Raw genomic sequence first — 576716 nt, forward strand, 5'->3', positions numbered from 1 at the left:
ACTTAAAACTGATGACTGAAGAAACAAAGACAGAGAACATAAACATAGATTTGTCTGGCTGGAGGAAATATGAACAGCCTTTGTGTGGTTTGAAATACACATGCACACACACAAATGCAAGTATACAACACATAAATGTGAGTATGTGTACACACATGCGCACAAACAAGCAATAGCATCTTCTAAATTTCCTGGTGATCTGACAGATTAGAGAATTGGCGGTGCACTCCTAATGTATGATTTGCTAACGATGTGATCAGTTTTATTTGCCAAATATCCTTTAATTATAAGATCCATCATCTCATTTTTATTTTTTTAATTAGAGTGCCACAAAAAAGGAGCTGGGTTTGTAACAACCAGGTCCTGTCTTCTAATTATATTTACTATTAGATTTCAGGAAATTTTAAATATTCTGTGAGTCTGGAGAATTCAAAACTCTCAAGCCTCTTGGAAGATTGTGATATATAACCTTAATTTACTTAAAGGAAATCTCTAATAAGGTCCAATAATTTGTAGCCTGATACTAATTTTTATGCAATGTTGAGATGGCCATTCATCCTTTCCCCAGGGAAGTTCTAGGGGAAAAGGTGCCAGGCTAAATCACAAATGGAATTAGTTTGCAGACTGGAATGACATTTCTTTCTTTTTTTTTTTTTTTTTTTTTTTTTTTTTTTTTTTTTTTTAAAGCCGCACTATTCCTCTTCATTTCATTAGCTATTGTTTGGAATAGCATGCTTGGTAATCTCTTGGGGGAGGAGAAAAGAATTTGGAGTTTAAATATAGTTTGGGATCAGTAAAAAGTAGAACATTACTCAATAAAAGGAGGTAAAGGATCCTAAGATTCTTCTTCTGTTTGTTAAAGACTTGGGGAAAAGCTGTAAGCAAAGGAAAGAAGAGAAAGACTGAGTTTTTATTATCTGTTTTTTAAAAATTCCATCCATGTTTAAACAGTTAAATGTATCTTATATCCTTTGCAGGAATTAATCCATTAGGGTCTTCAGAAATTCTCTTCTTGGGTGTGTTTTCTTGACATATTTGGAATGAGTGCTAGTGCAAATGGAGAATTTATAAGAAAACCCCAAACTGGAGATAACAAAACCAAAAATACAAACCATGCAGCATTAACAGTGTTTCAAACTTCCATGAATCAAATCTAAAATGAATATAGGAAAATACTTACTTTTCTCTTTGCAAGAATGAATAGGCAGGCAAACCCACTTCCTCCTCTACTGGGAGGGGAAGAAAGTCCATTAAATCACATTTTAGGTCCTTTAAAAAGGGCATTTGGAACCTACACCCATGCTATGAGTGCCACTGTGCTCTTGCTTTAAATGCCCCAATGTGTTTTCGAGTGCTGGGTTCATCCCAGCCTTTCGCAGATGTGCACACACATCTAATCCAGCAGTACAAAGCTGCCGGAGCCCTACCCCCAGGAGGCTCTGAGCTCCTGGCAGAATCTCAGCTTTTCTGAATAAGATGGAAATTTATTAGGAGGAAATTATTCTGGTGTCTTCAGAAATACAACATTCCTGATAAAAATCTTGCTCCTGACAGCAGACTAACAAGATACATTTGTTAGTGGTTTCTGTTCCTGGGAATCAGCGGTGAATGCCCTGCCCTTTCATTGTATTGTTTGAGGGAGATGCATGCAGTGACAAGCATGATTTAAGTTCTGCATTTTACAAACATTGGAATTGTGAAATATTGCCATGTACTCTGCTGAATGTACGCTACATGCCATAGCCCTGCAGAGGGAAAGAGTGGTGACGCCTAGTACATAGTAGGTGAACAGTAAATTATTGGTCTTCTTAAATTTTCATAGTAAATACAATGCCTGCCTTCAGAAAGCTCATAGCCTGACAGACAGAAAAACAGATCACTTCAGATACTGGTAATTCGCTGATGGGGGCTTTGTACTGCCAGATATATAGGTTACTCTCAAGAAAGCCTCTTAGAAAGCTTAGCTCTTATTTATTTCAGGAACTATTGTTACAAGCTTAGTTTTCTGATTTCCTATTTATTTTAGAAACTATTGTTACAAGCTCAGTTTTCTGATTTCCTATTTAGTTATACATTAGAAGCAGCAATTAAGAAAAGCTAGAACTTGCTAAAAGCAGTCGTAAAAGCAGGGACACAGAGGTATACCAGCCGATGTGAGGATAAGCAGCTTTGCTCTCTTATACCAGAAAGAAAAGAAGGAAGCAGAAAAACTGGAATAATCTGACCAAAGAATTCAGATACCATAGAAGTTTTGGGGTAATTTGAAATAGAAGTCTACAGAGGTATATTACATCTAAATATGTTAGGGACATTTGAGTACACAAGTCCTATTTTATGTAGTCACATTTATGACTCTTAATTGAAAAAAAAAGGCTCAAATGTGTTCAGAATAGTCTGTTTAAGAAAAGAATAAGGAAATATTTGATTCTTTTAAGAAAAATTAAAAAATGATCAAATGTGCAAGTGTTGGCACTTTAAAAGGATATTTCAATATTTGGACAATTTACGGATATGCTTTTCGCATTATCCACATTACCAGGTAAATTAGATTTCACCATGTTAGAGAGAAAAGTAGATTATTGCCTTAAGCAGAGTTTAGTATGTTGTATAATTGTAAAGAAGAAAAAAGATGTGGATTATTTTCTACTAATTATAGTTAGCAGAACCCTCTACATATTTTGAGTAAAGATGCAAACATAGTTATTGAATATTTAGGCTTATGTATTAGTTTCCTGTTACTGCTGTAACACATTAACACAAACTTGGGTGGCTCAACACAGTACAAATGTATTCCCTTCCAGTGCTGGAAGTCAGAAGTCTGAAATCAGTTTCACTGGACAAAAGTCAAGATGTTGGCAAGGCTGGTTCCTTCTGGAGCCTTTGAGGGAAGAATTTGTTTCCTTGCCTTTTTCAGCTTCTAGAGGCTGCCTGCATTCCTTGGCTCATGGCCCCTTCCTGCATCTTCAAAGCCAGCAGCATAGCATCTTCAAATCTCTCTCCTTCTCTCCCATGACTTCCATTGTCCCATCATATTTCCTGTTCTGTAGTCAACCCCTCTGAGTCTCTCTTATGAGTACACTTGTGATAACATTTATGGCTCACCCAGATAATGCAGGACAACCTCCTCATCTCAAGAGCCTTAATTTCATTACATCTGCACAGTGACTCTGCCATATAAGAAAATATTCGCAGGGGTAAGAAAATATTCGCAGGGTCTGGGGATTGGGACATGGACATCTTTGATAGCTCAGAGCATAAATAAGTAACTGTGGGCAGGGAAAACATTTCATTCCTGTCTGACCCTATATCTCATATTACTCTGACTTACTCTGCCCATTATCTCATTTTTTCTGTCCCTGCTTTTGCGGAGGAGAAATGAGTCAATTTGAATGAGGAGTGTGAAAGAAGAAAGATTCATTCTTGTCTCAGTCCCTCCCACACCTTCAAGGCTGTGTCCCGGGTTGCAGGGTGGGGGAAGCTGGAAGCCACTTGCCTGTGAATGTTCTCTGATAGGAACTTCATTTCGTCACTGAGGGCTCTGTTTGCACTACTATTTTGTCATATTTCACCATTGATTTAGGTCTCAGGTAAAGAAGAGGGGCACTTTTTCAGGAGATCTCCAATAGTATTACTTGCTTATTAGTAAAATTAAAATAACAGACATTTTATAAAGTTGATCTCATAAATTTTCCCTGTAAAGTTAACTGCTGTGAATCTCATTACTGGGTATATACCCAAAGGAATATAAATCATTCTATTATAAAGATACATGCATGCCTATGTTCATGGCAGCACTATTCACAATAGCAAAGACATGGAATCAACCTAAGTGTTCATCAGTGATAAATCAGATAAAGAAAATGTGGTGCATATACACCATGGAATACTATGCAGCCATGAAAAGGAAGGAGATCATGTCCTTTGCAGGGACATGGAGTTGGAAGTCATTAACATCAGCAAACTAATGCAGAAACAGAAAACCAAACACCACATGTTTTTACTTGTAAGTGGGAGCTGAATGACAAGAATACATGGACACATGGTGGGGAACAACACACACTGGGGCCTGTTGGAAGGAGTGGAGGGGGAGGGAGAGCATCAGGAAGAATAGCTAATGGATGCTGGGCTTAATACCTAGGTGATGGGGTGATCTGTGCAGCAAACCACCATGGCACACGTGTACCTGTGTAACAAACCTGCATATCTTGCACATGCACCTTGGAACTTTAAATAAAACTTTAAGAAAAAAAGATAACTGCTGTGAATACTTTGAAATGCATGATTTAAATGCTTATGTATATTTAAAGAATTCTATACACAGCATTTGTAGCTGCCTTTTTCCACTCAATAATATATCATGGTTATCTCTTCATGTTAATATATAGAGATTTCATTCTTTACAATAGAGGCATTTCATGGTGCAAATGTACCTTTATTTATTTAACTTACTACCTAATCTGTTAAGTGGTACCCAAGTTTTTCCTATTAGAAACAACAGTATACTAAATTTTTATTTTTTCTTTCACAATCCCCAAGGCCATTTGCTAAGTAATTCAACTTCTTTAAGAAAGTTTTGTCAACTGTAAAATGGCAGTTATCTGAGTCAAATAATAATAAATAATAACAGAAATATCTATCTCGGCCGGGCGCGGTGGCTCAAGCCTGTAATCCCAGCACTTTGGGAGGCCGAGACGGGCGGATCACGAGGTCAGGAGATCGAGACCATCCTGGCTAACACGGTGAAACCCCGTCTCTACTAAAGAAATACAAAAACTTAGCCGGGCGATGTGGCGGGCGCCTGTAGTCCCAGCTACTTGGGAGGCTGAGGCGAGAGAATGGCGTAAACCCAGGAGGAGGAACTTGCAGTGAGCTGAGATCCGGCCACTGCACTCCAGCCTGGGAGACAGAGCAAGACTCCGTCTCAAAAAAAAAAAAAAAAAAAAAAAAAAAAAAAAAAAAAAAAGAAATATCTATCTCAAAGTATTCGTTTAGGAACTAAACCAGTCAGTAAGTGTGAAATTCTTATCACAATAACTGGTAGATAATTCAATAAATATTAGCTATTGTTTCATTATTTTTAGTATCACTATTAAACATCTTTTCACATAATCCATATTGATTCCTTTGGATAACTTCTTAGAGGTAGAACTACTGAATCAAAGAGTATGCACATTTAACATTTTAAATATATTGCTAATTCTACCCCTAATATGTGACATTATCTTTTCATGCCCCTTCACCAAAACTGGACAGTTTTTAATCTTTGAAAATCTGATTAGATAAAAAATACATCTCATTCTTTTCATTTTCATTTAGTTAATTAATACTAAGACGAAACTTCCTTATGGCCATGGTCTATTTTACTTCTCCATTTAGGATTTTTATAAATTTTTAAATAAGTATTTTCTTCTTATTGATTTGTAGAAGCTGTTTTTATATTAACATTTTCTTATACTTTGAAGCTCATCTATTTTACAAACGTTTTCTCACACTTTTCATTTTATTTATTTTAAGTTCCGGGGTACATGTGAGGGGTGTACAGGTTTGTTACGTAGGTAAACATGTGCCATGGTGATTTGCTGCATCTATCAACCAATCACCTAAATATTAAACCCAGCATGCATTAGCCATTCTTCCTGATGCTGTCACTCCCCCAACATCCCCTCCAATAGGCCCCAGTGTATGTTGTTCCCCACCATGTGTCCATGTGTTCTCATCTTTCAGCTCACACTTATAAGTGAGAACATGTGGTGTTTGGTTTTCTGCTCCTGTGTTAGTTTGCTGATGTTAATGACTTCCAACTCCATGTCCCTGCAAAGGACATGATCTCATTTCTTTTTATGGCTGCATAGTATTCCATGGTGTATATGTACCACATTTTCTTTATCCAGTCTATCATTGATGGGCATTTGGAATGATTTCATGTCTTTGCTATTTTTCGCACAATTTTCCTTTAGTCATCAAGCATATATTACATATTTAATATCTCTAAATGTTTACCAATTTTTTGTGGCATATTTCTAGAAATTCTATAGTAATAATATTCTGAATTATAGTTTTAAATACCAAAAAGTAATTCAAGTAAATATTGAGTTACTCCACCTTCAAAAGTGAATGAATACCATCTTTTCTCATTCATAAAGGATAATAAGTAAGTTAGTGGATAAGTTTTTCTTAACTTTTAGTTATTCTCTTTTACCTCACTAACTTATTGGCCAGAAAAACATATGAAATAACATAACAAATGAAAACTAGCAAATGTTGGGAGCAGGCCCCCCAAAATCTGGCCATAAACTGCCCCAAAACTGGCCATAAACAAAATCTCTGCAGCACTGTAACATGTTCATAACGGCTGTAACGCCCAAGCTGGAAGGTTGTAGGTTTACGGGAATGAGGGCAAGGAACACCTGGCCCCCTCAGGACTGAAAACCACTTAAAGGCATTCTTAAGCCACAAACAATAGCATGAGTGATCTGTGCCTTAAGGACATGCTCCTGCTGCAGTTAACTAGACCAACCTATCCTTTACTTTGGCTCATCCCTTTGTTTCCCATAAGGGATACTTTTAGTTAATTTAATATCTATAGAAAAAATGCGAATGACTGGTTTGCTGTTAATAAATACATGGGTAAATCTCTGTTCAGGGCTCTCAGCTCTGAAGGCTGTGAGACCCCTGATTTACCACTTCACATCTCTACATTTCTGTGTGTGTGTCTTTAATTTCTCTAGCGCCACTGGGTTAGGGTCTCCCCGACTGAGCTGATCTTGGCAAACAAGCATGTATTATCTTGGGTATTTTTCCTTATGGTAAGGAGGATTATTCCAATTACTCAATGGAAGTAAATATATTGTATTTTATGGTGTCCTACAAAGCACCATGACATTTAAGACCTCTACCTAAACAAGTTTGAATGCCACTGCAGCTTCCATGAGTAAGTAGCCAATATGTTAAGAGGATGAATACACACACTTCTCAGCCTGGTTCTTCTCAAGTTTGTCACATTCCAACCACTCTATTATTATTATTATTTTGAGGCTGAGTCTCGCTCTGTCTCCCAGGCTGGAGTGCAGTGGCATGATCTTGGCTCACTACAACCTCCACCTCCTGGGTTCAAGTGATTCTTGTGCCTCAGCCTCCCATGTAGCTGAGATTACAGGCATGTGCCATCACACCCAGGTAATTTTTGTATTTTTAGTAGATACAGGGTTTTGACTTCTTGGCCAGGCTGGTCTTGAACTCCTGGCCTCAGGTGATCTGCTTGCCTCACTCTCCCAAAGTGCTGGGATTACAGGCATGAGCCACAGTGCCCAGCCTACTACACATGCAGACAGTGAGAATGCGATGTGAAGATGAAGGCAGAAATTACGTGATGCATCTACAAGCCAACGAATGCCCAAAATTGCCAGCAAACCACAAGAAACTAGGGGAGAGGCATCAAAGAGATTCTTCTTCACAGCTCTCAGAAAGAAGCAATCTTGCCCACACCTTGATCTTGAACTTCTAGCCTCCACAACTGTAAGACAATAAATTTCTAAGCCACCCACTTTGTGGTACTTTGCTATGGCAGTCCTATCAAACTAATATACCAGGTTACTCACGAACTCCTCATTACATCTCGAACCTTTCCTTTTTCTAGTTTTTATTTCTGCTTTCCTCAGAACACCTTCCCTTCTTTCAGTTCTCCATCTATTCCTCAGAACACCTTCCCTTCTTTCAGTTCTCCGTCTAAGGAAATGCTATCCATCCCCGAATGGTCTACCTGCCTTAACATTCCACAGCCAGTCTTACATTTTCAAAGTAAATGCAATAGCAGTGATGCCTGGTAGTCTTGCTTTTAATGACAATGTGGTCATTGATTGGAAGGATGTGTGATTAGTGGTTTGGCAGTTACAGAAGTCGTCTGGGGCCAACACCAAAGCACACTTGTTGGCCCTTTCAGGAATAAGCCCATCATGCCGCTACCTGTCCCAGGCTCACACTGTCCACTGGCCCTGGAAAAGCTTGTAGGAGTCTGCCAGGTTGAACATGAGAGAAGGAGATTCCAGTTGCCATAGGTGACTTCCAAATCAATTCTTTCCACAGCTGACTTGAGTGGCCCTTTGGGGCATAGCTGCTTGGCTTAAACAAGTCGGCCCTCAACCCCAGCAGACATCCTGTGCAGCTGGAAAAGGGGGTGCACATTTGCTTCTGCCCTGCATGGATAACTTTAAAGAAAACATAATAGGTTCACTGAATCATAAGGACATTTTACATAAACAGTTTCTAGCAACTGAATCTGAATTACACCCTCTCCTCTATTCTTCGAGGCAGCCACAAAAGGTTTTTTTGCTGGTCTTAAGTCAAACACCACAATCCAGAGGACCCACTATTCCCTAGGTATGAGCGGTCTCTGAGTGGTCTTCCTACTGCTGACCTCTGTTGGCCTGCTTGTGCTTCTTTGTGCCCAAGTCTTGGAGCCCCGTCTACATCCGTGCAGGGTGGTGTGAAAGGATGTGCGTTATTTCCTCATCCACCCCCAGACTGTACAGTATAATGCGCCTAATGGTTTATGGGGTCAGACAGCCTGTGTTTGCCTCAGTTTCTTTCTGGGCTGCTCTGCCTAGGAGCTGGACGACTCTGGGTCCACTAATCAGTCCCTTTCTGCCTCTATTCTCTCATTTGTAAAAGACAATAGGACCTAATTCATGAGACTGTTCTGAGAATTAAGTCAGATGATATGTGCAAACCTCTCAGATGATTACCTGGTCCATGAAATAAAATTTTAGCTATTACCGGTTTTTATTTTCTATTACCCATAAACTACCTCATAAGATTGGAAGAAATCAAGTAAGATCATATATGCAAAGCAGTGCAGGGTCTGATATACATTATGGTAACTATCAGTATTATGTAAAATGATTTGAAGACTGTATATATATTTTTAAATTTATTTTTATATATAAATTACATATAAATGCATGTATACTCATATATAAATTATTAAAATCTCAATATAATTTGAATGAAATGGTTTGATTGTATATAAGTGATTTATGTATAAATTATTTGAAGACATCTATATATTTTGATATTTATCTACTAATTTATTCAGTCAGCCTTTATTGAGCACCTGTTATGTGCTAGGTTTACATTTGTAGTATACAGTTTATCCCAGTGTAGTAGATTGACCACTGGGTTTCTCAATCTTTCCAATCATGATTAGTCCTTTTTTCTCTGATCTCTCCTTTTACCTCAATTTCTTGTGTTATATGTGATTTTATGATCTTCCTTTATGCACCCGAGTAACTCTGAGTAGATCGTAAACTTCTTGAAGGCAGGTGAATACATTCTCCTATCCTATCCTAAGCAGCTTCACAAAGCCTAGGTCAGCGATCTACTCATGGTCGGGGCTTAGTAAAAGTGTTTTGGGTGGAACTAAAGATTTGGTATCAGAGTCTGTCATCAGCCATGTGATTTTTTGAAAGCCACTTAACTGTCACGTGTCTCCATTTCCTCATCTCTGAAACAGATGGTTCAGAGAGAGGAGAGACGGGCAAAGGTGTCATTTGTTCTGCCAAAGCTGATGAATACGTAGCGGCTTCTTGGAGTAGAGGATGCAACTGAGCTGTGAACTGGGATAGAAAAAGGCCATTACCTCCCATCAGTAGCTGCCATGGTGAAAGCAGAGGGAAGGGCCAGGGGCAACTCCAAGGTGCTTTCTAGAGAGACAATTCTACATTTTTATGTACTATGCTTATTCATCACTGTATCCTTTCCCTTTTATTTGACACATACTGAGCATACAGCATTATTCAAATTTTGAAGGAGCCTTTTTCCTTTCATCCTTAGCATTCTAAAACTCAAAGAGATTTATAGCCTGTAGAAACTTGTCCATTTAAAACCAGTGACACCAGATGGTCCCAACAAAATATATAATTACTTCTGAGTTGAGCTAACAATCCAAGCAATGAACTCCTGAAGAGGTAATTGGGAGACATTTGTGTTTTTGACAATTTTGAAAATGACTTTTATTTTTTAGCAAATAAATAACTGTGGTATTTTCAGGAATATACTTTTATTGTAGATTCTTTTAAAATGCTCATGATCTAAAAGAAGAATATTAAAAAACACCCATCATTCTACTGCCCCAAGGTATTTGTTATTAAAAGTTCACGCTGCCATTTCAGACTTTTTTCCTATTGTTACATGTTGCATATATATAAATATATATTTTAAACTAAAGGAGAATTATACCATTCTTTCTGTTTTATTATCTTTATTCTATCAATTTATAATGAACATCATTTTATCTTTCTATGTCAATAAACATACATATATTAAATTATTTTAAACTTAAATTATTTCATGGTATTGTGTTGGGACTTTGGGAGGACCCTCCAAATAGCAACCATCTTTCTTACCTGAGTTCTGAATTATTTGAGAAATGAGTATCACCTTCATTCCTGATGATGATGGTGCAGCAGCTATTAGCTAAAGAGTGGTAGACTGATTGATACAGAACCCCAGAATTAGACAGAATTCCCTCCCCAGCCCCAGGCAGCACTGAACAGGCAGGTGTGGTTCCCATAGAGAACAAGAACCTCTGCAAGCACCTCATTCCCAAGACATGGGAGGGAGGGACTGGCTAAGCACGTCCAGTTGATTGTTTCCAAACTCATCAATGAGAAAAGTCACCCCTGATTTTATTTGGAAGAGTAAGAAAGGGGATAGAGAGGAATAGAGGTTATTTTAGTGGAGCTCCTTCCATATCAAAGGAAACATCAGAAATAGAGACGCTCCCCCCAAGGTATGCATATGCCATAATTTATACAACCAGCCCTTATGAGACATTTGGCTTGTTTCCAATCATTCCATTATATCACAAATTATTTTATCTGGACATGATTATTGTTCCCTGTAGGTACAAAAGGGATGTTCAGTGTTGTCTGGGATCATGTGGTTAGTGTTGGACATGCACTTTGAATTCAAGTTCTCCTGACTCCAGAGCTCGATATCCCATCCCTCCAAGGTGAATGAGAGGTTACCTTGATCAGGGCTTCAGGCAGCTATGGGAAAACGCTTGATGGCTAAGGTGGGATTTACTGAGTCTTAACTATAGATATAGAACAACTGGGAAACTACCCAAGGATCTAAAACAAATGTGTAATGATCTGGTGCAGACCAGGTGTAAATGGAGCAAGTGAATGATCTCAGCAGGATGGAGTGAGGTAGGGCAAGATTCCAGGAAGAGGAGACTTTCTGTGCTGCCAGCCAGCCTGTAAGCACCGAAGACTGTCCTTGAACTATCTCTCTAAAGGACTGACCTGCTTCAGTTCAACTGACAGTGGCCACGCCTTATCTCCACTTTCTGTAAGATGTCAAGAGAAATTACAGACACGTGTCTGCAGAGCCCAAGTCCCTGAGGCTTTTTTATTGGAAACTTTGTCATAGAGAAAGCAGCACCCAAGTGTCAGTGATGAGACTCGACTCAGATGGCAGGGCTTGGCAGCCTTCCTCATACACTGCCAGTTTGATCTGAAGATGGATGTTTCATTGACAGCAAGCACTTCTGGTGTGTCAAATCCCACACTAACAGATCACTCTCGTTTTCTAGTTTCGGGCCTAATGGTCTGCAGTGTGTAAGTAATTTTTCCCGCCCTTCTTCGTGTCTCAAAGCCCTGCTGTTTGCTCTAAGGTGAGATATAGTCACAATCTTGCTTTTATGTCAAATGTATGATGTGCTTTATTTAGCTGGGATCTGCTAAGACGCTGTAGGTAATTCTTTCCCTGAGCATCCCTTGGCTGGACTGTTTTGTAACAAGTCTTGATTGAATACTGGTGGTTTGATTCAGGGAGAAAAGCAAAACTACCCAATAGATAAAGGAAGCAGATGGGTATGCAAAGGCAGTGGGCAGCTCTGGTTCACACCTGAGCTTAAGGAGAACACAAGGAGAAATGGACCAGAACCTCACGAGTGCAAATGACAGGGGACCCATTCATTCCTCTGTTATTTCTTCTAGCCTGCAGGTAGTAGGTGCTTAGTGTATGTGAGGCTCTGTGTTCAGAACTGCTTTATGTAATGTGCCTGAATGATACAAAAGAGTAAAACAAATTCCCTGTTCTCAGAGGCTTATGTATAAGATGTATGTACAGCTTTTAAGTGAAACAATATGATGCATGTGTAATGGAACAGCTTGTTGGAATGTTTTTTGTTTTGTTTTATTTATTTTTTTATTTTTTTATTTTTTTGAGACAGGGTCTCACTGTCTCCCAGGCTGGAGTACAGTGGCGAGATCACTGCTCTCTGCAGTCTTGAGCTTCTGGGCTCAAGTGATTCTCCCACCTAAGCCTCCCAAGTAGCTGGGACTACAGGCACGCACCACCAGGCCTGGCTAATTTTTCTGTATTTTTGGTAGAGATGGGGGTTTTGCCATGCTCTCCAGGCTGGTCTTGAACTCCTGGGCTCAAGTGATCGCCTGCCTTGGCCTCCCAAAGTGCTGGGATTACAGATGAACGTGCCTGACTGAGATGTTCATTTGAGTCTTGTCTCCACTCTTTTTACCACCTGTTTCAGAGAGTTGCGTGAACCTCCCATTCTCGCTTGCCCTGGGGGAGGGTTCTGTTGAAGAGAGCAAGGTAGTGAAGCAGCATGCAGGGTATGTAATGGTCAACCCTGCCTTAGGTTATGAGTGTCATAGAGAATGAGATTAAGCCTAATGAATTTGTTAAATGAACTTATGGGTATATATTTTTAGTTTTAATAATATTTATTGAGCATAACCTTCAAGTTGGGCATTTCATTTCTGTAATTTTGTTGTAGTAGTAGTTGTTACTGTTGCCTCTCTTAAAGAGATGGGTAAACTGAGGCCTGGAGAGTTTTAAAAACTTTTTCCTATTCTCACTGTTGGTTAATAACAGAGATAGGCCGGGCGCGGTGGCTCAAGCCTGTAATCCCAGCACTTTGGGAGGCCGAGACGGGTGGATCACGAGGTCAGGAGATCGAGACCATCCTGGCTAATACAGTGAAACCCCGTCTCTACTAAAAAATACAAAAAACTAGCTGGGCGAGGTGGCGGGCGCCTGTAGTCCCAGCTACTCGGGAGGCTGAGGCAGGAGAATGGCGTAAACCTGGGAGGCGGAGCTTGCAGTGAGCTGAGATCCGGCCACTGCACTCCAGCCTGGGTGACAGAGCAAGACTCCGTCTCAAAAAAAAAAAAAAAAATTAAATAAATAAATAAATAAATAAATAACAGAGATAGAATTTGAGTCCATGCTTGTCTCCATTTCAGTCACTTTTCGTGGATAAAAGTTGTGGATGTTGGAACTGCAAGCAGTTCCTTGCATTTCATCAAGAATCAGTCACACTGTTGTTCTAAGTATGCAGAAGCTATAATCTATGGACTTGAGAACTGAGCAAAAGGAAGACAGACTGGTTGGTATAGCCAAAAGAAGGTGATTGATTGCTTTTAAAAAATTATTTAGTTGGCCGGGCACAATGACTCATGCCTGTAATCCCAGCACTTTGGGAGGCCGAGGCAGGAGGATCACTTGAGGCCAGGAGTTCAAGACCAGCCTAACCAACATGGTGAAAACCCATCTCTACTAATAATTGAAAAATCAGCCAGACCTGGTGCTACACACCTGTAATCCCAGCTACATGGGAGGCTGAGGCACGAGAATCCTTTGAACCTGTGAGGCAGAAGTTGCAGTGAGCCGAGATCATGCTACCATACCCCCAACCAGGGCAACAGAGCAAGACTCTGTCTCAAAAAACAAAACAAAACAAAACAAAAAACACTGAGGTAGTTAGTTATTTTGATATGGCAGTCTCATTATATTGCCCAGGCTGGTCTCGAACTCCTGACCTCAAGTGATCCTCCCTCCTCAGCCTCCCTAGTAGCTAAGATTACAAGCATGAGCTTCTGCTCGCACTGATTCACTGATCTGGAGTTTGATCTCACCTCCATCTTTTAACTCTTCTGTAATTTTGAACCAGTTATTTCTCCCTTTGTGTTTCACTCTTCTCATTTACAAAATGAGCACTTTGATCTGACAGACCCTCTGATCTCTGCCCATGGAAAGTGCATTAAAAAGGGGGTTCAGATCAATTATGTAAGAAGCAAGAATTCTAATTCTTGAGTGTAGACTTCAGAAGAATGACGGAGCCAAAGACTTCACTTTTAGAAAAGACATATTACTTTGAGAATATATTTGCTGTCTTATCTATCTTCAGATGCTGGTACCTAAAGCAGCCCAACACATAGTAAGCTCTCAATAAATACTTACTGGCTGCGTAAGATTTACGTTGCAGGAGCTAAAATTTGAGTCACATATTAAAGGAGAATGTGGTTAATATTAAAGTTAGTGTGACTAAAGCTAGTGATATTAAAGTTAATGTGGTTGATATTAAATATAGAAATAAGTCATGGAAAGAAACTCAGAAATCTCTGATTCTGAATTTTAAAATTAGGTAAATATTCATCCTTTTGATTACTTAAATGATTGTTTCCTAAAGTATATTTTATGATGTGCTAGTCTTCATGCTCTTATGTGATAAAAGGGGTTTATGATCAAATAAGTTTAGCAAATATCCATTCATGCCATCCCTCTCCTTAGGGATTCAGTAAACATGTTAGCATATCAAAGGCCCTGAGAAGTCCTGCAATAAGTAAATCGATTTAACTTATTCTGAGGTTTCCCACCATCACCCATTCTTTTAAAACAAATAATATTTATTAACATCTATGGAGTAAACTTCAAGAAGCACTTAATTAGATACAACTATTCTCGAGAAAGAAAAATGTATTAAATAACTCCCAAAGGTCCTGTTTATTGTTATAATAATATTTAGATACTATAATATAAATGTGAGATTGCCCTTGCCCTCTTAAATACTTGTAGAAAAATCTGTGATTCTAATTTATTTTATTTTGATCAGAATTTTTAAAAGCAATATTTGGAATTTTATTTTTAAGTTCAAAAATTTGTTTAGTTTTTGTTTGTTTGTTTGTTTGTTTTGCAGTCATTTTCTCTTTTCATCTGGCTCTTTATAATCTAGGGGACCTCTAGTTGCTTTCAAAGACATATTGTTCTTTTTCTCTGGAAAAATAATATTACACCACGTTGAAGAGGATTTAAATCCATATATTTTAGGAAGCGTCTACTTTTTAAGGAGGGTAGTCTTTTGAGCTGAGGAAAATGGATTCCTCCATACTGATATGTATGAGAAATCTAAATTAAAGGCATTGTGTGACAGTGGCTGTTGCCAAGAAAGCAAACATAGTAATGAGGAGTTCCAATCAAGGAACCTCTTAGAGGCAGTGAGGTGCCATGAAATGAGCAGCAGCCTTGGAACCAGAGACCTGGGCTTGCCTGCTATGTTTGCCCTTTGTTCACTATGGACCTAGGACAAGTTACTTCATCTCATCTTAGGGTTATTGTAAGGTCCAAATCATTTAATGTATGTAGTAATACTCTATAAACTAAGATATTACCTAAATATTAAAATGAGCCATCGTTACATTCATCTAGAACAGGGGTGTCCAATCTTTTGGCTTACCTGGGCCACATTGGAAGAATTGTTTTGGGCCACACATAAAATACACTAACACTAATGATAGCTGATGAGCTAAAAAAAATTGCAAAAAAAACCTCATAATGTTTTAAGAAAGTCTATAAATTTGTGTTGGACCACACTGAAAGCTGTCCTGGGCCTCATGGCTGTGGGTTGGACAAGTTTGACCTAGAGAGACATATGGAAGATGAAGTTCTTTCATGCCTATTTTTTTTTTCTTTTCCTTTTCTTTTTTGAGACGGAGTCTCGCTCCGTCACCAGGCTGGGGTGTAGTGGCGCGATCTCGGCTCACGGCAACCTCTGCCTCCCGGGTTCAAGCGATCCTCCTGCCTCAGCCTCCGGAGTAGCTGGGACTACAGGGGCCCACCACTACACTTGGCTAATTTTTGGTATTTTTAGTAGAGACGAGGTTTCACCATGTTGGCCAGGATGGTCTTGATCTCTTGACCTTGTGATCCACCCGCCTCAGTCTCCCAAAGTGCTGGGATTACAGTCATGAGCCACTGTGCCCGGCCTCATGTGTAATTTCTAAACATTCAGAACGTAAGGCTTATGATTCCAAATTTCGTGCTTTTTCAAACCTACTGAAACATTCACCTCCACCTCATCTCAAGTTTTGCTTCTTAGTGTTTACTGTGGAAGCTCTACCATCTATAAATCCAATCCCCAGTTCTCAAATTCTACCCTGACAGCTGTTCCTCAAGAATTTTGAAGCTTCAAAAGACGGTTTCTCCAGCAGCAGGTTTAAAACTCCATGTCATCTGTTCCATGAAATCTGGACTTCTCCTACAGTACTTTTTAAGTGAATTGAACCATTATTCACCTACTATTCATATTTCACCTACTATTTTCTCATGTCTGCTTTTTGGACAATATCTTTGATTCTTCCATATTCTTCACCATCCCCAATGAATCAATAAATTAGCAATATCTCCCGAGTTTACTTATTTAATGCCAGCCTTTTGTAGGTTGAATTTTGCCCCACTAAAAAGATAGGCTTGGGTCCTAAACCCTAGTACCTGAATGTGACCTTATTTGGAAAAAGGTCTTTACAGACGCAATCAAGTTAAAATCAGACTGGAGTACGGTTGACCCTAATTCAATGACTGGTATTCTTATTAAAAAAAAAAAAAAAAAAAAAAAAATTTGGGCACAGAGACAAAGACATATAGGAAGAAGGTGCAGATTGTAGCAATCATGAAAAGCTAGCAAGAGGTGAGGAAGGATCCTTCCCTAAAGCATTCAGAGAAAGCTCAACCCTCCCAAAACCTTGATTTGGGATCCTAGACTTCTAAGTTATGAGAGAATCTATTTCTGTTGTTTAAAGTCACCAACTTTGAATACTTAGTTAAGGCAGCCCCAGGAATCTAACACACATGCTCACTGTCATTTTCCTGGTTCAGGCTCCTATTAGCTCTTGCAGGGATCACTGGCTGTAAATGCTGCCTGTGGGATCATTTGGCTCCCGCCTTCCCTGTTAAATTCCATTTTGCACGTGGCAGACTGAGTGATCTCAACTAAAATTCACTCAAATCGAGTTACTTTCCTGATTAAAATTCATTGCTCTTAAGATAAAGTCTCCATTTTTCTTAACATAGCTTCTCATCTTCTCTTTCTAACTATCCCTTTCTTCTATTTATTTATTTATTTATTTATTTATTTATTTATTTATTTATTTACTTACTTACTTACTTACTTACTTACTTACTTATTTTTTGAGACGGAGTCTCACTCCGTCGCCCAGGCTGGAGTGCAGTGGCGCTATCTCGGCTCACTGCAAGCTCCGCTTTCCGGGTTCACGCCATTCTGGTGCCTCAGCCTCCCGAGTAGCTGGGACCATAGGCGCCCGCCACTATGCCCGGCTAATTTTTTGTATTTTTAGTAGAGATGGGGTTTCGCCGTGTTAGCCAGGATGGTCTGGATCTCCTGACCTCGTGATCCACCCTCCTCAGCCTCCCAAAGTTCTGGGATTACAGGTGTAAGCCACCGCGCCCGGCCCCCTTTCTTCTAACTTAGAAGCTGGCCTCAGTTCTCAGCTTTCATGATATTTCTACTTCCCTGTATTCCTTCATCAGACAAGAAACTTCATGAGGAAAAGTCTGGTGTTTATCTTCATCACTGTGATTTCCTTAGACATGGTACTGTGCTGAGCGTGTCAGATACATGAACATTGGTTGCAGTAATTCATAAATTATCCCTTGAGTATAGAGACAGAGACTGAGGCTCAGTATTTACATGAAATCTAGATTAAAGGCTGTGGACTTGCTAGCATTATTGCTATCCGTAGCTTGTATTTATTGCCAAAACTGAACTATCTTTGCAACAACTCTTTGATGTGGGATCTTTTATTATCCTCCTTTCCAGAAGAAGCAACTTAGGCACAAAAGGGGAGAGACTTGCCTAAGGTCATACTTCTAGTTAGTGGTAGAGCTGGAGATTGAGCCCACGCGGCCTGACTTCAGATGTCACAGTTTCAGCATAGCTCCATTTTCCCTGGATAGTTTGCATAAAATATTCAGACCTGGTTTGGGGCTAGGTATCAGAAGTCATGCATCTTTATTTTTGTTTCTGAGTATAAAGTCCCTATACACTGTAAAGAAATTGGCATTGCTCACATACCTTCTGCACAATGCTTTACTGGAGCCTAGATGACAAAGTTCAAATTTGACTTCATCTTCATTCAACATCATTTAGTGAGCACCTATTATGCATTAGATTCTATGGTAGACAGTAGGCATGCAGAGATGATCAAACCAGGTATTGGACTTAGGAGCTCACATTCTGATAAGGGAAAGAGTCAAGCAAAAGAAAATATTATAGTTCAATGTGATTGATACACTCATGGATTTATTTTCAAGGTAAAGAGCTGGTCCTGGGAGGGCTGGACTCATTTGCTTTGGGAAAAGGGAGCCACAAGAAAAACTTCTGGCTGTTGAGCAGGAAAAGATGATGAAATAACCCAGTGTTTTTCTTTTTTCTTTTATTATTTAATTCTAAGAAGTTTAGTAATGTCAAACAAAACAAAGAGGGCAGAGTACAAGCCAAAGAAAAGGGCTGGAGCCGGAAGATAATGGGATATCTATATCATGCTAGAGAGCCTGGATTTTGCCAAGGGGATGATATAATTACTGAAGGATTTAGTAAAGGAAGAGATGCAAAGACTTTTGCTTTAGAAAGGCCACGTGGCTGGCCTCCTTACAGTATAAAAAGTATGTTATGTTTCTATTACATGCACATATGTGCATTTTGCGTGTGCATGCATTTTTGAGTGTTTATATTGATGTACACATCAATATACTGTGAGTCAGTTGAACTGTATGATACTGCCATTTCTATTGGTTAAAAAATGGTCAAATATCACTGTTTCCAACAGTTTGATCTGTAATTTATAGTATAGTAGAAGAATAGATTGTGAAGTCAAAAATCTTAGGTGTGAATTTCCTTGTTTTAGCTTGAGTTCCTCAGAATCAGACTGACACGAGGACTCAAGGTGCAGGAGTCTATGGCAGGACATGCCGGTTGAGGAAGAGACCCAGAGAAGAATATGCAGCCCACGAAGAGCGTGCTATCCAGCCAGCCACAACAGAAGCCTGTGGCAGGGGAAACTTGCTCTCGCTAGGCAGATGTGGAAGTCAGTGTAGACATGCACCTCAGAGGCAGCCCACCCAAGTGGAGGGGGCTGGAATATTTGCATTGTAACTTCCATTAGTAGCTGGTTAAGAGCTGCTGCTAAGGAGAGCCATAGTGGCCTTCAGAGCTCCAAAGAAAGTCCTTCCACCTGCTATTAACTGGGTTTACAGACTCCTGTTAGAAGTCAGCTGGGATGTAATACAGTGATGAGGCCTGAGGGATATGATTCCCCACACACAATTCTATGACTTGCCAGCTAAATGGACTTGATCTAGTTCCTTAATGCCTTTGAGGCTCATTTTTGTGCTACCAAAATGGGGACCACAATACCTTCACCTGGGGAGAACTAACACACTTTATTGTTAATATACTACTAAGGTAATATATTTCTAGTGCATTAACACCAAAACAAATATCAGTCTCAACATTTACAAAACAACTTTTCTTTTTCTTTTAGACCTCCTTACTGAGCCTTCATTCCTACTCCCAGAGAAGTCCAATAGGTAAGTCATGTGAACCGATAACCTTGAACTCCATGAGATAAGCTCTTAGAATTGAAAAGTAACATATGTCTCTCTACTGTGTTCCTTTCAGTCAAATGCAGCCCACTTATTGCTAATAATATTTCTGCGTCTTCATCCAAGGAGGATGTCAGTAGTGGGGTCACTTGTGTGGCCCGTAGAGAAAGCTAGGGCTGTTTCCATGGTGTCATGCTAAGAATTCCGGATTGTGTCTGCAGCAAGGGGAGTTCAGATCACAGGGGTGGCCAGCTGCTCTGCATTGATACCTAAGCAAAGAGGAATTGAGATTTTTCAGGGTGAACACAGAGAGTCCTGAATTACAGGTTCATACCTGGAGAAAAGACCAGGAAGGCGTGCTCTTCCATCTTAAAAATACCTCCCTTGCCAATGTCTGAAATCCCACTTCTAGCCACACATGTTTTGTGTGTTAGGTATTGCTCTCTCTCTCTCTCTCACTCTCTAAATTGAACTATAATTATATATGGTGAAATGCACAGATCTTAAGCACAGAATTTGGTGAGTTTTAAAAAATGTATACACCCGTGTAACCAATAGCTTTACCGAGATAACAGAACATTTCTGTCACCCCAGAAAGATCTCTAGTGCTTTTTATCATTCACCTTCCCTGGATAGCCATTCTTTTTCGTTTTTTCCCCACAGATCAATTTTGCCTGAACTCAAAATTCTTATTAAAAATAATAAAATATGCATTCTTTTGTGTCTCGTGTCTCGCTCGACACAACAATTTTCAGATTCATTTATGTTATTGTGCATAACAGTAGTTTCTCCTTTGTTATTGCTGGGTGATATTCCATTGCATAGTATACTGTCATTTGTTTACCTGTTTCCCTGGTGATGAACATTTGGGTTATTTTCTTTATTTTATTCTATTTTATGCTATTACAAATAAAATTGACATGAACCTTCTTGTAAAAGTCCTTTGGTGGACAAAGTTTTCATTTCCTTCAGCAAAATATCTTGGAATAATGCTTTACAAAAGAAGGTATACAGATGCCCAACAAACACCTGTAAAAATGTTCAACACCATTAATCATGTAAGAGATGTAAATTTAAATCACTATGAGATACCACTGCATCCCACTAGCATGGCTAAAGCTTACAAATATTCTCTTTGAACAGGCAAATGAATCTGGAAATAATATTCTTTTAAGTTTTTAATGTTTTTGTTAGGAAACTTCTGAAACACACAAAAATAGACGAATACTTTAATGAACCCTCATATATTCATTTCATAGATTCAACAATTGCCAACATTTTGCCGTAATTACCTTGTGTCATTTTTCAACAATAATCAATTATCCCATTCTCTGACATGAACTGGGTGGATGTCCTACAGTTCAATTCAATTCTGTTACTAATTATTTGGCATTAGTACAGACCCCACAAATCAAGGGCTCAGTCCCATAAGCCTGCCCCCACTTCAGATGCCAGCCTGAAAGGGGGTCCTCAGGACCTCTGCATTTCTGCCTGGCCAACTACAAAATTGGGAATTCTGAGGCTACTCTTCCCCTCAAGTTTGGTAATTACCTAGAATGACTCACAGAGCTCAGCAAAAATGCCTCACTTATAATTACCATTTTATTATAACAAATGCAGCTCAGGAACAGCCAAATGAAAGAGATGCATGGAGCAAAATATGGGCGTTATGGGTGGTGAGGGGCTTCTTCCCCCTCCCCAGGTGTGCCACCTTCCCAGCACATCAATGTGTTCCTCAACCTGGAAGCTCCCTGAACCCCATAACTTAGAGGTTTTGTGTGGAGGTTTCATTACATGGTATGATTGATTTAATCATTGGCCATAGTGACTGACCTCAACTTCCAGCTCCTCTCCCCTCCTCAGTGGTCCTGACATGGGGTTGAAAGTTCTAACCCTCCAGCAGCAGTATTTAGTTTAATTTAATTAAATTAATTAATTTAGAATCAGGTTCTCACTCTGTTGCTCAAACTGGAGTGCAGTGGCCGATCATAGCTCACTATAATCTCAAACTTTGGGCCTCAAGTGATCCTCCCACCTTGGCCTCCCAAGCTCTGGGATTACAGGTGTGAGTTACCATACCCAGCCTGCTATAGTGTATTTTAAAGAAAAACTTCTATATCAGGTTACTTTATAGGACATTTCATATGTAACCAAAACACTATTTTATGCTTAATTAACAATAATATCATCTAATACCGTCGTCATACTTTGACATGATTTCCCAAATCATCTCAAAAATGTCTTTATAATTGATTGACACATTGCATTTGGTTGTAACATGTGTTTTTTTCTTTTATCTAGAAGAGTCCCTATCCTATCCCCTTCCTTTTTTCCCATGCCATTGAATTATTAGAGAAATCACATCAACTGTCTATAAAATCCATGCTATGATTGTCTCCTAATAGTACCATTTCTCTGGTGCCTTCATCAATGTCTTTACTTTAAAAAAAAAAAAAAATTAACTTTTATTTTAAATTTAGGGGTACATGTGCAGGCTTGTTACATAGGTAAACTTGTGTCATGGGGATTCGTTGTACAGATTATTTTATCACCTAGATATTAAGCCTAGTACCCATTAGTTATTTCTTCCGATCCTCTTCTCTCCTCCCAACCTCCACTCTCTGATAAGCCCCAGTGTGTGTTGTTCCCCTCTATGTATTCATGTCATCTTTTATTTAAACAAGAAGATAGATCTAGAAGATTCAGGTTCTTGTTTTTAGAGCAAGAATACTTCATAGGCGGTTTCATTTATTTTGATGGGTATTTTTTGAGTGTCTACCATGTTTTCACTGCTGAGAGTTACAAAGGTAAATTCCATATATCAAAGCCTTATTGTTAAAGATGTTATAGCCCAGTTGGTGAGAAAGGCACGTAAGCCAATCAATATAATAATATAAATGCCATGGAGGATTTGGGTGGGGGATATAAATTCTGATGGGGCACCAAGGCTACATGAGAAAGTGATAAATGAAACGGCTTTAGAGAAAACAGTAAGGTTTGCCAATCGAAGGAGAGCAAGTGGGGAATTTGCTAAGCCAGGGACCTGTGTGTCTACAGGAGGAGATGCATAATTTCACCAGAATAGGTTGTTGAGGTCTTACAGAAAAGTGCAAGAATTTGGATTTTATCTTTTGAGCACTGGCAAGCATGGAAATAATTTTATCTGAGGGTGGTCGCTGGGTGGGACTGTCAGCCTGGAGTGTAGTGTTCAGCACCTCAGTGTGAATAGCTTTACCAAGAATTGCCCTGTCATCTCGTATGGAGGCGGACTCCACAAGTCCTGTTTTAATTCTTCAGGATGTGGCCCCAGACAAAAGCTGACATTTAGCATGTTAAATGCCCCATGCCATGTTTATTGTGCCCCTTGCCCCATCAAGTGGCCTTTGTAACCATGGAAACAGTTCAGGTTTTCAATCTAGCAGAAGATAAAGAACAGGCATATACTGTTGAACGGACTAGGCAGACATTAACTCTCTTTCCTAGACTGCTCGATGATGCAAATCAAGTTGTAGTGGCAGCAGCCAAGTAACAGTCCTGCCACCTGATGTCCACCCAGTAGCTGACTTCTGCAGCCTGTATATAATGATAATGATTGGAGGAGGCATCATGCCACCTGCTCAGAGGAATCAGTGAATAAATAGCAGGCTCCCAGTTCTGGAAAACTGTAAAAATGACTCAAATAAAGAAGCTAGTTGGGCTGCTCTACGTACGGAGTAGCGATTCTTTTGTTTCCCTGCTTCTCTAATAAACTTGCTTTCACTTTACTCAGAAAGAAAGAAGAAAGAGAGAAAGCAAGCAAGAAAGAAGGAAGGAAGGAGGGAAAGAAGGGAGGGAGGGAGGAAGGAAGGAAGGGAGGAAGAAAGGAAAGAAGGAAGGAAGGAAAGAAAGAAAGAAAGAGAAAGAAAGAAAAGAAAAGAAACTAGGTGGAAGTGCTAGAGCAAGGACAAGAAAACTCACCGCAAAGCCAAAGGCTCCCCAATTTACCCTTTTTGGCTGCACTCAGAGGCTGGAGGCCAGGTGTGAGATCATCATAAAACACTGATTTCCAGCCCATCTCAGGTCCAATTTCATCAGGTGGAGTGAGGGACTTTAGCACTATTTTTCAAAACCCAACACAATTTGGTTTGCAAACAACTGAGCTAACCCAAGCAAAGGAAAAGTCAACCAAGTCAATCCAGATGGGCAGGAAGACAATGAGCTAAATCTAAGACCAGGCACTAAACTTCTCAGCAGCCTAGCAAGGGTACACAGAGGAGACCTCTCCACGTTGAAGAATCCCTTTGATGTGTCTAATACATAATTAGAGAGATACCACTGCTTCATTGGTAAAGAGATCCTACACAGCAAAGGTGCTGAGAAAGAACAGATTAAGTTCACAGTGTTGCCCAGCGCTAATGTGTAGAACAGATGAGAGGGGCAGCACCCAGCCTCCCCTTGCTGGAGAGGGAGGTATCCACACGTGTAAGCCTCTGCTACCTATTCTCCTATAGTCTTTAGGGGAGAGCTCTGAGTATACATTCAGAAGTTGCTTGGGAATTTTAGCCAGCAACAAAGACCATGTACTGTGGGTGAAAGCAAATTATTAAATAACAAAAAACAATCCAAGCTGCAATCTACCAGGTTTCTAGGGCACTCAGTGTAACATGGGAGTTCTGTTGAACCCTACCGAAGCAATAGGTTTGTTGCTTTGCCAAAAGACTGATGACACGATGTCCTAATATTGTGAACTCCAACTTTTTTTTTCTGTAAACTCTTACCAACTCTTTATCACTCAACACCTGAAGCTTCAAATAATTGACTTGTGGAAATGAAGACATAAACAGAATTTAGCTTCTTTTGCTCCAAATCACATACATCCACAGCCTTAATTCCTTCTTTTGGAGCTCTTGCTACACATTTGAGTCCAAGCTTCTATGTTTATTGATAAACCAACTGAGTGTCTGCAAAAGCAATTGTTTGTGAAATATCAAGAGTTGTAGATAATGATTATAAAGGCTAGTAAAATTCAAATATAAAACAATCAATCAACAAATATTAAACACCCAGTGTATATTTTTCTACTTTTTTCCCCATGGCAAATTTCACTATCTAACATACTAATAATTTACTCATTTATTAAGCATGTTGTTTGTCTTTCTCCTCTTGCGCTAGGACATAGGCTTGTTCGCGTGTTTGAAGATTGTCCCAAGTCCTAGCTCAGTGCCTTGTGTGTAGTCACTCAGAACTACTTATTGGATGAATTCATGAATAAAAGATAAACAGGTTCTGGATTTCCATGAACAAAATGAGCTAAGGCTTTATTTATAAATCCAAATTATAATTTCTGGCTTAATGCAACCCCTTTTGTATTAACAGGAGCACCAGAAGTTAGCTGAACATTGGGTGGTGGGTAGGTCCTGTAAGGGAGCACATCAACATCAGCAGTCAGCATGGTTAGAAAAGAAAGCAAACTGGTCCGATGCTCTTGAAGGCTATTTTCATCTAGTTGGGATGTTGAGGTGCTGCAAACATTTTTTTTCCACATTGGGATTTTTCTGTTTAGATCATTGGAATCATTTGACTTCATTTGCAAACCAACTGAGTGAAGGTATTGTGATCTGTGACCATTAGGATAACAATTTTAGAATCAGAGACACAGAGATTTCTTTCCTCACCCATCCATAGTTTCATGGCTGAGGCACCTATAACGAAAGAAAGATTAACAAGAGAAAAGCATATAAATTTATTTCACAATGCAAACAAATACTCTGAATCTGGAAAGAAAAGGACAAGAAGGTTTTACCTTCCTCTCCCCACTGGGAACTACAGACAGATATCCAGGAGTGCTGACCTTAGGAAGAATTCTTACCCTTTTTTTGGCGTTTTGTTCATTGTCCCAGGATCTCATCTGCAGGATTAAAAGTGACCAAGGAATCTCAGCTGTTCCATCTGGAGTGTGAGAAACAAACTTGGGGGAGGCAGAAGAAATATCTTTCTTTACTATCGCAGGGTTCATGGCTGGGGTCCTTATAACAAAAGACAGATTAGCAAGAGAAAATCATATACATTTATTTAATGTAAGTTTGACATGACATGGAAGCCTTCAGAAATAAAGACCCAAAGAACAGGAAATCTGTATGTTTTTATGCTAAGTTTGAGAAGTGGATAGTAGTAGAGAAGTGTGATTGGACAACAGGGGTATAATCTAATGGTAATAAACCAGGGGAAACTTAACAAAGCTTGTTTATGGAAACCCTTCTCTGTGCCCCTGTGTCTTAGCAATAAGGACATTTCTTTCCTCTGGGTATAGAGAGGGTACCTCTGAGATGAGGGTCCTGTAATCTGCTTTGGCGGAAGTCAGAGAATTCTTTTATAATCTGTAACAGAAGACACGGGCAGGGGAAGGCCAGAGAGACCTTCCTGCTTCTGCTGTTTTCTCAAATGCCAAGGTGCCATATTTTAGGGTAGTATGTCCTAAATCCCATCAAGATTGTAACCTCCTCAACAGCAGAGACCGATTTTCGGGAGGCCCAGCACACAGAGGGCACTTCCATATATGGTTGTTAAGACAAACCTCATAACTTGCCCCCAGTTTATAAATAGAAGGGTCAAGATTTGAAACCAGGTTCATTCCCTTTCCACTGTCCAGGCTGGTCATCATCAGGATGGCTGGAATTTTGAGTGTTGTCTTTGTAGTAGCCACAGTTCCAAACACCTTATGTTTCAAGTTTGTGGGGAGAACGAATTTGAATCCAGCCTGTCTCTCTTCAGAGTCAAGCCTCTTTATTGTTAAAGTTGTAATTTTAGTGTCTGTGAGATGGCTTTTTTATGCATAGAAAACACTATTCAGAAGTTGTATTTGGGTCTAAAAAACTAATATTCAATGCATAAAAGTTACAGATTCATGAAACCTAGCTCTTTCCTAGGATTTTAGCTTCATTTTGAAGTTTTTGTTTTACTTATAAATCTAGCAAATGTTAGCATTTTTTTGTTTATTTTTGTTAGCAATCTTTTTGTTGATCAAACAGTTGACATTTTTTATTTTATTTTGAGCAATTTCAGACATATACAAAATAGAATGAATAGCAAAATAAACCCACATGTATCCATCATTCAGTTTCAATGATTATCAGTCAACTAGTGGGCAATCTCTTCCATCCATACTTCTACTCACTTCCCTTTCTCTTATTATTAGAAAGCTAATTTGCATTATCCTATCATTTCACCCATAAATACTTGAATATGTATGTAAGAAAGACAAGAATTCTTATAAAAACATAACCCCTATTTTATTACTTTACATAAAATAGCAGTCAATTCTCAATATCAGGTTTGTAGTGTTACTCAATTTTTTGATTGTTTCATAAATGTCACCCTTGTAAAAACATTTTATTTGTTTGAATGATAATTCAAATAAGATCCATATATTGTGATTGCTTAATAGGTATTTTAAATTTATTTTAATCTATAGGTTATTTCTTCTTTCTCTCTATCTCCCTTTGCTACAATTTGTTTATTGAAGAAAATGGGTCATTTGCCCACAGTCCTTTCTTTACAGGAATAATAAAATTTCTATTTTGCATAATTATTTAATTGCATTATTTCACAATACACACACAATAGTCTCAGAATGACAACATCAACTTTGCCATAAACAATAGGAAGATTTTTGAAAGTTTACATATTTGAGGGGCAGTTCCTTTTGTCCTTAGGGTGTATCCCACCCATCAGGGATAAACAGTCAAATTATTGTGATTTACAGTCATTCAGAATTATTTTTCTCTTTGTGGATTTGACACAAACTATATATACAGTGAAATTCATCTGTTTCATTTTACTTTTTATTAGTAGTAATTGATTTTTAAATTTGTTTTAAAGATATGTAAATTTTTGGCATAGTTCCCAAGACAATCAAAAAACAAAGCCGAATCTTAAAAAACAGTCCCCAAATGGGTGACTATTTTCTTTTTATTTTAGGACTTATTCTTTAATTATTTACTTTTTATTAATATAAGCAAGTATATGCATATATCATACTCCCTTTATTTAAGAAAATACAGTATTCACACTTTTCTTACCTTGCTTTTTTAACATAATCGATCCTATGTGTTACTCTATAGTGTGTATTAATAGAGCCATTCCTTTTTTATATAAATCTGTATGTTATTACATTGGGTGAATGTGCCAGGATTTATTTGACCAGTCTTCTACTGATGGACACTTAGGTCATTTCCATGTTTTTGCTATTATAAGTAATGCTGCAATAAACAGCCTTGATGCTATTCCTTTCCCTCCCTACCTCCCTCCCTACCTCCTTCCCTCCCTTCCTTCCTTCCTTTATAAGTAATCCTGCAATAAATAGCCTTGATACTATTCTTTTCCCTCCCTCCGTTCCTTCCTTCCTTCCTTCCTTCCTTCCTTCCTTCCTTCCTTCCTTCCTTCCTTCCTTCCTTCCTTCCTTCCTTCCTTCCTTCCTTCCTTCCTTTTAGCTAGGGTATTTGTAAAATATATTCCTAGAAACCAGATTGAATCAAAGTTTAAATGCACATATCTACCTATCTATCTATATTTATATATATTGATATTGACAAATTCTCTTCTGTAAGAGCTTTACAACTTTGCATTTCTAGCAGCAATATATGAAAGTGCTACTTGCCTAAAGTCACACCTACAGAATTTTTGCCAAATTAATAAGAAAGCTTGGATTTTGCTACTTAATGAACGAGAAATGGTATCTTTTTCTGAAGTAGATTTCTTTAATTATAAATTAAGTTGAGCATGTCTGCAAAAGTAAACATGTAATTTTTCTCTTTTGGTTTATTAATATGATGGCTTATACAAATACAGCCTCCAATATTGAACCACCTTTGCATTCCTCCAAAAATGTATCCATGGTTACAATGTTTATTTTAGTTTTTTAAATATTTTTATTTTAAGGTTCGGATTGTTTATTTCTTTAATGTGCTATTGGGTTATGCTTGCTAATTTTTATTTTATTTATTTTTTATTTTTATTTTTTTTATTTTTATTATACTTTAAGTTCTAGGGTACATATGCATAACGTGCAGGTTTGTTACATATGTATACTTGTGCCATGTTGGTGTGCTGCACCCCAACTCGTCAGCACCCATCAAGTCATCATTTATATCATGTATAACTCCCCAGTGCAATTCCTCCCCCCTCCCCCCTCCCCATGATAGGCCCCAGTGTGTGATGTTCCCCTTCCCGAGTCCAAGTTTCCTCATTGTTCAGTTCCCACCTATGAGTGAGAACATGCGGTGTTTGGTTTTCTCTTCTTGTGATAGTTTGCTAAGAATGATGGTTTCCAGCTGCATCCATGTCCCTACAAAGGACGCAAACTCATCCTTTTTTATGGCTGCATAGTATTCCATGGTGTATATGTGCCACATTTTCTTAATCCAGTCTGTCACAGATGGACATTTGGGTTGATTCCTGCTTGCTAATTTTTTTTAAAGAGTTTTGGGTAAATATTCAGTAGTGTGAATGGTCTGTATGTAGTTTTCTTTTTTGATACAATTTTGTCAACTTATACCAATGTTATATTTACTTTACAAATTTATTTAGAATTTCTCCTTATTTTTATCATTTATTCTTTAATATCATATGACAAATACATATTCATTGGGAAGCACTTTTAGCATTCCAATGAGCTGAGGTTGCCTATCTGCTAAGGAAGGCAGGTAACATCTCAGTTAACTGTATAAAAGAGACCTTGTCGCCGGGCGCGGTGGCTCATGCCTGTAATCCCAGCACTTTGGGAGGCCGAGGCGGGCAGATCACGAGGTCAGGAGATCAGACCATTCTGGCTAACACAGTGAAACCCCGTGTCTACTAAAAATACAAAAAATTAGCCGAGTGTGGTGGTGGGTGCCTGTAGTCCCAGCAACTCAGGAGGCTGAGGCAGGAGAATGGCGTGAACCCGGCAGGCGCGGAGCTTGCAGTGAGCCGAGATCCAGCCACTGCACTCCAGCCTGGGCGACAGAGCGAGACTCCGTTTAAAAAAAAAAAGAGAGACTTTGTCTATGAGTGAGGCTGGATGTTGCAGACAACTGATCAGACTCTCAGAGCTACTTTTACAGAAGATTGGATAGCACACAGCACGTGCTCAAAGATATTCCATATTCTAAGATGACCAAAGGAACATAAGCCTGATGAAAATCAGTAATCCTAAATTAAAATCAGTACATGTGGTCTGGCAACAGGATACAATATTTGAAACTGGGACTATCCCAGAAACCCCCGAGTGTACAGTTATTGCTTCTATAGATTCCCTAATGTTTAATTGACGTTAACCATTGCTCCACATAAGAAGAGAGGAGGAAAGAAATGAACTAACCCTGAGAGTATTTACTATGTGTGAAGCTATATCCTAAGGACTTTTCTCCCTTGATCTTATTTAATCCAAACTAAGAACCTGTAAGAGTAGTTATTAGTTATTATCGCTAGGTTCAGGTGAAGAAACTAAAGCTTAGCATAGTTTAAGTAACTTTTTAAAAGTAATTGTCAAATTCATGAGATTAGAAAGTAACAGAAAGGAAACCAAAAAGAAACTGGGACCCGTTGGTTACAGAACCTACTTTTAACTACTACACAAGGAATTTTTTCTTTTCTGAGTTTATTAGGGGTAGTATACATTAGTAGCAAAAAGTTTTTTAAAAAATGACAAAAAGCAATAAAAATAGTATGAAATTTCACCATTTGAGACAATGTTTCAAATGCCTTCTTCCAGGACATTTCTTGTCTAAATTCATTCATATAAATATGCACATATGAATGCTTATGTGTGTGTGTATATGTATACACACACACGTAATATATAAATATACATATATATATACACATACATTTTAGCAAAGATGGGCAAAAAAGCTATAAATACACGTAGCATTTTGTTAACTTTTTAAAAAATATATGGAGAAGTTTCAAGTTTTCAAGATTCTGCTTTTTAAATTTTAATAACACAATTTCCCTTCTTGCTCAGAAGGAAATCTTGAGCACCTTTTTTGTGGACTCTGATGGCTGGCTTTGTTTCCTCTGCCATGCCACTGCTTCTTAAGAGGTTGTACAGCCCAGGTGCTGTGGCTCACGCTTGTAATCCCAGTAATTTGGGAGGATGAGGCGGGTGGATCACGAGGTCAGGAGTTCGAGACCAGCCTGGCCAACATGGTGAAACCCCGTCTCCACTAAAGACAGAAAAGAAAAAATTAGCCAGGTGTGGTGGTGTGTGCCTGTAATCCCAGCAACATGGGAGGCTGAGGCAGGAGAATTGTTTGAACCTGGGAGGCGGAGGTTGCAGTGAGCTGAGATTGTGCCATTGCCCTCCAGCCTGGGCTACAGGGCAAGACTCCGTCTCAAAAAAAGAAAAAAAAAAGAGGTTGTATATATTTTATAAGTAAGAGTGGGCAAAAAAAAGGGTTGCGGAAGGATAACGGAAACAGTCCCTGGCAAATGTAGGTATAGTCAATAAATGTTTGCTAATTGAATTAAAGAATGCATGATAAGTTTGATCTTATTTAAATGCAATTATTTCATCTTTTTAGCAGGTTATGAGGGATTGCAAGTTTCTGGGGGTGGGGCCCCTTTCACTCGTGTCTCTGTGAAGAGACCACCAAACAGGCTTTGTGTGAGCAACAAGGCTCTTTATTTCACCTGGGTGCAGGCAGGCTGAGTCCGAAAAGAGACTCAGGGAAGAGAGATGGGGTGGGGCCATTTTATAGGATTTGGGTAGGTAAGGGAAAATTACAGTCAAAGGGGGTTGTTCTCTGGCGGGCAGGGGCAGGGGGTCAGAAGGTGCTCAGCGGGGGAACTTTTGAGCCAGGATGAGCCAGGAGAAGGAATTTCACAAGATAATGTCATCAGTTAAGGCAGGAACAGGCTATTTTCACTTCTTTTGTCATTCTTCAGTTACTTCAGGCCATCTGTATGTATACGTGAGGTCACAGGGGATATGATGGCTTAGCTTGGGTTCAGAGGCCTGACAGCCACTACTAAGAAATGATTGTAATTATATTATTGCCTCCACTGGCTCCACTATTGAAAGTGAAAGATGAAGTTCCACAGCTCATGTATGAGGAAGTAAATTTTAGGGACCTTTTTGTGCTTCCTTTCCTCCCTACCTCTTACTCAGCTAATGATCTAATGGTAGGAAAGCAGGCAAAGGCCATAAGCAGGCAAGTTCAGAATAGAAAAATATACAGATGAATGATTATCATGAAAATAGTTGGCCGGGCGCGGTGGCTCAAGCCTGTAATCCCAGCACTTTGGGAGGCCGAGACGGGCGGATCACGAGGTCAGGAGATCGAGACCATCCTGGCTAACACGGTGAAACCCCATCTCTACTAAAAATACAAAAAAAAACTAGCCGGGCGAAGTGGCGGGCGCCTGTAGTCCCAGCTACTCGGGAGGCTGAGGCAGGAGAATGGCGTAAACCCAGGAGGCGGAGCTTGCAGTGAGCTGAGATCCGGCCACTGCACTCCAGCCCCGGCGACAGAGTGAGACTCTGCCTCAAAAAAAAAAAAAAAAAAGAAAATAGTTCATCTCACTTGTAGTCAAAGAAATGTCAGTTATTACAAAACACATAACTGTGAAATTATTGTATATGTGCATTATACATTTTGGTGGACACTGACAAATTGTCTTCCAAAAGGACAGGACCCATCCATACTCTTCCCCAGTGATTACCACGGCCATTCCTCTACCTCCCTGACAGACACGAACCTTTTCTGTTGTTAATCTAACAGGAACCAGTATTTTACGTTGATTTTCATTTTCTTGATTATAAGTGAGGTTGAATGTCTTTCCATATTCTCAGTGGTGATTTGTACTGTGTGAATTGTTGGTTTATATCTAATGTTCATTTTCTATAGGATTATTTTCATTTTCCTATTGAAATATACTTTTTTAAAAAAAATTAAGGCTATTAATCTTTATTCATTTATTTTGCAAATATTGCCACCAGATGTTTTATTTATCTCTTAACTTGGCTTACTGTGTTACACAAACAATGATTTTATTGCCATAATTGTCAATTCTTTCTCCATTGACTTCCAGGTCTTATGCTTGACTTTGGAAAATTCCCATCGAGATTTTTTTCCTCATTGCAATATTATAAGAATATCCTTCTTTAAATATCCTCCCCGCCTTTTTTTTTTTTTTTAAACAGAGTTTCCCTCTTACTGTCCAGGCTGGAGTGCAATGGTGCGATCTTGGCTCACTGCAACCTCTGCCTCCCAGATTCAAGCGATTCTCCGGCCTAAGCCTCCCAAGAAGATGGGATTTCAGGCATGCACTACCACCCTTGGCTAATTTTGTATTTTTAGTAGAGACAGGGTTTCATCATGTTGGTCAGGCTGGTCTCAAATTCCTGAGCTCAAGTAATCCACCCATCTCAACCTCCCAAAGTGCTGGGATTACAGGCGTGAGCCACTGTGCCTGGCCTGGAATTTACTTTTGAATGAGGGGTGAGTTCAAGATCTCCAGAGTAGTCCTTTAAATGCAGTAGAGACAGAGGGAAGACTACCACAAATGATTGTTTCTATCTGCCATGATGCTGGTTAGGAAAGTGGCGGAATCAATTCATTACTAAATACATATTAAGCCCCATAACCCTCTGTCAGTCACTAGTTTAAACTCTACCAATATAAAGCTGAACAAAGAAAGCAATGTTCTTTCATGGAGCTTCCATTTAGGTTGCAAAAGAAGTAAACACAAAGTTAAACAAGAAAATGTCGGGTAATGATGAATTCCTTGAAGAATTAATAAAATATGACTATGCATGGGTGCGATGGCTCATCCCTGTAATCCCAGCACTTTGGGAGGCCGAGGCGGGTAGATCACGAGGTCAGGAGATCGAGACCATCCTGGCTAATACAGTGAAACCCTGTCTCTACTAAAAAAATGCAAAAAAACTAGCCGGGCGAGGTGGCTGGCTAGTCCCAGCTACTCGGGAGGCTGAGGCAGGAGAATGGCTTAAACCCGGGAGGCGGAGCTTGCAGTGAGCGGAGATCGTGCCACTGCACTCCAGCCTGGGCGACAGAGCAAGATTCTGTCTCAAAATAAATAAATACATACATACATATATACATACATACATACATACATACATACATACATACATACAATCAAATATGGCTGTGCAATGAAGAAAGAGGGTTTCTGTAGACTGAGTAGTTAGGGAAGACTCCGATGAAGAGGTGGTGTTTAAGATGAAACCTGAATGATGATCAGAAGGTAGACTTAAGAGTCTAGGGAAAAGAGAATACCAGAGAGTAAAAAGCAAGTACAAAGATCTTAAAGGGAACTCTAGTTTGGCGTATTTGAAGTCAGAAGGAAGGCGGAAGTATTGGGAAGAGGAAAGACACAGACGTGCTCAGAGATGTACACAGGGTCCAGTAGTGAGTGGCCTCACAGAGTCTGATAAATAACTAGGGTTTATTCTAAGTGATGAGGAGACATTGGAGAACTTTAGATAAGGGCACCCTGTGGTGTGATTTAGAATTTACGTTCGTGTGCTTGCCCTCCCTGAGGCTGTCACTAGAGGGAGACAGGAGGCGCTGAGGCAGTCACACCGCAAGCTCCCCAGGTACCGCCGTTGCTCAAGGGAAATCACTGTGCAGTCAGGCCATTACCTGCTTCAAGAGTGGGGAATGTGCAGGAGGGAAACTGGCTGTTCTGACTGGGGTAAGGGAGCCGGAACCTTGTGTCATTTTTAAAGAGGCGGGTCATCAATGGATCTACTCATGTCATCTCTTTGATTTTGTTTGTTTTCATTGTTTGATTCTAAACAAGCAATCATACTCCAGGTATGAGGGTCGGCTTGCCACTTTCTGTTGTCCATATACTGACCACACCAATCTGTAGGGCTATTGTCCCCTCCCCCTTGAGTGATGATCTAGTTTCCAAGGCAGGATTCTCCGGACCACTCTTACAGCACCGTCCCCAAAACCCACAACTTGAATCTTGGGAAATTGTCCAATTTCACCATAACCTTAAGCAGAGTCCTACAAATAGCTAAAATGTATGGCTCAAATTTTTCCGCAGTAAACACATTGGAAAGAAAAATATGCAGTCAAACCAAGTTCCAGTAGATGAGGAGCTTATTTTTTAAACTAGGGAAACTAACACATTGAAATTCACATATAGCAAAATAATTGGGATTGTGCCTTAGAGTTTAGCATAGCAGGGGATGAAGCAAACAAGCTATATGAAGACGTCAGCAGCAAAAGAGAAATGTCTTTAACATTTTAGGTTCAGAAGAATATCTTCCTCTCAAGGGGATGTGGTCTAAGATCTGGGTCACTGACCATGTTGACTACTGAAGCTTGACACATTGTGGAATTCTAAGATGACTGTGTTGCCATTTACATGGTGAATAAAAGGGATTCCAAAATTTTTAACTTGTTCTAGGAAACACACTGCTATAATAAATACTCAAAGGCAAAATTAATGTCATTCAGTGACTGAGAGAGAGGTGGTAACCCACTTACTCCCTGAACTAGAAAAGTAAATGACAACCACAAGTTTTATTTTTAAATAAAGCAAATATGAATGAGTATTTTTCTGTTAAACATTGCTAGAAATGTTTGTGCCAAACATAAAAAATAAGTGTGGGTATAGGATATATACCCACACTTATCTTTTATGGCACCATGTGGTGTGATTTAGAATTTACATTTGTGTAAATTTTGGACTTACAAAAAGTTGCAAAAATAGTACAGAGAATGGCTGTATACCCTTCACCAAGCTTCACCTAATGTTAACATCTTACACAGTCATGATACATGATTTAGTTAATGCTCACCATTTATTCTATACAAGCCTTCAGTGACTGGATAATGCCCACCCACACTGGGAAGGGCCATCTGTTCTACTCAGTCCACTAACTCGAATGCTAATCTCTTCCAGAAACACCCTCACCAACACACCCAGAAATAAGGCTTAACCAGATACATAGGCATTCCATGGCCCAGTCAAGTTCACAGAGAATTAACAATCACAAGTCCACCCCTTGTCAACTTGGCACCCACACACATCTTCTTAAATCATGCTTATTCTCCAAATAAACAAAATTAAAAGGTCAAAATTCCACCAAATGTTATACAACTATCATATGTACAACCAGAAATGCACTAACCCCTTCCATAGAAGAGGAAATAAAGTCCTTGAGTGATGTTAACTCTTCTCCTTGCTATTTTATGACATATAAATTATGATGTAGTTAACAATATTAAATACTATGTTATAAAGTCAACACATCTTGTAATACGGAATAAGAAGATAAGAGAGGAAAGAAAACAATTTTTGCTTAATGCACACACACACACAGACATACTTGTAACAAAATAAGGAAGAAATACTCATGACAATGACCGTCCTCATTTCTGTAACTGGTCACATGGCTGTAGCCAGTGTTCATAATGACCTTTTTCCAGTACCCATTCTGTATTCCTCTTGCCTTCAGCAAACACCTCAGTTGGCTGTGGTTCTTTACCTGTTGGGGTGGCCCAAAGTTTCATTTCTGAAGGTCCTGAGCTATTTGTAGTCCTCCCTGGATTGGGTCACTCTTCATGGGCGTTAATCACAGGACATGGTGATACTAAGAGACATGCTAAGGAATCTCCTACGTTCCATACATCCATATTGGAGTAGCAGTTCAGTTTCCCCTTGGAAGTCATGATCACTCACCCCAGGCAGTACAAAAACCCTCTTCTTTGCCTGTTGATTGATTTGGGGTCATGAGGAGCCCTAAATGGCTGGGTGGGCGTCTTAACTTCCAGTTCAAAATAATCATTTTTTTGTCTCCTCACGGAAGAACTTCTCCCTTTGGAACTAAGACCTCTAGGCCAGCAGAGAAGAGGTTGCAGGAACAGAAAGCAAAAATGTTGCTATTGGGACACTAAAGGTTATAGTGAATGGTGACACTCTCATTTCTACCCTTCGACTCCTGGACCCATGAATCCTGGTTATGGGAGGAACAGTACTATATACTGGCTGCTGATTCAGAGATTTATACAGTCTTTTAGAAAGCCTTGCCCCAGCCCTGCCTGGTACTGCCACCTAGCTGACACTGTTATTGAGTTTTCAACAGGCCATTTCACTGATCTATCAATGCAGCTCCTAGAGGATGGTGGGGAACGTGAGAAGATCAGTGAATTCCATGAACATGCACCCACTACCACACTTTCTTGTGAAGTGAGTTCCTTGATCAGAAGAAATACTCTATAGGATGCCATTATGATGGATAAGGCATTCTGTAAGTCCATGGATGGTCATTTTGGCAGCAGCATTGGATGCAGAAAAGATATATTCATCTCCAGAGTAAGTATATATTCTATTAAGAATGAAGCACTGTCCCTTCCATGGTGGAAATGGTCCAATGTAATTAACCTGCTGCAAGGTGGTAGGCTGATACCTCAAGGAATGGTGCCATATTGAGGACTCAGTGTTGGTCTCTACTGCTGGCAGATTGGGCTCCCGCAGAGGCCGTAATCAGATTGGCCTTGGTGAGTGGAAGTCCTTGTTGCTGAGTCCGTGCATAGCCTCCATCCTTGACACCATGGTCACTTCATACATGAGCCTATTGGGTGATGATAGGGTTGCCTGGGAAGAGAGGCTGACTGGTACTCACAGACTGCATCACTCTATGCCCTTGATTATTAAAACCCTCTTCTGCTGGGGTCCCCCTTTGATGAGTATTCACATGGAACTAACATATCTTCCTGTTTTATGTCCACTCAAAGAGGTATATCCACATATCTCTTTCCCAGATTTCCTTGTCACCAGTTTTCCAACCACGATCTTTTTAAGTCCTCATTTATCCAGCCAAACTAATGGAGGCAGCCCATGAATTGTATATAATCGCACATCTGGCTGTTACTTTTTCCTGGCAAAATAAACAACCAGATGCATTGCTTAAAATTCTGCCCACTAGAAGGATTTCCATCCACCACTGTCCTTCAGGATGCCCCAGGAAGGAGCTGCGGTGCTGCAGCTGTCCACAGTCAGTGGTGCCTGCACATCATGCAGAACCATCGGTAAACCTGTCCCAGGCCTTTTTCTTTCTATGTCAACTGATGGTAGTGGACTCCCCATGAGGTCATAGGTCCAAACTGGGAAAGAAAAGGCAGTGCAGGAGCAGCGGGGTCGACTGACGGTAACTGGGCAGAGAGGGTGTTCGCAGAGCTGCTGAAGATGAATGCCAGGGGACTTGGATCCGAGCTAAAGGACAGTATTCCAGTTACTGAACTTTCAGCAAGTGGACCTTTTGAAAGTCATGATCTTCTTCAGAAAGGTTTTTCTTGTGTGAAAAATGAACTTTTGCCTAGTCATCCTCTTGAATTATCAGAAAAAAATTAGTTCCAGCTCAACCAAGATAAAATGAATTTTTCCACACTGAGAAACATTCAGGGTCTATTCGCTCCACTAAAATTACAGATGGAATTCAAGGCAGTGCAGCAGGTTCAGTGTCTTCCATTTCTTTCAAGCTCAAATCTTTCATTGGATATTTTGAGGGGTAATGATGAGACTATTGGATTTGAGGATATTCTTAGTGATCCATCACAAAGTGAAGTCATGGGAGAGCCACACTTGATGGTGGAATATAAACTTGGTTTACTGTAATAGTGTGCTGTTCATGGAAACTGAGGGCTGCATCTTGTTTATAGTCGTCTTTGTACTGTAATTTGATGTACACAACATTAAAAGTACTGACACCTGAGAATTTCTGCTCAAGTAATATCAGTGATCATTTAAAATTTGGGGGCATCTTTGGTTTACAGCCATGTGACAATTAAAAGCACTAAAGGGGGATCATGTTAAAGCTCTTAAATTATATTAAAACAATAGCCTTGGCCAGGCGCGGTGGCTCAAGCCTGTAATCCCAGCACTTTGGGAGGCCGAGGCGGGCGGATCACGAGGTCAGGAGATCGAGACCATCCTGGCTAATACGGTGAAACCCCGTCTCTACTTAAAAATACAAAAAACTAGCCGGGCGATGAGGCGGGCGCCTGTAGTCCCAGCTACTCGGGAGGCTGAGGCAGGAGAATGGCGTAAACCCGGGAGGCGGAGCTTGCAGTGAGCTGAGATCCGGCCACTGCACTCCAGCCTGGGTGGCAGAGCAAGACTCCGTCTCAAAAAAAAAAAAAAAAAAAAAAAAAAAAACAATAGCCTTTGTCTTTAAAAAAAAATGTTGCTCATGAATATTATAAAATGATCTACAGGTTTCAGTTCAACCTGTTTTCTAAGTTTTCTGTAAACTTAGTTTGAATAAGCATTTGCGTCTGTAAACTTTGTAGTAGCATCTTTCAGAATAAACATTTTTAATTGATTTCAGTGGCAACTCTTCAAATTGAGTACAATATGAGATATATCAGTATTGTCCATTAACACTCATAAGAATAATATTTACTGTATCAGTGCTGTTTTAGGGTTATAGCTATTCTTTTTTTTTCTTTTTTTTTTTTTGAGACGGAGTCTCGCTCTGTCACCCAGACTGGAGTGCAGTGGCCAGATCTCAGCTCACTGCAAGCTCCGCCTCCCGGGTTCACGCCATTCTCCTGCCTCAGCCTCCCGAGTAGCTGGGACTACAGGCGCCGCCACCTCGCCCGGCTAGTTTTTTTTGTATTTTTAGTAGAGACGGGGTTTCACCGTGTTAGCCAGGATGGTCTCGATCTCCTGACCTCATGATCCGCCCGTCTCGGCCTCCCAAAGTGCTGGGATTACAGGCTTGAGCCACCGCGCCCGGCCAGTTATAGCTATTCTTTGATTCAGGGTTGAAAAGTAGAAGTTCCAAGGTTTTGATTTTGGTCTGCTCTTTAAGTGAAGAATTAAAGCAACCGGTAGATGTAGTTTAAACTTTTACTTCATAGACTTATTATGTAATTAATGTATTACCAAGCAACACTGTTAAAGAAATGTAAACTCATTTTTTCTTGTTGTTAATTTATATATTGCAACATACCATAAGATATTCTGTATGAAATTGGTATATACAAATTTACATTTTTAGAACATTAGTGAATGAGTCATCTTTTACAATTAAAAGTATATTTTGATTATCAAAAAAAAAAAAAAAGGCAGTGCAGCAGAACTGGGGACCATGGCATTTGGGACACTTCATGTAAATTACTTGTGCCTTCACGACCTGCTCAGACCCCATCATGTATATACCACTTCCATTGGATAATGGAGTGCTGTTGTGCATGCCTCCATTTATAGCTTGGTAGGCCAGCTAACACTCAATTCCTTATGGTCAACTCAGGCCCCACGGTAACTTGCTGGCTCATGGTTCAGTCTCTACTAAGGCTTGATGGCAGGCCAAGGGCTATTTCTCAAAACAAGTGTAGTTCACCACAGTGGATGGCAGGGCTTGCTTCAAAATCCTGGGGGCCTGTGCTGTGATTCACCTAATGGGCCTGCTAAAGACTCCAGACAGCATTCCTTGTCCATCTGCCATGGAGACGCCAAACACTATTGAATCTGCTGGATCGTATGGTCCAAGTGGCAGAGCAGGTTGCACAGCAGCCAGGACCTGCTGCAGAGCCTTCTCTTGTTCTGTGCCCTTCAAATTAGCAGCTTTTTGGTTCACCCAGTAAATGAGTTAGACTAATGCACCCAAATGAGAAATATACTGCCTCCAAACCCCACAGAGGCCTACCAGGCATTGTGTCTCCTTTTCACTTGCAGGCGTGGGGCCAGATGCATCAATGTATTCTCTGCCTTAGAAGGGAAATCTCCATGTACCCCACAACCACTGGTCTCCCCTTGAGTGAACTGAAGAGCCATGACTCTCTGATTTTATGATTTGAGTTAGACTTTTGTTCTCTCAACCTAGAATTTGCTTATACACATCAAGTAAGAATTTAGTGGGCTTCCTGTCTATTTCACTTCTAGGAACAGCGTGATCAATTAGCCTCATGGGTCAGTGTGAGTCAGGCTGCTCTGAGGGGTGCTTTGACTCTGCTGTGCCAGACAGTGGCCACGTTCACCTGGCCTCAGGTGGTTGATGCTGCCACATGGCCCCTGCCACCACAGGATCCAATCACACCCATTGCATTTAGGTTTCCCAATTCAGTAACGGAAGTTCCACCGTAAGACCTGCCCTATGTAGAAAAGCAGCTGTGGGATGGTTTTCCAAGGACGCTGAGGCTCCTCACATAAGTTTATTTCTCAAAGTTGTGGTGAAAGGGTCTTTGGACCCTTCCAGTGTGAGTGAGTTGGTTTTAAATGGTGAATCCACCTTAACATTCCATCTCCCTAAGCTTTGAATCCCTTTTTCTACTTTAAATCAAACCCGTTTTGACATTTCCAACTCAGTTACTGTGGCCCACCCTTTGGTCTATGTTCCAGCCAACCAACCAACCAACCAACCAACCAACCAACCAAACAGCCAAACTGCTAGAGCCCTTTCTAACTCCCTGAGCTACAGCATTCAATGCAGAATCTCTCAGTGAGTCCACACCAATAAATTCAGCCCAAGCCAACTTTAAGTTGCTTCCACTATTATCCCATCCCTTACTGTGCATTCCCACACATGTTCTGGATTTCTGTCCTTGTCATTAGAAAACTCAAGTCTTTCTTTTGGAGTGCAGTGCACCTCCTCAGGGGTCACACTGTGTCCCTCACTTGTAGGGCTGCTGGGACTTGCATCTGCTTACAGGTCTAGAAGCAAACAGGAGCTGTGAGATGGGTCCTAAGGAGACTCAGCATTGTCCTGCACAGCACCTGCCTCAGGGAGGCCATCGAGTTTCCTCAGGAATGTGGGGTGATTCCCTTCAACCTGCTGACCCAGTCTTCCAATTCAAATGGTAGTGTCATCCAGAAACACCTGCACAGACACATTCAGAATAACGTTTGATCAACCATCTGGGCACCCAGTGGCCCAGTCGAGTTGACACATAATATTAACCATCACCATTTCCAACACTTGCCTAGCAGATCTGATGCACTGTGGTGACAACAAATGTTTATCCATTTCAATTGAACATACAGGCCATTGTGTCCATAGAATATTGATTCGTTTTGATATTAACTTGTCACTGATAACATATCTCGCAGCATGTTGCATGTTTTGAAAAGTTTGCCACATATCAACAAGTGCATCCAAACCTAGTTTGTCAAGATGTGCTAAGTACACGATACTCTGTGGGTGCAAGTTTCCAGGCATAGGGCTCAGAACCTCTTACTCAAGTTAATGAATCAAAGAAAAGATTGAAATATAGGTTAGGGAGTCAAGAAAAGCATGCTCATAAAGTGGCATTAATGGGCCGGGCATGGTGGCTCATGCCTGTAATCCCAGCACTTTGAGAGACCAAGGTGGGCATATCACCTGAGGTTGGGAGTTAGAGACCAGCCAGGCCAACACAGTGAAACCCTGTCTCTACTAAAAATACAAAAATTAGCTAGGCATGGTGGGCCTGTAGTTCCAGCTACTTGGGAATCTCTTGAACCCGGGAGGCGGAGGTTGCAGTGAGCTGAAATCATACCATTGCACTCCAGCCTGGGTGACAGAGTGAGACTGTCTCAAAAAAAAAAAAAAAGAAGTGGCATTTATGTCCAGTGCTGAAGGATGAATGCCAGGGAATTCTTTGCCCTGTTATTTATGATTGTGAAAAATTAGAAAACACTCAACGATTTGTCAGCTACAGTGCTTTGCATCCATTCGGTGGGTTTCCTTCCACTAGCTCCCAGTGGAGGCATGGTGACTGGAGAACTCAGCCCATGCACAAAGAGATGAGCTGCTAGGTCCTTCTGTACAACCTGTACAGTGGAGAAAATCAGGTGCATTTCACATTTTGCTTCATACTTTGAAGTATTGCATGAGTTTTCTTCATAAATGTGTATCATGCTCATCAACATAAAAATGAAATCAAAATTAAAAATTACTGGTGGAGCCGGGCGCGGTGGCTCACGCCTGTAATCCCAGCACTTTGGGAGGCTGAGGCCGGCGGATCACAAGGTCAGGAGATCGAGACCATCCTGGCTAACATGGTGAAACCCCATCTCTACTAAAAATACAAAAAAAAAAAAAAAAAAAAAAAAAAAAATTAGCCGGGAGCGGTGGCGGGCACCTGTGGTCCCAGCTACTCCGGAGGCTGAGGCAGGAGAATGGCGTGGGCCCGGGAGGCGGAGCTGGCAGTGAGCTGAGATCTGGCCACTGCACTCCAGCCTGGGCGACAGAGCGAGACTCCGCCTCACAAAAAAAAAAAAAAAAAAAAAAAAAAATTACTGGTGGGACTATATCCATAGAACTCATTTATAGGGCAATTCAGCAATATGTAAAAAAAGGTTTACAAAGCCCATGCCCCTTGCCTTAAAATGATTTAACTTTTAGAGTTTTGATGTGGACACATATGGATATACAAAGAGATATAAGGATATTTATCAAGGGTTGCTGTATTAGAGAAAAATTGGAAATAATGCAAATATCAACGGCAAGGGACATTGAGATCAGTTAAGGTCCATTCCCAGAAGGAAATCCTCCATGGCTCTTAGAAATGATGTGTAGAAAACTATGAATGATAATTTGCTTGGGAAACAAAGCAGATAAAAACAAAAAGTAGATTGATAAAAGCAGTGAGTAAATGATAAGTCCCTTGCAAACAGGAGCGAGAGTAACTGCAGTTTTCAGAAACACAGTCATTTCTCCAAGTTACCTCCGCTATTAAATACTTCAAAGGCGATGGCAAATGACAGGGGAAACCTGTTTGGTTCTGGAAAATATACCATTCTGTACAGTTATTCTCAAAATAAATTGTTTGATCTTGGATTAGGGTAGAGCTTTTATGAAAGAAAAACATACATGTGCTTCAGATGTCAGTCTCAATAATAAAGGGACTCAAAAGTCAATTCCACGAAGGCGCAGGCTTGGGGATTCCTTTGTCAGAGAACGATTGTCCAGGTCCAAGTCACGCAGAGGAAGTTTGTCCTTGGCAGGCTGTGTGAGACTTTGTGCAGCACACTGTCTTTCTCCAGCCTCCAGGGTGTCCGGAGGAGTCCTGGTGTCAGCGGCGGATCCATGAGCCTGCTCACAAAGCTCTAGGGGAGGGAAAGAGAGGCAGGAGGCGCATGGCTGAAATCAGGATGAGTGACAGCAGTTCTGGCAGATCGGGCAGGGGAATGGCTCAAAGTTAGTTCTGATAAAACAGAGCACAAGGAGACAACCATGATACCACAGATAATAATTTTTAGTAAGTTAGAACAAAATGTTTTAAAGGCTGTCATTTATTGTAAATATTTGCCACCTATTTTGGGACAAGCACAGGTTAGTGGTATGGCAGTTTGTGTGTGTCTGTGTGTGTGTGTGTGTGTGTCTGTAAGAGAGAGAGACAGATTTGAGATTTGGAGGGAAGGTTCATATAAAGATTAATATCTTACCTAAATAGAAGAAGGAGGACCCTATTTCTGTTTGATAGCTCTCTGTGCTTAGAGGAAAACATAGATAACTCAACAGGGGTGGTGTGAGGATCCAATGATATAATTTTATGTGAATAACCAGACCTTACATTTGCATGACAATTAGGTAATCAGTAAATGACATTATTATCGTTATCGTTATTACCTTTGTTAGTATAGGAAAAGACAACAGGTAGGGTCTCCTTGCACTCTTTTCTGTTTTGAGCCAAGTCAGCCTCTTTGTGGTTGGATAACAGAGGCTTTGCATGCAGAACCCATATCCATTCTCTATTAGTTTGTTAAGGTTGCTGTAACGAAGTACCACAAACTGACTGGCTTAAATAATAAGAAATGTATTCACTTACAGTTCTAGAGGCTAGAGGTCCAAGATCAAGGTCTTGGCAGCCCACGCCCCCTTTGAAGACTTTAAGGAAGACTCCATTCTTGCCTCTTCCCAGCTTCAGGTGGTTTCTGGCTGTCCTTGGTGTTCCTTGGCTTGTAGCTGCATCGCTCTGGTTTCTGCCTCCCTCTTCATGTGTGTGTCTGTGTGTCTGTGTCTCTCCTTGTAAGAATGTTAGTCATCAGATTTAGGGCTCGCCCTATTCCAGTATGACTTCATCTTAATTTTATTACATCCACTAAGACACTATTTACAAATAATCTCACATTCATAGGTATTAAGGGTTAGGACTTGAATGTATATTTTGTGGGTGGCTATACCCCTAAATGCACTCACCTTCTGGTAACAGAACCGTGCCATTTTGTTGGGTCCCTGGATTTAGGAGGGTCAATCTGCCCCAGGCTGGGGGAGTGGGCATGTGACCCAGGACTGGGCACTCTCTTGGCTGCAGAGATTGGTTTTTATGTCTGAATCAGGTAATGAGATACAAAGTTGAGATTTTTGTCAGAACTCTTGGAAAAGAAACCTCTCTTTCTGCTGGGCTAAATTGAGAGAATATGAACCCAGCCTTACCCACAGTCACCACATGGGCAGAGTCTACCAGCAAGTGAGGAAAGCCTGCCTGCAGGGGCAGCCACAGGTTCCAAGTCCTGGTGATGTAATTTGGGCCCCTGGATCCTACTGAACCTGAACTCAAATGCTTCTGACTTTTCCAATTAGATGAGCAAATACATTCACTTTTTTTTTTCTTTTTTGCTTAAGACATTTGGAGTGTTTTATTTTTTCCTATAAGCAGAAGAATCTTGAATGATATTCTCTCTTCATTTTCTCATTTATATTTTTCTTCGTTCATGAAAAACATGTGTCACCTGCCCTCAAGCAGCTCACAGTTGAATGTGGAGATGAACAGAGGCTGTGGACCCCCTGGGAGCATCAACAAGGGGAGCCAGACGCCCCTCATTCAGCTCCCATTCCACCAGCTACTACCTGTACAACCCATGGCAAGTTGCTCAGACTCTCTGAGCTTCTGTTTCCTCACCTAGGGAGTGGGAACAAAATAGTCTTTTTCTTATGGGATTGTGGTAAGGATTCAATGAATCAATATTTATAAAATGCTTGGAACAATGCTTGACACTTCGTAACAGCTATTGGCTATTAGGGGCAGAAAATGTTCCTCGATTTCCGTAAGGGCCCTATGAAGTTAGTGCTATTGTCTGCATTTTGCAAATACGGAAATTCAAGCTAACTGCAGTGATATGGCTTACCCAATTCTCACAGTGAGAAAGGTTCAGAGCTGGATAGAGAATACAGGGCCCTTGACACTTGGCTGCATGGTCTCCCATAGGTCAGAAGTGGATCACAGAGTCTCAATAGCAGCTCTGAGGTCTTCTGGGTATGAAATAATTAATGATGACAAAGGGCTTTCTAGGGAATTGGTTCCTGGAAAGGGAGTCTCTCAAGTTATCAAATTTGTCCAGGTTGGTTTTCCCAGTACCTGACTTACAGTAAGTACCCAATTGCATGAATAAATGCACAAAAATAGCCTTTATACATCACTGTTATATGAATAGCCCGGCCTAGAATTAAGGGATATAATTTGCCAGGACAGCTCTGGGGATGCATTCAGATATTTCACCTATTTATTTTCAAAAAATATACTGAGCTCCTGCATATGCCAGACCTTATGTGAAATTCTGAGTATACAGTATTTTTTATACATTGGTGTATAAAACCAGCACATCATCAGCACTTGTGGAATTTATAATCTCATAGTAAACACAGGCAATATACAAGTAAATAACGAATACAGACATAATTACAGATGGTGATCATGTTAGAGACCTAACAAACAGAATTCTATGAGAGAAAGTAATGGAGCATGGATAAATTATTTATATAACTTGATCATGGATGGCCTCTTTGAAAAGGTAACATCTTGAGCTGAGAAGGAGCTAGCCATGCCAAGGTCAAGAGAGAAGGGTTCTGCGATCTAGAAGAAAGAATCTGACATATAGTAGGAATGAAGTAGAAGTGTCATGGCAGGTGGTATTGGCTGGGTGAATACAGGCACAGATGTGGTTGGAAAGGTAGGAGGTCAGAGAGGATCTGAGCCCACAGAGTGCAAAAGAGGAGGGTCCAGCGCATTGCAGGTACTCAGGGATGCCCTGTTTAATAATTAAATGAACATTAAATGGTCTGTGCTATGGGGTTGGATTTCACTGTTGATACTCTTGAACTAAGCTGTTCTCAATGGCTATGGCCTTTCTTAGTCATTATAATTTCTTACTGCATTTGGCTTAGTCAAGAAGACATCAGAGCCAGGTGCGGTGGCTCATGCCAGTTCAGCACTTTGTGAGGCCAAGGCGGGTGGACCGCCTGAGGTCAGGAGTTCGAGACCAGCCTGGCCAACATGGTGAAACCTCGTCTCCCCTAAAAATACAAAAACTAGCTGGGCATGGTGGTGTACATCTGTAATCCCAGCTACTTGGGAGGCTGAGGCAGGAGAATTGCTTGAACCTAGGAGGCAGAGGTTGCAGTGAGCCAAGATCGCACCATTGCACTCCAGCCTGGGCAACAGAGTGAGACTCCACCTCAAAAAAAAAAAAAAAAAAAAAAAGGAAAAGAAAAGAAAAGAAAAGAAAAAAGACATTAGAGAATGACAGCGGCCGGGCGCGGTGGCTCAAGCCTGTAATCCCAGCACTTTGGGAGGCCAAGACGGGCGGATCACGAGGTCAGGAGTTCGAGACCATCCTGGCTAACACGGTGAAACCCCGTCTCTACTAAAAAATACAAAAAAAGCTAGCCGGGCGAGGTGGCGGGCACCTGTAGTCCCAGCTACTCGGGAGGCTGAGGCAGGAGAATGGCGTAAATCCGGGAGGCGGAGCTTGCCGTGAGCTGAGATCCGGCCACTGCACTCCAGCCTGGGCGACAGAGCGAGACTCCGTCTCAAAAAAAAAAAAAAAAAAAAAAAAAAGAGAATGACAGCAAACAGCTCAATAAAGGAAATCCAAGAGAATTCTAAGACTGCAGGGTAGAGACAGATTTCCAAGCTCTTTGATGTACTCAGCAATGCCCTTCTCAACCCTGAATTCAATTTATAAACTTTCAACGCCTGGACAATGACTGCTGGTGCTGTTTAGAAGATGGCCTTGAAGAATTCCACAAAGTCATAAAAGATTTTAATTCTAGGTGGTAGCCAAGAACAATGAGCGCTTATTCAATCTCTCTTCTGGGTCTTCTGTTTCATGTGCTCTGAGAGTTTTTGGAACAGATGTATGCTGGGGACTTTGTTCACTAAAATCAACTTCCCAAAGCATAGTTCAATTCTTGAGTCGCTCTGAATCTAATTTATCCTCCTTGTATTAGCAAGTCATCTTGCTTGAACAAACTGTTTATTGGCTTCCCAGTGCCCAGACAATAAACTGCAAATTCCTTCAGATGGCACTTTCAGGTCTCCTGGAATTGAGCTTCATCATCTTTTCACTATCTCTACCTTCACCAAGTTGCTTGACTTTGCTTGATGTCAAATATGTTCATTTCCGTGGTGTCCCCTTTGCCTGGCATGAACTTTCTCAAACTTTCATCTTAGTCTTGTGACTGTGGTTGGAAAGGTAGGAGGTCAGAGAGGATCTGAGCCCACAGAGTGCAAAAGAGGAGGGTCCAGCACATTGCAGGTACTCAGGGATGACCTGTTTAATAATTAAATGAACATTAAATGGTCCGTGCTATGGGGTTGGATTTCACTGTTGATACTCTTGAACTAAGCTGTTCTCAATGGCTGTGGCCTTTCTTAGTCATTATAATTTCTTATTGCATTTGGCTTAGTCAAGAAGACATTACAGCCAGGTGCTCTATGAGGCTAAATACAAATACCACTTCCTCTGATTTCACTAGTTTCACTTCCTTGATTTCACTAGTTTGAATGAATCCCTCCTTATTTCAAGGCTCTTTGTAAATTAGCGTTTTGTTTATTAATATGGAGATGCCTATCATATTATGCCTTAGACTTTTTTTTTTTTTGCCACATCTCTACTGCTCCTGCCTCCTCCTTATCCCAGCCTGTCTTCTACACTTCACAGTGTCACTTTACATATGCTTCTGATATTGGTTAATGCCTGTCGCCTCTTCTAATAATAACTAGTAATTATGAGGACTTACTAAATGCTAGGCACTGTTCTAATCAATGTGTATGTATTAACTTATTTCATCCTTGTAAGAATCATATAATTGCTATTAGTTCCACTTTACAGATGAGATGAGAAAACTGAGGCAGAGACAGATGAAATGCCAACGTCATACAGCTAAATGCAGGAGGCACGATTCAAGCCAAGGTAGTGAGGCTCCAAAGTTCATGGCTGACAAATTATTCTAGATCACCTCTCTCCTGGAGTCAGGGATTAGCTCTGTGTTTCCTTTGGCTTGGTCGTTGGGGCAATATTCCCAGTACTTGGCATGATGCTTAGTACATGGTAGGGGCTCAGTATATACCTTGTTGAATGAAGGAAGCATAGTTTTGCATGTCCGTTAAGTTTCCTGAAGGCAGAGACTAGATGGCAAGGGGCAGGAAGGCAGGTAGCCTGTGTGCCACATCACCTTGGACGCCCAATGATCCCTAGCACCTAAGCAGATGTTGGGTACCTAATAATCATGTTATTATTTGAGCATTTAGATGTGAGGGTTCTAATGCTTTCAGATGTATTTGCTAATCCTTAGCGACTGACTATCTTATAGACAGACTAGTTTCTATCATTGTCCCCATCTTGCAATGAGATGACTGAGGTGCATTGAGACTGAGTCATTTGCTCAGGTTCACATGACAGCTAAGTGGTGGCACCAGGGTTGAAATCTGCCACGCCTTCTATGTTTTCATTTGTCTGTATTCCTCACCACAGCTCAGTTCTACCTCACCTTTACTTTTTTTTTTTTTTTTTTTTTTTTTTTTTTTTTGAGACGGAGTCTCGCTCTGTCACCCGGCTGGACTGCAGTGGCCGGATCTCAGCTCACTGCAAGCTCTGCCTCCCGGGTTCACGCCATTCTCCTGCCTCAGCCTCCCGAGTAGCTGGGACTACAGGCGCCAGCCACCTCGCCCGGCTAGCTTTTTGTATTTTTTAGTAGAGACGGGGTTTCACCGTGTTAGCCAGGATAGTCTCGAACTCCTGACCTCGTGATCCGCCCGTCTCGGCCTCCCAAAGTGCTGGGATTACAGGCTTGAGCCACCGCGCCCGGCCTTTTTTTTTTTTTTTTTGAGATGGAGTCTCACTCTGTTGCCCATGCTGGAATGCAGCGGTGCAATCTCGGCTCACTGCAAGCTCTGCCTCCCGGGTTCACGCCATTCTCCTGCCTCAGCCTCCCGAGTAGCTGGGACTACAGGCGCCAGCCACCTCGCCTGGCTAATTTTTTGCATTTTCAGTAGAGACAGGGTTTCGCTGTATTAGCCAGGATGGTCTCGATCTCCTGACCTCGTGATCTGCCCTCTTTGGCCTCCCAAAGTGTTGGGATTACAGGCGTGAGCCACCGCGCCCAGCCCTCCTTTACCTATTAGTTAAATGCTTATTGACCAAAGAAGCAGAAGTTGTATAGGGCACAGAAATAGGTAAGAAAGGGTCGGGTGTGGTGGCTCACACCTGTAATCCTAGCTTTTTGGGAGGCCAAAGCGGGTAGATCACCTGAGGTCAGGAGTTCGAGACCAGCCTGGCTAACATGGTGAAACCCTGTCTCTACTAAAAATACAAAAATTAGCCAGGCATGGTGGTGGGCACCTATATTCCCATCTACCTAGGAGGCTGAGGTGAGAGACTTGCTTGAACCCAGGAGGTGGAGGAGGTTGCAGTGAGCCAAAATTGTACCACTGTACTCCAGCCTGGGCAACAGAGCAAAAACTCCATCTCAGAAAAAGAAAAAAAAAAAAGAAAAGAAAAAAAGGGAAAGAAAGAAATAGGTAAGGAAGGGTAGAGAAGGGGAATTGAAGAGTGGTAAGAAAACTGACTGGCTGAAGCAAGCAGTGCTTGGATGAAGGATTTGGAAAGGATGCAATTGATAGATTAAGAAAAAGAACAATGTTTCAAATACTTGGAAGAACCAGGCAGGTAAATGGAAATTAGGGGCGTTGGTGGGGACGGCTGTAGAGTGACAGAGACCATGGTGAACAGACAAGCACAGAGAGGCTGGCCCCGCTGCACATTGCCATGCAGCAGGGATGGGGCCAAGGATGGTCAGAGCTTATAATTTTTCAGAGAAGATGAAAATCTGGACTGTATGTGAATTTCTTAACTTTTTTTTTTTTTTTTTTTTGAGACAGAGTCTTGCTCTGTCTCCCAGGCTGGAGTGCAGTGGTGTGATGTGGGCTTGCTGCAACCTCCAACTCCCGGGTTCACTCCATTCTCCTGCCTCAGCTTCCCGAGTAGCTGGGACTACAGGCGCCCACCACCACGCCTGGCTTGCTTTTTTGTATTTTTAGTAGAGATGGGGTTTCACTGTGTTAGCCAAGATGGTCTCGATCTCCTGACCTTGTGGTCTGCCTGCCTCGGCCTCCCAAAGTGCTGAGATTACAGGCGTGAGCCACCGCGCCCAGCCAATTCTTCACTTTTTAAACTGTGGGTAAGAATTTCCGCTTAAATGAACAATAATCACTCTGTGGGTTAAACCCACGGTGAATGTAGCTAAATGAGGTCCCGAGTATAAAGGGCAGGCCATCTCTACCCTTTATAAAGGCTAGCTTTTAGAGCACCTTGGACGTCTGCATGAGGACTTTGGGAACTCATTCATACTCAACACACAAAATGATGCGTAAATGAACATGGCTTAATATTTGGGGGTAATAGAACTGTTGTGTTGGGGGTTAGACTTGTTTATTCTTTGCCAGGGTACAAATACCGCATACTTGCAATTCTCTATGGTTTTCTGAAGGAGCTGATTTACAATCTTAAAATGCGCACTTTGTTTTCTTCACTTCTTCTTTTTTTTTGAGACGGAGTCTCGCTCTGTCGCCCAGGCTGGAGTGCAGTGGCCGGATCTCAGCTCACTACAAGCTCCGCCTCCCGGGTTTACGCCATTCTCCTGCCTCAGCCTCCCGAGTAGCTGGGACTACAGGCGCCCGCCACCTCGCCCGGCTAGTTTTTTGTATTTTTTAGTAGAGACGGGGTTTCACCGTGTTAGCCAGGATGGTCTCGATCTCCTGACCTCGTGATCCACCCGTCTCGGCCTCCCAAAGTGCTGGGATTACAGGCTTGAGCCACCGCTCCCGGCCTGTTTTCTTCACTTCTTAGCTCATACGTGACCCAGAAGAAGACCGGTCGTAGCTGGTCCTTCAAGAAGCAAGAAAGAAGACAAACAGATGAACGACAAAGACAACCAGGTAACCTGGCAGTGCAAAGGATTCAACTCCTAGCTTGTGGATTTAAGAATCTATGCTGGGAGATTTGGGACAATAACAAAGATGGGAGTGGTGATTTGGCAGGGCAGGGCTTCAGGGCCAGGGTTTGGAGCGAGGCAGGGGGCATTGAGTGTCTGAAACTAAGCAAGACAACGAATAATAAAATCCAAGTGAGGGGAGCCACTTTATCCTTTGCTGCTTCTTCCATTTAGTCAGGTCCATGTGTCCTGAGCACCTACTATCGGCTCAGCACCATGCTGGCCACCAGGGACAAAGAACAGAAACACCCTCGAGTTGAGGATGGATCTGACCTCTGAGCAGCAAAATTCTTAAGACGCAAGCAGTCAGGCAAACTGGATGTGAATCTTGTCTCTGTCACTTATTCATTGCATGACTTCAAAGAACTTTCTTAGCCTCTCATAGCTTCAGTTTCCAGTTAGGTAAAATGGGAATAGTAATCAAATCAATTCCATAGATTTATTGTGAGATTAACTAAGAGTAATTGTGTAGGCCACTCAGCACAGTGGCTGGCACATAGCAAGTACTGAACAAGTGACAGTGTTTGTTCCTTTTATGTATTAATATAAGTCCTCTAATAGAAGAATATAGAAACTACACTGATGATACAAAGGGGGGGGTGTTTTAATCTCTTCTTTTTATTTTATTTATTTCCAACAGAGCATGCACTAGAGTTTAAAATTATGTTCCCAAATATTTACTAGCTCCTCTATACTGTCTTTTCCTTGCTCTCACTAGAGGGCAAGGGGCAGGAAGACAGGTAGCCTGTGTGCTACATCACCTTGGCCTCCCAATGATCCCTAGGACCTAAGCAGATATTAGGTACCTAATAATCATGTTATTATTATTATTTTTATTATTATTTGAGACAGTCTTGCTCTGTCGCCTGGGATGGAGTGAAGTGGTGCTATCTCAGCTCACTGCAACCTCCGCTTCCCAGGTTCAAGCGATTCTCCTGCCTCAGCCTCCTGAGTAGCTGGGCAGGCGTGCGCCACCACACCAGGCTAATTTTTGTATTTTTAGTAGAGACTGGGTTTCACCATGTTGGTCAGGCTGGTCTCAAACTCCTGACCTCGTGATCTGCCCACCTCGGCCTCCCAAAGTGCTGGGATTACAGCCGTGAGCCACCGTGCCCAGCCTATCGTGTTATTATTTGAGCGTTTAGGTGAGAGGGTTCTAATGCATTTGGATGTATTTGCTAATCCTTAGCAACAATCTTATAGACTAGTTTCTATCATTGTCCTTATCTTGCACTGAGATAACTGAGGTGCAGAGAGACTAAGGCATTTGCTCAGGTTCACGCAACAACTAGGACGTGGAGCTAGGGTTGAAATGTGCTCTGGCCATGCTATTGGCTCTGCCTCTATCCACTGTGAATGGAATATCTGTTGAATAAATAAACAAATGAATGTGTAATTTAAAAAGGTTCATGGAGGAGACAATTCAATTGAATAGAAGGTTAAGTAGCAGTTTGTAGGTAAGATAGGGACAGAAGTACAAATGTGGCCATGCATGAGAAAGATTGTAAGTTTAGGAAGATCAAGTATAGCAAATAAATAAATGAATGGACACAGAAATGAGTAAATGAATGAGTGTGTGTGTGTGTTTGTGTGTGTGACAGCGGGAGAAAGAGAGAGCACAGAATTGTGGGTCTTACCGAGCCCTGTATGCCGTGTTCCTAAGGAACTTGCACATTTTCCTGCTGGCAGCTGGGAAACACTGAGGGGGAAAACATGGGACATGATCACTTTCACTTATTTGAAATCCGCATTCTGATTTGAATAAGGACAGACCACAAGTTAGAAGAGACCTGTGAATCTGTGAGCAGGGGGACCCGTTCGGAGACTCCTGAAGTAGCCGGGATGAGAATCAGGGATATGGGTCAGCATTATCAAGTTTCGGATAGTTCTGAAATGAGTCTTTTGCTATTAAGGGCAAGAAATATTTCCAATTATAATTTGCAATGGGCTGCAGAAACAAATGAGAGCAAACCGGAACCTTATTCAGAGAGGGACTGCCTTCCTAAATGGATTTTTGAACTGTTTCATTTTTTTACTAGTATTGGCCTGCACACGCCTGCCTAGGTGTTACTTTCATTCTTGCACAAACTCAGGCAGACACCAAACTCTCAGAATGTCTTTAGTTTGGGAATTTAAACATAAGGAACCGTTAGGTTTTGCAGTGGCTGCCATACCAAAACATAAATCATGCCAAAATTGTTTGAAATCCTGTCTTTAGAAGGTTGTGTGTTTTGACAAACCTTGCAGCAAATTTGGTCCAGCTTTTGGATTTGTAATGAAACCTGAAACCAAGCATTCTCGCCTGCCTTGGGGTCTCCTAGCGCAAGTTCCAAGCAGCCTTAGTGTAATACCTACCCTAATCTCATCCTGGCAAGCTACATTAGTGTGTTGGGCTGCGCTGCTGGAAGTTTGGGGTGGACTCAGCAAATATTTCATGCAATTATGAAGAAGGACTGATCAAGACAGCAATACACTTTTCTGTGTCTGAGTATTTTTAAGAGTGTAAATTGCAGAATTAGCAATACCTTATCCCCTGTTGGCTAGTGACTTGGAGATACCCAAGCCATGATTGGGGCAGAAAGTTAATTAATCTGCTTATTAAAAAGAAGAAATGTCTCATTTGCATGCATTTGCATTCAGGTCTTGAATTCATCATGCTTTTTGGTGGTCGTTTGCTTTATTTCCTTAATACCACTGACCTACCTAGGTGTTAGCTCAATACATTTAAATTTTCTGTGGCTGAGCTTTGTTTAAGTGTCGTATCTCTGGTTATGGTTGGTTCTAGCAGAATTTGATTATTTTATAGATCGCTTCATTCTCTATAGAGATTCTTTCCCCTTCCATGGGCTATTGGGGTTTCTTATAGTTATCATATACCACAGTTGGGAAAAGATTTGTTTACTTGACCAATCTTGGAAAATATAGACTTTGTCTCCACAAGAGTTGGACATGTTATCTGGGGATGATCCATTAAATTATTTGCAATTTCCTACTCAACTGAATTTTCCATGGTCATTTTTTGTGGCAGTTTTCTCCTTTTTTGCTTTTCCTGTCTTATTGGGAGGTCTGCTTTGGGTTTTTTGTTTTGTTTTGTTTTGTTTTTTTCCTTCCGAGGAAAAAAGACCATTGCTCTCCTGAAGTGTATTTTATGCATTCCACATTCAGAACGATTGTTTTTACCTGAAAATGCCCAGGCACCTTACGGGCCTGAATGAAGTCTTGGGAGAAGAGGGAGGTGGCTGGAAAGAGGGGTGAGTGGGGAGACATGGGGGTGAGATGGAGTGGAGGGCAAAGAATATAAGAGCCCTTGGAACAACAGCAAGTAAAGCAAAACTACATAGGGAGATTAGTGCAGAAATAAATCTCTGCATGTGAGTGAATCAATGGCCCCAATTCGGGGCACCACAGTGCCCATGTTTCTGTATTTTGTAGTAATCAACATTTCTGATACATTACAACAGTGTGGTTGTCAGGGGTGAGAGGCTTGTGCAGCGGTTAGACCACCTCTATGCTAACAGGCTTAGCAATCAGGCTGCCAAGGGTCCTGGCTGGAGGAAAAAAATTAAAACCAAACCTTAGACCTCTTGTCAGACTGTGAGGAGAATTATATTTGTGAACTAGTCTACAGTGTGGACAGGAAATGACCTCTCCACAAACTGCTTCTTTAAAAACAAGCAGTGGTGCCTAAAGCTATCCAGCTTCTCTCTCTCTCTCTCTCTCTCTCTCTCTCTCTCTCTCTCTCTCTCTCTCTCTCTCTCTCTCTCTCTCTCTCTCTCTCTCTCTCCCTCCCTCCCTCCCTCCCTACCTCCCTCCTTCTCTCCCTTCCTCCATGCCAACCTCCCTCCCTCTCTGGATCTCCTGCTCTCTGCCTCTCCCTCCTCTCCCGTGCTCCCTCCCTCCCTCCCTCCCTCTTTCCCTCCCTCCTCTCCTCTCCCTCTCCTCTCCTGCTATAGAGGGCTCCGACAGCAGTTCCCAGCCAGCGTGTTCAGCCTGCCTGCCTGCCTGCCTCTGTGTGTGTGTGAGCGTGTGTGCGTGCGTCTACTTTGTACTGGGAAGAACACAGCCCATGTGCTCTGCATGGACGTTACTGATACTCTGTTTAGCTTGATTTTCGAAAAGCAGGCAAGATGTCCAGCACACCACATGACCCCTTCTATTCTTCTCCTTTCGGCCCATTTTATAGGAGACATACACCATACATGGTACAGCCAGAGTACCGAATCTATGAGATGAACAAGAGACTGCAGTCTCGCACAGAGGTAAGTACTTCAACCTTGGGGATGTGTTTGTGTATTTTTGTTAAGCTATGCATGAGCTTTTCCTAGGGTTTCTGGCTGAATTCTGTGGGAAGTGTCCCACTTGATACTACCACGTATGTGGAAATGAGCGCCGGGGTGAATCCACGAGTTTGAACGCTGGGTTTCCAGGCACAGCAACTCTCGTAGCAGGGGACAGTTTCTGCCGGAATCTTGAGAGAACCCAGCACTTGATTCACATGCCAGGTTTCCAGAAATGTTGCTCTTCCAGAACTCTGGTATTTTGCAAGCTCTGAGTCAGTCCTGTTGGTGTTTCTTGAGATATAATTCCAAGGAATTTTGTGATTGTTTGCATATGACTGTATATATATGTATTTTTTTTTTTTTTAGAAATATATCCTAGAGGAAGTCTGCTTTGACCTGTCTTTGCTTTTCAAAGTCACCAAAATCGAGGTAAAAGGGGGGGGGGGGCAGACGAGTAACCCTGCCTACTTCTCAGAACTAGCCCTGGAGGGACACATAGTATATTTCAGTGTTAAAATCAGAAACCAGTTGCTTGGGGCAAGGGGACTCTAGACTTTCTCCTTTTGCTGTCGGCCGTGCCCCCCCGATCACTCTACCTTAGGACAGGAGCTGGTTCAGCTTTCAAGTCAGCTCTGGTTTTTGCATATTTGAGATCTTGTGCCTGAGAGAGGGAGACTCAGCCTCCTAGGCAGCCAGCGACTCTGGAAGCAGAGAGAACAGGACTTTCAGAACTTTTTAAATGCAAAACTCCAGACTCGCCTCCTGCAATTTAAATCTTTTATGTCAGTTGACTTTTTCTCTTTGCTAGCTCAGCTGGCAGGTCTTGCTGCTGGGCTGTCCATCTGCCTGTAAGTTGGTGCTTTGTGGAAGTGTTCGGAAAAGCAGTTTATTATAGGTACACCAAAGTTACTTTAGAAAGTGGAAATTGCTAGGAATTTAGTCTTCTCTGCAGAGTACAAATACTAGAAGATTTATGCCAAAAAGCTTTTAGGGAATAGCTTTGGTGGAATTTTAGATTGAAGATTGACTTTTAACTCTAGGAAGGGACTCCATTAAGTTTGCATTATAGAATAAAACACACTTGCTTGAATTGTCAACAGAGCCATAGAGAATTCATGACGTTTCATGTATTTAATACAGCTAACAAGATGTGACCTGCTTTCTGATTGGCTAACTGCTGGACAAGGACTTATATATGTTTTAAAAGCTGGGTTGTCTTTAATGACTGCTATTTTCTTTATATGTTAATACACCATAGATGCTAAATATGACTGCTGGTATCCTTGCTCTTTCTAGAAGCCAGTAGCTCCTACAGAAGTGCAAACTATGTTTTGCTTAGGGTGGTGAACTGTTGGCAGTGACTGATATTTGTGCTTGCTGTTTTATGTATGTTGCTTTGTGTGTGTTACAGTTTGTATATTTCCTTCAGATCTTTGCAACTGCGTGTTGGAATCTTAAATCTCTGCATAAACTATTGGTTGACATAGCCTGCTTTCAGAATTAGGAGGATAGAAAATGTCTTATAGTTCAGGCACACATTAATTGCAATACAGATTTGGGAAAAATAGTCTTTTAAAAGTGTGATCAGTTATAAAAAAGAGGCTAGGGACTATTATGGCTCAATTCTTGAAGAGCAACAATATTTAAAAATGACCTGTGTCCACCTTACATTTTAGAAAGTTTTTGAGGCATTGCAGAAATTCTTCTCCATCCTCCTGCAGTTAGGAACACAGGCAGCATTCTCTGATATCTGCCTGCCCTCCTGCCCATTACTGAGCACTTGGCTAGGTCTGAGCTAGGAGACTTATCTGCAAGATTTCCCTATTCTTGTCCTCAAAAAAAATTTTTTTGGATTCAATATGGTCCCATGTTTGTTTCCCATTTGAGACAAGACATTTGAAAAGACCTCCTTTTGCAGTATGCTTTGCAAAGATGCCACGTTAGTTTTTGTGAGAGCTAAACTCAGGAATTCCTAACTTTTTGATTATGGGGTATTACTTTTAAAGATTTAGCTCTGAGTAGAAAAAAGACTACTTCATAGCTCAAGAACCAAGAGAAGAAAGCTTGCTATGACAGATCTTAAAGATTTTTTTAAACCTCCCTGCCTGTGACAGTAAAGTGCTATGAACTATTTTCTGGTGTGTCCTAGAGCTAACCCTTTACATTTTTCCCTCCTTAATTAGATAATTTTTCAAATAATTATTTAAATAATTGCTTCAATACTTCTTTTTTCTTTGCTAAGCAGTAAATACTGTCATGAACGCAATGCCATACATTTGTTTTTATTTCACATGAAAAGAAGAGAGAATCAAACCATTGCTCCTAAGATATTTAAATATTTACATTAAATATTAAATTTTGATCATGATGTATATACTTTGAAAAAATAACTTTCATGTAAAGTTACACTGTACCTTTGCCAATAATTGTTGTTTATGATAAAGCTTTTCTGAGTTCTGGAGAGGGATTGGTTGGAATAAAATACAAAGATACTCAGCAAGAGTTATTAGTTTATTCACATGCAAAATCAAATATGCCTTTGAGTGACTACTTCGAGAATTTAGCCAAAGCATACAACCATTTTGGGCAAGAGTGACTCACCCATCCCTCTTCCTTCTCTCTCTCTCCTCTGGTCCCACTCCTACAGTATATAGTATTATTTCATTAAGTCTTAATCTGTCTCTCTGTGTCTCTCTCTCTCACACAGACACACACACACACACACACACACACACACACCCCAATGGGTAATACTCTCAAGTCTTCACTCCTTTTGGAACATGGACTTGGCTAGAAAAAAAAATATAGCAAATCAGTATGTGATGAAGAAATTGTAATCAAGTTTCTGGAAATTTCCTAGAAACCTCCTTTTTTATACGGAAAGAAATTAGTAAAGAACCATGATGTTTACCTACTCTCCTTCCATGGCTGATCCCAGGGCATTTTCTCATGGGGATCGATGCCTTTCTTCCAATTAAATTAAATCAAAGTTCTTCAGAAGCTGGGAAGTTTTAGTTTAAAGAGCATGGCAATTGGGAGTTAATATTATTTCTAACTCTTACAAACTAGTTGGCATGGGTCTTGGTTCCTCATTTGCAAATTACCAGCAGTGTCCCTTTAATTGAAAATTCAGATTTTCTGTTTTCTTAGCATAAGAAAGTATTGTGAAGTAAAGAGTGCAGACATGATTTCTTTGCTCATGGTATTCAGTTCAAAATCACAAATGGTAATAAAATAACTGGGTAATGGTGAGGAAAACTTGAAGGTCCAGTCTGGTTTTAAAGCTAGCACTTAGAGCAAGTAGTTCCTGGACCAAGTAGGTACTCATTAAACATTTGCTGACTAGCCAATCAATGAATCAGTAGACAAAAGGAGATAATTTGAAAACCAATGCATTTATATTAGCACCTTCCCTGATAAATACACTTCTGAAGTTTTTTGGGGCCTGGTATCTCCTATTGAGCTGAAGCAGCTTTGGGCCTCTGCTTCTCACTCTCTCTAAAGTGCTCATCTCACATCCCCCACATTTATTTTGTCTGAGGTCATTTAGATCCATAATCTTTGTGGCAAAGAAAAGCAAGTGACTAAGTACTAATAAGACCTCACCTCTCTGTAAAGGAATAGGCATGCCTTAAAGAGCAAACAGCAACAACAACAGCAAAAGCATGTTTTAAATGCTGCTAGGTGTTCTGAAAAGTAAATTTTTTTAAACATCAGAATCTCAGTGGAATTTAATAAAGAAATGTGTGGGTGCCCCCCAACCCTTTAAAATGAAATGAAGAAAAACTCTGAGGTTGGCATCACTGTGTTCACTGTAATTCCCAGGCAGCAGAAAGGAGTTTACATTTTCTGTTGTGTATGCTGTCAAAAGTTGACCCAATGTCTTCCAAAATTCATGTATTTGAATGGTTTGGCAGTGCCAAATGTATTTTGGAAGAATACAGCCACACAATTACATAGTTTTAACACTGCACACACAATACAGTCAGATAGGATATAAAAGTATGTCCTGAAGACTTCAGAATTTGTTCTGTGAGAAGCTTCAATAAAAGCAAAAACAATGGATTTTTTTCATGTTTAGGTCTCAGCTCCGAGATGAAAATATAGCTAAAATATATGAGAAGCATTATAGTGGACATCATTGTAAGTGAAGGGATTTAACTAACGTTAGATTATTATACAATTTAAGAAAGTTTATCAAGTACATTTCACAAATCTTTGTTAGAGTAGATACTTTCCTATACCTTGTTTTCTCATTCAAATGACCAAAACTGTCTGCATTTAAGTGAAGATGTTTTTAAGTATATATAGTTCCTCATGTTGGCACCATGCTATTTTTTTTTAAATACCATAAACACCAGAAAAGTGTGAGTTCCGTTGTATATTTTTCCTGTTTTGAGGTTTTTTCTTTTATCAATATTGCACATCCTCTTCCAAAAGAGAAAACTGTGATTAAAATCAGAAGCCGTACGCACAGGATTTTATTAGAATTACAGTTTTTAGTTTTACAGGATTTAATATGAAGGTTACAAATGTTCGAAGACCTGGAAATTTAAATCTGCTGATTTTCACCCCTTCTCAGCTCAACTCTAAAACTCCCTGGGGAGGGGTTGGGGAGGAGGGGGATTCTTAGTTCTCTTTTCTTTCAGCTACATTTTTATATACTTCAGTCACAGCGTTTCACTTTGTAACATCATGTTTATTCATGGAATAGCTTGGTGTCATTGATGTTCAGATGGAATCTAGTTAAAATGAGATTAGTTATTTTGGATAGGTGGAGAAAAAGAAAAAAATGCTTTGTGATAACTTGGAGGTTTCTCCCCCCTAGAAATTTAGAAAGAAAAATGTTGCTGCTACTCTGAGATCTATGAATGATTTTCAGTGTTAAAAACAGAACTTTGTTAGTTGTTTGAAGGGGGTTGGTGAGGTGGGGGAGGGGGCTGGGTGGTGGAAAGGAAAGCTATTTTGAAAATGTTAAATGAAACCAAAAGTGCAGTTTTAAAAATGAGAACTTCCAAACTCTCCTATTTTTCAGGATCTCTACATGGCCTCAGAAAACAAATTGTAGGGCTCATACTGATTTTATTTTCTTGAAGTCTTTTTCTTCCCCCATTTTCTTACTATGGGAACTGTTTTTAATTAAAAATTGCTGCAAACTAACTATTCATAGGAGGCCAAGAAGGAAAAAAAAAAAGAACTTTCAACTCACATTCAACACAGATTCTTATCAGCCTAAAATCAATGCACATTTAAATTTCTCTCTTTTTGGTGTGTAAATTATGATGTAGGATTTAAACGCTATGCATTTTTTAAACATTTAGCTTTTTATTTGGGGTTCAGAAAGAAATTAAAGTATATGGAGAACAGGGCCATAAATCTCTTTTTATTACAGTTGTCCACATTAACTCATTTTGCATGAGGAACACAGAGCACCCCCTTTCTGAACAAGCAAACAAAATGTAAAGCAACCCCAAACATCCAACTTTATAAATGATCAAGAACAAAATTCATAAACTTACTTATCTGGATTTGGTTGGTGGACCTCAAAATATAACTGACCTAGGAAAACAATGTCTTTTTGAAGTGTCAGAACACAGCATTTTAAAAAATGCCCAAAGGACGGAGATACTACAAATACCTTCGTCATTTTCTGACAAGGCGTTTTCCTTCTTTTTAAATTTTTAAAAATCAGTATGAGCCTAGATTTTTTTTAAAAACATTTAAATTCTGGCCGCATGCATTTGAACCTAGGCAACTATTAATGCTTAAAACAAAATTCAGGCATTCCTTCAAGAATTTGCATACTTAGGCAATGACAGTCTCAATGTCTAGAAATATAAACATGATTAAAATATTTTCTGTCTTCTAGAAGCTTACAATTTGATAATGAAGGGAGACTTACAAACCACATTGACAACAGAGAGCCATGATAGGTTAATACACAGTGTATCATGGGCGTATTCCTGTAGTGAAAGGTATATACACCTTTCTGAAAGGCAGTCATAGAATAGCATCTTCGGAGTTTTCAGTGTCTGTTGGGCAAGTATTAATACTAGGTGCTTTTTGTACGTCGGCTCAAGTAACCCTCATGATCACATCATATGATACTAATACCTACTAACATCTGTACTTTTACTAATGAGGAAACTGGAAACTGACAGGTTACATAAATTGTCCAAGGTCAAATAGACGGTAGTTTAGCTTCAGAGGTTGTAACTACTCTGCTATAGCACCTCTCTTGAAATAGGAAACATGAGCTAGAAATCTAGTTTTACCTATAGAAATTTTTAATGTGAATATATTCATTTTTTTTCCTAAGACAAATTGACTTTGGAGGTGGCTTGGAAATTGATCCCATTCACTAACTTGATTCTACTAGGTGTGTCTCAACGGCCTGACTTAATTTGCAAAGGGACCAAGTGAAATTCCAAGGGATGGATCCAGGGATGGAAAATATACCCTGGTTACTGAACAAAAAAACCCAAATTACACTCCTTATTAAAGAATACTTAAGGCCAGGCACGGTGGCTCATGCCTGTAATCCTAGCACTTTGGGAAGCCGGGGCAGGCGGATCATGAGGTCAGGAGTTCAAGACCAGCCTGATCAACATGGTGAAACCCCGTCTCTAGTAAAAATACAAAAATTAACTGGGCTTGGTGGCTCACGCCTGTAGTTTCAGCTACTTGGGAGGCTGAGGCAGGAGAATCGTTTGAACCCGGGAGACGGAGATTGTTCCACTGCACTCCACCCTGGGCGACGGAGTAAGACTCCGTCTCAAAAAAAAAAAAAAGAATGCTTAAGATGCCCACTGTATCTGAAGAGTTATTGAAACTGTTATTGAATATAATGCATGGTCATCTAAAAGGTTTTTTTGTTGTTGTTTTTTTACTTAAAAATATTTAAATTTCCATTCAGTGCTTCTTCTTAGTTGTGCCCTGGGAAAGATGGTGTTTTTATTGTTTTAAACAGTAGTGAATGAGTATAAAAGCCATCTCATTTTGTAGTGGAAACAATAATCAAAATAAATGTTAGGAAATTAAATTACAATTTAAATTGGGCATAGTATTGGCTTCCTTTGCAGGTAATCAATTAGGATTCTTAGGGAAAATAAAGACATTAAGGGGAAAGAACTTTCAACATGTTTGGCTTCTCAGGATCCTAGTTTAATCTACTCCTGAGAGGAAGTCAGTCCCCACATCCTGTCTCTCTGCAGAAGTTCTTTGTGGGAGGTGATATTTCCTTCCTACCCTTGCAGACCACTTCAGCTACCTGCAAAGCCATTGTCGTTAGGTTAGAGTAAATGCTTGCCAGTTGTTGAAGATAAGATAGATCTCCTCATTTGATCCACCCACAAAGCCTGAGATGCATGCATTCTCGTTCTCCTTTACCAGACAAGAAACCAAGACCTCAGTTCATGCATGGCCATAGATTTGAGAGCCCAGGAGCTGGATCATCTAACTTTTCACTGTATGGGCTGTCCTGGAGCATACTGGTGAAGGGACGTTGTTTCCCAGCTGCCCGCTTCCTCCTGGAGGCCCTGGTAGCCACACCCTTCTCTCATGTTAGTACCATGTTCGACCAGCCTAATTTGAAGTTTTAGTCTTCCAGTTCAAAATAGGAGGCTTAGCATTAAGGATTTGGCAGACCCCTCTGAAGAAGAGGAATCTACCCTGTTCTGGTGACATTACAAGCCCCCAGCCTCTCTTTTTGGAATCAGGATGGCCTCTTAACAGCACTCCCTGCCCCCTCTTTCCACCTTATAATCTGATCCCCACAAACAGCCAAGGTGATATTTTTAAAGCTAAATCAGATCATGTGACTTTCCTGCTTCCCCTCAAACCTAGAACAAGCTCTAAACTCCTTGCTCTGGTTTTAAGAATCTGTTGATCTTTTCCTTCCTGATGGTCCATTCTTATCTCCTACCAAGTGTTCACTGGACTGGAGCCACGGAGGGCTTCTTTGGGATCCATTAACTTGCCAAGCTGATTCACACTGCACGACCTTTGCCCTCGGTCAGGGGACACCGAATATATGACTTTCTCTGTAATAACTCAGCTAAGTATTAGGAGACCTCAGTTGAGTTAGGATTTGGCATAGTGCTGGTTTTATTTGCAGGTAATCAATTAGATTTCTCAAAGAAAAGAAGAACAGTAAAGGAAAAGAGTCCCAGCAATTAGGAGGTCCTGTACTGAGCAACTTAAATGTTCTCTTCGTAGAGAGTTCTTCCTCAAACAATTAAAATTAACCCCCAATCACTTTCTGTCACATGCCTTCTTCATAGGAATTATCGGAAGCCTATGTTTTCTTGCTTCTTGTTTATTTCTTAAGTGTTTGCTTGTCCTTGATAGAATATAAGCCCCATGAGGGCAGGGACCTGATTGTCTTATGCATCATTTCATCCCCAGTACCCTATGTAGCACATAGCTGATGTGCAAAATATATCTATTGAATAAAGGAAATTAAATTGTTCCAGCACTGGCTATCCTGACACTAAAATTTTCCCTGAGTCTTACCAACAATTGCCTACAGTTCCAGTAGGAGAAGAATCTGTGAGCCTTATAGCCCAGTGAGCATTCACTGCTAGAATGCACATCCAGCCCAAAGGAAAAAGAAGCCCCAAGAAAACAAAATTTCTTCTGTGAAGGGAGTGTTGACCTGACTATTTTGCCCTCTGGATAGTGCAAATCTGTTGGGAATCTCCTGACTTATGATTAAAAATGCTTATACTTATCCTAGTGTTTCTTTTTTCATTTGATATTTCTGCTGCTTCTCTCTCTCTGTATCTACCTGGGGGCCTACAGTCATGAATTACAATATGAATCATGATAATATGTTACATTTCCTGGAGCACTTTGCATTTTAGGTAAGTGCTTTCGGGGCCATTAATTAGCTTATTTGAAGTGATTTGCACAACAGAAAATATGGGAAGTCCTAACAGTATAAGATGCTGTGGTCTATAATAACTTTGTGTTTGCTAACTGGTTGTGTGTGTGTGTGTGTGTGTGTGTGTGTGTGTCAGACAGACAGAGAGAGAGAGAAAGAGAAAGAGAGAGAGAGAGAGATTTGTCCTAATCAGATTGTGCTTGTGTATGTGTGCAGTTTTTGGTTAGGGAACATGAACAATTTTTTTCACCAATAGTTTTTTCTTCTGGAATGAAAAGAGTGACCAGCCTTGAGCATAAAGGCTTCAACCTCAGTATGACTTAATAATAAGACAGATTTGGGTCCAAACTCTGAGTTTGTCTTTTACTTGCTGTATAATATTCAGGAAGTTTCTTAAATTTTCTGAGCCTCAGTTTCCTTAGCCTGAGTGTTACATTGTGAAGTAAAGAATGAACGCATGTACAATGCCTGGTATATGATAGGTGCCACATCAATGGGAACTATGATGATGATGCTGATGATGATGACGACGATACCCTCATTCTGGATTTTATCAGCAAATTAAGTAGTGTAAGTAATGCCAAACATTGCTTCATTTCTTAAAAGTATCTTTAAAAATACTTTTTACATGCCTGCACTAGCATATTTCAATTTAATAAACAAAACTTGCAATAACATGATCTAGAACTCTTGAGTTTGGTTGTTCTCGTGTGATAATGCCAAAGGGGCTTTTCACTGTTATATTGCAGGGATGATACAATAATCATATACCTTGTTATGGGAGAGTAATGGCAGAGTAGTCACAATCTCCTGCAAATTCAAGGCTAGAATGATCTCTTAGGCATGCCTATGGTTAAGTAGTAAGGGTTCACCAATGTATGAGACCATGTGTACCCTGTCTTGTTGGGAAAAAGCTGTGATTGGGGTTTTCTCCATTTAAGAACTCAGTGGAGACAACAAAACATTAAAATGTTCCCTTTCACCAGTGCCTTTGCAGGGTTGTCTGAATGGGGGCCCCAGGAGAGGGCTGGAGAGCACACATCCACTGGCCTTGACTGGCCATTTCTTCTAAGGAGGCAGGCTTCTCAATATGCAGCCCAGCACAGATTTCTCCAGGGGAGCCGGGTCAGCACTGGTCAGAAGCCTGAAGCACCACTGGCGTGTCTGGACTGATAACAGCCCTTCCAATTGACTCACTGTGACACCTTGTGGCTTACTCCTCACACAGTGAAAATGCACACAATGGTGGAAGTAGCGATGTGCTGAACTGTACCATATGGTATCTTTCTGGCCACAGCGATCAGGTGGATGGGTAGTAATGCTACCTGTCTCTTTTTTGTACAGATGCAATTGGGCATTACACTATGCTGATTTCCCCCACTCATTTCAGTGTAGCACCTTTTTTATTTTTCCTGTTGAATTCTGCAAATTACATACATTGTCCGACACTTCATTTCTCTGACCAGGGCACCTATGTTTTCTATAGTCATATATTAAGAATAATTTTTTTTTTTTTTTTTTTTTTTTTTTGAGACGGAGTCTTGCTCTGTCGCCCGGGCTGGAGTGCAGTGGCCGGATCTCAGCTCACTGCAAGCTCCGCCTCCCGAGTTTACACCATTCTCCTGCCTCAGCCTCTGGAGTAGCTGGGACTACAGGCGCCCGCCACCTCGCCCAGCTAGTTTTTTGTATTTTTTTTAGTAGAGACGGGGTTTCACCGTGTTAGCCAGGATGGTCTCGATCTCCTGACCTCGTGATCCGCCCGTCTCGGCCTCCCAAAGTGCTGGGATTACAGGCTTGAGCCACCGCGCCCGGCCAAGAATAATTTTTATCAACCTTTATAGAGTAACATCTTGTGTAACTCAAACATTAAATAATTTGTAGCCCTTTTTTTTTCTTTTCCTTTCGGTAGGAGTTAGGATGTGTTAAACTTCTCTTCCCAACGTAGGTCATTTCTTAGGACTCGTGAAAATTTGATCTTGATACTGAAAATCTATGTAGACAAGAAAAAGCTAAACCAATATATAAAACTGACCAATTGGCAATACACACAGAAAACAACCTTTTTTAGACCTTACAAGGTTAACATGATTACCATGTAGTTGGCTGACATTTGTTACTTGAAATTAAAATTAAACCGTCAGTGCATATTACCTGCCTTTGAAAGGTTCTGATTTGATGGAACCTACTACTCCCAAATTAGATGAATCCTAGAATTCAGGGCTGGAATGGTTATGAGATCATCTAGCCCAAGCTCCTGATTATGGAAGTGTAGAAGCCAAATCCAAGCGGGGCTAACTTGGACCAACAGTGCTGTCAATTCACAAGCCATCTCAAGTTATTATATATAATTTTTCAAGTCTTAGCACTCTCCTGTCACTACGTAATTACCAGGAACTGACCAAATCCAAACACACTTACCAACCACTAATCTATACCTCAACACTATAAAAACTTTTATATTCCAAGTCCATATCTCCTTTTTCAGTTATCCAAATGTCTTAAAACAGTGTTGATTTTTAGTGTCATGCTATTGATGTTGAAAAACACATCACTAACCTTCATTGCTTTTGAATTTATGATTTCCTTTGCCAGTTTATTTAGAATAAAGTTGCATGTGCTTTAAAAGACATGTCTCCTTTTTTAGTTTTAAAAACATGGTACATTATTAATGTAGAGTATTTGTGAAATACAAAAATGTTCAAAGAGGTAGAGAAAATCGTCTTTAATTTTACCATGCAACAAAATTGCTGTGAACATGTTAGTATATAAATTTATTTATTTATTTATTTATTTTACCTTTTTTTATTATTATTATACTTAAAGTTCTAGGGTACATGTGCATAACATGCAGGTTTGTTACATATGTATACTTGTGCCATGTTGGTGTGCTGCACCCATCAACTCGTCAGCACCCATCAATTTATCATTTATATCAGGTATAACTCCCAGTGCAATCCCTCCCCCCCCCCCCCCATGATAGGCCCCGGTGTGTGATGTTCCCCTTCCCGAGTCCAAGTGATCTCATTGTTCAGTTCCCACCTATGAGTGAGAACATGTGGTGTTTGGTTTTCTGTTCTTGAGTATATAAATTTAATGCACACATACATATACATAAATCTTTACTTGCTTACAAGCATATTGGACATCCTTTCGAATCCAGCTCTTTCAACTAAAATTATGAGTATTTTGCCATGTCCTTAAATCTTCTTAAAATATAATTTTGAGTTGCCTGAATTATTCATACATCTGTTTATGTTTTAAAAATTAACACCATGTAGATATTTTAAAAATTATTTGACTCCATTGTACCATGATTTGAGATCAGTTGTTTTTTCGTTTGTTTCGTTTTTGAGACGGGGTCTTGCTCAGTTGCCCAGGCTGGAGTGCAGTGGCTCTATCACAACTCACTGCAGACTTGACCTCCTGAGCTCAAGTGATCCTTGAGCCTCAGCCTCCTAAGTATCTGGGACTACAGGCACATGACACTGCACTAGGCTCATTTTTTAAAAAAGATTTGTAGAGATAGAATTTCTCTTTGTTACCCAGGCTGGTCTTGAACTCCTGGCTCACGGTGATCCTCCTGCCTTGGCCTCCCAAAGTGCTGAGATTACAAGTTTAAGTATTCTTAACAATCAATTTTATCCCCCAACGAGGTAGAGGATTACTGGTATGAAGGAGTTAACTATGATGACTATTATGATGACCATTAGCATTTGGTACTAGTCAGAAGTCTTGAATCTAGGCCTCTCTGTCTCTCTTTCAAGACAGACCCTTATTCTCTCTCCCTACTCCCAACTTGAGGGCAGATCTTTTTTCATTTCTGCTTTTCTTTCTCTTGTATTATTTCTGAGTCAAAAGGCAGCGAGCATGTAGTCTTTCACAAGGTCCATAAATCAAAATATTTTAGCACAATTCCTACCGGGAAGAGGAAGCTTGAATTAATGTTAAGAGTTAGTGTTGGCTGGGCGCGGTGGCTCAAGCCTGTAATCCCAGCACTTTGGGAGGCGGGCGGATCACGAAGTCAGGAGATTGAGACCGTCCTGGCTAACACGGTGAAACCCCGTCTCTACTAAAAATGCAAAAACTAGCCAGGCGAGGTGGCGGGTGCCTATAGTCCCAGCTACTAGGGAGGCTGAGGCAGGAGAATGGCGTAAACCCAGGAGGCAGAGCTTGCAGTGAGCTGAGATCCGGCCACTGCACTCCAGTCCGGGCGACAGAGCCAGACTCCGCCTCAAAAAAAAAAAAAAAAAAAAAAAAAAGAGTTAGTGTTGATCTAGAACCAGTGGGTTGGGATATAGCAAGTTAATTTATGACACCTCTGAAGGACGTGTCTTTAATTCAAAAAGAAAAGGGATACCTCAAAAAGTGGGTTATGTCATGACTTGTATGTAATGTTATCCTGTTTACTGGATCAAAGAGGTCTTTGGGATTGGGTACTCTCTGACTCATATTTGTGTCAGTCATAACGACTGATATTCTCTGTGGCCAATATCAATCTTCTTTGAAAGGCACATTTCACTGAGGCAGCCATTTTGTTATCACTTCCTCTTTTTTATTTTTTGTTTTTTGAGACAGGGTCTTCCTCCTCAGGCTGGAGTGCAGTGGTGTGATCACAGGCTCACTGCAGCCTCGACCTCCAAGACTCGAATTTCTCACACCTCAGCTTCCTGTATAGCTGGGACCACAGGCGTGCACCATGACATTTGACTAATTAAAAAAGATTTTTATTTATTTGTTTATTTTGTAGAGGTGGTATCTCCCTATGTTGCCCAGGCTGGTCTCAAACTCCTGAGCTCAAGCGATCCTCCCGCCTCAGATCACTGTTTTTGCATGGGTAATACGCTTTTTAAAAATAAGCCTCGGCCGGGCTCGGTGGCTCAAGCCTGTAATCCCAGCACTTTGGGAGGCCGAGACGGGTGGATCACGAGGTCAGGAGATCGAGGCCATCCTGGCTAACATGGTGAAACCCCATCTCTACTAAAAATACAAAAACTAGCCGGGCGAAGTGGCAGGCGCCTGTAGTCCCAGCTACTCAGGAGGCTGAGGCAGGAGAATGGCGTAAACCCGGGAGGCGGAGCTTGCAGGGAGCTGAGATTCGGCCACTGCACTCCAGCCCCTGCGACAGAGCGAGACTCTGCCTCAAAAAAAATAAAAAAAATAATAAAAAAAATAAGCCTCATACACATATGCTTCTAGTACAACATAGTTTGCGCAATAAGATTATGTCCTTTCCCATAGTATTGGCATTAAGAGCTTAACTTCTGGAGTCATGCAATTTTTTTCTTTACTTAGTGGCTGTGCGACCTTGGATAATTTATCCATCTGTGCCTGGGATGCCTCTATGGGTAATGTGGAGAATAACAGAATCTACGTGTTTGGGTTTTCGTAAGATAGAGTGAGTTAATTCTTGTACAGTGCTTAGCATAGTGACTGTACCCTATGAAGATTAACAATTTTTATTGTGGCTTATTTGTTTAATGGATATTGAACATCTACTATACATGATATTACTGGTCTAGAGACGAAGAGGGCAGTATCTGTGTCTTAAAAGAGCTTACTGAGGACACAGTAAGGACTTACAGGGAAGGAAGGTCTTGAGGGATAAATGGGAATTTGCCAGTTAGAGAAGGGTGGTGGGAAGGGTGTTTAAGGTAGAAAGAACAGCAAATGCAAATAAATTGATATTGTATTTTAGGAAGGGTGAAGATTTTGACACTGCTGAGGCTTAAGGTCTGGGGTATATGTATTCATGTGTATATCATTGTGTGTGTAGGCCTGGAGAAGAAGTGGGGGCCAAATTGTGGAGGTATTTAAATACCAAGCCAGGGTTCTTTACCTTTTAGAGCCTATACTTTGGATGATAGCATGATTATTTAACTTCTCCGTGCCTTGGTTTCCTCATCTGCGAAATGAGACAACAGTAGTCCCCATCTCACAGAGTCGTTTTAGGGAATTTAATGAGGTAAGGCATGAAAGCCCTCAGACCAACACCTGGTATGTAGTAAGGATTCAGTCAGTATTAGCTTCTACTATCGGGCCAAGGGAGCTAATACAGTGTTTTGTTTTATTTTGTTTTGTGTTGGCTGGGGAGTAAAGCAATCTGCTACGCCTTTGCGCAAGAACACTCTGATCCCTTTGTGGAGGGCGGACTGGTGGTCTGTCTTGGAGCACATCTGTCTGCTGAGAGGAAGAAATCAGTGGATAGGGAGATGCACAAAGGAAAAATTACACACACTTACTGGCTGACTGAGCTATTTTTAGCCTAGTGTGTCTGAAGCAAAGGATGGATTTTCATGGTATTTTTTTTTAAAGATGCAAAGTTCCCGTAAGCCAAGGTGATGTAACTTGCCTTGTGACATTTTATTTGCCCATCCTTGAGGTCCACACTGTGGGCCATGAAACGTTTAGCGGCCTGGGGCCTCTAGCCTTGAGTTTTCTTCATGCCTTGGCACAGTTATGACCTGTGTGAGGAACCAGAAGTGATGTGCTGGCCGTCAGCCTGGCAGGAAGACCCCACAGTGATGTGGCAGGGAGGCAAGGGAGAAGGCTACATGGGGAAGAGAAAAAGGCAAGAAGCGGTGAAACCTGACCTCACCCAAGACATGGGACATGAGTCTCTGACACTCAGTTTCCACACTGGTAGAACAGGAAAAATAATCTGTCAACCTCAGAGGAACATCCCAAGCCCTAAATGGGCGGATATCTGGTGTGGCTCTTCCCTCTACTGCATGGTAGTTCATGCCCCGTTGCAGGCCCATGTGCTTTGTGCATTGAATGTGTGTTTTTCTTGAATCTTTTGCATACCCTCTTCCCTGTTTAAACTTAAGCCTCAGAGAAATATTTTCCTTCTCTGAGTCTATTTCCTCTTCCGACTTCCTTGGGTTAGATGAGCTATGAACACCAAGGTTCTCTCTTCAGCCACAGTCTATGATCCTGATTAGGTGGACTGCCGGTTTCTGTTTTTAATCTGTCACATCCAACACAAAATCAAGGTAAATAATGTGTTTTTGGCCCTCTGTTGAGCCTCCTTTAGCTATTTTTTTCCCACCTTCTTTGGTGAGGGATCTTACTGAGTCTTGCCTTTCCGCACAAACTGGCTGGAGCTGGAGGACCATATTTTGCCTCAAAATGCTCTGGGCACCATTGTCTTAAAACCCACACATAAAGGAAGCCTCGATGGTGGTTTTTTTTTTTTTTTTTTTTTTTTTACGTCCTCGTAAAATAAGCTCAAAATGCAAATGCAGAATCTACTAAAATTACTGAGTTCAGTGGGTGCCCTGCATCGCCAGTTTTTTTTAAGAAAGGTTAAAATGCATCTGAACTAAGACTAGAAAATAAGCTTCAGGTGTTAGGTTATTCTGAAAAGACTGTTAATGCCTGTTGGCTAAGTGCATTAAACTGCATGGAAATGATCACTTGTGTGTACTATTTTAAAAACTGCTTGCTGGGATGGTGATTTAAACCTATTTTTTTCTGGACTCAAAACTTCACGTTTGTCTGTTGAAAAAAAAATACCATATTTGAAACAAATAAACATTAAAATATAGTTTAGTATATTTCCAGGCGTTTGTCTGAAAGGAAAATATGTCAAGACATTTTTCGTTAGAAGCTGAAATCTCAGCCTTAATTCACTCCATTGTACTTCCAAGGAGCTCAACCCTATATAATATTACCTGGTCTCTGGAGACCTCCTTGAAGGGATACCAGATACCCTTAGGATAACTAGAGAATGGGGGAGGTGGTTAGAGAATGGAGGGGGAATGGTTTCCAGTCCTAATTCTATATTTCCTGTGACTTTTTTTATGGGGGCAGGGGAAAAGGAGAGAAGAAAGAACTCTGCTGTTAGTTTTATTACGGCTTTGCTTTTAAAACCATTTAAGAAGTAGCATTCATGGTGGCACCCTGTGGTGTCTAGGATGGAATTGCATTGGCTCATTCATTCCTCAATACTTTATTGAGGTTTTTTTTCATTATGTGCTCAGTGAGGAAGGACCATATATAAACCCTGCCCTCAGGATGCTCACAGCCTAGTGGGGAAGATAGCCAACTGAACCTCCAGTTATAACTGAGGGTGCCAAGAGTGAGCTGTTGAGAGCAGCGAGGACAGAGGTTTTCCCAGCCAGGATTGCGGTACTGAGACATGCACACACGTGCATACACATGCACAGACATGCACACTCATACCCTAAGTTGCTTGTGCTATGTGGGAAATTTTGACCCATATATTCCTACGTTTAATTGAAGGCACTGTTAACTTCTTAACAATGTTACATCTCTGTTGATTTTAGGAGGAATTAGATTGCGTAAACATCTCAAAACAGGGAGGTGAACCAAGAAGCGTAAATGCCCCAGTGATGGCTGCAACTAGGTCTCTTAACCTATTATAATCTAAACCTTGGGTGAGGGAGAAAGAAAAAAAGCAGCTTTTTTAAGTCCACTGAAGAATTAAGATATGGCAGAAAATAATTGTTTTTTTTTTTCTGGCCATGAGAAATTGTCTGAGTATAGGGTGGAAAATTTCATCCTTATCAGAAGTTAATCATAGTAATTTATGTGGAACTTCCAAGTGGTTACTTAGTCAACCTTTAGAAAAAAAAAAAAAAAAGGCCCAAACTCCCCTCACCGAAAAACAGTATCGAGAGAACTTTAGGAAGAAAGCAAATCATTCAAAGCCTTGAATGGTTAGAAATCCATAAAGCTGAAGGCAGGAGACTGGATGAAAAAAGAAAGAAAATCTCAAAAATTCAGGAGCAGGAGCCTTGCTAATCAGGATGAATATCTACTGAGTACTTACCAATCGCTAGTCCCACAGCTAAGTGCTTTACATCATGGCCTCAATTAAGCCACACACTGCTGTGGTACGTAGTGGTATCCACTCCATTTTTCAGATAAGACAAGTGAGGCCGAGAGATTAATTAGTAATTAGCCCAGGGCTTCAGAGGTAGCAAGAGTTACGTCTGTGACTTAAACCTGGGTGTTCCCAAGTTCAGAGCTGAACTTCACTTGTCAGCTCTGCTGCCTCTCCAGACAGCGCCCACTTTACAGATGAAGATACTGAGGCCCAGGTAGGTTACAGTGGGTCTTGAGTCTCACTGTGAGACACATTCAGAGTCTTCTCATTGACTGACGACTTCGATTTTGGTTCCTCAGTGGTCCCCACATTCCACTGTGGGACTAGCATCTATTTACTGAGAATCCACTCTGAGGGTCACACCACTGTCAGAGTCATACCACCAAGGACTTCTTGAGGTCGGGGACCTCACCTGGCTCATCTTTGTATTAGCAGCAGAGGACACAGGGCCAAGGGCAGAAATGATCATCTAAATAGTGCTTGAATGAATGAGGGATATGAAGGAAGTAGTAGGCTCCGAAGTTTACACAGAGTGAGAGAGGCAACTGACTATAAGGACCATGCAGACAAGCGCTGTTCCTGTCTTTTCAGGCACGGAAGGCTATGGGACATGTCTATACAAACTAGAAAAACGTGCTCCTTCTGAGTGAGCCTATGGCCCTTTTGTGCAAATGAAATCTTCCTGGTCTTCTTGGTAGACATTAGTTCCATGGGGCTTAGCAAAGTGCTCTGGATTTCAGCCGTTCCTTCTCCCCTTGGTCAGCTGCCTTTTTGCAGTGTGGAAACTGCCCAACGGTAAATGGAGGCCTGTTTTGATTTAATTTAGTCACCCAGAACCTGAATTCTAATTGATCTTCACTAAATCTTCATTGGACACATGAAGAATTTTCTTTTTTTTTTTTTCCTGAGTTGGGGTTTCGCTCTTGTTGCCCAGACTGGAGTGTAGTGGCACAATCTCGGCTCACCGCAACCTCCGCCTCCCAGGTTCAAGCGATTCTCCTGCCTCAGCCTCCCTAGTAGCTGGGATTACAGGCATGCTTCACCATGCCTGGCTAATTTTGTATTTTTAGTAGAGATGGGGTTTCTCCATGTTGGTCAGGCTGGTCTCAAACTCCTGACCTCAGGTAATCTGCCCACCTCGGCCTCCCAAAGTGCTGGGATTATAGGCGTGAGCCACCGTGCCCGGCCCAAGAATTTTCAAGATGGTGCTAAATTCTCTTCTGTCATTAAGATACAGTGCATAAAGAAGAATGTTTGGGCCAGGCGTCATGGAGGAGGCTGGGATCGGTTTGATAAGGGATTGTAGGATTTAGATTTGTTGAGAAAGAAGAAGGGCATCTGGTTTGGGGAAAGAAAGGTCTGAGATGCCATCAAGCAAATATGTCTGGTGTAGGAATAGGGTGAGGTTGGCTGACCTCTGCACAGGAAGTCTCTGGAGGTGTAAAGAAAGTTGGACACCAAGAGGAGACATCGTTTTCTCTGTATTCCGTGCTTGGGTACCATGTCCATAGAATGGTGATGTTAAATTGACTTCCTGTTTCTAGGGTAGACACCCTTCCTTCTCTACTCCCTCTGTGTTAGTTAGAATTCTCCAGAAAAGCAGATATAGGGTATATATCCAGGAAGAGATTCATTATAAGCTATAGACTCATGTTGTTATGGAGGCTGAGAAGTTCCATTTTCTGCTGTTTGCAGTCTGGAGACCCGGGAAAGCCGGTGGTGTGGATTAAAGTCCTGAGGGCCAGAGAGCTGATGGTATCAATTCCAGTTCAAATCGGAAGCTCTGAAACTAGGAGCACTGAAAGTAGGAAAAGATCAATATTCCAGCTTAAACAGCCAGGCAAAGTTAAGCCAACATTCCTCTGCCATTTTGTTCTATTCAGGCCTTTTATAGCTTGAATAGTGCTCACCCCCATTGGGGAGGGCTGTGTGCTTTACCCAGGCCACCAATTCTAACCACCAATTCTAACCCTAATCTCAGAGAAAACGCCTTCACAGACATACCCAGAGATAATGCTTAACCAGATATCTGGGCATCCCTTGGCTTAGTCAAGTTGACACATAAAATTAACCATCACATTCTCTCCTGCCAAAATGCTGCCTTCTCAGATATAATAGAGGCTGGCGTCAGAGGCCTTTGAATGTTTGTCTGAGGACTTTGGATGTGACTTTATTGCAAGAGGGAATATCATATGTTCTTCAGCAGATCCATTAACATCTTACTCATTCCCTCATTTGGTACATCTATATTGAGTAGGGCCAGGTGTTTAGCATACAATACCGCATAAAAACAGACATTGGCATTTCTTGCAGGAAATTTACAATCAAGTAAGGGAGCTGTACAGCAATTAAAAACTCATACCAACTAAAGTATAGTTGTAATGGAAAAATGTGCAGTATTTAACACAATGTGATCAGTGCACTAGAAGAATCAAGCATGTTTCTGTGAAAGCATAAAATAAGTAAGGAAAGCTGACCTATATTGGTGGGAATAGTGGTCAGGGAAGACTCCTTTGAGGAAGTGAATTTTTAGCTGAGACTTAAAGAACAAATGAGATCTAGCTAGAAAAATAGGACATGTGATGCCAAGATGGCATTTTAAAAGAATAATAGTAAGCGCAAAGACCCCGTAGCAGGAGGGAGCTGATTGTCCATAGTTCTGAGAGCAAAGAGGAGATGCAAGATGCAATCTGAAGCTGATGATACAGGTTGAGGTCAGATCATGTTTGACTACAGATAGGATGTTAAGGGTTTTGGCTTTTTAGGTTTTTGTTTTAATTCTAAAAGTTATGAAAAATGTACTCCTTTTGGTGGTGGTCTGAGAGAAGGTACATCATTAGAATGACATTTTGAAAATAACACTCAGGCTGCTGAGTAGAGAATGGCTTCAAAGTATTTAAAAGCAGATGCAGAAGGACATATTAGAGAAGGACTGTATAGTTTTCTGGTAAAAGATGATAGTGAATTGTATGGGCGATAGATTAGCCATGGAAAGTGTTGAGTATAAGTGGTCTCCAGCCAAACTCTAAGGTTACTGGAATAACAGAATAGGAACCCTTCCCAGGCTTTATCTTTATCTGTTCTTGTCAGCAGTATGTACATGTATCTCCCAGCTCCAAATAGCTGTACGGTTTAATGTTGTTCACTCTATCCACTTCCCAGAATCCACTGGAAATTGCTGTAACAGCACATCCTCAATGCCCATCAATTCTCCATGTCCAGCTCCTTCATGGCCTCCTCTGCCTCTGCTGAGCTATGGACTTCCGAAGCCCCTTCCCCTACCTGCTTTTGATTGGCTTTAACTTTTACAATATCTTCATTACTCTCAGTTTGTTCAACATCCTTTTTATTTTTTTAAATCATAGATTGATTTAGTTTATTCTCTTTGCCATTTTTGAGTCTCATTATTTCTCTGTTTCTCCTTGGTTATTAGTGGCTCTGTTTTCCTTCAGTTGCCTCTTGTCTTTGAGAAGCTCTTGTGATTCTTTCAGGGCCATTTGCCATTTGGTTGGTCTGTCTTCTCTTTCCCTCTAAGTTTTAAGTATGGCATTTTAGTTTTCTTTTATCCCCTTTCTTCTTCTTCGGGTGCAACTGCAGACACTTTGCTCTTCCAAGGTGTCTACTAAGCAGTGTCTGACACAATGTGGAAGCTCAACAAATGTTGGTTAAATTTATTTCTTCTATTGATTGTTCAGGCTTTGATGCCATCACTTAAAATGTTTCTTGTACGCACCCTGTTTTCTACCTACGTATGTATGTGTATGGTTTCCTGAATCCAGGTTTTTTTCTGGGAATATTCTAAAGTAATTGATTTCTCTGTGGATCTATAACAGTGACAAGAATTTTCACCTACGCCTGCGATAATACCTCCAAAAGTATTGGGTGCTCATCATAAACACACGTCAGTTTAATAAACTCTTATGGATGCATTGACTTTCCCAGTGTTGCTAGATGACTTCAGATGATTTGCATAATGGGTCTCAGTTTCTATATCTGTTAAATGACAATGATCAGAGAATTTTTAAAAATTTAAGGACACCTGAAAAGCATGAAGGACCCCAGACAACTTGTGTTTATTCCACATAGTGGGAACTATGTTAGATTCCAAAGACACAAAGACAACTAAGACAACTTAGAATAAGAAGGAAAAGAGAATGATTTGTTGCAATGATCCCCTTGAAGTTCCAGTTGAAAGTCAGAGGATTGCCCTGGATTGGAAGTAGTCTCCAAAGTGACATCATTTTCTTTTTCAAACCACATCTGGCCTGTCTCTCTTGCCAGATTCATATTAAAGGTAACGGATTTGAAAATGTTTGGAATAAATAAAAGCTCTAGTCAGGTGTGGTGGCACACGCCTGCCATCCCAGCTACTCGAGAGTCTGAGACCCGGTGATTGTTTCAGCCCAGGAGTTCGAGGTTGTAGTGAGCTATGACGGCACCACTGCACTCCAGTCTGGGTGACAGAGTAAGACTTTGTCTCTAAGAAAAAAAAAAGAAAAAGAAAAAGAAAGCACTATACAAATTCCACATTGGGAAATTTTCACTGAATCAATGGTTAAAGGCTTATACAATGGATGGAGTATTTGGTTAGTGAGGAGAGATTTTTGAGGATCGATGGCAATCCTTATTTCTAGAAATAGCCTGGTTTGTGCTGATTACTGTTGGTAGGGATCAGTTTAATGCTTTTTCACCTAATGTACCTAGAGATTTGTGAGAGAATTAGCTATGCAAATTGAATCCTTAAAAAAAACCCTCCACAAACCTGTATGTTATATTTATAAACTTTACATTGTACTAAAGTCAGCAAATGTCACAGAATTAAAATCAGTAAATGCAAAATGAAGGTTTCCATAGCAACAGTAACTAACCCATATTGCACATAAAATGAAATGTACATTAGGATTTACATTTAATCGCCTATTAGTGGAGAAAAGTCCTATATAGAACAGGTGCAATATGAATACATTAGGGTGACCCTAGCAACTCCTTATCTTTTAAACTCCAGGCTGTAGCTGCTGTAACTCTTTTATATCTACAAAGTTTTGACTCCTTTAGGGAAAGTGAGGTAGGAAAATTAGAGGCAGCATTAGAGCAGAGGTGTGCACCCCTAGATTTAAATGCGGTGGAATATTACCATTGCATAAATTATCAATCAACTCAGTAGGTGTTTCAGAGAAAGGAATAGACCCAGAATACTAAATGTTTATGAAATTGTTGCATGTAGGGTACTTAAGAAGAATTTCTGTCTAGCATAGTCGGTTTATCCAAACCTTCAGTGCTTCTGAAATATGCTAATGCAAGATGATTTTGTGACTTTGAGTTGGTAGAGGAAAGGCCCAATAGGAGGGTGGCCAAGGACTGGAGCCAGGGACATGGGTCATGGCCTCAGCCCATCACTCTGCACATGTGGGCTCCCTTGTTGAATTTCAGTTTCTTCCTATAATGCACTCCTTGCCTACTACCCAGGGTTCTAAGACTCAAATAGGAATGGAAGGAGAAGGATACAGGGTATTTTGTGGAAGCTGAAGCTCTCTATATGGACAATGGTGATGCTATTGTGAATGCGACTTTCATAAGGCAAGTATCATCCCCAGCAGTTATACCGTGCCTTTGGCTGGTGGTTCCCGGAGAGGGCCTATCCTTGGCTTGTCTGCTTACATAAGGAAATGTCTCCTCGCTCTGCGGCAGCTCTTCTGGTGGAGGGCTCTGAGTCATTGCTGAGAATACCATCATGCCTCCTCCAGCTCAGTCTACATCAGATAACTCTAGATAGAGACTCTTCTATTGGTCAAAACTTTCTTTTATAAAATTGGAAGAAATTTTTCTAGTGACTAAACAGATGATTCACTCAAAATGCAGTTGATTTTTAAAAATAATTTTAAGTAAAATTGATCATAAGTTTTTTTTTTCTCTCCATGCGCTTTAATGTTCTTTAGTATTCCTTGGCTTCCCTCTAAATTCTTTGATTCAGTTGGTCCAGAGTAGGCCACAGGATCTGCTTCGTATCCAGTAACATGGTAATTTTTAAAAATTTATTTTTCAATTGATGAATTAATTTTGTGTAGCTTAAGCCGTTAAACGAGGTTATCTGATTACTACTCAGATCAGATTTTGCCAGCCAGCCCAGAAACCCTGCCCTGATTATAACCCCTTTCCTTGTTTAGTCTTAATTGACTTTTTTGGTGTTAATTCTCTTATGTTTCCCCAGACACTTTCAGCTGCTATTGATTCTCAGATTGGCCTGCCTTACTGTCCAGCGAATACTTGTTGGCTATTTTTGATTCCCTGATTTTCTGGTCTATCAGATGTTCTCTAGCTTCCTTTCTGCCTAGACCCTGATAACATGCATGTCTATGGCTGTAGTGGTTTGTTCCACTGGCTTGTATTTTGGGATGTCATGTCCTCTTTTCTTTTCAAATATAATTTTTTGTTTTATTGAAAAAATTGAAAGAGATTTTTTAAAACATAATTAGACCAATTTTTGTCAAGTGCCACTCGTGTGCATACATAAACAAGGCTATAAATGAAATACATTGGTTAGGTATTACTAAGACTTACACTCAGGGTCTAATGGTTTAGAATTGTTCTTCTACTCATGGTTGTCCATGATTTCCATGTAGTATAACCTTTGTGCCGCCAAGGATGTTGGTGAGATGGCATTCTTCAAAATAACACTTTTAAAAAACAGACATGATGCAGGTCTCTGTGCAGGCTTTGGATTAGGTAGAGCTTGCCTAGTTTTGAATTTGATTTTCAGGAATGTAGCGAATCTTGTTGGATGCATAATCTCCCTGACTCTTACCCTCAACCAAATGGTTGAGAGGAGAAAGAGTGATCTATCTTTGTCTCCCCTTTTCTTCCAAGCCATTCACACCCATTCTGCAAATTATGATGCTTCTGCTTTGAATATTTGCACATATACAATGACAATGATGGCTTGACAAAGAGGGTAAATCATAGTCTGATTGTAAAATATACATTGAGACATCAGATTGATATTGGAAAAAATGTGCATCTTAGAATTAATGAAATTATAGATAAATATAAACACTTGGAATTTTTCTGCACATCTTGTCTTGTAACCCTCTTTCTTACTTTAAAATATATTTGAACTATTTATTTATTAAATATAGTGTAAAACTGAATCTTAAGATCTGCGTATTTTCCAGCCTATGCATTGCCATGATGATCTTATCATCTAATTTTGTTATAAATGTTTTCCATGAGTTTTTGGTTTGGGGTTTGTGTAGGGAGTTGGAGATATTTTTAAATGATGCTATCATTGTTCCTAACAGTCAAAAAGCAGAAGTAACCCCAAATGTCTGTTAAGTGATGACTGGATAAACAAAATATGATATATCTGTACAGTGGGGGCCATAAAAGGATGAAATTCTAATCCATTGCTACAGCGTGGATGAGCCTCAAAAACATTTATGCTAAATAGAAGAAGCCTTTCACAAAACACCACATATTGTAGATTACGTGAATGGAAACAGTAATTCCTGCAATTGACATGAGAGATCATGTTGGGATCATGAAAACCTCCTGAAACTGGTTGTGGTGATGATTGTTATAACTTGGGCAATTTGCTAAAAATTAAAACATGGGCCGGGCGTGGTGGCTCAAGCTTGTAATCCCAGCACTTTGGGAGGCCGAGACGGGTGGATCACGAGGTCAGGAGATCGAGACCATCCTGGCTAACATGGTGAAACTCCGTCTCTACTAAAAAATACCAAAAAAAATTAGCCGGGCGAGGTGACGGGCACCTGTAGTCCCAGCTACTCGGGAGGCTGAGGCAGGAGAATGGCGTAAACCCAGGAGGCGGAGCTTGCAGTGAGCTGAGATCCGGCCACTGCACTCCAGCCTGGGAGACAGAGTGAGACTCTGTCTCAAAAAAAAAAAATTTACAAATTATACATCAATAGGATCATGAAAAAAAACTTTACTACCAATGCTGTTTTCTCAAATATTAAGTTTTAAGACTAAAAATATGCAGAAGAATATAAAATATAAAAATAATATAAAGAAATGCCAAAATACTCCTTGTTTTAGAAAACTCTTTAGGAATTAGTATAATTTGGTTTCTCTTTGTTGAATTTTTTAAGGAATAAGGTAGAAGTATAGAAAGCCTAAGGACAAAGAACTTTTTTTTTTTTTTTTTTGTCCTAAGATCAAATGGTGAATAGAGACCATTAACACCGCCAAGGTTAACCCCCGGCCGAATGTCAGGTTCTCTTTTCCAGGTTCTACTCAACCCTGTCCTGTGCTCCAGCACTTTCAGTGATAGGCAGCCCACTCCATTTTGAGGCAATCCATCTTATTGACTTAGAGTTCTAGTTAAAAGAAATGTAAAAGAATTAAACTCAAGTTTGTCTCTTAGTCACTATCATTCACCAGCCCTTTTCTGAACTTGTACAAAGTGAGTTCGTTTTCTCTTCCACTAGAGAGCCCTCCACTATCCAAACATGAGGAGCTTATTATCCCAAGTCTGCAGGTCTTCTCATTGCTATTGCACCCTGGGCTCAGTTGTTTCTCAAATGCAGAGGAAATGCCCGATACACCGTTCTCCTTCACAGCATCTGTACCACCCTACCACTTGGTCTTTTTGAACCCCCATTAGATGGCGAGCATCTTCCTTATCTGATTGCTTTCCCTCTCACTGGGCTGTCAATGGGACTCATAGAATTGGCCTTAGAAGCATGTCAACTCCCACAATGATCTGGACAGCCTCGCTTCGAATATAGTGGATCTTTTGCTTTTCTTGCTTTGTTTGCAGAAATCAAGGAAACATATTTTCTGATCTCGTCATCTTTTGCTAAAACATACTGAAAGTTAATTAATAGTCATGGTTGTGAAATCTTTTCTCTGTTTTTGTTTCCTCCTTATACTGATTTCTAAACTACTTGCAAATATTATTTTCGATTGTAACAGTATGAAAGGGATCTAGAGTCCTGCCTATGCTGACTTATAATAAAAGATGCCATGAATTTACCTGAGAATCTGAGAAGGTCTATTGCTCTCATACATAACAAACTTTTTGTTGTTGTTATTGTTAAGTATCTGCTTTATGCCAGTCACCCATTCTCAGCGCAAGGGAGAAAGAAGCAGTGATAACAACAAAGATTCTTTTAGCCAGAATAGAACTTATAATTCAGTTGAAGGAACCATGCAATCAACAAGTAAACAAATATATATATGCCATAGCATTAAGTAGTATTTGAAAAGTTTTATCCAATTCAGAGGAGCAGTAACTCATGTCATAGATGAATGATTGAAGTTCAGATATTCATTTGTGGTGAAGAAAAATAAAAATAAATATTAAAATAAAAAAAAAATATAAAAGAATAAAAATAATATGAAGAAAAATACAGTCCGAGGATAGAGACATATGACGGACACTACTTTAGATAACATGGTCAGAGAAGAATTCCCTGAGTAGAGACCCTTGCAAAGTACAGAAGTGAGAGCTCTGTGGGTAAATGTTTAACAATTGGGTCTTTAAAGAAAAAAGAGCATGTATATACATACATACGCTTATTGTAAGTTTTACTAATAGAAAGATATATAGTTTACAGTTTATGGATAATAATAAAATATACAATATTCTTTATTATAAATTCTATGTAGTCAATTCTCCCAAAATGCTTTCATTGATTTCTGCTGAACTCTTACAGTCATAGCCCAAATGTAATTTTCGTTGATGAGTAAGAGTAGTTCTGACATGGGCTAGGCGTGGTAGCTCACACCTGTAATCCCAGCACTTTGGGAGGCCGAGGTGGGCGGATCACTTACAATGAGAAGTTCAAGACCAGCCTGGCCAACATGGCAAAACCACATCTCTACTAAAAAATACAAAGATTAGCTGGGCGTGGTGGTGGGCACCTATAATCCCAGCTACCTGGGAGGCTGAGGCAGGAGAAATTGCTTGAACCCAGGAGGCGGAGGTTGCAGTGAGCTGAGATCGTGCCACTGCACTTCAGCCTGGGTGACAGACCGAGACTCTGTCTCAAAAAAAAAAAAAAAAAACAAAAAAAAACCAGTGGTTTTGACATGAATGTTGGCTGATATTTTCTTTTACATTAATGACTAAGAAGACAATGAAACAACAGAGATGAATATTTGAACTTCATTCATTCATCAATGGCATGAGTCACTGCTCTCCTGAATTGGATAATACTTCTTGAACACTGGAAGAATATTTCCTCAAATTTTCTGCCACTCATCATGGTACAGCTTCAGGCATGCAAACGTTTATGCTTAATTCATATTATTAACCTTTTTGCATCACTTTCTTAAATCTACACAGTCAACAAAATAAAAACTCAAGCCCTGCATTGTAGCATTTGCCAATTTCTGTAGTAAATACTCCCACTATGGCTCATTTGAAGATACATATATTCAGAGTGTGAGGTTGAGAAAAGACACACACCATTATACAGTATTTCCATCATGCAATAGATATAAATAACCCCAAGGGCACAAATAATAGTAACGTGTAGCAAAATAATTAGGAATTTTGGACTATTTATTACCTTTGCTTTCAGTATGATTTGTTTAATTGGAAGTTAGAGACTGTCTCACAAAATTTCTGAAAATTTAGCAATAGGAGAGCTCCAACACACTGCTGAGTACAACATATGGGTCTCACTCATTTGCCAGAGGAAGCAGTGTGTGCAGGTCTAAATCAGAGATAGGCTTTTTGGGTTTAAAGAATGCAAGGAGACCAGGCACGGTGGCTCATGCCTGTAATTCCAGCACTTTGGGAGGCCGAGGTGGACGGATCACGTGAGGTCAGGGGTTTGGGACCAGCCTGGCCAACATAGTGAAACCCTGTCTCTACTAAAAAGTATAAAAATTAGCCAGGCGTGGTGGTGGGCGCCTATAATCGGGAGGCTGAGGCAGGAGAATCGCTTGAACTGGGAGGTGGAGTTTGCAGTGAGCCGAGATTGCACCACTGCACTCCAGCCTGGGTGACCAGAGTGAGACTCCATCTCAAATAAAAACAAAAATTAAAGTTAAATAAAAAGAGAATGCAAGGAAGTGCTTTTTGTGGGTATGGAGTGGACACGAGAAGGGAGGGAGGCTGCAGAGATGGTGAGGCCAGATCAGAGAGGGCTTTTATACCTGGTTAAGGGGGATGTTAAGGGGAGTGGGGGTGACCGCAGGTCCCCATATGCTCCAGGTAAGGCCACACATACCCTTGCTAAGGAGGATTACAGAGCCCCTAATTAGCTTTGTGACTTTTAAGAGCCACTTCCCCTTCTGCCCACCACTTTTCTTATCTGTAAGATGCGGAAGTTGGACTAATATGACATTTAAACTTCCTTCTAATTCTAACCATCTCTGGATCTGGATAAGACTTCACTCCTTTTTGTGTAATGAATGCAGCTAGTCCTGCTGCCTACTGAATCCATCCGTGTGGCAGGCTCCTGGGTTTTCTCACTATTCCGTCATATTGATATGTTTATGGTTAGTCTTCCAAACACTGAATCCATGGCATCTTCTGCATCTCCTTCCTTCACCTCTGAATGTGGTGGATTGCCTCTGCAGCTGCCTTGTATGAAACACAATGGCTGCTTCTTCCACTAAAGCATTTAGGGTTGCTGCTGGCTGGCATCCCAACACAGCCACCCACTCACATAGGCTCATGTCACCATCACTCTGAAATAACAAGTCCCCAAAGACTGAGATACATGGCTAAGAAAATACTGCAAGTAGGAAAACAGGCTCAAGGAACATCCTGAGTGTTGTTCTTGGATCGCCACATTGACTTTCTAGATCACTTCCAAATTTTCAACCTAAAACAGCAGGATGTTCCTCAAATACTTAAGATGAAAGGCGACCAAAAATATCACTGGGTAAAGTGAACATCTACATATTGGTATGACCAGCTCCCAACTCAAAAAATGAAGCACATGAACTATACTTCTGTGATGTAAGAAGCTCGTAACTCAGTAATAGTCATAATTTTAGAAACACCCATGGTGCAGTGGTTAAGATTTCAGGCCCTAGTAGTGAACTCTCTGCGCTTGGATTTCAGGTCGACCATGCCTCAGCCAAGTTATCTAACTGAAGATGAGTCCATTGCCTCATTTTTAAATGCAAGCTGATAGTAGCAGTAACTCCCTTGTACTGGTGTTACTGGAATTACATGAATTAATACTGTTACGTAGTGTTCATATAGCATAGTCATTTTAGAAGCACCTTCACACCCATGATTTAATTTTCTCTTCAAAACAACCCTCATTTCTGAAAAAAGTTGTCTGATATTATCACCTCCATGTCTGAGGGGTCAGCATAGCACCTTTCCCAAAACTTCAAGCATTTCCAAGCTATTTTTTTTTTTTTTTTTACAACTTTTGCATTTGTGTACTAGAATTCTGCCTCTAGAACTGGCCTGCCTGAGCTTGATTTCTAATTTAAAACATTTTACTCCTGTGTGTCTTTGGGCAGTTACTTAACTTCTCTAGGCCCCAGCTTCCTCACCTGATGAGCATGGATAATTAAAATAATAATAAAAACAATAATGATGCCACCTCTTAGTATTGTTGAGAATTAAATGAAGGAATCTTTATGAAGCACTGAGGCACTTAGCATGGTGTCTGACAAATGGTAGCACCATTCATCATCATCTACCAGCATCATCATCACCAATAATGTCATCATCTTCATCATTGTCTTCATTAAAATCATTGTCATCACCGGCATCATCATCATCAGCAACATCCTCCTCTTCATTATCATCTTCATCAACATTATCATCTTCATCACCATCATCATCACCAATATCATTGTCAACAGCATCATCATCATTATCACCAACATCATTACTAACACCATGACCACCATTACCATCATCATCATCATCATCATCATCCTATGAGAAGAAACAGATCCTCAAAAAGGTTAAAAGACTGGGCTAATGAAAGGCACTGAGATGAAGGTCATTGGCAACCGGTGTCCTATGTGAATAAGAAGTGCTTCTGTGTTATACTCTGCATGGTTACAATTACTTCAGTCTTCATCCTTTGAAAGGAGAAGTGTGGGTGAAAGAGGAGGAGAGACAAATCCCTTCACACAATCTGCAACTTTTTCCACCTGCCTGAGTGAATATTGGTTTTGCTTTGCCTTAAGATTCTCCCACCAGACTTTGATTCCAGTGCTGAGTCACAGTCACAGTCTGGCGTGGCAGACTCTGACCTCTCTGATATTAAGAATTTTTACAGAGAATAGTATTTGCTGTGCATTTGAATCAGCAAAATACACCCCCTTCAGCAGATGTTAATTTGCATTCTGACAATGGTGCCCCTGGAACCTGAGAATGTGATGTTGGAACAATAAAAAATTTTTGAGTAATAATACCTTTGTCCTATCAGGAGTCCCCAAATTTACAGGTCTGGTCTCTGTTCTTGCCTGAGATATTAAAGCACAGAAGCTATGGGTAAGCCTCTTATCGTTACTCAGGCTCAACTGACCCAAAAGTAAAATAAAATGGGCATTACCTACTCTCTTGAAGATAAAACTAGAATAGATAATCTATTAAGGTCCACTTAAATCACTAAGATAAACGAATCTAATGTGATTAAAATAAAGGTGTGGAAAATGCATGTGTAACTACTGCAGGGCTTTATAATGACAATGTTTCTGGGCCTTGGTAATTTGAGAGGTCTGGACTTTATCAGAGATTGCAAATGGATTTCATTTTATGTGACAACTCCAACAGATGCTAGTGGATTGTTTTTGAAGCGGCCAGGTGAGGTTAGGGGTAGAATGCTGTCATCGATTGTTGATATCTTCTGTGTGCATAGGAGGATATTCATATCCACTTGGACATGAATGCCCGATATTTTTCACCTTGGACTTCACTGTCTTGAAGTGTCTTGAAGTGCAGCTATTTGATTATAGATCACGTCTTCACCACTGCCCCCAACTACCACCTTGAAATCTTGGTGCTATTATCATCCTTTGCCGATGAATTACTGGTGCTTATTTCTACATTTTAAAGAGTCCTCTTTACCATCTCAAGTTAATGATTCTTTAAGTAGCTACATCTCCTAGAATCCTTCTTTACCTAGAAAACACTACAAATCTGGGCACTGCTATCCTGTACCTTAGTGGTTCTCTAGTTCTGGTTTTCTATTGGCATGAAAGAACATTTATAATGAGTATTAATCTGTGATCTGGGCAGGGCTCTGCAGGTTAGCTCATCTCTTCTCCCCTCAGTGTTACCTGCAGGTATTTCCAAGGCAGAGCATTGGAATGCGATGAGGGTTTGCTCATTCCCATGTCTAGTAGTTGATGTTGGCTCCTGACTATGCCCTGGACTTATTCACATCATGGTGGCTGGGTTCCAAGGGCTAAGTCTCTGATAGACGCAGTGCCAGACAGCAGTTGTGTTATCTTTTAGCACCTAGTCCCAGAAGGTATCACTTCTTTCAGATTCTGTTTGGCAAGGTTGTCACAAAAGTCCAGCCAGATTTAGAGAGAAGGAACACAGCCTCCTATACCCATTGATATGGGAATATCTACACCACCTTGTAAGAAAAGCGTGTGGGATAGGACGTGTATTAATGTGGCCATGTTTGGAAAATACAATTTGTCATACTCTGCAAACAATACAGGTCCATTTCTGTTTCAGGATTTTAAGATCTGATTAATACAGGGAATGAGATAATAGTTTTGGTGCTGTTACTAAGACAGGACATTTTTGTATGTTGTATCAGTTGACATGTCAGTGGAATGAAGATTTTTTCCCTGTGTCCAGCTCCCTTTATGACTCCTTTCTTTGACTGAATATGGAACATAATGTAGTGGGAAAAGCACTGGCCTGGAGTCCAACTTCTTCTTTTCATCCTGTCTTTTCATTGACTAACCTAGAGTATAACATTGAGCCACTCACTTCTCTTTGAGGCTCAATTTCTTCATCTGGCAGATGAGGGTATTAGACCACACATTCTCTTTTCTTTCCAGATTATTACAAAATTATTTGATTTATTTATTTGATTTGGTTGGTGTATAAATTATGTATTTATTATAAATTATGCATTTATTTTCTTAAATGCATTCGTAAAATTAATAAAGTAATATAAAGTAGCATACAGAATTTTGAAAAGTAAAAAACTATTACTTATTTTTCCATGACTTAAATTCGATATTCCTCTATTTCTTCCCAGTCTTTTCCAATGTAGTTTATAAGTGAGGTGTGCCACTTTGTAACTCACATCTTTATTAACTTAGTATCATGTGTATTTTCCGTATTGATGCCTTTTTGTGTATTGATTGTTTTTAAATGGCACTCAGGGGAAGGAAAATTGGCACACTCACCTTCCTATTCTCCAGGTCCCAGCTCTTATCACAGAGTCCTCTGTAGGTATCCTGTTAGGCAGGAACAATTATTAGACTTCCATGTGGAGATAAGGCCTTTGAAGAAAAATAAAATGAGACAAGGGGTTAGAGAGTGCCTGAATGGGGGTAGCTGATTTAGAGAGGAAGTTTCTCCGGGAGAATGCTGGAGCAGGAGCGTGCAGGAAGCTGAGGCAGCAACCCTGTGAAGGTTTGGGGAAGAATATTCTAGACGGAGAAAGTGGCAAGCGCAAAAGTGGGAATGTGTTTGGAGTGTCCATGGGGCAGCGAGGCCAGTGTGGCTGGAAGGGTGAATGAGAGATTCTATTCCTGAGCTCTCTCAGATGAATACCCCTTCTCTTTGTTTTTTCCAAAGTCAAATTGGATTATCCCCAGAGTGACTGTAGACAGCCACGTGCAAAGAGCTGAACCCTACAGTCGGTTGTCAATGGCTCTCTGCTGGTGTGAAGCTGATTTAACTTACAGAGAAAGAAGAGCATTGGAGATGCTTTTTCCTCCACAGAAAGGGACATGGACACATTTACCAGATGGAAAATGGCCCTTCTCTTGGAGGCAGGGGCATCTTGATCATCACAGGAGCTGGTGTGAGGAGGTGCCCTTAATGCTGTCTCCAGCAGGGCTTGTGGAGCTGAGACTGCTGCCAGCCCAGCCCAAGCCCCTGTGCATCAAGCTGGAGGCAGGGAGCGTTCCCATGCTTATTTTTCCTTCCGGTGAAGAATGCAGAGGATTCCTGCAATAGCGCTGAGGGCAGTCGTTTCTGAATACTGGTCACTGAAGCCCAGGGGGGTGTCAAGATGACCATGTAAACTCTAGGTATGGGCTCTTCCTTTCTTTCTTTTCTTTTCTTTTCTTTTCTTTTCTTTTCTTTTCTTTTCTTTTCTTTCTTTCTTTTTTTTTTTTTGAGATGGAGCCTCGCTCTGTCACCCAGGGTGGAGTGCAGTGGCGCTCTCTCTGATCTCCCAGGTTCCAGTGATTCTCTTGCCTCAGTCTCCCTAGGAGCTGGGACTACAGGCTCACACCACCAGGCCCAGTTAAATTTTGTATTTTTAGAAGAGATGGGGTTTCACCATGTTGGCCAGGTGGGTGGGTCTCTTAACTCCTGACCTCAAGAGATCTGCCCGCTTCGGCCTCCCAAAGTGCTGGGATTATAGGTGTGAGCCACTGCGCCTGGCCAGTGTACAATATGGACTATTTTTTCTTCTTTTCTTTTTAGATGGATTTTTCGCTCTTTTTCCCAGGCTGAAGTGAAGTGGCATGATCTCTGCTCACTGCAACCTCTGCCCCCTGGGTTCAAGTGATTCTCCTGCCTCAGCCTCCCAAGTAGCTGGGATTACAGGTGCCCACCACCATGCCTGGATAATTTTTTTTTTTTTTTTTTAGTACGGACGGGGTTTCTCCATGTTGTCCAGGCTGGTCTCAAACTCCTGACCTCAGGTGATCCATCCACCTCGGCCTCCCAAAGTGCTAAGATTACAGGGGTGAGCCCCTGCGCCCAACCAGTATGGCTATTTCTTAAGAGCTGGTCGCAGTTCCCTTTTCTTGTCTCTGTGACAGCTTCCTTTGTATTTCTAGTGCCCTGAGAAGGGCCTTTAATTAATACTCTGGGGGTAATTGACCTACCCATCTTTAGTGTTTACTTTACATTTTACCTGAGTCTTACACTTACTGTATTGTATTAGTTTGGCACCAAGACCTGCAGAGAGATCTATGGTTTCTTCTTGTCTGTGCAAAGAAAGTCCAAGAGAACTATTCTATTTTAAGGGGTTTTTATTACCATATCTGAAAGCAGGGTTGGATTTTGATGTGATGAATCACTCTTTGATTTTCCCCTGTGTTTGTTTCCTAGTTTTGCCCTTAAAACATTTACCCTGCATCTTTAGAATGAAGATCTAATAAAACTGTAGAATAGAAAAGAGTAATGTATATTTGCCAGGTTAGACTAGCAACTGAAAAAAAAATCTGTTGAATCTCAGTGCCTCAATAAAATAAAGGGTTTTTGCTATAGGTGTGGTGGTGATGGTGGTGGTGGTGGTGATGGTGGTGGTGGTGGTGGTGGTGGTGGTGGTGGTGGTGGTGGTGGTGGTGATGGTGATGGTGGTGGTGGTGGTGGTGGTGGTGGTGGTGGTGGTGATGGTGGTGGTTTTTCTCTCTCTCCCTCTCTCTCATGTGAATGACAGTAGAGTACAGGGAGGTGGGAGTAGGGATGAGATTCTGCATCACTGAATCATTCAGAGACCTCCTCATTAGCAGCTGGGCTTCCTTTGAAGCCTCTTCATCCAACCAGGCAACAAGCAAAAAGAGAATGTGAGGCTGGTGGAGGAGGTCTTAGAGTCAGGCCTGGAAGTGGTACACATCCGACCCACCTCTGTTGTATAAAACTCAGTCACCTGGCTCCAGCTCCTTGCAGAGGGGTTGGGAAATGTAGCAGGGCGTAACTGTCAAGTGGGAGAAAACACAGATATCAGCTCTTGCAAATAGTGTTTCTCAAAATGGTTTGCTCCGCACTTGTACCACAATCCCTTGGTGTGGGAGGTGAAAAGTAAAGAAATGCAAATTCCCTGGCTTAAACCATCACCTAATACAATCAAACACCTGAATGTGGGGCCCAGGAATCTGCACTTAAATAAGCTGGTGTTTATGATTATTCACTAGCTAAGAGAGGAGAAGCGGGAAACATGATAAACGCTCGTCTCTTTCTGCTTTCTCTACCTTTGGCACCTTTTCAAAGAGGAATTAAATTAATAAGTTGTTGATTTGTAACTCTTGCCCTTTAAACATGTGAGCACTCAGCGTGCTGGATGTTGGAATCATTAGTCAATACATCAATACCCTTAAGGACTCGTTCACTTAACTAATAAAGCAAAGCCAAGGTTGTTTTTTTCCTCTGTCCTTGACTGGCTGGAGCCCGTGCCCTCTGTGACTGGAACCATGCGGGCTGCCCAGGAAGCACTGGTGATGGATGGCTCCCTTACTCAGCTGACTCTGACTTGCTGGACGCTCTTTCCTTTCCTCATCCTCTTCCTTTTCCTGGTCGCCAATCTCTGAGGGGCTTGGCATCTTTATAAGAGTTGCACAAAGAAGTTCAAATTTGCTGGACTTCAGGGGCGGAGGACTGTGGCTTTGTTCCCATCTCTCTTATCGTTTGGTTTAATAATTCCAATTTCCTTATATTCCCGTGGGAAACTGGACACCTTCTAAAAACTACTGATGGTTGCAAACATTGTGGGTCACAGATAGAGCTATTTGGAGAGAATTCACCAAGGGCCAGAGCCAGAGGGTTTTTTTTTTTTTTTTTTTTTTTTTTTTTTGAGATGGAGTTTCACTCTTATTGCCTAGGCTGGAGTGCAATGGCGCGATCTCGGCTCACTGCAACCTCCACCTCCTGGGTTCAAGCAATTTTCCTATCTCAGCCTCCCGAGTAGCTGGGATTACAGGTATCCACCATCACACCCAGCTAATTTTGTATTTTTAGTAGAGACAGGGTTTCTCCATGTTGGTCAGGCTGGTCTTGAACTCTCAACGTCAGGTGATCCACCTGCCTTGGCCTCCCAAAGTGCTGGGATTACAGGTGTGAGCCACCACGCCCAGCCAGGGCTCTTTGATTCACATAACATTAGAGCAGCTTCCATCCTTATGCTGGTGTCAAACTTGGGCTTCTCCTTCCAAATATTTAGAAGAAAAAAAAAAAAAAACAAAAGTGAAAAAAAATGTATTACTCAGTATTCAAAAGAAAGAGACTTTAAGGTTTTTAGTTCTATTTCTGTATACTAAACATGTGAAGATATAGCCCAGAGATTGTGCCCATTCTTGTAAAATAATCTCCATGGAACAGGAAGATAAAGTAAGTTTTGGATGAGAACTCACTATGTGTCAGCCTCGATGTCCTTTATTTCTCACAACAACCTTGTATGAGAAGAATCATTGCACCCATCTTCCAGAGGAGGAAACTGAGGTCTGAGGGGATTGGGTAACTTGACTGAGGTCAAGGGCTGGTGGCATCTGAGCAAAGAGTCAATTTAGTTCCACTAATAGCTCTTGAGCACCTAGGGAGTATTCCCCACAGGTGTATGGGTTCGGGAGGATGAATCTGCTCAGTTTCTGTCTGTTTGAGAAGACAGGAATGACATTACAGGCAGGGGAACAACATGTGCAGGGGAGGAGTGGCAAGGCATAGTGTGTCTGCAGCTGTCTGCTGCTACCATATGAGTAGGGCAGCAGGACCAGGGCTGACTCATGGCTGGAGGCCACAAAAAGCCATATTTGAGATTCTGCAGCCCATGAGGACAAGGCTTGAGAGTTTGAAAGCAGCAACTGGCATGATAATCCCTGTGATTAGAAGGAGGCCTGGGATTGGTGAGAAGGTTAGAAGCAATGGAGTCAGCTGTGGGGAAGGGAGAAGGTCTAAGCCAGGCTTTGGTCATCAGGGAAGCTGAAGAATTGTTATTTCCGTTGTGTTCTTTGAGCAACTATAGCGCTATAGTGATGGTCCCATAGGGAACACTTGTCAAAGTCTGGAGACATTTTTGGCTGTCACAACTTGGGGTGGGGGACACTATTGGCATCTAACGCAGCAGACAATTCATGGGATAGTCCCCTATAGCATGAACCATCCAGCCCCAAGGTCAATGTTGCCAAGGTGGAGAAACCCTGACCTGAGTGATTCAGGTCTATAACTGGCTGGGTTCTGACTGAAAATCACATTCTTTTTCATCTCTTTTGATCAGTTTGGTAAGCCTGTGCTTGACTTTCCTCATCTGTACAGCATATATAAGAAGACAAAAACCCAGTGGTTAGGACAAGCATTTTTATGAACCTTCCAATGATTATATTTGATATGTATGTTCTTCATAGACTCAGAGTCAAGCAGAGAAGTCCTCCATACCCTAATGAAGCCTGCTGCTTTGGGGGAGTTCTTTTGAGTTACCATGCCTAGTATATTTAAGCTACAGAATCCTTGTGTCAATACGAACGCTGCTTTTTTGGCAAATTATTTTAGATTGATTTTTTTTTATAGCTGTAGGAATGGCCCTGGGGTATTCAGTTTTTTTTTTCACTAAGCAGATTTGGATCCATGTTGTAAAGAATTACAGTGTAGCCAAGGTCACAGTATTGCTGGATATAAAATACATTCACCAGCCATGACTTAGTCTGCGAATGTGGATCACCGCCAATAATGCTTCAGCATTATAGAGTCTCTCATTGAATAGTCTGATCATGAAGCAAGTGCTTATTGAATGAGATCATCTTAGAATGCTTTGTCAAGAAATCCTAGAGCATTTGGCTGTGAGAAACCACCTATTTTGTTCAGTCCACCTCTACTCTGGCAGATGAACAAACCTGGACCAGAGATATTGAGTGACTTACCTGAGGTCACAGAGATGACGGGTGGCAGCCTTAGGTGGCACTCATTTATAAAAGTATAGGCAGATGGCTGGTGTCATTTTCTTCAAAGTTTGATCAGAAGTGAATCAGTGAGATAGAGACCTGTGGGTTTCACACAGAGATAGCCTGAGAAGATTGTACATCTGCTCTGATACAGGAGCCACTTTGTGTGTGTGTGTGTGTGTGTGTGTGTGTGTGTGTGTGTGTACAGTGGTGCTCCTTTTACCTGAAAGATCATGGCTTCTGAATTATTAGGCAGAAAATGCTTTTATGATGCATTTCTTAAAGGTCTCATTAGTATTTAAATGGTACAGGAAAGTGCAGATAAATTGCGCATGATGGAAAGAGCCAGTGGGACTGGCAGGTAACATTACTTCCCTGGCTACCCAAATCCATCTGTCTTCTTCCATGTTTGTCTCAGCAGAAATCCATAGTTAGGACGATACTCTTTTGGCCAGGTTAGGGCTGCACTTTGAATGCATTTTCCCGTGTTTGAAATAAAGCCAGGGCCGTGTTGCTGGGTAGCTTTGGGTCTTTGAATTCTATCTCCATGACTGGCATGGTTTTCTGAGAGGTTTTCTCATCTGTCCAATGGGAGTAATAAAATAGTACTTGTCTCTAAATTGGAGAGGATTAAAAACTTGAAAAAATTCACGTTAAGCATTTTGCATAGTGCCTGAGAAATTTGAAATGTTCAATATATGTCACTTTTTATATTTATCTTTATCACTGCTGTTATTTCATTACGCAATGTGTCTAGCACATAGCAGATTGTCAATGAACATTGCTTCTTTTTCTTTTCAGTAACTCCTCTGGTACTGTGAATGTGTGGCCCTTGAAAAGTCACCTTCCTCTTTGGACATCCTATTTTCAATAAAATAAAGATGGCCCCTCCCAGCTCTACGAGTTCTCTGTACTGTCTCTGAGTTGATGATTCTGGTCACACCACAGTTAAAGAATCCGAACGGATAGTTGTAGGGAAAAGTAACACACACCTAATGAGGATGCAAAGAGCAGGTCTCAAGATGCTGCTTTGGTTGTTAAGGTTTGCTCCTATAATCCAATAGAAGTAATTAGGAGGGGAAAACAGAAATGGGGTATTGTAGCAACTTCAGTATTGCCATACTGATATGGCTTTCAAAGTGGTTTAATAGCTAGTCAAATGGCTCTTACTAAGGTGCACATGAAAGAATCACCAGGGCATACCACCAGCCTTGATGGTGATGGGGGCCTAGCTCTGTATGTTCACTACTTACAGAATTCAGCTGAACACAAATTAAAGCGCCAAAACGATTCAAGGACAAGTCATTTTTCTTTTTCTTTTTTTGAAATGTAGTCAGAGATCTGGAGTAGGACTCCCAGGGATTGGAGTAAGCATTCATGACTTACTGGGAGTGTGATTATACCACATCTCTTAGCTCAGTTTCCTCATCTGTAAAATGGGAATATTAACAGGTGGTGGTAGTGCTGTAACAAATGAAGCATAGTATACTGCCTGGCACTTAGTAATCTCAAGAAATGTCATTTTGTTGTCATTTGTTTTTTTTAAAAATGTAGCAGTTGAGCAAAGTTCTATTTGAAGACTCTTTTAAAAAAATCATAATTTGAAGCATGGAGAGTTGGCTGATCGTGTGTCAATTACCAAAATATTTTAATGGATATTAATTTTTTAAAAGATACCCTAAAGAACTTGGGCAACAATATGGAAAGAATTGTGTATTGACGCAGTTTGTATAGTTCAATAAATATTGTATCAGGTCCAGGATGGAAAAAGGATGTTGCCGAAATAATTGTGATGTGATAGTTTAAAAAAATAAATCCAACAATAGGCCAGTGTACTGGCCAGCAGGAAGCTCCAACAATACCCCCACCTTTTTCCTGTACCTTACCCGGAGTTCCTTCAGGCGACACAGATAACCGATGGGTGATAAAGTCGAGGACTGGGTCTGGTGCCAGATGAAAATAGAAGAATTAGTGTCAAACTGTTATCTGATCAGAAAACAGACTTAGCAAACACCCTTCCCAAGCAGTGTTTAAGAAAAGTTTGTTGTGAGGGAAAAGTCTTCTTTTCACCTGAGCAGTCTCTCTCAGTCATAGTGACTCACTGAGACCCAGTTCTCCTGAAGCCCAACCACTGGTTCGTCTAGTTGCAGGGGGAATTCTTGCATCATGCACAAAGCCCTCCTTGGAGCAATAATGTAAACAGGAATTCCTTGCATTTATAAAGCGCTCGATGCTTTCACCATGCCTGCCCATTCTTTATTCTACTTAGCTCTGGGAGCAACTCCTTGCTTTGAGTATTATTGGCACAGCTGTGAACCTGGGAAGTGACTCATCCTTTCTATGCCTCAGTTTCCTCATCTGTAAAGTGGGGAATAATGATCTTACCTATCTCATTGGGCTGTTACTAGAATTGTGTGAGATAATGCAGGCAAAGAATTTAGCAATATACCAGGCATTACTTGCTGTATTTTAATAATCAAATAATCAGTAATTATTATTAATATCAATTTTGTGAGGGACAAGTATTATTGCCATTTTAGAAGTGAGGAAACTGAGGCTTATTCAGTCAATATATTTATTGAACAACCAAGTCCCAGGCATTATTTTAGGTTGGGCTGAGGGGAGGGAGGGAGGGACTGTAAACAAATAAACATGAATACAAGATATACTACATTCTGGTATGTGATATGAAGAGCCTAACACTGAGTAAGGGAAGAGAGAGTAAAGAAGTTGGGTTGGGAGGTTTGCTTGTTTAGACAGGGTAGTCAGAGAAAGCCTTACTGCTGAGGGTTCATTTGAGCAGAGACCTTCATGAAGTGAGAGAATGAGGCTTGCCAACATTTCAAGGAAGAGCATCCAGGCAGAGGGAAGAGCTAGTGCCAAGGCCATGCAGCAGGAGTGTCTCAGCCTGTCATGGGAAATGGCAAAGACCTCTGTGTGCCTGGAGCAGAGTAAGCCAGGGCAGTCCGGGGACAGGAGGTCAGATTAAAGGAAGTCAGGCTTTGAAGGCTGTGGTGAACACTTGTGATTTTGTCCAATGAGAAGCCACAGGAGGCTTCTGGGTTGAGCTTTTGATCTGAATTAACCTTTGTGTAATGCTCACCCTGGATGCTATGAAGATCACGTATGGTAGGTAGGCAAGAATGGAAGCAGGGCTATCCATCTGGAGACTTTTTCAGTTCAGACTAGAAAGGATGGTGGCTTGGATGTGAGTAGTAGAAGTGGAGGTGGTAGAGATGGTCCCAGACAGTGAGGAATAAAAAGGGCACATAAGATTCCATTCATTCCCAATCCTTGAGGAACTGTTGGTCGACCAAGGGACAGAGACATGTCAAGGAAACAAAGGACTTCCCCTGACCTGCCTCTGCTGCCACCTGACAACATATTATCATGGAGGACATAGACTCCATAGGTATTCCATAAGCTCCAGAGAGAATGTTCTGTGAGAATTAGTAACGGGGTCTCGATGGGCTTGCATAGTCAACAAAAGCTCTAAGAAGAAAGTGGGACTTCAAATCTGCTTCAGAAAATTTGAATAGCAAGAAATAAAGGCAGGGAACTACTTAATTTTGAGCAATCTGTGTAAGGAAAGACACAAACCAGATCAAAAATAGTATTTAATGTCTCTGAACATTTAGGTTACTTCTATAATTTTGCCATACAAAACAATGCTACAGGCCAGGAATGGTGGCTCAAGCCTGTAATCCTAGCACTTTGGGAGGCCAAGGCGGGTGGATCACCTGAGGTCAGGAGTTCGAGACCAGCCTGGCCAACATAGTGAAACCCCGTCTCTACTAAAAATACAAAAATCAGCCACGTGGTGGTGGGCGCCTGTAATCCCAACTCCTTGGGAGGCTGAGGCAGGAGAATAGCTTGAACCCGGTAGGCGGACGTTGCAGTGAGCCGGGATCATGCCACTGCACTCCAGTCTGGGTGACAAGAGCAAAATTCCGTCTCAAAAAAAACAAAAAAAAAAAAACAAAAAGCAATGCTACAATGACATGCATTAGCTGTATAACTTTAGACAGGCTACTTAACCACTCTGGCCTCGATTTCTTCCTCTATAAAAATAAAGAAACCAATAATATTTATCTCATAGGGCTGTTGTGAGGATTAAATCGGTAGTAGTGATTAGAACGGTGCCCAAAGTCTGTTAAACATTATATAGGTGTGAGCATTTATTTATTTATTTATTTATTTATTTATTTATTTATTTATTTTATTTTTTTTTTTTGAGACGGAGTCTTGCTCTGTCACCCAGGCTGGAGTGCAGTGGCCGGATCTCAGCTCACTGCAAGCTCCGCCTCCCGGGTTTATGCCATTCTCCTGCCTCAGCCTCCGGAGTAGCTGGGACTACAGGCGCCCGCCACCTCGCCCAGCTAGTTTTTTGTATTTTTTAGTAGAGACGGCGTTTCACGGTGTTAGCCAGGATGGTCTCGATCTCCTGACCTCGTGATCCGCCCGTCTCGGCCTCCCAAAGTGCTGGGATTACAGGCTTGAGCCACCGCGCCCGGCCCGTGAGCATTTATTTAGAGTAAGTACTTAAGGACAGAATTATGGAGTTACAGAACATACACATTTTAAATACAAATAAATTGTATTGTAACACAGCTATGCCTATCCATTTATACACCTCTTTAGGTGCTATTGTGCTGCAGTGGCAGAGTTGAGTAGTTAAAACTTTAGCTTGCAAAATCTAAGATATTGATATTTACCATGTGGTTTTCATTGAAAACGTTGGCTAACCTCTGTAATGGACACAGCTTAATTGTACTTAAAAGCGACTTTACCAATTTGCATTCCCTTTAGGATTCAGTGTGAGAATATCCACTTCTGTCTACTCTCGCTAACACTTGATATTATTAATTTTGAAAATTTTAGCCAAGCTGATGAATGTAAAATGATATCTAAATTTAACTTCCATTTCCCTGACCAGGAATATCAAAGATTTTGATCTCAAGATCATCTGACACTCTTTAAAAATTTTGAGAACTCCAAAGAAGTTTTGTTTCGGCAGTGTTTCAAATGTTTGCGAATTTCTTTAATATTTGTTTAATAAAGGGTACATGGATTTTCGTATTAGTTTCTGCATTCACTCTGCTGATTTGTTTTGTTTGAAGAAAATTGGCCTCACATAGATTTGGGATTGGAAAAGAAAGGAATACTCTAGAAATCTCTTGAGATAAAAATAAATACTCTTGGTTGCTACATCCAAACTCTGTAAGTGGTATTTTCTTAAGTGTTAGCTTTAGTGTGGAATCTGAAACCATATCAATGAACTTTTCATGCTCTGTAATATTAAAATCCATTAGTCTGTCTTGCACTTTGAATGGATATTTTACCCACTCATGAATTTATAATAACATGCATTGGTTATTTGGAAAATATTATTTCACTTAGTTTTGCGTTATCTTCCAAATTTGACACATTTCATTATGCAACAACAACAAAAACATCACGCTCATTGATATTATCATCAATCTCATCAGAAAAGCCTTTAAGTATTAAAGTATTAAACTCACAGAGGCAGATATGACTTTCCTAACATTTATTTTTTTCAAGAAAGCTCAAAGTTTATCACTGACAATAAATACTGTGAATTGTCTCCCTTGATGTTATTGGCTCACTTTGTTCACTTTTGAGAAAATATCTGCCAAATGTACATCTGAATAACTGTAATTTGTGGGTTGCTTTTCAACTAAAATGGTATTGTACAAAATAAGCCACTAGTTGAGCTTGCAACAAGCATACAAGTGTTTTTCCTAGGATGGTCTTTATTCTTCTCATTCTGTCTGTCCTTCAGAAAATTAAAAACTCATGTACTCCAAGGTAGAGATATAATTTATAATTTGTACTGCTTCATCAGGGAATTTTGTAAAACTCTGAGTGCATGGTGGTGACAAATATGATTACTACTATATAGCTTGGTACCATTGCTAAGGATTTGTGATTTGTGCTAAGGAACCCTAGTTTTTCTCACTATTGCTGGGCACTCTCAGTGCAGTGTCAACACAGAGCAAAAGGCAAATAGTGAGTGTAGAATTTTGATGAAAGTAGTTTTAATCATGTGTATCCCTGGAAATGATCTCAGAGACTACTTGAGAACAGTTACCTTAGATAATACTGAGGTTGAGCATTATTTTTGTAGGCATTTTCTTCTGTATACCGGCTGTCCATATCTTTTGCCCATTTTTTTCTGTTGGGTTGTTTGTCTTTTTCTTACTGATTTTTAGAAGTGAGATTATATTTGTATATAAATGATCTTTGGTAAATGATCTTTGATAAATCTTGCTTCCTACCCTTTCTCTGAATCTTGCAACTATATCTCCACCAATAGGGCAAAGCTTAAATAATCATGTACATCCACCAACATGGCACATGTATACATATGTAACAAACCTGCATGTTGTACACATGTACCCTAGAACTTAAAGTATAATAAAAAATAATAATAATCATGTGCATCCATACATAGTAAAATGCCACATTGTATGAAATGTACTAACATAGAAAGGCTTAAAATGTGTTGTTCATTAATATAGCATATATCACTCTTTAATCCTCCTCCTCTACATGAAACAGTTATATATATACACACATAACTATTACATATAACACATGATAGTTATATATAACACATATATAGATGTAAAGTATATTACTTATAAATTCTTCTCCATAGTTCCTCCCCTAGGGAAGGGGAATTGGTAAGTAATATACTCTACATCATTGCCTTTTTTAACAATAAACAATACATTGTATATATTTCACATATGTGTGTGTGTGTCTGTGTATATGTGTATGTATATTTATATTTAAATTCGAGGAAAATAAAAAATATCTGGAAGGACACATAGCAAAATAACCACTATTATTTTGGATTGAGGGGACGAACCCACAGTAGAATTATATAACTGTGACTTCAAATTTATTTGGAATTTTTATTTTTTACAAATAGAATATATTTATGAATTAATTTTTCAAAGTAAACTTTATTGTGTATATTTAAGGTATACAATATATTATTGAATACCTATAGATAGTACAAAGGCTACTATAGAAAAGCAAATAACATATCCATAATCTCACATACTTATCCATTTGTTTTGTTTTGTTTTTTGTGGCAAGAGCAGCTAAAATCTACTCATTTAGTAAGAATCACATATACCATACAGTTATATTACCTGTAGTCTTCATGTACAAACATTTAATCACTAGACTGATTCATCCTACATCTGTTATTTTACATTCTTCAATCTGCCTCTTCCCATTTTCTCCCCCCTCACCCCCTGCTATCCCTGGTAACCACTGTTTTATTATGTATCTCTGTATATTTAAATGTTTAAAAAAAGATTTCACATATAGGTGAGATTGTGTAATATTTTTATTTCTGTATCTGGCTTATTTCACTTCACATAATGTTCTACAGGCTCATCCATGCTGTAGCAAATGGCAAGATCTCATTCTTTTTGTGGTGCCAAATATATTCCATTGCATATATGTACCACAGTTTCTTTTCCCCGTCATCCACTGATGGACACAGGTTGTGCCCATATCTTCACTATTGTGGAAAATACTGCAATGAACATGGGAGTGCAAATATCTTTGTTAGGTAGTGATTTTATTTCCTTTGGGTATATGTCCAGAAGAGGGATTACTAAGTCATATGTTAGTTCTACCAACTCCATACTGTTTTCCAAAATAGCTGTACTAATCTACATTTCCACCAATAATGTACAAGAATTCATTTTTCTCCACATCCTCACCATTTGTCTTTTGATTTTTTGATAACAGCCACCCTAACAGATGTGAGGTGGTATCTCATAATGGTTTTGATCTGCATTTCTCTGCTATTAGTAATGTTGAGCACCTTTCCATACACATATTGACCAATTTTATGTCTCTTTTTTTTTTTTTTTTTTTTGAGATGGAGTCTCGCTCTGTCACCCAGGCTGGAGTGCAGTGGCCGAATCTCAGCTCACTGCAAGCTCCGCCTCCCGGGTTTACGCCATTCTCCTGCCTCAGCCTCCCGAGTAGCTGGGACTACAGGCGCCCACCACCTCGCCCGGCTAGTTTTTTTTTGTATTTTTTTAGTAGAGACGGGGTTTCACCGTGTTAGCCAGGATGGTCTCGATCTCCTGACCTCGTGATCCGCCCGTCTCGGCCTCCCAAAGTGCTGGGATTACAGGCTTGAGCCACCGCGCCCGGCCTCTTTTGCTCATTTTCTAACTGGATTATTTGTTTTTTCACTATTGAGTAGTATGAGTTATTTGCAAATTTGGGATGTTAACTCTTTATGAGATACATGGTTTGCAAATATTTTTTCTCAATCCATAGGCTGCTGTTTCATTTTGTTGATTTAGTAATTGAAATGGATAATTTAAAACATTATAAAAACATGTCTTCTTAATTCTTGTAGCATAATAGCACACAAAGAGACATTTGTATTGCTTATTCAACAGGAAGAATTATAGTACATGCATATTTGAAAATGTGATGGTATTTTCTGGAAGAGAGGGCTTTCTTTTGGTTGCTTTGTAATGAGAAGTGTTGCCTACCTAAACTGTTACAGAGATTTGGGTCAAAGATTTTTCTAAACTTAAAGTGATCTTTCTTTTTTTATCTTCAAATTCTGGCCAACTAATATAAATAAACTTACTTCAATATTTATATGAGATCCAGGGTACAGTAACCACTATTACTTAAAATGTGTGGATCAGTTTGTTTGATTTACATATTAGTGACTGACTTTTATACTCCTGTAACTGCCTTTCTTATATTTACCATAGGAAAATAAAGTTTTTAGTCCCAAAAGAATAATTTAAGGGATTTAAAATAAATGTTACTCTTGTATTTAATTCACACAAAAAACAAGCTAATAACATCCTTAAAATAACTAATGTCAAATTAGGAAAAGCTGAAGAAAGTGAATTTCCTAGATATTCTGAAGTTATTCATGCTATGTCTTCTGATGATTCATACCAATGGAATATGTAATTGGTAATGATCACAGATATTCATATAACATCTTTTGTCCAGATGATCCTCCAAGTACTTTATGAATGGATTTTCCTTCATGTGGCAGCTCCTAGTTCATCCCACGTGTGTGGAAGTTCACCACTTCATTGCACTGCAGATGTGTATGAAGGGAAAAGAAAGATCCATCCTGTTTGTCTTTTCATGCGTCTGAAGCTGTGTGATTAACACAGCAGAAGGAACATTTCCTTCCTCCCTAGTCATGGGTAGAGCACAGGATACCTTGGTAATTTTCGTTTTAATGCTTTAATATTCTGGGTAAGAGATGGAGACTAAAATGTATCTAGTACCTACTATATGTCACGTACTCTGATAGGAGCTTTGCATGTTTTAGATAATTGCCTTTTTATAAAAATCCCAAAAGGTGGGGCTATTATTATCTCCATTTTACAGCTGAGGAAATGAGCTTTGTCTGAGATCACAAAGCTAGAACATGAAAGGATCAGGATTGCTCCCAACTGCCTGTGATCTCAGAAATCAAGCTGGATCTCTACTGTTTCTTTTATGGTAAAAGTAATACTAACAGAGTAGGCAGAAGAACATTGGGCAGTCATTGATCTCCACCATGTTTTGGCTGCTACTCTCTTGTCCACTTTGTGGCTCATGTTTCTCAGATCATGCTCAAACTCTACCTTACTTTGATCCTCCCTCCCACTGAAGACATTGCTTGATTTCTCTCCTGCCTTCCTAAGCCATTGTTTGGAAAAGACTCTCTCTATACGTCTTCACTTCCTTCTCATTTGTTTGCTCTTAGAACAGTTTGAATAGCTTCTTACATTTTCTCTGAATCTGCCTCTGAGACCTCACTCAACTACACATTGGTAAATCCTAATGACATCTTTTGTGTTTACCTGTTCACCTACTGGAACTTTCTTTCTTCTTTTTTATTTGAGACAAGAGTCTCGCTGTTTCACCCAGATTGGAGGGCAGTGGTGCGATCTTGGCTCACCGCAACCTCCACCTCCTGGTTTCAAGTGATTCTCTCACCTCAGCCTCCCAAGTAGCTGGGATTACAGGTGCCCACCACAATGCCTGGCTAATTTTTATACTTGTAGTAGAGACTTTCTATTGTGATTGCGACAATCCTTACTGAGAAACTCAAGTCCCTTGGTTTTCATAACATTGCTGTCCTTGTTTCCTTTTTTTCCATTTACTCCCCTACTATTTGGTTGGTTTTGCCTAATCCTTTGCATTCTCTCCTTCCTGCCACCCTCCTGACTCATACCTGCTTGTGAGAGCATATGTTAATTTTTCATAGCCGGGCACAGTGGCTCACTCCTGTAATCCCAGCACTTTGGGAGGCTAACGTGGGTGGATCATGAGGTCAGGAGTTCAAGACCAGCCTGACCAATATGGTGAAACCCCATCTCTACTAAAAATATAAAAACTAGCCGGGCGTGGTGGCACTCACATGTAATCCCAACTACTCAGGTGGCTGAGGCAGAAGAATCATTTGAGCCTGGGAGGCAGAGGCTGCAGTGAGCTGAGATCATGCCACTGCACTCCAGCCTGGGCTATAGAGTGAGATTCAATCTCAAAAAAAAAAAAAAAAAAATTCACAACTTTTATAAGCCTGTTGATATCCTGTTGGTAACTTGAAGTTGGTTATGGTGGAGTATTTACACCATAGAAACTGGGAAAGGTTTAAAATCAGTTTCTCTTCACTCCAAGAGCAGGCTGTTTACTATTCACTAGTACCCCACTGCTTCTACTGACCCTCATAATTGTGGACCCTCATATTTTCTAGGATAGCCTTTTTGAACAAGTTTTTCCCTCACCTAACACATTCTCCCTGGGTGTCATCTCCCGCTCCCCAGTATACACACACACACACACACACTCTTATGGTTTTAACTATTGCCTATATCATTTCTCCTAAGTATCTATCTCCATCTTGAACTCATTTCAGAGTTTCAGACCTGTATATCCAAACACTTCCTGGAAATTCTCATTTGGATGTTGAACAGGTACTGTAGATTCATCAAGTCCCAAAGCAAACTCACCATCTTGTTCTTTTCCTATGTCTCATGTTTCAGTGAATGACCCCATCATCCACCTTCCACCCAATCCTGAATTTGATGTGCCCTCTCTCTCCTTAGCCCTGCTGGGATCAAGAAGATATTGTTAAAAGGGATTATCATTCTAGGAATTAGTTCCTGGGGTAATGATATCAGGGAAACAGTGACTTCAGATGATGATGTGGTTACTTTTTAATTCTTAGACTGTTCAGATTTCTACAGCGTGGGAAACCTGACATCCCCGTGTTCTCCTCTGTTCTCAGGAAAAGGAGGAAATAAGCTTATGTAAATTAAATGTCTATCTACTGGGTGCCAAGACTTTCAGGAGCTTTTCCATACATAAATTTACTTAATCTTCTGAATATTTCTATAATGTGGATATAACCATCAAATTTTTTTTTTGCATGCAGGGGAAATTGAGCCTCAGCTAAGCTCAATGGCTTGTTCGAGGAAGTTCAGCTAGTAGGTGGTGGCGCAGGAATTTGTCCGGGCCCTATCCAAAACCTGTGATCATTCCCTTATCCCAAGCTTCCTCTGGCTAGATGTGTCCATGTGGAGGGAAACTGGCAGTTCCTGGGCAGCTCCCATAACAGACTCACAGAAAGCGCCTCCAACTTTCTCCCTGCACAAGAGCTCCATAGGCCCTCTTTCTAGTGCTACTTTCGTATTCTCCCAAAGCCAGCATTTGCCTCCCCTCCAAAGACATATACAGCATATTACCTTTTTGATATACCTGAATGCATAGATGCAAAGTTTATTAATATATGTTGGAGTTTTGTAGATGAAAGAGCTTCACCTTCCTAGGGATTGCTAAAAGTATGCCTGGTTTTCACAGTTTTGTTTTTAAATCACTTACCAGTATGCAAACGCTTACTATATGACTAGCATGTGCGCTGGAAGAGATGAAATGTAAGAGGAACCAGGTGTAAGGCTAGGAGTGGGTGTCTGCCTTCAAGGTGCTGACCCTCCAGAAGTGGGCAGAACACTCCACCCAGGGAATGGCCAGAGAGTGATAAGAGGGAATTAATAGTAAATGCCCATGTGTTCTTGACAGCTATTTTTTCAATAGCTACACTTCAAAGAATGTGTTATTTTTTGACAAACAGGAAACAATCATGCCATGAAGTATCACTGTATTAAATGGCTCCCAAAGAGTTAATGCATCAGTTGGACCAGAGGGATTTGAAGGAGGCAGCACAAGTCTCTAAGAAGGCTCCTCAGTGAGCCACCAGACCCTTTAGACATTGCCTTTGGGTTCTTGCTGCATAGAATGTGGTCATGATAAAGTGTCATTGGCATTCGTTCCATTGGTATTAATTAAACAATTGCTTGATGCCAGACATTTTGAATGAAACAATGGATAAAATGAACAAGGTCCTTCTCTCCTGGATCTTGCATTAGAAGAAATCAATTTTTAAAAGAAAAAGAAATATGATAGAAAGAAGCAAAAGAGGAGGATGAAAGACAATATGTTTGGGGCTACTTTAGTTGGGGTGGTCACAGAAGTCCTCCCGGGGGAAGTGATATTTAAACAAAGACACATTTGAGAAGAAGCCAGCCCTGTGAGCATCTTGAGAGAGAACTAACAGGCAGGAGCCAATGGCAAGTACAGCAAAAGAAAGAGAGAGGGAAAAAAATGAATATGGATGAAACAAATGGCCTGGGATTAAATTGAAGACATAGTGGGGGCCAGATTTTTGGTCTTTGTGGATGGGGGAAAGGAATTTCAATTTTCTATTTGGGATTTCATTTTAGTGCTTTGAGAAATCTTTGAAGAACTACAAGTAAGGGAGTGGTGTGATTTGATTTAGGCTTTAATCAGGTATATCAGTGGATGTAGCTTTCAGGCGACCATGTGGAGAGTGAATTACAGGAAAGAGTGTGGACAATTGAGGAGGCTCTTTCGGTGGTCAACAGGAGACATGATTCTGACTTGTACCAGGATGGTGGCCGTGGGGATGGGGAAAAGTGGATTGATTTGAGATGCTGTTTGTTGATATATCAGATATGGCTGACAAAGGAAACAGAAGATTAAAATATTTGTCTTCAGCAAGTATGTGGACATTGCTATTATTTACTGAGATGGGGGTTACCCAGACGGAGTTAAAAGAAAGTATGGGGAGAAGGTTATTTCATTTGTATTAGTGTATGATGCTGCAGCTTCTGCTAAAATCCTATTCAAGTTGAGGAGGGTTAATACGTCCTTAGGCTGCCCACTCCATTGTTGGATGTCTCTGAAGACCAAATGTTCTTCCACATGCTAACTAGACTCTGCCTTCCTGCAACTTCCATTCATGTGTACATTCATGTTTCCCTGGAAACACATGGAATACATCTGCCATCTTCTTAGAAGTGTGTGCCAAATATGTGAATACTATATGGTATTACAACATATAGAAATGTTTTTATCTTGCCATAAAAACAATTACAGGAGATTTTTCATTTTTGGGGGTCCAACTAACTAGAACCTCAACTATTCAAATTTTGGGGTGAGAGTCAAATTGAAAAGAGAATGAAATGACGCATACTGAAAAAGTAGAGAAATTAAAAAGGAGTGCAGTCTTCTCCAGCTCTGAGTATAAAACTCATCAAGGCAAAACTGTTTTATTTAGACATCTGGGAAATGTACTTTGACAAACATCCGCTCAATGACTGTCAGTGTCATAAAGAGACTTTGATATGAAAAATCCACAGAAATTGTTGAAATAAATTACATATTTTTGTGACAAAGCACTCTTTGCCTGCTCATTTGCATTGTCCATGTGATTTGGTTTTGGCATCTTAATACAAAGGAGAGCCCCATTTTCATGTAAATGACATGATAGAATTAATGGAGAGCTCTAGGGAGTCTACAAACTGCAAATGTGGCATCTCCCCTACCTGCTTTTAGCAATGCTTACACACGGTTGCTTTTCAGTATTTTTAACATATAAATGTTTCCAAAATTTACATATTCAGTGTTTTTATAGCTCTAGAAATACTCTCTCAGACTACTACAGAAGGTAACAAAACATCCTTCAAAAGTCTGATTTCCATGAATTTAGGCCATAAAAAAATATACAGATAGAATTTTTAGACCCACTTCCAATAAGCTAAAATGCAACTTGTTCCGCTAAAGAGTTTGATCTTTTGCTTACCAGCAGCGGTAGGGGTAGACAAGATAGAATATACTTTGCTTTCTATTTTTAAAACCTGGATTCACTGGGTTATTTGTTATTTGAAATTATTAAAGCTTAGTTAGCCATCTTGGTAGGTTTACATGTTACAGGTGAGGCTTCTTATCTGTTAAACCAAGTGTATTACACAATGTAAAAACATATTAAGAATGGGCCGAGGTCTTAGAGAATGTGGTGCATAGAAAAAGTATGAGAGCTGAGATCAGATGAACCTGACCTTATAATCCAGTCTTGCTACTTATTAACTCCTTCCTTCCTTTCTTTCTCTCTTTTTCTTTCCTTCTTTCTTTATTTCTTCTTTCTTTTTGTTTTTTTTTTTTTTTTTTTTTTTTTTTTGAGTCAGAGTCTTGCTCTGTTGTCCAGGCTGGAGTGCAGTGGTGCAATCTCTGCTCACCGCAACCTCTGCCTCCTGGGTTCAGTCAATTCTCTTGTCTCAGCCTCCCCAAGCAGTTGGGATTACAGGCGCATGCCACCACATCTGGCTAATTTTTATATTTTTAGTAGAGATGGGGTTTCTCCATGTTGCCCAGGCTGGTCTCGAACTCCTGACCTCAGGTGATCCACCCACCTCAGCCTCTCAAACTGCTGGGATTACCGGGCATGGGCCACCGCGCCCAGGCTTATTAGCTCATTTCTTTTGAGCAAACTATTTGACTTCTCTTGCACTGTTTCCTAATTAATATCCCCATAAATTAGGACTAATAGTACTTGAAAATTAAGGGGTTGAATGAGATAATACACATAAACCTGCTAGTAGAAGACCTACCCATGGTATTTCATAAGTCCTATGCGATTTGTCTTGCTGCTGGTGTTATTCCTGTCACTGTTGCTGTCATAGAATGTTGCTGCAAGAAACAGTAGACGTTGGGATAATAGGTAAGCATGTATTTTGTAGTAGCCCATATGATAACTAGTATTAGCAACCATAACAAACATTTATTGAACACTTAACATGTGTCAGGTCTTTGTGCCTGCCATAGGAAGGTGAGAGAGAAAAGCAACCTTTGCCCATTGCCATCTGGGTTTCTTTGATAGAAAAAGCTGTTACTGAGAGAGCTAAAATACCCACCAATGCTCAAAGGAAAAAGGCGTGGCTATGGAATAGTCACAGAAAGAGCTGAGAGGGGATCTCGATGACATGCATTGTAGTAGTTTCCAAAATTGCTCTTTAATAAGGAGGCTTAATGTATAAATTTGGGAGTAGGGGATCTGCTTACTCTCTTGCATTCCACTTCCCCCCTGGAAAGCCCTCTAGATCTTCAGGGACCACAGAACAAAGACCACTGACCTTGTGCAACCTCCACCCACTAGCTTTAGCATGGTGGAATTGAGACCCCACATCTCTAATCTGGGACTGGGCTGAAACATTCACTGGATGAGTCTAAGCTGTTGACTCTTAAAGAGCCAGAGTGAACTTTTCCCCAGTGGGCGGTAGATTCTGCTGCATCTGCTTATGGATGTTTACTCTTGACCTACCATTAGCAGAGACGTGACATGATGTAGTTTTCCCTCTTGTACCTTTTAACCACAGACCACAATCCATTTGCTCTGAACGTTTAATACAGTATCAAGCCTGAAATCAAATGAGTGCAGGTGGAAGAAAACATTAGGTGCTTTAGGTCAGGGAAAAGCGATGTTTTCAGGGCTTCTGCAGAATGTGCGAATGTTGTGAGGAAAATCAACAATAAGATCAGGGAAGTAGCACTTGAAACCAATGTCTTAAAAATTCATAGACAAAACAAAAACAAAAACAAAACAAACAAAACAAGATGAGAGAAGACGTGGGGATTGTTCTTTTAAATGCAGAGTCAATTTGATTTCTTAACATTAAAATACTGTGCTTTAAGGATGTATCCCAGTCACCCCATCAAAAAGCAGAATTAGAAAAAAAAGTCTTAAGAGAAAAATAACAGACAAATCTTTAATATCTTTGCCATAAAAAGGGACATGAGAGAGCCCCAAGTGTTCTTGTGAAATTAAGTTTAGAAGTTCCTCTTCCAGATGTGGAACTGCAGAAATGTAAATAAAGCTTTAGTAAAGGGAGGTCATTGGCCAAGGAATTTGAAATGAGGCACCCAGGGAAGTGGGGGGAGAAGTGAGGTATTTAGTTTTTACTTCTACAGCTGCTGCTTGGTGACTCACCATTGATTGCTCTTTTTTTTTTTTGGAGACTGGGTGTGTCTCTGTCTCCCAGTCTCAAGTGCAGTGGCGGGGCCTCTGGCCTTCAGGCCTTCACCTTCTAGCCTTATGCAATCTTCCCACCTTAGACTCCTAAGTAGCTGAGACTACAGGTGTGTGTCACCATGCCCAGCTAAGTTTTTATTTTTTGTAGAGATGGGGTCTTGCTGTGTTGCCCAGATTGGTGTCAAACTGCCAGGCTCAACCCATCCTCCCATTTTAGCCTCCCAAAGTGTTGGGATTACCAGTGTCAGCCACCACGCCTGGCTGATTGATCTTAATAGGGAAAGCAAACTCCTTGGTTTTAAAAGTAATACAAATTCATAAAATAGCATATTTTTCAAAAATGGCACCCTGTTTTTATGCTGTTTGATAATGCCTTTAATAACGTATAGGTTTAAAATATCTCATATTTCAGCACTTGGTGATGAACTATGCCTACACTTGCATTCAATATTTAACATTTAACAATCTGTTGAAGTGGTTCATTCATTCATTCATTCATTCACTCATTTACAACTGTTTTTTGTCAGATCTGGCTCTAGTCTTTGGAGACTGAACAGTGAAGAAAACGACATGCTTCCAGTAAGAAGCATACACAGAGAAAATGCCTTCTTAGGAAATAATCCAGTATGTGGAAAATGCTAACTTTCCAAAGACATGTATTATAATGTTATTTTTAACACTAAAATCGAAAATAATCTTACTGTTTAAAAACTAAGGAAATGATTACTTATAATAAATTCACTGGATATAGACATTGAACAAAGTATTTGTAAGAAAAGTGTTTATGCCGTGTTAAGTAAACACCATGGAGTACAGATTTATATATACTGAATGATTGCAATTATGCTGACAATAAGGGAAAGAAAAAGTACAAAAAAAAAAAAAACTGGCTGTGTGATGAGAATCTTTTTTCTCTTGGCAATATTTCTCTTTACAATATTTTCTTTTCGTTTAAGTAAAATAATAACAGTGTCCTCTTTCAGTAAACTTACTTTGTGTTAGGCTTTATGAGCTTAACACACATTTACTCATTTAATCCTCACGATAGCCCTATATCACAAGTTAGGAAAATGGGGCAATGAGGGTTGTAGAATTGGATTCAAAGCCGGAAATACCAGTTCCAGAACCTGACCTCTTAACTACTATGCAAATTGCTCTTTTAGAGAGAGAAATAAATTGTTCCAGCTTTAAAAATGTGAATCCAAACACTGCTCTCCAGAGCTCAAGCTCTTGTGCCTTGTTGGTAAGATAGAGATCTGAACAATATCCACTGCCCAAAGGCTGCTGTGGCACGAATCACATGTGATGATGCTTGTGATAGTGTTTTGTAAATTTTAAATTTCCATTCAAAGATCACTCATGGGGTGTATTCAAAATATTGGGCGCCTTAATAAATGTGTATATTAAATAATTTGAAGCACATTTTTATTGGTGTATACACAGGTAAATTAGCTCATTTATATATTTTAAATAACTGTTTAGAACATGGATTTGTTCTTTGTAATTTACAGAAAAGTGTACTGAATAAGGTTTATTTTGTAGTTTCTTCTGCTAGGTTGACTTCCCTTTGCTCTTTCTCCCTTTCTCTCTCTGACATTCGCAGTCCCACCATTGTATGATTTTTCTTGACTTTCTCCTTTCATTGAACAAGCCCCTTCAAGGTCAGGAAATGACTATAATTTGCACTTTGGAGGTATGTAGCAGCCAAAGGTTTAAACTTCCAACCAACAATTGGGAGTCCGGGCTTGGGTTGCTTTGCTATGCTTTATATCTGTTGATTCCGAGTAAAAAATAATGTGTGGAGTAGAATTACAAAGGTGACTCTTAAAAGCATGTTTAAGGATTATAACTTAAAAATATGCTCACCAAAGCCATGAAAATAGATGAGTTCCCCAAGAGGTACCCAGCAATGCACTTTTATAGACTTCTAGAATGAATATATAAATTCCATGAGGGCCTTGATGGCCTCTTGAAGAAAGTGGGGAGGAGCTTTGTGTTCTAAGAGTTTATGTTGGGTTGCATCATATGCATTTGACATTTAATTTGAAAGTGGTCTGTTTAAAATGTCATCTGTTTTTCATTTGTAGGGGCCTACTTGAAAATGGTAGGTTGGACTCTATGACCTCCTGGTTTCCTCCAACTCTAAAGTTTTGTAGTTGTTCGATTCCGACGTAAATGTAAAATTTAATTTCCAGCACAACAACTGATATTTGTGTACAGCTTATAGTTTACAAAACATTTTGCCATACTCCATCCTATCTTAAAGAAGGAGAAGAGGGGGAAGAAGTCCTTAATAAATCTAGGTTAGAAAAAAATGCACAACACGTCTGCTGTTTTTCTGTGTGTTGGTTGCCTTCGAGATGAAAAGTAATGTTCTCATTTGAAGGCAACTGTGAGAATTAGAATCTTATTCACATGTGATGTCTTCGAAAGGATTATCAAACACCTGTTTACTAGGTGCACATATAATATATAATGCCATTCAAAAAGGGGTTTTACCAGGTGGGAAATGTTGAATAAACCGTGTCATAATCTAATTTAAATATTTGGTTCATCTGTTTCAGATATGCAAGGGAAAATATTGATTGTTCTGGGATATTGTGAATCCACTCACATTTTCTCTGTGCTAAAATAGACCTTAGTATACTGGTTGTGTTACCTATGCTTTCCCTGGAAATTCAGGTCTGTTCAGAAATGTCAAGGCTAGCTATAGTTATGCCTGCCCTGAATTTTAAAAAATATAATAACTGAATCTTTTTCTACAAGGGCTAGGAAAAAAAAATGGTATTCTATAATTTTCCTTTGGGACTTGGGTAGATAAGGCCAGGCATATGTGGTGTACCCAATCAAAACACAATTTCACAGGTTATGAGTTTGCATGAGATGTGGTCTATCTCATGAAACTTGGGTTTGAATGTGCATGCAGAGACGGGGGAAACACTGCTGCAACCAAGCAAATCCTCTTTGATGTTCCTAATCGAGGCTATGTTACTGGCAGCAATTCTTTCCTTGCAGGGTCTCCTCTAGGTCGGACCAGGCAGCCATGAGCCAGGAATAAGGCATCACCCCTGTTATTGCAGGCAGAGAAAGAGATGTCTTTTGTCCATTCTTGGACAAAAGACTGAGCAATGCATCATATTGAGAGCTATGGTTTTCTGGACACTTTGTGTGTTATGCATACTGCATCAAGTGCTATAATACATTTGATAATTTTTGTGAGTTGAGCATCTTTGTTTGAGACTGAGAGATGCTAAGTAAGTTGTCCAAAGTCACAACTTGTTGACAAGGGACTGAGCCAGAATTTAAACCCAAGTCTGTTGGACCTTAGAGTTCACAGCTAACCACTAAGCTGTCCTGTCACTCAAATGATCCCAAAAAACCTCAGTACTGTAGATATGCTACCAAAGCCACATAGTGGCCATGGCCTTCTCTTTCACCTTTTCCTCTTCCCATTGCTGACCTTCTGTGAGTTTTCCTCTGTCATGGCTTCTTGAATAAATGGCCAGTGGCTGGAGAAGAGGACATGGAAATTATTGATGTGTATTTGTATATTAGGTTCATTGATAAAAGATTGTAAAAAAATATATATATATGTGTATATATATATATATCTTTTTACATAGTTTTGGTAGTAGCACATGCATACATTTATATTACTATTTGTCACTCAAAGTCATTTTCATCTGAACTTCTCTAAACATGAGTGTCAAGTATATCACTGGTGCTGACTGCTGGGCTCAGTGCCTGAGTTTGCCATTTTTGTCTGATAAATCTATCAGAGTTGATAGTTTAGCAAGTTACTCAACTTCTTAGGTCCTTAGCTCTTTGTCTGTGAGATGATTATATTTCCTTCCTGATGGGATTGTTGAGAAAGTTAAAACAGGTGATCCTGTAAGTGCTTTATAAAGTGAGGAGAGCTATAGACATAGCGTGCATTTACTACTAGCATGAAAAGGATTTAGAAGACCTTTAGGCTGTGTTCAGCCAAAAAAACTTGGTGCACTTCATGAAAATGTTGGCCACTTTAGGTAGGCCCAAAAAGCACATGTGGGTGTGTATGTGTGTGTGTTTGTATTATTCATAGACCAGTTTATAAAGACTTGGATTCAGACTCAGAGCAGTTTCCTCATCTACAAATCAAAAGCTGTAATTTCCTCATAACTTGTATAAGAAAATGGATGTGAAACTCATGGCACAGTGCCTGACATGTTGGTATCTCTAAATAATAGTATCTTTTTAAGTTTAAGGCTTCTTACATGGAACACAGGCTGGGGGAGCTTCAGATCACTGTTCTACCATTAATTGTCTGCCCATCCCTACTTTGCTTGGGCAAATTCCTTAACTCTTGACAGATTACTTAACTTGGGAAAATTACTTAACTTTTTGAGCCTCAGTTTGCTCATATAGAATGAGGATCATTCCCACCCAAGTGGGTGCTATAGTCTGGGTTCGTGTCTTCCAAATCTCAAGTTGAAATCTGCTCCCCAGTGTTGGAGGTGAGGCCTAATGAAAGGTGTTTGAGCCATGGAGATGGATCCCTCATGAACAGATTAATTCCCCCGCTGAGGGCTGAGGAGTTAGTGAGTTGTCACTCTGTTAGTTCCCACAAGAGCTGGTTGTTGAAAAAAGCCTGGCATGTCCTACTCCTTGCTCTTGCTTCCTCTCTTACCAAGTGATCTCTGCACACATCGGCTCCCCTTGGCCTTCCTCCATGAATGGAAGCAGCCTGAGGTTTTCACCAGATGTCCAATTTTCTAGCCAGCAGAATTATGAGCCAAGTAAACTTTTTTCTTTATAAATAACTCAGTCTCAGGTATTCTTTTACAGCAGCACTAAATGAACTACAATGCTTACTCATGGTTTTGCTTAAATATAAGCTTGTATATTAAGTGTCTAGAATACAAAGAATAAAAAATAGTTTCATTCCCCTCTCCTTTCTTTGTCTTTCATTGTTGGTGCAGCATTTTTGCAGTCCTGCTGCTGCAGAATATGCTTGGGGAAGCTGGTCTGCTCTTTTGTGAGGCTTTCTCACTAACACAGAGCACCATTTTAATTTCTCATTAATCCTAGGGAAGGAAGCTTAAAAAACAAAGGCAAATGAAGTCTCTTCAAGTGAAGTCACTGATATGACTATGCCTATTGTGCATTTTAGAGTAAGTTCTTCCAAAATGCATGGAACTATGCTTTTTGCATTTTATTCTTTGCTCAGTGCATGGAAGGCTGAATCATTTATTAGCATTAATGGATAACAGATTAATGTCCTTTTCCTCACACTGGAAGTTGCCTACTCTGCCAGGCAGAGAAATGATTGGGCCAAGTTTGTGACCTCAGTGTGTGTTGGGAGCTCCAAAGCAAGACACTTCTTCCAATGTGTTCTTCAGAGAGTGACAGTGCACTCTGGGTGTCCTTCTTTAAGTACATGACAAGAGGAAGCTTGCTAACATCCCAATAGCACTTCCTAAATCTTGGCCCAAAACTCTTAGCTGTAGGTTTCACAGACATGTATTTGTGTCTTTAAAGGCCAAGAGGGAGCCACAAGCGAGCTTGTGAATAAAGTTTAAAAGTCGTCTTTCCAGATGTGGAGCCACAGAAATGTCAACACAACTATGGTGAAAGGTGCCCTCATAGTCACATGCCGAGGGATTTAAGGTAGCAAGCCTGGAAGAATGAAAGGCAGATTAGTTTAAGTTTTTGCATCTGTTGCTTGCTGATCTCCATTTTTAATTTCTGCTAATTAGGGAGAAGGTCAACCTCTCCTAGCATAGGAGCTGGAATGTGTCGTTTGATGAAAAGTTTAGCTCATATATTTCCATGTCAGAAAAGTTCCATATTGTGGAAAAACTCGTGGCTCAAGAAGATGCCTAAATATCTTTGCTGTTCATACAACAGGGCTCTGATTTTCTTTAAATGCAAATCAAGTCAAGCTTTCATGACTGCCAAAAGCCTTATTTTGCACCTTCTCTGTATTCAAACTGTGTGAGATGCCATGAAAATATAAAGCCTAGTCCCTGCCTTCACAATCTCATGTACAAGTTTTATACTTTTTACAGAATTCAGTGAATGTGCACCAAGTGCCTTCCATGTGTGAGCTAGAATGCTAAGTGCTGGAAAGTTCAAATATAAATGATACTTTCCTGCCTAACATATCATAGCAAAGTTTAGTGCTTGAAACAACCACCATTTTATTTATTTGTAGTACTGTGCATTAGTAAATTTGACTGCACTGAGGTGAATAGCCCTTCTGTCAGTCTCAGTCTCACCTGGGATCACTCATACAACATGGCGACTTGGGCTGGACGGTTGAAGGTGGCCTTATGCACATGGTTGGCAGTTAGTGTTGGGTATTGGTTGGGCCATGTGTCTCTGATAGGTTAGCCCAGGCTTTTTCATGCAGAGTCAGAAAGCAATCCTAGTGTGCAAGCGACTTCCAAGTCTCTATTTTCATCCTGTTTTCTAACATTCAATGGACTCGAAACATTCAATAGAGCAAGTTATGTAGCCAGGTCCAGAGTCAGCGTGGGAAGAGACTATGCTAAGGCATGAATGTAGGAGGCATGATTCTTTGGTGACCATTACTGTAACAATCAACCATTGATCCTGACCTAAATAATAAGTTATTATTTTATTTATTTAGTCCCTAATATGTGTCTGGTATGGAAGTTGACGCTTCACATATGCTATTTCATTAAATATATATGGTAGTTCTCCAAGGTAGATGTTATTATTCCAGATATTCTGAAGTTAGTTAAGTTGCCTAAGGTCATACAGAGAGTAAACAGTCATGTCAGAATATGTCCATGTCAGAAAAATTCCGTGTTGTGAGAGAACTCATGGCTGAAGATGAAAATGTCTAAATATCTTAGCTGCTTATATCAACACTGAACTGAATAATTACGTGAACTGTTTTTCTCTCTACTTTGCATTCAGGGTCTACACAGACCTAGACCAGCAACCATTTTGGAAACAGAAGATGAAGTATGAAATTGTGTCAGGCAGATCATGGTTATGTAGCAGATCAGTGTGTGTAATATGAATGACCATTTAAAATCTCCAGAATTAAATTCTAGAGCTTTTAATTAGACCTTCCTACAAAGTGGAAAGCATCTGGGCTTTGGTTATAAAAAGTGCTAAAGTTCAAAATCTGGCAATGCCACTTTTAGTGTGTGATTATTTAAATTTTATGAGCCTCAGTGACCTCATCTTTAAAGCAGAAATACTGTTTTAAGGATTCAGTAATTCCATGTGTGTAAAACTCTGAGCACAGCGTTGGTAACTAGATGAAATCAATAAATGGTAGGCATGAATGATTTGGAAGGAAAAAATAGCAGAGGGAAAGGGAGGGGTATTTTAGACAAGGGGAGAAATGCTGGAAGGAGGGAAGGCTCTGATAGTAGGGAAGACATTGGCCTCTGTCTGAGCAGTGAGAGCTGCCAGTTTGCAGCAGAGATCAATAGCAAATAGCAACAGTTAGGCAATATAAAGTCCAAATTTGGAGAGCTTTGACATCTAGGCATCTAGGTAAAGGAAGTAAATTTGCCCAGTTGGAAAATGGAAACCTATGGACTTCCTGAGCACCTGCGAGTAACTAAGATGTTCATATGATTTCAAATCCAGCCATCCTCAGAACCCAGTTTGTTCTCCCATTATCCAAGTTTATCCTCCCAGGTAAACTTTTAATCAGTGCAAATGAAGTTCTAGATTTGAGTCCCACAAGCTCAGTAGTTTGAGATTCTTCAAATGTTGAGGATGAGGCCAATAGTGGAATGGAAAGCCACCTCTCTCTTCCTTGTGAATGACCAATAACCTTTGGTTCACACCATGGTTACACTTAGACATACAGTCATTATCTTTGGAAAATGAACATTATTTTCTATTGATTGAATCTTACAGTGAAGTAATGGACAGACAGTGGTGTGTTAAAGTCAACCCATGTGAGCCCAGTTTGTGCATTTCTATTGTGTTGCTAGCTTAAAATCATCCTTACTGGAAGTACTTACACTGAAGAAATTAGCAAATACTACAAGTCAGGACCTTCTACCCCACCATTCCTGAATGCTCCGTTGTTAAGCATTTACCAGCACATCACTAGAGCACAGATAACATAAATGTGAAGTTGAGCTCTGACAGAGCTGGAAGGAGAGTTCCTACCTTTTGAGTCACCTCAAAACAAAACATCACACCTATCAAAGGGCTAAAATTGTAGAGACTGACAACAGTAAATATTGCTGAGGATATAGAGCAATTAGGACTCTCACTGATTGGCAATGAGAACATAAAATAGTGAAACCACTTTTAAAACTCTTTGGCTGTTCCTTGTAAAATGAAACTTACACCTATCCCTATGACCTAGCAATTCTATTTTTAGGTATTTATCTAACAGAAATTAAAACTTATATCTACAGGAACATGTATACACAAATATTTGTAACAGCCTTAAATAATAGTCAGAAATCATGGCAGGGAAATGGATAAAAAATTTGGATCTGTACATACAATAACACACTACTCAGCAATAAAAAGGAATGAATGCAACACCATGGAAGACTTTCAAAAATATTGTTACACAAAAGATGCTCAAAGAGTGAATAGTGATGGTTCCATTTACATGACTTCAAGAACAGGCAAGTCCATCTAATGTATGGCAATTGACTACAACACTGGCTACCTCTGTCTGGCGTGTGGGGATGGCATTGACTGGCAAGGAGCCTGAGAGAATGTTCTAGGAAATGTTCACATTTCTATAAGATTAGTGGTTATGTAGTGGAAAACACATATATCAAAATGCAAATTGTAAACATGAGATTTATGCATTTTATGCCACATAAATATTACCTTGATTTATGAAATCAAGGTCTCTATTCTTGAATGTAAGACATGTCTGTAATTAGCAATTCCTTCATTGTCTATGTGGCATAATAACAAAGCCACTGGGATCAAGCAGTCTGCACCGTGTACAGCTCTGTGATTTGGGACAAGGTATTTCCTCTATGAATTTTAGTTTCCTCATCTGGAGTATAGGGATAATATATTCATCTATTGTTCAGCCAATAATTCCACATGCCAGTTACTATGTAAATGGATGCTGGGAGTACAATAGTGAACAAGACAGAACCTTCCTTTCCTTCTTGACTCCTACTTTTTTTTTTTTTTTTTTTTTTTTTTGAGATGGAATCTTGCTCTGTCACCCAGGCTGGAGTGCAGCGGCACAATCTCGGTTTACTGCAACCTCCACCTCCTGCGTTCAAGCCATTCTCCTGCCTCCCCAGTAGCTGGGATTACAGGCACACACCACCATGCCCAGCTAATTTTTGTGTTTTTAGTAGAGGTGGGTTTCACCCTGTTGGCCAGGCTGATCTTGAACTCCTGAACTCGTGATCTGCCTGCCTCGACCTCCCAAAGTGCTGGGATTACGGGCTTGAGCCATCACACCTGGCTTTGACTCCTACCTTCTAAAGCTTGCACCTATAGGAGTCACGCGCTCATAGGGGTGAAGACTATCACTGATGGAATTCTGTCCCAAACTGCAGAACATATGCCCTATGTAAAGGGGACAGCCCCTATTCTACTCCTACTCAATCATGTCACATAGGTGTGATGGCATGGTGATGTCAGATCTGATTTTTCAAGAGAATCTGGAAATCCTGATTGTGAAAGTTTGGCAGTTCATTCATTTTTCCCAAAGCATATTGCAGACCAAACGCTTAAGCTTGTGACCCCTTGCAAAGTGTATTCATTATATGCAATTTATTAATAAGTCCCTAAGGTGGATCAGGCATTTAGGCAAGCCCTGGACATTAGTGAACAAAACAGACAATAAGCCCTCCCTTGTAGAGGAGGCAGAACATTAGTAAACAAACAAGCAACACGTAATAGAGTATCAAGAAGAAGTAAGTGCCACGGTGAGAAATATATTAAGTTAAGGGGCTACTACTATAGAGAGAATGGCCAGAAAGGATTTCTCTGGAAAGATGGTTGAGCAGAGACTTGAATGAAGTAAGAGAGTGAACCATGGACATTGGGTAAGAGACTTACAGGCTATGAGAGAGCAAGTACAAAGATCCAGGGGTGGAGGTGTGCTTAGGGGAGCAGCAAAGGGCTGCGGAGCTGGAACAGACTGAGTAATAGAAAATGAGGAGGGCCAGGTGCAGTGGGTCACGCCTGTAATCCCAGCACTTTGGGAGGCTGAAGCGGGTAAATCACAAGGTCAAGAGATTGAGACCATCCTGGACAACATGCTGAAACCCTGTCTCTACTAAAAACACAACAATTAGCTGGGCATGGTGGCATACACCGGTAGTCCCAGCTACTCGAGAGGCTGAGGCAAGAGAATTGTTTGAACCCAGGAGGCGGAGGTTGCAGTGAGCAGAGATCATGCCACTGCACTCCAGACTGGCGACAAAGCGAGACTCTGTCTCAAAAAAAAAGAGGAAAAGATTGGTGGAAAGCGAAGCTGGTCAGACAGGGTCATATTGTTAGTATTAAAGGAGATATTGGAAGAAAAGACACCAGACACTCAATACGTTTGCAAAGAATGAAGGAATAAAAGTTAGGCAAAGGAAAATTGATTGTTTCTTCTGTTTTTGTGCCTAATATCACATTTGTACATACTTTTCAAGGGCACCAACATTGAAAAATGTCTATTGAAAATAAGTTACAAGAAAGGTCTCATCTTAAAGTCCTTTATTGATTAATTAGACATATATCTCATCTTAAAGTCCTTTATTGACTAATTCGACATATTTCCTTTTATGAATTTCAGTGAATTTTCTAAAATATCTTATTGGCCTGAACATTATACAGACCTAGGTTTTCTAGTTATAATTGAGTAAGCATATTTGATTTCTTTTCTTTCAGATTTTTTTTTTTTTTTTTGAGGCGGAGTCTCGCTCTGTCGCCCAGGCTGGAGTGCAGTGGTGCGATCTCGGCTCACTGCAAGCTCCGCCTCCCGGGTTCACGCCATTCTCCTGCCTCAGCCTCCCGAGTAGCTGGGACTACAGGCGACTGCCACCACGCCCGGCTAGGTTTTTTTTTATTTTGTATTTTTTAGTAGAGACGGGGTTTCACCGTTTAGGCCAGGATGGTCTCGATCTCCTGACCTCGTGATCCACCCGTCTCGGCCTCCCAAAGTGCTGGGATTACAGGCTTGAGCCACCGCGCTCGGCCTTCTTTCAGATTTTATTATGCCCCAAGATTGGGATAAAAATATGTTTTTTAAGTGAATAAATATTTATTTTTGTCCAACAGGAGAGTGTTGGAAGGATCAGGGACTTCATCACTGTATGTTTCCTTATAAGTAAAATAGGAATATTCAAATGAACTTGTGTGAGTGTATGTTAGGCACTCAGTAAATATTAAGTTATTCTGAGTCCCTCAATGTATAGGATTTTTTAAAATTGTTCAGATGGCCTTGCAGTTTTGCTTTCTAGGAATGTGAGAGGTTCCTAATTTCAACCCCAGCTAAATCCTGTGTCCTATGTCCTATTTCCCCAAGTATCACTGGTATTGGTGGTACTTAGTACTTACAGTTGGGGTACTTAGTACTTACGGAGGTCCCTTAAGTCTAATGATCCTAATCTGGGCAGGAGTCTTTCTCAGAGCCTTGTGGGTAGATTGTTAACATGCAGCTCAAAAATTCTAAGCCAGTTACTTATCTCTCTTCTAATCAACTTTAAGACAGGCTGTGCATTTTCATTTCATTATGAAATTTGAAGTTACGCTGTCGAAGTAGAGTTAGTGTCAATGTGCTTAGAATATACCAAATTCATAAACATTTTCTCGAAAAAGTCTTAAGCTTAAAAAGTTAATTCAGTTTAAGGAATATAAACCAAATTATTTTATATTTGAATCTCAACTTAAGAAGTCAAAATGCAATGCTGCTAGATAACAATATCAAAGGTATTTTCCTTTTTCTATAATTTCATCAGTATGTCCTCTCCCTTTTCTCCTATTTGTCAAATTTTAGCAACCCTAACTCTGCTAATTATAAACTAGGCAAGTGATCTTGGACAAGTTATTTGACCTCTTACTGCACCAGCTTTGTTATCTGTAAAATGATGATAATACTATTACCTCCATCTTGGGGTACTGAAGATGAGAGAACATGATATGTGTAAAGTGCCTTCCACAATACCCAGAACATACCAAACACGTAATGAATGTAGTAATAGTATTTTATTATCTTTTGATTCAGTTGGGACTATGTTCAGCTGTGAGTAACAGAATAGCCAAAATAACTGTTTTAAACAAATTGAGGTTTTATTATGAATGCAGACAATCCAGGGCTTTTATAGCTGCACCAGGATCAGCAGGTACATAAGGCTTCTTTCCTGATTTCTGCCAGTCACAATGCATAGGTTGCAATCCAGAATCCAGGATGGCAGTTCCAGCCCTGGTCATGCCCATATTAGCACACAGAAAGAAAGAGAAAGGGATGTGCCTCTTCGCTTTAATCATAGCTCCCACTAAATGCACCCACTACTTCTGCTGACACCCCATTAGCTAATGCTTGGTTACATGGTCACACTTAGTTTCCAGGGAGACATGTCTGGACAGTCATGTGCTCAATTAATATCCAAGTGTCCAATTACTGAGAAAAAAAGAAACCAGCATCTTTGCTCTGTTGCATTCTTCTTAGCATAAGCCACATTTTTGTTATGAAGTTGCCCTCAGTTACTTGGATGCCTCAGTTGTCCTTTCATTTAGAAATGCTCCTTGGACATCCTGAATCTGACTCCTCTTGTCATCAGCACCATCGCTACCACTGCCTTCTTCAAAGCCAACACATTCTGTCTCTGGATGGTTGCAACAACCACCATGGGGACTTTTTGCTTCTACTTCCACACAATAGCCAGAGTAAGCTTTTGAAAATGTAGGTCAGATCATGTCTCTCTCTTCTCTTCAAAACCCTCCAATGGCTTTTCATATTACTCAAAAGAAAACCTAAGACTTTGCTGTGAGATCTATGCGACCCCGCTCACTCTTCCTCTTACTTTATCTCTGTGTTGCTCTTCCTCACTCTACTCCAGCCATCCCACCTCCTTGCTGCTTGTCCTGGACTCCTAACAGAAGTTCAGTCTTCCCTTATGATATTTGCACTTAAAATGGAAAAAAAAAAAAAAAAGCTCAGAGAGGCTTAGTTGTCTAAGGTCATGCAGGTTAGAAGTCATGGAGCTGGGATCTAAATCCAGGTCAATCTAACTATGAGTTCTGCACCTTTCTATTCAACCCCATTGCCTAGAGGTGCAATGAATGCTGATTGCTAAATAATAGATTCCGTGGACACAGTCAGCTCTTTCTCAGAAAAGGCAGCTCAGCATTTCCATGAGATCCACACATCCTTTTGCAGAAGAAAACAGTGTCTTCTAGGTTCTATCTCTGCTGGAACCATCGGGAGCCCTTATTCTCAACCCTGCAGTCTTAGAAAATTAAAAGCATCATCAGGCTTGAGGTTGGCACAGGCTAATTGGATCAGCCATCTTCCTTTCATGAACCAAATGAAATGACACTCCTTGGACCTCCTCGGGTCCAATAACTTCTGCTGTTATTCGTGCAGAATCACTTCCATTTGGCACAGGCAGAATTAGATAGAGTTCTTACCCCATTCACTGAGTTGCCTTTTTTTGCTGATCATTGCAGTTGATTTAAAAGAAACAAAAAGGAATATGCTTGCTCTTAATGACTTCTTCATGTAGATCAATTATTTTACCTGGACAAGTTTCACTTGGCTTCAGAGAGTCTGACATGCCTTGGGAATTATGTGAAGATCTCTCCTCCATACATATGTGGATTAGTCTGTTCTTACACTGCTATAAAGATCCTACCTGAGACCGGGTAATTTATAAACAAAGGAGGTTTAATTGACTCACAGTTCCACATGGCTGCGGAGGCCTTGGGGAACTTACAATCATGACAGAAGGAGTAACAGGCACCTTCTTCACAAGCTAGCACCAGAGAGTGTGAGTAAGTGAAGGGGGAAGAGCCCTTTATAAAAACCATCCGATTTCCTGCAAACTCACTCACTATCATGAAACCACCCACATGATCCAATCACCTCCTACCGGGTCCCTCCCTTAACACCTGGGGATTACAACTGGAGATGAGATTTGGATGGGAACACAGAGCCAAACCATATCAACATGTGTATGTGTTTTTCTTTTCTTTCTTTCTTTCCTTCTTTCTTTCTTTCTCTTTCTTTCTTTCTTTCTTTCTTTCTTTCTTTCTTTCTTTCTTTCTTTCTTTCTTTCTTTCTTTCTTTCTTTCTTTCTTTCTTTCTTTTTTTTTTTTTTTTTGATGGAGTCTTTCTCTGTCACCAGGCTGAAGTGCAGTGGCAAAATCTAGGTCCACTGCAACCTCCACCTCCCAAGTTCAAGCGATTCTCCTGCCTCAGCCTCCCGAGTAGCTGAAATTACAGGCACGCAGCGCCACGCCCAGCTAATTTTTGTATTTTTTAGTAGAGATGGGATTTCACCATGTTGGCCAGGCTGGTTTCAATCTCTTGACCTCATGATCCGCTCGCCTCAGCATCCCAAAGTGCTGGGATTACAGGCGTGAGCCACTGTGCCCGGCCTGTGTATGTGTTTTTCTAGTGAGAGGATACACAGCCTTCATCTAGTTCTCCAAGGCATCTGCCACTCCAAAAAATGATGAGAAGTACTGGTCATAAAAAATTCCTAAGTCGTTTATTTAGCACAGAACCTACAGACTATGTGACAACACCTCCTTTTACTTATGAAAACAACCCCATGAGCTAGTATTATTACTATGGTAATTTCATAGATGTGAAATCTGAGGTCAGGGAGATTCAATTACTTTTACATAACACACACAAGATTTAACCAGGGGAATCATGCTTCAAACCCAGATCTATTATACTCTTAAGAATGTACCCTAATTTTATATTAATATATATTTATCAAAGCAGCATATAGACACATGGTTTTAAAAAATAAATTATGTTTTCAAATGAAAGTTTTCTTCTGCTTTCTGCATTGTCTCTTTCTTTTGTTCGTTTGTTATCTTCTCCCTGTTTATTTGTGTCAGTTTCTCTGTTTCGTATTGGGAATTTTGCCTAATTCTGGGGATTCCTGGTGGTCCCCTTAAACATACGGTGCTAACAGCTACTTACAAGCTCTGAGTGGGATGAAGCTTTTGCTTAGTGGTTCTCATCACTGATTGATTGGGTAGCCAGTGAGCATGTTCACTGGAATCACCCCTGTGACAGTTTCCATGTTCACTGGAATCACCCCTGTGACAGTTTCTAGAGTTCTTTTTTCCTGGATCCTTTTCATTTCTCCAGAGAAGAACTTACTAACACCCTGCTTAGCATGAGTAAGGAAGAAATTAGGAGTTCCAGTGATGGAGAAGGGGAGTGGGCAGGACATGTAAGTGCTCTCATCTGGGAATGTAAGTGTTCTCAACACAACCCCAATTATCAGTTCCGTGCTTCATCCATCTTCTTCATCCACACATCCAAGTTCTGAGCCTTTTGGGGATTCTGTAGTACAAACTGGCTCACTTTTCTTTGGTATTCTTTGCTGCAGGGTGCCATCTTCCAGGTTTAATAAAAATAGGAGTATTTCTCTATTCAATTTCCATCTTCCAAGAATTCATTGAATGATCTCACTCATCTTACCTCTTCCATTCCCTTTGGCTCCTTAAGTCACACCTTTTCTGTTACTTTTCTATCATTTCAGATAGGATTTTTTTAAGTGCACATGGTCTTGCTGTAATTCTAAAATGGAAGTTTCTAGGCTCGCTCTTTCCTTTATCACTATACTATCTCCCAATATCTATCACATGACAGGTGTCCAGACTCTGGCAGAGATCAACAAAAATTTACAGGGGATTCTCCTGTTAAATTTTTGTAATCTAACACTGACAAAACTGTGCTCATGGACTGTGTACCTCCAATACAGACACACAATCACACATCCAAGAGGAGAGGTTACAGATTGTGGGCTAAAAGGAGGTAACTTTCCTACCTAGAGGTATCCAGAAAAGCACACTGGAGGAGGTGGAAGGAAATGTATTTAAGACTAGTGAAACAGTGTAAGCAAAATCCAGAGAAGTGTAGGGACCAGAGAAAAAAAACAGAGTCCATCAGCTTGACTTGAGTAAAGGAATGCAGGAATGTATCGATACATGAATCTGGCTGGGCACCAGGTGGAGGCGAGCCTTGAATGTTTGATTAGAAGTTTGAGTATTATTTTATCCTAAGATGATGGTTTGCCACTTACATCCTACTAACAGATGGCATAAAGAGCGTCTGTAAGAACTGAGGTGGAGCTTCTAGAACGAGAGGATTGGAGAGCGAGGAGAGCAGATGGAAGCATCCTGGGGAAAGGGAGGAAATGCAACTTTGGGACTGGAAGGGAAGGAAATGGTTTGGTGGAAGTGGGAGGTGGAATGAGAGAAAGATTCCAGAAAGAGACAGGAAGTACAAAAGTGGCAGCAACCAAGAGTCAAAGAGGAGAAAACCAGCTGCTCCTTTCTGCCTGATGGCAGTTAGGAGATAAGAGGATACGAAATCATGAAAGGTTCTGGAGGTCTGGCCTAACCAGTGAGTCATCTGGCCAGGGCCCAGGTACTGGTCACTCTGGGGCTTTTTCATGAATCTTTGTGATCCTCCTTGTTTATTTTCACCCCTCCAGTTGTCAAAGCATAGACATATGTGCAAAATTTTGAAATAAGAAAAGCAAGATCATGTTGATCTTGCAGTTCTGGCAATATGTGAATATTGAACTGCATGCAGACAAGAGAATTTTCTTGATCTATTCACATTCCACATTCCACACACACATGTATGTATATTTGTTTTTCCAAAATAAGCCCTTTTGGACACTAATTTGCCTAGCAAATCTTATGAACAAAATTGAAAGCCTCGCAAAGCCTATTGCCAAGCATGTCAGAATTGTAGTCTTTGCTTAACCAGTTATCCTTGTTCTCATCCTGTTTTGTTTTGGTTTGGTTTTTTAGTTTTCCGAGTATGGCAGGAAAATTCTGAATATGTTTAAGAGCAAAAAATGAGTAGCCTCTTTTTAGATGCATCTTAGTACTTATTTCTTTCATCTTGCATAGCTCTACACTCCTTTTGAAAATCTCAACCTGTATCCAGCCCTTCTGAATTGCCTCTCATTCCGACGCTGTCCTCCTGCTGTCTCTGCAGTGCTGCCCCGAGTGGAGCTGCCTGCACTGCTGATGAGAGAGACGGGTAGTGCCTTCAAGGAGATATCCATAAAGCACAACTTCTGATCTGAATTCTTGTTTCTTGGTGGTGGGGTTGTTTTTATTTTACCAGCACTCCTTTAAGTGTGGCAGGATGTAATGATGAATAGCAAATAAGAATTTTCTGTGCAACTGGTTTGCACTTTCTTCAGACTTCAGGTTCTCACGAGGGAATCTTCCTTTATGTTCCTGTCTCTGAATTATGATTATGATTGAGCCTCTACACCAATCAAGCCTAGTTTAGTATTTAATCAATCTCAAATTACCCGCCGAGTTGTTGCAGTTTGAATGTCAGTCTTGGTGCCTCACTACGTTCTTTCCATTTGCATTTAATATACCTTTTCAATTCTTTTTCTCCTTTATTTTCCATTTTTTGTTGTTGTTGTTCTGGCCTTTCCCAAATGTTTAAGCTTATTGAAAAGAGCAGATTTTCTTAAGCATTTGCAGTCAAACGAATAAGCTAATAAATCATAAATGGGCTTAGAAAGAGGATTTTCCCTTTTCACGGTGTACATTAGAGCTAAGGTTTAGCAGTTGTTGGAAACGCTTGTTGAAGAACTCTGTCTATCTTATAAAACCTTTTGCGGGAGGAGCCTGGCTCACCAGAGTGAGGCAGAAAGAATTTCAATGCACTAGAAAGACAATGTCTTTTGCATAACAATTTAATCCGTCTATTCACTTACTGGTGAATATTCATCTTCTGGGGGTAGAAGTTTCGGTATTTACACATTGGTGGAAATAGGAAATGTAGAGGAGCCCCAGGTAAAGTGTAATATTTACGTTTTTGTTTTAAGTGGCCAGGATCTCTTCAGTTGAATTTCATTTTTGTCCTTTTGCTTTTGTTTACACTGAAATAAATATGACTTGGAAGGTTGTAGATGCTGAACTATTGGGACTAGATGTGCTCTGAAGACTTTCATTCTGTGATAATTATGTGATTTAAAATCAGCCTGTCCAATTATGATTTGAATATTGTTCTAGTCTCAATGTTGTAGCTATTTCATCTATCTATCTAATCTATCTATCTCTGGATCTATATATCTATCTATATCTATCATCTTTATCTCCTATCTAATATTAGATAAATATTTCTCTATTTAGTCTATAATCCATAAGTAGATTAGATAGATATATATAACATTAGGGCTAAACTAAGTCAATATTAGTGACGTTAATGATTTATACATAAATAATAGAATATATAATATATAAGGAATATATATGACATATTATACATACGTAAATACGTATATATAAAATTAGTTTCAAAGGTGATATATAAATAAGCTATATTTTGGTGCTTTAATTATATTAAGGCTTCCTAGAGAAAATGAAAATTGCTGTTTATTAACCATTATGGGAAAGCGTTTGCCTATGTATTGTATCTCATGTATCATTTAATTCCTATGTTCAGTAACAACCTCATGAAGCAGAGAGTGAAGCCCATTGCCCAGAATTGCCAGGCAGTGCTCTGGATGTTTCTGTGTTTCACTAGAGAGGCCAATTGATGTTATTTCATGAAGTTCCACCTATTGACTGGTTTGGCTATTGGAAACAGTGTAAACCTGGGCTCAGTTTGAAAAAAAAGAGTGGCCTCACTTACATGCAATGATTGTGGTTCCCTCCATCTCCCTATATGAATAGAATTAGAGTCTAGAATTAGAAGAAAAGGAGCACTTTTCTTCTTTACCTGCATTATGTGGTTATGCAAAGACCCACATGAATTACAGACTGGATGTGGCCAGTAGATATTCAAGGTACCCTGCTTGCCTTGGGGATTCGATGCACTGAGAAAGGTTAGGGTGTTCAAGTATTCCTCATTCTCTGGGTCATTAACCTGGAAAACCCTAGCTTCTGTCTTAGAATTGCCATTTTAGCTGTTATTTGTTATTTCTGGTTAATCTCTTCACTCAGTAAATGGCCTATAGATTTTGAATCTATGAGACACACTGAGGATTCATATTAGAAATAATTGGAGCTGTTTTTTCCAAATTGTTAACAGGTCTCATTATACTATGAAACAAGTCTCTTCCTTTTGCCTGTAGTATCCTTCCCACATTATATCTGCTAGGTGAGCTACTCATCCTTCAGGGTCTCTCTTTTCAGCCACCCCCTCCAGGAAGGCTGCTTTCCTCAAATTTACTAGGCAATATCTCAGCTACCACTGCATTGCAAATACTTCCCTGTTACATCTACCATATGCCAGGTACCATTTAGGTGCGATTAGCATGTGTGACATCACAGTGTAATGCTTTCTTGTTTTATCTCTCCCTCATGTGGCTCTAAGCAGGCTGAGACGCTCACTGTCTTATTCACTTTCCTATCCCCAGCACCCAGGCTCATGCCAGGACATGGTTGGCACTCAATAACCATGTATTGAGTTCAGGAAATCCCCGTTCAGTCTTAAAAGCATGGGTGAACACCCATGGTGTGGGTAAATCCTTCAGAAATTGGCTGGATTAAAGATGCCTAAACTTTGCCAGTGAGGAGAGTGTGCAGAACCAGGGAGTTTAACAGTTATGAACATGGACTTTGGAACTCAAACGAAGTTGGGATCACATAGGTTTAGGTTCAAATTCCATTTTGCCTCTTAGACAAAGACACTTAAGTGAAAAGCAAAATGAGAGTGATAAAACCTACTACATGTGATTGTTATGTGGATTAGATAAGACAATGTTTGGACAGATCTTAACACATAGTACTACTGAATATGTGGCATTCATTATTTATAGCTTTACTGCGTTGTACAAGCATTCGTGCCCTGACTTTCACTTGCAGTATCTCATGTATTCATCCCAACAGCTCGTCAAGCAACTTGGCCAAGGCATGTGGGTGGCATGTGGTATGATTAATTTTCTAACTCAAGTCTTCTAAGTCCAAAAGCTAGTGGTATTTAACTTGTACTATTCTGCTTTGTATGAAAGCACGTTTGTGTGCACGCACACACACACACATACACACACAATCTCTCCCCTAATAACTCATTAATTTTTCATTTGTATCTAAAAACCAAAGGACGATGGTCTGCCCTCCCTCAAATGGCCATCCCAAAGTGGTGAATGGTAGTACTAGTCTTACGTTCTACATGTTGAGCAGTACTTTTATTCCTAAATTTGCCTGCCTCTGTGGAATTTGAGTATAGTATCACTTTGCAGTGCTGCACAGTAACTTGTGTTGTGATGTAGTGTTTATAAATAGATGTAAATAGTTAACACTTCTTTGAAAATGAATCAAATCCTCACTTATAGCCTTTATCAACCAGCTGGTTCTTGTAAGCATCTTCCCGGTCTGTGTGCAAACATTACTTTTAAGTGATCAGCTGGCATAATTAGGTAAGATTGTACACTAGAAGCACAATTCAGTTTTCTCTTCATCTCGGCTGGAAGAAGAAACAAGCATCAGGGATGATGATATGATGGTAAGTTAGATGTGGGAGATTTTTCCTGCAGCTGCAATACCTTGCTAATCATCAGAGCTAGTTATTTATTTATTTGTTTTTCTGTTTCAGTTCAAAGGTATGACTTTGTGGAACCTCAGGCAGAGAGGTAATTATGCAGCCTGGTACTATGGGGGCCGGCATCATCACTAGCACAGAAAGCAGCTTGGCTGTGGCTAAGCTTTGTATTTTATTTTCTATCTGGATGTTTTAGCATTTAGTGCTTTCTCCTTTAAAAAAAAATGTGCTTAAAACTTTCATTGTATCAGGGACTTAAATCAGGTTCAGGGAAATTGAATTTAAGACCTGGCCAGGGATGGGATTGGGTGCTGTGACTTCAGAGACAAGATGTTGTTAAATGGGTAGGAAGATGTTGAGCAGGAAAACCAACACAACTAACTTGATGAAGTCAAAAGAAAGTGTCTTCTTATCTCGGGATAAGAAGACCAACATTCAAACATTGGCTTTGGCCATTGGGCAGGTCACTACACCTCCTCACTTGACTTCATACTCTGATCTGTAAAATGAGGCTTTGTAAATCGTCCCCAGATGTATTGACTGCCTGTTGTGAATCAAATTCTATGGTGACAATACTGACGTGATTCTTACCTCGTGGAGCTCAGCTGCCCAGGAAGACAGACAAATTGTGTTTATATCAAGTGTGCTGTGAATCCTGGCAGGAGGAGTGCGGGACACGATGAGTTAGCAAGGCTGTGGAGTGCTTCTCTTCACTGACTCTGCAGCGAGCTTATCTAGGGTCGCAACCCTCACTGATTTGACCAGCTATGTGAACTTGAGGGAAACACCAACATCTGTTTAATTGGGCTCCTGCAAGTATTAAGTACACTAATAGACATGGGATATGTAGAATATCTCCTGGCACATAGTATGTGCTCAGTAAATACTGGTTTTTAATACAAGAGCACATGGCCGGGCATGGTGACTCACGCCTGTAATCTCAGCGCTTTGGGAGGCTGAGGCAGGTGGATCACTTGAGGTGAGGAGTTCAAGACCAGCCTAGCCAACATGGTGAAACCCCGTGTCTGCTAAAAATAAAAAAAATTAGCCTGGCGTGGTGACACGTGCCTGGAATCCCAGCTACTTGGGAGGCTGAGGCATGAGAATCGCTTGAACCCAGGAGGCAGAGGTTGCAGTGAACCGAGATTGTGCCACTGCAGCACTCCAGCCAGGGCAACAGAGCAAGACTCTGTCTCAAAAATAAATCGATCAGTAAAGGTAATAATAATAATAATAATAATAATAATAATACAAGAGCACATGACAGTGAAAACTAAGATTATGTAGAGAGTATGGGAAGGCCAGACCCCTGAGAGGAAATATTTAAACTCAGACCTAAAAACATTCCATGGACGCCCTTGAAGACATCCTCCACTTGACGTACTCTCTAGGTTAGCTGACATGCTTTCTTTCCTCTGTAAAACATATTGTTGGTACCCTAAGCTTATGGCCATTAGCCATGCTCCCTCTGCTTTAACCAATGTTCTATTAACCTACCAACTATGAGGCCATTTAATATCAGATAAAAGAATATCTGCTATAAAAATAATAGTTAATATTCATGGTGGCAGACCCTAGACACAGATAGCAGCTAAGCTGTACATAGGCAGGTGTACATGAATTGTCTCAGTCAACTTTTTTTTTTTAACAATGCTAGTAAGCCTTCTTTTAATGTCCATTTTACAAATGAGGCCTTGAGGTAATAAACTACTAAGTAGCAGAGCTAAGATTTGAGTCTGGGTCTCTGTGGGGCTAAGCCTGCTCAATTGAAAGCTCTTGAGAAGTTTGTTAGGCGAAAAAAGTGAGTGTGAACATTCCAGAAAAAGAAAACTGTTCAAAACCTCTGAACCGAGATGGGTTCCAGGAGTCCTTCCTTCCAGCTCTCATGTTCCGTTATTTAATCATAGAGGCCACTAGTTTCACCGTAGAAAATGAGGCTTAGAGAACCTGGGCGATTTGTCCAGTGACTTTACCTTATAAATTCCCGATTTTTTTTTTTTTTTTTTTGCTTTAATGTTGGAATGGTCTCCATTTTTAGGTACTAAGAATAAAATTAAGATATTCCATGTAGAAGGCCAGTGGCTTAAGAAGCTATGAGCTCTTTTCAACCTTTTTGAAAAACAAAAGAAAAATAGCACTTTTTTTTTTTTTGAGACGGAGTCTCGCTCTGCCGCCCAGGCTGGAGTGCAGTGGCTGGATCTGAGCTCACTGCAAGCTCTGCCTCCTGAGTTTACGCCATTCTCCTGCCTCAGCCTCCTGAGTAGCTGGGACGACAGGCGCCTGCCACGTCGCCCGGCTACTTTTTTGTATTTTTTAGTAGAGATGGGGTTTCACCGTGTTAGCCAGGATGGTCTCGATCTCCTGACCTCGTGATCTGCCCGTCTCGGCCTCCTAAAGTGCTGGGATTACAGGCTTGAGCCACCGCGCCCCGCGAAAAATAGCACTCTTGATACCAAAACATTGCACTGAAACTCTCAGGATAGCTAATTCAATGCTTCCTTTATGTTAATTGCTTCCCAACCTTCCCTGTTCTTAGATTGAGTGGGAGTGATGATGGAGCAAGGAGGCAGAACAATTTAACATGGAAGAAGGTGCCAAATGGATAAAATATTTTGGAGAAAATTAGCTCCAACTTTGCACATTCTCTACTTTGAAAACATAATGAATATTTTTCTTTTATAGCTATAAAGCAATTGATGAGTGGTCAATCCATTTAAAAATTATCTACTCATAATAAAAAGTTTAAAAAATGGTAAATATTTAGTATGTAATAAGGCCATTGCCAATGGGAATTTGCCATTTAGAGAAATTAGGCTTGTGGGGGGTCGGGGAACATCCCTTATACCATTAAATATTATCATTCTGATCTTTGTCCTAAAGTGATTTTAAAAATAAGATTTAAAAATTGTCAGACTATTTTAAGTATGTACTGTGCAGAAAAATTTTATTATATTTTCCTGCTGTTCTCTCTTATTTTTCTCTCAAAATTTGGAACAAAAGGGATTAGAATTAAAAGCATGAAGAACAAGCTGTTTAAATGCAGCATATTCACATGAAGAGAAAGTGTGGTATACATGAGCTTCTTTACAGAGAACATACAGGCATATTTCCTCTGCAGCCTCTGCCCTAGCAAGTTCACTGCCAGGAAAGCTCTGCCTGGTATGGGGCTGACTCCTTCCTGCCATTCAGATCTCAGCCCAAATGTCACTTCCTTAGATATTCCCTTGACCTGCACTGCTGAAGTCATCATTGACGGTTTTTCCCCCTCTATAACACTTATCACAATCTGCAGGGATTGCGTTCCTTTGTTTTCTTTTTCCTCCCTTGTCTTCCCCATCAGCTAAGCTGTAAACTCCAGGGAACCTGGTCTTGTTCACCAATAATAAGAGCAGTGAGCAATGTCCAACAGAGAGTAGATACCCGATAAATATTTTTGAATAAATGAATAATAAAAAGTGCTTTTAAAATACTAAACTACCCCCCCCCCGCCATAAACGTATTATCATGCAAAAATTGAAATCGGAAAAAAATTTAAAAGTCTAAGACTATATTCGTTCACATCATTTCTAAATTTTTTGAGTAAACAATATCATACATTTTCCCCAAAAGCCCATTTGAACTTTATTCCTCATGAACTATTTACTTGAGTGCCAATTTCTCACAATTTCAGAAATTAATATTTTGCAGTACAAAGTACTTCTGCACTTAGAGCAAAAAATATATCATGCTTGTTGGCTGACTACACAGGAAAGAGTCTGCATTATTTTAGATTAGAGAGGAGAAAAATTACTTGGTCCCACATTCTGACCAACAGAATCCAGAGGATCAGAGAAACAAGGTCATCCACAATTTATGTTGACTCTTAATACTTCCAAATAGGTTCCTGTCAACATTTGTAGAACTGCTGAATCATGGAATTTCAGTGCAAAAGGAAAGTGATTCGTTCACCTCCTTCAGTCCCCAATTCTAACACTTGAATCCCTAGATCGCTGCTTTAATTTTGCAGATGGTATCCTCTGAGGTAATTTAGCAATGTATGATATTGCTCACACTTGTGTTTTAAAATATTCCCTTGAGGGTTAATTTCTAGACATCATTATATTTAACAAAAATTGAATTGTGTTATATCTCAAATTGGAAGGATAGTTCTAATGCTTTTGAGAGAGTACAATTTCATTTAAAAAAAATACTGCTTGAAGTGAATACAAAATGCATGACCTGGGTCTTGGGAATATTTGCCGTGCAGAAATTGCTTTTTTTTTTTTTCTGAGTGCAGGAAAATGAGGTTCAGGGAGTGTTGTTCTTTGACCAAAATCTGACCTAAAGTACTGAATGTTTTTGGGGTTTGAATAATAAAATATGAACTGATAAATATATCAAGTATAATATAACCAATGGCCATTTTATTCAGGGTCTTGTTCAAAGTGAGTTAGATATAGCATCTGTTTTATACAAAATTATGGTAGAAATTATGAATGTTCTCATAATTCTTTCTTTTAATTTAGAAAGAATCATAAAAGGTCACCTAGCCAGTGGCCTTCAAACTTTTCTATCCATAACCTATAGCAAGAAATGAACTTGTGTGACATAGACCTATACACACACACACACACATACACACACACACACAAGCAACCACAACTGAAACAAAAGATTCACAAGCAGTACTCATTTTTTCTTCGTGAGATATACTTTACTTTCTATAACGTTGTTTAAAAAATGTTGGCTTAGGCCGGGCGCGGTGGCTCAAGCCTGTAATCCCAGCACTTTGGGAGGCTGAGACAGGCGGATCACGAGGTCAGGAGATCGAGACCATCCTGGCTAACATGGTGAAACCCCCGTCTCTACTAAAAAAAATACAAAAACCTAGCCAGGCGAGGTGGCGGGCACCTGTAGTCCCAGCTACTCAGGAGGCTGAGGCAGGAGAATGGCGTAAACCCAGGAGGCGGAGCTTGCAGTGAGCTGAGATCTGGCCACTGCACTCCAGCCTGAGTAACAGAGTGAGACTCCGTCTCAAAAAAAAAAAAAAAAAAAAAAAAAAATGTTGGCTTTGCCTTCATACACTGATTTCAAGTCACAGTTCAGAAAACACTAATCTGGCCCAAACCATTTACTCTATATATTGGAAGACCTAGATCCAGAGAGAATAGCAACACCCCCTTGCTCATACTAGTTTCAAGTAACCCTGTCTTGAAATTGAGTGTGGTAGTTAACATACTGTCTTTATCCCCATCAACGGTCCTGTACAATAAGAAGAAACTACAGTTTAGTCAAAGAGAAAAAAATATACAACATCGTTCTTGGAGCTGAGTCCAGGTGCTTCAGTGGGTAGACTCCCTAACCTCTCTAAACCTTATTGTACTCATTTTCTGTAGAGGGATTTAAACCCTCATCATAACAAGCCTCGCTGTAGCCCTGGTAGGTGGTCATTGAGACAACAGGAATGAAATACCTGGCGTAACTCCTGGCTCCTGTTCTTCTACTTTACTTATAAAAGAAGTCGATGAAGGAAAATAAAGCACAACAAATGACCAACAAAGTACAAAATATTGTATTTTGACTCAATTGCCAGAACGTTAACTTTCTCTGTAATACCTGGTGTGGCAGAGTAGTATGATCACAGATTTGTTGACAGTTCTCCCATTGAGAATGTGGTCTGTTTCCCCTCTCTTTGCATTCTGCCTGGAGTGGGGCTGTGTTGGGTAAGAATGTGCTGCAGGCCGTGGAAGTGACGCAGTGCCAGCTCTAGCTCTAGTCTTTAAGTAGACTGATAGCTTTCACCTTGATCCCTTGGAGTACTGAGGCTTGTGAGACGTGCAACCACCCTGCTAAGGAACCATGTGGGGAGATTCTGGGACTACACAGAGAAAGAGAGAGGTTCAGCAGAGGCCCAGCCTTCCAGTTATCCCCACTGAGGGGCCAGGCTTGTGGAGAGTTTCAAGGACTGTCTAGGTCAGCCCAGCCACCCTCTTCACATCAGGCTGAACGTCACCTAGTTTAAACCCATTTGATGCTACGTGGAGTAGAGAATCGCCTACCCAACCCATTGATCCACCTAATTATAAAATTTAGGAATATGATTTTTTTTTAGGCTACCAAAAATTTGGGGTAGTTTTTTTATTTTTTATTTTTTTAATGCAACAATAGATAACCAGAAACACTCAAGTTGGTGCAAATACTTCAAGTAAGCAGTTTCCTAGAGGCAGTATGGCATGATACACATTCTGGAGCAAGACTCACCTTGATTGACTCCATGGGCTGGATACTTAATTGATTTATACCTCAGTTTCCTCATCTTTAAAATGGGGGTAATGGTTACACCCACCTTATACAATTACTTTGAGGGTTAAAGTAACCTTTTAGAATTAAAGAAAGGCAATACTGGTACACAAAAAGCACTTAGAATAGGACCTTGCACATAGAAAACACTGTGCAATTATTATTATTCTAGAACAAAGAAATATATATTTGAACACTGACTTAGATTACAGCTCAGAGGATTAGGTTTTACTGCTGTGGTATTGTGAACAGGGCTTTGCTCTACATTCCAGGTCTCTTGAAATCTGACTTGCAAAATTAATTCAAATTGGCCTTAGGAATGAATATCCCCATGGGGCTTAAAGGAGATAAAGAATTGTAAACAAAGGGCAAAGAGACAGGACATTTGTCAGAGTGGCATTTAGTAGCAGGGCCACTGTTCTTTAACATTGTTATTAGTGAGGTGGACAAGAGGTTGAGTAGCACATTAATCATATTTGTGACATCAAATCATGTGGAAGACAGGGGAGAACAGGAATTATATCTCTCTATCAGGAGAGAGTAGGAAGTCGAGCTGGGAAAATGAAACCGTAAGATTAAGTGTAGTAAAGTTCAAGATATGGAATTAGAGCCACTGATATATCGATCCTTTACAAAAATAGATTTTGAAACATTTTAGTTGAACAAATATTTACTAAGAGTGCGTTACATGTCTGGTATTGTGCTCAAAAATGTCAACTTCTAGCAACTCCTTCACAGGGCCTGTTCCCCCATGAAGACATCATAGTCTTGTTGGCCATGCAACACTGAAGCCAATAAAAATAATACAGGTGGGGGGTGCAAGAACAGATATAAGTACGGGGTGCAGACGACATACAGATGAGGGAGTGAATGTTTCTACTTAGGATGGTATGCACCACAAGGGATAGGTAGACAAAAAGTTTGAAAAACTAGGGAGAGAAATGGGAAATTGAGACTATATATATAAAGAGAAAGGAAATAAAAGACTGAAAGAGAATGAGATTTGGCTGTGCCCTTCTTGTTGTGAAGGACAAAAAAGAAAACAGGATGAGTTAGAAGCTGTTGTCAGAGAAAATAAGAACTAAAGACAGGTGTAGTGGCTCACACCTGTAATCCCAGCACTTAGGGAAACCAAGGAAGGCAAATCGCTTGAGGTCAGGAGTTTGACCATGCTGGCAAACATGGTGAAACCCTGTCTCTACTAAAAATACAAAAAAATTAGTCAGGTGTGGTGGCAGGCAACTGTAGTCTCAGCTACTTGGGAGGCTGAGGTGGGAGAATCGCTTGAACCCTGGAGGCAGAGGTTGCAGTGAGGCAAGATCGTGTAATTGCACTCTAGCCTGGGTGACAGATTAAAACTCCATCTCAAAAAAAAAGAAAGAAAGAAAAGGAAAGGAAGAAAGAAAGAAAGAAAGAAAGAAAGAAAGAAAGAAAGAAAGAAAGAAAGAAAGAAAGAAAGAAAGAAAGAAAGAAAAGAAAGAAAGAAAGAAAGAAAGAAAATAAAAACTAAAAATAAAGATATAATTGAAGAAAAGTGATTCATGACAAAGGCATTTTTGAACTTGGGAAATGCATTGCTATGTGTTTATATATTGATAAGTAATATGTATTAATACCATGTATATCCACACATACAGCATTTGCATAGCCTTTGGAAGTAATAGGTTTTTATTATTTTTTATTTTTTATTTTTTGGAGACAGAGTCTTGCTCTGTCACCCAGGCTGGAGTGCCATGACGCAATCTCAGCTCACTGCAGTCTCCGCTTCCAGGGTTCAAGTGATTCTCCTGCCTCAGCCTTTCGAGTAGCTAGGGTATTACAAGTGCCCATCACCACACCTGGCTAATTTTTGTATTTTTAATAGAGATAGGGTTTCACCACGTTGGCCAGGCTGGTCTCGAACTCCTGACCTCAGATGATCCACCTGCCTCGGCCTCCCAAAATGCTGGGATTATAGGCGTGAGCCACTGTGCCTGGCCTGATGTAATAGGATTTTAAGCCAAATGTATTAGAACTCTTCATTTGTTTATTTATTTCCTTTCAGTGAAGATGATACAATGGAAGGACCACATGTCACTGTTCTTTCAGAGCTGACAGTTTAGCGGAGCAACAATCATGAATAAAATAATCATGTCAGCATACAGTCACAACTTTGTCACCTTACGAGGAGAAACCATGGGGAGCTATGAGAGGGGTAACTGGAATCTGGTACTGAGAGCTTCTTAAAGGGATTCTTCCCTAATTCAGTGACTTTGTCTTGAGACTTGAAGAGTGGGTTCTGTAGGTAGGAAGAGGAGAGGTGGAAAAGGCTGTAAAACAGACGACTGCCTATTCAAAGGTCCTGTAGTCAGAGGATCTTAAAAATCAGTGCTTGTGAAAAATAGAGGATTCACTGGAAAGAGTACTAGATTTCAATAAACACCACATAACCTTAGATGGAAGTGTTTTGAATTTACTCTAGCTTCAACAGAAACTCAGGGGTAATTCAGACTCCAGTGAAATCTTTTGGATTGTATAAACTTTGGATCTAGGAGAAGCAACTAAAACAGGCTCTTCTATGTCCTCCACACACACCTCACCATACCCTGACAATGTCACTAGTTTCAGGGATAGTTTAGAGGTAGACTTTTCATCTGAAGTATTTGGCCTGGTTAAAATTGTGATCGACATAGTATTATAGCTTTCAGCTGGAAAACCTGGTTCTAAACCCAGAGGGATTTTACACTGTCTTCCCAATGGCAAACCTGATTAATGCAATGAAAAACACAATACTTTGCCTTGGACTTGCAATTAAAAATGTTTATTAAAGTTCATGCTCTCCTGCTCTGTGATTATTTTCAGAGTTGATGTGAACAAATAATAAATTAATGCATTTGAATGATCTGAATACATAGAATTATGTTTCCCCGAATGCTCTTCTCCATAAATCGGGCATTGTTTCTTAGAAGGAAGATACTTTTGCTTTTGAATGGAGCACTAATGTTTTTTTCTTCCAATTTCTGCAAGTTTGAAAAAGATAGGTTGCAAATTTCACTCCATTTTCAGGACCCAGATGACGTCTCTCCTGTAGGAAGCTTTTGTTGTTTCTCCAAATAACTCTGATCTGCCTGTTTTCTGATGCTTATCACTTTGTACCCCCTGATTTTAGCACTTTATCATATCCCCTTAAAAACTCTCTTAGGTCCTTATAATTTTTTCATCCTGATCATATGCCAAACCATAATTTCTAGCACAGCAGCTAGCACTTGAAAAGCTCTCAATATCTCTGTTGATGGACACATTGACTATGTTGTTGCACCAGCTAGGGCTCTTAAGTTGCAGAAAACAGAATGTGACTCCTATTAACTTAAGCCAGAACATAAATTATTGGAGGATTACAGGGGTTGCTCAGATAATGGGCAGGGAGGCTGAGGAATCAGGCTTGGGGGAGTTGGGAACCAGCAGATAGGATTTAGCAGCAAAAATGACTTCGTGGTTTTATCCAATTGCAATCTCTACATGGAAACCATTCTTTTCTTCTGAACTTGTGTCCTGCTATTCAAGATTCAAAGTCGTAGGAGAGAGAATCCAGCTGTCTGAATCTAGGTTCTGCTATTGACACATGGCTGCCCTGGAACAGACGAGTAGCCACAGGACTCCCTCAGCTTTCATGGGTAGCTTGGTTTATTTTCCAGCCTGGCCTGTGCACACTAAGCAAAGGTAATTTTCTGGAAGCAAAATCACAGGGCTATTAGAAAAACAGTATCCTCCGTGGGTAGCCCCTTTACCCTCCAAAACCCAAACCAACAAAACAAACAGATATGTCTATTGCAGATGGAAAGAACTCCATAATTAATGAAATGGATTTTGAGTTTCTTTTGGCCTCTAACTTGCTGGTGAGCTTGGGTGTGTCATCTTCTCTGGTCCCCTCACTGTCTTGCTTATTAAACTTAATAACTTTGAGTTTTCTACCTCACCAGATAGTTGGGGGGACTGTAGCAGATAACGTATCTAAGAGTGTTTTGTAAATGAAAAGTGTCATATAAATGCAGAATACTCGTACAGGTTTTTGTGCAGGAGGTGTTTGATGAATGGAATTGAGAGGCTGACTCCTCTCTTGAGCGTTGAAGCTCCAGAAAAAATATAAAGGTGACTTTCTCTCATTTGCATGAAGTATTCGAAAGATAATAATAATAATAATAATATTGTCTTACATTTACTGAGTATTCACTATGCATTGAGCTCTCATTGAAGACTTCTATGTACTACTCACTTAATCCCCACAAAAACCCTATTGTTAGTTAAATGCTATGAATAGTCTTACCATACAAATTGAGTAAACTGAGGCTGGGCACAGCGGCTCACAACTGTAATTCCAGCACTTTGATAGGCTGAGGCAGGTGGATCTCCTGATGCCAGGAGTTCTAGACCAGACTGGCCAACATGGCAAAACCCTATCTCTACTGAAATTTCAAAAATTAGCCAGGCATGGTAGTCCCAGCTACTAGGGAGGTTGAGGCACGAGAATTGCTTAAACCTGGCAGGCAAAGGTTCCAGTGAGCTGAGATTGTGCCACTGCACTCCAGCCTGGGTGACAGAGCAAGACCCTGTCTCAAAAAAAAAGTAAACTGAGGCACACTTGCCTCGAAAGTGTCTGTCATCAACATCTTTCTCTAGCTCTGTGTCCCATTGGTAATATTTAAATGTTAATTTTTGTTTTTTCACCATCTTAGAAGATTAATGAGGAAATGTTGGCATAATATTTAGCGTTCCTTGGAAGAAAGCTTCTGGTGAATACAATTATTATTGTGCATTTTCATAATAATGAAATATCACACTATTTTTATATTCTTGTTCCCTTTAATTAATCTTTCCAGTCCTAGCTCACAATCAACTTATTTTCTAAAGCCAAAGACTTTGGAGTAGTTAACCTTTCTGTTTTCTCCTAATTTAAATACACACACACAGACACACACACACACACACACACAGACACACATATATTTAATACACAGATATATATATATAATTTCATTGATTCCAGTCTCAAGTATTTATCATTTTTGCTTTTGTTTTTCCCTGAGGGTCAGAGCTGTAGGGCTGCAAGATATTAAACCTTGTGTCAGAGAAGAGTGGTATCTCCCTTGGTGGACAGATCACCTGATCAGATTCAAATTTGGGGGAACAAAACAAGCAACCGTATGTTAAAACTTTAACTACTACTACAGAATTAATGTCTGTGTTTCTTAGATCATAATGAGCCCTTCCTGTGTTAAGAGAAAAAGGAAAGGAGAGAGAAAATGATCTAGAAAGAATTTCCCCTTGATATCTTGTCACTCACCCAAATGGCTGGTGATAATTGGACATTGGAGACATTTGTAAGATCAGACAGGATGTCACTTCCTTAAGAAGCTACATCTCTGACAATGGAGTGTCAGTCATTGTCTCCAGACACCGAAGCTCTATGCTTTGCTAATGTCAATGTGCTAAACCTCAATTATCAGAAAATACAGTGAGAAATTATAAAAGACCGGATAGAAGACTTCATCCAGGTAATAGAGTGCAAGATATCTTATTTGTGATAAACGTAAATTTCCCTATTAGCGACATAAAGATAAAGATTTGATGGGGCAGGATTGAAGGCTTAGAAGACAAATAATAGATAAAAATATTTGGAAAAATGTCCACAATCCTACAAATGAGCTCTGATAATGTTGTTAACCAGAACAACATAATAGTCCTTCTGTCTGTACACAGTCTTCCAAGTCTAAAAAAGCGCTTTCAAGTATCAAATATACATGTGCATATCCTGGCTTCACTCTTTTTACCAGCATTTACTAACTGCATTTTTATAGTAGTCTTCCCCAATGGAGAACGTAATGTTTCACAGCAGAGATAGAGATAAGTTGACATGTGTGTCTGTATTGTAATAGGAACAAAATAGTTATTCTACTAAATTCAATTAATATGTTTAAGGGGGAGCAGATATATATTTGGGGTTAGATAAACTACATTTACAATGTAATACAATTCCACAGAAATAACAGATTAAATGATCATTTTAGAAAATCAGGTCTAGTAAATGCCCTTTCCCTAAAAGGTTTATTTCAAGTTGAATGAGTATACCATAGAGAATTGGAGTTTAGTCCAAGTTTAGTCATAGCAATATGTGAATACTTGATTAAAACCAATATAGTAGAATAATTCAAAGGCTATTCTATCCAGTGTAAGAATCCTAATCAGTCTGGCAGAAAGCATCAACTAAATATGCTAAGTGAGATATCTCCTTGGTATTTTGGATGGATTAACCATGGGACATAGCAATGAGCCCATGTGTGATTCCTGATTAGTGCTCAATAAGTGTTTGCAAAATGAAGGAAAACATAAACTCAGATATCCTGAAGCTACAGTGTGCAAAGCATACCCCACGAATCAGTTCACTTAATCCTTTTAACAAACCTGTGCTGTAACTCAGGGGTCCTCAACTCCCGGGCCATAGACTGATACCGGCATTAGATTGTCACAGGAGCGCAAATGCTATTGTAGACTGCACATGTGAGGAATCTAGGTTGTGTGCTCCTTGTGGGAACCTAATGTCTGATGATCTGAGGTGGAACAGTTTCACCCTGAAACCACACACTGCCGCCCACCAGTCTGTGGAAAAATTGCCTTCCATGAAACCGGTCCCTGGTGCCAAAAAGGTTGGGGACTGTTGCTATAACTGATTATTCTTACACTAAGAATGAGTAGACTGAAAAGTTTAAGACTGAGAGGTTACACTGTCAATGGAAGGTAATAATATTGGGATTTGAACCCCAGCTCAATTCCTGTTTGGGGTGTTCATAGACCCCCTGGATCTTCTGTGAACCTCCCTGAAAACCTTTTTCTGATTTGATAGCTGTTCGCCTCTCTAAGGGTGGTATTGATAGCTTTCATCAACTTTTCAAGTAAGATACATAACCTTGAATTTGAACTTCAGTTCAATTCCCTGTTTGGGGTGTTCATAGAACCCCTGGATCTTCTGTGAACCTCTCTGAAAACCTTTTACTGATTCAATAGCTGTTCATCTTTCTAAGGACAGTATTAATAGCTTTTTCATTGTCTTTTCAAATAGATCCATCACCACGACCCTTATCTTCCCTCAAATTTAAGAAGCTCATATACAATTGAAAAACTAAGATTTAGCCATAACAAAATAGAAAAACATAAACAGATAAATTAGTAAAGTTCAACATAGATAATATGTGATTAGGTGTCTGGAATGAGGTAGAGTTTGAGATTGTGGGGACCCCCGTGGGTAGGATGATTTTGGAGGGTTTCTCTTAGGAAGATGCATTTGAGATGGGTCATGTTGAAAGATACTGCTGAACATGTGTCATGGAACTGGGGACCAGACTTGTGTACCATGACTGAACTCTTCCTCCCTCCCCTCTCCCTTTATAGTAACATTTGACAGCAAGGAAGAATTAATTACTGCACATTTCTCTCTGCCTAGAGCTGATTACCTGCAAGGCTGCTCCATGAACATTAGGCTGAGAACAGCAAGGAAAATGCCATTTGGAAGCATTCCACTTAGAACAGATGTCCAGCTGCTCATTTAGATCATGAACTGTTTGTCAATACTGACAATTAGTGGGCTAAAGATTGCATTGACCACATGAAAAGAATCAATATGTGCAGTACTTGTTAGTTATTTACCACCAAGTGTATTAAAGCCCGTAGATTTCTTATAAATCCTTCAAAGCCATCCTGCTATGATCCTCTTGACAACACACATTGCCACATCAATAAATCCTTTTGACAAGGATGATCTGTGAAAATCAATACCAGTTTATCAGCTATTCCCATGTAGTTCCTTTTTTTTTTTTTTGGACAGGCCAGCAGAAGTTTAAGATCATTTTCCCAAAGCAAGGGAACCAACATGGTTTAGGTATAAAACTTGTAGCCAATGTATGCCTAGAAGCACTGACATTGATTAAAGTCCTTTGCTCAAAGAATCTTTATAAATCCTATGAGGGAAAGAAACCCATTCACTGATACATAGTGATAACTGTATACACTTTCAAGAGTGAAGTGTGGAGTCAAAGGTCTTAGTGTATAGTAATTGTGCCTGCATCTGCCCAGTCTTTAACTCTTCTCTATCTTGAGAAGGTCAAGACCATACCAGCAGATTCTCACCCTCAGTCCTGGATAGCCTTTAGCATTGGCATTCTATACCTGTCTGTTGAACTGATTTGCTTTACATTTCTTTTTACTATATGAGCTTAATTAAACATTTATGTTAAGCAAAAATACCCACAATTGAAACTTAAATAAAAAAGTAATGTATTAGGATAGTGATAGCTGCTGTAACAAACGAACCTCACAATGTCAATATCTGTTATGTAGCATCTGGTCAATGTAGCTGTTTCTGGACAGTGAGTGATTTTCCTCTATATAATGATTCAGGGGCCCAGGCTCTTTCCAACTGTAGCTCTGCCATCTCCTAAGATTTAGGGGATCTTAGACTTTCAGCCTGAGGAAGTAGAAAAAGAGAGTAGAGATACAGGCCCATGTTTAAAAATTCAGATCTAGAAATGACATATAACTCTTAGGCTTATATTCCTTTGGTAAGAACTTAAAACAGGGCTACAAAATTCTAAAGGGACTTTCAGAATAGTTCCTTTAGAGGGGCAGCTACCTCTCAGTGACAATCCCATTCATGCGAGGGGACCACAGATTTTCGGTGGAGAACTAGCCATAATTAAACACCAGGACCCGCTATATGCTGCTGTACTAATGCTTGTAATACAGGTATGCAAAACACACTGTTCTGATACTTCACCAAGTTTTCTAGCAAATGGAGAAAACAGTCCATCTGTCCCAAACTAGCCAAACTTGGACAGGTTTTCTTTCTGTCACTAGTGTTTCTGGTAAGCACACTATAAAATGATAACCTTTATTTCTCTGGGCATCCATGGACCTCAGCTTTTGGTAGAAAAGTAAGCTGCTAAATCAAAACTGTCTGAAGTCTCTCCTTAAATGTTCTGTTAGCAGCAGCAGTTAAGCAGTTTTAAGGGATACTGAAAGATAAAGGGTTCATAATCATCTCATGTTTTCTCTTTAAAACATTCCCCCAAACACACAAAAACCTCAAAGGAGTCAACTGCACTAAACTTTCAGGCTCCCCAGTCTCCACTGGTCATTAATAAAATCTGCCTGAAGCTCCATTTGTCTCAGAGCATTTTTGCTATCTTCCTTCTTTCCGACGTATAAGAAAGTCTCTGCTGAACAGCCATGTCTGTGTCTTGCTGAAACTAATAAAATCATATCTATCACTCTCTTGGGGAGCTCTGTCTAGAGTTGCATTTGAGATCCAAAGACAATGAGAAGCTCCTCCTGGCATGTTGCTGTAATTAAAGATTCCAGAGTTTTCCAGAGGGGCATATCTGAGAGAGACGTCCACTATAAGATTATTGAGTTTTCTGCTTTCCTTTCCTTTTTTTTTTTCTTTCTTTTTTTCTGTTTTAATGATTCTACACACTATATTGAGTGTGTAAAGGTGTATATTCTCTCATACATTTTTTTTTTCCTAGCATAGAAGCTCCTTTGACACACGAAATTGGGAAAAGAAAGAAATTCTTTGGGGAAAGCCTACCTTCACCTGTTGTACCTTCTCCTTATTCTCCTTATTTAAATATTTAAATTCTGATGGTAAATTCCCCATTGGTAAGAGATACACTTCCTAAGTACTCTTTAGTTTTTTGCCCTGTTTAGAAATCTTTGACAATTTCTCATATGCCAAGACTAGAAAATGAATGAATATTTGGAAGGATAGACGCAAACCAAGACTGGGTTTAGGGGTAGAGAAAGTTGATCTTTTGTGTCTTATCTTTTAGCCATCACAGTTTCTCCATATACAGTGTTTAAAGGGTACACCAGGGCAGGTAGGGCTTGTGTTTCTCCACAACTGACTTGGCTATGAGAATCAGAGTGAAAGATCTGGTGGGTTTTCTGCAGTATAGCAAATGAAATAGCTCATTAGCTATAAGCAGCCAGTGATCTTTTGTGATTCACCAACAGCTACTATTCCTCAGGGAAATTTATGCCAGGCAAGGCTGGAATAGTAAGAGAGCAAGAAGAAAGGGGACATGTTAAACAAGGAAAGAATGAGTGAAAACGTGCTTCACAGCCTTACAGAAAATACAGTTCTGTTTCTCACACACACAGGTTTTTCATTGTATTCCATCCTTGTTTATAGGCTATTTTAAGCCTCCAGCATTATTCCTGGTTAGAAGAATGACTTTGGTTATTATCCATGATTAATTAAGGCCATATGGCTCTTGAAATAGTCTACTTATGAATATAATAATAGTTACAATAAGATCATTGCTGTTAACATCTTTCAAGTCATGATCACATTCAGTTCTAACCCTGTGAAGCATACAAGGCAGGAATTTACAACCCATTCTCCAGATGAGATGGCAATGAAATTATACATATAACTTAGGATTGGCTTTCAGAGGCAATAACTTGAAACAGGGACACAACCACGTGTAAGAGGGACTTGTCAGTGTAGTCCCAGGATGGGACTGATCAGGTCCAAAAATCAGTTTTCTTGGTTCCAAAACTGTGGCTTTTTCTATTAAGGAGATTGGAAACGCAAAAATACTAATAATAAGTAACATGTATATAGCATTTTTCTAAGTACTTTTTGTGTATTATCTCACTCGATTTTCCAAACAATGCTGAGATAGGCTGTGTTATTAGCACTATTGTGTAGATGAGAAAATGAGAATAAGAAGAGGTGAAGTAGCTTGCCCTCAGTGACACAGCTGGGAAGATGAGGAGCTGGGAATACAACCCAGGCAGTCTGTCCACAGAGCTTACTCCTAAGTTCCATGCAACGTTTCCTCTCAACACTAAACAGCCATACATCCCAATATTTGGGGAAGATTCTTGAAGGTGTCCCATGACTTTGAAGATCTGGGATTCAGATTAGAAACATTTTGGCCTTCCTTTCTGAGTCCTGAATGAACTCCTGCAAAAGTAGTTTTTCAGATATGTGGAAAAAAATTGCCCACAGAGCAGCTCCTCTGCAACTGCCTGCTCACTTAATGACAGGGCTCCTTCTACCTCCAGCTTCACTGATTGCCAGTGTCCATTTGTCCCTTTCAGTGCACTGGACTCAGACCAACCCCATGGGCATTTGTTGGTAACATTCATCTGCTGTGTGCTGAGTGCCCACCATGAGCCAGTGACTGAGCTGGATCTCTGGAGAACACAAAGAAAGATACACCCCACTCTTCATTCTTAAGAAAATCAGAGTTTCATGGGGGAAAGAAAGCAGTGTAATCAGGTAATTACAAGATCCACAGTAAGTGCTAGAACAGAGGTATATGCAGTGCTCTCTGGGCAGAGTCAAAGAAGGTAGAGTATTAATTGGCTGCCCAGGAACTGCAATCAGATAGATGTGGGTTCAAGTCATGGCCATCAGTTGGTACCTGGGAGATGTTAGGAAACTTACTTTTCTTCACTGTTACTCAGTTTCCTATCCAAGCACATGAAGATGCTAATTGCATTTCCCTGGGAGGAAATATGGTGAGAATTACATGAGAGATCTTCGTATGAAACCAATCACATAGTAAGTGTTTGGTAAAGGTAATGATAGCAGTGATAACCATCCTGACAGCTTCATGGAGGCTGTGACACTTCAGGACAGCCTATTGTTGTCAATCAGAGAAGAGAAGATGCCTGAGAGCCGAGAGAAGAAAATTCTCATGCCAGAAATCAGCATGTGCAAAGCCACAGGATAATTTCTCCCCATGGCACAGTCCTGGGAATACTGTCAGGCAATAGGCTCTACCTGCCTTTTCTCTCTGCAGGTTTTTCCTACTCTAGTTGATTCTACATGCAGTCAGAGGAATCATCTTTCGTCGCTGTAATTGCTATCCTGGCATTTTCCCTCCTGAGAACAAGGTAGTGGTTCCCAATTGCCTCTTGAATCAGCTGGAATCAAATTGATCACAGGCTTCAAGCCTTCCCTCGTACCCAGCAGCCTCACCTCATCTCTCATGTCTCGCCATACCCTGGATTTTCTCTGAACTCCAATCAAGAAAGTGGGCCATGAGCCTGTGCATTATTATCCACCCCTTCCTCCCTAGGAGACACTAGACCCCCTGAATAAGCATTTGACAACATTTCTAAAGTGGAGGTGTGTGCTGTGATTTTAAAGTGATAAATGTGTTGAAGCCTATTGGGTAGAATTTATCTGTTCATAAACCAACGACTTTGGCCCAGATAAATACTTGCTGATATACAAATGAGTTTGTTGACTTACCCAGCATTTAAAAATATTTGAAGTTGGGCCAGGCGCGGTGGCTCATGCCTGTAATCCCAGCACTTTGGGAGGCTGAGGCGGGTGGACCATTAGGTTGGGAGATCGAGACCATCCTGGCTAACACGGTGAAACCCCATCTCTACTAAAAATAAAGAAAAATTAGCCGGGCATGGTGGCGGGTGCCTGCAGTCCCAGCTACTGGGGAGGCTGAGGCAGTAGAATGGCGTGAACCCAGAAGGTGGAGCCTGCAGTGAGCCGAGATCGCACCACTGCACTCCAGCCTGGGTGACAGAGTGAGACTCCATCTCTAAATAAATAAATAAATAAATAAATAAATAAATAAATAAATAAATTTGAAGTCCACATTATGGACCAAATGCTTTCATCCCTTCCAAATTCATAGGTTGATGTCCCAATCCCTAATGCGAATGGTACTTGAATTTGGGGCCTCTGGGAGGTAATTAGGGTTAGATAACACAGGAGTGGGGCCTTCATGATAGAATTAGTCTCTTTAGAAGAAGAGATGCCAGAGCTCTCTCTACACTTCTCTCTCTCTCCATCTCCCTCTCTCTCTCTTTCCCTTCCTCTCTCTCTCTTTCCCTCTCTCTCCATCTCTTCTCCCTCCTCTCTCTCTGCCGTATGAATACACAGAGAGAAGGTGGATGTCTACAAGCCAGGAAGAGAGCCCTCACTGGAACCTAACCATGCTGGCACCCTAATTTTGGATTTCCAGCATCCAGAACTATGAGAAATAAATTTCTTTTGCTTAAGGCAGAATACTACCCAGTCTATTGCACTTTGTTATGGTGGCCAAAGGGGACATTTATTCAACTTTATAGCTTTTAACCAAAAACAAAAAGAAAAAAATATGAGAAAACAGCAAATAATAAATAATTAAACCTAGCAAATACCTAGCTCTCCTCCCAAATGGCAACAGTTGCCTCAAGCTGAATAGAAGCTGCCCTTTTTCCACTGAAAGCTCCAGTTTGCCACAGTCCTCACCAATTCCTGTTGCTTCTCTCTGCTATTCTTGGTTAGCTGTGTCTGTGCATTGCCTGAAAGACATGTGTAGTCATTTGAGCTTTATATTCTGCTTTAGAGTCACCCTTTCTTTCTTGGGAACAAAACTTCATTGAAGACCAACCATTGCTGTGTTGCACAAATCAAACACAATAAAGTAGCATATATGTATTTAAAATCAAACAAAATTATGTCAACAGTAAGATACAGGGGACAATTTAGAAGAGTTAATTTCCCCTTAATTGTCATTTGGCATCTCGTTTGCCCCTAGGCAGAGGCCCTTCCAAATTTTGTTTATTTCTGTGTTTTTCTCTGTTTTACCCCCTCTTTCTTTCTATGTATTAATATATATGTGTATATGTAATGTAAACACAAAATCTAATTGTATAAAAATATGTATCTAGCCAGGAGTCCCAGCTACTTAGGAGGCTGAGCCCAGGAGTTTGAGGTTGCAGTGAGTCATGATTGTGCATGCCACTGCACTCCAGCCTGGGACATAGAGTGAGACTCTCTCTTAAATAAAAAAAGTATTTTTTCAATTTACACATTCACATGGATCAATTAAAAAAACTTTCTCTAAACTTTCTTCAGGATGCAATCAATGATTATATTCTAAGAGTACTCAATCAAGGGATGAAATAAAATTATGGGCTTCAGGAATCTGATTCTTTCAGTAACATCAACAGATCTTAAAGGTAAAAGCCTATAGGCCCATTATTCTTAAAAGCTGGCTGATTTGAAAGCTATTTCAGTCCCATATAAGTTATATATTTTTAAAAAGTAAAATAACAACAATAAGCATTACTTAAGGAATTCCTCGGTGCTTGACATTGTGCTAAGTTGTTCTCTTCATCTTATGAACAAACCTAAAATAAGTACGACTATTTCCATTGTACAGATGAGAAAACCAAGACACACTGAGATTAAGCAACAATAAAAATAAAGCACAGAATTGTAACTCAGATTTTTCCCACTAGTCCAATTCGTATTCCATTTTTGTTGTATTTCTCATGATATATGGTTGAAAAATTGTTGGTCATATGTGAAGCTGCAATAAATGCATTTTTTTCTCATCAATTGTTAGCAATTTGGTGAGTGCACAGGCTTAATAAAATTTGTGCTGCTTTGATTTAATTTTAAAATAAGAACAAACTCTGCCCTGTGGTCAAGTCTTCCTTTATAAATTGAACTCTGGACCATTTTTCTTAAATGATATAAATTTATACTTGTTTTTCTCCAATTCCCAAGCAAATACTCCTACAAAGTTTTTATGAAGTTGCAACTCTCATAAGAAGTCAGCATCCTTCTAATTTCTTAACAGCATCAGTGTTTTCTATCTGATTCCCCAGAAACTGATGACTTCAGTGATTTGAGTCAATGACTTGATATAGGCTTGAAGACTTTTAAACTGGAAAAAAAATGGTAGGAGATAAGTTAACGGTAAAAGAAACCAACAAACTAGGGTCTGTGAGTTCTGAATCTAAATTGAGTGATATTTGCCCAATGCACAAATAAGCTATGCTATCCTTAATGTAGTCCAACAGGGAGGGTCCTTACAGGAGAATATTACTGCATCAAACAATCTCCCTAGGATGCCAACTCTGTAGCCTTTCTTCTAAGCCATCAGTTACAAAACGCTCTCAAGAGACAGTGGTCAAGGGGTCTCTGGCTCCAATGACGCCCCCCTGAGTGTCCTGAGGTTCAGCTTGAATCTCAGGGAAGGACACAAGGGTAGGGCCTATTTCACACTCTTCCAGCCTGGAGGATTTTTCTCTTAAAACCTTGGTCTGAAATTAATGATCCTGATCATCAGGAGCTAATACGAGCCCTTAGAGCCTCTCACATAAACTCCACAGTTGGCGTCCCAAGTCTGCCTCAGTTCCATTGGCCCCCATGATTCAATTATCTCCCACTGGGGCCCTCCCACAACACGTGGGAATTATGGGAGCTACGATTCAAGATTAGATTTGGGTGGGGACACAGCCAAACCATATCAGCCACATAGGCCTGTGGAGGAGTAAGTAAGAGAATCCACATAAAGCACTTAGCATTTAGCTCTGGTTCTCTTCTAGTGTTTCTTTTAATCCCTTTTGTGTGTCTTCAAACAGGCCTAACTCGTTTCCTGAAAGGTGAACATGAGAGTCAGCAATGAGATGCAGCTCTCTGGCAAGATGTTCTGATGGGACATGGGCCCCAGCCCCATCCATAGGAGCTCTTCCCCAGGAAGGAGCACACACACATCCTCACTCCAGCCTGCGTTTTTGGCCTCTTTTTCTGGGATTACATTTGCTGGCAGATTTTGTTCATTCATATGAGGAACAGGGAAAGGAAATAATAGCTGTTGAACAACAAAGGAGCAATAGACATTCAGTAGTGACTGCTGCCCCTGAGGCGGGTGGGTCTTGTTAGAAAGGTCTAGGAGGGATGGAGCCTGCAAAGTCATTTGTCTCAGTTCACTTTCACCACAAAGAGGATGGGCCTGCACTCACCATGGAGATGGGGCAGGTTGGCCATGGGGATGGGTGAGGCTAATGCTTACTGACACTTGGAGATCTTCCCTGCAAACCATTTGGCTAATTCACCTGTGCAAGGCTATCAAGTGAATACTTTGACAAATGGAAACCACAGCCTCCAGAGTAAGCACACTTTGGAAAGAGAACTAAAACTCAGGTTTTCCTTTGGGGAATCCTCAGGAGTTAGAGGATCCTGGAATTCCATGGGCGCTTTCAAATGATAACTAAAGGTAGAGATGGGACAGTCCATTAAAAAATGATTCACCAGTTTGCCTCTTTCCTGAAAGCTCCTTTCCAAACTCATTGGCTTTTCTCCAGGTGTGGGTGGGTGGGGTTGAAGCATATATTTATTCTTTCTTCCTTTTAAATAAAGATAGTCTATTATTTTTGGAAAGACTATAAAACACTGAAATTTTTGGTAGATGTGTCCAATTTTATAATTCGATTTCATAGGAAGAGTGATGAACATTATTATGCTGCACTCTTGAATAATCTAATCATTAGGTCTGTGTGGTTAAATGAAAGAAAATCATTGGATGATAGTGAATCAGTACTTCGGGGAGATGGGTGACTTAGTGACTTGTTCCCCAAAGTGTTTTCCTAAGAAAATATCGATAGTATGAGTCTGCTTTCCCTCTCTCCTGTATTTCTTTTCCCTTCAATTTCCTTCTCCTCTGAATGTAAGTGGTCCTATTATACTTCCAGTTTCATTTATTCATTTAGCAAGTTTTTTCGAGTCTCACTGTGTACCACACCCTCTGGTGGAGGTGGAAATGCATAAGTAAATAAACTAAAGCAAATTTCTTCGATCCCTGCCCTAACAAAGTGCAGTCTAATGCAGGCTACAGACAATTAAACCATAATTGCAACACAATGAGAAAAGTGCTGTGGTTCATGAAGCCCAGGGGCCTAAGAGCTTACGGGATGGGCTTCTGTCTAAACCAAACAGAATTGAAGAGGGGTTGGACGGAGCCCCAGGCAGAGGGGGTGGGAAAATTCCTGAAATGTGCAAAGACCTGGGTGGAAAAACAGCACTGCCCAAGGCAAGTTTGCCAACCCTAGATGGGGAACTTTGACTTCATCCTCAGGGTCATGCATCCAAAGTATGAGGACAGTGTCCCACAGGGAGTGAGAAGATCAGATTTATGTTTTAGAAACGCCTTCTGTTCCTCTCTATCCAGTTCATTTTTTTTCATGACTCCCTATCAACCACAGCTACTTAGGCACAATCTTCATCTTTGACTTCCTTTCAGGGTCACTGTGCAGAGAAGAATGACAAACTGTCAAGGGATAATTGTTTATAAAAGGTAAATTAACAAATCTTCTAAAATGAGCACATGTCAAAGATTTTTTAACCCAGTAACTAATGAAGGAACTGGTAAGATGTTACAAGCAATTGAAAGGAGAATTCAAAGGACCCCAAGTTTATATGCACTAAAAGAATGGTGAAATAGGTTTATAAACAGATGCAGAGACTGGTCTGTTCACAGGGCAATGATCAACTCCATACAAATAACGCATGTCTACACACAAGAATTATTTACATTATTATCAGTTTTATAGAGTTGCTGAACAGCTCAAAGACAATATATGGTGGAGATAACCCAGATGGACAGGACACCCTTGAATCTTTTTTTCCCATTTCAAAAGCTTTTCACATTTTTTTCCTGACAGTAAGGTAAAGAAATATGTGTTTTGGGTTCTGGAAATCTATATTTGTTTCCCGGCTCTGCCACTCTTGTTTGAGCTTTCCCGTCCTGGATCTCAGTCTTTTCCTTTTTATCTACTCATATACTGGGCCTTGGTGTAAAACACCATTTGAACAAAGCAACGTGTTGAAAAAATAACTTACACGATATGTAGGGTTGCCAGGTTTCCCAAATAAAAACAAGAGATGCCTGGGGAAATTGGAATTTCAGATAAATATCAAATACTTGTTTTAGTATGTCAGAAATATTGCATCGGACATACTTATACTGGAAAAGTATTATACTTTTTTTCTGAAATTCCAACTTAACTGAGCATCCTGTATTTTATCTGGTAAGCCCTAACTATATGCCATGTGTTAAGCAAAAGGTGTAGCTGTGTATTACAAGAATCCGTAAAGGTCAATTCGAGAGGACTCAGGAACCCTGAGACTGTACTTCCCATGCTTTTGCCTTTGTTGTTGTTCAATCATAAATCCTCTATAGATGTGAAGGGAGAAATCAAGTTCAATACCAAACTGGGGCAGAGATTACAGGTTGGCAGGAACCTAAGTTCCTGAAGGAAAGGAAAGGACAGGGCAAGAGCCAGTGGAGATAATCCTTTCCTTCTCTTAGATTCTTCTTCCTATTCAATGTTCGCAGGTGATAGGGTCTGACAAGTATTTGTTACTGGCAGAGGAAACTGAGCATGGGGCTTATATCCCATGAGTGACTCCTCTGGCCCTAGAAAATAGTTCCATCTCTAAGTGGGTTACCTACTATGTGTCTGTTTGAGGCCAGTAGGTGCTTTAGGCACCATGTTCAGTGTTTAGGGGTTCACAGCACATTGTGAGTTGGGAAAACTTCCTTCTGGTTCCTCCAGACTTTTATAGGATTGCATCATTCACATTGGAGAGCTTTGCATGTTTTTTTTTTTCTTAACTGTGTAGATGGCTGACAGGTGAAAACCCCAGTCATGCTGAATAAGCACTGCTGAATCTCTGTCACTTGATATGAGGTGACTGAAAATTACAGAGTCCAGCTTTCCAGGCCAGAGCCAAAGGAAGAAAAGTTGTAGCAAGTCGTCCATATTGTAGGGAGACGAACTGAACATTTCAGGGGCAAATTCTGTTCTTACAGAGAAGACCAAGTAGAGAAACATCCACCGGTTTACTGGCCTTTAGGAGATGTGTGTGGGCAGAGGGAGGTGGGCGGCATTTACAGCTTTAGCACAGGTGGCCTGTATACCAAGACTTCCTGGGAGGTGGCAATTACTAAAGAGGAAAGTGCTTATCAAATTACAAAGTAGATCACAATGAATTTTCTTGGTGTGTTTCCATGTATTTATTTTTTCTCCTATTTCTTGGAAGAATGGAAATTCTTCTCTCTCCTGGATTCTCAGGGTCCTATTGCTTCTTTCCAAGATCCTAAGTCATGTCCTCAGCTTTAGGCTTTCTCCGAGATGGACTTGATCCCATAGCTATCCAGTTGTGTGACCTGGAGCAAGTTACTTGAACTCTCTTCCTTCCCTATAACATGACAGCTGGGAACTACTTCATATAATAATATTCACAATGCAGAGAAAGGACACATGGAAAGACCTCAAAAAGTCATTATGAGGGTCATACAGATTGAGGAATATTCATTTATATAAGCACATTGAATTCTCACAATAACCCTGTAAACTAAGTAGCATCATTAATCCCGTTTTTCAGCTAAGGAAACCAAAGTGCAATTAAATAAAATAATTTGCCTAAGATTCTGCAGCTTTTTTTTTTTTTTTCCCCTGAGACGGAGTCTTGCTCTGTCACCCAGGATGGAGTGCAGTGGCACAATCTCAGCTCACTGCAACCTCTGCCTTCCGGGTTCAAGCGATTCTCCTGCCTCAGCCTCCCAAGTAGCTGGGACTACAGGTGCATGCCACCATGCCCGGCTAATTTTTGTATTTTTAGTAGAGACAGGGTTTCACCATGTTGGCCAGGCTGGTCTCGACCTCCTGACCTTGTGATCCACCTACTTCAGCCTCCCGAAGTGCTGGGATTACAGGGATGAGCCACCACAGCTCTTAAGTGGTGATGGTCATAGGTGAGCAGGCAGTCTGGCTCATGGGATAAAGTTATTAACCATGAAGCTCAGAGCCTCTCTAATAAATGTTAGCTATTATTATTATTATTCCTAACTATTCTAGAGAACACTAGGACTCAAGAGAATGTAACAACTATTCAGTTCTTTAGTCATACTAATTTGGGAATACTCAAAATGTCTCAACATATTAAAGTATTTGAGAAGTCAGATAGTAGACATCATTTATTTTTTAAAGTAGACTTTTTACTTTAGAATACTTTTAGATTTACATAAGAATTGTAATGACAGTAGAGAGAATTCTCATGTCCTCTGTGTCCATTTTCCCCAGCTGTCAAGATCTTACGTTAGTATGATAGGTTTGTCAAAACTGATGAACCAGTATTAATACATTACAGTTGACCCTTGAACAATGGGTTTGAACTGCATGGGTTTACTTATACCTGCATTTTTGTCAGCCAAAGGCAGATCAAAAATACAGCATGTGGGAGACGAAAAGCCCTCATACAGGGCGGGCTGACCTTTTTGTCTATGTGGTTCCTCAGGGTTGACTGCAGGACTTGAGGATTTTCGTCTATGCAGGGGTCCTGAAACCAATTCTCTGCATATACCAAGGAACCACTTATTATCTGCTAAACTCCACCCTTTATTCAGATTTCTTCAGTTTTTACCTAATGTTTTCAGGTTTCCCTGCAGAATACCATGTTGCATTTGGTCATGATGTCTCTATAGGGTCTTTTTGCTTAGAACAATTTCTCAGACTTTTCTTATGTTTGTTAACCATGAATGTTTTAAGAAGTGCTGGTCAGGTATTTGGCAGAATGCCCCTCCATTTGGGTGTGTCTGCTGTTCTTTTCATGATTAGACAGGGGTAATGGGTTTTGGGGATGAAGACTACCAAAGTACAGTGCCATTCTCATCACATCCTATGAAAGGCACATGTTACCAACATGGCTTATTAGTGACGATGTTAAGCTTGATCACTTGCTGACATAGTATTCGTCAGGATTCTCCACCACACGATTACTCTTTTTCCTTCTTTCCTTACCATACTTTTTGGAAGGAAGTCAGTAAGCCCAAGACCAAGCTTAAGGGGTAGGGAGGCTCCATCTCCTTGCAAGGGGGGTGTCTACATAAATCACTTGTGGTTCTTCTGCATGGGAAATTTGTCTCATCTCTTCCATTTATTTATTCAACCATGTGTGTATATCAGCATGGATTCATGGACGTCTGTATTGTACATTGAGTTAGAATCCAGTACTATGTTGATCATCTTGTCATTCAAATTGTTCCACTTTTGGTCACTCATTGCTCCTGAGGTGTTGTTGCTTTCAGACTCTCTCAGCAGTGAGAGTTTAGAAATATATGTGTGTATACTAATGCCATTTAATGTTTTGTTTTATTTTGTTTGAGACAGAGGGCTCACTTTGTTTCCCAGGCTGGAGTGCAGTGGCACGATCTTGGCTCACTGCAGCCTTCATCTCCTGGGCCCAAGCAATCCTCCCACCTTAACCTCCCCAGTAGCTAGGACCACACAACGCCACCACGACAGCTAATTTTTTATTTTTTTTAGAGATAGGATTTCACCATGTTGCACAGGCTGGTCTCAAACTCCCACCTCAAGAGATCTGCCCACCTCAACCTCCCAGAGTGCTGGGATTATAGGCATGAACCACCGTGCCCGGCTCATTTAATGTTTATAAGCAAGTGTTTCCAAAATTTCTTTGACTTCAGGGACCTCCTTCCCTCTCAATACCCCAAACATTGCTTAACACACCTCAGAAGGTTAATATTCCATGGGATCCAATTTGCTAAGTGGCACTATAGCAATAGCATTTGTCTATCTTAATTTTAACAATAGAAAGTATTAATAACAGTAGCTACAATAATAATAGGTACCGTTTAGCGAGTATTTATTATGTACCGGTCCTCCAGGTTAGGGTGGTGGGAGAGACCCCTGAGTCCTCATTCTCAAGGGATTCAGAGTCTAGTGAAAAGTAAACAAATTACAGATCAATGTCATAAGTGATTTGCTGGAGATAAAGGCCTCCATTCATGGTATTATTCATGCCTGAATAACAGCCTGTCTTTCTGCCTTACCCTTGCCTCTCTCTGGTACATCATCCAAGGTGAACTAGAGTGAACCACTTCAAACGCTGTTAAGAAAGTATCTCTCTCCTTTCGAAACCCTTCAAGGGTTTCCTGTTGACCTCAAGATAAAGTCCAGCAGGGCTAGGACTAGAGGGAGACCAGCAAGACACCTCAGGACAAATGTTAGGAAGCGCTCGCTCAGGTGCAACCTTGTACTTGCACGTCCCTGGCAGTGAGCGCATCCTTAGATTGTGCCCACATTTCTTTTGGTGACTTACAAGGCCTTTTATGATTGGGTCTCTGTAATATGGACTCTTTAACTGCCCTCTCCACCACAGGCGCCCTCTCTGCAGCGACATCCGACATGTTTCTCTTTCCCAGGCTCTCTCTTCAAAGCAAGGTCCAGGTATTTCTGGAAGAATTTTCTCCTCTTCCTCTGACCAATTCCACCCTTTCTGCAGGTCTTGGGTAAAGGTTATGTCCTCCGGGAAGAGTTCCCTGTCCTCATCTCAGGCTCTCCATCGAGATCCTATTTTCAAGCATGTCTCCCGCTAGCGCCCTCTACTGGCCTGGAGAGGCACTGATTCTATTGATTGTCTTTTACTTGGTTGTCTTTCCCGTCTGGATTTTCGCTTGCTGTTTTAATTTCCACTGCCTGGCACGTGGCCATGAGTGCTCAATACTGTCAGGCTGAGTAAGTGAACACATGATTGTATGTGGGAATGAATTCAGACTGAACATCAGGAAAGGCTTCCAGGAGCAGGTGATATTTAAGTTAAATCAAAAAGATGAAGCTCCGGTAAGGCTGAGAACTTTAATAATAGTTTGAACCCCATCCAAAATTGTCATTTATGTAAACAACAAATGGTTGAGTATTCATAAGGGTCAACCTAATAATAGGTAACGTCATTGAATACTTAGTGTTTTATGCTCTTTAAATGTATCAATTCATTACTGATGCTATTAACCCCATGGGATAAATATTTCTATTTTTTACATTTGAAAAATGAAGAAATTGAGGCACAGAGAAGATGAGTAACAGACCCAAAGTCACATAGCTCAATAACAAGCCAGGGCTCCGACCCAGGTCATCCACTTTGGAACTCAGAACCCTTGGCCTGCATCATGAAAGCAAGGACAGGGAAGGTATAAGAAGACGAGATGTGCATTTTTCATAGAGATCTGTTGCACAGATTGAAGGTACAGTGATAGCTTAGGAGGAGCTGCAGTCATCTTGAGGTAGTCATCCTAATATCATTGCATGGTTTCTTTTTTCTTTTTCTTTTTTTTTTGAGACAGAGTCTCGCTCTGTCACCCAGGCTGGAGTGCAGTGGTGCAATCTCTGCTCACTGCAAGCTCTGCCTCCTGGGTTCACGCCATTCTTCTGCCTCAGCCTCCCAAGTAGCTGGGACTACAGTTGTCCACCACCACACCCGGCTAATTTTTTGTATTTTTAGTAGAGATGGGGTTTCACCGTGTTAGCCAGGATGGTCTCGATCTCCCAACCTCGTGATCCGCCCGCCTCGGCCTCCCAAAGTGCTGGGATTATAGGCGTTAGCCACCGTGCCCGGCCTCATTACATGGTTTCTTTTAGCTACCTGTTCCCTTAGCCAACATAACCCCTGACTTCCACCTCCTGTCAACTAAGTCACCTTCAGGATATAGAATATAGCCTGGCATTTTAGGGGGTGTAAGTCAAATCGTCTCAGCTCTGCCCCAGGGTGTCAACCCCACAGCTGCCTAACCCATATATTTGAGCTGTTTGCTGTGGGCTTTAAGGTCATTAGTAAGTTCCAAGCAGGCCCTGTTCTGATAAGACAGAGCACTGCTGTCCCCTTTGGACATGGCCCTTCCCCTGGAAGGATGCAACTGGATTTTGGATATGTAATACTAACTGAAAGAGGCAGTATGGGTTAATGACTTTTAACTGGTAAATCTAAGACATTACTGAGAGTGGTAGGAAAGGAGCTGCAGGTCCCAGATACGTGCTTTAATTGCACTAATACCCCCATGCAGTTTTCCAAGGCCTCAGTTTCAATATCTGTAAAATGGGGATAGAGCCTACCTGTCTCATTACATTCTGGTCCCTCTTAACTTTCATGTTCGCATATGATTCTTACCACATCATGGTTCAGATTGATGTTCTATACAGCTGTGCTCCTAAAACATTTTGGGTTTTATATTTCCTACCCCAATGAGGGACTTAGACTGCAAGGAGAGGTTACAAAGAGAAATCATTACAAAGCCCTTAGTAATAGTTGGTAAAATATTTACATGACAGATTTAGATTTATTCAGGTGATTTTATTCCTGAACAAAACACTGCTTTCTGTATGCATAAATGGCTGCTTAAAAGACAAAAAAACCCTTTAACATGAGAAAAAACACATCTTGGGTAAAGACCTGCACGATTAAAAATAAGAAGCTTGAAATAGCAACCTGGGAGCTGATGGTTTGATGGTTTGGGCTTCAGATGGAATTCCACCTATGGAACCCTCCAAACCTTTGAGTATAATTAAGCACAAAATACCACCTGAAGGAACACTGGAAATTCGACATAAACCCACACAAGCCAGAAAATTCAGGTCACCAGCCTCATTCTGCCCTGGTTAGAGGGTGCTTTGATGCTGTTCTCTCCCTGGGGGTCAGGAGCTGCATGTAATCTCCTAAACCATAAGGACCAGAAAAAAAGGGCACAAAAGCTTGAATTAAAGGCAACACGTATGCCAATTTTCAGCTGCTTGCCTTTTGTCAGCTGAAGGAAGCCTGTAGATTCTATTTAGCACACTTAGAAATGAAGTTTCCTGATTTGGAAAATCAAACATTTAAGCTGTACAAAGAAAATAGCCACCTTCAACCTCTACTGATATAACCTGAAATCCTGTACAATATACTCCAATCAAGGGGGGCCATTTCTTTGGGCCCCTGCTCCTTTTCTTTTGGGTTTGAAGAGGGATTGGTGGGATTGTTGAACTTGCTCACCATCACACAGCAAGAATGGAGCAGAGCTGGGATTTGAACCCCCAAATTGATGTTTATTTCTACAACAATATACTGAAAACACTTTCAAATGTGCCTTTATAAAATGTATCATGATGTTCCTTCCTCCTTCCTCTTGGTAAAGCTTCCTGTAAGAATTTTCATAATTCCTGCCTGTAAGTCACTGAGCAAAAAGGTCTGTTTAACTGCAGAGAGGAGCCGAGGAGAGGCCAGGGACATGGATAACTGGGAGGAACGGCAGCTTTTCACATTTATCTGGCCAGATTGGCAGGGTAATGTCTCTGGGCTCTGTGCTCTCCCCATAATCATGATGCATTTTTCGAAAAGAAAGAGAAGTTGTTCAGAAGGAGCAATTAGATCATTGGTTGTGGAGGGGAGGACTTAGCAGACAGCAACAGGTTTCAACTCCGTGACACTTTCATCTACATTAGAAGGTGAAATAGGTCTTTAAAAACTATCCTGTGTGATGCAATTACATGGTGAGAGAAATAAAATCTCGTGGCTGAGACTGAAGTCAGATCAAATTTTAAGCACGGGTAATTAAAGAGACAAATCAGTATCTATCTTATAGGCTTGTCGTGAGGATTAAATATTTGTAAAACACTTTAAACACAGACTGGCACACAGTAAGAATATAACTCTTCAGTAAGTAAAATTTCATGAGTTGCCCTGTTGTTCAGACTGAAATGTGAATCTAAGGATAGAGAGCTCATATTCCTATCACACAGTAAGTAAGTGTTCAACAAAATGTAGTGGATAAAAAACTTAGGTTAACACTAATGATCTCACAATATGTGAAATTCTCAAATCCACACCCATTTTGTTTCTCATCAAGTGTATACATGTTAGGGTATTGGAAGTATAAAACATTGCAAAAATCAAGATTATGAGACTGTTCAACCCCTCTCCTTCAAAATTGAGAATTTATCTATATAAGTCACTTAAAACATTAAGGGCATCAGGAAGTATCACATAATAAAAAGATGTTTGGAGTTTCAGGCTTTCCCCATGTAAATAGGTACCATTTCACATAGCTCTCTGAAGTGCTCAAGTTGCTGAAATGAATGTACAGAAGTTATCTTGTTTCTGGAGATTATAGGTAAACACTTTATGATACCTGAAGGGTCAATTCGTAATCTTCAATAAAGTGCTGGTTTCTTCGTGCAAGGCTCCCAGCCTCCTTTACAAAATCAAAAACAAGAGAGATACTACAGCAAATTACCTGATTAGCTATCTTTCAAAATTAAATTGTTTCTGATCTGGATGTTGTCAAAAAAGTATCTAAGGCCTGGGGAAGATTACAGTGTTTGTAAATGAAAAGCAGCTGCTTCCATTTGTAATGGCTTTCTTTCTTTCTTTTTTTTCCATCTGAGATGGAGTCTTGCTCTGTCGCCCGGGCTGGAGTACCGTGGCGCGATCTCAGCTCACTGCAACCTCCACCTCCCAGGTTCAAGCAATGCTCCTGCCTCAGCCTACCAAGTAGCTGGGATTACAGGCACTCACTACCATGCCCAGCTAATTTTTATATTTTTAGTAGAGTCAGGGTTTCACCATGTTGGCCAGGTTGGTCTCAAACTCCTGATCTCGTGATCCTCCCACCTTCGCCTCTCAAAGTGCTGGGATTACAGGCATGAGTCATCCTGCCCAGCCATTTTTTTTTTTCTTTTTTTTTTTTGTAAGCCTGATTTGACAATCCCCATTTAGGTTTGAGTTCACAACAAATATGAAAACTAAGTAAAGCATTAAAACACAAAGACAGGTTTTGTCATGGAAATCCTAAAGTGCCCTTAACTGTTGTAGGAGTATGAGATGTTAGCTTGGGCATCAGTAGAGAAATCTAACCCGCTAGCTGATAATGACAAGTGGTTATTTAAATAGATTTTCTGAGCCAGGCAGTTAGGCTTTCCTATACAAGAGAAGTTGCTGAGCCAAAAGGGTGTGAAGAAAGGGCCTGGTGTGCCCGTATGTATAGCTCTCATCCACACAGCCTAAGTCCTAGATTGCCTACTGATGTCTCTGCTCAGGATACTGCAATTTAACAGTTTCACACATTGCTTTAGGTTTTAGGCATTTTTTTTTTTTTTTTTTTTTCTGGTTCATACCTGAAAGTAACTTTTTGCAAGAGCATTAAACTTAACTCTGGGTTACCTGGAAGAAAAACTGGAAGTCTCCCTGGACTCACATTTCCTATGTTGTAACTCCAGGATTTTCAAACATCTGACACTTTCATCCCAGTTATCAAGGAAATAATATGTAAGCTCCATCAGACTGCTGTGTATAGTCATGCATTGCTTAACGACAAGGATACCTTCTGAAAAATGCATCCTTAGGTAATCTTGTTGTTATGCAAACATCATGGAGTGTACGTACACAAACCTAGGTGGTATGTGCATTTTTATTTATATATTTTTTCAAATGGAAAACCAAATGTTCCAACACTATTACTGAATATCAATCATTTCCCCTACTCATTCTGCAATGCTGATCTCTAGTGCCATATATCAGGTTTCTATAGTTGCTTTGATAGAACCTTATAGGACCACTGTCACATATGCAGTCTGTTGTTGACTGAAATGTCCTTATATGGTGCATTACTATATTATGTTCTGGGGTAGAAACAAAACTTCAAGAGCATGCAGACCTGAGTTTGAATCCTGCCTTCCCCCTCTTAAGCGTTTTGCCATGCTGGCTAAACTCATCAGCCTCTCTGAGTCTCGGTTAGTAAAATGCAACTAGTAAATGCTGTCAGGAAAGAATTCCTTCCTATAAGCACTCAGTGTCTGGTATTTAGTGGGTGCTTTTATCACTGGCTGGCTACTGTTATTAATTGTAGACCTTTCAAAAGGGTATACAGGGACAACATGGCATTAAAAGTCACCTGCTGTGTGTCCTTGAGCAGATAACTAAAACTCTCTGAGCCTTGACTTTCTTGTCTATAGAATGGGGATAACCACACTCCTCTCATAGGGTTTTTTGTTTGTTGGTTTGTTTGTTTTTGTTTTTGTTTTGAGGCGGAGTTTCGCTGTGTCGCCCAGGCTGGAGTGCAGTGGCGCTATCTCTGCTAACTGCAACCTCCGCCTCCCAGGTTCAAGTGATTCTCCTGCTGGGATGACAGGCATGTGCCACCACACCCGGCTAATTTTTTTGTAGTTTTTAGTAGAGATGGGGTTTCACCGTATTGGCCAGGCTGGTCTCAAGCTCCTGACCTTAAGTGATCCGCCCACCTCGGCCTCTGAAAGTGCTGGGATTACAGGCATGAGCCACTGCACCCGGCCATGTAGGGTTTTGAGAAAGATTAAATGAAATATTTGGTGAGTGTCTGTAACATAGTAAGCAGTGAGTAAATGGACAAATGATAGTTGTGTTATTTTCATTATTGTTTGCAGCTACAACTGCCAATGAAAAACTGAATCATGAACTTCCTCTAGATGGTCCCATTCACTTTACTCGTTACATTGGTTTCAGAGCATCCAGAGTTTGAGCTTCTCTCTTTGTTTCTTCTCTCACTCTCCTTCTAGAATGTAGGTTCATGAGGTTAGGGAACCTTGTTTGTCTGGTTCACTGCACTTTCCTCCATCTCCTAGTTCAACATCTGATTCATCGTAGGCCTTTGATAAATATTTGTCATGGAAATGAATGAATGAGTAGACACTTTAGGCAGAACCTCACTTTCTCTCTCCCACTTGGGTCCGTGGATCACGGTGGAGTAGCTCTCCAGCATCTGCCTGGTGTCTGATTGATGGCTCTGCTGTACGCATCATTCTTCCAGTAGATTCTCTCCACCTCCTGGCATCTTCTCAGGCCACCTCTTTGCGCTGCCTGCGCCCCCTCCCCCAACCAGTGTGTACTCAGGGAATGCAAACTAATTTAACCAAAGCCAAACATAATTAGGAGAGTAAATCTGCTGCTACTGCTGCTGCTAGAGCAGCAGCAAAAAAAAAAAAAAAAAAAAAAAACCCATAGCATGCATTCCAAAATGAAATCCGGTCTGGGGGCTTTGGAGATCCCCTACTGTTCGTGTAATGACCCTGCTGCAGTGGGCTGCTGACTTCCCCACGAGGCTGGACAGGAAGGAGTTAGTTGCACAGTAGTACCCTTTTGCTGCCTGGAGTATAAGGAGGCAGGGTAACACCCATCTTAAACTTGCCTGTTCTTGGGGTTCACTGTTAATGTCATTCAACGCAAGGCAGTTCCAAAACCCAGCTCACTCCTTTCCTACCTTCCTTCTTGTCTTCATTCATTCATTGGTTAGTTTGTTTTTTCATCTACCAGCGCTCGCCCTTATGCTATCATGCTGGGTACTGTGCTGAGTATTAGAATCACTGCAAAGGGCAGACACTGGTCCAGGGCATCCCTATTGGGGTTGGGGTGGCTTGGGGTCCGCACCTTTTGTAAGACCAGTCTGGGTTCTAAAGTGCCTCTCAGTTTCTCTTCGTTTCGCTCAGACATTTGAATGGATTCTAACCCATTACTCTCCCAGGAAACAGGAGGGATCAGTATTTGAAGAATTAGCATAGCAAGTATTTTCTTTTCACTTCAATTTTATGTTTCCAAGAGTTGCTTGAGGTGGGGAAGTTGATGCAGATGACACAGGGTATCCCCTTCCCGTCACCAACCCCAAAGTCCCTCTTGAGCCACTCCTTGGCATCCTGCACTGGCAGTGAGCAAAGCATACCTTGCCCTGTGGAGAACGGAGGCTCCTGTTAATAGAATGGTCTAGAGCTTCTTAGCTACTCTTGCTATAGGTGAAAGGCTATTGAGGAAGCTCTCGGGATTTTCTTATTTTTTTAGACTGTCTCGCTCTGTCACCAGGCTGGAGTGCAGTGACATGATCTCTGCTCACTGCAACCTCTGCCTCCCAGGTTCAAGCGATTCTCTTGCCTCAGCCTCCCGAGTAGCTGGGATTACAGGTGCCCACCACCACACCCGGCTAACTTTTTGTATTTTTAGTAGAGACGAGGTTTTGCCATGTTGCTCAGGCTGGTTTTGAACTTCCGAGCTCAGACAATCCGCCCGCCTCGGCCTTCCAAAGTGCTGGGGTTACAGGCGTGAGCCACTGTGCCCGGCCTCAGGATTTTCTTAAAGTCAGACATCTTGGTCTCCAACTCCCACCCCAATGCCTAGCCCTGAGCACTATACAGGGAATGCCCATCTGGCACAGAGGAGGGGAGGATGGACTTCTGCAGCCGGGAAGAAAGAGAGTGATCAGGCATATGTACCCCAAGCTTGGTTTCATTTATTCCTAAGTAGTGGGAAGCAAATCTGAATTTGGGTCCTGACTTTCCTTTCTAGTAACAATATTTATAAAAGTTTGAGTGTCTGCAGTGTCCATGTGCTTTGTTAAGCTCACTAGCTATGAAATCCTGCCAAATCCTTAGGGCAGTCCTGCAAGATGGTAAAAAGCGTTCCCACTTTCTGAGTAACAAAATCAATAGGAAGTGCACCATACGCCTTCTAGGTGGTAGAACTGGGCTTTGAGGGAAGGTTTTGCCAACCTCTCAATATAAGAGACTTAGAACAACTGAGAACTCTTCAAATGCCTAAACTTTATTGTTTGGGGAAAAATACATATGCCTTATCAGAAACCAGAGGGACCTGTCTCTCTTCCCCCACCAAACCAGACCCTAAGTCCTGCACACTCTATTCCTGAATCTTTTGTGAACCCTGCCAGTGATGGAGTTAGACACAGTACACCTTTCTTCTGGCCTCCTCAGGGTCCCCATTCATCTGTGAGATTATTTCCTTCTCCCCTATTTGCTGCTATAACACCCTATGTTTTGCTTATAGTACATCTTGTCACAATCCCACTCTTTTTTTGCTGAGACGGAGTTACACTCAGTCACCCAGACTGGAGTACAGTGGCGTGATCACAGCTCACTGCAACCTCTGCCTGCTGGGTTCAAGCGATTCTCTTGCCTCAGCCTCCCGAGTAGCTGGGATTACAGGCACATGCCACCACGCCAGGCGAACTTTTTGTATTTTCAGTAGAGATGAAGTTTCACCATGTTGGCCAGGCTGGTCTTGAACTCCTGACCTCGGGTGATGCACTCACTTCAGCCTCCCAAAATGTTGGGATTACAGGAGTGAGCCACCACGCATGGTCAATCACACTGTATTTTTGTTTCTTATTTATTATTGGCATTCCTCCGTAGGCTGTAGACTTTTTGAGACAGGATTGCATCTTGTTGGTTCTCTGTAGATCCTCAACTGGTAGCACACTCTTTGACACTGCATAGCTGTTCAATACGTGTTTATTGAGTGGAAAAGGGAACACCTGAATAAATGCCTCTTCAGCACCTGCTACTTTTCCCTTCTTTTGCAGGAAAACAACAACAACAACAACAAAACTCAAACTATTTGGGAGGCAAGCTTTTTATTTCCATTTTGTGACTGACTTTATTTAAATATCAACAATAGGTTCCCCCTACCAGTGCTCTAAAACTTCAGGGGAGAAGGAAATCATCTCACAGATGAATGGGGACCCTGAGGAGGCCAGAAGAAAGGTGTACTGTGTCTAACTCCACCGGTGGCAGGGTTCATGAAAGATTCAGGAATAGAGTGTGCAGGACTTAGGGTCTGGTTTGGTGGGGGAAGAGAGACAGGTCCCTCTGGTTTCTGATAAGGCATATGTATTTTTTTCCCCAAACAATAAAATTTAAGCATTTGAAGAGTTCTCAGTTGTTCTAAGTCTCTTATATTGACACTGAGAGGTTTGCAAAAGAGAGAACAATAAGGGGACCCTGGTAGCCCAATCCCACTCCCTTTCCTAGCCCCCAACGTCTGTGCCAACTATGTGACTCTTAGAATATACTCTTGCAAGTTTCTCTGTTTAAATATGTGTTTATGTGTGTGTATCCACTCAGCGACCGGAAAACTAAAAAACTATGCAGGGTAGGACCAGTTTGCATTCCTAGGCTCCAGTTTCTCAGTACACAAGAGAGTCACAGTTAGTGAAGATGTACTGGGAGATCCCAAAGTGCCAGGCAGAGTTCTAGGTACAGGGCTGCAGTAGGGAGCACTACAGACGAAATCTGCTTCCTTGAGTTCACATTCTAGTTGCAATGAGACAGACAACAAACAAATAAACAAACAGACAGCAGATGCTCAAAAGTTTTGTGGTTGATAACGATGCCGACTACAGCATTTGCCAGCTCTGCTAATGAGTCTCCCTGGAAACTTGAGTGGTTGATAAGAGGATTAAGAACCTAGAAAAGTCTTACTGGTAGATCAGCTGACTTATGAGTTACAGAGCCTGTGGATCATGGTGGATATAGGATTCTGTCAATTATATTCTGGCTGGGAAGAAATTCAATTAAAATATATATATGTTTAAACTTTCTTCTTAAGGTATTTGTTCCAGAAATCAGAGCTCCCTTTTAGTGGTTGTTAATATCAGGAAATGAATATCTGATTACATTTTTCTAAGGCGAGTCCCTTAGCAGCAGGCAGAGTCTCGTCTTATTGTATCTTCTGCATAATTCATTTTGGGGAGAGTCTCTTGAGTTTTGCTTTCAAAACTTAAGGAGGAAAATGAAGCTGGTTTGAGGGTCACGAGAGTTTTTAACCTTTCTGGATAAGCAAAAATACCTAATGTGATTCCAGGAACGGACCCTGAAATGTGAATTTCTTGAGAAGTGGTAGAGGAGTTAAGCCTTCTAAGTAGGAAGCCTGGGTGATTTTCTGATCTGGTGTGGATGTGGGTCAGGAGGAGCAGGCAGACTTATGAGTGTGAGCCTGCAAGCCAGCCAGCAAACATGTTGTCCACGCCGCCCTGTCTATCTGCCGTGCATTTCTCAGGAACCACTTCTCATGCTTGACTAGAGCTTATTACCGCAGAAACATTACAGAACATTGTTTTCTCTGCTTTCACCCGATGCAGCAGCTGCCCAGCCATTTCAGCCACAGTAGGCTATGCTGCCACATTACATTTTGGCCTGTTTAGGGAGTCGGAAAGCGCCCTTGCAACTGCTCATTACAGTGATGTGTCCGTCTTCACCATGAAGCCTTATGTTTCTCAGCAGAGCGTGACCACGTCTCCCAGGGAATATGGCCCCTTCCTCCTTTGTTCTAGACTGGCCTGAAGTTGAACTTGGACCCAGGAAGTGATTGAGAAAGGGCTGGCATTGGTTGGTGCCTACATCAGTCTCTGCTGGGGTGCAATTGTGGCCTGGGGTGTTCCGAACTGTTGGATGGAGCCACGTTTATCATGCTGACAGACATTTTCTTTGGGTTACTTTTAGTTCTTTGGGTCACCCAGAGAATTTCCCAGAGAATTTGTTCCAGGCTTTTAAGAAAAAGGATTTATTTTTACAAAATTGGGATTATTAAATATACATACATACACATATACCTATATAAATAAGTTGACATTGTTTTTCTTTCATTCACTATAATAAGCACGCCATTAATAACAATGAAAAAAATAACTGAGCAACACCCACTCATTGTAGTAATCTAGGTGCTGTGGGAGAATGGAGGGTATTTAAGGGTGGCAGAGCAAAGGGGTGTTGGCAGTCTACACCCAGGGAGCCAGAGCACCAACGAGCTGGGAAGTGGATGTTTTCTGACATTATGGTTATTTTCAGGAAGAATAAAACCGGATGCAGAGTGCATAGGGTATATGATAGAGAGAGGATAGAATTGTTGGGAGACAGAAGAAGGAGAGAATGGTGGGCTACCATGGCAGGCTGGGATTAGACCCCAGAAAGGCCTGAATGGTGTGCTGAGGAATTTGAACCTCCTTCTCTGGATAAGGGATTCCACTCTAGACTTTGATGACTTGATAGAGTGAGCAGAGATAGACTTAAGGGAATTCACAGCATTCTTGGTTCACACAGCTTTGGCCACCTCTGCCTCTGAAGCTATTTCTAGGTCCTGAGCCATTGCTCTTTATGCAGGGGAAGGGGAAAAATATCTGAGGTTCTTCACGGAGACTCTCATGCTTGGGACCAGCCTCTGAGTCCCTGGAAAGAGCTGGTGTTTCCTGTTGCCCGCTGAAGACTGGGGAATGGTCTGAAAATCCGGAATGCTGAAGTTCCAGGTGTTCCCTTAGAAATCACTTTATCTGGTACATAACCCCATAATTTTGCAGGTCTAAAATCTGAGATCCAGAGAGTGGAGCAAACTAGAGAGACATAGCAATGGTTATAAGAGCTTGCCTTTGGCGTAAGCCCAATATGAGCATGCATCCCCGTGCTGCTACTTTCAACCTATCCTGTGGGCAAGTTGCCTATCTCTCTGGGCTTCAGTGTCTTCATCTGTAAAATGGGATAATAAAAGACTTGCCTCACAATGTTGATGGGGCTTCATGGGTCAAAACATGTAAAATACTTAGAGTTGGTACTTGGCACATGTAAAAGTATCCAGGTAACAGTAACTATCTTGCAATTATTATTGTCGTTGTTACTATTTGTGTAGTGCAGTGTAGCATTAGTGGTGTTGATAGACTATTGTTGAATGACTAGTAAAAGGCACATCTTAAGTCATTATTACCATGAGTTCTGACCCAGTAACAAAGTCTTAAGCATATCACCCTGATGGCTGGTAGTCCACCTAATTTGACATTTTAAGTCAAAAGATCCTTGAAGACAGAGACTTGAAATAAATATTTCGTTTTTGTAGCCATTATATGATGGCCATGGGCACTCAGTGATTGGGTTAAGATGAAGAAGTATTTTGGTCCTGCATTGGCTTCTTTGATATTGTAGTGTATTTAGCCTACTGGTTTCTTTCATCGCCAGGGAGAGAAACATAGAACCCTTTGTCTGTGGCCATGTTTCAAGTAGAATTAGGACATGGGTTTGTCTAGAGGATCAACGCCCAAGCCCTGCCTCTGAGCATATCTGTACCTTCTGTTCTTCTACTTGGTCACCCACATGGGTAATAAAACCGTTCCCATACAGAGATTACCCATAAGCCCAGGCCCTAGAGCCCCATTTTTCCAGCACCTGGCCCTCTCAGATGAGCACTTTATGTGTCCATAATTTACACACATGTGCACATGTGCCTGCACTGGCTGTCTCTCATTTTCTGCTTGCATTAGATGGGGTGGACACTTGGCCAGGATCTTATAAGATCTCACACTGCTGGGCACCATGCTATGCTCTTTATAGGTACTAGTTCATTCATTGGGAGGTTGGGTGCTACACGAAGGTATAGGCAATTTAAGGCACTGAAGAAGTGTTTTTAGGACCTCACCCCACTTGTTCATGAGATAACCAGAAGGCAACGCAGCTCCGAGAGAGGCTGAGCTCCCGTCCTCTCTGGGTGGAGTCTGCCCACTTGACTTCTGCTATATAGAGTAAAAGGGGGCTTTTCTAGCTCACACATGCTCACTGGACAAGTAAAAAGATGTAGGGCCCCTTTAAGAAACTGAGGCCCACAGAGGCAATATTCAAATATGTACCCCTGGATACCTTGTATTTTAGTGACTTTGAAATCTGACGCTAAACTGAGAGGGTATGAACAGGTTTAGGGGCACACAGAGAGTAGAAAGACCTCTGGAGCCAGCCAGGCATGGAGCTGAGTCCTGGATGTGCCTTATTTGTCCTTGGCTTCAGTTTTCTTATCTGTAAAATGGGACTACAACAGTCCCCTCATATTTGTGGTTTTGCTTCCTGTGGTTTCAGTTACCTCTAATCAACTACAGTCTGAAAATATTAAATGGGAAATTCTGGAAATGAATTTATATATTTTAAATTCTGAGCTGTTTTGAATAGTGTCCCTTTTGGGACACGAATCCTTCCTTTAACCGATGTCTTCATGCTATATACACTCCCTCCCCGTTGGTCACTGAGCCATCTCTGTTATCAGATTGACTGTCATGGTACCTCAGTGCTTGTGTGCAAGGAGCCCAGATTATGGGGAGATGGGAACAGAGATGTGATAGGGAGCTAGTTAGTAATAGCCCCAAACGGCAAGAGTGGTGATGCTGGCATATTGTCATAATTGTTCTATTATTAGTTATCGTTAACTTTGTACTGCTCCTAATGTATACATTTACCATAGGTATGTATGTATAGGAAAAAACATAGTATGTCTCAGGTTCAGTACTATCTGCGTTTTCAGGCATCCACTGGAGTTAATTTAGTCTGGAAACACCCTCACTATTGTATAGATACCTTCTCTTGGATTTGCTGTGTAGATGAGATGTAAGGTATGTAGAGTGTTGGTACTATACGTCAGCTAGGCAGCCACGCAGCCAGTTCTTATTTATTCCTTGCTGACTTAGGTCAAGTTCAGTGAGCTAAGTGGGAGTATCATTATCTCCATTCTACAGATGAGGAAATTAAAACACAAAAGTTGAATAACTTGCCAAAATCATATACCAGGTAAGTGGTAGGGCTGGGATTCAAACCCAGGGGTCTAACTCTGGAGCCCACTCCTTTAATTGTTATGATGTTCTGTCTTCTGAAGGATGGCTGGCAATTTCAAAGGCATTCAGGCAACCTGTAATTTGTATGTCCAAGCATGGGAGATATGGCTGGAATGGAGTGAGTGTGGGAGGGAGTATAGGGAGATGAGAATAGAGATGTGATAGGGAGCAGATGAAAGGTAGAAGGCCTTGCAGGCTATTCTGGAGACTTTGTCTTTTACTCTACATTGGTTGGCAAGCTATCGAAGGGTTTCCAGCAGAAAAGAGACGTGATCTATATTATGAAATCTCTACATTTTAGCGCCCTTTTCTTCCTACTAATAACAGACATTTATTAAACATTTACTGCCTGCATTATTATGCTAAGTGTTTTATGTGCACATTCTTATTTAACTTTTAACTAAATTTTCAAGGTGGAATTACCAGTCCCAGTCTACAGATGAGGAAACAGAGGTGTAGAGGTTCAGTAATTGGTCAAAGGTCAAAGCTTGTAGACAGTATCATCAAGTTTTAACTTTGGTCTGTCTGCTTCTAAAACTGGTTCTCTTTTCCTCTCTCATCTCCAAAGGGTTTCTTGTCTGCTGTAGTTTTACCATCCTTGTCCAGGGACTTGGTTCACAATGGTCCATATCTCATTGGAAGGGAGGGCTCTCAGAACTGAGTTAGGGCTCCCACAACGGGCTCATCGATACCAAGGAGAAGGGACTTCCAGGAATGCGGTTGGCCATTATATCTCATCACACTCCCTCATACAGATAGGGAACATGAAGTGGATGCCAACAGGGGCCATGAAAATTAGAAAATCTCTAAGCTGATTGACCTGAATTCCAGTTATAGGTCTGTCTGGTGGGTTTGCTTTAGTGGAGACAGCTCCATCCAGCTCAACTTAGAATGCCAGCATCTGGTGTGGCACCTGGCACCAAGGAGGGGGCCTCCTCCCCAGCCCAGTCAGTGTCTGTTGGTGGGATTGGTGCATGCAAAGTAATGTCATGTATAGATTCTTATTTGATCCTTACACCAAGCTCGTGAAGTCAGCAGGACTGGTGGTTTTATATGGGAGGCTTGGAAGGCTCAGGAGGTTAAACAATTTGCTCAAAATTACCCAGTAAGGAAGCACCAAAGCCATAAGATACATATAAACTTTTCAACTTTCAGTGGCTAGACTTCTGTTTTGAATAAAATTTCTATTTGCCAAATTAGGAAAAAATTTTTAGACACAAATATGCAACAAATAATATATGTGACAAATATACACAAAAACATTGTCTCTGTGTTCCTGGACTTATTATTATCACAATAATGTGAAAATAATAATAAATAAATAAAAAACAATTATTGAGTCTTTTCTGTGGGCCAGAAAGTGTGCTAGACACTTGACAAAACTGTGTCACATAATTCTTACAGCATTCTTACTAGGTAGATACTACTATTCCCAATGTAAAGATGAAGACAGTAAGACTCAGAAAAGGTTTAGTAATTTGACCAAGGCCATTTAACTAGTCAGTGATAGAAGCAAAATCCAAATTTGGGCCATTCTGATGGTTAATTTCTTTATTTCTTTTTTTTGAGGTGGAGTCTCACTCTGTCACCCAGGCTGGAGTGCAGTGCAACCTTTGCCTCCCGGATTCAACCAATTATCCTGCCTCACCCTCCCGAGGTAGCTGAGATTAGAGGTGCACACCACAATGCCTGGCTAATTGTGTGTGTGTGTGTGTGTGTGTGTGTGTGTGTTTGTATTTTTAGTAGAGATGGAGTTTTACCACGTTGGCCAGGCTGGTCTTGAACTCCTGACCTCGTGATCTGCTCACCTCAGCCTCCCAAAGTACTGGGATCACAGACATGAGCCACCGCACCTGGCCATGATGGTTAATTTCATGTGTCAAACTTGACTGGGCCACGGGGTGCTCAGTCATTTAGCCAAACATTATTCTGGGTGTGTCTGTAAGGGTGTTTCCAGATGAGATCAACATTTAATCAGTAGACTGAGTATAGCATATTGGCCTGCACAGTTTAGGTGGGACTCACCCAATCAATTGAAGTCCTGAATTCAACAAAAAGATTGATTAAGAGCAACTCTGCCTTCCTGAGTGATTGAGCTAGAATAGGACATCACTCTTCTCTTGCCCTCAGACTTTATCTTCTATCACTGGATCTCCTAGTTCTTGAAACATTAGCCCTCTTGAGTCTCCAGCTTGCTGACTCACCTGCAAATCTTGGTACTTGTCAGTCTCCATAATTGCATAAGCCAAATCCATGTATATGTGTATATACAAAATAGGAAAGAACCTTGACTTATGTTGTGGTATGTGCCTAAGCTCTGTTATGTTATATCTTCTCTATATTAAGTAAAATTAGAACAACTTTTATGCTGGGTAGAGAAGAGGCATTAATTATCAATGGTGTGCAGCAAGGAACTCACTGAAACATTTCACCAGATGTAATTTGTTTTGTTCCAACATCTCAGAAGCAGCTTTTGCTTTTTCTGTTTGCTTATATTTTAGAAAATCATACTACAGAAGCAGAATGAGGTGCAGAAAGTGGCTTTGGATTTCCAGGAGCCTGGTTGGCCTTGTAGCTCTGACGAGCTCTGCATGGATGTCCCTGGACAAGTCAGTTCACCTCTTTGAAGAGAGGAGTTTGTTTCCTATGTGGATCATTTCTGCCTATGTGCCCCAGGGTGCCATGAGGCTTACATGAGATGACACCCTGATTATTTTAAATCTCATTCTTTTTAAAATTGCACAAAAAGTTAGCAAGCAAAGGGAACCACTGGCAGCAGGGTCAATGCACTATGCAAAATAGATACTAATTCTGTATAATCTGATTCTTTTTTTGTTTTTGTTTTTGAGACGGAGTCTTGCTCTGTCGCCTAGGCTGGAGTGCAGTGGCCGGATCTCAGCTCACTGCAAGCTCCGCCGCCCGGGTTCACGCCATTCTCCTGCCTCAGCCTCCCGAGTAGCTGGGACTACAGGCGCCCGCCACCTCACCCGGCTAGTTTTTTTGTATTTTTTTTTTTTTAGTAGAGACGGGGTTTCACCATATTAGCCAGGATGGTCTCGATCTCCTGACCTCGTGATCCACCTGTCTTGGCCTCCCAAAGTGCTGGGATTACAGGCTTGAGCCACCGCGCCCGGCCTGATTCTTGTCCAGTCATCTTAAAGGAAGGCTAAAAGTGATTCTTCAGTAATAAAGGGAATTACAATTCCTATACGACTGTAGAAGCTTGGAGAGCAATTCTAGCACGAAGCAGCAATTATACGTTGCAACAAATTAAAAACTTTTTAAAAAAGGCAAAAGGGGGGAAAAGGAAACCAAAAACCACTCAAATCCCTTTAGAAACACTATTTAATAATGCAAACTCTCTTTTCCATAGAATTCCAATCAAGGGGCACCGTGACCATGAGGAAGCAATTAGGAACATCTATAATTTAAGGAAAATGTAAAAAACCAAGGGCAAAGAAAACAACCATGTAACAAGAATCTACTTCTCATATCCCCGCCACCAAACTGCAGGACACAGTACAGGGCTTATACCACTGACGGCTAATATCAGCCAGAGACATGATCTCCATAAGTCAGCTCTGCCTTGTCTTTTCGCTAGAACGCATAGAAAATGATGCTTTAAACAAAGCAAGAGTAAGGCATGAATGGCACCAAGTGAGGACAACCTCCGTGGGTGGCCATTCAGGCCTTCTGTGATTTAATGAGGAGAAAATGCAAGGTCTGGCTTTACTGTCTTGGGCCTTGGTGAGAATGTGCATCCTTCCTTATGCAGGATTTGGCCATCCATGGGGCTCCCCCTTCCCGACCACAAACATTTACTGTAATTTTAATTGTAAACAACGTTCCTTGCAACAGAAAACTATAAATCACTCTTCTATGACTTGGAGCTCTTCCAGCCTCAGACAATGAAGCAGGGTTAATCTGTCCTGCTGACATCATCCCATACCCCTCAGGCCCCTGTTTCTCGTTCATAAGCCTTCTTTCTGTTTTCTAAGCACTTTGTACTAACTTATGCTTCGGGTCTTGGCACTAGCTGTCCTGCTGCCTATACGCCTCATCCTTCACATCTTTGAAGACATGAGTCCTATTATTTGGGTCTCAGCTCAAATGTCTTCTCCTGGAGAGAGGTCTTTCCCACCACCATTTAACTAAAGTAAATCCAGTTACTCTAAGTATTATTCTATTTTATTTTCTTTCAAGTACTTCTCATTGTCTAAAGTTATCTACACCATTAATATAGCCACATATTTGTCTGCTTGGCTTATCTGCCCCCTTCCTCTATTCCCCATCTAGATAACAAGGTTCAATAATTTTGTCTTATTTATCACTGGGTTCCCAACTCCTAGCACAGTTCCTAGTGTAGAGTAGGCACTTAATAATATCAGTAGAATGAATAAATAGAATGCTAAGTTGCTTGGGGTTTGTGAGTCTTTGGAAAGACTGCGTTTGTCAGGAAATATTTATTTTCTGGGTGCGGTGGCTTATGCCTGTAATCCCAACCCTTTGGGAGGCCGAGGCGGGAGGATCACAAGGTCAGGAGATTGAGACGATCCTGGCTAACATGGTGAAACTGTATCTCTACTAAAAAATACAAAAACTTAGCCAGGCATGGTGGCACACACCTGTAAAACAGCTACTTGGGAGGTTGAGGCAGGAGAATCACTTGAACCTGGGAGGCGGAGGTTGCAGTGAACCAAGATCGTGCCACTGCACTCCAGCCTGGGAGACAGAGCAAGACTCCGTCTCAAAAAAAAAAAAAAGTAATTATTTTATTCATTCCTTCTTTCAACATTTGTTGAGCGCCAAGTGTATTCCAGGAGCTGGAGAAAGAGCAGTGAATTAGATCTGATTTCTGCCCACAAGGAATTCAGAGTAGAGATGGAGAGAAAGAGAAGGAAGCAGCATTGCGGCGTGATGTGAGATGAGGAACACATCATGGTACGAAGGCACAGCCAGCGCTTGACATAGTAATGATTCCTAGCCTGCAGTTTGGAATAGTATGGAATTCAGTGGTCCTCACAGTTAAGTAAGTGGGTAAATCATTTCCTAGACTGCCCTAACAAGTCACCACACACTGGTGGCTTGAAAGTAACAGCAATTCACTCTCTCGCAGTTCTGGAGTCTAGAAAACTGGAAGAAAAAGCATCAGCAGCCTTGGTTCCTTCTGAGAATTTTGAGGAAGAATCTGTCCCATGTGTTTCTCATGGATTTTGGTGGCAACCCTTGGCACCCCTTGGCTTGTAGATGCGACACTCCCACCTCTACCTCCATCTTTACATGGTGTCTGTGTGTCTGTCTCTGCTTCTTATTTTAAGGACACCAGTCATTGAATTAGGGGCCACCCTTATCTTAACCTATTAATCTGCAAGGATCCTATTTTCAAATCAGGTCACATTCTGAGATTCCAGGCAGACATTAATTATAGGTGAGGGGGGCAGGTGACACCTTTCAATCCAGTACAGTTGGCTACACCTTACATTTATTCTGAAAAAGATACTTTGATGAGCATCAGTGGTCTGATGGATTTAGTATGACTCTCCACTGAGCATTTGGGTGCATCAGAGTATGAGGAGTGACCCACATAATGGGTCCCCATGATCTACTCCATCTACTGGGAAGAGGAGCAAAGTAGGTCAGTGGCTGGTTGGTGACCCTCCTCACTGTTGGTGCCTTCTGTCCTCCAGACTCCCTCAGCTGAGGGCTCATATTCATCTACTCTGACTTTATTTTCTAACTGAAAGTGTGATCTGTGTCCCACCAAAGCATATGCCCAGTTAAGTGCTCCTCCTTGGAGTTACTCTGTGAAGACTCATTCTCAAGTACAACAGAGCAGCCAAAGAAACTGCCACGCATGACAACTACCTTCACTTCTGTGTGGCCCTTAAGATCCTAGCCCCACATCCTTTGCTGCCCACTCTTATGGCCCAGCCTGGCTTCTGATCTGTGGCATCCCTATTCTATTTCATTCTTCTGAGGCTTCCTTCCAAATCACAGTTGGGCCACAGTATTAGCTCCTCTTAGTAATGGGAATCAAAGTCCCTGAAGTCCAAATAGAGGACCAGAGCCATGGAAAGAGTCAATTAATCTATTTAATAGAGAGGGGCTTAGCTACCTCTAGGCAACCCTAAACCCCAGAGATGCCCAGAAGGATTCAAAAAATGGGGTTCAGTGGAAAGATGACAAACATGAGAATCCAACAGCCAAGAGTCCAAGTCTAAGCTCTAACCTTTATTAGACGTCTCACTGCAGATAAATTACTTAACCTTCCAAGCGGCTATTGCCTCGCTGATACCAGTTCTTACCATTTACAGTTAATGTACTCATTAAATTTTAAAAAGTAATAAATCATTTAGCTCAATTTGACACACATGGAATGTGTGTTCATGAATTGTTTTTTGAGTTGTACAAAAAAAAAAAAAAAAAAAAATTGAAATACCCAACACAGAGCTAATAAACTTGTGAAATGGAGAGAAAATACTGGATTGGTGTCTGGAGAGAAATGCAATCATTTCCACTGATACACAAATACAGCTTCTCCATGGCTTGCATTCTTCAAGTAACCTTAGTGTCACCTCCTCTGGTGGCCTTACAGAGCCACCTTTATCTAAAAGGAATCATCTTGGCCAGGTGGTGGCTTACACCTGTAATCCCAGCACTCTGGGAGGCTGAGGTGGGCGGATCACTTGAGGTCAGGAGTTCAAGACCAGTCAGGCCAACATGGTGAAACCCAATCGGCACCAAAAATACAAAAATTAGCCAGGTCTGGTGGCGGGTGCCTATAATCTCAGCCGCTGGGGAGGCTAAGGCAAGAGAATTGCTTGAACCTGGGAGGCAGAGGTTGCAGTGAACTGAGATCAACCACTGCACTCCAGCCTGGGTGACAGAAAGAGACTCCTTCTCAAAAAAATAATAAAATAAAAAAATTAATAAAAGAAATCATCTCTCCTCTGTGTAGTCTCAGTCCATTTTCCTCATACCACTCATTACTAGTAATAGTTTTCTTGGTTTTATTCACTTGTGTGCTATTGTTTGTCACCTGCTTTAGATTTTGAGCGGCATGAGGGTTTTTACTAAACTCTATTCCCAGCGTGTGTGACAGGGCAGTCTACTCGATGAAAGTTGTTAAATGAGTGAACAAGTAAGTAAATAAATCCAGTAAGAGCAAATAGAGATGTTGCCGTATTTTCACATTTTAACAGTTTCAGAAAAACAAATACAGAAAAGAAAGAAGAGTTTGCATTTTGGAGAAGAAAATGAAAAAAGTCAAAAATAATTTCAAATAGTGTTTCTACTTGCAATTATCATAGCAAGTTAATAATGGCGAGACCTTGCATGTCATCTTCGTTGGGCACCCAGCTGATGCCTGGAACACTTGGACAGCGGCACTGCATTCAGTCAACTGAACCGACCACGGAGAAGGGGAAAACTAACTTGCCCTATTCACCCATTTCCTTTGACTACTCAGCATTAGGGCTGGTTTACCACTTGAGAGCCCTAAAGATTAGTCTCTTTTAAAAAATGACCTTCAAAGATATGAGGGCACAGCCATGTCTCCTATGACCCTTCATTTTCTCTGGGTTACTCACCCCGAGTCTTCCCACTCCTTCCCAGGAGACAGAGTTGTATGTTCCAGGTCTTCTCATCGGCCAAGGTGGCGGGTGAGGCTAACAGCAGAGTCACTTAACTTACCACCCAGTCTCATTCCGATGTGAATGCCAAATATGGGGGAAAAAGATCTGCAGACAGACCCAGGCCATGCATGCTTCGAAAGCGCGTTTAGTTTCCCATAAAGCCATAGAAGGTTTTAGATGACATTTTGCTTCAAAAAAGACAGATTCTTAAATGAGAGCAATTTCAAGGAGATCAGACATCCTGTGGTGCACTTAGTGGGGGAAAGCAAATTGCATAACCATTGCTCATCTGAGCAGTGGTGAGGCATCCTGCCAGTGGTGGTGGCACAAGTTCAAATCCCAGGCTCCCAAAGCGAAGTTCTGCGGAGGCTTCCCTCCAACTCAGTGCCCTCCCACAGCTATATGGCCAGGCTAAGTCATTCATTCCCCCGTGTTTCCCAGAACAAAAGAATACAGGAGAGAAATAAAGTGAGGTTTGTGAAAATAATGCATTTTTCTCAAAACTGTCCTCTTCTAAGTTATAGGGAGACAATGAGATAGGAATGAAAGAACATTGGCCTGGGAGTCAGATTTTCTTGGTCTAATATTAAAACTGGAAGGGTCCTTAAACCAGAGCTAGTTCAGATCTTTAACTTTACATCCAAGGATATTGAAAGTTAGGTTAACTTTGTTGTATATTTATCTGTGTGATCTTGAGCAAGTTGCCAAGCTTTTCTAGCCTCAGTTCCCAATCTGTAAAATGGAGATGATGATAACATTATCTACTCTTAAATAGTTGTGATGATTAAACCATATGGGATAATGCATGTCATGTGCCTGAGAGGGAGAAAACACTTCAAAATGGCGAGCTAATATTATTTTTCTATCAACAGATGGTAATTGGGCTTCTACTGTGTATCAAACTCTGCTCCAAATAATGAGGATACAACAAGAAATGAACGCTGCCCTTGTCTTCTTGAAGGCTGAGGGAAAGACAGACATAAAAACACAAACTCACAAACACACTCTTGATGATGGCTGTGATAAGCGGAGAGATGGTGGCAGTGGTAGTGGGGAGGTAAGGTGAGGACAAGGTAGGGTTGGCAGGGAGCCTCTGCAGGTGTTGACTAGTAGAAATGAACCAGACTGGGAATTGTGCAGAAAGTTTTATGTAGAGAGGAGTTTCGTAGACATGATACAGCTTATGAGGAAGCAGCATATTTGTCTTGCATGCGTACGTGTGTGTGTGTGTGTGTGTGTGTGTGTGTGTGTATGTGTAGCGTGAGGAGTGGTTTGATAGTCCTCAGACGGAACAGTTGATTGTTCTTGGAGACATTCCCAAGACAAGCCTGAGAGCTAACACGCAAATGTTGGATCTTAAAGCATTCATGCACGGAGAAGGCCTCTTTGCCATCAGTTTTCAGATCAAATATGTGTGTCCAGTAAGGACTACTGATGGAGAATATAAAGTTGAGGTATGCTAAGAGCTGGCAGCCAGGTAGTGTCATAGAAGTAGAAACACAGGGCTCTGGGAGCAGAGACGTGAACTGTCCTGGGGTGGAGAGGGATGGGGGAGGAAGGCAGGGCAGGGACAAGATTGAAAAGGAAAGCTACACCAGCAATAAATCCCAGTCAGGCATTGGTAAGCTTCCAATAGCAAGAAAAGAAAATGATTGCTAATATTTGTTTAAGAGTGCTATGACCCAAGACTATCAGAGTTACTGATCATGCTCTGTGTCACAGTGCCTGCTCTAAGCACTCGGCACATATGATCTCATTTGATCTTCACAATAAACCCATGCAGATGTGATTGCTGTCCCCATTTTACAGATGGGGAAACCGAGGCCAGAAGAGAGAAGGAATTTACACAGCTATTAAGTCAGTGGAGATTACTCGGTCTCATCATAGGAGGGACCTAGAACTCTAAGTTGATCATGACACATGCCTGCTTAAAGCCTTTCTATGAGATCCTATTGCTTGTAGGAAGAGAACCCACACCTTGTTTGGCTTTGCCAAGTCCTGCATGGGAGTTCAAGCCCTGGAGCTTCCCCAGGTTCATCTGCAGCCTCCCACCGCCAGCTTCCAATGCTTGGATGAGTGTCTTCCTTTCAGTCCCTTAAATGCATCACAGTTCTTTAATCTCAGGGCTCTTGTACTTGCTGTGTCCTCATGTCGGCTGACCGAATCCTCTCATGCCTCGGCTCTCAGTTGAAATGTCGCAGTAACAGGAAACCATTTCTCACCTCCCAGACCACGTGGGTGCCCATCCTCTCTCCCCAACACCGCATCCTCCTCCCTCACATCATTCATCCCAGGAGTAAGTTGATCATCATCGAGAGGATATTTGATATCAGTTGCCTGTGGGAGGGGCCTAGGCTGTTCCTCTACTACCAGTGCCTGCACAGAACCCTTCTAAATCCCTGTCTGGCTCCCTCACTCCCATTCTTCAGGATTTTATTCTAAATGAGTGGTGCTCAGACTGGGACAATTTTGTCCCCTTGACCCAAGGACATCTGGCAATGTCTGGAGACATTTTTGGTTCTCACAACTGAAGGGGGTGCTATTGGCCTCCAGTGGGCAGAGGGCAGAGATGCTGCTGAACACCCTAGAAGGCACAGGACACCCCGCAGTGAAGACCTGGGTAGCTCTAAATGTTTGTGATGCTGAGCTTGAGAAGCCCCACCCTAAAGAGACATTCCCTGCAAGGCCTTCCACAGTTATCCCATCTACATTTTATTTCTCCTTCCCCACTCCCGTATTTCATATCCCCATTTTCTGCTTTATTGCTTTTCTCCTGTACACTTAATGCTGTCTAATAAATGACATTTCAAGGCGGCCGGGCGCGGTGGCTCAAGCCTGTAATCCCAGCACTTTGGGAGGCCGAGATGGGCGGATCGCGAGGTCAGGAGATCGAGACCATCCTGGCTAACATGGTGAAACCCCGTCTCTACTAAAAAATACAAAAAAACTAGCCGGGCGAGGTGGCGGGCGCCTGTAGTCCCAGCTACTCGGGAGGCTGAGGCAGGAGAATGGCGTAAAACCCGGGAGGCGGAGCTTGCAGTGAGCTGAGATCCGGCCACTGCACTCCAGCCCGGGTGACAGAGCGAGACTCCGTCTCAAAAAAATTAAAAAAAAAAAAAGACATTTCATTCATCTTTTTCATTATTTGTCATCCACTAGTATACAAGGTCTACAAGGACATGGATTTGTGTCTTTTTTGTTCACTGCATCATCACTAAATCCTAGAACAGTGTCTTGCACAAAGTAGGTGCTCAGTACATATTTCTGAATGTACGAATGAATTCAGAGTCCTAGGTAACTACCCCTATTCCATCAAAGAGGCCCCTTGGGGTTGAAAACCATTTGCCATTCCTAGGGAGACTCTCCTTGGGCTTTGGAAGAGATGGAATTTAGAAATTTCTTCTTTTATATCCTTTGGTTGTGATGTTGTCTCCACTTTAGCCCCCGCTAAGATCCCCCAAAAATGTTTTCTCTGAAGGCAAGAGTGGGGAAAGTGGGCAGGTTCTCTCAGTAAACAACAAATTCCTAAAGAAGTGAGTGTTCTGGTAGGATGTCTTTGGAGGGACCCTTAGAATTGTCCTTATATTTGACAGATGGGGAAACCAAGGTCCAAGCACACCCTGTAAGGACATTGTGAACACTGATGGTTTTTTGATTTGGACTTACTTAAGGTCACCCATCAAAGAAGTATCAGGATCAGAATTAGAACCCAGTTTCCTGACTCCCAGGGAGATGGAAGGGGGAAAGCGAAAAGTTCTGCTGATCTAAATATGGATGCTGGCAGGCAAGCCACAATTTTCTCAAGCTCTCTTTTCTCTTGCAAGTTGTGATCTCTAGTTGACAAGGAAGCAAATTGAATAGCTAAATGGAGAGCTTTCTGAGATGCTGAGATGCAAATTAGCCTGAACAATGTGCAACTGTGGATTTGAGGTTGGTGTGCAAAATAGAGGCTTCGCTTCAGTCAGGCTGCTTGAAAAACTCACTCTCATAGGTCCTTGCTCTTTCGCAGCCAGACACTATGCCAGGCACGAGGGGAACGGGAAAAATTAAACACTGATCCTGCCCTTGAGGAGTTTGCAGTCTCAATTCTTGTGACGGAGGCAGACAGTGGAGGGCATGCTGTTTTTAATCCATCAAAGAGGCACTGATACTGTGAGTGTCCGTGCTGTGTCAACTGTGTGTCAGGACCCGGCTAATTGGATCATACATTTCCTGAGAATAGGGAAACCCATCTTGAATGTCACTGACAACCATAATAATCATGACAGATAATAATTATTGATGCTTACTGCATTCCAGGCACTGTTCTAAGTATTTTAATGTATCCGTTAATTTAATTCTCATAATAACACTGTGAGGTAGCTACCCTTATTGTTACCATTTTTCACAGTGAAGGCAAATGAGACTGAGTCACTTTTCTGAAACAAAGAGCAAAGAGTAATGTCATTGATGTCTAGACTCAGGTCCTTTGGCAGCAAGGTGTGTAGGCTGTATTTGTAAGATGCATTATGGATATATATTATTTAATATCCACAGCAACTCTGGCTTTGGGACCTTCTCTGCCACTTAATAACAGTGCCCTTTGTTGGGTATTTACTCTGTTCCAGTCACTGCTCCGTGTATTATATAGCTTAATCTTCACACTTAAGAGTGAGATGCGATGCTGTCCATTTTACAAATAATGAAACAGAGGGACAGAGAGCCTCGGTAATTTGTCTGAGATCACACAGGTAATAAGACCCAGAATTCTGGACATTTTGTGTAAAGGAAATCATCCAATATATGGCCTTTTGTGTCTGACTTCTCTCATTGCCATCATGTTTTGAGGTACATGTTATACGTAGCATGCATCTGAATTTTCTTTCTGTTATTACTTCTAGTGTGCCGTTGTCTGAAGACACAACATTTTGTTTATCTGTTCATTAGTCGATAGACATTTGGAGTGTTTCCATTTCTTGGCTATAATGAACATTGAGGTTATGAGCATTTATGCACACATGCATATAGCCTTTTATTACTAGATATTTTCCCACAGTCCCCTTTCTCTCTCTCGCGCACACACACACACACACACACACACACACACACACAAACACATAGAACAGTTCAAAGGCCAGATTATATGACTTTGATCACTGACTCCAAACTGTACCAGCTGCGTGACTTTGAGAAAATGAAGTAACCTTTCTGGGCTTTGGTTTTCGTCATCTGTAAAATAAGGATAATAATTCACCTCTCTGATAATGTAATTCAAAAGCTTGACTTAGATAATGCACATTGTTTGGCTTGTAATTACACAATCAATAAGTGCCAGGTAAGCAACGGGAATACAGAAAACAACCCAAAGAAGATGGTGTCTCCACCCATGGAGTGCACAGTCTAATTGCTGGGACATAAAAGTATGAGAACTGGACATAATGTAAAATAAAGTAAAAGCATAGTATTAGAGGAGTAGTCACCATGAGGTTCCCATTAATTTTTTAAAAAAACGCATATCTCAGTCTAGAAAATAAAGACTTTTCTGCGGGTTGGAAGGTGTGAGAGGCCTCAGGATCAAGGCAAGACAGTGTGGGAGAATGCGTGGAATGAGGGCTTTGCATCTGACTACTTTTTTTTTTTTTTTTTTGAGACGGAGTCTCACTCTTTCGCCAAGCTGGAGTGCAATGGCATGATCTTGGCTCACTGTAGCCTCCGACTCCCTGAGTAGTTCAAGCAATTCTCCTGCCTCAGCCCCCCTGAGTAGCTGGGATTATAGGCATGTGCCACTATGCCCAGCTAATTTTTTTTTTTTCTGTATTTTTAATAGAGACGGCTTTTCACCATGTTGGCCAGGATGGTCCTGAACTCCTGACCTCATGATCCACCCACCTTGGCCTCCCAAAGTGCTGGGATTACAGGCATGAGCCACCGTGCCTGGCCTGACTAGTTACTCTTGAGGTTGACATGGGAGAATCCCTTGCGTCCAGGAGTTCGAGGCTGTAGGGAGCTGTGACCACACCACTGCACTCTAGCCTGGGTGACGGAGTAAGACCCTGTCTCTCTAAAAAGAGAAAGGAATATAAAAAAGAAATATTGCAGCTGTAGAAATAGAGGGGAGTACGGGTTGTAACAGGAACTGAGCTGTGCAGCAGGAGGTGCGACAGGTCAGTGAAGGAAGCTTCGTCTGTATTTACAGTCACTCCCCATCACTCACATTACTGTCTGAGCTGCACCTCCTGTGAGATCACCGGTGGCATTAGATTCTCATAGGAGCACAAACCCTATTGTGAACTGCGCACACAAGGGATCTAGGTTGCACACTCCTCATGAGAATCTAATGCCTGATGATCCATCACTGTCTCCCATCATATGCCGATGGGACTGTCTAATTGCAGGAAAACAAGCTTAGGGCTCCCACTGATTCTATATTATGGTGAGTTGTATAATTATTTAATTATATATTAGAGTGTAATCATAATAGAAATAAAGTGCACAGTGAATGTAATGCTCTTGAATCATCCTGAAACCGTCCCCCAGAGTGAAAAAGCTGTCTTCCACGAAACTAGTCCCTGGTGCCAAAAAGGTTGGGGACTGCTGGCTTACAGCATTTCCCCCTCTTCAGATGCCATAAAGACAGATATCCTCCTACCTTTTCTTCTAGTAGTTCAAAAATTTTGGTTTTCTTTATTTACATGCTTAATTCCTCTGGAACTTATGTTTGGTTATGCGAGCTGTAACCTAATTTATTTATTATTTGCAGGTGAAAAGCCAATTGTCTCTATACTCCTCATCAAATAATTCTTCTCAACCTCACTACCAGGCAATTCCATATCTACCAGTTACTCATTTTCCACACAGGCTTCTGTCTGTGTCTTGGTTCTCCATTCCGTCCCACTGCTCTGTTTGTCTATTTTCTTCACTTTATATTATCATGTAAGAATGTGCTTGTGTTATTTTAAACTGTATGTGAACATTATATTTTAAGGATTCCTGTTTTCTTTCTGGTGGACATATCATAGTTTCTTGAATCATTTTCTTCTATTGTAGGGCAAACACATTGTTCCTAGTTTTTTGTGTGTGTTTTTTTCTATTATGAGTACTCCTGTGGTGAATAATTTTTTGTATAAAGCATTTACATATTTTTGGATTATGTCCTTTGGATGGATTCCCAGAAATAGAATTACTGAGTCGAAGGGCATGAATATTTCTTAATGCTTTTAATTCACAGCATATATTTATTTAAAACATTAAAGTGAATAAAGATTCTGGAAAGTTCCTGGTACTCTGTGATGTGGTTGTAATCAGCTGGGCTGTGCCAACTCGGAACCTTGGTATGGCTGCCCTGTGGGAGTTCAAGAGGGAGATTAACATGTCTCCTTGATAGATTTGTCTTTTGTTTTTAGTAGTTTGTCTAACACACTTTTTATATTCATTTATTCAGGCAGTCATTTTTAAGCACCTATTATATGCCAGGCTTCAGAGGAAAGCAGGCAATGGGATCTTGTATTCCCAATGAACACAATTTCTAGTATGTAAGAAGACAAACAAACAAAATTGAATGACCAAGGAGAAACATAGACTGATGTGACAGCAAGTAGACTTCTGTAGATTGGATGACCAAAAGATGACAAGGATGCTGAGATTTGAATGAAGAGAAAGAGAAAGCCACACCAAAGAGAGGAAAGGCATCCATTAGTGGTGGACATAGCTGGTTCAAAGGACCCTGTGGTGGAGTGGAGTGCAGCCCTGGGCCCAAAGGAAGGTCCCCAAAGTAAGAACCTAGATCTGTGGGCTGTGCTGAGAGTACAGTGAACCAACAGCAAAGAAGAAGACAAAGTCCCAGCCACATAGGAGAGTGAGCTCCCTACACAGCAAAGATGAGCCATAGAAAAGTTTTAGTTGGGAGACACACAATCTAACAGGCATTGCTGAAAGATCCTCCAGGCTTCTTTGCAGAGCACAGGTTACAGGGGAACAGGATTTGGGGCTGAGAGATGAGTTAGGAAAAAGTCACTGTTGTCCAGGCTGAAGTTACGGGAGGCGCAGAGAAGGGGTGGCAGTGGAAGGAAAGAAACATGGGTGGATTTCCATTCATGTGTCAGTGGTAAATTCATGGGATTTGCTGACAGATTGGAGGGGTGGAGTTAGGGTAAGACAGGAATCAAGAATATGTTCTCAAATGCTGGCCTAAGTGACTGAGAAACTGGAATTACATTATGGAGATGGAAGAGAATGAGAAGATTGGCTCGTGCGGGATGAAGTTGGGGGAGGTGTCTGGCTTTGGCCATGTTAAGCCTGAGATGCCTCTTTGGTTAAGAAGTGGAGAGGTGAGTGAGGCAGTTAGGGTCACAATTCTGAAGTCCCAGGGAGAAGTTTGGAGCTGTAATATCTACTTGGGTGTCACTGACATATTAGAGAGAATTCAAGTACACTGGTAAACAGATTTGTAAACAGAGAATAGAAATGATTGACCATCACCAAGAAAAACTTTATTTTTTTTCTAGGTTTCAAGAATATTCTGGGTTTTTTATATTTATCTTTGTGAACAAAAAAAAATTTTTTTTTTCATTTTTTCCAAGTAGGAAGAGAGAAAGTCTTGAGTTTTCTTATCTAGTGGCTTCCTATGGCCTTGGTCCTGGCACAGTCCTCCAATGTTTAGGGTTGACTTGAAGAATTATTCTTGTCATTTGATCAACTATCCAGATGCAACAGGGTGGGTCACAAAAACAAGATTTCGAATCTTGCAAGCTTTTCCAGAAACATTCCCCTGTCTGCTGTGTTTATGTTGGAATGGAAAACTTGTGCCTGATTTTACAGTGAGCTTTTCTCAAGATATATGAGTTGCTACCTCATCACATTATCCTGCATCTCGGGACCTCTCACACCTCGATGGTGTGATGTAATGCGATGTGTGGTGCTCATTACTACAAAGGCTGTCATGAACAAAACCTGTGCTTCTAGAGTAATGCCTTTCCACGTCATTTTCAAAGTGGCCTTGCATAGCATTCCCAGTATATTATTTTTGATTGTGAGAGTGCACGTCTCTGTGTTTGAGTATAAAAAAAGACCATTCCTCTTTCCTACTAGAATAGTATAGATTAGAGATTGGAATAGGCAGCGAGTAAAGCTTTGTGGATGGAAATAAAAATTGATGAGTCGGAGAGGATGCAAATTCCAATGTTGCCACTTCTTTGATTTGTAACCTTGGGTACATTTCTTAACCACTTGGGGCCTCAGTTTCCCCACTGACATTGGGATAATAAAATTACCAACTTGATAGAGAGCCCGTGAGGACTAGAAAATACTACATTTTGAAACTGCATTTTCGCTGATTCAGTCATCAAAGAATCAAAGCCCCTGTTTCACAAACATGTAAATAGATCAGAGTGGCAGTGTTCAATCATCATAAAATTAAAAGTACTGGCTTTCTTCTGGGTTTTGAGAATATGCTGGGTTTTAGTTAAATAAATATTTATTTGTTGAATTAAGTCATTTAAATAATTAAATAATGGAGCAATTATTTGTTGACTTCCTGCCATGTGTTAGGTACTGTGCACGTAAAACACACGAGACATGGGTACAGATATTGTCCTCAAAAAGCTGACAGGAATCCCAACTTCAAAAAAAAAAAATTATTTCATCACCCTTGTTGTAAGTCCGGCAGCAAAAAAGCTCAATTGTTAGCACATGCACACTAAGGCATTTTAGTCATTGCTTTTAGTTATTCCAACTAACATTTCTGTTTGGACTACTTGGAATTAATTACTGATTTTGTGTATCAAAGCTGGAGATTCAAATACATGAATTTCTCAGGTCTTTGGGGGGAAAACCACTGGTGTAGCTTCTACTGAAGAGCTGTGCCTACTGGATTCCAAGTCTTGTCTTTCTGCACATTTTAATATGCCACTTTCTCAAGGCAGCATCCACGTGCACTGGACGGGGAACCATAGTGAGCACCTTCTAAAAGGGAGGCCTTGATTTTTGAGTGAAATGCTGAGATGCTGTCTCAAAACACACAATGTGCTATGTTGGTAACATGCCGTTTTATAATTCATCAGTTAAAATGATAACTAATGCTTACCGTTAAATAAAATGCAATTTAGCTGAGAATGAACAAATCATAGTTGAGAATTAGAGAAGAAAAATTCAGTTTCTAGAACATGAGTTGTTAAAAAAAAAAAAAAATCCCATAGGGCTGGGTGCGGTGGTTCACACCTGTAATCCCAGCACTTTGGGAGGCCAGGGCAGGTGGATCACCTGAGGTCAGGAGTTCGAGACCAGCCTAGTCAACATGGTGAAACCCCGTCTCTACTAAAAATACACATGGTAGTGGGCACCTGTAATCCCAGCTACTCGGGAGGCTGAGGCAGGAGAATCGCTTGAACCTAGGAGGCAGAGGTTGCAGTGAGCCAAGACTGTGCCACTGCACTCCAGCCTGGGCAACAAGAGGGAAGTTCCATCTCAAAAAAAAAAAAAAAAAAAAAAAAAATCCCATAAAGGTAAGTAAAAAAGGGAGATTTAAAATCCCTCTCTGCATCCTTTTCATGACTGTGCAGTTACCAGCTGGTAAGGGCAAATGGTCTTACCTTATTACTTTTATTTGTGTGTCTTCAAGCCGGATTCCACAGGTGTGATGGAAATCCTTGCTTTGGGCTGCCTGTTCCAGAGAGAGACCCGAACGTTCGGTGCACTTGGCGTTGACTGGATGTTGAAACAACTAACAAGACAGATATTTTAGGGAATATTGTTTTGAATAAAGGAACATCATAATGGAACGGTCACGAGTCTAAACTTGCTAGCCAGAGTCCTTGGGGTTGAACTCTTTCTTGGCAACTTGATAGCTGTGTAATGTTAAGCAATATCTAACTCCTCAGTGCCTCAGTTTTCTCATCTATAAGATGGGGTTAATAATGCTACTTATACTGTAGGGTATGGTGAGGTTTTATGGAGTTTATAGTGCACAATGAGTTCAGAATGGTAGCTGGCATATGATAAGTGCCATGTAACTGTTGACTATTATTATTAAGTAAGGCTGATTCAAAATAAACATGGTTTGAGATAGACACTTGGTTTTGGAGAAAGGGTGGCTTGTGATGAAGGAATCAAAAACACAGTTACAGTCTTGGAATATAAATGGACTGAGCTTCCTTCAGTGTGAGAGGGACTCTAGGTAATGGAAAGGTAGAGGGCATGGGATTTGGGGTATTTTTTTTTTTGTCTTCTTTCTCAATATCTGGATGTGGCAGAAAAAGAAATGTAGGGAGAGCAAGTGTAGCAAGTGTGTTTCTGCCTTGGTCATTTCAGGCAAATTTCTTCTTTCTTCAGTATCTTCTGAGAAAGGTTAGCTGATGCACGTAAAACAGGAGTGACTAAAATAGTAAGATACAAATTAATAGTGTTATTTAAGTGTGTGTGTACAAGAGAATAGGGTTATAAGATGAGACATTCTCATTTTTTTCTAGAACCACAAGATACTGAAGAAAGTTCGTGCCCTCCCATCTCCCAGCTTTCAGACCCCTTCAGAACGCTCTCCACTTTGACCTGTTTACGTTTATTTTAATAAAAAAAAAACCACACACATTTTCAGGAATAGATGCTTTAAGTATGGTTCATTCTTTGGAGGGGGTGTATGTGTACCACGTGACAAGTGGTTGCCATGGTAATTTCTCATTATTGTTGAATTGAAAAATAATTACTCTGGCAAAAATCCCACGTAACCTGTCAGTGCTTAAGTTAAAGATGCTGAGGGGCAGCCCTGGCACTGGGATCCTGTTTTCGGTGAAGAGGGATAGGGTTGGGAACAGGAGAGAACAAAATAGGACTGTATATGAATGGAATCATGCATGTATATAAATATAAAAGATAGGCTAGGAAGATCCATGTGGTTTTCATGAGACAGTTGTGTATGGGGATCTGGGGGAGGAGAGAGAAAAACAGAGTAGGTTATGGTGACAGAACATTTATTTTTATTTGTAACATTTAATTACTTTAGAAAAGGAAAATGTAATAATATTGCAATAATTGTTAATTCTGGGTAATGGGCCCATGAGTCTTCATCATATCCTCTTTTGTTCTCTATTTTTAAAATTAATAAAGTAAAATTTGGTTTGTTTAATGACAGCCAGTCAAGTGCATTCATGTACTACAAGCAACCTTAACCAACATTTCACTGAGACGTATAATACTCCAAAGGTGGCTCAAAAGCATGGCAGTGTAGGTGTGAGATAATATTTTAAATTTCTTCCTCCACGTGAACTTCTGACATGCGTGTCTGGGGCATTCTGTTGTTGTGAGATGAGATAACAGTGATGTGACATAGAGAAGACTTCTCTCAAATGCTGTCTTGGCCCCTAGCTACTGAGGTTAGATTTTAAGATTCCTATAATTTTAGAGGAAGAATCTCACTCACTGTGTGGGTAGGGCCTTATCATCTGTTTAGTGCATTTTTTTATACTCCATTATTGGGTACTAATTTATAGGAGAATGCTGCTGAGGATGGATACATAATGCCCATTCTCTATCCTTAAGTAACGTAGTCTACTGGAGCTGTCAGAAGTTTAGGAAAATGTGTATTACAAGGTGATGATTCCGTGATAATTTCATATACACCCTATTGGGAGTATAGTTGTCAAGATTTCCTAGTACAGAAGACAGTGAAAGAGGGGTCCACAAACTGCATCATTGCAGGTCAAAAAAATGACATATGCAAAGGCAGGGAGGCACAAAAAGTTGACAAGGAGCCCTTGACCCTGACAGGTGAACTGCTGGAGGTCCCTTGGCTCCCATACATTGCTGGGAGGCCAACTCCAGGGCTCCTGCATACGCTGGCTCCTTTCTGGTGTGGTAAGAATGTTTTTTCTCTGGATAGACTGTCTTTTAGCTTAGACACACCAAATGTTGTATCTCTTATATCTGCCAGTCCCAGATGTGCTTGCCACCCAGTACACCTGGGATCAAGATGTCAGACTTGTGGTTGTGTTTTACAAGCATGTCCTATACCCTTTACTTGGAAGTCGCAAAAGGTTGATCTTTATTTTTTGGGCAAAGATGAGACTGGTCAGTCTCAATGCACCTCCTGGTTAATCTCCAAATTAGTTTGACTTGTGATGATTATGTGTGTGGAGTGAGAATGATCAGCTGCACCCTGCTTCGCCTCTAAACTTTAGCGGAAACCAGATTTAGTGAGCTGCTCTATGGGATCCTTCATCAATCTTGATAATTTAACTCACGCAGTCTCGTACTGGCTGTCTTGCTGAACATGGCCACATTGCCAGGTCCAAAAGGAGAATGGGCCATTTTTGTGGTTCTTGCATTTCTCCAATGATGTTGGCTCTAAGTTTCCGGTCAGCAGGTGGAACTGCTAGCCTGTACATAAAATTGCACAATTTTAACTAGTACCTTTTCTTTCAAATGACCATGGTCTCCTTCTCTTCCTCACATGTGGCCAAGCAGAGTGCTGGTGTCCTCTGTGTTGCAGCATCCATACCATTTTAGATGACTGACAATTAAAACTTGGAAAATGGAGGGAATGATTTTTTTGGGGGGTGGGGAGTGACTGTTCACAACTCATGAGGTAGCTGTGTTACCAAGAACTGAGCTTCTACCAGTAGAGTTGTTACATCTTCAGCCAGAGACTTCCATTTGACTCAGCAGAGGTCTTAGCTGAATTTCAGCCACTCCCTAAACCCCTAATCTCTTTATTATGCGCATTACCCCTACAAAATTACCTAACTGATCTCAGGAACTATAGCAGAAAACAGAATGGAAGCAAGAAGTGTTCCAAAAGGAGATTTATTATTAGGAACACCATGTGAAGGTGAGAAAAAGGGTATGAACTCTGAAAGGTTTGAGGAGGAAATTTCCTCCAGTCAGTGCTGACCTCTTCCTCTAACTCTTGTAAACCATTTTTGGTCTTCAACCTAAAGTGGGAAATAACTTTTTAAGTAGAATTATTTACAAAAAAGCATGTATTGGAGTTAGGCAGACTTGTTACGTGAACTTTAGCTTCATCACTTTCTTGCTTTCTGACCTTTATTGAGTGGCTTGCCTTTTTTGAATTTTAGATTCTCTATGAATATCTTAAGGGTTAAATGAGATAACGATGAATGATAATAGTTGACATATAATGAACAACTACTATATTCTGGGCAGTTTCTCTTAAGTCCTCACAGCCCACTGAGATTATTATTCTCACTTACCCAACAAGCAAACAGACACAAAGAAATTAGGTGAGTTGACTGAGGTCATCCAGCTATTAAGAGGCAGAATTCACCTGTGTAGGTCAATATAACATTGAAGTTAAGGACATAAGTTCTCTATAAGGCTGCCTGCTCTGCCCCTTGGTAGCAATTAGGGTAGTTATGAATATAAAATGGTTCGATACATCTACAGTACTTAGAAAATTCTGGATTACGATACTAACATTAACCCAGGGCCCCCAACGATGTGCTCTTTCCGTAATAAGCTTCCTTCATATACAGCCAACACAGGAATGGCCTATCCCCAACACTTAGTAATTTTTGTCTTAAATCTCTACTCCTTTTATTCCTTTCCTAAATAAATATTTGTTCTGTCATAACTAAAGACTAATTCAAAAGCTGTGTGTGTGTATGTGTGTGTGTGTGTGCGTGTGTGCATGTGTTTGCATGTGGGGAGAGATTGAAAATTACAGTTTAAATACACAGAACATCATTTTTATGCCAGTTTAAAATTATTGACCAACAGACAAAGTAGGGTCCACAATCAAGATCTCTGGACAACTTTATAGAGTGATTTTCCTGAGCTGAGTTTGTGATGCCACAATAAGAAATTTCATCTATCCATCTATCTATTAATGTGTTCTATCAGCCAAACAAAAATATTATTTTATCTACCTATTATATGCCTGGCCCTGTGAATTTAAATGTTACATTTTTATATCGAGGATGTTCTTTCAAGATTTGTGACCGAAACAATTATTTTGTGTGTACGTGTGGTTACCTAATGTGCCCATTCTCCCAGCAAACCTCTTCTGAAATTTCCTGAGAAGTTGCCTTATCCCATGTTCCACTGAAACTAGTTTGAATCGTATGACATTTCTCATTCTTGGATCATTATGTCTCTTTCAACTTCTGCCAAAACTCATGTACCTATCCAGGCCCTTTGGAACCTGTAACACTGCCCATTGACATTCCTCAAACCTCACTGTAACCTGAGTACTTTCTTTTCTCCCAGTGACCTCAGATCAGCCAGCATTTCTCTTGACTTTTGCCTTTCACTGGTTCATTTTCCAGCAGAAGTGTCAGAGACCAAGAGTTAGATTATCAGAAAATAGAGGGTGATATGTTTTGGCTGTGTCCCCACCCAAATCTCATCTTGAGTTATAGCCCGTATAATCCCCATGTGTCATGGGAGAGACAAGGTGGAGATAACTGAATCACAGGCGTGGTTTCCCTTATCTTGTTCTCATGATAGTGCGTTAGCTCTCATGAGATCTGATGGTTTTATAAGGGGCTTCCCCCTTCACTGGGCACTTATTCTTCTCCTCCCCTTCTACCATGATTGTAAATTTCCTGAGGCCTCCCCAGCCATGCTGAACTGTGAGTCCATTAAGCCTCTTTCCTTTATAAATTACCCAGTCTTGGGTATATCTTCATCGCAGTGTGAGAATGAATTAATACAGAGGGGATCCAGTCATTGGGCCTCTGAATAATGAGCAAAGCAAACGAGAAGTAATACATTTTCATTCAGATTTTTAACTGTGTTGTGGACAGATGCTGTTGCCAGGGAAATGGGTTGCTAATGGTTGAAGTGATCGGGAAAAGTGCTGATTTATAAACAGACTATTTTTAAAAGTTCATTTTTTTTTTTGAGACCAAGTCTCACTCTGTCACCCAGGTGGGAGTGCAGCGGGGTGATCTCGGCTCACTGCTACCTCTGCCTCCCAGCTTCAAGTTATTCTCTTGCCTGAGTCTCCCGCATAACTGGGATTACAGGTGCCCACCACCATGCCCGGCCAGCCAATTTTTGTATTTTTAGCAGAGATAATGGTTTCACCATGTTGGTCAGGCTGGTCTCGAACTCCTGACCCTCAGGTGATCCACCCGCCTAGACCTCCCAAAGTGCTGGGATTTCAGGCGCGAGCCACCACATCTGGCCATAAAGTTCATTTTCAATGCAGTTCTTTATAAAGTAGAATGCCTCCTGCCCTAGATATGATATTAAAGATGGTAGAGAGAGGCAGGGAAAGGGCATTCTATTGATCTTCACTGTCTTTGGAGTGCTCTCCTGCAGATTTTATCTCTTGAACATTTTATTGATCTTCACTCCCTTTGGGGAGCACTTTATACATACTTATTTATTTAATCCTCAGATCTGTGCTGCCAGATAGTTACTATTGTTGTTGTTATTGTTGCTTCTAAATAAGTAGACAGGCTGGGGAAGGTAGAATAAGTTGCTAAGTTCAATAGTTGGGAAGAGGCAGTGTTGCCTGCAGGACTGAATTCCGCCATGATGTATTACCAACTGCTTTACTGTGAAGCGCCAGGCAGTCTCCTGAGCGTGAGTCCTGGCTACAGGTCTGCGCAACAAGGCAAGGAGCTCAAAGAAGAAACCAACCTGAGACTAAATATTCCCTTTCGACTCTTTCTCCCCTCTTGCTGAACTCTAACCCCTGCCTCTCAAAGACTGTCAGGGAAATGTAGCAGGTTGCTGTACAGAGCAGAGGATGGGTAGGTCGGCGGTATCCAGTGGTCTGAGTTTAAATTCCATCTCTGACATTTATTCGCGGAGTGAACTGGAACAGGTGACATTTACTGCCTAAGCTTTTGTTTCTGCAGTTGCAAAGTAGAGTTGCAAAGCAACTTCATGCATTCACTGAGCTGCTTTTATGAGTAATATCCTGGGCTAGACACTGTTCTGGGGGTTGGGAGATAAAGTAGCAAGCAAAACAAAGCCCCTGTGTACAAGAAGCTTATATTTGTATTGAAGAGAAAAAAACCACACACACAGAAGAAATGGATTTGTAGTGTGGATTAAGTAGGAAAATACACATAAAGTCGTTAGACTAGTGCTTGGCATGTGGTAAACACTCAATAAGTGTTAACTGTGACTCTTTTTCCATCTGTGTAGTGATTTAAAGTCAAATAAACAAATGTATCCAGTCTTCTGAATAGGGTTTCTTTCCCTGGCAGATTCCTCCACTTCCAGGCCTACTGAGTTTTCTAAAAGCTCCGCAAGCTTCCAGAGCATTGAGGACGTGTGCCATGGTCTCAGATGTGGAGCGAAGCTGCCTGTTTAGTTGCTCATGTGATTGTCTTATGCTAGTGGGTTTAAGCCCTTTGAGGGTAGGGACCAGTCTCTTATTCAGCTGTGCATACTGAAGGCCTACACATAGTTAAGTGCCCAATACATATTTGTTTCTAGAAGGAGACAAAGCAGACCAGTTTGTACGTGGATCCATGCATTGCTGTTCGGTGGTTTCCTATCTACCCTGTTTTACTGAGGAAAGGTTTGGCTTTTGCTATGGTGATTGGAAGGAAGCCAAAGAGAGACACAAAAAATCATTTGTCTGAGCTTCTTCTTTTCTGAAGGAGAGGACGGCATCAATCTTCCATGGCTCCGTAATTATTCTTGCTGGGACTGAGGGTTCATTCCTGAGGCCTGCCAGTGACAACAACTTAATGTTGTCATAAGCAGAACAACTTAATGGGAAGAAAAGAGGCTTGTGGTATCTCTGCCAGGACCCGGCAGTGGGACTATTACATGGGGAGTGGCAATTCCCTTTCTGTCTCCCCTTCCGTCTGACAGGCAGCTGGGATGCATCTTGTCTTCAACTTACAATTCTCTAGAAACAACATGGTGCTTAAGAATTTGGGGATAAATCAAGTCCTATACTGAGAATTAGGCTGGGATGTGATTCCTGCTGTAAATATGACACTGTGTATAACCTTCTTAATTCACTGTGAGAGGGGGCCGTCTTCTCCCCTTGGAGATTAACAACGATTCTAACTGCCTTAAACTGGGCCACTTCCAAAGTGTTTTCTGCATGAGCAGGAGAAACATTCAACCCAAGACAAACAAACAGAATTCATATGGATGGCCTGCATTCTGCTAAACTGCTCTATTTTTAATACTCTTTTTAACAACAAGCTAGTGGTTGCCTATCCCCTTAAAACAATCAAGAACAGTCCATATATATGTGACAATCTCTTGTGCGTGAACTTCTCTATCAATCTATCCATCCATGTATCCGTACCTCTATCTTTTATAGGGATATTTGCAAACAGTAGAGCTGGGAACATCTCTTTTGATTAAATTATGTTTGAAAATCATGTTTAACCTGGTTGTAATATTGTGGTTTCTATTTATAAAAATGAACTCTTAAAACAACAGAGAGAGAGAGAGAAAAAAAGTCGCATGTATTTTACATTAAATGCAAAACCCTTTTGTCAAAAAACGTCACATTGTGTTTTATGGTACATTTATTAAATCTCCCCAAATATGTACTGGAGAATTAATTTTTATTTGGTAGGTTTGAGCTCACTTATTGAATTGAAACTTGGTTCCCAATTGAGGCAATTTATCTGAAGAGTGACCACCCACCACCCACCTACCCTTTCCTAGAACACCCACACATACACATGAAGTAGCGAGCAAGCAGCAACTGAATTTTTCTTTCTCTTCCGTTTTCTTTTCCTCTTTGAGATATTTTCCACTTTCCCCTGTGAAATAAATGATCTGTCTCTTTGCAGGATAGCGACAACCTCTGGTGGGACGCCTTTGCCACTGAATTTTTTGAAGATGATGCCACATTAACCCTTTCATTTTGTTTGGAAGATGGACCAAAGCGATACAGTAAGAAAGACGTTTATTTTTCTAATATTTCCTCTTTTTGCGCCTGTAAGAAAACCACAGGGGTCTTCAGAGAATAGCACAGAGCTGACAGCCTGACAATAATACCTCCACTCCTGACAATGTTCTTGCTTCCTATCAAGTCATTGTCACTGGGTGGCAGCCCGAGTTGGCTCTGAGAGATTTCCTTCGAGGCTTAGAATGTCTGGGTATTTGCCTGTTTAGAGAGCAAGGCAAATATGAACCAAGTCACCCAGTGACGAGTGGGAGCGGAATGATGGAAAATTTCCATGCATCGCTTCTCTGCCACCCTCTTTTATCCTTGACGGTTCACACTTGACATTCAATGTTCTGCTTCTGAAGGTTCTTAAAAAAAAAATTCCCACTGTCACTGTATCAGCCACATCCTTCTAATTCCCTCTTATCAATTATCTCAGGTATTTATTTGACAAGTGCTATCTTTTTTGGGGGTGCGGGGAGGCCACAGTTGCTTTGAACATACAGTTTGGAATTAGTGTTGACAGAATTATAGTTCCTTGTCTTTCAGGCTAGTGATAACTCTGTAAAGATCCTCAAATTACAGCCTGTGGCACCTTGGGTAACAGCTGATCTGTCCTGATTAGGTTCAGCCAACTTGTCAGAGATCAGATTTGCTACTTGTGCTATCAGACCAGGAGGCATAGATGCATCAGCACAGAAGCAATTAATGTCCAGTTAGATCAGAGAGAGATGCGTTTTCAGAAATCAATGTTGCACGTAGGAAAGAATCCATCAGAGGAAAAACATCCCCACTGTCACAAACACTGAAATGATGAGGGAACCAGCCGTGGTATGATGAACCAGTCATGGTATGAATGAGTCAATCCAGAACATTTGAAAAATTGACAGGTAATAGGGTTCTTGATACATGTGATTGAAAGCTCTGATTGTTGCTAATCTATTTCAAAGCCACTATGGAACAACAATTAAAACAAAACTCAGGGAAGCTTTAGGCAACTTGGTGCCATTTGCATACTATTAACAGCTATACTAGTAGCATCAGTTGCATAATTAACTAATTATGCTAATATATGCACATGGTGATTTTGCAATAGTGTTAAATAGGGGAGGAGCAGCCTGGAGTGGACTTTCTGCCCAACTGAAACTGGTTGCCAGGCGCATCTCTTTATATTTGTGTCTCATAGACTTTTAAGGATGTGGGACATTTCTAATCAATATTTTGGGTGAGAGGAGGGGCAGGCAGTATATCAGAAAATGGGCTGTTTAGAGGACCTTTATATTCAACAAAGTGACTCCTGGTGCAAGCACTGATAAGCCTACTTCAGGGGGTCCTTGAGTTAACTTGCTCTCCGGTGTGTGGGTGCCCCCAAGCAGCCTCATGCCCTAAAGAGGTGTTTCAGAAGTCCCTGGGAGATAAATGAACTCAGCAGTCCAACAATTACTCCCTCCTCAAAAAGCTGCCTGATCAATGGCATATAATTTCTAACCAAGCAGTCATCCATCCTCTGAGCCACCTTGTTTTTTTCTGAGGCATAAGCTCAGATAACTTCAAGTTATCATTATTTTATGTTCTTGTGCTTTGTTGGTTCGGAAATCCATCAGGGACTGCTCAGGGAACTAGAATTACAGTTTTAAAATATGTCCTAATACAACAGATTCTGGCTCTTCCCTCTGTCCATCCCACCCCAGCATCATTTGGGAGTGAATCATGATCATCGCCGGTTTAAGATCTTATCTCCATGTACAGGAGTAAATGCCTGACTACCAGCCATTGTTGCCCAGGTTTCTTTGTTTCTCTGAGCCAAAATATTTCCCGAGTGGAGAAGAGAAACAAAGATGATTGACGGTCTTGAGCCGAGTCTCATCAGCTGCCTTGCTGACAGCCTGGTGATGTGCACACACTGCTGATGTGCGGGCTGGTGACAGCTGATTGACAGCCCAAGACTGGGAGACAAGAAAGATGAAGCTTGCTTAGAACGCCTGATGCGCACTGTTTATGCAGCGCTCTGAGCTCAGGCGCTGCCACCTTAACCCGTTCGAGGTCCAGGCATGCTGTGCCAGGCTGGGCAGATGCCTGGCTGTCCTGGGGCTGGAAGCTGCAGCTCTTCCTTCATGCTTCCAGGGAAGCTGAAAGCTTTGTTTTTCTGATGAGGAAAATAAGATTTGGCTGTTGCATTTGTATTTGTTAAAAAAAAAAAAATCCGCAATTACACACATATGAAATAAGAGATATTCTAGCTGAGGTGTTTTTTTAGCCTTTACTAGAAAAAACTTTTCCTTCTTCCTCCCCATCGCTGGTGTTTAGGGGGTCCTTTGGGGTCTATGATACTTTATCTCTAAGTTGCCACGAATCCTGTAATAGGCATCTTCTTATTTATTTATTGTATGTCATCCCTTATTAGAATGTTATTTCCATGTGGATGAGGGCTCTGTTTTGTTACTTGCTGAATTCTCAGATTAATACAGGAACTCACACATAATAGGTAGCTCAATAAATATTTGTTGAATGAAGGAATAAATGAGTACACAAATGCATAGACATTTGTAGAAAAGTTTATATCATCAAATAAATTGCTGGCAAAGCAATCCTTTACTGAGGTCTTTGGACTTTTTCGAATAGAAAGAAATTGACCCACAGTGGTCCACTGGCATGCTCAAACAGACTCTGGGTTATGATCTGATATATATATATATATATATTTTTTTTTTTTGAGATACAGTCTCACTCTGTCACCCAGGCTGGAGTGCAATGGTGTGATCTCGGCTGACTGCAACCTCTGCCTCTGGGTTCAAGTGATCCTCCTGCCTCAGCCTCCCTCTCGAGTAGCAGGGATTGCAGGTGCCTGCCACCACACCCAGCTAACTTTTGCATTTGTAGTAGAGACGGGGTTTCACCATGTTGACCAGGCTGGTCTCTAACTCCTGGCCTCAAGTGATCCACCAGCCCAGCCTTGGCCTCCCAAAGTGCAGCCACTGCATCTGGCTGTTCTGATAGATTTTTTTTTTTTTTTTTGAGACGGAGTCTGGCTCTGTCGCCCGGGCTGGAGTACAGTGGCCGGATCTCAGCTCACTGCAAGCTCTGCCTCCCGGGTTCACGCCATTCTCCTGCCTCAGCCTCCCGAGTAGCTGGGACTACAGGCGCCCGCCACCTCGCCTGGCTAGTTTTTTGTATTTTTAGTAGAGACGAGGTTTCACTGTGTTAGCCAGGATGGTCTCGATCTCCTGACCTTGTGATCCGCCCGTCTCGGCCTCCCAAAGTGCTGGGATTACAGGCTTGAGCCACCGCGCCCAGCCACTCTGATAGGTTTTAATAGGAAAAAAAGTCCTGGCAGTATAATAATTCAAGAGATAATGATGTTCTGAGTGATATATTGTTCCTTGGATTCAGAAAGCAGAAAACTCCTCTGTATTGACCCTCTTCCTCCACGTGCCTCATCTCCTAAGCCCTTCACTCCCCTGATGGGGGAGTGTCCGCCCAGGCGAGATATGGTTGGGCAGGTGGAAGCCACTGATGTTTTCTTAGGGGATAGGTGGTAATTGGTGGGGAGAGCTTCAGGATGCGCCAGGTTATTAGACTATGTGAGAAATTGGCCCATGCCTCCCTAAGGCCACTTGCCTGTCCCCGCCCTGGACAGCACCATGAAGGTGCTACTCTGGCAGCTGGAGAAGTGGGCAGTTCCACGGAGGAAGTTCTAACCTTTGGATAAGGTGGACTCTAGAAAAGAAGAGAATCAGAGGTAGACAGTTCCCTGGCAGCCGCTCAGTAGAATAAAGAACATTAGGGCTAAAAGGATCCTTTCTAAAAATGGAAACTTGGGCCAGAGAGGTTAGGTGGGTGCCCCACAGGTGAGGCTGAGCCTCAGGTTTCCTGACTCTAAAGTCAGCTTACTCACTCACTCTGTCTCTCTGTCTCTCTCTCTCTCTCTCTCTCTCACACACACACACACACACACACACACACACACATACACACCCTATTCCTATATTGTGCCATAGCTAAGGGAAAATAAATGATTTTATCAACACACACATTTCTGGTAACAGAAATAAGGGTCCCAAATAATAACTTTCCTTTATCTGAAAGGAAGCCAAGCATCAGGTTCCTTGAAGCCCTCTGTGCACCTACTCTGCATTTCTAAGTCCAGCATAAAGTGTTGCTATTTCCTTCTCTGTCTTGGGTTAGGTTGATCACTTGCTGTCAGTTTCAAGCACAATATTAATTTCCCTTTGCTCCTTTTAGGCATGTAGCAGAACTGTGCTTCACACTATTCTTCCGCCTCATGACAGTCACAACCACCATTTGGGTAATATGCTTCTCAGTCGACCTAACCTGTGTCCAGGTCCACATTGGCCACATTTTTAGGAAATATGTGGTTCACAACTCATTCAGAAAATATTTCCTTGCTAGGAGAGATACATGGAGAAGGATCTCCTGAGGCCCATCTCAGCAGGCGATGCGGGGCTGAGAAGCTGGATGGTGTAGGAGAAAGGGCACAAGGGTTCAGTGCAAACATTCTTGGGCTTTAATCCATGCTTTGCTCGATAAACAGAGACTTCATCTTCTCATGTGCAAGTGAGTATATTACTCCCATCACTGCACTGGGTGCTATGGCTCACACCTGTAATCCCAGCACTTTAGGAGGCCAAGGTGGGTGGATCACCTGAGGTCAGGAGTTCAAGACCAGCCTGACCAGTATGGTAAAACCCCATCTCTACTAAAAATACAAAAATTAGCCGAGTGTGGTGGCCTGCGCCCGTAATCCCAGCCACTCGGGAGGCTGAGACAGGAGAATTCCTTGAACCCAGGAGGAGGTTGCAGTGAGCCAAGATCACACCACTGCATTCCAGCTTAGGTGAGAGAGCGAGACTCTGTCTCAAAACAAAACAAAACAAAACAAAACAAAACAAACAAAAAAAAACACTGCCATCACTGGCTTGTGAAAATTAAATGAGATGTTATAATCAAAGAGCCAAGGACCATTTGAAGCATAGAATGATCAGTATTTATTATCATTGATATGCATGGCCTTGACCTCACCATAGCTTCTATGCATTGAAAAGGCTTCCCACTGGGCAGGACTTATCAAATGCACGATGTGGACAGCCTGATGCCGAGGCTTCCTGGCCAGGTGGGAGTCCATACGACCTCTTTGATGAGCAGTTCCTGCTGAAATGCAGGACTGAGGAGATTAGGCTCTGCTCCCAACATTCAAGTGCAGAAACCCACTCTCACTTCTGATAAGTGGTGAGCAGACGAAGGGAGTAGAGAGGGGAATAGTGATTAAGAATATGTGGGGCTAAAGACTCCAGAACACTTGGTTAAACTATGTGTAAGTGTGCATGGCTTTGGAGGTTAGTGGGGGAAATGGTGTAACTACTAAAATGCTACCTTGTTTCAGAGCACTTTCTGTTGGCCTGTTTCTTAGAGAAAAACCTAATTCTTTTCTAAGTGGCCTTATTTGAACTGTAAGGGTTTGATGGGATGGTGCATGTAGTTTTTGGCAGTGCTTTCATCCCTTTGAAAATGCTCCATAACACGTTGGTGGGCGTTCTTATTAGACTGGATTCCAATAAGCACATTGCTTTCTCTAGATTGAGATCTAGGACAATGCAGATGAAATTTTCATCAACTTTTTAACTACTATTTGTGGTCTGGGGCTAGGGGTCCCCAGTAATTCTCTATCACACACTTGTTATTTCATCTTGACTTTAGTACTCTGTCTGGAATGAGGATTTCCAGTGGGACCACACACGTTCATGGCCACACTAGCCAAAAGGTATTCCGTGGCTGCTGGGGGCACATTTCTCTCTCCAAAAAGAGAAAAGTTGTGTTAAGAAATGTCATCACTCTCTGTGCTTTTATTTTCCTCAGTCACCAAGGCTCGTTAGATAGTCTGAAGAACCGCAAATCCACACCTCCGTGGAGCCATTTCTACACTTGCTGTTTCTCTTTTACATTGTCGTTCCTTACCTCCTTTATTTTTCCTGAAAGCTCCAATAGCTTTGCAGTATTGACTAAGTTCTTCAATTTTGTCTTGTAATATGTGTTTTTATGTGTTGTGTATTTGGACATGTTCCCCTAAGGTAGAGAAATTCTGCAAGGGGCCCAAGTAGGTTCACTATCTCTGGTTTCTATTTTTCTACTGCTTTTTATTGGTTCGACCTCACCCAGCTGTATTTTTACTGTGCTTGCTATCTAGGAATTCTGAAAGCATGCTTTCTCTATTTTCTCTTTGTCTTTATCTAATATCCCATTACATGATTTAAAACATGTTTCTGGGAAAATCACTCCTTGATAATATGCATAAGGCATCTCGACACCACACTTAGTAACTACCATGTCAGAAATGTGGCCACTTTAAAAAGTTACATGCAAAGAGTATGCACTGCAGCACATGGGGAAAGGGATTTCAAGCGCAGGAATTTAAGACCAGTGTGTGTTTTTTTCTAGGAATAATGCCTTTATGGTGTCCCCCTGAAACCTGGAAAGGCACAGGTTCCTCTGGCCACTGCTTAAAGCTCTTGAGCCTTCTCAGAAGGCATGGCCAGCTGGCCCTGCAGACTTCATCCTCCATGAAGTAATTTTGCTTCCCTAAACATTCCTCATTTTTTTTTTTTCCATCCACTGAGATAGAGATAAAATTCATGGACTTTGGATCCACACAGATTCATTTTGAGTCTTTGCTCCTCTGTAACTGCTGGATGTTAGGCATGTGAGATGACATTAGACATGTGGCTTAAACTACCTTAACCCCAGTTTCTTGATCTGTAACATCTGAGTAACAATAATGCCAACATTTTAGGGTACTTGTGAAGGTTAAATGAGATGCACCTGTAACTTCAGCTTAGTGCCACTCTTGAAAAGCACACAGTAAATAAATATTTACTGCATGAATTAATGAATGGATGAATGACAGAATAAGTGAGTGAGTTAAACCTATGAGACGACAGCCACTTCAAATTACAATGGAGGATAGTTCCCATTATTTATTTGGCACATAATGGAAAGAACTCTGATTTTGGGCAGAGCCAAAACAGACTTGTCTTCTTTCTACATAGGAACCAAGAATTTAAGACCAATTGGGGAAAAATGAATATTAATGGCAAGTGGTGATTTAAACAAACAAGTTCCAAAAAATTACAATTACCACATCTGTCCAACAGAGGGTGAGATTTTCATACCCCATTTTGCTCAGAGAGCAAGGAACTGCTGAACATTTATCAATGCTGGTAATTTATTTGGGCAAGTTATATGTAAAGAGTGGGCTCTGTTTCTTGTTCACTGAGGACCAGAGGAAAGGAAATTGATTTTGATTGCATTCAAAAATTTATTTTCAAGGAAAGAATGCACTTCCTCAGTATAGTCCTTGATGGTTAATTACGTGAATGGTTTCTTGCCTTTGACTGTGGCATCTTGGTCGCTTAAAAACATAAATGTCATTTTCTCAGATGACTTGACCATGCATTTATTCACATGGGGTTCCATTAAATGGTTTCCGGATGGCTGTAGCCTCTTATGTTGTGATTTTATTTTATTTTTATTTTAAAGATGAGGTCTCACTCTGTCACCCAAGCTGGAGTGCAGTGGGAACTGATATTGTGATTTTAGTGAGTGTCCATTTCCGTAGCAGTCTTCATTAGGCTGGTGAGATTTGTAGCAAATTCAGTTAGGAGAGCAGATTGTCATTCGAAGTTGATTTGTTCCTTCACTCATTCATGGATTCATTCATTCAGAACTCACTGAACTCTTGCCGTTTGTCAGACATTGCCTTCCTCAGCCAGTTCTTGGGAGAAAGATAGTTCATCACAAATTTTTTAATTTACTTTTGATTTGATTTTACTTAAAACTCTTACCTTAAATTAGCATAATTACCTAAGTTGCTCAGAAAGAGAATGTTCTTGTGACATTAATGGAAAATCTAGGACTAGTCATAAAAAATACTTGAGAGAAAGCCCACAATTGATAGATGAACTGACAGATTTCTGAAGGAGAAAAAGGAGACCCATCTCTTCCCATTTGTGGTTTCAAATTGATAGTATCAGAAGTTGCAAATTGGCCATAACAATGGCTTGAAGAGACATTCCATTCTCTAATGTCTGATAAATACCACACTAATGATCACATGAGATAATGGACAGAAAAGTGCTCTGAATGAATTTAAAGTGCGGTACAAGTTGAAGGTATAATTATTATCATATTTATAATTGACGTTTCAGATATGGTATGTTTTCATTGTCCCCTAATATGTTATAAGTCAAGCTGTTGTGAAATCTGAGCTGGTTGTTAGCTCTTCTCTTAGGGGGTTACAATTGTCAAATGTACAGTCTTAAACACAAGTCAGATCTATGACTCCCCTCACGAGCTTGTTTTGGAGGTCTGAATGAGGCACTAACCAGAAAATGGATGTGATGTGCTCTTTGTCTGACTCTGTGTGACTATGTTATCTATGCAGTCCTGGCACATACGTTTCCTGGCTTTCGGTTTTATGCAGTATATTGCCTACGGTTTTCTTTTTTTCTTTTTCTTTTTTTTTTTGAGACGGAGTCTCGCTCTGTCGCCCAGGCTGGAGTGCAGTGGCGCGATCTCAGCTCACTGCAAGCTCCGCCTCCCGGGTTTACGCTATTCTCCTGCCTCAGCCTCCGGAGTAGCTGGGGGACTACAGGCGCCCGCCATCTCGCCTGGCTAATTTTTTGTATTTTTTAGTAGAGACGGGGTTTCACCGTGTTAGCCAGGATGGTCTCAATCTCCTGACCTCGTGATCCACCCATCTCGGCCTCCCAAAGTGCTGGGATTACAGGCTTGAGCCACCGCGCCCGGCCTTGCCTATGGTTTTCAAACCAAAATAACACTACCCCATAGTGGGTAAAACAAAGTGTGTCAAATCTTTTCATTATCACAATGACAGGTGTTGCTACCAGAATTTATTGTTTGGGGACTGGAGAAGAGAACTGTTCTATACAATAAAAAATTGTTGAGAAACATGTTATCTGACTCTTCTTACCTCCAACTTATTATGTTTTTGAAGTTACGATTGCCAGATAAAACGTAAGTATACAAATGCAATACTTGAGACATACTTCTACTACAACCTTCTTTGATATTTATCTGAAACTCAAGTTTAACTGAGCATCCTGTGTTTTCTTTGTTAAATATAGCAGCCCTACTTCAAGGACCCCAGTTCATGTTCAAATGTGAAATCTTGACAATTCCAGAGCAGCTACAATGTGGTGTGAGCATGACACATTATACAAAAAAGACTCAGAGATCTACCTGGACTTCTTATTCACAAGTCTTACTTCTGTTTTTTTCCAGAAAATGTACTCATGAGCCCCAGCTAAAAAAGGAAACACCCCAGCAGAGGTTGGGAGTGAGGATGCAGGTCAAAGTCTGCCTGAATTTAAGTCCAAAGTCTGCATTGCAGGCCTTCCACAGTTGTGCCAGGCATCTGGGCAGGTGTTGAGCCCACAAATAGGACTGTGATATATATGGCTTGCCAAGGGGAACTTGCAGTATAACAAGGGAGACAGACCCATAAATGATGAACTCTAATGCAGTAGCATCCACCCTGAAGAGTAGTGCAAGCAAAGTTCTGTGGTGCACTAGAGACCTAATGTACAGCATAATGACTATAGCCAATAATACTGTATTATATACCAGGAATTTTCTAAGAGATGATTTCAGGTGCTCCCACAACAATGGAAAATTGTAGAAGGATATGGCTATATTAGTTTGCTTAATTGTGGTAATCATTTCACTAAGTATATGTATATCAAAACATATTGTACACCTTAAATGCATACAATTTTTATAACAAAAATAGAATAAAAAATGTAAAAAGTACAATGAGGCATGGAGAAGGGGGTGTTGATCAAGTCTGCTCCTAGCAGGAAAAGATTCAGCCTGGCAAAGAGTTCTTTCTAACCTTCTAAAACCCTTAGTTCTTAAACTCATGGCAGAAAACACTCTACCACTATGTCTTTCAAATACAAAGCTTTCAATAGATATTCGTAACTTGAACAGATGATGCAGTGCTGGTAAATAGTACAAATGTGACCCAAGATGTCTGTTTATCTAGCCCACAGGCACATTACTAAACCTATGGTTTCTCCCATATTTTAATAAGTTTCCACCATCACAATCTCAAGTGACCGCGGCCTGTTTTGTATTATAGAGCAATCTAAAAATTTGTCCGCAAAAAGAACAAGGACTTGAGACTCTCATATATATATATACACATACATATATATATATATAATCTTTTATTTAATTATTATTTTTTGAGATGGAGTCTTGCTCTGTCACCCAGGCTGGAGTGCAGTGGTGCAATCTCGGCTCACTGCAACCTCTGCCTCCCAGGTTCAAGCAATTCTCCTGCATCAGCCTCCCGAGTAGCTGGGACTATAGGCGCTTACCACCACTCCTGGCTAATTTTTGTATTTTTAGTAGAAATGGGGTTTCACCATATTGGCCAGGCTGGTCTTGAACTCCTGACCTTGTGATCCACCCACCTCAGCCTCCCAAAGTGTTGGGATTACAGGCGTAAGCCACCATACCTGGCTGAGACTCGTATTTTAAACTTCGAACTAAAATCATGCCTACCCAACCTACAATGCTAAGACTGTCTTTTCCCTTTGGTGCTTTGGATCATCAGATTGCTAGAGTATTTCACCACATAGTCTCAAAACCTCCTGGTAAATCCAATTATAGCGTCAAATTTTACAGAAAGAGTAATTCTCAGCAATGTTTAACTAGGTACTTGAATCTTATTGAATGCATCTTACTGGGTATAATTTCAGTGGAAACACCTATTTGTTTATATAACCTTCCTCAATGACTTTCCCATGTGTCATCTTTCTGTGCCCTGGGGATAAGAAGATGAATGAACAAAATCTCTTGCTTTGGAGGAACTAAAGATCCAGTGAGCTATTGTTTCAAAGACTTGATTATTAGCAGATCTTAGCCATGTTTTTTCATATAGATACCCTCTGCCTCTGTTTATGAATCTGTTCCTAATAATGCTTCACATTATTTTTACACATCATTTCCAAATGCTACATTATTACTCTTTTTTTTTAAACATGAAGTATTTGGAAAAAACAGTGTTCAGCTGAGATGTGTGCAGTATTTCTTTTAGATAATAATGGTTGGTGATATTTTGGTTTAGTGGAGTGAGCCAATTCCAGGTATCCTTCCCCACAAGCCAATGTATAGCTTAATCTTCACATTCATGTCATGTTTTCGAACTGTGAACACACCTTATTTATGCAGATGAGGTAAAATAAAGCATTTGTTGAAGTCAGGTTAAATTAGCACTCTTCTGCGACTGTATTAAGCAATGTTCAGATGGATTTCATTAAGAATGTAGAGGCTCCATGACAAAATTACCCATCAGGGTATGTTTCATTATTTATTGTTTAATCAGGGTAATCATATTGGAGTATTTGAATTCAGGAGCTTACAGAACTGGGTGCCTTCATGTATTTTGCTTTTATTATTTCTTCCAGGAGAATCAGCTTCACACAACCATTATGCCATACTTGTTTATTTTTATGAAGTTGATCCTTTCCCAGTTGGTATTCTCCTTAATACTCTTTGATGGGAACTTCCCTGTCACAATATGTATTTTGGCTTTTCAACAAATCAGGAGGACTCGAATTTGACAATGATGACACTAATTATCATTTTGAAGATCTGAAAAAGGAGGATGTAAGGTCACCTAGGAGCCTGGTAATAAAGCCCCTCCCATTTAATGAAGCACAGCACCATCACTCCCTTCCACATCAAAATTTGTTCTCCATTTTATCAAAAGCAGTAAGAGCATTACACTATTTTTACACACTTTCCTTAAAAAATACATTATGTGTGACTTATTCCTGCCTTTGAATAATCTTATTTGCAATTCGATTGTTTGTCTTTGTTTTACTTTGAAAAATGCATCATTTGCTATGTCAGGATGAGGTTGTTACACTGAAAACAATGAAAACACAAGAGTTCTTTCAAAATCTAATTATGAACTTGTCCCAGTCAGTAATGCTTGCGAGGTTATTTCCTCATAGACACACAGGGCATCTCCATGTTGCTCTCATATTGCAGATAAAAATCAACCACCTGAGATGGTTCTCAGGTAAAGGATAATTATTTGTGTCTGTGTTTTCAGAATTAATTCAAGCTTTGAAAATATTCCAAAGATTAAAATTAGCTAGCTGAGAGATGTATTTGTCCATGCAAAATTTCCTTTGGAAATGTCTGTCATGTCATATGTGAGAAGTACTAGTATTTGGCAAACTGAGCTATACTTATTCAGTGTTCCCTTGAGGCATTTAGAAAGTTCAACTTTCAAGCTTTAAAACAATTAATATTAATTCTCTTTTTCAAATTTGCCTGCATAAAATAACTTAGTTCTCATGTTTATTTGCTTTCCTTCAATAGGACCATAAGAGAAATGATAAATGGTGTTTGACTGATTATGTAAATAAACCGCTAATTATATCCTTAATAGTTCTCCACCCTTCTAGACACTGTACCGGAATGTATTTCCTGTAAAATGCTTTAGTACTTAGAGCTCTATTATTATTTTAAAAGATGGGCCCAAAATCAGTAATTATGAGAGTTATTATTCAGGTTCACAGCAGTGCGGCAGCTATTTTTCACTTGATAATTACCTTGTTAAACTAATGTCAGACCAGCGCCATGCCTTATTTAAGAAAATGGTCCACCAGCCCTGAGTAAGCAGGCCCAGCTGTGGAAATATTAAAAGATTTATTAAATCCAGGCTCATCTTCAGCATTGCCTCATCGACTTTAGTTATGGGAGTTGTAGGAAGTTTTCTATTTCTCATTAGATGTTTGCAGCATCGTTCCTGAGGTCCTGCTGCAGCTCCTGACAGCTGGTGTTTCCATTGTGTTCCTTCGGTTTCTAGCTCTGGGTTTTGTGGCCAACCAGGATACCTTTTAATTGGCACAATCTTCATTCAGAACCTTGAGGAGAAGATGACCCATTCCCTGGAAATTAGGAATGCATATGATTACACTTTACTTCCTACTTTCCCATTTTTTAAATTAATTAATTAATTATTTATTGAGACAGAGCCTCACTGTTGCCCATGCTGGCATGCAGTGGCACAATCTAGACTCACTATAACCTCCACCTCCCGGGTTCAAGTGATTCTCCTGCCTCAGCCTCCTGAGTACCAGGACTATAATCACGTGCCACCATGCCCGGTTAATTTTTGTATTTTTAGTAGAGACAGGGTTTCATCACGTTGGCCAGGCTGGTCTCAAACTCCTGACCTCCAGTGAGCAGTCTCAGCCTCCCAAAGTGCTGGGATCACAGGCATGATCGACTGCACCCGGCTACCTATTTCCCATTTTTTTTTTTTTTTTTTTTTTTTTTTGAGACGGAGTCTTGCTCTGTCGCCCAGGCTGGAGTGCAGTGGCGCGACCTCGGCTCACTGCAAGCTCCGCCTCCCGGGTTCACGCCATTCTCCTGCCTCAGCCTCCTGAGTAGCTGGGACTACAGGCGCCCGCCACCGCGCCCGGCTAATTTTTTGTATTTTTAGTAGAGACGGGGTTTCACCATGGTCTCGGTCTCCTGACCTTGTGATCCGCCCGTCTCGGCCTCCCAAAGTGCTGGGATTACAGGCGTGAGCCACCGCGCCCGGCCCTTATTTCCCATTTTTAAAATTGCAGTTTCATTTATTACCTATTTCCCTTTGGAAAAGAAAAAAAAAATCAAAACTCTCCAATATTAGCTATGGTTTTGGCTAAAAAGAGACAGATACAGATTTGAATTTTTAGTCCCATGTAAGTACCTCTTGCTGTAATATTATAATTTGCCAAAAAAAAAAAAAAAATGGAATCAGACACTTAGTAGGTTCTTATCTTGGTGGTTTTCAAATATGTTCAATAATAACTTACTGGATTAGTTAATAAGTTAAAATGATAAACATTCTGGTAATGCTTTACAGTTTAGGAAATGCTTTCATAAATCAGGACCATCTGTCAGCTTACTGAGGATGAAGACTGTGTCATTCACCTTTGGAGTCACTGTGCCTGTTTCTGTGATAGAGAAAGACCCATGGTCAATATTTGACAAGTAGTACTTGGTGACCATGTGCCATTCCATCGTCACTACAAACCTGGGAGCAGGTGTCAGACTGACCATTAGTATTGAAGAGACGACAAAAGCAAGGTCTTCAAAGATGCAGAATTCATCTCTTCTGCCATATGGGCCCATACTGTGGACCCTTTACCATCCCACTATTCAGAACTTTTTTTTTTTTTAAACAGTAGAGAATCTTTAAACATGACCTGTTTGGATTTTAAAAAAATTCTAATCTCTTACTCTGGATCCTGGAAACTTACCTCCTTCTATCCTCATTCGCTCCTCCCAGAAAGAGCACAGATTAAGCATAATTAGTTCTTCATGGCAAATGTGTACCTGCAGCCTGTTTTTCTTATTGTAGTTCAGTGTGGATTGCTGAAATCCCTTCGACATTGCTGCTACGAAGCTGACATTTATAAATTTTCTTTCTTAACGCAGTATGGGGTCCTCCATATGTCTTCCACAATAACTCTCTGTGTTTTCAGGGAATCTAAAGATTTATTTCCTTCCAAGTCCTTGTTGCTGGCATTTTCTCCAAGCCTCCAAAACTGCCAAGAGATGAACTTCAATTTAGAGGAACTGTTACATTTGTCATTGTGAATTTGCTAAACTTTGGATAAATTTGAAGATTTATGCTTATTCGCAAATGGGCCCTGAGAATATCTTTGGAGCTCAGAAAGTTCACGCTTGACTTCCTTTTCCCTGTTCTAAGTAAACGAGTTCTTAAATCCCTGCAGTCTCCCCGCCTGGGCTCTGGGTCCCTGCCATTGCCTCAGCCTGCGTTCATTTGGACCAACAGGAACTGAGTTGTGACTTACCTCTGAGGTGTAGAGGAGGAGGGCCTTCTCCCTGCCTTGTTCTGTGGAAATCACATACTCAGTCAGCATTTCCAGGATAACCCAATTAGAGAATGCCTTACATAACCCCTCACTTTAAAGGCAAATAGCCCAGGCCTGTGAGTCAGACAAACTTGGCTTCAAATCACGACCCTGTCCTGCAGTTACCATATGACCTCAGGTGTTACAGCTGATTTCTCTGAGCCTCACCATTTTAATCTGTATAATGAAAATCATGTCTCTCTGACACTGTTATTAGTATTTGTGAGTAATATACATATAATCCCTGATACACAGGAGTTTATCAATGAGTAATAGCTATTATAATCAGTATTTACATGTACAGCTAACATACCAAGAAATTGACTTTGCTTTGACTTGCTCAAGGCAACCCAGCTGGTTGGCAATAAAGTCAGGATTCTTTCCTCATTCTTTATAAAACATGTGACTTGGCCAGGTGTGGTGGCTCACACCTGTAATCCCAGTACTTTGGGAGGCCGAGGCGGGTGGATCACGAGGTCAGGAGATTGAGACCATCTTGGCTAACATGGTGAAGCCTTGTCTCTACTAAAAATATAAAAAAAATTAGCCAGGTGTGGTGGCGGGCGCCTGTAGTCCCAGCTACTTGGGAGGCTGAGGCAGGAGAATGGCGTGGACCCAGAAGGTGGAGCTTACAGTGAGCTGAGATCAAGTCACTACACTCCAGTCTGGGTGACAGAGTGAGACTCTGTCTCAAAAACAAAAAACAAAAACCAAAAAACAAAACAACAAACAAACAAAAAAACCGTGTGATTTGGCCAGGTGCAGTGGCTCACACCTGTAATCCCAGCACTTTAGGAGGCGGAGACGAGTGGATCACTTGAGGTCAGGAGTTCAAGACCAGCCTGGCCAACATGGTGAAACCCTGTTTCCACTAAAAATACAAAAACTAGCTGGGCATGATGGTGGGCACCTGTAATCCCAACTACTCGGGAGGCTGAGGCATGAGAATCACTTGAACCCAGGAGTCAGAGGTTGCTGTGAGCTGAGATCCAGACACTGCACTCCAGCCTGGGTGACAGAGTGAGACTGTGTCTAAAACAAACAAACAAGCCACATGAGTCTATTTATTAGTAACTTGCTAAAAGTTCCATACTCTCATTTTCATTTTAAACAGTCTAGAAGAAACATAGTTTACAGGGAGCACATACCATATTTTGTTCTTTGAATCTTCAAAATATTTTAGAGCCAAGTACAGGGGGAAGTGTCATTAACTGCCTTGATTTTAGTGATGTGCAAAAAATTGGAGACAATCTATTTAATAGGTATTTTAGTTTTTGATTGCAGAATATCAAATTACCAAAAACTCCGTGAATCGAAATAACACACATGTATTATCTCACAGTTTCCCTGGGTCAGGAGTCCAGGCTAGGTTGCTAGGTGCTCTGGCTAGGCTCTCACAAGGCTGAAACTGAGGTGTCATTTGGGGCTGAGGCTTGTTGGCAGAATTCGTTTTTTTGCAGTGATAGGATGGAGGTTTCTCTTGTTTTTTTTTTTTTTTTTTTTTTTTTTTTCTGGCTATTAACTGGGGGCTGCTTGCATCCCTGTAGGTCTTCTACTGCTCCCTGGCATGGGGGTCCTCTCTACAATAAGCAGCTTGCCTTTTTAAGGCAGGAGAATCCCTCTCCCTTCAACTCTCCAACGTTAAGCTCTTGCCTCATTATATCAGACCTGCCCAAGAAAATCTCTCTTTTCATGAACCTGAAGTCATCTGATTAGGGACTTTAATTGCATCTGTAAAATGAATCATGGGATAATATCACCTCATAGGCACAAGAGACACTCATGATCAAGGAGTGGGATTATACAGGGTGCATATACCAGCGGTGGGAATCTTGGAGGCCACTCAGAATTCTTTCTACCACCAGGGCATGAAGCATGTACATAATTATCTTATAATATGAGACATCCTGACAAGCATTTTTTTTTTTTTTTTTTTTTTTGAGACAAAGTCTCACTTTATCACCCAGGCTGGAGTGCAGTGGCACAATCTTGGCTCACTGCAACCTCCGCCTCCTGAGTTCAAGCAATTCTCATGCCTCAGCCTCTTGAGTAGCTGGAATTACAGGTGTGCATCACCATGCCTGGCTAATTTTTGTATTTTAGTAGAGATGGAGTTTCACCACGTTGGTCAGGCTGGTCTCAAACTCCTGACCTTAAGTGATCCACCCATCTTGCGCCCCCAAAGTGCTGGGATTACAGGTGTGAGCCACTGCACCTGGCCCTGACAAGCATTTTCAAACAAGGGAAAAGTGCCCTGTGAAGCCAGAGAACAGCGGTCATTTCCCGCTATAGGGGTTGGGAGGCATGGCAGAGACAATGAGTATAATTCAAGTAGGCAGAGATAGAGGTGAGGGTCAGTGAGGTTGAAATGGAGTGCAAGAAGCACATCCCAAGGAAGGCAAAGAAAGTATTTTGGGAAAATAGTAAATGCTTTTGGTTGGCTAGAACTTGCTGCTGTGTGGTTTTTAAGAGACTTGTGTTTTGAACCGATTGAAATCTTTAGAAAAGGTGATGGGGACAGTCTTGGGTATACCTGATTCCATGAGCATCCTCTGCTTTTTTCATATACTGGCTAATGAAGAAGGGAAGAATTTGGCCACATGTCTGTTGTGTGTGGGGCTTTGAATCCTGTCACCATAGTCACCCTTCAGGACCTTGAAAAAGTCTTTCTTCTTCACCATTTCTGGTGGAGAATTCCAAACTTAGGGGCTTCTGTGGCTTGTAAAATGCCTTTCTCCCTTGTAGAAAAGGTAGACAAGTCTGAAAACAGTGGGTTCAATTCTGTAAGCTACACATTAAACCAGCTGGAGTTGGTTGTAGGTAAAATAACTCAAAACCATGTTGTATAAGAAATGGTGTTGGCTGGGCACGGCCTGTAATCCCAGCACTTTGGGAGGCCGAGGTGGGCAGATCACAAGGTCAGGAGTTCAAGACCATCCTGGCCAACATGGTGAAACCCGTCTCTACTAAAAACACAAAAATTAGCTGGGTGTGGTGGCACACTGCTGTAGTTCCAGCTACTCGGGAGGCTGAAGCAGCAGAATCGCTTGAACCTGAAAGGTGGAGATTGCAGTGAGCTGAGATCGTGCCACTGCACTCCAGCCTGGCAACAGGGTGAGACTCTGTCTAAAAAAAAAAAAAAAAAAAAAGAAAATAAGAAATAGTCATGGATTCATTCATGTGTTCATTCAGCTGATACGTACCGTGTTCCTGCTGTGTTGCTCAATCTACTTTTCCTCGGGGGAATCCATCAAACAAGATAGCAAGGGCCCCTACCCTCATAAGGTTTATAATGTAGACTCTACATCATAGATAATTTAGACTTTAGATTCTTGCAGAATAAGGAGCTTATAAAGTAAAGCTTATACTAATTATTAATGAATTTTAGTTTTGATAACTGCTATGAGCAGAATATATGTGATGTTTTAAGCAATCTCTATGGGGGCAGCAGTGAAAGCTGGCGTGGGGTGTGTGGAGGGGAGTCAAGCTAAACCTCTCTGAGAAGTTATAATAAAGGTTGAAAAAATCTAAGTAAAGAAATACACCTTGGAGTGTTTGCATGTATCTGTTGGGCTGATAGAGTGAAGAGACCATAGATTTGGGATAGACTGGATCTGACTGGACTCCTGTCTTTTATTTTCTTCCTGATGTACAGGTTCTTAGATATCACAGCCCACCTCATTCCCTAGTCCCCTCTGGAGGATTCATTGTCCCTTCTCTCTGTGCCAGTGACATGTGGCACACATATCTGTTATGTTATAGCTTTCATAATGCACGGTCATCTGTTTATATGTGCTGAGCTGGGATCTCTCTGGAGATGTCCTCGGACAGTAATTGCAGCCTTTTCACCCCTTAATCTCCAATATCTAGTATTTCACCTGGCACTATATTTGCTACTGAATGATATTTGTTGAATGAATATACCACAACTCGTTGGAAATGATAGAAGTCACATGTTGACAAACTGTAGTGCTTTAAAAGGAAGATCTTTCAAAACAACAGTTTTCCAAAATGCGACGATCTGCCCCAGAATGACAGGCAGAGCTCACCATCCCTGGAGCTGACAAGCATCCCAGAATTCTGTATATATGAATCAGAAGCAAAGCAGAATTTGAAAAACTCGATTATAACCATTCTCAATTATCCAATTATGTCTTTGATTCGATTACTGGAGAAAGTGAATGTGTTTTTTTCACAGGTCAGATTTATGTCCACAAGTCGCATTACTGATTGGGAGAGTCTTTCCTAGCCATACACTTCTGAGTTGTGTTTTGCATTTTGGTCTCCTTACTGAAAGTTGTATTTATAAGGAGGATAAGATTTTTTTCTATTATAAGTAAAATATACTCATTGCATTAAAGAGATATTACAAGTCATTATTAGGGCTGAAAAGCCTGTCCAACTATGAATGAAAATATGCCTGTGCAAGAGAGTAAGGCATCAAGACACACAGAATAATTGTCACTTAGTATAGAAGAAAAATGTATATTCATATACATGAATTAGATCTCATCCTGAACACAGTTCTCCAGTGGAAGAGAGAAGCATAAGTGGTTATGTCCCAGAAGTCCATGAGTTCTATTAGACAAGTATCACATTAGCATGAGACAAAAATCAAACCGATGCAGAAAGTTCATGAGGTAGTACCTGCCATGCTGCTTTTAGCAGCGGGAAGGGCAAAGGATATGGAGGGACAATCAAAAGAACAGCTCGCACGATTGGAGGCCTGGTGGGATTGATCCATGGGCAAAGAACAAAAGATGTACGATGTAGCTAAGCAACTGTTACAGAGGATGCATCGTGATAGACACCTATAAACCTCCAAGGCTCGTATGTGGCATGTTTAGGGCAGTATGAGCCAGGAATATAACTGAATGCAAAAAGACAAAAGGAGAGTTTAAATAGCCGAGTGTCTGCCAGAAGAAAAAATGATGGAAACTGTCTCTTAGAAAGCATTGAAAACAAAGCTGATTTCTTTCAAATGGAAGATGTCACAGTTTAGTGCTAAAAAGACAAAACCAAGGAATATTTATGGAGCTCTCACAGTCAAATATCTGGTGACTGTTTCCTATCTCCAATTCCAAGTTTAATTTTTATTTTTCTTCCATTAATCATATTAATTGTACCATGTGGTTGTATGATTCCTTTATTTTATGTTCAAAAAACCTCCCTCATGTAACTCAACAAATGAACAGATACTTGTATGTTGTGATTATAATTTTTTAAAGTATGAACATCTGAATTCAAGTGTAAAAGGCAATGTATTTCATTAAAAATAGTTGCTTTAATATACTTGGTACCTTTATTTTATGTTTAAAAAAAGAACCGTCATATAACCCAACAAATGAACTGATATTTTTATATTATAATGATAATTTTTAAAAATATGGACATCTAAATTCAGGTACAAAATGCAATCTATTTCATTAAGAATAGTGTGTGTGTGTGTGTGTGTGTGTGTGTGTGTGTGTGTGTGTGTGTATGCGCGCGCGCGCGCGTGTGTGTATATATATATATATATATATATGTATTTTTTTTTTTTTCCTTTTTCTTTTTCTTTTTTGCTCTGTCACCCAGGCTGGAGTGCAGTGGTGCGATTTTGGCTCATTGCAACCTCCGCCTCCCAAGTTCAAGTGATTTTTGTGCCTCAGCCTCCTGAGTGGCTGCGACTACAGACATGCACCAGCACACCTGGCTAATTTTTGTATTTTTAGTAGAGATGAGATTTCACCATTTGGCCAGGCTAGTTTTGAACTCCTGACCTCAAGTAATCTGCCTGCCTCAACCTCCCAAAGTGGTGGGATTATAGTCATGAGCCACCATGCCTGGCCTACTTTAATATATTTTGAAATCATAATGACTTAACCTTCTTTCTTTTTTTGCTTTTTACTTGCCGTTCATGCCTCCAAAAATTGTCTCCAAAAATGTTTAAATACTTAATATCATCGAAAGGAGTTTCAGAAACTGATAGGGTGGTCAAAATTCAAGATTTTAAAGGAAGATGATCTGGGGGGTGCCTTAGATTGGTTTAATTAAAGAGGAGCCCACTTGAAAGTTTCATCTGGAAGAACTGGAAAGCCTTCTCTTTCAATCTCTCTTTCTCAGTTTCTGTCTCTCTTTCATTCCTAATTGTTTTCTTCTATCACAAAGATTTTGAGACATATTCCAGAACGATAGGGATTTTCCCAAGCTAGAAGAATTGGGCCCAGAGTTTTAAACTACCCCCCTTATCAAAGGACCCCAAATTACTAGAAATATCAGCCAGCCTGAATTCAGAAGATTTGCAAAAAGTATGAGTAAACTATCTCTGATAAGAATTTATTCAATATAGGACTGCAAATGTTATTTCATCCATTCGCATATTCATTCATTCTACACTTAACAATGCTAACATTTGTTCATTAATTTGCCAAATGTTCTCTGTCTCCTTGTACTTAATACATATAAACCAGATTTTCACTTCCCTCTGTGGATGCCTCTGGTAGCCTTAAAAGTCTTCATAGAAAATGTGAAAGAAAAAGTGTCTCTTCACATTTGACATACATAAATCTGGATTTTGTATAGCAAAGTAAAAATTAATTTTATGTACCGAAGGGTTAACTTTCAAAAGTTGTAAAGGCTAGGCGGTAGCTTTCAGTCTTGGGCAGTGGTTGGCTTCATATGAAGGCTATAGAAAAATAATTTCCAGAGTTCAAAGTTCCTTGTATGTTTTATCATTAATTGATTTTCTCCTTATCTTCCTCCCGCTCCTCTTCCTCTTTCTCTGCTTCCTTTTTCTTCTTCCTATAAAAGAAAATACTCTTCATTATTTGAATCTCAGGATGACAAAGTTGTGTCATCCCTTTTGGTGTTGGGGAGGCGGGTGAGGAGCAGTGGTGTATCAAATAACAGGGCTTGTGATATTTCTAAACTTTGTTTTACTGAAATCCCTCCTGACACATCCCATTTTTAGGTTCCTCCAAAACTACTGACCACATCAGGTGTTGATACCATTGGTTGGATGTTCTAAATAGATCCCCTAAATCATGTGCTTTTACACAGATGCTTCTATACCTGTCACCTTAACTACTAAACTAAACGGAATGTGATTTGGGATTAGAGCAAACTCAGGTAAATGACTAGTAAATTCAATAGCACCTATAGACAGGTATTATATTAACTCAATAATATCTGTAGACAACTAGTTCCAGTCATTTGGAATCAGTTAAGTCCTTATTCTAAAGTCCCTCCATTGAGAAATAGAAATCATTGGAGAAGAAATGCAAGGGACATATATTCATTGAAGATAATTCTTAAAACACAAAAAAGCAAAAGAAAGAGGGATAGTAAAAATTATCCATAATTGCATAGTTCAGAGACAAATCATTCAACATTTTTGTGTATACCCTTCCGATTTTTCTTTGTTTTCCAAGTTTATGTGTTTTCTTTACAGAATCGAAAACATTCTGTGTGCACTCTGCAACCTGTCCTTATCTTTGCTCAACACACAACAACCACCTTTTTGTCATAAAATTTTCTTTTATTATGTCCCTTTTAATGCCTGTGAAATATTCTGTTTTATGAATTAGCTTCATCTAATTAACTTATCTCCTGTCATTGAATATTATTTGCCTTAGTTTTTTATACTATAGTTAATTGTGACTTCATGAACATCCTGTCATTAATTTTTTGTGAACACATCGAATTTTCTTTCTTAGAATAAATTCACAAAAGAAAAAACACTAAATTAAAATAAAAATTTAAATTATTGTTTGAAGACAGGAGTGGGAGCTCACGCCTATACCCTCAGCTACTCAGGAGACTGAGGTAGGAGGATTACTTGAGCCCAGGAGTTTGAGGCTGCAGTGAGCTATGATCACACCACAGCACTTCAGCCCAGGCAATAGAACCAGATACTGTCTCAAAAATAAATAAATAAAATTAAATAAGTGAAGAAAAAAAAATAAAATATTGTTTAACATTTAAAGACTTTTAATAGACATGATCAAATTTTGATTCTTAAAATTTGTATCAATTTAAACTCCTACCAGCAATACATAAGAAAGTCCACTTTACTCAGCAACAGTAGTTATTGTTACAAAAAAAAATACATTTTAACTTTCTAGTCTTGCTCACTCTTTGCTTACTTATACAAAAAAATCAGTATCTTTTTAACATTTATATTTAAAACTAATGCCAAACATAAATTTATTAATAGTTTTTTTGTTATTCTGATTTTGGGAGATTTAATCAGAACTAATACCTCAGGGAAAACACTTAACAATTTTTGTGTTCCTGGTTAGGGTTTTAAAAACATTATTAATTTAAATGTTTGATATTAAATCTTTTTATGAAGAGGTCTCTGTTGATATGAATTTCTGTCACATTTTATGTTACCTCCTACAAACAAAAGAAGTCAAATTCTAGATTTCTTTTTAAATAAATTGAAAAATAGACTGTCAACACTCAAGGATTTGAAGGTATGATATAGATTATATTTCCAAACCTGCATAGTTTGATATCATGTGTTTAAGAAAATTCTGCAACTTGCGGACACAACCACTTGTGTAGCAAGGGCAGGTTTGAACACTGGATTTCCTGTACTAAATTTAGTATGTTTCTCCATTGTTTTCTACTAAAGCCATTAACATCCACTCCTGTTCAGTGTCACATTTATGTAATTCAAAAGGCTCCCGAAATGTTACATTAGATTAGGCATTAGACAAAAGAGTCAAAGTTGGGGGCGGAAACAACGTTTTAAAAAATACAGGCAAACAGGCAACATAAAGACTGGATTGTTGCTTTTTGGGGACAGAAACTCAGAAGTGTTGTGTGTTGAGTCTAATTTTCCTATTTGGGAAAACGTTTCATTGACTTTGTTTTGGTAATTCTCTGGGAGCGATGGAGGGTTTAGAAGTAAAGGCATGCGGGTGAATGAAGCAGGTGAGCTGAAGTCTAGGGTACATGTGCCTGTGATCCAAAGGAGGTAGATGGAGAATGTGGAGAGAGAGGACCCTTCTTGCCCAGAGCTGAGCTTCAGGAGCATGAGAGAGCTGGAGGTGGGAAGGAGTGGAGGAGGAAATCCACGAGGCTGGGCTGGCCAGTGATGGCTGGTGCTGCTGGGTATACACCGGCTGCTGCTCAGAGACTGTGGCATCTCTAAGTCCAGCTTCCTGGATAATTGCTCTTCTGTCTCTGTCTCTTTTTAATTAATTAAACTCCACACTTTCCTTGGATTTCACCAGTTTTTCCATCCAGGGTATCACATTGCGTTCACTGTCACATCTCCAACAGTGACTTCCGGTCTATGACAGTTTCTCAGTCTTTCTTTATTTTTCACTATCTTGTCCATCTTGAAAAGTACTGTTCAGGCAAATATCCTGTAGTGCTTACTAATCTGAATGTATAGTTTTCATAGTTTTTCTTGTGATTAGACTTGTGATTACACTGAGGTTGTAGGTTTTGAAACAATATTCCGGAGGTGAAATACCCTTTTGTCACATTGTATCAGGGGGCACATGATATCCACAGGCCATCGCTGGTGATGTTAACTTTCATCTCTCAGTTAAGGTAGTGTTTGCCAGGTTTCTTTCCTGTAGAATTGCTGGTTTTTTTTTCTGTCCCTTCTCCATTTATTGAAATGAATATTCGTTCACTCTACTCATTGGAAGCCAGTCACTAAATCTAGCCACCTGCATGGGAGGAGGGCAGAAGTTAAGCCCCATCTCACACAGCGGGTACTATCTACACATTAAAATGTGGATTTTTTTTCTTTAAGAAAGATTTATTCTTTCTCACTCATTTATTTATATAGTCATTGATTTGAAAACAGACAAGCAGAAGGGAAGAGAATCCAGCCGGCCTCAGGAAGAAAGCAGCTCTTCATTTGGAGAGGTGGTTTGAGCCTCTCTTCTTACAGATTCTCCAGGACGCTTCCATCTCCCCTCCTGTCTCCCACCAATCAGGGGACCGTCGGGGAGACTGATGTGAAACGCGAGTGGCAGGAGGCCCCGGTGTGGACAGGCACTAATAATTTGATGTCCCCACTACATACATCATTCATCGTTACCCTCAGCATCAAACCCTGCCATGGAGGAATGATGACTGTTTTCTTTCTTTTGCACCCATGTGATGGCATTTTACAACACGAGCCCTTAGAAGATGGGAAGTAGCCGGCCAGGCCCGGTTGCTCATGCTTGTAATCCCAGCACTTTGGGAGGCAGAGGAGGGTGGATCACCTGAGGTCAGGAGTTCAAGACCAGCCTGGCCAACTGAGTGAAACCCTGTCTTTACTAAAGATACAAAAATTAGCCAAGTGTGGTGGTGGGCGCCTGTAGTCCCAGCTACTCTGGAGGCTGAGGCAGGAGAATCGCTTGAACCCAGGAGGCAGAGGTTGCAGTGAGCCGAGATCGTGCCACTGTAGTCCAGCCTGGGCAACAAGAGCAAAACTCCATCTCAAAAAACAAAAACAAAAACAAAAACAAAAAACAAAACAAAACAAAACAAATAGAAAGAAAAGAAAAACAGAAGATGGGAAGCAGCAGCAGCACTTCCTCATCTTTGGTGAGACATGGTGAGCAAGACAGGGCCTGCCAGATACGGGCATCAGCCAGGGGGCTGGGGCAGAGGAAGGGAAGAGGGTGCTTCAGAGGGTGGGAAGGACTCTGGGTGGAAGGGGAGTGTCTGCAGAGGGACATCTCTGTGTAGGTTTGCGGGGAAGGTGAAAGCCAGGAAATAGGGATCAGCAGTGCAACTATGTTTGTTGGAGAACCTTTTTTTTGTTTTAATGAAGTCTCGTTTCATTCGTGACAACAAATTCTGAGTACCAGGCACTGTTCCAGGAAACAGAGATTCCACTTCTGAAATTCCTAGTGATTAGTAAAGTTGGCATGTTTCTTAAATCATTTCCATTCATTCATTCATTTATTCATTGTCTCATTTGCTCATTTACTTAATCAACAGGATTAAATACATAGTTGTTGGATGCATTACCCCAGTGAGTGGGTTTTCAAACACCTGGCTCCAAAAACTGACTTAACTAGCCATTTTTTTATTAGCCATCATCACTGTCACTACAGTTACCATTTAAGCTGCAAACTAGGTTAAGAATATTACACAAAGCACCTTATTTAATCCAGCCAACAACTCTAAAAGGTGAGTATCATTATTCTTATTTATCAGATGAGAAAATGATGGCCAAATCAAAATTTGAACTCAGATTTTGTTGTTGAATCCAAACTCTGTTCTCTTTTCCCTGTGCCAGGCTGCCTCTCTAAAAATAGGCATTGTCTTCTGCAGCTCTGTCTCTCCCAAGTATTCAGATTTTATTTATTATATCTGTTACCACTAATAACAATATTTTTTAAAAATAAGCCAATATGTGATGATAGTGTGAAAAGTAAACATGGTAATTAGGCAACATCAAAATGAAGTTAATTATTGCCTTGATGACTAGGGTGGTTTGTGTACAGTCATGGAGACGGGGAAAGGCATCACATCAGAAAGTGGTACTCCCACATGCCTGCCATATCACAAGGCTGTGCTCAGCCTATCAGGGGATTGCTGGAAAAGGAGCAAACCTGAATTAGCTGGTGCCACACCAAGACTTCTTACCCAGGGCTGCTATTTCCACAAGGCTTTCTCTTTATTATTGTGTGATATCTCTGTAGCTTCCCTTTGAGGCAGAGACATGAACCCCCAAGTTGTAGATGTTTGGTTTTGTAACCCAGAGTGCCTTGCCTGCTATGTCAGCAGCAGATCCTGATTCACAGGCCAATTTCTAGACTGTATTTATGCACACTTTTCGGTCAAGAACTTCTAGACCAACTCAGGAATCAGAGGTCAAGACCACTATTCCAGCTGGATAATAGCCCTAAACAGCTCTCCACCTTTTTTTTTTTTTTTTCCAAATTCTTAATCATTGGGTATCTGTTAAAATTTATTCCAATTATTCTGCTCACAACGTCTCCTCCAGGGTTAAATTTTAAATGACTCCAATTCACCTTATAATCATGAGTGGCTAGGTTGGATCTTATTTATTCCTACCTTGCATTATAATTAGAGGTGGGAAAGTAGGCTTTATCAAGGTAGTAAGCAGCGTACCTGATTTTGGACCATATCTTTTGTTGCTATTTGATCTGAACACTCAGCTTAAGTAAGAAGGCGTCTGAGTGCAGAGCTTGTTCTACTTTACAGCTTTATTCTTTCTGTTCTGGTGGTTTGTAAAAATGTGTGTCTGGCTCCAGTCAAGGCTAGTTCTCCCGACTGTGATTTGAGTGTGTAACCTCAGCAGCTGGCCCAGCGGGTTGTGAACATGCCTTTCCCCGGACCTTAAAGAGTCAGCCGATGCAGAGAAACAGTAGCTAGGTAGGAAGTGGGTGGATTTGCATAATTTGGCTTTCTAAGTGTAGAGTGTTCATTTTTAACTTACACTGGCTTCGCTTTGTTGCCAAACCTCTTTTCAGAAAAGAATGCCTCCACAATTTTTTTCCCTCTTCTTGGTCCCTAACAGCCGATCCTTCAGATGTACATGTTTGTTTGCCCAAACAGATGAGAAATCATCTCAGCTATTCTCATCAAAATAAAACTTTCTGTATTAGGCAGTTTCTCTCGTTTTCCAATTTGACTTCTATATAGAACTATGGCTGGGGATGGTAATGAGTTTGCCATGGCAATTTCAGGCTATCTGTACTATAAAATCCTATTCTATCCATGCATAATAATCAAGGTTATTAATGAGGAATTGAATTCGTAGAAAAACAGTAGACTGGGCCACTGTGATTTGTTTGATGTAAGTTAATAATCGTACATTATATAAAATTTGCAGCTTCCTTGGGCTCCGAAAGTGAAGCTATGGTGGCAAAGAGCATTGTGATCAAATCCACACTAATGAAGTAACATTTGGAGCTCTGCAGGGGCTGAAAAGGAATGTATTGTTATTGTGAGTGCTGGAGCATTGTCCTTTACCATTTTAGGGTGTATTGAAATGCATAACTAATAATTGTATTTGCATTTATAAAAGAAAGCTCCAACCAAGTCCCAAGCCCCTTTGAAAAGGCAAGGGTGAGGGTGGGATGTGAAAATCATAAAGCCGGGTGTCTTGAAACAACGGTTCATTAGGGAGGGGGACTGTTCTTTTCTCTGTGCAGCAGGTTCAAATCCATAAGAAAACAGATTAGAATCTAAGCAACTTGAGATTGATAGGTTAAATTGTTTACACAAAGCTGCTTTGAAGGAACGGATCTACTTTTCAAGGCAAGGCCTCTGAATTCCTGTTGGGACATTCTTAGAATTTCACCCACAACTGGCAAGGAACTGGATGGGTTTTTTCAAAGGTGGTGGATTTGCCTCAGATATCTTTGGATTTATATTGGTTTGCTTTTTTGTAGTTACTGCTTGAAAAGCGAAAAAAAAATAAAGATAAATAAAGATAATATAGATAAATAAAGATAAAAAATAAAGATAAGCGAAAAAATTCTCACCAAATGTTGCCGGCTGAAGACAGTCTTGGCCAGACCAAGGGATGTGGAGACTAAAGCAGGCTGAGGAGGCCTCTATGACCTTTCAGGAAAGTACAAGTGTCTTAGTCAGCTTGGGCCGCCATAATAAAATTTCATGTACTGGGTGGCTTAAACAATAGACATTTATTTTCTCACAGTGTTGAAGGCTGGAAAGTCAAGATCAAAGTTCTGATTAATTCAGTTCCTGTTGAGGGCTCTCTTTCTGACTTCCATCTTGGCATGCTCACTTGACTTTTTTGTGCCTTTGTGCATGTGTGGGGAGAGAGAGAGAGGGAGAACACAAGAGAGAGCACACACACACACACACACACACACACACACGTGCATGCTGTCTGGGTCCCTTATAAGGGTACTGATCCATCAGGCGGGTCTCGTCTAACATCACGTGGCCCCTTCTAACATCCCAAAGGCCCCGTTTCCGAATACTGTCACATCAGGGGTTAGGGCTTCAACTTATGAATTTTGAAGGACACAATTCAGTTCATAGCCACAAGTGAAGCCGTATGTCGGAATAAGTTTGTACAAAGTGGGAAGTTGGCCATGTGTTTTAATTTCAATCCAATCCAATCCATTTCATTCCAGTCCAGTCAATTCCAGCCCATTTCTTTCCAGTCGATTCCAGTTCTAACAACTACCTCCCTGAGTCCTACCTGTGCAGCCAGCACACCATTTTCGTCGACACCTTCTTTCTCCTATGGACATCCTTCCCCTAGGTCTGATTCTTTTTGGTGGTCAAGAGCAGTTCGTTTATTTGTTTTCTTCCTGCTTTTTCTGTCTCCAGTGGTAAGTCCCTTGAGGAAAGTGTGGGAAAGCTTTGTCCTAACTCTGTTTTTTCCTTGCCATAATGCCTGGGGGAAGTAACTTGAACTCTAAGTAGCAATATTCTTGACAGTCAAGGGGGATAATAATAATATTTAATGGAACAGGATTGTTGTATGTGTTAGGCAGAATGTCTCAGAAGTAGGGTGTAGGAGCTTGGTAAATGGCACCAGGCATCATGACAATGAATGGGTCTTATTCTGATGGTCTGGGCCCAGTGTGGGAAGCTGCTATGAGAGAAGATGAGACTATTGGGCCAGCCCTTGTGCTCCGAAGTCAGCACAAGTTTGTGAGTTTATGACCTGATTCCATCACATGCTTTTCTAACTGGACAAATGACTTTAGCTCTCTAAGCCTCCATTTCTCATGTTTAAAATAGAATGGAGACACTAGCTGCCACCTTATAGAGATTGGGGGAGGAATAAATGGGATAAGGTATGTGAAGTGCTTGGTTTGTAGCATATACTCTGCAAATTTTGGGTAATATTATTTTTAAAAAATCTGTAATCTGATAAGCAATATAGTTTTGGAGCCTTTATCATGCTTAATTAACTCACTGAGCTGGGCATGGAAGATTCAGAGATTAAGAGCAAAATCTGCCCTGTGGAATTTACAATGTACAGGTGAGACAGGCATTAATCAAAGACCAGACAATATAAAGTCGTAACTATGATAATGACTGTGAAGCAAGATTCCTGGTGCTATAGGATTGTGTAAAAGGGACACTCATATTTGGGCTGGCAACTGGCTGAACAGAGCTACAAAAGGGAGGGACTCTGGGAATCTCAAGATCCCCCTCTTATGCCAGAAATTACGAGAAAAGCTAAGACAAAAAGGCTAAGAAGGATATATTGCTTTCTGACATTGCAGGCCAGAATCTAGAATTTATTACAAACAACAGAAATGAAAACAGAATAGAACAGAACAGACCTGAAGTATCTGGGATAATGCAGAGCCAGTGTTGTTTTTAGCATGAGAAAAATGTGTTTCCCAGGGAAAAACTGTATGGTGAGAGCAAATAATAGGAGTGGGTCTTGGTTATGCCCTAATATTAAACAGTTACATGACAACGACTCACACCCTAGGTGTTAGAAACCAATGCTAATGATGGAACACTTCACGCCATCATTATTTTAGAAAATCCCTAATAAAAACAAATGCAAGGGGCGAGGTGTGCTCAGTGCCAGAGTTTTGGTGCTCCTTAGAAAGATGATCTATTCCCTGGAGAGAAAGGAAAGGATCAGAAATGATAACCATTTTTAAAATACATCAGCTTGCTCATGTGTCGGTGTATTTTTTTCTTTATCAGCTTTTCAGCCAAGGCTTCATTTGATTTGTGCAGGGAGGTGTATAATAGGAGGAGGCCAGTGAGCTGATTTTTATAGAGTCTGTTTGTAGCTTAAACAAAGATGGGGGATTTGGAGGATAAAAGCGGCCTGAAATATAGCAGATTATGCAGCTTTATTTTTCAAAGATTTGTTAATTCCCCTCCTCCCTCTTCTGCTCTCTGGCTGAGCTGGTGTGTTTTGTACTTTTTTTTTTCTTTTCAGTTGCCATTCAAAGAGAAAAATCTAAGTTTTAAATGTGAATTTCCGACTGAATTTCACGTGGCCCAGCTGTTACCGTGGCTGATCCTCTGTAAGCAAATGTGCGTTACCCTTAAATAGTGTAGCCTTATGATAAATAATAGGATGAATAAAGGCTGAGCTTATAAAGGCTTTTTTAAAATGACAAGCTTCATTCACAGCATGAGGAGAAAGGGCTGGAGGGTTTGTGTTTTTGTTTTTAATGTGAAAAATGATGAAGTTTGTTTTGAAGTCTGAAATAATTTGCAATACAATTAAGAAAAAGGGAAGCACTCAAGTTTTCTGCAAGGCAAAGACTTGCCTTTTTCTGTGTAATTCAGGAGCTTGTCATCCATATTTTCAGGATCTGGCTGGTAATGACATGAACCGTCTTTCATGCATTAGCAGACCATAGATCTATACCCAAGTCCTTCCAATAAAAAAGGGATCTCATTTGATTTTTAAATGTGGCTTTAATTTCTTGACAGGGTTTAGCACTTTATTTGCATGCAAGCTGCCTGGGCAAAAAGTCTTGTGGGGCCTCATTTTAGAACCTTTTACTTCTCTATTTTATTTTTAGTGAGATTATTACTGTCTGTTATTTAGCCTTTTAACCAACATTTATTGTGCCATCATCTCACACAAGGCCATTGCTGTGCTCCTTGAAGGATACAAAGATATACGTAATTTGATCCTGCCCTCAAAAAGAGGATGCTCTAGGTAATCTATCAAGCCTGATGTACCAGAGTATTTTCATGTTGCAGTCAGCTACAAATTACACCAATATAAAGAATGGATGCATTGTGTGAGTTACTGTGCCATGTGATAATGGAGCTTAAATTGTAAATACAGTCACTATTTCTGTAATTAATATGTTTATATAAGCAAAAAAGAATCCTTCTTGCCTCCTTAGGTTTGAAGTACTTTAAAAATGTTTGCAGTTAATGCTTTGCCTGATACTTGATACTATACAGTACTGCTTAATTATCTATCCATCCATCTAGTTAGCTAATCTAGCTATCTCATCTCTCTATTTCTATTTCTTTCACTTTACTCTGATATATTAAAATGCACAGTTTCTGGGCAAGCTGACATCTTTGAGTCTCTTGAGGGACAGCTCCTCATTTGAGAGATCTTCTTGTTGCATGAAGGATTTACTCTTCCCACCCCAAGCTTTTCTACAGCTTTTCTTTTCAAGTAAATTTTATTGTTTATCCCTTCTTTTTCTATCTGATACCATGCTTCTTACCCTTCTTTCCACATCCTGCCCTGTGCTACCTCCTTACTTTTTCATTAAGCATCCTCATTTTTATATGCAAAATTAAGTAACAAATGCAACTTCCAGAAATTCCTCCAGCATTCAGTTCCCCCACGGTAAATCTTTGTTCAGATCTCCAACAAGTTGTAGTAAGATGAGTCGGAAAACCTTGGCTCCATTTTTAAATGGCTGCTCCTATGGGGCCTTGAGAATGGTTAGACTGTAAACCTTCCTGAGCTTCCTTCAGTTTACTTATCTACAACACGTGGGCTAGATAATGACCCCTGCTCCTTCCCATACTAACATTTCATTATTATATGTCAATTCATTTAACTGAAGAGAACTTGCCTCCATCTTAAAAAAGCAAAACAAAGAAATGCAAAATGAAGGCTTAATCAAGCTTCGGAAATTAGAGGATTTAATGGTAGGACAGAGAGTGGGATGCTAGATAAAAATTAGCTTTCGAGAGATAAAAGAAAATAAACAGTGGCTATTCATAGGGCAAAACAAATATTTCAGAAGTAGCTATAACGTACCTGCCTGCAAAAGCAAAATGTCATCTCTCGTGCTTGAGGAATCACTCAGGAGACAGGAGGGGAAAAGCCAGGTAAGAAATACCTCAAAAAGGGGTTCAGAGATGCATTTCAACTGCATTCCCCATGCCTGAGTCTTCCCAGTTCCTGGAGCAGGGGGCAGAGTGCACCTGGACCTGCATGTGGGCTCGACAGACACACAACCTGTTTTTATATCATCCCTGGGACGCCAGCCTTTTCGTTTGGAAATTGCCGAGGTTGTTTCTTCCTTTCTGCAGAAAAGAACCTCCCCTGCTCTTCTCCTAGGAGAAAAACCTGAGAATGCTACACTTTCTGATCCATCTTCTAATGTGCTGAGATTTTGCATACTCTTTGAGTTGATGAGTCAGTTATCCGTGCCCCTGGCAGCCTCTACCGAACTTACTAGTTCTACTTCTAAGCCATCCTGAGGAAACTGATCTCTCTCACCCATCTTTTAAATGTATTTCATCAATTTCTTAATCTGTGCAGTTATTTTGGAACTAACTTACCATCAAGCCACCTTAATTATACCATTTTTCTAAAGCAACCTGACCCACGTTAATGTGAACATTGTTAAGAAATAATTATACACACACATACACATATAACTTACATATGTAATTTTTGCGTTCCAGATTTCTTACTGTTAGTGTCTATTTAAAGCTTTTGAAAGAGGCCCAGTCTTTTCTGGAAAATGTGTGAAAATAGATTTGGGACTGTTTTGTCATCTGCTGAATATTTTTCTCTTTCTCAGCTTTAATTCTAACCAACGTTCAAAGACCCCCTATGCAGCCATTGAAAACATGTTATTGGTAATGATTCTGTTTGATTGGAAATGGCCACAGGCTTGTACTCCCTCCCCTTTAAAGTCTTCCTTATAAATAATATATTGTGATTCGGCTAAGGTAGCTTAAACAGCTTTTCATTGTCAGCATTTTACTTAATGCACATGAACGTTTTCTGGCTGTTGTATAGTTGGCCAATGGTGAACTCCAGATACTCATTTGGATTTGAACAAATTCAAGGAACCTGATTCTGATGCTACAGTTTTCTTCTCATATTCCTTGCCTCCTGTTATTTTGCATGTATTAAAATATAAATGTATTTATTGAGGATCGAGCACCTGCCTGGGTCTGGTGCATGCATAAATACCATTGAATTTCATCTTCACTATAATTCTACAAGTTTGGATTTATCATTGGTATTCAGAGGTAAGAACCTAAGATTCAGAAATGTTAGATCATTTGTCTTATGCCACACAGCAGGTGAGGGGATAAAACTGAATTCAGGAACAGGTTTCTACTGTAAACTCAGCATTTGCCTCAACTAAGCTACATGCATTATTAATAGCACATGACATGTTTTTAGGTGGCAATTCAGTAAATAGATTTAATAGGTACTTACTTTAGTGCTTATTAGGAAATTACTATTTTTCTGTTTAAGATAAAAGTATTATAATTAATGTTAAAAGAAAAAATTTTATGTGAAATGTATATTTGAAGAAAACGTTAATTCAGTGGTTACATGCACATAAAAATTATATATAAGTATATAATGGATATTTTATGTACTAATATATAAATATATGATATATACACATAATGTATATATACACATTATATATACATATAATATATATACATAATATATATACACACACACATAAATGAAGACCAACCAAATGAGAACAAGCAATAGCTATTTATTTAGAGCTTGCTGTAGCAAGGGAGTCAGCCACTGTCACTTGGTTTTGGTAGAGACTCAAAGGCAGGCAGAGGAGTAGGAAAACTTCATAGTGGGAAAAAGGGAAGGCTTCAGATGTGTCCCTGAGAGAGGTCTTTGATCTGAGGACTCTTTAGAGGAGCTAATTAGGAGCAGGCATGCAATGTGATTGCTTAGTGGTACGTATTTGGCATTCTCTGGTCGGTTCTAAGTGAAAACTGGGGACAAAAATTGGGGAAGCTGTCAGTTATTAATTAAAGCCTGGCCAATTTGGGCTGATTGTTACAGAAGCTATTGTTTAGCTTCCTGGATTGTTACTAGAGACAGCGGGATCTGGCTTCCTGCAAGTCTGATTTATGGCAGATTGCCTTCTTGGGCTGTTTATTGCAGATAAGGGGTTGGTTTCCTGGACAGGTAGATGCATGCTGTAGGTCAAAGTTCTACATTTATGTATGGTCTGGCCATTGTCTGTTGACATATTCAATCTCTCTCTCTCTCTCCGTCTTTCTCTCTTTCTCTCTCTCCAATTATATATATATTATTTGGATATATAAATATATTTACATATAAATAATATATACATATATATATAATATATAAATATATAATAATATATAAATATATTTACATATAAATAATATAAATATATTTACATATAATAATATATAAATATATTTTTATATATGTATAAGCAATATATTTATATGTATGAATAATATTTATACAAATACAGATAATATATCGATTATGTATATTAATATGTGTGTGTGTGTGAACTTTTGTATGCATATACATACAAGAGGTAGACAGCTATTTGGATATTTTATATACTAATGGATTAGCATGATTAATACCTCAGGTTCATGTCAGTGAATAGGTGGGGCTAGCTTTAATATATTTATCCAAGGGAACTGTTCTGCTTCTTCTATACATGAACAAGCAGTTGCAAAAGAGAGAAGTGGATAAATCCTTATTAAAATTGAAGTTACTAGTTTCTGACACAGAGTAAATAGATCTCAGACTTTTCCTGTTTCCACCAATGACAAGGTATCTCCATCTGCAAATCATTTTATATTTCTGGACTTAACCTTCCTATGCTTTTAAAATAAAAATTCTAATACCTATCAGTTAGCTAAATGACTAGAATAATGTGTATGTGCACTGGGGAGTACCTCCTAAGTACTCATCCTCCTCTTGGGAAAACTTGTCTCTGAATTGTTTAATTATTCATTTATTTAACATTTATTGAGTCTTGAATAAATGCCAAAGTTTGCATAGGGTTTGGATTCAGATTTGGACACAGTATCTTCTCATTGTAATTTGGGCTTGCTAATCAGTGAGATGAGGGTACCTGAAAAGTATTGACATGGCTTAAAAGGTACAGACTGTGAATATGGTTCTAGACGAAGAATCTCACAGGGTATCTGAACCTGATACTATAGATTTACCATGGCCCAGTTAAGGGTAACTTGAACTGGGGCTAGAGAGAAGCCTGAGATTAGTGCTGGCTTCATTCACTCAACAAGCATGTTTCTGCCCAGCCCTGGAGGCACAGGTGAATGAGACGGGATTCATGACTTTGAGAAGTGCAGTGAGAGGCAGATGTTTAATAACACAACTATCTAGTTGCCACACTAAGGTGATTTTCCCTGTATCCAGATGCCCACAAATTTTCCTGCATCCAACACACTCCTGTTACCCATTCTCCCTCTTAGTAATAGAACACAGATACCCAAATATGACAGTAAGACATGAACTTCACATTCTCTTGGTAGTTTCTTCACAAATACAACAGACCTTGGGACAGAAAGCTGACCAGAGATGAACTTTGGGTTGTTAAACTAATGCTTCACATTTAAATTTATTGTTGTCATAACAAACCCCTTAAAAAGCACAATTTGTATGGCAAGAAGTTTTTTCCTTTATTCATTCATTTGCCTACACAGTGTTTGATTGGCTGCACTGTGCTAGGCACTGTTCTAGGCATTGAGGAGATAGCAGGAGATGAATTGATGAAAGTTTCTAACTTTATGGCACTGTTGTTTGAATGGATGAGAAATTGGCTCTATTGAAACATAGTTGTCCTATTCCAGTTGGTAGCAAGTGTCATTGACAAGAAGAGGTGGCAGCAGGAGGAGGAATCTGTGAGTGGAGGGTGTTGATTCTACTGTCGGTGGTCAGTGAAGGGCTGTCTCATTCACAGGGATTTTAGCAGGGATCTAAAGCAAGTGTGAAAATGAGTCATGTGAATCTGAAGGACATTTCAGGCAAGAGGACAGGTTTCTGAAAGTGGGGTCTTCTTGGCATGACAAGAAACATCCAGAAGGCCTGCGTGGCTCCAGGGGACTGTGGCAGGAGATAATAAGGTTAAAATCAAGAGAAGACAGTTTGGAGGTATAAGATGGGGTGAGTTCATGGGTGGCAGGGCCAAGGGAGTGATATGGTTTAAATATGTTCCCCAGTGTTCATGTGTTAGAAATTTAATCAATCCTCAGTGTAGCCATGTTGAGAGGGTGAGATCTTTAAGAGTTAATTAGGTCACAGGGGCTGTACCCTCACCAATGGATGAATGCTGTTATCATGAGAATGGGTCTGTTATCCTGGGAGTAGTGTTGTTCTAAAAGCGAACTCTCTCACACTTGCTCTCCTGTCCCTCTTGCACTTCCATCTTCCGCCATGGGATGACTCTCGCCAGGCGCCGGCACCATGTCCTTGGACTTCCCACCCTCCAGAATTGTGAGCTGAATAAAAGTCTTTTCTTTATTAATTACCCAGTCTGTGGTATTCTGTTATAGCAACAAAAACCAAAGTCAAACAGGGAACTAGGTTATCCCAATACCTTATTCTTTATTTTATTTTATTTTATTTTTTATTTTATTTATGTTTTATTTATTTATTATTTATTTATTTATTTATTTATTTTGAGACGGAGTCTCCCTCTGTCGCCCAGGCTGGAGTGCAGTGATGCAATCTCTGCTCACTGCAAGCTCCACCTCCCGGGTTCACGCCATTCTTCTGCCTCGGCCTCTCATGTAGCTGGGACTACAGGCACCCGCCACCTCGCCTGGCTAATTCTTTTTTTGTATGTTTAGTGGAGCCGGGGTTTCACTGGGTTGGCCAGTATGGTCTCGATCTCCTGACCTTGTGATCCACCTGTCTCGGCCTCCCAAAGTCCTGGGATTACAGGCGTCAGCCACCGTGCCCGGCCCCTAATACCTTATTCTTAAACATTCTTTCTCAAAAACTTTGCCATAATCAGGAAGTATCTTACCTTCTCTGCAGCTTACATGCTATATTAAACACAGTACAGATGCTCCTTAACTAACTGTGGAGTTACATCCGGAAAACCCATCATAAGTTGAATATATTGTAAGCCAAAAGTACATTTTCAATTTATAATATTTTCAACTTATAGGGTTTATCTGTACATAACCCTGTCATATATTGAGGAGCATGCTAAATATATACTGCTTTCACACCATTGTAATGTCAAAAAATCGTAGTGGAACCATCATAAGGTGAGGACTCTCCAGGCCTTCTTGCTGTTTCTCATCATGCCAAACAGGGCCTACCCTTAGGACCTTGAGTTTTCTGTCCTCTTATAAACAAATACAGTATTTATTGATTACCCATCATGTTGCAGCTTCTTGGGTCACATAGAGATGAACAAACCATGGTCTTGATGTAGGAAAGTTGGCAATCAAGTAGATAAGAAAGACAGGATAAAGATGGTATGATGAGTGCTGAGAGAAGAATTTAAATCATACTCACCTCACTTAGGATATGATGGCATCTTTGCCTAGGGCACAAAGGAAGTGACAGTTGATACACATCTTAAAGGATGAATATGTATTCAAATGGAATTTCCTTCTGAGGCTAGCCCTTTAAAAATATCTGCTTAACAGATATTTTGCTATATTGTAGAATCACAGAAAAAAGGAGCTAAAGGGTCCTGAGAGGTATCCTGAGATGGCACCTAGTTCGTCTCTCATGTTTTCCAGCTGAGATGCAGTGGAGCAGGTGGTTAAGTGTGGGTTGGAATGTCATTTGATCCTGCTAATATGACCCTCCCCTGGGCAAGCTACTTTCTGTGCCTCACCTTTCTCATCTATAAAGTGGGGTTACTAATGGTTCTTAGTTTATAAGGTTGTTTGAAGGATTCTCTGAAGTAAAATGCAAAAGTGCTTTTAGAAAAACAACCAAAATACATGGAAGAAAGCTTTCATGAAGTAGTAGGTGCTATTATGATAAGGACACTGAGGCCCAGAGAAGTTCCATCATTTGCCCACCATCTCTTAGGTAATTATTGACAGACCTGAATCTAGAACCCAGATTGTTCTACTTTCTAATCCAGTAGCCTCTCATGGACACATTTCATTTTGTCTTAAATTCGTTTATGGTATTTTAATTTTTTATTTAAACAAAATGAAAATGAATTTGAAACTTTTTTTTTCTTTGCCGAGCTGTGGGTTGTGGCTTAGAAAGTGAATGGTTCATAGCTTATCTCTAGTTCTCTAAAATTCTTGGAAGCATTTCACAAACATCACTCTACTCTCTTTCAGCTTTAGATTATCTAGACTGATTGGCCTATGTTCAACCCTATCGAGAGAGTAACTGGGTAGTTTTAGTGTCAAGACAAGACAAGGAGCCTTCTTCTGTGGTTAGGATCAGATCAGTGTGAGTTTCCTTTATGAAGCAAAGTACTTTTCATCTGTAGACACCTCACAATTTAGGTTTGTTGCTTCATGTCCTATGGATACATTTGTGTGCAATAAGGTTGCCATTTTCTCCCTCAGTTTTTTTGTTGGGTGGTCTGAATTTTAGCGAGTCCAGGGGAAATTTTTGTTAAAAAAAAAAAAGATGCTAATTTTAATGGACTCAGTTTAATTAATGATTCTAAAAAATTAATATAGATATTAAAAGCGAAAGGGAGAACCAGAATTCTATCTAGGAAGAGAATACTTTTTAAGCCAAGAGCTACCTTTTCCTGATCATGGAGAAGGTGGGGACATAGAATTTAAAGACCAGAGACAAAATATGCTGGCCCTTATATTTTGGATTATCTGTCAATTTGCTTCAGTTATTAATGTGGATAACTAAGAATTGACTCTGATTTAACTTGCATGTATTGTGTGCCTGTTTATAGATCTTTACAGTCACCCTCATGGGAGGCTATAAAAGGAAAGATAAGGTTCATTGATTTATTTCCAATTTTGCAAACAGTCCAAGCATACATTTACTCAGTCATTTAAGGACAGTTTTACCAACAGTTTAAAAATATGATGGAGACTAAATATGTAAATTGCCAGAGGACATAGTTTTGGAATAAGGGAGTTTATGGTTTGTCAACTTCAGCTAACATCCAATGCTGAATTTTTTTCTCTAACTTCCCTGTCAAGTGACTTGAACTTGGGCTTGCATTCCTTGACAGATGGAGAGCTTTCCATCTCTTGGATCAGCCTAGTCTATCTTTAGACTGCTCTTGTGCTTAGAAAATCTTTCTTGTATTGAGAAGGCTCCTACCACTTTATAGCTTCTATCCATGAAATAAGATAATGATTTTAAAGATCTTGGTCCTTTACTGCAACATGGTAATTCCTTAGTAAATGTTATTGACTATTAATATTACTATTATATTGTCTTAGAAATAGTTGAAGTAGTGTTACATAAATATACGAACATTCATATTGCTTACTTATGGTTCATATGTTTAAAGCTTCCTAAGTAAGTTAATGGCAACTGACTAAGTCAGTCGACCCAATTGACCTTGATGAGTTGAACATTGATGGTTGCCATGATGCCAGAAGATCAGAGAGCTGGCCTCTGTCTCCAGACACAGAGATTTGTGTTTGAATTCAGGTGTATCAGTCAAGGTTCCACCAGGGAAACAAAACCAGTAGGAAACAAATATTAGGAGAATTATTGCAAGGAATTGGTTTATGTGATTGTGGGGGCTGGCTTGGCAATCTGAAAATTATTTGGCAGGTCAATGGGGATGAGCGAGCTGGAACTTTCAGGTATAAGCTGACACTGCAGTCCACAGGTGGAATTTCCTATTCCTCAGGGAAGCTTCCGTTCTGCTCTTAAGGCCTTTCAACTGATTTAACACTACTCGCCCCCACCAACTACCACACCTCTCATTATCTAGGCTAATCTTTCTTAAAGTCAACTAATTATGAACTGAATCACATGTACAAGATACTTTTTAACATATACCTAGACTAGTGTTTGATTGAATTACTAGACATTAGAAAATAGCCATTTCACACATAAGATCAACCATCACATCAGGCTCCCCTTTGGACTTTATATGACCATGAATGAGCTATTAAATCTCCCTTGGCTTAAGAGGGTTTATAATAGTTGAAGTTTAATAAATCACAAGAAGATAAATATTTAAATTAGCTTTTGATTGGACTTAAAATAATCTCTAGGATCTGTACCTGGTTGGTTTTCACTTTAAGTTGCTTAGTGTCATTAGATTTCAGTTTCCTCATCTGTAAAATGAGCATAATAATAATAACTAGCCAATAGTGTTGTTGTAAGAAGTGAAGGAGAGATTGAACTTAAAATTACTGGCAAGTCATGTAATATATGATAACAAATAATGCATAATTAGGGAATATAAACCAACACTTAGGAACATGTACTCTGGGTCAGACACTTATAAATGCATTACCTGGGTTACCTTGTTTAAGAGCTGCACCCTGTCAACCTGCTGCATTAGTGATTGTTTAAATTTCCAACACACGAACTTTGGGGTACATATTTCAACCATATTGCTTCCTAAAATTTAGCTGAAATTACCGTGGGCCAGGAGCAAGAAAGGTAGGATTCTAGGACACTTTAGCATCTTCAAAAGGATGAATGGGAAGAACAAGTGACCATGACAAATATTTTCAAGTGATTTTTGATGCTACAGAAGGCCTTCTCAAAGAATAAGGGTCAAAGGGATGGTCATTCTCCATGGTACTGACATAGTAAAAATAAAATTATTTTGACTGACTACATTGATCTTATGAATATATTCTGTCAAGCTAATGAGCTTATCATGGCTCTATGTACACACTTTCTTTAAAACAAGCAAAGAAACAAAAAAAACTCTCTATAGTTGTGTTTTCTGCTAAATTATTTTAGCCTTTACTGAAGGAGTAATCTACAACTTGAAGCTAACAAAGTGGCCACATAAGAATTGATTCAAACACTTGAATCATATTTATGTCAAGAAGAAAAAATATGGAAAATCAAGCAATTTATAAAAGTTGTTTAACAGCAGTTTGCCCACTGAGTAGAAAATGGGTTTTTTTTTTTTCTTCTTTTGCATTTGGTCATAACTTTTCATGTTACAGGTTGTTTCTTTTTATATACCTATTTATTTTGAGTTTCAATTTGTCCAATTTGCTGTAACATATAAACTTTAGATTCTGGAAATATGTAGAACAGGGCAGGAAAGTTTAATCTCTGTAAAATGTCACTGGGGAAAATAGTACAAGTGGTCTACAGATATTCTTTTCAGAACAATAGATACATGTTTGTCATTTATTGCTGCAGCATTTCCAAAAGAACATTCTGTGAGTATTATTTCCATGGAATGTCAATAGATAAAAATGCCATCCATGATCAAGTAAGATTGAGAAAGACTGATTTCTCTAAATTAAACTGGGTTATTTGATACAATATTTCATATGGCTCTTATGTGAGGGTTTGTCATGAATCTCTAGGGTAGGAAGTACTCAGTGATTCTCAAATTGTTGATCATGACGCTCTCCTCTGATTTTTGGAGAAATATCTCAAGGAACAATGATCTTCAGGGCAAACTTTGGAAATGACAGAGCAATCCTTAGGTCAATGACTACAAATATACAGGTTGGCTGACTCAATTTGTAGATCTCATTTTTGCCCATGTGGCTTAAAGAGAGCAGCAGCAAGAGTAAAAGCTGTCAGAAGTTTTTAGAGTCATTAAAAACTCAAACTCAGTGTCATCTTGAAAAGTACTTCAAACTGTTTTCATTTTTCATTTCATTGCATTAGACTCAACATATTCAATGGATTGAAGAATATATATACATACATACATATCCGTGAAGTTATGTAGGTTACATAAATAATTCTATATTATAATATTTTCCCTTTTAGGCTGGCAATTCCTTTAGGACAGAACTCAAGTCTTATTTGTCTCTATTTCCCCAGAAGCTTATACAATACCCAGCGCCCATTAGAAGCTGAATAAACCATTCTTTGGTGGGTTGAGTGAGTAAAGATGTAACACTATCAATACTCTACTGTCCCACCAATAAAATTCACTTTTATTTGCATTTTTAGTGTACATGGATATCTTTTATTAATTTCCTCTGGGATCCGCATTTTGAAAGATTTTTGTCTACTAAACTGTATTTATTACATAGCAATTAACTTGTATTCCCATTATTTGCTGTTGAAAAATAGAGCTTCTGATTACAAGAGAATAGTATTGCTATCATAGTGAGTTTCTAAAATTCCTGCCTAAAGCAAAGAAACTTGCTATTTCAGTTAACATTGGCAGTCATATTTGGAGGAAAACTGATGTGTTTAAGGAGATTTGAGCCTGGGAAGCCCCCATTACCACTTTCAGGAATATTTAAAGGGCACAAATGCATGGGAGAAATTTGGGCAAAATACCAAGGAATACAATCAGTTCAGCCAAGCGGGGTGTTTATCAGATTTGCGTATAAGGAAACATAATAATAATTGCATACAAAGTTATCATATGGATTCATTGTTCACTTGCTGGTCTATGTGGCAGCTAAATGTTAATGCATTGAGACATACAGAAAACTTTTTGATATGATTATTAAGATTCTTAAAATGTAAGTTTTAATCATAGTTTGGGATCTTTTTTTTCTCCTCTGGGAAAACTTCTCAGCTAGTGTAAGCAAGTCAATGAATAATGACTCAATAGCAGCTATTTTCATTACCCACGACTTTTCTGGAATGCATCTAATATGCAGGAGGGGGTATGATTGGGGTTGGAGGCAGAATATGTTTTGTATTCAAAGTAACAATCCAGTTTTCTCCAGCTACTACCCAATTAACCAAGCCTGCTTTTTCTGACTTGTAGAATAACTAGAGTTATTGTTTCCCCTGCGGAGTCATCTTCTGTTCAACTATTTCTAGTTCCATTAAAAAGGGAACAGGAAAAGAGAGTGAAATAAATTTAGTCCTCATCATCATCATTATCATTATTATTTGCCATCAGCTTTGGCAAAAAGTGAAGAAACTAAAGCTACTATGGATGGATTTTATCTTCAGACTTCCCTTTTTCTGTGCTAACCTAACCATCTATCACTTTGAATAACTGAAAAACATCTAATATATGAAAGTCTTTTAAAAACTTTATCTGCACCATTACTTATTAGCATTTTTTCAAATTAATTTTAAATTAAATCCCGTTTTATGTTTAACTTCATTTAAACCACCATATCCACTAAATCATGGCCTTGATAGAATGATACACATTAAAATAAATACATGAATATTAAAATTTAGTATAAATATTTATCTGTACCTATACTAAATTACTGCATGTACTATAATGGCATGAGTGCCATGCTTTGTAAAGCTCTGTTCCATGGGGTGAAGGTGAAAGGATTCAATCCATGTTCTGAGAAATTCTAGGGTATGGTATGGGATGGGATGGGGAGAAATGCTTTAAGAAGAGGCCAGAGGGGCTTTGGTTAGTCTTCAAGCCAGTTTTCATATTTTGTAATTTGGAGTTTATGTCGATAAAATTTCATTTGAGGAAAAGAGTTCAAATGCTAACCCCCAAATTCTAGATTTAAAAACCACTGATCATTGGTGACAAAACTTTATTTTATTCCCTAAGGCCTCATATACTAAAGCATTGCTACTTCAGGGTGTCACAAACAACACATTTTGTAAATAGCTTCCACATCAGAGCCTGGCTTTCAGAGCCTTCTACAACCCTCCTTCTCCAGGCTTAAAATACACAGTTCCCTAAACAAGTTCACTTCATCCCAAATATTCTATGTAGTATTCCATGAATGTGGGCTTTGAGCCTGACCTTTGCTCACTGTATAAGTCCCTCCAGCTCTTTGAAGCTCCTATTCCTGGATTTGCTGAAGGCCCACTATAGTGAGAAGCAAGAACCATTGTTGCAGGACAGCCTGAGCCATATTCCTCTTGGAAAGCTTAAAGCTCCAAACATTTGCTGTACATCAAAAGGGTTTGTTCCTTCTTTCCTTTAAGAAAAAGATAGAAATACTTCTTTATGATTGTTACTCTCAAGAAAGTCACACCAAGATCTGCATGAGCCTTACTTAGAAAGATAAACTTTGCATATTCCAGTAAATGGGGCATATAAGCCTAAGAACTTCCTGGAAGAAATCTGTGTTTAGAAATTATGTTAGCTTGCTTTTAAATGCTGCTACTAAAGAACAAGAGGGACCCAGCTATAAACTCTGCCTTAAGTGAACTAAGAATATCATACTTGCCACTCAGTCTGCCTAGAAGAGCTTATAAAAAAGGTCTACAGCAGCAGCACCACCACTTCCATGCACACGTATTCCTTGTGGTCGACTCCTTCTTATGGGTTGAATACTAGTGACTTCCCCATATACCAAAAAAATTAAGTTGAGGAGATCCTCTTAGTATGAGAAAGAGAGCACAAAAGAGAGTGTATGAAAATGAAAGAGAGATTTCACAAGCAGATGGCTGAAATCCATGTGGTTGTGAAAGTCATGTAATGTTTTCACTTATTTGTGTTTCTGATGTTGTTTTCTTAATAGAGAAAAAATGGATAAGAGAATAACTCTCAGTCTTGTTTCACATCTCTGACCCTTAGTGTCTTGAATTTCTCTGCCTTATTGCTAGTTTTAATCAAAGGCTAAATTAGGTCTAATATGGAGAAGAGTCATTGCCAATTTTAGCAAGAAAAGCATAGTAGAATCATGTTGACATCTATACTCCACTGACCAGTATAGAACCTGAGACATTTTAAGCATTTATTCATTCAAAAGCTGTTGAGTGCCTACTGTGCTGTTTGTTAATGAATTAATGATTGAAATCTGATAGTACCTATAATCTGCATAAGGTTGGCACTTTGTGTGGTTGTATTTGTATGGGAGGCAGCATGGAATCCTTGTTTGAGTGTGTACTAGAGGCATTCTGCCTCCTGGTTTAATAGCTGGGTAATGTGGGCCAGTTAGTCAACCTCTCAGTTTCCTCATTGGTAAAATGCATACAATACAAGCCTTTATCACATCAGGCTATTGTGTGGGTTAAGTATGACAACGCACATGAAGCACTTAGAAACAAGCTGGTCACATATTACATCTCACTAAATACTAGCTATTTGTTAATAAGTTGACTGTGCCCCTCAAAAAAGATATGCCCAAGTCCTAACCCGTAGTATTTGAAAATAGGGTCTTTGCAGGTGTAAAGTTCTCAAGATGAGATCATCCTGGATTTAAGGTGACCCTAAATCCAATGACTGATGTCCCCAGAAGAGAAAGGAGAGGATGTTGTGTGGCATGAAGGGGAAGACCACAAGAAAGCCAAGTGAAGACAGAGACAGGCATTAGGGTGATGTGTCTGTAGGCCCAGGAACACCAAGGGTTACCAGCAGCCACCAGAAGTTAGGAGAACAGCATGGAACAGATGCTCTCTCAGAGCTTCCAGATGAAATCAATCCAGCCAAAATTTTTATTTCTGTCCTCTACAACTGTAAGATAATATATTTCTGTTAAGTCACCCCATTTGTAATAATATGTGATAGCAGACAGGAAACTACCAGGCTGGGCTGTTTCCTAGACTCAAGCAGAAGAGAAGGACTTTAAAGATAGAAGAGACCTTGGAAGCCACATGTTCTAGTGTCTCATTTTTTTCCCGGAAGGGTGATAGAGCTTGCCCAAAGCTACACAGAGAGTTGTCATGGCAGTATAAGCACCTGAAATACAAAAAAGACCTCCAGGGAACCATGCCAGGCCACTGTCCCCAAGAAAGCTGTGGCTGGCCAGGCCAACTGAAGCCAGTGGAGTAGGATTCCTCACATCCAGCTAGCTGAGTTGAGCAGGTATGTACTGCTCACCTGTGCATTTCTTGAACAAGTAAAATTCTTGCTGAAGAAGCACAGCAAACACATGCTTACTACTTTCCAATGTCGTCTACCAAGCAAAACAGTACCCTCATTTGAATGAAGATTTTTAAAAACCCTCCAGTTCCTTAGAATAAACTTCTTAGCAGGGAACTGTTATTAGACGCCTTTCTGGTTCCTGCTCAGAGGAGGCCAGTTTCCACCCAACAACTTTTTTGTGGCTATTTCTGGCTACTTGTCAGAAGGAAGCTGTTAATGCTTTTAAAATATCTTCTCGCTAGTGAATGAGCCCTACCTGCTCTTAATATCTCTCTGGCTAGTGTCCTTGACCTAACATTTGTCATTTCTGATGATCTCAGACAGAAATAATCTATCAGTGGACATCCACACAGAATGCAATGCTAAAGTTGGAATCAACTTGCTCTAGCCAGAGTCTATTGCTAGAAAAGAAGCAATGTGAACGTTTTCTCTCAGGCAGATCAAGATAGTCTATGAGAATGTCATGGAGTAGAGGATTGTCTAACATTAGAATGAATTTCCAGGGCAGCCTATGAAATCCATCCCTCCTCTTGTTCCACTAGCTCTAGAAATGGCTTCTATTGTGTGTCCTTCAGAAAATTTCTCAACCTCTCTGTGCCCCCAGCAGGGTTTTCTACTACATAAAACATAGAAAGTAATTATCCCAACCTAATAAAGCTTTTAAAATGAAGACTATACAATGATTCACAGTAGGTACATAACAACATCTGGCACGTAATGGTTACTCAATTGAGGTTAGCAATCTCCATTGTCCTTACTTGTAATCCTAGAATCCTTTTGGCCACCCACCCTCAAATCCTTTAGGTTCCCAAGTTCTGCTGATGTTACTTCCTATTGTTAGTCCACATCATTTCCTTTCATTTCTTATCTGCTTTTTTTTTTTTAAAAAAAAAAAAAGGTTTTCCTATTTATTTTATGCATATCGTAAAATTCGCCAATTGCTGTTAAGTGTACAATTAAATAAATTTTTTTAGCATATTTACAGAGTTGTGTAACTGGCACCACAATTCGGTTTTAGAGTACTTCCATCTCTCCAGTAAGACCCAGAGTGCCCATTTGCACTGTTAATTTCTACTTCTAGCCCAAGGCAACCATTAATGTACTTTCTATGTCTATAGATTTTCTTTCTTCTGGACATTTTCTATGAATGAAATCATATTGTGTTTCTGGCTTCTTTTGCTTAACTAATATATTTGAGATTCGTCCATGTTGTAGCATGTATCATTACTTCACACTTTTCTGTTGCCAAATAGTATTCCTTTGTGTGGTCATACCACAATTTATTTATTTGTTCAGCTATTATGAACATTTGGGTTATGCCCATTTTTTGGCAATTATAAACAATGCTGCTATAAACATCAGTGTATAAGTCTTTGTAGAAGTATGTTTTTATTGTTCTTGAAGAAATATCTAAGAGTAGAATTATTGGATCATATGATAGTTTGATGTATAACATTTTGAAGAGCTTCCAAAATGTTTTCCAAAGCAGCTCACCATTTTACATTCCCACTAGCAATGTATGAGGGTTCCATTTTCTCCACATTCACTCCAACACTTATGATTGTCTGATTGTAGCCATCCTAGTGTGTATAAAGTAGTATCTCACTGAAGTTTTGATTTGCAGTTCCCTAGTGACTAATGATGTTGAGCATTTTTTTTTTCAGGTGCTTTTTGGCCATTTGTGTAAATTTCTTGTCTTTTTTTTTTTTTTTTTTTACAGAGTCTCACTCTGTCACCCAGGCTGGAGTGCAGTGGCACAGTCTTGACCCATTATAACGTCCGACTCCTGGGTTCAAGCGATTCCCCTGCCTCAGCCTCCCAAGTAGTTGGGACTACAGGCACCCTCCACCATGCCCAGCTAATTTTCCCATTTTTAATAGAAACGGGGTTTCACCATGTTGGCCAGGCTGGTCTTGAACTCCTGACCTCATGATCCACCTGCCTTGGCCTCCCAAAGTGCTGGGATTACAGGCTTGAGCCATGTATAGCTTTCTTCACTGGAGAAATGTATACTGAATCCTTTGCCCATTTATAAATTGAGTTGTCTTTTTATTGTTGACTTAGAGTTTTTTATATATTCTGGATACAATTCCCTTACTGGATATGTGATTCTAAAATATTTTCTTCAAGTGTGTGGACTGTCTTTTCATTTCCTTCAGGATCTCTTTTGAAGCACAATTTTAAAAAATTTTGATGAGGTCCAAATTGTTAATTTTTTTCTTTTATGGACTGTGCTTCTGTGATCATATTTATGAAATCCTTGCATAACCTAAGGCGTATGTTATCTTCTAAAAGTTCTATTATTTTAGGTTTCTGATCCATTTTAAGTTTATTATTACATTTGGTGTAAGATAGGGGTTCAAATTTGTTCTTTTGCATGTGGACAGCCAGTTATCTCAGCACCATTTGTTAAAAAGACTATTCTTTTGCTATTGACGTGTCTTGACACCTTTGTCTAAAATCAATTGATTGTAAATGAAAGAGTTTATTTCTGTACTTTGAATTCTATTCCATTGATCTATATGTCTATCCTTATGTTGGAACCGTACTGTCTTTATTACTATTGCTTTGCAGTAATTTTTGAAATCAGGTCCTTAACTGGTCTCCTGGATTACTAACCCATCATCCTAACTGGTCCCCTGCCTCCACTCTTTGCCCTTTGCAGTTCATTCTATGCACAGCATCCAGGGAGACCTTGTTAAAACCCAGATCAGACTTGTCATCCCTGTGTCAAGCCTTTCCTTTGCCCCAGCCTTAATACAAAGTCTAATTTTACCTTAGCAATCTTGTCCCTGCCAACACAATCATCCTCATTTTTTCCCATCTTCACTTCTTTCTTCATTCATCCCAGCGTGACTGAGCTACCCAAGTTGCCCAGTGGTGCCACATGCTTTACCTTCTTCAAGCACCAGAGAGCCCAGCACAGTGTGCTGTGGCCAAGCTCAGTGCCTGGCGCAAAGTAGGTCTCCACCATATAAGGCTGAGCAAACCATAATGCCGTGATTTTTCCCTAAACACCATTTTGCTCTTCTTTTTAACCTGGTTAACTCCTATCTGTTTTCTCTGACCAAATCCTCCCCTGTTATCATGCACTTTAGGTGCCCTAGAAATACTTTTGCTGTATTACATCAGAGTGATAGGTTTACATGATTATCCATCCCCGTAAATTGTAAGAGTGTCAGCATTGGCCTTTATGATGCCTGATACTCAATAGCATTGTTGAAGGAATGGATGGATTAATGTATGTTTTGAAATTTCATAAAAAGCCAAGAATACCTTAGATTTGTGGGATGTAGATCATTGCTGATTGCAGTAAAATTGTTTCCCAGCCATAGGCAATAAGGGCAGAGCCAATTGCCTTTTGGCACTTGAGCCCATCATCTCCACCCACATCTTTGCATCTTTCCCTGTTGACTCAATGTAGTATTGGGAGATGGTTCAGGGCAGTAAACAGTGGGCTAGAATTGATGAGAATGGAAAAGTTAAAAAAGGACAACCCTTGGCATAACAATAAAGCTCAGTCTAAATATTGTTTAGGGATAGGTTTCTGAGTTGGATGCCCCTGTGAAAATCAAATTCATGTCCTTAGAGACACACTTGTTTTTTTTTTTGTATTTTCTTAAATAAAACCTTCCTGTTGACTACACAGGGGTGGCTTTCTCAGGTTGCTTTCTACTTCGGGAGTCTATTTTATTCCATCTCAATAGCTATTATTTGTCTTTTATTCCACCTTCTGGGGTCCTGCCCACAAATAAATAGCTTCAGATTCCTCGGGAAGCCTGGATCCTCCACAAACTCTCAGTAATTTTCACATCATTATGTTACTGACAAGGCCAACTCCAGGAAGAATGATTTGACTGTCAGATGCCAGAATCTGAATGAAAACACTCCACTTTTTAAAGCTGTCAGTTGATTTGACTGTCAAACAAGGCATTTTTCTAGTATTTTTCAGACTGTATGTATTCATGGCCATCCCTTCTTTTCCTCACAGGCCAGGAGAGAACATGTGGAGAACAAAATATCTAATCCCACCCTGCTGTTTTCAGCTGATTTGGCAAGTGTGGGAGTGTCTTCAGTTTTATTTATAAAGGCAGAAATATTTTTAAAAGTTATTCTTCTTCCCATCCCATCAGTCTCCACTTTAAACTCTCTGTTTATATGTATGAATATATCCCAAAGGATTTAAGCTACATATTACACATATATGGCAAATTTGGTAGTATATATGCCAAAGGATTTAAGCTATAAATTATCAAGAATTTAAAAGAGGCTTAGGGCTCCTAATCTCAAATGGCCTCTCTTACTTCTTCCTTAATATGCTTGTATAGATCAACGTCACACAGCCATATATCTCTAGGGGTGTATGGATGCGTAAAATTGGCCAGGTAGGGAACTTGGTGAACTGGAGAGTTCATGCCCCATTTAAATGCATCAGCCCCAAAAAGTTGCAGGTGATATTCCCTCTGAAATTATTCTCACTTATACAATTTCAAGATCCTCTGATATTTCAGAAGAAATTGAAAATTCTTCTGAATTCTTCAATTTAGCAGAAGTTGAAATCTTTTAATGTAAAATGTTATTATCTTAAAAGTTTTATGTTGGCAAAAAATTCAATATTGAGAAAAACAACGTGCAAATCAAACAAAACACTTTTGCAAGCCATTCATTGAATTCTTGTACAGAAGGTCCTTCCCATACAAATGTCTTGTGAGTTAAAAGTTTATCTTAGCTAATTCATTGAGTATGTTCAATGAATATTAACTGAGCACCTTTGTGTGCTGTGTGCCAAATCATATGAACTCAGTGCTAGACAAGACAGACCCCATGTGTTCATGTGAATGATATTCTAAGTCAGCTCTTTTGGACCTGAGGCCCTTAGGTCATAGTCACTTGATTTATAAGTGCAAGATGAAGTTTCCTATTGAGCCTTAAGGCAGACTCACAATAGTTTTGAACCTCTTTCTGCATATTATACTATATCCTACAGAATAATTTTTGTGTTATCATCATTTCTACTCAAATATCTACCATATTTTAATATATCATGATCTTAAAATTGCTCATTAATTAAACACATTTTTAAAATTTAACTTACGAAATATTTATTGAGAAACTATTCTGAGCTAGGCACTGGGCAAAGAAATGAGAATTCGGTGATAGATGGAATAGGCAGCTTCTCTAGCATGGAGAGCCTTCTACCCAAGCCTGATGCTGAGTAAATGGTTCAGGGATGAGCTGTTGTTGAATTCAAACCCCAGCCTAGGAGTAAAGAAGGGACTGGATACCTTCTGCATCCGAAGTGTTAGAGGCCCCAGAGCAGGATGAGGTGGCTTGCAGAGTAGAGACCTGCAGAGAGAGAAGATTATTGTCATTTTCCCTTTCAATAAAAGCCAATGTGTTGCCCACCCCAAACTCCTACTGAGGAGAAAAGCAGGTGTTGGGGGAAAGGTAGCTCCCACAGAGAGCTCAGGAAGCTTGAAGAGGGAGAAGAGAGGCTCCCTGTTCTTATAGGTCTCTGTGCTTCCCTAATACAATTATGTCTATCCACTATATCATAATTGTCTTTCCTTTTGACTCTAAGTCGTGTGATAAAAGAATCATTTCCACCTGGTCCCAAGAATGTATCCTCAGCACCAGCCTAACAGTCTAGTTTGTAATAGATGCACCATGATTGTTGCTGGCTGAAGAAGAAGTTTCTCTCGGGCCATATTTGCAGAGGAGGAAGGTGGTAGGTGGTAAGTAGTGGGTAAATTCCCACAAGAGTGAAGTAGTGAGGAGGAGAGGGGAAGAGGACATGGCCGGAGGCAATGTGGGTGGACAGGAGGAGTTAAGGGTCCTGGATGGTAATTAAGTAGATGGGAAGCAGGTCTTGGAATGGGCTGAACAGTTGGGGTTCCGTGTGTGTGTGTGTTTTAATTTTCAAAATTTATTTATTAATTTTTTTTTTTTTTTTTTTTTTAAAGACAGGGCCTGGCTATGTTGCCCATACTGGCCTCAAAGTGTTGGGCTCAAATAATTCTCCCACTTCACCTCCCTGAGTACCTGAGTTTATAGGTGTGTGTATCACCACGCCCCGTTGGGCTGACCATTTTGTCTAAGTGACTTTTTTTTCCCCTGAAGTTGGGTGTAAGTTAAGGATTCCTGTGGTGAGCTTCTCAGTGAAAGATGAATTATCACCAGTGAGCCACGGTTAAAAGAATGGAGTTTCCAAATTAGATAAAACTCACTTTGTTAACAACAAATGTTACGAGAGCCATCCAAGGTCACCGTGTGTCAGTTTGAACACGGGAAATGGCTCATTTGAGGCGCACACGCAAATCTTTCCCATTCTGTATTATCTAAGTTTGCATGTAGAGCTCCTTGCTTGCCAGCTGTGAGTGGCATGGGCCTCTGTAAAAGGTCAGTGTATAATGATACAACATCTTTCGTGATGACATTTTTTCACGATGTATTTTTCTACCCAAGATTTCTGAAAATCAATCACCCAGATTTTAAGCATTTCTTTTTTGAGCTGAGGCTGAGCAGCTGGAGGTTGGAATTTGCCATCAAACCATTCACCCATCTCTAACCTTTAAATGTTTGGGGAAGACAAGAAAAAAAAAAAAAAAAAAAAAAGACAGGTGTAAAATAATTGAGTAACCCACAGAATTCATTTAGTTTAATTTATGCTAATCATGGTGTATTGGTGTACTGGCAAATAAAAATGAAGCCGGTGGAGAAGACTGCATTGAATAAACTGCCACAATTAACCCTTGAAATTATCACGTGAAATGATTTTAGTTTGCTATTGACAATAACAGTCCCAACCAATTGTCTTAACTAGTGATGATTAAAAAGCTAATTAAACTCCAGAATTTATTTTACATTACTCCCACGTCCATTTGGTCATTTTCTGTAATATTTTAATTATAGGAGTTTTTCTTCCTTTAATTTTGTGCTCTAAAGGTTAGAGCACAACATTAGAACTGTATTTCCTTATTATGCTCAGTTATTTGCCAAAATGTGTATAATAGAAAGATAGTAGTCTTGTTACTTGTCACAAGTGTGCAGGTGAAGTTCTCAGTGGCATAAAGTGACCCAAAACATTGTCTTTTGGGTTCTGAGATAATCACATGAATTAGCAGATTTTATTTCATCAATCTCTCTCTCTCTCTTTTTTTTTAAGGCTTTCATGCATAGCTTTTGTTCCTAAATTAAGTAAATGGGATTACTATTAATTTTATTGAGAAAGGCAAAGGAATTAAAATTATGAATATTTTGTTTAAAAGTTTTGCAGACTTTGCCTCACCCTGGATTGTTTGCCAAAATGAAATTAATCATTTGCCTGGAGAGATCAGGATGTTGAGGGTACAGAATTGTGGTCAGTAAAGGTAGATGGAAAAAAGGCTATGCTCATACACTACTTAGCAATAATGAGCTACTTCCTAACTGACTGATCCCTGTCACCCTATCTGCCACGAGGTATCTGAGAGCTGCAATAGTTGCTATTTTGTTTTCTTCACACAGCTGATTCCTACACATAATTTAAAATACAGCCAGCTATCACCTGCTCAAAGTCTCCCTGGATTTCTTCCAGGTTTGAGTTAAATACTCCTTCTCTTATGTCCCCCTAGGAAGAACTCTCTTTCCATCAATGTAAACACTTAACACACTCAACTTCAGATGTCTATGGAATTGTGTTTGCCACTATCGCATAAATGACTTAACACCAAGAATCATGATCTTGTTCTTTATGCCTTAGTCCATTTGGGCTGCTATCACGAAATACCATAGACTGGGTGGCTTATAAACAACAGACATTATTTCTCGCAGTTCTAGAATTGGGAAGTCCCAGACGAGGCATTGGCAGGTTAAATATCCAAGGAGGGGTATCTTCCTGGCTTGCAAATGGCCACTTTCTTGATGTATCCTTATGTGGCAGAAGGGGCAAGGGACCTCTCTCGGGCTTCTTTTATAATGGCACTGATCTTATTCATGGGGGTGCCACCTTCATTATCTAATCACCTACCAAGGGCCTCACCTCCTAATACCATTACCTTGAAGGTTAGGACTTCCACATATGAATTTGGGGGTGGAAGTAGTGGAATAAACGTTAAATCCATCGCACCATATCTCAAGGACTTAATATGGGGCTTAGCACAAAATGCCATCAAAAGGCTTGCTGACTAAACAAAGGAACACAAGGATTCAGAATTATTTTTACCAGCAATTTTGGCCCCTTCATTCTACAAAGAAATAGTAAATATTGTCTCTAATCATTTTAAAACTAGCCTCTGTGCTTTTATCCACAAGATTTGCCTGTTTATTTTTGTCACTTAAAAAAAAGATTATACAGTGACTGAGAAAAATGAAAGATATCTCACACGTATTTTGCGGATATCATTCTTAAGTAGGATTGCTTCTTTATCTTAAATTTATATCTGATTGGAGAGAGGGGACTAGACTAACACAAGGAACTCATGATAGACCATTAAATATTACTCACTATAAACTGTCCTAGGAAGTGGGAAAATAACAATGGAGCAAATAGACCCAGACCCTAACTTTACAGAGTTTAAAATCATGCAGAGGGCAATGAAATTTGTAAAAAGGGCTTGCACATTGCCCAGCTGTTGTCCCAATATTGCTGCATAACATTGAAACAGAGTGACTTAAGAAAAAAAGCATTTATTTTTTTCTTCATGGGGTTATGGTAGGCTACGGCAGCCCTGTACTAAGCTGCAGGCAGGCTGGGCTTGGCCTCAGGCCACAGATTGAGTTTCCTGCCACTCATTCTCCTTGGAATAGCAGCTTTAGGTCCTATTGTTCTCATAGCAAATTACTAGAGGAGACAGAGAGAGTGCAACCTCACTATGCCTCCTAAGATGTAAGCTCAGAACAGGCACCTGGTCACTTCTATCCACTTTCCATTAGCCAAAAAAATGTCACATGGTCACACCCAACTTCAACAGGTTAAAAAATAGACCCTGCCTATTTTTACAGGAGCTAAACTAAGTCAGAAGCCATAGGGCATGGATGTGAACTCTGCTCCAAAGGGGGGTTGAAGCAGTGTGGTCACTGATTGGAGTGAGCACACTTCTTCTATGAAGTGAAGTAGGAAGGGCACACAACTGTTTTTAGTCTTTGCAACAACTTTGTAAATTATATATGACATATTTATGTAAACTATGAAAGGGTTATATATAATTATTATTTCATAATTTATAACAGAAATCATTTTGTTCTGATTAGAAACATGGGGAACTTAAGCAAGTTAAAAATTGTGGTGAAGGTAGGTGAAATTTCCTCTTAAGCCAAAGATCCTCGTGCATTAAAAAAATTAATAACTTCATAGACAGAATCATGTAATCATAGACCTAGAGGAAGTAGACAGGACCCCACTAGGTTTTCTGGTATGTTACCTTATTCATCCTTATTTTCTACCTGCCTCCCTCACTGCTCCATTAGAATCAGTTGTAAGAGAGCAAGCAGTCTGTGGCTTCCACATGCAGGGAAGTTAAATATCATCTATGAGTCTTGAATCTATGTCCTTGTCCTCACCATAGAGAACACACATAGCACGCATCATTGTCTATTAAAATTTTATCAGAGGTTTTTTTATGTGACTACATCATTGGCCTTGAAAACAGACATTAAACCAACAGCCCAGTCTATCATTTGTAAATTTTTTCTTGCTTTGAGCTGTAGCCAGGATTTAGTCTTCAACTACAAATCATACAAGCTATGGGAATAGATACGTATACAGAGCAGGTGTGGGTGTGAATGGGAAAACGAGAGATTTATGTGGCTTGCTTTTGATTTTATTATCTACTCCCAATTAAGGCAGAAAATTTGTGGGCAGTTTATACTCCCCATACCATAAAAAAATAATAATTAACAATAATGTTAGTAGTTAAACCTTCCTTCCTAATAACAATAAAAGTAACAATAATATCACGATCTGGATTGGTTACAATTTTTAGTTGCGAGATAAATAAAATGACCCTGGTTAATTTAAACAAAAGGAAATCTAGTTGAAAGCTATCAGGAACTTCTCGAATTGGTAGAAAAAGGAGACCAGGTCTTAGAAAGGACAGGGGTTTTTGCAGTTCTGGAGGCCAAAGGAAACAGAAATCACAATAATGGTCTTGTATAGGAAGAGACTTTCTCAGGCATCATTGCTAGAATGAATGAGTGCCTTTTTTTTTTTTTTTTTAAGTCTTGTTGACTCTACTAAAGATGCAGATTCCAGAGAAGAAGTATCTGCTTGGCTTAGCATGGATCACTCAGTTGGGGAAAAGAGGGGCACCCGATAACAGTCCCATCAGGTATATACAATTGAAATACATCTTTCCCTAAAGGAAATAAGTTGCTGTTAGAGAAATGGTTGCTGAGTAAATTCAAAACAAGAAACATCCACTATACTAATGTGGTAAACTTACTAAATTTGGAATACTGCACATAAATTATATCTAATTTTCAAACAGTCTGCAGTTGGTGGTATTATTACTTGCACACAAATGAGTAACAGTAACATTGATAATGCACCCAAAATACTGGCCATAACTAAATGCTAGGCTTTCTATATGTGACCCACTTAGCATGTAGGAAAAATAAGCTTCAGAAAAGTTAAATATATCGCCACCCAATTAGCAAAAGAGAAGCTGTTTGAATAACTCGAAGGTCTGCTTTTAAGCACTATCATGTGTTGAGAAAGGTGATGATCAGAGTGGTTAAAAAATCTTGCTCACAGCCGTACAACCAGTCAGTGGTAGACACAGCTGTCTTATTCTAAAGAGTTTGTCATATGTCCGACTGCTCTCTACCCATCAGATTACCGTTGGATATAAACTGGCCATGACAATGGCTTTACTGGCATGTCCATAAACCACATCATTCTCCCCCAGGAAGCTCTCTGTTCACCTCACATACTGCATCCATCTTTGCATAATTTCTTCTACCTGGAACATTCTGCCCCAACTCCTTACACGAGTGGCTGCTTCTCTGCCTTTATGACTCTGCTTAAATATTAGTTCCTTTTTCAGAAAAAAATATCTGGTTCCCCAATTTCATATAGCTGCCTCCCCTTACTTTTTACCAGGTCATCCTGTTTCAGGTGTTATGGCCCATATCACTTTCTGGAATCTTGCTTATTTTGCCATTTCTTTCTCCATGTTGCCTTGTTCAACATTTATTTTCTCCATTTCTTAGAGCGAGGATTGGCACACAGAAGGCACTGGATAAATGAGGGTTTATTGTGTATACACATACATACACAGGAGGACAACTAACCCAGTCTGTGGTCAGAAACAGCTTCCTAGAGGATCCACATTTAAACTTAGCCATTCAGCATGAGTAGAGGTGAGGAGGGTGCATGGGACATGAATGAGGGGAGGGAGAGTACATAGGCATTCAAGAGCTGTGAGCAATTCAATATGGCAGAGTGGGAAGGATAGGGCTGGAAGTCCATCATGGAAAGGTCATGAGTGGCCCATAAGTTGTGGTGAGGAACACTTTATGGGCCCCAACCGTGTGGGCAGTCTTCCTGCTTGGGCTTGTGTCTGCAAAGGCTGGTGGGACTGAGCTTCACTCATGCATCCCCATGCAGACCAAGAGGATGCATGGACCTTGACAGCCATTGTGTTCATGTTCCCTGAAGGAAGTAAATAAGAGGAAGATGACCCACATCACAGGGCCTGCAAGGGAGAGGCACTTGGACAAGGAAAATAAAGTCCATTAAAGCCTGAAACACAGAAGCAGCTTCTTTCACCTTCATTTCTCCTTACCTACTTCTTGAAATTGGTCTTGGAAGACTACATTAAGTAAGAGGGACAGGGAGATGCTTCAGGGCTGAAGCCTAAAATGATACATGTTCAGGCGATTCAGGCTGGTGTCCCTGTTAGGGGAGGGGGAGGGGAATGGGAGCGCGCAGGGCATGGAGTTCAGACTTCTCATTTCATGGGTCCTTCTTAGGAAATGTATTGACAACTAATAAGATAACTTTCCAAGTTCATGGGAAGTGTTGGCACTTGAATATTGCAAACCGAATGGAAATAAAATATCTGAAACTCAAAGCACTGGATATTTCAGATCTTTTTTCCTTCTGATCTTTTTCCAGCAGCCCTTCAAGGACTTCTTTTCTCCTCAAGGAACTTTGGTCTTTGTTTCATTTTCTTTTCTCCCCCTCCTCTCATCTATAGATTTCTAGAATTATGGAACTTTTGAGCTATAAATTCTTTCTTTTTTAAGACAAGAACATTGTGCTGAAATAGGAAAGGCATTCACAGTAATAGAAATACCAATGGCAATAACGATAGCAATAGTAATAGCCACAGTAATAGTAATAGCAATAACAATAGTAATAGTGACGGTAACAGCTAGCTGGTGTGGGTGTTGACTCTCTGCCAGACAATGTTCTGGTCATTATATATCTTGTCGTCTTGAATTCTAACACAGACACTACTCGTACTATATCCCCAACTTACAGAAGAGGAAAACATGACATGGAAATGGAATGTTTAAATAATGTGAACAATATGACTCAGTGTTACAACAGGACTAGATCCCAGCCAGCCTGAACACCACAAGCTGTGCACCCAGCCCACGGCTAGACCTGGTACAACCCCTTGCTTTGCTTCTTATTACCTGTGTAACTTTCCAAAGGTTACTTAACTCCTCTGTACGTTAATTTCCTCATCTATAAAGTGGAGGCAAGAATGGGGGTTACAATCACAGTGTTCTTGGTGCCATGTATGCTAAGTGCCTACCTAGCCTTGTGCCTAATGAAGACTAGAAGCTCACTCTAGGATGGCTACCATTATCATTTCATCATTACTTGTTCTGATAAGGAAACAACTACGATGTTGAGGCCCAATCCCAAGTTGCATGGTGCCAGGCAGGTCTTGGACAGTCAATCTACTCTACTCTTTTGTGATCCACTTGGCTTCACTTCTGGGAGCAAAATGGGTGTAGAGGTTAGTCAGTAGACTAAGAACAAGATTGTCTACTCACGGGGTATCTATTGAGCATTGATGTCTTTGTTATGAAGGCTGAGGCTGCCTTCTAAGGAATCTGCTAGAATTAGAATCACAATCGAGAAAAAATTTATTTTGCCCTTTGCTTGCCAGATAATCTGAGGGGCAAGTGACATCTTAAGAAGAAGGTTTGAATTCTATTTCAGTCACTTCCTTGCAGTGTAGCCTTGGATCATTATTTAACCCTTCTGTGCTTCAGGGTTCTTCAGCAGTAAAATGGAGATAATTAAAGTTCCTCTCTCACAGGACTGCTTTGAGTAACAAATGAGTTCATATATGTAAAACACACACTCAATGCAAAATGAGAGCTATTTATATTAGTATTGTTCAATATAAGCTGTGATTTGCTCACTCATTTGTACATTTACTTGCCTTAGCTGATGAGAACATTTATTCTGATCTATTCAATAGGGGGCTTTAACTTTTTTAATGAAGTCATTACCTAAATTGTTTTTCTATTCAAACTGGCCCAGGAGGTGTCAGCGGTGATCACTTTCACTCACAATTCAGTGAGATTTTGTTCTCACCTCAAGTCCTCCCACTCTGTATGTTTACAAGGGGACAGTGGTCAGATAATCCCATGGCTTTCTCACCACAGGGCCTGGCTTTTGCCCATCATATCTTGTCTTGATTCAATTCAAGCCCATCTTTGTAGGTATAATGTGATTGAATATGAAGTGCCAGGCAAAACAGAATAAATATAACATAAAATAAAATAAACACACCAGAAGTTTCCAGCAAGAAAACAAGTGATAATTGTGAATGTGTTTATATGTAAGTGAAATGGAGGGCTGGGTTTTTTACTAAGATATTTGAAACTTCTCAGGATAAGAATATCTTCTTACATAGCAACCAAATGTATCTTACGTATAATATTTTAAAAACATTTATATTTTTGGGTTGCTTCAAGAGTCACTTTCCTGGAGTTTGGAAATTCCAAATGAAAAAATGAGAAGTTGACCATTCATTAGAATTGCCAAATAGAATACAGGGCACTTGAGTAATGTTGGAAACATATTTACGCTACTGATTATTACAGGTCGAGTAGCCCTAATCTGAAAATCTGGAATGTGAAATGCTTCAACATTTGAAATGTTTTGAGTGCTGATGTGAGGGTCAACAGAAATGTTCATTGGAGCATTTTGGACTTTGGATTTTTTAACTAGGGATGCTGAACTACAGTTCAATGTACAACCCAAACCTTCCAAAATCCGAAAAATATCTGATGTCCTAAACACATCTGGCCCCAAAAATTTCAGATAAGGGATACTTGACCTGTATTCATTGTTTATCTGAAATTCAAATTTAGCTGAGTGTTCTGGATTTTTATTTCCTAAATCTGGCCACCCTACTGTACATGCGTTCTAAGTGGCTGCAGCATTCGCCATATTGGGAACAGAGTGCATCATGGGAATTCTGGTCCCTCTCAGGCACATATCTGTGTTCCCTTCTCAGAGATGAGAGAACTGAGCAATGAAAATCTGAAGTTTTTCTTTGAGCTATAAATGATCATTTAGAGCTACAAATCTCTCTTTGGCATTTTCTTCCTTCTTCCTCTTCTCTACAGTTTTTATTTTTGAAGGTCGGAATTATTGCCTTATTCCTCTCACAATTCTCAGTGTAGTTTCTTTATATTTCTAAATACTCTATATACTTCTCCACCTCACATATTCTCCACGGGAATATATATCTATTTGCATAATGGATATGGATACAAGGCCATCATATACCTAATTACACAATAAAAGTCAGTGGAAAATGGTATTGGTATACAGAATTTGTTTTATAGACAAACTCACAGAAGTAACATCCTATCTCCATGAACTGGAAAGAAATACTTATTACTTGATAATATCATCAGAGAACGAAGTCTGTAGCAGGATTTACTAGGCAATTAGTTAGTGATGATCCTTATCACGTAGCATTGGTTTGATTTTTGCAACATGGATCAAAAGGAATGGCAGAATCTTTTATTTCCAATGTGTTTGCTTTATCAGAATGTCATGAGAAAACACTAGGAGACAATTTTGGCTCTGTATTAGGAGGAGCTATCTTACGATTAAAGGTGAAGAATGTGTAGCCCCCTGAAGATGTCATCATCTCCTGCTCTTGACCTCTGTTTGTATTGCTCTCTGATTAAACCACAATTCCTCTACCGCTTATTTGAACAGATGAGTAAAAAAGCTGTGTAACAATATAAAGAGCTGCCTCTTAAAATAAGATGCCCAATTCCTAACAGGCTGAGGAAAAAAGCTAGCTGAGCTATCATCAGAGATAATATGGAAGAGATCTGGTCATCGATTCAAAACTTTTCTTTGGTTTTCTTCAAAAGACCTTTGATTGCGGAGACTTTAGGAATTTTGTATTCTATATAACTTTGCTCATGACAAGATCACTAAGATGCTTGTTACATAAACATACATAAACAGTAAACCATTGCATAGGAACCATGAAGAAAAATAAGAAGTTTACATTTATATAAATTACAAACTTCTCTGTATGGCAAATAAAATACAGTAATAAATAAGCATGTCATAAATACATAAAAAAATGACAAATCAGGAAGAAATACCTGTAATGTGAATTATAAAACAAATTTTCTTAATTTACAAAGAACCTACAGAAAGAAATAGAAAAAACTTAACAAATCCAGTAGAATAAAGAGCAAAGGACATGAAAAAAATTCAGAAAGACATGCAAATAGCCAATAAACATATGAAAAGATGCTGAACCTCATCATAATGAAAGAAATGCAAATCAAATACAGCAAGGAGAAACCTTTCAAACTGACAAATTAAAAGTTTGATCATAATGGGGACCTGTGAGGTATGTGGAAAGAGTATTATCATATACTACTGCTGGGTGTGCAAATGGTGACATCGTTTTTAAGGATAATTTGGTAATATCTATCTTTCTTCTGATACAATAATCACTGGTATTCTTTTGATACAATAATTCTACCCCCAGGAATATTCTTTACTAATGCAGTATTGAGTGTATCAGGATACATGTTCAAGAATGTTTAGTGAAGTGTTTGTAATTAAATACAAAACAAAGCTGGAAAATGATTTGTCAACAGGAAACTGAGTAAATAAAAATAAACTGTACAATGCAAAGGGACGAAAACAGTAATGGGGTAGTTCTGCAAATACTTATGTGGAAAACTCTCCAAGACATATTATTAACTAAAAAAAGTAGAACATTGAACAGAGCACAAATTATCATTTTTGTTTGTATATAAAGAATATACACATGAAATGGAATTCATTTTTTAAAAAAATATATAACTTATCCAATGCCTACAATGTTCCAAGCATTTTTATAGTTGCTACCACTGCCATTTGCCATGAACAAATTTCTACCACTTCATCTTGTTCTAATTTGCTTTAACTTACTACTACCTAAATCAATCTTACTTACATATATATATTTGCTGTTTTCCATTGGTCTTTCCCCACTGGAGTGTCAACTTGATCAGAGCAGGAACTTTGTCTCTCTTGCCCACCACTTTTCCTCCAACACTGGGGAAGGGAATTGAGGAGCCTCCCTGTAGAGCAGAGAGAATCAGTGACGGAAGTACAACCCCATCTGGATTAGATGAGGGCTGAGGCAAAGAGAAGGCAAGAGCAAAGGAAGGCAGGAAACAGGGGTGAACTGAAGAGCTGGGGTCCAGGAAAGGTGGAGGAGAGAAGGCCAAGGAGACACAGGGAGGTGGCAGACAGGTGGGAAAAAGCCGTGGTGGGGAATTTCATAGGGAGCCTTAGGGGAGCTCTGTCGTCCAGGCTGGAGTGCAGTGGTGCAATCTCGGCTCACTGCAAGCTGTGCCTCCCAGATTCACATCATTCTCCTGCCTCAGCCTCCCGAGTAGCTGGGACTGCAGGCACCCACCACCATGCCCGGCTAATTTTGTGTGTGTATGTGTGTATTTTTAGTAGAGACGTAGTTTCACTGTGTTAGTCAGGATGGTCTCAATCTCCTGACCTCGTGATCCGCCCGACTCGGCCTCCCGAAGTGCTGGGATTACAGGTGTGAGCCACCGTTCCTAGGCCAAAGACAGGATTTTTGATGAACTTGTAATTTATTCTTACTGAAGATAGAAATATAGAGCTTGGCAGTCCTTGAGGTTCCTTTTGTGCTTAGGCCACTCTGATGTCTGTGGAGACCCCAAGTTACCATTTCCATACTCTGTCCCCTCTGCGAATAGCTTATCCTGTTTACTGGAGAAGTGAGCATTGGACCTGGCTGACATTAGAATCACCTGGGTTACTTTTCCCCCAATATATATATCTTCTGGCACCACTCCAGATCTACTAAATTGAAGCAATCTGGGCAGAGCCTGGAAATCTGTATTTTATAAACCTCTGCAAGGGAGTCTAATGTAGATTCTGGGCTTGCAGAAACTACCCATTAGCTGCACAGTTACAGCATTTAGACCCATCATGGAATGAGCATGACCACTCCTCTAAGAAAAACTTGCTCACAACCATAAGTCGCACAAAATGACACCCTAATGTGCAGAAACAGGTAATAAATATATCTTCTGCTGCAACCAGTTTACAATAGAGAGAGTACAGGCCCTTTGCTGACAGGGTCTGTTATCATGATGGTGGGTTCAAATGTCTCCAGCCCACTCCCCACAGAAATCATAGCTCTGTTTCCTAAAAGGCCCAAATTAGGTTGTGGAGAGACAACTAATTTTGATTCTTAGAGCTGACCTTTTCTTTTATATATGCTAGCTTCTTTGAAAAAAAGTTCTGAACGTAAATGGCAACTTGGATTATTTTTTCTTAATTTTGGCTGATAGAATCATCATTAGAGCATTACTGAAAAATTGGCTACTCGCAGTTTGAGCTGTGCTGGTTAAAGGACGATGGATCAGCCTGTCTCTAGTCTCTGCAGCACCTGATCCAGCTGGAAGAGCAGCCCATCACATATAGAGCCCATCATTGATCAGGGATTACTCACTGTTCTGCTCCAGCCCAGATGATGGTGTGAAACATTGCTTTACATTCCTCTTCTGGAGCCAAAAAGCACAGACTAGTCCCATTGTCCTTGCCTACTTTCATCTCCCCAAGGCCTTTGCAGCCCACTCATTGCCCACTCTGTCTCTGCCCACAATCAAGTCAGGAATCCCATTGCTCTGCATTTTCAGCTTCTTCAGAGCAGTGCAATGATGATATGCAACCAGGAGACACAGAAGACACAGATACCGCCATTTTGGTGATTTAATCCTGGAACTGGGAAACTATGGCCCGAAGCTAAATCAGGCTTAACCTCTCTTTGTGTATGGTCTGCAGGCTAAGAATGATGTTTACATTTTACATGCTTCAAAAAAATCAAAAGAATAATAATTTTTTATGAAATGTAAAAGTTATATGGTACTCCAGTTTCAGTGTCTATAAATAAAGTTTTATTGCAAACACAACCACACCCATTCATGAATGTGTTGTGTCATCTAGGGCTGCTTTTGCTTTATAAGGGCAGATTTGAATAGTCTTTACTGAGATCTTATGGCCCACAGACTCTAAAATATTTAGTATTTGATCCTTTACAGAAAAAAATTGACAACCCCTAGTTCAATCCGTTCTGATTAAATGATGTTCATGCTAAAAAATATTTAGATATATTTCAAAGCACTATGTTTTTTGTATAACTTATTTTACAATGTTTTATAAGGCTTTCTTCTTCTTCATCTTTTTTTAAGGGCTTTGCTTACTTTTTTTTTTTTTTTTTAACAGAATCTCGCTCTGTCTTGCCCAGGCTGGAGTGCAGTGGTGTGATCTCAGCTCACTGCAGCATTTTACCTGGCTAATTTTGTATTTTTCGTAGAGACAAGGTTTCACCATGTTGGCCAGGTTGGTCTCGAACTCCTGACCTCAGGTGATCTACCCACCTCCCAAAGTGCTGGGATTACAGGCTTGAGCCAACGCGCCTGGCCTAGAGCAATAGTTGTACTTCTTGTGGCCTACATCTATTTGGAGCTCTGACAGAAAAAAAAAAAAAAACACACAAACATATTCAAAATTTTGCATGCATTTCAGGGCACTGACTAATTGCTGAAGTCCCCTTTTGAGGTTCGTTGGCTCTCAAGTTACAAGTCCATGCTAGAGGAATCTGTGAAACGCAACTTGCAAAACTAACTAACAAAACAATAGGCAGCATGAGAAGGGAAAGATAGATAAGAAGGAAAGGTAGGTACACAGATTACTCTACAAAGAGTTCTTGTTTCCCTGGCAAACTGGGGCCAAGACGCCATGAACTCCTTGCATTGATAGAACATCAGCATTATAATCATAACTCTAGGATTCATTAGATGTTGATTACACACCTGGCACTGTCCTGTGTGTTACCTGCATCTGCATTTTAAATCCTCCTCACAACTCTGGAAGGTAGGTGCTTACTACACATGTAGCCAAGAGTACATGGTGGCGGAGAGAATAAAGCTATGACTCTTGGCCATGTGATGCTAGATCCTTCATGATGAATAACAAGGAATGGATTTCATCTCTGTGCCAGAGCCTGCAGCACACACCCCATCATAAGTTTCAAGCTGGCTGTGTCCAGCTAAGATTTGGAAGGGCTGGGAGGGAAGAATGCCTTACAGGAGGTGGGCATGAGCCACCTTGATAGACATTCCCCAGATAGGGAGAATTCAGATGCCTAATTTAGTCTGTTGTGCTTCATGGAAACATCCTCCATTAAAATAAACATGAACTACAATGATACTTCCATTTAATGCAGCGATTATTCCCTCAGCCTTATGTTCTGGCACCAGCTGTGATCGGTCAATGTTCTTAAAACAGAGGAGAGAGAAGCGTGGAGAGAAGGGGGAGGAGGATGCAGAGAAAACGTCTCTTCTGAGTTTCTTCTCCAAATTGGAGGAAAGTGTGAATGCGCAAGTAAATATGGCAACGTGTTTGTAAAATGCTGTTTTCGCAAGCAACTATCGGGGTCAGGAATCCATTAAAATCCTTCCAGTAAGTTATCCCGAATGTGCAGACCAAATCCCAACTGAAGAAGCTTTCTCACAGTGTGGGCATTCAGCTAAGCTCTGCAGCTTTCAGGCCGAATGAAATAAAACCAGCCACAAATTACACTGGCAGCCCCAGAAGTGGTCCATTGCAGTCCCACTTGTCTGCTTCTACTCGACTCAGTGCTATGATGGGATCAACCAGAAGGAGCGACAACAGGTAACCTACACTGTTGAAAGTTTGAATGATTTTTGTATATGGTGAAGTGGACTTAAGGTTATTGCCATGAATTTGCATCTCACTTTGCTTCGCTGAGAGGGAGAGAAACGATGATGTGTCAGGTCTCCCCTGGAATTCTTCCCCATTCTGGCTAGTGTCAGCATTGGAACGTGTGCCTCAGCAGAAAGAAAAAGATGTGTATTGCTGGGAAGTGCTGCATTCGCATTGCACAGTGGCATGGATGCCTCATGGCACAGTTTCTAGGCCTCTGCATCACTGTGTCCCTCTTTAACCTCTCTGCTGTGCTTCAGGTTTGTCACAGAACTAGAAACACACCATGAAGGGTGATCAGATTCAGCAAGAAAAGAATAAACAAGGCCGGGATCATGAGGTCAAGAGTTCAAGACTAGCCTGGCCAACATGGTGAAACCCTGTCTCTACTAAAAACTACAAAAATTAGCTGGATGTGGTGGCGCACACCTGTGGTCCCGGCTCAGGAGGCTGAGACAGAAGAATTGCTTGAACCCGGGAGGTGGAGATTGTGGTGAGCCGCACTCACGTCACTGCACTCCAGCCTGGGTAACAGGGCAAGACTTCATCTAAAAAAACAAACAAAACAAACAACAAAAACAACAACAACAAAAAACTATTGCTCTAGATAACAAGTAGCCCATAGTTGAAGGTCATAACCCTGTCAGAAGATTCTGAGGCTACAATGGTTGCCTGGTTTCTTCTCCCTATGGATTCTTAGATACCAAGATTCTTGAGGCTCAAATAGAAATCATAATTCATAAATATAAAGGCCTTTGATTCACACTGCATTCTTAGAGACTCACTCCTTGTATATCTCAGGACATGGTATCCCCACTGCCAATATCCTGCCCGAAGCCAAGCCAAGGCCCTCGAAACTCATTTTATTTGCTTGCCTTTTATGAGAATTACAGGGGACCCGGTCCAGATAATTACCTAATTCCCACTCTAAAAATAGCTAGCTCTGGGGGGCAGGGAAGAAAATATTAGGAGAAAACCCTCTTATCCTAATCTCTACCTCAAGGAAACTAGGAGTTAATGCAAACACTCACAGCAGAGGAATAAATTGCCTTGGATTTCTATAGCAGACATCAACTTCATGCTTTTCATGTCTACATATAGGCCAGTATATGCATCTGTGAGAAACACAGAAGTGAATGAGGCATAATCACCAACTTAACACAGGTCAAATCAGCCTCATGGACCATGAATGGTTTCTGAAACTCACCAAGACAAATCATCGTATCTGCATTTTTCTTCCTGGCTCTGTCTCTCCTGCTATGCTCCTCTGACCAGCATGAGGGGGTGCGGGGAGTGGAAAATTTCAAACTTGAAGAAGTTCTTTTTATTTCTTCTCCCTGCAGTGCAGAGCTTTACCAAAAAAGAAGAGGGAAAAAAAAAGTATTTTTTCTTTCCACAGAAAAGAAAAAAATTAAACTTGTATGACTGTTATAAATATTACATGTTCAGGGCACCAGTACCTGTACATCGCTGTTTTCTAAGGTGAAGTTGGAAGTAACCCTTTTGCTGCTGCTGTCAGATTTTAGACTAGATGCATCCTTAAGGGCAAGGTCATACCTAACTTTTTGTTTGTATATTTTGCCGAGGGACTTAAGAAGACGTCAGCTATGCTTATTCTGAATGTCTCAGCAATTAATCAAAGATCATTTTCTGCTTTATAGCCTCTGGGCATGAGTCAATGTATGTATATCTAACTTGTACTCCATTAAATTCTGATGTATAACTCATAGGTTTATGTATGCATCTGCATTTTGATGTCCTAATAGTCACATGATTCTCCTTTCCATGTAGGATTTCTCCCTTTAAGAACACTTTTTTTTTTTTTTTGGCCTCATGATGAATCAAAGGCTGCTACTTTCAATCTGTGTTTATCATAATTCAGTACTGTACTGTAGTTCTTAGGATGTCACCAATGCCACAAATTCAGCACAATAAAGTCACTGGAATGTCAAAGAGGAAAGGTCAGGCACTCAACTTTGTGTAATCACAAATAGCATCGGTAATTAGCCTGCAGAGAAAAGATGTAAATAAAATTCAGGACAGGAAGCAGCTTCTCAAAGGATGATTAATTTAAGCAGAGAGGGAGTCCTTAACAGAAGGAATGAAAACCTGTATGTGTCAGACAGCTATACTCCTTTTGATGATGGTCATCATGAGAAGAAAATGAGTTAACTTCTCTCTTTCATTTTAGAGTGAGAAAATGGTAGACTCAGAATTTAGAAGATGTGGAACTGCCTCTATTCCCCAAAGAAGGTCTGAAACTAAAGCTGCCAAAGCTAATAGTCCAAGTTGAGATTGATCTCAGATGTGTTGGCCAGAGTTCTCATTCTTGAAATTAGATATGAACTGTTTCTCCATGCACGAAACAATGGTGTTTGCTCTTCCATCCCTGCTTCTATCTCCTTCTCTCTGTCCTGGGCTCTTGCCCTGTGGTTAATTAGTCTACACTGTTCTTTACCTCTACTTAATAGGTAGCAATATATAAATGCCTGTAATAGCGCATAGTCCTTATTTACAGAATAGCCTATTTCCCTTTGAGGCAAAGAATGTTACAGTTGCAGTGAATTTTCATATTTGCAAAGCTGTTCCATATCATGGTTATTCTTGTAACTTCAGTACCTCATACAGTTCCATGAACATGGTAAGCTCTGATTAACTGTTTGTTGAATGAATAGATGAAAGGGTAAGTACTACCTTTTCACATAAGAGAGGTAGCATGGTCCAGCTGAAAAAGAAAAGACCTCAGCACCTTAGAGGCAAGCAGCCCTGGATTAGAATTAGCCTTAGAGGTGGCAGCCCTGCCACCAAGAAGCTATTTGACCTTGGTGACCTAGCTAATGTGTCTCATCGTGGTTTCCTCACCTCTAAGATTTGGATAATGACACACACCTTGTAGTTATGAAACAAGACTTAGATATCATTAAAGAACATAAATTGCCTGGACTATAATAGATGATTAATAAATGCTGGTGGGGTGCTCATTTTTAAGAGATATAACAGGACATCAGAGATGGCTTCGTTGAGACTTAGGGGAAACTGTCTATCTGACTCAAACTTATTTCTAGACAATATCAGAGTCATTTTAACTGTATTAAAAAATATTTCTAGAATTCAGTCAACAATGGGGTTTATTTTAAGGTTTAAGAAGTTTACCACAGTTTGACTTAAGTACTGAAGCATAACTTTGTCTCTTTCCCACCTCATACTTCAACTCTCAAGGTAGAAGTTCTAATCAAACTTAGCTGATAGGATTTACATTTTTGTTTGCTCTGTTGAGCCTGAGGGTTTTCCTTTGGTTTAGAAAGACCAGCTTCAGCTCCTAGATGATCAGACCAGGTATAAAAAAAACATATATCTTTCTTCCCTTGGACTGCTTTACTTCCTTCCTGTCTTCGGGAGGTTCGTTCGTTCCAGGGAGGGTAGGGCGAGGGATTGGAGGAGGGAAGGAGAGAGGACGAGGGAGGGAGTATGGGAGGGGGATGAGGGGAGGGGGAGGGAGGGAGGGAGGGAGGCGGTAGGGCTGGGAGGGAGTAGGGAGGGGAGGGTGAGGTAGAGAGAGCAGGAAGCTAGGGAAGGTTCAGGAAGGACGGCAGTGCGAGGGAGGGGGGGGGGAGGAGGGGGGCGAGAGGGAGAGCTTGAGGTAAGGAAGACTATTTCTAGATTGACGGACTGCTTCATATTACTTCCTTCAGACTTCTTTCCTTCTTTCTTCTTTCTTTCTTTCCTTCTTCTTTCTTTCTTCTTCTTTCTTTCTTTCTTTCTTTCTTTCTTTCTTTCTTTCTTTCTTTCTTTCTTTCCTTTCTTTCTTTCTTTCTTTCTCCTTCCTTCCTTCCTTCCTTTCTCCCCTCCCTTCCTCCCTTCCTCCCTTCCTTCTTTCCTGCAGGGTCTCACTCTGGTTGCCCAGGCTGGAATGCAGTGGTGCAATCTCAGCTCACTGAAACCTCAGCCTCCCAGGCTCAGGTGATTCTCCTACCTCAACCTCCTGAGTAGCTGGATTATAAGTATGCACCACCACGCCCAGCTAATTTTTTTGTATTTTTAGTAGAGACGGTGTTTTGCCATGTTGTCCAAGCTAGTGTAAAGCTCCTGAAAAAAAACATAGACCTTTCAAAGGCCTGATGGTTCTTCATTGGAAAATCTTGGCAATAGCTGGTGTAGCGTTGTTTATACCACACATCCTTGTGATAAACTTCCCCATGAGTTAGAAACTGAGGACAGTGTGTTCCTTTTCTAAGATCATGGCCAATAAAAATTAGCCCAATAGTCTTTATTCATTTGATTGGCTAGCTGAAGTTGACTAAGTGCACACATGGGTATCACCCAATTTGGGCTGACCCTTTCTGAAGCTTCCTTCTGAGGCTACTTTCTACTGGGATTTTCTCATTAGAGGTGGTGTTAAGGAAGGTAGAGCTCTGTAAATAGATTTTCACATTTACAGCTTCAAGGCCTAACTATTCTTAGAAATTTCTAACCAGACGTGGTCAATTCCATTAGGTTGTATAATATATAATAGAGAGAATATATAGTTTAGAGAAATGAGCAAATGGAAGCCATTAGCACTACAGAATGCATCATCATTCACTTGCAATCCAAGCAAGACCACATTCCAATAAGAAGCTACTCATTTACTATGCTCGGGGGCCTAGGTCCCATAGTTTTAAATCTTCAGACTGACCCTATGTGGAGGAATTTATTTCCCTCAAATTGTAGATGAGGAAGCTGAAGTAGACTGAAGGATTTAACAAGAGTCAGACAGCTTCTAAGTGGAAGAGTTAGGATTTGAACCCAGGCCTACCAAAATTTTATCTCTTCTATGTAAGGCCTGGAGATACCACAAAGACCCCACCATAGAGCTTATCTTTGAAAAGCTCACAGGCTGTTAAATATGCATAACTGTATTGGATAGCCAAATGCAACATCATGAAAAGTTTACATAAAGAGATTTGGAAGTCCAAAGGGAGGATTCATGGAGAAAGTAGTGTGCTAGCCAGATCTTAAGGAATCAGTTGGAATTTTTTAGCTTTGTTTCCTTCTGGCTCTTAGGCAAGGGTAGGAACTGGCAGAAAATTGGGGAGCAGAGGAAGGGAAAAGCTAGCATATTCCCCCACCCTGTGTTTTGGGTTTGGGTGCTGTCTCCAACGTTAGCTTTGTACCCTCGTGATCCAGCTCTCACGGGACAGCTCTTCCTTCCGTATCCCAGCTCATTAAAGGTTCCAGCTATCACGGGGTGATCTTGGGTCTAAATTCTTGTCTTTCCCCTCCATCACCAGGGCTTGTAGCAGCTTCCTGCTGTTAGTAATTTCCAGAGTGTTCACAGCCCCTACCAGTGGTCTCAGCTCCTCTGTCATCTATTTAATTCCCTGTAGTATATTCTGTCTGTTTGAAATACCTAAAGTCTTTGTTGTTGTTGTTTATTTGGCTAGACTTTGCCTGATACAGAATCTGCAACTATAAAACTAATACTCATTTTCTATTTTGAAAAACCACATTGAAAAGAACATACGTATTAGGAGAGATGAAGGACTGCTAGGAGCAAGAATAGAAGCTAGAGATTTTGAATTTAGTTTACAAGACCTTGTATGTTCTTGATATTGAGCCTGTAGATTTGGTACTTGGTGTGGAGAATATTACATAGTATCCACACCTCATTGAAATTCAGCCCATTCTCTGTTTTGAACACAGCTGAGTTGAAAAAGCTCCAAACTAGGTCTCCTGGACAAGTCATTCAAGACTCCGTGAGAGAAGCAAAACTTTATTATAATTTATTATTATCAGATCCCATATTATAATCTAATGCTGTAACAGTAATTACTGCCATAGAACAAAATGCCATTTTGTGCTTTTTTTTAAGAAAATGGAATAAAACAGAAAGGAAGAATCTATCATTTCTTATCTGTCCAGTGCATGGACAGTGGCTGAAGCTGGCCTCTCAGTGCTGCAGGACTCAGGCAGCTGCCATCAATGCCCAGGCCCTGCTTTCTCTGACATGAGGGCCTGGGAGGCTGCTTAACCACCTGCCTGAATTTGATGAGGTGAAGGATCCCCAAAACCATATCCACTTTATTCAAAAAATTTTATTTCATGAGGGTTTCCTTTGTCTTCTTCCAAGTTCCTGAATCCATTTTCTGTTGAACTTCTGTATTCCTACTGTGGTGAGGCCACTCATGTATGCAGAGTAGTTGCAAAAACAATGTGAATTTTAAGGTCCAACAGGTTTTTCAAGTTCAAATTCCCATTCGTGCATTTCTATACTTGTAACTTGGAATAATTCACATAAGTCTTTGTATCTTATTTTCTTTATCTGACTCATAATGTGGTTCAGAAGCTAATGTTTAACGTAAAAAATCTAGCCCAGTGCCTGCCATTTATTAGGTGCTGAACAAGTGTGATACTACTTTTCAGAATCACTATAGGCAATGTGTATTGAATTGGATAAGAACTCCTTCTCTACAAGTTTTGTCCCTACAGTTTTGCTTATGATGAATAAGGTTAATTTCAGTTGCAAAACGTGCTAACATCTCTTCCTGAAAATCTATAAGACAGTTCCTAGAATCACATATTCTTACATGTTAGCTTTTTTCCTGGTCTCCTTTTTGGTCCAGGCCTAGCATGGTACCTTGTACAGAGAAAAGGCAGGGTGGGTGTGGGAGGGTGCAGAGTTCCTTACATTGGATGAGTATAGCACATTAGTTGATATGGGTAAGTACATCTCCCAGTTGGGTCTGATATTGTTTGGTTTCTAGAGAAGTCCAAACTTAGTTTTCTTATTCCTCTTCTTTATTATTATTTCCATCATTAAAAATATGACCCTTAGTTTCTGTTGCTGTATAGATTGGGTGGCTTAAACAACAGATATTTATTTTCTACCATTTTGGAGGCAGGAAACCCACGATCAAGGTGCCAGAAGATCTGGTGTCTAGTGAGGGCCTGTTTCCTGGTTCATAGGCAGCAATTTACCTGCTGTATCTTCAGATGGCAGAGAGGGGAGAGAGAGAGAGAGAGAGAGAGAGAGAGAGAGAGAGAGAGAGAGAGAGAGAGAGAGAGAGAGAGATCGAGCTCTCAAGTCTCCTTTTAAAAGGGCACTAATCCCATTCATGAGGACTTCACCCTCATCAGCTAATTACCTTCCAAAGCCCTTACTTCCTAATACTATTAAATTGGAGGATAGGATTTCACAATAGGAATTTGCAGAAAACATAAACATGTCGTCCATAACAATTTGTAACAAGAAACACATGGCATTGCATTAATGAACTGAAGTTAATGGGTTTTTTTTTTTTCAAGTTTATAGAGGAAAGTCAGGCAATCTAAATGTATATACAGTATTTTTTCACCCCATATTTCACTGGTAAAAAGAAAAATATATATTCTCAAGCATTCTTTCTGAAACATTAGGATGAAGAAAAAAGAGATATGGAAAGCAGAAAGTAGGGAAGAGGAATAAGGTGCCAAAGAGAGTAGGAAGTCAGAATTTGGAAGAGTGAAAGCTGGAGGAATAAGGATCCCCGCAACCTCACTAAAATTGTGATGTGTAGCAAGAGCAAGGATATGCATTAAAAAGAAACAAAAAATCAGAATGAGTTTTTTGTACCCATGGACCTCTATGCTACTGGCAACTTGAATTTGAGCAATTCCTCATTGATTCATTCATTCATTCAGAGCAAGGTGGAATTCACTTGCAGTGTCTTAGACTCTGTTACAATGTCAAGAACAAGCTAGTACTCCTGACTTGGATTCTGATGGTCTTTCTGTCTTATTCGTCTTCTGACAGGTCAGTGGTTTGGAAGAAGCAGCCTCTGATTTTTAGGTTTGAAGGGAAGGTTGTTTTCAGATTCTCTGCCTCAGTTGTCAGCATTTCTGCCCAAAGATTCTTATCGTTTGTCACACACAAGGGCAAGAGCACAATCTGTGAGGTCACACAGTCTTTCCCTGCATGTTTCATCTCTGGGCAACTTGCTTAAGCCATTGGAACCTCAGCCTTAGCATCAGTAAGAATGAGAATAATACCACCCACTTTGGATCATGATTATATAAGATTCCAGTGTGATAACTGGCACAATAAAAATAATAAAACTTCTTCCTAATTGTGCATTCTGCAGCCATCTCTTAGGATGTGGGTTATTGGCTTAGTATGGGATAAATAGTCACATGGAAGGGAGAATTTGGGCTATTGCTTTGTGAGGATCTAGTTAAGGAGGTCAAGAAATCCTCATTTATGGTTACTGTCTGCTTGGAATGGCTCTCTGGCCAGGGAAACTGAATTCTTAATATTGTGATTAGCTTTGATCTGCCATGTTTACGTATTTTGAGTGAGTTTTGCTTTTTTTTTTTTTTTTTTTTTTTTTTTGAGACGGAGTCTCTCTCTGTCACCCATGCTGGAGTGCAGTGGCACGATCTCAGTTCACTGAAACCTCCACCTCCCAGATTCAAGTGATTCTCTTGCCTCAGCCTCCAGTGTAGCTAGGGCTACAGGCACGCACCACCACACCCAGCTATTTTTTTTGGATTTTCAGTAGAGACAGGGTTTCACTGTGTTGGCTAGGCTGGCTGAAAACTCCTGACCTCAAGTGATTCACTTGACTCGCCTCCCAAAGTGCTGGGATTACAGGCATGAACCACTGCGCCTGGTCTCTTTTGCATGTGTTTTGATGACCACTTGGTAGAGAATGCTTCCAGATTCTAAGGGAGTGTGGGTAGCTTTGCTTGTGATGTTAGGATAATAGTGAAGAAGATTCCTTTAAACTAGTCATGAAATCACATTATTTGGATTCCATTCACATTGGGACATGGAATCTGCTTCCTTCCCCCTACTACTTACATGACTTACAAAGTCACATACATGACTTTAATCCTTTTAGGTAGAGAATATTAAGTCCATTCAACAGGTGAGGAAATGGAGCTTTAGAGAGTTTACGTAACTCATCTCACTGTGTCCTCTGGGTCAATTCAAAATTTTTTTCTAGAGCAGTTAGCTTTCCAGCTTAAAAAAAAAAAAAAAAAAAAAAAAAATTGAGCGATGTAAAAGGTACCTGAGGTAACCTCAGCTATCTCCCTGATTTTAGGGAGGCAGAAACAAAGACCCATTGAAGTTAAATGGGACAAGTGAGGATCACATCCTCCATACTGGCAGAGCCAAAATTAGAACCTGGTCTCCTGGGACTCAAGCTCTGCTCATTAGCAGCTGGTAAATATCCTTTCCTTTCGTCAGCTGTTTATGATAGAAATGTTATTTATTTTATACAGAAAATTCCAAACAAACCTGAAAGACATAGCTCCAAAATAGAAGAGGAAAACTGAGGCCCTTTCCAAGCTATATATGAAAAAATTTTCCATTTTGGGTTTTCTGCCATTTCGTCTCTAATTTAGGAATCAGTAAATTACAGCTTGTGGGTCAAATGCAGCTCATCGCCTGTTTTTGTAAGTAAAGTTTTATTGGAACACAGCCATGCCCATTTATTTACATTTCATAGCTATAAATACAAAGTAGAGTATCTGTAAAAGAGACAATATGGCTCATAAAACCTAAAATATTTACTATATGGTCTCTAACAGAGAAAGTTTTCCAGCCCCTGTTTTAGTTAATACTTGTTATTGGCCTAGAGTTCTGAATTTATATTCTTTAATAAGTTTTGCTTTCCCTCATAGATGGTAATGTATGGTGTCGATGTTGTCACATCCAAAATCCAAAGGTCCAAGTGTTTCTACTGGGCTAAAACCTGAATATATTAGATCTAGACTTTTCTTCATCTTAGAGAGCAAATTAAAAACATGGTTTAGCTATCTAGATAATAACACACCACCTTTTCAAAGGGTTTTTCTCCCACAAAACAAGAAATATACTCTGTCAGCAGCTCAATAAGCCAAAATATGATGAATGACTAATCAGGGAATATATACATATTTTGTAAAATATTCTTGATTACAATTCTACCTAAATCCAGCCTTTCTTCATTTGTTAGTTCTTATTACGATTGTACAGAAATAACTGCAGTCATGTTTTCTTCTCTTGGAGTCATCTGACTTGTATTTCTGCTTGCACACGTTAAAAACAAAAGGTACACAGAGCAAAACTCACAGGAAATTTCAGCTGAGATTAGCTTGCTTCAAGTCATGGCTGTTGCTGTTTATTTAGCAGACCTTTATCACATCACTAAAACCAGATAGAGCAGAAATGAGTTGCTGATGTAAAAGTTGCTGTAGAAAAGAGAAAGTTTGTATCTGTGAGGAGCTCATCACATTAACTGTGATAGATGTGGCATTGCTCTTCAAAGATTGGTTCCCATTTTCCATGGAGGAAAGTAGCTGCTGCCAACTGGCTGCCCATTCAGGAACTACAATGCCAATATCCTATTTTGCATTGCCTTATATCTAGGCAGGTCTTATGACCCATTACTGCTAACAGAAAGTGAGATAAATGATGTGTGTTGCTTTCCAGCTGGTTAGTTAAGAAGCAGGTGAGTCTTCTTCTCTATTTTCCCATCTGGATAGATTAGAAGGATTAGAGGCTCTGCAGGTGATGGAGCCACAGGAAGAAAGAGCTGGGTCTTTGAATCACTGCAAGGTAAGCTCCCTATTGAACCTCCCTGTCGGAAAGTAGATGAACAAGAAACAAATTTCTGTTGTGCTAAGCTGCTGAACCTTGAAGGTTCATCTATTATGGAATCTAACATTAATGAATATGCTAATCTATCATTCTACTTTTATCTATAATGGCACCTTCCTAAGGTGAATAATTTCTAGTGGCAATGGTCTTCACTGATAGAAGTTTACCGTCTTCTGAAAGAATGCTTCTCCACATTTCAGAGCAGTTTTACTCCTGTGTTCTTTGTTAATTGGTCGTGAAAAATGACACAATTTTAGAGCTGAAAGAAACTTTGGAGATTACAGTCCAAGCACCTTCTTTTACAGATAAGTTTTATAAATGATATCAAGTGGTCAAGGTCCTGTTTGTAATTAATGGTAGCACTAGCTCTAGATTGCAAGTGTTTTGATTCTCCTGAAATTCCATTTTTAAAAAATTTCACCATGGTATACATTTTTAGACTATGTGAGTTTATAATTGAAATTATGTTAGCTCTTGGGATTGAGAAAGCATAATATTAGTATTAAGGCAGGAAGTAGGCCTATGTGACATCTTCCAGCTGTACAGTTATCTACAGGGGGAATTTTCCAAACATGAATGTATTTAGAGATAAATACAGTTGTTGGTTTTGTAATGGATTGTTTAAAGTGACACTTTTTTGGGGGGGGGGCAGTACTCCACAAACATTTAATTAAGTTTACCTCTCATTTATCTCTGGGATAGAAAGCTCCCAAGTGGGTTGAGTTTGTCAGGCTGAAAAACTGCATTAGTGCAATTTCCCGGAGAGATTTGTAAATAGGAAGGGCATTCATTAAAGGACATGTTCCAGAGTCAGAAAGCCTGTTTTTGGTAGCTCAAGCCTGTATGTCAAAATGAAAGCGGGATGAATCGGAGGTTCTTGAGGCATGTTACTGGGGGCTCAGAAAACAAGCCTCAGTAACTAGCACACTGTTTCCCATCTTGGTTCTGAACAAGTAATGACATAAAATACAGCATTAAAGATTAGTCTGAAATGTCACCTTTGGTTGGAGGACTCAACATGAAGTCTGTCCTAATTCTGAGCCTCAGAACCAGGTGCAGGCAAAGCTGCACTGGGATAAGTCTTTTCCCCCCAGGAGCTAAGTTGACCTCTAGGGGAGGAAGAAGGGAGGTGCTAAGCTGAGCATACCAGGGCTCTGAAATTAACTGAGTCGCCATCATAGGAAAGGAACATCAGGCATGGGGAGGCAGCATTCCCAACTAACTGGTGGATAGTTCAGAAGGGTGAGAATAAACATTTACTGGGTATCTAACAATATTTGTCGTTACTGGGTATCTAATAATATTTGTCATTATTCTAAGTGCTTGATGAAATAACATTGATCACTGCCACAACCACCTTGTGTTGAGGCTCAACGGTCAGTGAGGAGGTAGAGCGTTCAGTTGATAAATGAGGGAGGAGCCAGCTGACGATGCCTGGTCTCTCCACTTCTACAGCCATTATTGTACTTATTTTTCCATCTCTAATAATCCTTGTCCTCAGAGAAATAAAATAAACTGCTTGTTATGGTTGACAGAATCTAAATTGGGATTTTTTAATTTTAACTAGTTACTTTTTGACTTGTTTCTAAGGCTTTGCTTTTTTTCCTGACAGATTAAAATTATTACAGTGTGAGAACATGTGCTTTTTACTTATTTAAGACTCAAATCCATCAACTATCTTAAACAATTATCTTCTGTCTATATAAAATAAACATGATGATGAGCAATGTTCAAGATGACATTAATTTTTAAAGATACATAGTCACCTGGAAAATCAGTCAGTTCTGCATTTTACTGTAAATCTTCATTTATAAATAGGCACCCATCCTCTGTCTCTTGATGGTTTAACTTAATGCCACTAAAAGTAGAAGAGATTTCTCCAGCTCTCAAGCTGCAGAACTGGAATGAATGTATGTTGTAAAAATGAAGAATAGAGGCCGGGCGCGGTGGTTCACGCCTGTAATCCCAGCACTTTGGGAGACCAAGGCGGGTAGATCACGAGGTCAGAAGATCCAGACCATCCTGGCTAACACAGTGAAACTGTCTCTACTAAAAATACAAAAAATTAGCCAGGCGTGGTGGCGGGTGTCTGTAGTCCCAGCAACTCGGGAGGCTGAGGCAGAAGAATGGCGTGTACCTGGGAGGCGAAGGTTGCAGTGAGCCAAGATCGCATCATTGCACTCCAGCCTGGGTGACAGAGCGAGACTCCGTCACACACACACACACACAAAAATAGAATACAATTCAATAATTTGCTTTATCCTACAGCAAAATTATTGAATTCATTCTTGTTGCTATGTAACAAATTATAACAAGCCTAATGGTTTGATGTAACACCTATGTATTATCTTTCAGTTTTGTGGGTCGGAAGTCCAAATGGGCTCAACTGTGTTATCAGTTGAGATTCTCACAAGGCCCAAGTCATGGTTTCAGCTCGGTTGGGCTCTTATCTGTAGGGTCTTGGGGTTATTTTACTTCCAAGCTCATTTAGATTGTTTGAAGAATTCAATTTCTTATGGTTATAGAGCTAAATCCCCAGTTTCTTGCTAGTTGTTGGCCAGGGACACCTCTCAGCTTTTGGGAATCACCCACATCCCTTTTATCCAGCCAGGGAAAACCTCTTTCAAATTGAATCCCTTGAACACTTAAAATCTCTCTGATTTCCTCTTCTACAACCAGCCAGAGAAAACTCTCTGTTTTTAAAGGATTCGTGTAATTGGTCCTTTTAAATGTCCCACTTCAAAAATTTCCATATCTTGAGGACTGCTGATTTGGGATTTCATTTACATCTGTAAAATCTCTTTATAGCAGTACCTAGATTTGCATTTTATTGAATAACCAAGGGCCAGTAGTCCTGAGGCACATCTTTGAATTTTGCCTACCACAATCCTATTTTCTTGTGACTTTTCATCTTAATGGTAAATTTCCAGATTTACTACTTAATTGACTTGTGGGTGGGTGTTTCTTTCTTTCTTTCTTTCTTTTTTTTTTTTTTTTGAGATGGAGTCTTGCTCTGTTGCCCAGGCTGGAGTGCAGTGGCACAATCGCGGCTCACTGCAAGCTCTGCCTCCTGGGTTCACGCCATTCTCCCACTTCAGCCTCCCAAGTTGCTGGGACTACAGGCACCCGCCACCATGCCCGGCTAATTTTTTGTATTTTTAGTAGAGACGGAGTTTCACCGTGTTAGCCAGGGTGGTCTCGATCTCCTGACCTTGTGATCCGCCTGTCTCGGCCTCCCAAAGTGCTGGGATTACAGGCGTGAGCCACCGCGCCCGGCCGGGTATTTCTTTGTTTCTTTGATTGTGTAAGTATTACAGACAATTAATTCTGAAGAGTTAAGAGAATTCAGCCATGTTGCATTGTAGGAGGGTTCTTGTTTGTTGTTTGGTTTTGCTCTCGTTTGCAATTTTCTTTCCCCTAGTTCTATATACCATGCAGGTTATTTAAAAAATAGAGAAAGGCTGTGAATACAACAATGAATATGAGCGTGGCTTTGGAGTTGGAGAGACCAGGACTGAAACCCATGCTTCTATACTTACTTGCTGTGTGGCACTGGGCATGCGACTTTAGCTTTTCTGAGCCTCAATGTTCTCATCTTTAAACTAGAGGGAATGTTTTTCCAGGGGATCTTTGTAAGGGGAGTAAATGAGATAAGTAAGTCCTCAGTGCAGTTCCCTGCAGACCATAAGGACCCTGTAAATGGTGATTATTTTACTATTAATAGCTCACATAGTGAGTTTTAAGAAGACAAGCACTTATGCTCATTGCCAGAGGTGGTCTTGAGATGCAGTTGATAAAACAAAGAGCAGGCTGGAGCAGACGGTGTTTCCCTGCTTCCATTTCACTGAGTCTAGAGAAAGGTGTCTTCGTTTGCACTGCTATACAAAGAACACCATAAAATGGGTAATTTAAACAACTGAAAAATATTCTTCAAAGTTCTGAAAGCGAGGAAGTCCAGCATTAAGATGCTGGCTCATTTGGTTCCTGGCGAGGATTTTCAGAAGGATGCCTTCTTGCTGTATCCTGGTGTGACCGAGATCATCTCTATTGCGTGTCTTCTTATGTGGGCACTAATCCTATTCACGAGGGCTCTGCCTTCATGCATGATCTAATCACATCCCAGAGGTCCCATCTCCAAATACCATTGCACTGGGGACTAGGGCTTCAACACAGAAATTTGGAGGGCATATAAAGATTCCATCTATAGCAGAGAGTGAGAGCTGAAATTCGTTTCATTTAGGAAAAGGGACAAGAGAAAGATGTTCCGAGCAGAAAGGGACAATCTTTCCTGCAGAAATGCAGAGACATAAGCGCCTGAGCTACATCCAGTCTCCCTGCACTGACCCTCTGCTCTGGCTAGGCTGGCACCAGGCATTCCTGATGAAGACCCCTTGCCCACCCCCACCTCTGGCCTTTACTCACATCAGCTCCTCCTCCACGAACCCTCTCATCCCCTGCCCCCGTCATTTTCTCCCCACGGCCTTCCCTGACCACCCACTCTCAGTGCCCATCACCAGCAGCTATGGAGCGTCGTGTTAAGCGCTGAAGGCAGCTCACAGACATTCAAATCCCATGTCTCCTCCTGTTTCTTATAGATCATGCCATTGTGATCAGGTCACTTAACTTTGCCTCATTTTCCTGACCTTTGAAATGAGAGTAACAACAGTAGTAACCACTTCATAGGGTTGTTGTGAGGATTCAATGAGTTAGTATAGGTAACGGATTAGTGCCTGGCCCATAGTAAATGCTAGAAAAATGTTAGCACTCATCACCGTCATTGTCATTTATTATTTTACTGTCAACTCAGAAAAGGTTTCCTCCCTTCCTTCCTGCCTTCCTGCCTTTCTTCCTCCCTTCCTCCTTCCTTCCTTCCTCCCTCCCCTCCTCCTTTCTTCTCTCACTTTTTGTTATTCCCTTTATTTATACACTGACATCACATCAAAAATTAAAAGAATCATTCATTCACAGTCACTCTGATAAAATTGTTTTATTTTTATACACTATCCTTTAGTTCTTGAGCATATGAATAAAAAGGATAAAAATTGAAGACTAAAAAGATTACATCTGCACCATTTATATTATTAGAAGGCATTGTTAACACAGAATTTCATATTTTACATCTCCTCAGTTAATTTGTGTATGTATGATTTGTCTCTATAACCTAGCGATGAGGTCAGGGACTTTGTTTTGTATTTCTTAGGTTCCCTACTGTTTAGACATGAGAAAGCATGATAAGTATCACCCTTCATTCCTATATTTGTTTGAAAATAAAAGGACTCAATCAGGTAGAAATAGAAAATTTTCTTTATAGAAGTGAAGTCTAGGTGGGAAAATAGGTTGTTAGATGAGTGGATTAAGTGAGATTTCCCTTATGGGGCTGCAGAGGAGACCATTTTCTCACCATCATGAGCAGGGGTAACACACCTTCCATCTGCCTCCAGGCCCTGCCCTTGTATACCATATATCAAGATGTATGGAGAAGAGAATGAATCCTTTCTGCAGACAGTTCTCTCCCAAAGAAGAGAGAATAAAACCAAGTTGGATTTTCTTAGTAACTCCTCCAGAATTTATCAAATAATGATTCCATATTTCTTGGGGTAAAGTGTGAAGGGGGCCCAAGAGTAGTCCAGAGTGTTACTAGGAAAGCTCACTGCACGTAGAATCCCAAGGCCCTGGGCAAGGTCCCCCCTGCATCCCTGAAACTGCACTAGTCCCCAACACTACATTTTGCCTGTCCCATGATCGGGACACACATAAATCAGATACTTGATGAACAACTAGGAGTAAGAATACTCAAAAATCAGTATGTCCAGTCTAATGTATGTCAATTGTACTTCAGTAAAGCTGATAAAAAAGAAAAGAATTTATCAGTGGGCCTGGTACAAAATAATTGTTTAACAACTAATAACTCTTGAGTTGACCTTTACCTTTACTGTGTTACTGTGAAGAAGATAAGTCCTACAACTATTTGTCTTAAATGCTTCACAATCAAGAAACAGCTTGCTATGCCTCCCACTGCCATTGCTTGGTAGGGGTGGCCAGTCTGTCCTTGGTGCTTCAGATTTGGGGTTGATCTTTGAAATCGTTGTTTGCTTTCTCTATCTACTGCTGGTCCTAAGACAATGGGAACTTCCTTTCAAATGGAAGTCACCAATACCGCTCATAATCAAGTTTCAGATGCTGCAGAGAAAGACGGTCTACATACTTAGGTGTCTCTCAAACCCTTCAGTGTAAATTTTGCAGAAACCAATATTCTAATTCAGGCAGTTCCAAATTTGGCAAAAATAGGTCTAGCCATTTCCCAGTGTTTCTTAATAGACTAACATGTAGAAATTGAATATTATTTGTGTGGGTTGTATGAAATGGAAACACATGTCCTGGCTTGGCTGAACAGTTTCAGTTTATCTCCATTTTCCTGGCAGCCCATCTGGTTTAGCATTTGTCAGAACAAAACTCTCCCAGTTAAGACAATAAATTACATGAGTGTCTTAATTAGATGGAGCAAGATATTTGATCTAAAAACAATACATGTTCTGGAGTTATATGGACTTGACTCGAATCTCAGATTAGTAAGCTGTTGGATCCTTTCCCAAGGAGGGGTCTTGTCTAATACGAGATCAGAAGAGCCATACTGCTAGGTTGAAGCTCTGAATGTGGGGGATGTGGATTGTAATCCAGTTCTTCTGCCTGATGAGTGTTACCTACCTCTGGTCACCTTTCCTGCCCAATCCAGTCATCCCTCTTGCCATTTATCCTTTGCAATTCTTAACCACATACTTCAGAGCTTTTCTCCATTCTGTTTTGTTGATTGTGAATACATTTTTATTTGTTAACATATTTTATGCACATATGCTTATTTGTTTTGCTTTTGTTAGGTTAGCTCAGAAGACCCTTGGCAGCTTGGGAAAGAGGCTCAACTCCTCTGACTGGCTTCAGGCCACCCTGAACTCTATTCATCCTTCTGTTATCCATTCATCCTCTTCCTTCCCAATGCCCCATGACTATTTTCCTCCAGTGCTGATTGGACATGTTAAGAACTTCACAGATATTCACACTGTAACTCTAACCCATAGGCACTATCCTCTTCCCACTTAACTATCCTCTCCCCACTTAAGGGAACTGAGGTTCTAAGAGTAACTTTAAGGGACTTTCTCAAATTCACTGCTATTAAGCGAGGGCCCAATAATCCAATCTCAACTTGTCTGACTCAGATACCAAAAAGCAGGGTCTCTGTTCTGGCCTCACCATCTAGCACCTGACAGTTCTTACCTCTGCCCTTTGCCCTACTCTCCCATGCATGCAAATCTTACTCACCTTCAATGCCTAAACTCACATTCCACCTTGTCCAAGAACTCTTCCTTGACTTGGATCTCATTTTCCTCCTTTCTTTTTGGTATTCCTACAGTACTTACAGCTTAGACATACGTTTTGGTTTGTTTTGTTTCTGAAAGCAAGTGTGCCATTCTTATATCACCCTTGAAACATGTCTCATTCCTGAGTTCTCATTTGGACTGTACTTTTCTCAAAGGTGGAGATGATTTCATAGAACTGTTTGTATTGTCAGAAGTTAGTGCATTGCCCTGTTTGTAATCGGTGGTGAATATTGCTTACTGGTTGATAGACTTTTTTTCCTCTTTGGTTTAATTCCCCATAGCACTTGACATTGTGCCTTGCACAGAGTGGGAACTCAATAATGGATGCCTTAATCCAGGCCAGGTCTCCAGGGTGTGCTGTGATCTTGGCGAAAGGGCTTCCCCTTAAGATACCTCAGAGCCTTCACAGTCACAGCTGCATTGGATTAACTTTCCACTTTCTAGCAATAATGGAGCTGGAGTAGACACAGAGACAGAATACTTTGCTGTCTTATTCTTTTTCCATCAACATCTTCCAGAATTTTCACATGGTTCCTGAACACTAAGTTAGAAACATACTCCAGGACAAAGCAGGCTAGATGTAGCAACAAAGAAGAAATTCATTTAGATTCAGCTGTAGGTGAAGTGGTTTAACACACAAACACACGCATACACACAACCTCTCCTCCAGGCCCTGCAGTGGGAAATTGAGTGTGTCAAGTGTTCAGACATGACATTAGTCTGTTACAAAACATTTTTTCTCTGGCTTCTCCCAATAGAGGCCTTCATGTGGGTATAAAATACTGTTATTATTATTTATAAAAGCTTAAAGGGCACCTACCAATATGCCAAATATTCCCTCTTCCTCTGACAAATACTTTTGTTTAATCAAGCACAAACAGATACACGTCATTTAGTGGAATTCCATGTAGTCTTATAATAAAGAAATGGGGAAATGTATGCATGAATTAATCGACACCGAAGTTGATTTATTTTTATGTTTCAACATATCGAATTGAATTGTTGCAATGCGAAAAGATACACAGCATATTGATAGATCATTAAATCTAATATTTTAAAATGTTAAACATATGTTACATGAGTGCTATTAATATATTAAGACATAGATAGTGTTAAAGGTATGAGTGACTTTGGGATCAAGGCAACATAATAAGCACCAAAATATATAATTTTATTTATCTTGATTATTTTTGCAACTAATTAAGAGGGTGTTTTTTTCATTTTGTACTCATTTTGGTCCTATGATTATCTATATTCCTGCCTTTCCCATGAGATTACAAGTTCTATGACAGCAGGAGCTGTGTTTTCTTTCTTTCTTTCTTTCTTTTTTTTTTTTTTTTTTTTTTTTTGAGGCGGAGTCTTGCTCTGTCGCCCAGACTGGAGTGCAGTGGCCGGATCTCAGCTCACTGCAAGCTCCGCCTCCCGGGTTTACGCCATTCTCCTGCCTCAGCCTCCCCAGGAGCTGGGACTACAGGCGCCGCCACCTCGCCCGGCTAGTTTTTGTATTTTTAGTAGAGACGGGGTTTCACCGTGTTAGCCAGGATGGTCTTGATCTCCTAACCTCGTGATCCACCCGTCTCGGCCTCCCAAAGTGCTAGGATTACAGGCTTGAGCCACCGCGCCCGGCCTCTTTCTTTTTTTAAATAAAAGTGGCTGGCATAGAGATGACCCTCAATGAATCAATTGAAGTACTGTGTCTACGTTAGAGATGTATTTTATTACTGTTTTGTGTTTTGATTTATATTGAAGTCACATGAGGACATATCATGCCATAAAATAAAATCAGTGCACATGTGATAAAATTGCATAGAATTAAACACATACTCAAACGAGTGGACAGAAAACTGGTGAAATCTGAATTAAGTCAGGTGTGATGGATGCCAATGGCAATTCCTTGGTTGTCATCTTGTACTATAGTCATGAAAGATGTCGCCGTTGGGGAAAGCTGAGTAGAAGTGTTTGGGACCCCTTTGGCCTCATTTCTTGCAGCCACATGTAAACCTACCATTATCTCAAAATAAAAGTTTTTAAAAAACAAATGATTGCATCTAAGATACTGCGAAGGTGCAGTGAAAATATTTAGATTTGCATACACGAGGTAAAACTTTGAATACCCCAGTGTTCACAGAGCTTCCATGTATGTAAACATGAGCAAATAGGGGATTCGTTTTCAGGTTCCTAGATAATAAAGCAGCTATTTTGGTATAATAGTTTTGAATAAGAAGAGAAGCCAAGTATACTCCCTTAACATGGGTGGGAAATTCACTGAAGAAGAGAGGGGTGTGTGTGTGCTGTCAGTAGATTTTTCTTTCTTTAATTTTTTCTCTAAAAATGACGTTAACAAGTGTTTACTCAGTGCCTTCTGGGTGCCAGGCACCATGTATTCATAGATCCCAACTGATGTAATAGAAAATGTATAAATTGGGGAGCAGACAAACCGGTGTTTGAATCCTGGCTTACCAGTTGTCCTTAGCTGTCTTCTCTGAGGCAATTGTATAACTTCTCAGTTTCCTTAGCTATCACACGCAAGTAATTACTAATCCTCCCCTTTCAAAAATATCATGCTCAGAAATGAATTTATAATAAGCATGGAAGCAGCCACCCTATAGGCCACATAGAGCCCAATACATGGACACTCAATGAATGATGGGTGCTCCTGAATTATCACTGAGAAAGCTTGGGTCTCTGCTTCTAACACCTCCTCCAGGGCAATTGCTCTTATCTTTGCATCTCAGAGACAAAGAGCACTGTCTTTCTGCAGTTGTGCATTCAGCAGCATATGCCAGAAGAAACTGCAACCAGCTCTGGGATTCGGAACCAGATGCCTGTGATGGATTATTACAATTTCCTATCATGTAATTGCTTTTCTGTTTGACCAAAGGTACCTCATTTAATCTATTTCTAATTTGTTTTAAGGCGTTAATTCTGGAAACGCGTAAAATGGGAAATATTCTCAGAGAAACCTTTCCAACTTCCTTCCCCAGCACAGCTTCAGTTGTGTTAACGTATAAGAGAGCACTTGGTAAACACTAAGGTGATATACAAATGTGAGTTGTTCCCATTATGGTTATTATTGATCTTTGCTCAAATTTCCCCATGGGCTCTCTCAGTGCTCTGGGCACAGATATCCCGCAGAATTTAATGGGTCTTTTGATAGTGGAGAAGAAATGTAAAAGAGGGAGAAATGTTCTCATTTTGATATATGTATCCCCATCTTTTCAACAAGCATCTCAGAGCAGGGTAGCCCATGCTTTCCCAACCCTGGCATGTAGCATTCTGGACTGGACAGTTTTTTGTTGCGGTAGGTGCTGTCCTGTGCCTTGTAGGATGTTTAGCAGCATCCCTGGCCTCTACCCACTATATGCCAGTAGCACCCCATCAGTTGTGGCAATCAAAAATGTCTCTAGACATTGCCAGTTGTTCCCCGGGAGGCAAAAGAAATGCCAGGAGACACTTATTATAATAGCATGGAGAAGGGTGCTCTCCTAACTTTAAGCCCTGTTCCAAACTTTGACAGTTCCTCAAATATAACGGAACAATTTTCAGAGCCAGCGAAAATGTGTTCTTAGACAGAGGGTATATATGAAGCACTGTGAGAAGACCTAAGCCTTTTCCCCATTGTGACCCATTTTAAAAGTGACACACAATCCCACTTCTAAGATCAAACACTGGGGCAGCAGGAATAACCTTGACTTTGGAGTTCTACTACTTCCAATAATTATTCATTTAGTCAACAATTATGGATTAAGTTCCACAGTGTTTGGAACATAGTCTCAGTTTAGTGTATGCATACTGATAATCTGGAGACCTGGAAACCCTCGAAGGTAAGTCCGGCTGATGTTACAGTCAGATCAATATAAACAACTTCCTGTTCCTAGATTTTTAGCAGATATATCTCTTGTGAAGTGGATTCATGCCCCTTTCCCTGAAAAGAAAAAGTACAATAATTACTACTCTCTTTTGGAATTACAATCCCATTGGTCACAAACCAGAATCTTCAATGAGCTGGTGAAAGAAAAGAAGGATGGAGGGAGTAAGGGGGAAAGAAAGAGAGAAGGAATGAGAGAGAAAGAAGAAAGAAAGGAAGGGAAGTAAGAAAAAGATGGAGGGAGGGAGAAAGGACAGAGAGAGAAGGAGGGAAGGAAGAGAAAAAAGATAAAGAAGGAGAGGGGGAAGGAAAAAAGAAGAAGGAAAGGAAGGAAGGATAGAAGAAAGGGAGGGAGGAAGAAAAGAAGGAAGGAAGGAAGGAAGGAAGGAAGGAAGGAAGGAAGGAAGGAAGGAAGGAAGGAAGGAAGGAAGGAAGGAAGGAAGGAAGGAAGGAAGGAAGGAAGGAAGGAAGGAAGGAAGGAAGGAAGGAAGGAAGGAAGGAAGGAAGGAAGGAAGGAAGGCAGGCAGGAAGGCAGGAAGGCAGGAAGGCAGGAAGGCAGGCAAGCAGCTCTTCTCTTCCCTTGAAGAAAACATTCTCTCAGTGTTACTGCAGGGAAAGAGGATCGCTATTGTTTGTGATTTTCCTGACCTGAGAGAGGCACTGTGTTTAATTAGAGATCTGCAGTCCCTGCTTCCATTGATGTTGCCCTGCCTGTAGTTTGGCTCTTTTTTGCCCATAATATATCTATCTGCCTTTGTGCTGTAGCTGCTGCCTAAACAGATTTTCTGTTTTTAATAAGGAGCAAGAAAGTCTTGTAGTCGTTCCCAGTAGTATAGTTTAAAAAAGAAACTAGAACACAAGAAAGTAAGGGCTCAGTTCCCATTTAACTCTTGCCTCTCTGGGCAAGGGTTGAGCTAGGGCTTGATTTCCTGAACCCACCCTTGGCTCAGATGGTGCCAGTGAACTTTCAGCAGCTCCTCTCCAGCTTTTTTCCCCATCTGTTCCCTTCCTGCAACCTAGCCATAAGAGAATGTGGGTATTGGAGACACCTGCATCCTGGGAATCAGTAGAGTTAGGGGTTAGACTTGCAGGCTCTGAACCCAAGCTGAATTGGCTTCTAATAGATTTCTGCCACTCACACGCCGTGTGACCTTCAGTGAGTTGGTTAGTATCTCTAAGACTTGGTTGCAATGAAAATGGGGATGATAGTCATACCTCCCTCACAGGGGGTTGCTCCAAGTGATGAATGAGGAAACATCTTTAAGGCACCTGGTAAGTGCTCAGTAAAGGGTCATGGTTGCTGTTGTTGTTACCAGGTGTGTTCTGTCACTGGAGTCTAAATCTTCTCCATGCACCTGTCCAGGGAGCCAGGCAGCAGCTCTGGAAATTGCATCCCAGTGGACTCCAGGCAGCATTTTTCCTGCTGAGATAAATAAATTGGTGAATCATTCAAATGAAGCCAATTCAGTTGCAGCCCACTTTCATTCTGTGTGGAAAGCAACTATTACTTCTTGTGCCTGGGCAGTGTAATTTCATTACAGTCCCAGTCACCCAGCTGCTTGTGGAGGAGCTCTCGGTGGATAGTTAATGAGATGTGGTGGCATTGTTTGGCTTTGTCAGGACCCCCAAGCTATTGTAGAGTTTGCAGTGGTATGGACCAAACCCAGAGTAAGGGAGGGACTGGACTCCATGATCCACCTACCTGGCCCCTTCTGACTCCGAAAGATCTGAGTACTATGTCCAAGTTCCCATCAATGTTGGCATCAGAGGCTCCTCCATTTGCACATTCTAAGCCCAGGATTCTAATTGTTGGTTTGTTTCACTCTCTGGGGAACTGGCTGAGCTGCTGGACTGGACCAGGCTTGGGCTCTGACTGCTGAGACAGTAGGGACCTGGAGGGACAAAGGCAGGTAAGCTGAGGTTCCTGGGGGTGACAGTAGCCTGCACGTCAGGAACCAGAGGCTGAATGAAACAGTTTTTACATGGAGTATCTTATTTCCCCCTCACAACAAACCTGGGAGACTAGCTTTTTACACATGAAGAAACTCATGACGGACTGAAAGGGAAATGTGATTCTAAGTACCCCAGAAAAGAGATTTGCAAGGATTATTCTTCCAGGATACACATGACGAATCATGCTCACATGGTTGAAGTCCTCTCAAGGGTATACCTAGATTTTAATACCCCCCCACTTCCAAATTTTAAGAGGGAGTTAAACAAATTGGGTTTAAGCTCTAAGCACTTGTTTTTTGTTTTTTGTTTTTTTTTTTGTATGTGCTATTTTGAAAAGAATTTTCTTCCAAGCACTTGAGTAATAATATCATCCAGTTAAAGATCTATTTCTGAATATGGCACAGATAAGACAGGCTGTGGGTTCTACAGTTCCCCACACACCAGCTGTAACTAATTCCTTCTTTGTCATGTAGAAGCAGATCATAAATCAGGTGACAATGGCAGGGTTACAGGTTCAACATAATCCATGCAAGGCTCTTAGGATACAACTGCATATTGTAAACACTCAATAAATAAAAATAGCTAATTCATATACCCCTTATTACATGTCAAGCCTTCTCTTATGAGCGACATATATTTTAACTAATTCAACCACTACAAAACCTTTTTCATACAAGTACTGTTATTATCCCCATTTTATAGATAAGGATATTAAAACATAGGATAGTTAAGTAATTTGCCCAAGGCCATGCAGGCAGAATAAACTGAGGCAGGTTTGGTTTAACCCTGTGGTCCTTAACTGTTTCTATGCATTATGTCATGTTTTATTGTGAACTTGAATTGGCTCTATTTTATTTATTTATTTATTTATTTATTTATTTATTTATTTAATAACTAGTTCTAAACTTTGGAACTTAACTATTGTTATTAGTGTGTTGACTGTAGATGCTTCACAGATCACTTTGTGGCCAAAGTGTTAGGGCATCACCCTTGAGAAATGTTGCCTAGTGCCCAGCAATGAGCCTAATGGTGGGGACTTAATATTTGTTTGTGAATAAACGCAGCACTCAGCCTCTGAAATAGGACATTCATAGAAAGGAGGAAAGAGACATCTTCAGAAGCAGAAGAAAGTGATAGATATTAGATGCCTATATCTACCAAAGGTAGGTACCAAATATCTAAGTGGTGTACAGAATATAGTGATAGATTGGCTTGTACCAGTAGACTGTCCTTGCATACTGGTTCTACATGAGGACTGACTGCAAGGAGTGCTGATCACAAGCTGCCTGACAAAGATTTCCAGTGTTGGGCAGCAGAGTAGGTCTCTATGTTTGGTTCAGCTCTTCATCAATGATTTAGATCAGAGATTGGCAAATCTCTGATCAAAAAAGAGATTTTCTACGAAGGACCAGACAGATAATATTTTAGGCTTTGGAGACCCTTAGATTTCTCTCACAATTACCCAACTCCAGCATTGTACCATGAAAGCAACCATGGATTATTTTTCAATAAACGTGCATGACTATGTTCCAATAAAACTTTATTTGTAAAACCAGGCAGTCCAATGAGATAGACCTCCAACGAGTTTGCTGATCTCTGATTTAGATCAAGACACAGGCAGAGTGATTACACTGGCAATGACAAAAATTTGGGAAAGAGGGCTGGATGAAATGTGAATGAGGAAAGTGAAGGTTCATTAAGCTCTCCATGGAACAGGACAAACTCAGGTTTTAAATATTAGAAATTGTGTGACTAGCTGGATTGGAATTCTGGCTCTGTCACTAATTAGTGTGTGACCTTAGATTACTCAAGTAACTTCACCTTTCTGACACACATGTGTTTTCCATAAAATAGAGACTATTCTTAACTTTCCTCTGTGGATCCATGTAAAGATCAAAATATATTACTATATTTGTCAACATATATGACATGCTTTTTAAGTATAAAAGGATAAAGGTAGATTCCTCCATTTATCTTTTAGAAAATAATCAACAGGGTTATCGGCTGGAAGAACTTGATTAAAAATCAGCGTCCAGATTTTAATGGACTGAATCCGCCATGTGGCCTGGCTTCACCAGAGGCAACTGTACCTGTCTCTGGGGAGCTGAGATGAAGGGAACTGATAGCTCTCAGCCCAAACCAATGAGCAGCCAGGAGGGTAGTGCAGGCAGAACAGCATAGTATAGGACAAGGAACAAGAACTGGAGCTGGAGTCCCACTTCTATCACCTCTTGACTGTGAGGTCATGGTCAAATTACATAATCATTCTGACCTTCAGTTCCATGTCTAAGAATAACATCTTGCTTACAATATTGTGAGGTCCCTGGTAGATGATTCTTGCTTTAGTTGCTCAAGATTCATTCTCCCCTTTCTGGTAACCGCTCCCCACTCTTAGTTTTCCTCTGAGCACCACCTAAGCTTATGCTCAGTCTGTAAAGCTCAGGGGGATTGACCCCATTTCCTAGTATAGAGATAAGCATGTGACCCAAGCCAGACCAGTGGGAACCATATCCAGCACTGCAGCAGGAGCTATTGGAAAAGAGAAGCTCTTTTTCTGCTCCAAATGGGGAGCCAGAATGTAGGTCTTGAGCACTGGGGGAGTCAGCCTTAGAGGAGGCCAAGATGAACTAAGCAGAGGTAAGACAGAGAACAAAGAAGACAGAGCTGTAATGACTCTCTTTGCATCTAACTGCACCTAAATCTCTTGAGTTTTCAGTTGCATAAGAAAATACATCTCTGCTGAGGCTGTTTTGATTTATGCTTCTGTCACTTGCTCTAAAGAATCTGGAGTAATAGAACATGCAATGTAATTAGTACAGTGCCTGGCATGTAGCAAGGGCTCAGGATAATATAGCTTGTATGCTTCTTATTTGTGAAAGTATTTCATTAATAAAATGCTGGAGGGATGTTAGAAAACAAAAGTGTAGTGGCCTTCATGGCATGTGAACAGAAACTTGGTGGTCTAGAAATGCCCCTGCACAGAGGAGAGAAATGTAAAAGGAGGGAAGAGGCTTAGCTTGGGAGACAGCAGGATTTGAAGAGACTGAGAGCTATCACAGAGAGGGATTCACCTTGTGCCATGTTGCCCCAGAGGGCAGAACTCCAGCCAAGTCAGGAGTTTCTCTAGGCTAAGCTCCTCAACCAGGAGGGGAACAAGCAGTTTCAGAGCAGTGATTGTGTCCATCCAGGCTCTGGGGTCTCCTGGAACCAACACTTTGCCAAAGTGTTTTTCAAGCCATTTTGACCATGACCCACAGTAATAAACATATTTTACAAGTGACCCAGTACAGGTATATATATATTTATAATATGTATGTATCTGAGTAAAAATTTACAAAACTATCCTTTTAGCATATGAAATGCATTTTAACTTTCTAGTCTACTCTATTTAAATTGTACATTTCATTATTTTAAAGATGTTGGTCTTGACCTGGTAATTTGAATTCATGAACTCGATTGGATCCCAGCCTGTATTTGAAGAATTCTGTTATATAGGATATTCTTGTCTGGGATGAGAGGTTGTGGTGATGGTGGAAGATGAGCAGAGGCCCAGGGTGAGAGGGAAGGTGACTGGCCACACGTGCCATGCCATGACCTTCCATAACATACAAGTGCACAGAGCATGCCAAGCCTGAGGCCAGTCCAGGGACAGCTGTGTGAGGTGCAGGCACATCTGGTCCCTCAACCCTATTCAGGCAGAAGTTGCTAATTGATCCCAGCAATCCTTTTCTCCAGGCCTGAGCGTGCCTCTGAATCCTTCTCAACCTGTCTATGCAGTTGCTCCCTGCGAGTACAACTATTGCCATCCTTGAGTCAGCCTTGCAGATGAGCGAAATTGAGATTCTGTGCATTGCATGCATTTGGAGTTTGGAGCTCTGCCTAGTTTTCTGTGTTTTTCTTTGACTCCTGCCTTCTCGTGTTTTGCAGTGGGTAGAAGCAACAGGTGTAGCAGGAGCATCAGATGGAGAATCAGGAGATCCCAGGTCTGCTAGAAACTAGCCAGATTGCCCCACCTCTAGACTTCAGTTTCCTCAGCCCTAAAATGAAAATGATAATGGCACATTGCCCCATGGGCTTGTCAGGAGGATGGTGTAGAACATCCCAGGTAAAGAATGTCACCCGGGGCTCTGTGCACTGCAAGGACTCTGCACATGCTAACTTCCTTCTCCTTCTCACTGTCTGAAGTTCAGGAAACAATGAGAGACCCCATGGCATGATGAAAATACCTTTCCTTGGTTCTGGAAGATACTGGTTCAAGATCTTTTGAGAACAGTCAGCAGCGCCAGGCCTAGAGATGCAACAGCAGTCTTCTCCCTGTCTCTGTGTGTCATTTGGCAAATCACCCACACTCTCTGTGCATCTCTTTATCCTCTTAAATAAATATATAAGGTTCAGGTGGCCCTTGACAGTCCCAGGTGCTCTGCACTGATGAACTTAATCCAGCAGATAGACATAGCGTTCAGGAGGTTAACTAATCACCCTCTGCATACCCTCACCTTTCCATTCCCCCACCCTGTTCAAAAGAGAATTCCTTGAGCCAACCAATATGGAGGGAATAAGGTCTTTTTCTTTGTCTGTTTTCCTCCATTTTAAAAAAATACACTGAGGCTCTGTCAGAAAACAACTGTTGCCTGTTCTGTCCAAATCTAGTCAAGGGGGAAAAACTGCAGTGTCGCTTTTGGACTGGCACACGTCCAATTTGTTGTCATTCAAATACCGCGATTCTCTTCATTTTTTAGATTCTGCAAAATATTGTGAATATCCTTTCCAAGGGCCTGTCTCCACAAAACTGTTACCTCGCAGCGGGTAACTGGGGTGAGGCCACAAACAGCATAAAACCCAAGCTTCTATGGATACCCCTGCAGTAGAGGCCCGGTGGAACCCTGGTTCTCTTCAGCAGGAAGCAAGACTCGAAGAACCAGCAAAGAAGTAACTGGTTTAGATGGCAGGAAGCTCATGGTTATTCCACATGCAGCAGCAGCCTGGTTGCTTCCAGAGGCAGAAAATGGAGCATGAGGGAAGAGTCACTACCGTTGGGAGGCTGCAGTTTGGAGGACAGCTGCAGGCTCACAACGCTTCCTTTCTTCTCAGCGTAGGCTTTTTTTTTGCCTTCTGATTCTGCCCTGAGCAGCACTCTGGGACAACAGCTAGCTTGGTGAGGCTTCATCTCTTGATTATTGCTCCCATGTGAGCCAGAGAAAGGAAAATAAAAACACCTGTAACCTGCGCACGCGCAAGCTTGTCCTATGGATTTTGATAAAATGCAGCCCTATTGTGCTTTCCATTATCTCTTTAGGTTTCTATGGGGTAGTTTCTGTTTCATGTCGCAGCTATAACAAAGTACCACAATCCAAGCTGCTTAAAACCGCAGAAATGTACTCTCACAATTCTGCAAGCCAGAAGACTAAAATCAAGGTTTCGGCAGCGTTGGTTGGTTCCTTCTGAAGGCTCTGAGGGAGACGGTTCCAAGCCCCTGTCCTGGCTTCTTGTGTTGCAGGTAATCTTCATTCCGGTGCTTGTAGCTGCATCACTTCAATCTCTGCCTCCTTCTTCACATGGCCTCCTTCCCTGTGTCTTTGTCTATTTTCCCTTCTCTTCACCTATAAAGATTTGTCATTAGATTTAGGACCTGCCCCAGTCCAGGATGATCTCATGTTGATTCTTCATTACATCTGCAGACACCCCTTTTTTTTTCTACTTAAGGTCACATTTACATGTTCCAAATGGACATATCTTTTAGGGACTACTATTGAAACCTGTTGTAACAATTTTTTTTTCTCCCCCCTGTCCTGGAGAATGCTAGCCACATCTTTTCTGCTCATGCTCAGGTAGGATTCAGCCACTTTAAGTTACCAACAGGGTCTCAATTTAGTAACTAGAATATCTACTTCTGGGCTGGGCACGATGGCTCACGCCTGCAATCCCAGCACTTTGGGAGGCTGAGGCGGGCAGATCATGAGGTCAGGAGTTTGAGACAATCCTGGCTAACATGATGAAACCCCATCTCTACTAAAAATACAAAAACTTAGTCAGGTGTGGTGGCAGACACCTGTAGTCTCAATTACTCAGGAGGCTGAGGCAGGAGAATCATTTGAACCTGAGAGGAAGAGGTTTTAATGAGCCAAGGTCGCACCACTGCACTCCAGCCTGGGCAACAGAGCGAGACTCTGTCTCAAAAAAAAGAAAAAAGAAAAAAAAAAGAATATCTGCTTCTGGGGAACTGATGAAGCTTGATCTTTTGGAGTTAGGTCTTCCCTCCTCTGTGGCTCAGACCTGATCCAAACTGGAGACTGCCATGGGGAAGGAAAACACTGTTCTTTTTACTCTTTTCTGCTCACCTTCTTTCTCCCCTCTCCCATACAGCTGCTGTTTCACTCTTTGCCAGAGTCTAAGGTAGGTGAGGTGTGAATGATGGGGTTCATACTTGGCTGAGTGGCTTTGTATTATCTGGGTCTGGCAAATATTTGAAGTGGAGACCCTAGTTAGGCCTAGCCAATGCAGAAAGTACATCTGTCCTCCCATAGGAGCTTTGGAGGTTCCTGTGTGTTTTCTGTTCATCCCCTTTCTCCCTCTTGCAGTTGTCTTGACCCAAGGTTGATGCATCTGGTTCCTAAGCCTTGGCAAGGTTGATGCATCTGGTTCCTAAGCCGACACCCCAAACATGCAGAGAGTACAAGTGTGCACCTATTCCACATTCATTACAATGCAGGCACCTGAACGGTGGGGAAAGAATGGAAGGTAATTCAAATCGACCCATTGTTTTATGCCTTGTGGGAAGGCTTGTCCCCCAGGAATGTAAACTTAAATAGGGAGATTTTTTTAGCAATCACATTTACAAAAGTAATGAAGCTATTGGATGGTCTTTTTTGATTTAAAAACAAACAGACTCATGATAACTAATTAAATGGAGAATCAAGAACCGTTTCACAGTTCAGATCAACACTGGGGTCTTAGTTCCTATCCACGTCTTCACTTTGGTGTTCCTGACTCTGTCAAGTGTCCTACTACCCCTGCCATCCTGCCCTGACCAAATTTTGTGTTCCATATTGTCTTAGTCCCTTCAGGTTACTATAACAAAATACCATAAACTGAGTGGCTTATAAACAACAGAACTTTATTGTTTACAATTCTGGAGGCTACAAAGTCCAAGATCGAGGCACTTGCAGATTAAGTGTCTAGTGAGGGCCAGCTTCCTGGTTCAGACAGTATCTTCTCTCTGTGTCTCTACATGGTGGAAGAGGCAAAGCAGCTCTGTGAAGCCTCTTTAAGAAAGGCTCTAGTCTCATTCATGAAGACTCTAGCTTCATGACCTAATCACCTCCCAAAGACCTAGCCTCCTAATACTATCATCTTGGGGGTTAGGATATGAATTTTGGGGGACACAGACTTTCAGACTATAGAACACATCTTTTCCAATTCCCTTTTTTTCTCTCTCTCTTTTATTGAAACTTAACATTGCTTTGTCCCTCCACCCTCTAGCTCTCTGCCAAGTATGCTGGGAGGAAATTGTGAATAGCTTATATCAGTCTGTGTTAATGTGTGGTCATTACTTGGACTGTCTTTTCCAGGGTGATAGCTGTCACTAGAGGAAATTGTGCAATCCTAAAAGACAGATTCTACTCATTGGAATTGCCTGAGAATTTATTCCCTTCAACTTGACAGTCTTGGAGGCTTAGATTGTGTATCAGGTCAAAATGGGATAAATTAGAATCTATCTATGTAGTTACGATAATGAGAAACTAGCATGGCAAGTTTCATTCTAAAAGATCTTAGATTACAAATAGATATTTTTCTTAGAAGCAGCTGTTTATTTACTAGCTACCCTGTGCTCAACACCAAGGACACAAAGGTTAACAGGCTACCATCTTGCCTTCAAGGAGCTTCATGGAAACATGCATTGTGCTTTGAAACACAACCATCCAAATCATATTTGCACATGTCATAAAGGTGATGTAGAGGAGGCTGAGTCACCAACCATTTACATCTATGAAACTGATGAACTATTGGATTGGAAAAGTCAGGCAGTGGTGTGCTGGAGCCAACTTTCATGATTGTTTATGACCGCCAATTATGAGCCTCTCTTCCCAGCTCTGTACTCAGTTATGTCCCAATTAATAGCTTGAAATCAGCCATAGTGGGAGAATTTACACCACAGAAATTGGTAAGTGATATAAATCAGATAAATCAGGGCTTCTTTTTGTTTCTAGAGAACCAAATGTTAAACATTTACCAGCACACCACAAAAGTCAGGCTAGGGCTTTCTTCTTCTGACTTTCATTTTGACTGCCAATTCACTTTAGAGTGAACCATTTAGCATCTTGGTGCCCAGAAAAATCCCATATGCTTTTAGGAAAGCTGTGAGAACCAAAGAAAGTATTCAAAAGGAAGTGCTTTGAACTCCCTAGAAGAAAAGCTTTATTTTCTTTATTCTTTGATGCCAGGAAACAAATATTTGGAGGAGTTCCATGATTCTTTCAGGATCCTGCAAGAGTCAGTAGCAGATTTTAGGGGAAGGAGTGTTCTCATTCATTTGTTATTATAATGTTCCAAATGATTCTATTTTTCAAGGAAAATAAAACTATATAACATATATGTATAAGTCCATTTTCATACTGCAATGAAGAAGTCCCCAAGACTGGTAATTTATAAGGAAAAAGAAGTTTAATGGACTCACATTTCCACATGGCTGGGGAGGTCTCACAATCATAGTGGAAGCCAAAGGAGGAACAAAGACGTGTCTTACATGGCAGCAGGCAAGACAGCATGTTCAGGGGAACTGCCCTTTATAAAACCATCAGATCACATAAGACTATCATGAGAACAGCACACACACACACACAAAAACTTGCCTCATGATTCAATTACCTCCCACCGGGTCCCTCCCATGACACATGAGGATTATGGGAGCTACAATTCAAGATGAGATTTGGGTGGGGACACAGCCAAACCATATCAATATATGAGTTTAACTTTAAAATCTTCCTCACTGTTTGTTATGATTGGATGATATATTTTTACCAAATATTAATTTTTGCAAGGCACTGTGTGGGAGAAGGTAGACTTTACAAAAATTAGGAATGGGAGAACAGGGATTTCAGAAGCTGATGTCCAATATTTATTTTTTAGCTACTTTCTGCACTAAGCTTTGTTTGAGTTATCGTCATCTTTCAACAAATGATTACTGAGTATCTTCTGTGTTTGGTTTGGAGCAAAAGTCAATAGGATACCAATTCCCAGGGCAAGGTAGGATGTGAGAAAGGGCCAGGGTCCAATGAGTAGGGGCTGAAGGAATGGGCACTGTGGTGAGGAATGGCATGTGTGGGGTAGAAACCAAGCTATTCAAAGGCAAAATGTAAACAGAAAGGTATTTACAAAGAGAATTTGCATAGAATTAATGCTGAGTTTTCTGGCAATCAGTTGCCCTCTTTTCTTTCACCTGTGCCCTACAGAAAGGGAAAAGACATACTTGGAATGCTAGAATGAGACCAAGTGGTCATTAAAGACTTCCTTTGGCCGGGCGCGGTGGCTCACATCTGTAATCCCTGCACTTTGGGAGGCCGAGGTGGGCGGATCACAAGGGTAGGAGATCGAGACCATCCTGGCTAACATGGTGAAACCTCATCTCTACTAAAAATACAAAAAATTAGCCGGGCGTGGTGGTGGGCGCCTATAGTCCCAGCTACTTGGGAGGCTGAGGCAGGAGAATGGCATGAACCCGGGAGGCGCAGCTTGCAGTGAGCTGAGTTCGCGCCACTGCACTCCAGCCTGGGCCACAGAGTGAGACTCCATCTCAAAAAAAAAAAGAAAAAGAAAAAAAAAAAAAAGACTTCCTTTGGCTCAAGACTAGAATCTGTGCTGAGATCTTCCAAGAGCGAGTGCTACCTACCCCAGTAATTAAAGTTCCGAGGGAACAAGATTCCATGGGCTCTCTCACTAATGTCCCAGAGAGTCTGACTGCTCTTCCTGGTAAGAAATTCCTCAGGTTTAATTAAATGCTTCTGGCTCTCATTCCTTCTTTACTCTCTTTCTCCTCTGAATCTCCTGTTGCATGTGATTTTCAATTCATTCAGTCATTCAAAATACTGATGCCTGGGCCCTAAGTCGTTGGAACTGGTAGAACACATCTGAACTTGGGCCAAAGACATCTGTAATGATATTGATGAAGAGGACAATGTTAAAAAAATAGTTATAGCCATACTAATAGCCACAGCAAACACTTAGTAGGTACCAAACACTGCTCTGTATTGCATAAATTACCTCATTTAATTCTCACAACAGCCCTATGAAGTAGGTAATTGTATCATTCCCACTGAAGATGAGGAAACTGCAGCATGGTGGGGCTAAGTAACTTCCCCAAGGTCTGTATCTAGTTAAGTGGCTGATACGGGATTTAACCCTCTCAGTCCATTTCTCAACCAGTTACATGCCCTCTGTACTTCTGTAAAGTTTCCCAGAAAGTTCTGCTGTATTTCTGAAGTTGAAAGCCATGGGCCAAAGTAATAGTACTTGGCATGTCTTGGTACACAGTGCTTGGCTGTCTTTTTGTGCCAAAACTGTTTGCTTCTTTCTTTTCATTCCTTGATTTCACTGTCTAGCAGTGGGGATATATTAAATATACCTACATTTGTAGACACGTACACCGTGCACACGGTAATGAGTCTTGTACAGTGTACTATGAGGGGACAGGGTGAGTGTAGGGAGGTGGGGGAAGGTAATTATTTCTGGGGTTTTGGAAAAAAGATTGGAAAGAACAGGGTATAATTTGACTTTATAATCAAAAGTCTATTGACAAATCCTCAGGGAATTAAATTGAAATCTTTGGAAGTTTTGCTCTCATGTGAATGTATTCCCCATTAGTCCACATAGGGCAATGCCTATATTCCTGGTATTTCTAAGAGTGGGTGGGCCTGAGGCTGAATTAGCCTGGGCTACACCCCAACTGATTTATGCAATCCTTTTCCTAACACTGACCAATACATGTATTCAGACACTCCTAATCTTACAGAGTCCTTCTTCAGTGGGGTCACTGACTATGAAAGAGATTCTGAAACAAGGATTCCAGGGATTGTTGATGTCATTTATCCCAAAACCTGTTTCTCTTGTCCTATACAGCAGTAACAGTAAGATGATGAAAAGTAGAAATTAATGCAGTAAGGAGATAAAGTCTTGATGTCTACTTCATCTTTATGACCCCAGAACCTAGGAGGGTGCCTGGCCTGTAGTAGGTGCACAGTAAATGTTTGCTGAAGAAATGAATGAATGAGAAAGGAAACTATGCTACTTCCATATGGACATTTTCGATTCTCCTGGATACTAATGATGGGGATGGTGCTTGTGGTTATCTATGTGTACCTTGTTAGTCATTAACTGATTTGATTTTCTCAATATCTCCTGAGGTCAGATGAGCAGGTATCACTATCCTCTTTACCTTTCTTTCTAAGTATGGACATTGAGTTTCAATGAGACTGTGAACCTTGCCTGAGACTACTTGATAGCCAGTACAAAATTTGAGTTTTGTGTTCAGCCTTCCCAAATTCTGTGCCTTCTCTACAATTGTGAGAGGCATTGCCAATATCTAACTGCAAAATATGATTCTGCATCAGAGAATCGGAAGAAATATTTACCTTCTTTTCCCCCTGAGATGAAAAATGTAGGCACTATCTCTTTATCTTTAGGGCATCTCTATGTCATTCTTTCTCTGTGCATCGTGGTATACATCTACCCCTGAGATGCCGGTAGCAGCTCCCCAAGTCATGGCAACCGAAAATGTCTCCCGACACTGCTAACTATACCCTGGGGAGCAAAATAGTCTCCTGCTGACATCCACTGGTCGAAAAATTTTGTATGAATAGTACATTTTCAAATAATTATGTTTTGGTGGCACTCTTGTTTTTCTTTAAGGGAAACACAAAGCTCCACATTTAGAAAAGTCTGGTAAGGATTATAAAGCAAGAGATTTGTCAGAAGACAAAGCCAGTCAAATGTGATCTGAGAGTCACATGACTCCTATTGTGGTAAAATAATTCTGTTTTCTTTATCTTATTGAACTTTGGAAATCTGTCCACTTACTTTTCTCAGAAGGCTGATTACCTTGTTACATATATATACATATGTATATACACATATATATATATACACTCGTGTGTGTGTGTATACAAACCATGTATATGTGTGTGTGTGTGTGTGTGTGTAGTTTATATATATTAGATATTTTTTCCTTCAGGAGTGTTCAAAACTCCCTCCTGCCTACTTAAAATCACAATTAGCTGAGTAAGTTAATTTAAAACAAATTAAAAGTTAGAAAACTTTGGTCTTTGAGTTATGAGCAACATTTATTTTCTACCCAACACATGAACACTGAACTTCAGGAAAAGTATGGAATTAAAGCCTAATAAAATGTTATATAAACTCTTAAGTCATGTTGACTTCAGTGGTGAGGCCATGCCAAGAAAGTTAATGGAGCGGCTCCGGGGACGCCGACCCAGGGATTTATCCACCTCTGTGTGTTTCTAAGCAAAAACACATGTCTGGAAAATGAGCCTTTGCAAACCAAATACAGAAAGATCAAGCTGCCAAGTACATCTCAGGCCTTTTCCACACATGCAATTTCATATTTAAGGACAGTCTTGGTCTTTGTACCCTCCAGGAAAGTGGAACAGAACCTTCGTATATGTAAGAATGTGTCTGTCTTTGGAGAACATTCCCCAGGCGGTGCTCGTATTCATGTTTCAAAGAGGACCCCAACCTTAAAATCAGGCTCAGTTGGTGGGTCTCTTAGTAAAGAAATTGTTTTGTTTGTTTGCTTATTTGTTTGATTGTTTATTTCTTAAGACTTGGCCTAGTATCTGTAATTAAAAGACAGCACAATCTTTTTACTAAAGATCTCCTGCTTTGACTTTCAGTCCTTAGGTTATGAGACCTTGGGCAAACTACTTAACCCCTCTAAGCCCTATTGTCCTCCTCTGTAAATGGAGCTAAAGATACACCACTCAGGCAGGTTAGGCCAATGCAAGGACATGGAACATGGAAAACACCTAGACAGTGTGGGCTACATGGGTAGATGCTTAAGAGGTTTTTATTCCTGCTTCCTTTTCTTAACACTGAGGTCACAATCTGACCACCCTGTGGACCAAATGTGGCCTGCATATTTGTTTGTCCTGAAATGTGTTTTTAAACATTCTGAATTAACTGCCAATATTTAAAAATTGAGAGGTTTCAAATAAAAGTCTAAAATTTCAGGCTTTAGGGGAAAAAAAATCAGATCTAGAAACATTTTGTCCCTGTAGATGGTGTGTGTTCTCCTGAGTCCTCCAAACTCCATCACTCCCTGATGTCTGCATCTGGGGTCTACTTCACTTACTTATGTTACTTTCCTGATAGGTTAGGGCTTAAGGTTTTAGCCACGATGCACATAAACTATTATGGAGACACTGGTGTAAGAGAGGCCTCAAGGATGCAGAGACCTACCAGTGTAGACCTGCCTTCAAGGAATTCACAGTCTTATTAAGGGCTTATTGTAAGCGATGATTTCAATTTAGCAGGAATTTATTGAATCCTTACTGTGGACTTGGCACTGAGAATAGAAAACTTAATAAGATACAGCCCCTGCCCAAGAGGAATCTGCCTTACTGACCTCTTCCATCCTATTGATTGAATTGGAATTTCTGTCTTTCTGTTTCCAACCCAGGTTGAAACTCCTAATATCATTAACTTTTTATATTATGCTTGCAACATCATCAAGTTGAGCCCTAGTTTTTGTTTTGTTTTGTTTTCAATATACTTGAAACATAAAATTGCGACAATGACTTATTTGCAGATAAATTTAGTCTTCTTAAAATTTTGGAGAAGAGCACACCAACAGAAACACGTCTTTCTTATTTTTTTTGTAGAGAGAAGGTTTTTAAAAATATGTGGCTTCTCAACTCCCAAATAGTGGGAGTAATGTGTGTTCACTGAAATAAATGGATGAATGGATGAATGTTAGATGACACTCAAATGTCTAATCTAATTCACCCCTCCATCTACATCCATTAATTCATTTAATCAACAAATATATAAGGAACTGGGGAAAGGTGTTCCAGGCACAGGGGACAGCGAGTCCGAAGGCCCTGAGGTGGGAATAAGCTTGATATGGTCCAAGAAACAGAAGGAAAGCCAGGGCGGTTGTAGGGAGAGAGTGAAAAAGTGATTAGACATGACAACAGTGGTTAGATAATGCAGGGCCTTGTAGGCTTTCTGGCAGACTTGGTGTATTTTCCAAGTTTTATGAAAATAAGATCTGATTTCCATTTCTAAAAGATCATGCTGGCTCTGCATAGAGAATGGATGACAAGGAGGCAGGATCGAATCCAGGAGACGAGTTAGGTGGTGACTGGTGAATTTTACATTTTAGTTCATGACGACCAATTAGGTGGTGACAGAGCAAGTGAGAGGTGATAGGTAATGACCATAGGGTAATAATGATGATGGGACTGATTCGAAGCTTGAGTATTGATTGGCATCATAGCACTATCCAACAGATAGATAATGCCAACCACATGTATAATTTTAAATTTTTTAGTAACCACATTCTAGGAACCACATTTCCCAGTAACAACCTTTTTGTGTTGAGTGTTGAGAAGAAACATCTTTTCAAATGTACTGTTTTTGTTGAAAATATGTACTTATATTGTCTGCTTCATTACCTTAAAATGTTTCAACCCAACAAACAGCTTTGTTGTGTTCTTCTGCAGGAAATTGCAGTTGACATTCCTACTGAATTTTGTGATATTCCTTCCTCTAATCTGTTTTACCTTAATTTTCTCAGTTCTAGAACAGGCTCGTGATTCTCACCTCAATTTTTCAACAGCATCAAATTTCAAAACATGTCTATACTTACTTGTTAGAACTTAAGTTAATAATTTATAATTAAAACAATAATTTAAATTTAATTATCAATTGTGATTTACATAGATATCCTCATAAGTTACGCTGTTTTCATCAAATATTAAAGGAAGCACATTACAATGTTAGATGGTACAAAGAAAAAAAATCACGCTGAATCAGTCTGTTGACGGGGACTAAACTTACATTGGCATGATGTGTTTATGTATAATAATACAAAGCATGTGCGTATTCAACACACTCACTGCAAAATGACAATAACATCTTATGTGATGAAATAGTTAAATGGAAATGTCATCTTACCGACACCATAAAGTCATGCTTGGTGGAAAAGTATTTTGAGCTGCTTCCGTTTTTAAATTTAACTTTACAAGAGTTAAAATGAACTAAAATTTTAAATTCGGTTCTTCAGTGACACTAGTCACATTTCAAGTGCTCATGGCCACGTGTGGCTGGTGGCTGGCGTAATGGACAGCATAGCTCGAATGTAACTTAGACTGAGTTGTCCTGCACTTGCCTCTCTTGGCCTCTTCCTCCCTGGCCAGAGAAGGGGCTGGGCTACAGGACTCCTAAATACTGTGCTCTCTTTCTGACTCCCTGCTTTTCTACTCTGTGGTACTCAGAACCCAAATATCAGGGCTTGCTTATGGCATTCAGTTAAGAAACAAATTAAGGCAGTATGTAACCCAACCTTTAGGAACAAGATTATGTTTTTAAAAAACATTTTATTGGGCCAGGTGCGGTGGCTCACGCCTGTAACCCCAGCACTTTGGGAGGCCGAGGCGGGCGGATCACAAGGTCAGGAGATCGGGACCATCCTGGCTACCACAGTGAAACCCTGTCTCTACTAAAAAATACAAAAAATTAGCTGGGCGTGGTGGTGGGCGCCTGTAGTCCCAGCTACTCGGGAGACTGAGGCAGGAGAATGGCATAAACCCAGGAGGCGGAGCTTGCAGTGAGCTGAGATCATGCCACTGCATTCTAGCCTGGGCGACAGAGTGAGACTCCATCTCAAAAAAAAAAAAAAAAAAAAAAAAAAAGGTTTTCTTGCAGAACAACCAACATTTTCTTTACGAGAAGGAAATAATCCATTTGACATAGAAAAATTGACTTGCACACACATGTGATTTTTTTCACCTGCTATGTTTTAAATATACATGTCTATCAACCTGGCAGTATTGAGTATGCCAAGACTGGCTACTGGCCATAAGCTGGTGTCCACTTTGTGGCATCAAGGAGGGGCTGCCACAAGCTGACTCCATGTGTTCATTTTTGTTAAATGCTAAATATGGGGCTGTTTGATGACTGTTGCACCCCATCAAACAGATAATGCCAATAAATGTCATTGATATTCAGTAGTCCATAAGACTTTCTGGAGTCTGTGGAGCAAATGACACTCATTTTAAAATTTGTGTAAAGGAGGATTGTGGGTTATTAGTGTGTTTGTGATGGGTGGGGTCATCGCTGGCTGTCTCTCACACACACTGCTGTACTCATCTACAGTCATGAGCATTTCTCTTCATCAGAAACACTCCCCTGATTAAACTCTGATCCTGCCACAGCTCCCCTGGCAGGTCTCCAGACCTGCCATCAGTGTGTCTTGTCCTTGGGTAGTGCTTTGAAGCATAAACAGACCCCTTCATGTCTGTGAGAATCTGGATTTCAAGAAAGATCAACCTTGACCTCCTGCTGCTGATGGAAGACCCTCTTGGCCTCTCTGTCCCCCATGGTTAGTGTCACAAATATTAATGCGGTGCTTCCACATGCTGGGCTCAGAATGGCCCCTTTTAATTAAAATATGGATCTATTTTTTCAAATGCATTTTCAGATTTCTGCATGGGGAGAAGTGCTTCTTCCTGCCGAGTGCAATTTCAGATTGGGCAAAATAGGTGCAGATTTCGTTCGAATCTCTTTGAAGTTTCAAAACGTCCTTAAACCCTAGGATAATTTTTTTATTTTTTGCTCCTTTTATATTCTCAATGGTTTCCTGGACATTAGGGAAGAGCTTTCATGTATTCACGTCTTTAGGATTCTGAAACACTATTGGATAAATGTTACAGAGAACCAAATTGAAGGGAAGTTAAAGTGAATCAAATAGTGCCTAAATAAAATTTTAAAAGCAACCCTTAAACACATATTGTTACTAACCAAGACTTTTGAGGAAGTTATAGACTTAACATGAGTCTCATACTAGTAAGTCGAGGGTTTCTTATAGGGAAAAAATGCCCTTTTCTTTCACGTATCAATGTGTCCACATGGAAACAGAGTTCTACATTTATCTCTTAAGATAGCAAGGGACACATATCAGGAAAGAAACTTTCATTGGCTAAATTTTCCTGACTTTCTGAATGGACCAGGGCTTCCTTTGGGTCCCACAACACATTTTCTGGAACTCCTTTTTGGCATGCTTTGTTGGCATTCATATCAAATTTTATCTTGCTTTACTTCATGCACCGACCTGCTTCTTCTATTAGATTACTCAACTCCACAAGGATGGGGCTGATGTTGGGTGTTGCCATCTCATAGTTGCCTCTCCAGTGCCCTTCCACACTCTATCATTTTCCCCCTGCCTTACTCTATATTTCTCATGATTTGGATGGGGTAGCACAGCTTGCAGTGACCTATTCCGCAAAAATCGACAGACAAAACAGGGATTTGGAGGGAGGGAAAAATCAAATCCAATCTCCTTATTTTCACAAACGTACATAGTGTCAGGGAAGTTCCTGGGTGACTGTTTCCTCTGTGTTCATAATTTCCTTATATTGTTCAAGGTTCTCACCCTCAAATATTTGCACTAAATTTTCATGCAAGTCCTTTGCACCAATATTTGGACCTTGGTAATATAACTTGCTTATAGACATTGACTCTTGATATCTGTGATTAATTTGGAATCATGGACACCTTTAGAATGCCTAAAACAGAGTGGTGACCAGGTTCCACGGCTTATCTGGAGCTCTCCAGAATTTTTAATGTGAGGCTTAGAAAAGGCCTCTGAATTTCATCTCTTCCTACCAAATTTGTTACCTCAAAGTAACCTTAGATATGATCACATCTGGGCTTCTTGAGGACAGTGAGTGGATTTGGGAAGGAACAATCCTGGTGTATTTCACAGATTTATTTTCTAAATCGTGGTGGACCCAGCAATGCCACAAAGCTGTCTGGCACCCGTTCTTCATCCACTGGAATGAGCCCAAGTCCCTTGAGGTAGGCACTCTTACTTCCACTTAATTTCAGAGTTTGCTTTCATTTGTTCTCCCCACTGAATTTGCACTTCTCTACGAAGTCTGTTTCCTCTGAAGATCTTTCTTTTCTGTTCCTGAACTACTCGGCTGTGTTGTTGTCTGCTTTAAACACTTTGGAGAAGAGTAGGGTTTGATCTTTGTGCAGATGCCAATGTTTTCAAGACAGAGGAGGCCTTTCTGAGGACCCCCCATTCTTTGGCGACATTAACACCTTACTTTTGCCATTTTTACTTTTTCAGAATTTTGTTTACAGGAAATGATCCCTAGTTGTTGCTTTGTTATTGTTGTCATCGTTGTTTTTAAATCACCAAATCCCAATTGTCAGCACGATATTGCCGCATGTAAAACTCATCCCAGTTCACCTGCTGTCCACCCTGGTGTATACCTGGTTGTGCATGACTGGCGGTGGGGAGAATGACCACTCAGCAACAATTAGCAGAAGCCAAAAAATGAAAAAGAGGGTGCAAGTCAGGAAAGGTGAGACAGCAGCTGATGGGACTTACTTCTCTCCAGTCAGGGCAGCTGGAAGACCCGGTGGCTCTAATCAGCTGCAGGGCCCCTCCTACAACTTGCTCAAGCTGTGTTTCACAGCCACTCACAACAGTTAACTTCAAGCACATTTTCACACTGTTTGGCTCAAGCTCCTGGCAGCGTTCCTAAACACTCTGAGGAAATAATTCCACAAAGTGGCATAAATTAATGTGACTAATTAACATGATGTTAATTATTTGTAAATTGTATGTTTGGATACACATTACTTGAGAGGCATATGTTATATTCAATGTTTACTGAAACAAGTGACTGCTAATAGCTCCTCCTGAGTGTTCCCTTCACGACAGTCAGCAAATGGAGGCTTCTCTAAAAATAAAAATCCTGTCCTCGGGGGAGCTGCGTGAATGACTGAATATAATCAACTGCCGTGAAGTAGCCACATTCCCTTAAAAAGTGGAAGTCACTGAGGCTTGCAGCTTCACACCTGGTGTATTTTGGAAATGACTTTATTAAAGCGGTCTCTTCTTTTCCAAAGCCCACAGACAGATGGCTTTTGAGCTGCTCCTAAAGTGGTACCCAATGTCTACCTGGGTTGATGGCAGCATCTTAGCATCTCCTGCCAGAGCTGTTTCTGTGCAGGACAGCCACGCCCTTACCCCACAAATGGGGTAGCAGAAGTCTGTTAGGACCAGGATGGGTTAAATATCTATCAGGGTGGGGAACATCAATTCAGAATTGTCCAGGGCTTCTCCCTCGGCAACTAAGCATTGTCTTTGGACTTAAACTTCACATTCCATTTCTTGGTCCCAAAATAAAGCAATCTGTTTCAGTAGCCTTTCAGTTCTGAAGAGTGTATTGTATTTTGTTTCATCAATATTTTTTAGTTTCACATGCTTTGCATATGTATTCTTAACATGCAAAATAAATTACTCTTTTTTACTTTTAAAAAGTAAAGTACAGGTTGGCATGGTGGCTCACACCTGTAAACACAGCACTTTGGGAGGGCAAGGTGGGAGGATCACTTGAGGCCAGGATTTCAAGACCAGCCTGGGCAACATAAAGAGATCTCTTCTCTACAAATAAAAAATTACCCGGGTGTGGTGGCGCATCTCTGTAGTCCCAGCTTCTTGGGAGGTTGAGGGGGAAGAATCATCTGAGTCCAAGGGTTCGAGGTTACAGTGCCCTGTGATCGCGCCACTGCGCTCAGCCTGGACAGCAGAGTGAAATCCTGTCTGAAATAAAGAAAAGAAGGGAAAGTCCTGGTTTTATAGAATTCTTGGGATATAGTACCTAATTAAGAGGTCTCTATACTAACATGTTCCGATGACACCTGTTTTACTATGGCATGCCACCTCCCACCTGATTAAAAGCATGTATTTTGCTCATAATTTTTAATCAGAATTGAGTGACCAAGTCTATTGGAAGGGAATCTGTTGATCGCTTTTCCAACAAAGAAGACAGGATCATAGACCTAGTCATGGGAGAGCCAAGGAAAGACTGCACATTTATTCTAAATACCATGATTTGGGATAAAAATCTATAGCTTCCAAACTTTATTATAAGCCTAGACATTTTTAAAAAAAAGATGAAAATCACCCCAGGGTCCAAGAAAATCAACTGAGGGAGTAAGGCAGCTCTGTCTAGCTGTTCCTGTGTTAACTCCAGAAATAGATGCAGCTCTTCTCCAGATATTTACTTGCAAGGGGAACAGTGACTGGAATTTGTTTCCTGGAGGGCCATGTGAAAATATTTATGAAAATATTTATGGAAAATCAAAGTCATTTGAATTTATTCATGGGCACTAATGAATTAAGTAAAACCAAATAATCATGCTTAAAATATGCATCTGATTAGCCTGGACTTTGGAGTTGCGACAAAGCCCTGCTGAAGTTGATCTCTGGTGCTGCTGCTTCTAACACTAGCCTCCTCTTACCCCCTGCAACCACTGTAAGTCAGGTGTCTTGGATATAATGGACTCTAAAGAGTGAATGGATGAGTGATTCCAGATGGGGAGTTAAAAAGAAAGTATGTGTTCTCCTCAAAACTAGATTACATAGTCATTCTCAAAATTGCGTAACAATACAGATAGAAAAATCCTCCCAAAGTCCCTAGGCAAAATTTTATTTTGTTTTAATTTCACTGACAAAAGGAATATGTGACACTTTGGGAAATACAGGGAGAAAGAAGGAGGAAAGTCGCCTATACTGAATTTCCCCTACACATGATAACCCACAGATACTAAGGATAGATAAATCAAGATTCTAGAAGGGTTTTCACATTTGGGCTTAGGAAGTAGACCCTTGACTTGAGAGAGAAGTGTTATCTGTCTTAGGAGAAAGGAGAGTGACTGTTGACATGACAAGCTTCAGTGACTCTCACTTTTTAAGGGAATGCGGCTGCTTCGTGGCAGTTGATACATGAACTGAAATGGCAGCAGGAGCCTCATTCGAGATGGCTCTGGTAATCTTGGGGGTGTCTCTCAGTGTGTTCACTTGCAGAGACATGTCATAATCCAGTGCTACAAGGAAGATACCAACTGTTGCTATACACTGCAGATTTGGTATTTGAAAACATAAACACAAATGTGTTTACAGTTATTAAATGTTATAATTGGAGTTCCAGAACACAGTTGTCTTTAAGTTGTCTTAATGACTTAAGGACTGGAATAATTGTTCTCCATTTGACTATATATCTTATAAAATTGTCCTGAATTCAGATTCTTTGTAACCCCAACACACAACATGAACCCCAATACATAGTCAACTCTCAAAAATGTTTACTGGGTGGATGAAAAGATTACACCAAGCAAACCAATAAGACCTCAAGAAGGTATATAATAATAATAATCAAAAACATGCTATTGGCAATTACTATGCTACTGACCCAATGCTAAGTATTTGTCATGTATTAACTCATTGAGCCTTCACACAGTCCCATCAGACAAGTTTTATCATTATCTCTGTTTTACAGATGGGAAACCCAACACAGAGAGGTTAGAAAATTTGCTCAAGGTCACACAGCTTGGAAGTGGTGGTGCCAGGATTGGAAATTAGGCATATTGATTCCAGAGATTGTTCTTCTAACACCCCTTGCTTGATTAAACAGCAGAAAAGTTTTATCTCAAAAGGAGAATGTTTTCTTCTCTGTTAAAGAGCAATGTCAGAAAGATCCAGGAGCCACCCTTGGGAGCAGAATTGGGAGCAAAGGGAGGCGCTCTCCACCCACCAGTTATTAACAGGTAGGAGGAAAACATGAATATTACTTGCAGATATTTTCTCAGTCAGTTTCAGCCACCAGCTCTATGAATTCCTTAAAACCCTGTTTCGAGTAGCCCTGACTTTAGAGGAACTTTAATAGCATGGCATTATCGTCAGTTTACTTTTTAGTGTTTTATGCTAGGCTCTTAGCTCTGTCAGTAAGGATAACAAGAAGAGTTCAAATGGATTCAGTATTTTCTATTTGACAGACCATTCTAAGCCCTTTATACAGATGTGTATAGTAGGCACGGTTATTGGCATCCCCATTTTACAAATGTGGGAACTGAGGTACAGAAGTTAAGGGCTAGTGAGTGGTAGAGCTGGAATCTAAGCAGGCTGGATCTGCAGTGGCTCCCAAGATTTCTGGTATGTCTTAATGCATGTGTAATGAAGAAAGAGTAAAATAGTGCACTCTGTGTACTAACTTAATCTACTCAAATGTAGAAGCTATGTTATGGCTATGCTGCTTTGTGTAAGAAACTCTGTTAAGCACTTTAATTCTGTCGCTCTCATCTCTCTCTCTGTCTCATATGCCAATATGCCTATGTGTTCAGAAACCTAAGGAAAGTGAAATGTTTACTACATAGTTAAGCAATTAGACTTTGGTCATACATTTTACAGGCAACACTTGGGGCAAACATACGCACTTCATCATGAGAAATGGAAGCATTTCGTTCCCAGTATAAACCTAGCAAGACCTGCAGTCCTTACTTCAGCTTACCCCAAAAGCCAAATATGGTAGTTACCTCTTGACAGAAAAGAATTCAGGGTAACAGTCCCACTAGGTTTATACCAAGAGCAGATATAAAGAAGTAAAGTTTTAAGCTGAGACGTGGCTTCTTGCCACTGTCTACTTAAAATAGAATTAATATTTTTCTTTACTACATAAGAAAGTAGTTTTCTAAGGGATCATAAATTTTTAAACCAGTGACTGTCTATAATTTCTGACTTTTTTAAAAAAATCAAATTATTGGCTTCAGCTTCCATTTTTAAACTCTGCCCTGCTTTGTACTTACTTAGAACATTCAAATTTCAGAGCCCTTCATCTGTGAATTAATCATGTGTGGAGTATAGGCAGTTGGAATTCAGCTATAAATATAAATGAAATTGCTCTAGCCATGGCTGGGTTCAAAAAAAACTAGAGCGACTTGGAGTTTTCAGTTAAAAAAAAATAAAGAAATTTTAAGGAAGCAAAAAAAAAGTTAAGTTGAGAGGAGCAATTAAATATAATAGAGTATTTTTGCATTAAAATGTTGGACTTGTGTTGTATATCTACTTAGTTCCTAAGACTCTGCAAATCAGCTTATAAGCTCTATGTCAAGGTGAAAAGAATAGTGTTTACCAAACTCCAGAGTATCTTTCTCACTTGACCTGCAGAAATTAATCAATGTGAGGAATGACCACATGATGTGTTAGATAGTTACTGCCTGGTGCCAGTTGGCAAGAAGGTTCGTCAGGCTAGAGAGCTGAGAAAATGAGACAGGTAGGGATGAAAATGAATACACAATGCCTGCTTGACCAAGGGTACACGTCTTAGACTATGTTCTTTCCCCAGAAAGTCTGTGGCAGAAATGACTAGAAAATACTTTCATCTACTATGGTGTTTCTTATCAGATCTGAGTTGACACTGTCTTCCTTTATGATGACGGAGGGCAAAGGAGCTGGAATTTAAGTTTGGCGCTCTTAGCTAAAGTTATAGTTGTAACAATTACTACCGAGGGGAGCCCAGCAAGCTACCTAACCCTCTCCAAGACTCAACTTCCTTGTGCATAAAATGAGAAGAGAACATCTGCCATTTAAGAGAGCTGTGGAGAGCAATTGAGATCAGCTACTTTATTTACAGACATGTATTGAATACCTACTATGTGCTATGATGCTATGTGATGTGTTCGGGATACAAGAAAAGTTACTTTTCTCAAGGAATTCTTCTACTAGGGAAAATAGACTAGTGAGTAATGATTAGAGGTGCATTGTGAGAAAGAAAACAATAAAAATGTGTTCAGAGCATAGGAGAAAGCTGAATAAGCCTGTAAGATGTACTAACTTTGGTTATAAATACTCTAAAAATTGGGGAAATGCATTCTTTCTCTTTCAAGGAGGACCTGAGAGTCAGGTAAGGTCTCGCAGAGAGAACCTCATAACACAAGTATTGGTATTTGAATAGGAATTCACCTACGTGGTGTCAGAAAGAGGGAGTGACATGGCAAAGACACGGAGTCAGTGGGAATAAAATGACTGGTGTTGCTGAGCTGAAGCACAGGGCAGGATTGAGGTGAAACATGATCGCCTTTCTCGGGAGCTTGGATTTCATCCTGAGGACCTCAGGAAGGGAAAAGTAGGGTCAGATCGAATGCAGTTACCAGAGGCATCACAGCATGGAGCTTGGGACCCACTGCCTTGCAAAAGTGATCATTCACTAGAGGCTGCATATCATTATGACATACTCTTATGCACACTATTCAGAAATAATTTTTCATTTTTCTTCTTATATGTCAGCATTATTGAGACATAATTCATGTGCTATCTATCCAATTCACCTATTTAAAGTATACAATTCAATAGTTTTTGCTATATTCATTGAGCTGTACAACCATCATCATAATCAATTTTAGAACATTTTCATCACTCTAGAAAGGAACGCCATACTCATTAGCAGTCACTTTCCTTACTCTCTTCCCCAAGCTTTATAGATTTGCCTTTTCTGGACATTTTATATAAAGGGAATCATCCTGCATGGGGTATTTTGTGACTGGCTTCTTTCACTGAGCATAATGTCTTCAGGTGTCCTCCAGGTTGTACTATATATCAGTACTTCATTCCTTTTTCTGACCAAATAGTCCTTATATGGATGTGACACATTTCATTTAACTATTCCTCAATTCATGAATATATGGGTTGTTTCCATTTTTTTGGCTATATGAATAATGCTGCTATGACCCCTCATGTATAAGTTTTTACATGGATATATGTTTGCATTTCTTTTGTGTAGTGGTATTGCTAGTAGTGTTATTGCTGGATCATATGGTAAGTGTGTGTTCAACATTTTGAGGGACCATCAGACTGTTTTCCAAAGTGACTGCATGCTTTTCCCCTTTTCTATTAATATCTGATATATTGACTATTGTTTGTAACTATGTGAACTTTGTGGAAGAGAACCAGAGGAAGTTGTTGCAGCTCCTTTTTGCTTTTGATGTTCCTGGACAGGGATTAGCATTTGTTGTGATAATACTGCATAACAAGCACCAAATCTCAGTACCTACAAGGACAAATATTGATTTCTTCCTCTTAAATCTGCAAGTCAGCTGTAACTCCGCCAGGCCCTGCTAGGATTGGTAGGGCTTGACTCCAGGCTGCAGATCAGATTCATTCAGGGGCCAGTGGCTCCCCAGACCATATTCTTATTATGGCAGATGTGCAGCAGGCCATGTTGAACCAGTAACATTCCTTTGGCCAAAGGAAGTCACACAGCTACGCTCAAAGTCGAATGCCTGGGAAAGTTTGCTCTACCTGTTTTTCTGAAAATGTTTGCAATGTCACATGGCGAAGTGTTTTTATATAAGCCTATTAAAAGAGTGGAGTAAAGAGTTGGGAAGAAGGATCTAGTATTCCACAGTGAATATAGAATTTACAGTACTCTGAAACTGACTTGTTCTAGATCAAGATAATAAGCAGAGAAATAGACAAAAAGAGAAAGAGGAAAGAGAGATTTCTGAATGACAGCGTATTTTAAAAAATTGAACTGTGAAAAAGTCATGGAAACTTAGAAGCCGTTCTTTGGAGATGTGCTTTAATGAAAGGGTGAAGGAATTTGTAGATAGTCTATTGATTTTACACATTTCATTTCAATGCTTAAAGAGTCCTCAAATGCTTGGTTACTTCGCAGAATAACAAAATTTGGGGGTAGAAAGAGCTTTAAAGGATGTCTCATTCTATCTAAAGAATCAATGCAAAGTGCTCAAAGAGATTCTAGCCCTAGAGTGGGTCTTCTCCACTTTCTGAGGCCACTCGGATGTCTGCCAGCCACCCCAAATGGCTCTCAGACTAATTACTTACATTCTACTTATTTTCAAGACAGCTCTTGAAGTAGATGCTGTTATCATTCCATTATACAACCAAAAACACTGAGACTTAGAAAGATGAGGGTAAAGTCACAGCTCTCAAGCGTCAGGTCTGAAATTTAAACTCTGACCCAAAGCTCATGTGATCAGCCACAATCCTGGATGTATCAAATAGAAAAAAATCCCTGCTTCTGCTGATTCTGAATCTACCTATCTTAACCTGAATTTACCTCCTGTTGCTTATTTCTCTCAGGTTTTCTTTGAGTGTAAGTAGGTAAAACATTCCTCTGTCAGTCTTGCTTATATTTGAATCTACCTAACCAACCCTTTTTTAAAATTACTACAACGATTATAAAAGGAAACCTCAGCTGCTGTGTGAATTAGCTTAGATTCTGAATTAGTGGAGTCAGTATCCTTGGGACTTAGTCTTTTGCCTAAAAGGTGTCATAGCTGTCAATGCGATTATTTGTCTGTGCTCCTTTTTGCCAAAGCCTGAATTAAACACAGATAATATAGAGAGTGGGGGTGATTTTATTTTGTTTCAACAATAATAAGAGTTTTTCTTTTTCCAACTTAAGTGTTCATGCTTATGTCTACATATCAGATGGGCCACTAAAAGCAAATGAGGTTACCTAAAGATACCTAGAAGAGTAACAGGATGAGGATGAGAGTGGAAGACAGAAAAGATAAGGGTGCCTGAAAGGCGAATGACCTGAATATCTGATATGGAAGATGATCGGAACTAGTTTAATAGAAAAGGATAATGGAAGCTAAAATGTGAAATTATGAAAGAGAAACCTTATCAGAAAGTATAAGACAAAAAATTGGTTCATGGCCGAGTGCGGCGACTCACACCTATAAACCCAGCACTGTGGGAGGCTGAGGCAGGTGGATGACTTGAGGTCAGGAGCTCAAGACCAGTCTGGCCAACATGGTGAAACCCCATCTCTAATAAAAATATAAAAAAATTAACTGGGCATGGTGGTGCATCCCTGTAATCCCAGCTACTCAGGAGGCTGAGGCAGGAAAATCCCTTGAACCCAGGAGTCAGAGGTTGCAGTGAGCTAAGATTGTGCCACTGCACTCCAGCCTAGGCCATAGAGTGAGACTCCATCTCAAAAAAAAAAAAAAAAAAAAAAAAAAAAAGAAAGAAAGAAAGAAATTAAAAGAAAAGGAAAAAAATTAGTTCATGTGAAATACCTAATGATTAAGTTGGTCACGAAAAAAAAAAAATGGACACCTTACTGGATTTAGTGCCTAATGGCATTAGATCAGTCCTTTTTTAAGAAAACACCTGGAACTTGGGATGAAATATTGAAGTGCAAGTCTCATCGTTTGTGTCTCTACACTGGTTGGCATTCTGTATTCAAAAAAATTCTGTCAAAACCAGAATTTACCAAAGCAGCAGCAATAAATCTCACACATGCTCTCCCACTCTTCCAAGGTATAAACAGAGCTTCTTCAAACGGGAGTACCATATTTAATGGCATTGCAAATGGATGGGTTTCTCTGTCAGACCGTAGACAGCTGTGCTGTGAGAGTGTTCATAAACTGTGGGTGAGCAATTGACAAGTTGACAAAACATTGACAAAAAACAATTACTCAAGAAGCAGCACTTGGAAGGGTTGTTTGGTGTTTAGGAGAGACCAAAGAAACAATGAAAAAGCATGGTTAGGTGCTATATTTACCATTGCACACACACAAACATTATTTCTCACAATGCATCTCAAGACTCTGTAAGAAAAAAGCCAGCAAATAAAATGATGCATTATAATACACTAAGTTTATTCATGACACTTTATTTGTGAAATTACTGGACAGGGTGTTTTTTTTTTTTTTTTTAATTAAACAACGTTAATTACTCTCTACCAAAAACCAAAATGAAGAGGTTGTTTTAAGATGTTTCTATGGCAAATACTTGGAATACACAAAATATTTTGAAGTGCTTAGATATAAAATGTATTTTATTAGCTTGAAATAATTACTATATTTTTAGGCATGATCTGCATACTCTATTTATTTTGAGAGTAATTTGCCTTCTTGGTTTGTAAAATGCAAAGGGATCAGAGTTTTAGTGCCATTTAACAATAATAAATAATAATAATGATGATGATAGCAAAGAACATTTAGGCCTTATTTTGTGCCAATTAGCCATGCTAAATGTGTTACTTGCATTGTCTTAATGACTTCTTGATATCTCTCTATGAGAAAAGAACTATTCTCAATCCTTTGATATGGATAAGGAATCTGAAAATAGGAAGCTCAGAGCAGTTCTATTGCTTTTTGAAGAGCATACAGCTAGTAACTGAGTGTGGCATTAGGACTTGAACATAGGTATGTCATGCTCTGGGCACTGCAGTTAGCACATATGGAGCCTCCATGGGAATTAAGAAAAAGTGCACCCCCACACTCCACCAAGATACTTTTATCTCCATCTGTTAGAGAATCGTTGTGATAAACAGATTATGTAGACCAAGACAGCTTACTGCCATCTACCGGGAAATTGTTGTAATGAATATACATACAAGTCTATGATGTGAAAGGTGTTCTTAAGGTGGCTCTGCCAGGCACTGTACGTGGAGGTTCAGGTGCTTCACCAATCCTGCTATTCAGGTGGGAGGACATTCTCATTCCCTAAAAAGAAAAAAATTAAAAAGACTGTCTTCCTGCCACCCCTCTACAATTTTCTTTTTTATTCAAACTTAAGCCTGAATGAAACGCTATATTGATCTTGATGTGAATGATCTATTTGTCCAATGTCTATTCACTGCCGAAGGTGGCAGTTACCCATGAGCGTCTATCAAGTAGGCAAAGATAATGTCTGCTTTCCAGGAGCTCATAGTCTAAGAGGGGCAATAATTAAACATATCCTTAAGAGAAAGGTTCATGGGCTTCCTTGCAAGAGCCACCTCCAAATGATTGATCATGGCCACCTGGAGGAGAGCCACTGTCATTGAGGAGGAACAGGGTCCTGAAGCTGGGTCCATGGAAAGGAAGCCCAGTGAATTATTATTAGTTCAGCGATAATGTTATCTTGTTCCTTCATGCTTTTTTGTGAGATTTTCTTTCCTTTTATTTTCCATTTATCTCCTTCTGGTATTTGATCATCTTGTCACTGAGCTCTTAGTTTACTAAATTCATGTTTTTATCAAGTTCTGTATCATCAAGTTTTTATGGGTATTTCCTGTTTTTTCACATTTTTTTCATTAGGAGTGGGTTTGTGTGCGTTTACCTGCTATGTTCTCTCCTTTTCTTAACATTTCCTTTTCCCGTAGTATATTCTGATAGTTACTATATAGTTCTTTGTCATATTAATCATGCTAGAAGGTTCAGACTTACTAGTTGGCTCAATAATGTAGGCATGACCTCATTCCTCTCTCCTGTATTATCTAGGACTGCTATGAATTTCCCTCCAAGCACTTTGCTTTCTGAGGCAATTTGGTTTTTGGGAGATGAGACCAAGTTTTGAAGTTGTGCTGTCTTGCAACTCTCCTTTCCACTTCAGAATTGTCTTATTTCTTTTTTTGGCTACCAGTTCTTAATTTTTCACTTTTATTTTTAGTTGACAGGCAATAATTCTACACACTTTTGAATACTTAATTTTCTTTATACTAAGTCGTGTCCCTCCCCCCACTTTAGTTACTTTTAGTAATTGTTTCTTACTGCTATTTTCTTTCCTTTGTTAATGTTCTTTCCCCTGGCCCCTGATCCCAGCTTTCTGCCTTGTTTTCAATGTGACTCTGTGTGTCCTTTTTGAGGAGAAAGCAAGCTCCTCAAATACTTGCTTTCTCAACACAGTTACTGATATAGTTTGTATATGTGTACCCCCCAGATCTCAAGTTGAAATGTGACCTCCAGTGTTGGAGGTGGGGCTTTGTGGGAGGTGATTGGATCTTGGGAGCGGGTCCCTCATGAATGCCTTAGTGCCACCCCCGTGGTAATGAGTGGGTTCTTGCTCTGAGTTTACAGGAGATCTGGTTATTAAAAAGAGTCTGGTACCTCTCTCTCTCCTGCACCCCTTCTCTTGCCATGTGATGCACCTGTTTCTGCTTCTCCTTCTGCCGTGAATAAAAGCCCCCCGAGGCCCTTACTAGAAGTGGAGAAGATATCCATGCCATGCTTCCTGTACAGCCTGCAGAACCATGAGCCAATTAAACCCCTCAAGTCTCCCTTTATAGCAACGCAAAACAGACTAACACAGTTACCATGCCCCCTGAGCTCTCATGCTAGAAACTTCCCCTTTGCTTTCTTTCTCATTGAACATGCCTTGTTTTCCACATAGGCTCATTTCCTGTTCCTCTTGTAGATACTAAAAGGTAAGCTCCTTTATGTGAAATACCAGTTTCCTACCTTCCCTCTCCGGAAATAAAGTCAGCTTCTCCTAAAATGGCCTTTTCATTTCTTTCTATTAAAATATTGTCCACACATCACAGAGGTATCCTCTCCTTCTCCTCTACCACCAAACTCCCTAGTCAAATCCAAAATGCTTCCAGTTTCCATCTATGTCCATCTCCTTGGCTTTGTTCTTTTCTTCCTTATAGTTTTCAACTTCCCACGATCATTTGGAACTAGTGTCCTCTTTGTCTTAAATGTGTAATCATCATGGGGACAAGGACTCCAAGCCTAGACTGAAATTTGACTCAATTTAATGAAAACAAAATTGTCTTGAAGTTGTTGAATTTGAACTAAAAATGACAGTATTTCCTAATAAGGACCAGTTTCAAATAGAAATCTTATATTAGGTCTGGGATATCAAATATGTAGTTCTTTGACAGCCTTCTAGCATAGAATCTACTTCCAGAGGAAAAGGTAGAACAAGACTATCTGAGTTTGATCCTGTATCTGTCAATTACAAGCTGTGAAACCTGGGCCAAGTCACTTCACCTCTTTATAAGTAAGTTTCCTTATACGGAGATTGAAGATAAAAATAATGCCCACTTCATAGATTTTGCTGTGAGGATTATATTACTTAACATATAACAAGTAGTTTTAATAGTGTCTGGCTGGTAGTAAATGGTCACAAAATGCTAGCTGTTAACTGTTCTTTTCCTTCACCCCATGGATCTGAGAAATAATGAGGAAGAAGGAAGACTGAGCACTCATCCCTAATATTGTCCTGGTGACATATTCCTCCTCCTAAAAAGTCAGGATTGTTCCTGAAGCCTCTCTAATGCCCAGCAACTTAGGAGGTCCTTCATATTTCAGTTAATGATCTACGATCCACTAAACATCTAAGGAATTTCCATTATTGCACTGACTAGCCTATATTCTCTATTACCCACCTTCTTCACCAAAAAACTATTAGTTCATCTGTTTGTTCATCATGCAAATATTAAATATATCTTTTTTGTACAACCACAAGGTAGAATATTTGTCCTCTTATCCCTTGTAGAATATAAGGGTTATAAGACACTAAACAGATGCTTGGGTAATGCATTCCAACTGACATAACCACTACAATGGAGAAATCTAACGTGCTTCAAACATGTAGAAAGCAAAGTGGCACAGAGTAGATGTTTAGCAAATAATTAACAAAAGGATGGACAGATGGATGGATGAAAATTTGGGAATTAGCTAACTTCATTGGTGTGAAAATATTGTAAAGTTGAAAACAGATGGACAACATATGCTATTTGTCATCTTTATCTTCTGCAGGTGTTTTGCACAAGTGTGAATGCTGTGAAAGCAGAGCACATCTGCCCATTGCCTCTGGATCTCCTGCGCTTAGGGCAGTGCTAGGTCCCTGGTGATGTATTTATTGAAGGAATGAATTTAATGCAAAACAGGGGCTACATTTCAATAATTAAAAAATAAGGCTGGGTATGGTGTCTCACGCCTGTAATCCCAGCACTTTGGGAGACCGAGGTGGGTGGATCACCTGAGGTCAGGCGTTTGAGACCAGCCTGACCAAACATAATGAAATCCCGTCTCTACTAAAAATACAAAATTAGCAAAGTGTGGTGGCGCATGCCTTTAATCCCAGCTACTTGGCAGGCTGAGGCAATAGAATTGCTTGAACCTGGTAGGTGGAAGTTGCAGTGAGCCAAGATCGTGCCATTGCACTCCAGCCTGGGCAACAAGATCAAAACTCTGTCTCAATAATAATAATAATAATAATAATAATAATAATAATAATTCCTTTGGTTGCAGATTCCCCTGTTTTCTTTCATCAAACTTACTATTCTTTTCTCACTAAAAGATCTGTTTTTGCCAGTTTGGTATTTAGATGTTATGCCTGTCTTTGGGTTTTGTTTCATAGTGGTCTCTGAAGTCAAGTCATGCCCATGCTAAATTTCTATAGACCCAACTGTTAGCACAATTAGCTTTTTAACCTTTAAATTATTTTACATGCAACAAAAATTGGGGAACCATTTTTTTTTTTCTCCAAGACAACATTAGAAACGTTTTACCTAGAGTGAATTCTACATACAATTATTCAGGGGGGAAAATGTGAAACCAAGTAAGGATTATAATACTTACTTAGTTTATTCTTCTCCTTTGGTAAACTTTATAAAAACTCTCAAACTTTGCTCTGAAACTTGATTCAAAAATTGAAAGATCCAAGCCTGACTTCTTTTTGCAACTGCTCTTTTTGCAAGATGAGGGAATATTTCCCTAATTTTAATAGGGAAATGTTACATTTCCCCCTTAATATTTAATTAATTTTAACAGAGCATTAAAAAAGGATCTTACCCATTCCAAATTGGAGATTACATCTCCGTGTTCCCACAAAACCCCTGCATTTGTTTCTATCACAGGGCACATTGCTCTTGTCTTAGTGTATCAATCTGTGCCATTGTTTGTGTCAAGTACCAGGTGATAAACTCCTCGAAAGCAGGAAGAGTGAGGTGTCTACCTTTATGTCCTAGTAACCAGAACAGGGCTTGGCAGGTAGACGTAATTCACTGGACACATGTTTTTGCTCAATGAATACATCAATGAAAGGAGATGCATACTTTAAATCTACGGTATAAAAAGGTTTGCAAAATAAGAATTTATATAAATTAATTAGAAAATGAAGTGTTGACACATTGAATACCATTAAAGTGTGCCTATCTCCATTTCATTTTTGAAGTTCTTTGTGTTTTACTTAAGTTATTAATTCCTCCTTTCCCAGAGATTCCCTGCCTCCGAGCAATCTGAGCTGGATCGGGCTGCGTTGGGCGAGGTGACTTCTGAGTTCTATTCGTACGTTCTTTCAGCAAATACTTCCAGAGAGTTTTCTCCAGACGCCCTTATGCTGCTGCACAGTGAATGCTCATTTGTAAGAAACATGCATCAGTTACAGCACTTGAGGAGGTCACTGTGCCCATTCAACACCACAAAGAGTAGGAAGCCAGGAAGTACCAAGTGCAAGTGTGGGGCTGTCTTTGCTTGGTATCCTGCTTTTTATTTCCTGCAATGCTGAACTCCTTTCTAATACATTTTCTAGCAAAATCTATAGTTCCCTTCTTTGCACTCTCATGACTGTTCAGTCATTTGCAATCACAGAGCCCTTCTCATGTGCCAGGGACTACTCTAGTAAGCATTTTATGTTTTTCGTTCGTTTAATCCTTAAGGCCCTTTAATTCTACAAGGTGAGTGCTGTTAGTATTGTGCTTTAAAAATAAAGAAATGAAGCATAGAAAGATGAAGCATAGAAAGATGCTCAAGCTGTCCTGCTGGCAAGTGGCAGAGCCAGGATGTGGAGCCTGGCACCTGACTCCAGAATCCAGTACCCTGTGCCCCCTCTCTTTTGACAGAGGATGTGCTTTGTTCAACTTCTAATCTCAAGCATCTGCCATGCATCTGCTATGACCCTCTCTTGGTGGAAAAATGGAAGAAGAAATCTTCACAATTAAGATATTAAAGAATAGTTTATTCCCCTGCTGTTGTCCCTGCCACATTATTTCCATTCTTCTTTCTGCAGTCTGTCCTAACACCCCTATCTTAATTAAGTCTCCCCATTATGTTCTCCAAGCATCCAGGGCTTCTCTTGGTAGCTTTTGTTACAATTAATTACTACATATTAATTTGTGTGACATCTGCTTGTTGTTGAGTCAGTTTTAAACCCCAAGAGGACAGATGGGGAGCATTGGTTGACCACGTAGCCAGCCCTGCACCTGGCTCAGAGTGGGCACTCCATAAAGACTTGTGGAATTAATGAATGAGGCATCATTGACTTTACAGTGTGGCCACATCATATCATTTAAACACCCACATAATTGCTTATGAATAACAGCTGTCTTTCAACCACTTCTTAGAGAAAAAGACACCTGCTCTATGCGGAGAGGGAATGAAAAAAAAATGTATCAGTCTAGGCAAGAACTTCCATAGAGCATTCAAGCCTTTCTCACAAAGAATTGGGATTCCTTATGTTAAGTGGAGAAAAACAACCCAGTTTTGTAACTGAAGCCTCATTCCTTTAGACTCCACGAAAGTAGAATTTGTGAATATTTTCCCTGGGCTGGGCCAGACTGAAGAAAGTGTTTTCAAAGCTAGTGATTTACAGCAACAACACAGTAGGAGCCTTTGTTTTTCCCAGAGCAAAATGGCTTTGAGGAATTTCCTCACCTAAATTGTTTGTGATCAGATGGGGATTTCTGATTTCAATTAAGGCAGATCCAACTGGAGTCCTATCTGGAAAATTGTTGTTATCAGGAAGTACAAATTGCAGAGTAAACTTTAATACAACACAGATAGTGCTTCTTAAAATCTTAGGGCAATTATATTGCTTTTCCTTCTCAATGGCTTCTCAGTGCTTCTTTTTGCAAATCCTATTTGAACTGCTTTGACGCCCCGCTGCTTTGGACCTGTTTTTTTATTTTTATTTTTTTCTGGCAGATAAATTATAAATTTAAAAAACATGTCGTCTCTTGAATTGGTTTAGGGTTCTCACCAATTCAAACTGCCCCTCTTGTCCCCCACCCCCACATTCCCCTAGTCCAAATGTAAGAGGATTTACTGTAATAAAATTATTCCTATTATGAACCTCAAAGAATAAAGATGCAGAGTTGAAAACAAAATACATAAATATAAGTTGTCATACAGCCTGAAGGCTCTTCAGGTAAATGACAGAATCTTATTGTCTAGGGATCAGCTTATCTCCTAAGTAACCAGAGTGCCATTGGAACCATAAGGCATTTAATCTACTCTACAGGCTGGCATTGAGGTATGATACCGTAGGCCTACTGCCTGTTAGGTGTCATCTTTGCAGCTCTCCATTTCTGGTTCCTTTGGTCTAGTAATTTGGGAGAAGAGGAGAAAGTACATACTGGCTGTGGCTGGAGCAGCACAGAATGATAAAGGCTTTTCCCTCCTCCCCACATTTGTGTGGTTTTCCTCATGCACCCAAGTGGACTGGAAGCTCAACTCTGTCACTGACATCGCGCTGTGGTCCTAAGCAGGCCACCGTGACTCCCTGAGCCTTAGTGGTTTCTTCTGTAAAAGTGGGATAACATGATGATGAGTTTTGGGATTTGCCCCTCAGTGTAACTCAACTGGGGCTTTGGTAATTTGTGGTGGTGTTTTATACTGCATATGCCTTCATATAAAATAATCCTTAACTCTGCAAATGTTCTACATGGCCCATCACTTATATAATCAGTCTCTAGGGGCCACTTCTCAGTGAGAGACTCCACTTATCTAGAAGATACCTGAGAAACTAGGACATTAAAAATGAAGACCAGAGCCTCCAAAATAGAAACAACAAATCCCGCAAGGCAAAGCTCTTACATTTCACCTATACTATGGCCTGTGAGCCCTGACCTGGAATCATATTGACTGTTTCCAAAGGGCTTGATTACGTGGTTTGCTAACTGATAGAAGATTAGAAACAGCACATATAGGAGGGTGGAGTAGCTACCGAGGGCAAACCTGCACAAAAAGAGTCAGGTAATGGCGTAACAAAAAGAGAGGTACGGGATCTATTTTTATTGATTTTTTCTTTTCCTTTTCCCCCAGCCTGAAAATTCAAAAGCATAAACTCTGTAATGGTTTGCTACAGACAAAACATCCCCACACATCTTTCAGTAGTCCTTAAGGGCATGACTGCATTATAGCACAAACCAAGAACAACAAATATAGGGTGTGCATGGATCACTCCCTTCACCTGTGTCTAAAGCAGACACCCAAAGTCAATCTTTAAACTCTTAATTGATGCTAATACAAGGTATCCTTGTCATGGCTCCAGAATCCTTCTCAACATGGGACTCAGGCTCTGACTCCCAATCATTTTAATTTAATTCATGAGCTGGAATCCATTTACTATCTTGGTGTAAGTGACAACTATTTAAAGGACAGGGATGTGGGTGACTCAATTTTTTTTTTAATTATACTTTTAAGTTCTGGATTACATGTGCAGAATGTGCAGTTTTGTTACCTAGGTATACACATGCCATGGTGGTTGCTACACACATCAACCCGTCACCTACATTAGTTTTTTCTCCTAGTGTTATCTCTCCCCTTGCCCCCAACCCCTGACAGGCCACACTGTGTGATGTTCCCCTTCCTGTGTCCAAGTGTTCTCATTGTTCAACTCCCACTTATGATTGAGAACATGCAGTGTTTGGTTTTCTGATCTTGTGATAGTTTGCTGAGAATGATGGTTTCCAGCTTCATCCATGTCCCTGCAAAGGACACAAACTCATCCTTTTTTATGGCTGCATGGTGTACATATGCCACCTTTTTTTTTTTTTTTTTTTTTTTTTAAGATGGAGTCTCCCCTGTCACCCAGGCTGGAGTGCAGTGGCTTGATCTCGGCTCAATGCAATGCAAGCTCCACCTGCTGGATTCACGCTGTTCTCCTGCCTCAGCCTCCCAAGTTGCTGGGACTACAGGTGCCTGCCACTGCGCCTGGCTAATTTTTTGTATTTTTAGTAGAGATGGGGTTTCACCATGGTCTCGATCTCCTGACCTCGTGATCTGCCCATCTTGGCCTCCCAAAGTGCTGGGATTATAGGAGTGAGCCACCGTGCCCTGCCACCACATTTGCTTAATGCAGTCTATCATTGATGGACATCTGGGTTGGTTCCAAGTCTTTGCTATTGTGAATAGTGCCGCAACAAACATACATGTGCATGTGTCTTTATCGCAGAATAATTTATAATCCTTTGGGTATATGTCCTGCAATGGGATTGCTGGGTCAAGTGGTATTTCTAGTTCTAGATCTTTGAGGAATTGCCACATTGTCTTCCACAATGGTTGAACTAATTTACACTCCCACCAACAGTGTAAAAGCATTCCTATTTTTCCACAATCTCTCCAGCATCTGTTGTTTCCTGACTTTTTAATGATCGCCATTCTAGCTGGCATGAGATGGTATCTCATGGTGGTTTTGATTTGCATTTCTCTAATAACCAGTTATAATGAGCATTTTTTCATATGTCTGTTGGTTGCAAAAACGTCTTCTTATGAGAAGTGTCTGTTCATATCCTTTACCCATATTTTGATGGGGTTGTTTGCTTTTTTCTTGTAAATTTGTTTAAATTCTTTGTAGATTGTGGATATTAGCCCTTTGTCGGATGGATAGATTGCAAAAAATTTTCTCCCATGCAAAAATGTTCTCCCATTCTGTAGGTTGCCTGTTCACTCTGATGATAATTTTTTTTGTGTGTTTTGTTTTGTTTTGTTTTGCCGTGCAGAGAGCCTTTAGTTTAATTAGATCCCATTTGTCAATTTTGGCTTTTGTTGCCATTGCTTTTGGTGTTTCAGACATGAAGTCTTTCCCCATGCCTACGTCCTGAATGGTATTGCCCAGGTTTTCTTCTAGGATTTTTATGGTTCTAGGTCTTACATTTAAGTCTTTGATCCATCTTGAGTTGATTTTTGTATTAGGTGTAAGAAAGGGGTCCAGTTTCGGTTTTCTGCATATGGCTAGCCAGTTTTCCCGACATCATTTATTAAATAGGGAATGTTTTCCCCATTGCTTATGTGTGTCAGATTTGTCAAATATCAGTTGGTGGTAGATGTGTGGTGTTATTTCTGGGGCCTCCGTTCTGTTCCATTGGTCTATATATCTGTTTTGGTACCAACACCATGCTGTTTTGGTTACTGTAGCCTTGTACTATAATTTGAAGTCAGGTAGCGTGATGCCTCCAGCTTTGTTCTTCTTGCCCAGGATTGTCTTGGATATGCAGGCTCTTTTTTGGTTCCATATGAAGTTTAAAATAGTTTTTTCCAATTCTGTGAAAAAAGTCAGTTGTAGCTTGATGGGGATAGCATTGAATCTATAAATTACTTTGGGCAGTAAGGCCATTTTCACAATATTGATTCTTCCTATCCATGAGTATGGAATGTTTTCCCATTTGTTTGTGTCCTCTCTTACTTCCTTGAGCAGTAGTTTGTAGTTCTCCTTGAAGAGGTCCTTCACATCCCTCGTAAGTTGTATTCTTAGGTATTTAATTCTCTTAGTAGCAATTGTGAATTGGAGTTCACTCATGATTTGACTCTCTTATTTGTCTGTTATTGGTGTATAGGAATGCTTGTGATTTTTGCAGATTGATTTTGTATCCTGAGACTTTGCTGAAGTTGCTTATCACTTTAAGGAGATTTTGGGCTGAGACGATGGGGTTTTCTAAATATACAATCATGTCATCTGCAAACAGAGACAATGACTTCCTCTCTTTCTATTTGAATGCCCTTTATTGCTTTTTCTTGTCTGATTGCTCTGGCCAGAATTTCCAACACTATGTTGAATAGGAGTGGTGAGACAGGGCATCCTTTTCTTGTGCTGGTTTTCAAAAGGAATGGTTCCAGTTTGGGCCCATTCAGTATTATATTGGCTGTGGACGTACCATAAATAGCTCTTATTATTTTGAGATAGGTTCCATCAATACCTAGTTTATTGAGAGTTTTTAGCATGAAAGGCTGTTGAATTTTGTCCAAGGCCTTTTCTGCATCTATTGAGATAATCATGTGGTTTTTGTCATTGGTTCTGTTAATGTGATGGATTACGTTTATTGATTTGCGTATGTTGAACCAGCCTTGCATCCCAGGGATGAAGCCCACTTGATTCTGGTGGATAAGCTTTTTGATGTGATGCTGGATTCAGTTTCCCAGTATTTTATTGAGGATTTTTGCATTGATATTCATCAGGGATATTGGCCTAAAATTCTTTTTTTGTTGTGTCTCTGTCAGGTTTTGGTATCAGGATGGTGCTGGCCTCATAAAATGAGTTAGGGAGGATTCCCTCTTTTTCTATTGATTGGAATAGTTTCAGAAGGAATGGTACCAGCTCCTCTTTGTACCTCTGGTAGAATTGGCCTGTGAATCTGTCTGGTCCTGGACTTTTTTTGGTTGGTAGGCTATTAATTATTGCCTCGATTTCAGAACCTGTTATTGGTCTATTCAGAGATTCAGCTTCTTCCTGGTTTAGTCTTAGGAGGGTGTATGTGTCCAGGAATGTATCCATTTCTTCTAGATTTTCTAGTTTATTTGCATACAGGTCTTTATAGTATTCTCTGATGGTAGTTTGTATTTCTGTGGGATTGGTAGTGATACCCCCTTTATCATTGTTTATTGCATCTATTTGATTCTTCTCTCTTTTCTTCTTTATCAGTCTTGCTAGCGGTCTATATATTTTGTTATCTTTTAAAAAAACTAGCTCTTGGATTCATTTTTTCTTTTTGGAAGGGTTTTTTTTTTTTTTTTATCTCCTTCAGTTTTGCTCTGTTCTTAGTTACTTCTTGTCTTCTGCTAGCTTTTGAGTGTGTTTGCTCTTACTTCTCTAGTGCTTTTAATTGTGATGTTAGAGTGTCGATTTTGGATCTCTCCTGCTTTCTGTTGTGGGCTACAAATTTAGTGCTATAAATTTCCCCCTACGCTCTGCTTTAAATGAGTCCCAGAGGTTCCAGTACATTGTGTCTTTGTTCTCATCGGTTTCAAAGAACATCTTTATTTCTGCCTTCATTTCATTATTTACCCAGTAGTCATTCAGGAGTAGGTTGTTCAGTTTCCATGTAGTTGTACTGTTTTGAGTGAGTTTCTTAATCCTGAGTTCTAGTTTGATTGCACTATGGTCTGAGAGACAGTTTCTTGTGATTCCTGTTCTTTTACATTTGCTGAGGAGTGTTTTATTTCCAATTATGTGGTCAATTTTAGTATGAGTACTATGTGGTACTGAGAATAATGTATATTCTCTTGATTTGGGGTGGAGAGTTCTGTAGATGTCTATTATGTCCAATTGGTCCAGAGCTGAGTTCAAGTCCTGGATATCCTTGTTAACCTTCTGTCTCCTTGATCTAATATTTACAGTGGGGTATTAAAGTCTTCCATGATTATTGTGTGGTAGTCTAAGTCTCTTTGTAGGTCTCTAAGAACTTGCTTTGTGAATCTGGGTGCTCCTGTATTGGATGCATATATATTTAGGATGGTTAGCTCTTCTTGTTGAATTGATCCCTTTACCATTACATAACGGCCTTCTTTGTCTCTTTTGATCTTTGTTGGTTTAAAGTCTGTTTTATCAGAGACCAGGATTGCAACCCCTGCTTTTTTCTGCTTTCCATTTGCTTGGTAGATCTTCCTCCATCCCTTTATTTTGAGCCTATGTATGTCTCTGCATGTGAGATGGGTCTCCTGAATACATCACACTGTTGGGTCTTGACTCTTTATCCAATTTGCCAGTCTGTGTCTTTTAATTGGGGCATTTAGCCCATTTACATTTAAGGTTAATATTGTTATGTGTGAATTTGATCCTGTCATTATGATGCTAGCTGGTGTTTTCACCTGTTAATTTATGCAGTTTCTTTATAGCGTTGATGATCTTTACAATTTGGCATGTTTTTGCAGTGGCTGGTACGGGTTGTTTCTTTCCATGTTTAGTGCTTCCTTCAGGAGCTCTTGTAAGGCAGGCCTGATGGTGACAAACTCTCTCAGCATTTGCTTGTCTGTAAAGGATTTATTTCTCCTTCACTTACAAAGCTTAGTTTGGCTGAATATGAAATTCTGGGTTGAAAATTGTTTTCTTTGAGAATGTTGGATACTGGCCCCCACTCTCTTCTGGCTTATAGGGTTTCTGCTGAGATATCGCTGTTAGTCTGATGGGCTTCCCTTTGTGGGTAACCCGACCTTTCTCTCTGTCTGCGCTTAACATTTTTTCCTTCATTTCAACCTTGGTGAATCTGATGATTATGTGTCTTGGGATTGCTCTTCTCGAGGAGTATCTTTGTGGCATTCTCTGTATTTCCTGAATTTGAATGTTGGCCTGCCTTGCTAAGTTAGTGAAGTTCTTCTGGATAATATCCTGAAGAGTGTTTTCTAACTTGGTTCCATTCTCCCCATCACTTTCAGGTACACCAATCAAACACAGATTTGGTCTTTCATATAGTCCCGTATTTCTTGGAGGCTTTGTTCATTTCTTTTCACTCTTTTTTCTCTAATCTGGTCTTCTCGCTTTATTTCATTAATTTGATCTTCAATCACTGATGTCCTTTCTTCCGCTTGATCGAATCAGCTATTGAAGTTTGTGTATGCTTCACGAAGTCTTGTTCTGTGATTTTCAGCTCCATCAGGTCATTTAAGCTCTTCTGTACACTGGTTATTCTAGTTAGCCATTCTTCTAAACTTTTTTCCAGGTTTTTAGCTTCCTTGCAATGGGTTAGAACATGCTCCTTCAGCTTGGAGAAGTTTGTTATTATCAACCTTCTGAAGCCTACTTCTGTCAACTCATCAAACGCATTTTCATCCAGTTTTGTTCCCTTGCTGTCAAGGAGTTGTGTTCCTTTGGAGGAGAAGAGATGGTCTGGATTTTTGGAATTTTCAGCTTTTCTGCTCCAGTTTCTCCCCATCTTTGTGGTTTTATCTATCTTTGGTCTTTGATGTTGATGACCTACAGATGGGGTTTTGGTGTGGATATCCTTTTTGTTGATGTTGATACTATTCCTTTCTGTTTGTTAGTTTTCCTTCTAACAGACAGGCCCCTCAGCTGCAGGTCTGTTGGAGTTTGCTGGAGGTCCACTCCAGACCCTGTTTGCCTGGGTTTCACCAGTGGAGGCTGCAGAATAGCAAATATTGCTGCCTGATCCGTCCTCTGGAAGCTTCATCCCAGAGGGGTACCCATCTGTATTAGGTGTCTGTTGGCCCCTACTGGGAGGTGTCTCCCAGTCAGGCTACACAGGGGTAAGGGACCCACTTGAGGTCTGTCTATTATTGGAGCTTGAACTCCTTGCTGGAAGAAACACTGCTCTCTTCAGAGCTGTCAGGCAGGGACGTTTAAGTCTGAAGAAGCTGTCTGCTGCCTTTTGTTCAGATATGCCCTGCCCGCAGAGGTGGAATCTAGAGAGGCAGTAGGCCTTGCTGAGCTGTGGTGGGCTCTGCCCAGTTTGAGCTTCCCTGCCGCTTTGTTTACACTATGAGCATAGAACCACCTACTCAAGCCTCAGCAATGGCGGACGCCCCTCCCCCCACCAAGCTTCAGCATCCCTGGTCCATCTCAGACTGCTGCACTAGCCACAAGCAAAGCTCCATGGGCATGGGACCTGCCAAGCCAGGCATGAGAGGGGATCTCCTGGTCTACCAGTTGTGAAGACCATGGGAAAAGTGCAGCATTTGGGCAGGAGTGTACCACTTCTTCAGGTACAGTCACTCACGGCTTCCCTTGGATAGAAAAGGGAAATCCCCCAACCCCTTGCACTTCCCAAGTGAGGTAACACCCTGCCCTTCTTTGGCTCTCCCTCCATGGGCTGCACCCACTGTCCCAGTGAGATAAGCCAGGTACCTCAGTTGGAAATGCAGAAGAAATCACCCATCTTCTGTGACGATCTCGCTGGGAGCTGTAGACCAGATCTCTTCCTGTTTGACCATCTTGGAAGCGACCCTGGGTAACTCAAGTTTAAGAGAGTCTTTCTCAAATGGTGGGGGATTAAAAAAAAAAAAAAGATTTAACTCACCAGAGGATGGGTAGTGTTTTGTCAGGCAAAAAAGTTGAAAAGGGTCTTTCCCAAAAGTTACCTTTCTCATCCCCAAATTATAGGAAGATGGATCTGATGCAAATGCACTATCAATTTGGAAAATCAGTACCTTCAGTCCAGGGCCTTCTATAGGAGCTGAATAGATGGTGAGCTTCTCCTGGAGAGGTTCTAAGTCAAATGGCAACATCTTGTGTTGTGGGGATCCATCCTATTGGGAGCTTTTGGGGCATGAGATGAAAGAATGCTATTTTTCAAGGCCTTCCTGGAATTCACATAATCCCTACAAAACAACATTCTGATGAATTGAATCAGAGGAATGCAACCCGTATGTTTCTGATTCACACAGAGTTTACAAGGGTTTAGAAGTTAAAAAGAAGAGGTACTAGGCATGATGTGCTGTCCAGTTTCACTGCACCCAAACCGTTTGAAACGCAGCCTTGTTTCTTTTTCCTTATGTTGAACTTGGGGACATCCTGGCTTATTGATGAGTGGTTGGAATTGGCCACATGGAATCAGGGTGGGTTTCTTCAATGGTGTAGGCATGGTGAAAAGGGGCAGAATTTGACTCATAAACCCCATATGCATGTTGATTTGACTCCAGCAGCTTGGCCCTCTGTGTTTGCAGTGGACAGATGTTCAGGCTGGTCCTCACAAGTCAGTTTATCCCACCCCTCAGTGGAATATATGCTAAGTCACCCATGATGGAAGCCACAGTCTTTTTGTAACCTAATTTTGAAAATGATATCCCATTGCTTCTGTCATGTTCTATTTTATTGCTAGAACTAGGTTACTAAATTTAGCCAACAAACAAAAAGAAGGAATTTCGTCAGGGTGGTGAATACCAGGAGGCAGGGTTCCCTGGGGCCATCTCGGAGGCTGCCTACCACACCAGGAACCCTGACTTTTGTTGCTTAGTGTCTGTGTAAACTTGGGAAAGTAATCTAATCTCTCTGGGGCTTTGGTTTTCTACCCATAAAATGGAGACAGTTGATGTAAAAGGCCCAACACATAACAGATAGCAGCCAAAAAATAATGATGATGATGATGATGATGATGATGATGATGATGATGATGATGATAAATGTTAGTTTTCCCTTCCTTCTTTCCAGAAGGTAGAGTGAGCTCCCCACAAGCACCTGGGAGAATAGTCATTTGTATAGAAGAGTGGACTCGGGGAGTCTAATGTTTTTAACATTTATAACCCCTTTTTCACTGAACTGGAAAAGAACAGAAGCATGCTGCTCCCAGTAGTATGGACCACATCAATAATTACCACACACATTTATAGTACCTTTGATGATGATTTACTTCCAGATGTTTTAAGCATATAAAGTGGCAAATGAAAAGTAGAATTGTGGTGGGGCAGGGATGACACTGAAGGGAATAATCCTTTCGTCACTGACCTCCCAGTGTGACTCATGGTGTGTGTCTCACTGCCAAGAAGCCCTGACTATGAATATGCAGCCACTGGGGAAGGAGGCGTTGCGAGTGGGTACTTCATATGGCCCCACCAGAAGGATTTTTTTAAACACAGCAGCAGTAACCTTTAAGATAGCTAAGGTGCAGTTCTCTGTGTTCTGTCTCCTTGCAGTTTCTGGAGAATCCTTTGTCTATAGTCCAGATCTCCTTTCATGGCTATCTAATCGATCTATCTTCTGCAACGTTTCCATCCAAGTGTTGGCATCCTTTCACAGTAAACAGTAGGAGAGGCTTGCTGCCGAGGCTCATATATGTCAAAAACAAGACTAGCTGACCTTCACTGAGAGTCACTCTGATGAGGACATTACATGTTACCACATCTAATCAGTAGCCACTTGAGGTAGGGACTATCATCATTCCTATTTATTGATGAGAAAACCAAGACACAGCATGGTAAAGCAACTTGTCCAAGGTCACAGAGCAAGTAAATGAAAAAAAAAAAAGTTTGTGATGATTTGCAATAAAATGAAGCTTAGCCAGAGCTGGGAACTGGAAATAAGGCAAGTTGTATTTGCCTGATTTCCCCGCAAGAACCTGACTAGATTTCAAGCACTGAAGTGAAGTGTCTAGCTAGTGAGATTTGGGAATAAGGTATTTTCAAAGTTGTTGACATATGCTGGTCATTCATGACCAATTTCAAAGTTTAGGCTTTATGATGATGTATCACCCTTTGCAGTACTTTTTTGACAAGTAACATTTTGCCACTGCAAAACAGCAAGAGAAAGAATAAGATAGGTGCAAATAAGAACCAGGGGCTTGAATTGGTGATAAAGGTAAAAATCTCATGTTCTCCAGGTAGTCCAGTAACTAATGCGTATTCTGATTATAATGAGGTGGTTTGGATGTCTAATTAAAATGAGGCAGATGGAAAGAGAACATTAGATGTACTAGCCAGTGTGTGACATTGCACAGCTTATCATCTTTAATTCTCATTTCCCTCATTTATACAAAGGGGTTAATGACTGCCAACCTCATAAGGTTGTGCTATCTATAGAATAAGATAATGCACAAAACCATGGTTCAAATATGCAGTGTGCTGCCTTCTACCCAGCGGCCTTTAAGGATTTTGGTTCCCTGTCCTGTATCAACCTATATGACAAATGAGTGTTGGACAGGATGGTCTCCATAGACCCTTCTTACTGGGCCATTCTGCAATTCTGGAACAGAACAGCAGGGACCAGTGGTTTTATGTAGAGGCTGTGAGGAGTAGGAGACATTGGAGACACTCTTTACAATGATGATGAAACAGCATGCTGGAATCAAGAGGTGTTTTTCCATCACTAAGAGAAGCCATGGAAATTAGCAGGCTTTGGGAGTGTGCTTAAACTTCCTTAAGTTTTCAGGGTGTCTTAAACTGCTTTCCATGCAAAAACCCCTCCCAGTATTCAGAAAACTGTACTGCCCAAAGACTTTATTGCGTTTGTGTTTTTCGCAGTTGGTAAGCTGATATATTCATGGGAGAGTACCGAGTGGCCATCCTGGCTTTTAGGTCTAACTCATTTATTCACCAAATATGTATCAAGGCTACTCCATCCCTGGTACTGTGGGGATACAGCAATAAGTCAGGCAGTAGAAGTCTTTGTCTTCAAAGAGCTTACAGTCTCATGAAAGAACAATCATGTCAATGGTTCAATCCCGTGGGAGAAGTGCTCTGTCACTACTGAGCAGAAGGAATAGCAGAAGCTCTGCTCAGTGATCCTTTCTCCAAATTTCCTGGAAGAGGTTATTAAAGTATAAATTAATCAGAGAAGGCACTTCAAGCAGATGGAACTTTATGAACTAAGACTCAAAAGCAAGGGAGAGCTATCTGATTCAGAAGGGCTATAAGAAGTTCTGTGCTGCTGGAGCAAGAGTGATTGTTTGTGATGCGGGGTGGGCTGCAGGGATCTGGAGAGAGGTGTGAGATAATGCAGAGAAAATAGCATGGGGATACAGGGGACTAGCAGGTGATGGGGCAAAAGAGGTAAGCAGGGATCAGGTCATGAAAGATCCTTACAAGTCACATTAAGGAGTCCGGACCTCATCTTGAGGACAATGGGGAGCCATTGAAAGGTTTCAAAGATGAGAGAACTTGGCCAGAAACCCTTAGTAGATGGTTAGACTAGGTGATCTTTAAGCTCTGAATATTTTAACCATCCTAAACAGATATTATTGTATTTTCTTTGAAATTGTAACCACAGAAACAAATTCTTTAATACTTTAAAAACAGCAAATTGTACTTTTTTAGCCTTTATTCGTAAAATGGTGTCAATCTAGCAAAACTTCCATTGCTCATTTATAATGTGGAAGAGACCATGCTGGATCGGTGTCATGGTGATTCAATTGTGAATAAAGTTAAATCAGATTTCAAGGGACACATAATGGTCCTACACAATAAAAGACATGGCATTAGATATACTATTGACCAATGATTGATTCTGGAGTCAGATGTTCTACATGTGTGACCTTTATCTGTCTAAGTCCCAGTCTTTTTAATATAAAATTGGGATAATAATACTATCTTCTGTATAAAGTCATTGAGATTATTGGAGATAGTATAGGCAAAACACTTAATCCAATGACTAGCACATAATAAAAAATGTAGTTACTAATATTTCGTATTTTTTTGTTTGTTAATTTATTTATTTTAAAAATTTTAATGTGTAACTGGGTATGGTGACTCATGCCTGTAATCCTAGCACTTTGGGAGACCAAGTCAGGTGTATTGCTTGAGCCCAGGAGTTCGAGACTAGCCTGGGCAACATAGCGAGACCCTGCCTCTAGAAAAACCAAAACAAAACAAAAATTTCAGCGTGCAGTTTTGAGGTTTAAGATGGTGTTATGGGATGCTACACTGTGTAACAATGATTACTATGGTGAAGCAGATTAATGTATCATCTCGCATAGTTACTTTTTTCTTGTGTATGACAAGTGCAGCTAAAATCTACTTATTGAACAAAAATCCCTAATGCAATACAATTTTATAAACATAATTTGTAATAACAATAATGGTACGGGTACCTCTGTGAAGCTAGAACTGGTAAAAAAGAGAGAGGGAGGTGGCAAGGAGAGGCTGTTGTAAACACACACTGTAGTTGTGGTAAGATCTCTGCTTTTTGAACACCTCAAATTCAGAATTATGGGAACTCGATTTAGTATGAAATTCTTTTCTCCATGGGGCCAAAAACAGTTTGCTTTACATATGAATAATGGAAAATATGGTAGCAGTAGAGGTGAGGGGGTGTTAAGCTCTTTAAATATATCAATATAACATGTGTGTGTGTATATGTATGTATATTTCAAGTTCATTAAGCAGCTTTCAAGCCAGGCATGTTACATGAAATAAGCTGAGTATCAATATGACCATATTGACTTATTCAAGTATCTTCAAGTATCACTTAATTGACAGCACATTGGTAGTCATTTATTTTCTTATTTATTTATTTATTTATTTATTTTTGAGACAAAGTCTCTCTCTGTCGGCCACGCTGTAATGCAGTGGCACAATCTTGGTTGACTGCAGCCTCCGCCTCCTGGGCTCAAGCAATTCTCCTGCCTCAGCCTCCTGAGTAGCTGGGATTACAGGTGTGTGGCGCCATGCCTGGCTCATTTTTGTATTTTCAGTAGAGATGGGGTTTCACCATGTTGGCCAGGCTGGTCTTGAACCTTTGACCTCAGGTAATCCGCCCACCTTGGCCTCCCAAAGTGCTGGGATTACAGGTGTGAGCCACCGCGCCCGGCTGATAGTCATTTATTTTAAAGAATATGTTTAAAAGCAATTAAATGGCATTTCTTTGCAGAATATTTTGCCTTTTTTATTTACATGTTCTTTTTTGTCCTCTAGCTTTCTCTAGTTACTCTCAATGTGTGTTATTTTACTAAATTCGCAGCAGTCATCATTTACTTTTTTATTCAAAGAATATTTATTGAATGCCTGCTGCATTCCAGGAAATAGGCTGGATACTGAGACAGGAATACACAGAAAGACAAGGGCCTCCCTCTTGCAGCATACACTGTAGTCATAGGTTTGGCTTTGGAATAGAATAGTGATCATCTTTTGGGAGCTGGTTCAAAGTGTCTAGTGGTATATATAGAAAAATAAACGTGGTAAAATTGAACACTGACAGAATAAGTTAATCAGAGTTGAGATCATTACACAGTATCACAAACTTTGGGACAATAGCTTTTGTAGACACTGTTTTTGTAGACAAAGTCTCTAAAATTACACAGGCAACTATTTTTGGCACATAGAGATTGGAATGTTTCCCCCATTAACAAATGCTTTCACTCCACACTAGAACCATCAAATCCCATCTTAGTTTCTCAGCCATTTGACATGAATATTAACAGGGAAAATTAAGCACTACTGGACTATTTAAAAAAATAGACATTTAAAGCTGTGAAATATTTAAATCCAGATCTGCTCCTGCCTTGCTCAAACCCCTTAATAGTTTCTATCTGCAGAGAAAAAGTTGAACTTTAAAGCTTTTCATTCAGAACCTCCCTATGAAACCAGCCAATAGCTGTTGTTCTTCTTGATATCTTGTCTTTAATCTCCAAGGCATCCTGAAGTCTCAAGAGACCTTGGATGAAGAAGGAAAATTATGCTATTGCTATTTCCCATAACTCTGAACACTGCCTCATCTTTGTGATTTGTACCTATCCTGGCTTTCTTTTTGTAAGCAAGTATCTGGTTCATTAATGTCATTCAACCAATAATTACTGAAGATCTTCTATGTGCCAGAAATTTATAGTTTTTGTTTTCTCTTTATTTGTTCCCTTTGAAATATATTATCTAATCTGTGGTTTCTCTAAGTAAGCACTCAGTGTTGCTTTTCCAGCTGGTGCCCGGCCCACCCATCTAGAATATCAGAGCCGAGACTGTGCCACTGCACTCCAGCCTGGGCGACCGACAGAGCGAGACTCCGTCTCAAAAAAAAAAAAAAAAAAAAAAAAAAATCCTCCTACACCAGCTACAGATAATAAAATATGCATTTAGAATCCTTTCCTAGTATTTAAAGTGCTGATGAAATGGTTATTCATAATGTTTTATCTGCTATCTTCATTTTATTCTTTTTAATTTTTCCCTACTATTACTATTAACTTCTCTGGTAAAAGAAGAAAAATAAAATAAAATAAACCCCTTCCAAATTTCTGTGCAGCCAGGAGAAAAAAGAAATCAGAGATATCCACTAGCAACCTATAAAAACAAAAGGGAGTTCTAGGGGTAATAAAACACACTTGACAACTGATATTATCCACTGGTGAGATATTGTTCATATCTCCACAGCCTGAAATTGCACGAATGATCACCCTGGTTATCAATTCATACATGCTCACGATGGCCTGGTGGCTCTGGGAATTACCTCCTTGGATTGCTGCAAATCCCTCATCTTCAACAAATTCATCATGCAACGTCTCCACTATAATGAACCTTGGGTAAAGCTCAGCACTCTAACATATTTTAAGTGGAGTGTGGCCCGTCTCAGAAACATAACAGTTTGGGAATGTTAGAAAAGAAACTTCATCTTTCCAATTTCTTTTCCAAAATTATCTCACCACATGGCATCAATGCAGTCCTTGTGGTTTGAAAACTGAAATATTTATCCTCTCAGCAGAAGGGCCACTAGAGGAGGTTCTCACCTGGTGGGATAGAGTTCTCCTGATCAGGGTCTGTAGCCTGGTGTGGTCTGCAGTAGGGTAAGCTTTGCGGAGTTTCTGGCAGGACAAAGGCAGCCAGCGTGTTGCCTAGTTGTCAATCACAGCAAAAAATTTTTGCTTTTGTTTTTGTTTTCTAAAGATCCCATTGGTTCTCCTGGTTATTAGTCTGTTCTTACATTGCTATAAAGAACTACCTGAGAGTGGGTAATTTACAAAGAAAAGAGGCTTAATTGGCTCACGGTTCAGCAGGCTGTACAGGAAGCATTACTAAGGAGGCCTGGGGTAACTTACAATCATGGCGAAAGTTGAAGGGGAAGCCAGCATGTCCTACACGGCTGGAGAAGGAGGAAGAGAGTGATGGGGGAGGTGCTACATACTCTTAAACAACCAGATCTCTAGTGAGAACTGACTATCATGAGAACAGCAAGGGGAAAATCCACCCCTGTGATCCTTCACCTCCTACCAGGCCCCTCCTCCAACACTGAGGATTACAATTCAACATGAGATTTGGGTGGGGACACAAAGCCAAACCATATCACCTGGAACTCCTCACAGAGAAAATATGTGATGGCAACTGGAGGCTATGGAACACTGCACTTCCTTCCAGTATTCTGTGCCTGGATCAGCTGCATTGTCCTCTCTGTTGAATAGAGCAGAGCAGACTCTGTCAGCTACCAAACACAACTCCATGTCACATTCAGTCAATAACTATATGTGTGTGTGGATACGTGTATGTATGTACACATATGTGCATATGCACACATACACAAACATATACACATGCATATATGTACACACATGTACATTCATACATATATACATATATACAAGGCATCACTCTTATTAGGTGCTGGGTGCTCTGACAAGTCCTATGAGCACGAATACAAAAAGGCAGATAGGGTGTCTCTCCTCATGGAACCCACACACTAATATGCCACGAAGACAATTCAAGTAAAACAGAGTGTCTCTGAATCTGGTCTGAAAATCACCTGCCTCCAAAGCACCTGGGACACTTGTTAAAAGTGTCAGACCCTAGGCTCATCGCAGTCCAATGAAAATGGAAGCTGCCGGGGGTGAGGCCTGGGAATTGTTATCTTAACCTGCTCCCCAGGTGTAGTTTAAGTGTGAGGATCACTGTAATGTGAAAAATGCTGTAATAGACAAGTGTACGTAGTTAATGGAATTTGCAGGAGGTGCGCCTAACAGATTTGGCCTGTGGAAATCAGAAAAGGCACCCTGGAGGAAGTAGTTCCCAAGTTGCGAGCTCAAGAAGAGAAAGAATTATCCAGAAAAATACAAGACAGAAGAGCAGTCAGAAAGAATGCTCAGCAGAGGAAAGCCAGAGAGACTATAGGAAGATTTCTCAAAGAACCCACCCCTAACATCTAAAGGGTTCCATCAGTACAGGCCAGGTTAGTGTTTCCTCCATTCTCTCCATTTATCATGCTTCCAACTTGATAGTAGAAAAGATCTTCCTATGCATCTTGGCATCCCAGTAAGCTGCATATATTAGTTTCACTTCTTCTTCTTCTGCATACATCTTTCTGATAATGACAATGCCATAGAAACCTGAATTTGTGTTTGGACACAGTGCAGGATCTAAACAAATACAAAACCTTCATGTGTAGCTCTTAGGAACACTGAATTCCTGACCTCGTGCGGTGCTATGGCTCCTTGGTGGCCATCCCCAAGGAAATGGATGATTTCAGGATTCCTATACAAAATCAAGTATGTCCTGAGAGTGAAACTTCCAACACCTACACTCGAATGGTCCATTTCTCCACTGGGTGTTACTCACTTCTTAATTTTATATTTGTTCAGGATCTGGCTTACTGAGGTCAATTAAGGTCAAGAGGAGATGTCGACATGATTTAAAATTGGATTCTCTGCCTCGAGTTTATCTCCTTGGGCTGGGCTGTCATTTGAATTTTATGTTTTTGTTCTTATTTCTTCCTAGCATTGTTTTTTTTTTTTTTCCCAGGGAGGGTTTTCAGTATTCCACTCGCCTATCTGTTTGCAAGGAAGGTGTTTGTTTCTATTAAGTGCCTGTCCCATCTGATCTCCATCATCTTTATGGTCTTGCATTCTGTCACTGCAACTCATGTCTGGCTGGGGTTTGTTATGTTTTGACAGGAGTTTGTTATAAAACTGGGGATCACGTCCGGCTTTGCCTTTCCAACTTCCTTCTTTACGGTTGCCATAAACTCATGCTGCTAAAACGTTCCCTCTGAGAAGAGGGTGAAATTCTAATAACAAAATCCTTGGGGGACAGGAAAAGGGGAGGAGGGGAAAGATAGAGGGATGAAGAGTAGGATAATTGAAGAGATGTTATTATGTAGCAAGGACATACTAACGGTCATTTGAATACAAACTACAAAAATAATACCAAGAGTTTCCAAAGATTTGAGAAAATAATAGCAGACAGGAGAACTCGATCTAGATTACCCTGACCTGCCTTGGTACGTAGTACATTTATATTGACATGGGGTGGTGTGAGGGGACTTTTACTCAAGGAGGCCGCCAAGCTCTATATCCCTGGTCTCCTAGCTCTGGGAAATAGCAAAAGGAGTAAGTTCTGATACAGAAGATGTCTCCAGATCCCAAATGCAGAGTCATACAGGACCAGGACAGCCTCAAGTCACTCTTAGGAAGCATGGTTTCTCTTGGTGGCCTTGTCTCCCCGACCTACAGTTCACTCAAAATGGGTTATTGGCCAGGGACTGAGGTGGCTGGTTCCATCTCCTCAGTCTCCTGACACCAACCACCCCTTTGCCCCACTGCCTACCTGGACATCAAGTTGATTTTATTCTCAGCACCTCTGCTTGGGAATGCATTGATGCTTCTTTCCTTCTTTCCATTCATCCTCCATCTCTCCCTTTCTCTTTTGCTAGCATTTATTCCCTATGTATTGAACACACACTGGGAATAACAGGTTTTCCATGTTATTTAATCTTTATGGCAAGCTAATAATAATTAAATTATAAAATAACAACAGTCAACACATTATCTTGGTATGTACCAATGCAAAATTCAGTCATCCAACAGATATTTATTTATGAAATGCCTACTATGCATTCTGAGAGGATAACCAGTAACAAAAAGACATGGTTCTTCCCTTTCTGGAGCTTGTATTCTTGTGGGGGAATGGTTGATACAGTAACAAGTATGACATCATGTGAGTATCCACGAATATGAGGAAGAAAAGTTAATTAGGGTGAGGGGGTAGAGTTCACCTGAGGCAAGAGCATTTCATGGATGGTTTTATACACTCTGTATAACATCCCCATGAGGTTGCTTCTGTTCTAATTCCCATTTATCCAATGAGAAACCTGAGACCAAAGTGATTAAGGAACTTGCGCAAAGTTACACAGCTAACATAAGGCAGAGCAGGGAGTCAAGTCCTAGGCAGGGCTGCTGCAGGTCCCCACTCTTGACCCCATGACCCACTACTGGCAGAGGCTCAGGCCTAATGAGGCCTGGGAGGAGGAATCCTAGGAGGGTTCCCTAGACCTTCTTTTTTAAAAAATTTTTATTTATTTACTTTTTATTTATTTCTTGTAAAAAAAATGGGATACATGTGCAGAATGTACAGGTTTGTTACATAGGTATACGTGTGCCATGGTGGTTTGCAGCACCTATTGACCCATCCTGTAAGTTCCCTCCTTCACCCTCCATCCCCCAACAGGCCCTGATGTGTGTTGTTCCCCTCTCTGTGTCCATGTGTTCTCAATGTTCAACTCTCACTTATGAGTGAGAACATGTGGCGTTTGGTTTTCTGTTGCTATGTTAGTTTCCTGAGGATGATGGTTTCCACCTTCATCCATGTCCCTGCAAAGGACATGATCTCATTCATTTTTATGGCTGCATAGCATTCCATAGTGTACATGTACTACATTTTCTTTATCCAGTCTATCATCGATGCGCATTTGGGTTGGTTCCATGTCTTTGCTATTGTGTAACAGTGCTGCAATAATCATATGTGTACATGTGTCTTTATAGTAGAATGATTTATATTCCATTGGGTATATATCCAGTAATGAGATTGCTGGGTCAAATGGTATTTCTAGTTCTAGATCCTTGAGGAATTGCCGAACTGTCTTCCACAATGGTTGAACTAATTTATGCTCCCACCAACAGTGTAAAAGCATTCTTATTTCTTCAAAGCGTCACCAGCATCTATTGTTTCTTGACTTTCTACTAATCACCATTCTGACTGGCGTGAGATAGTGTCTCATTGTAGTTTTCATTTGCATTTCTCTGATGATCAGTGATGTTGATCTTTTTATCATGTTTGTTGGCTACGTAAATGTCTTTTTTAAAGAAGTGTCTGTTCATATCCTTTGCCCACTTTTTTTGGGGGGGTTGCCGACTTAGTTTTTTTTTTTTTCTTTCTTGTAAATGTGTTTAAGTTCCTTGTAAATTCTGGATATTAGACCTTTGTCAGATGGGTAGATTGCAAAAATTCTCTCCCATTTTGTAGTTTGTCTGTTCACTTTGATGACAGTTTCCTTTGCTATGCAGAAGCTTTTTAGTTTGATTAGCTCCCATTTGTCAATCTTGGCTTTTGTTGCAATTGCTTTTGGCATTTTTGCCATGAAGTCTTGGCCCAGGACTATGTCCTGAATGGTGCTGCCTAGGTGTTCTTCTAGAGTGTTTATGGTTTTTGGTTTTACATTTAAGTCTTTAATTAATCTTGAGTTAATTTTTATATAAGGTATAAGGAAGGGGTCTGGTTTCAGTTTTCTAAATAGGGCTAGCCAGTTTTCCCAGCACCATTTACTGAATAGCAGATCTTTTCCCCATTGCTTGTTTTTGGCAGGCTTTTCAAAGATCAGATGGTTGTATACTTGTGGTGTTATTTCTGTGGTCTCTGTTCTGCTCCATTGGTCTATATGTCTGTTTTGGTACAAGTACCATGCTGTTTTGGTTATTGTAGCCTGTAGTATAGTTTGAAGTCAGGTAGTGTGATGCCTCCAGTTTGTTCTTTTCACTTAAGATTGTCTTGGCTATACAAGGTCTTCTTTGATTCCATATGAAATTTAAAATAGTTTTTTTCTCATTCTGTGAAGAACGACAATTGTTGTTTGATGGGAGTAGCATTGAATCTATAAATTACTTTGGGCAGTATGGTCATTTTCTCAATATCGATTGTTCCTATCCATGAGGATGGAAGGTTTTCCATTTATTTGTGTCCTCTCTTCTTTCCTTGAGCAGTGGTTAGTACTTCTCCTTGAAAAGGTCCTTCACGTCGCTTGTTAGCTGTATTCCTAGGTATTTTATTCTCTTTGTAGCGATTATGAATGGGAGTTCATTCATGATTTGGCTCTCTGTATGCCTATAGTTGGTGTAAAGGAATGCTTGTGATGTTTGCACATTGATTTTGTTTCCTGAGACTTTGCTGAAGTTGCTTATCAGTTCAAGAAATTTTGGGGCTGAGATGATGGGGTTTTTTAAATGTAAATACATAGTAGGCATTTCATACATAAACATGTTTTGGATAACTGAATTTTGCATTGGCACGTGTCATCTGCAAACAGAGACAACTTGACTTCCTCTCTTCCTATTTCAATACCTTTTATTTCTTTCTCTTGCCTGATTGCCCTGGCCAAAACTTCCAATACTATATTGAATAGGAGTGGTGAGACAGCACCCTTGTCTTGTACCAGTTTTCAAAGGGAATGCTTCCAACTTTTGCCCATTCAATATGATATTGGCTGTGAGTTTGTTATAAATAGCTATTATTATTTTGAGATGTGTTCCATCAATACCTAAGTTTATTCAGAGTTTTTGACATGAAGTGATGTTGAATTTTACCGAAGGCCTTTTCTGCATCTATTGAAATAATCATGTGGTTTTTGTCTTTGGTTCTGTTTATGTGATGGGTTACACTTACTGATTTGCGTATGTTTAATCAGCCTTGCATCTCAGGGATGGAGCTGACTTAATCGTGGTGGACAAGTTTTTTGATGTGCTGCTGGATTCAGTTTACCAGTATTTTATTGAGGATTTTTGCATCAAATTTCATCAGGGTTATTGGCCTAAAGTTTTCTTTTTTTATTCTGTCTCTTCCCGGTTTGGGTATCAGGATGATGCTGGGTTCATAAAATGAGTTGGAGGAATCCCTCCTTTTCAGTTGTTTGGAATAGTTTCAGAAGGAATGGTAACAGCTCCTCTTTGTATTTCTGTTACAATTCAGCTGTGAATCCATCTGGTCCAGGGCTTTTTCGTTTGGTAGGCTATTAATCACTGCCTCAATTTCAGAGCTTGTTATTGATCTATTCGGGTATTCAACTTCTTCCTGGTTTAGTCTTGGTAGGGTGTATGCATCCAGGAATTTATCAATTTCTTCTAGTTTATTTGTTTAGAGGTGTTTATAGTATTCTCTGATGGTAGTTTGTACTTCTGTGGTGTCAGTGGTAATATCCGCTTTATCATTTTTTATTGTGTCTATTTGATTCTTTTCTCTCTTCTTATTAGTCTAGTTAGTGGTCTATCTATTTTGTTAATTTCTGTGAAAAAACCAGCTCCTGGATTCATTGATTGCTTGGAGGATTTTTTTGTGTGTCTCTTTCTCCTTCAATTCTTCTCTGATCTTAGTTATTTCTTGTCTTCTGCTAGCTTTTGGATTAGTTTGCTCTTGCCTCTCTAGCTCTTTTAATTGTGATGTTAGGGTGTCGATTTGAGATCTTTCTAGCTTTCTGATGTGGGCATTTAGTGCTATAAATTTCCCTCTTAACACTGCTTTAGCTGTGTCGCAGAGATTCCAGTACACGGTCTGTCTGTTCTCATTGGTTTCAAAGAACTTACTGATTTCTGCCTTAATTCCATTATTTACCCAGGAGTCATTCAGGAGCAGGTTGTTCAATTTCCATGAAATTGTGTGGTTTTTAGTGAGTTTCTTAATCCTGAGTTCAAATTGGATTGCACTGTGGTCTGAGAGACTGTTTGTTATTATTTCTGCTCCTTTGCATTTGCTGAGGAGTGTTTTCCTTCCAATTATGTGGTCGATTTTAGGATAAGTGCCATGTGGCATTGAGAAGAATGTATATTCTATTGATATGAGGTAGAGAGTTCTGTAGACGCCTACTAGGTCCACTTGATGTAGAGCTGAGTAAAAGTCCTGGATATCCTTGTTAATTTTTTGTCTTGTTGATCTGTCTAATACTGACAGTGGGGTGTTAAAATCTCCCACTATTATTGTTTGGGAGTCTAAATCTCATCGTAGGTCTCTAATAACTTGTTTTATGAATCTGGGTGCTCCTGTATTGGGTGCATATATATATTTAGGAGAGTTAGCTCTTCTTGTTGAATTGTTCCCTTTACCACTATGTAATGCCCTTCTTTGTCTTTTTTGACCTTTGTTGGTTTAAAGTCTGTTTTGTCAGAGACTAGGATTGCAACCCCTGCTTTTTTTTTTTTTTTTTTTTTTTTTGCTTTCCATTTGCTTGGTAAATTTTCCTCCATCCCTTCATTTTGAGCCTGTGTGTTTCTTGCATGTAAGACTGGTCTCCTGAATACAGCACACCAACTGGTCTTGACTCCATATCCAATTTGCCAGTCTTTGTCTTTTGATTGAGGCATTTAGCCCATTTACATTTAAAATTAGTATTGTTATGTGTGAATTTGATCCTGTCATCATGCTGCCATTTGGTTATTTTGCCCACTAGTTGATGCAGTTTCTTTGTAGTGTCATTGGTCTTTATATTTTGGTGTGTTTTTGCAGTGACTGATTTTTCCTTTCCGTATTTAGTGCTTCTTTCAGGAGCTCTCATAGGGCAGGCCTGGTGGTAATAAAATCCCTCAGCATTTGCTTGTCTGGAAAGGATGTTAGTTCTCCTTCACTTATGAAGTTTAATTTGGCTGGATATGAAACTCTGGGTTGGAAATTCTTTACTTTAAGAATGTTGAATATGGGCCTCCAGTCTCTTCTGGCTTGTAGAGTTTCTGCTGAGACATCCTCTGTTAGTCTCAGGGGTTCCCTTTGTAGGTGACCTGGCCTTTCTCTCTGGCTGCCCTTAACATTTTTTTCTTCATTTCAGACTTGGAGAATGTGATGATTATGTGTCTTGCGGTTGATCTTCTCATGGAGTATCTTAATGGTGTTCTCTGTATTTCCTGAATTTGCATGTTGGCCTGTCTTGCTAGGTTGGGGAAATTCTGCTGGAAAATATTGTAAAGTGTGTTTTCCAGTTTGTTTCCATTCTCCCCATCTCATTCTGGTACTCCAGTCAATCGTAGGTTTGGTCTTTTTATGAAGTCTCATATTTCTTGGAGGTTTTGTTCATGCCTTTTCATTCTTTTTTCACTATTGTTGCCTGCGTGTCTTATTTCAGTAAGGTGGTCTCCAAACTGATATTCCTTCTTCCACGTGGTCAATTTGGTTGTTGATACTTATGTATGCATCGCAATGTTCTCATCTGTGTTTTTCAGCTCCGTCAGGTTGTTTATGTTCCTCTCTAAACTGGTTATTCTAGTTAGCAATTCCTCTAACCTTTTATCAAGGCTCTTGCTTCTTTGGGTTGGAACATGCTCCTTTAGTTCATCATAGTTTTTTATTACCCATCTTCTGAAGCCTACTTCTGTCAATTCATCCATCTGATCCTCTGCCCAGTTCTGCACCCTTGATGGAGAGATGTTGCGATCATTTGGAGGAGAAGAGGCACTCTGGCGTTTTGGGTTTTCAGCATTTTTTCATTGATACTTTCTCATCTTGATGAGTTTGTCTAGTTTCGGTCTTTGAGGCTGCTGACCCTTGGATGGGGTTTCTATGGGAGCCTTTGTGTTGTTGATGCTGTTGTTGCCACTTTCTGCTTGTTTGTTTTTTTCTTTCAATAGTCAACTCCCTCTTCTGTAGGGGTGCTGCAGTTTGCTGGAGGTTCACTTCAGGCCATATTCATCTGATTCGCTCCTGTATCTTGGAGACGTCACTCAAGGAGCCTGGAGAGCAGCAAAGATGGGTGTCTGCTCCTTCTTCCAGGATCTCTGACCCCAAGGGGCACCAACCTGATGCCATTAGGATGCCAGTAGGGTATCTGACAACCCCTGTTGGAGGATCTCACCCAGTTAGGTGGCACAGGTAGCAGGACCCATTTAACGAAGCACTTTGACCCTTGGTGGGGAGAGTGTGTTTCGCTGGGCGGAAACCCTCCCGTCTGTGCTACCCAGATTCCTCAAACTACTAGGAGGAGAAGCTAAGTCTGGTGGTCCGCAGAGACTGCAACCCTCCTTCCCCCTCCGCCTAGGGGCTCAGGCCCAGGGAGATCTGAATTCTGTCCCTGAGCCTCTGACTGGAGTTGTTGGAGATCCTGCAGGGAAGCACTGCCCACTGAGGGAGAATGAGTCAGGTTTGGGCCTGAAGAGGCACTCTGGCCGCAGACTGCCACAGCCGATGTGTTGGGTTGTGGGGACATGTGTTGGGTTGTGGGCACGTGTGTTGGGACCAAGCTGTCCAGCCTCCCTGGCTCCAGCAGGGGAAAAGTACAGCCTGGAGCTATAGAAACGGGTGCCACCTTTCCCCTACCTAGGGAGCTTAGGTTGTTAGGCAGCTGTGAGTCCCAGTGCTGGCTGCTGCCCCTCCCCCAAGGAGCTCAAATGGCTTAGGCAGCAGGCAGCGGCAGCAGGTGCTGGTTGCCCCTCCCCCGGGGAGTTCAGTAGGCTTAAGCAGATTCCAGCTGAGAGGCTGTAAGAATCTGCTAGTTCTGGGGTTGGGACACTAGACACCGGTGGCGTGGGTTCGCAAGTGGGATCTTCAGATCTGTGGGTTGCACAGTTCTGTGGAAAAAGCAGTTTCTGCAGTTGGGTAGCACGCTCATTTACCATCTCCCTTGGCTGGGGGCAGGGGGTTCCTCTTCCCTGCGTGGCTTTCAGGTAGGCCACCGCCTCACACTATCCATAGGTCACACCAGCCTTCTAGTCAATTTTGACTGGAGAACATGGATACTTTGATTGCTAGTGAAGGATTCACTCGCTTATTATGGTTTTTTCTGTGGGAGCCTCCGAACGCGGCTGTTTCTAGGCCATCTTGGCCCAGCTCCCCAGACCTTCTTATTAATTAGTTTCTATTGATGACAGAAGAGAGAGAATGAAGCCAGAGAGAGAAGCCTGAGCTGTGACCTGCAATGGAGCAGCTCTGCCCCTGACTCGTGTGGTCCAGCAGATGTCCGGTGTTCCTCTCTCCCTGTCAGAAGGCCTCCTCTCCTCCTGGAGGGGATGGAGTGCAGACGGTTCAGAGTTGTCATTCATCTTTAGGAATGGAGCCCCAGTCCCCCACTGAGAGGTGATGGGACAGCTTCAAGGAAGGATGATGGGATAGTGGCGGAATGTCTGGTGGGCTGGTTGTGTGTTTAACCTGTGAGAGACATTAGTGACGTGCGTAAGCACCGGGACCTAGGTCCAAGGATCAGGTTGACCAGGGCCATTTCAGAACGCATAGAATGCCCAGAGGCTGCTTTCTCTTGCCTAAGTCCTAAGGTTTTGCCTAAAACCTGCACACAGAACGTCAGACCCCACAGCTGGTGCCCAGGCAACGTTTCAGACTTGGGTGGGTATAATTGGGCTGTTCCCTCCTGCTGCCTGAGAGCCTATGCAACATTAATTTTGTGTCGGAACGGTTGTTCCTTTTCTTGTAGACAATCCAAGGGTCAGAAGCACAGCCCCCTGTGGACTCCTATGGAATGTGAATCTGACCCTTTTTTACTGCTTCTCATTTCCAAGGACTTTTACTTCCTGTAAAATGCCCCTGCAATGCTGACCTGGCATGCAAATAGAGTCTTTTTTGTTGTTGTCTTTTTTTTAAAGACGTGTGATTTTCTGTGTGGAGTCAGATGTTTGTGAATCACGCACATACAGTATGATAAAGTAGAAACCCCATCAAAACTAAGTTATCTTAGATAGGAGACTTTATTTTTTTACTTGCAGAACTCAAAATTAACTTTAAAAATGAATCTTTTAAAGTGATCACTCTAAAACCATAAACCATGTTCTGGACTAGAACACTGACATATGGAAATTCCAGATACGGGGCCCTAAAACCTTATTTCCCTGTTTTTGTGGTCTTGATTCTCTTGAACCTGAAATGCAAGTGGCCTTACCTCTGTGTTAGAAACCCGTGAGTATGCATAACAGGTTTGAGATTGGCAGACTGTCCAAATAGGTGTGCCAAGTCCACATTTATCCACTTGCCAAACATCTCATAAGTAGCTATTTACATCACAAATGTGGCATGATACTGAAATGATCAAGAAACGTTCTCTGCCTTCAGGGAACTACAGTCACTGAAGGGAAGACAATAAAATTGATGATCACAATGCAGTGTGATGAGTCCCAAAGTGTGTGCATAAACAGGGTATTATGGGAGTGATAAGTAGAGCTAACATGTGTCAGGCACTGTGCTAAGCACTTCACGTGCATAGTGTCGTTAATACTTGCAGCTGCCCACTGAAGCAGTTATTGTATTGCCATTTTGTAGCTGAAGAAGCTAGGGGTTAGAGAGCATAAATCATTTGTTCAAGGTCACAGTATGAGTAAGTAGCACAGCCAGTGTATGAATCAGAAACTTCCAAGGCAGTGCTCAAGTTTATGAACACTTTAAGAATACAAAGGAGAGAATGAGAGACTCAAAAGGGCAGGGAGGATGGTGCTGGAGCTGAGACTTGAGGATGCCTAAGAGTTTGGATAAAACAGAAGAGACCCAAGCAAGGCCCCCCTGGGTGGTGGATGCTGAGTGAGCAAAAGTTTCAAAGAATGCAAGTGCATGGCACCACTAAGGAAGTAGATGAGATTGAAATGGCATTGAGAAAAGAGTGTGGTGGGGGAGAGCCAGTTTATTATTTTAATTCTACAAACCTTTCTTTTGACCTCAAAATCCTCTTTCAAGGGTCATATTTTATTAGCTTCTATTTTAGTAACTGCTTAACACTTTAGAACGAATGTCTTGTATAATATCCAACCCCGAAGAAAGGACCAGTTTTACCCATGTCGGCCTTCTCTCTACAGTAAGGAAATCACCTCTCTGACCACTGTTAGAATTGCTAATGGTTGATGATTCCTGGTTTAGATTAAACTGGAAATTACACACATATGTCTGTTTCTCTGGCAACATTTCTCTAACCCAGGTGAATCGTGTTGATATTAAAACACAAAATTCAATGACTTAGGGTGTCCCCATTGGTTTGAGTTGGAGAAGTCCTGATAAAACATATTGAAATAATTTTATAAGAATTCTTAGACTTTGGCAACTTTGAAAAATAAAGGAGTCGATTTTCTTTTCTACTTCTCTAGTCTGGAGTAATTTTTCCATGCAGCCAAGTGAATGGATTTTGAGAAGAAAACTGCAAACCATCTGAAAATGCCAAATGTAAATTAGTCACTTGGAGCAATAACCACATGAGCTGGATGCCTGTCATTAATTATTTACCTTTATCATTTACATGCAGATAAACTTTTGAGTACTTGAGGGCTGTCACTTTGTGAGGGACTTGCTTTATGATCTGAAAGGCAAAAAATTTAAAACTTGACAATATTAAGTGTTGGTGAAGGTTGTGGGTGAAACAGGTATTATCAGGGCTGATAAGGAAGTAAATTGGTAACAGCACTTTGAAGGACAATTTCTAGTACCTAGTAAAATAAAATATATATTTCCCTTTCTCAGGGTCTACCCTGTTGAGAAAAGAATGTAAAAAAATCTCTCATGTCCCTCAACATGGGAATATGTAGATAACTTTGATAGAGCCATACTCTAGAATACAATGCAGCATTTAAAATCAACGAATGAGTCTTCTTATGTACACTAACATATTTAAAGCTGAAAATGTATTATTGACTAATAAAAGAAAAATCCTGCCATATAAATACATTTAATATAACTTTGTGTAAATAAACACAAAATAAAATGAAACAAAATAATTTAAAAATCTAGAAGGCTAGGAAACATTGATAAAAAGGTGACCCAGGAAGTGGTGAAGGCACTGAGATTGGTGGGTATAGGGTGGTCAGGGAACCTACACTTACTGGTAACTGTTTTACTTAACCCTAGCTGTTTAAACAAATAAAGTTTGATATTCTAATGTCTTAACACCATAGAAAGGTATTTTTTGCTCCAAAGTCCAAATGAGTTCTCCCCAAATGTGGCAGCTCCCCCTCCTGGTGGTAATTTAGGAAACCAGAGGCTCCTCCATTTCCTGACTTCTCCATCCTTAGGGCAGTGAGTGGGGCGGGGAGGTCTCTGCAATCTGCCCACTGTGTCTTCAGTGTGTGAATGTCAGAGATAGGGAGACAGTGCACCAGTTACACACAGAATGATTTTACTGGCCTGTCTGGGAGTGGGATTTCCCTTCTTGACGTCTATTCTGTTGAACAAAATGAAAACAATGAAAGTGTCCATTAGGCACTGGCCACAACTCTGTCATAAGACAGCACTGAGCTAAAAGGGAGTTTGAGGATTCTGTAAGGTCTAGCTCAACACCTGGAGAAAAGAATCAAATTTATTGTGACGAGCTAGTGAGTACCTGTGAGAGTAATATGGTTTTTTTTCTTTTTGCACATGTATTACTAATGTGACTTAAGAACTAATTATAATTAAATCAAGACACAGAAATTAACCAACATTGATTGATTAAAAACAAGTGTTCCATTTTATTCCACCCTAACTCCAAGTAAGCTATGTAGTTTTACTTCTCTGATCATGGAATTTCTCTCCTATTAAAAGGAAGGTGTGGAATATAATCATGGATAACCTAATTACTTTTATTAAATAATTGTCGAGATTTTATATTTTATTTTTTTCCACATCTGTTAAGTGCCATTCATGATCACTAATCAAGAGCTAATCAGTATTACCATAGTTGAGATCATCCTACTCGAATCAAAGAAACATGTTAAGTATGTTCCTTTTTAATGATTTTTTAAAAAAACATGGAACTAGCTAAAGTTGTGTTTTAAGACCTTTAGGAATCCATTGGGATTAGGAAATGCTGCTGGGAATTACTGGACTAAACCTTTTGCTGGCCCTATCTTTCTAACTTAGCATCCAGCAAGTGGCTCAAATAGGGCACTGCTTTTACTGACATTTGTGAAAGGAATGAATTAATTCATAAGTTAAATTTATCCAAAAATGTAGTATATGTGTGCATAAGAGAAAGTAAGGTTTATGCTAAGAGTTGAAAAGGTATTCAATAATTGATAATATATTAATGAATAGTTTTCAAAAGGAAAATTACTTTATTACTGAAAAGGCATACAGTCAAATTAGACATTTATCAGGATTAAAAAGAAAGAAGTCATAAAATCAAGGAATAGAATAATTGTTTGTTTTTCTTTCCAGAGTAAGTAACAAGATCTCATATCAACATTTAGTACTTCCCCTAGTCCTAACTTTACTTCCCCTAAAACTATCAAGGGGAAAAAAGAATGCCCACTACTTCCCTCATTATTTAAATTTTTTTCTGAATGTTTTGTTATACATACATATATATACACACACACACATATATACATATTTTCTCATGTTATTGCAATATATATACATTCTTATATATATTCTCATGTTATTGCAAGGGTTAGAACAGGACTATATATAGGAAAGGAGAATCTATATATAGGTAAGGAGAAAGGGAACAAAAATATCAATATTTGGGAATAATGGATTATTTGGCCCAGAAAACTTTTTAAAACCTTCCCAAAACACTATTAATATTAATGAGTATTCAGTTAAATGCCTGGGTTACAAATGGAAATAAAATTTTTAAAATTCCATTAACCATTTAGCATAACTAAAATATGCAAGGATCTTAAGAAATGTTAAGTATCCAAATATAGAAAACTACAAACCTTAGAGGGTGCAACATATTTTTGGTTGGCCAGGCACTATGGTTCATGCCTGTAATCCCAGCCCTTTGGGAAGCCAAGGCAGGAGGATCCACTGAGGCCAGGAGTTCAAGACCAGCTGGACCCTGTCTCTATAAAGAAGTAAAAAATTTAGCCTGTCATGGTGGCACCTGTGTGCTCAGCCTACTTGGGTGTCTGAGGCAGGAGGATTCTTTGAGCCCAGGAGTTTGAAGTTACAGTGAGCTATGATCATACCATTGCACTCCAGCCCAGGTGGCAGAGTGAGACCCTTTCTCTAAAAGAAAGAAAAGAGAAAAACTATGGAATTTTTTAAAGATAAAAATAAAGATTTAAACAACTGGACATACGTTTCATATTCCTTTATAGGAAGATTGGATATTGTAAAGATGTCAACTTTTTCTTAGTACATTTAATTTAATTTGAATCAATCTCTCTCCGTGTTTCTTTTTTGAATTTAACATAATTACTTTAAGATTCATATGAAGAATAAAAAACAGAGTACAGTTATGACAATGCTGACATAAAAGAGTAAGGGCAAAAATAAATCTACCAGATGTAAACTACATCCTAAAATTTTAATAACTAAAAGGATATTGTACCATCATAAGAAGAGAGCAAGAGCTCTGTGTAATGGAGTAGCTCATCCAGATGAGATCTTCCAAGGTATAAATATATAACATCTGACCAAGGCAGCAGCCTAGGTGATGGAAATATACCACCTTCTCTAACTAATGCTGTTGCTTCTCCCGGGATCACTCTCTTCCTTCGCCCTCTATGCCTGATTAACGTCTCTGCATCCCTCAGCATGGGTCTTTCTCTGACACCTCACTCTTTCCCCATGGACTCTGTACTGTCTTTATGAGCCATTAGTAACAGAGCATGGACTTCTTATGGAAGTCATTAAAGGACTTCAATTTCATACTTACAGGGTGTTTGATTCATACTAAGAAGTCCAGTTAGAAGGAGGTCTCCATTGCTACGGACTTCTCCTGTACAATGTTATTGTCAGTACTTTGGATCAAAGTCAAAAGAGTTTTGCCACCATGAAAGACACACATCTAGAATAAATAGCCCATAGTATCACTGACAGAATCAAGATCCAAAATAATCTGAATATGTCGAAGTACTGGGTTCAATTCAATGAGATGAATTCTATCAGGTTTACATGTAAGCTCCTATGACTTGGGACCTATAAATTCACACACTTGTTGCATTGACTCATTCATTATTGTGTGTCAGACAATGGGGAAACAGGAGAGACAAGATGGAGCCATGACATACTTTTAATTGGTGAATTAATGATGCTAAGAATTGCTTGATCAAAAGCTCTGTAACAGCAGGAATGGGGTCTGTCTAGTCATCCTTGTTTCTCTAGCACTTAGCACCTAGTGTGAGATAGGGTGACTGAAGTCTTGGTCACGTTATGAAAAATTTGGTAGGTAGAAAGTGGAAGAAAAAATGCCTATTAAATTTATAAGAGGATCAAAAATTTTTATGGTGTTTTGAGACCATGCTGGCAGCTGGAAATGCATTTAGGAAAAACAGAGTAAATTATATCATTGGCCAAAATCTTTCAATGTCTTGACATTGCACTAAGGATAAAATGGAAGCCATTTGCCGTGGTTTAGAAAGTCCCACATAATCTGCCCCTGCCTCTTTCTGTGACCCCATCTCTATCATCTTGTTCTCTTTGACCACCCTCCTGCCACAAAGTCTTCTTTCTGATACCGTAACACACCAAACTCGTTCAATCAAAATTCATTCCTGTCTTAGGGCTTTTGCCCCTATGGTTCCTGGGCCTGGACCTCTTTAATTCCAGATCTTCACATGGCTTTGTTCAATTAGGACTCATCTCCATCATCACTTCTTCACGGCAGCCTTCCAGACTGGCCAATCTAAACTAGTTGGCCTTCCCGAGCCATCAAGTTTATTCTCTGTCTCCTTACTTGTCTATTTCTAGCACCTAGAACAATATCTGGCCTGTAGCAGTTACTTAATAAGTATATATGAAATAAATAAATCTTTGAAATAGCAAGACAGATCATCAGAGAGAAAATATTCAAGTAAATTAGTTTGGTTGAGAAAATAAGTAAAAGGCATATTAGAATGAAAATCATGCCAATTTATAAAAGTAAAATTAACTAATTAATTCAACTTGCATTCCCTTCATCAAGAACAACGAGATCTACCTTGAACTAGTATCACCCCCATCACAGGTCAAGCATATTTTGCTTCTATTGTTTTGGCTATATATAATGGTTATTTACCATAAATAAAATCATCAGTCTTGTTTATCTCACTCCTAGGAGCATATTCATTTGCAGGTCAGCATAATGCATTTACTGATTTCTGAATACAGATAAGTTTAAAGTTTAATGACTCTTGGTGTTTATTATGTATCTGAATAATAGAATTTCCATTTGGATTTTTGACATATAGCAGAACTACAGTAGCTTTAGCAGAACCACATAAAACTACCCATATTTAGCCAACGAATTTATCTATTTTCATGTTTAGATACAAATTTTTTAAATCCTAGTATAGTAAATAATTTTAATATAATTAAGTTTGCCTAATTAAAAACATATGCTTGGTTATATGGTTCTCTCTTTTCAGAGTTGCAAAATCATCAGCTAAATAATGATCATATGTCAAATGGCATTAATATATTGTTAGTTACAAATTTTCCTCTTACTTCACATTTTATTAAAATCAGACTCTTAACCCCTTTTATTTCTTGGAAGCAAATTGTCTTTGAAACACAGAAATTACAGGCATTTAAAATTTTATGCCCCCAAATTAAAAAGTCTCACATTAGATGATGGTTTCTCAAAAGACTTGTAGAACTTCAGAGCACTTAAACATAAACTTGAGAGTTGCAGTTTGGTAAGGGTATTTACCAAGAGCTTAGAGTCCCAGCTAACAGACTTCCAGAGAGTTAGAAACTCTCAAAATAAGAAGCAATCACTACGTTGATTTCCCTAAAAATATTTGTGTATGTCTGTTTTACCACAACCTCACCAGGTTTATGTTTTAATCTTTTTGTTATTATTTTAACCTCGTATTTCAATAACTAGTTTGAATCTTTTCCTGTGTGGTTATTTTCTACATACAATTTCTTTCACGTGAATTACTTATAAACATCCTTAAGAGTTTTTTTTAATGCATTTCATAATTACTAAAAGAGATAAAATGCTCTAAAAGGCAGACCTTCTGCTTTGGGGAGGATGCACAGTAGTTTATGTCTTCTTTATTTATTTATTTATTTATTTATTTATTTATTTTTTTTTTGAGACGGAGTCTTGCTCTGTCACCCAGGCTGGAGTGCAGTGGCCGGATCTCAGCTCACTGCAAGCTCCGCCTCCCGGGTTCACGCCATTCTCCTGCCTCAGCCTCCCGAGTAACTGGGACTACAGGCGCCCGCCACCTCGCCCGGCTAGTTTTTTTTGTATTTTTTAGTAGAGACGGGGTTTCACCGTGTTAGCCAGGATGGTCTCGATCTCCTGACCTCATGATCCACCCGTCTCGGCCTCCCAAAGTGCTGGGATTACAGGCTTGAGCCACCGCGCCCGGCCTATGTCTTCTTTATGATCTCCCAGCTTGTATTACACCATTTTGTTTCTAAACAAGGAAAAAAGTTAGTTAACATCAACGAATATCTGGTAGATATCCTAATATCTACAAGTAATATCTACAAGAAAAGATAGAAGCTAGATCCTGCCTCCACCACACCGTCACCCTATCAACTTCCATAGCAAGAATTTCTGGGGAATATGAATGGATGTAAACAAAACAGAACAACAATGAAAATCTCCCTAAGGAGCTTGAAGGCAGGGATCCACAGCACAATTAGCTTTGAATAAAATCTTAGCTATTTCTGGACTAATCATATTTACCTATAAAGTATAGGGTATAATTTAAACATTGTTTATACACATTTCAGCACCTGAATAATTTAATGTATGATTTTCTTTTATCTTTCATGAATACATAGATAAATAATGTATGGTATATTTTACTCACCTAACATCACAGAAAATCTTCCTGTGTTATCTGGCTCTCCACACTTCCCAACTTTTGGAGCTTTGATCTAAATGTGTTAGAAAAATACCATTGCCTTTATAATCTACTATAATCTTAACCTCACTCCAACAATATTAAAAAATTAATATTTTTTAATGTTCAAAATTAAAAATATAAAAAATTAAAATTAAAAAATATTTAAAAAACAAAAGAAGACATAATCCTTTTCATAGGAGCACAATGTAGATTTATGTGTATCAATATTTAAATTATTTTAATTCCAGGGATAAAAGTATAAATGTAAAGTGTAACTTTGACATATGAATGTAACACTGTAAAATCTAAATAGATTTGGAACTGGTGTGGCTGTCGAGTTAGGTGACTGCTGAACCTACATCTGAAATGTTCACTGATTTAGTCATTTATATCTGACTGTGCAATGCAGTGGCATGGTTGACTGCATTAAAAGAACTTGCTAATCTCAGAGCTTCAGAAATGATAAAATTGTACATTGAATTCAGGATACAGGAGATACTGATAAAGAGTTCAAAATCATAAATCCAGTTTTAAGCTTTATCAGCGATCACGTCATGTTATAGATACTTAGATACTTGCTACCTCTCCTGATAGAAATGAATTTGAAAGGCAGGGACAAAAATCTAATTCAAATTCAAAAATGAATCTGAAAGAGAGGGACAAAAATTTGTGTTTGCAACATCGACCATCAACCATGGAGCTTTATACCTACTCCAGGTTCAGTCAATGTTTACAGAAGAAATTGATGAATGATCAATAGAATGATTTCTTCAGGCGCATGGGATTTTGTTCTGGCTGTCTGTCCCATTCACTGCACATTATTTATGTATTGCACATTGCGTGCATGCGTGCACGGTGTATGCGTGTGTTTCTTGTATTCTTGATTGCTCTCCTTTGTAAAACAGAAGCTGTTGGCAAGTATAGTCTCTGTGGGAAGCAGAATAGTGCCTCCTGCAAGATATCCGGGTTTGAATTCCTGGTATCTGTGAATGTGATCTTACATGGCAAAAGGGGCTTTGCAGAGCTCATAAGTTAGGGATCTTGAGATGGGAGATTATCCTGAATTCTTTGGATGGATTCAGGGCAATCACAAGGATCCTGAAAGTCAAGAGGGAGGCAAAAGAGGGAGTAAGAATGATGCCTCGCCAGGCCCCAACTCCCTACTGTGAGTTTTGAAGATGGAGGAAGGGGCCACATGAAAGGTGTGTGAACATCCTCTAGATGATGAAACAAACAAGAAAATAGATTCTCCCTGAGAACCTCCAGAAAGGAATTCAGCCCTGCTGACAACCTAACTTCAGCCCAGCAAGCCCTATGTCTGATTGTCGGGACTATGAAATAATAAGTTTGTGGTGGTGTAGGCCACTACGTTGGTGGTAATTTGTTACAGCAACAACAGGAAACTAATACAATCTCTGACACCTTTTTAATCTCCTGCAGCTTCTAACACAGTGTGTTGCATGGAGAGTCAGTTATCTCTTGTAGCTGATCACTCTCATCACTTCCTCTTTATTCTCTCAGTGTTTACTACTCTGTCCATGCCGGAAGAGGACTGCAGTGGTCAGGATTTCTCTATTTGCAAATGACAGAAATCCAACATGAACCAGCTTGAGCCAATTAAAAAAAAAGAAAGAAAGAAAAGGAGGGGCACACCTCACACAAGTGTGACCTCTGAGGGATGGCATTGGCTTTATTCCCAGCCGAGACTAGGGCCCAGATCAGCCCACGAAGCCTCTCTGTCAATTTGCTTTGCTTTTCTTCTGTTTTCAGCCTCCTATATTTTCATGACTTGCAAGTTTTTCCTGGCAAAACTTCCCTCTTTCTTTCAGGGAAGAATTCTTATTTGACTACCTTTGTGGCTAGTGTGGTTGAAAATTATCTACTGACACATTAAAAAACACCCCAACGCATGTTGGCTTAAAATACAAACATTTCTTTTATTTACTTATGATTCTGAAATTTGTGCAAGGCACATCAGGGACAGCTCGTCTTTGCTCCATGTGACACCAGCATGAGGCAGCTCAATTGGAGCTCAAGGATTCACTTCCTGGACAGCTTCTCCCATGTAAGTTAGTGCTGTTTGTTGGCTGGAAGCTCAGTTGGGGTTTCTGGCTGGAAGACTCAGTTCTCCTTCACATGACCTCTCCACATGACTAGGTTGGGCTTCTCATGGTCTGGCAGTCTTAGAGTAGTAGGACTTTGTATGTAGCAACTGACTTCTTCCTGAGAACAAAGTGAAAGCTTCCAGTTCTTTTAAAGGTGTAGCCCAAAACTGATACAAGGATATTCATGCCACATTCAATTGATTAAAGCAGATCACAGGGCCAAGCTCAGATTTATGGAGAGGAGACTGCATACTCAAGGGTGTGAATACCATTGTCATGGTTTACTGGGGCCACCGGACTGTGGGTTTAGTCTACTACGGTGGATAATGAACCTTTGTGACTAATGGTCTAAACAGGACCATGGAAAAATGGGAGGGCAGGCTCACAAAGGAAACAGGACTGAAAACAAACCTCCAGTATCCATGGCAACCATTTCCTAGAGTGCTAGAAATTATTCAATAAAGCAAAGCTATGTTTCTCTTTAAGTGTATTTACTATATAATTTGTACATTTTCTGGATTTGGGGAAGTAATTAAAAACTTAGGTTTAAAGTTAAAGACTTTCAAATGTTTTTCCCTTTCAACTTTTATTATACTATGAATGAAAACGATGGTGATATGTAGCAAACAGTGCTCTAAAGGAATTAACTTGTGCAGGATTCATGATAAATAAAGTATAATGTTCCTAATCCAATGGTGGTTATTTGCCATAACCTTTTTAATGTGACAATTCTTTGGCCTACATCTGCATTTTTATAGTTTGCATTTATTCTCAACAGTATGAATCCCAAATTGTCAAATTACTTAGGCTGATTTATGATAATTAGCTTTAAGTTAGAATATTTGAAATGCATTCAATATTAATTTTATCTGTTTAGTGAAGTACAATACGGATTTTAGCATTACAAAGTTTTCTTTATAATATTAGCTATGCATTTGTTAAAGGACATGGTGGACTCAAATTACTCTTGTTTGAATTTTATATTTAGAAAATGAGCATGCAGTATTAGAGATCAGGCAGTATTTAGAAAATGCATGTAGAAGGATTATCTAGGATGGAATCACTGAAAATCCTGGAATATTTAGCACACACTTGTTGATTGATTTTACCTGCAGCAAATATGAGGCAATAACAACTGTGTAAATTATTTAGAGACTAGTCATCCGTATGGGGATTCCTTAAAATCATTTCAGAAAACAATTTGGCAGGGTATTTTCTTTATACTTATTTTTTCCAAGTTCATGTACAAAAGAGCTATAGATCCATACAAAATGGATTATCACTGATTCTTTGAAAATGAAATTAAGTATTTTAAAACATTCAAGTGACGATTGGGTGATCTTTCCTAGCTAAAGCTTTCTTCAGTAGTTTATTTATCTTAAACATTATTTTTGTCTTTCAAAGGGTATTATATAGTGAATGTAAGAGATTTATTAAAAACCTTGGATTGCTTGAGAGTGCTTTAGAACTTTGCCTTAAAATCCGCACATAGGCAAAATTCCTGATATTATGAGTTGGGATTTCCAGTGTAAGAGGATTTCAAATCACTGCTGAAAAAAGGGCTTGTTAGAGATTTCTAAGCGTCCTATGTCAGAAAGGCCCAGCTACTTACACAATCGCTGAAACTAAAATGGGGCAGGACCAGACACATGGAATGAAAGAGACCAATTTAGACCAAGTGAAAGGGATCAACTTCTCTTAAAATGAGCCTTTTATTCTAGAGAGATATCTTATACAGCTCCAAAAGCAGATAGAATAATCAGCATTTACATAGTTATGGATCTCTTTGTATATGGAGATGGGGATTATTTTTTAAAGATTTCCATTGTTTAAAGCAGTCAGAGACACAGTTTTGGGAAGAGCAGATATTTTAGGTGTTTATAGACATGCAGTTAGAGACCCCAAATATTTACTTACAAGTCATGTGACCTTGAAACATTCAAAATAACCTCCTCAACCCCCCACCATAATAACATTTTTGGGTATCAGTCCTGCACTCTCTTGGGGTTGTTCTGAAGATCCAATGAGAGAATACCAAAATACTTTACACACTACAAAGCATTATGTTATTAAAATTTATATTATCACTACTAATAATAAAAATAAAACATGACTGGGTAACTGGCCTATACATGATGCATTAAAAAAGTCCAAGTAGATTGGAAGTGTCTTATTTTTACAAACATGTTCACTCCAAAAGTATACAAGGTCCAAAGTAGTTCATGCATTTCCCCCCTATTATTTTTAAAGTACTAACCCTTATTTTATTGACTTGCAGTGGACACAAAATCTGGAGAGATGACTGGACACATTTTTCCTGAATAGTTGGGGATTATATTTTATTAACTGCAACCCAGAAGGATCATGGCTGTTTTTAAAGAGAAATTTGCCTCTTGCTATGGTTTCTTGAAATGATCAGTATCCGGTTTTAGGAGGTTTGGCAATGGTGTTGGGTGTGTGGGGCTGGTGGGATATCTTTGTTAATGGTTTGTTTCTCTGTGTTTCTCTCCCAGCTATCGGCAGGACCCTCATCCCCCGTTACTTTAGCACTGTGTTTGAAGGAGGGGTGACCGACCTGTATTACATTCTCAAACACTCGAAAGAGTCATACCACAACTCATCCATCACGGTGGACTGCGACCAGTGTACCATGGTCACCCAGCACGGGAAGCCCATGTTTACCAAGGTACAGGACAGGCTCTGTCACATGCCCAGCTTTTCCTACTCTGAGTGCATTAAAGAATAATAATTATGGTTTTCCTATGGAACCTGGGGCTGATTGCTCATCTCCCAGACACTTTCAACACCATGAGAGAATCTTCCTTGTTTGTGACATGGCTTGACTCTTGGGGTGAACACTTTTCTAAGATGTGTGCACAAGATACTGAGCACATAAAAATCAAAGAGCAGGGAGCCAAAAACTAAGAGGAAGAGAGGTTCTAACTGCCTTGTAAATTTTAGTTGCTAGATTAGATTTGTTGTTTTATACAAAATATCTACTATAGCTGAAAGAACATATCCTGTTTTTGCGTGGTCAGCATTGTATTTGTGCTTTGTTACTGAAATAACTTTTTGGAGCTGAATTCAAATTTGAATAAGGGAAGAATCCTCTGACCATGACCCAACTGTAATCTGTAAAGGAACATAAAAACTTTAAAATGTCAATGAAATTAGGGAATTCAATAAGCAGCTGAACAAGTATACTTATAAAAGAGTGAATGAGGGGAGGTCAAGTGTCAGGATCAGATTATCACAATGTTTGAGGCTGAATTCAAAGCCCCATGGAGGCTGTGAAATGAAAAACAGAAGAGATAGATCTTTAACCTCATCTTCTATACATTTTAGATCTACGATCCTTGCCCTACATAGAAAATTGACATATGGAGTGTTCCCTCTCACCAAGGACCTTTCTGGAACACTACAGATAATCTCTTTATGTCCTTTTGCGGGTAGAAAAATTAGTAAGAACAAATATTTAATCACAGAATCTGACAAACAGAAGTTTATTTTAATGAACACTAGTTCACTGCATTTTGACTAACACTCAACATGAAACTAATTTGTGATATTAATGATAGCAGCTATCTCAGTTCAAAACACAAATGACAACCCTCTTTTTATACTTAAGAGAGGTTGAATCATCAAGGTTAACTGCAAAAGCCCAATGTATGAAACTGAAGATGTGTTTATTACTTATGCAGTTTTGCTGCAAGAATAAAAATATATTTATTCATTGATCTTGTTGGTATACTTTCATCTCTCCAGTGCCCATGCTGGTGTACAAAACCAAAGGCAAAGGAAATGGTTATAAAATGCAAAAACAAATCATCAAATACCACTGATTCTATGGCATCTTAATTTTGTCAGTAGACTTTTTAAAATGTAGGAAAGGGTAGGGTTTTTCTTTCTTCCTGTTCTAAACAGGCAGAGAGGAAAGTTGTCATTCAGAGACAAAGCAGCTTCACATGGGATGCAGAAGTCCTGGCTGGCAAGAGACTTTTGCTACATGGAAAGCAATGATCACCTGAATGATGGTTTAATCTGTCCATGTCTCACTTCATTCTGGAGATGCAGAACATTTACATAATCTTGTAGATCAGAGGGACATGCAAGCCATTCATTTCTAGTGTTACAAAGTCTTAGCACTGCAGAGAAAGCCTTTCTCTGCTGCTTCCTTGTTGTTTTGTTTTGTTTTTTTTTTTCTTTTTTCCTCTAGGCTTAGTGTTATTTTTAGGTAATTCAAGAGAAACATACCAACTCCTTATGCTGTAAGGGGAAAAAAAAAATCCATGATAATTAAATTAAAAGCTTTGCTGTAATTAAGGAGTTGCTTCCAAAGCCAGTAGCCATTGAAAATAAAAATGCATTTTGTTGCAGTCCTTTTATATATTTACTCAGTTTCTTTCTTTCTCAGGTCAAAACTGATTCATAAATGAACATAGCTGCTCTGAAGGTTTAGTGCTGAACATTTGGGACTTGTTTTAGATCGAAAAGAATCCCATTCTTCTGACAAATCGATAAAGTGTTATTTTCATTCAAATCCAGAAACTAGGGTTTTCCTGTATTGCATTCTTTCTTATCCTGAAATTTTCCTCTCAGATGGTTGAGTGGTTTGTTCAGGTGTCTAAGGTGGTCACCAGAAAGACCTGAGCACTTCGCTGAACACAGCTCCCTTGCCCCAAGCAGAAATTGTTTGGACCACCCATCTGACGCAACTCCAAGGAAGTATATTTGCCGACTCTTGAAATGAATATTTCCATACCATGATGAAAAATGTCACTTTCTGGGAAATGGAGCTCAGTTACGTGGACTTAGTCCAGATGCTAATTATGCACATTTATTTTTAGGAAATGAAAGGATCCTTTTTTTTTCTTTTTTTCCTTTCTCAATTTTTTGGTTTTTGTTTTTTTGCTCCTTGGTGATTATTATAATACTCAAAAACCTTTCCAATATTATTGTTCTTATATTAATTAAAAATAACTCATTTACATGTAATAAAATATTATGGCTGTTTATTACAAAACAGTGGGCTAATGACCTTTCAGACCTTTTTACAAAGAAAAAGGGTCCAGAAGCCAATGCTTATTTTTAAAGGGAAGCCTACTATTAGTACTTAGCATACTGTGTGCAGGCAGCATCGCAGTGTTCTAATTTAGGCTATCAATAAACTCTCATTCCCCAAATAGCATTTGACCCAGTGGTTCTGAGTTGCTTTTATGAAAATTTGGTCAACTCGTGAATCAAAAATCAGCTGCAATCCTAATCAACAGAAATATTAACTATTCCTCGGGAGTATCATGAGCACTTTGCAATTTCCTGATACCAGGAACATTATCGATTATGGATAAACGTGTAATTAGAATTTTAAAACACACATTATAAAGCCTTTCTTTTGTGTTTTCAGTTTTTTAATCAAACAGGAAACAAGGTTTAATAATCAGAAGAGCAGACACCAAGGTTTTCAGAATTTAAGCCTCCGAGTAATATTTATATTTGAGGATGTGAACATTGGTGGATTCTGGGGAGGAACACTTTCTAGGGTACATTCTTGGGGTTAATTTTAGGTTTTACAAACCACAACAAAGTTATGGCCATTATTGGACACTCTTATCATCTCTATAAAGATTGGTTTATGTTTTCTGTGTTCTCAGTTTGTGATTATGAAATTATTTACTATTACAGAGAAGTGCCATGGAAGTGTACCCACCAGTTTTCCTGTATGAACACTTACTTACGTCTTTGACAGTTCATCCTCCTTTTTTTTTTTTTTTTTTTTTTTTTTTGAGACGGAGTCTTGCTCTGTCGCCCAGGCTGGAGTGCAGTGGCCGGATCTCAGCTCACTGCAAGCTCCGCCTCCCGGGTTCACGCCATTCTCCTGCCTCAGCCTCCCAAGTAGCTGGGACTACAAGCACCCGCCACCTCGTCCGGCTAGTTTTTTGTATTTTTTAGTAGAGATGGGGTTTCACCGTGTTAGCCAGGATGGTCTCGATCTCCTGACCTCGTGATCCGCCCGTCTCGGCCTCCCAAAGTGCTGGGATTACAGGCTTGAGCCACCGCGCCTGGCCGACAGTTCATCCTTCTTACCTTAGCCTGTATACCACATTATATTTCAGAATTTCTACTCTTCTCCTGACTCTAACCAAATTATAATATCAATGATCAGATCATGTGTATGTTTGTGTATGTGTGTATATATATATGTATAATGCATATGTATGCATTTACATATGAAGTGCCACTAAGGAAAATACAATGAGCTTTGCACAACTGTTAATCTAAAAGCACTACTCTATGCGTGCTGTTCCAAGCATACAAACTAAGAAAATTATATAAACACTCCCACTTAACAAGCACACTTGATTTCATCAAAGCTATATGAGAATCATTGTATTATACAGCTAAATATACAGTCAATATTGCGTTACAATTAGCCAAAGAAAGAAAAGGGTTAAAAAGCTACTGGTTAGTTTGAGAAATGTTCTTTTTTAGTTCTCTTGTTCCTGGCCTAGTCTCAAGCTAGCACGTGATCGGCTGAATGCCTGCCAGCCTCTTTCTTGTTGATCCTCCGGAGACCATCTGTACTGGGGGCATTGATTAGAGTGTGTCTGCTGGGATTACATCTTTTCTGTTGCCATGCCAACTAATCAGCTGATTTTGGTTACCACAGAAACAAAATGTCAGAGCTCACAGTACGGTAACATGAATTCAGCACAACAGAAAATGTTTTCTTAATTGGGGACCCTTTTGATTTTGGATTCCAAGTGAAAGGCATCTTTTTTTTTTAAAAAAAAAGGCCGACTTCAGATAAAAGCTACATTAATTGTATTGATTAAGAGGAATGCACAGAATTTTTCTGAAGAGAGAATATGTTAATTCCCTTTTATAGGCTATGCCTGTTTTTTATAATTTCTAAATAGGAAATACATATATATTTTCTCTTATTTGCCTCCATTCCATTTGCTGGCTGTTGCGTGTAAAGCAAATCACAAAGCCTTTGGTTTCCTTTAATTTCTATGATGGGTACAGGGTGTGGAGTGGCTGTCTAGGCCCTGGAAGGTGTGGGTGTAATTACTTGGGGAAGACCAGCCGTGACCAAAATGCTCCTCTGTCCTTTCATTCAAGGAAGTCATTTATTTTTCCTTAAAGAAAACGTAGTCAACTCAGATTTGATTCTAAGGATTCCTGCCTTGCACCAAGTTAAACCCTTGGTTTTGACTGAAAATTGGAGGAGCCCAAGGCTTGCTGCAATTTTCCATTTGTAGGCCCATGACAGTTTGACTGCAAGAAAGGTCCCCAGCTAGCTCATTCTGTTACCGTGAACAAAGGACACAATTTAACTTGACCTTACAGATGCTCCAATTGAGTCATCTGTCAGTAGGACTACACACATGCCTTCTCATTATGAAATTCTCTCCCAATAGAAGTAAACCAGACCCTTCACCTGCCCTGTGTTTGTGGTTCACAAATGCAAAACAAATATACTAGATAATTTTTTAAACGCTGACATTTAACTAAGCTAATATTTGTTTAAATATCCAATAATCTCCCCCTTTAAAAAGAGGATTATAGCATCCAAATATGCCTGTCCTGTTTTTGTCAAGACATTTCACTGTTGATGGCTCCCCATAGCTACCTCCCTTTCGTGAAAGCTGTCACCACAGGTGGCTTCTGTCATGCCGACACCCCAGAGGGAATTGTGTGGCTTTATCTCCATGCAACTCTTTTTAATGTCTTGGTAAATTAATTCCAAAGTTGATGATGCTCAAGGGGAGAGGTCTGGGGACACTGAAGTCTTCTCCCATTTCTATGCACTCAACTCTCATGGCTGAGACACCAGAAACAAGACTCTGAAGACTACACAGTCAAGGGGTTTTGAGGCAAGGTGCCCACATGCCTGAGTTTACCCACAGATCCTGCTAATTGGATCTGAAGCAAAGGTCTTCACCCAGATTATCAATAATTATCCCACAGTATCTCTGAAATCTTTGATAAGACAAAGATGACACACATTAACAGCATCTTTCTCGAGTAGTGTCCCATCAACACTTGTTAGTAATTCTCCTGTACTGGCATTTGATTTGTTGAAAGAACATGTTACCTTCAATTCGAGCGCATGGAATGCACCCAACCCAGTGCTGTGGACCAAGTTGCATCTCAATTAGTGATGGTGTTTTGTATTAAATTTCCAAAGAAGAAAATAATTATTAATATTTCATAAAAGGCTGATATAAATTGTTCACTATCTTCATGGACTGTAGTTTTACAAATACTTACATTCTCTCTTCAGTTAATTAATTTTTACTTATTCATTTATTTGTTTTTGAGTGTGTTTTTTCAAGTGTCTGGAGTGTTGTATGTTTGTTTTTAGCCTAGGAAATCTTTCTCCAAGAAGCTTGATCAGAAACCCAATGCAGTAAAAAACTGAAAAATCAAAGCTGCTCAGTGAAATCCAGAAAGTCAATGAGGATCTCAAAGCCGAGATGGAGGCCCAGTTCCTCCCAGCAGGGCCCCTGAGATGCCACCACTAGTGAAGCCCTAGGTCTCAAGTGGCACACGATGACCATTACTGGTCTAGGACTTTGTGTTTTCTTGGGTAGCATTCTTTTTATCTGCAGTGCTATCATTTACTGCTAGCCTACTACATGCCAGGCAAAATTCCAGGTAGCCTACGTACATAACTTTATTTAATGTATTTTCCTAACATCCTTACCCAAGGGTATTTCTATTTCCATTTTACAGATGAGAAAAACTGGAATTTGGGGGAATTTATTAGATTTTCCCCAAATTTCCAGAATGAGTAAAAAGTAGAATTGGGATTCAAAACCAGTACCCTCTGATGCCAAAGTATGCACCCACTATTTTGTACTGCTTTCCTAAGGCAGAAATGGTCCGATTAATGAGTTGTAACTATTTAAACTGAACCAATACACTACCGCCACTTCCTAGCTCAGAGTTGACATAGGCTCAGTGGTTTGTGAATGTCTAGCACTTTCTTTGATTTCAAAGTTGTTAATAGTGAAAGAAATGGTAAATAAAATAGGAACTACATGCTAAAAATGCTATGAATATAAAAAAAAAGATTAAAATGCTACTCTGTCACTGATTACTCTATCAAGGAAGAGACCCTTCAAAATTCTATTATGTTTCATTAATAATATATATTTTTCTTAGAAAGATAAAGTGTCCCATCCCCCTAAGACTGGCCTTTTGTGCGAGCAGAATTTATCATTGCTGATGTGCTGAGATTCAAGGAATATACTCTTGACACATGTCTCTATTTTCCACATGTCAGTAACTGATACTAACTGCCTTGGGTTAAGCATTGTCCTCTGGAATTTCATTTTCGAAATAAAAACTTCCTCCAGTTGGATCAAGTTGTAGTAACTCACACTTAACCATGAATGAGTTTATTGGGTACTTTGTCCCAGAGTAGGATAACCAAGATTAGAATAAGATCTCAAGCCTCTGTGGTTGAAGGATGATGAAAGTGGAGGAAAACTTTTTGACCCAATGTCACTATAAGATGGGTTTTATCTCCATATTTACAAATGAAGAAACTGAGGGTCATAGAGTTTCAGCAGTAACTAGTAGAATTACTAGCACATCACGGCCAATAAGCAGCTGTACAGTCTCTTGAACCCACTGATTTTAGAGCTGACATTTGTACCATGTGCAGTGGACACATCACTTGTGTCACATCTTTACCAAGAGCTAGCACTGCCCAAGGACAGAAAGGGAGACCACGCTGAGTAGCTGATATGTGAGTTACAATAAGTGGCTTTCACAAAGTGCATAATGAATGACTGTGTTGTTTGTCACTTCTAGGTGTGTACAGAAGGCAGACTGATCTTGGAGTTCACCTTTGATGATCTCATGAGAATAAAAACATGGCACTTTACCATTAGACAATACCGAGAGTTAGTCCCAAGAAGCATCCTAGCCATGCATGTAAGTAATTTAATTCCTGTTTTGCTTTCTTTTCTTTCTTTTTTTTTTTTTTTCTCCTTCATTTCACTCAAGGGGAAAAACCCAGTCCTCTCTCTGTGAAAGAATTCCAGTACTTGTCACGCTTTAGGTAATTAACTCTAAATATTGAGTTTTGTTCTCAACCATTTTAATCCACAGGCCCTTTGCTCCCCTTTTGGTTTCCAAGATTGGTACATTGTGTGACTGTTTTTTATATTTTATTATTTTGAACTCCAAATTGAGGTTACTTCAATAAACAGTTTGTACTTTTCTTAAATTCCATTCAGTCATTGTCAATTACTGCTCTGCTTGGGCTAATAAACCTGTTATGTATAACTGGGGAATGAAATAAAACAAGAAGTTAGAAAAGCAGTTTCCAGTTTTGATTAGAACCATCTGATGGGACATGGGACTCAGATCTTCAGATTCGTGTCAGAAGTTTGTCCTCCCTGATCGTGGTGCTAAATTTGAAGTGGAATATTTTGGCTTCTGTTGGTTTTGTTTGACTATAAATCACATCAAATTTACTGAGCACAAATTAGATGCAAGGGTGGGTTCTATGCTGATCTAGAGACGTATTTTAAATGTAAGTAGGAACTAGTCAGGTGCAATCTCTTAATAAGTCGTCAAAGGCATCAACTTAAATTTAAGTCTCTCCTCTATAATACATGATGCTTCCATGAAAATCTTTGGAGCAAAATCAGACTTCATAAGCCTAATTTTAAAGACCCTGAACAATCAAAAGAAAATAACGTAACAGTAACTACCATTTACTGATTTTTTACTCTGCCAGGCCTTTAGCTAAACATTTTGTATATCTCATGCTATTGAATTCTCACAGTCAGGCAGAGAGTTGAGCTAGTATTATTCCTATTTTAAAAGTGAGGAAACTGAGGTTCAGAGAATCAATAAGTTGCCCCATGTTTTTTAGCCCAGAAGTAGCAAAATCAAGATTTTGCCCGCGGTGGTTCTAACTTTGTCTCCCAGCTGTCCCATTCCCGGCTATTTCTCCACACATTAGTTGTCAGCCACCTCTTTCTGGCTAGTTAATGCAAGCTCTGCCCTTCCCATTAGCCTTATCCTTTTTGTTGTGGCACCCCACTTTCCTGCTCCATGATTTCTGGCTTGGTTTTTAAAGCTTAGTTAACATCCTCCACTCTCTTTGAGGAAGTCTGGAATATTCACTTCTATTATTCTCAAAATAGACTAAAAGGCAGCAAAGGATAATAGTTGGGAACCCAGGCCCTGGATTGAGACCACATAGGGTTGGACCCTTGCTCTTGGGTGAATTTGGGCAAATGATGTGACATCTCTGTGCTTCTAGTCCCTCATCTATAAGATGGGTACAGTAATAAAGCATGTTTCAGATCATCAAATTAAGAGTTAATGACTGTAAAGCACTTAGAACAATGCCTGGCATATAGTGTGTCCTCTACGGGTTTCGGTGATTGGCTCTCATCATCGTCATCGGTAGCCACAGCAGCAGGAACAAGATTTTTGCATTCCTTTATTATTAGCTTTCCTCTCTTCTGACTGAAATGTAAGTTCCTTGAGGTTGACCCTGACTACTTGATAGAACAAACTCTTCCAGCACATCAGAGTGGTTTAAGAATATAGGCTCAATGTCAGGGAAGACCTCTTTTAGGAAATTGACATGAAACTGACATGCTTTGTTTTCTCCAGCATTTTTTATTTATATACACAAATCCAATTGGTAGTATCACTATGAGAAAAGGTATGTACAGAAAAGAATAAGTCACATTGGTATAACCTAGTCTCATGAAGGCAGACATGGAGACAAGGGGATGTTTACTTCCATCTCCCTCTGTTTAGTGCCAATTTGCTTATATCAATTAAGGGAGAAGGAAAGGCAAACAGAAAGAAAGAACATCAACCAAGAGACTCATTTTAAAATGGATCCCAGAAAGAATTTTCATTTTCTTCTAGCCAAACAGAACATTTGGTGTGGCCCATGGTACTTTATATCCCTTCTTAAAATGTGGCTGACATTTTGGAAAATATGATACTTCCTCTTACAGTCCTGCAGGATAAAAATTGTTGGGGATATCTATTTCCAGACTCAGCTTAATGGGGAGGAGAGTTAGAATTCTCTGTCTCTCCATATATATGTGTGTGTGTGTGTGTATTTCGAGTCAGTGGCAAAGTTTTCCAATACAGCCCTCAACCCCAGGCTGTAAAAACACCACCACTATCACAGCAGGAAACAAAGACCAGTCGTGAAGCTGGCCAGTCCAGGGGGACTGGCTTCTCTAAAGAGGGCGTTAGACCTGGAGCTCTCCTGGCAGAGTTCTGTGACTCAGGCTGGAGACCTGAGTGCCAAGGCCTCTCCAAGAGGAAGTAATATCATTTATCCCAAGGAATGAAAGCACATCTGAGCAGTTTGGTTTTTCCCCAGTCTTGCACAATTGATCTGAAAATGTCCTTGAGTGTTATATGCAAGTGTCTTCGAAATGTAAATTAAATTACCTCCAGCAGCCTGCCCTCCAAATAAAATCGACAATGTCGAGATTACATTTCCTTAGCAGCTGTAGCACAGTCTGAGATTTTCTCAGGACCATCCTGTAGTGATAAAATACATGTGGGGTTTTTTCTCCATTTAGGCACAAGATCCTCAGGTCCTGGATCAGCTGTCCAAAAACATCACCAGGATGGGGCTAACAAACTTCACCCTCAACTACCTCAGGGTAAGATCAATAGAATGATTTTATGTTTTGGTGAGTTTGAAAAGTACTCCAGAGGTTTATATGCATCCTGACCCAAGAAGTTAAAATGAGGTACTGGTGATATAGCACAGTGTCTATGTTCTGTACCAGATGTATGTGTGTGTGTGTGTTTTCAATGGAGGACGGGGTTTAATTAACAAAACATCAAACCTGGAATTTGTCAGGGTTCAGTCCTATATCTATATGTCTCTTGGAATTAATTATTCAAAGGCTAGCAATGTCCCATTGTCGCAAAATGCTGTGTTGCTGCTTCCCTTGTTGTTGTCTCAAGTTCAAATGAGTTATTGGTGAGTTCACTGCCCCTATGCCTCCATCCAGGCACTGGTCATCCCTTAGGAGAATCAACATACTGCCCTAAAGAGTCTCCTGAAGAAATCCAATCCCATGCTGAAACACAGATATTTCTAAGGCTTCATAAGGACTCTCTGCACAACATGTAACAGATTTGGTGGTGGGTAAAAGAAGGAGATTCTTTCTCTCTACAGCCTAGATGCCCCAGAGCCAAATCCAGGCCTGACAAGAGCCAGAATCAGCTGTGCTCCCCACCTGCCCATCCTCATGCCCATGCCATTGCGGTGGCCCTGAACCACTAAAGAGCCCACTGGTCTCTGCTCAGAGGGAAACCAAAGTCAGCCCAGGAGTATGGGTGGACGGCGGGTGCTCCCAGCCAGGGTAGCTGGGGCTGTGTCCTCCCAAACCTCCGGTCTCCGCAGTCAGAATGGCTCTCTTGCGGGACAACTGACATAATGCGGATGGGTGGCGAGGCCTGGGGCGTGATGGTCTATGAAGTTGTTCTCTCCACAATTCAGAAGGCTGCTCTGTACTGCTGGGCATATCATCTTGTCAGGGACCAGGAGAGTTTTAGTTTAAAACAGGGAAGATGCTCTTCCTCCTGCAGATAAAGAAGTTCCACACTATGTGTCCTCAGCTGACCCCACACAGGAAGCTGAGACTTTGAACACTATCCTAGACTTGGTCACTCATCCTATAGCAAGATCTTGGACAGATTTTTAGTTACATCTTTTAGCTGCATTTAACACAGATTAATAAACACCAAATTTCCTTTCTTCTCCTCCCCACTCGTCTTATTGTCATCTGTAAATGGTTGACTTTCACCCTGTGGTCAAGGCCCACCAGGTCCCCACATCCTGTGGCCCACAAAGACTGAGGTCAGACCTGTGAAAGGGAAAGAAGGCACTACCCCTCTCCTGACAATGATAGCAAGGAAATCATGTATGGCTTTTGGCAATAGGGAGTAGTGTTTTGAGGCTACCACATGAACACAGTGCTTGCTGCCTGTCAGGTTCTTTGCTGTGTTTCTTGTGACTGAGTTAGTCTCATAACGGACCCTGCACCCCATTACCATCCCTGTGGCAAAGTGAGGCACCGAAGGTTTCAGTAAGTGAAGTAAGTCTCCCAGCTTTACACACAAGTGGCAGAACTGGGACTTGAACTCAGGCAGCCTGACCCTAGAATCCATGAGCTTCACTGCAGAATGCTGCTCCTTGCTAGTGAGCATGGGAGACTGATGATCTTGATAGGAATTGGGTCATGTCTTTCCTGCTTTTGCTAGAGAGTCAGCATCTATCAGTGAGCCTTCGTTCACTTTGCCAAAAATAACATCAGCTCCTTGTAGGGTTTAGTTCCAGGATTGGGTCAGACAGTCCATGTAAAGGGCTTAGCACAGGGCCTGGGGACAGAAAGTGCCCCATTTGTGTTCATTCTCATCATGTATTGAGCACCTTCCGTGTACCCATCATTGTTTGTTGTGCTGGAGCCACGCAGAGAAACACAGCACCCACTCTCTACTCTCACTCTGGGAGAGTCTAATGCTACTTTGTTTCCTGACTTGTGCATCGTGGCTCAGTAGCTATTTACCTTCCCTGCCTTCATTCCATTCCTTTTCACTCACTCGTTATTCCTGGCAGTTTTCCAGTTGCTGGGTTTCATGGTGGAGCTATGGCCTCTGTCCTCAGTTGGTAGTCACAGGCTGGTGGGATGTGGTCAGCTGTGGTTCCAGTGAAGCGTTCTGAAATAGAGGGAGATGCAAAGCCAGAAATAGCCCAAGGAATGATCCTCAGGTCTTAAGGAGCAGCTCAGGATAGAAGTCATGCTTCCTAGTCACAATCCTTCGGGCTGACGTGGGCCACTTGACAGGTCATGGCTGAGCAGAATCTCAAACTCATTGCCCAAAAGCAGTGGACATGGGCTTCTGTGGTGGTTATCCATATGGGGTAGGTCACTGAGAATGACAGACAAAGGTCATTTCTTCCATTTAGAACTGGGATTTAAGATTCTTCTAGTAGCCTTATCATCTAAGTTTTTTAAGACAGCAGAGCAGTCACAACATACATTCATTTATAAAGTTGCCTTAAGATCCGAAGCCTCCACATCCATCTGAGGAGCCTGGCTTTTGCCTCAAGCCCCAGAAGGTCATCTGAAGTATTGTGCAAATAAGGTAACAAGAAGCTTCAATGCCACTCCCAGTATCAGAAAAAGAGGTCAAATGGATACGTTGGTAAATATGAATCCGAAACCTTCTATGCAGTTGAAGAACTTTAAAAATGGATGCATCCTGCTTTGGAAAGGATGGATAGAGATTTTAAAGGCTCCAGACACTGAAATTTCAATATGCAGTGTCTAACACAACAAAATTAAGCAGAGCAGAAAGTAGGCAATTACAGCTATCTAGCTTCGTCAAAACAAGTTCATTTATTCCAGTGAAATTCTAATCATTCTCACGGAGACCTGCAGTCAGGAAATACACAGAGCTGACCGAATGCGGCTCTCACCCTTGGAGGGAGAGCAGGTGAGACCCTGAGGATGACCAAGCTGTGGACATTGTGAATGCAGATGATGGGACTGAACACAGACACTCGCCAGCAGCACTTTGGAAGGGACACTGGTGACCTGGTACTTTTGAAGCGACAACAAGAACAACTGTTGCCATTTGATTTGGGTTGTCAAATCACCTGCTGTTCCCTCTTGTTGTTCCCTCCTGTTGCATCCCAGCATGACAAGGTTAGAGGTGCCCTGAGCTAAGAGGTGCAACGATAGCTGACCGAGTGGTCCCCGTGGAACTACGACTGGAAGTGGCTGAGTCTGCGGAGATGGCGCTCTGTCACAGTGCAGTCTCATTTCCTCTACAGGATGCCTCTGTGACCTCTGGAGGGGGCTGGGACTTGCTGACTGAGTGTCCCTGCAGTAGTTATCCAAGCCAGAGGTGGGAAGGGACCTGCAGGATGGGGAAGTCATTATTTTGTGGCTGTTGGGTATTCCGATACCAGGTGGTGGGTTTCATGAAGCATGTCCTCAGTGTACTGGGACATGGGGAAATGGCGCCTTTTGGTAAGCAGCACGCTCTAGTGCTAGAACTTAAGCACTAGAATGGGAGAAGCAAGCCAGGAACTCGGAAATGTGTCCTTTGCCTCATTTGCTGGGAAGCAGAAGTCCTGTTGTCCGCCTGGCATTTTACTAAGGGATCCAATTCAGCAACGATGAGAAAGCAGTGCAGTTTAGTGGTCATTGGTTCATCCAGGTCAATGAGACCTGGCTGTGGAGGCTTGTCAGCTACCACCAGATCCTGTTTGCCCATTTATTCACTGTTCATTTCACAAGCATTTCTAACACACTTTCTTTGTGCCAGGTCTCTGCCCTCAAGGAGATCACTGCCTAGAATGTAAGAAAGAAAAACAAATACACTCTTGGAGAGAAATTGTTCCCAGGTGCAGTAGAAACATAGTACTAGCTAACATTTCTGGGGCACTTACTGTGTGCCAGGCATTGCTGCTATATGCCTTGCAGGGAGTTTCTTTCTTTTTTTTTCTTTCTTTTCTTTTTCTTTTCTTTTTTTTCTTTTCTTTTCTCTTTTCTTTTCTTTCTTTCTTTCTTTCTTTTTCTTTCTTTCTTTCTTTCTTTCTTTCTTTCTCTCTCTCTCTCTCTTTCTCTCTCTTTCTTCTTTCTCCTTCCTCTCTTCCTTCCTCTCTTCCTTCCTCTCTTCCTCCCTTCCTTCCTCCCTCCCTCCCTTCCTCCCTCCCTTCCTTCCTTCCTTCCTCCCTTCCTTCCTCCCTCCCTCCCTCCCTCCCTTCCTCCCTTCCTTCCTTCCTTCCTTCCTCCCTTCCTTCCTTCCTTTTCTCTCTCTCTCTTTCTTCCTTTTCTTTCTCTCTTTCTTTGTCTTTCTTTATTTTTTCTTTAAATACTCACAGCATCCATATGGGGTAGGAGCTATTTTTAGTCCTATTTTGCAGGGGAGAAAACTGAGGCACAGAGAAGTAACTTCCCAAGGTCACAGAACTGGTAAGTGGCAGATCAGGGATCTGGACCCATGATCTGATTCCAAGCACAAAGGACAGAGAGGTTGTTAGAAGGTAGGAGAGGAAGGCTGCAAAGTCTTCATACAGCAGATGGCCCTTCGATTGATTCTAAAAGACGAGTAGGTGATCATCAGACAGACAAGGCAGAGGACAGTCCAAACAGAGGGCCCACTGTGAAAGGAGTCAGAGAAGGGTGGAGAGTGTTAGTGGCTTGGGAGCTCTAGGAAGTTTCACATAGTTAAAATATAAGTTTCAAGTTTGTTTTAGGTACCAACACAGGTAGGTGTTTTGAGCCAAAACCATATACCCTGGCTGAGTGGTGTAATTCAAGAGATTTTGTTTTTCCAGTAACAGCATGGTCAACATAAGCACCCTCTCATTGTGACATGGGCTTGGGAGTAAGTTAAACAGTATGTATCTGAGAACATCATCTTCTTACTAGCTGTGTGACCCTGGGCAAGCTGCTTGACCTCTCTGAGCCTTCATTTTTCTTTTCTTTTTTTTTTTTTTATTATACTTTAAGTTCTAGGGTACATGCGCATAACGTGCAGGTTTGTTACATATGTATATTTGTGCCATGTTGGTGTGCTGCACCCATCAACTCGTCAGCACCCATCAATTCATCATTTATATCATGTATAACTCCCAATGCAATCCCTCCCCTCTCCCCCCTCCCCATGATAGGCCCCGATGTGTGATGTTCCCCTTCCCGAGTCCAAGTGATGTCATTGATCAGTTCCCACCTAGGAGTGAGAACATGCGGTGTTTGGTTTTCTCTTCTTGTGATAGTTTGCTAAGAATGATGGTTTCCAGCTGCATCCATGTCCCTACAAAGGACGCAAACTCATCCTTTTTTATGGCTGCATAGTATTCCATGGTGTATATGTGCCACATTTTCTTAATCCAGTCTGTCACAGATGGACATTTGGGTTGATTCCAAGTCTTTGCTATTGTGAATAGTGCCGCAATAAACATACGTGTGCATGTGTCTTTGTAGTAGAATAATTTATAATCCTTTGGGTATATACCCAGTAGTGGGATGGCTGGGTCATATGGTACATCTAGTTCTAGATCCTTGAGGAATTGCCATACTGTTTTCCATAATGGTTGAACTAGTTTACAATCCCACCAACAGTGTAAAAGTGTTCCTATTTCTCCACATCCTCTCCAACAACTGTTGTTTCCTGATTTTTTAATGATTGCCATTCTAACTGGTGTGAGATGGTATCTCATTGTGGTTTTGATTTGCATTTCTCTGATGGCGAGTGATGATGAGCATTTTTTCATGTGTCTGTTGGCTGTATGAATGTCTTCTTTTGAGAAATGTCTGTTCATATCCTTTGCCCACTTTTTGATGGGGTTGTTTTTTTCTTGTATATTTGTTTGAGTTCTTTGTAGATTCTGCATAGTAGCCCTTTGTCAGATGAGTAGATTGCAAAAATTTTCTCCCATTCTGTAGGTTCCCTGTTCACTCTGATGGTAGTTTCTTTTGCTGTGCAGAAGCTCTTTACTTTAATCAGATCCCATTTGTCAATTTTGGCTTTTGCTGCCGTTGCTTTTGGTGTTTTAGACATGAAGTCCTTGCCCATGCCTATGTCCTGAATGGTACTACCTAGATTTTCTTCTAGGGTTTTTATGGTATTAGGTCTAACATTTAAGTCTCTAATCCACCTTGAATTAATCTTCGTATAAGGAGTAAGGAAAGGATCCAGTTTCAGCTTTCTACTTATGGCTAGCCAATTTTCCCAGCACCATTTATTAAATAGGGAATCCTTTCCCCATTTCTTGTTTCTCTCAGGTTTGTCAAAGATCAGATGGCTGTAGATGTGTGGTATTATTTCTGAGGACTCTGTTCTGTTCCATTGCTCTATATCTCTGTTTTGGTACCAGTAACATGCTGTTTTGGTTACTGTAGCCTTGTAGTATAGTTTGAAGTCAGGTAGCGTGACGCCTCCAGCTTTGTCCTTTTGACTTAGGATTGTCTTGGCAATGCGGGCTCTTTTGTTGTTCCATATGAACTTTAAAGCAGTTTTTTCCAATTCTGTGAAGAAACTCATTGGTCGCTTGATGGGGATGGCATTGAATCTATAAATAACTATAAATAACCTTGGGCAGTATGGCCATTTTCACGATATTGATTCTTCCTATCCATGAGCATGGTATGTTCTTCCATTTGTTTGTGTCCTCTTTGATTTCACTGAGCAGTGGTTTGTAGTTCTCCTTGAAGAGGTCCTTGACATCCCTTGTAAGTTGGATTCCTAGGTATTTTATTCTCTTTGAAGCAATTGTGAATGGAAGTTCATTCCTGATTTGGCTCTCTGCTTGTCTGTTACTGGTGTATAAGAATGCTTGTGTTTTTTGCACATTAATTTTGTATCCTGAGACTTTGCTGAAGTTGCTTATCAGCTTAAGGAGATTTTGGGCTGAGACGATGGGGTTTTCTAAATATACAATCATGTCATCTGCAAACAGGGACAATTTGACTTCTTCTTTTCCTAACTGAATACCCTTGATTTCTTTCTCTTGCCTGATTGCCCTAGCCAGAACTTCCAACACTATGTTGAATAGGAGTGGTGAGAGAGGGCATCCCTGTCTTGTCCCAGTTTTCAAAGGGAATTTTTCCAGTTTTTGCCCATTCAGTATGATATTAGCTGTGGGTTTGTCATAAATAGCTCTTATTATTTTGAGGTACATTCCACCAATACCAAATTTATTGAGAGTTTTTAGCATGAAGGGCTGTTGAATTTTGTCAAAAGCCTTTTCTGCATCTATTGAGATAATCATGTGGTTCTTGACTTTGGTTCTGTTTATATGCTGGATTATGTTTATTGATTTGCGAATGTTGAACCAGCCTTGCATCCCAGGGATGAAGCCCACTTGATCATGGTGGACAAGCTTTTTGATGTGCTGCTGAATCCAGGTTGCCAGTATTTTATTGAGGATTTTTGCATCGATGTTCATCAGGGATATTGGTCTAAAATTCTCTTTTTTTGTTGTGTCTCTGCAAGGCTTTGGTATGAGGATGATGTTGGCCTCATAAAATGAGTTAGGGAGGATTCCCTCTTTTTCAATTGATTGGAATAGTTTCAGAAGGAATGGTACCAGCTCCTCCTTGTACCTCTGGTAGAATGCAGCTGTGAATCCATCTGGTCCTGGACTTTTTTTTGGTGGGTAGGCTATTAATTGTTGCCTCAATTTCAGAGCCTGCTATTGGTCTATTCAGGGATTCAACTTCTTCCTGGTTTAGTCTTGGAAGAGTGTAAGTGTCCAGGAAATTATCCATTTCTTCTAGATTTTCTAGTTGATTTGCGTAGAGGTGTTTATAGTATTCTCTGATGGTAGTTTGTATTTCTGTGGGGTCGGTGGTGATATCCCCTTTATCATTTTTTATTGCTTCTATTTGATTCCTCTCTCTTTTCTTCTTTATTAGTCTTGCTAGCGGTCTGACAATTTTGTTGATCTTTTCAGAAAACCAACTCCTGTATTCATTGATTTTTTGGAGGGTTTTTTGTGTCTCTATCTCCTTCAGTTCTGCTCTGATCTTAGTTATTTCTTGCCTTCTGCTAGCTTTTGAATGTGTTTGCTCTTGCCTCTCTAGTTTTTTTAATTGTGATGTTAGAGTGTCAATTTTAGATCTTTCCTGCTTTCTCTTGTAGGCATTTAGTGCTATAAATTTCCCTCTACACACTGCTTTAAATGTGTCCCAGAGATTCTGGTATGTTGTATCTTTGTTCTCATTGGTTTCAAAGAAAATCTTTATTCCTGCCTTGATTTCGTTCTGTACCCAGTAGTCATTCGGGAGCAAGTTGTTCAGTTTCCATGTAGTTGAGTGGTTTTGATTGAGTTTCTTAGTCCTGAATTCTAGTTTGATTGCACTGTGGTCTGAGAGACAGTTTATTATAATTTCTGTTCTTGTACATTTGCTGAGGAGTGCTTTACTTCCAAATATGTGGTCAGTTTTCAAATAAGTGCGATGTGGTGCTGAGAAGAATGTATATTCTGTTGATTTGGGGTGGAGAGTTCTATAGATGTCTATTAGGTCCGCTTGGTGCAGAGATGAGTTCAATTCCTGGATATCCTTGTTAACTTTCTGTCTCATTGATCTGTCTAATGTTGACAGTGGAGTGTTGAAGTCTCCCATTATTATTGTATGGGAGTCGAAGTCTCTTTGTAAGTCTCTAAGGACTTGCTTTATGAATCTGGGTGCTCCTGTATTGGGTGCATACATATTTAGGATAGTTAGCTCTTCCTGTTGAATTGATCCCTTTACCATTATGTAATGGCCTTCTTTGTCTCTTTTGATCTTTGATGGTTTAAAGTCTGTTTTATCAGAGACTAGGATTGCAACCCCTGCTTTTTTTTTGTTCTCCATTTGCTTGGTAGATCTTCCTCCATCCCTTTATTTTGAGCCTATGTATGTCTCTGCATGTGAGATGGGTCTCCTGAATACAGCAGACTGATGGGTCTTGACTCTTTATCCAGTTTGCCAGTCTGTGTCTTTTAATTGGAGCATTTAGTCCATTTACATTTAAGGTTAATATTGTTATGTGTGAACTTGATCCTGCCATTATGATATTAACTGGTTATTTTGCTCGTTAGTTGATGCAGTTACTTCCTAGCCTCGACGATCTTTACATTTTGGCATGTTTTTGCAGTGGCTGGTACTGGTTGTTCCTTTCCACGTTTAGGGCTTCCTTCAGGGTCTCTTGTAAGGCAGGCCTGGTGGTGACAAAATCTCTAAGCATTTGCTTATTTGTAAAGGATTTTATTTCTCTTTCACTTATGAAACTTAGTTTGGCCGGATATGAAATTCTGGGTTGAAAATTCTTTTCTTTAAGAACGTTGAATATTGGCCCCCACTCTCTTCTGGCTTGTAGAGTTTCTGCAGAGAGATCTGCTGTTAGTCTGATGGGCTTCCCTTTGTGGGTAACCCGACCTTTCTCTCTGGCTGCCCTGAAGATTTTTTTCTTCATTTCAACTTTGGTGAATCTGGCAATTATGTGTCTTGGAGTTGCTCTTCTGGAGGAGTATCTTTGTGGCGTTCTCTGTATTTCCTGAATTCGAATGTTGTACTAGGTTGGGGAAGTTCTCCTGGATGATATCCTGAAGAGTGTTTTCCAACTTGGATCCATTTTCCCCCTCACTTTCAGGCACCCCAATCAGACGTAGATTTGGTCTTTTTACATAATCCCATACTTCTTGCAGGCTTTGTTCATTTCTTTTTCTTCTTTTTTCTTTTGGTTTCTCTTCTCGCTTCATTTCATTCATTTGATCCTCAATCGCTGATACTCTTTCTTCCAGTTGATCGAGTCGGTTACTGAAGCTTGTGCATTTGTCACGTATTTCTCGTGTCATGGTTTTCATCTCTGTCATTTCGTTTATGACCTTCTCTGCATTAATTAGTCTAGCTGTCAATTCTTCCACTCTTTTCAAGATTTTTAGTTTCTTTGCACTGGGTATGTAATTCCTCCTTTAGCGCTGAGAAGTTTGATGGACTGAAGTCTTCTTCTCTCATCTCGTCAAAGTCATTCTCTGACCAGCTTTGATCCGTTGCTGGCGATGGGCTGTGCTCCTTTGCAGGGGGAGATGCGCTCTTATTTTTTGAATTTCCAGCTTTTCTGCCCTGCTTTTTCCCCATCTTTGTGGTTTTATCTGCCTCTGGTCTTTGATGATGGTGACGTACTGATGGGGTTTTGGTATAGTTGTCCTTCCTGTTTGATAGTTTTCCTTCTGACAGTCAGGACCCTCAGCTATAGGTCTGTTGGAGATTGCTTGAGGTCCACTCGAGACCCTGTTTGCCTGGGTATCAGCAGCAGAGGTTGCAGAAGATAGAATATTGCTGAACAGTGAGTGTACCTGTCTGATTCTTACTTTGGAAGCTTCCTCTCAGGGGTGTACTCCACTGTGTGAGGTGTGGGGTGTCAGACTGCCCCTAGTGGGGGATGTCTCCCAGTTAGGCTATTCAGGGGTCAGGGACCCACTTGAGCAGGCAGTCTGTCCGTTCTCAGATCTCAACCTCCATGTTGGGAGATCCACTGCTCTCTTCAAAGCTGTCAGAGTCGTTCGCGTCTGCTCAGGCCTTTGCTGCTTCCCCTGTTGTTTTTTTAGCTGAGCCCTGCCCCCAGAGGTGGAGTCTATCAAGACAGGCAGGTTTCCTTGAGCTGCTGTGAGCTCCACCCAGTTCGAGCTTCCCAGTGGCTTTGTTTACCTACTTAAGCCTCAGCCATGGCGGGCGCCCCTCCCCCAGCCTCGCTGCTGCCTTGCGGTTAGATCGCCGCAGACTGCTGTGTTAACAATGAGGGAGGCTCCGTGGGTGTGGGACCCTCCTGGCCAGGTGAGGGATATATTCTTCTGGTGTGCCCGTTTGCTTAAAGCGCGGTATTGGGGTGGGAGTTACCCGATTTTCCAGGTGTTGTGTGTCTCAGTTCCCCTGGCTAGGAAAAGGGATTCCCTTCCCCCTTGCACTTCCCAGGTGAGGCGATGCCTCGCCCTGCTTCAGCTCTCGCTGGTCAGGCTGCAGCAGCTGACCAGCACCGATTGTCCGGCACTCCCTAGTGAGATGACCCCAGTACCTCAGTTGAAAATGCAGAAATCACCGGTCTTCTGTGTCGCTCGTGCTGGGAGTTGGAGACTGGAGCTGTTCCTATTCGGCCATCTTGCTCCACCCTCATTTTTTCATCTGTGAAAAGAGCTACAGCATCTCTCTCGCTAGGTTCTAGTAGGATAAATGCACACAGAGCTTTCATTACTCATTCACCAAAGTACCTTTGTAAATGCTTCTGGTCCTCTTTTCTGGGTAGAGCACATCAGAATCTTTTATTGAATTCCCCTGTATGCAGAGCTCATCAGAAGGACTCTGTAGGTCAACACACACAAGAGTTGATCCTTCTTCCTTCATTCTTGCCTTTCATCAGAACGAAAGTTTCTTCTAACTCAGTTTGAAATTGCCATCATTTCAAATTTCTAATATGAAATTCTTATATTTGAATGTTTACTGTATGTAATAATCATGTTTTCTTTAAGTAGCTTTAAATAATAAGATTTTAAAATTGAAGAAGTAATTGATGTCTATTTTATCCTCAACAATATAAGGAAAAGAGGGGTGGACAATGCGGAAATCATATCCTTAAACATTTAAAGGAAGCCGCCACAAACTTCTAGGCTGGCATTGAGTGAAATGTGCCACTTTCATGTTGATTTATCTCCTGTAACAATAGAGTGGGCATTCCTTGCATTCACTGAACAGAATGCAAGAAACAGTAGGAATAGCATTGGTTTATACAGTTGTCTACATCTCTGATGATTTGGGGTAGTCTGCTTTTGTTCATAAATTTCACATCAATTAGCTAACCAAGAGTTTGGTGGCATCTACTTACTATATTAAGCACAAAAGGGATGGGGTGGAATGTTTCCAAGAATGCCTAAGGCACATTCTCTTTTTTAAGGAATTTAAGATACTGTTACAAGTAAGTCTGCTTCCAGTTCATACTGTCAATCTCATCTGGGGACTTCAGGTCATTTCAGAATTTTTATTGTCTCTTAATTTTCCTGAGGATACCATAGTCCTCTTCATCTCAGTAGGGGGCTTAAATTTGACCTGTTTACATTTTTCAGTGTATTAATCAATTGCTCTGCTTCACCACACCTTCTTCCATTTGTATGCAAAGCCCTCCATGATTCTGTCTCTGCTGCCTCCCAGCCTCATTCCATGCCCCTTCCCCAGCTTGTACTCCATCCTAGACCACACGAACCACCTACAGTTGATCCAAATCGGTCATGCTCTCTTGCCTCCATGCCTTTGCACAGCATGACTCACTGCCACTGCCTTGAGGTGCTACCCTTCTCTCACCATCCGATTTCCCAAGCTAAATCCTTCTCATCCTTCAGGATTTCTTCATCTATCAACTCCTGTAAGAACATCTCTCTGACTCTCAGCTGGGGTAGGAGCCTCTCCCCAGTGCTCTGGGAGTTCTATGCACATAGCCTCAGGATTAACTCTTGGCAGGTCCCATATAAGAATTATCTCCCCACTCGTTTGTCTCCTGAACTAGACTCTGAGCAATGGGAAGACACATAAGTATCCAGTAGATATCTCTTGAATGTGTGCTTGGCAGGTGGATGGTTTGGTAAATGGAAGGCAAAATTTCAAATGATGACACAATAAAAAACACACAAAGAAAACTCAGTTGAATTCATTTGCCCTACAGCATCTAAAAAAAAAATGTTGATTCATTTCTAAAATCACTATCTAGAACTTCACCATGAAATCTGAGGAGCAAAAGAGTTGAATGCATTGAGAAAATAAAAGGCAACATGGTATGAGGCCCTCACATGTCTCTAGGGTGCAGATTCCCACTTAAATACTCAGAGATCCCAATGTTAAATGTTTATTGTAATATTATTTCTTCTACTTGTTCTAAATCAGTATTTAATCCTTACTCTAAATGTCATTATGGTATTTTCATTATATTGGAAATGCATTCTTTTAAGTATTAAAAACAAATGTTTTGATGAATGATTATCTTTTTCTATTTCCTTTGGCCACATTTTCTTAAAGCTAGGTTACAAATGCTTCTTTTGTTTTTTGTTAAATTTAAAAATTTTCAGGGTACATAGTAGGCGTACATATTTATAAGTTACATGAGGTATTTTGATACAGGCATGTAATGCATCATAATCGCATCAGGGTAAATACAGTATCCAGCACCTCAAGCATTTATCCTTTGTGTTTCAAACAATCCAAATATATTCTTTTAATTATCTGAAAATGAACAATTAAATTATTTTTTACTATAGTCACCCTGTCATGCTAGATTTTTAAAATTCTTTCTAACTCTGTTTGTGTACCAATTAACCATCCTCCTTTTCCCCCTCCCTGACCCTTTCCAATCTGTGGTGACCATCCCTACTCTCTATCTCCAGTTCATTTGTTTTAATTTTTAGCTCCCACAGATAAATGAGAGCATGCAATATATGTCTTTCTGTGCCTGGCTTATTTCACTGAATATAACGACCTTCAGTTCGATCCATTTTGTTGTAAATGACAGAATCTCATCTTTTTTATGGCTGAATAGTACTCCATTGTGTATATTGCCATATTTTCTTTATTCATTTGTCTGTTGGCAGACACTTAAGTTACTTCAAAATCTTGGCTATTGTTAATAGTGCTGCAATAAACATAGGAGTGCAGCTGTCTCTTTGACACACTGATTTCCTTTCTTTGGGGTATATAGGAATGGAGTTGGATTGCTGGATCATACTATATATAGTTTTTTGAAGAACCTCCAAAGTATTCTCCATAGTGGTTGTACTAATTTACACTCCTACCAATAGTGTGCAAAAGTTCCCTTTCTCCACATCCTCACCAGCATTTTTTATTGCCTGTCTTTTGGCTAAAAGCCGTTTTGACTGGGATGAGATGATATTTCATTATAGTTTTGATTTGCATTTCTCTGATGATCAGTGATGTTCAGTACCTTTTCATATATCTGTTTGCCATTTGTATGTCTCCTTTTGTGAAATGTCTATTAAGAGCTTTTGCCTATTTTTAATCAGATTATCAGATCTTTTCCTATCAAGTTTTTTGAGCTTCTTGTGTATTATGGTTATTAATTCCTTGTCAAATGGGTAGCTTGCAACTATTTTCTCCCACTCCGTGGATTGTCTCTTCACTTTGTTGATTGTTTCCTTTGCTGTGCAAAAGCTTTTTAACTTGATGTGATCCCATTTGTCAATTTTGGGGGTGCCTGTGGGGTAATGCTCAGGAAGTCTTTGTTCAGTCCAAAGTCATGGAGAGTTTCCCCAATGTTTTCTTTTAGTAGTTTCATAGTTTGAGGGCTTAGATTTAATTTTGTAATCCATTTTTATTTGATTTTTGTATATGGTGAGAAATAGGGGTCTAATTTTATTCTTCTGCATATGGATATCCAATTTTCCCAGCACTATTTATTGAATAGGCTGTCCTTTCCAGAATGTGTGTTCTTGGAACTTTTTTTGAAAATGAGTTTACTGTAGACTATGGATTTATTTATATGTTCTCCATTGTGTTCCACTGGTTTATGTGTCTGTTTTTATGCCGGTACCATGCTGTTTTATTTACTATAGCTCTGTAGTATAAGTCAGACAATGTGATTCCTCCTGTTTTCCTCCTTTTGTTCAGGATAACTAGGGCTATTGTGGGTGTTTTGTGCTTCCATATACATTTTAGGATTGTTTTCTGTATTTTTGTGAAGAAATTGGTATTTTGATAGGGATTGCATTAAATCTGTAGACTGCTTTGAGTAGTATGGACATTGTGTCAATATTGATTGTTTCAGTCAGTGAAAATGGAATATCTTTCCATTTTTGTATATCCTCTTCAATGTCTTTCATCAATACTTTGTAGTTTTCATTTTAGAGATCTTTCGCTTACTTGGGTAAGTTAATTCCTAGGTATTTTATTAAATTTGTAGCTATTGTAATTGGAATCACTTTCTTGGTTTCCTTCTCAGATTGTTCACTGTTGGCATAGAAAAATGTGACTGACTTTTACATTCAGTTTGTATTGTGCAACTTTACTGAATTTGTTTATCAGTTCTAATAGTGTTTTAGTAGAGTCTTTAAGTTTTTCCAAATTTCAGATGTTATTGACTAACAACGAAAATTTGACTTTTTTCTTTCCAGTTTGGATGCCCCTTATTTCTTTCTCTTGTTTGATTACTCTAGCTAGGACTTCCCGTACTATGTTGAATAACAGTGATAATAGTGGGCATCCTTGTCATGTTCCATATCTTAAAGAAAAGACTAAAACTTTTCCCCATTCAGTATGATACCAGCTGTAGGTCCGTCATGTATGGGTTTTATTATGTGGAAGCATGTTCTTTCTATACCCAGTTTTTTAGGGATTTTTGTTATGAAAAGATGTTGAGTTTTATCAAATGCTTTTTCAGTACCAGTTGAAGTGATCATATGGCTTTCATCCTTCATTCTGTTGATATGATGTATCACATTGATTGATTTGCATATGTTGACCATTCTTGCAATCCTGAGATAAATACCACTTGGTCATGATAAATGATCTTTTTAATGTGTTGTTGAGTTTGGTTTGAAAGTATTTTATTGAGGATTTTTGCATCAATATTTATCAGTGATATTGGCCTGTAGTTTTCTCTTTTTATGATGTCTTTGTTTGGTTTTGGGATCAGGGTAATACTGGCCTCTGAGAATGAGTTTGAAAGTAGTCCCTCGCTCCTCTATTTGTTGGAATAGTTTCAGTAGGATTGGTATTAGTTCTTTAAATGTTTGGTAAAATTCAGCAGTGAAGCCACCAGCTTCTGGGCTTTTCTTTGCTGAAAGCCATTTCATTACAGCTTCGATCTTGTTACTCATTGTTGATGTGTTCAGGTTTTGGATTTCTTCATGTTTCAACCTTGGTAGGTTGTCTATGTCTAGGAATTTGTTCATTTCTTCTAGATTTTCCAATTTATTGGCATATACTTGCTCATAGTAGCTATTAATGATCTTTTGAATTTCTGCAGTATTAGTTGTAATGTCTCCTTTTTCAACTATGATTTTATTTATTTGGTTCTTCTCTCTCTTTTTTTTTTAATCTGGCTTAAGGTTTGTCTACTTTGTTTAACTTTCCAAAAAACCAACCTTCGTTTCACTGATCTTTTGCATTGTTTTCTTCATTTTAATTTCATTGATTCTTGCTCTGATCTTTATTATTTCTTCCAGTAATTTTGGATTTGGGTTGCTCTTGTTTCTCTAGTACTTTAAGATGCATTGTTAGGTTATTTGAAATTGTTCTTCTTCGTTGATGTAGGCACTTTCAGTTATAAACTTCCCTCTTAGTACTGCTTTTGCTGTATCCATAGGTTTTGTGTGTTACGTTTCTATTATCATTTGTTTTAAAAAATGTTTCTGGCTCACACCTGTAATCTCAGCACGTTAGGAGGCCAAAGCAGGTGGATCATGAGATCAGGAGTTCAAGACCAGTCTGGCCAAGATGGTGAAACCCCATCTGTACTTAAAAAAATAGAAAATGTAGCCGGACATGATGGCATGTGCCTATAATCCCAGCTACTCGGGAGGCTGAGGCAGAGAATTGCTTGAACCCAGGAGGCGGAGGTTGCGATGAGCCGAGATTGTGCCACTGCACTCCAGCCTGGGCAACAGAGCGAGACTCCATCTCAAAAAAAAAAAAAAAAAAAAAAAAAGTTTCAATTTCCTTGTTAATTCCCTCATTGATCCACTGGTCATTCAGGGGCATATTGTCTCATTGTCATGTATTTGTATAGTTTCCAAAATTCCTCTTGTGATTGATTTCTAGTTTTTTTTCCACTGTGGTCAGAAAAGATACTTCATATTATTTCAATTTTTTGAATGTTTTAATACTTGTTTTGTGACCTAACGTATAGCTGATCCTTTCGAATCATCCATGTGCCGAGGAAAAGAATGTGCATTCAGATGCATAATTTCTGCACAAATGCAATCAGGTTACATACAAATTTTTAATGTTATTTAGTAAACACTTGCATGTTTCTACATAGTCATCATTAACCATAAAATAGCTACAAATATGCCTGTGTGGTGCTATGATGTGTTTAATCATTTCTCTAATGTTGAGCAAGGAAGTCATGTTCAAATTGTTGGTGTCATTAATACCACTCCCCAAACGCCTTTGTCATGTCCTGCTCTTAACAATGTTTTCTGCAAGTACAAGGTTGAATGGCAGAGGCCATGTGGGAACACAAATAAATGTGTTTTGGAGTCAGCAAAATGTAGGTTCAAATCCTAATGCTTCCCCTTACTACCGACATAATCTTGAACAAGTTTCCTAAGCTCCCTGAATCCAACTTTTTTCACCTGAAACTTGGAAATAATAATATGTCTCACAAGGTTGGCATGAAGATTAGATGGACCACAGTTTGAAAGAGCCTGGCAAACAGAAGAAGCATAATAAATGCCAGTCTCCTCCTGTACTTTCTGAGTGCAGCAGATCAGGACTCAACTTGTACTGCTGCCAGTTATTTTTTACATTATATTGATCAAGCGACTTAATTTCTCAGCACCCCGGTTTTCTCATGTGTGAATAATTATGTCCATTCTGAATCACAGTAGCTACAGGTGAGGGTGAAAATAATAATGCATGTAACAAGCACTTCCTAAACTGTGAATTACTACTCCAGGAAGCCAAGTCCATACATTGGTTGTGGCTTTGAATTCTATGCTGAGATTCTGATGCTGCAGGCAAGATCAGAAAGAAGAGAAGGAGTGACTGATTGATGATGTCTGCCAAGAAGTGTGTGGCCTGAGGGAGCTGGAACATGTACCTGTATTTGGAACCTCTCCCCAGTACAAGTGTTATCACAAATGTATAATCATTATCATTGGGGTATTTTTGATATTATCTATAGGCTATTTGATGTTGTTATTGTTAAGTAAGTCTAAATCTTCAAATAAGCAGTATCATCAACTAAGTGTGAAAACATTTAGGTTTCACAGTAGTGGCTTTTGATCCTGTACCTTTAATTTCCCAAGCAAATGAAGACTTTTGTTGTTGTTATTGTTAGACTTTAAAGAACATTGATCCCTGCATGTAGCCTCCACTGATAGCAACAGGAGCATAGTCCAGTGCCTAAAAGAATTGGGCAATTAGCTTTGGAAAATGACCTCCATCAGAATGACATAAAGTGGCCTGCAGCAGAATGAGTGTGGCTGAAGTCAGCATTTGGAATCCGGCCGAGGTTTTTTGTTTCTTATTTTTGTGAGGTTTTGACTCCCAGCCAGGATATTTCCCTTGGTTACATGACAGGAGAAGGGGTTACAATTCAACCCCCTTTTCCACCTAAATGCCAGGCCAAGCCTGAGGATGAAACAGGAATCCCTGCTCAGAGATTGAGATGACCCTTAGTTACTGGTGGTCACAGTAGGCTGGAATCCAGGTATACCATTCACCATTCATGCATTCTGACAGAGCCGCAAGAAACCCTCATTAAGCCCTGACGTTGTGAGGAGGCAGAAGCCACACCAGAAAATCTCCTATGCCTTACTCAATGCCCAGCATATTATAAATCCTCAAAAGACTTAAGCATAAAAGGTGCTATTCAAAGTGTGGCCCATGGGTCACTGCAGGCTTGCAAACTGTCTGGTACCAATCTGTCATGAGTTCAGAAAATGAGAATAAGATCTGTAAGACTACTATAACTATTTGGCATTGTCAGGTAGACTGATAGTGCATGACCAGTGGACTCATCTCATTGACTGGGAGTGCATGACTCATCTCATTGACTGAGATATAGACCAATTCAAGGGTTATCGAGCTCATATGTCAAGAGGCCACTAGTCAAAGGCTGGAGGAGCATGTGTTACAGGCAGTTTGGAAAGGACTGGCATTGAGCTCTGTAACATGAGTCTGATTCAGAAACCAGCTCCACCGTCCCCAAGGATCCACCAGAATAACAATATTCATAATACCATTAGTTCCCTCTCTATATATATTACGAACTATATGCTCCTGATGAAATGATAAGTATCATTATCCTCATTTTACACATACACATCTATCAATGCCTAAGGCCACAAAGCTGATCCCACAGCAATGTTTTCCTGGGCTCAGGCCTGGCTTGTTCTCAGAACCTGCTACACCACTCCACTGTGGGGTTGAGAACTGGGACCTTGGCGTGGGTCCATAAAGGAGAGACAGTGCTTTAGAGAAGATGAGGGATTCGGCCTCTGAAACAAAGCTGTCAGATCTCATTCTGATTCTCCCTTCCTCCTCCTTCACCTTCTCCTCCTCCTCTCTTCCTCCTTTTCTTCTCCGCCTCCTCTTTCTTGGAGAAAGGCCCCATCTGAGAGAAGGCAGAGAAAGCCCTTTGGAGCCATGGGAATGCTGCACACAGAGAATGATTAAAACTTGGAACACCCGAAGGGCACTTTTAATTGCATTTGGAGATAGAAAAGTAGTACATATGACTACATGATAAGGGAATTAAAGCAGTTAACTCTTAAAGAAGTAAATAACCATAAGTTACAGACATGTCAGTGTCTAGAAAACAGTGATTTCTGAAGTCAGGCCAAAGAAAATGACTATCAGCACATTAAAAAAAATACACACATATACACACACACAAAATAACAAATACATACACACACACACACACACACACACACAAAATAACAAACAAAACAGTATTTCAGCAGAGCAATTCTAACTGAAAACAATTTCAGAGCCACAGATGCCGCCAAAATTTTTGGCCTTAAGTGTACAAATAGGGCCTGGATTAAAGACAGTAATTTCCCAGTGTCAGGCACTAGAGAAAGAGAAAGAAATTGTTGTTTAACAAGACACTGAAAGTCAAGATGGACGGTAAGGTGGGAAATTGGCAGTCAGTCTAAGGGAAAGCTGAGGGATTTGCAAGTTAAGTGCAAGATGGAGCTCAGATCCATTGCTCCTGGGAAACAGCCTTCCCAATTGTCTAGAATGGTTAAAAAACAAAAACAAAAAACAGTATTTCAGGAAAATCGGGAGAGCGAAGCATGGAGGGAGTTGTTTGAATTTATTTTTGATTTAAGGCATAGGCAGGGAAGTAGCTTGAAATCTGAAAAGGAGCTGGCGGGCTTCACTGCTTAGTGAACTCAGTCAACACCCTTCTCTGTGTCTGGTCTCTGATCACTCTTCCACTTTGCCCAGGCACCATCTTGCTAAATACAGAAAACTCAAGTTCTTCAAAGACAGCAACTGTTACTGTAGATTCTATGGCCTCATCGTCTGTCCCTAGCAGAGTTTGAGGCACACTATAGGTAGTAATAAACAAATATGTGAAAGAGAAGAAGGCATATGAATCTAATGTCCCTGGTCTTCATCTAGATAATGAATTTGTGAACAGCTATAAGTGTTTACCATAATTAAGAGAAAATAAATATAATTTAAAGCGTCCACCACACACCTCTGAAAGGAGAAGACAGGGCAGTGAACTAGTATCATGGAGTCCTACCACAAGCAAGGCACAAAGTTGGCTTTATTTAATCCTAAATAGACATTTGAGAGGGAGGTGTTAATGGTCTAGTTTTACAGAACAAGAAACTGAGGCTCAGAAAGGTCCTGGGACTCATCTGACTTCATGCAGAAGGTAAACCGCCAGGCTGGGATTACATCCCATGTTGACCTAGTGCCCTCCTCACTATCATGCTGCAGAAATGTTACCTCCTAAGAGACCTGGATGGAAGACCTAGATTGAAGTCATTTCTACTGAGATGACCAGACTTTTTTGCCAAATTGCCCACAGATGCAAGGGATCGAGAACACCAAAAACTACTCAGAGCTTAAGCATAATGGGATCAAAAACCCTCCTGGACTCATTCCATGATACCTCCCATCCCTGTTGATCTGAGACTTCAAAATCCCAGGTTTCAAGGCCACCCTTTATCACCCAAGCTCTTATCCCTATGCTAGTGTCAGGACATATATTTTAAAAACGTAGATCAAGCTGTGTCACTCCTCGAAGGAGAACCTTAAAACCATTCATTTGCTTAAAATCATCTGGTGACAGCCCACTGCACTCCAAATAAAATCCAAAATACTTAGCTTGGCCTGCAAGACCTTACAGGATCTAGCCTCTCCAATTTCATCTCCTTGAAGCTCCAGTGCCCACCACTGCCCCCAACTTCTGGCCTGATTTTTGCTTTTCCAACATACCAAGTTTCTTATCATGCCAGGGACTTTGTACTTGCTGCGTCAGGACCCTTAACTAGCTGTAGAGCCTTGGGCAGTTGCCTACCATTCCTGTGCCTCAATTTCCTCACCAATAAAACAGGGATAATAGTAGTCTCTTATCTCAATGAGTAGTTGAGAGGGTTCAATAAAATAGTGCCAGAGGAGTATTCAGGATAAAGCTGGCACATAGTAAGTGTACAATAAATATTTGCTATTTTATAATCATCATCATCATCATCATCATCCCGCCACCTGGAATACTCTAACCAAATTTTTTGTGACCGGCTCCCTATTATTCAGATTGCAAGAAGTCTTTCCTGATTACCTTATCTGAGGCAACCTTTCTACCTTAGTTAGTTTCTCTCACACCTCATCATTTGTTTTGTTTTTTGTAGTATTTTTCATCAGTTGAATTATCTTACATAATCATCAGTTTACCCTTCTATTGTTTCTCTGCCTCCTGTGGCTACTAACTGAGATGTAAACTTTCTGAAAGCAAGCATTGTGTCTCTTTTTCCCCAATGCCTAAAACAAGGCCCTGATATGCAGTGAATAGAGGATCAATCATTTTAATTCTGCTCAACTTGAGATGTGCTCCTTGAAAAGTCGGAGTGTTAAAAAGCAAACACTTTGTGTTGCCTTGGAATACTCGAGAGCACTTCTGCGAAGGCTATTAACTGTCCTTGACATCATGGACTGAATGCCTGCAGCACTCTTCCTCCAAAGACCTGATGTTCTTATTTGCAATTCATAAACAGCCCTGTATGTGAGGGTAGGTGTGGGGTGTCATTAACTTTATTTGATAAGCCTTCCTTATCTGTAAAATAAGAGAGCTAAGCATGGCTTCTAAGCCCTTTTCTAACTTAAGCATTCTAAAAAGAAAGAATACAGAATAGAAATATTAACAACTACCACATATTAAATAATAAATACCATGCTACAAATGAGGAAACTGACACCAAGCAACTGGATGGAGGGACGGATGGATGGATGGATGGATGGATGGATGGATGGATGGATGGATGGATGGAGGCTGACCCAGGTTTATCTGCCCACTGGTATAAGATGGTTTGGGGTGGTCTTTTCTTGGTATTCCATTTGAAGGACTCATTCACTTCCATTTAGCCCACAAACACTTACTAAGCATCTGCTGTATGTCTGGGTCTACTCTGGTCCCCCTATTTGATACTACTCATGTCTGTGCTCCTAAGAGTCTCACACATTTTGCTCTGATCTCCTTAAAATTTTTTCTTGGCCAATCATAGCATAAGATTCAAAGTCTACTCAAGAAGGCCCCTAATTCTCTCTTCTCTTCAAGGCTAATTTCTAAACTTTGTGAAAGAAGGTAGGGATGGAGCAACCTCTTTTCCATTCAATCATGCCATGGATCACTATGGAAACTTTTGACTTAAGAGCAGAAGTCGACTCTGGAGAAATGACAATGTGGATTTTATTTTTTGAAACTATTTGTAGCCTTAGGAATTGAAGAAGTTGTTTTTCATCCTTCCTCTTTCAACTTTCGCCTTGGATTCTGTCTGTGCTTTACCTAAAGAAAAAAATATATGGCCACCTACCAAATTCTTGAACCATTTTACCATGAGTGGAAACCTTAAGTAGAAAAACAGAGGTCTGCATGATGTTAACATTGATTAGCAGAATTTACACATATATACAAAATGGCAGGAACCCAGTTACATGTAACTTCACAAGTTTTGGAATTCTTGGTATCTCACTAACAGAAGGCAGGAAAGATAAGACCTTGCTTTGGAGAGACTGTGAAATTTCTCCAACTGTTGAAGAGGGGCCAGGCCTTGACAGTGGGTCTTGTCCTTTGTCAATTACTTCAACATCTACAGTTCACCCTTGAACAACATCAGTTTGAACTGCGAGGGTCCACCTATATGTGGATTTTAAAAACTACAGGCTGTTTAAAGATACAGTAATCACATGATGTGAAAGTCATGTATATGAAGGGCCAATTTTTCTTATCTGCAGGTTCTGCAGGGTAGGCTGTGAGTATGCAAAGATTTGGGTATTCATGGGGGTCCTGGAACCAATCTCCTGAGTATGCTGAGGGATGAGTGCATTGCATCTGCTAGCTCTGGCTTGCAATTAAGAACAGGAACAGTTACTCTTCTGTAAAATGGGTTTCGGGATGGGTTAGTGGGCTAACACCCACCTGCACAGGTTAAAGAATAAATGACACCACTTACATTGAAATGCTTCATAAGTTGTAAGTTTCTCTTGCAAAAACAGACATCCCTCACCTACCTTCAGTGTCCATTCTCTATCCTATTTCAGGAATCAATGAGTTTTCAATAATATTTCAGATAAATCCTTTGTACTCCCATTTAAGCCACTCAGTATCCAAAACTAAGGAACAAAATTGATTTATACAGCCCAGTACACCCATTATTTTAACTAATTCTCTGATTTCTTACTCTCTAAATCCAGAAGTAGGTTCGGATGGTGAGAAATAATTGAACAAACAGCCACCATTATTGTCACCATCACCTTACAGTCTAATTTACACAGACAAAAATAATATTGGATTGAATTATATGAAATTGTTATTTTTTTCAGGTCAAAAGTTGTTAAATATTGACTATTTGATATGGTTCACTCTAATATTTAAGGGACAGAGGTCCTCTATCCAAAATAAGCCATCACTTTGTTCTATGATTTTCCATTTCTCACCGTCATTTTCCAATTCCTAATCAGTATTATAATAGTGAATATAACAGCCATTTATGGCCGGATGACTCTGTGCCAAACACTGCAAGCCATTTAACCAACCCTCACTATCTCATTTTGTTAAAAAAGAAAAAAAAAAAAAAGTATTTGTACTATAATCTATCCATATAGCATAAAATTCAAAGTGGGTAAAAACACTTAAAATGTAAACTTTTTACACCTATCACCCAATCACTCAGCTCCCCTCTCTAGAGAGAGGCAGTTAACATTGCCAGTTTCTTGCATTTTCTTCCAGAGATATTCCATGAATATACAAGCATATATGGTTTTGAACACACACACACACACACTGTATGTCTGCAGTGCTAAGTGTTAAGCAGTGGCATTCTTTATAAAAGCAATAGAAATATATCTCAGAGAAGGTTATCACTCTAAAGATACACCATAATTCATTTTGCCTGTATTTTATTGATGGACATTTAGGTTGCTCCTAATATTTTTCTACTATTCACAATGATGTACAAATATCTTTTCATATTTGATTTTGCACAGGAGCAACTAAAAAACTAAATATGTACGAGAAATTTCTAGACGTAGAATTGCCAGATGAAAAGATATATACATTGTAATTTTGATAGATATTTTCAAGTTAGTCAACTTAGTGGTTGTACCAAGTTTCAGTTACACCAGCAGCATATGAAAATGATGATTTTCCCACTTTTCAAGAACTAGAAGTTATTAAATTTAAATTTTTTCACTATTATCAGTGAAAAATAGCATCTCATTTTCATTTTAATATGTATGTCTATTATTACAAAGATATTTATTATCTTCTCACATACTTAAGAGCTGCTTTATTTTCTTTCTTGTGAATTGTTTGTTCGTATACTTAATCCATTTTTAAATTGGGTTGTTTTTCCTTACAGATATGTAGGATGTTATATTTTAAAGAAGCAACTTTGCTGTGATGTACTAAAATTACATTACAAGTTCATAAGGTCTTTTTTTTAACTTTAGGTTTGCTTTCCATTGAATATTTTTTTGTTTGTTTGTGTGAGATGATGTGGTATTTTCCCTATGTCATCCGGTTTATGTTTTGTAATTAGTAACAGCCCTCTGAGCTAATAATAATAATGACATATTCTTTGATGTTTTCTAATGCCACCTTTAAAATGGGGTGACTTTTTCTTTATGTTTAAATAATTGATCCACCTGAAATTTTAGGGGTTACAAAGTGAGAGGAAACTGTTTAGTTCCTCAGTTGACCAAACACTATTCATTGACTGATATGTCTTTTTCTCACTGATTTGAAATCTTATTTTTAGCATATTTCTAAATTACCTTAAGTATTCGAGCCCATTTCTGTATTCCAATTCCTGTTCTCTATTCTTTGTATTTTTTGGCTTTGTGTTCTTGATCCAATATAACACTTTTTAAATTATTGTTGCTTTATAATATATGTTAGCGTATGTTAGAATTTGTATAACCTCCTCATTCTTCTTTTCAAGATTTGTAAATCTTTGTGGCTTTTTTTTTCATTTGAACTTTGGAATTAGATTATCTAAACTTGAAAATAAATTAGTTGGTATTTATTGAAATCCGGTTGAATTTACAAATTTATGTTGGGAAAATTGCTATTATGATGATGTTTGGTCTTTCTGTTCAAAATCTTGGATAGTTTCTCCAGTGAACTCCTTTTTGAGATCTTTTTTGTGTCTCTTGGTAACATTTTGCGAGTTTCTTGTGTGTGTGTGTATGTATAGATACATATGTGTGTGGTCATACACATATATTTAGACATATATATGTATATATTTTCCATTTCTTAATAACTTTTATGATCACAAATTGGGTCTTTTCTTCCATTGTGTAGTTTAATTGATTTGGTTTGTACTTATGAAAGTTATTGACTTCTATACATTAATTTTATTCCCAGGCACCTTATAAAATATTCTTAATATTTATATTTTCTTTAGTTTGCCCTCTTGGATTTTCGAGCTAAATTTTTGTATCATTTGCAAATAATAATGATTTTAGCAAGTCTTTTAACATTTTTATATCTTATTTCTTTCTTTTGTCTAATTATATTATCTAGTACCATCAGAAAAAATGTTAAATAATAGTGAGGATAATTAACATCCGTATCTTGTGTCTGACTTTAATGGGAATGCTTCTAGATTTTTTCATTAAGCAAGGTGATTATCTATGATTTGAGATAGACATATTTCTCATGTTAAGATAATATCTATTCTTATTCTATTAAGAGCTATTTAATGTAAAAAATGGATGTTGGATTTTATCAAATGTATTTCTGATGTCCAAGGAGATGGTGTTACTCTTTTTAATTATTATGCGTAAGTATATTAATAAGAACAATTGATGCTTATTTGGTGCAATTGATGCTCAAGGCAGTATTTTAATTTCTTTACATGCATCAACTCATTTAATCTTTGCCCCACTTAGAACTAGGTATCATTACTGTTCTCACTCCAAAGTTAAGAAAACCCAAATGCATAGGTTACGTAACTTGGGCAAGACCAGATAACCAGTAAGTGGCAGTTCCGAGCTTTGAATTCATGCTGATTTTCTTGTCTGTAAAACTAATTTCATCATGATAGATTTCTTGTTAATAAATCATTATTTCATTTCTAGAAAAAAATCCACTTATTCAGTATATATCCTCCTTTTGATGGGCCACATTAACTACTGCTGATGATATTTATTTAAAATTTCTTGTAATTGTAAAAGAGAATAGGATTCAAAAGAGAAATTCAGTTGATATTCCCTCTTGTATGATGTCATTGTCAGTGTTGAGTGTTATTAATATCCTAGCCTCATGACCATTTGGATAATATTCTTTTTATTCTTTCTCCAAAGCAATTTGGATGACATTGAAGTTATTTCACTTTTAAAGGCTGTGTAGAATTCTCCTATGAGACTTACATGGCCCTAATTCCCCTGTGAAACCATCTGGGCCTAGGGCTTTTTTGTGGAGGGTTTCTTTCTGGTAATTTTTTTTTTATTTGAAGACCCTGCCTTTAATATATTTTAACATACACAGTGAATAAATAATAAATAAAATTTATAATATTATAAAGCTTACCTAAAGCAATGGAAGCTGTTGAAAGAAAGATCCCTTAGAAAAGTGAATGCATTTGAAAGATTTTAGGAAAGAAAAATTAGTGCACTTTGATGACTAAATTGAATAAGGACACCTCACAAGAGATGGGGGTGACAATGATGCCTCCTGCATTTTAGCTTGTAGAGCTGGCTGGATGCTGTCCCCCTTCACTGAGTAGGGACAGGAAGAATATTTCAGTTGGCTTTTGCACGGGTGGTTAAGTGGAAGGAGGCATTGAGCTGGGATTTTTGTTTGTTATTTTTCATTTTCTTCCAAGGTGGAATCTCACTCTGTCACCCAGGCTGGAGTGCAGTGATGAGATATTGGCTCACTGCAACCTCCACCTCCCAGGTTCAAGTGATTCTCCTGCCTCAGCCTCCTGGGGACTGAGGCTGGGACTATAGGGATAAGCCACAGCACCTGGCCTGTTTATTTTTTATGTGTTGGATTCCAGGGCATTTGAGACACTGAGGGCTGTCAAAAAGGCAGTTAGATATAAGCTATAAGTCTTTTGAGTATCTGGTAATTAAAATCTTGAAGACCATTAAGAAGGGGGAAGCCCCAAAAGAGAGGAGAATGAGGGAGGGAAGAGAGCCTGGGACCCAGCCATAACCCTGCAAGGGTGTTAACTAACATTCAGCCTTGGACAATCACTGTAATTGAGTATTTGTTCTATTTTACTACCCATTGAGAATCTTTGATGTCAGGGCTTCTGTGGAGTCTGATCTGGAGATCTGTGGAATAATCTTTGGATCCTCTAAAAGAATAGCCATGAACTGGGGACTACAGGGCCTCCATGTGTGTCCATGATCAGGTCCACCATAGTGTGATTGCCTTCCAGTCTTTCTGCTGTGCTGGTTTAGAATATCTGATGAGATGGTTTTGAATATTTTTGATAATACTGTGGTTTGTAATTTGGTCCATGAACCCAAAGAGACTCTTGAAACATGACATGGAGGTTTTGAATACAAAAAAAAATAATAATAATAAATCACAGATAGAAACGAGATCCTGGAATCCTGAGGGAGATCTGTCTTCTTATGAAAATGCTGCAAATTCTTCATGAAAGGAAAGTATGTCCACAGTTTTAATATGACTCTCTGGAATGATCTCTGGATATGATAATATTAACACATAGAGTTACCATTTAAAAATCTACCTGAAAAAATATTAACTTAGGTTTTCTGACCATAGAGTTTTCTAGAAAATTTTAGAATCTGCCTCCCCCAAATTTGAACTAAGTAATGTTCTTATGTTATTTCTTCCCTTCTTAAAAATGTATGATGGACTGATTTCATTATGCACAACTACGAACTGTTAACAAGATTGACTCATTTAAACAGAAGTAGTTAAAACCATGTTTTCTGTTGCTATATTTATTTACATGGAGTCAATTCAAATTTTAACTGCATAGGTTCACTTAGGTTTTCTCTTATTAGAGGTCTCTCACCCCTCTTTAAACCATTACTTTATTAATTTCCCAGTGGCTTCAGGCAATTTCTAGCTGCAACAATGACTATGTGAATAAACAGTCTTTATTGTTCGTGGTTTTAAGATGGAGTAAAAGACCTTTGATATACTTAACATGCTGATTATTAGATGAAGTCCAAGGAATAGTCATTAGCTTTGATAATGCACAAAGCAGTCTCCTACTGAGTGCGCACTATATTCCAAAGCCTGGGGGTTCTAAAAAGGAAGATGTGTTGCTTGCTCTCACCAAGCTTATCAATAATAACTGAATAATTGAGTACTTACTATGTGCCAGGCATTCATTCATTCTCATATCAACTGTTTAAAGGATGCCTACTGGATGCCAGACTTGGGTGCTAGGTGCTAGAAATATGAACATAAGCAAAAACAAATACATTCCTACTCTTACATGCTTATGGTTGGGTGAAGGGGCATTTACGAAGTGATGTCACAAAAATATGTGTATAATTTCAAATTTAGAGAAAAGGAACATAATACGTCTATGAGTGAATATAACAAAGGAAATTTGCCTCCAGTCTGTGAGAATTCTCAGAAGACTTCTCTGAGAAGGTGATGGTTGGACTGTTTTAAGGATGAATTCGTTTTAACTAGAGGAGAAACAGGGGAAGAACATTATACTCCTCTGCCATGCTAGAGAATCAATCCTGACTCAGGAATCAATCCCGACAGAGGTTCCATTGCAGAAAGAAGAAGAAGAAGAAGGGCCATGGCTGGATCATGGGGTGATAGGGAGAGTGACACGAGATTGAATTGGACAGGGGTGAGTGACAGCAGAAGTGGTGGCAGATGACACAGAGCCTGTATTCCATGTTTCCAAACAATTTGACAATAAAGGAGGAGACATAATCTAAACACCTGTTTATGCATCAGTTGAGGCAGTGAGAGCAGGTATGTCTGTCATGTGTGCTCAGAGAGGAGAGCCTCCACTTTAGAGGATCAGAGAAAGCTTCCAGGCAGAGGAAAGGAACATTTAAGCAGGTTTTTGACAGTGAATAGAAGCTTCGCATTCAAGAAAGGAGAGAAAGGGTATTCCAGGCCAGGGCAACAGAATGTGCAAAGGCTTAGAAAGATCAAGGAAGATGGTGTGTTCTGAAGGCATGACATACTTCATGTGATTAGCATGTATGTAGTATGTGCATGCAAGCCCATACATGTTTGTTGGTGTGTGTATGTGCATCTATGTTTGTGTACACACACGTGCAGAAAGGTTGAGGTAAAAATTCTTAAAAGACCCATTTAGAAAATTCAGGTTGAGGCATTCGCAAGGCAGTACCATCTGCCATGCTAAGGAATTTCCCACAGTAACAAAGTTTTTTAAATAGATGTGACACCTCTTATAAACTTATATTTTTGGTTTAGAACAACGTTTCTCTTAACTCTACTGAATATCAGAATCACTTGGAGAGCTTTTAAAACTCCTAGTATTCAGACCACATTCCAGATCAATTGAATCAGAATCTCTGTGAGGGAATCCAGAAGTCAGTATTTTTTTTTCTAGGTGCCTTACCCATATTAACTAAAAAACAAAACAAAACAAAGCAAACAAACAAACAAACAAAAAACCTCCATATTTTCAGAGCAGTGTTAGGTTCACAGCAAAATTGTGCAGGAGGTACAGAGATTTCTCATATAGCACTGGCTGCATCACATGATCACATGCATGGCCCCTCTCCCTATCAGCATCCCCCACCAGTGTGGCACATTTGTTACAATCAACGAACCAACACTGATGTGTCATAATCACCCAAAGTCCATAGTTTCCATTAGGGTTCACTCTTGGTCTTGTACATTCTAGAGGTTTGGACAAATTTATAATGACATGAATCCATCATTGTGTATCATAGAGAGCAATTTCACTGCCCTAAAAATCTTCTGTGCTCTGCCTGGTCATCCCTCTCTCCCCATTTAACCTCTGGCCACCACTGATCTTTTTACTGTCTCCATACTTTTGCCTTTTCCAGAATGTTATATGGTTGGAATTATGCTATTGCCGTTTCAGATTTTTTCTCACTTAGCAATATGCATTTACAGTTCCTCCATGTCTTTCCATGGCTTGATCACTCATTTCTTTTCAGTGCTGAATGGTATTCTATTTTTTGAATGCATCAGTGCATTTTAAAGCTTCCCAGGTGATTCCAGTGTGTAGCCAAGCTTCAGAGCTAATGGTTTAAAAAACACTCTGGCTTCATGGAAAAGTTTAGGGACCAGGAAGGAGATCAGGAGTCTTCCACAGTAGATTAAAAGTCTTAAAATGGCGGCACCCAGTGGCAATGGGAAACAAAAGATGAGTTTCAAAAACCATTTCGGCTGGCTGGCCGCAGTGGCTCACACCTGTAATCCCAGCTCTTTGGGAGGCCGAGGCAGGCAGATCACCTAGGTCAGGAGTTCCAGACCAGTCTGACCAACATATAGAAACCCCATCTCTACTAAAAATACAAAATTAGCCGGGCATGGTGGTGCATGCCTGTAATCCCAGCTACTCGTGAGGCTGAGGCAGGAGAATTGCTTGAACCTGGGAGATGGAGGTTGTGGTGAGCCTAGACTGTGCCATTGCACTCCAGCCTGGGCAACAAGAGTGAAACTCCGTCTCAAAACAAAAACAAACACAAAAACATTCAGGCCATTGAATTACAATAATGATAGATGTCTAATGGGATGTCAGGGGGAGGGGAGAAAGACATAGAGGACAGATTCTCAGTTTCTAGTGGTGGTGTCATATCTAGACAGAGTGGTGGCTAAGAGTTTGAGGGTGTGGCCATGAATTCCTACTTGGCCAATCACTAGCTACGTGGGTGACCTTAGGCAAATCACTTAATCCCGCAGACCTCAGTGTGCTCAGGTATAAAATGGGGATAGTAGTGGTACCTATCTTGTAATGTGGAATATTTAAGCTAATTCACACAAAGGGCTTAGAAGAAAACTCTTCATAAAAGGTTCGTTCTTCACTGTTAAGAACTGCTGAGACAGGGACAGGGCAGGACCTTTCCTAAAAAAGAATTTAACCTAAGGTAACTGATAGGAAAAGAAGCTTTCTTAAATGGTCAGGTTCAAGAGTACCAATTCCGTTAGTACCTACGGGCTAAGGATTCTTGGTTGAGGTACAAAAACAGAAAAAAAAAAAAAAAAGAAGAAAAAAAAAAAACGTCTCTATGCCTCAGTTTTCTCACCTGTAAAATGGAGACAATAAAAATACCCAATTTTCAGGCCAGGTGCAGTGACTCATGCCTGTAATCCCAACGCTTTGGAAGGCCGAGGTGGGAGGATTACTTGAGGCCAGGAGTTCAAGACAAGCCTGAGCAACATAGCAAGATCCTATCTCTACAAAAAATTTAAAAAAATAAAAATTAATTGGGCATGGTGGCATGCACCTGTAGTCCCAGCTACTAAGGAGGCTGAAGTGGGAAGATCACTTGGGCCCAGGAGTTCAAGGCTGCAATGAGCTATGGTTGCTACTCACTCCAGACTAGGCGACAGAGCAAGGTACTCTGTCTCAAATGATAATAATAATAAAATCCTGTTTTCAGGTTACTGAGGATATTAAATCTGCCAAAGAAAATCCTTCTTTGCCTACCTAGCATGGAGAAGGGCTATTTCTTTCTCTGACTTGGCTCCTCAGAATGCATGGAGATTTGGAACTGTGCTGTCTACACTGGACGTGTAAGAGTGATTGGTAATCTGGAGGTTGACTACACTTCAGGCCTGCCCTGTGGTGGAGTCAGTGCCTTCCACCTCCTGGCCGCAACCTGCCCAAGCCCATCCTGAGTCTCAGGCTGTGTTTTCTTAGATAGGTCCCTTCTCTGAGTGATGAACATCACTTGCCAGTAGAGACACTATCCTTGTGATTGTTCATTTTTTTTTTTTTTCACTTTAGTTTGTTTGTCTTCAGTCATCCAAGTCAGAAAGTGTCAAAAAGAAACCTTTGAAGAAATCTTTATGGATCTGTGGTACAAAGGTATTTGTTGAGAGTAGCCTACAGCTTTGCTTTCCTTGAGAGAGGAGCTATTGCTTGGATTTGATATTAAAACAGTCAGCTTTCAGAGCTTTGTGCTTCAGAAGTCATCATCTTAAAAACAGAAAATTATGATATTTGGGCGAGAGGGGATGGGATAAAAAAGAGAAGAGTAATAAGCGTCATTTTAGAACTATCTCTGAGGGAGACTGTGTTCAGTCCTATGGAAGCCTTTGTTTTACAGGTATGCCAAGTAACAAACAAGAAAAAAGGTGGAATCCTAGGTAGTGGCAATGGCTGAATGCTTAGAAAAAGAAAAATCTTGGATATTTTTAGTTTGTTAGTTATTTTAAGAGCAAATTTTATTAACAAAACTATAATTCAGAGCATTAGTTTAAAAATGGGAAAATTCTCAATAAGATAAAATTCAAAAAAATTTGAATAATAAAGAATGGATTTTTTAATGCTTTGTACACACTCCTGGATCACCGCCATCTAAAATATATTCATTAATTCATTGATTTGTTCAACTAATGTTTGTGTGTAAGCATTTACGATGTATCAGACACAAACAACAGTAAAATGTTCTTCTTCCCTGCCTTCAGGGAACTAAAGCAGGTACACAAAATATAATACAAACCAACAAGGATAAAGGCCAAATCAAATGGAAGATTTATTTTTCTACAATCTACCCTCAGGACCTGGAAGACAGCCTATAAATAGTAGAGGCTCAGCAAATATTTGTTGGATAGGTGGATGAATGAATTAATTATACACCTAAGACTTAGAAAGTAGGAAGGAAAAGAAAATATGTAAAAAGAATGAAGAGAGGATGTTTGCATACCACATACTTTGTAATATCTTTAAGAAACTCAGATATACTGTGTTCCCCCAAAATATTTCCATTGCAGAAAGATGAAAAAATAAATAGTTGGCCAGGCACAGTGGCTCACACCTGCAATCCCAGCACTTTGGGGAGCCAAGGCAGGCATATCACCTGAGGTCAGGAGATCGAGACCAGTCTGGCCAACATGGTGAAACCCCTCTCTACTAAAACTACAAAAATTATTTGGGTGTGGTGGAGGGTGCCTATAATCCCAGCCACTCAGGAGGCTGAGGCAGGAGAATTGCTTGAACCCAGAGGGCAGAGGTTGCAGTGAGCTGAGATTGCGCCATTGCACTAAAGCCTGGGCAACAAAGTGAGACTCCATCTCAAAAATAAATAAATAAAAAATAAAAATAAATAGTTGAAGTAAGGAAACAAATATTTACAGAAGGCTTTTTCATGGAGTTGGTCTCTTTGGTTACATACTAAAGAAATTTATGAATCTGTCTCAAACACACAGGTGCCTTGAAAATAGAGTTAGCTAACATGTAGTTTCCACAGTCAAGATACAGTTTTCCTTAACTTTAAAAAAATTGTATGAAATGTTTTAAGATGAATAGAATGAACAATAATGTATCCATAATACAACTTTAAAAAAATCTTAGCATTTTAGAATACTTCATTTGAGTCTTTTTATTTGTGAAATAACCACATTACAACCTCAGTCGACTCTCCTAAATTCCGTTTCACTCTTCTCATTCCCCAGAGTAACCACCATTCAGAATCTTATAATTACCATTACTTGCATTATTTGATGCATAATTATGCATGTATACATTCAGCAATAATATATGAATTTCTATTTTCTGATTTTTAACTTAATACAAATGGTGTACAAAAAAGTTCAGGTCCTTTTGCAACTTTCATCTTTTCTTCAGCAGTATGATTTTAAGATTTACTTACATAAATCCATGTTGCTTTTACTCATTTAAGTACAGTAAGGAGTTGTATTATAGGAATATGCAAACATTTATGTATTTGTTTTCCCATTGGTGGACATACAGGTAGTTTCCAATTTTATTGCTATTATAAACTGTGCTACTATAAACACCCTTGTATAAGTCTCCTTGTTTATGTGTGCCAAATTTCTCAGAGGCACACATCCAGGAGTAGAGTATTTGCCAAAATGCTATGTGCATCTGAAGCTTTGTTTTCCAAAGGGCTTGTGCGAATTTGCACTCCCACCAGAAGCACATGAAGGTCCTCATCATGCCCATTCTTGTCAACACTTGATATTGGAATTTTCACCAATCTTATTAATGTCAAATGGTTTCTCATTATTGGTTTCCTTCTTTACTCTTTTTCTTCTAGTTTCCTAATGTAACTTACCAATGTAATAAAGGAAAATGTCTTGGAAATACAAAATTATGACTTTCACACAGGAAACAGACTCTCCATTTGCTTCTGAGAGCTCATTCATTCATTTATCTAACAAATGTCACCATTTTAAGTACTGGGAATACAGAGATGAATAAGACTTACTCTTTGCTACCCAGGAACCCAAGGTCTTGAGAAGGCAGATATGCAAAACAAATAAGATGGGCTAGAAAACACGATGATTTATTGGGTATAGAGAAGGAAACTGCAGCGATGAGGAGATTAATTCTAGTAGGACCTAAGAAGGCTTCCTACAGAAAGTGATATACCAACGTAATTCAGAATGAAGAGGGTTGAATAAATACAATCCTCCAAAGTAGATACTACTATCCCATCTTACCGATAAGGAGAATGAGGCCTAATGTGTTTATTTAACTTACTTAGGTAAGATCTTTGATTCCAAAGCCAGTATACACCAAAGGACATCACACTGTTTAAGAATTCCTGAAGACTCAATTGGTACCAAAGTCCCATGAATACAAGTCTCCCAAGCTCAGAGAAGGACACATCTAACACTGGTGATCACCCATATGTTTAGGTGACTTGCACACCATTTGAATTTTTGGTTGCTTTCAGCCCTCCTACTAGAGTCATTAATATTTTTATTAATTTTTGTATTTTTTATTTTTTGCTGCCCTTTAGCAAAATATTTTGTAACTGTTACAGAGAAGAACTGGTATGTCTATGGGACTCTACCATATTCATAATTCTGCTCTGAGCTTAATGGCACCAATTTCACGAGGAAGTAACTTTTCTAATCCTTTCTGGGGCAGACAGATCATGGGGGTATTGTATATACTGAGAGTACTTGGGTTTTTAATCTAAGTAACATTGCAGGTCTTTCAACAGAGGTGCACCTTGGTCTGTCCTAGTTTAAGCAGGAATGTTCTGCTGCTGTGTTGAGAATAGACAGAAGCTGGATAAGGGGAGAAATATGAAGACCAGTCAGGAGACTATTGCAAAAATCCAGACAGAAGATGATGAGGGCTTAGATCAGAGTAATTGCAGTGGAGATGGTTCTCCTGGATGTATTTTAAAGATTGAATCAATATTATTTGCTGATAGACTGAATGTGGGGTTTGAAAGGAGAGATCAAGTCCCTTCCTATTTTCCTACTAATTCCTCAGAAAATTGCTAACCAGAGCAGTGAAGTTGGTCTTGTTAAGAGTAGACCCCTAATGCAGTTACAACTTCCCATGTTAACTGTCTCCTATATGGAAGCACTTGGTTTTCTCTGTCAACCTGTCGTCAACACTAAACCAATGAGTGCTCCTAAAAGCTGTGGGCTGGACATTCAGATGAAACTAGGAAAAACTTTGAAACAACGCTAAGGTTGCAAGAGTCTCTTAGAAATTGTGTACTTGTTACCTCTATGATACCTAGATAAAGCTATGAACAGGAGAATGGCCTACACCAGATTCCTTCAAAAATTCTAGGTTGTAACTGACCTATAGGTTTCAGAATCCATAAAGCCTTTGTACTCCAATACTTCCTAATCATATAAGATGCCATGCTTCTATATTTTCATTTGCTTCCAGGCATAGGTCTTGGGGTCTTGTTCTATGCTCTTAATCTTCTAGAAATCCTATTCCTTGTCCTTTACCTCCCTAAAAATCACATCTCTGCCACTAGCACACTTGGCTGTTTTCTTTGTGAAACGCACTCTGCGTATAATCAGTCAGTAGACTACAAGGTGTTGTGCTTTGTTGGAATATAAATAGTGAGTGACTATTACATATCCCAAAAGGCTTTGTATGGGATAATTGTTAAAACAGAGGACTTTAGGACTGTAATTTGGTAGCCAGATCCTTTTTCTGGCCCACCCTGCCATTCATCACCCAGAGGGATGCAGAAACTGGTAAATAAATGGTTATTTATTTCACAAAGATTCCCTGAACCCCACTATATGCAGGCTGCATTTCAAGTCTTCAAGGTGCATATAGGAATAAAACATAATTCCTGCTTTCGAAGAGCTGACAATCTAGTAGAAGAGGCAGATAATAAACAGATCGTTACCCTTCACCCTGCAGGGCAGTGGAGAGTGTCTGGAAGAGGCTGCATCAAAGCTGAATCCAACTTGAGGAGAAAGGTGGGAGGACGAGAAAGAATGAGTGGAAAGAGGAAGAGCATTGCAGATGAGGGAAAGATTTGGGATCAGAAGCCTTGGGCGAATCTTATTATGGGACTACCTGGAAGAAAGCAGCCTCATCAGAGTCAAAGGGTGATCTATGGAACATGAGCTCCTAAGGCACTGCACAGATGGGCACAGAGATACTCTTCAGAGCCACCTGCTCCATGAGTGTGTCTTTATCCCCAGATGAGGATGAGGACTCGCTAACCTTGAGTTGGGGGTCAAGAACCAGGAAAGTTCAGGCCAGGTGCGGTGGCTCACACCTGTAATCCCAGCACTTTGGGAGGCCAAATCCCTTAAACCTGGGAGGTGGAGGTTGCAGTGAGCCAAGATGGTGCCACTGCACTCCAGCCTGAGTGACAGAGCGAGACTCTGTCTAAAAAAAAAAAAAAAAAGGAACCAGAAGCATTCCAAATGAATGTTTGTAAATTTTTAAATTTGTTTAAAAATAAAGAAAACATACTTTCTATGTGCCAAACAGTATTCTCAGCCCTTTGTAAGTATTATTATTGGCCTGTATTACAGATGAGAAAACCGAGGTAACAAGACAGAAAACTTGCCCAAGTTCAAATAATAAGTTAAGCCTAAATGAGGATTCAAGTCCAAACATCTAGGCTTCAGAGTCCAGGTTCTAGGCCCCTCTCTCCCACTGCTGCCTCTATATAATTGGGGTCTAGGTTGGTTGTTTAAGTAGTTCTTGAGTAGTGGTATGAATCCCCAGTCTGCAGCATCAGCAACTGAATCAACAAGGAGCAAGCAGAAGCCCTAGGTTGGATATGTGTCTTGAGAAGGAGCTGTCTGTAAGACATCCCAGTCGAGATGCCAAGCATCCAAAACTCAGGAGCAAGGTCTTGGCTGAAGCTCTAAAACTGGGGGTCTTTGGGCTTAAGGGTAGGAGTGAAGGTCTCATTTGGGTGAATATATCAATTTCCTACAGCCACTGTAACAAATTACCACACCTCATGGTTTAAATCAACAGAAACGTATTCTTTCAAAGTTCTGGAGGCCAAAAGTCCCAAATAAAGGTGTCACATGACTGTGCTCCCTCTGAATGTCTAAGAAATCCTCTTACCTTGCTGTTTCCAGCCTCTGGTGACTGAGGGCATTCCTGAACTTGAGCGAGCCTAACTCCATTTTCTGCCTCGGGTCTCTTCACACGGCTGTCTCTCCTCTATGTCTCTCTTTGTCCTCTCCTCTTCTTATAAGAGCATCTGTCATTGCATCGAAGGTCCATCCTAAATCCAGTATTATATCATCTAGAGATTCCTACCTTAATTATATCTGCAAAGACCCGATTTTCAAATAGTTTGCATTCACAGTTTCCAGAGTTAGGACTTGGGTGTATCTTTTGGGAGGACATTATTCAACCCACCGTAGTGGACGAGCTTGTCCTGAGAAGATCTTGAGTGAGGAGGCAAGTCAACCTAGAGGAGAAGAGTGGGGCAAGACCAACACTGGGGGAGAGACAGCTAAAGAACCCTGGGAGAAGGCCAATAAGAAGCTATCAGAAGTTGAAGGAGGTCACCAGGAGAAGAGAGCTAGAAACTCAAGAAGGAGTTTTATATATAAAAAGGACGGTATGGACAGCAAGGTTAAATACCACTGAGAAGTGTGGAACGTACAGAGTGGTGGGCAAAGAGGGGGTTTTTAGTGACTTTGGCAAGAACCATTTTTTCAGCTTGGCACTGTGGATGGGAAGGGGGTGGCAAGGAGCGGGAGATCCCAGGGGGTGGCCAGTGCTGTCACACCATGTGCAAGCTGTAAGTGGCAGTATGCACGGTAGCATCCTCGAAAAACCCAAATGAAGACCCCACTCTCATATTCTTATGTCCCCAGATCCTCTGATGCATACATAACAGTGCATTTCACATTAATTTCTCACATACAGTATGTTGAAGTGGCAGATAAGTGAGTGACTGTATCTATCTATATATGGTAATTATTTTAGATGGCAATACTTTGACTTTCTATTTCCTTTAAATTAGTTTTAAGTAGTAGGGGGTCAATTCACATTTTATGATTCATCCAGAAGTTGTTTTAATTGTGCCTTCAAACATGGATACCTGTGCTCCTTAAATGCAAAATGATTCTCTTTTGATAAGATTAAATGGCCTTTCTTATTTTTTTTATTTCACTAGTTTGTTAGCTCTAATGTGAATGGTGAAATAGCAGTGCATCAAACTGATCCCAAGGAGAGTTTGGTGCTTAAGAAATGCTAGCCTGAAATAAGAATGTAACTTTTCTTACAGTTACCATAGTTCATTTCAATTAAATCTTAATGAGGAGAAATGAGACAAACGGGTTCATGAGCATTACCTCTCAGACCTTTTAATTTTTATAAATTCACTGGCAGAGTTAGACTTACCCCGTTGCAATTATTTCATTTGGCTCTTGGAAATTTCACCTCGAATTGCATACGGCGGGTGCCAGAGGCAATCATCTGCTTCAGGGCCTAACTCTTGTGGTCATGTTATCCATCTAAATCTATAATCGGAGAAGGGGCATGTTAGAAAAGGTGAAAAGTACCATTTGTCACAGCATTCTTGCGTAAAGATGGCTGGGGCTTTGGGAATAAGCCGGTAGGGGCAGTTTTTCTTCTCATTAGCTATTTTATTTTTAACTGCAGGGGCTGTCAGAAGCATGGACTTAATCATCTTCAAGTTTTTCTGCATTAATATAAAAAAGGCTGCATGAATTTTTGGCAAATCATTGTTCCCATGAGGGTATCAAAAATACTTTGCTGGTGAATACAGAATAACCCTTCTTTGGGGAGCTCACAGCTGAGTTAAATATGTAATTGAAGCGGATTGATCCAGAATGAGACATTTATGCTGATGGTGTACACGTTTGGAAGATTCTGAACCTTCACTCAGAGTGTCTTTTCAATTCTCCACGGGTAAAAGTTGGGAGAAAAGTACCAGCAGCACGATTAATATAATAACAGAGGGCAAGGGATGCATTTTGCGGTGAGATATGATGATCTCTTTATCCGCTATGTCTTTGCGTGCATTGTAGGGTATCAGGAGGAAACCCAAGGCCCTTCATTCTGTGAAGAGCACCAGAGATATCTATCCTGCAGAATCTCAGACTAACGGGAAACTGAAAGACAGAAGGAAGGTGGGGAAGGCGGGGAACAGAAGGAAGGGAGGGAAGAAAAGAGGAAGGCAGGGAAGTAGGGAGGAAGGAAGCAGAGAGGTAGAGAGGGAGAAAAGGAGTGGGAGGGAGGGAGGAAGGAGAGTAGGGAGATCCAAACATCCTTTTTTTTTTTTTTTTTTTTTGCTACAGCTGGTGTTTCTCCATGAAATCCTTCTTCCCTTGGTCTATGAGCATTATGCTGTCTTGGTTCTCCTCCCTATCCTCACTAGCTGTCCTCTGTCCATCTCTTGTCCCAGGATTCAGCGCACACATTTCTTATCTCTTTTCATACCGATTTCCTAGAACATCTTATTCAGTCTTATGCATTTTAATACAATCTCTAAACTGACAACTCCTTCATTTATTAATATATTCCCAGCCTCCACTTCTCCTGTAAAGTCAAGCCTGATACAACCAACTGCCTCCTCAACGTTTTCACTCGGAAATCTAACAGACATGTTAAATTCATCTTGGTCAGAACTAAACTGATTGCTCCACGGTTTCCCAAACTGGCCTTTCCTGCACACCCTCAGGTCAATGTCCCTGGTGTTTTCTCTCACTCCCCTCTTATCTCTCAGCCCCATCTACCCTGTTGGGAAATTCTGCTGGTTCATCTTCACACCATGCCCTGAATCCAACAGCTTTCTCCTTCCCCCAGGGACATGGCTCCTCCAGCTGTTTCCACTCAGTTGTTCTCCACCACTGGGTGGAGCAGACAGATTGAGCCTTTTATGCTTAAATGGAATAATGTTATAGCACCTCTGCCAACAACTCCAGGGTTTTGTCATCTCAGAGTGAAATCCAAAGTCCTCCCCTGGACCCATGAAGCCCACTTCGCCTGGTCACCGTCAGCCACCCCTATGGTCCTTCCCTCCACTGTCTTCCTCCATCACTCCCCCAAGCCAGTTACTCTTTCTCAGACACACCAAGCATGCTCCCTGCTGCTGGCTTTGGACTTGTAGTTCCCACATCCTTGGCTACTTTTCCTCTGGTTGTTCACAGGATTCACAGGGTGCTCTCCTCTCCCATCTTTTCTCCAATTGCTCCTCAAAGACCTTCTCCCAAAAATAGCCAGCCTGTGCCTACACACCTGCATGACACTGCTTATGATCCTGTTTTTCCTTCATAAAGTGTAACATTTCCAAACCCATTCTACATGTGTTTGTTTATTGTTTGCCTCCCCATAAAAGCAGGAATTTAATTTTTGTGTGTTTCCATGTCTCCAAAGTCTAGCACAATACCTGCAATAGACTGAGTATGGAGTAATTATTAGGAAAGAAAAAAGAGAGAGAGAGGGAGAAAAAAACAGTTATTTGATTTTTTCTTGTAAATTTGTTTAAGTTCTTTGTAGATTCTGGATACTGGCCCTTTGTCAGATGGGTAGATTGTAAAAATTTTCTCCCATTCTGTAGGTTGCCTGTTCATTCTGATGGTAGTTTCTTTTGCTGTGCAGAAGCTCTTTGGTTTAATCAGATCCCATTTGTCTATTTTGACTTTTGCCATTGCTTTTGGTGTTTTAGTCATGAAGTCCTTGCCCATGCCTATGTCCTGAATGGTATTGCCTAGGTTTTCTTCTAGGGCTTTTATGGCTTTAGGTCTAGCATTTAAGTCTTTGATACATCTTGAATTAATTTTTGTATAAGGATATGAACAGAAGACATTAATGCAGCCAACAGATACATGAAAAACTGCTCATCATCACTGGCCATCAGAGAAATGCAGATCTAAACCACAATGAGATACCATCTCACATCAGTTAGAATGGAGATCGTTAAAAAGTCAGGAAACAACAGATGCTGGAGAGCATGTGGAGAAATAGGAACACTTTTACACTGTTGGTGGGACTGTAAACTAGTTCAATCATTGTGGAAGACAGTGTGGCAATTCCTCAAGGATCTAGAACTAGAAATACCATTTTCCCAGTCATCACATTACTGGGTATACACCCAAAGGATTATAAATCATGCTGCTATAAAGACATAGGTACACATATGTTTATTGCAGTATTATTCACAATAACAAAGACTTAGAACCAACCCAAATGTCCATCAATGATAGACTGGATTAAGAAAATGTGGCACATATACACCATGGAATAATATGCAGCAATAAGAAAGGATGAGTTCATGTCCTTTGTAGGGACATGGATGAAGAATGAAACCATCATTCTGAGCAAACTATCACAAGGACAGAAAACCAAACACCACATGTTCTCACTCACAGGTGGGAATTGAGCAATGAGAACACTTGGACACAGGAAGGTGAACATCACACACCAGGGCCTGTTGTGGGGTAGGGGGATAGGAGAGGGATAGCATTAGGAGAGATACCTAATGTAAATGACAAGTTAATGGGTGCAGCACACCAACATGGCACACGTATACATATGTAACAAACCTGCACCTTGTGCGCATGTATCCTAGAACTTAAAGTATTAAAAAAAAAAAAAAAAGTGAAGGCACAAGTAATAAAACCATTTGTAAGTTGGTTAAAAAAATTATTGAGGATTATTTAGAGTTTAGGAAACAAGAGTAGGTCAATGAATAGACTATTGTTTTTGGACTTCAACCTTGTTGTGTCCACAAGGGCCCCTCTGATGGCCTCCTTTGGCACTTGGAATGTTTTTGAATAGATTATAAGGCTTATCATCATCTAGCCTCTGCTTCTCTTCCCTTAGTTCCCTCTGCTACAGCCACTTGGCCTTTGTCAAAGAAACCAAGCCCATCCCTCCCTCCAGCCTATGGGAAGGTTCTTCCCACACATCATCACATGATTGGGTCCTTATCGGATGTTCTCTTGAAAAGACCTTCATCAAACCTGCTGTTCTCATTTCTGGCCATTTTCTATCACATAACCCTGTTTTATTTTCTTCATGGCATTTATCGCCATCCAAGATGTCTTGTTTATTTCTTTTCTGTCATCTCTGTCCTAGCTTTTGAATATGAAGCTTTGCGGACTGGGGCCTTCATCAGTCTTGCTCACTGCCTTTTCCCAAGTGTTTGGAACCCAGTAGGTGTTCAGTCATTATTTTCTTAGTGGATGAGTAAATGAGGCTGCCTTCTGGGGTACTGACCTTCTTGTGCCCTCCTGCCCACCCCCCCCCCCCCACCTGATGTTATCACGAAGGAGGATTGTATATGGATTTGCTGTTATGTGCACATCAATGAGGAGCTGGGCATCTAGGAAACTGGAGACTACCAGAAGTTCTTGCCAGAAATTTCTCCAGGAAGTAAAAAAAGAAGGAGGCATAAAATAGTTGGGAAATAAAACATGTACAGCAAACCTAACTAGGTGCATTTTCATTCCTCTAGAAAAAATCTTTTCAATAGAAGACTCCCCACATATTCCCCAGAGCAGCAATCTCAACTCCTATGCATCACCCCATCAGTTGTGAGTGCTGTCATACATGGTAGCCAAATTACCAAACTTTGTCATTTATGTTTTATGTGATACATGAGGTGAGATTTAAGGTTACCCTTGTGGCATCCTTCTCCTGCATTGGTTCTGATATGTGTTCTTGTGGGTCTGAGGGGTGAAGTGATAAGTGGTATGTTATGAGTTGCAAATGTTGCAAATATTGCACAGATTTTCTCGATTGCTGTTCAGCCTTTACCTGGGATGCCCCAGGCAGGGAAATACACACTTGACTGTCATCCACAGATTCGGGAACCCCAATCATGGTGTATTAGGCCATTCTTGCATTGCTATGAAGAAATACCTGACACTGGGTAATTTACAAAGAAAAGAGGTCCAGGGGGCGGAGCAAGATGGCCGAATAGGAACAGCTCCAGTCTCCAACTCCTGGCGCGAGCGACACAGAAGACTGGTGATTTCTGCATTTTCAACTGAGGTACCGGGGTCATCTCACTAGGGAGTGCCGGACAATCGGTGCTGGTCAGCTGCTGCAGCCCGACCAGCGAGAGCTGAAGCAGGGCGAGGCATCGCCTCACCTGGGAAGCGCAAGGGGGAAGGGAATCCCTTTTCCTAGCCAGGGGAACTGAGACACACAACACCTGGAAAATCGGGTAATTCCCACCCCAATACTATGCTTTAAGCAAACGGGCACACCAGGAGATTAGACCCACACCTGGCCGGGAGGGTCCCACGGCCACGGCGCCTCCCTCATTGCTAGCACAGCAGCGTGCAATCTAACCGAAACGTCAGCAGCGAGGCTGGGGGAGGGTCACCCGCCATTGCTGAGGCTTAAGTAGGTAAACAAAGCCACTGGGAAGCTCGAACTGGGTGGAGCTCACAGCAGCTCAAGGAAGCCTGCCTGTCTCTGTAGACTCCACCTCTGGGGACAGGGCACAGCTAAAAAACAACAGGGAAAGGAGGAGAGGACTGTGCAGACCCAAACGACTCTGTCTGACAGCTTTGAAGAGAGCAGTGGATCTCCCAACACGGAGGTTGAGATCTGAGAACGGACAGACTGCCTGCTCAAGTGGGTCCCTGACCCCTGAGTAGCCTAACTGGGAGACATCACCCACTAGGGGCAGTCTGACACCCCACACCTCACAGGGTGGAGTACACGCCTGAGAGGAAGCTTCCAAAGTAAGAATCAGACAGGTACACTTGCTGTTCAGCAATATTCTATCCTCAGCAACCTCTGCTGCTGATACCCAGGCAAACAGCGTCTGGAGTGGACCTCAGGCAATCTCCAACAGACCTACAGCTGAGGGTCCTGACTATTAGAAGGAAAACTATCAAACAGGAAGAACACCTATACCAAAACCCCATCAGTACGTCACCATCATCAAAGACCAGAGGCAGATAAAACCACAAAGATGGGGAAAAAGCAGGGCAGAAAAGCTGGAAATTCAAAATATAAGAGTGCATCTCCCCCTGCAAAGAAGCGCACCTCATCGCCAGCAACGGATCAAAGCTGGTCAGAGAATGACTTTGACGAGATGAGAGAAGAAGGCTTCAGTCCATCAAACTTCTCAGAGCTAAAGGAGGAATTACGTACCCAGCGCAATGAAACTAAAAATCTTGAAAAAAGAGTGGAAGAATTGATAGCTAGAATAATTAATGCAGAGAAGGTCATAAATGAAATGACAGAGATGAAAACCATGACACGAGAAATACGTGACAAATCGACAAGCTTCAGTAACCGACTCGATCAACTGGAATAAAGAGTATCAGCGACTGAGGATGAAATGAATGAAATGAAGCAAGAAGAGAAACCAAAAGAAAAAAGAAGAAAAAGAAATGAACAAAGCCTGCAAGAAGTATGGGATTATGTAAAAAGACCAAATCTACATCTGATTGGGGTGCCTGAAAGTGAGGGGGAAAATGGAACCAACTTGGAAAACACTCTTCAGGATATCATCCAGGAGAACTTCCCCAACCTAGTAGGGCAGGCCAACATTCAAATTCAGGAAATACAGAGAACACCACAAAGATACTCCTCGAGAAGAGCAACTCCAAGACACATAATTGCCAGATTCACCAAAGTTGAAATGAAGGAAAAAATCTTCAGGGCAGCCAGAGAGAAAGGTCGGGTTACCCACAAAGGGAAGCCCATCAGACTAACAGCAGACCTCTCGGCAGAAACTCTACAAGCCAGAAGAGAGTGGGTGCCAATATTCAACATTCTTAAAGAAAAGAATTTAAAACCCAGAATTTCATATCCAGCCAAACTAAGTTTCATCAGTGAAGGAGAAATAAAATCCTTTACAGATAAGCAAATGCTTAGAGATTTTGTCACCACCAGGCCTGCCTTACAAGAGACCCTGAAGGAAGCCCTAAACATGGAAAGGAACAACTGGTACCAGCCATTGCAAAAACATGCCAAAATGTAAAGACCGTTGAGGCTAGGAAGAAACTGCATCAACTAACGAGCAAAATAACCAGTTAATATCATAATGGCAGGATCAAGTTCACACATAACAATATTAACCTTAAATGTTAATGGACTAAATGCTCCAATTAAAAGACACAGACTGGCAAACTGGATAAAGAGTCAAGACCCATCAGTCTGCTGTATTCAGGAGACCCATCGCACATGCAGAGACACACATAGGCTCAAAATAAAGGGATGGAGGAAGATCTACCAAGCAAATGGAGAACAAAAAAAAGCAGGCGTTGCAATCCTAGTCTCTGATAAAACAGACTTTAAACCATCAAAGATCAAAAGAGACAAAGAAGGCCATTACATAATGGTAAAGGGATCAATTCAACAGGAAGAGCTAACTATCCTAAATATATATGCACCCAATACAGGAGCACCCAGATTCATAAAGCAAGTCCTTAGAGACTTACAAAGAGACTTAGACTCCCATACAATAATAATGGGAGACTTCAACACTCCACTGTCAACATTAGACAGATTAACGAGACAGAAAGTTAACAAGGATATCCAGGAATTGAACTCATCTCTGCACCAAGTGGACCTAATAGACATCTATAGAACTCTCCACCCCAAATCAACACAATATACATTCTTCTCAGCACCACATCACACTTTTTCCAAAATTGACCACATAATTGGAAATACAGCACTCCTTAGCAAATGTAAAAGAACAGAAATTATAACAAACTGTCTCTCAGACCACAGTGCAATCAAACTAGAACTCAGGACTAAGAAACTCAATCAAAACCGCTCAACTACATAGAAACTGAACAACCTGCTCCTGAATGACTACTGGGTACAGAACAAAATGAAGGCAGAAATAAAGATGTTCTTTGAAACCAATGAGAACAAAGATACAACATACCAGAATCTCTGGGACACATTTAAAGCAGTGTGTAGAGGGAAATTTATAGCACTAAATGCCCACAAGAGAAAGCTGGAAAGATCTAAAATTGACACTCTAACATCACAATTAAAAGAAATGGAGATGCAAGAGCAAACACATTCAAAAGCTAGCAGAAGGCAAGAAATAACTAAGATCAGAGCAGAACTGAAGGAGATAGAGACACAAAAAACCCTCCAAAAAATCAATGAATCCAGGAGTTGGTTTTTTGAAAAAATCAACAAAATTGACAGACCACTAGCAAGACTAATAAAGAAGAAAAGAGAGAAGAATCAAATAGACACAATAAAAAATGATAAAGGGGATATCACCACCGACCCCACAGAAATACAAACTACCATCAGAGAATACTATAAACACCTCTACGCAAATAAACTAGAAAATCTAGAAGGAATGGATAATTTTCTGAACACTTACACTCTTCCAAGACTAAACCAGGAAGAAGTTGAATCCCTGAATAGACCAATAGCAGGCTCTGAAATTGAGGCAATAATTAATAGCCTACCCACCAAAAAAAGTCCAGGACCAGATGGATTCACAGCTGCATTCTACCAGAGGTACAAAGAGGAGCTGGTACCATTCCTTCTGAAACTATTCCAATCAATTGAAAAAGAGGGAATCCTCACTAACTCATTTTATGAGGCCAACATCATCCTGATACCAAAGCCTGGCAGAGACACAACAAAAAAAGAGAATTTTAGACCAATATCCCTGATGAACATCGATGCAAAAATCCTCAATAAAATATTGGCAAACTGGATTCAGCAGCACATCAAAAAGCTTATCCACCATGATCAAGTGGGCTTCATCCCTGGGATGCAAGGCTGGTTCAACATTCACAAATCAATAAACGTAATCCAGCATATAAACAGAACCAAAGTCAAGAACCACATGATTATCTCAATAGATGCAGAAAAGGCTTTTGACAAAATTCAACAGCCCTTCATGCTAAAAATGCTCAATAAATTCGGTATTGATGGAATGTACCTCAAAATAATAAGAGCTATTTATGACAAACCCACAGCCAATATCATACTGAATGGGCAAAAACTGGAAAAATTCCCATTGAAAACTGGCACAAGACAGGGATGCCCTCTCTCACCACTCCTATTCAACATAGTGTTGGAAGTTCTGGCTAGGGCAATCAGGCAAGAGAAAGAAATCAAGGGTATTCAGTTAGGAAAAGAAGAAGTCAAATTGTCCCTGTTTGCAGATGACATGATTGTATATTTAGAAAACCCCATTGTCTCAGCCCAAAATCTCCTTAAGCTGATAAGCAACTTCAGCAAAGTCTCAGGATACAAAATTAATGTGCAAGAATCACAAGCATTCTTATACACCAGTAACAGACAAACAGAGAGCCAAATCATAAATGAACTTCCATTCACAATTGCTTCAAAGAGAATAAAATACCTAGGAATCCAACTTACAAGGGATGTAAAGGACCTCTTCAAGGAGAACTACAAACCACTGCTCAGTGAAATCAAAGAGGACACTAACAAATGGAAGAAGATACCATGCTCATGGATAGGAAGAATCAATATCATGAAAATGGCCATACTGCCCAAGGTTATTTATAGATTCAATGCCATCCCCATCAAACTACCAATGAGTTTCTTCACAGAATTGGAAAAAACAGCTTTAAAGTTCATATGGAACCAAAAAAGAGCCCGCATTGCCAAGACAATCCTAAGTCAAAAGAACAAAGCTGGAGGCATCACGCTACCTGACTTCAAACTATACTACAAGGCTACAGTAACCAAAACAGCATGGTACTGGTACCAAAACAGAGCTTTAGACCAATGGAACAGAACAGAGTCCTCAGAAATAATACCACACATCTACAGCCATCTGATCTTTGACAAACCTGAGAGAAACAAGAAATGGGGAAAGGATTCCCTATTTAATAAATGGTGCTGGGAAAATTGGCTAGCCATAAGTAGAAAGCTGAAACTGGATCCTTTCCTTACTCCTTATATGAAAATTAATTCAAGATGGATTAGAGACTTAAATGTTAGACCTAATACCATAAAAACCCAGAAGAAAACCTAGGTAGTACCATTCAGGACATAGGCATGGGCAAGTACTTCATGTCTAAAACACCAAAAGCAATGGCAGCAAAAGCCAAAATTGACAAATGGGATCTAATTAAACTAAAGAGCTTCTGCACAGCAAAAGAAACTACCACCAGAGTGAACAGGCAACCTACAGAATGGGAGAAAATTTTTGCAATCTACTCATCTGACAAAGGGCTAATATCCAGAATCTACAAAGAACTCAAACAAATTTACAAGAAAAAAACAAACAACCCCATCAAAAAGTGGGCAAAGGATATGAACAGACATTTCTCAAAAGAAGACATTCATACAGCCAACAGACACATGAAAAAATGCTCATCATCACTGGCCATCAGAGAAATGCAAATCAAAACCACAATGAGATACCATCTCACACCAGTTAGAATGGCAATCATTAAAAAGTCAGGAAACAACAGGTGCTGGAGAGGATGTGGAGAAATAGGAACACTTTTACACTGTTGGTGGGATTGTAAACTAGTTCAACCATTATGGAAAACAGTATGGTGATTCCTCAAGGATCTAGATCTAGATGTACCATATGACCCAGCCATCCCATACTGTGTATATACCCAAAGGATCATAAATCATGCTGCTATAAAGACACATGCACACGTATGTTTATTGCGGCACTATTCACAATAGCAAAGACTTGGAATCAACCCAAATGTCCATCTGTGACAGACTGGATTAAGAAAATGTGGCACATATACACCATGGAATACTATGCAGCCATAAAAAAGGATGAGTTTGCTTCCTTTGTAGGGACATGGAAGCAGCTGGAAACCATCATTCTTAGCAAACTATCACAAGAACAGAAAACCAAACACCGCATGTTCTCACTCCTAGGTGGGAACTGATCAATGACATCACTTGGACTCGGGAAGGGGAACATCACACATCGGGGCCTATCATGGGGAGGGGGGAGAGGGGAGGGATTGCATTGGGAGTTATACATGATATAAATGATGAATTGATGGGTGCTGATGAGTTGATGGGTGCAGCACACCAACATGGCACAAATATACATATGTAAGAAACCTGTACGTTATGCACATGTACCCTAGAACTTAAAGTATAATAAAAAAAATAGAAAATAAAATAAATAAAATAAAAATTAAAAAATAAAAATAAAAAATAAATAAAAAAAAGAGGTCCAGTCCGCTCCTGCTTTGGCAGGCTGTAGAGAAAACATAGTGTTGGCATCTGCTTGGCTTCTCAGGAGGCCTCAGGGAGCTCTTACTCATGGAAGAAGGTGAAGCTAGAACAGGCACATCACATGGAGAATGCAGGAGCAAGGAGGCAGGGAGGGTGCCACACTTTACACTTTACAACAACCAGATGTCATAAAAAGTCACTATGGACAGCACCAAGTGGATGGCACTAAACCATTCATGAGAAACCCACCCCCATGATTCAATCACCTCCCACCACGCCCTGCCTCCAATACTGGGGATTATAATTAAACATGAGATTTGGTGGGGACATATATCCAAACCATTTCACATGGTGATCATCTGGATTTCACCTGTTCCATGCCCCCACATAACTCTGCAAATACTCAGGTTCTATTATACAATAAGCACAATTTTAAAGTTTAACAGATAATCATTATGTAATCAATCCTTATACTACTACTTTGGTAGACATCACTATTTTTCATTCTGTAGCTTATCCAGCATTTCATGGAAAGCAAAGAACTCTTGTTGAACACAGATAAGATGCTTCTCTGTAAATTTTGCATTTTCTTAATTTGGGATAAAGATTAAAAAGTTGTCAAAGACTGAAAGCCCAAGTCAGAGAATCATCTGACATGAAATGATATCATTACTAAAATTAATAAACCTTACTTGGAGATCTCAATGTATCCCAAGCAAAATGGTCAGTTTTTCATAGATTTTTAAAAAATAAAATCCAATTCTATGTGTATTTATTTTGTTCCAGACTCTTCTTGTAAATAATTTCTTTTTCAAAATGATTGTCACAGCTCTGCCCTCGAGGAACTTACAATCAAGTAGGAGAGGAAGAGACGTTCAATAAATGATTCTCAAAGGACATAGCCAGCGACTCTAAGTGGTCCGTTGAGGCTTACAAATGAATTGGAAAGGGACAGTTGCTGGGTAATAAAATACAAAGACAGGTAGAAAAATTGCCAACCTTTTGAGAACTGTAGTAGTTAAGACAGGATGCTGGAGTAAAGATGAGACCCCAAATTTCAGTTGGCTTAACTCAATAAAGACATGTTTGCTTTGTAAAGTCAGGCTTAGGTTGGCCACCCTTCTTCATCTTGAAGCTACACCATATGGAAAAATGATCCCCAAAGTTGTAGTATCAGGGGTAAAACAGTTAGGCTTCACCATAACCTGGCACTTCATGTCCACTCCCAAGCCCACTGATACGGCTTGGATATGTGTCTGCACCCAAATCTCATGTTGATTTGGAGGAGGGGCCTGGTGGAAGGTGATTGGATCATGGAGGTGGATTTCGCCATTGCTGTTCTCCTGACAGTGAGTTCTCATGAGATATGATTGTTTAAAAGTGTATGGCATCATCCCCCACACTGCACCTGCTCTGCCGAGGTAAGACGTGCTTGCTTCCCCTTCGCCTTCCGCCATGTTTATAAGTTTCCTGAGGCCTCCTACTCATGCTTCCTATTAAGTTTGAAGAACTGTTAATCAATTGAACCTCTTTTCTTCATTAATTACCCAGTCTCAGGTAGTCCTTTATAGCAGTGAGAATGGACTAATACACCCATTGTCCAGAATTAGTCACATGACTCCAACTTTATTGCGAGGATGGCTGGGAAATGCAGGGGAACACATGGATATTTGGTGAACACCACTTCTGCCACAGTAGTGGTGGACTTTTAGTGAATATGATTAATTTTGTCTTACTAGATAAGAGAAATCACAGTGGAGTTTTGGACTCTAGATGAAAAGACCATTGTTTGACCTCTTTTGGGGGAGTAATTGAATAAATCTGGCACAAATTTATGTAATCACTTGGAATCTAAACTATTTTTGTGTGGCTTGCCTGCTTTATGGGATCAAGCAGTATGCCCTGGTATATGTGGATGTGTTTCATAAGCTGCTAGGTGTGGTGAAAATCTATTCTAGTATCATTATCACCACTATCATCACCGTGGTCACCTAAGTGAAAGGGGCAGAAACTGCCCTGGTCTGTGTATGTGACCAGAGGGAAGTAAAATCCGTGCTAGTTCCATGTCTCTCCTTTTTCCTTGAAGTACCGTGATCTCCAAACTTGCGGAATTTTTGATGATTTCCCAAACATGCCTGATCTTTCCTATCCCTTTTTACATCCTTCTCCCTCTGCTTAGAATGCCTTTTCTGTCCTTTCCTCCTCTCTTTACCCAGATAACACCCACGTCTCCCAAAGCTTAACACCAAAAAGTACCCATGTGCCTCCCAAAGCCTAACCCCAGATTACTCAAATCTGTAAAGGTTTTCCTTGATCCCCAACTGTAGGACAGCTTGGGTACTTCCCTACATACATATCTCTTGTGTGAAACTTTGCCTACATATCACTTAACCATTTACACATCTGTCTCCCTGATTAGCTTGCAAGCATCTTAAGATCGGGGACTGAGTCTTACCCTTGGTTCACTAGTACAGGATCAGGACTTGAGGATGCATTAATTTCCAATCCCAAATCAAACACTTACTGGTTGTGTGGCTTCAGATGAGTTATTTCATCTGTCTTTGCCACAGTTTCCTCATCTGTAACATGAGGAAAGCAAAAGGTACTGACTTGGGGTTGTCATGATGATTAAATTAAAAAATACATGCAGAGTGCTTAATAATAATGCCAACCACATAGTAGAGGCTCAATAAATATTTGGTGAATGAGGAAATAAATAAATGAATGAGTGAGTGATCAATTGACTCAGTCTTATGATGGTTTTACTTAACAAATAAGCAGACTAACTAAGGCTTTGGGGGGAGATCATCTGCTTAAGTTTACACAGCTAGTTTATACTGGCTGACTCTAAAACTTGTCGCCTAGCTGCTATAGGTGGCCTCTAGCAGGTGCTCAACAAGTGAGTGAAATAAACATCAGAACTGATGAACCAAGACAAGCAGGAAGGAGAAAAGCTGTTGAAACCTCCTGAGAACACTCCCTAGCTTCTGCTGAATCTTCGTCATTGTGTTTTGTTTTGTTTTTGTTTTTGTTTTTTTGCTTGTTGGACTTTTCTGATTCCCTTCCAGCAGATATAAAAAGCAAACAGCCTGGGCAGCAGGACTGGAGGCCTCTGGGCACAGAGCAGGGATTTTTCATTTCACACGTCACACACCACACTCAGCAGCATGGCTCACAAAGTCAGTCTTGATTCTTAATGCTAGGAAAAAGCAAAACAGGGCTCGTTGTTCTGCTCTGGGCCTTTGGTCCAGGCTTATTGGAGAGTGATGACACTTTTTTGCCACTTTAAGACGGGAGGCAAGAAGTCCCAGAACACAAGCGAAACAGTGCATGGGTTGGGTGTGACTCAAACACTCAGCACTCTGAGAGCCACTTCAACAAGCCAGCTCCTCCTTGGGCACCTAAATGCCAGATCAGCCATGCCCAAGTACCTTGGCTCAAGCCCTAATGCCAAAAGTGATAAAGTAGCACAGTATAAATGTAAAGTACCCTTGACAGTTTGGCTCACTTTCTTTCCCCGGGAGGCAACTCCTATAAGTAATAAGGAGACCTTCTTGTCAGTGTCCTGTCCTATACCTATACATTAGATACCTTAGGCATCTAAGTGGAACTGGAACTTCAGAAACCAGTGGCAGTTAAGGACAGATGGCAGAGGAACCAGATCTACTGCTGCTCCAGTATGGACCAGCTAAGGGGCAAGGGTATTGCACACAAGTTCTACCCCTCAGTTTCAATGTCTCTAAAAGGAAGTAGAGGATCCCTCATTGACCCTCCTCTCAGGATTGTTAGCAGGATATTAGAAGCACTAAATTGCTTTCCATGAAGTTCTTTGTAAACTATTGTAATTTGTGCCGACAGATAACTGCAGAAGATAGGCAAGCATTGACTTCAGACACCGTGCTGTACCTAGTTCCCAATACCCCACTGGGCTCTCTTTCCAAAACGAAGGTCTCCTCTGTAAAGAAGAGAAGAATGGAGAACTTATGAGACTGTTAAGGATTTCAAAAGTGCTTTTGCTTTAAATATGTTTCACACATACTTTGTTTTTTCCTGAATTATTCTTTCCAAGAGAGCAGTAGATCTGTACTTGGGTCTTCACCCAGAAGGAAGAAACTAAGGAAATCTTCACATTTCCTTCTAGAAGAAGGGAGAGCAAGGGAAATCATTGGTTTCTTAGTAAAAACTACATGTGTTTTCCTTTTCCCTGTCATACTCTCCCATAGTTTGCTTGCTTTGTCACAAAGAATAAAAGGGTTTTAGAAGTCTTGGTGTTTCTAAGAGCCTTAGTTCTTGAAACAGTGTCTCCACACGAGTAAGGAAAACTCTAAAAAGAAAGAAAGTCCCTCTTTCACAGACAAAACCTAGACACTCAGCCACACACACAGGGTTATACCAATCATAAAAATGTAAACTGTAAAAACCTCAGAAAGGCAATATAGAAATATGAGTTTAGGAATATGAATAACATTATGATTGACAAAGCATCAGCACTGGAGTGGGCACAGCACTTCATTTACATAATCCTGTTTCATTTTTAGAGCAGATCTAAAAAGGGCTTTATTTTGAACACAGACTGAGTAACTGGCCTAAGGCCACACAGTCAAAAAATAGGGAATGGGATTAACACCCACTTGTTTGACCCCTAACCTGTACTTGTCCTTCTGGGCCTTCCTTCCAGCCCTGCAAATCTTTGGGAAGGTGTTCAGCAGCCCTGACACTCCCCTGCTAAGCGATTCTCCATCCCCTGACCCACCTGAGTCATGTGATTCCCAAGGTGGCAGAACTGGAATTCCCTCTACCCTGGAATGACTTTCTGTTGAGTGAGAACACATGTGCTTATTCTATAGTACAATTTGAGTTAACACAATGGCTGTTCATCACATTCTGGCTCCTTTTCTTACTTAGCTGCCAGGTCCTTTTTGTGTTTCCCCTGAAGGAAAATCATCAGCTTCCAGTGGAGGCACCAACTTCTCTGGACAGTAGCAGAGGTCATCCGGGCATCTGACCAGCAGCACAGCAGGCTGGAGCACTCAGCGAGGTGTAGGAAGGCGACTTCGCTGGGTTGGACCACAATCAATTTGGAAAGTCACAGCCCTCAGACATTTACCATAAAGCAGGAGTGATTGAGAACCTTTTTCCTAGCTACTCATCTTCCCAAGGCAGCTCTATCACCACGGTCACACCCAGCCAGGGAGATAAAAGGCTGATGCTTGCTATCTGCTCCTACACAAATGAGCTACATGGGCATCCTTCATATGGGCTGTTCTTCTCCTGGTCCAATATAGAAAACAAAGTTAGTGGCTGGGGAGAGGGCCGACCATCCTCTAGGGGCAAATGCATTCCCCTTACTCTTTGTGGCCTAGTGCTCCATCCAACTTTCTTGCAAAATAAGCATACTTGGGATTGGGTTTTCGTGCTGTGCAGCTTCATCTGCTTTGGCAAATAATACTTTGAGGCTTATTTGCAAGGATCTTTCCCGAGTCACAAAGGTTAGCAGCATAGTGCAGCGGTTAGAAATGCATGTTTTGTGTTTTTCCTTTTACGCAAGTTCAATTCCCAGCTCTGTTGCTTCTTACTTGGGACCATAGAAAAAGCATTTGAGCTTTCAACACATTGGTATCTTTGTTTGTGCATGGCGATAATAATAAAACCTGCTTCATAGAGGAGATGGTCTGTGGAAACGCCCAGCATAGGGCTTAGCATAATGAAAGCATTCAGTAAGTGCTACTACTATTATTTACTATTATTGTCCAGCATTTACTAGAATCAATAACTAAACCATCTGGTCCCAGTTCTGATATGCTTTTCTCCCAGGAAGGCTTTGCCAACACAGCCCTCCCACCCTAGTCTGGATTGAGTATTCTTCCTTGGTGTGTTCCACAGCCCATGTTCTTCTCCCGTAATAGTGCAAATCACCCAGGCTTGAAGGAAGGGACTATGTCTGCTTTGTTGATTGTATCTGACATAGAACCTGGCGCACAGAATGTGGACACTCAAAACATTTTTGTTGGATGAATGAATGAATGACTGTAAGGAAAGCTTGAGGTCTCTGCCATATTGAAGAACCCAAGAAACAATCAGGCACCAAAGGCTCTATGAAAGGAACCTGGAGGGACAGTGACAGCCCAGTGATGGGAAGGGGTGGCAGGACAATTATGCACATCTGCCTACCCCTAAATCCCATCTGTGCCTTTTATATTGTATCATGTTAGATGAGGGTCTCTCCTGTCTGTGAGTGGTTAGCTCCCCTTCTGTGTCATCCAAATGGTTTTCTTTCGAGAACTAGCAATTACTTCTGCCCTTCTCTCACACAATCACAGCAACTGGTTTACCTGAAGCCCCTTGCCCCAGATGCATGGAAAAGCCTATTAGGCTGGGGAAATTCTTACCTTCTTTCAACCTGTGAAAAATGACAGCTGTGTATCACTTTGGCAGAGTTGAGACTGGCACAAAACTCAACTCCAGATGTGTCATAATTACATTTCTGGCTTTATTATACTTCTTAGTACGTAGTTTGGGTCTGATCACCAGGATGGGGTGGCCATGCTGATGTGATATCCCGAGTTGAGAGACCTCAGGGTGCACGGAGGTTTTGGGAAGGTCTTTATGACCTTCCCAAAGGTCCAGATAGATGGATAGCAAGGGGGACCCTACAGAAGTTCCTCTGAATCCGTCCTAATGCTTCTGGGTCAGATATCCTCTTCTTTCTTGGCATCTCAATTGAGTTTTGCTCTTCTGATTCATCTTAGAACGTGAAAATAGCAATCTCATGTCACTTTTTGTCTACCACATGGGCAAAGTTATTTTTCTAATAATACATAGTGTATGTAAAGATACAGAAAAAAGGAAGACCTTTTAAGCTACTTGAGAAATATAAATTAGCACAACTATGTGTTCCAATACATTTTTTCATTACTCAGAACTACCATAGGCCTTTAGCAAAATCATCAGTGATAAAACATGCACTCCCCTTACCCCAGTGCTAGAGACGAGAATTCCTGCAAGGCTAGCTCGGGGTGTTTAGGAGGGGAATGGTAATTATGAGGCAAGTCCCACTGGGATAAAACTTGGTTTCTGAAACGCCTACTAAGGCATCTTGTTCATCAACATAAAAGTATCATGATACTCCATGGGTTTAGGATGGAGGCTGAGATAGAATAAGAACGTCGAGGATATTAATCACATTTTGCTACATACAAAATTTGGAAGCACAGCCAAATTCACTCAAGCTTGGACTTTAAAATGGGTTTCCTTCCTGCAGGCACCATGCACAGAATATTTATTGTTATTTTGTGATCATCAGAGGAATGTGAGTTGCACATGCTGCATCACTCTGATGGACTCCCCTGCCCCCCAAGTTTATGATAATTTACCTTGAGAGCTAAAATTAGATCATGGCATTCCATACAAAGGAATATGCTTCTGTAATTAATAATGCAGAGTCCTCACATGCTGTATGCTATGAATTGCATTACTAATTGTATTATTATGAATGTGATTTAAAGTATTATTAATGCAGGAAATATCAATACTTAAAAGCCTCACTGACATGAAGATTTTTACTTCAGCAGGCATGAGCTGGCCTGGAAGCATTAAATACTCTCTTGCTTAGAGGCATTAATCTGTACTCTCTTTGAATACATTTAATTAAAAATTTCACCTTTCCAGGAATTGTTTTTATGCAACCCCAAAATGGAATTTTATTGGAGGGCAGGTCTTTTATATAAGCACCCATTTGTTCAGCCAGGGTGACGTCCCTCAGACAAGGTGTCTGGTAACGTTAGGGACATGGTGAAGAAACTGCCCTTCTCTGTCACGGTCTTGCTTTCTTGAGAGAAGTCTCAGCTTTATAGACAAAAATAAAACCATTTTCAGAGTCAAATGCCAGGACACACCATCCAGGATACAATTTCATTGTGTCATTTGTCATTGCTTCTTTAGGACCCACTTAAGTGCATCTTAATCCACCTTGGAACTCAGCAACCAGGGCTCTGAAGTTTGCAGTGTCTTGTATGTGTAGATACTTGCAGATGCTATTTTGCTTTGTATCCTCAGATCCATGGGGTAGCTGTTATTATTTCCATTTTTGCAGATATGAATGGTCTTTTAACTTTAGAAATGGAATCCTTAACCTCAGACTAGAGGTTAATCACATGTTGATAACACCGAGGCTTGAAGAGAGTCACACAGCTGGTAGGACCTGGCTGAGATTTGAACCTGGGTCTGTCTCTAAAGCCAAATCCCTTCCTAGTTTTCTTCAGGCTCAGGCCAGTGACTCTTCTATCAAGGGTAACAAGCCAACCCATTGAAGGGGACTGAGAGGTTTCCTGGGATCTGGAACTTCTAGTTTTAAAATCTGGGACAGTCCCAAGCAAACTGAAGCAAGTTGGTCACCCTAATTCTATCCCATAAGTCCTCAATTTACTCCATCTTTTCAGTTAATTGAGATCTTGAGTTTATTATAGACAGGATATTGGAGTCTGTTGATTGGCTCCCTTCCTAGAAAGTGGTTGCATGCTAAGAATGTCAAACTGGCACACAAAGAACATTTGTCACAGGGAGGGATAGAAATTCTTTGAAGCAAATATGACAGAAGAAGTCCCACACAAGGCGCATGGATCAGTTACCACAAAATGCTAATACCACAGTAGAAGATTTCCTGCAGTACTGAATTTGGGGAACCATAATGGTTATTATTCGGAGCAAGGTGTCATGGAGACAAATATACAGACATGGTCTATTAGGGTAATGGGAGAAAAAAGCAACATTGATCAAATATTCACCTCTCCAGATAATTTGCAGCTGATTTCAGAAGCTCTTCATGAACACACCTAAGAGAACGAGACTCTCAGATTTTACTAATAAAGTTGAAAATATGCTAGTGTTAATATAGCTGGCACGAAAGAATAGGAAATAAATGCCTGAAGTTTGTCAGCTTATTAATCATTCCTTTGTAAGCAGTGCTTTTACTTTCGTTGTTGCAACATCTAACCACAGTTCATTGGCTAAAGGCCAAACTAGCTTTTGCAGTGGCATATTACCATGCGCTATGGCCCTGTGCTTCTTGTCTGTTTATTAATGCTGCAGACTTCCTACAATTCAGTCTAAAAATAGCATCAGTTTTGTGAAAAATACTGCATTTGTGCTTTAGCCATAGAAAGGAAATATGGAAGTGTGTGTGTGTGTTTGTGTGGACCTGAAGACAACATTGTGATGCCGAAAATCCATAATTGTTACACTCCTGAAAACCTTATTTTTATGGCATACCTAAAATTAAAAGAAAAAAATTCAAAGGGAATAAGTGGAAAGAGAAGGATGAAGAGAGAGGCTGATCCCCACCCCTGCCCCAAATCCCAGCTATGCATAATCTCTGTTTATTTTTAGTACACAAAATGATCATTCTAAGTTAGAATGAAACCTCACAAAAAGCCTTTTATTCGAGGGTTTTATCCTTAAATGAAACTGTGTTCCCTCATCTCAGGTCCTCTCCTACCTTCCTCCATCTGTTTGAACTGCAAAGCGTCCGTGGAAAAACTATGGATGGGCATATTTCCTTACAAGATGTCTGGAAAAAATATATTACTTTGGGTGCTTTTCGGCAGAACATTCCTATACAAAATTTATCCTAACTATAAGGTTTTCCTAAACCATATCCCTGGTATGAAGGTGTCTATCTATTTAGCCATGCCAGCACTCCAACATGAATGACACAGTGATGATTTCTCTACATCCATGATTTATTTTGGACCCACAAGAACTTGAACAAGACAAATAAGGTTTGAGAAGCCGTATGAACCTGCGGGAATTGCCAGGGACACAGGTGAAGAGTGATAGAGGATGTGTTTCATCATCAAAAGGAAGAACAGCAATAGTGATAAGGTCCCATGGCTGCACAAATAGAGAAAGTGAATGGTTTGCATATCAGGCATATCAGGTGTTGGGATTTGACGCGGAACTCCTGAATAATATGTTGTTTCCCTTTTGGAGGAATTAAGAGGAAGGAAGTGTCATTCTTCACCTTCACACATCATTATGAAGAGAGATGGTAGGATGATAAATTGTCTTTCCTAAGCTGTTTCTGAAAGATACTGCTGGGAGCAAGGGTGACAGGGAAGTGCCAGAGGAACTGGGACAGCCCAAAGTGGCCTGAGAAAAGAGGACTTGGCAACATGCTTTTTCATCAGCTTTTGTGTCAGAACTGTGTGCCAGACAGAGGGATAACAGCTTTGTAATAGTAGAGCATAGTGGGAAGAACGTGGGCTGCAGAATCATCCATTTGTTCAACAGGTGTTCATGGAGTACCTGCTGTTTGCTGAGCAACTTCCTGGGTATGGATCAAAAGAAGTTACACTGAAACCTGGTTCCACTACTTTCTAGCTATAGGTCTGGGGCAAAGCACTTAACCCCTCTAGAAAACGCCAAGGATGGTCTCTGAAACTAAGGATCCTAAGTCCTAATCTATAACCTTGTTGGGAGGACAAAATGAGATCCTTTACTAATGGTGAGTCACTTAAATCTCTGTAATCCTTAGGTTGCTCATCTGCAAAATGAGGATAAAAATACCCAAGTCGTAGAGCTATGGTGCTGTCTAGATGGAGTAACAGAGTAACTAGTTGTGTGCCAGCCCCCTAAAATAGTAGATGGCATTTTAGGAGTCTGTGTGTTGACTCAGGTGAATCAATTTAAGAAAGAACAAACTTCAGGACAGTCTCTGTGAGGATAGATGGGAAACTGTCATTTTGGGAAGGTTCTGTACCTCAAAGAAAGCCTGTATCCGTGCAAAAGATTCCAGAAGAAAGGAGGTATATGTTAACCCTTATTTGATGTTTTCAGACCAAATGAATATGTGTTTTGAATCAGAAATAAACTAGGTCCTTTTTCAGGACTTAAGGTACTAGGTTCTGCCTCAGATCATGAGGGACATAGTAACAGACTTTGCTTTCAGTGTGCCCTTGGGCAGCTTACTTTCTGCTGCTGGGCAAACTGATATTTGCCCATACATAACAGCACTGGAAAACAGAAAGTCCTGAATGTCATAGGAGAGTTCTGGGTTTCAAGAATTTTCCAAGAGCTAGCAAGGAAGTTTGAGACTAGACCCAACTGAAAGCAAATGTCCTATTTGAAAAGGGGAAAGTGTTACCATGTGTCATGGCACGGTGAAAAGGGCAAGACCTTGAACAAGGAGAACAGCCACAATTTCAAGGCTGACACCGAGGCAGCAGTGTGAGGTCAGGCAGAGCCTCTTAACCCAATGAACTTTGGCTGTCCCTGCTGTAAAAATGTCCAGGAGTATGCTAGCTTTCAAAATTCTATAATATTGGGAGTCTTATGATATCTGCTTGCCGGTTTATAAATAATTTGGGAAACTGAGACTCCATCAAATGTAGTAGCCCAGAGTGAACTTGTGGTTGTGTTTTCTTGCCTTTCTTACTGGAAGGCACCTCGGTTATTTCTGCCAATTAGACCAGCCATTTCTGATGAATCTGCTCACCCCAAGCTTCTCAGTGCTCACAAAGGGCGTGAAGAACACATTCATTCTCACATCTAGGGACTCAATGCCAGAATGGACAGGATCAGACAGATGTCAACCATGAAACTTTACACATACACACACAGAAACCAAAAAAAGTGGAGGCTGAAGCCGCCGTCTATTGCATCAATTTATTGGCTAGAACAGAAACCGATTTTCAAACACCATATATACAGAGCTTCTGTAAAGGACCCAGGGGACAAGGATGCTCTCAAAGCATGGAAAAATGAAAGGGAAACAATGAGATGGAACACAAGGAAAAAGACAAGGAAGAGAAGCTCCCTATGTGATTAAATGCAGATAGGTGGAGGAAAAATCAAAAACAAGCTTCCATCCCTGATCCCTCTCAAAGCTTTGAATACTCTCTGTGGGAAAACACACAGTGAAATTAGAAGTGAGGCACATTGAAATGACACTGGAGAAGTGGTGGCAGAAGGCAGGGTCCTCAGTTCTGACCCATTTCTACTGAGGATGAAGGGACATGGGCCCTGCTGCACCTGCAACCTGGCCTGTCAGTGGTTTGCCGCATTCTTTCATTCAACATTAATTTGTTTCTCTGCTTGCCTACTAGTATCCCAGGCTCATTAGGAAGGCAGACACATACTCAGCTCATTATACCATAGGATGATAGAGGTACATTCCCAAGCATGGGCATAAAAATTAAGATGGGGGTAATTGATTCAGTCTGGGGGCCAAGTCCAAGGAGGACAAATGTAATGAGTCCCTAAAAGCTGCATCCTTGGGCCCGTCACTCATTCCTTCTGGTTTCCCTTTCCTCATCTGTATAGTTAATGGTAAGTAAACACCAAGTACTGGCAATGATTAGAGGTAGTGAGTGATTTATTAACCTTCTAAAAGAGTTTTATAGTCATCATTTTTTCTCCTCTGGCAACTGTTCCAAGAAAACCCAGGTGCGTTTGAAGATTGAAATGTGTGTGGCTTCTCGGGATCTTGGTGTAGACTCTGCTGCTCTGAACTGACTGAGTAGACAGGTGTCATGACACACTTCTCTCTTCCTGAGTTCCAGAGTGATGAAATTGGGCTTTGAACGTAATGTCTTCTGCCTCGTGAGGCCCCTATACATCTGTTCTTTGCCCATGTCCCTTGCGCATTGGCTCACAGACCAGGTTTCTTCTCATGAATCACTTTTTTCCTCTTAACATCTTCTGCTGTCCCACCAGGCACCTCTCTATACCTTACTGGTTCTGGTGGCAGGAGGCACCGCACAAGTCTACCAGTTTGAAGGCCTGCTGCCCTCACAGCTTGTGTGTGTCTCTTCAGCAAGGCTGGCTGAAGGCCCTGCCCTCAAGTTGCTTACCGTCAGCCTCTCTCCATTCTCAGGAGGCCCCAAACACTGGTCCACCTCTGCTCAAAATCCTCCAATGTCAGCCAACTCGCTCAGACCAAAGGCCAACATCCCCATTATGACGTTTGTAATCCATTAGGTTGGTGCAAAAAAAATTGCAGTTTTTGCCATTGCTTTTAATGATAAAAACCACAATTACTTTAAAATATTTTTTCATTTCCATAGGTTTTTTGAAGAACAGGTGGTATTTGGTTACATGAGTAAAATTTTTAGTGGTGATTTGTGAGATTTTGGTGTACCTACACCCAAGCAGTAGACACAGAACCCAATGTGTAGTCTTTTACCTCTCACCCCCTTCCCTCCTTTTCGCCCTGAGTCCCCAAAGTCCATTGTGTCATTCTTATGCCTTAGCATCCTCATAGCTTAGCTCCCACTTATGATTGAGAACATACAATATTGGGTTTTCCATTCCCAAGTTACTTAACTTAGAATAATAGTCTCCAGTCCCATCCAGGTTGCTGCTAATGCCATTAACTCATTCTTTTCTATGGCTAGGTAGTATTCCACAGTTTCTTTTTTTTTGTTTTGTTTTTTGTTTTTTCCCTCAGCTTTATTAAAGTATACATGACAAATGAAAATTGGATATGTTTAAGTACACAACTTGATTGTTTGATATCGTTATAGTGAAATGATTACTGAAATAAAGGTAATTAACATATTCATTACCTCACATAGTTAATCATTTTGTGTGTGTGAGGTAAGAAGACTTAAGATCTACCCTCTTACAAATTTAAAGTATACAATGCAGTATTATTAAATATAGTCACCATTTCTGCTTTTATGACTTTGACTATATACCACAGTTTCTTTATCCACTCTTTGATTAATAGCATTTGGGCTGGTTCCACATTTGTGCAATTGCAAATTGTGCTGCTCTAAATATGCATGTGCAAGTGTCTTTTTAATATAATGACTTATTTTCCTCTGGGTAGACAGGACTGCTGGATCACATGGTAGTTCTACTTTTAGTTCTTTAAGGAATTTCCACACTGTCTTCCATAGTGGTTGCACTAGTTTACATTCCCACCAGCAGCGTAAAAGTGTTCTCTTTTCACCACATCCACGCCAACATCTATTTTGTTTGTTTGTTTGTTTGTTTATGGCCATTCTTGGGAGTGAGGTGGCATCGCATTGTAAAAACTGCAATTAGTTTTGTACTAACCTAATAGTTCCTTACAATCTCTCTGAACTCATCTTCTCCTGCTGTTTCCCTCATCTCTTCACTCCAGCTGCACTTCCCTCCTAGAAGTTTCTCAAAGAACTCAGGTCTTTGCTCTTGTTCTTCCCTCTGCTCCTGAGAATTCTGCCCCAGCAGAAACGCTGTCCTTCTGCCTGGAATGTGTTCCCCAAATATCTCACTGTCTAACTTTCTCTGAGATTTGGGTTGCCAGATAAAATACAACATGCCCAGTTACATTTGAGAACAGATAAATAATAAATAAGTTATTAATAATGTATTACTTTAATAAATTATTTATTATCTGAAATTCAGATTTAACTGGACAGCTTGTAGTTTTATTTGCTAAATATGGCAACTATATCAGAGTTATTCACTTAGAAGTTGCCTTTTGGATGCTTATATTGGTTTTCTATTGCTGTTAAGACACATTACTACAAACTTAGTGGCTGGGAACAACACAATTGATGATCTTGCGGTAGATCAGAAATCTGATACAGATATCATTGCACTAAAGTCAAGGTGTTGGCAGGATTACGTTCCTCTCTGGAAGCTCTCAGGGAGAATCTGTTTTCTTGCCTTTCCCAGCTTCTAGAGGCGTACTCATTCCTTGGCTCCTAGCACCCTTTTATTTTCAAAGACACAGTGTCAGACCAAGTCCTTCTCGTGCTGCCATCTTTCTGATTCCACCTTCTGAATCCTTCTTTCACTGATAAATACCCACGTTAGTCAGGGTTCACCAATAGGTTGGATGGATATATAGATGACAGATGATAGACAGATAGATGAGAGAGAATTCATTAGGTGCCTTGGCTCGTGTGATGACAGAGGCTGAGGAGTTCTGCAGTAGATACCTGCAATTTGCAGCCCTAAGGAAGCTGGTAATGTGGCTCATGACAAGTCTCAAAGCTTCAGAGCCAGGGAAGCCAAGGGGGTAATTCTCACTCCCAGGCTGACGATCTGACAACCTGAGGGGTGGGGGTTGGGGGAGCACTGCCTAGTGCTAGAATCCAAAGGCCAGAGAACCTGGAGTTCTGATGTCCAAAGGCAGGAGAAGAAGGGTGTCCCAACTCCAGAAAAGCGAGAGAGAATTCACCTTTTCTCTGCCTTTCTGTTCTATCTGGGCCCCCAGCTGATTGTGTGGTGTCTGCTTACATTGAGAGCAGATCTTCCCCACTGAGTCCACTAACTCACACACCATTCTCCTCTGGAAACATCCTCATGGACATAACAGAAATACCACTTTCCCAGGTTTTTAGGTATCCCTTAATCCAGTCAAGTTGACACCAAAAATTAACAATAACAGTACCCTTGTCATTATATTGGGTCCACCTGGATAATTCAGGCTCATCTCTGCATCTCAAGGGCAGTTGATTAGCAGCTGTAATTCCCTATGCCATGGAACCTGCTGTAGTCACAATTTCGAACCATTAGAATGTGGATATGTCTGCAGAGCCACTATTCTCCCAGGTATCCACATTTTCAACCCTCCCAACTCCAACATTTCATATCTCTCTTCCCTACGTTCCTTTTTCTCTTTGGTACTTATCACTAGCTGACATAGTGTATCTTTTGTTTATTTAATTTATTTATTATCTGTCTCCTTCATTAAAATGCAGTTCCCTCAAGAGCAGTGATTTTCTTTTTTCCCGCTCACAGCACCCCCAGCACCTAGAACAAATACAGAGCACATAGTACACATTCAGTAAATAGGCGTTGAATGAATGAATTAGTGAATGAATGAATGAATGAACTACAACCGCTCCGCTGCCAACTCCATTTTCATACAGTGCTGGCATCATCAACATGAATCTTACTTTTCACCAAACTCCCTTCTAATCCTGGGAGAGGAGATGGCTACAGATACAAGCACATGGTGATGAAATGGCCAGGGAGCAATTGAGCAGCTGATTGCTGTGTTGAGAAATCGTTCCTTTCCTTTGTGTCAGAGCAGAGCTGGAGAGCTGTTGCCTGGTAGAAGCTCCCAAGAAGGCAGCCAAGAAGACAGCTGTTCTAAATGCAGCCACGCTTTGCGTGCCCAGAACCGAGAGAGAAGACCACATCCCCACACTGATCAGCAGCCCCAAAATCCTCCCAAACAGCAGCCTTAGGGACATGGCCCCAAACCCCAGCACAAAGCTATCTTTCCAGTCTTGTGGGTACTTATCCCAGGGCAGGAGGCAGCAGTAATCACTCAGTTAGTGTTCAGAAGGGATTATAACTGCATGAACAAGATAGTCATGTTCCTTGGAAACTGTCACTGACAGCTCTCAAAGAACATATCCAAATTCCCTTATTTGCAGTATTGCAATTATAAAGCTGCATTTATAAATGTTAGTGTTTAAATGTTACCTTGCAGTGAGTACGTAGTCTTTTAGGTCCCTGGGAAGAATAACCAATGTGCTATAAAAGCTGCATATTTCCAGTGAGGCAAGGATGGATGATTGCAAAGGGCTCCTATGCTGGTGGTCAGTCTCCAAGCAGCCATTGTTTGCCTTTTGGAATATTTGGTGCTTTGTTTCACCAAACACATGAAAATGCTGATGCTTTTCTCATGTTCTGGAAACATGGATGAAAGAGCAATATTGCGTTTGACAGATTTCAGTTTAATGTAAACCCTAATGGCATTTGCAGAGGGTTTATCACACGCAGAATGTTTTTGCCTACATCATCTGTGCCTCTCAGCTCCTCTATGGGGCAGAAAGTGAGGCTTTGATTTAACTGGATCCCTGCCTGCCTGTCCACTGCAGCTCAGGCTCTCAGCCCCTCCCTCATACTCTCTTTCCACGATGTGGTGGTTTCCAATGCCCTGTTCTCTTGCGTTTACATGCATATTTCCTCTGCCTGAGATACCCTCCCTACCTCTGTCTTAGGAATCTTCTCTTTCACCTGGCTGACTCCTAATTCATCTTTGTATGTCTCAACTTAAATATCGATTCCTCAGGCAGCCCTTCCTGACACGTTTTGCCCTTCTTTACTATGTGCATCCAGTTTGGAATCCTTGTTTATCACCTGTCTCTCCCTCCAACAGGGAGCCTCAGGGGAGGGAGCTGCAACTTCTGTGTTCACCATTGCATCTCGAGTGCCACTCTCCTTCCTGAGCATATAGAGGGTGCCTGATAAATACTATGTGATACATGCTTGAATAATGTGCCCCAGGTTACTACAGTTATGAAATGGATAAAGCAAAATCTGGTCCATTTGTTTTCCATCCTACCACATCCCTATTTTCAAGCATTCATTCCTTCCACAAACATCAGACCTACTGCTTGGTAACTTGAAAGAGAAATAAAATAAACTCACCCCTCTAGTTGTTTAGAGTCTAGTGGGGGGCACTCTAATAGTTAATTTTACGTGTCAACTTAGCTAGGCTGTAGTATTAGGCTGTAGGCCTCTCTTACCTACGGTTTTGTTTCCTGCAGTTTCAGTTACCTATGGTCAACCACGGTCAGAAAATATTAAAGAGAAAATTCTAGAAATAAACTATTCATAAGTTTTAAATTGCCATTCTGAGTAGCGTGATGAAACCCCACACTGTCCTGTGTCCCGTCTGGAACATGAATCATCCCTCTGTCCAGTGGATACACACTATCTACCCTACCCACCCATTAGTCCCTGAGTAGCCTGCTTGGTTATCAGATTGACTGTCGCAGTATGGCAGTTCATGTGTTCAAGTAACCTTTAGTTTAATTAATAATGGTCCCAAAATGTAAGAGTAGTGATGGCTGGCCATTCAGATATGTCAGAGAGAAGCCATAAAGTGTTTCTTTCAGGTGAGAGGTAAAAGTTCTCAACTTAATAAAGAAAAAGAGTCCTGAAGTGACTAAGATCTACAGTAAGAACGAATCTTCTACCTGTGAAGGAAGATAAAGAAATTCTTGCTATTTTTGCTGTTGTACCTTAAACTTTATTATAGGTATCTATATATAGTTTTTAAAAAACAGTATATATAGAGTTTGATACTATTGAGAGTTTCCAGCCTGTGGAAACTCTATGGATTTTGGGACCTGGGTAACCTGTAAAATCACATGAGCCAATTCCTTAAAATACATATGTACATACATGCATACATACATATAGATACCCTATTGGTTCTGTTTCTCTAAAGAATCCTGACTAATATAGTGACAGACAATAGTCAATGTCTGAGGCCATTTAGAGTAATTCTGAGCCACTGGCCTTCATTTTTAGTGCCTTGGCTCAACTGAAGGACAATAATTCGCCAATAGGAATCTTTAAAACTTCCCAGAAATTTGCTTGTACCTCTCTAGGTGACAGACAGCACTCCGTAGATGTTTGTTAATGATTGTGATGTATTTCCAGGCAGATGATTCCTCTCTCTTTTGTAAACATCTAGCTACTGTGCCCTAGAATTTAGAGATGCTGCTAGAACCCACAAATAGGATATTTGAGGCAATAGCCCAATGGTCAGAACAAGTTATATATACCTTAGACAGAGTGACCAATATTTTTTAGACATCCATTGTATCATCAAAATCTAATTTTCAGGTTGTGTGTGTATATATATTTACATTTATCTCTATATATACAGAGATACATAGAGTTGTTCCTCAGTAACCATAGGGGTTTGGTTGCAGGACCCACAGACACCATAATCCCCCATATAAAATTGTATATTTGCACATAACCTTTGTACTTCTGCTCATATATTTTAAATCATCTCTAGATAACTTACAATGCCTAATACAATGTAAATGCTAAATAAGTAGTTGTTATACTGCATTGCTTAGGAACTAATGACAAGAAAAAAGTCTGTACATATTCCGTATTGACACAACCATCCATTATTTTTTAAATATTTTTGACCTGTGATTGGTTGAAATCATAGATGTGGAACCCCCAGCTAAGAAGGGCCAATTGTACATACATGTAAACATGCACACACATGGCAGGGAACATCTGTAAAATTTTAACAGGTATGTTATGCCAAGTTTCAAAGTGTCTTCTGTGAGCCCTCTGCCCTACTCTTGGTAATAGTCCAATCATAATAAACATGTATAGAGCACTTTCCATAAGCCAGAAACCTAGATAAATACCTCAAATAAATTTGCTTCTTTCTCCTAGTTACCCCACTAGTTAGGTACTAAGGTTATCCTAACTTTGCTGATGGGGAGACTGCAACGCCAAGAGATTAAGTCGCTTGCCCAAGGTCATCCCCTTATTAAGTAGCTGGAGTTTGAACCCAAGCTGAATTTGCTTGCCTAGTCACAACACATGAGACTCCCAGACACCCAAAGTCCTTCATCTTGCATATATTGCCTAATTTCTTATAAATCATGTATGTCAATCAGAGCCCACCCAAGAAAACAAAACCCACACCTGATAACTTAGTAGAGGAAATTTAATATAGCATATGCTTTTAAAGATGTTGGAGATAGACAAACAATCAGAGGAAGATGAAGAAGCACTAAGATTAGCAGTTGCCACTCCTGGGGCTAGAAGAACAAAGGCAGAAGGTGTAGGGTCACATGGTGTCAGCTGGAACTGTAATGGATGTGTCTGATGACAGCTGCTGAAAAGGCTACCTGAACTACAGAGAAAGCAAGAAATACCCCTCCTTATTTCCTTAACCATAGAGTAGGTTGAACAGGCTCCCTCAAAATTCATATTCCCCTGGAAACTTAGAATGTGACCTTATTTGGGAGTAGAGTCTTTGCCGATGTTATCAGTTAAGGATCTCAGCATGAAATCATTCTGGATTTAGAGTGCACCCTAAGTCCAATTACTGGCATCCTTATAAGAAGAGGAGAGAACAGAGACACAAGGGGAAAGGCCATGTGCAGATGGAGGCAGAGATTGGAGTGATGCAGCTACAAGCCAGTGAGCCCCAAGGATTGCTGGTGCCACCAGCAGCTAAGACAAGACATGGCAGGATTGTTCATGGGAGCCTTCAGAGGGAGCTCAGCCCTGCCTACTCCTCGATTTCAGATTTCCAGCCTCCAGAACAGACAGAATACATTCCTGTTGTTTTAAGCCACCCAGTCTGTGGTACCAGGATATGGCAGTCCTAAGAAACTAACACAACCTGCTTCTATCTAATCTCCCCTAAGAAACTAACACAACCTGCTTCTATCTAATCTCCCCGGGTACCTCCAACTGACCAAACCTCTCCTGAAGCCAGTTGGCAAAGACAGCTGGGAAATAATGTGCAGGGGCTTGTCTCCTGCCATGCAGAGCTGGAAGGAAGGGGCAGGTCTAAGAGCAAAGAGGCAAATAACCTGAGCATTGTGGAAGGGGGTGCCCATACAGGAAGATTTGGCAGAGAAATGATGACTGTAGCATCAGAGGTAAAGAAAAGAACAGAAGGGGCCTTGAATGGTCTCTTCATGGGCCTAACGGGTGCAGCAGAAATCTGAACTTGGCTAGTCTGACAGGGCTGCCCCAGGGTAGGAAAACAGTCCAAGCACTTCTCCCCTGGGTGGGTCAGAAAAGCAGTCAATGGCCTCCTTCCTGACAGCCTCAAAAGTGAAATCGGGGAAGATCACTCTGGAAGAAGGATGGTCCCTTCAAGACTGGAGTGACAGCTGCTGCCACTCTCCTCTGCCTGAGAACAGAGGGACTCCCTGTCTCCAGGGTTGGATGCGATAACTTTCATGAGTAATCAATTTGCAAACAAACTGAGAAAAGGCAACACATCCCCCGGTTGAATCTTCAGATAAAAAGGAGGATGTTTTGAATTTGAAAACCAATCTATCTTTAATCCTATCAGGAAATAAACCTGAATCATAATCTGATGTTTTGGAATTGCATCGCTTCTCAGGGAAAGTGTTTCCTCTATCCCTTGTTTTTCTTCTTCAGTGCAGAGTGAGTTTAGTCATGTGGATGCCTGTTATTCATTCTTATCTGCTTCTTGGTGGGGATTATTTGCTTTTTTTTTTTTCTTTTTGATTCCATATATTATCTTTTCATTATGTGTTTCCTAATTAGGAGAGACTCCTTCACTCTTAGATAAGAGTTTGTTTCTTAATCTCCCCCCACGACCCCCATCATCTGAGGTCTTTCTAGTACAGATTTAGCCAGAGGAGTAAATCACTGGTGGTGGGGCGGCGGGGAGGGGAGGGCGAAAAAACCTGGCATGTGGAATTGAACATTTGGTATTTATCACTGAATTCTAAATATGGGTTATTATCAGAGACGTTAGCTACTAAAATGCCACTACCATTGGCCTGATTACTACTCTTTGGGGCATTCATTGTATCTAGTGACCCTAAGACTTGCAGAGACCACATGACTTACTTCCCAAAGAAGCTTCTCAGTCCCATAACACACTGAGCTCCTGGCTCAGTGGGGCTGGCCTTTACGGCCACAGCACTTCTCATCACAACGGTGTTCATCTTTTGAGTGCTGACCTAGTTCCAGGCTTTTGTATTAAGGGCTTACTTACTTTGTTTCAAACTGTCAGAGATAAGTAGTATTATCCCCATTTTCTAGATGAGGAAACTGAGATTCAGAGAGGCTAAAATTCTTGGCAAAGAACACATAGCTAGACAATGGCAGACTTGGAGGATTTGAACCCAGATGAATCTGCTTCCAAAACCTACACCCTTTTGCATCACCTACCTCTCTGTGTAGGTTTTGGAACCAGATTCATCTGGGTTCAAATCCCCAAGTTTGCCATGTATTAGCTCTATGGATCAATACCACTTGCAAAGAGAAATACAAAAACAGTGTTTGAACCTGGTATCTTAGAAGTCATTTAAGCCACTGATATTCAGAGAGGTAGACAACATAGCACTTAGGAGTTAATAGTACAGGGTTGAAGTCAGAGAAACTTGACTGAACCTCTTCTCTGCCCTTCAAATAGCTGTATTGCCTTGGATACACTGTAGGAACCACATTCTTGATCACTAGTTCTGGATGATTTAATGGGTTTGAGTATGAGTTTTCTCACCTGTAAAAGTGAGCCAAAAGGTGGGAGTGAGGGTTAATGATATAATAATATAAGGTGCATACTCCAAGGGTAGACATAGACTAGGCATTCTGTAGATATTATTAAGTTATGAGTCAACAAATATTTGAGTATACCTAATGCCATGTTAAATGAAAAGAAAAGTAAAACCTAGCTTGCCGTAGATAAGAGGTGAACAAGGCCACAAGAAAGGAAAATTTCTAATGCAAATATAAACACTGGGATGTGCAAAGATTCATGATAAGTGCTATAGAAGCAAAACAGTCCCTTGCAGGATAGGATGGTTGGAGACAGAGGTGGGATTTGAGCTGGACCTTGGAGGACATTAAATGGTTCAGATAGTGTGACTTAGTGTGGGCGAGTGGTTCGCAACAAGTAAAGGAGCTGTCTCTGGAATATAACTCAGCTATGTCACTGGGCATATAGTTTAGTTGATCTGATACCTTTTTAATGCAAAACTTCCTCAATAAAGGAAGCAGTGAATTGAACATGCTCGGCCTCAAGCTCTTTATCCTATTATGGAGATGTAACAAGTCATTTGCAGCCACCTCCTTGGAATAGTACTGATTTAGTTCAAGCGTCAACAAACTTTCTGTGAAGGACAAGATAGTATTTTTTAACGTGTAGGCTGTCCAGTTACTGAGCTTTGCTGTAGCACAAAAGCAGCTATAGACAGTAAGTAAGCATGGATATTTAGTCCACAGGTCATAGTTGCCAAATCCTAGTTAGGACGACTGGGAAAGAGGAGAGAAGGCCTTTTAAGCAAGAAAAACAACACAAGCAAAGGTCCGAGCAACGCATTCACCTAGCAACTCTGCAGAGACCTACATACAAAGGGTAGAAGGTTCAAGGCCATAGGATGTCACATAAAAAAGATGGAATTAAAATGTTGATGGTAGACAGAGCCTACGTTGGGAGATAATCAAATACTGCTTTGTAGTTCACAGCCAAATCTGACCAAAGCACCACCTGTTCCTGAGATTCAGGCAATGAGATGCCCCAGAAGAATGGGTATGAGTGTGTAGTGAAAAGAATCGAATTTCTCCAGGAGAGCTGTCAGATGAAAAGCAAAACAAGAGCAAAACACTGCACTGTCTACATTTGTTAGGCCCTCTGTTAATATGAAAAGGCAGGAATCCTGGGACTGAGCTAAGAGCTTCCTGCCTGACCAGGACATACATATGCATTGTGCAAAGCATTTTGCATGCAGGAGACAATCATTTATTTATCAAATGAACAAATTCATCACTTCAGAGTACACAGGACCATGCCTGATTTGTCTGCCATTAACAAATGACTCCTTGCTATAAATCTGGCCAAGCTATCTATTATCCATCCATCCATCCATCCATCCACTCATTCATCAAGTTCCTGTTGTGATTACAAAATTTCATACCAAAGGGTCAGTGTTGGGGCCAGAATCTCAGGAAAAAAGAGGTCAGAAGCATAGGGGAACAATCTCAGCCTAAAACATTCACTAAATCTGCAAAAAGATGTCCTTGGAACTTTGCCAGGATGAACAATGGCTTTCTTAGGGATCTTATCTGGACTTGACAGGGACCCCATGTTTATGGGTTTTATATTCAAAGAGTGATCTTGGGCCTTGCTGATCTCTTCCCTTTCCACAGTGTCCTGGGATTCCTTGTGGTATTCTTCACTCCGGTACTACCCCAGGAAGAGACCAAACAAAAGTGCAAGCCTGCATGCAGACTGCTGCAGATGTCACAAACATGTTGTCTGTGGCCTCTCTTTTTAGGCAAAGGGAAAAAGTCCAGTGGGCACTTTGTAGCTGTCCTGGCTGTTCAGATTAATTTTTTCAACATCAAAGGACCATGTGTTATTATGCTCAGTTCTACAGTCTGCATTTGACTGGTGTTTTTTTGTGTGTATGTGGAGTGGGGTAATGAGGAAAAGGCATATATCTTGTAACCTGGCTCATACTTATTACAAACAGGGGACTCTTCCTAGAGTCGATGGAAGGGGCTATAGAGGATTCAACAGCCACCAGAAATTTTGTACAAAATTTGAAAGACAGGCTGCATAGCCTTCACCAGATTCTCATGAGGGTCTCAGACCTCAGGGAGAGTAGGAACGGCAGCTCCCAAAGGATTTGACTAGCAACTGAGGGAACCCACTCCCCAAACCTGCTTCCTGATTTCATTTCATAATGCCCCAGGCCTTTGCTGTTGCCAAGATGTGCTGGCTTACTGCCAAAGAAGACAGGCTCTTATCTGAGTTAGTTCTGCCACCTACAGCACACAGCCCAGCAAAGCCATTGCATCCTTGCAGCAGAGAAGAAGCCTCATTTGCATACATGAATAAGGGGAGGGCTGCCTCTCCAGCCCCAGACTTTCCACTAGAAGAAAAATGACTTTGGGGATTCTTGATTAGCATTCAGAAATGCAAGCTCCTTTGGGGTGGGTTACAGCGATGGAAAGATATTTTCACATTAAAGGGAAAGGGATAAATTTTGAGGATTAGCACCTGCAAAAGAAATGTTGCTGAAAGCCCAGAGAGGAAAGTCACTGCAAAAAAGGAAAAGACAGTGAGTTCAAGAGTCCTCACAATAAGTGTAATGCTCCCATTTCATAGCATGCCCAATGCTAATAGTCCTTTCTAGGTCCAAACAGGTCACCCCCACCATCTACCTTGCCATACAATGAAAAATACTTGCTTTGGAAGAATGTGATTTCCTAAGGCAAGATAGTTTTATTAATATACTTAAAGCAATTTTAAGGATTACCTCTAAGGGCAGAGATTGTGTTGTTCTCATTTTTGTGTCCCCAGCACCACGCAGAATGCTTGATACTTAGGAGGAAGCTCAGTAAATGTTTGTGGATGTAAAGTAAGAGAAATGTAGTTTGTGTTGCAACCTATGCATGCTTGCTAATATATAATCATAATATCTACAGATTATTAAACAGTCATGTATTAGACATATTAACTCAAATTCTCACAACAGTATATAAGATGGGTATTGTTTTGCAGGTAAAACTGAAACCCAGTGTTTTTAAATAACTTACCCAAGGATGCATACATAGTGACAGTCAAAATCCATACCTAGACTTCTTAGCTTGTAAATCCATGTTTGTTCCACTCCACCCATGCATTTTATCTCCAGTGTAAGCTCATTTACAATGAGTGGTAAATGAACCAAATGTAAATAATTTGAAAACGTTGAAAACATTTTTAACTGTTTTAAATACTAAAAAATATACTGTAAAATGTTTCCCAGTCTTTAGGATTTCTCTGAAGTTTTTCTCACCATTCTTGCTTAATAATAGAAGCAAATATCTTCTGACCCTGTGTGGATCTAGCAGTGGTACTTCTTTGAGGGATAACCCACTCTTAAATCTACTTGCATAGATAATTGTGGAATCTTTCACTCCTTTTGGTCTGGTGAGCATTGATGGCTTGGAAAGGCAATGAAATAGTCTGTAACTTACACTTTGATTTGTAGCAAAGCATCCTTTTTACAATTTTTATTTTAGATTCAGGAGATACATGTGCAGGTTTGTTACACGGGCATGTTACGTGATGCTGAGGTTTGGGCTTCTATTGATACTGTCACTCAAGTAGTGAACTTACTACCTGATAGGTAGTTTTTCAACCTTCCCTCCTGCTTTTGGAGTGCCCAGTGTCATTGTTCCCATCTTTGTGCCCATATGTACCTAATGTTTAGCTCTCTCTTATAAGTGAGAATATGCAGTATTTGGTTTTCTGTTTTTGTGTTAAGTCGCTTAGGATAACGGACTCCAGCTGCATCCATGTTGCTACAGAGAACATGATTTTGTTCTTTTTCATGACTGTGTAGTATTCTATGGTGAGTGTGTACCACATTTTCTTTATCCAGTCCACCACTGATGGGCTTGATTCCACGTCATCGCTATTGTGAGTAGTACTGCAATGAACATGAGTGAAGGTGTCCTTTTGGTGGAAGGATTTGTTTTCATTTGAGGATATACCCTGTAGTGAGATCAGCAAGGAATTCTTAACAGAGGAATGCACACATAGAGTCTTCATTATGTTGGAATATGGAGTTAGCTGTATAGTAATGTTGCCTTTTTCACAGGTTTTTCCATATTAACATTTTAGATTTCAAAAAGGACATCAAAGTAAGCAAGACTGAAGATCCAACATTACTAACCCAGGTCTCATTACTTTACAGCCTGGTTTAGTAGGGTTGGTGTCTTGGCCCCTTTGATGTGCATATTCCTTGTGTTGTTCAGGCTTTGAAATCTTACTGTGTTCCAGAGAAATTGCAAATGTAAGAAAAGTGCAGCTGACCCTTAAATGGGGCGAGTGGTTTAAGCAAGCTTAGGTTAGTAATAGGTACAAACAACTGAAGAATCTTTCCAGGTAAAGATAATTATCATCCTTAGACTTAAGAAGGAAGGAAGAGAACTTCAGAAAATGGGAAGAAGTGAGAAGAGAATGGACTTAGAACTGGACACCACTGGGGTTTGTGCATGTCTTGCTGTCTCTATTATCTATTTGAAAGCCCTGGATATATAGGTTAGTGGACCGCAAATTCTAGTCGTGTTTGTCAGAATTATGTGAGGGCATAGGGATACAAAAGTGTGATTCCTTTTGTTACCTATCGTAAGGGTCACTCCTATAACCAAAGACAAATTAACAAGAGAAAAATATAACATATTTATTGAAGCAAAGTTTTACATGACACAGGAGACTTAAGAATGAAGACCCAAAGATACAGGAAAAATGATTCATTTTTATGTTTAGGCTACATGAGGAATGTACAATTGTGATGGACTGTGATTGGACGAAAAGAGTATGACCTAATGGTCACAGTATATTACTCTCAATGTATAGGTATAGTACTCAGGTATAGTACTCTCAATGCAGGTATAGTACTCTCTAATGGGAATAACTGAGTAGGGAAACCCAGCAAAGCCTGTCTGTTCAGATTCTTCTTTGTCTCTCCGCTCAGCACTCCTTCCTCCTGGGTATGGGACAGGATCCTTGCTGGAATGGGGATCTTATGACCTACTTCCAAAGCAGATCACAGAATTTCTTTATGGTCAGCTCATACACAGAAAGGCAGGGGGAAGTTAGAATAATATGTTTAGATTTTATGTCTACCTTTAGCGGAGATGGGTTCTGCTTTCTATGACCTTCCTTGGGGAAGAGGCATTCTAGTTTACATGGCTTGCTGTGGGGGAGAATAAGGGGCAGGAGACAGTAGGGCAGGAGAAAGTAAAAGACAAACTTTGCTTTATACAGAGACCTTCACTTGAGGGTATCGTTTTCTGAGCCCCAACAGGAGTATGTAGATTTGGAACCCCACCTCAAGACCCAATGAAACAGAAGTGGCATAGCCCCGAAATCTGAATTTTTAACAGTCAGCCCATTTGATTCTGATGGAAAAGTTCCTTAGACCACACTTCGAGAAACATCGGCATAGGAAGATCCTCCAGACTTTCTAAGAATCACTCTTTAAATGCATCTACTCATTTGAGTTAAACTAGGAACACAGAGATAAAAGGCGTAGTCTCAGCCTTCGAAGAATTCATGGCCTAGTGGTAAAGGCAGACTTAGAAGCAGATGGTTTCATAGCATGAATGAGTGAGTCCATACAGCAGAAGGAGCTGGGTGCTGTGGAGAACTGAAGAGAGGCACCCAGCTCAGCCTGTGTGGGGAGAGGTGCACATCTGGGAGGAAGGCTTAACAGAAGAAGTAACTATATCTTCAAGGATGAGTGAGTATTCTCCAAGAGGAGGAGAGAGAAGAATTCCAGGTAGAGAGAGCTCCGAGGACCAAAAGCAGAGTGGCCTCTAGGGACATGTTCAAGATGAGGGATGGCATAAGAAGAGAGGCTAATAAGGAAGGTAGGCTGATGACGCTGAAGACTGCACATCTGTCTTTCATAATAAGGTGATGCTTTTTCACAGAAGAAGGTGCATGGCCAATATTTATATCATTGTAATTGCAATAGTGATCAATGTACAATTCCAAATTGTGGTCTCTGTCCTCATAGGTATAGTACTGTCAATGCAGTGGTATTCTGATAAGCTTCCAGTTGAGAAGGAATTCGGAGAAGTCCAAGGCAATCCTAAATGGTTTTATTAATCTTTGTCATCAGACGTCTTAGACAAAAGTAAGGCTGAAAAAAATCTAACCAAAGGAAGGAACAAGGTGGCTGTATGCAGAACCACAAAAAAAATCCTCCCACATTGAATGTTGACATATGTTATTACAGTATCGTCATGCATAAAATACAGATGAGTACATGAATAAAAATAAAATAGCATTCACCATCCACCTTTCTAAGAGTTAAGATCAAAAAGTGCCTGTAGTTTCCACTCTGTTCTCCAGTTTAAAAGATGAATTTCACTACCAATCTGCATAAACTAGCATTGTAACTCACAGCGTGTGCTTATACAAACAAGAACAGAAACCAGAGTAGAAATCGAAGCATGCTGAAAGAAGAGGGTTTTTTGTTTGTTCATTTTTGTTTTGTTTTTTTTAACCAGAGAGAGTTATTTGAATTCAGAAGAGAGCTACATATATCCACCCCATTGTCTGTACAGGTGTGTGTGTGTGTGTGTGTGTGTGTCTGTGTGTCTGTGTGTATCTGTGTGAATCACATTCAGCTGTAATACATTATAAATGATAATTAAGTAGATATAGTCAAGTCTTTGTAATATTTGTTTTTCCTCACATTTATATAAAGAAAATCAAAACCAGGAAAATAAAAGTATCCTCAAAGCTGTCTACTTGATTCCAGCTGTTAACATTATCTATTGTAATTAGTATTATAAAGTAGTGAAATGCCAATGTCTTTGAACTTCTTGCAGTTGTGTGTAATATTGGAGCCAATGCAGGAACTGATGTCGAGACATAAAACTTACAACCTCAGTCCCCGAGACTGCCTGAAGACCTGCTTGTTTCAGAAGTGGCAGCGGATGGTGGCTCCGCCAGGTACACCCTCATTCTTCGCTCTCTCTCTAAATTCGTTTTCAGAGGTGTCTTCCAGAGATAAAGTGATGCGAAAAGGAGGAAGGTGATCATTAATGTAACAGGACAAGTAGCTTATCAGGGATATTCTGACCATGGTTGTGGACATAGAGACAATGAATTTGTGACATGCAAACATCCTTAAGAATTATCTACAGTCTCCTTGCTTACCAGATTAGGACCTGCAACTCAGAGAGGTAAAATGACGTGTTCAAGGTCATCAGGAAGGTCATTGGCAAAGTTGAGATCAGAGCCAGGGGTCCCTGTCTCCCAAGCTAGTGGTTCTTCCACTGAGCCAGATGGCTGGCTTTTCACAGCCTAATGTTTTAGGTTTTTTGTTTTTTTAGGAATGGTAGAAATTATGAAAAAGAAGGAAGAAAGGGAAGATAAGGAGGAAGGAAAGGAGAAAAAAAGGGATGGAAAGAAGGAAGGAAGAAAGAACAAAGGAATGAAAGAAGAAAGGAGGAAAGGAATGAAGGAAAAATGAAGTTTGCTCTATTTTTAAAGATATATTGTATCAAAAGTTCTGATCATGAAGAGAATACATAAGCCATTCCATTTCCCTCACTTCCCTAGAATGCAGTTTAGATACTACAGTCTCCTGCTGGGGTTCTGAAATTACTGCTTCAAGTCATCATTAATTGTCTTCCTATCTAATATACTTTCACTCCCAGGCGTGTGTTGAGCCTCACTGATCATAAAAGCAAAACGTATCCCTTCGCTAAAAATTATTTTTATAAAGAGTAATTATTAACACGAGGCACATAGCTTTCTGAATCACAAAATATAATGGTCACCTTCGGCTGGTAATTGGCCAGGGGTTTTACATAAAATGAATATAGCAAATTTAATCAAGTACATATTTAGAAAGCTGAGAAAATAAGTGTTATTTTATGTAGAATAGTTACATCCCCATCTTATGGGAATTTTAGACTTTTGGAATATTATTTTTCAAATATATTAAATGTGCTTAAATTGGCTTTATTTTTTCTTTTAATGCTACTAAGACTTTACAGAAAAAAAAGTAATCCACTGAGCAAATGCTTTGAGCACCTATATTTTCTAACATAGGCGTATATAATTAATATGTTATTCATTAATTCATTCATTCAATAATTATTTATTGAGTTTTACTAGGATCCAGACATGGTTCTAGCCACTGGGAGTTACAACACTGAATAAAACATGCAAAAATATTGAATCCTTACCATAACTTTAAATATATTATCTCCATTTTATATAGTGCGCTCTGAGACTTAGGGTAGTAATTTGACACAGCCAGTCTCATGGCTAACAAATGAAGGAGGACTGTGTCACAAAAAGGTTTTTATGTCTCCAAAGTCCATTATTTTACTACCACAGCCACCTACTGTTAGTGGGAATAGTCCAGAGTTTGCATTTTAGGTACATTTGCCCCAATGTCATGTCAAATTACAAATTTAAAAAGGACCAAATTTATACTCTTAAGGTCAAAGAAAGACGATGCTTGTCAGCAGTGGGCCTGAGTATCTGCTGGACTTTAGAATGTCCTCCTCAACCCTTTATTCAACTCCATGACCTGGAACAGTTCTATATCCTGTTCCTCTCATCCTTCAGAACAAGCACCCTGAACTCGATGGAGGAAAATGATAGACCATTTGATGAAAATCTTTAAGCATAAGAGACAAAATATTTACGAACGATAAAAAAAAAATAGTAGATAAGTAGAAAAGTCAAAAGTCAGAAGTCAGGGATACTCTTTGGACTAAGTGGTCTTTGAAATGAGCCTTAGAGGAAGATCCTTCCCATTGTCCATCAGAACCGGCATAGGTGTTTTTTTTGTTTTGTTTTGTTTTATTTTGTCTTGCTTTGCTTTGTTTTTGAGACACAGTCTTGCTCTGTCACCCAGGCTGGACTGCAGTGGCACAATCATAGCTTACTGCAGCCTCAACTTCCAGGCTCAGGTGATTCTTACACCTCAGCCTCAAGAGTATCTGGGACCCCTGGTGCGTATCACCACACCTGGCTAATTTGTATGTATTTTGTGCAGATGGGGTTTCACCATGTTGCCCAAGTTGGTCTCGAATTCCTGGGCTCAAACAATCCACTAGCCTCGTCCTCCCAAAATGCTAGGATTATAAGCATGAGCCATGGCACCTGGCCAGCATAGGTGTTTTAAGAAAATTTTACAAGGCCCTCTTATTTGGTTCCAGTGTGGCCCTGAGTTGCTTTCTCTCCATCACAGTCAGGTCTAAAATAGAGTTAGCAAAAAGGATGCTCTTGCTTGCCATTTCCAACTTATTCAGTAACTGGCAGGAGAAGGCTTCTGAAACTTTCTCATTTATGAAACAAAGATTAAAATAATAGTTCCTAACTAATAGGATTTTTAAAATATAAAATAGTGCATTGGAAACATTAAGAATAGTGACAGGCATTGCATAATGTTCTATACCTTATAAGTAACAAACAAATAAATAAAGAATATTTATCTTACCACACTTTACCTTGGGTCTCTGTATTTACATTAAAATGTTGCCCCATCCTTCAAGTCCAAAATATTTTTCTCTATTTCTGAATAGGCCTTTCTTTAAGAGGTCTGGTTTCCCCTCAATAATATACTGGCTATACCATATACTCAGACATATTTTTTTCTAGCAATTTTGGAATTAATAGCATTCATTAGACAGCAGGGCCCAAACCATGGGTATTCCTTCTGAACTTGGGAATCCCTAAGCTCCATATCCACAGCTGATGGAACTGACTTTACTTGAGAATTCTATAAAGGTGTAATAGAGGTGGGCTGCAATATAACATTTTACCAGTAGATGCTGCTGTTGCACACTGGCTCACGAATTTGGCTATCTAAAGTTCCTACTTCACTTGTACCTTGGAGGTACCCTAGGGATCCCAGGAGTCCTCTCTTTGTTTTAAAGAGAAGATACACCAGAGGAAAAAAGTTTCCCAAATTTTCTAATGGCAAAATATTTTAAATCCAATTAAGAAAATGGTACTTGTAGTTACACCCCTAAAAAATATTTTTACAAAATTAAATACATATCATTAGAACAATTAAATAAAAATTATTTGATCTACATACAAAGAAAAGAGTGTCACATATTTTGTGCTAAAAATACATCTACAGTTTTCTCCTTTTATTCTTTCTAAAGCTATAAAAAATGGAAAACGGTTTAAATATTCTACTCTTAAGTTTACAAAGACAGCTTCCTTAGGGGAACCACACTGATGATTACCTTGTTGCTTTTGCCCTAGAACTGATCCTTCTTCCCTTTCCATATTGCAGCAGAACCCACAAGGCAACCAACAACCAAACGGAGAAAAAGGAAAAATTCCACCAGCAGCACTTCCAACAGTAGCGCTGGGAACAATGCAAACAGCACTGGCAGCAAGAAGAAGACCACGGCCGCAAACCTGAGTCTGTCCAGTCAGGTACCTGTAAGTCTCGCTTTCCTCTTAGGCCCAAAGTCCTAACCGCCTGCTTCCTACTCAGAGGGCCCAAATTAAAGTCTCTTTTCACTGAGAAGAAAAAAAAAAAAAAAATCCTGGGCAGGTTGGAGGTGGGGGAGGGAGGAAAGACAGGGACAGAGGTTGGGATGGGAGGGAGGAAAGACAGGGACAGAGGTTGGGATGGGAGGGAGGAAAGACAGGGACAGAGGTTGGGATGGGAGGGAGGAAAGACAGGGACAGAGGTTGGGATGGGAGGGAGGAAAGACAGGGACAGAGGTTGGGATGGGAGGGAGGAAAGACAGGGACAGAGGTTGGGATGGGAGGGAGGAAAGACAGGGACAGAGGTTGGGATGGGAGGGAGGAAAGACAGGGACAGAGGTTGGGATGGGAGGGAGGAAAGACAGGGACAGAGGTTGGGATGGGAGGGAGGAAAGACAGGGACAGAGGTTGGGATGGGAGGGAGGAAAGACAGGGACAGAGGTTGGGATGGGAGGGAGGAAAGACAGGGACAGAGGTTGGGATGGGAGGGAGGAACTCTGCCATGGAAACCTTCCCCTGCAAACTGGGAATTAGAAAGGAATATTAAGAGTCGTGCTGCAATGGGACCTGAATTAAAAAGCCATCAGAGTCACAGACAGGAGATATGTCACTTAAGGTTTAATTAAAATATCACTTAGCAGCATGCCTGGTGGCATATTAGGGCCTCTCAGCACCATCATTGGAGACCCTGTGCTCCACTGGAAACTAGCTCCCAGCGGCTCAGCCCCGTATTGTAATTTGACTGGGCCTTCCCCAACATGGGCGTCCTCTCTTATTTTAAGACTCAGGTAATTAACCGGCAGCCACTAAAAATGCAGCTCAGTGAAGCTCTCTCTTAGCCCTTTTCATTAGTTAAGGGGGAGGATCAGCCTCTGGTTTGGTCTCAACTCTCTCGAACCCTTGGCCCTTTCTTTCATTTCTTGATCTTGACAAAGGCCATTAGGAAGGGGACTTCTTTGAATTCCAAAGCTGACAGCTGAGGGTAGTCCCATATAGTGAAAACTGCACAGGAACTCTCTTCATCTTATTCATTCTTTGTGAATTCTGTCCCTTCTGCCTAAATCCCTCCCATCGCCTAACTCCCCAGCCCCTTATTAGACTATCTCCTTTAAGTCCTTAGCTCCTTTAAACTGCTTCTGTTCCTTCTCTGCTATCCCTGTCATACCACCCTGTCACCAGGTGTTTGGCCATCAATCAATCAAATCCTGAGATTTTCTTAGTGCTTCGTGGATACCTTTTAGATACTCTGTTTTCCAAAGATGCCCTATTTCTTGTTACATCCCTCAACTAGTACAATTTTACCTTTTCCGTCTTTCCCACATTTTTCCCCCTCACCCTTCTTGCTCTCATCCTTACCCTTATTGTTCTGATCCTGTTCCATCGCTTCCATGTGGGAGTGGACCTTTGCACAGGGATTCCTCACTTACTTCCAAGTGTGTATTTCAAATCTGCCCCCACCCACTTGTACCTACTTTCCATTGGTCAGTTCTCTTTGGCCAAAACTAACCCCATCAGTACCCTGAGGATTCCTTGGGCCATTGTTTCTCTTCTCCTGTCTCCCACAGACAGGGGGTATACTTTTCATTTCCATTGCATTACAAAGAAGGGGTCATGGGGAGAATGACCAGCCTAAAATGGAAGGTACCATGTTAATTTTACAAAGTTACAAATTGCAGTCTTCAAATAATGAAAATAGTCTCCAGGTGGTCCTCCACTTTGTGAGCTAGGCTTTACACCTATTACCTCTGAAGCTCAGGGGGAAAAAGCTAAAAGAGGAAAATCCGGGTCTCTTTATTAAAAAAGTATCAAGTTATACCCACTCCTGGTGAAATTTTGAATAGAGAAAATGGCCTGATTTAGATAAATCAGCTGAAAAACTGTACACAGGAGCCCATTTATTCATCCAATCCTGGAGTTAAATGCAGTAACATTCGTTAGTTTCCTCTAGCAAATAGGAAAAAGTGCATCTCAGAGGATTCTGGAATGGTGACATAGCTACTTAAAGGCACTGTAGCTGCAAGAATCCCAATCAGTTTAGCAGATGTTTTCTGAGCTCCTACTATGTGCCCACACTGTGCCAGGTAGCAGCAATACCAAGGTGAAAAACAATAACAAAGCCCTGTCATCGAAGAGCTCACCGTCTAATCTAGGGATGGCAAGGACATTTTCTCTCTCCTGCCAGCTCTCAGAGTATGGTATTGAGGAGGATTCTAAGGTCTAGTCTGGGTTTGGTGGGCCATCCATTAGTGATATCTGACATGGTTGTAGAAGTTGAGAGTAGCAGCTTACGTGTCATATATTTTGACACATATGGACTAGTCAGAATCATTTCAATTTCATTTGAAAAAGATATAGCTTCTGTACTCTGTTATGCTCCTGTCTTCCAAATCAACAACTGTATTTTACTGGAGGTTACCTGTATCCAGAGGGTTTTTAACATGTTGAGACCCTTTGGATTTTGTGTGATTAAAAGCAAGGCACCGTTAGGAAGTGAGAGTTGAATTTCAACACTATCTCCACACCATGCAGTTAAAGATGTTTTAATAAAGTAAAATTGTCAGATGTCACAGAGAGACAGAAAGGACAACCAGATTAGGAAAATGTACAAATTCATATGTGTCCTGGAGTTGAATAGTCATTAAATGATAAGCATTGGATGACTTGTGGTGACCACATCTTTTAACCCTGTCTACTGAGTTATCAACACTATTCTACTGGTTAACTAGAGATGCTACCTGCAGGCATCCACTGTCTGGTCCAAAGGCATGTGCCACTATGACCACAGCTGTGGTCTGTGTAGCTGCTGCGGCAGCGATGTGTGTGTCTGGCGAGGGCTAGGGTTTAATCCTTGGATTCTGCTTCTCACTCCATGAGCAGGGGCTAGGAGCGATCCCGAACTGCAGCCTCAACCCTGGGAGGGATGGAGACCTGTGTCATTCAACAGCAGTGACCCCTTCTGGCCAATTTAAGGAGAAGCATTGAGGGGCCCTGAAAGGAGTCACTTCCAGTCCTCCTCAGAGGTTGGTGGTCTTTGCACGGGGGATTAGTGAGAAGATGTGAAGTGGGTGAGAGCTGGTGGCACCTCTGGGCTTCCAGCGAGGAGCAGAAGTTGGCCTTGTGGGGAGCTGAGGTCATATGGACCTCTCTCAGATGGCTTGCTGTTGCCTCTCGTGGACACACAGGATAGAGATGGGAAGGAAATGTACTCTCACTGCCAATGTTGGGGGGATTTTTAACAAAATGGGGGGAAATGTTGCTAACAACCCCTAAGTAGAGGCAGCCTAGAATGCGCATCATGCTTTATTTATTTTGTGTGAGAATAACAAATCCAGACTACCAGAGCGATAATCACTATCCTAGTCTAGAGGCTTAGAAGAACCAATAGAAATGTGCACATAAATTTATAAGTGGCCTTAACTATGTGCATATGAAGCCCTTAACTTGCCATTTGTCAATTATGTACACACACACACACACACACACACACACACGCTCTCTCTCTCTCATACACACACAACTACATATCTAGCTAGGGATTTTTTTATATAATTAGTAAACCGTATGTGACATCCCTTTGAAATTTAGTACATTTAAAAACACCTATGCCTAGACGTCTTTTCCAGTTGCTCCTAGAACAAAGATTCAACAAACAGATTACAAGCCTGTCAGCTCCATTGGAAATGATTCAAACCATTATGTTCAGAGTACTTTCCTTGAATAACTGTTGTTTTCTAATTCAATGAATGCATTTGGAGTGTTGGGAGCTTTTCTTTTAATATCATGCTTAAGTTGGCTGCTTTTTATTTTCCTCCTCCTCTTTCAAATTATGCTTTGAAATAATTCCTCTCTCAATGACTTTGGAGTCACAATACTAATGCAGACCCATGTGGTTGGTTCTAACATCCTTCTCCTGCCCTGCAACACCTTATGCATGTGTTTTCTAAGCCCTTCAAGTGTGCTGGACACAAATCATGAAATGAGATTAACCCTCATGTCATGCTCTGTACAACCTAGCCCTATTTTTCCATCTCCCTTTGTTCTTGATCGTAAGTGTCATCTCCTAATTGCCTATAACTCAGTGGCACTCTTTTATCCTGAACACCCCCCAACAGGTAACATTGCAGCTGCCCAGCTAACCAAATACCATTCACGTCTCTGCGGTGGCCATATTCCATCTAAAATCCTGTCATCCTTTCTGTCAGTCAGGACAGTATCTACTTTGTATCTCACCTTAATAGTCTTCATGAGTCTCCTTCCATGTCACTGTCATTTCTGGTTCTTCATTGCATAATAAATAAATAAATCTTGGAAGCACAGAGCTGAATATCCCCTGGCATTTTTATTGCTGGGTTTACCAAGCTCACATTTTAGTCACTTACTCCATTTGGGACATTTCTTTTTAAAATCATTTTTATCTATTCACAAGAATGATTAGTCAGAAAACATAGTTTGGAAACCTATTAATTATCTCCCCTAACTCAAGAATGGTGGGGAGCAGAAATAGATAAAACAAGGTTTTCCATTTTAAAAGACTAGGGGATAACTAAGGGATTTGTTCAATGGGCACTTCGAAAATTCTAGAAGGGATTTAGAGATCCCACTGGCCCTTCTCCCGACGGTAGGCAGTATTCCATTCTACTGTCCCAGGAAAACCTTCCCTGGGCAAAGCTCTAGTAAAAAGAATTTTTGCGCAGTTGTCGAAACATTTTATTGAATTAGCCTTTCTACTGGAAACCCCACCCTCTCATCTCCGAAAGCATCTGGCTAGCCCTACTTTCTCTGGCCTCAGTGGAGGCTGATCACAGTTGGTCACTTTCCTGAAGTTACTGCACTTTTAAGTGGAGTATTGCTCAGAGCCTGCCCAGAAGAATCCACCTGACAGATGTCCTGTCCCATGCCAAGGTCATTCATCAACCCCATATGGTCCCCTTTGAGCAAAGAAGCTGGAGCTTTGCCCCATGATGTGCATTCTTCTTCCCCATCCCTGGGCCTCTCCAGCTGTGGCCTCCCCATGCTCCCAGCTACAGTAGGTGGCTTACTTATTTGCATGGAAGGACAATTTGTACTTAAAAGAGTGATTAGATGGATTCTTCTTGCACGCTTCCATCTCTGATGACTACCAGCTTCATCAATGTAATTATAATTAGCGTTCTTCATCTTCCTTTTATGGCACCAGCTGGACAGACTGGTTCTCTTTACTGCCCAGATGGGTAGCAGGGTTGCCTGTGTGGTGATAGGTGACAGGCACCATGAAATAACAGATGGTAAATTCAGGGCTTGTTGGCAATCAGCAGGTTTTTGCTAATGACTTAATTAGCTATGCAAATTGTCAAATCAGTGTGAACATTGTTTTTATCGAAAACTTTACCTAAATTAATTACCATAATTAAGTAGCAGAATGTCAAGGATATTGGCTGCATAAAAGGGCCTGGCTGAGTAGAGAAAAGAGAGATTCTGTCTTCAATTAAAATGTATATCATCCCTGGGACAGAGAAAATACCATTTGGAATGAGTTGTGTGAATATTGCAGAACTGCACCTTATGTGTGTCTCTGGTCACTGCTAGTTTCCAAAGCCACTCACAGGCCCTAAATAAAAGTGGAAGATTTTTTGAGGTATTGAGAAGCACCCAGCAGAAGGTTCCACAGTCCTCTCAAAAGTCCCCAATGTCGGCAAGTTGAAAGCATGGATTTTTTTAATTTTGAAAAATACATTTTTTTATTTCTGCAGATTGCTAGCATTGCTCGTTCTCCAGTGTCAGGCTGCGCACTAAGGACATAAACTCGCGTGGTTGTTACACATCAGGAGGCGATGTTTATTTCCTGTAGAAATCAAATATGCGTCTCGGCCCCCGACATTGAGACTTGACCCCGTTGTACAGTACACGAGTGTGTCTGTCCTAGATTCCCCGACTCCTCCCACTGTTATTTTAAGCTGAGCTTCTCTCTCCCAAGGTTTCCCTGTAATAATGTCAGCTGCTGTTCACAGGATGTGATGGTGGTAGGAGAGCCAACTCTGATGGGAGGTGAGTTTGGGGACGAGGACGAAAGGCTAATCACTAGATTAGAAAACACGCAATATGATGCGGCCAACGGCATGGACGACGAGGAGGACTTCAACAATTCACCCGCGCTGGGGAACAACAGCCCGTGGAACAGTAAACCTCCCGCCACTCAAGAGACCAAATCAGAAAACCCCCCACCCCAGGCTTCCCAATAAGATTATCGGCACCAGAATCCACTGTCAATAGGCCCGTGGGTGATCATTACGATTGCAGATCTTTACTTACAGGAGAGGAAACAGAAGAGATAAAAACTTTTCCATGCAAATATCTATTTCTAAACCACAATGATCTGATTTTCTTTCTTCTTTCTTTTTTTCTAATTGAGAGGATTATTCCAAATAAGCTTCCATGACCCTTCCTTGGAGGCCTTCACAGGTAATACAGATACTGGCACTGATTGTAATTAAAACGAGAGAAAACTCTAGCGCATCTTCTGGCACGGTTTTAACAACGTGTTTGTGTTGAATTTCCTTTTTATGCATCAAACGAAGGCCATATTGTCCATAAATGCTCAGTGCTCAGGATCTCATTAATATGCCGAACCTAACTACAGATGACTTTTTAATATTGTAAAATATTTTCTGCTTTTTGACTTGCATCTGAGAGTTTCTTGTTTCAGTAAAAAAAGAAAAGACAAAAAAATCAGCTTTGGAAAGTAATTTAAACGTACCTTTATTTTTTTTTCTTTACGTTTTCTTTCATTGGGCAACAGCTAAGAGGGCCCAGCAAGGTAATTTATGGTCGAGCTGATGTCAATTGGTTCTTAAGTTTTGAGTCGACTCAATTTAGCCCAAGTGCTGAAACAAGAAATGTCATTTTTTTCATCAAAGACACCAGGGCAGATTTTTAAGTAAAGAAAGACAATTGGACCCTTAAGAATTTATGCATTTGTAAAGTTGCTGTTGATCCAAATATTTTCAAGCCATGTAATCCATTGGTTTTGTGGGAAGTTTAATAAACCTGAAACTTTTGTGTGTTTTTAAATTGTACCTGAGTTGACCATCCTTTCTTTTTATAGTATATTTCTTGTATGATATTTTGTAAAGCTCTCACCTGGTTCTTTTATGGGGACTTTTCGTTTTTGGGCAACTCCAGTGTATTTATGTGAAACTTTATAAGAGAACTAATTTTTCCATTTGCATATTAATATGTTCCCCCACACATGTAAAGACACAGTGGCTCCGTGTGTTAAAAACAGCTGTATTTTATGTATGCTTTACTGATAAGTGTGCCAATAATAAACTGTGTTAATGACCAAAGCAAGTGAATCTGGCTATTTGTGTGAGTACGTGTGTAGCAATCTGCTCACAATTATGAGAAGTATTGAGCTTAGATTCATGGTCCAGACTCCATGGAAGTGGAACTGTAAAACCTGTGTGAAGTAAGTTCACTATGCGCTGGCTACCAATTCGTCTGAGTCTAGTGAGCCAGAAGACACTCATGTGCAACAAATTACACAGAGCAGGTTTCTTACTTACAGACAGGCAGCAAGAAACAACAGAAGCCTAGGAATCATGGGACATAGTACCCAAGGCTCAGAAAAGCTGCCCAGGGCAGACGGAGTCTCAGCTGTGGTGCAAAGCCCCATTTGCACCACAGCTGAGGGACCCTGGAAAGCAGCCGGACCTGGGTTTTATACCCTGAGGTCATGTGACACGCTGGACTAAAGCACTGAAGGGCATCCTGTTTCTGTGAGCGGATGGGTTGGGACCAGAGCTCAGGCTATTTCAGCCAGTCACCCCTTCTCTCAGGATGTTTCATTCCCAGCTCATGCTACAGTTATTCTTGAGAACAAAGAGCAAGTAAAAGGAGAGAATTGGGTCAGTTTGAGGCCACAGAAGAACTGTCCTACAACCTGTGCCATCTTTTGTAAAGCATTGTTTCTTTCCTTGCTTACTGCAGCTTCTTGAGCAAACACAGAAAATGCCTTCTCTGTGCTGAGCCCTGTGCTAGCCAAGGATACAACATGAAAAGATAGACTGAATGGTGTTCTTGGAGGTTGTAGTCAAGTAGAAAGGCAGTAGCTTCCAGTCACTGAGTGCTTGCTCTGCACAAAAGAACTCTACTTAAGGCTCATTATTTCAATTAATCCTCGTGATAACTTCATAGCGTAAGCATGATTATTACCATTTTGAAAATCAACGTCTCACTTGCCTATTTTTCTATACAGAGTAAGGAAAATTCACTGGAGTATCTTTTATATTTAAAGAACATTATTCATATTTTTCACTTTGTGCTAATGATAAAAATGAGAGAGGAAATCTGGTATTATTTATTGAGTGTTTATTAAGTGCCAGGCAATTTCAATTTATCTTCTCTGTGAATTCTGGGAAGGGGATTTGAAAGGGGGAAGCTAAAGAAAGGTTAAGTGTCTTAGGTTGAGATCTCTAGAAGCAGAGCCTAAAGCTGGGATTCAGGGACATGAGGTTTATTAAGGGAACGCTCTACAGAAAAATAAAATAAAATAAAATATATATATGAGAGTGGGAGAAGCAGGATAGGGAAGGAGAAAGAACTAAGGAAAGCTATGGGCCTCCACAGTCAGCTTCCTGGACTTGATCCACAAGGTGAGGGCTTTGTAGACCTCACTGAAGAGTTATCCCTGCTTGTGCTACAGTCCAGCCTTTCCGCACCTGTATCAATATCAACCCTTCATTGATTGGGAACCATCCCCAGGTGTGTGAGGGATTTGTGACCTTCAGAGCAAGATGGCTTCATTAAGCGAGGGGCATTCTACAAAGAAGAAACCAACTAGAATGCAACAGTTACAGTATCTTGGGATGGGTGTTCTGGCTTCATAAAGGACATCTATGTAGGCACAAATCTGCTTACTCCATTAAGTAAGTTGTCCCTGGTCTCCTACATCAGGAATGCCACAGTTGGGATTTTAATCTGGATCTTTCTTGACTATAAAGCCTGGTTTGGTTTTTTTTTTTTTTTTCCTAGAATATTACATTGCCTTCCTAGAACATTCTCACTTTTTTAAAAATGTGTGCTGTAATAGCAACAGAACTAATGAAAACATAGGGAAACAGATACTTTATTGGTTTCCCACTTGTGTACTTTTAAGGTAACTTCCAGTGCATCCCTCACCCTCACCTCACCATTTTAGGTTTTATCAATTCTTTAAAGTCATTTATATATACAATCTTAGTCCATTTTCTGTTATATCAGAATACCACAGAATGATTTATTTGTAAATAAAATAAGTTTATTTAGCTCACAGTTCTGGAGGCTGGGAAGTCCAATTGCATGGTACCAGCATTTGGTGAGGGGCTTCTTGCTGCATTGTGACATGGCGGAGGGCATCACATGGCAAGAGGGCAAAAGCTTGCCAGCTCAGATCACTTTTTCTCTTCTTATAAAGCCACCAGTTTCAACATAGGAACTCCACCCTGATGACCTTATTTATCACTAATTACCTCCCAATGTCCCCACCTCAAGATACCATCAACACATAAACCTGGGAGTTCAGTTTTCAAAACATGAAATTTGGGGGACACATTCAAACTGTTGCACAATCATTACAGATGATGCACAGAACAATTTAACAGCTATTCCAGTTATTTGCTGTTGCATAGTATAACAATCCAAAATTTATTAACTCAAGAGAACACTTGATTATTATCAGTTACCTTTCTGAGAGTTCACTGCTCTTTGCCAGGTGATTTACACCTTACAGTGTCAGATGCCAGGTGGGGGAGAGGTCATCAGAGCCTTGACTAGGCTGGACATTGTAGATGGTGCCCTCACTATGCTAGCTATTGGGTAGGAGCTTAACCAGTGCTGTTGACTGTTGAAGTGCATTTTGATAGCCTCTCTATAAGGTTATCATAGTATGTTGGAGTTCTGAGAGAGGGTGTTGCAAGAGACAGCATCCCAAAACATAGGGAATAGAAATTGCCAGTGCCTAGAACTGGCACTAAAGCACCTCTTCTGCATGCTATCCACCAAAGCAGCCACAAGTCAGAACAGATTCAAGGCACTGATGGACAGACTACACTTGTGATGGTGAAATGGCATGTGCATACCAGGAGGGAAGAAACTGATAGCCGTCACTTTTGGGAAAAAACCATCTACAACAGCCAAGGCAATTTACAACCTGGCCTCAGCTTAACTTACAGTTTTATTTTTACTCCCTTCCCACTTAGAACTGATTAACTCTCTACCCTAGTTTCCTATTTTCTGAGTACACCAAATGTTTATGCCTCATGCGTGTTTAAATATTTATCCTCTTAGAATGCCATTCTCCACCTTCTTATGTAACCAAAGCTACCCATCTTTAAGAACTCTGCTTGATTCTCATGTCCTCTGAGACATTTTTCCCACCTCTGGTTAGGCTTGATTGCCCCCTCTGGGTTCCAAAAACACCAGATTCTTGCTTCATTCCAGCATTTCCTTTCAAATTTCTGTTGTTGTCAAATACCCCCTCACTGTCCCATTAGACTTCTTTGACTCTGAGAAGTTTAATCATTGTAATCTGTATTCTTAATATCTAACCTCTATCATACATGTTGGTGGGATAGAATTAATGAAAAAATCCCAAGCAAGAAATCATGAAACCACTTTTTACCATTGTATTAGTCCATTCTCAGACTGCCAGAAAGACATACTTGAGACTGGGGAATTTATGAAGGACATAGGTCTAATTGATTCACAGTTCCTCATGGCTGTGGAGGTCTCAGGAAATTTACAATCATGGCAGAAGGTGAGAGAGAAACAAAGGCATGTCTTATATGGTGGCAGACGAGAGAGTGAGTCAGCAAAGGGGGAAGAGCTCTTTACAAAACCATCATATCTTGTGAGAGCTCACTCACTATCACAAGAACAGCATGAAGGAAGCCACTGCCATGATCCAATCACTTCCCACCAGGTCCTGCCATCAACACATGGGAGTTATGGGAGCTACAATTCGAGATGAGATTTGAGTGGGGACACAGAGCCAAAACATATCACTCTGCCCCTCCCACCCCCACACAAATTGCATGTCTTTTCACAGTTGAAAACCAATCATGCCTTCTCAACACTTCCCAAAGTGTTAACTCATTTCATCATTAACTCAAGTTTCTTATTTGCCAGCACTTGAAGACTGATGAACTTCCTATAAAAATTGAAGTATCATTTTTCTTAAAAAATCAGATCAGACAACAAGAGGCTCACACTTCTGAACTGCTGGATGGTAACAGTTTCCTGGTGTTGAATCAAAGTTGCCCTGCTTGGCTTCTCTCCAGCTTGTAACATTCAGCCTGTTTCACTCACTCTTACTACCTGCCTGACTGCTATTGGCTACTGCATTCACTCTATGCATGGTCATTACTCCTTATAGAGCCACATTTGGAAGTAGGTATCAGAAGCCCCATTTGCAGATATGAAGACTGATGCTTAGGCAGGTTAAGTGACACCCTTTGTCACACAGCTAATAAGTGGTGAAGTGAGCTTTGAACATGGGTCCTCAAGGTCAAAGCCTGTGCTCCTTTCATGAAACCATGCTGGTATAATAGGAGTCACAGTAATGATTATCCTCCATGGGTTAAGTTAGGAGCTTGACAATCATGATGACACTGAATCTGCAATGTCCTGGTGGGTATCTTGGTCAATTTGGGTTACTACAACAAAGCACCATAGACTGGGTGGCTTATAAACAACATAAATCTATTCTCACAGTTCTGGAGGTTGAGGTCTGAGATCAGGGTGCCAAATGTTCTGGTGAGGGTCTTTTCCATGCAAACTGTCAACTTCTCAGTGTATCTTCACACGGCCAAAAGGAGAGAGTAGCAGGGGTCCCTTTTATAAGGGTAGTAATCCCACAAGGGCTCCACCCTCATGACCTAGTCACCTCCCAAAGACCCCACTTTTTAGTATCATCACTTGGGGGATCAGGATTTTACCATATGAATTTGGGGAGGATATAAACATTCAGTCTTTAACAGTGAGGTGAAGTTGTTATCCCCCATTTTGCAAATAAAACAGAACAATTAAACAGTTTTCTCAAAGTTGCAGAACTCACAAATGACAACATGCCATCTTGACTCTGAGCCACTTTATTAGACTTGCTGTCTTGTCAGGTACACAGTCTGCAGGTCAGCATCCTGTGGCCTGGGAGAGGGGTCCTGACATCCACCTTGCTGCCATTCACTATGTATTTTGAGGGATTGTCAAAGAGTACACCAGAGGTCAAGACTCTCTGCTTACCTGGTAATGGCACAAGCAGGAAGGCCCCTTTTTAGGACCTTGAAATCTCAAGGACATCTGACAAGGGACTTATAAATAAGTGGCCCAGTCCTGCAGGAAATCCTTTCTTTCTCTATTTCTCTTTAACCTTGAGGTGAACATTTAATGCAATAGGATAACACAACTCACATTGGTGCTATGTGGGATGGGGTGCTGTGAGAGCAAGGCTATCAAGATCAATTTCCCTAACGCAGGATTTGCAGTATCCTTAGGAAATTCATTTTATAATGGAATATCCCCTCCATCCTCCATAAGAAAAAAATGCTAGGCTTTTCCCCCTGATTGTACAGTAATACATGCTCATTGTACATCATTTAAACAAAGAGGAACAATAAGAAAGTAATCTCACTGCTCTAATGTGATCAATACTAATATTTTTATACATATCCTGCATGTCTTCTCTTCTTGTCTCACATACATTACAACATCGATCATATTCAGAGTAGACGATTACAAATTCTACCCCTTTCATTAAAAAAAAAAAAAATATTACGAGCTACCTCATTAAGTGTTCTTTAAAGCCATAATCTTAGTTTCTATATAATGGTCCACTAATGGAAGATCCTGTAATGTATTAGCCCACTTATTTATGACTGGTTCATTCCCTTTTTTACATCCTGTTAGAATTTCTTTATCATTAATAGGCTTGTTGAAAGTTCCTAAGAGTTTGTTAAATCAAACTTCATTTATTAGGTATTTGACATATGCCTTACACCATGTGAAGCACTAGTAGAGATTCCCGTACCTGGTCTCCACCTTCAAGGTGCTCTCAACTGACTTGGGATAAGGGACAGTGCATAAAATGCTAACCATGTACATAAGGCTGAACAAACTCAACATATCAACAAAGCATAGAGGATAAAAGCTCTAGGAGTTTAGAGGCATGGAACTCAAATGTATTGTGCACTTACCATGTAGTGCTTTGCATTTAATTTATCCTTCACTGCAACCTGGGGATGCAAGTGTTTTGTATATGAAACTAAGAGAGGGCGAATAATTTGCCAAGGTAGCACAGATAGAAAATAGCAAGGTCAAGTTTCAATCAGTGCAGGACTCCAAAATCTGTTTTTTCTCTGTTAAGCCTCAGGAGATTTGAGGGGAAAAGGCAAATGCTGTGATTGTGTATTATCAGGAAAGACTTACTAAGAGAGAGGGTGGATGGTAACACATTGATACACATACATATATCTGGGTGTCTAGTTGTTTCCATAAAGTTCCTCTTTGACCACCTCCTTTTATTCATCAGAAGAGTTAAGATGGTGTCTCTGATCACTGGCAGTATTGAGAAGTTTGGGTTTTAAACAAAACCTAATGCACTTGCACTGTTGGTATTTATATAAAGATGTTTTTCAGCTTGAAGTCACTGAGCTGAAAGACCTTGAAAGGTTATTAAAGCTATACATTGGCCGGGTACAGTGGCTCATGCCTGTAATTCCAGCACTTTGGGAGGCCAAGGCAGGCAGATCATGAGGTCAGGGGTTCGAGACCAGCCTGGCCAATATGGCAAAACCCCATCTCTCCTAAAAGCACAAAAATTAGCCAGGTGTGGTGTCGCATGCCTATAGTCCCAGCTACTTGGGAGGATGAGGTAGAAGAATTGCTTGAACCCGGGAGGCAAAGGTTGCAGTGAGCCCAGATTGCGCCACTGCACTCCAGCCTGGGCGATAGAGTGAGACTCCATGTCAGGGAAAAACAAACAAACAAACACCAACTATATTAAGGAAACTGGTGAAGCAACATCAAAAGCCCCATAGATGTCACCTACGCTGGAGTGCAGTGTCACAATGTCAAGGACTGGCAAGACTGTCACATGTGATGGGTGTGGAAAGGCAGCTCACTATAGCAGGTGCTGGAGACTCAGTTGGGGTCTTGGAGAAGCACTTATTTATAGCAAGAATGTTTCATAAATGGTATCTGATAGAGTCAAGAGTAGTGGGGAATAAAAACAAGTGGCTTAGAAATAATTATCTATAGATCTAAAGTCAACGAAATACTTTTTTTCTAATGTAAAAATACTTTTTTAGAGGGAAGGGGAACAACTTAAACCAGAAAACACCTTCATATTAATCATTCTTCTCATATACTTCAAATTTGTACTTAATGCCTTTCTCCTCTTGGACATCAGAGAGAACACCTGGGTATTTTGGTAGAAGCTTGTATTTCTCCAAATCAATTTCTGGAAGAAAGGTGTCACTTTCAAAGTCTTGCGTGATCCTTGTCACAAATAGTTTAAGATGGCCTGGGTGATTCATGGCTTCCTTATAAACAGAACTGCCACCAACTATCCAAATCATGTCTACTTGATTTGCTAATTCTGGTTGTTCAGTAAGTTTTAAGGCATCATCCAGACTTCTGGCAAGAAAATTCAGGTATTTCCAGAGAATGACCACAACCTCTTCAGTAGAAGGTAAACAGAATCTGGTGATTATGAGTAAGAAGACTTGATTCTCCATTCCTGAGAAGAATCAACTTTTAAAGGGTAGAATTAATTTAGTTCTCAGCAGAGAACTCAAGGAACCTCCACAAGGAGCTCATTTTCTTGAAAAATGAAAACTTTCATTTTGCAGAACAAGAAATTTGGGAAAACCTAGGCCCTATAAAGGATCAAGCAAGTTTTGTTTTCCTCGCCATCTAAGATGGTGAGTAGTATCTCGGGAACTTGCACTGGGAAAGCTTCTGCCGTAGCAGCTCACTCAGGGGGAAGAAAGGTGTGAACTCTTAGCAGCACCTGCCATGGCAAAGCAGCAGAGTTTGTGAGCGGGAGTTTCTTGCATTTGCCATCTCCACACTAAATCACAAGGATTCCAAAAGCAGGGGCCTATGAGATTCATCACAGTTGTTTCCTCATAATAAGGTGACCAACCATCGGGTTTTCCTGTGACTCCCAGTTTTAGCACCAAAGTCCCAGGTCCCTGGAAACTCCTTTGTCCCAGGCAAACCTGCCCATCCATGTAGCAAAACAGGTTTTGCCTAGTCCTAACAGCTCGTTAGGCAGCAGCTCTTGCATCCCAAGCAATTTGCACACATTGATTTTAATCCTCACACTCGCGCCTGATGGAGACATTAATATAATCATAGGACAGGTAAGAAAACTGAGGTGAAGAGACATTCAGGAAGATGCCCCATAAATAATAGAGCTGACATCAGAACCTCAACGGGACTGGCTGGGTAGCCTGTGCTTTCTCTGCTACAATGATGGCTTTGAGCTTGTATTCTAAATAAGACCCAGGTGACTGGAATAGGCTAACAAGTTGGCAAATGAGGAATAATCAAGCATCAGAAACCGTGAGACCCAAAACATCTCCTGAGGAACCAGAGTCCTGGCGATGCAAATGAGGTTCACACCTGCCTCTGACACCATCGCTTTTTCCATTAGTGTGACTCAACTTGCTTAGCACAGCTAAGGATTATCCCATTTGGCTGAATTGGAAACCTCCCTTCCCTTTGTAATAGAGGCTAATTCAGCCTGTCTTAATGACTCACCTGCAGTTTTGCACAAGGCAAGAGAACAACTGAAAACATCTGTGGCTATTTTCACTTCACTCCATTTACCTCTGCAACTGGATTTGGGGAGTTTGCATTTGCCAAGTGGACTTTGTGAGATTCTTTACAAATAATCAAAGAGGACTGTTGTCTCTGAGTCAGCCAGGGGAAGCAACTTCAGGGTGGGTGTTTCTATAACTCAACAGTAGGTCCCCGCTTTTACCACCACCCAAGATTGTCAGAACGTTGCTTATCTCTCACTGCAGAACTCAGATAACAAGGTAACATAATCCCTGGGCTGCATTTCTTAAAGGAAGAACACAGTATTTCTTCAAAGAGGGCAAATTGTCTCCACTAGCATATTTAATCTATCAAGTCACAGAGACTGTGAACATTCTTAATTCCCCTTTTCAAATATATGCATAAAGTTGACTGCACATTTTAAGAGCCAGATGGATTATTGTTTAACATTCCTAAGAAAGAGGTTCATGGACATCTTTGGGTTTAAAATGACTTCTTAAAATGACTTCTAGCTACTGTCCTTAAAACAGCCCTCCAAATAAATTTAAAAAACAAATAAATAAAACAATACTGGAAGGCACACTCCAGAACATTTTGAAAATAAAAATAATGCAGAGGACCTGACCCCAAGAGACACCAAAGCAGCCCATAAAATTGTGTGGCTTTGGCACAAAAGTAGACAATTCAAGGAATATTTCAGAAATATAATTACCTATAGATCTCAATTTGGGGTGTTTTACATATATGAGGAAGGGATGGAATTAAATAATATTTAAATAATTGGTTTCAAAACAGTTATCTTACATCCTTAATTTAGCCCTCAAGTAAATTTTTAAATGATTTAGAGACTTAAAAAAAGAAAACACTAGAAGAAAACAAAAATACTATTAACATTAGGAACTAAAATAAAACCTATTTCCCCTAAACAGAAAGACTACATTTTTAAGAAAATAGAAGTCTTAAGAAAGACTATTTCTTGGGGCGGAGCAAGATGGAGGAATAGAAACAGCTCCAGTCTCCAACTCCCAGCGCGAGCGACACAGAAGACCAGTGATTTCTGCATTTTCAACTGAGGTACTGGGTTCATCTCACTAGGGAGTGCCGGACAATAGGTGCTGGTCAGCCACTGCAGCCCGACCAGCGAGAGCTGAAGCAGGGCAAGGCATCGCCTCACCTGGGAAGTGCAAGGGGGAAGGGAATCCCTTTTCCTAGCCAGGGGAACTGAGACATACAACACCTGGAATATCGGGTAACTCCCACCCCAATACTGCGCTTTAAGCAAACGGGCACACCAGGAGATTATATCCCACACCTGACCGGGAGGGTCCCACGCCCACGGAGCCTCCCTCATTGCTAGCACAGCAGTCTGCGGGGATCTAACCACAACGCAGCAGCGAGGCTGGGGGAGGGGCACCAGCCATTGCTGAGGCTTAAGTAGGTAAACAAAGCCGCTGGGAAGCTCGAACTGGGTGGAGTTCACAGCAGCTCAAGGAAGCCTGCCTGTCTCTGTAGACTCCACCTCTGGGGACAGGGCACAGCTAAACAACAACAACAAAAAAAGCAGCAGAAACCTCTGCAGACACAAACGACTCTGTCTGACAGCTTTGAAGAGAGCAGTGGATCTCCCAACACGGAGGTTGAGATCTGAGAACGGACAGACTGCCTGCTCAAGTGGGTCCCTGACGCCTGAGTAGCCTAACTGGGAGACATCCCCCACTAGGGGCAGACTGACACCCCACACCTCACACAGTGGAGTACACCCCTGAGAGGAAGCTTCCAAAGTAAGAATCAGACAGGTACACTCGCTGTTCAGCAATATTCTATCTTCTGCAGCCTCTGCTGCTGATACCCAGGCAAACAGGGTCTGGAGTGGACCTCAAGCAATCTCCAACAAACCTACAGCTGAGGGTCCTGACTGTTAGAAGGAAAACTATTAAACAGGAAGGACACCTACACCAAAACCCCATCAGTACGTCACCATCATCAAAGACCAGAGACAGATAAAACCACAAAGATGGGGAAAAAGCAGGGCAGAAAAGCTGGAAATTCAAAAAATAAGAGCGCATCTCCCCCTGCAAAGGAGCACAGCTCATCGCCAGCAATGGATCAAAGCTGGACGGAGAATGACTTTGACGAGATGAGAGAAGAAGGCTTCAGTCCATCAAACTTCTCAGAGCTAAAGGAGGAATTACGTACCCAGCACAAAGAAACTAAAAATCTTGAAAAAAGAGTGGAAGAATTGATAGCTAGAATAATTAATGCAGAGAAGGTCACAAACAAAATGGCAGAGATGAAAACCATGACACGAGAAATACGTGACAAATGCACAAGCTTCAGTAACCGACTCGATCAACTGGAAGAAAGAGTATCAGCGATTGAGGAACAAAAGAATGAAATGAAGCGAGAAGAGAAACCAAAAGAAAAAAGAAGAAAAAGAAATGAACAAGGCCTGCAAGAAGTATGGGATTATGTAAAAAGACCAAATCTACGTCTGATTGGGGTGCCTGAAAGTGAGGGGGAAAATGGAACCAAGTTGGAAAACACTCTTCAGGATATCATCCAGGAGAACTTCCCCAACCTAGTAGGGCAGGCCAACATTCAAATTCAGGAAATACAGAGAACGCCACAAAGATACTCCTCCAGAAGAGCAACTCCAAGACACATAATTGCCAGATTCACCAAAGTTGAAATGAAGGAAAAAAATCTTCAGGGCAGCCAGAGAGAAAGGTCGGGTTACCCACAAAGGGAAGCCCATCAGACTAACGGCAGATCTCTCGGCAGAAACTCTACAAGCCAGAAGAGAGTGGGGGCCAATATGCAACATTCTTAAAGAAAAGAATTTTAAACCTAGAATTTCATATCCAGCCAAACTAAGTTTCATAAGTGAAGGAGAAATAAAATCCTTTACAGATAAGCAAATGCTTAGAGATTTTGTCACCACCAGGCCTGCCTTACAAGAGACCCTGAAGGAAGCACTAAACATGGAAAGGAACAACTGGTACCAGCCATTGCAAAAACATGCCAAAATGTAAAGACCATCGAGGCTAGGAAGAAACTGCATCAACTAATGAGCAAAATAACCAGTTAATATCATAACGGCAGGATCAAGTTCACACATAAAAATATTAACCTTAAATGTAAATGGACTAAATGCTCCAATTAAAAGACACAGACTGGCAAACTGGATAAAGAGTCAAGACCCATCAGTCTGCTGTATTCAGGAGACCCATCTCACATGCAGAGACATACATAGGCTCAAAATAAAGGGATGGAGGAAGATCTACCAAGCAAATGGAGAACAAAAAAAAGCAGGGGTTGCAATCCTAGTCTCTGATAAAACAGACTTTAAACCATCAAAGATCAAAAGAGACAAAGAAGGCCATTACATAATGGTAAAGAGATCAATTCAACAGGAAGAGCTAACTATCCTAAATATATATGCACCCAATACAGGAGCACCTAGATTCATAAAGCAAGTCCTTAGAGACTTACAAAGAGACTTAGACTACCATACAATAATAATGGGAGACTTCAACACTCCACTGTCAACATTAGACAGATCAATGAGACAGAAAGTTAACAAGGATATCCAGGAATTGAACTCATCTCTGCAGCAAGGAGACCTAATAGACATCTATAGAACTCTCCACCCCAAATCAACACAATATACATTCTTCTCAGCACCACATCACACTTATTCCAAAATTGACCACATAATTGGAAGTAAAGCACTCCTCAGAAAATGTACAAGAACAGAAATTATAAGAGGGAATCTTCCCTAACTCATTTTATGAGGCCAACATCATCCTGATACCAAAGCCTGGCAGAGATACAACAAAAAAAGAGAATTTTAGACCAATATCCCTGATGAACATCGATGCAAAAATCCTCAATAAAATACTGGCAAACCAGCTTCAGCAGCACATCAAAAAGCTTATCCACCATGATCAAGTGGGCTTCATCCCTGGGATGCAAGGCTGGTTCAACATTCACAAATCAATAAATGTAATCCAGCATATAAACAGAACCAAAGACAAGAACCACATGATTATCTCAATAGATGCAGAAAAGGCTTTTGACAAAATTCAACAGCCCTTCATGCTAAAAACGCTCAATAAATTTGGTATTGATGGAACGTACCTCAAAATAATAAGAGCTATTTATGACAAACCCACAGCTAATATCATACTGAATGGGCAAAAACTGGAAAAATTCCCTTTGAAAACTGGCACAAGACAGGGATGCCCTCTCTCACCACTCCTATTCAACATAGTGTTGGAAGTTCTGGCTAGGGCAATCAGGCAAGAGAAAGAAATCAAGGGTATTCAGTTAGGAAAAGAAGAAGTCAAATTGCCCCTGTTTGCAGATGACATGATTGTATATTTAGAAAACCCCATCATCTCAGCCCTAAATCTCCTTAAGCTGATAAGCAACTTCAGCAAAGTCTCAGGATACAAAATTAATGTGCAAAAATCACAAGCATTCTTATACAACAGTAACAGACAAACAGAGAGCCAAATCAGGAATGAACTTCCATTCACAATTGCTTCAAAGAGAATAAAATACCCAGGAATCCAACTTACAAGGGATGTCAAGGACCTCTTCAAGGAGAACTACAAACCACTGCTCAGTGAAATCAAAGAGGACACAAACAAATGGAAGAACATACCATGCTCACGGATAGGAAGAATCAATATCGTGAAAATGGCCATACTGCCCAAGGTTATTTATAGATTCAATGCCATCCCCATTAAGCTACCAATGACTTTCTTCACAGAATTGGAAAAAACGGCTTTAAAGTTCATATGGAACCAAAAAAGAGCCCGCATTGCCAAGACAATCTCAAGTCAAAAGAACAAAGCTGGAGGCGTCACGCTACCTGACTTCAAACTATACTACAAGGCTACAGTAACCAAAACAGCATGGTACTGGTACCAAAACAGAGCTATAGACCAATGGAACAGAACAGAGTCCTCAGAAATAATACCACACATCTACAGCCATCTGATCTTTGACAAACCTGAAAGAAACAAGAAATGGGGAAAGGATTCCCTATTTAATAAATGGTGCTGGGAAAATTGGCTAGCTGTAAGTAGAAAGCTGAAACTGGATCCTTTCCTTATTCGTTATACGAAAATTAAGTCAAGATGGATTAGAGACTTAAATGTTAGACCTAATACCATAAAAACCCTAGAAGAAAACCTAGGTAATACCATTCAGGACATAGGCATGGGGAAGGACTTCATGTCTAAAACACCAAAAGCAACGGCAGCAAAAGCCAAAATTGACAAATGGGATCTAATTAAAGTAAAGAGCTTCTGCACAGCAAAAGAAACTACCATCAGAGTGAACAGGCCACCTACAGAATGGGAGAAAATTTTTGCAATCTACTCATCTGACAAAGGGCTAATATCCAGAATCTACAAAGAACTCAAACAAATTTACAAGAAAAAAACAAACAACCCCATCAAAAAGTGGGCAAAGGATATGAACAGACATTTCTCAAAAGAAGACATTCATACAGCCAATAGACACATGAAAAAATGCTCATCATCACTGGCCATCAGAGAAATGCAAATCAAAACCACAATGAGATACCATCTCACACCAGTTAGAATAGCAATCAGTAAAAAGTCAGGAAACAATAGGTGCTGGAGAGGATGTGAAGAAAAAGGAACACTTTTACACTGTTGGTGGGAATGTAAACTAGTTCAACCATTATGGAAAACAGTATGGCAATTCCTCAAGGATCTAGAACTAGATGTACCATATGACCCAGCCATCCCATTACTGGGTATATACCCAAAGGATCATAAATCATGCTGCTATAAAGACACATGCACACGTATGTTTATTGCGGCACTATTCACAATAGCAAAGACTTGGAATCAACCCAAATGTCCATCTGTGACAGACTGGATTAAGAAAATGTGGCACATATACACCATGGAATATTTTGCGGCCATAAAAAAGGATGAGTTTGTGTCCTTTGTAGGGACATGGATGCAGCTGGAAACCATCATTCTTAGCAAACTATCACAAGAACAGAAAACCAAACACCGCATGTTCTCACTCATAGGTGGGAACTGAACAATGAGATCACTTGGACTCGGGAAGGGGAACATCACACACCGAGGCCTATCATGGGGAGGGGGGAGGGGGGAAGGTTTGCACTGGGAGTTATACCTGATGTAAATGACAAGTTTATGGGTGCTGACGAGTTGATGGGTGCAGCACACCAATATGGCACAAGTATACATATGTAACAAACCTGCACGTTATGCACATGTACTCTAGAACTTAAAGTATAATAGTAATAATAAAGAAAAAAAAGAAAGACTATTTCTTTTAAGCAGAAACCATTTTTTCTAACAGACATATTTGAAGGCAATATGGAGTTGTGGTTAAGCATCCGAGCTTTGGAGGGGGTCAGAGTTGGGTCCATACCTTGATATTCATACACACCTGCTGCGACCTTGAGCAAATTTATTTCACCTCTCCAGTCCCCTGCTGCCTTCCTTATCTGTAAAATAAACCTGTCAATATTTCCTGCTCAATGGGTTGTGTTACAAATTAAATACAATATTATATGTGAAACATTTGGCACATGGCAAGAAATCAGTTAGTATTATGAATTATTAGTATTACTATTTTTATAATAAAAGACAAAGTAAGTCTCAAAAATGTATAAAATTTATAAAACACTAGACAAGTGAAACTAGGTCAAAAAGTAAGAGCTGTTAAATTTTACTAGTTTAAATTCCTCTTTTTAAAAGGCAAAACACGAAAGAGAGACCTAAGCAGAAAGAATCAATATTCAGCAATAAGAAAGCCTGCAAAAAACATAATTCAGAATGATTAAAATTAAAAGAATGAAAATTATTTATTAGTTATATGTAAACCAAAATAAATAAAAAAGTAGAAATATTTCAGATAAGTAAATATTAGAGGATAAAAATATTAAATTTTATATTGACTAACAGCATCATTATGCTCCAAGCAACATAGTATCAAAACACAAAGCAAAAGACTGTTAGAACTCAAGAATTTGACTAAAGCACAATTGTTAATGGTAACTCATTCTTTCAATCTTTCACATGTTAAATGAGAAAAAAAAATGACATGGAAAATTAAATAGGTAACTAATTAAATGTAAATAATAAATGTACATTTCTTCAGATACATTAATTACACCACTTTTTTTTTTTTTTTTTTTTTTGCACTCTCAGTTCCTTTATTTCTACCAATCTCTTAGACTGATTTCTTCACAGAATTGAGTAGTTGTTAGAATGTGGTACAGACAGAGAATTTGCTTTCCCTCAACTTCTGAATTAATATGATTAACTAATATATATAGTTAATATTTATTGTTATTCTGCCAGTTAAAAATGGAAGATAAAGTTTTTATGTGCTAGGCATTGAACTGTTTACACAGATTGCCTTATGCCTATTATTAACATTCTTGTTTTTTGTTTTTGTTTTGTTTTTTATTATACTTTAAGTTCTACGGTACATGTGCACAACGTGCAGGTTTGTTACATATGTATACTTGTGCCATGTTGGTGTGCTGCACCCATCAAGTCGTCAGCACCCATCAACTTTACATCAGGTGTAATTCCCAATGCCATCCCTCCCCCCAACCCCTCCCCATAATAGGCCCCGGTGTGTGATGTTCCCCTTCCAGAGTCCAAGTGATCTCATTGTTCAGTTCCCACCTATGAGTGAGAACATGCGGAATTACACCACATTTTAATGTAACATGTACAAAAACTTTCCAAATAATAGAGCCAAAGAAAGGCCTAAAACATTTCACCATTGCAGTAATTGTATGGATTGCATAGTTTGATAACAATGAAATACAAAAAAATATTAACAGAAATGTGAACAAAATATTCTTAACCACTTAAAATTTTGAAAGTTTTCCTAAATTTTGAAAGTTCTCCTAAATCTTTAAAATTTTGAAAGTTCTCCTGGAGAAAAACATAATTAATATATACATACTATTTGTAAAATAAAGGAAAATGAAATCATTGCTTCTAAAACTAATAGAATTTTTTTCCATTCTACACTGTAGTGACTGCTACATTTCTGTACACTGATGTCTTAATTGAACAATTTTACTGAATTTTCATATTAATTCTAACAATTAATTTTCTCTGTAATTCTCATTCCATTCTATAGAATTTTTAAAAAATATAATTAATTCATTTGTAAATATTGAGGATTTTCTCTCTCCCTTTTCAATAGATTTATCTTTTGTTATTTCTTTATTTAATCCACTGGCTAAAAGCTAAACTATGCTAAATAGTGAGAGTGATAACAGGCATCTTTGTATTATTCCTGGTTTTAATAAAATTGATTCTAGTGTGTTTACTCATTTGATATGATGTTGTCAATCTTATCATATGTAAAGAAAATTATCTTCTAAAAAGTTCTGGCTGGGCATGGTGGCTCATGCCTGTAATCCCGACACTTTGGGAGGCTAGGGCTGTGTCCAGCCTGGGAGATCACTTGAGTGCAAGAGTTTGAGACCAGCCTGGGCAACATGAGGAAGAACAACCTCCAGCTCTAATTAAATAAGTAAATAAAAACAAATTAATTAAGTGTTCTAATTAATGATTTTATTTAATCACTGAAACAGAAGTTAAATTTTAGCAAATGCCATTTTCCAACTAAGGAGATGATCAAGTATACTTTTCTCTTTTGTACTATTCACAATAATTATTTTGTTGATTTATTTCCTAACTTTACTAGGTTAAACTCTACTTGATCATGGTAAATTATTTCCATAATATACTGTTACATTTTATTTTCTATGATTTCACTTTCTTCATGCATCTGTGTTCAGAGTAGAATTTTGATGAGGATTATACTGAATCTATAGATCAATTTGGGGAGAATTGCAACCTTAGTAATATTAACACATCATTTTTTTGCTTGTGAACATCCAAGACAGTCAACTGAGAGCATTTTCAACAGGGCCCTAATCTGTTCTGGTACACTATCAATATACAAATTAGCACCTTTCAGGTTTCTCAAAAATAACTGTAGGGAAGTAAAATGAATGAAAGCGAGAGTGTATATAAAATATGTAGGAATAACTTTAATTTTAAAAGTGTAAAATCTATATAAGCAAAACAATAAAAATCCACTATGATAGAGAAAAAGAACACAATCGGAAGGATCTCTCATACATAAGCAGTAGAGTCAAACCTGAGTTTATGCCTCTAATCAGTGATGTGGATTTCGAAAATTATTCCTCTTGGCCTCATTTTTTAAGTGAATATCATAAAAGAACCTATTCCATAAGGCTATTTTGGAAATTAAATGAGATATTATTTATGTTGCACTTTTGAGACATCAAAAGTATTCAATAAACACCAAGTACTCTTATGATTATGTTTCTACAAAGATGTATATTTATCTTGAATTAATGTAAATATTCAATCAAAATCCCAAAATTATTTTGTTCCAAATATCATTTGACATTTCTTTAAGAAATACAATCAAGCAGAATTGCTAAGGAGTATTTTAAAAAATAAGAGTAATTGGTGAAGAGCAGTTTGTCTCTATTTAAATGCATTATAAAGCATCAGTAATTCAAAAAATATTGTGCTTACGACAACTGACAGATTGTTGAATCAGAATAGATAGCTTAAAAACAAACTCTAGTATGTGTAAAGATTTTGTTTATGATATAATGTTATCACAAATCCAAAGGAGAGAAAGAATTATTTGATTAACAATATCTACACAATTAGCTAACTATGGGAGGAGGACATAAATGCAAATTCTCAGCACTCAGAAGAGAAAATATATAAATTTCAGCTGGAACACACAGATAAATGTGTAAAACAGAAGTATAAAATAAGAAAACATAGTTGCATTATTTTTCTTGTCTGAGATTGTAGACTGACTTGTCAAGTATAAAAGCAACAGATTAAAATTTCATGAAAAAGATTATTTAATTTTTGATATGGTTTGGCTGCATCCCCACCCAAATGTGATTTTGAATTTTAGTTCCCACAATCCCTACATGTCATGGGAAGGACCTGGTGGGAGGTAATTGAATCATGAGGGTGGTTATCCTCATGCTGTTCTTTCCCTCACTTCAATTGGCACTTCTGTCTCCTGCTGCCATGTGAGGAAGGACGTGTTTGCTTCCCCTTCTGCCATGATTGTAACTTTCCTGAGGCCTCCCTAGCCATGCTAAACTGTGAGCCAAATTAAACCTCTTTCCTTTATAAATTACCCAGTCTCGGGTATGTCTTTATTAGCAGTGTGAGAATGGACTAATGCAATTTTATTTTGTAAAAAGATAAAACTTGTTTATAACATCAAAACTAAAAGAAAATTATTAACTGGGAGAATTATCACAAATCTACCAAGCAAATAGTTATCATTGTTATTAAAATAACAAACATTGCTTTATTGCAAAAAATTATAACTATAAGAGAAAGTAGACAGAGAACATTAAAAAATTATAGAAATGTAAATCATTAATTATATGACAAATGTTCAGCCCCACTGGTAGTCAAAACAATGCAATGTCTAACAACAGCCATCTACCAATTCTTAAATGTCAGGTGCAGTCATCTACCTAGGCTCAAACTCCCAGTTTTACAGCCTGAGGAATTCTAATGCAGTCCCCACTACTTCTGCCAACCATATACTTCCCTGCCTCATGGCTCCGTGCTATCTTTCCACATCTGCACATGCTATCTCGTGTGAACCTGGTCACTGACATGGATTGTCTTCCAACCTTGCAGTATCCATTCCCTATTCCTCTACTGACAACAGTCTATTTCCTTTGGGGAGATCAAGCTGTTCTGCTCTCCTATAGCCAAAAATATAGCTTGTGATTCAGATAGACCATTCAGAATATTTCTCCCAGGGAATGTAGTTGGGGGAAAAAGAAGATAAATAAGTGAGAAGATATCAGATGATGAGGTGGTTCACAAAGAATGCAAACAAGATAGCAGTCTAGAATCTACCTACAACTACTGTAGGTACAGGGCCCAGGTCACAGTAAGGCAGCTTTGGCAAGCTGGGTCACCACTAGCACAAAAATACGGTTGGCACCTCAGTTCCATTGAAGTCCAACAGGACCTAATTTTAAAAGGTATTCATTAAGTGACCATATCCAGTGTTCATGAAAGCTGATGCTTCTATGTATGATAAACATATTGTTTCTGGCCTTCTATGATTTTTACATTGAGATATATTTTTTTAAAAGTTTAGAGGGGTAGCCTCTTCCTTTCTACCTATATTGTGCAACTGAACTTCATAATTTGTTGCAAGAATTCAAACTGTTACTAAAACAATCTTTATTTTTGCTGTATGGTTCAGAGAGAAATGAATGATTGTCTATTTTGAGTATTAATCTTCAGTTGTTTCCATGGATACCTGATTCACTTAGAAAGGAAGCAATGAAAATAAAGGACTCAGAGGCCAGATAATCTATATTTGGTTCCTCATGGAGGAAAAACCTGAGGCTTGGGGAGGTGAAACTGTAAACTCTCTAACAGTGGGCATGAACTAGTTAAACAATAAAACTCTAGCTGCTGTGTTTGGGAGAGGGGAAAAGTATGTATAATCCTTTTTATAGCTGTTGTAATCACTTCTGAGTTCTGTTCAAAGGAGGAATCCATTTTCAGATCACACCCCAATCAAAGGGTTGCTTTTCCACTCCTCAGCTCTTATTGTGGAGGAGTGGAAAATAAACACAGTGCCAATCAGATTCAAAAGGAAGAACGGCAGAGGTAGAACCTGCACAGAGACAAAGATGAATAGGACTATCACAAAACAGAGGGAACCCTTGCCTGGAGCAATGCTTTTCAGAAATGCTTTTTATTGAATGTCTATATTTAAAATTGGATTTTTAAACAATAGTATGCAGAAATCAAGATTTTGGTCTGCGATTTCACATTATGTCAATCATCAAAGAAAAGCACATATGCTGGTGGCTAACCTGGGACAAAAGTATTAAGAGACAGACACGTGAGACTCAGCAGAACCTGAGCGACAAATGAAGAGAAATTGGGACAGGAACAAATAAAGACAGTTTTTTTATTCATGCCTGGCCAAAGGATTTCACTGGCTCTGTCTTGAAAGAAAGAAAGAAAGAAAGAAAGAAAGAAAGAAAGAAAGAAAGAAAGAAAGAAAGAAAGAGAAAAATTATACAAAAGTCCCTTTGTATTTTGTTTATATTTTGCTGTGTAGCATTACATTTGTTAACCACCTTATGTTTTGGGTTGAAAATTTCCTGATGATCAAGGCAAAGAGTGAATCATGAATAGTTTTTATATGTTAGAGTGAGAGGGATTCTAATCAATAAAAGGAGCCACTTTCCTGACAAAATTTTGTATCAATTTAAGTTGAATATGAGTAGAGTTATGTAGATATTCAAATATCATAGTGCTACTGACAATGCTGATATGGAAAATACGGCTGATACATGCAGGCACACAGCCTTCCTAAACTGAATTGGAGAGACTCAGCCAGCCAGTCAGAGGTGACGATGCAGCCTTGAAGACTTGTCAGAGAGGCCTACTTTGCCATGTGACAGCAAACCAAACAGAACCCGTGTTGCCTTCATAAGAGCAGTGAGTTGGGAAGAGGCTGCACTCACTTTCCTTTCTCAAGTTCATTGATCCAGTAAGTCACTCCATTGCCCAGACAGGAAGTGATATGGTTTGGCTGTGTCCCCACCCAAATTTTGAATTGTAGCTCCCATAACTCCCACTTGTCAAAGGAGGGACCCGGTGGGAGGTGATTGAATCATAAAGGTTTTTCCCATGCTGTTCTCATGATAATGAATAAGTCTCAGGAAATCTGATGCTTTTATAAATAGGAGTGCCCCTGCGCTAGCTCTCTCTTGCCTGCTGCTATGTAAGACATGACTTTGCTTCTCCTTTGCCTTCCACCATGATTGTGAGGCCTCCCCAGCCATGTGGAACTGTGAATGCATTAAACCTCTTTCCTTTGTAAATTACCCAGTCTTGGGTATATCTTTACTAGCAGCATGAAAACAGACTAATCCAGGAGGGTAGAGTGAGGTCAGGACACTATCTTAGTGGATTCTATCACCCACCCCCCACCAACAGTAGGGCCCAAAAATAAAAACAAATCAGCTTCCCAGGAAAACCAGTTTTCTTCATATTGAGACTTGAATTTCCAATACCATGATGTATTTCAAGGCAACATACTCCTTCTGTGTCCTCTAAGGCCAAAGCCCTCATATTGATAACAACAACAAAAATGATTGCTGAGATTCATTCATAGGAGCTGAATTGTTACTCCCTACAGAAGAGGGAAACTGTCTCTTAATACAGGGCTCTGTTAATTACAAAGGAATGAGTAATTAATGGTGAAGTTTCAGAGCCTGTGGTATTGGGGAGGAATGGAAAATAGGAGCAGCGAGAGAGCCTGGAAAGAGCATGTATTTTGTAAAGGGAGTTCACCTATAAAAGTCTAGTTCTCCAGACTTTGGATATGAGAATAAGGACTTAACTAACATTGAGTATTGAGTGCATGCTCTTTTCCAGTCTCCACTGTAATAGCTCTTGTCCTCTTCTTATAAGAGTCACCTAAGATGCTGACCCAGGAAAGTAGCATCACAGCACGAGACACAGGTAACAGCATAGAGTTTAACCTCTCTCGAACCCTAAATGTTACGCAATAGATGTCATGCAGGTTTCCAGAAAAGTTTTGAAAAAAAAACATGTGTTGAATCCTTTAAAAGTTTCCATTCTTTCCAGTATTCTCTTCATCTGCAGCTACATTCCCAACCAAAAACAAGTAAGCATGAAAAGCGCTCCTAAGCCAAGTTATCTGTCCAGAAGACAGTGACTATACTTCAAGTCAAATTCAACCCAGCAATTCATTTCAAAAATTTTTAGAACTCCTACTATGTGCAAGACCTTAAGAAAAAAAAAAGAGTCTTGCCTTCCAGAAGCACTCAATCTACTGAGAGTTTCAAAACCATCCATAAGTCACCTCCCCACTTCCCAACCAGAACACAGATTAAAGGCTATGATATTAAAGAGCACAGAATGTGTGCTATGGAAACACAGAGAGAAAGAGATAGTTCTTCTGGCTGGAGAAGAGATGAGTTTTACACTAAATCTTGATATAAGGTGAGGAATTGAATAGAATTAAGGTTGTGGTTTATCTCGTCCCTTAGAGTAAGACTGTTGGCTCGGTAAGGGGAGGCTTAGTATAGAAATAGAGTCGTTACATTTCAGAAAGCATGCCACATTGTTTTCTACACTGGGCTATCTAATTCTGCTCAGAACTTCCATTCATAGGGGTCAGTGAGGGGCCCAAGCTATCCACTGTTTTTTTCTGACTTCTGTATGGTGACTGCCCCTGGATGCTTCATTACATGTTTCAGTCATGTCTAACGTGTGGGCTGGAGATACGGTGAGAAGCCTGGATCAGAATTTCCTTAGACCAAAGACTTATCTCCTAAGGCCAGTAAGCTACAAACTGAGCTGGTCAATTAGAGTAAAATTGCTCAGGGATCCAAAATCATGCACTCATGACCTTTGGAATTGGAGACTTCTTGCAAAGATGTCTGGGTCGCATAGAAAGCCCCCCCTTTCTGTGGCTAACTTCTATACATTGCTCAATTTTTGGTTTGTACCACACTTCCTCTGGAAGCTTCCCTAACACCCCCACACCAGGCTAGTGACCCCTTCTCTGTGCTTCCATATTACCCTGTACTTATCTCCATCACAGAACTTACATACTACCCTGTAGTTGTGTTTTTACTGTCTTCCTTTCCCAATGGTAGTATGTTCCATGATAGCAAAGACTATTTTGTGGATAGCTGTATTCCTAGAGTCCAGTAAAGTAAATGCCCCATATTAGGCATCTTAATAAACACATGAATGAAAGAACAAATGAACTATACCACTGAGTTTCAGCTCTTTCGACACTGGAGTACACAGTAAATCAACAGAAAAATCAAATAAGTAACTCATCATTGCTACAGAAAGAAATCTGGAATGAGATGCCTTCTCTTTATTCATCATAAATTTATATTTCTACTAAGATAGGAATTGGATGGTTGACATTGCCACCACTCAGCATGGAGCACCTCTGTTAGCTAGAGTTCACTCCAGGCCACCCAGCAGGTGGCTGGCCATCCCACAGCCACTCTTCATGGTCAGTCACCTTTGCTTTCTGTGCTGATGCATTGTCCACAGCTGGAGCTCAGGCAATAGGCCTGATTGCCTCTCCATATCACTAGTCTTAGCACCCAATTCCAAAGCAAAGTATCTAACAGTGCAAGGTCTAGCGAATGTCAAGCCTGCACAGACTCCATTGTGCGCTCTTCCTAGAAGTAGCCTCCAACCAGCTGTGTAGCCACAGGGCACAAACTAAAACAATAAACAGGAGTTTGAAAATCCCAGGACATTAGGGGCTGCAGTGATTTTGTAAATTGTAAGTTCTGAAGTTGGAAAAGTTCCTTAAGTGGGCCCCAGTGGAGATGGCTGGATGGAGTGAACAGCCAAGAGAAGGGCTCCTGCAAGACTCAGGAGCTAAAGTCAGATGGGAATTCATCAGTGTATCTGCACCAACTTACTCCTGTAAACAGTTGCATACCCACTGTTTTTCCCTAGAGAAGAGCTTGGTCTGGAATACATTGCAATCCAGGTTGGAATTTTTTAAAGAATTTTAAAATCCTAGTAATAATTCCATATTAGATTTTCACAAGCATACTTAAAGGTTCTTCCTTATCAAACTTTAAAGACTGGCATTAGCATTTTAATTTCTGAAAGATATATTACATCATCCTTATCACTAAACAAACATCAACAGTTAGAAATGAAAACAGTATATTTTTGAGATTCACCCCCTTTTCATATCAACAACAAAAAACTCAACAAAGAGCCATTTTTCCTTAGCAGTTTCAAGATCCCCTCAACAGCAACCGCATCTGAAAGTCATGACTTGTCTCTGAGGTACTCTGGAGAGGCTGTCAATGGGATGCCTTATTTGAGTCTAAACAAACTCAGCTTTTGGCCCAGGCAAACCCCACCCTTGATTATAAACAATGCTGGCACTCTCTGACCAGTATTTGCAGATGCATGGGGGCAAGCAAAGGAAAAACCTGCCAGTGATGAACTGGGGGCATTGTATAAAGGCAAAGCATATCTAAGAACTCACTCCAGGCCTCTCCTCCTCCAGAAAGCCTTTCTGGACTACAGCCCACAGTGGTCTCTCCCCAGGGAACTTCAATTTTTTTATTACCCACATATCAAATGCTCATAGAAACACAGAAGTCAGAGCTGGAAGGGATCTTTAGACCTATAGACCATGGTTCTATAGGATCATTACCCACAAGCAATGGAACCTACAGATGTACTTTCTTTAGACTGCATACTTTTTAAGAAGATATTTAGTTATCAGTTAGAACTAGGAAAATTTCACATTAAAAAGCAATCTAGAATTCCTGCTTTCTTGAGAAATAAATAGTTTTTGCAATGCCAGTCACGCTGGTCATTAAACTACTGACTCTTAATGTCAAGCCCACCCTTTCTTTACCCTGGTCTGTGAGGCAGATGCTGGAACTCTGCAAACATTTCTCTTTTGCCATCTGATTCTGTTGGATTCTGCTAATAAGAAGCATTGCAGAGACAGTCTGAAACGTAGAGGAGAAAGAAAGGACACATAGCTTCCTGTGTCTCTCCTCTTCATCATTGTCACCCAAGCAAAAGTTCTTTACCTTGATAGAGTAGTGATTCCCATTTGTGGTTTTTCCACATACCCCCAGATCAGCTTAGTTACTCCCCCTCACTGAGATTCAAGCACCAGCCATCCCACTCACCTCCTTGGAGGTCTGGGTTTCTGCAACATGGGGCCTCTGCTCCAAGCTTTTAAGCTAGTGCTGTCCAACAGAAGTATAACGAGAACTACAAATGAAAGTCACCTATGTAATTTTAAATTTTCTAGGAGCCATTTTTCAAAAGGCACAAAGAAACAGAGGAAATTAATTTTAACCATAAATGTTACTTAATTCAACTTATCCAAAAGATTATTATTCCAACATGTAATTAATATTTAAAACTTTTAATGAAATAGTTTACATTGCTTTTTTACACACTAGGACTTTGAATGTATATTTCACACTTATAGCAGTATTTCCCTATTCAGTCTGACTGCTTTTCAGGTTCTCAACGGCCACATGGGGCTGGTGGCCTCTGTATTGGAATTGGCAGCACTAGGCGCCGAGAACCACATTCTCTCTTTCTTGTTGTTCCAGCCACCAGCAGTGTAGCAGCATCCTGCAGTTACCAGCTGAATGTTACCTTAGTGTGTTCCTTAAGCCTTTCAGTCCGTCAGTCTGTTTAATTAGTCCTGGTAATAATTCTCCACTTTGAAATGATTGATGTGTTTCAGTTTTCCCAATAGACCTGATCAATACAGTTTGTACTAATAATTGCTGAATAGCAATTGGCTCCTCTGATGTATCCAGAGCTCACCCTTTAACACCAGATCCCACGACTCCCCAGTTCTGACGCTAGAGAGCAAATGGGTTGTTATTTGCCACTCTGTTTCTGGGAGAATTATAAAGAAAGTGACTATCCCAATATCCTTGCTTTGAAACATTGAAAAGGTTTAAAAGGAACTGATTATGTATTGAAAATAATGTAAGTGGCCATATTGTTTTTGCAAGAAGTCAAGACTATTCCTATAGTTTAATCTTCACTCAATCACATTGTCTCCCTGGCTGTCTGTGGATACTTGGGCCACAGAGATTGCCCTGGTTCCGCACTGTTGGTTATGAGCTCTCAGAGGATGGGATTGTCATCCCAAGGACAGCCATCAAGTCCTCCTGACTCGGATCTCACTGTTAAAACAAGAGTTGTTGTTGGCCATGTCCTAGACAAGGCTGAGAATAGGTAATGGTAACCATGATTATGATTTAGACTTTACAAAATACCTTTGTGTACATAATTTCATTAGCTGGATATATGCATGGTGCATTCCTGTGTGCAACCTGAAATGTAGACAACCTTGCTGCCCACTTCATACCCCCAGTCTGCCATACTTCCTGCCTTTGCAAAACAAACTGCCCTGAGAAGTGATTTGGAGTAAGGACTCTGAAAACACGATACCTGGAGTGTAATTCAAATCTACCATCTCTAGCTGTGGGGCAAGATCCTTAACTTCCTCTCTCTGCCTCCATATCCATATTCAAAAAATGGGACCATAAAGGCATTGACCTTATTGGGTTGGTGTGATGATTAAGTGTGTTAATGCATGATCATATGTGTTAACTTACTGTGTGCTTGGTATACAGTAAATTCTCAATAAACATTCAGTAATACCATTGTCATCATCACCACCACTTTCTTGCCTGATTATGCCAGCAGAAGAGGATGGAGATTAAGAGCTTAAATTTGAATTTTTAAATTCTAAGTAATGTTCAAATCTTGGCTCCTCCACTTCCCAGCTATATTATCTTAGGCAAATTACTTAACCTCTCTAAATCTCAGTTTCCTCATCTATAAAATCACAATATATGCCTCAAAGAGGATTTTTGGAGGAAAAAATGAGGTACTACATGAGTGTAGTATCGGGCACAGGATAAAGGCTAAAAAGAATGCCTGTTGTTGTTGTCAACATAATCACCGCCATCGTCATAATTACCATCATCTTCCCTCATGGTAAAATACAAGTATAGGAGAATATTTCATCTGTTTAGTTTCACTGCATTTGAGGTCTGCGGAGCCTACATAAATTAGTATGATATTCCCACTAAACCATGAACCATTGCCCAAATCACTCCACCATCTTCATAAGTAAATTAAGATATTTGGACTAAAATTCTAAAGCTCTTTCTAGCTTTAAAATGTTTTATTCTCTAAGCCTTTAAACATTCCCATTAATTAATTTATTAGGTAAGTTTCAGATATACAAAGAGGCTCTAATGGGACAGAACACAGGAAGAATAAGTATGGGTGATAGGAAAAAGGAAGAAGGAATGATGAAAATATAAATGGATGCATGGAAGGATAGAGATAGATAGATCCATACACACATAAATAGTGATAGATAGATATAGATAGATAGATAGATAGATAGATAGATAGATAGATAGATACGTAAATATATAGATAGATACATAGCTAAATGGCTAAACCTAGCAAGTTCAAGTTTCATCTGGAAGAACAGAATCCTGGGAGGAAGGTTCCGTAATGGGAAAAACAGAAACTACAAATTTATTGGGCACCTTACTCCACAGATCAATTAGAACTTGCTATTTTATGTAATTATTTTTCCTATCTTACAGTTGAATCCAGAGATTAAGTACCCAAAGCCACAGCACTTGTAAGCAGCAGAACCTGGACATGAACCAAGAAATACTGAACTTCAAAGCTCAAGTTCTATTTCTAAACAGCTGAGTCTGCCAGTTCAACATGAACCTGGCTGGAAAGGCAGCCACAAACCTGAATCCTTAATTAGAAAAGCAAATATGAAATAAGACATGGTGCTCAGTTAATTTCATAGGAAGCTCTCTCCCCTTCCAAGTGTGGGTGAAATGAACTGAAATGAAACTGTCATTTTGAAAATAAAATCTCCACCTTGCAGCCAGATGAGTCTATGTGCAATATACTTGTGATTGGCCCTTTGGAAATTTAAGCTGGGTCAGGCAGTGCTGACCTCCTTAACCAATTTTAAATCCAGGCAATATTTAAAACACTTCCCTCTCAAGAAGCAATATTCTTCATAAAGCAATTAAAGAAAATGAACAAGAACTAGGACCCCTTTTCTCGGAATAAAAGATAAAATTGCTTGTCCTACATTTTCACTACTTGTTTACTCAAAGTTTTTCCCACAACAAACAGAGTTCACACTACAGAGAATTCTCTAGCATCCAAGTTAATCAACTGCTTTGCTCCACAGAAACCTTCCTTGCTCAAGCTAATCCTCTCATCAGCTAGAAAAATAATATCTTAGACCTTTCTAAAAGTGGTCCAACTGGCTTTATTGGTATAAGCTTGTTACTTTCATTACCACCATTGTACATTTTGATACTCAGACCTCAGCAACAGCCCACCTGGCTAAGGTCAGGCCTAAAGTCAGAAAACCTTGGGGAAGGAAAATTTCCGTGAAAAGTTCAAATGGCTGGCCCAGAACATTTAACAGTATCAGAAACTAGGCGGAGAGAGGCCAGTTGAGGTTATTATAGTTTCATGGTGATTGAGACGAAAGCAAGAAAGTGGCTGCCAAGTCATCAGCTGGTGACAATGTCCATGACAGAATCAGGATGCAGTGCCCCTCTTTCACAGGCTACTTCTTCAGGCTGTTGTGTTCTGTTCCATCAATGCACCAGCACACATGATGTGCAATTCTCCACCCTCCCACAGTGCCTTGTTCTCCAACCCATGCCAATGCGTGCCATGTGATATTCACAACTCTGAGAGATGGGCATTGCTATGGGTTCAACGGTGTCCTCCAAAAAGCTGTTCCATTTCTAATCCCCAGTACTGGTGAGTGTGACCTGATTTTGAAATACAGCACTCACAACACTTCTGACACAAAATCTGTGTGGTTTTCACGCCAAGACATTCTCTAATTCTATGCAGACACCAACTGGGTGCCCTCTAATTTAATTCCACTCTGACACCAACTACCCAGAGTCAGTCTACTAGGACTCTGTCCCACAAGACTGCTCCTCACTTTAGATACTAATGGCAAATAGTGGGCTCCCAGTTTACCCACATTTCTTTATGACCTGGCTGCAAATCAGGGGCTCCCAGGATCCCTCTACCTCAGGTATAATAATTTGCCATAACAACTCACAAAATTCAGAGAAATACTTTGATTACTATTACTGGTTTATTATGAAGGAAATCATAAAGAATACAAATTAATGGTTAGAAGAAAACATACATAGGGCAGGGTTCTGAAGGGTTCCAAGCACAGGGGGGCTCCTGTCCCTGTGGAGTTTTGGGTGAGCCACCTGCTGGCACAGAGATGTGTTAACCAACTCAGGAGCTCTTTGAACCCCATCCTCTAGGGCTGTTAGCTTTAAAAATCACAAAATTTATACATTTGCAAAAAGAAACTTTATTTATTTTAAATAGTTATAGCCTGTAAGGTGGCCATCCCACAGGCAGGGAAGTGTGCTTCAGGCAAAAGTCAGAGACAGGCATTGAAGGAGAAGGTTGAGGTTGGAGCTTTAGCTGAAAAGGTGCTAAACACACATACTCAATGGGTTATAGGAGGAGCTGTGAATATTCATGAAGGTGGTCCTGAGGCATGAGCATTGAAGAAACACGCATGTTACATACAATCCGTGTTCACTTTGAGGTGAAGACTTCACATTTAAATGTACTGCAATTAGGCCCTATACGTTGAGGTGTTTTCAGGAAGTGACGGCACTTCAGTTCTCAGCCTCTGTAATCAGTCACAACCAGGTCTTGGCCAGTGGTCTTCTTACCAGGAGAAAAGGATTGAAATCAGTCTCTTGTCTAATCAAAGTTGTAGTTATGGCTTGTGGAACAGGGGAGTCAGTCAGCATCTCGTGGTGAGCTACAAATTGTTTTAATATTGCTTATCTTGAAGCCAGTGTTTGTTTCACTGCTAGAGAAAAAGAAAACCTTGTGCCAATTAGAATATAGTTTATTCTTTAAGTATAGATAGAGGTGCATGACTTTTTTTCTTTGAGACAAAGTCTTACTCTGAAACCCACCCTACAGTGTGGTGGCACGATCATGACTTACTGCAGCCTCAACCTCCTGGGCTCAAGTGATCCTCCTGCCTCAGCCTCCTGAGGTTGGGTGGGACCCCAAGCACACACCACCACATCTGGCTCTTTCTTTTTTTTTTTTTTTTTTTTGTATTTTTTGTAGAGGTGAGGTTTGGTCATATTGCCCAGGCTGGTCTATCCTGGGCTTAGGTGATTCACCCACTTGGCATCCCAAAGTGCTGGGATTACAGGCATGAGCCACTGCTCTGGGTCATGACTTAACCCTTGCCTGGCATGATCATACGTCCTATTTATAATTTGGTAACTTAGTGTCACAGAGTTTGTTCTACTGGTCTTATGATCTCTATTTTAACATTAACGCTAGTCAGTTGTGCCTAACCTGCAAAAAGAAGGAACTGTAACAAGGCGTGTCTGACCTCCTAATCCCGTCATGGCCAGGAACTCAGTTTTTAAGGTTTCTGTGGGGTCCCATTGGCCAAGAGGGGCTCTGTTCAGTTGGTGGAGGGGCTTAGGATTTGATTTTCAGTTTACAGCTCCAAGACCAAATATAACAAAGATGCTCCTATCACTGCTATCACTCAGGAAATTACAAGAATTTTAGGAGCTCTGTGTCAAAAAACAAGGGCAGGGATCAAATCTGTATTTCTTGTTATATCACAGGTCCTTTGCAGATGATTGCATTACAATGAGGTCATTAGGGTGGGTCCTAATTCAATAAGACTGAATCCTTATGAAAAGGAGTTTGGGCACAGAGCCAGGCACATACAGAGGAAAGATGTGAAAACAGAGCCAAGGAATGCCTGCAGCTACCAGAAGCTCGGAGAGGCCTGGAGCAGATCCCACCTCAAAGCTCTCAGAAGGATCCAATCCTGCTTTGGAACCAATATCTTGATTTTGGACTTCTGGCCTCTGGAACTGTGGGACAATATGCTTCTTCTATTTAAGCCACCCAGGTGGTGGTACTTTTTTATGAAAGCCCTAGGAAACTAATATAGGGATACATGGTGTTTTTTAGTTGAACAAACTGAAGTCTAGACCTTCTGTGATTTTCCCAGCTTGTAGTTAATGTAATTAGGTCCAGAAATAATAAGATCTTCTGGCTCCCATATGAGTTTCATGATAATGGAAGAAGAACTAAAAATAGTCCAGGTGACTGGACAGGGCCCTAAATCTAAGACGCCCTGGTTTCCAAATTGTTTCACTCCATTGTCTGCCAAAAGACAAACAAACAAAGATTAAACTTGTTTGTCTGCTCTGCAAGCATCTTTGGGATGTGGCCCTTGCCATCTTTCTCAGAATTACCTCCTGGCCTCCCAGACTTGAATGCTATACTCTTGTCCAGGGTTTGCCAGAACGTATATATCAGGTAAGATTGTATTATGTTGCATGTAACGAACACTCATCTATAATGGCTTAACTGCAGTCAGGGCTAAAGTACTTGCAAAATGAAGGCAACAGGGACCAGGCTTCGTCTAGCTTTCTGCTCTGCCACTCAGCATATTCCCTTCATCCTTATAGGCTAGAGGTGGCTGCCACACTTCCAGGGACCGAATCCATGCTCCAGAAAAGAAGAAAAGGGAGAAAGGGATAGGATGATGAAAATGCAAAAGACACCTGCCAACTAAATCTTATTTCATAAGAAAAATAACATCCTTCCCTAAAGTACCATCCGGTAAACTTAGATTTTATTGGCCAGAAATCGGTCACGCAGGCAACTCAAAAGATGCCTGCAAAGGAGTTTGGAGAGGTGAGCATTTTTAAATTGGGCACAGTGCTTCCTCAAACAAAATGTATTTCTATTAGTATAAAGCAGGGAAGAAGAAATATGTCATAGTCTACTAGCAGTGTCAGAGACAACACAGAGACCATAAAATTGGTGGCGCATAGAAAACTATTTTTTACACCTATAATAGTTAAACATGTATTCTAATATGTATTCAAAAAATGATTAAGATATCAGGCTTGAGATTTTACAAATATTTTTGTCTGGAATGATATTAAGGTTGGGAGCAGAGCAAGAAGGTAAATTGATTTAAATAAGATGATAAGTAAAATTGTACTGCTGGTTTGAAAAGATAACACAAGATACTTAAATCACTACAATTTGGGATATGCTGGGATTAACCCAATGTATTTCCAAAAACATGTTTGACCACTTTAATTCTCTGTGCCTTTGCATACGCATATGTCATCCTGAAATTACCTTCCCTGAGCTTTTCTTCCTGGACAAATCCTAAATGCCTACAAAACTCTTCCTATAGGTCACTTCCTTTGTGATGCATTCCTAAAGGTCTCCAGTTAATTATCACCTCCTCTAAGTTTCCTCCAGCACTAGGCATATATACCTGTATCTGCCTTTATCTCCTTGTATAAGTCAGCATTGTCTATAATGCTTTATCACAAACAATCTCCAGACCTTAAAGGTGTACAAATACAAATAACTATTTCTCACTCATGTTGTACCTGTGGATTTGATGCTATAGCCCTGCCAGACTGTGGTTGAGTTTGGGGTCTGATCCACAACTTTTCTCAATTTAAGTGTAAAGGCTGAAGGAGAGTCTTTACTTTCCACCTGCAATCATAAATGTGAATTTCTCATGGTAGAGGGCAGAAATCTGAGAGAAAATTTAGAGAAAATTTGAAATGCCTCTTAAAACCTCTGCTTGGAGCTACCAAACCATCTTTTTTACCCACAATTGCATAGACTAAAGCAGGTCACATCACCAACTCTAAAGTCAAGCAGGCTCCCTCTTTGTGGGGGAGGGAGAGTAGATATGTGCTGTATAATAATACAAACATCCCTACTCCCAATGTTATAACTATTTATACCCGTCTCATCACTAGACTGCTCTTCCATGGCAAAGACTAGGTCTAGTGGACATTTGTCATGACTTTCAAAGAATCTTACCCCAAGTTAAAAATCCTAAAACTCACTTAACCAGGTTCCCTTGCAGCTAGAATAGCTAGGCATGTGACCTGGTCTCCCCCAATCAGATGAACTCGTGGGAGCCTTATGGTCAGATATTATGTCCCAAAGCAGGGAACAATGCTGGATCCATTTCCAGCAAGATGGATGTCTGCCTGAATTAGCTACAATAGATTCTGCTGTCTGCAACTATGAGCCTGACTGATATGCTAGGTCTTACCACAATGCCCAGTACAGAGTAGGTGCTATAGGTTTGCTGGAAGAAAGTAATTAATATGATTGAAAATCACTTATTCAAGCACTTAGTGTACACCAGATGCCATTCTAAAAGATATATTAGTTAATTTTTTTATCTAATCTTCACCACAACCCTTTCAGGTAGATGCTATTTTTGTTCCCATTGTACAGAGCAAGACATTGAAGCATAGAGAAGTTAAGAATTAATAATGATCAAATCATGAAATGCTGATCAAGAGTTCTTCTAAGAGACATTGTTTCTTTAGTACTGCTTGAATGAAAAATGTGGTCACCAAAACTTCTCGGGTCTCTAACCTAGTCAAGACCTCCATTCTTGAAGAGCTACATGGAATCTCATGGCATTTCCTTTTTTTTTTTTTTTTTTTTTTTTTTTTTTTTTGGTCAACCCATTTAGGAAACATTTAGCAAACACTCAGTTTGATTCAATCACTTAACACATTATATTCTCCTCCAGTTCTCATTTCATCAAATAAAATTATATTCTCCTCGAATGATCTCTGGGGGATTGAAGGACTAAAAAAGCTTTTAAGAACAGTGTTTCGGTAGTTTCACCAGGTTCTTTAGGAAAATGGCTCTGAGATAACTCAGGTGTTATTTTTAAATTGTTGCTTAGTGAATTAACTCTTCAGCACCTTTCAAAGATAAGAAGTATTATCAACTCCACTTTGCTAATCTTCTGTTCCAAGATCAAATACCCAGAATACAGGTGGAGTGAATTCTGAAATATGCTGGCAGATTATAATTTAGAGAAATTTTTCTGCTGCATCTTTAAAAATTATTTCAGCTCATTTTATTGATGTAGGGTAGATGTCAGCAGAAAATGGAAAGTGAGATACAAAGAAGTTTACAATCTGGATAATTTGTATTGATAGACTTCTGGGCAAGGCTGTTTCTCCCCAAAAGGTATTTACATGAAGAAAACTGAATCTTTCCCATGGACTACCAGCCCCTTCTTCTCTTCTGTGTGCCCTGGTTTTGAGTCTGCTCCTTGCTACTTTTTGTTCATTAGGAAGGAAGAAAGCTAGCAAAGGTAAGGGCCAAGTGAGCGTCCACAGTGAGTGGTATTGAGTAGGAAACATAATCTCAATTTTCACAATGACCATTATGGACCCAATTGAAAGGGGATGAAGCTGAGGATCGTAGTCATTAAATGACTAGGGCTAGTGAACAGCAGATTTGAGATCTGAACTTCTAGTGCAGTGTTCATTGTATTAGACCACGTGGTTCTGAACCCAGACATATCAGTGCAACTGAAAGACATCTGCACTTTGAAACTGAAGGATGAAAATTCTTGTAAGCAAAAAGAGATAAAGCAAAAGGCGGGATCAGAAGCAAAGGGGTCTCCTCTGAGCATTTTGGCCTACAGATAGGGCATAGGCAACTTCCTACTTAGGCTGCATGTAAGACCAGCTCTACATGCTTTGTGAACTACTGTGAGATGCTCTTTTGAGCTTAGCGTGTTTCATTCAAGAAAATAATTCATTCAGAGATGACAAAATCTGAAACCAAATCAACTTCTGTGCCTGTTGCAGGATTTCTTCAAGCTGTGGCATAAATGGCATCTCCTTCAAGCCTTCTACCTAATAAAGATAAAAAGGATCTTTGAAAATCAAGGAAGGCTATACCAACTAAAAAAAGTCCAGGACCAGACAGATTCACAGCCGAATTCTACCAGAGGTACAAGGAGGAGATGGTACCATTCCTTCTGAAACTATTCCAATCAATAGAAAAAGAGGGAATCCTCCCTAACCCATTTTATGAGGCCAACATCATCCTGATACCAAAGCCTGACAGAGATACAACAAAAAAAGAGAATTTTAGACCAATATCCCTGATGAACATTGATGCAAAAATCCTCAATAAAATACTGGCAAACCGAATCCAGCAGCACATCAAAAAGCTTATCCACCATGATCAAGTGGGCTTCATCCCTGGGATGCAAGGCTGGTTCAACATACGCAAATCAATAAATGTAATCCAGCATATAAACAGAACCAAAGACAAAAAACACATGATTATCTCAATAGATACAGAAAAGGCCTTGAAAAAATTCAACAGCCCTTCATGCTAAAAACTCTCAATAAATTTGGTATTGATGGAACGTACCTCAAAATAATAAGAACTATTTATGACAAACCCACAGCCAATATCATACTGAATGGGCAAAAACTGGAAGCATTCCCTTTGAAAACTGGCACAACACAGGGATGTTCTCTCTCACCACTCCTATTCAACATAGTGGTGGAAGTTCTGGCTAGGGCAATCAGGCAAGAGAAAGAAATAAAGAGTATTCAGTTAGGAAAAGAAGAAGTCAAATTGTCCCTGTTTGCAGATGACATGATTGTATATTTAGAAAACCCCATTGTCTCAGCCCAAAATCTCCTTAAGCTGATAAGCAACTTCAGCAAAGTCTCAGGATATAAAATCAATGTGCAAAAATCACAAACATTCTTATACACCAGTAACAGACAAACAGAGAGTGAAATCATGAATGAACTCCCATTCACAATAGCTTCAAAGAGAATAAAATACCTAGGAATCCAACTTACAAGGGATGTAATGGACCTCTTCAAGGAGAACTACAAACCACTGCTCAGTGAAATCAAAGAGGACACAAACAAATGGAAGAACATACCATGCTCATGGATAGGAAGAATCAATATCGTGAAAATGGCCATACTGCCCAAGGTAATTTATAGATTCAATGCCATCCCCATTAAGCTACCAATGACTTTCTTCCCAGAATTGGAAAAAACTGCTAAGTTCATATGGGGGGGGGGGGGGGGGGGGGGCGGAGCAAGATGGCCGAATAGGAACAGCTCCAGTCTCCAACTCCCAGCGCGAGCGACACAGAAGACTGGTGATTTCTGCATCTTCAACTGAGGTACTGGGGTCATCTCACTAAGGAGTGCCGGATAATCGGTGCTGGTCAGTTGCTGCAGCCTGACCAGTGAGAGCTGAAGCAGGGCGAGGCATCACCTCACCTGGGAAGCACAAGGGGGAAGGGTATCCCTTTTCCTAGCCAGGGGAACTGAGACACACAACACCTGGAAAATCCGGTAACTCCCACCCCAATACCACGCTCTAAGCAAACGGGCACACTAGAAGAATATATCCCTCACCTGGCCGGGAGGGTCCCACGCCCACGGAGCCTCCCTCATTGTTAACACAGCAGTCTGCGGCGATCTAACCGCAAGGCAGCAGCGAGGCTGGTGGAGGGGCGCCCGCCATTGCTGAGGCTTAAGTAGTTAAACAAAGCCGCTGGGAAGCTCGAACTGGTGGAGCTCACAGCAGCTCAAGGAAACCTGCCTGTCTCTATAGACGCCACCTCTGGGGGCAGGGCTCAGCTAAAAAAACAACAGGGGAAGCAACAGAGGCCTGAGCAGATGCGAACGACTCTGTCTGACAGCTTTGAAGAGAGCAGTGGATCTCCCAACACGGAGGTTGAGATCTGAGAAGGGACAGACTGCCTGCTCAAGTGGGTCACTGACCCCTGAGTAGCCTCACTGGGAGACATCCCCCACTAGGGGCAGTCTGACACCCCACACCTCACAGGGTGGAGTACACCCCTGAGAGGAAGCTTCCAAAGTAAGAATCAGACAGGTACACTCGCTGTTCAGCAATATTCTATCTTCTGCAGCCTCTGCTGCTGATACCCAGGCAAACAGGGTCTGGAATGGACCTCAAGCAATCTCCAACAAACCTACAGCTGAGGGTCCTGACTGTTAGAAGGAAAACTATTAAACAGGAAGGACACCTACACCAAAACCCCATCAGTACGTCACCATCATCAAAGACCAGAGACAGATAAAACCACAAAGATGGGGAAAAAGCAGGGCAGAAAAGCTGAAAATTCAAAAAATAAGAGCGCATCTCCCCCTGCAAAGGAGCACAGCTCATCGCCAGCAATGGATCAAAGCTGGACGGAGAATGACTTTGACGAGATGAGAGAAGAAGGCTTCAGTCCATCAAACTTCTCAGAGCTAAAGGAGGAATTACGTACCCAGCACAAAGAAACTAAAAATCTTGAAAAAAGAGTGGAAGAATTGATAGCTAGAATAATTAATGCAGAGAAGGTCACAAACAAAATGGCAGAGATGAAAACCATGACACGAGAAATACGTGACAAATGCACAAGCTTCAGTAACCGACTCGATCAACTGGAAGAAAGAGTATCAGCGATTGAGGATCAAATGAATGAAATGAAGTGAGAAGAGAAACCAAAAGAAAAAAGAAGAAAAAGAAATGAACAAAGCCTGCAAGAAGTATGGGATTATGTAAAAAGACCAAATCTACGTCTGATTGGGGTGCCTGAAAGTGAGGGGGAAAATGGAACCAAGTTGGAAAACACTCTTCAGGATATCATCCAGGAGAACTTCCCCAACCTAGTAGGGCAGGCCAACATTCAAATTCAGGAAATACAGAGAACGCCACAAAGATACTCCTCCAGAAGAGCAACTCCAAGACACATAATTGCCAGATTCACCAAAGTTGAAATGAAGGAAAAAATCTTAAGGGCAGCCAGAGAGAAAGGTCGGGTTACCCACAAAGGGAAGCCCATCAGACTAACAGCAGATCTCTCGGCAGAAACTCTCCAAGCCAGAAGAGAGTGGGGGCCAATATTCAACATTCTTAAAGAAAAGAATTTTCAACCCAGAATTTCATATCCAGCCAAACTAAGTTTCATAAGTGAAGGAGAAATAAAATCCTTTACAGATAAGCAAATGCTTGGAGATTTTGTCACCACCAGGCCTGCCTTACAAGAGACCCTGAAGGAAGCACTAAGGAGAACTACAAACCACTGCTCAGTGAAATCAAAGAGGACACAAACAAATGGAAGAACATACCATGCTCATGGATAGGAAGAATCAATATCGTGAAAATGGCCATACTGCCCAAGGTTATTTATAGATTCAATGCCATCCCCATCAAGCTACCAATGAGTTTCTTCACAGAATTGGAAAAAACTGCTTTAAAGTTCATATGGAACCAATAAAGAGCCCGCATTGCCAAGACAATCCTAAGTCAAAAGGACAAAGCTGGAGGTGTCACGCTACCTGACTTCAAACTATACTCCTTATACGAAGATTAATTCAAGATGGATTCAAGACTTAAATGTTAGACCTAATACCATAAAAACCCTAGAAGAAAATCTAGGTAGTACCATTCAGGACATAGGCATGGGCAAGGACTTCATGTCTAAAACACCAAAAGCAACGGCAGCAAAAGCAAAAATTGACAAATGGGATCTAATTAAACTAAAGAGCTTCTGCACAGCAAAAGAAACTACCATCAGAGTGAACAGGCAACCTACAGAATGGGAGAAAATTTTTGTAATCTACTCATCTGACAAAGGGCTAATATCCAGAATCTACAAAGAACTCAAACAAATATACAAGAAAAAAACAAACAACCCCATCAAAAAGTGGGGAAAGGATATGAACAGACATTTCTCAAAAGAAGACATTCATACAGCCAACAGACACATGAAAAAATGCTCATCATCACTTGCCATCAGAGAAATGCAAATCAAACCCACAATGAGATACCATCTCACACCAGCTAGAATGGCAATCATTAAAAAATCAGGAAACAACAGTTGTTGGAGAGGATGTGGAGAAATAGGAACACTTTTACACTGTTGGTGGGATTGTAAACTAGTTCAACCATTATGGAAAACAGTATGGCAATTCCTCAAGGATCTAGAACTAGATGTACCATATGACCCAGCCATCCCACTACTGGGTATATACCCAAAGGATTATAAATTATTCTACTACAAAGACACATGCACACGTATGTTTATTGCAGCACTATTCACAATAGCAAAGACTTGGAATCAACCCAAATGTCCATCTGTGACAGACTGGATTAAGAAAATGTGGCACATATACACCATGGAATACTATGCAGCCATAAAAAAGGATGAGTTTGCGTCCTTTGTAGGGACATGGATGCAGCTAGAAACCATCATTCTTAGCAAACTATCACAAGAAGAGAAAACCAAACACCGCATGTTCTCACTCATAGGTGGGAACTGAACAATGAGATCACTTGGACTCGGGAAGGGGAACATCACACACCGGGGCCTATCATGGGGAGGGGGGAGGGGGGAGGGATTGCATTGGGGAGTTATACATGATATAAATGATGAATTGATGGGTGCTGACGAGTTGATGGGTGCAGCACACCAACATGGCACAAATATACATATGTAACAAACCTGCACGTTATGCACATGTACCCTAGAACTTAAAGTATAATAAAAAATAAAATAAAATAAAATAAAAACAACAACAACAAAATAAAAAATAAAAAAAATAAAGTTCATATGGAACCAAAAAATATCCCACATTGCCAAGACAATCCTAAGCCAAAAGAACAAAGCTGGAGGCATCACGCTACCTGACTTCAAACTATACTACAAGGCTACAGTAACCAAAACAGCATGGTACTGGTACCAAAACAGAGATATAGACCAATGGAACATAACAGAGGCCTCAGAAATAATACCACACATCTACAGACATCTGATCTTTGACAAACCTGAGAAAAACAAGAAATGGGGAAAGGATTCCCTATTTAATAAATGGTGCTGGGAAAACTGCCTAGCCATATATAGAAAGCTGAAACTGGATCCTTTCCTTACTCCTTATATGAAAATTAATTCAAGATGCCTTAGAGACTTAAATGTTAGACCTAAAACCATAAAAACCCTAGAAGAAAACCTAGGTAATACCATTCAGGACATAGGCATGGGCAAGGACTTCATGTCTAAAACACCAACAGCAACGGCAACAAAAGCCAAAATTGACAAATGAGATCTAATTAAACTAAAGAGCTTCTGCACAGCAAAAGAAACCACCATCAGAGTGAACAGGCAACCTACAGAATGGGAGAAAATTTTTGCAATCTACTCATCTGACAAAGGGCTAATATCCAGAACGTAGAAAGAACTCAAATTTACAAGAAAAAAACAACTCCACTTTTAGATTAAACATTTTTATGATTCCATTGTATCTCCTTCTTGACTTATTAGCTTTGGCTCTTTGTAATGTTAGTATAGTGGTTGCTTTAGCGTTGATAGTATGCATCTTTAAATTACCACTGTCTAGTTTAAATAATATTATAAAAGTTCATTTATAATATGAGAAACTTACACTAGTATACCTCTATCTTTCTGACAACCTTTATGCTGTGGAATTTTTACATTTTACTTTTCCACGATGTCAGAAATTATACACTGCCTTGTCACTATTTTTGTTTGAACAATAAGTTTTGTTTTCTTAAAGTTTTTATTTTTAGATAATTGTAAGAAATAATACAGAGATTCCATGTACTTTTACCCAGTTCCCCCTAGTGGTAATATTTTGCAAAACTGTAGTACAATATCACCACTATAATATAGACATTTATATGGGGGATTTCAAAAATTTCATGGAAAAATTGAATTAAAAGATAAAATAAAAAATATAAACTTTATTTCTCAATATAAGATCCATCAAGTTCAATACACTTTTGTAAGAAATGATATCAGCCATTTAGTACAGCCCTAAAGAACTGAGGGTCCTGGGAATTTAACCATGTCAATGCCATCTTTGTTTAAATTATTAGCTGAAAAAAATCGGTGCCCTTTATAAATTTTTTAAGGTTAAGAAAAGAAAAAGTAAAAGAATAACCCAAATCATTCACCTGTAAGGTGAATGTCTAATGATTTTCCACTGAAACTCTCACAAAATTGCCCTAGTTTGACAAGAGGAATGAACAGGAACATTGTCGTGGTGGAGAAGAACTCTTTGGTGAAGGTTCTCTGCTTCTGCTAAAGCTATGACTAACTTCCAAAACACTCTCATAATAAGCAAATATTATCATTCGTTGGCCTTTCAGAAAGCCAACAAGCAAAGTACCTTGAACATCCCAAAAAAACTATTGCCATGACCTTTGCTCTTGCCCAGTTAGCATTTGCATTGACTGGGCTACTTCTACCTCTTAGTAGCTATTGCTTTGATTGTGCTTTGTCTTCAGGATTGTACTGGTAAAGCCATGTTTCATATCTTGTTACAATTTTGTTTCATCTCTTGTTACAATTCTTCAAAGAAAGGTTTCAGAATCTTAATCCTACTTGTTCACAATTTCCAAAGTTTCCATTGAAAGCTCTGCTCTTATCTATAGCTTACTTGGACACAGTGCTTTTGGCACCCATTGGGTGGAAAGATTGCTCAACTTTAATTTTTCAGTCAGATTAGCATAAGCTGAACCAATTGAGATGTCTATGATGTTGGCCCTTGTTTCTGCTGTTGATTTCTGGTCCTCTTCAGTTAGAACACAAAAAAGATGACTTTTCTTGCAAATTGATGTGAGTGATCTGCCACTGTAGACTTCATTTTCAACATTGTCTTGTCTCCTGTGGACTTTATCTTCAACATTGTCTCATCTTTTCTGAACACAAGTTTCCCATTTGTAAATTGTTATCATTTTCCCACTGTCTAAGGGGCTTCCCTTAAATATTTCCCATAGTGTTGGCATCCTGGTGATAACTTCTTTTAGCATTTGAATATCTGAAAAGGTCTTTACTTTGCCTTTGTTTTCTACAATTTTTTCTGAATGTAAAATTCTAGGTTAACACATTTTTTGAGGAGTTAGTATTGAAAAATTGTTGCTTCACTGTCTTCTTAGTTGCAGTCTTTCTTCAGAATTCTGTCATTCTTTACTTTGTTCCTCTAAACATAAAGTATCTTTTTTTGTATGGATATTTTTAAGATTTTCCCTTTATCTATGGTTGTGAGCAATTTGACAATGGTACATCTTGGTGCTGTTTTCTTCAGAATTTTTGGGCTTTGGGTTCATTGAGGTTCTTGGATCTGTGGATTTACAGTTTTCACTCAAATTTGTACATTTTCCAGCCATTATTTCTTTAACTATTTGATGTATTTATCTTTCTTTTCTTTCCTTCAGGACTAATTACACATATATTAGGCCATGGGAAGTTGTAGCATGGTTTAATGATGCTCTGTTCATCTTTTTATATTATTATCATTCACCCTTTACTCCATGTTTTATTTTTAAATAATCTCTATTGCTGTGTCTTCAAGTTCATTAATGTTTAATTCTGCAACATCAAATTTGCCATTAATTCTATCAAGTGCATTTTTTATCTCAGACATTGTAGTTTTTATTTCTAGAATATTGTATTATGTCTCTTTTATATATTTTATGTCTGTAGTTATTTTTTTTGAACCCAAGGAATGCTGTTATAACTATTTTGATGTTCTTTTCTACTAATTTGACATCTCTGTCAGTTCTATTGGTTTTTATTGATTGTCTTTTCTCCTTACCATAGGTCATATTTTTCTGTTTCTTTGCCTGTCTCTTAAGTTTTGATTAGATGCCATACATCATTAATTTTACCCTGTGTGGTGGTGGATGTATTTGTATTTATATAAATATATGTGAACTTTGTTGCAGAACACAGCTGATTTACTTAAAACAGTTTGATCCTTTCCAGTATTGCTTTGTTTTTCCAGTATTGCTTTTAATGTTTACTAATATATGACGAAAACAATGCTCAGTCTAGGCTTATTTGTTAGCCACTACTAAGGCAAAATCCTTCAATGTACTCTACCCAATGGCCTATGAATCACGAGGTTTTTCCAGTTTGACTTATGGGAACATACAGTATTCTGATCCTCTCTGAGTTCCAGGCACTGATTTCCCTAAATTAAGCTTGTTCAACCCACAGCCCATGGGCACATGCAGCCCAGGATGGCTTTTAATGCAGCCCAATACAAATTTATAAACTTTCTTAAAACATTATGAGATTTTTTTTTGCAACTTTTTTTAGCCCATCAGCTTTCATTTGTGTTGGTGTATTTTACGTGTGGCCTAAGACAATTTTTCTTCCAATATGGCCTAGGGAAACCAAAAGATTGGACATCCCTGGCTTAAAGCTTTCCAGTGTGTTTTGTTTTTTTCCTCCCCAAGCCTCAGGTACTTTCCTCATAAGTATACATTGATCAGAATTCTGTTGAATACTTAAGTGGGGGTCCTTCTGCAGTCCTCTGGTTTTCTCTCTGTGTGCAGCTCTTTCCTCTCTGGTATGCTATCTTGTGAACTCTAGCTGCTTTGATCTTTTTAGACTTTAAGCTTCATTACCTCATTTATTCATCTTCTAAACTCATGAACTTTGCCAGGCTCTACCTGGGTTCTCTCTCCCTATGTTATGGCCTGGAAACCCCCTTAATTCAATAAGCTGGAGAAGCTGGGCTCACTTTATTGTGTTTTCTGTCTCTTGAAGATCACTGTCATTCTTATTCTAATGTCCAGTGTTCCAAAAACCATTGTTACATGTTCGTTTTTTTTTTTTTTTTTTTTTTTTTTTTTTTTTTTTTTTTGGTTGTTTCAGGCTACAGGGTACATTTGATCTCTTTTTTCCTGTCTTGGTCAGAAGTAAAGAGTCCTTTTTAAAATCAATGTAAAATTATATGGTACTTAATGTTTTGGGTCCATAATTATTACCTTCCCATTTGGTAAAGTTCCTTTTTCTCCACTATCCAAGTAATATTCAAATATCCTCAATTAACCCCCAATCTTTACATTTAAGTCATTTAGAACAATATCGAATCCAATACAACAGAGTTCATGCTGTTTATTCCTTTAAGTCTCTTTTATTTGTAAGCATTTCCTATTACTTAAAAAAATCTTACTTGTTAAAAAGACTGGACACGTTGTCCTGCAGATGGTTCCAGCTGGTGAATCTGTTTGGTTGTCTCCTAGGGATATTATTTAGTTTGTTCCTTTATTCTTTGTATTTCCTGTAAACTTGATGTAATTAATTTAGGTAATTTTGACTAGAACACATAATGGGTATTGTAGTATACTACATGTTGCATCACATTATATTCACAAATACGTATTCTCTGTTTAACCCACCATTATGGGCTGAAGTGTGAACCCCTACAGTTCATGTGTTAAAGTCCTAACCCTTAGTACTTCAGAATACTTGGAATATTTGGAGATAAGGTCTTTACAGAAATAATTTAGTTAAAATAAGGTCATTAGGCCCTAATTCCATGTAGCTGATGTCTTTAAAAGAACAGGAAATTTGAACACAGTTATCTGGACACATAAAGACCATGTGAGGACATGAGGAGAAGGTGGACATCTGGAAGCCAAGGAAAGAGGTCCCAGGAGGAAACAACTGCCGACACCTTGATCTCAGATGTCTGACCTCCAGAACTGTGAGAAAATAAATTTTTGTTGTTTAAGTCAACCATTTTGTGGTAGTTTGTAGTTGTTAGGCAGCCCAAGCAAACTAATAAACATCACTATGGAAGTTAAGATTGAATACTACTGAGCTCAATTTTAGTTGTCATTTTCCACCTGCATCCAGAAAGCAACCTATGTGGTGTTTTTTTTTTAACATTATTCAAACATCCAGTTGTTCATGAAATGTTCATCTAATGACTTTAATATCTATGGAAACTTCTCACTCCAAACGATATTGTCAAAAGGGTTTATAAATTAAGGTTTTTAAAAATTCAATCACTTCTTTCCTATTTATTACCTATACATTGAATATTTATATCTTAACCTGATGTTCTTTTATACATTGGAGATTTATATCTTAACTAGGGCTATTTAGTAACACCAAAGCATAGATTCTACTGGAAAAGAAAGATACTTGCTTAATTCTATCCATATAATTACCAATTTTCAAAGTACAGTTTTCTCTCATTCTCTACGGGGAACCAATTCCAAGAACCCTGATAAAACAAAATCGCTGGATGTTCAAGTCCCTTAAAATGACATAGTATTTGCATGTAACCTACACACATCCTCCCATATACTTCAAATCATCTCTAGAATATTGTAATACTTGATATAATGCTGCCACATCACTTAATTTACATGAATTCAGTGTAGTACTCATCATGCAGCAAACAATGTGTTGCTTTTTAAAACTTTGTCGATTTTTTTTCCCAAATAGTTTCAATCTGCAGTTGGTTGAACTCACAGATGCAGAACCCATGAATATAAAGGGCAGACTGTAATCAATTGTTTTAAACTGCCTAAAATGATAAGAAATGGGGGGTTTTCTTTTCACTTTCTAAATATTACTATAGACTTGTGGATTTTTATTGACTGAATGTTTAAATCCATTACAATTATTACTGTTTTTATGTTCAAATTCTCATAACATTTTATGACACTTTGTAAGTTGTCTCCTGAGTCTTTTTTACATTACAGTAGTTTTTTATGTTATAGTAGTAAATTTTGAAAGTTTCTTTGCTTTTTAGCACAATGAAAGGCCTTTAGTTCATCTTGTATCATTTTTGGGGGGGTGGTGATTGCCTCAGACCTGAAATTTGCCATTTTTCTAAGAATCTCTAGTTCCTTTTACTGTGGAATTGTATTAGTGATCATAATATGGATTCTATAGGTGCTCATTGCTACCATTTCCATGGTAAGAGCTACAATAAACAATGCATGTACATGTGTGGATGCATGTGTGAATGTTTGTATGAACTCTCTCTATCTCTCTTTGCAAGCATGTATTCTTTTTTAAAATGTCCAACTTTTAAGTTTAGGGGTATATGTGCAGAATATGCCAGTTTATTACATAGGTAAATGTGTGCAATGGTGGTTTGCTGCACAGACCATCCAATCACCCAGGTATCAAGCCTAACATTCGTTGTCTATTCTTCCTGATGCTCTCCCTCCTCCCACCCCCAACCCTCTGACAGGCTCCAGTGTGTGTTTTCCTCACCACCCACAATAAGTTCATGTGTTTTCATCATTCAGCTCCCACTTATGAGTAAGAACATGTGATATTTAGTTTTCTGTTCCTGCATTAGTTTGCTAATAATGCCCTCCAGCTCCATCCATGTCCCTGCAAAGGACATGATCTCATTCCTTTTTATGGCTGCATAGTATTCCATGGTGTATATGTACCACATTATCTCTATCCAGTCTATCCTTGATGGGCATTTGGGTTGATTCCCTCTCTTTGCTATTGTGAATAGTGCTGTAGTGAACATATGTGTGCATGTATCTTTGCAATAGGATAATTTATATTCCTCTGGGCATATATCCAGTAACAGGATTGCTGGATCAAATGGTATTTCTGCCTTTAGGTCTTTCAGGAATCACCACATGGTCTTTCATAAGATTGAACTAGTTTACACTCCCACCAACAGTGTAAAAGTGTTCCTTTTTCTCAGCAACCTCATCAGCATCTGTTATTTCTGGACTTTTTAATAATCACCATTCTTACTGACGTGAGATGTAATCTCATCATGGTTTTGATTTGTATTTCTCTAATGATCAGTGACATTGAGCTTTTTTTCATATGTTTGTTGACTGAATAAATGTCTTCTTTTGAGAAGTGTCTGTTCATGGCCTTTGCCCATTTCTTAATAATGTTTTTTTTCTTGTAAATTTAAGTTCCTTGTAGACTCTGAATATTAAACCTTTGTCAGATGGATAGATTGCAAAAATTTTCTCCCATTCTGTAGATTGTCTGTTCACTCTGATGACAGTTTCTTTTGCTGTACAGAAGCTTTTTAGTTGAATTAGATCCCATTTGTCAATTTTTGCTTTTGTTGCTTTTGGCATTTTTGTCATGAAATCTTTGCCTGTGCCTATGTCCTGAATCATATTGTCTGGATTTTCTTCTAGGCTTTTTATTGAGTTTTGAGTTTTACATTTAAGTCTTTAATCCATCATCAGTTAATTTTCATATATGGTGTATGGAATGGGCCCCGTTTCAATTTTCTGCATATGGCTAGCCAGTTCTCCCAGTACCATTTATTAAACAGAGAATTCTTTCCTCATTGCTTGTTTTTAGTCAGGTTTGTAGAAGATCAGATGGTTGTAGGTGTGTGGTCTTATTCATTAGCCTCAATTCTGTTCCATTGGTCTATGGATCTGTTCTTGTATCAGTACCATGCTGTTTTGGTTACTATAGCCCTATAGTATAGTTTGAAGTTGAGTAGCATGATGTCTCCAGCTTTGTTCTTTTTGCTTAGGATTGTCTTGGCTATATGAGTTCTTTTTTGGTTTCATATGAATTTTAAAATAGTCTTTTTCTAATACTGTGAAGAATGTAAATGGGAATAGCATTGAGTCTATAAATGATTTTGAACATTATGGCCATTTTCACAGTATTGATTCTTCCTGTTTATGAGCATGGAATGTTGCTCCATTTGTTTGTGTCCTGATTCCTTAAGCAGTGGTTTGTAGTTCTCCTTGAAGAGGTCCTTCACTTACCTTCTTAGCTGTATTTCTAGGTATTTTGCTGTTTTTGTAGCAGTTGTGAATGGGAGTTCATTTGTGATTTGGCTCTCTGCTTGCCTGTTGTTGGTGTGTAGTAATGCTAGCGATTTTTGCACATTGATTTGTACACCAAGACTTTGCTGAAGCTGCTTATCAGCTTAAGAAACTTTTGGGCTGATAATGGGATTTTCTAGATAGAAGATCATGTCATCTGCAAATAAAGATAATTTGACTGCCTCTCTTCGAATTTGAATTTGCTTTATTTCTTTGTCTTGCCTGATTGCCCTGGCCAGAACTTCCCATACCATATTGCATAGGAGTGTAGAGAGAGGGCATCCTTGTCTTGTGCCAGTTTTTATGGGGAATGCTTTCAGCTTTTGCCCATTCAGTATGATATTGGCTGTGTGTCTATCATATATAGCTCTCATTATTTTGAAGTATGTTCCTTTAATATCTAGTATATGTTCCTTCAATATCTAGTTGAGAGTTTTTAACATGAAAAGATGTTCAATAATTTTATCGAAGGCCTTTCCTGTGTCTATTGAGATAATCATGTGGTTTTTGTCTTTAGTTCTGTTTATGTGATGAATTACATTTATTGATCTGCATATGTTAAGCTAACCTTGCATCCCAGAGATGAAGCCAACTTGATCATGGTGGATAAGCTTTTTGATACGCTTCTGGATTCAGTTTTCCAGTATTTTGTTGAGAATTTTTGCATCAGTGTTCATCAGAAATATTGACCTGAAGCTTTTTTGTTGCTGTTGTATCTCTGCCAGGTTTTGGTATCAGGATGATGTTGGCTTCATAAAATGAGTTAGGAGAGGAGTCCCTCCTCTCAATTTTTTTGGAATAGTTTCAATAGAAATCATATCAGCTCTTCTTTGTACCACTGGTAGAACTCAGCTGTAAATTTGTCTGGTCCTGGGCTTTTTTGGGTTGGTAGACTATTTATTATCACCTCAATTTCAGAACTCATCATTGCTCTATTCAGGAATTCAATTTCTTCCTGGTTCAGTCATGGGGGGGTATATGTATCCAGGAATTTGTTCATTTTTTCCGAGATTTTCTAGTTTTTGTGCATAAAGGTGCTTATAGTCTTTTCTGAGGGTTATTTGTATTTCTGTGGTATCAGTGGTGATATCTCCCTAATTATTTCTGATTCTGTTTATTTGAATCTTCTCTCCTTTCTTCTTTATTAGTCTAGCCAGAGATCTATTTATTTTATTCTTTTTTTTTTTTTTTTCCCCAAAAATCCAGCTCCTGGATTTATTTTTTTCGAAGGGTTTTTGTGTCCCTGCCTTCTTCAGTTCAGCTCTGATTTGATTATTTCTTGTCTTTTGCTAACTTTGTAGTTTGTCTGCTCTTGGTTCTCTAGTTCTTCTAGTTGTCGTGTTAGGTTGTTAACTTGAGATCTTTCTAGCTTTTTGATGTGGGCATTTAGTGCTATAAATTGCCATCTTAACGTTGCTTTACCTGTGTCCCAGAGATTCTGGTATGCTGTATCATTAGTTTCAAAGAACTTCTTGATTTCTACCTTAATTTCGTTATTTACACAAAGTCATTTGGGAACAATTTGTTCAATTTCCTTGTAGTTGTATGGTTTTGAGTGAATTTCTTAATCTTGAGCTCTAATTTAATTGTGCTGTGGTCTGAGAGACTGTTATTATTTCAGTTCTTTTGCATTTGCTGAGGAATGTCTTACTTCTGATTATGTGATCAATTCTAGAGTAAGTGCTGTGTGGTGATGAGAAGAATGTATATTCTGTTGCTTTTGTGTGGAGATTTCTGTAGATATCTATCAGGTCCACTTGATTCAAAGTTTAGTTCCTGAATATCTTTAATTTCCTGTCTCAATGACCTATTTAATATTGTCAGTGGGGTGTTAACGTCTCCCATTATTATTGTGTGAGAGTCTGTCTCTTTGAAGGTCTCTAAGAACTTGCTTTATGGATCTGAGTGCTCCAATATTAGGTGCATATATATCTAGGATAGTTAGCTTTTCTTGTTGAATTGAACCCTTTACCACTATGTAATGCCCTTGTCTTTTTGATCTTTGTTGGTTTAAAGTATGTTTTGTCAGAAACTAGAAATGCCCCCATGCCTTTATTTGTTTTCCATTTTGTTGGTAGATTTTCCTTCATACCTTTATTTTGAGCTTATGTGTGTCTTTGCATGTGAGATGGGCCTTTTGAAGATAGCATACCTATGGCTTTTGGTTCTTTATCCAGATTGCCATTCCATGTCTTTTAATTGGGGCATTTAGCCCATTTACATTAAAGTTAGTATTGTTACTTGTGAATTTGATCCTGTTAACATGATGCTAGCTGGTTATTTTACAGACTTGTTCATGTGGTTGCTTTCCTAGTGTCACTGGTCTGTGTACTTCAGTGTGTTTTTATAGTGGCTGATAATGATTTTTTCTTTTAATGATTTTTTTTCTTTTAGCGGTTTTTCTTTTAATTGGTTTTTTTCTTTTAACAGTTTTTTCGGATAATTTTTTTTCTTTCAGTGCTTCCTTCAGAAGCTCTTGTAAGGCAGAGGAATTCCTAGTGGTAAGAAATTCCCCCAGCATTTGCTTGTCTGAAAAGAATCTTTTTTTTTTTTTTTTGAGACAGAGTGTCACTCTGTCACCCAGGCTGGAGTGCAGTGACGCGATCTCGGCTCACTGCAAGCTCCACCTACCAGGTTCACACCATTCTCCTGCCTCACCCTCCCGAGTAGCTGGGACTACAGGCGCCCACCACCACACCCAGCTAATTTTTTGTATTTTTAGTAGAGATGGGGTTTCACCGTGTTAGCCAGGATGGTCTCAATGTGATTCGCCCGCCTCAGCCTCCCAAAGTGCTGGGATTACAGGCATGAGTCATCGTGCCTGGCCTGAAAAGAATCTTATTTCTCCTTCACTTATGCTTAGTTTGGCCAGTCATGAAATTCTGGGTTGGAAATTCTTTTCTTTAAGAATGTTGAATACTGGTTCTCTATCTCTTCTGGCTTGTTCGATTTCTTCTGAGAGATCTGCTGTTAGTCTGATGGGCTTCCCTTTGTAGGTGACCTGGCCTTTCTCTCTGGCTACCTTTGACATTTGTTATTTTATTTTGACCTTGGAGAATCAGATGATTATGTGTCTAAGTGGATGATCTTCTCAAGAAGTATCTTACTGAGGTTCTCTGTATTTCCTAAATTGGAATGTTGGCCTGTCTTGGTAGGCTGGGAAAGTTCTCCTAGATGATATCCTAAAGTATGTTTTTCAAATTGGTTCTATTCTTATCTCTTTTAGGCACCCCAATCAGTCATAGATTTGGCCTCTTTACATAATTCCATATTTCTCAGAGGTTTTTGCATTTCTTTTCTTCTTTTTCTCTATTCTTATCAGCCTGTTTTATTGCAGAAACATGGTCTTCAAGCTCTGAGATTCTTTCCCCCACTTGATCTATTCTGCTATTAATATTGGTGACTGCATTGTGAAGTTCTTGCAGTGTGTTTTTCAGCTCTATCAGGTCAATTATGTTACTCTCTATACTGGCTATTTTGGCCGTCAGCTCCTGCATTGCTATATCATGATTCTTAGCTTATTTGCATTGGGTTACAACATGCCCCTTTAGCTCAGTGAAATTCACTTTTATCCACATTCTGAAGGCTATTTCTGTAATTTCAGCCACTTCAGCCTCCTCCCAGTTCTGAGCCCTTGCTCTAGAAGTGTTGTTGTCATTTGGAGGAAAGAAGGCATTCTGGCTTTTTGAGTTTTCAATGGTTTTGTGCTGATTCTTTCTCAACTTTATGGACTTATCTACCTTCAGTCTTTGAGGTTGCTGACCTTTTGATGGGGTTTTTGTGGTTTGTTGTTTTCGTTGTTACTAGTGGTTTTTGTTTGTTTGATTTTCTTTTAATGGTCTGGCCACTCTTTTGTGGAGCTATTGTGGTTTGCTGGGGTCTGCTCCAGACCCTAGTCACTTTGGTTTTTCCTGTACCTGGAGGTATCACCAGTGAAGCCTGCAAAATAGCAAAGATGGCAGCCTGCTCCTTTCTCTGGAAGCTTTATCCCAGGGGGGTACTGATCTGTTGCTGGCCTGAACGCACTGTAGGCAGTGGCTGGAGGCCCCACTTGGGAGGTCTCACCCAGTCAAGAGGAACAGGATCAGAGACCTGCTTAAAGAAGCAGTCTGGCTGCTTTTTGGTAGAGCAGCTGTGCTGTGTTGAAGATCCCTTCAGCCCCTGATTGCTCTGAGATCTCCAAGGACCACAGGCTGGACCAGCTGAGATGCCCAAACAACCAAGGTGGTGGCCTGCCCCACCCCATGGACATTTCGTCTCAGGGAGAAATTAGAATTCTGCTGGCTGTAGAACATGGTCGGGGGTGGCCAGAGGCTCCAGCTGGGAGGACATGCCCCTTGAAGAGGAGTGGATTGGAGTTCCACTTAAAGCAGCAGTCTGGCCATGCCTAGACAAAGGATCTGTGTCGTGCTGGGGAACCATCTCTGGCCCTGTTGGCTTGGACTCTCTAAAGCCTGCAGGCTGGAACAGCTGAACCATCCAAACAACCAAGTTGGTGACTCTCCTCTCCCCACAGGCACTTCATCCCAAGGAGAGATCAGAGCTCTCTCTGCAGAAAACATGTAGGTGGGGGTAGCTGGAGGCCCGAGGCTAGGAGAAGAAATGAGGCCCAGTGAGGAGAAATGAATTGGTGTCCCACTTAAAGAAGCAGTCTGGGCCGGGCACAGCGGCTCACGCCTGTAATTCCAGCCCAGTGGGAGGCCGAGGCGGGTGGATCACGAGGTCAGATCGAGACCATCCTGGCTAACACAGTGAAACCCTGTCCCTACTAAAAATACAAAAGAAATCAGCCAGGCGTGCTGGCAGGTGCCTGTAGTTCCAGCTACTCGGGAGGCTGAGGCAGGAGAATGGCATGAATCCGGGAGGAAGAGCTTGCATTGAGCCGAGATTGTACCACTGCACTCCAGCCTGGCGACAGAGACTCCATCCAAAAAAAAAGAAGCAGTCTGGCCACATTCTGGCAAAAAAGTTGTGCAACACTTGGCAAACCCTTCCTTGTCAGGATCGTTGGTCTCTCCAAAGCCTGCAAGCTGGAATGGCTGAGTTGACCAAACAGCAGAGCTGGCAGCTCACCCATTTCCCCAGGGGCTCCTTCCTGTCTCAGGCAGGCTCCACCCTGTTGCTGGTGGCTACCTGCAATTTCAAGCCGGTGGGTCTTGTAAGGTGCGTAGAAGCGGCACCCACAGACCGCCACTGGATTCAGCCCCCTTACGAGGGGTATATAGGAGCCTCCCACCTTGTCTGAGTTGTAGACACCTTTGTTAGAGATTGCAAGGTTGGAGTATGTAAGCTCTTGGGTCTGGGTGTGTGCCTGAGCAGCCGTTTGGTCAAGACTCCACACAGCTCTGCGTGTCGGACCCAAGGCCCTGGTGGCCTAGGCTCACGCAGGGATCTCCTGGTCCGCAGGGTGCAAAGATCCAGGAGAGAAGCGTGGTTTTCCTGGGGTCACACATTCACTCACCATTTCACCTGGCTGGGGGTAGGGGGTTCCCGTGGCAACATGTGGCTTCCGTTGGGCCGAAGCTCCATCCTGCTTTTCATTCTCCGTGGGTCGAGTTGTTTCTCTGATCAGTCCCATTGCGAGTACCTGGGTATTTCACTTGAAGGTGCTGTGTTCACTCGCCTCTTTCATTCCTGTCAGTGAGTGCCACAGACTACAGCTGCTTCTGATCAGCCATCTTGGCCCCTCCCCCACAACAAAGAATCATGTACTCAATGATATTTCTATTCAATTACAGTGGTTTCACTTAATTTCTTTCACTTCAAGGTATTTTATCTTACATTAAAAATGCTGATTTGTAAGAGCAGTAATATAAGTATTCATTTGCTCCAATTAATAGTATTAAGAAATCATTTCAAAATATCAGTACTGAAATTACTAAATAATGAAAACATTTATAAAGGTTTAAATTTTATTTTCACTTCTTTTCATCCTTTGTATATTTTTCATTGACAATTACAGTGTCCTAAAGCCCCACAAAATAAATTTGTTCTTTGTGTGGCTATGTTGACTTGATGTATGGTTGGGTTATTTTGTTCGTGTTTGATTTAAAAGGTTTTTTTTTTAAGATTTTATTAATAGTAATACATTTGCACTATATAGAAAGTTCTACCCAGAAAAACCTTGTTTCTACCTCTTATTCTGCCCCATCTGCCCTCTTTCAGAGTTTACCATTCTGTAGTAGTTTTTACCTTTCCAACATACTGTTCACCTGTTTCCATAGTGTAAATATCCCTTACCATGTCGATTTCAAAATACCATGGGTATGCCAACTAGCTGGAACAAATCCTGAAAATTTAACAATCAGCCCTTACAAACTGGTACAAACTTCCTCCAGAATACGTCTACCTGTCCACCCCCTGCCCCCTTTACACAAAAATTAGTAAGCTGCACGAGCCTTTGTTTTTCTTCTGTGTTTTCACTTAATAACACTTGGTTAGATACTATGAACTGGTTGTCATATATTTCATCAGAGCCCTTTCATTAATATTTCATTTTATGTAGCATGAGTTACCACTTTTTCCTAAGACTTGGGGAGCGAGTTTGAATTTGGAATCAAAAAGATTTGGATTTTAACCCTGAATCAGGCCTTATCTTGCCTATCTTTCTGAACCTCAAGTTTTTCATCTATGAAATGGAGACCATAATATAAAATCTGTGATATAATCAAAGAAATAAAATGTTAAAATATAATATTAACTATAATATTAATAGTCATCACATATGAGTGCCCTGTTTTTGCCAGATACTGTTCTTAGCATTTTATTCAGATTAACTCATTTAATTCCCATTTCTAAATTTGATGTGTACTATTATTATTCCCATTTTACAGTTGGAGAAAGTGAGTCACAAAAAGGCTAGGAAAATTTTCTATACCACACAGCGAGTAAGTGATGGAACAAACATTACACGTAGGCCATCTACCTCTAGAGACCACTCCTCTTTTAGCACTACCCTCTAAAACATGCTTAGTACGTAGTGGTAACTCAACAGGGTAACTCTCCTCCACTTCCTCTAGTTTCTTAGTTTCAGCTACAATCTCCTCTTGGTGATTTGAAGGAGAACTTCCACATTTGTGGGCCTCCTGGGCTCCTGTATTAGTCTGTTCTCACACTGCTAATAAAGACATACCTGAGACTGGGTAATTTATAAAGGAAAGGAGTTTAATTGACTCACAGTTCCACATGGCTGGGGAGACCTCACAATCATGCTGGAAGACAAAGGAGGAGCAAAGTCATATCTTACATGGCATCGGGGAGGAGAGCTTCTGCAGGAAAACTCCTCTTTATAAAACCATCAGATTTCATTAAATTTGTTTACTATTACAAGAATGGCATGGGAAAGACCCAACCCCAGGATTCAATTACCTCCCACCAGGTACCCCCCACAACACATGGGAATTACAGGAGCTACAATTCAAGATGAGATTTGGGTTGGGACTGAGCCAAACCATATCAGATCCTCTTACCAACTTCTTAGCTTTCTTTTTTCTTGTCTCGGTCTCCAAAATCCTCCCCACCCACTCCAAGTTCACTGCCACATCTGTCTGTGGAGAATATGACAAACGGAGAGGAAAGGCTAGACCAGCAGCACTACCCTGAGCCTTCCCAAGAGACCCCCTGAACTGCCCTGCTCTGGTTATTCAGCTCAGCAGGGAACTTCCATGCGGTTTCCACACTAATAGCTTGGTGTCTTTGCTGGGCTAGTAGTTAAATTCTCTGAATATTTAAGAAGGCAGGTTCTGTTGTATATATCCCCATTATGTAAATGAGGAAGCTGGCTCAGAAAGATTAAATAACTTGCATGAATCCTGGTAGAATCGATGCTAGGATTCAAACTCAAATCAATGTTACTACCCAACTCTTACACCTTGGCAGTTTGGGAATGAAATGAAAACCATCATTTCCAAGAGTACTTGGGGCAGAGGCTGATTTTGGTCAGTGTAGACTTGACTGTCCAGTTAGAAATGGCTTTGGCCTCAACACTGTCGTAAGTCAGAGTTGTAATCTTAATCACCAGCATTTGGCTTGGTCTCAGAATTCTAGGACTGGCACTGAGATTTAATAATTTACCACACACTCAGCACTGATTTACCAGAGACTCTGCTGCCTTAGGAATGGATGAAATCAGCTGATGAGATCACAATTCATGCTAACATTCTTGCAGGGATTAAATAAGATAATTCATGAAGAGCTTGCTACAGTGCCTGGAATACAATCAACACTCAGGAAATGCTATTTATTTTATTATTACTGCAGCAAAGATTACATGACAGAAAGTGATTGAGAACTTATCTGAGTTTTAAACTCAGGACTGATATAGACCTTAGTAGTCCTGTATGTCTCTGAGTGTTCCCATCTTTAATCTCTGTAAGGAGTAAAAGAGATGATATACATAAAGCATCTAGCACACAATAGGCACTCAATATAACATAGCACACTTGACTGTATTTACCCAGCAGTAGAAAGTTAATAAAGAACTTTAACATGCATGCAAACCGCTAAGCAGAGGAGTCCAGAGACTTGCATTCTAGTCCCGACTCTGACTTTTACTGAACAAAGGAGCCAAGTTATGGCTTGTGTTTCCTTTTCCTCCTCTGTAAAATGGATGATTTGGAGCCCATGCTTCCTTCCTTATTCTGACGAGGCATTATTCTTTTTTTTTTTTTTTGAGACGGTGTCTTGCTCCGTCACCTAGGCTGGAGTGGAGAGGCGCAATCTCGGTTTACTACAAGCTCCGCCTCCTGGGTTCATGTCATTCTCCTGCCTCAGCCTCCGGAGTAGCTGGGACTACCCGCGCCCGCCACCACATCCGGCTAATTTTTTGTATTTTTAGTAGAGACGGGGTTTCACCATGTTAGCCAGGATGGTCTGGATCTCCTGACCTCGTGATCCACCCGCCTCGGCCTCCCAAAGTGCTGGGATTACAGGCGTGAGCCACAGCGCCTGGCTGCCATTATTCTTTAGAACTTTCTGCCAATCTTCCCAACAATGCTGTGAGTCAACAGGCGTGTGCCCATCTTACAGATGCGGAGACCAAGACTCAGAATGCTTGGACTCAGAATCATAGAATCTCAGGGTCATCATGATCCTTAGAGAATGTCTAGTTCAGTGGCTCTCAACCTTCTGAGACCCTTTGTTCACAATCTCTCCTTCAATCCTACTCTCTCAGTGGGGAGTTGGGGGAGAATGGTTGGCCCCTCTTTGTTGACTCTGAGAGTGTGGCAGAAAAAGTCAGCTGCCATGGTAGCTGATGAGTTATAAAGTGGGCTCTGTGATCACATATAGATGCAGGAATGGTGAGAAACAGCACAGGACAGCAGTAAGAATTCAGGAGCTTTTAGTTGATCCACTGTGTTCATGGCCACGCCAGCAGGAGGTACGAGTTCCCAGGCTCAGTAAAGCCACCTATCCATTACTGAGTCTCCCCGCAGATGATGTTATTCTCCACTGTCTGCGCAAACATTTTCAGGTTCCATCTTCATTCTTCTTGTGATTTTAGGAATGTCAACTTTGCTTAATATCCTCTTTCTAATTCTGTTAACTGGATTCTATTTCACATACAGAAGGTCTTTAAACATACATGGCTACATATAAAGTCTCCTTAGTATATGTTTATGTCAACTTAAAATAATCAAAATGGTCAGAATCTAGTTTAAAGAGAGTTTATTCAAATGCATTGTTTAAGGATAGCTACCCAGGAAAAGCAGATTCCAAAAAATGGAAGTCAGTGTTTCAAAGTGTAGAAGTTTGAGATTGTTTATGTAGACAAAGTTAAACATCTTCCTATATAAGGCTTAATGTATAGCTACAATGATCTAATTAGTTTAAGTAGTCTTTTTCTTTCAGGAAACGTATATGTAACATTTCACACTGAAGGTGTAGCAGTCATGGGGTCTTTTGCAGCCTCTAGTCGGAGTTAGGAATGGGACAATAAAGGAGGCAGTTAATCTATAACAAAGATCACTGACTAGAAGGGGGAAGGCCTGGTCTCTTGTCTCCCCTAGTAAGTTACAGAACAAGAACAATGAGGAAGTGAGTTGATCTATAATCTAAGACACAGAATTGCAAAACTGCTCTGTGACTCAATCTCCAGGGCTTAATTCTTCCTTAACATAATAAATTTAGAGGTCCCTGAAATCCTATTTTTGTCTACATTCCATACAAAAAGTTACCTCTAATTTTACACAAAAACTTCACCCATCTATTTTGGATGTTTCACAAACACCCACCCATTTGGTCACTTGGCTGCAAGGACTCATGGGACTTGGAGGCAGTTGTACCTGCATCTTTGCTTTAGTGTGCTTTATGTGTTCTCTCTCTCGAGGGGACAATCATATAGAATGTGCTCCTTCCTCCAGCAATGAAATGCAGCAATGTATGTGAAGTGTTTCTGCCTAACAAAGCACACTTCAGACCCAGTGTCCAGGGTTTTCACTGGGGGCTGGTCACCCAGGCATCTGATCACTAAAGGAAGCAGAATACAAAGTCTAGCAAGCTGGTACAGTGCCCTAGGCACACAAAACAGTCTTATCAGTTAATAACATAGGGAATACTCCAAAGCCAAGTTCCCAGAGGCCAGCCAATGATCTACCCCAAAGCAAGCCCATCAAACCAGCCACATCAAGCCTGCTATGTACACTCTTTCCTGCACGCCATCATTCATGCTTTCTTGGAACAAATGTAAATATCCCACAGGCTTATTTAGTTTTCGAAATTTCACAATGGATAAAATAGTAGGACTCTACTGAGAGGAAGTTTGATGTCTGCTCACAAAGAGTTGTACAATGTGACAACATTTCCCCTACATATTTGAGAATCACTGATCTAATCCACTGACCACCACCTCTCAGTCACAGGTGGGCCTTGAACTCAGGCCTTCTAAACTCCCTAGAGTTAGTTCTGTACACACCACGATCACCTAGGAAGCTTTACAAACTACTAGGCCTGGGTTCCCTTCTGAGATTCAGATGAAATTGATCTGGAGTGTAGCCTTGGCTTTGGATTTTTTTTTTTTTTTTTTTTTTTTGAGGGGGGAACAGGGTCTTACTCTGTTGTCCAAGCTGGGGTTCAGTGGCACTGGCATGGCTTACTGCAGCCTCATCCTCCTGGGCTCAAGCAATCCTCCTGCCTCAGCCCCCTGAGGAGCTGGGTCTACAGAGGTGCACACCACACTTGACTATGCTTTGGAATTTTTAAAACTCCTCAGTTAATCCTCATGTGTAGCCAAAGTTAAGACCCACTCCTTCGGACTAATGGTTCTCAATGTGTGTTTTCTAGACCACCAGCATCAGCATCACCTAGAAACTTGCTAGAAATGCAAATTCTCAGGCCCACACCAGGCCTATGAAGTCAGGAATTCCGGGTGTGGGGCCCAGAAATCCATGTTTTAGTAAACGCTCCAGGTGATTCTGATGCCTATTCAAATTTAAGAACCCTTGCCCTAGACCAAGACACAAGTCTTCTATGTGCCCCCTAGGTTCTTGGTCAGGGCCGCTGCTGACACAGCCACGGGAAGCCTGGAGCACTACACCTGAATGCTTCCAAGAGCCACTACTTAGATTTACTTAGCATCCCCTTTCCTCCAAAATTTCCCAAAACTGGCTTCAGATGTGGGGCAGTGGGACCCACCTTGTCAGACTCATGGATAAGTATAGGAAGATGAGTAAGTGAACAAAATTTGTAGACTGTTATGAGGGACAAAGTAGAGAGTGTGGACATTAGATAGTCAAGCAACAGTGCCTGATAACACAGCACAGTCAAGGAGCCAGCAAACCAAGACCTGAATTCTACTTTCTGCTGCAACTCTTCTTGTACCCAAATGTCAGTGTCTCAGTTTCACCATCTACAAAATGGAGACAATAATTCCTACCCGATCTAATTCAGAATCCCTCTTTGCTGGTTGCATGAAATAATGTGTGGAAATGTGTACAGATCTGACAAAAATAAGATATTGTTCTCCAGTCTTTAGGGTGAGAGGCAGGGCTGAGAGCAATAGCATTGTCTGCTGAAGTGTTTATTGACCTAATCATTTAAGATTTATGTTCACGAAGTAGACTAACCAGTGTCTGTAAAGTGGAAAATTCTGCCCAGTTTCTATATTGGTATCATGTTAATTCACAAAATTATCTCAACCATTTCACTAACTTCAGTCTACATAGTTTTCTCCAATTTAGTGAAATTAATTATACACATGCAGATATAGCTCTTGTCTGCTTTCATTGATAATTTCAGTGGGGAAGGGAGGGAGGGAAAGAAATTAGCAGTTTTCCAGTACTTGATATGTACCATTTGCGTTCCAATTCCTTTTTCTCTTTTCTTTTTTTTTTTTTTTTTTTTTTTTGAGACAGAGTTTTGCTCTTGTTGCCCAGGCTGGAGTGCAATGGTGCAATCTTGGCTCACCACAACCTCCACCTCCCAGGTCCAAGAGATTCTCCTGCCTCAGCCTCCCAAGTAGCTGGGATTACAGGTGCCCGGCACCACGCCTGGCTAATTTTATATTTTTCGTAAAGACGGGGTTTCTTCATATTGATCAGGCTGGTCTCAAACTCCTGACCTCAGGTAATCTGGCTACCTCGGCCTCCCAAAGTGCTAGGATTATAGGCATGAGCCACTGCGCCCAGCTTGCCTTACATTTCTTAACATTTAATTCCTACTATAAACCATAGAAAGCAAACATGATCTGTATTTCACAGATAAAGAAACAGAAGGAAAGGTTAAGGAACTTGACAAGAACCACACAGATGGCTGTAGGCAGGGGCAGCATTGTGCACAGGCCTCTGCAGTTCACATACTTCCCACCAGTCCAGTGTCTGTCATTTGCAGACCCACTCCAACTAGGGGGTGAAATTGGTGATACTCATTAATTAGAAAGACTGGAATTTCCAGCCACATATGATTTGTCTGTGATCACGGAGCCCTCCCTGCAGTGTCTAAGGCAAGTGAACGAGAGAGAGCTTCACAGACAGCAAGCACTCTCTTCTGAAGCTCTGCTCGTTGCACTTTCCAAATTGAAACATGGAAGATCCCATAGGCACTCAAGGAAATCAAACTCTTTTGTACATGGAGAAAAAAGTCAGTGTAAATCTCTCATAGATTTGAGTCACCAACACAGAGAAAGGTGCTTTGGAGCATAAATAGCCTTCCTCAAGAAATCAAGGGACTACATAAATTGATTAATCTATCTTCAAAGAAAACACACTCACTCTCCCGAGATATCTTGATACCTGCTTTCAAATCCAGGAAAACCATTACCATAGCTGGAACACTTGGATTTCCTCCTTCTGTTCCAATGCAGCAGGCATGTGCCTATGGGCACTTGTCCCTCTGAGTCATCCCCTCTCTGAAGCCCTTAGCGGTTTCTGCAGATTCGCCAAACCAGGACAGTAGAAAGGAGACTCTTCCTTGAACCTTTAATTGCAGTTGTCAGGATGTCTTAATAATGGTTGTTTATTATTTTTATGCAGTCCCATTTCAAACTCTTTCCTGCTAATTTCAACTTTAGGATTAAAAATAATACTGTGTTATACTTATCCATAGGATGAAACTTACATGGCCACATTTTGAGAACATGAATTGTTTAACACTTACAGTGTACATCACCTAGAACTACACCTTGTCCTGAAGATAATGAAACAGAAGATTTGAAACCTAACCTAAGTTTACAGAACCTATGGAGGACTCAGTCCTATTTAAGTAAATAAGTATGAAGGAGTTTTTTAGTGGTACAATTTATAGGTGCCCCATTTGAATCTGAAGCCTCTCCTCATACTCCCACATGCCCTCCACTTCCCTTTGGGGCACTTAAGACATTAAGTGTTGCTGTTGGTTTACTTACCTGCATACCCTGCAATATCCTCAGCTTTCTGAGGTCTGGAACCATGTATCTGGGTCACCACTATCTTCCCAGCACCTACTACATAGTAAGTGTTCATTTAAAAAAATGTTTGTTCAAAGAATGAATAGGACACATAATTGCTTGTGAGTTAAATATAAATTAAAATTTATTTTAAGTGTACTAATTAAGCACTTTGGGAATAAACTTACTTTTTTTTGTAAAGCAGTTTCAAATGTGTAAAAAATCCTCCCCTTTCTGATTTGCCAAGAGAAATTTAGTGACTGGAACATGAAGCAAGCATGTGGGCAAGAGGTCTAGAATTCGATGGAATCCCAGGAACTGGAATACGGCCTGAGGGGTTGGGATGCTGGGTTGGGAGGTGGTGCATTGATGTGATACAAATAATCAACAAAAACTAAATGTGATAAAAAGTTTCTAAGGTGATAAACCCAGTGAAAGGTGCCTTAAAGGCAATATCTGTAAGATAGGGGCCATTATTACCACCTTTCCACAGATAAAGAACTGAAAAAGGAATAAAGTAGGTTACATGGGTTTTGGACATGCTACAGCTAGGAAGCTAGTGGAGCTGGGTATCAAAGTCAGACCATCTGCCTCTGGAAGCCCCACTGCTGACCCCTGCTGTCCCTGAGTTCCACATGCAGGCTGGGGTAGGCAGTGAGTCTCCTCAGAAGGGTGCCCAAAAGGAACAGCAAGTTCAGGCAGGATTGTGACTATATTGGGGTCCAGGAATTTCAATGCAGTATCCAAGACAGTAAAGTCAGGTCACTTACAGGTAGGTTAAGGACTCTCCTCTGAGAGCCCATAATACCTTGTGTATATTTCTTCCACCAATTACACTTACCACATTTATACATGTGTATGAATATTTAAAACTTTTGTGTTTTAATTGTTTTTATTTCTTAAACAAAATATTTTGACTATTTATTCAACCACAGATATCTCCCTCCAACGCAAGTCACTAAAAGTGCTCATCGAGGGCAGGAATCCTGTCTTACTAGTACAGGGGATCAGAATATGCCATCCCAAAAGAGGAAGCATTATTTAGGTAAATGCAATTAAGAAGTGGATGCAGGAAAGTTCTCCATCTTCCCTCTATTTACCTAAAGGCAGGACCCAGATTTACAATGTCAAAAGGTATCTTTCCCTCCTTCTATCAGAGAGTGCCACTGAAGATAAAGTTAGACCCTGTCACCTGGAGATGGCACCAAATAAATCTATATGAAGAAGCTCTACTAACTCATCTTTCTCTGCTATGTATTTGCCTTCCTACAAGTTGCTGCCCTGAGAGACTCATAGTCCTTTTCTTTGTCTTGTCAGTTCTCTAAAAATTTACTGTTTTTTTAATTGAAGATGCTATACAAGTTGGAATTCAAAGCTACCTCTTGGAGAATTACTCATTCTCTGGGTGTCTCTCATGTACACATGAAATATCCATGTTAATTTGTGCCTGTTTTTCTCTTGTTAATCTGTCTTTTGTTGCAGGGCTCCATTCAAACTGAGAAACTATGAGTGTTGAATTAAAGAAGTATTATTCTTCCCTTTCACTAGCAAAAACGGGGTATCCAACTGATATCCAGTAAATGTTTGCCATGACCATAGACTGGTGGATGGTAGATGGACAGATGATAATAGAAAGAGAATAGAAACAAGTAGAGCCTCTAAGGGTATTTTTCCAGGAACTCAACTCATATGAAAAATCCTTCTTAACCCCTGCCTGCAGGCTGTGAGGAGGTGAGAGAATGAGTAGGATGAGGAAAGAAAAAAGATCTCATCCTGAGGAAGAAGGGAGTGTTGTGGACCAGCTAGATTCTGAGTCAAAGATGAGTCCTGAACTCACAGAGTACAGGGGCACATCAAAGGCTGAACCAGAGCCCACACCCCATGGTCTGGGCCAACAGGAGGCAGTCCTGCCATAACTTAGGGTTGGGATGAACAGCACACTCTCTACACTACTCAGCAGCTAAGGAGACCCATGGGGAAAGATCACAGAGAGATCCAGTAGTCGCTCCACCTGTTAGTCCAGCAACAGGAGCCAAAGGAGGTGAGAGTGATAGGGACAGGAGGCAGGGAAATACTGGACAGAAGAGGGCAGTTCTCTGGCAAAGGCCCCACCCTCAAGCCTAGAGACCCGCAGCCCTAAATGGAACAGGCATTCCTGTTTTTGTGCCCAAATGTTTCCTTTTGGGCTGCCACACCCCACTATCCTGTACCCATATAAATCCCAGGCTCAAGAGCAGACAAGCAGAGGAACAGAAGAGTAGAAGAGCAGCAGAGTGGCAGAGCAATACGGCACAGAAGGAGAGAACAGAAGTATCTGTACATGGAGAGGAGTTTAGACGGGGGCAATTGGAGAGATCAGCCACAGGATGGCTGAACTCCAGGGGAAGATCATCGTCCCACTCCATCCCCTCTCCAGCTCCCCGTCCCACTGAGAGCCACCTCCATCACTCAATAAAATCCCCAAATTCACCATCATTCAAGTCTATGTAACCTGCTTCTTCCTGGATGCTGGACAAGGACCCAGGTACCAAGAGGGCAGGGTGTAAAAAGCTGTCACCCTGACCTTCCATTGAGCTGGTTCAACACAGCCCTCCACAGATGGCAACTGCTAAAAGGGCATTAATTGTAACATACTCCTAGATGCTACCATCGGGCCAGAGCCCAAAAGCACTCGCCTTGGCTCCTGCACCTGCCTGTCTGCATGCTCCCCTTCCCGTAAGGGATTTGAGTGCACAGTAGCTGAGTAAACGAGTCACACTCCTGTCACAAGTACTGAGAGGGATTCAGGGAACTCTCCTGTTTCAGGAACAATAGTTGTTTGCTTGACATGGTCATGTCTAACACATTCCATACCCATGAGTTGGGCATGCAAAGGCAGAACAATGAAATAGTCAGAAGAATTATTGTTCTCTGAGGAGGAAGATTTGAGCTAGCTCTTAAGAAAGAGAGATGTTGGCTGGGTGCAGTGGCTCATACCTATAATCCCAACACTTTTGGAAGCCGAGGTGGGGGAATCACATGAGGTCAGGAGTTTGAGACCAGCTTGGCTGACATGATGAAACCCCATCTCCGCTAAAAAAATACAAAAGTTAGGCAGGTGTGGTGGCACACACTGTAGTCCCAGATACTTAGGAGGCTAGGCAGGAGAATCACTTGAACCTGGGAGGCAGAGGCCGCAGTGAGCCGAGATGGTGCCACTGCACTCCAGCCTCGATGACAGAGCAAGACAAAGAAGGGAAGGGAAGGGGAGGGGAGGAGAGGGGAGGGGAGAGGAGAGAAGAGGAGGGGAAAGAAGGAGGGAGGGAAGGAAGAGAGGTGCACAGAAGATGACACAAACAAGGTCAGAGAGTGAGCAAATTGTAGCCTAGGGCATCATGGCTGGGAGCACAGACCTGAGGCCTTGCAGGAATCATGCTATTGTGGAAGGTGTCTCCAAAATATTCTAGACATCCATATACCTTTAATGTCACCATCCACAGAGGGTCCATTTCTAATTGGCATCATCCTAGTTAACAGGCCAATTTCATCACTGAAAAACTATTTCAGACATTCACTAGGTTATTCAAGAAAGCCTGAGTTATTGATCCAATATGGAGAGCAAATATGGATGTCTGTTTCACCTCTGTCCTGTGTCCTTCAGAATGTGGGCTTCCTGTTTGGTGTTAATGAAGCACATTGGAATTGTGCTGATTAGAATGTGTGTAGCATGTGGATGATAGCTTAACTACACACACACAAACACACCATCACTCTGTATCACATTTTGCTAATTTTCACAATATGTCAAACTTTATTATTATCTCTGGTATGGTGATCTGTAATCAGTGACCTTTAACATTACTATTGTGATTGTTTGCAGTCACCAGAAACTGTGCTCATGTAAGACAGCAAACTTAATTGATAAATATTTTGTGTTTTTTGACTAATTCATAGACTGGCCATTCCCTTGTCTCTCTCCCTCTCCTGGGGCCTCCCTATTCTCTAAGACACAACAATATTGATGTTAGGCCAATTAATAATACCTCAATGGTTCTTAAGTGTTCAAGTAAAAGGAAGAATCATGCATGTCTTCCTTTAAAGCAAAACCTGGAAATGATTGAGCTCAGTGAGGAAGGCATGTCAAAAGCTAAGAAAGACCAAAAGCGAGACCTCCTGTGCCAAACATTTAGTCAAGTTGTGAATGCAAAGCAAAAGTTCTTGAAGGAAATTGAAAGTGTTACTCCAGTGAACCCGTGACTAATAAAGCAAAAGAGTCTTAATATTAATATGGAAAAAGTTTTAGGGGTCTGGATAGAAGATCAAACCAGCTACAACATTTCCTGAAGCCAAAGTGTAATCCAGAACACGGCCCCTAATTCTCTTCAATTCCATGAAGGCTGAGAGAGGTGAGGAAGCCGAAGAAAAGTTGGAAGCTAGCAGAAGGAGGATCATGAGGTTTAAGAAAATAAGCCGTCTTCATAACGTAAAAGTGCAAGGTGAAGCGGCAAGTGCTGATGGCAAGGTTGTAGCAAGTTATCCTGGCGAAGATCATTGATAAAGTCAGCTACACTAAGCAACATATTTTCAATCTAGATGAAACAGTCTTCTATTGGAAGAAGATGCCATATAGGTCTTTCACAGTAAGAGAGAAGTCAATGTCTGACTTCAAAGTTTCAAGGGACAGGTTGATGCTCTTGGTAGGGGGCTGATATAGCTGGTGACTTTAAGTTGAAGTCAATGCTCATTTACCATTCTGAAAATCCTAGCATCCTTAAGAATTATGCTAAATCTACTCTGCCTATGCTCCAGAAATGGAATAACAAACCCTGTATGACAGCACATCCATTTATATCATGGTTAATTGAATATTTTAAGCCCACTACTGAGACCTACTGCTTAGAAAAACAGGTTCCTTTCAAAATACTACTACTCATTGACAACGCGCCTCATTACCCAAGAGCCCTGATGGAGATTTACAAGGAAATTAATGTTGTTTTCATGCCTGCTAACTCAGCATCCCTTGTGCAGCTCATGGATCAATGAGTAATCTTAACTTTCAAGTCTTATAACTTAGGAAATACTTTTTGTAAGGCTGTGGCTGCCATAGATTGTGATTCCTTTGCTGTATCCTGGCAAGGTCAATTGAAAACCTTCTGGAAAGGATTCACCATTTTAAACATCATTAAGAACATTTTGATTCATGGGAAGCGTCAAAATAACAACATTAACAGGAATTTGGGAGAAGATTATTCCAGTCCTCATGGATGACTTTGAGGGGTTCAAGACTTCTTGGAGGAAATCACTACAGATGTGGTGAAAATAGCACGAGAACTAGAATGAGAAGTGGAGCCTGAAGGTGTGCTGAATTGCTGTGATCTCATGATAAAACTTTCACAGATGAGGAGTAGATTCTTCTGCATGAGCAAAGACAGTGGCTCCCTACAATGGAATGTACTACTGGTGAAGGCGCTGTGAACATTGTTAAAATGACAACAAATGATTTAGAATATGACATGAACTTACATGAGAAAGCAGCAGCAGGATTTGAAAGGACTGTCTCCAACTGTGAAAGAAGTTATACTGTGGGTAAAATGCTATCAAACAGTATCATATGCTACAGAAAAATCTTTTGTGAAAGGAAGAGTCAATCGATGCAGCAAACATCATTGTTGTCCTAAGAAATTGTCACAGCTACCCCAGTCTTTAACAACCACCACTCTGCTCAGTCAGCAGTCATCAACATTGAGGCAAGATCCTCTATCAGCAAAAAGATTATGACTCACTGAAGACTCAAATGATAGCCTTTTTTTTTTTTTTTTTTTAGCAATTAAGTATTTTAAAATTAAGGTATGGACACTGTTTCTGTTGACATACTGCTATCTCACACTTAGTAGACTATAGTATAGTAGAAATATGACTTCTATATGCACTGGGAAATAAAACATTTGTATGACTTACTTTATTATGATATTCATGTTATTGTAGTTTGAGACAAACTGAACTTGCAATATCTACAAAGTATGCCTGCAAATTCCAGATGTTGTCATTTATAGTATCAAAATCTCAGACTGACTTGACTTACATGGTTGCCTGAGATTTTGCTGTTATTTCCAGATCTTTGGGAGCTGGGGCAAATAGCAGTGTGGCTAAGTGTGCCTATAAGAGGGAAGCAGATGCTACCAGTAGGGCTCTGCACCATGTGGTCCTAGGCAAGGCAGAACCTCAGAATGGTGTCCTCAGCCTTAGAAACCCCTATAAATATCTTCCAACTCTTGTAGGTTGTTACAAGAGTAGGGTTCTAAGGGTAGGGTTGTAGGGTTCTAAGAAGGAGTCACTAAGAAGTTAAAATTTTTTTAGCCAACTCTAGTATCTGCCAGTTTAGTCACATTTGATTTAGTTGAGAAAAAAAAATAATTGAAGCAACATTCCCTACCTCTTGACCATGATGGGTCAAATGCATATTCATCTTACATATATTAATTTAATTTAATTCCCATAGCCAAACTATGGTGTTGGTATTAAATCTCCCCATTCTGTGGTTGAGAAACCGAGATTCTGAGAGGTTAAGGAACCTTCTTGAGGCCATACAGCTAGTAAGCCAGGGTGCAACCCTAGGTCTGCCTGATTCTACTGTGTGTGTTTGTGTGTGTGTGTGTGTGTTTGTATTTGTGTGTGTGTGTTCTCATCTCCAAAGGCTGACTTTCACATTAAGTGGCAAAGAGCTGTTTAAACACATTCAGGCCACAAAGTGTTAATAAAATACAGAAAAGAGTCAGAAAAAAATTTTCCATTTTTATTGCCATTTCTGTCCATTTAAAATTCCTTTCCCATTAGGTTCTAGCCTTTTGACCCTTATCTTCGTTAATGTAATGATTGGTGAGACTTGATTGTTTAATTAGAAAATATGGCACCGTTATTCAAAGAGTTGTCATTACCTAAGCTGTAATGGTCAGAGGACAGTCTTAAAACAAGAAAAAAAAATACTTGACATCTCTCTCTAATTTAATTGTATTTATTTTCATATTTCTAAAAATATCCTCTCTGTAAACAGCTTCTGGGCACAAAATCAAAACTATAAATTGGCCAAGTTGACAGGACTCTCCTCAGCTTCCTCATTTAGGAAATGTCCAAAACATCATTCGTACCTTGTTTTGTTCCATCATACCGTACCCTGGATGATGTCTCCCTCCTCTCCCATCTAAAACGTCCAACTGTCAGCTGGTGCAGTAAGCACTGGACGAGCACTGGCTCCAAGCCCCAAGTGAGAGAGGACCAGGATTTACAGATGTCTCACACATAGTCCCTGCTCTCAAGAGGTTGTTGTCTTCAGAAATTCCCACACCCACCCTAGGGCTGGGCTTCTTAGACCTGAGGCCATCTCAGATTCATCCCGCTATTGAGAATTTTCATGCCGGTGGTCATCTGATCACACTTTAACAATCCTGGTGTAGGGACCAGGCACAGTGGCTCACACCTGTAATCCCAGCACTTTGGGAGGCCAAGTCAGCCACATCACCTGAGGTCAGGAGTTCGAGACCAGCCTGACCAACATGACAAAACCCCGTCTCTAGTAAAACTACAAAAATTAGCTGGGCATGGGGGTGGGTGCCTGTAATTCAACTACTTGGGAGGCTCAAGTAGGGGAATCACTTGAATCTGGGAGGCAGAAGTGGTACTTCACTCCAGCCTGGGTAACAGAGTAAGATTCTGTCTCAAAACAAACAAACAAAAAAGACAGAAAGAAAAAAGAAAACAATTTTGATGTAGGGAGAAGAAAAGGAAATTTCTTTCTTTTTTTTTGAGACGGAGTCTCGCTCTGTCGCCCGGGCTGGAGTGCAGTGGCCGGATCTCAGCTCACTGAAAGCTCCGCCTCCCGGGTTTACGCCATTCTCCTGCCTCAGCCTACCAAGTAGCTGGGACTACAGGCGCCCGCCACCTCGCCCGGCTAGCTTTTTTTGTATTTTTTAGTAGAGACAGGGTTTCACCGTGTTAGCCAGGATGGTCTCGAACTCCTGACCTCGTGATCTGCCCGTCTCGGCCTCCCAAAGTGCTGGGATTACAGGCTTGAGCCACCACGCCCCGCCAGAAAAGGAAATTTCAAGAGCACTTGTAAGTAAGTTGAAATGATTGCCACCATCACGGCTCATACTTACTGAACGTTTACTCTGTGTCAGGTACTGTTCCATGAGCTCAACTCATTTATTCCTTAAAATATTTCTATTCACAATTTTGAATATTTTGAATATTTCTATTCAAAAAAATATTTATTATTTAAGGAATAAAAAAAATTTTATTCCTTAAAATATTTCACAGATGAAGACACTGAGGCACAGAGTTACTAGGAAACAGAGAAAAGGATTCCTGGGGATGGGGATGGAGACCAGGTTCTTTGGGCTGAATCGTGTTCCTCCAAAGTTCGTATGTTGGAAGTCCTAACCCCTAGTACCTCAGAATGTGACTGTATTTGGAAACTGTATTTGGATCTTCAAAAAGATAATTACAGTACAATGGGTCATTAGGATGGACCCAAATTCAATATCACTGGTGTCCTTATAAGCAGCGAAATTTGTACACAGACCTGTGGACACACAAAGGAAGAACCAGATGAAGACACAGCAGGAAGGGGGCCATCATCAACCCAAGAAGAAAGGCCTTAGAGGAAACCAAGCCTGGCCAGGTGTAGTGGCTCACACCTGTAATCCCAGCACTTTGAAGAGTCAGAGGCAGGAGGATAACCTGAGGTCAGGAATTTGAGACCAGCCTAGCCAACATGGCAAAACTCTATTAAAAATGCAAAAATTAGCCAGGCGTAGTGGCACACACCTGTAATCCCATCTAGTTGGGAGGCTGAGGTAGGAGAATCGCTTGAACCCAGGAGGTGGAGGTTTCAGTGGGCCAAGATCGTGCCACTGCACTCAGCCTGGATGGGATGACACAGTGAGACTCCATCTCAAAAAAAAAAAAAAAAAGAAGAAGAAGAAACCAAGCCTGTTGACACCTAAAATTTTGGATTTCTAGCCTCCAGAACTGTGAGCAAATACATTTCTGTTAAGCCACCCAGTGTAGCACTTTGCCATGGAAGCTGAAGCAAAACAACACAGTAGGTGTTCAACAATGACTCATTAAAATGAGATGAAGTAGTGTTGCCGACCTGGTGTTTTTAATGACTGGGGGTCCCATGCCTTACTTTCCTGGCATCCCTTGATTAAGATGTAGCAGGAATTTTTAGGTGGACACTCCACACAAAGCCAACTTTCCCTCCCTTCTCCAACCCCATTTGCTCCCCATAAAAGAGTGTTGACCATGACACAGAAATCCAAGTAGCCAGTAGCAGAGCTATAGGCAGCTATAGGAGAAGAATGGGAAAGAAAATCTGATGGAGCCATTCTGCAGATGGTGTGTTTCCTTCCTAGGATCCAAGTCTTAGGCAAAGACAACCCTGGGCCTTTTGTTTTCTGTTCAAAGCGACTGGCTTATTTATTCAGAGCCAATGTCTTTTACCAGTGACTATCAGATCTTGATGATTTATCTGTATGTCACAACCAGATGTCAAGTGACCAGTGTGTTATGGGGTAATACAAGAGGAACCAACCAAATCACACACATCGCATTCACAACTAAATGCTAAATAATCCCTGCCCAACCAATATTCTTAAAACTCAGCAACTGCAGTTATACAGTTCCCCCATGTGTCATGCAGCGGTACCCCCACAACCTCCCAAAACTCAAGCACTACAATTTAGCCAAATGGAGCTTCTCATATATAAAATGTTCAAACAAATCCCATTAGAATATAATTCAAATAGCACTTTAAAACAATTTGCTCAGGAAAATCAAGTATAGCTTCCTCTCAGTAGCATAGGCAGGACAATTTCTCAGTAGTTTTGGGACACCTTGGTATTTTTTTCTTTCCCAACATGTCTGGTACCTAGCAGGGCTTCTTTCTCAAAATGCGCATCATTAAACCTTTAAAATAACCCTTGAAGTATTAAAATAACCCTTGAAGTGCAACAACTTTAGCAGCAACCTAAATATGTCCAATTTGTACAGATAAAAGACTTTAGGCACAGAAGGGTTTAAGCATCTAGATCCTCATCCTGCATATTAAAAAAAAAAAAAAAATGGAGAGGTAAGGATATCATCTCGGGGTCCCCTGACTCCAAAGCCTGCAAGCTTCCTATTGTTCTAACCACCTTCTTTAGATCAACTTTTTCCCTCTGAGGTTACCTGCAATGTTTATTTTTATACAGATTTGCCTGAACAACATGCAGTCCCCAAAGAGGGATTTATCCCAAACCTGGGAGCCCAACCACAGAGTAACTAGCCAGTGACCTCTTGATGCACCTGTCTAGAGACAAAAGCCACTTTTTCCATCCATCAATTCCCTTTGCTATGTTAATCAATAGGCCTCTAAATCCAGTTCAAAGAAGACCATTGTCTTGGATCTGAATTGCTCATTCCACAGTCGGTTCAAGTGATCCCTGTTTACCTACAAATTTCAGAAAGAGACCAGGCTCTTTTATGAACTGTTGTCTCTGTGATCAAAGTGAATCGTTCAGCCTTGTGATCAAAGAGATGCTAACTCCCAGCTGGACTCCTTTCCCAAACTGCACAGCTCCCTATCGAAGCTGTAATTAAAAAAATGGTTCAGCTCAAGAATTCTGATTACGGTATCTAAACAGCCTTCTCCCCACCAGGCTTTGAACAAAGCCATGGAGAGGGCCAGTATAAGCTTCATTATTATGAAAAATTACGGTGACAGTAAATACTGTGATCTCACAGGTCAATATGGCTTGACAGTCTCTAACCTACTAATTGGCCTTAAAAATCTTAGGGGCACACAGCATGACCCATACAGAAAGGCAAAGATGGAGGAGACAAAGTAAAGGGGAACCAAGGGGAAGGAAAGGAAGGTCCATGGCCTTTGAAAACCTCCCAGCTTTCACTCAACACTGTTTGCTAACAGGAGCTCTGGGAGATTGTAAAATTGAAGCATCACTTGGTGACATCCTGTGTCTGGGATGGTTTCGTGAATTATGTCTGCAGCTGACACAATGAGCATAACAAACTTCTTGTCTCCCAGGCTGACACAATTCAGCAACCCAGAAGGTCCAAAGATGCTTCCTTTGCAGAAACCCATTACCCATGGGAAGGAGGGGCAGTGTTCTGAAATGTGACTTATGGTAAAGGGTCCGGGGCAGAGGGCAAGGGGACAAGACAACTTAGCTAAGTTTCTTCAAAGGAGGGGAGGCCAAGAAAATAAATCATTTTTGCAAAATAAAATAAATCATCACAATCACCAGCAAAGTAACAGGCAGCCAACCTTGATGATATGGATGAAGCATGTTCAATCCAGAGGCCACTTGTTAAAAGGCAATCAAGGGCAAGACCTCTGAAACTTAGCTTGTGTCAGGAGAGATCAGGACAGCGCTGGGGAAGTGAAGCCATCTGCATGTTCTGAATCTTTCCTGCAGCTGAGGCTACTGATTCATGCTGACAAAGCAAAGAGAGACCACCCTTGGAAGTGAGAGTTCTCAAGGTTATGGTCTGATGCTAGCTTTAACAGAAACCCGCCATAAGTATATTCAACTCATCTTACCCCACCAAGAATTCATCAGTAATCATGGCACAGGTGACTTGGTTATGTGGCTTATGTTTCTCCTATAATGGTCGAGCTGTTCTAGTTCTTATCCAGCAGTTCTTATCCCTTATATAGGGGTAGAAATGAAGATTGGGTGATGAGCAGTGTATGTGTGGATTTCAGGATGACGAAGGGAAATGGGCTCGAATCTCAGGGACCCTGAATAATATACAAGTTGGGAAAACCCTCAAATCTTTAGTGGAGGCTTGAGAAGGACTGGATGATATGCAGTTACTACATCACCCCTGCTGTCCAGCACAGAGCACAGACCTATCCATCTTTATATCCCGGGAAGTAGTAATAACATCATAATAATATGGATTGAGTATCGGCGTGCAGATGCCGTTAAGAGCTTGATAGACACTATTTGCATATGCACCATCAAGCAGGTGCTACTCACTATGCCTGTTTTGCCAGTGAGGAAACTTGAGACTTTTCAGAGTTAGAAAACTTGCCCAAGTTCACATAGTCGGTAAATAAATAACACAGTCAGGATATAAACTTAAGTCTTCTTGACCGCAGGGACTGACTTTGGAAATTCTACCTCTGCCCAGCATAGGGGCTACTCAGAAAATGTTTGGGAATTTACGTGGAGAGACAAACAATGCCCAAATGGATGAATAAGTAAATGAACAATATCTTTATCTTGGAGTAGCCCCAGGTTCTGGTACTAGACCAAGTCTCTAGGTTGTAAAATTCTTTTCTTTTTTATGAGATAAGGTCTATGTGACAAAAACAAATTATTGTTGCTGTTTTATTAGCAATTAATGATTTTAAAACCCATTGCTAATAATTAGTAAAGTGAAATATTAAGTGTAATTCAACTTTCTATTTTTTAAGTCTGCCAGGACCAGGGTCATACAGGATATAATGTAGGATTTTAATAATGGTTTGCAAATAAAAAGCTATTATTATCACATATCACCGCAATAGGTCAAAGCCAACAAAAATTATATCAAAATGATGCAGAGGCACTTTATAAGATTTATGACCAGTCTATTTTTAAAATCCAAGTAGGAATATAAGAAGAGCTACTTACCAGAAAAAGAAAATGTATTTCACACTGATAGTTGGCAGTCACTTCATATCAAAATCAAGAGCAAAAAAAGCAAATTTTTTATCATCATATTTTACATTGTTTGAGAAATTCTGACCAAAAAATATTTAAAATAGAAAATATTATTCCTTGTAGATCATGTGCTTATCTGTCTAAAAGCTCCAAAGGCATGTGGTATAAACTATCAAAATTTAATGTAACTTAGCAATTTGAATGCAAGATAAACAAATACAGAGTACCAAAAATAATGTATAAAATAATTTAAAAAGTCCTATTTCCAGCAACAACAAAAATGATAATATATCATGAGATAATTCTAATGAAAACTGTGTGACCTACATAGAAAGCTGAAAGACTTTACGAAGAGATATAAACGAAGTCTTGCATAGAAGGAGACAGAGATACCATATGGTGAGGCTGGATATTGCTAAAGTATAAATTCTTCTTAAATTAATGTGTGGCTTGCTACAATTTTAACAAAAATTCCAACCTGGCTTTAACAAAATGATTCTAAGATTCACCTATAAAAAGAAACAGAATATTGAAGAAATTTTTAAAGGGGAAGTACACTGCATTTTATAAAGCTATAAAGATTTAAATAATGTGACATATGTGCAAAAATAGCACCAGGGACCACAGCCCAGAAAATGATCCCATTATCTATCATATTCTAATATACGATAAAGAATTCATCACAAGTCAATTCTCAGAAAAGCTCAAGTTATTTAATAAATGAGATTGGATCAATCAATTCCAAATCAACAATTTGGAACACAATATATTTAAATAATTACCTTATTCCACATAATAAAAGATATCCTAATTAATTAAAAATATAATGTATATAAATAAAAATTAAAACAATATTCAACTTAATCCCCTTTTTTGAAGGGAGACTTTCTGTTTTCAAGAATAATAAAATAATTCATATAAGGAAAGATGGGCAGACAGATCCCAGTACAGTGCACAAACAGCACCCATTTTGATGGATTTGTGTTTACACTATACTTGTTTACATTTTCAAAATCACTCTTGCAGGCAAGAACATACCAATTAGAATTTTTGCAGGACAAAAAGAAAAAAAATGAGAACCAGCAGACTAGGAAAAATAATGCAACACATTTGAAAAACAGGTAAGAAAAGCATGAAGACTCCTATAGGTAAGTCAACAAAGGAAAGAAACAGAAAATTCACCAAAAAGGGAAATGAAATTAGCAAATCAAACATGGGAAAATGTTTTATCTCAATGCATATTAGGAGATACTATTTTTTCCTGATCAATCATTTTGTGTGTGTATTTTTTAAACTAAAAAATCCAAATACTCACTAGAATGAGGTGAAAGAGACACCCTTGTATATTGCTAATGGCAATTAGCAATTGGTAATTTTGGAAAAGAGGCTAGCAATTTGCAGAACTTTAAAATGCTCATTTTCATACTTTTACTCAGGAATTCCTGTCTGGGAAATCTATTCTAAGTAAATAATTCTAGATGTAGAAAACACTGAATGAAGATGTTAAATGGTGTGGTACATATAACAGAAAAAATTATAATAATTCTTCAACTTCAGACGAATGGTATAATAAATTGAATTATATCCTCCAAAAAGATATGTTGAAGTCCTAATTCCCAGCACCTTTGAATAGTACCTTATTTGGAAATTGGGTCTTTGCAGATGTGTTCAAGTTAAGATCCACCCTAATCCAATATGACTAGTGTTCTTACAAGAAAAAGAGAAGACATACGGAGTCACACAAGGATAGGCCATATGAGGATGGAGACACAGATTGAAGAAGTGCATCTACATAGCAAGGGATTGCCTGCAACACCAGAAGCCAGGAGAGAGGCCTGGATAAGCTCTCCCCTAGAGCTGAGAGGACAACGTGCTAGCAGCCCTCACTGACTCTCGGCACCTCCTTGGCCTCAACGTCCACTCTGGCTGCGCTTGAGGAGCCCTTCAGCCCGCCACTGCACTGTGGGAGCCCCTCTCTGGGTTGGCCAAGGCCAGAGCAGGCTCCCTCTGCTTGCCGGGAGGTGCGGAGGGAGAGGTGCAGGTGGCAGCCCCTCTCTGGGTTGGTCTAGGCCAGAGCAGGCTCCCTCTGCTTGCCGGGAGGTGTGGAGGGAGGGGTGCGGGTGGCAACCGGGATGGTGCGTGGCACTCGAGGGCCAGCAGCGAGTTCCAGGTGGGCACAGGCTGGGCGGACTCCACACTCAGAGCAGCAGGCTGGCACCGCAGGCCCCAGGCAGTGAGGGGTTTAGCACCCGGGCCAGCAGCCGCGGAGGGTGCAGAGGGTCTCGCGCACTGCTGGCCCGCCTGCACCATGCTCAAATTCTTGCTGGGCCTCAGTCCCCTCCCCGCAGGGCAGGGCTTGGGACCTGTAGCCGGCCATGCCTGAGTACCCCCCACCCCGTGGGCTCCTGCACAGCCCGAGCCTCCCCGACAGGCGCCGCCCCCTGCTCCCTGGCGCCCAGTCCCATCGACCACCCAAGGGCTGAGGAGTGCAAGTGTGTGGTGCAGGACTTGTGGGCAGCTCCAGGGTGCCCAGTGTGGGATCCACTGGGGAAGCCAGTTGGGCGCCTGAGTCCAGTGGGGACTTGGAAAACTTTTATGTCTAGTCAAAGGTTTGTAAATGCACCAATCAGCACTTGGTGTCTAGCTCAAGGTTTGTAAACGCACCAATCAGCACCCTGTGTCTAGCTCAAGGTTTGTAAATGCACCCATCAGTGCTCTGTGTCTAGTTAATCTAGTTGGGACTTGAACTTTTGTTGTCTAGCTAAATGATTGTAAATGCACCAATCAGCACTCTGTGTCTAGCTCAAGGTTTGTAAACACACCAATCAGCACCCTGTCAAAAACGGACCAATCAGCTGTCTGTAAAATGGACCAATCAGCAGGATGTGGGTGGGGTCAGATAAGGGAATAAAAGTAGGCTGCCCCAGTCAATAGTGGCAACCAACTCGGGTCCCCATCCATGCTGTGGAAGCTTTATTCTTTCACTCTTTGCAATAAATCTTGCTACTGCTTACTCTTTGGGTCCACATCGCCTTTGTGAGCTGTAACACTCACCACAAAGGTCTGCAGCTTCACTCCTGAAGTCAGCAAGACCACGAACTCAACAGAAGGAAGAAATTCTGGACACATGTGAACATCTAAAGGAACAAACTCCAGACACACCATCTTTAAGAACTGTAACACTTACCACAAGGGTCCACGGCTTCATTCCTGAAGTCAGCGAGACCAAGAACCCACCAATTCCGGACACAGAGCCTTCACAGAGAGTATGGCCGGCTAGCATCTTGACTTTAGACTTTTAGCCTCCAGAAACGTGAGAGAATAAATTTCTGTTGTTTTAAGCCACCCAGTTTGTGGTAATTGGTTACCACAACTCTAGGAAACTAATACAAACAGTAACATTTTTATGTTAGTTGAGAAACAATTTCTTATTGAAATATGCAGCCAATAAAAATAAGAATGAATTAGACTTAGAAAAAGGATCACAACGTATACATGTAAATAGGTAGGGTACAATAGCATATGAGATTATGAATACTATATGCTAAAACAATCCACTAGTGCAGAGAAAAAAGACAAGAAAGAATTTCAAGAAAATGTGGAAAGTGATTGCATTTGCATAGTGAAACATCAGTATGTTTTCTACTTTTTTGGAGTTCTCAATTTTCTTTAATGAAAATCTATTCATAATCATCATAATTGGTTGAAACTAATCAAGACTCATACCTAGGACTAGGGCTGGACTGTCTCTTATAAAATCCTTGGCCTTGAAGTTGATAGGTCTGAACAAAATTAATTCTAATTAACAAAAAGAGCATAGGATGGTTAAATGGACAACTAAAAACTTCTTGTACATTGTTGTACAATGTACAAGATTGTAAAACAATATGTACAAGTTGTAAAAACATCTTGGTCCATTAGGATTGCTGTAACAGAATACTATAGACTGGGTGGCTTATAAACAACAGGAATTTATTTCTCATACTTCTGGAGACTGGGAAGTCCAATATCAAGGCTCCAGCAGATTCAGTGTCCGGTGAGGGCTCTCTTCCTCACAGTCCCCTGTCTTCTCATTATAACCTCACGTGGTAGAAGCAGCCTCTTTTCTATGAGCACTAATTCCATTTATGAGGGCTCTCCCTTCAGGAACTACTCTCCTCCCAAAGTCCCCACTTTCTAATATCAATCACTTTAGAGGTTAGGATTTCAACGAATGAATTTTGGGGTAACACAAACATTCAGTCCATTGCATATCAGGTCCTTGTCTACTTCAAGTTTTGATAGAAGCTGTGAAGAGGAGGACAAATAAAAACATTATAGCTAATGGGGAGAAGGAAGTGTGTCCTTCTTGAAGAGCAGGTGTTAGTATTGAGTGACCATTGGTAAAGCTCAACTTAATGTGACACATGTTGATTACCTAAGAGCCAATCTTAGGATAATAGACAAACTAACTTTCAGTATTTTTGTGAAACCAAACACTAGCAAATTCCCTACAGCTCTTTCTCTCATAGTGGTGCATGTTTTACTCAATCAACCACAAAAGTTACATTCACAAAATGCACTGGTATATATTCACAATTCAGTTGTGCATACCCTGACATATCAGTTTATTTAAACAGGCATTCATTCATATTTCTTGAAAACCTACTAAAAACCCAACACTAGATCAATAATTCATAATACAACACTGAACAAAAACATCATGATTCCAACCCTCAAGTACCTTCTAGCCACACTGGAGAAACACACATTAAACAAAGTATGGCATGTAATAGAAAACTATATTGTGATTAAGTAACACAAACAGAAAGCAACAGGTGCCATCATGAGCATAGATAATAAGAAAAACTATTCTAGCTTGGAAAGATAGGGAAGGTTTAGGTAAGATGAGGTTAAACTGATTTCTCAAGAGAAAGGAATTTGCCAAGCAAATTGGAGAAGGAGAGTGATGTTAGTGCTCTGAATAGAAGGAACAGCTTGTGCAAAGTTTCCAAGTCTAGAAATATTCCAGTTGATTTGAGGGGCTAAATGAAGGCAACGTAATTGGCATGGAATAAGCCAGGCCGGAAGTAGTGAGAGATGAGGCTGGGAGTGCACACACAGCCCTGTAGACAATGTTACAGATTTGGGGCTTAATCCGGAGTGTAATGGAAAGCCACTAATGGAGTTTACTTCTTGATCAGCAGGTGTCACTACTGAGATGACCATTAATTCACTGATAAAACTCAACATTACTGTAACACATATCACTTAAGACTCCTGAATGAAAAATAAATTTGTATGCTATATGTCACTGATATTTTTTAAGGTTTGTTACACAGTGATAACTGACCCACAGCCTTCCCTTCTTCTAGGAATTGTTTGCAGCTTATGGTCCAGGAAATTTTTTTTTTTTTTTTTTTTTTTTTTTTTTGAGCCAGAGTTTCACTCTGTCGCCCAGGCTGGAGTGCAATAGTGCAGTCTTGGCTCACTGCAACCTCTGCCTCCCAGGTTCAAGCAATTCTCCCGCCTTAGCCTCCCAAGTAGTTGGGATTACAGGTGCTTGCCACCATGCCCAGCTAATTTTTGTATTTGTAGTAGAGACGGGGTTTTACCATGTTGGCCAGGCTGGCCTTGAACTCCTGATCTCAGGTGATCCACCCACCCCAGCCTCCCAAAGTGCTGGGATTACAGGCATGAGCCACTGCACCTGGCCCATTTTCTCTAATTTTTAAAAGCTACTGTTTCTTATTTCTAAAATATATATTTTATTTATTTATTTTTTTAAATCTATCATTCTCTGGTGTTTGAGTGGAAGGAAAGTATTTCAAATAGTTCTCAGGCTATCGTTTTGAAATTTGAAATGTGAGTATGACATTGAATCAGTTATGAGATTATTTCAACTGGTTTCATCACAAAAGCTCTAGAAATTTAAGGAAAGACTGAAGTAAGACTGAAGGCTACAAATTCAGGAATAACTTTCAAATTATAATAAAGGACTGCTCCAGGAGTGGCACAACGACCGCCACTTCTGGGCAGAGGTAACATGGATTGTTCCTCTGATGCTGTGGGGTACCCCTAGAACCTCTGCCACCACTGTTACCTCTGCACAGCAATGGGCAATGTGCCTGTCACTGCCCAGCACCTGGATATCCATTACACTAGTTTCCACATGGACAACTCATGCCATTGTGTCTGACCCAGAGCAAGGAAAGTTGGAAGGTGAGTTTCTGGCTTTCACCTTGGAAAGAAGCAAACTCGTAACACCGGAAGGTCCTTAAACATAGAAAAGCAGCTTAAAAGGTTTACAGGGATGCCTTATAATCACTACTTGGTTATGCTGGCGGTGAAAAAAAAATTAAAGATAAACAAATAAGAAATAAGTCTATACACTTAAGGAACCAAGACTACAGTTTTCAATTACAGTTCAACAATATAACACAGATGTGTGTAGGTAGGGCATCTGTCACATAGCAGGCACTCAACAAATAACAAATCAGTCAATCAATAAAACCACAAACCACTGCGACAAAATGAAGCACAATTACCCCTTTATTCCAGACTTTTAGTCTTGCCTTTAATTCTCCCATGAATTACTTTGCTTTTCTGTTCAAATTTCCATATTTTACTTTATTTATCACCTCTAATCTTCTGGTACGATGATTTCATTTTACAGTACACGCTTGTCAGACCATGCCAGCTGTACCTACTTATGCCTTACCATCTCCTCGTCCACTGGGTAACAGTCTCTCCTGGAAAAGGTCCATTCTAGGCAGTTGGTCTGAATCAAGAATTTAAAGAGATAGAAGCATCAGTGGGCCAGTGATCCTCAAAATTGTAACTTGAAAGGCACAAATATATCTCAATTTTGGCATGCCAGAAGCTTTATCCTTTAATTTCAATAGTTCAAGGAGACACGAAAGGGTGGAGAAACAACATACATACACACACATCTGTGTGTATATATGTATATACACGTGTAAATACATGTATATATATATATATACTCGTGTATATACATACACGTGTATATGTGTGTATATATGTATGTGTATATATACAAATATATACAAAATACACACATATGTGTATTTCCTTTCCTGTTTCACTTCCCCTTCCCTCACTTCTGTGTCCTGAACTCATACTTCCAAATAAACTTCCCATCCATGAACCATTGTCACAGTCTCCTTTCAGAAGAACCCAGGCTAAGATTTTCTCTTTTCCTCCTACCCTTCCTGAGCCTTTTCCTTTTTTCAGTGATATTACCCATCTACTTTCACACTCTCACATATATATATGAGTGTGTATATATATACACATATATATGTGTGTGTGTGTGTCTGTAAGTATATATATATTTAGTGTTTCTCCACCCCTTCCTGTCCTCTTGAACTATTGAAATTCCACATGTGAAGTGAAATATAGAAAACAGCAGACCTAAGTTAGTGATTTTGCTGGGAAAGACAAGAAAAAAGAAAATACAACTTTCCAATTTTGCTAATGTAAAAATACATTTTACACTTGTGTTTTTGGTAGATTGGGCAATAACGGTTAACCCACACTTTCCAAAATCTTTGGATAGACATTTACTGAACACTAGTCATGTTCCAAAACTGGGTTGGATGCTGGGATAGACTGGTAAGCAGTGCGGACAGTTTACCTGCCCAAATCTGCTGTATTTGAACTAGGGCTTTCAGTCAGATGACTCTAATAAGATCAAAATATCCCCTAATCTAAGAAAACAAGTTAATAGCACTTCAAAAAAAGGAAAGTCTAAGGAAAAAACAAAAGAAAGGAAAGGTAGGAGGAAGAGAGAGAGCATCTCAGTCTGGGTCCTTCTGAAAGCAGACGGTGACAATGGTTCATGGATGGGAAGTTTATTTGGAAGGGTGAGTTCAGGACATAGAAGTGAGGGAATGGGAAGTGAAACAGGGAAGAAAAGAGCCATTTCCTTCCCTCCCTCACTTCCTTCCTTTCTTCCTTCTTTGTTTCTTCCCTCCTCCCTTCCACATTTCAAAATTCTTCTCAGTTAGATCAAGTATCCAGTCACCTGTGGCAGCCTATGGAAAATGGAAATGGAAGGAAAGGAGGGAGGGAAGGAAGGAAGAGAAGGGAGGGAGGGAGGAAGGGAGGGAGGGAAGGAGGGAGGGAAGGAAGGAGGGAGGGAGGGAGGGAAGGAGGGAGGGAGGGAGGGAGGGAAGGAGGGAGGGAGGGAGGGAAGGAACGAAGGAACGAAGGAAGGAAGGAAGGAAGGAAGGAAGGAAGGAAGGAAGGAAGGAAGGAAGGAAGGAAGGAAGGAAGGAAGGACGGACGGATCCTGGCAATTGTGATTTTTCTATCAGAAGCATCTAACAGAAACACAGCTCAAGTATTTTTGCTTCTCCTCCATTGGATAGTTACAGCTTATCCTTCTTGATGATCTCATGTGATCTTCAGAACAACCCCATGAAGTAGGTATTATTTTTATTATAGTATTGTGCTTTAAAGTGTGAGCTGTGCTGTGAGACAGCTCGGAATGAAATACAGGCTCCATCACTTGCGAGCTTTGTGACCTTGGGCAAACTAACATGTTTATGCCTAAGTCTTCTTTAAATGGGTGATAATAAGTGCAATAACTGTTTGTTGTGAGTATTAAATGAGTTGGTATTTGTCAAGTATTTAGAATTGGTCTGGCATATAGTAAGTTAGCTTTTATAAACATCTGTTTTTTGTTTTTCTGATGCTCTCAACTGTGGACAGATTTTGAATGCCTTCTGATGCATAAAATAGGAGAAGCACTCACATTAGCAGAATGACTTTGAAACTGCACAGTGTGAACCTCAGCAGAAACAGTCCTAAACAAGGTGACAGGGGAGCCAAATGTGCAGGACCCAGCCAGGAAGACTTGGAACGAAGGGGTGGGGCTCAGCTGGGAAAGCGTGTTTTGAGCAAATGCACATTTCACTGATCAACAGCTTCTTGCGGAATGTCCTCCCTAAGCCATTTCTGTAAAACATAAAATCTCCATTCTAGGCAGGGTGCCATATTTTTCCTTCTCGGCACCCAATGAAAGAGTGCTTCCTTCTCCCTGGCCATTTGCAGGGAAAATGAAGCCAAGATCCCATTTTAGTACAAATGCTCAACTTTTATGGAAATGTGTTTGGATAATTTACAAAGGACACCCCTCCTCTTCCACTCCAGTTGAGAGGTTTTAGAAACTCCGGGGGTTCTTTTCATTGCTTCCTACCCCAATTTTTTGTAGACTGGCAAAGAAGCTTCCTCTCCCTCACTCCTCAGCACCCCACTGATTCTACAACGTCTGGGAGGCCATCAGCATTTAAACAACAACAAAAAATGGCCCTCGTCTGAAACCACAAAAACCCTATTTAGCACAATCAGGACTAGAGAGTCATTTAGAAAGCAAGTACCTTCATTATAATGTGGGAAGCAGAGTCTCAACTGACTATGGAAGTCTTCAGCCTTGAAGGAAGAGAGGGGCTGGGGAGACAGAAAGCAGGAGGGACAGTAGAACATATAAGCCATTTTCCCAACTTGGGAGATATATTTAATATTGGCAGAAAGCAATCATTGCAAAATGTGTATGTGTTTATTTATTTATTGGATTGAATGTACCCAGTCATCACTTCTCTCTAGGGGCAACTGGAAGAACGACAGAAAATGAGACTCACTCATATCTTGCTTTTACAGCTTAAACTACTCATATCAGACCTCATAAACACAAGTAATCTATTATATTCTCACCAGTTCTCACACCCACCCTCGGATGGCAATACAAATTCCATCTATATTTCTAAGTCCTAAAACCAGAATGGACTCATGCTTCTGGATAGTTATAGCAAGGGTACCAGAAGCTGGCTGTCTGACTCATTCCTGCTTGCAAATTTTATCCATCTACTTTCACACTCTCACAAACACAGGCACACAAATCAGTAGTCTCCTGTCCACACTTTCTAGCCAAAGAATTTCACTCCTATTTCTTCAAAAATTATTTAAGCTTTCTGACAATTGTGAAGAATTTTCTAAAAAAAGTCTCCAAGAACCACAGATCTCTCCCATTTCCTCTATGCCCCCTTGTCTTCCTCTTCTTCCCCACCTACATAATGACAGGTTCCCTCATCTATGAAGCTCTGATTGTTTTCCTGTGCCTGCTCCTGTTTATTGATCCAAACAAGTTTTTTTTTTTTTCTTTTCCAATGGCCCATGCTTGCCTTTTGCGTTCCCATGCATGTGAGAGCTGGGAGATCATCTCTCAGACTCCAGCCCTCTTGCTTCTCAGGTAAGACACTGAAGGCATGAGGAAAGAAGGGATTTGTCTGTTCCTGGATGACCATGAAAGTAATTATTAGATTGTGATCCAGTATGCCAAGGTGCCAAAGAGGACAGAGATGCATCTTATACAAAATTCAGTTTGCAAGTCTCTGAGTCATCTTGGAAGGAAAGGAGAGTTGACAACTTCAAGTGAACCCATCCAGCATGTTTATGCTGGTTGTGGAACATAAATTACTAATAGCTATAAGTTACCAAGGTGGGTTAGTGGGATCAGTCACTGGCCTGGAGACATGGATTTGTAACCATCCCTATAAACTTTATAAAATTAAAGGAGACGAAAACTAAATTTAAGTCAAGAAGAAAAGAGGGGAAGAAACAAAAATAAATCCAGCTTGCAGCACATTCAGCATTAACCATGAGGGGAGCTGGCTCTCTGACCTGCTTCCTCATAGCTGTTGTTGCCTATTGCCCCAGAATCATGCAGACCCTGTCACAAGGTTAAAATTCCCCTTAACTGCTCTATAGATAACAACTTAGGCATTGTGAAACTTAAGTTTTATACTGGAGATGTTCTTTCCGATCCTGCATACCAGTGAAACTACTGAGAAGAGGCTGACACACTGAAGAGTGTTGTTTCCACATTCTAATGATTTCATCCCCCTTACTCCAAGTAGCCAGTGACCTTAATTTCCCAGCCCCTCACTCTCCACAATTGCCTTAAAAACTCCAGCCCAGAACTTCTCAAGGAGCTGAATTTCAGTATCCCTGTCATCTCACTCAGCCATCCTGTGATAATTAAACTCTTTCTCTGATGCAAACCTTGCTGTCTTGATGTATTGGTATGTTACTGCACAGTGGGCCGACAAACCTGTTGGCCCTGTAACACATTCAAAATTCATCTCTACTTCTAATGCCATGGGCAATCTGCTTATGCTCTCTGTGATGGTTAATACTGAGTGTCAGTTTGATTGGATTGAAGGATACAAAGTATTATTCCTGGGTGTGTTTGTGAGGGTGTTACCAAAGGAGATTAACATTTGAGTCAGTGGACTGGGAAAGGCAGACCCACCCTTAATCTGGGTGGGCACCATCTAATCAGCAGCCATCAAGGCCAGAATAAATGCAGGAAGAAGAACGTGAAAAGACTAGACTGGTTGAACTTTCTGGCCTACATCTTTCTCCCACACTAGATGCTTCCTGCCCTCAAATATTGGACTCCAAGTTCTTCAGCTCTGTAATTCTTGGACCTTTGGCCACAGACTGAAGGCTGCACTGTAGGCTTCCCTACTTGTGAGGTTTTTGCGACTTGGACTGGCTTTCCTGCCCCTCAGCTTGCAGATAGCCTATTGTGGGACCTTACCTTGTAATTGTGTGAGTCAATACTCCTTAATAAACTCCCCTTTATATATGTGTCTATCCTATTAGTTCTGTTCCTCTACAGAACCCTAATACATTCTCCAAGCCTCCATTGCCTTGGTTTCCTCATCTATAAAATGGGGATATTGATAGAGCACTCGTGAAGTTATTGGAAGGATTAAATTAGGTCCTACATTAAAATAATAAAAAAGTTACTATTTATTGAGCACTGAGGCAAGTGTTTTAAAATCCGTTTTCCAAAGGAAAAACACTGAACCTCAGAGAAGTTACATAACCTTGTCCAAGGTGACACAGGCACTAAGCAGCAGAGGTGGAATTCAAATCCCTACCTGTTGATGCAATGACAGTGCTTCCTTAGCCTGTTATGCTGCTTGCCATGGCATCAGATATCACTCTGCCCCAGCCCAAATTCCAAGGCTACAACATTTAAGGGTCTTATCTGCCTGTCTAAGCAACCGAACAACACATATCTTAGCACCTGCTGCTCTACCTGTTTTTTTTTAGCCATTTATAACCATGTGAACAAACCCTTTAGGTTTTACAAAAGCAAAAGATGTGACATTTATTGTCACCAATGATCCTGTTTCAGAGACAAGGACTTGTCAACACCTGGAACTTAGGGTGCAATTGGGCATATCTTTGGAGCTAATTTAATTTACCCAGAGTAACCAGCATGCTCAATTGTGACCATGAAGCAGCCAGGCAAACCTTAAATCTAGAATAGCAAAATATATTTTGAGATTTTTTTTCCCTCCCCTCTCAGCTAGCAGCAATTAGTGCCAAGTGTCCAGCAAATGTCATCTAGGCACTGGCCAAGCACAAAGTCTCCTGGGTAGTTCTGTGACCACGTGGCCCTGTCCTGCTGAGTTTGGCTACATCTCCCCACTTCTACCCCCTCCTTCAGTTCCATTTCTATCGTTCTGAGCTATTATTCTCCACAAAGCACTGAGCTGGACTCTGAGCACAGTGCAGAGATGATCATGAAGAGACCTCTACACTCTGGGCACTTAACATGTTACCAAAGTGGATTAAACAAAAACATAATTAGCAGTGTGTTTACCCTAACCGTTGTCCAGATAACGTGATATAGAAGATGCAAGAACAAGGAAGAATAAGGTACAATTATTATAGGAAAGAACTTATGGAGGAGGTAATATTGAGATGGGTCTAAGGGTTTACTTATCCATCTCTTCTTCCCAAGGTCATGAACCTGGGGGAGGGGAGGTTCTAATATCAGCCATGTTCTGTGCCAGAATCTGCCTAAACAATCCATTCTTCATATCTGTCTGTTTTGTATCTACTACTAAAGGCTGACTTCATGGACATCCTCAAATGAGCACGACAGTCCACTATACATTTTCCAAAGTCTAAATAACTCAGTCTTAATTAGCACAATGTTGAGGATACCAAGTGTGATGGTTAATTTTATGTGTCAATTTGACTGGGCCACAGGATGGCCAGATATCTGATTACACATTAGTTCTGGAGATTTCTGTGAGTTTATTTCCAGAAGATATTAGGATTTGAACTGGTAGACTGAGTAAAGCAGATGGCCCTCCACAATGTGAGGGGGCATCATCCAATCTGTTGAAGGTTTAAATAGAACTAAAAGGTGGAAGAAGGTTGAATTTGTTCTTTGTCTGACTGTGTGAGCTAGTAAGTAAATCTTTTCCTATCCTTGGAGCTCCTGGTTCTCAGGCCTTCAGGCTCGGACTTGAATCTATAGCACTGGCTCTCAGTCCATTAAACTACACCACCAGCTTTTCTGTGTCTCCAGCTTGCAGACAAGCAGATTGTGACACTTCTCAGTCTTCATAATTGAGTGAGCCAATACCTTATAATCACCTACATATAGATAAATATATAGATATATCCTGTTACTTCTGTTTCTCTAGAGAACCCTCACTAACATACCAAGTGATATGGTTTGGCTCTGTGTCCCCACCCAAATCTCATGTTGAATTGTAATTGCCAATGTTGGGGAAGGGACCTGGTGGAAGGTGTCTAGATCATGGGGGTGGATTTCTTCCATGTTGTTCTCATGAGAGTGAGTTCTCATGAGATCTGATAGTTTAAAAGTGTGTGGCACTTCCCCAACCCCCTCTCCTATTCTGCCATGGTAAGACATGCTTGCTTCCCCTTTGCCTTCCACCATGATTGTAAGTTTCCTGAGGCCTCCCCAGCCATGCTTCCTGTTAAGCCTGCAGAGCTATGAGTCAATTAAACTTCTTTTCTTCACAGATTCCCCAGGCTTAGGTAGTTCTTTATAGCACTGCAAGAATTAATACACCAAATACTCAGCGTAAACCCATTCCTTAGGAGAAATACTTCCTGTTTTCCCCAAAAGCAGGGTTGTGATACATACCCAATTTACATCCATAAACAGAACACTGAATACCACAGAAGACAGCCAATTTATGACTGGTTCAACAGCTTTTCTTGTTCCTTTACCTTCTTGTTACCACATACAGGGAGCACTGGCCTGACTGAGCTCAGCCCCATGGACTTCTCCCCTGACCCAGGCACACCCAATACAGAAAGGCCTGGCACAGGCCCGCAGCCAGCTGGTTCTCAGGCTTTTGCATGTGCTTCCATTTCTCCAAGGTGCAGGTGGCTCTTCCTCAAATTGGAATGGTAAGATCTCAGACTTGTGCTTTGCATGGGCAAGTAGAGGAAGCGGCCTCTTGAGTTCACATTGAGAACAGCCTACCAGGCTGAACAATCTTAAAAAGAGATATTTGCTCTTCTAATGCCCAGCCTCTCTCAACTTGTGTTTGGGTCTGCTCAATCCTCACTCAGACTATGCTACTGCAGCTACCCCTGCTCCTCATGAGCAGAAACTAGCTGCCCACCCGCTGAGAACATAGTCCAAGTGTGAGAATGTCACTTCAGACCTTGGTAGGATTGTCTGCCAACTGGTTTATATTCTATAAGAGTCACACACCACCTATGCCACTACTTTCTTAATATATTTTAATTGATCTAAATAGATTCACTTTTGAAACTTAGCATGGTCCTAGGCAATAATATCTATAAAATCATAGTTTGATGTTCCAATTCTATATTTACTATACATTGAAATAGATATATGACTGTCAAATTTTTTAAAAAGTAATTGCCACTCTACCACTTACGATCATTTGGCTAACCACCAGGGATGTGGGCAGACCACACTTAGGGAACTGCCTTCTGATGCGACAGTTCTATGATTATCACGGAAGAGGTTTGAATCTGTAAGAAGGAAGGGAGAGGTGGTACTAGTTCACCGACGAAAGCAGTATAGTGAGGTAGATGCAATTAAAAAATGTAAGATAACAGCAGGAAGCACAGATTCAAAGGTTTTTAAATATAGATAAGAGCTAGGCTGATCTCTGGAGAGGAAAATGTGTCCATTCTTGGCCTGTTTTTTCCAAGCCAGTGGTAAATTTCTATTTGTGTTTGGAGAAGAGAATGTTGTTTGTTGCCCTTACTTGAAAACAAAAGAAAGGATTTTACATATCTCTCTGTTTCAATTGGATAGAGAGGGCATTTCCTTTAATTTCCACCAACATGTTTTTGTTTGTAGCTTGGGGTTGCCAGTTGAAAGAAAATGACAACATTTCGCTGTACATATCAGAATGTGCACAGATGGCATAGTTTTTTATGAGACCTGAATCTATCTGTAAAGAAAAAGCCATGGAATACTATTAATTGGCTAAATTTCAAACTCTATTTTTTGTGTGTGGGGGAACCAAATTTTTTTTTTTTTTTTTTTGAGACGGAGTTTTGATCTTGTTGCCCAGGATGGAGTGCAATGGCACCATCTTGGCTCACTGCAACCTCTGACTCCCAGGTTCAAGCGAATTCTCCTGCTTCAGCCTCCCGAGTAGCTGGGATTATAGGCTCCTGCCACTACACCCAGCTAATTTTTTGCTTTTATTAGAGATGGGTTTTCACCATGTTGGCCAGGCTGGTCTCAAACTCCTGACCTCAGGTGATCCACCCACCTCGGCCTCCCAAAGTGCTGGGATTACAGGCGTGAGCCACTGCACCAGGCCAAACCAAAATCTTAACGGAAGTTTTCAAAATATGCTTAGCATAACCATAAAATATGTTGGTATTTTCTCCATGCATATCTACCTTCTCTCCAGAAAAACATCTAGGTCACAGGTCTTGAAACTTTCCATACCATAAAGAGAGAAGCAGCTCTGGGGAAAATTATTGATGTTGATAATATTTGTTTTTAATTATCCAGCTTTGAATTTGAACACCTTTTCCCCCTTTGTAGTCTCCAATCCTCATGATACACGATACACATTCTCAAGTTTGCTGGAAACTTTCTTCATCACCTTGACAAAGATATTCACAGGAAAGCCTCCGACCTCATTCACCCCTGATAATATCTGCCACTGTTCCTCCTTCAGACACATTTGCAGGCTCTGACCTCACAGAAAGGATAGAGTGAGCAGACAAGAGTATGGCACATTGGAAAGAGTATTATCTTTGCAGTAAAACAAGCTGAGTTCAAATCCCAAGTCAGACCATGTGACTAACTGCTTGTCTTAGGGAAAGCAAACTTTTCTCCCAAACAGAACCGATTTACCTGGTTTGCTCTGGTGGCAGTTGAAACATTTTTGTGATTATAAATAGTTGTTGTCCCAAGATTCCTTGGTGCACCTTCCCATGGCCCCAGCCATCCTAACTCGCTCCCGGGGAACTCCAGGACCTATGACCAGAGTACTTCTAAATCGTCTCTGCATGTGTTTTTCCGATTGTTACATATGTCAAATATCCTTCTTGGTCTCTGTGTCCTAATCTGTATAATGGGGTAATAATACAGACCTCAAGGATTATCATGGTAATTAAAAGAAAAAAAATGAAAGTATCTGTCATTGAGCAAATGATCAAATGCTAATTGTCTTTGCTCTTCATGTCAAAAGGATTCAGCCCTCAATCACAGAGAACTTTCTTTCCCATTATTACAAATAAGTATTTTCAAGCTCTGGACTCAAAAGATCCCCCTCAACATACATGCGGGCACACACACACACACACACACAGGGCCGCTGTCACAACAATTTTGTAGCCCAAAGATCAGAGGGCCTTGCTAATGTCACAGCCCTTAATGCTCAGGCAAACATGGCGATAGCCTTGAAAATACAGAGTTTCATGTCACCAAAATCTTAGCTCTCTCACGTGCTTCCCTCCCTGCCTCTAAACTCCCTTTCATGGGCTGTCAGATCAATTTTACAGCATGTTTGAGTAAGCTGATGAGGACCCGAGAGAGCAGCCCCAGCTCTGCACTGGACTAGTGAGGAGGGGAGCTGGGCTGCTGAATGCAGGGGAAAGCAAACTCCTCTTTCCTGTTCAAAATATATGCTGAAAAAAGACCATTTTTGCTCAGTTGTGCAGGTTTTTAAATGCCCCCCAGTCATTTCAGCCTGAAAGTATAAATCCGAGTTTATGCCTGACACGGATTTTTTTTCAATCAGCCTATTTTAATTGCATAAATGTTCATCTTTGTCTTGAAGGGAAAATATAATACATAGTTCAGTGGAAAAGGATGTCGCCTGGATTGGTATAATTAAGACTTTCTGTTCCAATGCACCATATAAAGACCAGAAGCCATACAGGTTTTCTCCTTTCATATCACCTCTAAAAACTAAAGAGGCCTTACCCCAATCTGTATTTTTGTTTTTATTCTTTTAATTTAAAAGAGTATATGCAGAGGCAAAAAAAAATTACTTATATTGCTGCCATCCTCATCCTCCCCAAACTCTAAGGTGATTTTTTGTGTGTTTTGCATGTAATGCAATAATGTCCGTATCATGGAGGAGTCTCCACAGGGTGACACAGTGGAGGCCTTCTCTCTTGCCAGGAAACTGAGAGTTTGCTTTGAGCTCTCTTGCACACCCAAAGTTGCCACTGGGTTAGAAGTTTCTAGTTGTTTTAAGAAAACATGGTTTAGCTTTTACATCAATTATAAAACATTGTTTAGACCCATCATGGATTGAATTGTGTCCCTCCAAGAGCTATGTTTAAGTCCTAACCCCAAGCACCAGTGAATGTGCCTTCATTTGCAAGTAGTCTTTGCAGATGTAATCAAGTTAAGAGGAAGTCATGCTGGATTAAAGTCAGCCAAAAATGCATTAACTGCTGTCCTTTTGAGAAGGCCATGTAGAGATACAGAGATGCAGAGATGCAGATGCACAGGGAAGAAAGCCAGTGAAGACAGAGGCAGAGATGGGAGTGATGCAGCCACAAGCCAAGGGATGCCAAGAATTGCCTGCAATTGTCAATTGCCAGAAGAGGCAAAGAAGGATTCTTCTCTAGAGCCTCCAGAGGGAACATGGCCCCACTGACACCTTGATTTCCGAATTCTGGCATCCAGAACTGTAAGAGAGTAAATTCCTATTGCATTAGTTCACTCAGTTTGTGGTAATTTCTTACAACATCCTTAGGATACTAATATAAACCCAATTCCTAGGATTCAACAAGGAAAAAAGAGGATAACACTGCCTACCATTTTGTGGGAACAAGATAACGTGGCCAAGGCTCCTAAACAGGTTGAAGTACATGCTGCCTTTGCAAGCCCAACCTGAGGAAAAAGTGTGACTGCATCCTTGTTCCCTGCAACAGTCTCTCCTGACTTCCCCCAGAGCATTCTGTTGCTTCAGATTCTCTTTACCATTTTATTTTATTTTATTGTTATTAGTTTTTGAGACTGAGTTTCGCTCTTGTCGCCCAGGCTGGAGTGCAACGGTGTGACCTCAGCTCACAGCAACCTCCACCTCCAGGGTTCAAGTGATTCTCCTGACTCAGCCTCCTGAGTAGCTGAAATTACAGGCACCCACCACTCACCTAGCTAATTTTTGTATTTTTAGTGGAGAGGGGGTTTCACCATGTTGGCCAGGCTGGTCTCAAGTTCCTGACCTTAGGTGATCCACCTGCCTCAGCCTCCCAAAGTGCTGAGATTATAGGCATGAGCCACCACACCTGGCCCTCTTTACCCTTTTAGAATTTTCAAGTTACAGGACTGGGAGAAGTCAATTTGCAACCAAAACACACGTATCGGGGTCAAACGCATATGGTGTCCAATCTCTGCTCAGCCACTGATTAATTCTGTTTTCATGGGGTGTTGGGAGATCTCCCTGAGCCTCATTAGCCCATTTCCAAGTTGGGGAGAGTAATGCCAACTTCAAATGGTTTGGAGATGTTTACTTAAAATAATTTATGTTAAAATTCTGGTATCCACCAGTTCCACAGTAAAATGTAATTTCCCTCATTTCCCCTTTCCAAGAGACATACATACTATGAATTAAAGATTGCAAGAAGACGTTATACACTGCTGGTTAAAATGCAAATTAGTTCAGCCACCATGGAAAGCAGTTTGGACATTTTGAAATAACTAAAAATAGAACTACCATTTGACCTAGCAGCTTCATTATTGAGTATTTACCCAAAGGAAAATAAATTGTTCTTCCAAAAAGACACATGCACTTACATGTTCATCCCAGCACTATCACAGTAGCAAAGACATAGAATAATCTACGTGCTCATAAGTGGCAACTGGATAAAGAAAATGTGGTACATACACACCATGGTATACTATGCAGCCATAAAAAGAATGAAATCATGACCTTTGCAGCAGCATGGATGCAGCTAGAGGCCATTTATACTAAACCAAGTAATACAGAAACAAAACCAAATACCACGTGTTCTCACTTATAAGTGGGAGCTAAACTCTGGATACACACAGACACAAAGATAGGAAAATAAGCACTAGAGATTCCAAAGAGAGGGAGGCAGGGAGTAGAAAAGGACTGAAAAACTGCCAATTGGGCACTGTGGTCACTACCTGGGTGGCAAGATCATTAGAAGCCCAAACATCAGCATTATGCAATATACCCAGGTGGCAAACTTGCACATGTACCCTCTGAATCTAAAATTAAAAACAACAATCATAAAGATTGCAAGAAGATGAGTGCAGAGAAGTCAGAAAAAAACAAGGAGAAGATTAAGAGTTCCTGAGGACAGACGTTGTCTGTAACCCACCACGGGCGAGGCACTCAGCTAAATCCTTCACGAGTGCCGGTTCAGAGCCTCTTCACATATAACCTATGAAGCAGGTGCTATTTCGTCCCAGTTTTCTGGAAAGAAACTAAAGCTTAGAGCAGAGCTTACCTGCCAGAACACTATTAATATTTTCAGACCAGATAATGTTTTATAAGTTGGTGCTATTCTGTGCATTGTAGGATATTTAGCCATATTCCTGGCCTCTACCCACTAAAACAGCCCTCTCCCTCAATTGGGACAACAAAAAATGCCTACAGACATTGCTAAATACCCCTGGGGAGCAAAATTACCCCAGTTGAAAACCACTGGTTTAGGGAGATTTATTAGCTATTATTCCAATATCACAAAGCCAGCATAACCTAGGTTTTCAAAACTTATGTGAGTATTGTTAGCCAAGAATGACAGAGAAGGTGAGCTTTTGCCTAAAACAGAGACTACTGACTTTTCTCCCTGTTGCCCCAGTAATGCTGGCTTTTGATGAGAGCAGGAGGAGGTACTATTTATATGCAAGGCAAATAAGAAGACAGAGTGAGGATAAAGGGCTTGAATCAGGAAGATTCTTCACGGGTTTTAAGGTAGGCAGTAGAAGATATACTAATCCACCCTGCAGTGTGGGGCAAACTCTCCTTCCATATTAACTGCATTTTTAGATAGTGTCATAGTCAACTGCTTTGAAGAAATCCATGCCCAACCTGACTTGCAGCTACATGTGGCCAGGTGACCTATATCTGGCCAATGGGATGTGAGTGGGAGTGATGCTGGCTTCTTTGGAGACATGTGCTTAAAAGGAAGGCAGATTCTTTCCCACTTAGTCTCTGCTCCATCCTGATGCTTTGTCGATGGATACAGGATGAGCCATCTAGCACCATGTAGACAAGGACAACATGTTAGAGATAGCAAAACAATGAGACAGAAGCTGCCTGGGCCCTGGCAATTTTGCAGACCAGAACTTCCAGACCACCTGAACTTACAGATAAGAGCAAACCAAGCTTCCATCTTTCTTTAAGCCACTGCCATTTTGGGTCTCTGCCATCAACAGCCGAGGCAATAGCTATATCTCTCTAATACAAGGTATAGATGCCTTCAGAATAATACATTACACCTTTTGACATTTGCATTTAATAGGGCCCATACCTTCACCTAAGTAATTACTCAAGTGGTTGAAACCCAGCTACTGATGAAAAATAGGCAGGAAAGTAGGTGGAAAGCAGTTTTCCTAATCTCTCTAAATCACACTATATGAGTAATTATGCTAGGTAATATTCATTGAATGGTTATATGTGCCAATAATTGTTATAAGTGTTTCATATATGCTCATTTAATGCATACCTCAACCCCCTGAAATATGTATGATTATAATCTCCGTTTAAAAAGAACAGAAACTGAGGCAAAATAAGTTGCCTAAAGCCAGCCAGCTTATAAATACAGGGTAGAAATTTGAGCTCAGCCAACTCCGTGCCAAAATGTCAAAACCTGCACCTTCAACTCCTGCTCTGCTAACTCAGATATCCACCCCTCAGTGCAGAAGGATTTAATGATTTTCACATTCTCTCTAGTTCCACAGACCTGTGGTTCCATAGATCCCTTGGCTGGAGGACTGCCTTTCCTATGTTATATATGTAATTATTTGGTGCAATCACCTTGGTTATTAGAAATAGGTGACTCAGCCTTAAATATCTGATAGTTATAACTGAATACCAAGCAAAGTAAATGTTACTCTCTGGAGGAAATCTCCAGTTTAATAACATAGGTGGTGAAACAAAATTTTACAGTTGTCCTTGATGAGTCACTTTGGATAGGAAAGTTTTCTAGATAACTAAAAGTTTAGTCATTTTAGCTGCAGAAGATTTAAAAAACTTATGAAGGACTTCAGCTTTAGAGAAGATGGAGTGAATGTGCTTCTTCCTATTCCTTCTCTTAAGTATACTTAAAACTTTGGATGTTATAGGTAAAATAAATAAAATAAGGCTATGAAAAGTAGAGAAGAAGAAGATAGGCCAGCTAGGGAACTCAGGACCCGAGCTCCTTGCCTCATATATTCCAAACTGTTCTAAGTAAGCCAGCAGCCCATAGATGTGAGCTAGCACAGGCAAAATAAAGCCCAACAGAAGCCTGCTTCCTCCACCAAAGGACCAGGAACAGGGCAACCCAACAAGCGAAACAAGCTTCCATCGTTCAAGTCAGAAAATTTCCACAAAATAGCAGCTCATTTCCAGCCAAACACAGCAGAAAATTCTGTACCCTACTCATGTTTGCAAAGGTCCGGTAGAAAGCCTAGATTTCTACCCTAACGGAGATGTAATGAGGCTCCCCATTTCCCCACTGGGAGACGGGGATATCAAAGGAGGCTGAATATAAAAATAGGAACCTCATCTTTGCTGGGCGGTAGTAGCACTCCACTTGGAAGTAACTGGGTGCACCTCCCACTCCACACTAAGTTGGTGTCTGAGGAGGCTTAGTGGAAAGTTAGGATTTTCAACACAATCCCGTGGTAGTGGGGCTGGCCCTCCACCTCTCCACCACGATGTTGGTGGGGGTTATGTGGGGAGAAGTAAGAAGGTATTCCTACCTCTTCCAGTCCAGAAGGTATCAATGGAAGCTCAGTGAAGATCTGGAGCTCTCACCTTACTCACCAGTAATGAGGAACCTCCCAGCATTGGGTGTCAATGGAGGCCAAGTAGGGAAGTGAAACTTCTTCCCACACCTGACAGTAATAAGGTGGCACGCACCCTTCAATTCAACAATTGAATTTTCATCAGTGAATTGAATTCACCGATGAAAAACGGTGTCCATTTTCATCACTCTGATTCAACACAGGGATGGAAGTTCTAGCCAGTGCTGTAAGGTGAAAACAAACAACAACAATAATGGAAGTAAAAAACATACAAATGAGAATGGAAATAAAGAAATTAAAACTGTCCCAATGGACACCAAAAATTAAAAGGCAATACCATTTGCAATTGAAAAATAAAAATGCTTAGTTTTAAATCTAACAAAACATACACAGGACTTCTATACTAAAAACTACAAAACACTGATGAAATAAATTACAGATCAAAATAAATGGAGAGACATGCTGAGTTCATGATTTGAAGAAAGCAACACAATAAATGTCAATTCTCTTCAAATTGATACACACATTTAATGCAATTCCTATAAAATCTCCAGCAAGATTTTTTGTAGGCATAGATAGGTTCATTCTAAAATTTAAATGGCAAAGCAAAGAAACAAATAGCTAAAACCATTTTGCAAAATAATAAAGTGGAAGGAATCAGTCCTCCTGATTTCAAGACATATTCTATAGCTACAGTAGTTAAGATTGTGTGGTCTTGGCGGAAGGATAGACACATAGATCAATAGAAGAGAATGAAAATCCAGAAATAGGTCCACAAATATATCTCCGTCTGATTTTCAACAAAGTTACACGAAAGCAATTCGATGAAAGAAGTGGAGACTTTTCACAAATGGTGTTGAAGCAACTGAATCCATAGGAAAAACAATGAAACTTGACCTAAGCTTCACACCTAATACAAACATTAATTCAAAATTACAAACTTAAATGTAAAACACAAAGCTACAAAACTTATCAGAAAAAACAGAGGACAAGAATCTTCAGGATTTAGGATTTGGCAAGGAGATCTTATACTTGACAGCAAAAGCATGAACCATAAAAGGAAAAATTGGTAAACTGAATTCCGTAAGTAAAAGCTTTTGTTCTGCAAAAGATCCTGTTAAAAGGATGAAAAAACAAGCTACAGACTGGGAGAGCATATTTGTAAACCACATAGCTAGTAAAGGACTAGTATATAGATATGTAGATATTTCTCCAAACTCTGAAAAACAAACAAACAAACACCTAAACAATCTAATTAGAAAATGGGCAAAGGACATGAAGAAACATTTCACTATAGAGGATATACAGGTGGCAAATAAGCACATGAAAAGATGTGGAAGATCATTAGCCATTGGTCAAGTATAGATGAAAACCACAATGAGATATCATTACACACTTATCAGAATGATTGAAATTAAAAATAGTTATAATACCAAATGCTGGCGAGGAAGCAGTGAAACTGAATCACTCATACATTGCTGATGGGAATTTTAAATGGCACAGCTACTCTGGAAGAGTTTGACAGTTTCTTACAAACCTAAACATGTAACTACCATAGGACCCTGGAACTGCACCCGCTAGGCATTCATTATGAAGTAATAAAAACATATGTTCACATAGAAAATTGTACATGGACAATTATAGCAAATTGATTCATAAAAGCCCCAAACAGGAAACAACTCAGATGCTCTTCAGCGGGTGAATGGTGAGACAAACTGTGGTATATCAATACCATGAATACTACTCAGCAATAAAAAGGAATGAATTATTGATACACTCATTGACATGAATGAATTGTCAAGAATCTATGCCAAGTGAAAAAAAGAACAATTTTGAAAGGTTACACACCATAAGGCCCTTTTATATAAGATCCTCAAAATGACAAAATTATAGTAATGGTTAAGAAAGAAATGAACCTGTGTGTGCTTGTAAGAAGGCAGGAGGAGAAATACCTACAGTGATGCACCTGTTGTGTATCTTGACTGCATCTGTGTTAATAGGCCAGTTGTGATCTTTAGTATAGATTTGCAAGATGTTACCACAGCGGGGAACTGGATAAAGCGTACACAGGATCTCTTTATACTATTTCCTACAAAAGCACATTTATCTATAATTATCTCAAAATTAAAAGCTTAATTTAAAGCAATTTGCACATTTGTGAGTCTTTCAGAGTTATCTACTTTCCCAATATATTGATTATATTTCAACCTTCTCTAAAGACCCAATGCCTCCTCACACTGCCTTCCTTTCACTTTTGTTTTCTATAGCACTTATCACTTCTAGCATGTTAGAACATAATTTAATGCTTCATGTTTACTTTTTACCATTTATCTTCCCCCACTAGAATAAAAGCACACCAAGGTATGGTCTTCATCTGTAAGACCCTGTATTGTTTAATAATCCATTCCAAGTTCCTAGAATGATACTTGGCACATAATAAGTGCTCAATAAATAGGTGTTGAATAAAGAGGTAAATTATCATAAATATCAGTGTATTAGGGTTTTCCAGGGAAATAGAATCAATAGAATGTGTATGTATATATAGAGAAAGATACTTATTTTAAAGAATTTGCTCACACAATTACAGAAGCTAGCAAGTACAAAATCTGCAAAGAGGGCCAGCAAGCTGAAGACCCAGAAAAAAAGCCAATATAGCTCAAGACAAAGGCCATGTGTTGCAGAATTCTCTGTTGCTCAGAGGAAATCAGGTTTTTTTTTTTTTCTACTCAGGCCTTCAATTGATTGGATGAGGCCCACTCACATCATAGAGGGAAATCTGCTTTACTTGACATCTACTGATTTAAATGTAATTCAAAAACACATCAGAGAAACATCTAGAATAATGTTTGACCAAGTATCTGGGCACCATGACCCAGACAGGTTGACACATGAAATTAACCATCACAATCAGTTATTGTACTAGGCTAAAATAGAACAAAACCCTTGGAGTCTATATGTATGTAGGATTACACATCCCTTCACTTAATGGTCATAAACTACTGTGCTTTTTACTGTTAGCAATTTATATCTTCTTGTTTACCAGCAGGCTAGTAACAACTATATTTGCAGCAGTACTAATAGCAACCTCTGAATTTTCTATAATTTGCTGCTTTTCACATTTATAAATTTGGGAGTTATTTAGACAAGTTTGTTATATCAATGCAAAGAAAAAAAAAATAAGCAGGTTCTAAGAGAAGCCTACAGATGCTCACCTGTGAGCGAAGTGCAACAGATTCAGAATAGACATAACTTGGAGCTTAGAGGCTATTTTTATTTTTCTTATATCTTGAGCTTCAGCTGTGATCCTAATAATTAAGCTCCCCTTGCAAAAAAGAAGCTAAAGCTAGAAATGCACAGGCAAATTTAAAACTGCCTGTTTAAAGCCAGACCATGGTCTCTGTTATGTCCTGGGTCCAAACTGGTCTTAGTTTTGATTTTCACAAGAGCACACCTTCAGACAAGGACCTAGGAACTGGTAGTTCATCTGGGAGATGATCCCACACGTCCTGAGTGAGGAAGTGAGAAATCTGAGACAGGGAAGAAAGAAAAGCCAGTAAAGAGTATGTTAAAGAGTAGACAAACATGTTGAGCAACTGAGACTCAATCCCTCTGGCGACCCTCTGAGGAATCAAGTAGAACACCCCACAGCATTGTCCCACTGCAGACAGGGGACTTGGGGTTATCATCCACTACCCCATACTGCCAGGTTGTATTTGACTCCTGGAGAACAAGCACCTAAGGCGCTGAGAAAGGTCTCAGGTGAAGCAGATGAATGATCTGCTGCTTGAGGCGGGAAGGTGTTAGCATGCTAGGAAGTCTACTGGGACTGCCAGTTAACTCAGAGGGGGCAGGAGGACAGGTGAGCAAAACGTCAACAGTGTCCAATACTCACAGATGGCTTACTCTCAATCAGTCAGGATGGTAAGGGAAAGAGACCAAGGCAGAAAATCAGCAAAGAAACATAAGAGTTAAACCATACACTAGACCAAATAGACCCAACTGACATTTACAGGACAAATAACCCAACTGCTGGACAGTACACATTATTTTTATCACCACATGGAGCATTCTCCAGAACAGACCATATCTTAAGCCACAAAACAAGCCTCAACAAATCCCAAGAATCATATCAATTTCTTTTCTGACCACAGCGGAACAAAACTAGAAATCAATAACAAGAGGAACAGCAGGAAACATACAAACACATGGAAATAAACAACATGCCCCTGAATTATCAACGGGTCAGTAAAGAAATTAAGAAAGAAAATTTTTAAGTTTCTGAAACAGATAAAAATTGCAATGCAACATCCTAAAATCTATGGGATACAGCAAAAGCAGCACTAAGAGGGAAGTTTATAGCAATAAACACTCATATCGAAAAAGGAGAGAGACTTCAACTGAATAATCTAACATTGCACCTCAAGGAACTAGAAAAGCAAGAACAAACCAACTTAAAATTAGTAAAGGAAAAGAAATAATAAAGATCAGAGTGGAAATAAATGAAATTGAGACAAAAAATATAGAAGATCGGCAAAACTACAAGCTGGTTTTTTGAAAAGATAAATAAAATTGACAAACCATTAGGTAGATTAAGAAAAACAGAGCTCAGACCTAAATGAAATTAGAAACAAATAAGGAGTCTAACAACTGAGACTACTGAAACACGAAGAATCCTTAGAAACTATTAGGAACAACTATGTACCAACAAGTTGGAAAACCTAGAAGAAATGGATAAATTCCTGGACACATACAAACTCTGAGATCGATCATGAAGCAATAGAAAAACTTCAACAAACTAATAATGAGGAATGAGATTGAAGTGTAATAGACAGTCTCTCATCAAAAGCCCAGAACTTGATGGATTCACTGCTCATTTCTACAAAACACTGAAATAAAAACTAATACCAAGTATTTCCATTTTGAAAGAAAGAGATTCTCACTAAACTTCATCTCAATTTGTCCAATGGATTGTCTTCTGAATGTATAAAGTCTATCATCTTATATCAAGGTTTTTAAGAAAATTGCTATTTAAAAACTTGGCCTTAATTATATTTTGCAGAATTAATCAAGACCATTGGCAATCATATGGCTAACAACCCAGTTAGGGTCATTCAACTCTCTGGGTGCTTCCCAGAGAAACAAATTTGTAAAAATGAAAAAAAAATTAAACACCTCTAGTTTTAATATACATGGAGAAAGACTTGTGGATTGGGGAATAGTTTGACAAGAGCAAAAATAACATAAACAGAAGTAGAAACATAATACACAGACAAAAATGAAGAAAATCAAACAGGTATGCTTTCCAAGGCACTGGATTCTCCAGTGGAGGAAAGAAGAGACCATTAGCCAAGTGCCTACTCTGTGCAAACACAGTGCTGGGCATTTTATAACCATTGTCTTCTTTGGTCCTCAGAAGGAAAAACTGTTATTTCCACTTTACAGATGAGGTAACTAAGGCTTGATGAAGCAATTCACCTAAGTTAACACAGCAAGACTGAATCAGAATTCACTTCCTGCTTGTTTGATTTCCAGCTTCCAAGTGCTTTCCTCAAGTTTCTCGCTCCTGGCTGTGCACCAGAATCATTTGTATCAAAGGAAGTTTCCCAGGCCCTACTCCAGACCTACTGAATCATGATCTCTGGGAATGGGTCCAGAAATTTCTATTGTAAATGTTCCCCAGGTAATTCTGCTCAGTCATACTTGAAAACTTCTGTTCATGATGGCTTTTTTTTTCTCCTTGATGTTTCTGTAGTCAGAGAGGTAACATTGAAAAGAGACTGTAGTCAATTTAAAATCAGTCAACATTAGAGGGGCACCCAGGCTTCCTAACAAGAAAGCATGCTCTAATACAGGGGTTGGCAAACATCTTCTGTAAAGGCCATGTAATAAATATTTTAGTCCCTGCCATAACTACTCAACTCTGTCATTTGTGAAAGGAGCTACATGTAAAAGAATGGGTGGCAGTGGTTGTGTTCCAAAAAAACTTTATTCACAAAACCAGGCAGTGGGATGAATTTGGTCCTTGAGCCACAGTTTGCTAACCCCTACTTTAACGGCAGGTGCTTTTGGAGGTGTTCCAGGAAAATGGACATCCTCTGATGCTAGGATGCCCCTCCAAAAGGAAAATTGTCTTTATTCATATTCATGGTCACAAGATTGAGTTTTATGTTCATGCATGTGACTAGACCACAACATAAATGATCTGGGGTTTTTTGGTTGATTTAATATTTGTAAATTATGACAATCAAATAGGCTACAGTATTAACCAAGGCAACCATTGGCTGAATGAATTGGCTATGATGGAGAATGTTCTCAGATTATAGCTTCAGAAGCACTAGAGCTTCATGGTAAAAGATCTATTTATCTCAAACTATAAGGAACCTCATAATTTGAAGATTGAACAGACAGGAAAAAGACTTTGTTCTTGTCAGCTCTGGTGACCATGAAAAACACTTACTCCTTCTATGCCTTACTTTTATTACTGGCAAAGTTAGAGGTTTCATCAGAGGCATTTGGTACTTTTCTTGATGACCCTAGCACAGCTGACACTAAACAGAAACCTTTCAGGAGACATCACCACAGGTCAGGGTATGGCAAAGGGAAATCCACACAAAAGTAGTATGGATCTAGATAATCCATTTTACAGGACATAGTTTACTCATCTTCAGCTTTATTTTCATTACTGAAGCCTTCCCCTTCAACACATCTATTTTCCAGAGGGACATTCCTAAACACCTAGACTCCTCATGTCTGGGCTAGGAGAGCAGAGTATGTCAGAGTGAGGTTACCAAAGACCCATTTTTACAGTTCATGTTTCTGCTTGACAATCTGGAACTAATTAATAGATGATAAGAACATTCCTGCTCACAAGGGGTTCCAGCAGGAGAGGCTTCTAGTGTAATATGTAATACTATATTTTATGTAACACAGGTAGTGGAATACTATATATGATATATATGACATGTATATATATATATATATGTATACACACACACATAAACACACACACACACACACATTGATATGATTTGGCTGTGCCCCCACCCAAATCTCATCTTGAATTGTAGTTCCCATAATCCCCACGTATCATAGGAGAGATCTTGTGGGAGATGATTAGGTTATGGGGGCAGTTCTCCCATGCTGTTCTCATGATAGTGAGTTCTCACAAGATCTGATTGTTTTATAAGGGGTTTTCGTCACTTCGCTCTGCATTGCTCCGTCCTGCCACCATGTGAAGAAAGAAGTGTTTCCTTCCCCTTTCACACCGATTGTAAGTTTCCTGAGGCCTCCCCAGCCCTATGGAACTGTGAGTCAATTAAACCTCTTTCCTTTATAATTACCCAGTCTCATTTATTTCTTCATAGCAGCATGAGAATGGACTAATACATACACACACACACACACACACACACACACACACACACACAAAATAATATAATTAACTTAGTCCACAGTGAAGCTACCAACTCATTGGAGCCTGGCCAGTCTGCAAGGAACACCTAAGGCCTCTTATAACCCTAAGTCTGTGATTCTAGGGCACACAGTGGGTGATATTCTGTATTTTCAACTCATAGCAGCAACAAGGGCTAATTTGTCAGAAGGTTGGAAGCACTGGTTTCCGTTTGACTGCCTAATTTAAAAGACAGGAGCACGTATCTAGGAAGTTCACTTTTGTGAACCTATCCCACCAACAAAGGGTGTTCTAAACACCTTCAATTTCCTCTCAAAATGCTCATCTCTAGCATGACCCCCATTCATTTATCTGAACTTCTCTTGAGACTATTTATTTTCACCCCATTACTTCATGGCATAACAATGGCATTCCCTGGAATTTGAAGATTGGCATTTTCCAAGCTGGGGCTTGAAGTATTGTGTATAAATCACTGGACTCCAAGGATGGGCTGGGCTCTTCCTCTTTGCCTCTGCAGTGCTCCTTGTTTTATTCTATTACAGCTCTCCCTCTGAATGCTGTGATTACTTTTTTTCGTGAGTCTGATTTCCATCATATTACTGAAATTCATGAAAGATCACATTATCTCATTTTGCCATATCAAATAAAAATGTATCTCGGAATTCCCTATACATAGTGTTGATTTCTCAACACTGTAGTCATCATTGGGACACCTTCTCCCTCAATCCACAGGAGATCATCAGCTGTGTACACATTCACAAAATATCTTGTAATCTTTTGCGATATGTTCATCATCTAAGGCCACAGTAAGACCCTACAGCTTCTGTACCAGTTTGGAGCTCCAGGCCTTTGCACGTGTGCATCTGATAAATCTTCAGAGGGAAACTGATATTGGAGGACAAACAGCAGCCTCTTATAACGCTTATCTACTATTTCTTAATTTCGCAGGTTTGCACATTACCTTCCTTCTAGAACTTTAGCTCTCATTCTCTTTACACACACATAAACACATGCACACACATCCTCCCCTCCCTCCATCTCTCCAATGTAGATATAGAGAGATATTTGTTCTGCTATGTATTAGTGTTTATCTGACTGATTCTGTATAAACGTTTTTTGTAATTCCTTAGCTCTCCTTTCTGAAACTTTTTATTCTCCTTCAAGTTAATAGTTACCTCGTATTTAATTTGCTTAATTTCCTATGCACCCATTACAAATGCTCTTTCAAACCCTCTGAATACCACACAACTGTCAGTTGTATTTATGTTGGTGACCCTCCTCTGCAGCTCTCTGACCTTTGATCCCAATATAGACTGGGAGCTGGCTAAGGTGGCTGCAAAACTGTCCTCCCTGAATGTCTCTACTCCATCACCCTGTGAATCCTCTCCCTGCTTGTATTAGGCCATTCTTGCATTGCTATAAAGAGATATCTGAGACTGGATAACGTAAATAAAGAGATTTAATTGGCTCATGGTTTTGCAGGCTTTACAGGAAGCATGGTGCTGGCATCTAGTCAGCTTCTAGGGAGGACTCAGAAAGCTTACAATCATGGCAGAAGGTGAAGGGGGAACAGGCATGTCATAGAGCCAGAGCAGGAGCAAGAGAGAGGGGGACAGGTGCCACGTACTTTTAAATGGCCAGATCTCATGAGAACTCACTCTCCAGAGGACAGCACCGAGGGGATGGTGCTAAACCATTCATGAGAAATCCACTGCCACAAGCCAATCACCTCCCACCAGGTCCCACCTCCAATATCGGGGATGACATTCAACATGAAATTTGGGCAGGGACAAATATCCAAACTATATCATTGCTCTACTGTGTAACTGACCCTTTCCAGAATTTCACACCCCCCACTTCTTATTCCTTTTTTGTTGTGAATCACTTTCTTCTCAGAAAGGGAGTAGGAGAAGTAAGATCATTGAGAACTTGCACACCTGAAAATGGCTTTATTCCAGCACCACATTTTAATAAGTATTTTATAGATACGGAATTCTGGAATGAAATTCATTTCCACTCTGAATTTAAAGTTACTCTTTTGTCACCTAGCTTCAAGTGTTGCTATTGAGAAGTCTGATGTCATTCTGATCCCGATGCTCTGCCTGAGCACGTTTTTCATCTTTGGGAGATTTAAGTATCCTTTCTTTATCTCCAGTGTTTTGAAATTTCATTCAAATATGACTTGATAAAGGTCATTTAAAAAAATCTTCATAGTGTGTCCTTTCATATTATATGCTTTCTGCAAATGTCAGGTGATCCTCACCCATCTGTTCTTATTTGAGGATGGAACATTAAAAAGCCATTTGGGCCTTCTGCATATGGGCCAGGCTTACCAAGTAGTGAACTTCACCATACAGTGACAGGACTTGGACCTGGTCATTATGTACGATTCCCCCAACTATCAAAATCTGCAGATTTGGGGGAAGAGAGGGACTGCCTAGTTTCTACCTAGAGAATTCTTCAATGTCCCGTCAGGCGCTATGTACGAGCTGCCCTGCTAGCATTCCTCGCACAGTTGGGAAGAGGAGGCTGAGATTTTCACAGTACAGTATATTAGTTAATTCCCACTCAGTCTCTTTTTCTTTCTTTCTGATGAGGCTCCTCTCTGTTCCTATTTTATGTCTCAGGTCCCCAAATCTGGAATTTGTCTGGTTTAATTTTTACTGAGAGTAAACCTACAATCTTATGCAGAGGTGATTCAGGAGAATTGCCTATTTGAGGAAAAGATGCAGACTTACTGCTTCCATGAAAACTCACCCACACTCCTTGCTTTCAGCTCCACACATTCTTTCCCCTCGATGCTGCCTGATGCCTTGAGTCCCTGAGGCCTTCCAGGGCTCTCTGAATTGGATCTGTTTCCTTCTTATCTTCATCCCAGTGGGCACTTAGGGCTCAGCTTTCTCAGCCACATAACTCATTACCAACAGTCAACTTGCTGTCCAGCTTTTTAAGCGGTGCTGCCATCTCTCATCTGCTTTAGTCTCCTGTCTCATTCTCTTGGACTATATGGTCTTAAGCTTGTTTAAATCCCTTTACTATCATTTTAGTGAGATTTGGAGAAGAAATTACATAAATACATATATTCAGTTTTTCACATGAAATTTGAAACTTCTATAAAAATCATTTTTAATAGTTCCATAATATTCATTAGTAGATACATTATATCTAGTTTTCAGACAGTTAAATTGTTCCCCTTTTTATTACCTCCACCAAAAACAACACAGTAGTGAGTCTCTTTACTCATGAAATTCTTTCTACTTTCGAAACTATTATTTTTAAGATAGATTTCTGAAAGTATAATTAATGACAAAGATTAAGAGGGTTTCATAATTCCTCTGCAAAGTTGTTGTATCAGGGAACAGAACCACACGTAGAGCATGAGAGCATTCATCTCTTTCCAACAGGAGCTTGGCAAATTATTCCTTTAATTTTAAATCAAGGCCATATCAGAATAGGATTTTTTTTTCTGTGACTTTTAACAGCAAGATTTTTCACCATAGGAGAAATCAAAGTGGAATCTTAAAGAGGAATGACAGAAAGAATTTTGTGAGCAGCCAGGAAGTGCTAGAAAACCAATGATGTACAGAAAACAAATGCTGCTCTGCAAAAATGAACTAGCAGAAAGCCAGTTTTGCTTTGCTTCTTAAGACCAGGAGTTTGACAAGTCCTGATGAAGGATAAAAGGCTAAATCATGAGACACTTTTAGGAATGTGTGTGCATGGCTTGGAGACAGGGTTTCCTGAGTTTGCAAGGGGTGTCCACAGGAGTCTACAAAGACTAAACGGTAAATACCAGGCAAGAGCGGGGGAGTGGCCACACAGCAGGAGGATGGGCTTGGGACCCAGGGATTTAGGTGGATTGCAACATACCCTACTTGTGCCTCCTAAGTCCCAGTGTCCTCGTCTGTAAAACTGAAATCCTGATGCCTTTGGCACAGACTTATTATGAAACACGGGAAAGAATCTTCGTGAAGGTTTTTGCTTGTGAGGCTGAAAATTGTCTAGCCCCTTTCCTTTCCCTCCATGAGGATGCTATGATTTGCCAAGACAATAAATATTATTGATCCAGTGATTTCTTTGATTTTTTTTTTTTTTTTTTTTTTTTTTTTTTGAGACAGTCTCACCAGGCTGGAGTGCCATGACTCAATCTCGGCTCACTGCAACCTCTGCCTCCCAGGTTCAAGCAATTCTCCTGCCTCAGCCTCCCAAGTAGCTGGGACTACAGGTGCCCACCACCACGTCCAGCTAATTTTTTGTATCTTTGGTAGAGATGGGGTTTCACCATGTTGGCCAGGATGGTCTCAATCTCTTGACCTTGTGACCCACCCACCTCGGTCTCCCAAAGTGCTGGGATTACAGGCATGAGCCACCGCACCTGGCCTATTTCTTTGATTTTTAAAAATCACTGACTACAGTCGGGGTGTGGTGGCTCATGCCTGTAATCCTAGCACTTTGGGAGGCTGAGACGGGTGGATCATGAGGTCAGGATTTTGAGACCAGCCTAGCCAACGTGGTGAAACCTCGTCTCTACTAAAAATACAAAAAATTAGCTGGGCGTGGTGGTGCGTACCTGTAATCCCAGCTACTCAGGAGACTGGGGCAGGAGAATCACTTGAACCTGGGAGGCAGAGGTTGCAGCGAGCTGAGATCATGTCATTGCACACCAGTCTAGGCAACAGGGCCAGATTCCGTCTCAAAAAAAAAAAGAAAGAAAAAAATCACTGACTACAATAAGCTTATATCTTAAAGGATTTGCATTTTCTTCCCCTTCTTTTCTGAGAGCACCACTTAAACACCTCATCTGTAAACTGAAAGATTTCGTCCCTAGTTTTAGGCATTCTCTGGTTGTTTATCCAGTGTCACCAAGTTTATTAACAGGCCAGCCCAGGTTTGCTTTTTTGGTTTTGTTTTCACATCCACAGTGAACACAGCCACAATGCACAATACAATGGCAAGCCTGTGTTTCCACTCAACAGCTCAGAAAACCCCAGGTTGGCATGTCAAGTGTGTTCTTAAAAACTAGAACTTATGGGGCTTAAATCAGATGTAGCTTTAAAACCGCCTATTAAATTTCAAGTGAGTTATTTTAAAAGTAAACTATAAGTCTGCTATAGCAGAGAAGGCAGTATTTTATCAGGAAGCTTCTGGTAGACACACTGATCACTCAAGCACAGCCAGGAAAGCCTGAAATATATATGGCCAGATTAGATGCTAACACAGGCATAAAGATAACGGTGCATTTCTAAGGCTGGGACGCAGTGAAATGCAATGGGAACCCAGGGGTTAACAGAGCTGAATGCAAAGGAACATATTGGTAAAGACAATCTATATGAGTAGTAAAAGACACTGAATAACCCCTGGCATGAGATGTGATAGATGGAACTGTTGAAAGATTTACATGACTAATCCTGAGCTGAAGTCTAATATCAACTTCTTTGCTGGTCATGGTCTACTTAAGATTGAATACAATTTTTTTGTGAAATTGAGATAAAGTATGTATGTACATTGCGCATACATACTAACGTACTTGTTACTACATCTCCTGTAGGGGCTTCCTACCAGAAATTGAGTATGTAATAGAAAACTCACTCTTTGTGTTGTTTGTTTTTTTAATTTGTTTTATTGTAGTTTTTTTGAGATGGAGTCTTGCTCTGTCACCCAGACTGGATTGCAGTGGCATGATCTCGGCTCACTGCAACCTCTGCCTCCTGGGTTCAAGTGATTCTCCTGCCTCCACCTCTGGAGTAGTTGGGACTACAGACATGCGCCACTGCACCCGGCTAATTTTTGTATTTTTGTAGAGACAAGTTTTTGCCATGTTGGCCAGGCTGGTCTCGAACTCCTGACCTCAGGTGATCTGCCCACTTGGTCTCCCAAAGTGCTGGGATTACAGGCGTAAGCCACCGCATCCAGCCTCACCCTTTGTCTTATTAAAGGAACAGAGTGTGTGTTCCCCACCTACTCCTGTCTTATGCCAACCGTTTCCTGGCCTCTTGGTGGGCAAAACTCCCCAGAGGGAGTTTTTATAAAATCTTCCTTAACCTACCTGTAGCTTTACATGTGGATTTCTGTATACAAGCTTAAGATGAGAGAGAGGGGGGGAAAGGGAGACAGAAAGAGAAAGAGAGAAAAAGAAAGCCTAAACTAATAACATGTAGACAGAAATGTCTGCTGGAATCTTCCATATTCTTGAAATCTTGATAAGATTGGAACCTGTACTTCATGATCTATCATGATCCAGAGCTTTTCACCAATATTATTTTCAAAACTGGGGGATAGTTACATTATTGCAGCCAAATGTATTTCTAAGGTGCTGCTTCTGCTGAAACAGGGTTCTGCCTCATCTAGATCCAGACGTGGAATTCAAACCCTTCTTTAATTTCCACATGATAATAATGACAGCAAAACAGCTCACAAAAAGCATTTTCAAGTGCATGAGGATCAGACACCTGATTGAATATTTGGAGGGGAGCCTGAGGGAGATGGAGAATGGGTTTATATCATGGAAAAACAAACCATTTGAAATTAAACATTAGAACATTTTTGTCTTTAAAACATCCTTTGGCCATTTTGGCTCCATGGGATTTTCACTGCAGACTTCACCCCCTGCCAAGGCTCTTGTTGACTTCTCTATTTTTTTTCTCCCTTCTCACCCTCTTCCTTCTCACATTTAGATTTTTAAATTATTCTTTCACTCTTGTGAGTGGCAATCCTGCCCTCTCCATCCCTGACTTTCATCCCTGACTTCCAAAATCAACTCCAGGCAAATTTCACACACCAAACCCATTATATAAGATGCAGACCTGGCTTCCCTGGAGGGCAGCTGTTCCACAAAATATGATGCTCATTCCTGTCAAGTGAGGGGTCTACCCTGGCTGACTGACATCTGGTCATCAGCAGAGCGAAGCAAGCCACACATGAAATACACACTCTAACAAAGAAAGCTGCCATGCAAGACAATGGCTTCGCCCAATTCCTGGCACAAAGTAGATGCTCAAAAAAAAAAAAAAAAAAAAAAAAAAAATGGCCATCATGAGCATGACTCTGTAGCCTTTTAAAAGATGAGATAACTAAGTTTTCATTAGATCATTTATCTGCCTTCCATGAACACCCATTCAACCCATTGTCCTGCAAAATTCTTAATGAAGGGCAAATACAGCAAAAATCAGCTCTCTCTAATCAAACATCATGCACTGTTCCATGATGGGACTCTCTACTCCAGTGAACACGAGAGGGGTTTGGGGGCCCATGGCCTCCTGCATCTCCTGTGCTGTGGTGGTAGTGAGGAAGGAAAGAAGCAAGCAGGAGTTTCCATGGATCTCCATTACAGTCTTAAAAGACACCCTAGGCTGTTTGCAAAATCTCTATTGTTGGATGCAGATAAGAACGAGGGTAAAGGTAGATCCAAGTCTTCGTGAAACTCCACCAAGAAATACAATCCTCTTCTCCTAGAGTTTCTGATGCAGAAAAGCAATGTTATCCCCCAAGGAGGAAGAAAGTGGAGGAAGAAACTTAAGTGGTAATAGGAGCTTGCAGGGATTTTAACTTGATCCTGTGTCTTTCCACATCTCTGCAGGTCCACCAAGGGCTCTCACCACCTTGCCCCCTGAGGCTAGTCTGTATTTTATTAAAAGACAGGCATCCATCCTCCTGGGCAAGAACCATTCCCCAGCTGTGTGCCTCTGTTTGCTGTGTGAGAGACCTCACTCTTTCTCAGCCTTCTTTCTGGGGCACTTCATGAGACACCACCAAAGGGGCCAGCACAGAAATTATCGAAATTTGTGTGTACTGGTTTGGTTTTACTCTGCCTTGTTTCACAAGGGATTTTAAGCAGTTTTCAACTATATATATATACACACACCCGTATGTGTGTGTATATATATGTATATATGTATATATATGTGTGTATATATATATATGAAATAAATTAAATAAATAAACAAAACCCCATGCTACCATCACCAAAATATCTTTTATAGAAATAAGACTTAAATACTGAGGGTCTGAAAAATACAAGCGAAGGACAAGGAATTCAAGATTAGGATGGGGCTGGGGTGTTAAACTCACATCACGGGCCACAGATACCTCCCGTCATCCCAGTAGCATTCTCATAAGTCAGGGTTGTGTGGTCACCCCTTGTCGTCGGCACTTCTTTCCTGGCTGACTCTGCCTGCCGCTTTCTCTTGCCGTTGGGACTGCAGTGGACACTGTGGTGTGATGGCAAGAGCCGTGGATGAGTCACCCTCTTGTAACTCAATCTGTGTGTCTTAAAGTAAGTCGCGTATCCTCTCTGGGCTTTGGCCCCCTCATCTGTAAATCCAGAGAGAACATTAAGAAAAAGTAAGATCAAGACATTGGCTCACAATGTAGTAACGCTGTTTCCCTCCTTGACATGCTCACAACA

At 40.3% G+C, this 576716-nt stretch overlaps 1 protein-coding gene and 1 pseudogene across 18 annotated transcripts; both read left to right on the forward strand.

Moving 5' to 3' along the window:
* Positions 1-37822: 37822 nt before the first annotated feature.
* On the forward strand, positions 37823-38419 carry LOC104666492 (annotated as a pseudogene). Its single transcript, XR_004053521.1, has one exon. The product of XR_004053521.1 is annotated as a proteasome maturation protein pseudogene (transcript).
* Positions 38420-55700: 17281 nt separating this feature from the next.
* LDB2 (LIM domain binding 2) lies at positions 55701-464342 on the forward strand. 17 transcript variants are annotated; one of them, XM_030923076.1, is made up of 10 exons: positions 55725-56160; positions 56548-56610; positions 200441-200543; positions 364579-364751; positions 371891-372013; positions 374653-374736; positions 453378-453501; positions 456818-456969; positions 459898-460040; positions 462750-464342. In XM_030923076.1, the coding sequence occupies exons 1-9, from the start codon at positions 56029-56031 to the stop codon at positions 460000-460002; spliced, it is 1059 nt and encodes a 352-aa protein (XP_030778936.1). In that variant the 5' UTR covers positions 55725-56028; the 3' UTR covers positions 460003-460040; positions 462750-464342. The 17 variants fall into 17 exon arrangements, with proteins under 17 accessions (XP_010366874.1, XP_030778964.1, XP_010366873.1 ...); XM_010368567.2 differs by having other exon boundaries at positions 463008-464342; XM_010368568.2 differs by having other exon boundaries at positions 456818-456963; positions 463008-464342.
* The last annotated feature ends 112374 nt before the right edge of the window (positions 464343-576716 follow it).

The sequence above is a fragment of the Rhinopithecus roxellana genome, chromosome 2, assembly GCF_007565055.1.
Source record: "Rhinopithecus roxellana isolate Shanxi Qingling chromosome 2, ASM756505v1, whole genome shotgun sequence".
In the NCBI taxonomy this organism is placed as follows: Eukaryota; Metazoa; Chordata; class Mammalia; order Primates; family Cercopithecidae; genus Rhinopithecus; species Rhinopithecus roxellana.

What these genes read in the sequence shown, in the direction of transcription:
- LDB2 (XM_010368562.2), top strand. Translation starts at nt 56,029, where the DNA reads ATGTCCAGCACACCACATGACCCCTTCTATTCTTCTCCTTTCGGCCCA. An exon ending in AGATGGACCAAAGCGATACA is followed by an intron (nt 200,544 to 364,578) that starts GTAAGAAAGACG and finishes TTTCTCTCCCAG; the next exon opens with CTATCGGCAGGACCCTCATC. An exon ending in GGAAGCCCATGTTTACCAAG is followed by an intron (nt 364,752 to 371,890) that starts GTACAGGACAGG and finishes TGTCACTTCTAG; the next exon opens with GTGTGTACAGAAGGCAGACT.